General features: G+C 41.1%; 6 protein-coding genes across 11 annotated transcripts in view; 3 read left to right on the forward strand and 3 right to left on the reverse strand.

Annotated features, from left to right (window-relative positions):
• Window positions 1-42,668: 42,668 nt before the first annotated feature.
• On the reverse strand, window positions 42,669-431,059 carry LOC141963363 (glypican-5-like). 2 transcript variants are annotated; one of them, XM_074912616.1, is made up of 9 exons: window positions 430,855-431,059; window positions 406,398-406,559; window positions 342,201-342,895; window positions 296,996-297,126; window positions 292,430-292,489; window positions 290,405-290,530; window positions 194,993-195,113; window positions 137,601-137,751; window positions 42,669-44,211 (listed from the first exon to the last, which is right to left on the reverse strand). In XM_074912616.1, exons 1-9 carry the CDS (start codon window positions 431,021-431,023, stop codon window positions 44,009-44,011), a joined length of 1,818 nt encoding a protein of 605 aa, XP_074768717.1. In that variant the 5' UTR covers window positions 431,024-431,059; the 3' UTR covers window positions 42,669-44,008. The 2 variants fall into 2 exon arrangements, with proteins under 2 accessions (XP_074768717.1, XP_074768718.1); XM_074912617.1 differs by lacking the exon at window positions 292,430-292,489.
• Window positions 431,060-509,739: 78,680 nt separating this feature from the next.
• Window positions 509,740-513,073, forward strand: OTOS (otospiralin). 2 transcript variants are annotated; one of them, XM_074912314.1, is made up of 4 exons: window positions 509,740-509,853; window positions 510,157-510,247; window positions 510,585-510,611; window positions 512,691-513,073. In XM_074912314.1, exons 2-4 carry the CDS (start codon window positions 510,196-510,198, stop codon window positions 512,873-512,875), a joined length of 264 nt encoding a protein of 87 aa, XP_074768415.1. In that variant the 5' UTR covers window positions 509,740-509,853; window positions 510,157-510,195; the 3' UTR covers window positions 512,876-513,073. The 2 variants fall into 2 exon arrangements, with proteins under 2 accessions (XP_074768415.1, XP_074768414.1); XM_074912313.1 differs by having other exon boundaries at window positions 509,752-509,853; window positions 510,149-510,247.
• Window positions 513,074-513,437: 364 nt separating this feature from the next.
• On the forward strand, window positions 513,438-515,849 carry COPS9 (COP9 signalosome subunit 9). Its single transcript, XM_074912621.1, has 3 exons — window positions 513,438-513,544; window positions 513,671-513,743; window positions 515,408-515,849. Exons 1-3 carry the CDS (start codon window positions 513,482-513,484, stop codon window positions 515,443-515,445), a joined length of 174 nt encoding a protein of 57 aa, XP_074768722.1. The 5' UTR covers window positions 513,438-513,481; the 3' UTR covers window positions 515,446-515,849.
• Window positions 515,850-524,987: 9,138 nt separating this feature from the next.
• Window positions 524,988-529,903, reverse strand: LOC141963364 (adiponectin-like). Its single transcript, XM_074912618.1, is given in 4 exon segments — window positions 524,988-526,120; window positions 526,535-526,754; window positions 529,788-529,831; window positions 529,834-529,903. Coding segments are annotated over 4 exon segments (861 nt in total). The 3' UTR covers window positions 524,988-525,593.
• Window positions 529,904-543,926: 14,023 nt separating this feature from the next.
• LOC141963365 (adiponectin-like) lies at window positions 543,927-548,873 on the reverse strand. The gene is made up of 3 exons (XM_074912619.1): window positions 548,726-548,873; window positions 545,474-545,693; window positions 543,927-545,059 (listed from the first exon to the last, which is right to left on the reverse strand). The coding sequence occupies exons 2-3, from the start codon at window positions 545,682-545,684 to the stop codon at window positions 544,533-544,535; spliced, it is 738 nt and encodes a 245-aa protein (XP_074768720.1). The 5' UTR covers window positions 545,685-545,693; window positions 548,726-548,873; the 3' UTR covers window positions 543,927-544,532.
• A 26,759-nt stretch (window positions 548,874-575,632) lies between these two features.
• The window catches only part of ST6GAL1 (ST6 beta-galactoside alpha-2,6-sialyltransferase 1), a 46,754-nt gene continuing 45,670 nt past the window's right edge, over window positions 575,633-576,716 (forward strand). The window contains exon 1 of one of the 4 annotated variants that reach the window (XM_074912339.1): window positions 575,633-575,785. The gene's annotated coding sequence lies outside the window, so the exon portion shown is untranslated. The other 3 variants (XM_074912336.1, XM_074912337.1, XM_074912338.1) reach the window with 3 other exon arrangements.

Consider the following 576,716-nt stretch of genomic DNA (forward strand, 5'->3'; position numbering starts at 1 on the left):
CATAGTTTTGCTCAAAAAAGCTTAAGCTCTAACTGAAGCCAATTGTAATACACTACCTCAGGACATGTCTGAGAAATGCACAACTCTCTGTAACAAAATGCCAATGCAGTTTCCAGTGGCTATATTCAAAAAGTTGTAAAAGGCAGACACAGACTTATACAAGCTTCCCTGTAATTAGAAACTTTATGGATCTTTGTAGCAGTTTTATAATAGTTTAGTAAAGAACTGAATCAATAGAGAATTTTTATGAGACTCCTAAGGCCTGCATGTATTAAAGCAGTAAATACTTCATTTTCTTTATAAATGTTAACAGAAATAAAATGCAGCAAGATGCAATAAGACTTAAATCTGTAGTACCTGGTTGGAGACATACACTGTTCTGTCACGTTTGCAGAAGTCAGGACAGTCGGAGCAGCAGAGCCAGAAACAAAGCTGAGCTTGACTCCAACTTCAAACATGACTCTCCCAAAGGAAATCCTCATCACACTTTGTCCCACTGCATCCTGTGACCTGCTCCCACTACCACCGTTGCATCACCAACTGCTTTCCCCTTGCTGAGCCAGCTCCTCTGGCTCCCGCTTTCCTCTCTGCCCAAGGGGAACTGTGGGAACACTGGTAAGAAGAAGGGAGGCCAGCTGCAGCCGGGACTGCTTCCCTGGCTGGTCTACTACCAAGGCAACTTCAGCCCATGAATTACTGTGAGTATGAACAAGAGCCTGGGAATGCCTCAGAAATAATTTTCCCTGCATCTAAAGCATAGCAGGAACATTTTCCCCATCTTTTCTATAAATATGCAGGGAAGGAACTTATGCTGGTGCTAGCATCATGTCACTCAAGAATAATTCTATCAGATTTATTACATCTCAGTGTTTCAGTAAATATTTAAAGAATCTGATTGCAGCATATAAAGTTCTAAGAGATTAAAAAGAAATAAATTACCTTACATTAGCATATAATATTATTTACCCAAGATAATTAAATCAACTCAGTTAATCACTAAATCAGCTAAATCTTCATTACCATTACATGCTTAAGATGTACAGGTGACGTTTGGTTAGAAACGTTAAAGTAATAATGGTTGGTTGGTTGAAGTAGTATTAAAACACATGAAGCATCCTTGTCATTAATCTTAGACAAAAGTCAAATTTGCACTGTTGGAGGGGAAAGCACTATTCACTTTTGAAAAGTATAGTTTAAAAATATTTACCGCTTTACCCTCTACAAATATTAACTATCACAGTGCCTTTAACCACTTCACAGGTTGGAAACAAATGCACTGCGGCATGCACCTTCAGAAGCAACTAATGACTTCCATTAGGCCTAATCTTTAACATTTTATTTGATACTTCACAAGGACCCCTTCATTTGAGTGCTTACAGCTATTTAACTGTTCTCTATCAGAGTGTTCAGGAAACTCCAAGGTGATTATTATATAAAAAGGTGGCTGGTTAGAATCATTTTACTGCCAAAAAAATGGAAGTCATGTATAGCAGATTGATAGCCAGGGAGGAATGATCAGAAGAAGCAAGTCTGAGAGAAGATGGACCACTGTGATTAGCAGAAGAGATACTTTTTTCACATGAAACAGTGACACTGTATGGCTCTACGTCATATTTTGTTTGCTCTCTGCACCTCTGTGTATCTGATAACATCTGGATACTGCTCTACTTGCACAGACACTCCTTTCTTGGGAGAAAAATCTGGCAATCCCTGTAACTGCACATAACAGCAATACACCCAGGGAGTCAGAACTTCCCGTCACGGCTCCAAGCAGCTGAGCCAGAGCTTTTCCCAGGAAAAAGCTGAACTTCTGCAATTTTACTGTTCCTTTCAAGATGTAACTTCTGATTAAAACTTCCTTCAATCAGAGGCATTCACTGGCAATACTAAAACTGTCACTCCTCAGCAACATCTCTGTAGCAACTGATTATGACGAAGGGAGCTTGTTCTTTTAGCAGAGATAATATTACAAACTGTAGCATCCCAATCTCACTACTGGCAAATGGAAAGTAATCCAATTTTTATTGATAACCACAAAAAAAGCATTAAAATTAAACTTTTAGAATATTTTATTTTATGGTTACTAATAAAATGAATTAATAGCTTTTTTTTTTTTAAGGTTTGAGTATTCTTGTACTTCCCCCCCCCCCCCAATATCAACACCATCTTTCTTCTGTTAATATCTCTGTAATATCTATATTTGTCTGTATTCTTCCAGTTATAGGCCTGAAAAACAGAAATAAGGTCATTGCATCAAAGGCAATGGAAAAAATGGTACAGAGGGAAGTAGGAGCAAACATTAACTTAAAATCATGATTAATTTATGTAATCTATTGGTCACTGCTTATAAGAAACCTTCGTTCTGCTCAGTTGATCCACTGGGACTGTTAATGCCTTCCAATTGTCAGCTTGAGAACCATCCTCTCTCACGCATATGCAAAAGCCTTGTATTTTTAGCCTAGATGTGTTGATCCAGGTGGCATCCCTTAAATTTCCATTTACTGGGAGTCCATCCAAAAGGAGATGGAAACCTTCTTGGCCAACTGCATTGCAGGAAGTGGGCCCCGAGTGAAAAACCATGGCTGAGTATCAGTGAAAAGCAGATAGTGGAGCTCCTGTGAGACCATAATGCGAAAGGTAGGTGGGAAGGAGGAGTTGTGAGAACTTGTCGGGACAGCAAAGGGCTCTACACCAGATACGGAAAGCAAAACTTTCATGCTTGCTCTGTTTTTATTTGTGGTCAGTGTTCTCAGTTATAATGCAAAGTCTTGCCCCAGTTATTTTGAAAACAGTGGACTGTCTGATCAGATGAACTGGGGAATAGCTACATTTCAAGTACTTAACACTTGCAGTTTAGGTTCACCTCTCACAGCTCATCCTTGTCAGCACTTTCCGTATTTTCTGTTCTAGTATATAATGTACAGTTTCTATTCCTTTATTCTTAATCACCTTTACTGTGTAATTTTCTTAGGTACTTATCTACCTTTTCATCTCCCTGCTTTGCCTAATTACCTGTCCCTTTCCTTCAGATGGTTCTTCTATTCCCTTTGTGCTTTTCAGAATCATTAGCATCACATTATTATTCTTAACAGCAGTACATTTCTGTTTATGATGCAGTGTTTGCAAATAAATAGAGAATTGAACTTCTGGTTGTATTTACCTAAAGCTAAAAGAAGAAAATGCAATGCAGGTTGAATTCTTGTTTCATTTACTTGCTTATTTTTGGACAGAAGAATTTTTAATGACTTTAAAGACCTCTGCTTTGCATTCAGTACTTTTTACAGCTTTGGCCTTTCAAGGAATGTTGGAAGTATTTATCAAATTATATCGTTTGAGTACCAAAAAAAAAGTACTAATATTGAATCCAATTTTCTTCTTTCTTGAGTACTGCTCTTTTCCTTAAGAAAATATTTGTAACAAAAACAGATAACTGAAATGATTCTGACTAAACTGTGAAGCAGTTCTTGCTAGTCCATGTTTGGATCTATAAACTTCATAAAAGGATAAACCTACCCCTCTGGTGTTTTACTGCTATAACCAGTTGGGTTGTGTTTTTTTTTTGTTTGTTTGTTTTTGTTTTGTTTTTTTTGTGGTTTTTGTTTTGTTTTGTTGTTTCCTCCTGGCTGTGTGGCTACTCTACCATTGGGTAAGAAGACTAAGTGATGCCTGGCCCTTTTCTCATTCAGTTGAAGGACAAAAACTCCTACAGATTACAGTGAAAGCAAAGTTAAAGTCATCCAGCTCCCCAACCAGGCAAGCATGTAGTTGTGCAGTAGTCACATTTAAGTCAAAAGGCCTACTGAGTGCATAAAGTTCAGCACAGGCATCCCTACCCCATCAAGGCCCAGTATGCCTGCTGATCATACATCTACAGATTCATCTGGTTTTTCTTTTGTAGAAGCAGCAGGAAGGTGGAAGCTCTTGGAGTATACGATTGCTTTGTTTGAGCTCATTTTAGTTAAAACTAGCTCATGCCATTGTGGTTTTGTATAAACCAGTCTTGCTTCCTGACAGCCTAAGCACTGACTGCCATAGCCACAGCAGGCTCTCAGCCAGACTCTATTCAAAAAACTGACATAGAGAAACTTGGCCTTTGAAGAAAGAAAAAGACATTCTCTCTTCCTCCGGGTTAGGCAGCAGCACTTTTAATTAGTCCAGGGAAACAGGGAACTTCTTCCACTAGGGAAGGTCCCAGTTGCCCAGGTCTTTGTGAACCACTCACACCATGACTCCATTTCTCTTTCTCCGCTGGTCTCTATTTAAAACCATGAGCTGTAACTTGTGCCCCTTGGCTGCTCTCACCCCCTTGACTGCCATACCTCATCATAATGTGGGGTCTGATGATAGCCCAATTCTTTAGATCCCTTCTATTGCTTATGTTCATGGGAAAACAAGACTTCTCAAGCATTAAATACTGGGCATGAAGTGACCCCAACATCTCAGTATTAATCCAAAAGTAATTTGATTTGCTACATGCATTTGCCAACAGTACATAACTACTTGAATTCTAACGGGAATTCTGGGCCTTGCCCATTAAATGCATCTGTGACTTCCAGCACGAGGTTGTACTGTGAGATGCATGGTTTTATGAGTACAAGATGCTGGCTGGTGGCTGCTGCATGGTCTTTGTCGCACAAGAGCACAAACTCAGGCTGCTGCTGGGTTCACAAAACCAGTATGCGTCCAGCTGCCAAAGTAGCAGGCACCCATGGAATCGCATCTCACTGGGCATAGGCTGAAATACTGAAGTGGCAATTATCGCTGCTGCTTCTTCTAAGAGGAATCACTGAGCTCAAAGCTGCTGCTTCTACCGTTTCTTATTTTTCCCTTGTTTTATTGTTTATGTCTGAGACATTACCAGTCAGTGAATGCACTAAATCATATAGGAAGCAAAGCACTTACACATCAATCTTTCCCTGAGAAGCTACAGTTGTGTTTTATTAACAGAAACATTTTAGTTTCATAAATACTTAATGAAGTGACCGCCTATAGCAGAAAGTCACTTCAGAGCTAATTGTTGCTGTGGTCAAACCACCAAGCTGCTTAGTATTTGCTTGCAGCGTCATATTACAATGAACACAGCTAACAAACTGGTTATTAAAGTATTGGAAACATCTCCTCAAAAACAGTGATTGTTTAGTTAGTAGAAGTCAGTTGCATTACCTCTGGAACGATGTAGACCAAGAGTCTATTGAAATACTGCATGAAAGAACAGTCAAGGTAACGAATACATCCTATACAGTAAAATTAGAGACTACAGACTGTGGAGCAAGATGTCAGTGACAATTAATTTGTATCCATTTATTTCCATGAGAGTAGCAGAAACTTAAAGTCACCCTGCCAACTTATACTGGCAGAGCAGTGAGCTACAAACCAGAAGGTGCAAGAGAAAGAAACACAAAAGGACCCTGCTGATCACAAGAGAGGTCTGAGCAGTGTCTGAAGGCATGATGTGAAATGCTCTGGTGGTGCCAACAGGAGCGGCACAGAGTGGCCACACATCTGAAAGAAGTCAGGGCAGTGGTGTCTGCTAGCTCTTCTGAAATTGGGTAACACAGAGATTACTGCAAGGTTAAAGTAGATAGAGCTTGTACAACTACGACATACTGAAGAAGAAAAATAGTGAAACAGCATCTAGATAAGACAAAACATCAGGATATGAAGCCTTATAGTCAGAAACTGATTTAGACAACCAGTGAGGGATTTCTCATTAAAGATAAATTTCTTGTATGTTATCTTTGTAGGATGCTGAGACACATTAACACAACGAATTGTACATAATTTTCTCCAAGATAATCCTTGCCATATATGCATCCCTGTACCTAACAGAAGGGCATTAACACCTAAACTGGTGTTTTCTTCCTTCCTTTATCCCTTTTATTCCCCTTTATTTGTAATAGTGAACTGGGCTGCTCTGTTCATTTTTGTTTGCCCGTGGGACAAAGCCTGACTGGTGGTCTGAGAGGACAAAGGTGTGTGGCAGAAGCTAAAGGAGAGCCTTGTGCTGCAGCAATCCTGGGTTTTATACAGCAGTCCCAAAATGACCTCCTCACCTACTATAGCAGATGTTCCCACATCTGCTCAAACGGCATCACAAAAAGAGGTCTTGACCACCCTCAGGTTCAGAGCCTAGAGCAGCCTAGCCATACGGAAACCCCTATCCATAAAAGCCAGGGAGAATATAAGTAGTGGGTACCCACCTGCTGGGGCTAGGGCCTCCAAAAATAATCATCTGTTGGTCTCACTGTGAGATTGCTATTTCCATCATTAGTTCTCCCTGCTACACTACACAGTGAGTCAGAATTCATGGTTAAAACAAGTGGTGAGTCATACCAAGAATCACTCTCCCAAACCTGTAAAAGTTAATTTATTTATCTTCCTTTTCAGAGACTCTTGCTGACCATCCACTGCTGTTACAGGGTACGCAAGTCAGCAGTCTGACAGGGTTATTTCAAATATTGATCCAGAAAAATACATATGCTGAATCAAACAATGGAAAAATTGAGTGGACATGCAGAGACCTCAGCACTGAAATGCTATTTAGAAAGAAGCAGAAGTTGCAGAGGAAAAAAAGCCATGTCAGGTAGAAGACTGGAGAACTGCAAGGCTGCAGCTAGCATCCTCAAAGGGTTGCCTGCAATGGGAAGTCTTTAAGAGTACTGGATTTCATCTCTAGATATACCAGAGGTTAAAACAATGAAAGGTATTAGAAAATATAAAGTGGCATAGAAAGACTCTCCTGAAGGAGAAGCATGCATGGGTGATTGAAGGAAAATTCAGTTAATGATTATGGTAGGCAGCATGTTGACTACATATAGACATTTAAAATGATAAAACAGCATGTGAGAAAATAATCCATTTAGTGTTTCGCTTTCATCTTTTTCCATTACCTCATTCACCACATTTATATCTCAACTGATAAATACCTTTTTAATTTTTGAAGTATAGCTAATCTCTTGCTGCAGAGTTACCCATGGAAGAATACTGTGGAATGTATGGACAGTAAGACACATACGATTCTTGTTTGCACTGGGAAATTTCCTTGGGCAAGAGCACTATGGCTTCCTGTCTACTACTGTGTAACACACACCAACAAGCATTCAGTACATTTATGGAGAAAGACTGCTGTGAGGTCAACTTGCTGCAAGGACAACACAGCTTGCCTGGTGCTTTATCTTTTTTTACTGTTGAAATGGAGACTTATGGTCAGTAGTGGGGAAGCTGGGCAGGAAATATCTAAACAGACAGGACACATACAAGCCCATGGAACCTGATGCATTCTCAAGCACTGAGGGAGTTAGCCAACGTCACTGGGATGGCACTCTCAATTATCTTTGGAGGGCCATAGTGATCAGAAGAATTTTCTAAGGACTGGAAGAAAGCAAATCTTTCTCTTACTTTCAAGAAGGGCAAGGAAGAGGATTCAGGGATCTACAGGCCAGTCAGCCTCACCTTGATCCCTGGGAAGGAGCAGGTCCAGGGAAGGGCCATAAAAATGATCCCCACAAAGGGACTGGAGCATCTCTCATGTGAGGAGAGTCTGAGAGAACTGAGATTGTTCATCCTGGAGAAGAGAAGGCTCAGGGGGATTTTATCTGTGTGCATAAATACCTGATCAAAGAGTATAAAGAATACGAGCCAGATGCTTCTCAGTGGTCTGCAGTGAAAGGGCAAGAAGCAATGGACACAAACTAAATACATGAAATACCATTAAACATAAGAAAAAACCCCAAACACTTATTTTACTGTGAGGATGATCAAATCCTAGAACAAGTTGCTCAAAATTTGTTCTGTAGTCTCCATTCTCTAAAGTTTTGAAGACCCAACTAGATATTGTTCTGAACAGTGTACTCAATTGAGTTCCTTTCCAACCTCCAGGATTCTGTGATTTTGTGTGAGTCTGGGTTTGTGTTTGTCATGGTTTAACCCCAGCCAGCAACTAAGCACCACACAGCTGCTTGCTCCCGCCTCCCCTCTCCCAGTGGGATGGGGCAGAGAACTGGGGAAAAAAAAAGTAAAACTTATGGGTTGAGATAGTAACTGTTTAATAAATAAAATGCAATAACAATAATAATAAAATAATACTAATTGTAATGAAAAGGAATATTGTAGAAAGAGAGAGAAATAAAACCCAAGAAAAGACAAGTGATGCACAATGCAATTGCTCACCACCTGCTGACCAATGCCTGGGAAGCGATCTGCCATGCAGCCAACTTGCCCCCCCCCCAGTTTATATACTGAGCATGACAACCTATGGTTTGGAATATCCCTTTGGTTAGTCTGTGTCAGCTCTCCTGGCCGTGCTTCCTGCCACCTTCTCGTGCACCCCCTCGTTGGCAGAGCACGGGAAATTGAAAAAACCTTAATTTATCCTAAGTGCTACTTAGCAAGAACTAAAACACCAGTGTGTTATCAACATTATTCTGGCACTAAATCCAAAACACAGCGCTGTGTACCAGCTACTGGGAAGATTCTTGATAACAGTCTCCTAGAACAAACAAGACAACTTAAAATCCCAGACTTCTAAAGGTTTTCAAGTGGTCTCTATATATCAGTGTTCTATACTGACAGGTTGATAAGTACTTTTTTTTTTTTTTTTTTTTTTAATGTGTACTCTTTACTATAATCCTCCAGATAGCACAGGGAACCCCAGCTATTTTATTTTCTTTGTCTTAAAATAAGATTCATTAATTCTTATTACTTTATACTACTGGGCTGTTGGAAATCAGCATAACTCCACTGAAATCAGAGGAATTATACCAACTGACTTTAGAAGATGATCTGACTATTAATCCTAGTGCAATAGAATTTTAGATTAAGATCTGAACATGCAGGTCTTTGGTGACAGCCAAAAGCAATCTGATTAAAAGCAATTCTGACTTCACTCCAAAGCATAGAAATTTTCATGAACCTAAGGGCTTACAGGACTACCTGACAACTCAGTAGTTTCAAATCATTTAAAAATAAATCCCATGAGCTTCCACTGGCCTTTAATAATATCAAGATTGGAATTATGGGCTACAGCATCTGACCCCATTACAAAATCTTTTCACAAACTGAACAGGCGTTCTCTTATTTAGAGTTTTTGGTATTACTATGCCTACACTACTACTTCCAGGGTTTTTTTTAAGTTCTAGACATCAGTCATCAGATCCTGCTTATATATTTTTATGGAACTGTTTCTGCATTCAGCCTCTGATGTTACCCCACAGCGTATACTTAGAGAACAATTACTTTGCCAAAGTAAATCAGCCTAGTCTGCTTAGTCTCCATTTATAAGACAGGTTTTCCACTCCCCTAGTGTTCTAGTAGCCTTTTTCTGTACCTTTTCCAGTGTGAATCAATCCTTTCTGAACACAGATGACTAGAATTATTCACACTGTTTAAGATGAAGTTAACTCAGGACCTTGTGCGTAGCCCTATCTCCAGTGGAAAAATATTGCCTGACATTTTAGGTTCATATTCATCTCGCTTACAGTGACTTCTTCTGATCAATGAATATATTTATGCCTTGCTTCTTTTTCTTTTTCAAATGTAGTGCTCCAGCACTACGCAAGAACTATTATTAGTCCCTAACAGCACAGGCTTGCCCTGTGCACTGTGAAATTTCTGCTCATTTTATTAGTTCAGTCCTTAGAATTCTCTTGTTTTTCTTGTATAGTTTGATCTTAATTTTAGATCAATTTTATATGTGTAATCCCACCTACCCGTGCAATTAATAAAAATATTAAACAAGATAAGTCCATCTGTCAATCTCCTCTAACCTTTACCCCTCCCTTCAGCATAACCTACTATTGTCCCACGTTCAGCCCACTTAATTCTTGCCCTTGTCTGTATCTTCATCATCTTAAGTTCCCATCTGGCAAGGCCACATGGGTTGCACACTTGCTGAGGCACAAAATGTGTGCAACCAAGGAATGACAAAATGACTGCCAAAGACAACAGAATGAAGGAAAGGCTCCTTCTATGTGTCTTATCACTGATACTACTTCTAATTTTACATTATTACTTTTGGGGTGCTTAAGGATGAATAACTGAAGATGCGAATACCTGAACGCTAATTTTTGGAAATTAAGTATATGATAAAGTTGACTTTATATCAACTCAACCGTTTTGCCTTTAGCTAAATTTATGTCAGGAGTGTCTTTTGCTCACACATCTAGAGATGAAGGCTGAAGAGAAATCACCAAACACATGAATGGGTCTCAGGAGACATGGCTTCCAGTGCCATTTGTGCCAGTTTGATTTCCTTCCCATCTATGTCTAGCCCTGTAAATGGCAGTAGTGCCTGTGATCTCCTTTGTTCAATGTTTCCAGAGCTATGAATGCTAAGTGATCTGTAGAAAGGACTACATTCCTAAGTGTCTGATTTTCCCGCTTGATCTATATTGAAAAGCATTTCCTCTGTATATAGACCTTGCCTCACTTACAACCAATGCTCACACCTGACTACAACAGTGTTACTACCACAACCTGGAACTCAGCATAAAGCATTCAAGACAGCAAATACACAGCATGAAGAAAAGCGATGCTAAATTGCACGTACTTCCCCAGTTAAAAAACCACACACTTTTGGGGTTTATTAGCCATATCTGTGTCTCTGACTACCAAATGCAATGCCAAATACCACATGAAATGAAGAGTGCTTGTGCGTGTTTTGTTCATCCTATCAGATGGTGTGTGATACAATATGCAGTATGCTTGCTAGAAACTAAATATATGATGTATCAATTATTATAACAGTGAAGAGGATTTCCTGCAAGGAAGTTCTTCCTTGTGTCTTTGCTCTGATACCACAGTATAATCATCACCTCTTCAATAATGTGTTGTTTCCTCTACACTGTGTAAGACCAATTTCACATGCCCCTCTAAAGAACCAGAGAGTGATACCAGAGGATAAATGGAAAGAAAACAGTGTCGTTTTGGCACTGCTATACCTGTCCATTTTCCTTACAGAGTACGAGGCAACGTGATGACAAGGGAAGGAGAAAAGAAAGCCTATCTTTGCTAGCAAGTTCCTCACACTTATCTGTGAAAGACCAGTTATAGATTCTATTATATCAGTAATAACAGAAAATCATGAATCAGCAAGCTTATTACAGGAGCAGCAGCAGATTGAAAACCTATACTACTTTTGTGCAGTTTATAATAAACAGCGTGCTGAACACCTGAATGTGGAAAAACATTTTTCAGGTATTTGTAAATTATTAATTTTTTTTTTAGCCTCTCCCTAACAAACCTTTTGAAAAGTGTGACTCAATCTGCTAACAACCATTGTTCCGGTATATTCTGTTGCTCTATCAGGTTTACAGCACACATTGTTAGCTTCTTTAATAAGCATTGTCATTAAATTGCCTTGTGAACATTTAGGGATGGCGCATCACAGAGGTAAATTATGCAAAAGAATATGATCTCTTTATAGATTACTTTTCTGACCAAATCACTTGGCTGGATGAGGGAACATTGAAGACCTAGTGCCATTCAGTACTGCAGCTCAAAGGCTGAGAAGGTTGGGCTCCTGGAGCAGTGGTGAGCGAGCCGAGCTGACTGGCAAGGCCTGCAGGAGGGCACCTCACTCTCTGCACCACTGCCATGTCCAGAAAGAGGGGTACTGGCCCTGCAGACAGCACCTAGGAAATACAGCCCTCTGTCACACTGAATCTCGAGATGCTAACAAAGGACGGGGCCTTAGGAAGTGTGCTTATTAAAACCTCTCATTCTCTCACACAGTGCTGAATCATTTGTTAAGCCCCCACAACAAACACAAAAGACAAAGGGAAATAACCACAGGGCAAACACCTACCTGCTGGTTTTCAGATGGAAGAAAATGAAGTACCTTGTATATTAAGATCTTTTGTTCCATGAAATAATGCACTTGTTCTAGTTAAACAATTCATACCTGCCAAGAGTTCATTCCCATTGTTCCCAATGCTTCAGAGGGTTCATAGGATAGATAAAAACTGCACAACTAATGTTTCATTTCATCCCCCTCCGATGCATGTTGTGAATGACTAGAAGTCAAACACACCCCTACCAGGTTAAAAAATGATAAATTATTATAATCCTCCCACTGGTGGCAGGATGGTTAGCAGGAGTATAAATGAAAAGCTGGTACTTTAGCACAGCAAGTAATTGTGAACAGAAGAGGGATGGAGGGTTGTGGACACACAGTTACATAGGAACATGTGCAGTGATTGATAGTCATACTGTGAAAAAAGAAGTAAAAAGCCACATGCCACCTGGTAGAAATGTTTGCGTATTTAAGGACTTAGAGAGCAATGCATGCTTCTCTTTATCAGGAAAATTTGCAAGCAAAAAGAGGAAAGTATAAAAGGAGGAAAGGAGCCACTAAGTTACAGATACAAATGGGTGTTGCATCATATGATCACACAATTTCTTTTTAACAGTTGCAGTATTTTTCTTATTTTACTTCTTTTCTGTTCCTGACACACGATAGACATGTTTTGTCTACATATGACATTTCAGCAATGCCAGAGTATTCTCTCAGCTCCATGTGCTCAATGAATCATTATAACATTTGGAGCAAAGATTTATTCACAGTAATTAGAAATGATTCCCCACTTCTCTGGGAGAGGCGGAGATCACACATCCACCCTTGCACAGCCTCTAAGCATTCTTGATCTGAAGAGCATGCGTACTGTAGCAGTTTTTCTAAATCTGTTCTGGAGCCTGCACTCAAGAAGCAGATACTCCATACTTCTTAAGCCTGCTCACTTAGCACAACAAAATCACAGGGTCATTTGGCCTGTTCCTGGAGAGATACTTCCCTCAAGTCCAGAGAAGCAGCCTGGAAAGGGACTGGGCTGGCAACACTGAGTCTTCTAGGTCTGGTTGCTGCTAAGGGTACAGTACAAATCCATGTGCGTTTCCAAGGGAAAAAAAAAGAACTTAAATAGCCCATGCTATGGTTGCCTCTGTAGAGTGCTTCTTCAAAATAAACCTGCACAAGTGGCTACCAAAATCTTTCTACTCATTTTGCTGCTGAACTGAGGCAGATTTAGAAACAGTTGAGCACTTGCCAAGATTCATGCTCAGAAGGGTTTCTTTGCATGGGCTGGAAAGTTAGTTGTTCCATTTAGATGAAAGTTTAGCCTCTGGAGAAATGGATGGCAGCAACAGAAGTCTCCCAGGAAACTACTGTGCTGGCAGTCTTCTCATATTTTCCAGGGCAGAAGGATTTTGCAAGCCTGTCAGAAATGAACTGTGCTTACTACTTGACTTCCAGGGGGTTTTATTTTGAAGCCTGTTACACTCAGCTGAGTATGTCTGACACTGATGCTTTAGAGCTATTAGTAGAGCTTATCGGCATCTATTTTAGTGTTTTTCCCTTTGCTGAGCATGGATCCTATACTGGTTTTCATGTGTGTGTCTGCTCCAAACCTATCAGAAGGTTAATAAGCCTGTTAGCTGGCTCTGATGCGCTAGATGGCCCCAGTTTATTTGAAAGCTGACATTCCTCAGTGCCATCTCCATCTGCCTCGGGTAATAGATCAAGCCAACAAAATCTATTTCTAGTTATGCTGTTCATTGTATCCAGCAGGAATCAGGGTAGTTGTTTCTTCCTGATAATGTCAAGAATTTGCCCACCAGAGAGAAACTTCCCTCCAACACTGCTCTCTGATAGCCAGCACTGCTGATGTGATGCCACACTAGGACTGTCTCTGTGCAAACCCACATTTTGCTGTGCTCCCTAAATAGGGGTAGGAGCCCAATGGGTTTGACTGAACAGTTTAGTTTATTTTTGCAGAGGTCTAAATCAGAAAGATGTTTCCACAGTCTTTAACTCAAAAACCTTTAGATAAGGAGGACCTGATTTTTTAGCACTATGAACTTCAGCTAGAGGCTAAATGAATGTTTGATGAACAAATTTTGCTTCTGTGGCTCTGTCTTTCCTTCTGGATTATAAGGAACTAGTAGCCCTTGAAACACAGTTTGCCAGATAAGACTTCAAAGTGGATGAATTGCAATCGTTTGTAATTTCAGACACCTCACACACAACTTCATCAATTGCCATAAATAGTTCTCCTTAGTGAATACAGACTATGTTTTATCTATTTACCTCTTAAGATTACTGGCCAAGGGAAAGCAGGGCAGTAATATTTCAAAATATTAGCATATTCTGTTGCATAAAGTATATGTAGTTTGGAAGACTGATATTGTTGGTCTTGGTAATGTTGAAAAATCTCTTTGGTTTTCAAATTTAAAACGTAGTGAGGCAATAAGTAATTACAGAGGACTGGGCACTTTCCTCTCTGTTCCTCCTTCCCAAATGTCTGTTTAACAGCCATTCCTGTGACAAAGAATACTGTGAATCCAGCATAAGTAACACAGTCCAGATCTCTGCATACCAGGCAAAACAGAGAGCAACTATCTTGCAGAGACAGGGGAGACAACTGCCCAGTTTCATCATAGAAGAGATACTGCCCAGTGCCTTACATGTAATAGCCTTAGCTAAAGGTTTAGCTGTCAGCTCAGCCCAGAACAACATTTAAAATTATTAAGTACTAGACCTGGCAGGCAATGGGAAATCAGCTAGACAGGGTCTAATGCGATTAAAGGATTTAGTGTGTGTTCTGCGTTTTAATTTTTTTTCCTATATGAACTCTAATTCTAGAAATAGTTTAATAAAAAAAAAACCAAAACCAAAAAAAACCCCAAAAAAACCACCTATGAGAAATATGAGACATCCCTGTGATGGAATAATGAAATATGTGACATGCCTATGATGGAATAATGAAGTCAAATAAGGCTAGCACATGAAGCCAGAAATACATATGAAACAGTAACAGGATGCAATTATAACGACTGCTTCAGTGTGCTCTGTGAGAGAATTAAGTAAAAGCAGGGACGCTGATGTTTCTAATTCATCTCACCAGTGGATCCAGAAATGGTTCTTAAAAAGCAAAGGCCCAGTTAGTGGCCTGCTGAAGCCTTATTCTCTCCTTTGCAAGCACCATCCCCATAGGGTCCAAAACCAAAGACATTGTACATAGGCTGTAAAAACTCAGGATCTCCTTCCTATGGGAAATTCTGGTATTTTGTGAAAGGCTTTGTTCTGAATTAGAACAACAAGAAGAAATTTAGAACTAAGGACATTGCGGAAGAAGTTTAAAAAACTTAGACAAGCCAAAATGGGTTGGTTTTGGTTTGGTTTTTTTGGGTGTTTTTGTTTGGGTTTTTTGGTTTTTATTTTTTTGGGGTTTTTTTTTTTTTTTTTTTTTTTTGTTTTTTTCTGAATGAAACAGAACAGTTGATTGCTCCCAGCTCTGGAGGATTTTCTGCATGTTTTCTTACTCTGAGGGACTTCACAAGAAGTCCTTGGAAGTCATCAGTGGGACCCTACACAGAGAAGGACAAAACCTTGAACAAGGGCCTTTGAGGCTCTCTGCCAAGGAGACTAAAGTAAACCATCTCATGCTGAAGCGGAGGAGCCCTGAGCTTCCTATTTCTAGACCCAGTATCAGAGAGCCCAGAAAGCCTGTGGTCCCAAACCTTTCAACAGCCCACACGCAGAGCCTGTGCTTGAGCCTGCACTTGAGTCCTTCAGCTCCCCAGTATCACAAGGCAGCAAGAAACCAGACAGCTCTCTATTAGAAACTCACAAATATGTCAGCAATAAGTTGTCAAACAGCCAGGTTTCCTCAAATATTTTGGTTTTGACATAACTGACATTTTCCAACAAACTCACTCTCCTGAGGGAAAAAAGCATTCTTGGAAAGTTCCCATCCAACTGTACTTGTGATGTACACCTACAGAAATAGCACTTCATTTCAAGCCCTTTCAAGCTTAATTTATATGAACCCTACCCCCCCCCCCCAAAAAAAAAAAAAAAAAAAGAGAGACTACAATTGCGTGTGATGAGCACCTAATAGTATGCAATATCCTCCTTTGAAAAAGCATTTTTTAGAGAGTACAGTGCATCTATGTAACATTTGTGTATCACAATCTGTACATGTCTGGCTCTTAGTCACTGAAATAACACCTTGGTATTTCATTTTTGTGATGGTTTATTAGAGCATACTACCTTCCTTTGTGGTAACATATTCTCATGCACAGCTTGACATTACAGTGCACACAGATTGCCCAGAGAAATGCAAGCTCTTTCTTTTTTTTTGGCAAGATAATTGATCTGAACTTGCCTGCATTCATTTCCCTCAAGACGCTTCAGATTAAATGAATGAATCTCATGATTGCAGAAGAGCTGAATATTAAAAGGATCATACCCACCACAAGAGACCCAATAGTCCTACATCCACAATCACTTTTACACACTTTCTATCTGATCTTCAAAATATGATGTCTCCTCACTAAATGTCAGCAAGTTGTGGAGTTGTGCTGGGTTTAGAGGTAGAGATGCACTGACATATTTTGTTCAGGCAGACTCCATACCAAGAAGTACTGTTAAGGTTAATGACCTAATGATTAACAGCAGAAGAAACCTTAGCAAGCAGGTGAAGTTCACTACCAGAATTACTAAAATGACAATGAACTTTGCTCTCTTCCAGTTTTATCCATTACCGCACCCTGGGAAGGTGCAGTCTCCTCCCAGAATCACAACTGGCCATTTAACAGTGGTGTTTTTAAACCTAATGATGGCTAGACAACCCTTCATTATTTTTAAGAGATGGAATCACTATCTTAGTAACACTGATTTCTGAAAATGTAGGATGAATTACAGCCACTGAAAAAGAGGTCATGAAACAGTAATTGCTATAGGTTAGCATTATAGTAGATTTTGCCAGCATTTGAGCAGAGGAAATGGCAGCAATGGATTAAATTAGCAATGGAAGTCACCAGCAGCAGGTACAACATCCTTAGCTCTTATCATGGGAGTAGCAGAATCAGAATCATGCTCTTTGCAATGGGTGTCCTGCTTGACTGGACCCTTGTGGAGCAGACCAGTCTTGCAGACCTCTCTATCTAATGGCCTCTGCTCTTTAATCTCACTCAGCATGATCCCACTCTCTAGATCCAATCCAGATCTCACAGAATAGTTTAGCTCCCTGGTCAAAGCACCTGATTGCTCAGGGCCTTGTCCAGTGAAGTACTGAATATCCAAAACCTCTCAACAGCCTTCACACGGCACCTACGCTTGAACTTGAGTCCCCCAGCATCAACAAGACAGCAAGGAAGCAGCTGTTCACTTTCCATTAGGATACAAGCAATCTCCTTTAGTTCAGAGAGGTGTCCTCCAGAATGTGAATTCTGTTTGCAGATTTTGTATTCATATAAGTCCTTCCTATTAACTGGGAAGAGACACTGTGGAGGGACAAGGTCCAAAAGTCCCTTACCAGACTAGGCACAGAAACAAAAGAGAATCAAGATAAGGATTTTCCCACACTCATTACTGCTTAAACTACCCATGAACCAGACAGCTTGTGTTGGGCTAAGACTGAAAACTAGACCAGTAAATTGGTGGTGCATATCAAATGAGAGACTGCAGAGAACTACCTAGTCACTGCTTTAAATATATGCATTAGATGGTATTTTATAGAGCAGGAGAGGAGAGTGTTTCCTCACTAGAAGTAAAGAAGCAGTCAAATCAGATAGCAGGAATTACAGGCACCCAGGCATTCTTACACTGACTTTCCTTGTTAGTATGCCAGAAATAAGAAAAAAAAAAAAAAGTTAAATTTTCACATATGCTGCCTCCCTGCCTACATCTTCAACCAAATGAAGATTCATCTGCAGCCACATTTTCCTGGGAGTGATGACTTAGATATGTCATCCCATTCTTCCTACACACACGCACATATAAAATCACCAAAGCTCCCCAGTTGTGGCCACTGAATTATGCCATCGTTGTGCTTACATCATCCGATTCACCACAGGACCACTCAGACCTGATGGTGCACCCCTCTTTCCACAGGGGAGTCACCAGCTTCACAAGCCACTGAAACGCAGGTATCTCATGTGGGAAGGCAGCACCTTCTTCACGGTATATGACAAGTCTGCACAACACACAGGGCTGGAAAGAGACCACCACCAGATCCCACTGAAACTGCAGGGGCACCACTCATAACCACACACCAAGCACAGCAAAAATATGACCAGGGCGTCGAGCCAACATACAGGCTTTTGCTAAGGGCATCATTAGATCAGTGCTTAGAAAACCCCGTGTCACACCTTGTCCCCAGATACACTATAACACAAAGTTTGCTCTAAGCAGGAGAAACAAAATGAACACATATGAAATAATAAGAACAGGGGACTGACAAAGGCTAGGTTCTATCCCAGAGAGCTTTAAAATTTATTGCCTCTGTTTTAACTGTATCACTAAATAACCCTTTCTAAAGGGGAATCACTATGGCCACAAAATCAGCACCTGTGTGTGTGGGTTGGGAGAAAGTTTAAGTGAGAGAAACAGATTGCTCTTTAAAGCTCTTTTACATAACATGGCCACAGAATCCCTCAACAGCTCTTAAAAACACTTCAACCAGAAAAACACATTGGATGACTGAACAGCACAGGGAGAACAAAGCGTAGCTCTATTCCCAACCTGACGTCTGTGAAATTTTTTAGATAGGAACGGTATGGGAATCTCTCACGCTTGTACTGTGCATCAAATTCGTCATCAGACTCCATGGGAAGCACTCCGTTAAGAAGCCAAAAATATCCAACACCTAACCATCCTCCAGCAAGCGTGGGGCAAGACCAACAGGCAACTTCGGTATGCAAAAGATGTGAGAGTGGGCATGTGTGAGGTGTTTTTTTGTGTGTTTTTTTTTTGTTTGTTTGTTTTTGTTTTTTTTTTAGTTGACACAAGAGGTGTCCTTTAGGACATACTAGTATTGAAACAATACTGATCATGCTGACATAACAAGGTAATGTTAAACTATTTTAAAAATATTTTTTCTTAAACATGTATATGATGCATTAGGAAAACAATTAATGTCTTGGTAACCAAATGCTGGCATTAAAGGTTACTTGCCCTAAAAAATGTTAAGGAAACCTTGAACCCTTTAATAGAAAAATGGAATGTCAGTTTTATCAGTTTTTCCAGAAAGGTATTTAACTCGTTCTTGAGTAAACACCCTCTGCTTATAATGGAGCTCTCCCCTGTGGTTCCTTCCCCACCAGTCTCAAATTCACCTGTAGGTCACTTCTTGCAAGGATGCAATTCTCTGTTTTCTTAAAACATGATAGAGCTGCTATCCTTTCATTTTTCTGTGAAGTACTGGATTTCATGCTCTCATCTGCTTTTTCAGGACACGTTCCCTACTAGTGCTAAATTCAAACTGTTGGCTAAGCAGAGAGCAGGGTTGGAAAAACAAAGAACAAGGCTGTAAAAAAATCATTTCAAGGAATGGAAAACAGACTGTTTGATCAAATCAGAACAAGATTAAAATTGCTCCAGTTGAAGTCCTAGAAAATTTTAATTTAGCTCTAGGGTGAGTGTCAATAAAATCACTCCGATATGATTTCACACCTCATGTCAATGCATTACTATTCTTGCTGTAGGTAAGCTAGAAAGGGAAATTTATTGCCATTGCATACTGACAAGTATGTAACTTGGGTGAGTTGTGAGGGTGCTTTAGCCTTGGAAAAATAAAGCATCTAGAACCCAGAAACCAACATGTTCCTCAAAAGTCACCACACTAGGTTCGTTCAGTGTCTGACCAGGTGAAAAGGCCTGTTTGCCATATCTGCATGCTACCAGAGAACTTTGGTAGGACCACAGGCTCTGTTTACGCAGGTGGGATGGGCACTCTTGTACCATTTCAGGAAAAAACTGGTACATTTATTAGTTGCTCTTTTGGGAGTCGCAGATGGCATCCCTCCAGCATAACATGGTTTTCAAGTACTGACATGAAAACCCCAAGACAAAAACATACACGCACCATAAGCCTAATATCAACAGCTCTGCTTGAGCTGGCTCCAGCGTACCTCCTTCCAGAAACAGACACCCATCTCCATAAGGCACCACACTGGGCACAAAACAGTTTGCTATACCTTTACAATGAAAGTAAAGGCATAGATAGACAAGCAGGGAAAAAAAAAATCCCGCTGTGGCAAACCATTATTTTTCATTTAGTAACAAAATACTTTGCAGATAGTGCCTTCATCACTTGTGGAGAAATGGAGCAAAATTGTTCTTCTCACTGTGGATAGCACGAACCAATCACCACTGGGTGGTTAGGAACTTTGCTTTATCGAAACACACTACCTGCTCTTGCCCCACCTCTAATGCCATTTAAATTATGCTGCAGGGCCATCAATAGAATCAATGCACTAGGAAGGAGACGAGAGATTTCCAGGGTAGTATAGTTCTCATTTAAACACCAGGCATCTTGCTCACTACCGAGAGAAAAGCTGGGTCATTTGGCTGTGGTTTTAACTTAGTCCTTGTGTGAGAGGATTGCAAGAAATACACTCTAAACTCAGCTTGACCTTAGATCTTGCAATACTCAAGGCACAACAGGTGTATTAAGGCTAGAAAGACAGACCAAAATTTTTGACTTTTCAAGACGCTAAATCAAGCATTTTCAAAGAACTGCCTAGAATTAAAGTTGTAAGCTCTTGTGAGACTAAATCCCAGTACAATGCTGGGGTGAATGTTATTTAAGCTTGATTTCTTTTCTCCTTCCAGTTTCTCAGTTCACCTCGGTGATTTCTCAAGCTAACTCAGTAATTCAGGTGATACAACAGGATTTTTTATTGGTGATTCATACAACTCAGAAGACTCACTAAAGCAATTTTAATGCTGCTGCTTTGATGCTAGGAGACATGATCCATTTAGATCAGATTTAAACAGTGTGGGGATCCCTGTTCCCACAGCATAGCAGCACACATGGCATCAGCCCACCTTTCTGTGGCTGTTATCCCAGGCTTCTGGCACAGCAAAGGTGCCATCTCTAGTCCAGGATCTACAGCCAGAATTGGGGGTCAATGGGGGAAGCACAAGCAGGAGAGCTATGCTCTCACTTCACTGGGTAAAAGCAGACAGAACACAGTAATAAACCAGTGGTCCTAAAACTTGACTTGGGGACTCCCCTCCCTTTCACCACTTGTTTCCTTCCTCCTTTCTCATGAGCTGTGGGCAAACACCCCTCCTTCTGCAAACAACCGTTCAACCCCACTCATGCAATTAGTGCCTATCCTTACACCCCAAGCAAACAAGTCACTCCCATCTACCTTTTGCAGATGAAGCCTATTCTCCAAGATCGTTATGCAAGTGGCCACCATCCTCTAGTATCCACCCCAGAGAAGCTGGCTGTTGCCAAGGAGGGTGGCGCAAGGTTTTGGGCCAGGCAGGCTGCAGCTGCCTGATCCAGAGGTTTAGCTGCTGCCGAAGGGAGACATAAGGCAGAGTTACACCAGGCAGGATCTTGCAGATCCTGGCTACTGTGTTCACTCTTATGCCTTTACTGGGGCATCATCAGCTTGAAGCTTTTTACCAAGCTGTGGCAGGTTCCTGACTGTTCCTGCTGCAGTGAGCGCTCAAGCAGAGCTTGCTTTCTCCTACAAGGAAAACTTGACAGACTACCTAGAAACATCCCACAGGTCAGGCTGGGGCCAGCCCCTGAAATCAATATGTCACCACTTAAGCTTCATTAGCAGAGTTTGGAGGTAACAATACAGTGCTTCCTAATAAAGGACTGAACTCCACTAGGAATAGATCTGATTCCTGTTCCTTTAGGAAGCACACAACGTGTGGGAAGTTCTATCTGTTCAGAGTTTGGGGCAGGAAGGGAGAGTGATTTTGGTTTGTGAAGGACACAGATTAGTTTACTCTGTAGGTACAACCTAGCAACTGGAAAAGCATGAGGCAGGTCCAACGTTTTAATGTAATGGTACAGCTATTACTTATCTTTTGTACATTCAGAGTTTAGGTAGCAAGAAAATTGGTCACTGCTCAGACAAACACCCCCAGACTACAGCAAATAGGGTTAGTGGGAACTGACTTGAAACACTGGGACATTCTCCAAAAACAGTCCCCAAAGTTACATCTTGTTTTCCTGGCAGAGATGGAATTGGTCCGAGACTGGATATTGCATGTAGGTCTAGGGTTGATCTAGAAGTAGAAGACTGGAAAAGAAGGAAAGAAGAAAAAAGAATTAACTAGTTATGCAGCACAAATGAAGACACTTCATACAGACGTCTGGCAAAATAGGTAACAAAAGGCAGGCAACAAAAACATTCCTCATGGATAACAGCATGGCTTATGTGTTCTTCAGAAATATGATCATGTGAATGAAATAAACTGTCCAATATGTTGGCAATTTAAATGAAAAGCCTTGGATCAAGAAATATAGTTTAATGTTGCAACAGTGTAGAATATGTTGTCCTCTGGGCAAAACAAAAGCCAGAATATTTTTTTATGTTTCTGCTTTAATTACTTCTTAGGAAAGAAATGGCCACATCAAACTAGGTCAAGATGACAAATCAAAGTAAATAAAGCCTGCCGTGTTGGTTCATCAAAATAAGGCTTTGCAACATGTTCTTGGTCTAATTGGGATCCCACAGTAACTGCTGAACCTGGCTGGGCAGCCTGTGCTAACCCGTAGGAGCAGGGCACCAGAAACAGCTCATCATGCCAAGATTTTGGAAGCTGCAGGGGTGCCTGCAGAACAAGTCAATTTAGTATTCTCCTTTCAGGGGAGAAGTAAAGTATCTCCACAGACAAAACTGAAGCGTTGTTAACACTGAACAAAAGTACAACAGTACTCTTGAGCAGGAAAGAGTGATTTCACAGCACTTGCAGATGAAAGACAACATGCCCCATAACACAGTATAAAAATATCCCCAAATCTCCTACTTTACAAAGTGATTCAATGAAGAGCTATAAATAAGCAAGAGAGAGTCAGATGTTACAGTGAGAGAAGTTGGTGACTTAAAGACGCATTAAGCTGATTTGGATAGTTAAGAACCACTGAGTATGTTCACATAGCAATAAGAGAAATAAGCAAATAAAAAAAAATATATAAGCCTTTCTGTGGCTCTTGACAACTAGAGGTAAGCAGAGAGATATTTTTCTATATACACTGATGAGATTATAAAAATGTGACCAGATGTCTTCAATGCTTCATAATACCCCATGAACCTTTGAGACATCTGCAGAAAATGCGTTGAGGATATTGTTTTGATATGCAGCCTTCTGCTTCCCTTCACTAATATTGTTTCCTTTAACAGTGGACACAGAGATTGACTTCAAGCAGCTGTTCAACCCAGAGCAATCTGATTCTCTTCATTTTTAACAGGATAAGGAGGCTACAATAAGTGTATTAACTTGAAGGCCCTAGAGGAGTAGTTTCTTGCTTAAATAGTACTTGCACTGACAAACAAAATCAATACAAAATTAAAAATGTAGACTCTCCCCCTACCAGACCACATTTATATTTCCAGATTAGTCACACAGCATCTTCAAAACCTTATTTTTCATCATTTTTTATGATGAATGGCAGAATTTAACCATCAACTTAAGATAATTTTGGGGCTTATTTCATTTTATAACTCACATGAAGCTATGGATATCCATATAAAGCTATGGATGATTTAAGCATTGTCTCAATGTGTCATTTCTGATCCACTTGAACCAATTGCTGATGAGCCACTGGAGCTAAGATCAGGAACAACTGGACCACTCATTGCTTGAACAAGGGCTATTTGCATTGGTCTGGACACTGAATATCTGCTGTTTGAAGCTACTTCTTGAAAAATTTAATTTCAGATTGCTATAAAAAGTTTTGGGTTTATTTTTCAAGGAAGCTAAAGTATTAGAACAAAACACGGCTGATCTATAATAACAAAGAGTATATAAAAGCATGTTTCAAAGTTAGAAAGGGACATACTCTAGGGTGGGGTTTTTTTCACTCTTTGAATAGCTGAAATAAAACAAGTTTATGCTGAACTTACAAAATTTTCTGGTAGCTTCACCTTTTTTTTTTTTTTTTTTTTTTTGACAAAGTTCTGATGAAAAGATTTCATGTAGCTTTTCTTGGAGCCAAGTAATTCACGTGGTACCTAGAGAAATAAATTCTTGCAATGAGCTTCATCTAAAGGCAGTATCAGACTGAATAGGTCTGGCATCTTCTCATTTCCGTATTGTTGCTTGTACAAATTAACCATAATATACCCTTAATAACTATGAGGCATATTTCTATCCCAAAACACTACCAAGAGGACATATGAAGTTGCCTAATCAAGCCAGAGAAATGGTCTACACCACATTTGGTTTTCTACCTAATTCTTTGTTCCAGCTCTGTCTCCTTTCAGAAAGATTTCCAGACCTGCCAGAGAGACAGCAGCACTGGTTCCACTGAACCAAAATTAGCATTGCTTGTTGGACTCCAAGGCAAGCTCCAGGGATTTTACTCCTCCAGCACAGTGGCCTGGGGTCTGTGGAGGACTTCAGTGAGTGCCCCCTTGCATCTCTTTTTGCATCAACTTTTCAAAGACCCAAATAAGGAAAGTCGTTTAGCATTTCATGTGGCAGACAGATGGGTGGGAGGAGTGGTACTTGGAATGTCGAATAGTGTGAATGAGGCATTTGGGGATGGATTTAAAAGATTATACAGTGAGCATGGTGTACTGACAAAATCATTGGAGCCAGGGAATCTGGTTATGCATTAACAGAGCAGCCAATTAGTTAAGATTTTATTCTGGTTTTGGCTCTAGGTTCGCCTCTGTAGCTTTTCACTAGACACCATTCCTACTAAAAGTCAGTCGTATTTATACCATGGTTGAAAAATGCATTGGCGAGTTGCTAAGACTAATTTTAAAAAGAACTGACAAAGTAAGTTTTAATGAAGATACAGGAGACTAGAGAGTGAACATTATTTATTTAGATGGATGTGGAGGAGTAAATCTACATTTAACTCAAAAAGTCAAGATAACTTTGCAGCTAAGGATTAATACAAATCCTCTGATTAATTTTCTTATTGTATATGCCTGCATGGGGAAGGGAGAAGCAGGAAATGGAAGCAGGGAGACCTGTAAATAAGAGACAAGCTGAAGAATGTTGTAATTCTGCATTGTTAGTGGGGTGTCTTTTGTCATGTTCAGATTCGAATCAACAACCCAGGGATGAAGATAGCTTGAAATGCATATTCCATCAACTGCTATAAATGGGAGTTGTGCCTGGGACTTTGTGGACTCTTATTTAGTTGTTCCCTCTTGTTTATTGTCTGGACTACCATAATGCAGATCTAGCTTTCATTAAGGTCTCTTAAAAGTCTGCCTTGACTGAAAGCTTCCTTGCATATTTCATGCTTGTACATTGCTATTGGTTGTCACTCTCAAAACTCTTATACTTTCTGGCCATTAGCTTAAAAATATGCTGATACACACAGACATGAGCATCTTTCTTTCCTTCCACATTTGCCAACAGATGCACAATACAAGTAGTTCTTCCCTAAAACTTCTATTTTTGGAAAATCATTTGAGTTACATCAGAGAACTCTTCAAGCTTGTGACACCAGATCTACATGAAGATTTTACATCACTGACACCTACTCTGGAGATGCTGCTGTGTTATCACTACCAGCAATGTGTGGATCAAGGTGGCAAACACTGGAGTCACCAGAACGATTTTTTTTTTTTAACAGCTAATTATTTTGCCAATAACCTCTGCATGACCTTGCACAAGCTGCTTTATCTCTCTTTTACTTCCCTTCTACTTTTATAGGGATTTATCATCTTAAGGGGAGGGATTGTCTGTGATATGCACAGCGCATGCCACTGTGGATCTCTCACTTCAAAGCGTAAGTACTGATACCAAATGATGACAAAGGTCTCAGAAATTAGAGAGAGACAGTGTGGTATGAGATAGATTTAGCATTGCCTTTTTTGATTTATGAGAATTTTCTTCATGCTAGCTTCAGAGCTAGAACAACACATACCCAACAGTGCTTTTACAACTCATCTATGCACAATGCAGTATTTTATATTTATTCATGTTTCTGTTTTACCCATATTTAGCAATGATTTTGTTTGTGGTGAAAAGTGGTGGGGGGGGAAAAATCCTTAGTACAGTGCAAAAGTAAATCTTACAGCCCATGGGATGGAGTGAGCTATTTTCCTTAGCAATGGTTTTTGAGAGAAATGTGAAACTGTGGAATAAAATGGCAGGAGAGTGCAGCAATGGTCCCCCACCCCAGCCTCTCCCCTCTGCTCTGCCCTCTAGGACAGCAGAACAAGCATAATGGTCTTTTTTTTTTTTTTTTTTTAAGTCCATTTATTTCCCAGGAGAAGAAAGTAGAATACCATAAAGTAACAAGGAGGAAAAAACATACACACGGTTCTGCTAGGTGAGGACTCCTCCTGGTTGGATGTGAGGCAGCGTACATCACGTCATATGTGACTGCTAGCAGGAGGGCAGAGCAGAGGAGGCCTGAGCAGGAGATTACTAATCTGCTAAAGTGAGTGCAAAGAAATGAGGTTACCCCAATACTGCCATTTCTGAGCCCTAGCTCAGCTAAGGACGCAATACAGTGTGTGCCAAGTTCAACTGCGGCCTCATACAACAGAGAACAATCTGCAGAAGCAAAACATCTCTGGTCAGAAGCAGCTGTGGACTGACAGAATAGAGAAATCAAGTGGCCACGAGGAGAGCAGGGAGGGAAGGGACTTCTGGTCCAATATAAACCCTGCACAGTCGCTGTGGCTGCTTGGCAGGACAGTGCAGGAGGCCCAGCCCTGCCCTCCCTCAGCACAGCCAGACTAACTGACAGTGACCATAAGAAAGGATGGAAAAACAACTTCAAGAAACCAAACCCAAGAAACCACAAACCACACCAGAGGGTACAGAGGCCTGGCCGAGGGAGGAGGCAAGGCAAGGCAGGCTCCCTGCCGCCCCCCTCTTCCCCCTCTCTGCCACAGCCTGAGGCAATCCCCCCCCTCCCCAGGCAGAGCAGGCATGCTCCCCTCGCCATCCCCTGCCCCACATCACTGCCAGCAGGCCCCAAGGCCTCTCTGCTAGCCCCCTCTGCTCCCAGCAGGCAACAACAGCAACCCTGTGCCTGAGGAAGGGTGAGGGGCACTGCCATCGCTTACCCAGCGAGCCCCCGGTGACCCCAGTTAGCAGGGAAGCAGCTGCAGGTGAGGGGACAAGGTCCGGTGCCTGGAAGCCCCGAGGCCTTCTCCTCCCTCAGTCTATGAGCATGGCACATGAGGTGGTGGTCCCCTCCACCCTCCTGACACAGACATGGGTGCCTCATTGCAGAGTGTGTTTTAGGGTGGTGGAGTTGTACTTAGAGCCATGATCTGGCTTCCTGAGCTCTGCAGCCCAGACTGTGCCCTGAGGTGGGGACATGGCCACCCCACAAAGGCACTTGCCCTGCTCCTTGTGAGAGGGCTGGAGAGCCCAGGGCCCTGGGGCCACATACCTGGGCTGTGTCTGGCCCCCCATCCTGGCCCCTGTCCCACCAAGCAGCGACAGCACTTGTCATGGCCTCTCCCTCCATGAGTGGTTGGGTCTGGGCGTTGGAGGGAAAGCCTTCCCTTCCCGAACCCACGGGGAGCGGGTGGAAACACCTGGCCCAAAACACGACCAACACTGGTGTCTTGAAAGGAGCCTGCACCTGTCCTTTGAGATACCTTTAATTTATAGAACATAAAAATCAAGAATCTATGAAAATCAAAGCACACCTTTCATGAAGTATTCCACAGGAGAAGGAAATAATTTGCCCTGAAATCTCTTCAGTACTGTGAGAGGGAAAGCTTACCCGCCTTTTGTTTTGTTTTGTTTTTTTAACATTGTGTTTTTCCTCTTTTGCTGGGATCTCTCTTAATTTCTTCAGTATTTGCTTTTCTGTTGGCTCTTGTGTACACACATTTTCTTTTAACTGAACTGCTTCTCCATTGCAACCATATTGGCTTTAGTAGCTAAGAGAGAGGTCCAGCTTTGCAAGGAAATTTCCATGTAAGGTGCAGACCAGGCACCTGTGTGTTAGGGACAGGCAACCTTTTTGGAGCACGGAACAAAGCCAGTCTGTTCCCTAATCTATATTTCAGCCCCAAACTCATTAAAAACAACCCTTTTCTTCTCATGTTGACAGTTACTCAAGTGAGAAGACCACAGGAGACCATTCCAAGGTAGACCAAACTCTCTAAATGTGTTTTTCATATATAGCAGACTTAAACCATATTCCTGGTAAGCATCAGTAGGGTCTGTACCCCTGCTCTATTTAGGTTCTTTTTGATTATTCCAGTCTTTATTGGTGTCTTTGTGAGATTTTGTGTGAAAAGAACTCAGCCGGCCTAGTCCTGGAAATCAGACAGTTTATTAAGTATTTTTTCCACTATAATTTTTCCTTTCCATTTCCTCATCTAACCTTCCTTTCCCCTGTACTTCTTCTTCACTTTGTCCAGTCCTTTCCCCATTGGTCACTTAGTTATCTTTCTCTCTCTGTGTTCATCATCTCCTACCTTTTTCTCTCAGAAGAAAGAAAACACCACATGATGCAACTGTCCAATAAGTTACTTCCAAATAATTTATTTAATTCCTATCTGTGAACAAATCAACTCAACAGTTGCTGGGGTTTTTGACCTCTTTACAGGGGTTATCTCTGCCTTTCAGTAACAAATGAGAGGGTTTATTGCTGAAGGAGCAAAAGAAAAACCAATAATAATTTAGTTTTCGTGTTACCAATAACTGTTCATTAGTGCATTTGGAGAAAGATGAGAAGCAAGATCAAAGGGGTTTGTGTACATGCATCTGCCTGAATATGGAAGCACACTTGGTCCAGCTCTCTGGCATTAGAATAACCCTCAGTATATATTGCTTGAATTAAATATTTAAGTCAAATGTGGATGCTTGCTTAAAAAGGGAAATGTCTGAGGGAAGCCATTAGGAGAGGAAGAGAAGCTGAAAGACTCTAAGGAAGGTTAAACCTCACTAAACAAAACCTGATAAAATACTTCCCCCAGTCCCCCATCTCCCCTGCTGCATACACAGATGTTTGCCAACCTCAGTGGAACATGACAGATTACAAAGGAATTTCTTCCAGAGGATATCTTCAAAGGATGTGCACAGATGTATTTTAAAATAAATTGGGTGGGTATTGAATTCACATCATTACACTATATATACTGCTTGTTTCTTCCTTAGTGGATGACTCTTGGGGATCCTTCCTTCATTAGGTCCCAGACAGGAAAAAAAACGCTTATTCATTAACTGGAGGACTATGTAATCTGTTTTTTATATTGATCAATTAGTCATCATCCTCAAAGGCCATAAGCTCCAACAGGCACCACTTTTCAGTTTCCCATGGATAGGCTGTCTTTGGTAAAAGTACAGTCATTTTTAAGTGTTCGTGGGTTAAAGAGAAACTTAAGCCTCCACATCAACTGTTAAGTGTACTCTCAACTCCCTCTGAGTGGAAGAATAAATTTGTTCCTCTCTATAATTTGTAATGCAGTGAAAGTAAGAAAGAAAAGTTGAAGTGTAAAACAGGACCAAACCCAATATTCAGTAGTCTTAAGAGAAAATATTTACCCTTCAATAACATGGTCAAAGAATTCAATTCATATTTTTCTGAGTATCATGAATTTTCCTGACAGGTTGTGAATTTTCCTTCATATGTGATAATATAAGGTAGCAATAACAGGAGTAGAATCTGAGAATATTTTTGAGCTGCAGCTATGACTCTTCTCTGGTGTTAGAGTATAACCTCTATTTTGCTCCATGGATGACATTTTACAACTTGCTACTTAGTTTACTCAGGCCAAACGTATTTTTTCCCCTATTCAGAACAAAGGAATAAAGATGGCTTTGTGGAGTTTGATTGCTTTTTTCTGTTGTTATGATCTGCTGCTCTTTCACGTTTTTTTTCTTCTACTCCCCTCCAAGATAGTTAGAGAGGCTAAGGCCAGGGCAAGAAATATGTGGAATCTGGTGTTGATGAATTTAAGTGAGAGCTTGAAACTGGGGGGGGAAAAAACACCACCTCTTTTATTCTGTTGCTTAGTGAAGGAATATTTCACCTGCCTTATACTTGCTATGCATACACTCTGGGATCCTGCTTAAGAGACTGGATGAAGACTGCTATCAGAAGTCAGTAGTGCTCTCCTTCTTGAATGACTTTGTTTATTTCTAGACATCCACTTAGGTAGGAAAAGAAAAGGTAGAGCAGATACCAGAGTTCAAAGACAGGTGTTAAATATTGATAAGAGACAGGAGGGAAACTCATCTTAGTAGAGAATTGAAAAAAGATCTAGAGTGATTATTTTAATGAGAGGCTATTATAAAGCTATAAAGATTAGTAAATAGCATACAAAAGGTTAATGAGTATCTGCTGTTATTATAACTGAATACAAGAAAAAAAATTTTTTGGAAGACAGCTTGGATCTAGGAGCATGATTCAAAATGGCTAGGCAGTTCAATATGATAAATGGCAATGTAAATGTTTACAAAACAAAAGGGGTATCAAAACCAGGTTGGGGCCTCGCAATGGTTCAGGAAAAAGTTGTGAACTCTGAACGGAATGTGCACTGTACAAGGATGTATATATATTTGGAGGACCCCAGATCTATTGTCACAGCAAATTCAGAGCATAAAGATAATCTCAGGAGCAGACGAAATGTACCCAGTGCATGACTGATTCCATTATTCTCCTTTATGGGTTTATGCTTTTTTGTACTTTCCCCATATCCTTGACCCTTTCTATTTTCTTTTCTGGACAGGTTATTTTAGACTGGGATGGGCCATCAGTCCACTCAGGAGTTGTAATGCTTAATTCTTCTTTCATGGGAGAAGCAGTAAGGCTTTTTTTATTAGTTCCTTATTTTTTTGCATCTCTTTAATTACAATTTCTTCCATTTACTGATTTGCCTTCTTTCCAAGCTTCATGCTTATTGATTTTTGAAGATAACCATTAAAGACATGTACTCATTTCCATGTACCATGAAGTCGTTTGGGAGTTCTCAAAAGTACATTTGCCCAAGTAATGAGGATTGACAGTTCACTGACCTTTCCTCATGTGAAAACACAAAGTACTGTCTTATACCATCATTAAAGTGAAGCACCTTAAAGTCATATATTAAATTACCGCCTTGCTTTGTTCTCAATAAGTGATGAATTAAGCTCTCTTATATCTAACCCAGAATCTGTAACTCAGCTACTATTAGGTTTTCTGCAGCCTCATGTCCCAGTCTGGCTCCCAGAAATGCTAGCAGAAATATTTATTTTTCCCTAGAGCAAATCCTAGATATGCTGGGGACTACAAGCTTAGGTATCCACAGATGAGTGTCCATTGTAGCTGGCTGGTATGAACTGTTTCACAGTAGTTTTCTCCTTTGGCTGTTTAAATCACGGCCACAAGTTATTTCTGGGTCCCTTTTCAGGAGAACAAAACATAACTTGGCAACAGTGAGCATTACTGTCTCTTGTCTTACACTCTGTGAGAATCCGCAGCCCCCTACTGTCCAAGGAGCAAGAGGTGTGCCCAGAAATCTCTACCAAGGAACTACCTAAACAATGGGAGGCTGAGCTGTGTCTTAAGCTCTTTCACTGGGAGACAGATTCATATCTTTTTTTAGTGGCAAGGAAGTATGTTCTTCCCTTTTGAATTTTGTGTGTGAACCACCCCTTTGGAGTCTGTTAGATGGACCAGCTTTCTCGTAAGACTGTTAAAGACCTGAAGAAACTTGCTGATACTTACAGGTGTTTCTGCACAGCTAGGTGTCTATATATGGAAAGAAATAGATAATAGTGCAAGACTCCTTTGCAAGACAAGCCTCATTTCTGGGGCAGAGCTGAGCACAGAGTAATAGGAGCACTGGAGATGGCTCCTGGCTGCCAGTGTGGAAGAAAGGAAAAGGGAGAATCACCCTACAGCTGTGCCCTGCAGCATCCTGAGGCCACCTTTTTCTGAAGCACTAGTAAAACAGTTTCAGGGATCTCAGTTTTGGACGTAGCTGCCTACTAGGACAAAGCAGGTGGCACTCTGATAGGTTTTTCAGTCAATACAGGTTTGAATCTTGGTATTGTTGCATGTTCTGCTATGCCCTTCTGTCCGAATGAAGCACATTCCTAGGTTCTGCCTTGCCCAAGGATGAGTGATGCAGAGTTAGCAGGCAGCATCAAACGGAAGGAATCATATTCCTATTAGCTGCTCTTGCTCTGTGCAAATATCAGTCTTGTGCTTTCAACTTTCTGTTCAAAGTAAGCTGCTACTCGTAGTTACTTGCATATCTGTGAATATGAACGTAATCTTGTGAGTAACTGGAAAGTCAGTATTTACCAGTGCATTTACTTCTGAGAATTCCTGTTCTGCTTATAAGAAAAGATAAGGGTAGTTACCACTGTGTAGTAAGTTAGCACGTGCTGATATTCTTAATTTGTGTTGATTTTTTTCAGATTTCACCCATGGTAACTATACAATTTCTTCTTTGCAAGGAAAAAAAATTAAGGCTCTGGGAGGTTAATGAACTTGTTTATTCACACTGTTCTAATAGATTACATGCCAGAGTAGGAGCCAAAAACATGAATTCTGATTGTGGTTCTGACATGCACTTGCAATGTAAGAGTACCATTCCCTGAGGTTCATTCTCCCAGACAGACAATGAACTATGGGTCTCTTCATCAGAGGTTAATTGGAGTTTCTGTACCTTTCCTTAAATTAAAGAAATGCCCTGAGGAAATTGATGCACTAAATGTGTCTCAAGTACTTTACATCCGATTTAAGGTGGAACTGAGAAAGGAAAGACAAGTGATAGGTGGTGACTGCAAGCTGAATGCATCAGAGAAACACAGCAGTGCATACCAGGTATGTGGGTAACACGGATGCTTTCCAGGAAAAAGCAAAACCACTGCCACTCTTAGCAGTTTCTAATTCCTCAAAGGTCTGAGGAAATCCACATTTTAGACCCAGCAGGACTAGGATACTTTCTAGTTCTGCAGACTGAGTTACTCTGTAATGAAAAATATTGATTTTGCAGCTAGAAAAGTCTGCTCACTTCTGGCTGAGAAAACAGAGGGCAAGACACCATAACAGTTTGTGCAATACAATAAGGGGAGCAGACTCCTGCTGCCCCAGCACTCGCCTGAATCAACAAATAACAGGTCATATGAAAAATGGCATTTTTTTGAAAGGATAGCTCTGAAACTGAAGGGTTGTTTCAGGCCTAATTCATCCTTTTTTGTTCTTGGGTGGAGGAAGATCAGCGTAAACTTCTCTCCCATCCTTCACACCCTGTGGGCTACCTGGGGAGCATCTGTAATGTCTGCATGTACCTTGAAAAAGGGAATGGCAGCATGCTGCAGGACCCACTGTCAACCCTGCGGGAAAACATGGGTCCTTGTGGCTGAGAGGCATACTGCACCCTTTCCCCCCCTCCCATGGATAAGAGAGAATAATGCCTGTGGAATGACGCGGGGCAAACCCATAAGGAATGAGTTTTCTGTCTTCTATGTGGGGGATTTCAAGTTCTTGGTGTTACCTTGGACCAGTGAATGCGGAGCCAAAAGTCCATAAGTAAATTCTAAGTAGCCAATGTGAGTGAATAGGGCTCACACATCTGCTGTAATCTCCTCCTGCTTGCTCTGGCAAATTCCTTTCATCCATATGTTGTTTTCTTGAAAACATGCAAGATGGGAAAGTAGTAATCTGTGTTGTAGGACATGGGTTTCTGTTGCTTTTGGAATTCCTTCTTTCTTCTAAAGTTAACTCCGAATCTCCTCGAGGACATAATAAATGCAAATAAAACCTGTCTTTCTCTTATACAAGCAAGGAGTATTTTCAGTTTGCTATTTTAGGATGGTGGCAGTTAATGTTGGGTTCCTGAGTTAATAATGACTTCACAAGCATTCTTTCCAAAAAAAGATTGTTTATTATCAGATGTAAAGCTGAAGTGTAGGAAGACTTCCTACACTAAAGTCACACTGCCTCTCTCAGTATCATAAGGCAAACCACCGTTCTGGTAAGTCAGTAGTTTTATTTAGAGCTGCACCATATTGGAATCCCTGGGAGAAGCTAGGCTAAATCCACTTTTTTCCAGGGTTTGGGTATGAAATTCTAGACATGTTTCAGAGTCAAACTGACATATTGCTCAAAACCAAAGAACCAAAAAAAAAAAAAAAGGAGGAAAAGATTTGGATTTCTGATGGGAGAAGAATCAAATGGATCCTATACGGTTGCAACCACTTCTGTCATTAGGCTAGCAGAGGGGCTAGTTACTCAATGCAATTAAAGATCTTCAGTTGAAGATATGAACTCCAGCACCCCTATTAAGGAACTTCCTTGAGGCAATTCATCAGATCTGATGTATTCTGTGTATTTTTGGAAAATAAGTACTGAATCAGGTGAGAGGCAAAGCCTTTAAATAACCCTACAAATTTGAACTGTCAAAGAAGCACTTTTTAAAACATCTTTGGGAAAAGAAACAACATCCTTTGAAGTAGAGGCAGGTTGGATTTCAGAATGAAGCAGCTTCACAGATTTAGACACCTGCTTAATTAGAGGATGAATGTGAAATCCTTAAACTTAAAAGGCTTTTATGAGGCAGCACTTCAGAGAACAAGCATTCCTCTAGCATCAGCAGAGAAGAGCTGTTGGCTATTATCTTTGGAGCTGGGTCAAAAACGAATATATTAGCAAAAAGCACTCTATACAGATGATGAGTTGAGCCATATGCAATTCCCAGACCTCAAATAGGAAGCATTTTGAAAGAATTGAGGAAAGCTGAAATCATGGATGCCTTAGGAGGCAACACTCAAATCATCATGTAATCAGAAAGCAAAACGAGTAAGAAAAAAACAGGTAGGTAGATAGCAGGTACGCAGTCATTTAAACACAATAAAGGAATGTTTTATTCATGATACTACTGTGGTTCAGTGGTCTGTCCTATAGTTTTCACTCAACCCAATTGGGAATACTACAAGAGTTGCTCCTAAATACCACCAAAACAGGAACTAACAAAGATAAAACAGCTAACATCTTTCCCACCAACTTCTAAACAGGGGGGGAAAAAAAAAAAAAAAAAAAAAAAGTTGTTTTGACAGAGCAGTGAAGAGAAGCTCATGAAAAGTAGCTTTAACAAATGCTTGTAAGGGCAAAGGTCTCTGTTGTGTCACTTTATGAAATGGCAGAGGCACAACCACAGTAATCAACATCTGACAGAAAAATACGGGATTAGGGTTTTTTCCCCTCAAAAGAAGAGAAACTGCAAAGTTCATAACTGACAAGTGACGAAAACAGTAAGCTCACAGCAGGGAGTTTCATTTTTCCAGTGCATTGGCCTATATGAAGACTGAGAAGTAATGTAATCCTAATCAAAACCAAGAGCAAGGCTTCTAATATGGCACACAGTTATTGCAATACCTCGGTCAATGGAGAATTCAGATCTGATTGTTTATGCAGGAATGGAAGTTTGATGAAAAAGTCCTACCTGTTGTGGAGGCACGTGGGCATTTACTCAGGAGACCGCTGCAAGTACTGTGTCTCTTCAGTAATATTAAGAGCTCCCAGAAGAGCAGGTATGCACCTTTACATCTCACTGGATGTATTGCAAGAAAGAAAAGAAGAGCAAGAAAGTATTTTATGTGCTCAAGAAATAGACCTTCCTTTGCCAGACTACGACCAAAATATTAAGAGTTCATCAGCAGTTCTTAAGGTCTTCATCCTTTATTCAAAGTATCATCTGCACAGATTAAAATATTTTTATTTAAGATTTTATCAAAGATGATGAAAAATATTCAGGAAAAACCCCAGAATTCTAATAGACGGCAATTTTCTGCAGTGAATTATTTATTTTTATTCCCATTCATAGTTCACCGTCCTTTACAAAACACACTGTTTACTTACACTTCTCAAAGTAGCCTTGTTCTTCTTTTAAGACATTGTTTTCAGACTGCTTTTTAAAATCGCCTTTACCATATTCAATGCTGAAAACAAACTGAAGAAAATTGACAAATTTATTCAATAAAAATATAAGCAGCTGCACTTCAAATAAGACATGTGCTTGGGAAACAGAAATAATTATTGGAGCTTGAATACAGCTTAGGGCACAACCAATCTATTCTGGAACTTAAAATACCTGTGATGCAACTAATGTAAAACACAAATGCAAGCGGCCTATTAATTCCTGTAAAATAAAATGAACTAAACAAGACTAGGAGTCCATAAACTAATTATTTAAAAAGCGAAATGACAAAGCACATATTTTACTAGAATTTCTCCCCCAGTGTACCGTAAACATTCATACTGTATTAGTTCTGGTATCAAAGTACAGTAAATGGTTGTATTATGAAAGGTTTAGTGTACTGGTTTCCATTTTTATTCTAACACTGCCCCATACAATAAGTGGGACACAATAAACATTTTATATAGTATTGCTGCTACATTAGCCTGCTCCCATATGCAACTGCAGTGTTTCGGCAGTAGGGTTCATCTCTGTTGTTCATCCCTAATACAAAAGCTCAAATTTGTCAGTCAAATACATTTTGTCATTTTTCAATGAGACCACCACCAAATGTCTTATTGCTTTCTTCACTGTTTCATGAACTTGTCTATAACTTCTGCCTACAAACTATTTGTCATGGTTGAATTGTAAACTGTAGCTTTTCTCAAGCCCCCCAAAATAGCCAAAGGGTGGACATCCTCTTTCATGACAAGCAGACGGACTCTGACACCGTTATCACTGCATGCACCAAGAACAACCCTGCTCAGGGGAATCTATGCCTTTGTTAGGCCCAACATCCTGTTTTGGTTTCCTTCCAAGTTGGATGTTTAGCATGAAATAAAATAAAAATAAAGTGCTTTATTTTTGTTTCTGCTTATGAGGAAATTTAATTTCTCCTCCATAGAGGAGGAGATCATCAGGCTACAGTAACTCACAAATTTGTCACTGCTAATCTGGAAATTCATAGGTAATTTTATCTGAAACTGAATGCAAAAATACACAAGCTTCAGCTGAAGCAGAATATGGCTGCTTGCCTTCTCTGCTGCTTAAGCTTCTCTGAAAACACCATAGCCATGATCAATTCTCTCCACTGAGCCTCAGCTAGTTTCTGAGGCCAGTTTAAGACCTGGATCCTACGTCTTAACATGAAACACAAAAATCAAATTTGATCTGCCTCAAGGCCTGATCAGTATCAGCAAACCTTCTCTGAGAAAGACTTTCTACCCTAGCAGATATAGTGTGAGTATCTCCTTGTAGCCTCAAATCATACCAGCTGCTTTTAGAAAAGGCCCCTGCCGTGGTCCTGGAAAAGGAAAATGCCAGAAGACTTATGGCATCCCATGTGTTACAGATTTTCTTTTCAGGCATGAAGATACTATCTGATCAGTGGCCCGGGCAATGTAAAACTGTTATGCAAATTTTGTAATCACTGCAGTTACTCTTGATTTTCTGCACCTGCAAAAAGATGGGAAGGAATTCACATTCCTGGGCAAGATTTCTATGGTGGGGTAAATTTACATAGTTAACCTGAAATCAAAGCAGCTATACTGATTTGTAGGAGCTGAGGGTCTGCTGCAACATTTCATACCCACAGAAAAGTCTCAAGTCCTTTTTTGATTTCCCAATTTCGTATGTGTGGAGGTTGTAAATATTTGATATTGGCATTTCTTGTTAGAAAGTTTTTTTTAGATATCCTTTTTAGAAATATCAAATGATCTTCCTCAATATACTGTGCATTTAAATAGAACATTACTATTTACCTAGAAGCTTACTTATGACATGTGTTTAATTTCCACAACTTTAACATAGTATCCCTGACACTCCAGCACACCGATGCTTTTGATAGCCTCTAATTAGTAAAACTTCCTAACCGTACATGCATATACAGAAATGTGAAATTTACACTAGGATCTATATGCTTGGTGTCTTATTGCTTTCCTTTTTCATTACTGAATAAACCAGGCTACAAATCTGGGATACTGTACTTAATTATGGGAAAGAGGTATCTGACTATTTCCATTTTAACTGCATTAAAAAATGTCAGTATCTATTCTAGGTGTGATAGCCTAAAAGCCTAGCCTAGCTCATATACCCAGAAGAAATATGAAAATATGTTTTTGTATTCCCCTGAAAAGTAATTTTTACAACTGTGTATTTGCAAGTTCACAAAACTAGCAACGCATTTGTTTTTCAAGTGAAATGTCCATAGCCTGTAGAATAATTCAAACAGGTGCTAATTAGGTGTACAGAAAGGCCACTGAGGATAATTTATATATCCCCCTGCAACAGAAAAAAAACCCGAATAAATGTTAATTGCTTATATTATGCAATGAATGATTTTTAGGATGGCACTAAATTAGCTGCAAATATTATAATTACAAAGTACTAGGTAATTTACTAAAGATTAATTGAAATGATTAAGTGCAAACTGCATAATTTTGCAAGGTTGTATTAATACTTTCTGCACAGAAATTAAAACAAAAACCTGTGGTTGTTACTGGCTATTTAATGAAGTACTTTATGCATCTCATGAAAACATCGGTGGCCCCTTTCATGTGCCCTTCTCTCGAAAGGGTATTACATGATTTTCATGGGAGGGAAATCATTGTAGCGTTGATAATAACTGGAATGTCTAAACCAGTCTATTTTAAGGACTGACTTTGATCTCAATGACATGGGAGCAACACAAAAATACTGCTTCACAGTCTGTGTCCAGCAGCCTTTTCTGAAAGCTGCAGCAACTGTGGCTATTTACTGAGTAAAAACTTAAGCAGTTGCCCATGCAGTTTGAATGCATTCCCCATAGCCAGCAAAAGGAGGCCCATGTAAGCAAGATACTTGGAAATATCACTATGCAGCAATAGTTTTAATTCACTTTCTTGAATTCAGCACACTGGCTTCCTGCATGCAGGCTTCATATTGTACTGTATGGAGGTGGAAGGGGATGGTGATGAATCTCGAGAGGGGAGATGGACTTGAAAACTTGTTCCAGTCCAGGAGGGGTTTCTTACCTAGGAACATTCTTGATTGTAAAAGCAGAATAATTTTCTGAGTTTATTATCTCTGTCTTTATTGCAATACCTTGGACAATAGTTATTTTTTGGTGGCTTAATATTTAATACAGTTCAAATGTAGTTAGAGAGTGACAGTGGAAACCAGAAGTGAATTCAGGATTGGGAATAATTCTGTACCTCTGAGGCAATGGGAAGAAGACATTATCATGTTCTTTTCGACTAATGCACGTCGCAGCTATCATGACATTGACTGTAAGATGTTTCACTTTTCACTGACACACATGCCGTGTGTCATTACAAGAAGCACCGTGAGTAGTGAAGTGTTATAAATGAAAATAATAGTCTCATGCTTTTGGCTAGTTGTAACATTAAGCTCTTATGATATTGTGATGTTCTATGTGCAGGATACATTTTAGGGAATGTCTCTCATTTCTACAGACCTAAATTTACTCATGTGCAGAGACATGAGAAAAACATGTACATCAGTTAATTCCCACTTTAAAAATGGGTAGATTCCTCATCAATTTACAATACAAGACTGAAATCCCCTTGACATCATGCTAGTTATGAAACTTTGAGTGTAATTTCAGCTAAACCTTAAAATCTGTTTAATGGGAAGAGTCCAACTCAGGAACATAGGGACTTTCTGGATTTTTGTCCTACTCAATATCTCACTTTAATGTGTGTTTCAGCTCCTTTTGCTTGAACGGATCTTGCTTAAACCTAATCATGTGCAATATTAAATAAGAATGGCTCAGTAAATCTGTGCAAAAAGGCTCATCTAACTTTAAAATGAAGTCTGTGCACAACATCCATTAGGACAATATTGAGAAGACCCATACAGGATTAGAGAGTCAAACTTAAAATTATGATACATGTTGCAGTCTTGGTAACAAAAGGAAGTAGGGCTATATTAAACACAGATCTGATTTAAGATCAAAGAGATGTAAAACTCACAGCCAGATACTCATACACAGAGCCTCTGAAGTAATTGCAGCTGGACATTATTTGTGTTGCCCTTATCAAGCTCTGACAGATATTTGTGCCTCAAAAGGTTCATTATTGAGTGAGAGATCAAAATCACAATTCCTTATGCAATGACAAAGTACCTGGCGCACTAGAAGACAGGGCATAACACTGGCAATATGCAAGCCAGAAAAAAAGTGCAAGATTGAAAATGAGAGGCCAGATTCTGTAAAGCATCTAAATTGCTAAAAAAGTGTAATTCATAGCAGGTGTCTGAAGTTGCCTGAAAATACAGTCTCTATATTCCCTGCTGCTCTTTGCCTGGCCACTCTCCATGCGTTGATTTGGAGAGGTGTAAAAGCCGCTTGAAAATTAGCTGAGAACACTCAGCTCAGGGCCTCAGAAAAGACTTGTGGAGGTTGCCATGCACCGGCACATTGCAGCCACACATGCTTTTGCTAACCCACATTCACTCTTTTCCCTGACACTTTCATAACCAGGAAGGGGACTAGTGAGACATGAACCTGGTGTAACCTGGACCCAAATAGCAGTGAAACACTAAGAACCAACCGTACGCCCATGGCAATTTTGTCTCACTTGGTAAGAAGCCTGCATCACTAGCAAGAGAAAATTATAGATTGATTTTACTCACAAATGTATGACAGCAGTTACTTTCCAATGCCAACATTCACAAATGCTGGCACAGCAAAATATTAAAAGAAAGTCATAACAAAACAACAAACATTCAAAAAGCAGTGGCTAAATACAATTCATAACTGTTAGGCAAAGCTACAGCAATGCTCTTAGACCAGTACCTTATTTTACACTGAGATTACATAAACAAGTTCAAAAGTATTCTGAATTTAGACCTTCGTAATTACATCGTAATTACAGTGTCCTAGATAACAAGATAAGATTTTGTAAAAAAGGTATCTTACTCATCTGAAAAGAAATACTTCCTTTATTTGACACAGCCAGTTGGTTTTGCCTTTGCTGGTATAGATTTGTTGTTTGATGGAAAACACTCTTTTTTTTAATATGTAAATGCAACTGATCCTGAGGAAAAAAAAAATCACAAACCATCAGTAAAAATACACTACATTGCCCTTTAAAGCTGCACCATTTTTGACGCACATTATGAACATATTTCATGCTGGTTTGACCAGTACTCTTCTTACAGTGTAAAAGTACATTCGTGTGAAACGTAATGATAGGTGTGGAGTCCTCTGAAGTCTCTTCCCTCATTCTATAGCAATTTGTGCCTATTAAAATACTGGTTGAATCCAATAAAATGAGTTGATTCTATCTCACCCCACAGTTCAAACTTGTTCTAGTTTTGTTACAGAAACTTTAACAGGGTTGTCTTGTTTAGCTTAAGAGATGAATGCTACCTCATACAAATATTTGCCAACCAAACTCAAAATTCAAACACTGGATTTTTCAGAGGTTTTCATTTAGCAAGATGATGACACTTAGCAACAACAAATAATCCCTTGGGTGTGTTATTCCACACATGCCTACTGCAGGGCTTCTTGCAACTTCCTCTGCTACAGCTGAATACTAGGCTAGCTGGATCACCCCTCTGAGCTAAAAGCACAAAACCTTTTACAGAAAAGACCTCAAAAAGACACATAACTCTGGTATTCAAGTTCCCTCTCTGCAGGTGAAAAGAACTGAAAACTCCAAGCTCACAGCTGAGAAGTGGTAGCATCAGAGCCCAGCCCTGAAACCCGAGCTCTATCCACAGGACTCCTGATGGAGACTTAAGTGTGCAAATATGGGTGCATTTGCCTGAATGATAACTGAGCATCTTATCTGTGAGCATAGTGTATAAGGGGTCAGGTTCACAAGCAATGGATAAGAATTGTTTCAGTGAAGCCACAGTGGTTGGTATTACCTGAGGGGCTGGTGATGTTAGCACCTGATGTAAATTCCTGTGCGTGCACAGAGACCAACCAACCTGTCTACCAGCAGCCATCACAACTGATCCTTTAAGACTGCAAGGAATTACAGTGTCCTTTCACCGTACAAATGACATGACTTGCACACGTCCTCAGGTAAAAGTGCACTTTTCCAAACGGTACTGAAAATGAATACAAGAAGCAGCATTTTGTAATTATGGTTCAGTAGACTGGTGCAGCTCACAAACCCTGGAAAACACAGGACAGCCTCTTCAGTACTTTTGGGAAAACTGATTTTCACTGATATGACTGGAAAACACTACTTAGGGATATTAATATCCTTGCCATTTTGAAAAATCAGAATTCCAAAATAAAATATTTCACGTTAGTATAAGTATCTTTTCCATTTTAGCTCCTTGTTTCAACATTAAAATTGAATTAACTTTTAGAAAACTTAGCTCTTGCCACTTTAGAGACACTGCCTTTGCAGCTGTCTGTGTTGATGGTTCTGATTATACCTTTATGTCTGTAAATATGATCTAAGAGCCCAAATTAAATATGAAACTCAAGCCCACCTTTGTAAACATAATTAGACATGTTCACTAATACTATATTATACTAAAACATACAAGTGCAGTGAGTCTTTGTTCACTTACTGTATGCTTGTCCTGTATTATTGCCACTTTCTATGTAATGACATCCAGTAGGAATACTGGCACATGGCACCTTCTTTGAGTCAGGCAGTCTTTTATAGCCGAAGTTGCCAATGCAACACCTGAAAGTTGATTAGTAAGATACAGGGTTCCTTTTTTGAGTTATGTCAGTGGCTGTGTAACTAAGTATCAAAGAGATGTTTTACAAAAAAACAAAGGCAAGTGTTATACATTAAATCTTATAAAACTGTATATAATAATAGTCTACAACATGAAAATGGCCATTAAACTGTTGTAATAGTTATGAAATGTAGTAAATATAACAATTCTAATGTTTCATATATTTATGATATTAATCACTGTATTCATACAGTTGTGTTTGTATATATATATTCAATGGCACTGTAAACAGTTGTTGGAAAACACACATTAACTCTTAATCCATTAGAAGTTATTATAGTATTTTTTCATTCAAAAAGTTAAAACGCATCAATGTATCACTGATTAAAAAAAATAGCCTTGTAATATAATGCACATTTTGACATTTTCTAGGGTAGCAATTGAGATGAGGCATAACAGAGAATGTTCTAGATTTCAGATTGTTTTACGTTTACACCTACCGTGATACAAAATTTTAAACAATACATGTAATTAAATACACAGTTTATGAAACAGAGTTGATTTCAGAGATCCACAATGCACAAAATCCAGTTAGTGTCCAATGGGAGTTCCCAATAATTTATATCTCTGGGACCTTTATGGAAAATTTAAGTTGGTTTCTCTTTAACATCACATAGGCAAAGTAAGTCTGAACCGAGTTATCTTTTTTACTCTGTACAGAGCAGGATTTAACTGGATAAAACATTACTCTGTTTATTTATGTTTCCCATTGCTGGACATTCATCCAATAAGCCTTGAGCATATGCTTAAGCATCTGGTAATGGCATTTTGTGGGGCAGGGAAACTCACTATCTATATCCCTTAGTAAACAAAGTGGTTCTAATTTTTTCCATAGTTAAGGCAACTATACTGATATATTAGACACACCATATGCTTTTATGTTGCTTCCTACAATCTAAACAGTGAGAGTGAAAAGCAGTTTCAAACATGCTTTGATCTTCTTGACCACTTAAGAAATTCATCTAGCTGGTAGAGAGTACTTCACTTTAACATGATTTACAACTGCAGACATAGCTTGTTAGCTGTTCACTAGAAAAATAAAGTATGTATTGGCTTGAAGACTGACCATTCATATAATTTATCAGAAAAATTAAACAAACAAAACCAGCCAGTCAGATTCCAGTGAACAAAATTGAGAAAAACAATAACACACACATATACAATTTCTGTGTTTCAGTTATTTCTACCCCATAACTTAAGCTACTCAGACCCTTGTCATCATTCCCTCTGTATCTTGGGTGGGCTTTGTCAAACGCTATCTTCAGACATTGTAAGTGATGACTTGGTATCTGCCAACTCCAGCACATCGTTTAACATTAATTCTAACATATCACATAAACTAGAGAGCCATTTACATTTGTTTTCTGTTGGGTAAGGCTGTAGGTATAAATGACAGTGAACTGAAACGCACAGTGGCTGCAAGGCAATACAGCTACAGTGGGCAATGCCACAGAACTGCTAGTGCTGTTAACATAACAAGTGAGGAACTCGGAGCTGGATGGCTCCCATTTCCAGATACACTGTGTTTAGAGGACGACTTGACAGTGCTTGTGGTGGTTGTGGTATCAATCTTTTTCACAGTTGGTTTTGGTTCATTTCTGTTTTCTGGATGGGTTTTCTTGTCCTTGAGTATATCTAAAAACATGAAAGTAAATGTAAGATTAATCACACATCTTTTAAATAGTGGCTTTAAATTCTGTCCGTTGCAGGAATATGTCTGAGTATCTGAACGATGTATGGAGAGTGATGGGGCACTTGTATTAATGTTTTAGTTGGACCGAGAGTGGCCATTGGGTCCTCAGCACCCACTGTTTTGCTCTTCTCTGACTGTTCTACTTACCTACTCGTAGGCACAGCCTAAGCAAAATAATAGGGATTCTGCATTGCAGTGGCTGGTCTCAGAACCTGATTTTCTCTCACGAAAAGTACCTTCAGTTTCACCTGAGATGGGAACTGCTCATGCTTTAAACCACAATGTTAAGATTGAGTGGTTCTGTAGCATGCCCCAGTGAAACACAGATCAAGTTGCTGAGTTGCTGCAGGAGACCAGGGAGCATAGTGACTTAATGTAACAGTCAACTTCCCAGCTTCTTTCTGCATTGCCACTACCCTTAACTTTAAAGCAATACGTGACCCTTGATATGGTAAAGACAACCTGGCAAGAAAGATTGTTGGCATGAGGAAATACATAGACAATACTATATGCCTTGTTCATCAGCATGGGAAAAAAAGTGGCTATAAAGAGAAAATGCTTCTAGTTTTATTTCATTGTTTTTCCTAGTGAGTACAGCAATTTTCTGTTTATAAAGTATGGAACAATATCACCGGGGCTTCCTTCTCCCTTCAGATGCATTTTGGGACAATTCCAGGCATCTTTTATATAAAAGACTAGATTCTTAACAAAGTAGTAGTAGTGGTAGTAGTAGTAGTAGTAGTAGCAGTAGTAGTCCCTTACCGCAAAAACACAAATATTTTTTTTAAATGAGAAAATGACTGATAAGTGTCTCCAGTTACCTTGACATTCCCAAGTTATTTGCAAGTATTACTGAGATCATATTGCCCTTGAACCCTCTCACTGGCATTGAGGAAAAAAAAAACCCAAATAAAAAAACCCACTATTTCACCTTATGATGGGATGATGACTTTACAGTAAATCTGTAAAAGCATATCCCGGTGCCTGGCAAAAAACAAATTCCTACCTGAAATAATTTATAAATTAACAATAATTGTTCAAGTCCAAGCTTAAAGGATTTGTGATACTAATGAATGCAGTCCACATACATAAGAAAACAAAAGGCATAGATTTGTAATGCAGATTAAACAACAGTACAATCTTAAAATAAAAATTCTGAATCACAGAAGCAAGTTCGTGGCAGAAACTGGAAAGAGGGAAAGTATTCCAAAAATGTAAATGCAATCTGAGATCATTGTCTGCATGTCAGTAGTTCCGAACAACCATCAATAAACTCGCTTGATAATAAAAATGAGCTATTGTATTGGGAAAGCACACACTGTTCTTTTGCCAGTATAAACTGTAAAAGAAATGCAATGAATTCCGTCATTTTATCATAATATCAACATTAATCCTAGAGGAACCTGTGATTCCTAGACCTGACTCAAGGGTGACTGCAGAGAAGGGACGCTGGCTGGCAAGGTATACAGTGGGAGAAGGGTAGTCTGACACTGCTCAAAATTCATTATGGCAAAATGCGGACATAGCTCCTCTTCAATTCCAACTTGCAGTGCAGCTAACAGAAAAAAAGGGGGAGAAAAAGCATACTCTAAATGTTTAGAAAATATCAGTATTCTGAGGACACTTAAAGAAAAATGGACAACCTTCAGACTGTCATTAAAGTAAATTAAGAATAAATCATGGAAATAGGTGCGTTCTGACACTGCCTAGACTCCTTTCCATCACTGTCATTCTCCTTTTCGACTGCGGTAAAGGCACTATTTCTCTGCTGCCTCTTATATCATCCCAGCCTGCTGACTTCAGCTCTCTGGGGCCAGCTGATTAAATTAAGACCTCACTCAGGTAAATCTATTCCCTTCTTCCAGTTGGCCATGTCCAGCATTGTAACTTGATTGGCGTCTATAAATCGGGCAGACTGAAATGTATTAATTCGTTTATTTTCTTAATATTGACTTAACCAAAAATCTAAGATAAGATTTAATGCTATCATTGAGGCTGTTGGTTTTTAAAAGCTCTCCTCTCAGTGACTGCTTAATGCACTACATAACAAGCGTTAAATAATACATTAGAAAATTCTGCCTTTATCCTTTCCATGGGAAGGACTACATTCTGAATTCTCTCTCTGTCTTTACAGCAGAGTATCTTCTGATGCTATTCATGGCCAATTCTAATTTGGGATTTAATTGTGCAAAACTGGCATTTTATTTAAAATGCTCTGTTTTCTCTCTTCTTAAAAATAAATAAAAATAGACTCAGTCCTAATTCAGTTCAAGATCTTTTTCAATTCTATATTTAGTTTTTAAGGCACAAATTTCAGCAGTGTAAAGATTTCATGTTTTATTCCAGTTTCCTCAGAGTTCCTGTTGCTTACTCACTCCAGGGTTTTGGCTGAGAGACTCCAAGTTAAATTAGTTTTTCCCCTTAAATCTTTTTCTCAGAGTCAGAGATAGTTATGTTCAGTCTACTACTGACATTCAAAAGGAAAAAAATAGTGAACATGCTAAAAAAAAAAGTGTCAGTGTGAAGACTAGCACAGAGATGAAACTCCAGTCTCAACAAAGCAAACCCCAGATGTACGATACCCGTGAATCATGCCCCCAGAGTATGAATTCTTAAAACCAACCAACCAAACCTCACAACCTGGTTTGTTTTAATATTTACCTTCTCTGTTTTTAAAGGCTTTATGGTTCCTAGATAAAAGCTTTCTCCATCGCTACAAACTTTCTTCCTATCATCAGTTCTTCTCTCCTTTCCAGAAATGGAACGGTTAAAGTCTTTGAAGGCTTCAGCTAACCTCAGGCTAAAACACGTGATGGCCTTTTGGACACTGGCATATGAATATTATTCTACACCGTTCATCTATCACTGCACCATGATGGTGATACAGCCACTGTAGTAGCTACTGTGCTGTTCCCTTATCTAGGCTCCCAGTGTGAATATTCAAACCTGTCAAAACGGGTACTTAGTGAAGGCAGCCGACTGCCAAAGCAGCCTTCCTGAACTTTCAGGCCTCTTGCTGAGGATGGGGCCTGTCAGGGTCAGTGAAGATGGCACAGAGTCTCTCTAGGGCTTGTGATCACTGTGAGCATAGGAAACAGCTCGGTTAGTCCAGGGAACGGAGTCCACTTCCTTAGCTGAACTTCCATCCATGTTAACTGCTGTTAAAGTCACATCTTGACAACATAAACAAAGCACATAATGAAAATTACTTGACCCCGATGTTTAGAGCATTTAGGATTATCTTCACCTCAAAGATCTAACTGCAGATTGCGACCAAGTAATGCATGTGCCATTCAGATGGCACTGAACTTCTCATAAATACTTATATGGATCAATACTATTCCTCAGAGAGACTATCTTAGGATAAAAGGGAGAGTCAAAACTGTCACTGTCCTTTTATTTAGGAACAGGAAATCTCCCCTACAGTGAGGGCTGAGCATGCCTTTCAAAAGCATCGGGCGAGTCACACATTAAAGCACAACTTAATCTTAGCCAGTAACAATATGGGGTGAAACAATGTGATTATTAATGTTTTAGGTTATTACCAGGTTATCTGACACAAGTTCAAGCGCTATTGGCACCACAGCTGTTACCTCCCCCTCCCTAGCCTAAATGATTTGCAGTTTGCTACTGATGGAGATTATCAAAGATGTAACTATTTATTGGTGTACTTGCATGCTACTGCTCTCTAATGAACAGTATCAGCAAGGCCTATTTAAATGTCTGTTGAGGTTTCCTATTGTCCTGCCAAGTGATGAACAAGTTCATCCACTTAACAGAAACCCCTTTCCATTTCTGTCCTTCTCTTGACCTGCCTTGAGCTCTGCAATTGCAAATGATCAGTGTGATAGGGAGTCTTTCCCTGCAAAGATCTGCCAGTGCCACTGAGCCCTCCTCATCTCCGCTCTGAATCATGCTCAACACTCTCTCCACTGAGCTGAAGGATAAATGCAAAGACTCCCCTAGACAGGCTCCTGCTGCTACCAACAGAAAGTATTTCTGAAGTGAAGGAAAGAGGCAGAAGGGAAGGGCAGTTGAATGGGCTGATCTCACTTTGAGGGAAGCTGGATTAGTTTTGGAGAAGCCTGTGTTTGAGCTACCCCAGCACCTTTCAGATCCTTCACCTCACGACTGAGCAGGGAGGCCACTGGCAGACCCTGCTTTGTATGCCACTGCAAACGCTGAGGCGCTGGTGCCTGGGGAGGCCACGTGCTTGTGCCTCAGGACCTCTGTTCTTCAGGCAGTATACCCGTGATTAACCAACAGCCATGATGCCTGCAAACATCTAAACCTACGGATCATCACACCAGGCAAGTGTACGACCCCTGTGAAGGAATTCTGAACTAAAAAAAACCAGAGCGATTTGCCAGACTTGTCCTGTAAATTATTGTTAATTATAGTGGCCCAGTTGCTAATGGAGTGGGGCACTGACAGCAGAGGACTGATGTTCATCAATCCACCAAGCCCACAACAAAGTGGAGATTTTGAACACATTTCCAACAGTTTTACACCATGAGCTGCTAAGGAGAACTTTCAACCCAGCTATCTGGGGAGGGATGAGGGAGCAGAGAAAGAAGGGGAGATTGTTTATTTCTGCTTTGCCACAGTAATTACATGAAGTCGGACCTGTCCATTTCCACCTAGACTTTTATGCAAACACTGTGTTTTGAAAAGACAGAATGTCAGCATCTATGATAGCAAATTAATGCCTTGATTCTTGAATGCCTCATCATGGTTGTAATGATACTCATAATGCAGGTCTAAAGTGAACTGGTCAGTACCTGCATTCACTCTTCACACTGTAGCTTAGTTGCTTGATAAATTTCACTTCCATCACAGGCTTGGTTTTGGCTGACAGCTTCATAAGAAAATTAAAGCTAGGTGCAACTTGGTGGAACAGGCTCTTAAATTACAGTAGATGCTGCAGTGTTATTATTAGCTTTTTATCACCTCTGGTAGGAAAAGCTGAAATTACTTTTACATATTCAAAGGAAGGAGCTTTGAAATTGCAAAACAATGCTGTCACCATAAAATGTACCAACAATTTCCAAATAATCTATTATCCTGACATTTAAGACCAGCACTAATTATTTCCAGTTACAGCTGCAGCAGACAAATGGAAACAGGAATGCTGTGGAAATAGGAATGTGAGAACTCCCAAAGTGTGATAACTCGTGATGCAATTCTCCAAATTCTGGAGTCTGTTATTGTCTGCTATATAATACTAGTCAGTAAAAGGCAGGTGTAATATATCCCTTTTGGAGCCAGAAGAAGGGAATAATTAACAGCTCTGCAGCCTCCCATGTGTATACTGTTCTACCCCTTTCTATTTCAGCCTGAGAATATGGTGTCCATATAAACCTTTTCTCCACACACTTTATAGAAACTTGGTCTTAGGAAGAAAAATCTTTAACCAGAAAAGAGAACTACAGGAGTTACAACTGAATAGGTCACTCTCCTCGCTTAACTAGTTGCATTAGGTTTAGGCCAGACTCTCCAGAAGACCCGCAGGACAAGATTATAAGAGTTAACCGATGTGTTCCAATTTTGTTCTGCGATCTTTCTGTTTCTTTTCTTAAGAAGTGTGTGATGGAAGAGAGGCTGGCCTTGGGGGAGACTGTCATACATCGGGACTAGGATTATCTATGTCCAATTTTTAATTCTGCATTAAACTCTGTACGATCTTTGTCAGATCACTTGTCCCTGTAGACCAGTGAGAGAACTACTTTATTTCCTACACATTTTGCACATTCTGGATGTAAATTCTTCAGACTGAGAAGAACAGTACCTACTCTCCTCAAGAAATAACATTAGCTGGATCTTTCAGGAACTAGTTATAAAAAAAAAAAGTCAAAGGAAACAAAGAAAAAAATGCAATAAAGTCAGGAACAACTAAGAGACAATTTGAGATCTCAGGTGCCTGGAAGCCACACTTCCATGAAAGGGCAACTCCTTCCCCCATTCCCAAACAATCTTTTTGCCTGTATACATTTGAATGCAATATATATATATATATAGAGAGAGAGAGAGAATAGGACATTATCTCAGCCGTACTGTTCTAATGAAACCTGTCACTGTATTTGTTTGGCTTTTGATATGCAGCTGCCATAGCAAACCTTCTACGATTTTCAGGAGCCACAATAAAATTGTATTAGTTCTGATGGCTAAGAAGCAAACCCACACGTATAACTGCCTCAATTCCTCCCATGGTAAATGTCAAGATAGAACAATCCATCTTTTCCTTGGGAAGAAATAAGCTAACCTAACAAACCCTGTGTGATTCAGCAGTAGTTCCATTAATCAGTCAGTCATTTGCAAGAAAAGGTTTTGTCATTTTGTTTATATTAATACAGGATTTATTCAAATGCAGACAAGCTGAAAGTATAAGCTTAAAACATGCCAAACATCTTTTACATTTCCTGGAAACATCTGTTTTTAGTATAGTGCTAGGCACATGTTTGTGGTTGCATGTTTAAGCTTGTTTAGTTTGCCAGATACCTCGTACATACTGCAGCACAGCTGACATGATATCCTGAAACACAGCATGGAAGTATCTGTAAAACATGATGTTCCCAGTAAATCTGTTGAACTTTCGTTGTAACTTTCTTGTAATGAAAGAAACAACTAAAAAGCTTTGTGACAGCCTTCTGCCATCACTGTATGGTGCAATTAATTAGTTAAGTTTAGAAATTCTGTACATGCCTCACTGGTAATACGCAGAAGACTGAGAGCGATCCTGATACCGCATACCTCACATGCTCAAAACTCCTATTAAACTTAATGGGAGTTTGGGGGGATGCGAGGAATGCAGGATTGACCTTTATGGTTAAAGATGAATGTGTGCTCCAGACTTCAAAGATTAGGTGCCCCTGCCAGTCTGGAGTGTGCAAGTGATCAGCACGCCAAGTGCTGAAGGCATCTGCTAAATATCACGCCACAGCTCAAAGCTGTAATTAAGAAAAATATAAACTGGCCCAAGGAAGAAAAATATTAGTAATAATTGAAAATGCTTTGGCTGTTGCTTTTGTCCTGATGATCTCATTAGTTTTGGTTACAGAAACAGTTCTCACACTGGCTGACGTGGGGCATGCTTTGTTTGTGCTCTCATTCTACCCACATCTTTCCCAGTTAACTTTTATTGCTCAATACAAAGGTCAAATCGAAGGCTTAATTAAATTGTATATGGGGAAACTATAAACTTATTTTGGAAGGGAGTACAAAAACATTTAAAACCATCCCAACTCTTCTCCCCCAGACACTCCTTAATTTCTCAAGAAGAAAAAGAGCATGTGTTGTTGGCGCTCTTTCCCTTAAGGGGAAACTGCACCTTTTCTTGCTTGAAAATTTACATGTTCCAAATATCCAGCCTTTTCATAAACTGCTAATTCTACTTGCAATTGACATTTGTAATGAGGATTTTAATTTAGCTGTGCAGCTCTAAAGCTCCATTTTGTAAAAAGACTGGATATGATCTTACAGCAGCATCAATGTAAGTTCAACTTACAGCAAGGATTTGAACTTCACCTGCTTAACTTTAAACAGAGGATGTACCACCAAAATAAATACTATTACCCACCTGCTTGAAGTTAGGCATATGTGCCTCAGCCCTGAGGCCTAAAACTGAAAAGCAGCATCTCTGTCAGCTGAAAAAACTCACAGGTAATACATAAGCACCACTCAGAGTTTCTCCATGCCGTAAGAAGAAAATCACATAGCTTGAGAGGAAGGTCAGGTTTTGTGCACTAGCAATACCTATCCCCAAGAAAGATTAGGCTTCCATGTGACAAGTTATCTGACAGAGTTGAATGTTTACACACCACTGAGCTTCTCAAAGCTCCCATTCAGCTGTTGTCTAGCCCTAGGAGCATAACAAATCTCTAGATCCTTCAGTTCCCATCTCCAAAAGCCCTGCAACATTTAGGTTTCCACAGCTGACTTGTGCACACAAACCCCAGGGAGCTGTGAGCCCCATGGCCCTTGGGGCACTGTGATGGAGGTGGAGGATGGCCTGCAGGTCTCCTCTCCTCTGCCAGACCTCGTCAGTGTAGGCTTGCAGGAGCACACCAAACAGTAAGAGAGCAGAGAGACATCTGCCAACTAGGGCAGCAGTTAAAACGCGCACTAGTGACAGATGGTATCTAGGTTCAAATCCTTCCCGTGGGTGATTTAGGAGGGGGGCTTGAACCCAGGTCTCTCGTGCCCTATCCAGTCAGAAAAGGTACAGAGACAGGTGTCTCTCAGGCTGAATCAGGCTCTACAACAGCGGTACATGCCCTTACTACGTGGGTCTCTACTGAGAGCAAACTGGCCCCAAATACACTGGAAAGAACTACTCAAATTAAGTAACAGGGTGTCAGTAAAAGGAGGAGACAATAGAACCTGCTCCGTGCCACTCAGTGAGGTCTCTTCATGCCTCCACAGAGACGCCAGCAAGGGGCAGAAATACAGACTGCTGTCTGCTTAGAAGTCCTACGCTTACTTTTTAGCATAAGCAGATGTCATATCTGTAAGGAGTGGGCAGGAGAAAATAAATCATAGAAGAGTTCCCCTCCCACCAAAGAACTCAGTGACTCAGGGCAGAGCCCTTTTAGTTCACAGTTGCCTTTGCAAGGCAGGGTGCATTCAACACACACACTTCACGCAGCCCAACTAAATCCCTGAATGTAATAACCACAAACAAGGCATCAACTTCCAGCATGGCAGATGCAGAAAAACAATCACAAACATATCTGAAAGACATCTGAAAGGTTCTTTTCATGCTGCAAACACACTGCTCTCATCATTCCTCACTCTTTAAAAGCCAATCAAATTCTTCCAGTTATTTCCATTGCTCCCTAAGAAACTTGGGCAGACATGATTCCTGCTGCAAGTCACCAGATCCCCATGGCGCAGTGAGGATTTAAAATGTTTCCTGTATTTCTGTAATTTCTTGAGTACAGATAGAACCTTACACTATAATCTTTTAAAGAAATTCTAATAGGTTATAATCATACTTGATGCTTAATTATAGAATAAACATTGAAATCACTTCAGTCCACATATCATCTGATTTCTTTTAATCTAGATGACAAAAAGGATTAGTTAGAATACCAAAGGATAGTTTTGGTCCTTAGATCAATCAGCACGAATCATTTGTTTATTGAATCTTTCCAGCATTTCATTTCAGTCAGAACTAAAATCAAAAGAAACTGTAGCAAGATATTATCCTGGATTAATCATTTTAGACTTATATCAAGAGCAGTAAAGGAAAACATCACAGCATTGGGCTGGCTTCAGCTCTGGTGTGGGAAGTTTAAATTAGTCTTTTCTCCTGCTCTAGTTTGGCAACTATTCAGCATGCATATCCTCTATTTCACATTGCTAGGTTTATCCGGCCAACCAGAACCCCAGCTCTATCACAGCTGACAGTTATTGACAGAGAGGATGATTAGAGCCATCACTCTACTGAATATCTGTAGCAAGAAGAACATGTTTCATGTGAAAATACCAAACGGCTTAAAAGCATTATCTTATTAGTAGCATGCAGTGAAACTGATGAACCCTTATCACATTCAGCAGGATGACAAATACCCAAATCAACACAAATGGAAAGGAGATATACAACCAGGGGTAAAAAATAAACTTTTCTAATAAAGCGTCTCACAAAATGAAGCACCATCCGTTAGCATACGCATAAGACTATGCTCAGTGACTATTCAGGCTGTGGAGCAAATTAAAGGAAGGAAATTCCTGTTTGGAGCTGGCAATGATCCCATTCCCCAATTCTGTTCTGGGAGGGTGTGAACTGCTCCTTCCAGTTTTCATGGGAGACATCTACACCAAAACCACCAGGACTGAATTTAGCTAGTCTGCTAACAGTGAGGGCTATAGATCTTCCCCCCTTTTCAGGGTAACAACACTACCAAACTTTACACTGACCAGGGTTCTCCCACTTTAGACATGTGGGTAAAACATGTCTGCTCATAGCCCACGCATCAGATAAAACCCCTTGAGGTATTAACTCCATCATGAGAATGATAAAGCCACCATTTTCAGAGTGATGAACATTGCATTGGAACTCAAAAGTCTGCAACTTTCAAGAGGCTTCTCTCTACAGTGATGTGCTCAAGCTTGACTGCCCAGGTGAGGGCAGTGACTAAGCCAGCATGGTTCGCAAAGCCCTTCTCCAGGCACCTGCAGCATCTCTCCAACAGGTCATGCTGAGAGGCTGAGAGTGGTGATGAGAAAATATATTCTCTTTTTAGGAAGAAGAAGTTGGAGAGCATGAAAGCAGCAGAGTGTTGCTGCAAGCGAGTGGGGAGCAATGGGACTCCAGATAAGGAAATTAGATGAACTTGAATGAATTCATTAAGGACCATCTCTGCTTGTTTCTGTGCACAGAATTGGCATGGTCATATGCAGAGCACTTCTTAGGTGACCAAGCATGTGGCTTGATTTCTGTGTTTCCATGCAGACAAAGAAGCTTTGACAGACACTCAGTCTACTCTTTGAGATTTATCAGTTATTGCGATTTCTTTCTGTCATAAGAGCTCCAATAAAGGGAAAAGCCTGCTGGAAGTTCATGAGAGCTGACACCATGTGCTGCAACAGAGCTGTTGGCACTGCTGTGGTCTATTATGCAAATACAGATCAACGGACTTTGTAAAACATAAATTATGTAAATGTCCATTTAGAGACTCTTCAAAATGCAGATTACTTCCCTGATGTTTGGAGAAATTAACATCTCTGATATGAACCTGTACTTGGGGACCGCTATGCTACAGCCTGTGGGTGTCTAGGCCTAGCAAGCCTTATTTGGCACACAGATTCAATCTTGGTATGATGGACTTTTGCTATAAAAGTTGGTTGTGTCATGATCTACTTAAGCCACATATCACTGACACCACAGGTTTTAAGAGACCCTTCAATTTACTATATTGCAGCAGTGCTCCAAAAGATCTGATCTGGAATTCAGGTATGCACATGTTCATTTGGGATTATGAAGGATTCTTTTTAATTAAGACTTTGTATTTTAATTGATGCATACCAAGCGTCTACATGTCTGCATGAAGCCATGTGGCTCACTCTCCTGTGGGGGTAAGGGTTTGAGACCTGGTTCTCCATCTCTGCAATCCTGTTCCTGGTCGAGACTTGAGTCAAAGCCAAAACATAACCAGCGTAAGACAAACAGGACTTTGGGCTTGACTATGAGCTCAGGCCGCAAGCTTGACACAATAGGTATAAATCAGGGTGCTTAGGACTCAATTTGAAGTCCCACTTCGGAATTCAATCAAGCTGTTAGGTTTTTTTGTTTGTTTGTTTTTTTGTTTTAAGAGCATACTAAGCATTTTGGATTGTTCTTAATAGGCTCATTCCTGGCATCTGAGATCTTACAAAAATCTAGGTGAAGCAATATATCCTTTGCTAGAAAAGAAAACATCATAGAGTATCTACTTGGGTAAAGAGTTTAGAGAAACTAGGTTTTCAGGAGTAGTAAACTCAGCATCTGTTGGACTTCATTAAATTTTTGTTTAACTTGAGATGGGTAGAAATTAACCTTTATACCTCAACAGTCGTCTCCCTATTTGAAGCAACTGAATCAAAGTAGCTTACCAAGGGTCCTTCTACTTCATAACTTCAAAGAAGATTTATTCAGAGATAGCACGTGAGGATCACATAATTGGAGCCAGCTGATGGAGAAAGGGCTGCGTACTGAGATAGCTAGGGAAAAAATACCTCATTTAAGGATAGATTAGAGATCTGAAGCAAAGTTCATAAAGACTGGTGTGTTACAAAGCAGAGATAATAGTTTCCCAGACTGGCAGAGACAGTGCAAGGTGAATAGAAGAGTCTTTCTGATCACTATTGGCTGAGTAGTATTCCCTGAGCCATGAACCAGTTCCTGTAAAAAACAAGGAGCTCAGAAGACAATTTGCAACTGCTCAGTCTTCTTTACTAGCCTGTTTAGGCTCTTCAGGACATAATTTCTGTAGATCTACAGTAGCTAAGCATCACAGGGTCATGATCTTAGTTGAGGCATTCATGCACTACTGTCAAAGCAATAATGGGAAGACATATGCCTTGATATTTAAAGGACAGCGAAGAACAACAGTGGACATTTTTGATTTAATTGAAACCTAACATTTACTGGTATCTAGAAGAGTTATCAAGTTACCGCCTATTTAGTAAGGTTGCAATCAAACCTTAAACTAGAAGCCCCACAGATTTGTAGCCATCTAGTTAAAAATTTAGATTAAAAACTTTCAAAATAATTATAAGAGATAGGACTAAGCATTTTACCGAACCGTCTGCAACTGATGTGTGTTGGGATATGCACTAAACAACATCCCTCTATCACTGACTTGGTACACTCAAGCAATGTAGGCCAATGACATCTTCAAAGCTTAAAGCAAGTCAAGACAAGCTGATGTAACAGGAAATAGAAATACTCCTGTGATATGTCACTGAGCGGTAAGAACCCGTAAGTTCTGACATGGCTATTTCATAAAGCAGAAGATATCATGAGATGAGACCTAGGAACACCCAGAGCATTTATTTCTAGCTATGGCACAGGAGAAAAAAAGTCAGGAGGAGAAACAATCTCATAACTGTTTCTCTGCAACAAACTGTTGCACCTCACTGAATATCAAAAGGCAGTTTAATTCTACCATTGATAGCAAATGAAAAGAATTGCTGTGGAATGGCAGTGGTCATGCAACTCTAAAAAGAGTTTTCTTGTAAACTACCAATCCTTGTTTGTCTAAGGATTAGTGTAGTATCATCCCTTGTGAGAAAAAGAAGTCCCTTGTACACAGGCCGATGCTTAGTCTCTTCCCCCCACCATTTTCACTGCTTTCTATTAAAAAATTAGAAGCAAATTGCTTAACTTATACATTTTTAATCCTTACACCAAAGTGAGTTTGAAACTGAACTGGGAGAAATGTCTGAAGTTTGCTTTGGACTTTACTATTACTAACCAGTTACACAGGGATGTTTTTTGGTAATAGGTTTAAGCAAATTTGAGTAAAAGTGAACATCTGTCAGAGCATCTGAAAAACAGAAATAATTTTACCAAACTGTCTCCAGCTAGTGCATCAGAGCATGGTAGAGCATGGGTAGGCAGAAGAGGTGGCCACACACAGCTTGGCCAGGCATTCACTGTTTAGCCAGAGAGGAAAAGGAGATGGTGGGATGCGTCACATGGTGACAACCCCCATTTAGACTGAAACTGGCAGGGATGTGAAGGGCCACAAGAAGGGCGCATCACCAGTGAAAGGGAGACAGAAAAACATGCACGTCCTGGTAAATGAGATGGGGTAACAGAGAACACAGAAAAGCCTGAGGTTTTAGAAGCCTTCTCTGCCTTGGCTTCACTGACAAGACCATAGCTCAGGTTCCTGTGGCTGAGTCTGGGAGCGAAGCATTACCCACAGTAGAAGAAAATCAAGTTAGGCAGTGTGTGCTGGTGCTGGGATGAGGACCAGTACTAGGGCTGCGTTGCCTATGGGAAGCTGTAAGGACTCTCTCACTGAAGGTATTAAAAACCAGACTAGGCACACAGGAATGGTTTTGGTAGAGCTGACTCTGCTTTGGAGCACAAATCTACAGCAGAGAAGCTTTTTTATCTCTGTTTTCAATCTTCCGATGTTCTATTCATTTTGATGAATCTACTCCATGTGACAAGCAAATGAAAACGAACTATTCAATCAGTTTGTGACTAAATTTGTAACTATCTATAAAAACTGAGGGTGAACATCTTGTAAAGGGAATATACATTGGCAGCTATTGCTGATGAAGTGCTATCAATAGGCATTAAAGCTGCAAATGGCAAGGTGTTGGCAAAGTGAGAGAAATCGCTGCAGAAAGTAAAAAGCCAATCTGTATGATGAACAGAGTGTACATAAAGTAGAGCAAATTACCAGACACACAGACATGAGAGTACAGAGGCATGGGAGCTGATTAAGTCCTTGTGAAGAAATCTTGAAGGCTGGCCAGTTCCTCCTAATTCTCTGGCATCCGTTCCCGCCGCTCAGCTAGTGAAAAGAGCACTGTCTGTGATGTGAGCGTACACGTGGTCATGTATTACAGGGAGACGATGGATGTGCAATACCATGGCAAATGGCTGCTTGGAACTGCCATCCCCCTTTCAGAACAATCCTGCTTTTCAAAGCGTCAGTAATCTTGGATAAGTGCCAAAGAGGGAGACTTGAAAGGCCCAGCTCCTGAATTCCACAGTGAGGAATAAGCTGGGCGTGTGGCTGGATGCACTGTGTGTCACTGGCACCTCCAGTGTGTGACAGTTGGAGGCTCTGCTGCTGGGGTTTTACTTTCTGAATACCTTTTCCTGTACATTTGTAACCTGAGAGAGAGGTGATAGCCAGAAGACCTCATGAGCCCACCGACTGCTGTTTTTCCTTAAAACCAGAAGCCTCATTTTTATTTATTTTTTACATCCTGGGTTTTCTCAAGAAATTCCCTTTCCCCATATCTTTCTGATTAAATACATTGGAGCCCTGATCTTTAATCCGCTAACTAGAGAAAAAAATAAATGACTTTCTGATCAAAAATATGCATTATGCATCTCTCCTAGTTCAGATGGTGAAAACCTGCAGCAGCTAAGCACCCTCAGGTGTTTTGGGTTTTTTCCATTAAAGAGAAAATATGGATCATTTGAGGTTTGTCTCCAATATTGTTAATAATGGCTTATACTAGGGAAACATTAATTTTAACGGGACTGAATTTGATATAACTGAAAATTGAGCTTGGCTTACAATCATAAAGGGACAGATACAGATCAGGGTTTGTATTGGAAGATTATTCTCTGCTTTACCTGCTATCTAGGAAAATTTCAAGACAGAAAACACGACCAAAAGTCTGATTTACATGCCCATTTGAAAATTACCGGTGCTTTAATTCTTCTCTTTTATGAGATAGTCTGCTGTAAATGCAAGCTGACTAGGCAGAGGTAGCCCATTAAAAATTCATTACCATCTTTTTGCTTACATGTTAAAAAGAAAAGCCCCCCCTTGAATTACAAACATGACTGCTTTCATTGGGGATTCCGGGTGCTGTAGCACTGGAAATAATAAAGCATGCATGAGATTTTGATTGTTGAACTTTCATCAATTAACTTTCTTCACTGCTCTACAGTAGAAATAATAGGAAATAGGTAACAGCAAATGTGAGCCAAATGCCTTTCCAACGCTGTGTCTAAGTAAGTTGTCTTGCTTTCAGATAAAATGAGCATCTATAACTCCCACTAAAATCAAGACTTCGAAATGCATCTCAAAGAAAATCCAACTGCAGTGCTGTAGCAGGACCAGGGGCACAGCTTATCAGTTTTCTCTATGGTGCACTGCCAATGCAAGGGAGCAGCTACACTGCACCCAGAAGTTTCCGAGTAGTCTTCCACTGTTATCTTCTCACAGGGCACTCCACAGCTGCCAATACAGAGCTGACAGAACACAATTTGTTTTAGCAAGGTCAGTATGTGGGACAGCTTTTCTTGGTGCGTACTAGGGAGAAACCATCCTGCCCCCAACACACATCATTGCACACACGTTGTAGCTGCCAGAGCATGAAGGCACAGATCAGCATTAGCACTCAACAGCAGATGTGAATAGAAACAGTTTTGCTTGTTGTATGTGGAAGTGGGGGAAGAAGGGGAGATCGTGAAAGACAGTGTGTGGATGGCATCAGGATGGGAGGAAAAGCTACAGCTGCTTTCTGCAGCTTCCCAGTAAGACCTGTATTTTGGTCTAAAACAGCACGGCTGAGTTTCATTCTTCTTTTAAAGATGTCTGGGTCTTGAAAGGGAAAGCACACTGCATATGCAGCCATGGGGCTCTTTTCCACTTCTTTTCACCGTACTGTAGTTACGTCTGCCAACTTGATGTAAAACACTGCTTATCGCTGTAAGTACAAGGAGAATCGTGTCTGGCCTTGCAGAGCGCTGAATGACTACCTTAAGGTCAAGGCACTGGTGAAACAAGTCTGAATAATTTTTCCCTCACTTCAGCCATTAAGTGCTTCCCTTTGGTTTGGATAGCAAGATACAGAGGGAAACCACACCTCCAGTGCTGCCTAATGCACCCAGCTCAGCACACTGCTGCTTTGCAGTGCCAGCTGGATGGCACAGCACAAAACCACAGCCCAGCACAAGCGGGGAGACAGAAAGCCAGCAGATAGACTAGCAGATACACAAACATTTACAGGTATAAAATACTTCTGACTGAGGTGTCACTGTGCCCTTATTTAGCCTTTAAACCTGCAGAATTAAAATTACACTTTTTCAACAGCTCTGAAGCTGTACTGCTATATGTTACATAACTTCTAAGAGATCTGCCTGTGAAACATGACTGAAAAATGAATGCAGCAAAACCCAAACAAACCAGTTTCACTCCCAGAAACACCATATCCTTTAAATCCTGGAATTCTTTAGTAGTTAAACTCATACTTCAGTTGAAGTCCCAGTGTTTGGGTAAAATTTATGATACACCAGCCAATTTATATCCTTATTTGGAACAAGCTTTCTAAATTCTGCTTTACTACAGATGCCAGCCTCTATACTATATTCTATCATTTGCCAGTGAAAGCTTTTCTTTAGAGTTAAGACATTCTGATGAATCACGTTTTCTTTGCATCTTTTTAAAATGAAAGGTTTCATTGTCTCTATAATTCCCACTCCCCACCCTCCAGTTTCTGTTGCTTTCACTGTACAGAGCCAGACTGTGGTATTTATTCCCTTACTTAACAATGAATAGTACAACGTATCAGTGAAAGCCTTTCTGAAATCAATGAGACGTTTTGTGGAGCATGGTACTACTCATTGTGAGCAAGAGTGTTTCAGTCTGGCCTGAAGAAAGATCCAAGATGACATAAGTTGAAATTAATACAGTTACTCACCACTATAATACATGTGTTAGAGACCTGGGCAGATGGAAAACCACTCCAGTAACTGCCAAATAATTTGACCCCCTAAAGCAGGTAACAAGGGACCCTGGGAGTTCTTAAATCAAAGCATTTCTGTCTTGACACTAATTCCATAAAAATTAATGGAAGAAGTAACTTTTTACATTTCTAAAGTCTTCTGTTCCAGAGTCCTAACAGATATTACAAACAGTAAATGTGCCAGCACTCCTAGGAAGTATTATTCTCCTTTTTCAGATGAGATAATGGAGACATGAAGAGGCTAAAATGATGTGAGCGGTGGTAGTCATGGAAGAAACCTGCAATTACCTTCAGAGTCAGCAATACATTTACGACCTTCACTCCAGAAAGTGATGCAGCCAGATATCATTTCATTCTAAGTCTGGACATTTACTAAAAAGTAATTTAACATATCTCCAAATCAAAATCAAACCGCGTAAGTAATGATATGCAAGGTTTCAAGCTTGTAGCTCACATGTAGCTCATGATTCTTAGCCTACAACATTTGATGAGGGATTGTCTCTGTTCTGTTTGTACAGCTCCAAGTACAATAGTGTCCTGATCTAACAACGGGGGTCCTGGATTAGTGAAAACCAAGAATATTAGGAACAGGATCAATCATTTACTGTACTTACCTAGGGCATAACATAACCGAATGCCTGATCTTGCTAAGAACAGAATGGCTATTAGAAATACAAAATGTAGAATGATGTTACAGTTCTTAAAAAAATTAATCATCAGATGCGATGATACAAGTACACAACAGCTTCTGCTCTTGTGAAGTGCACTAAATTACAGGTTGAAAGTATCAAAGGCAGTGTTATATTGGGGAAAGCTGTCAGCAAACAGACATGGAAGTGAAAGATGAAATATCCTTCCTCAAATTATGCAGCCTCCTAGAAGTTTCACATCTGATGTGATACAGGTTACAGTGATGGTCTGATAAGATCAGTACTTTTGTGTATGTGTGGGGAGGGGGAGGTATTTTTTTTAAATACTTCCTACAGTGGAAACAAATGGTACCAGGTTCCTGAAGAACTACTTGATGGGCTTAATACAAACATATATTTAATTCAGAAATTCTCAGTTTCTGTAAGAAGTCACAAAGCCACCCAACTTGCCTCTAAAAAATGAAGTTACCCAACGACAACATATGCCTTAGCATCTGGAGATTACCTTGCAACATACACATCACACCTTGTCTGCAAAGTCTGAGAGAGGCAGTAGCTTGCTGTCTGGCCCACCTGCTACATTGTTAGATTATTATCCTTGAAATATACTGAATGATTATGTAGAGATAACTTCATGCTTGACCAAACATACAATGCAATTAACATTTTAAAGCCATTTGGTACATGTCTAATCTTACTGCTGTCTTCATATTTTTCCCCATTCCCATATTTATTGATATTCATTTATTTGGCCTATGCCAAGCTATCAAATCTCTCCTTTCAAGTCAGCATAAATCAACAGCCATCTCAGCGGCAGGTAGTAGGCACACTGGTACGAAGTGAAGGGTGGGCTAGACTTCGCTGTAGATACCACTATGAAATGAAACATCATAAATGTTTATCACATGTTAATAACTCTGGACCATATTCTGTGAGACATGGAAGAGAGAGATTTGGACCTAACACTCTCCAAACAGCTTTGAGCTCAGCACAGCCAGAATATTCTTATTGATCTCACACAGCTTATACAGCCAGAAGCACACCTGAACCTCCAGGTAAGGTACTTCGTTTAGTATTGTGGCTGGATAAAGGAAGAACTAAAGATGACAGATCACTTTGTGCTCAGGGCTAGAGGGGGTGCTCTGATTGCCGCAACAATGGGATAGTGACATGATTTGGACAGCCAAAACAGGCAGAAAAGGCTTCTGTTGCCATGGATGGCACAGACCCAGTCTAGCTGCCAACCTTTGGCTTTGCTTCTCTCCCAGTCTCTTCACATCTCAGCTGTTTTGCCTTTCATATGTATGAAATCATGGATACTTTCCAAGAGGGATACTGAGGGCATATAACGCTCATCACCCCCGTTTCTGGAAGGAAAATGAAGATTCTTTCCTCACGTATCTCTAAGCAATTTCCTTTTTCTTCTGACATTTCTGCTTTTTTGCACATCCCAGTTGCTTCCCCTAATCAAAGTGCTATTTTTCCTGTTTGCTCCAAACATTTCTAGGTGCCATATATGCTAAACAGCACAAGTTATCTCACAGGTAGGATACAGCCTGACACCAAGTCAAAATAATACCTATGTCACAACAGAGTCCAACCTTTATCTGGGATGGGTGGTGCCACCAAGCAGGGTCCTAGCACAGAGAGACTTTAATAGACTCCTTACATGTAAAACTTCTGCACTTGTCTTGCATCCAAAACAAGAGAGAACATATGGTCTGACTCTGATTAATGTACAAAAGTGTTAAGTATCATCTGTTTTAAAAGACAAAAGCGGTTAAGATTTATAGGGAAGCTGGGTAACCCCAAACCTCTCATCAATATCCCCTCCCTGTAAAGGGAATGGAATGAGTTTCCCCGTATACATGCACTACAGGAGGGACTGCCATCCTGCGCAGCCACAGGCACATTAGGGCAGTAATTGGCTAGTGGAAGCGAAGGAATTCATTTGTACACGTATAAATGCAGCATTAGGAATGTGCAGTAGCATGCAGAGCAGCCATTTCAATTTTACTTGTTTATGTACCTCTTGTAAAAATAATCATTTATGGTCATTATAAACCTGTTCTAATGTAAATCAAATGAACAAGTCAGTATATTATTGCTGTCTCCTTTGGTCTATTTATTTGGCAGCTGGGTTTATTAGCACTGTCAGGAACCAAGGCTGTCAGTCACCTCACAACCCGCATCTAAAAAGGTTATTAAAAAGAGGTGAATGCAACACTGAGGTTGAGTACCTAAAATGAGTGGGTGCTCATCGCTCTACATGCAGGAGGCAAAAAGGGAGACGGAGTGTAGGGTTGTTCATATACTCAGGTGCAGGTGAACAAACCTGTGAGGGATGCTGCTGGTGGGAGGGCAAGGTCTGGCCTCCCTCCTCTCATGTGCCCCTGGCCAGCGATGGGGGGTGCCCATACTGCACTCAGTCCCTCCCGGGCTGCAGCAGCAGCTGTACACCTCACGCCACACCTGGTGAAGAGGCCTCAAGACCTTCACCTGTTGGACAAAGAGGAAATGCACCTCATGGCAAGCAGTGGTTGGGCCACTTTGCACCAGAGATAAGAATTTGGATGCTTGCACACTGTACAGAAATGTTAAAATGCTTTTTTTCACTCCAAAAGCAAAGGAGTTACAGAAGTTCACATCATACCTGTCCCCTGATAAGCCTCCTAGGTGGTTGGGAAGAGAAAACTTCTGGTGACAAAGCAGCAAACCAAAGAGAGAGGAAAAAAGTAGGGAGCGATGCCTAAATCAAAAGAGAGGCTTGATGGACAAATCTTTCCCTACATACTTCTAGCATCTCAATATATGAATTACTTATACTAGAGAGATGCCTGGAGTAATCTGGGGAGAAATAAGGGTCTCCGACTTGCTCAAAGTTAAAAGCATTGTTGCGAGGAAAGCTGAAGGCTCTTTTTGCTTGTACCCAGCAACCTCTCTGTGCAGTCTGATGGGTATCATATTGTGTTATGCATGAGCACAAAAGAGAGCACAGAGGAGCCCAGTCCTTTAATAGTTTTGAAAGAAGATTTTTTTTTTTCTCCCTCTTGAAGCAGTCACTATATATGCTCAAAAGAGTCCCTGTGGGGAAATAAACCTTCAGAACTATCCAGTAAAATGCTTCATCACATTTAATCCTTCTTGAAATATAACCTGGGGTGCCAAGCAGGAAAAGAATGGGGACAACGGCGAGGAGAAGCACATATACCAAAACACCCCTGACAACCACCCTGGGCTACGCCCCAGCATGATGAGTTGTCCCACAGACACACCTGGGTGGGTTTCAGTTTTCCGTGGAAATGTGCCACCAGGCAGAAAAACTTCAAACCAACCATACTGAGAATCTCTACTGATATCTTTACCTCTATCAGAGATACAATTCACACCTGAAATGCTTCTTTCTTGGTCTGGCTTTGAAATGAACACATTTGTAAAAGCAGATAAAGTACCTCACTTTTATTGCCTCTAAGAAAAGACCTTATGAGATCCTGTAGTTCTCTGTATTCCCTAGGCAACATTCTGCACAGTGGCGTTTCCTGCTCAGCATCTAGCTTAAAATGAATACAGACAGGTATTTGCTCTCATAATTACCATTTAATAGTAGGGATTATATTCTGTCCTGAATCTGCCATCTCCCTCTAGAGCAAACTTGGCTGGATGACTAGTATTCATTAGAAATGAACTTATCAGTATTTTGACTTGACATCAATTGTTTCCTCCCTGGTAGTTCATATGTACCTTTCTATTTGATAGGATACAATAACTCACATTGGCATTTGAAGTAATAGCGTCACAAAGCCTCAGAGATTAACAGGATGTGATTTGCAATTGCTGCAGCAGAACACAATGCACACATCGCTAACTGCTGATGAGTGTAATGTTGCACGCTTGACCCCCAAGGGGGAAATGGTACCCTACACAATACCATACACCATAGGAGCAGTGAGAGCTGAGGATGAAACAGGTAAGAGAGCTGCAAGTGCCGCTGACAAGCCCCACTGCTCCCTTCCTTGCTTGTTACTATTCCTGCTGTGATGTGACTGTAATTTCCCTTGAAGCGAGCACTCTGGTCTTCCTCTTCTTGAGTCTTTGGGTGCAGAGGCGATGGGATAAGTCCTGTAAATTTGCATAGCAGTGTCTCTGTGTGATGCGTTCTTCAATGCTGTCTGGGAATGACAGAAAAGCTAGACTGGGAAGGATCTCCTAATGCACGCTGTGCAAAAGATCTGCTTACAAAAATGACACCTCTGACAGAAGGAAGCTATCACCCAGCACGGACATGATGCCAAGGCCACACAACACATGTAAAAGGACTGAAAACCTGCTGTCCTTAGAAACACTTCTTGTCCCCCAAACACTTTCACAGAAAATCAGATTTCAAAGCAAAACACAGCATTTCCCCCAAAGAAATGATCCCTAACAAGCACCTCCTCCTGCCAACTACAAAGAAAACCAGCCTTGCATACAGCATATTCCAATACCTGAAGGCACGTTTGAGGGAACGCTCCTCTCCCGGACCTCTAGGGAATTGTGTCTGGTGTAACAAGACCGGGAGTCTGGTGGCCTGGATGGACCCCACTGTTGGGATCCAGTAACCAGTTGCTCTGCTTTGCTAAATGATTACACAGCATCAGTGAAACAAAGTCAAAACTCTTCCAACTGATATGGTGAACATTTCAATTGAGACTACAGAGACGTGCTGTGGCTCACCAGTGTCTAACAGTGACCCACAGGTAGTTCTTACGTTTGTGGATTGTGGGGGACAAGACAAGGGACCGCAGAGCCTCTGGCTCAGCCAGAGGTGGCTCCCAGAGTTACACACACAATCTGGCATCTCCTCTGAAGCCCACTTCCACCACTGTGGAAGGGAATTCATCTTTTTCACAAAGTTGCAGATAGAATAAAATAACTTTGTAACTGATAGATGCGTATATACTACAGTGACAAGTCTATACAGTTCTGCAATCATGTCCTACATCCTTTCCATAGGAAAGAGATTAATCCTGAGGAACACACACTGAAAGGTTTCTGTGAACAAATCTAAGAAATGTTCCTTTTTCTCCTTAAAAAATAAAACAGAAAAAGCACAGGGTATATTCTTAGTGTTGAGTGATGACTGACTGGAGCATTACTGAATCTCCCTGCAAGTTTTTCATGTTAGCATTTGATCAAAGGGCTAGTTTTCCCAACTAATAGGGGATAAATTCGGTATATTTTCTGTTAAAGGTAATTCCATATATGTAGGGAGATGTAAGGAAGGAATCTGCAATGCCTCTGTCAAACTTGTGAGAGAAAAATCCCATTTTCTAGCAATTTCATAAGCTTCAAGGAAATGTAAAGTTTAGTAGGTTGGGTTTTTTTAAATACAGTTAACCTCATATTACATGAGAAACTGTTGCACCAAATTTATTATATGTAAGTAGACCTGCTAGCTGAAAGTCTTTTTTCTGGAATAATTACTTTCTAACAGAAAGCAAACATTCATCAATTCACCAAAAAGTCTCATGAGTTTGATTCTTTCTTGTAAAACACATCAAAGCAACAATCAACTTGAATAAATTAACTAAGGTAACAGAAAACTCTTCTGATTTTTTTCAGAGATTTGCTAATGTACTGAAAACAAGAAAATAAATTAAAGGTCACATCTGCACTAAAAATCAAAGAGAATTCCACCACATGTTTACAAATATTGTGGGAAACACTTCTTTACCGAAGCTGACCAAGAGTTTGATTTTATCTAAGCCACATTACTGAAAAAAGCATATTTTAATTAAAATCCTTACTGCACCGAACTGCTCAAGTCAATACTTACATCCTATTAATGTCAAAAAGATGCACTTCCATGCCTTGCTGAATAGGGATGGTCTGCTGATTTTAGGACATATCTACAGTGAATCAGCTTCTACCAAGTCAACTGAAATCTCCTGACAGTGTGTCACAGTATTCAAGAGTCATTGGAGAAGGTTACCCACCTACAGCTGTATTACTGGAGCTGTCTCCACAGTCACACTGTGAGTGACTCGGAGCTCTGTCCCACACGTCCTCCTCTCACTGGAAGTCATCCGTAAGAGCAACCACTACACAAACTGTCTCCCACATTCCACCTTACTGTGATTGCCACTCCTGGTTTGGAAATAAATGGACAGATGGCCTCTCTGTGGCTTTCAAGGGTGGAGACAGCCCATAGTGACACAGCCTATACTCCAGCGAGGGCTACCCTCCTACCTGAGACAGGACTGCATGAGCCCCCTTGTAGCATTGGCTTTCACAGTTGGTTTGCAGCTAGATGGTTCCTCTGGGGAGATGGCTGCATCTTTTGATCTCTTGCATGGTGACATGAATGGCCATCAAGACCACTTGAAATGCTTGTGTGAGGAGAAAGGTGCTCAGCACATAACAGCCTTGTTCTGCCTAGAGTTATGAAACTGGGAGTGAAAACAGGTGTTTTAATTGCCTGATGCAGATTAAACTTGGCCATGCCTCTGTACAGGAGCTGGAATCATACAGGGCAACTGATCATTAGTGCCTGGATTTCCTTCACACAGTTGGTATAAGCAACATCAGCAGAAAGGTGATGCTCACGGAAAGCCGGAGCAATGAACAGGTTGCTCTGGGCTCAGATATCCACCTTTGAGTGCTAGAGACACTTGTATAAGTGAAAAGGGAATGCTTTTATGGATGGGGATATTTACTTAATCCAAGCCAAAAAATGATCCAACAAAAAACTGTCTTAGACATGTTTATTTTTGTTTCTGACAGAAGACACTGGCAAACGCTAGCTCTTATGTCATCATTAGAAAGCTAACGGATGAGCCTGGAAGCCTCAGTAAGCTCTTAATGAGACAGAAAAATGTTAAAAAAAAAGGATGCACGAAGAACGTTTAAATTCCACTGAAAGGGCAAAACAAGTAGTCATAAAATGTTTCAGTCACAACTATTTGCATGCACAAGATTAACTGCTACACAGAAATTAAAAGCATTTAATTGCACCCACTTCAAATGTTATTGCCTATTCTGTAAGTGGAAAGGAAAAGAAGAATTGTACAGTTTTAGGCTGAATCACCTCTTACTTGTTTCAAGTCATTTTTCAATGCTTACTGGGTTCAATGGAAAGACTCTTGCCACTTAGCTTGGAATCAAAGATTTTTATGATTTTCTTAGATGTGAATATACAATTCCTAGGATTTCAGCATGCTTTCTTTTCAGACAGGCAATCTTCCTCTTCCTTGTTACTAATGAGTTTTCTGCCATTCTGTGAGTTTGGACACTGGTGTGTGCACATACACAGTGGTTTGAACAAGACTGTGGCAGTACCAAAATCCTAGACCAGCACAGTACACGTTCAAAGTGGCTGAATGGCATACATCTAGTATGTCAGATGCTTTCATACAAATTCCTATCTGGGATATGTGGGGTAGAGTCAAAGCAGCCTGTCCTTAGAGGCATTAGCCCTGTTGGCCAGTAGGGCTAGCAGAGTCTCAGCATCTGTCAAGATTGGGCCCATACACTTTTGAAACATGGCATGCCAACAAAACATCTGCAACACATCACTCCTCACTGCTGGTCTCTAGTGACCTAGAAAGCAGTAGTTCAGAGTTCAGACACAAACCTGGCAGAAAAGCTGTAGCTGACTCAACAAGCTGCTTTGGGAAACAGTGCCCTTTTGCAAGCCCATGCTGGCAATTTTTGAGGCAAAGAAACTGTATGGCTCAGACAGCGCAGCTATTGTTGTTTACTGTTATCATCACAAATACAGAGAAATACAGTTGATGAAATCTGCTGAAAACATTCACCACAGTTTTCATAACATCTACTTGAATGTAAAATGTACCCTTTTCCACTCAACAGCACTGCAGTGTGAAGTAGTGGACTGTGACTACGGAAGTTTTCAGGTAAGCAAAAGCTCTCTCAAGTTCATAGCAAGTCCTCAAACTGGTGTCCTCCAAAGGTCTATTTTGTGTATGTCTTACTCTGGTAGAACATTTGGAAGAACAGTTTAGTAGATTCTTTTTTCTTGACATGGGATTCTTCACTGAGTGTATTTTCCCCATGATTTTGTCTTACAAAGATGACAGTACTCTGATAAACAGACTGACTTTGTACAATTAATCAGGAGCATGCAAAAAGCATGGTTTCAAACTTCTAATTCCTTTTCCTTAACCCCCGTAGTGCATTCAAACCAGTAACTCCTGAACTGTGGAAAGCCAAGACCAGATTTTGGTTCACTAAGCTCTAATAAAGTCTCTCAGTACAACATTTATATACAAATCCTAAAACAGACACAAAGTATGTGATTTTAATGGTCTGAGGTCATATTACTGTAGGTGCATAGCTCACAGTTTACATGAACTGCTGGTTAGCTTGTTTATCGAAATAACTGATATTGGCTAATTTTGTTTTATATGTCTGGGTTAGGCTGGGGTGAAGGTCAACTGGGCAAGACAGCCTGGGGCTAGGGATGCAGTTACGGTGGCAGTTAGTAAGTGGGGACAGACAGACAGACAGAAAGCAGCAGGCCTGCAGACATACAGCCTACCTACCCCCTGGGACAGAGGCAAAGCAGAAACTGAATGGAGAGCACAAACGTGGCTTTTGGGTGATGGTACAGGAAACACAAAGCCCGGACAAGGAGAGACATGCTTTCTAAACTCATCTCCAGCAGCAGGAACAATGGCAGAGAGAGCCCCAGGCAAGAAACAAGTGGTAGAGGCAGAAGAAAGAACCGAGGAAGAAAACCCTGGGAAAGCACATGGGGCAGCGCTGGGGTGAGAGGCGAAGACCCAGAAGGCAAATGGAGGGCACAAAAACGGAAGGGAAACAAAAAGAAAAAGGGGGACAAGAGAGCTGCCAACAATAGGGCAACTGTTGTCAAAGAGTGGTAGCTGTGACAGAAACACTTCAGCCTTTTGATCCAGTTAACGCCATTTAGAGACTTGCTTTACGCAGACAGAACTGGGCATGGGGCCAGGACAGAAACACAGGGCCTGATTTTGCCAACCTGCTGAGTGTCCTCACTGGAACAGCGGTTGGCTGTGGGAAGAAGCCTTGTGGCTTCCACCACGTGCAGTCGCTGTGCTGGGCTGCGTTTCACCTTAATGCCAAGCTAACTCCCAAGAAGATGTGATGCTCAGCGCCTCTGAAATGAATGGTATCTGAAATGCCAAGGGGACAGATTTTTCTTTATGATTTTATTAGACTTTCTTCAGTTGCTGGAAGCGATCTGCTGTGGATTTGCTTGAGTACTCTTGAAAATCCTATCTGCAACTATAAAACTCCTCTGAATATTTGGCCCAAATCACAGATTTGCATGTTTGCATTCTGGCCTTGAAGTTTGAAAATGTTGACAGAGTTGCTCAGAATAGTGTTGGGAGACTGTCTTAGCTTCAGTATTTCTGACAATGCCGGCTTAACTACCAAAAGAACTCTTCCAGACAGGATTTAAAAAAACCCCAACAAACTATTACCTCCACCTCCCTGTACGATATATGTTGAGGTACTTTGTGCTGAAAACTTTTCCAGAGTAATTCTGAAATGGACAACCCAGTGCAACAATATACCACATGCTGGCAATATAATCTCCCAGACTATTAGGCTATGTGCAAACTGGTCTGCACCATTTAAACTCAAAATAAGAGGAAAAGATAGTAAATCAGACAAAAATTACATACTTATGCATTTGTCTGCAGAGAAGCAGGTAACAGAATTTTGTTTGTTTCCTATAAAAGTTTTTGTAAAATTCATTTAAGCCAATCTTTAAGACAACATGGAGAGCATTGCAAAGAATTACATATCCAACACCATAAAATTTTTGCATGCACATGCAAATACATGAGTACATTAATTTCTTTGGGTATGCGTGTATATCTTCGACAGCTAAAAGACAGAAGACTGGTACTCAGCAAGTGGGCTTTCCATTTACTACCTGTAAAGACTTGCTACAGAATCCCTTTTTTCTTTCCAAAAATCCTCATGCAAAGCACATTCAAGCCACCCATTTAAAAAGAAACTGTCTACTTGAGATAAGCTACTCCCTACACATTTCTGCATTTATCAAATATGACTTAACCGAGAAAACAAAATGAAAATCTATTAGCTGCAATTCAGAGTTGTGACTGCAGTGTAATGGCTTCATTACGAGCGGGATGATAAACATTCCAAACTGCAGGCTCTGTTTCAGAAGCGGCTACCAAACATAAACCTACACTGTAGCTGCAGGTCTCCTCCTTCTTCTGTTTTATACTCTCAGTGACACCGCACACAGCACCCAGCTGTAAGGCAGGGCAGGGGCACCAGCCTGGAATTCCCAGGAGGTGGATTCCCTCCCCTGTCTCTGAAAGATTTCCCTGTAGCCTTGGGAGAATGAGCTGTTTTCTCTGTCTCTCCACTCCCGGCCTGTATATGGGAGCACAGGTACTCTGGAAGAATAAATGCAGAGGAGGACCATGAGCTACTCTTATTATAGCAATGGGCCATGCAAATATCTTAAGAGTGTAAGGATTTATGCCATAGTATAACAGCAATCCTTGTTTTCTAAGAATTTTCATTAAACCCCTTATAAGGAGTCTGAAGAGATATCACCATGCTTAGGGGAAGTGGAGCTGTTTGCTGTGGCCTCCTTCGTTTGAGAAATGAGAGCACCATGCTTCATTAGGCTATGAACTGGCTGAATACAGAGATGATCAAAATCCATCCCTTCACCCCAGGCCCTGTGTCACACTCTTCACTCCTGGTCTAACACACGTAAACACCAAGTACAGGGTCGGAACCTAATTTGTTTGAGTAATATACTCCTCTGATTTCAAAAGCAGCAGCTGAAGAGACAGCCCTCAATCGAAGAGTATGTTTAGAGTGAGGTGCAAAAATACATGGAGCGCTTAGTTGCCTTACATCCACTTAGTTTGTGTTTGACTTGAATTAATTGCTTAAAAATCCAAATACGAATTTACTAATGTATTTGTCTGTAAATTAGAAGCTTTCACAGCAAACATGGGCAAGTTATTTACTACCCACACAGAGCTCAAAGCAGACCTTTAATAGTAGCTAGAAGGCCAAGTCCTGGGCCAAAACACCACCAATCTTATGTACTTTACAAATACAGAGTAAAAAAACCCTGCTCCTAATCTGGAGAACAAATAGGGGATTTATTCACAGAATGCTAGAGGGGCTGTGGTAATGCCAGCAGACTCCTGCAGCCGTCCATGTGGAAGGTGATGAAAGTTCAGACTTGGTACACTAAAGCTTTTAGCCTAAGTCAGGATAAAAAGAGAAGACAAGTAAAAGGCAGGAGCTGCAGAAGGAACTTTAACCTGCATGGTTAGAACTGACCATGGAATAGATCAGGCTGCTTTAGGTAAACATGGCATAGAAAAAGGCCAAGTTTAGACCCAGTCTATCCAAAAACACAGTGACAAATTAAGTAAAACCACATTCCCTCTTTGTAATCCTGTTGCTTTGTGCTGTTCATTAGATAATAAACTGGTTCCTCCTGGGAGCAGCGCTCCCCTGGCCCTGAACTCATGCTTACGCTCAAGTTCCTAGCCAGAGATGCAGACATATTCTTCCTTTTCTTACAGTGTAACATCTGAAGTACAGGGGAAGGTGTGGTGCTGGTGGGCTGGCCTCTCAGTAACATTTCTTAACATCTTAGAAATTGTAAGACTCTCAGTACAAAGATTATTTTCTTTCTTAGATTTAAAAAAGAAAACCAAACACTTCTTATTTCTTCTACGCAAAATACCTATTATTTAATTTACTTTATTCTATACTCTCCATGACTGATATTTTTGGAATATTTGATATTTTTTTTTTCTAGAATTAATTCCTCCAGCTCTCTGTTCCTTGTTGACATGTGGGGTCAATAACATTAGCCTGACATGTACATATTGGTTAAGGACTTGTACAGTGGGATTACCATTCTCAAAATTCCTAGTTCCTGTCACCCTGTAACTTGGGAAGCAGAATCTAGTGTACTTGGTAAGGAGGAACACAGCACATCTCACTAAGGAAAACTGATGTTTCACCCTTGTAATTAATTACATGCAAAAATACAACTGAAGACTGAGAAATCGAGCATTCAGAGACCAGGAAACGTAGACAGAAGCTGGAAAACGTAATGTCCAGTTTGTAATTTGGGCTTTTGCCATACACAATGATTTCTGTCCAAACGTAGCTAAACGGGGGAATAAAAAAATTAAAATCTCTCAACAATACAGAAGCAGCAAATGTCTAAGGAAGTCCCTGGAATATAGACTGCTGGAAACTGAGAATACACTGAGGGAATTGTCAAGTATACACTTGCAGGCTTTTGTCAGACAGAATAAAGAAAGAGTCAGATCTCTGACAAAATTAAACTACTCTTCTATTCCTATATTCCAATTCTAGATATTGAAAAAAATTCCTATACCTACCTTAAAAAAAAAAAAAATAGAGGTTCCTACATAAGCTTGTCTCATGAACTTGAACAATTTGGGCCATCTCTCCCTGAATGAAGGCCACCAAACTACAGCTGCACACTTGACAGAGGCCCCTTTGAATGCCCCAGAGAACATGGACCTTAAAATTTTGTTAGCACCTTCAGGTAGTATAAGATAAACTATTAGAATTTCAGTTCTATTAAACACCCCTTAACTACTTGGCACTAGCAGAATTTGTTCCCATTAATTTATGCTAATTATGTACTGCTTATTACCATTCTCTATCATTACGCAAAATCAGTTTTCTGGGAAAAGTCACAATCAAGAGGCAACTTCATTTCAGAATATTCCAATTTTGAATAGCATTCTGTAATAAAGTCCATTTATAGAGCAACTCACTACAAATCACTTTACAAACATTACGTGTAGCAACAGTGGAAAACCCCTGTGTGTGCAGCAAAGGGCAGTGACCAACCTGCCTGCAGAGTGCTCCAGAAAGACAGATGGAAGAGACAAGGGGGTGGCTCTTTTTTAAGGACCACGAGACACCAGCAACAAAGAGCTTGCCTCTGCCAGAAAAAGGGTGTCACACTTGTTACGAGTGTGGTATAGCAAATGAGGACTTTTACGGAGAGAAAATAACGAAGTGCAAGTTGTCTCCAGCATGAGGAGCAACATGGGAGACAGTCTGAAGATGTGTGTTTGCAGATGTAAAAGGTGGTTGGTTGGGAGCTGCCACATTGCCAGTGGATGAAAGACAACAGGCAATGGGCAATGGGCCAGGGCCTTATGAGCTGTCTCAAAGGAGACTCCCATGTTTCTGGCAAAGGTATGAGACAAGATGCTGATGATGAGCAAAAAGACAGATGTGGGAATTGGGAAAGAGGACATCTCGGAGAGAAAGCCTCAGAGTGAGCCTGGTTATGCTGGGCTCAATGAGGAGATTGAGAATTCCCAGTCAGCTACTGGTCTGGACTGGGGAGGAAGATTTGTGGGCTACCAGCACAAGGACCACACTTGTGTTTGCCTGCATGGGTGAGATTACTGCTGCTTTTAGAGGGAGCTCCACTAAGTCAAAACTGATGGCCCTGGGAAATCCCACCCATACTGTTTTAGACCACCGGCACAAGGACAGTGCAGTAATTATTTATTTTTAAAATAATAGTGCCCTGTGGAGTAGCTGTGGTGCTCTTTAGAGTAAATTTTTGCCTTTCTAGAAGTAATTTAGAAGTCCTTTAAGAGTTTTTATTCTATATATGCTTAATAATTGGTACCTCTAACTTCAAAATGCAAGTGTCTCTGCAGCTGAATTGTTCCCACCCTTACTTTTCCCCGTAAACTTATAGTAATCTCAGTGATCCAGAGCATGCAGGAATACAGTATTCCAACTCGTTGTCCAGTCAATAAAGTGAAAAATGCCATTCCTGTTTTAGCAGATGGCAGCAGAAATGCAATACAAGGAGCAAGAACACTAATATAGAAATCAATATCTATTACAGTTTAAATCACATTGCAGTCCTGAAACGATAATAGCAATCCTTTAAAAGCTAATGCTGATCCTGTTTGTATTAGAAATCAGTTCAATGTGTTTCAGGTTTTAATTCTGTTACAAAAATAATTACCTTTTAACCTAGACCCTCCAACCCCAGACCCTGTTCCCACAAAGGAAAACAAACCAGACGGCAAAAAAAAGCTCCCAAACAAACCAACCTAACCTCTTCCTTCCTCACTCTATGATCAAGAATATGCGGAAAGGATTTTTATAATGGAGATGGCTTGGAATTCCCACGGCACATGTGGCATGGTAAGTGCAGAGGGATTACTCAGGCAGCTCTGCCTATTACTGTGCAAAGCCTTTCTGGGCAGCTACAAAATATCGTGAAGAAGAAAGAAAATGAGTCTCTAGAAACTGCTGACAGAGCAAATGCTTCCTTCTTTGAGTAAAACTGAAGTCTTGTTATGCTAGAAAACAATCTTTTGGATATAATCAGAAGAGCTACATGCACAGCAACGTTGGTAAACCCATACTCTGTTTGTTAATTGTCTGCATGCAGCCAGTGATTAGCACAAAGTGAAAACCGTTTGATTAATAATTTAGATGACAAATAGTGAAGAGTAAGCATTGGGGAAAACCCCCCACCGACCCCTGTGTGTGCTAGATCACCTGATAAGCCTGATAGCAGGTAAACAGAGAGCGTCACACACATGGAGGGAAGAAATCCCATGGCCTGACTGGAGCATCCTGGCAGATCGTGGCCTGAGCATGAGCTTGCAAAGTAGCTTTAGGGCTACAAGGACTAGAGTGCTTTGGGCATACATCAGGGAAAAAAACAAATAAATTATATTACCAATACCTCTAGTGCCACTACTGCCAGCAAAATACTACATTCAGCATTGGTATTCACACATCAAGAGTGAGCTTGATAAATTGGATATGGCTATAAGTCATGAGATTGATTAAAGGATGGGAAAACACGTCTTACAGTGACAGTCTCAAGGAGTTCAATTTATTTAGCTTATCAAAGAGAAGGTTAAGGCATGTCTGATCACTAAGTAAATACTTACTTGGGGAAACTGTTAAGAGGCGGCTTTTCATCCTAGCAAAGGTGCAACATAGGCAGAACATAAGACAAATTTAGGCAGGCAAAAGCCACACACTTTCAATAATAGAGAAATGACCCACTGGAGGAATTGTTGATAATTTTAGAATTATAAATGGATGTTTCTTTAAAAGACACACTATACCACAAAGTGAAATCCAGGCCAGTAACCAAAGTTGAAAAAAGCCTAGAATAAAATATAATTTTTGATTAACCTTTTGATTTTTCATTTCCTCTGCCTCTCAACATTCAACAAAAGCTGTTTGATTCAATAAAAAAACCTTCAATGTCACTTATGTTGCTTCTAGCTCATTTTGCCTCTCCAAAACCTATTTCTTTCTGCTTTTGAGTACAAACCACTAGGTCTTTATTTGCAAGAGTATGTGTTAGTGTCCTTAACGGTACATATATTACAATACATGTTTGCATCTCTATCAACACCTGCTCCCACTTTGTGCTTCCTTGAGCACTCCTTTATGCATCCCACTGAACAGCAACTCTGGAGCTCAGTTTGCCCAAGCTTTATTTGCTCCCTGGGTCACAGAATAGGTTGTTCTACTTCAACCTTGATTGCATCTCCTCTCACCTACTCCCTTTAATTGTTTTCTCTTTAACTGCCCCTCTCTGATCTGCAAGAGCTGAGCTTTAAGTTCCCCTGTTGCCCTTTCAGGCCCATGAAAGAAAGTTCCTGGCAACTTTCAGCTGGGTTAGCTCGGTGCTACAAGCAAAGGGAAAAAAAAAAAAAGGGGGAAGAGAAAGGGAAAAAGTAAATCTATATTCTTATCCTCAGGAAAGGCAACAGGAGATATTCTGGGATCTGGGCTCCCCTGGCTGTCCCACTCCTCCCTTCCTGTGCTGGGCACTCCCACACCCTCCACTTGCCACCCAAAATGATGCTGGGGACATGACAAGGCAGAGCAGCCTTTCACAGCAGTGACTGCACATCAGGCCCTTCTCACAGCATAGGCCTTTCAATGCCGTGTTGTCCTTCATCAGGATTTCCAATTTCCCTAGAAGTTCTCTCTTATTTTTTGTGATTTCCAGTCCTTTCCAATGAACAGAGGTGCAGGGTTACCCCTGGCTTCCCCCTTGCTCATGGCTTGACAGTAACCCTGCACTTCCCTTCAGCTCCATTCCTGGCTTTATCAACTGCACTGACCCCAGGGGGGGCTGCCAGGAGTCCTGCCACCTCCCTGGGGGATCCTGGAAAGATCTAATGCCCTGAACCCAGTCACTTGCTCCCTTCCACTTGCCAAAAGCCACAGTCTTTTTTGCATGTCTCCACCCAGACTGGCTAGCAGAGCCCAGGTCCTCTCCCTCAGACTGCCCTGAGCTTCTCCTCCTGTCTCCTTTCCTCTTCAGATCCATCCCACAGCACCTGTTGACCCAGGGAAGCACTCTGCTTCCTCACGACTCCTGTTTTTCAGAAATGAATCTTCAAGATCAGCCCCAGAAAGATGAACCTTCAAAGAATGAACCCTCAAGATCAGCCACTCACACACCTGGGCAGGCAGGTCCCTTGGAGAAGCTCCCCCAGCTGTGACAAGCCACTACTTGTAGCAGTTGGGAGCAGTGAGCAAAGAAGAGAAGGGCTTGTCAAACATCAGGGAACAAAAGCTTTTCGTAAGAAAAAGCCAAGTCAACAGAATGTGTAGATACCAGTGAAATCCTCTAAGCAAGCCCTTGGCTAGGTAGACGAGCTGCTGACCTGCTGCCAGCCAGCCTGGGTTTGTGCCAGTCCCAGCAAGGCAGCAAACAAGCTGTCCTCCTCGCTGCACTCCTCAGGCTGCCTCGCGCCCAGGCGGCACCAGCCGCCGAGCCTCCCTCTTGGCAATCGGATTTGGGACCTTTCAGAAGCACTGAAATGTTTCCACCGTCTGGTGTTTGTAAAATATTTTGGAACTGCAAACCAATTAAAGTGGTTTGTTTGCCCTACTTGGGATAAGGGTATCGAGAACATTATTATCACTCCTGCTGTTTTGCCTGCCAGGAATCCCCCCTCCCGGCCACGCTCGCTGTGCTAGGCAGGCTGGCAGGACAGTGACAAGTCCTGTCTTGGCTCTTTTAACTGTTTCTGTGACTCGGGGTATGACTTTGTTTATTCATGTGAGATGCAACATATTAATTCAATCTATTCACTGATTTTTTAAATTGAATGACGAGTCTCTACTTGCCAAAATAATTCCCTCAGAACAAAACCACTGGCCCAGGAGGCTGCCTCTTGCCCAGGACACAGTTAAGCCCTGAATGCCTCATAAGCAAGAGCATGGGTTCAGATCGCTGCCAAGAGTGCTGGTGCCATTCCTCTGCCTCTCACGCTGTCAGCACTGTTTGCTGCAACAGGAGTTACTACAGTTGAGTAAACATGGGTTTTGGGGCAGGGACCCATTTTTCCCTTGGTTTTTGTCTGGTGCTGTGATACATGACTACAGCTCCTGCATTTTGCAGTGACAGTAATGATAATATTACAGCCACTAGTCCAAATGGTTTTTGTTCACAATACACTTCACAGCAGAGATCTGAGAAACAAGTCGCCCCTAATACATACAATTTTCTGTGCATTTTGGGGCTTTAATATTCATTAATTAAAAAAACCAAACCAAACCAAAACAACAAAGTGTAATTATTAAGAAAATCCAAACATTTGCTGCAATCTTAGCCTTGCTGAAGTCTTTCAAAATTCTGGGTTTAACTTCATATTTTCTTTTCTTTATCATGAGTCTCCCATGGGAGCAGGTGAGATCAGTCAGCTATGAAACTAACACGGCAACTTCTACATCAGCTTTAGTAGCCTTTGGATCAGGACCATAAATGATGATTTTTAAGAAATCTTGACCAAGTACTGTACAACGGAAACAAACAAAATGGCTAATAGGTTACATACATCACTTAGTATAATACACCTCTGTTGATTTATTACGTTTTAAATTCTTGCAATATGCAAAAGGGTTAAATCAATCATTTCTGTAGATGCATAATAATATTGAGCTCCAATGACATATCTCTGCAGTGCAGTTTGCCTGGAGGACTAATAAAAACTGATCATTAAAAACAACTGGATTTGGCTTTGATTAGAATCACCACAGGATAAAGGGAATAAAATGAATTACAAAGAAGAATGGGTAAAGTAAATGAAACAGACAGATACTAGTGAATACTGTACATTAATATTTACTAAGGAATTAAAGAGGATAAAAACTTTTAATATGGTCAGCAATGAGGTGTGAAATACACCATATTAACAGGTTACTCACTGCTGTGCCAGAATATAAAACAACAGGATAAGGTGCAATCAGAGGTCATTTCCATCCTTTTGCACTTAATTACACTCTACCCCATTTAGAAACACAAACAAAGCTTTTAAACAGAACCACACAAAATAATTACATATACACATATGAAAATAAAATACTTTGCTAATCATGCTAGACTGAAGATCAAGTTTCACCACTGGCTCCTACCATGACTACTCCTATCACATTTTTCTGTACACACTGTTTCACAGACAAATCTGTTTTTCCTCTGCAAAGTGGCAAATTTCTACTTGAAAAATTACCAGCTGTTACTCTAGCACAAGTGGCAAAATATTTAATAAAAGATCAAACACTGATTGCTCTTTTTATTATTTTATTTAAATTAGCAGTTCCCCCTTCTCCCTTTCAAATTAGTCCCACTAATATCTAGATGCAGAGAATAGCAATTTACACTTAATATTTTTTTACAGAGGTCAGGTTTCTGGTTTGCCTATAGCACCCTGTCTTCATTTAATACTAGGAAGAAAGGGTGGAAAATCACTTGCTTTGCTAAGGTAACGTATCCTGTTAGCTACCTGCAATGAACTGGTTCTACAGTTCCTCACTCAAATCTGGGACCTCATACTGTAATCTCCAGAAATCATAATTTACAAAATAAGCATCAGTTTCAAGGCTTTCAGCATAAGTAAACTTTAGAAGAGGGGATACCTGCATCATGAAATATTTCCAGTATTAAGGGGTCAGAGATGCACTAAGAGGTTAGGTTTTAGGTGCCTGGCATAGCTCTGAAGGTGCTTCCAGAAGGCAATTTGAAGCCAGGACCTAACTCACGAACTCTGAATTACTTTTGTGAATGGAGACTGTCCTACCACCCAGGATGTCTAGGGAGAGCTGCTTTCCTGAAACGGGCAGTGAGAATAAGTTTTTAATGTGTCAATATGAAAAATATTGACATGTTTTCACATGTGACCATATGCTGATAACTCCCTTGACAATTTTTTGGAAACCTTCCTCATGAACATCCCACTGACTGAACACCTTCCTTATGAAAAAGCGGCTGGATCAAGCTCTGAAGACAGAGTTACTTATTTTTAGACTTCTTGAGCCCTGAAGTTGTACATGCACTACATTAAGTTTCTGAAACATGAGTGTAACCTTGCTTGACTCTTGATCTAGGATGAAAGAAAAAAAAAAAAAGGATAAATGTCTCTTCCCTGAGGCAGGTGATTTTTACAGGCATTGGCCAAAAGCATAAGATGTGATGCTGGTAGCTGGGATGGAGCTGAAGCTTGTGAGCAGTAGTAGCAGTATTACCTCCTTCCCACCAACGTTGCTACCAGTGCCACAGCTCTAATAAAACAAGTAATGAGTTGACTTACAGACAATTTTCCTGACAAGATACCTTAAACTACTCGTCAAGGAAAATCAAAACTAGCAGTGGTCAACATTTTAGAAAAAAAACCATCCAAAATCAATGTAATAAGCATAACTCCCATTGTCAGTGCTGCCATCTCCACATCGATCGGGTCCCAGCTTTTTTAGCCACTTGGGCATACAGCTGAGCTGCACAGCATGACCCAAAGGTTAGTGATGTGTAACCACTTAAGGCTAGGATTGGAAATAACTAAGCCAAAGAAGTATCTATTGATTAGTAAACAAAGGAAAACACACTTGAGAGCCTGTTTTCAGAAGGTCTCTTAAGATACACTGAAACCAGTATCTACATCCCTATTTTATACTGTTACTTAATACACAGCCTTGAAACCCACCCCCAAAGCTGTCGCAACAAAAGGCACCACCACACAGCTGGAGTGGTGGCTTCCCAAAAGGCCTCAGTCTCTTGGGTAAGGGGTGACAGGTTTGGAAGCACTGCTCCCAGGGACAGAGCTGGACTGGGTGTCCCCAGCACCCTGTGCTTGCACTGCACGCCCTCGGACAATCCCCACCCGCAGCAGCGCGGGTGCCTGTGTGCCACTATGATGAACAGGACTGGGGAACTGAGAAGTTTTCACTCTAGATCAGTTCTTCAGACTTCATCACATGTGCACACACTGAGTTATGCAGAAGTAATGGAGGGGGAGGAATGGGACAGGAATAAACGGGGAGGCACTAACTCCTCAACTTTTCACTAACTCCACTAACTTTTCAAAACCATTTTACTCCTCATGCCTTGCTCCTGGCAGGAAAACAAACAGCTCATTGGTTCTGGAAACACACCCAGGTCACTACATGGTTTGCTGGAGTGCAGATCCCCAAAATGCAGTTACATCTCCAGCATGGCACAGCTAAGACAAAGGAAACCATCACCAAAGGCAGGGTCTGAGAACGCAGAATGATGCACCTCATCCGGCCCCAGTAACGACAGCATGCAGAGCGCCCTGGAGATGGAGAGGCAGCTGGCCCTGAGCCAGTGACAGGCACAATAACATATGTAAAATATATCTGACAGTATTTAATTGCTTAAGGTATGAGTCACAGATGTTTTTTCACTGTTCTTATATTTTGTTTCTACTTGTTTTACACGTACTGCATTTACAAGGAAAGACAATGCAGAATAAGAGATGCTATAGTTATATAGCAAGCAAAGAAGAAATAAGAGAAAAACAGAAAGCGTGCACTGAGTTTCAGTGACGGAATCTCTTGCTTCATGTGATAACAGCAGATAAGATGAAACATTCATATTTTCCACAGAAAAATAACAACTTACTTTGACAATAATATTATAATCTATGAAGCATAACCTTCTTACAGTGGTTACATGGTGCCGGATCTTAGACACTGAACTAGATCATGAGGACAAGTGTGACTTTCACTCTGCAAACAATCTGCGAGACTGCAAGCAATGCATGTGATGAAGTTTTAAAGTAGAGAAGTATAACTAAGGTCAGCTAATATTTTTACAGAAAATAGGTCTTGTCAAAAACAATATAAAAAGCAAAGGAAATTCCCTAGTTTCCCTCCATAACAAGATCATGTTCGATTGATAATGATCATTTCATCATTGTGATAATTTCAAGTTTTTATATGAGGTTTGATTTAGTGCAGCATAATACTCTGGTTAAAACCATATTAATAACAAGTCAACTGAAAAAATTAAAGTGTTAGTTTGCTGAAGGAAGGATCATTAAAAGATGTTGCCAATGGGGTTTCCTAATGAATTGTTACTAGTCTCCCTATATTCCTCAACACTTTCATCCACACTCCAGGTGCAAATAAATTACTGTTACTAAAACCTGTGGGCAACATAAGTAAAGAAAAAAAAGAGTGGTTATACTGAGGAAAACAGATCACCCATCTCATTCAAAGAAAATATGCTTTAACAGAACCAAATGTGACATTATAAACAGGTTTGAATGTGTTAATCATTGATCAGCATTTTAAATTGACTGCAGTTCACTACTTCATCTGGCTTTCAAACAAGACTAGAAACATGGCAGCTAGTTGAAGGAGAGGCCAAATAAAGCAGAGTTTGTGTTTGACTTTCAAAGCTTGTACTTTTTTATTCCAATACTAAGCATATAGATCCAGAAATATGTAATTCCAAATACCAAAGGAACTGTCAGTGAAAGCAATATATGAGTCATGAAAAATATTACTGCACATTTTGTACTGTACGTTGTAACATACACTTTGTAAACTGCTATAGTGATGCCTACTGAAGGAAATACTTCTGTCTCTCAATATTTGTTTCTGCCTGCTTATGTGCTGCACTCTCTTTCACATTACTGCCAGTAGCAAACCTTTATCATCTGCATTTGCTGCCCCATGGGAGTATATTCATGTACTCCAATTCAATATGCAACTTGAAGATGTCTCTTTCTCACTCCTTTAATTGTTCTAATCCTCTAAGCCTACATGAGTTGGCATTGTTCATCAGTTGTTCTCTGTTGTTTGAAACCAGTATAATTAAGACTAGTATGTGGCCTGACTTGTTTGGGAAGGACTGCTATGGAAACTGTGAAACACAGTAAGATTTTGACCCGATTGCTTTCCTTTCCTGCCCTAAACCATGTCTCCAACCTCTCCTAATCATCCTCCTCATCCATTATCTTGTACTTCCCCATGTACCCTGAGAACAGCTTCATTGAATTTTCTGTTGTACATTTTACTTCTGAAAAAGGCCATGTACACATAAGCATGTGAACAATAAATGATAAACACGGCTCGATCACATGAACTGGGGTCAGCTGATAGCCAGGTCTCTGGGGTGAATTTACACAAGCATATTTCCCTGACTCTATGTTCTCATTTGCTCTCCTGAAAAACGTTAAGCACAAGGAATTATGCAGACCACAAAATGCTGTGTGAAGGGAGGTCTGAGCAGGGAAAGCTTGTGTTTTCTTAATGAGCACCTGCTGTAAGAGATGCTGCCAATATCCTGTGCAGATGACACCAGCAAGAGAAAGTCAGGTATTGATTGGTGCCTCCAGGGTGCAGGAGGAGTTGTTAAGGGTCTCCTGAAAGTACAACCCACAGAGTTCCTTGGAGACATGTGAGTTGCCAGTAATAATATTATGCCCGCAGTCCCAGTTACCCAGATCCGCAATGCCACCGAGCAGAACCAGCAAGAGGCCTTCCAGAAACAGAGATGCAACCGAGCATCCCATTTACCAGTGCTGTCACTTTAAAGGAGCTATAGATTAAATGAAGTTCAATTCGCCGTTTCTGAGTAGGCAGATTGTTGTGGGTAAGACACTTCCTACTGTGTTGACTTCTTAAATCTACCAGTGCCTGCTCAAAAAGAGCTGAAACCGATTATACTCAATGTGCTAAATGTCACTTAGTCATGATATGTGAGGTTTCTTCCTGCCTCCCGTGGATTGGAAGAAAACAGACAGAGCTATAATTTCATACCAGTGAGAGAAAGTTCGGTCACCAAAGGGCCAAGGAAACGTTGCCAGGCTGGCGAGGATGGCAGGAGGTGGAAAGAATGGGGAAAGGAAGAAATAATATATACTTCAACTGGCGTGAAACCTTTAAGGAACTACATTTTAAAAACTAAGGAGATATTTTAGGGAGATAAAACACTTGCTAATGTGATGCTTATATTAAAATTGTAGCCAGATTGCATAGTGGTATAAAACATGTCACTGGAACCAGCATTTCCATATTGTATGTTGCGAATTTTGCCTTGAGGGCAGAAAAAGAAGCAAATTAAATGGGAGATTTCCACTCCCCCACCCCAGATGAGTTTCATGTAGTTATATCAGCAGGCTTACATATCCAAAGGCATACTGGAAAGGGGGCATTTTTAACTGGATCAATCAGAATCAGACAATTCAGCATTTTTTTGACTCTTCAATGACAAGATTTTAACCTAGGGAAAGTATTTTTAATTCCAAACAAGTACTGTTTACTCTTGGTAAAATGCTGTGATATTAGGCACTACAAATAGCTCACTTGCCAAATGACAGTAGTATTTTATTAGTATTTATTGCAACAGTTCTCTGGCAGAGACAGCTGTGAGGGACAGAGAATGGAAAGGAAGGAAAGGTAAGTGAATTTCTTTGTAATGAACCCAAAGTCATTCCCAGTCATTGGAGATGCTGGGCTGGCATTCCTCCTATTGCCAGGCATACGTAGTGACCCCTCCTGAAGGAAGGCAAAGATGATCTTAACTGGGAGTTCTCAACCCAAACAGGAGAGCACAGACCCCAGCATGGTGGGGGGTTCATTACTAAAATAGTTTCCTTTCATAAAAGTTTATGATCAGGAGAAAATGATGAATCCTGCACACCAGATGATGTTGTCACCATGAATCAAAGGCTTAGCAGAGAGAGAGGTGTATTTTCTTAGGGAACCTTCAGTCTAAGAGAAGCTGCTAGCATCTCATGCAGCATGACATTAAGAACAGCAAGACTGAAACATCTTTAACCTCTGGCTGTAACCAAACAGATAACTGCAAAGATGATCTGTGCTCAGGAGCCAGATATTCTAGCAAATATATGGTTTCTCTTACACCCAAGCGTAAAAAAATAATAGCAACAAAAAGACCATAAACAAGCTCCCCCTGATTAAGTTGACACTACTTGCAAATAACTAGCAATAAAATATCTAGACACTCTGGATTATTTTCCATGCCATTTATTGCACTTGGGAGAAAAATAACACTGGACAGATTCTTCATGGGTGGTGGGGAAGAGGGTTTAGGATGACAGCAATTACAGTAAAATTGTACAAAAGACTGAGTACACACCTCCCTGTGTAGAAAGCTCCAAAGCTGGGCAGTGGCTAGTAAAATGGCTTATTTAAACCCCAGACCCTCTTTAAACACAGAAATGTTGATAATAATGATGAGGCAGTTGTTTTGGATCTGAGGAGAAGTTCTGGCAGCCCTTAACCTCTCTCTGAAAACTGAATTCTGGTTGCTTCTTCAGTGATTCAGTGTCTGTTAAATAATTTGACCCCCCATGTCACAAAAAAATATATTTTGCAGAACATGGTTAAAATACTAATTTCTATGCTAGCCTTGAGTTAAACACCCCACATACTCCAAAAAAACCACCACCACACCAACCAACTAAAGCAAAGTTAAGGACCCTGTGCTAAAAACAGTTTACCAGGTGGGTAAACTTCACCCCAACGCTGCAGGGACTAGGCAGACAGAAGTGGCTCCTGAGGAAGGATGGGTTATTACTCTGGGAAACACTATTTCTGCCCATTGTAAGTTAGAGCTTCCCACTGTTTCATCTGTCACAGAAGCAGAGGCTATGTTTTCTTCTTTACCCAGGTCAGAAGATGACCATGATTCTGAATTAGACAGGAAAACTTCGTCCATACTGGTGTTTCCTATTTACCTGGGTGTCATCTTTAAAACCTCTAACCTTTCACTGATCAAAAACTTTAGAGAAGCCACTCAAAGTGTCGTTTCCAACACAGAAGTAAGAATCACTCTGGATTTTTTTGACTAAGCTGCATGCTTGAGGGAGTGTTTACCAACAGTAAACTGCCTTTCAGCAGTTTGTGACCCTTCATTTATTACTCATCATTTAGAGCCAGATACTGGTAATACTGAGAGCCTTGTTATGAAAAGCTGTCCACAGCCATCTTAAAACATGCTTCAAGATGGATTATATTGCTGAAGACTTAAAAACATCAGTGGCCCATCTGAAGTGAGGCTAGCTGTGTAATTAACGTCGATTGAGTGTTAAATTGGATATGCAATGTTGTGAACCCTTTGGGACAAGGGTGGTTACACTATGGGGGCAGTTTGCCACAAGGGCTGAGGTCTCCCTCTGCAGTCCTCCTTCCTGAGAGTCCCCTGGACACAGCCTGGGCCCTGCAACGGCTTGATGCCATTTGTGTGCAGGGGACGTGCAAAAAGATGCATCATGGAATAAGGCAGATGATGTCATGACTGTCACAACTGCTGTCTGTCAGGCCACAAAAGAGAAAAAGGCTGTTGTGCAAGATGGCAGAATTCATCCTGGGGAACAGCCTGGCCAGTCATTTGGGCACCAGCACCTCATGGCACCGGCGTACAAAAAAAATTACCTCTTCCACCATTCAGGAGATGTAAAGATACCCGATTTCAATGCAGATACCCGATTTCAATGCAAAATAGCTAGTGAGGGCAGCAGCAGTTGTCTCATCACAGGAGAAGAGGCATCACAAACTAGCCAAGCGCCCTGGTGAGGGACACACAAAGCCAGTGGTGCTGTAGATAGGCTGTCGTGTCACCTGAGCTTAGCACATATATGTTAGACTGGTTATCTTCACAGTGTTTACAACCTTACCTTGGCATGGCAATGCTATCACATACTTGGGAGCTCTTGAAATCCCAAACACACCTAAATCAAGACTTGACATTTTTGCTCACGTCAGGAGAAATGCCACTCCTGAACACATGCATGCTCAAGATCAGAATTTCTTGTTTAACCTAGGTCAGGTCCTAAGAACTCATTAAGAGGAGCACATACTTATCTTTAATAACCTTTCGCCTTGCTCAATTCCTGAATTCAGATCCTTTTCACTTTCTTTCAAAAGATATTTATCATGGTAAATTTCTCAATTTTACATCTCATCCTTTTAAAGGTCAGGGTACAATGCTGTATTTATAGAAAAATCATAGTTATCAACAGCTAACATATGGGATGTACTGAATAACAGGAGTCACGGTATTTATATCATATTTACTGAAAATGTGTTTGCAGCCTCATTCCTCTTATACTGCTGGGCATTGCACTAACTGACAAATTAAACGTTAACAGTGATGGCAACTGATTTACTAAATAGAAATTATAATGATTCACTAAATTACAGCAGCACCTGCTGTTACATATTGGCATTTATGAGACCTGTATTGACGGATTTTAACACTACAGTGTGTTAAGAGATACCAACTAATAAGTATTACACTCAGATCAATATAGCTCACAGAAATCGGTAATAATTATTCTGCCATCTAATAGAGAGACTTTCCACTGGCTGCAACAACATTTGCTTTCATGTTCAAGGTTGTATCGTTATGCCTACTAAATTCATATCAAGAGAGGCAACACAACAATCTAAAATTCTCCTATGAAAGCAAAGCTCAGCAGTGAAGCCATATCCTACCACAAATTACACTTCCTATAACATCTCTAGCTCTTCGCCATCATCCACTGATTGGGAAGAAGAACGACTGCAAATCCCAAACCATTCTTATGTTTAATTTACGGCAGTAAAGCTGCCTCTGCTGCAACTTGTCCTTTCTTGGTTTGTGTTCTGATGGGAAACAATGGGCTTCTGAAACTGAACTGGCTCTTTAGCAAGTGATTTATTTCCTGAGATGCTGCAAGAGCAGTTACTGTGCTAGCCTAATGCAAGCAGATTGACCTCCGAGAGCTGCCTCCCCACTTGTCCATCTGCACTGCTGCTCAGGTAGGCCAGCTTCTGTCAGAACACATGCTACTTCATAAATACAAAGGAAGAAAATACGTGAGACAGTTCTGGTGGTGTATTTTTTTTGTTCCTATTTTAAAGCTTGGCTTTTTCCCCAAGAGAAAAAAAGTCATTATGTGATCAGGGTTACAAGTTTCTCCCTTTTGCCCTGTCATCTGTGCTCTGTGAACCATCTTAGAAAAAACAGGAAACACTTGAGTGAGTGTCAACAGCACACTGACATCAGGGCACCTTTTGCCTCTAATCTGATCATATGCATTGGCCTAGATACCAAATATCTAATGTGTACTGCTGTCTGGTGGTTCTGCAGTGCCTCCAGCAAACAGATTGGTACTCTAAATCCAGATACCTCTATTGAAAGAAAAAATACTCTTGTCTGCCTGAAGGCCAACAACTGCTTTTTCCGCCTCTCTAACGCAAGATCACCTAGTTTAGAGGAAAGGTTTGCTGGGGATACAGTGTAAGAACTCAGTGCATCTCTTTGTCCAATTTCACAGAGTTTCTTTTGATCAGACTGTGTTAATCTGCCAATCTTCACAGACACTGAGAATCAGATTTGAACATGCTCAGTGCTGACAGGATTGGTTCTTTAATTGCTATGCATTGGCCTTTTAATATATTAAAAATCTGAACAAAGGAGAGATAGAGCCAGCTGTTTTACAACCCTTGAAAATATACACTTGAAACTCAATAAGGCTACATAATGTGAAGAAGCTGCCTAACATGTACAGACAGGCAACACAGCTTTATGCAGTGTACTACAGGAAGCAAATGACACAGTTCTCCCTGAAAAACTGACAAGTCATCAGATGGAAATCTCATTTCAAATCCTCTGTGCTGCCTCCCTCCAAATGTGCCAGCCAATGCTGTTAGAAGCGCTCAAGATTGCAGGCCAACCAAGAAGTCTCATAACGATCACCTTATTAAACTATCATCTGTCATCGTAATTTAATTATTTGGTGCTTAGACCATTTCTACTCAGGATTGTTTTTCAACACCTGTGGTAGTGGATCGTTTACCTAGATGACATTTTATTTAATTTTTACAATTCTAATCTAATCTGCGAGCTAACAGAATTGTTCTAGCTGTCCTGAATTCAGAGGCACACAAACAGCTTCATTAGAAATCAGCCTCTTTGCTGATGCTTTAAGAGAAATTTACCAAAATTAAGCATTTCTCTAATTCCATTAGAAACTCTCCAATTCTTTTCAGGTTAGATTGACTGAAAAGGATAGTGCTCTATTATCACAGTACATTTAAAATATGTATTAAATACAAAACTACACATAATCTTGTTTTACACCAACATAAAACCAGATTGATACCAACCTTTGGAATGCTAGATGGTTTCCTGAATTACTTCGTATTTGAAGAAAACTGATCTATTCATATGAAGTACCCGATTACAAACAATACGTGCCAAGCCCTGCTAGGCCTCCTCACATGGGTTACTACAGGGCCTGCTGGTGGGAACCTTGCCTTTCACCTTAAACGCCTGTCCCTTCAGCCTGCTGCTGCTCCCTCCATAGGGGATCCAGAAACATCAAGTCTTCAAAAGGACTTCATCCCTCCGGGGAGCTACACAACCTGCTGGTGTCTGTGGTGACCCAGGTACCCTTTTTTAAAAGAAGACATATTTTATTAGCCAAGCAGAATACAGTGAATTAAAGCCCTTGGGCTGAAGGAAAGGGAGGTACACATCAGTGTGGGGATGCTGGCAGCCAGGCCAAAATCAAACCAGACCTAAAACACCAGGCACTTGCTCCAGCACCCCTCCTAGGCTTGCACTTCTAAATTCCTAGCAAAGTTTTCAGACAATTTTGTGACTGTGCTTCTTCCAAGCTCTGACCATGCTTCTCTCACTTTTCTGGCCTCTCTCAGCTGCTCAAGTTCCTAATTCAATGGCCTCTCCCTGCTCCACAAGGGACCTCCATGCCAGGCTCCCCAGCCAGACAAACACTCCTTCCTTGCTCTCCTCTCAAAGATGAGCTCCTTTTTCTGTCAAGGTACGCCATGGCATTGAAGTAAACAGAGTAAACCAAGACCCTTCTGCTTTTCAGAAACAAGAGAGAGAAATTCCCTCCTGCCTCAAGTGGGCCATTTCCTATAGCTTGCCTTTAAAGCTCCACACAGCCCCTAAAAAAGCCATGGGCCACATGTCTTCTGCTCAACAAAAGGCCAGGAGGGGCTGTGCCTGTGGTGCTGTGAGGCACCTGACTAACGGTCATCTGACACTGGTATTTACACAAACAGTGTAAATGCAAACCATACACTGTTGATCTTCAAGGACGGAAATTCTCAGCAGAAGCACTAAATCAGGACTCATCCTTCCTTCCCAGGGCCCTCCCAGCTGGGGACCATACTGCAGCAAGCAGGAGTCTCTACTTCTGCTCCACAACATAGTTGAAAATCTGGCTTTGCTTCTCTCATATTACCAAGGAGCGTCAAGTGTGGCACCAAAGGCTGAACTGTTCAGAATAGCGCTGTCAACCAGTGATGCAATTCAGCGTGGACATTTTTGGTAGGAATCGGGTACCTAACTGTGAAATACCCCTTGGGAGCTTGGGGGCTGGCATATGTAACCCTGCATGTCAGAGAGACTTTAGTGTCACCAGCAGTCACTTAAATGACACTTCTCCTCCCTCTACCCTAGAGGTACTAGCACTACCTGCTGACAGCTCAAATGGGAACACCCTCTGGTGTTATCCTTTGGATACCATGGGATGTGTCTCCCTTAGATGCACTGGGGAGTTGGGGCATTTGCTAAACTTCTTAAAACAAAAAAAAATAGTTTATGGATTTGCCATACCAAATAAAAGTTAGCTTGTTTCATCCATTTAATCTTAAATAAAAATAATCAACATTAAGGTAAAAGCAGCTAAAACTTTCAAGACAGACAGCATGTGTATATGTTTTTATAAAAGTCACCAAAAAAAGAAAACTACTCTTAGTCTAGTTACACTACATTTACATCAGAAAAGTGCCCCTCTCCCTCATTAAACTGAATTGCTGTTTCCCTCCTGAGGAGATGATGATCATGACTCGAGGCCCTCTGCCTGCCCTCCCTTCTTCCTGGTGGGAGAGCTTAACTCCTAGAGCCAAGCTCTGCACACACGTTATTGATCCCAGCCCAGCCAGGCTTCCAGCTGGGTCTCTAACAAAGCCTGGGTTACCGAGCACAGCTTGCAGAACAGCTGATTTACCTCTTGAACTTCCTGATATTATTGGATCTTCCAGTGAAGACTTGTAAACAGAAAACAAGGGCAGATGATTAGCTCTTCTGTTTCTCCCCCCAGCTGCAGCTACCCAGGACAATCAAGCACAGAAGCTGCGGGTCATTCCTTTTGCATCAACTCACAGAAGGACTCCTCTGAATCACTTCAGATCCATGATAGGGAGAGTGCCCTTCAATCCTATCTAATACTTTTCCTCTCTGAAGCAAAAAGCGCCCCAAGAGGCGTTCAACATTACCTGTTGAATTGCTGTAAAATTACAATTTCCCTCTTGTTATCTGTTCATAGGGGGTCTCTTGACAAAGCCCACTTGGGCAGGGTTAAGTAATTTCTGATGCCTCCCCTACGGCTGGTTCTTTGGAAACCCATCCACACACCTGCAGTTAGCATTAATCACAGATGCCAGCCTGACTCCCACAGGCCTGGAAGTCTTTGGCAGCTTTATGAATTAATTGTTACAGCAGGGATCTCATATCCAGGGAATGATTAAACATATTTTGTAAGGAATATAGGATCCAGCTTCTAACACAGGTGATAAAACTCTTGCTTGCACACATTTACCTCTCTGGCAGATTTGTCTTTACGTTTTTTTTTCTTTTCTAGGCACAGCTCAAATGTTTCTTCTAAAATATGGTTATTCATACCTTTTCTATCATCTGAGTATAGCAGTTTGATACTTCACAGCAACTCTCTAATCACCTCTGTGTTATAGAGAAAGGATGAGGCATACAGCCTTTTTTTAAAAAAAAAACCCACAAGAAAATAAAAGAAAACCAAAGTCCATGAAAGCCTTATGGATCTTTTGGGATCCCTTAGTTACTGTTCTCCCAGATGAGACCTCATATTCGAAATTATGAAGGGCTTGTGCCACTGTTGAATTTTCTTTTCAAGCAATGATCTAGCTTACTTTCCTTTTTAATGATATTCTTTAGAGCTCAGGGTACCCACAGGCACTTTTGGCCAGGGTGTATTTAAAGTTGCACAGAGATTCACAGGTTCTATCCCATTTTTAAGGCTTTTTGTTTTGAAACCTCTTCCTACTGATTGAAGATAATCTTCAGCTTATTTTGATGTTACGTATTTTCTTCACTGAAACACAGAGACCTTCAGTTTGGAAGTGAAGATTTATACTGCCCTCTGTACATGCACAAAAGTGGGCAGCTGCTGTATCGGTGCCAGCAAGAGCCGCACTGCCCACCCGGCCACTGGAGCACGTTCCACTGTGGACCCAGAAGCGTGGGGCAGCTGCGCCGCTCTGCTCCACCCTTACACGTCATGCTCAGGGCTTGTCCCAACCAAGTGTGGGAGCTGCTTTATTTCCTTTTCATCCAGCAAGTCCCCAGGCAGCCTTACACTTAGCTTACTCACTTTGCAGAAGTCTTTATCCCTTTTATATCCTAACAGACCTGCCCGTTTTATCCCTGTGTATCAAGCTGGGATTTGGGTGTCTTTAAGACTTATAATATGGAGTGCAATGTGAGCCCCGCTCTGCCCCTCTTCTCAGGCTCCCTGTCCCAACTAGCTCCTCCTCCTTCCTTTTTCTGTTAGAGTAGCATCTGTGATGGAACAAGGAGGGAATAAAGACTACATTAAACTTCACAGCCGGGAAAAGATGAGTCTTAGCACTTTTCCACTTCTTTCCTATCACCCCCAAATCATTACCGAATTTTTTTTTCCTCATTCATTACTTCTGCACATCAAAAGCCAGTGAACAGCATATGCAACTGGGATGGTATCTTCTCAAAGGAAGCTGCAAATTCACATGCTTAGGCACATGAAGAGATCTGGCATCCAGATACCAAATTAACTGCTCTGCAACAACCAACTGGGACAACTTTGTACCTGTTTCCACAAAAACCTGGCTTTTGGTTCTCTCTCAGGAATAAACTGATTTACATTTTCCAGCCAAAGCCTGGAGACCCCAGACTGAGTCCTGGTTTTTCTTTCTGAAAAACCTATTCACAATTCAACCTATATCATACAAAAATGAAAAGGCACTTAAGACAAAAGAAAGCCATTATTTTCTTCTAAACAAAGAACTAAGCGCTGCAATGATTTATATCACCTGCTTCCTTCCAACATAAATATATGACTTGCATATAACTGGGAAAAATATTCCACCATTTCAGTTGATCGGGGAAGATAATAGGCTAGTGCATAGCTACGCATAATAACCTTTTACTGCTAAGGCTACCAAGTCAGCCTTAAGTGTCCAAAAATAACAGATCGCCTGTGAATTCTTCAAAATTCCCTATTGCCTTGCAGAACTGGACCTGCTCCAGCTCAGAGGTGACACACAAGATCCCCTGGAGTGCTCAGCTACAACCACCAACCTGATGACTATAGGATCCTCTGACAGCTGTGCCAGAAAAGCTCCCCCAAAGGATGCTCTGATTGCAAAGTTATTCAGGAGAAGTTTCCTTCTGTTCAGGAACAGGGTATATACATAACTCAGCTACAGGGATCTGGTTCAGTTTTATACACAGAAAAGCCCTAAGTTACCTAAAACCTTAGGATACTTGGGTCCTTCCCTCTGGAAGCATTTGGGGAAGTTCAGCCTCATTTGTCAGCATGAGCAGGCCTAGAAACAGAGACTAAGTGTCCCATCTTGTAAAAACACACACTTCAGTAATTAATAAAATGCTCATTTTCCCTAACCATCATCAAGCGTACATGTGAAGAAAAAATGCATCCCATAATTCTGAAGCCTATAAAAAACCAAGGTGGCTTCCTGATACATCACAAGGGAGCACAGAAGGAATATAGCAGCAGATCTGATTTGTAACTCTCACATGCACCTGATTTTCACCCTCACTGCATTACTGCTTACACATGGCACGTTGCAGCCTGGCAGCCCCAGGCACTAACCAGCACTGGCATCTTTCAGCTTCACTCAGATTCATGCAGCCTGTCATAAGCTTGACTTGATACGGCTTTCTTTCAAAATAGCCTCTGATTGGGGATAAATACAATATGATGGATGAGCTACACAACTGTTTGCTGACACGTTATTTGTTAAAACCCATAAATAAAAAAAAGTTAGCACAACGCTACTGCATGTGTTGAACATAGTTTCAGGTTAGTTCTTAAGATTCAAGGTTACATTTATGAATGGGACTTGGGGTGTTTCCTTGTGCTTTTGTGTGTCTTGTAGGTGGGAGGCCCAGGGAATGACTAGGTAGTCTGCCGCTCACAGCAACGTACTTTGAAACAACAAGTAAATCTGACTGCTGGCGAAGCAGCGGGTAACCATACAAAGCACCTCAGCTGGCTGTGAAGCTGCCCAGTCCTCACAGCAGATCTGCCAAATCCACATCTGTCTAGTGAAGGTGGTGGTGGGAAGGCACAACGCGACGGAACCAGGGAAATGCTACCATGCACGAGAAGATAACTTTTTCCTTAAGTCAAGAGGAAGGAGGGATCCCATCCCAGGGTGCCTTTCCTAACGAGAGCCCTGCAGAGCAGCACGCCTTACCCCCATTATTTTTCTGGACAGCTGTTATTTTTACTCCCTGTCTTACCAGTCATCCCCAATCTTATGACTTGATCTCTTCTCTGTGCTAGTCTCTTTTTGTAACCACACAGGTATTTATTCACATGGGAAAAGGCTAGTTTAATTACACACACACACATAGGTGGCAGGTTGCATTCGCAGAAATCCGCACTGGCAAGGCGCCTGTTAGCTCTGGAGGATGACGAAGTGGCAGCCCTGTCAGGACTAGCCGAGCGACACTGGCACAACCAACTGTGCCCCAGGGGATTAATGTTGTGTAACATGTATAACACGATGAAGTATGTTCATTATTTTGAAAATTAGCATCAGAAAACAAAGTCCAGAGTTTCGATCTAGATTTATTTCTCATTTAAATCTCACCCACATTTTTTTTCCCCTGAATGAAGCCCACAATATTGTGAATTAAATTATAGTCATCAGTTAAATCACTCATTTCAGGTATGACAGTAAAAGTGATGTGTTGTAAAATTCATTCCTCAGCTAACACTAGGGAACTTGATTTTAATGTGTGTGACTGAAACGGCTGCTGCTTTCTGCACATTTGCCTTTGAAAACACCTCCAAAAATAGTAATGCTAGAGAAACACTGTGGTAAATGAAATTACTTTCTCTGGACTGGTTTTTGGCAGACTTGGGTATGTAAAGGGAAAGACACTGGTTTTAGGAACTGTCCGTGTTTATGAGAAGGCTAAATATAGACATGAAAAGACACGCTGTTCCTGGACAAGGAAAGCAAGCATGTTTTCAGGAACAATTTGCATGGGATCTTACCCACTAACCTAGAAAAATAAACAGCATATTCTAATGTACTCAGGAAAATTAAAAAAAAACAACCACCACACCAAAAGAACCCAATCAACAACACACCTTTGTCAAAGAGAAGCTTAACGTGTCACGGAACACCGCTGTCCTCTCCTGTCTTGACACCTCTTCATCATTTATTATACTTGTTGAAATTCTCAATAAAGCCCAGACTCATCAAGATGACAGCATACACAGGGGAGAATATCCAACATTTTCACCTACAGGTATTTTGCTTCCACAGTGCTTTGAAGAAGGGAGGAAAAGGAGTATTGGGGTTTGAGGTGAGCACAGCCCAGCCCTTACTGCAGATGGGAGCAAGAGGGAGCCAGCTCGTTTGAGAGCTGCATGGCAGCAAGCCCACCGACCTGAGGCAGATACATGTAAACCTGGATGCATTAATGTTTAATAAATCCTTCTCCTACAATCACAGAAACATTAGGAAACCAGTTAAAAAAGCAAAAGGGAAACTGTTCAGAAAAAAAATAAATCTGTGGAGGTGACTAATTCAGTGACTGAGCATAAACAGGAAACAACAGCTGCACACAGCTGGGTTCAGGACCAGGGAAACTGCTGGGTAAATGCAGTTTATCATTAGAGGCAATGAGGTATTTAGAGGAATCAAATGAAGCACTTGTTCTCTGCAATAAGCTCAGCACTAGATGAGGGAGCAGCCCACAAACATGATCCTTGCATGAGCACTGGTTTACCCACGTACCCCGGGTAAGCTACACAACTACCCAGCCTTCAGCTACCCTGTCTGACACCAGCATGGAGCCTGGCCTGGTGCTTTCAGATCCGTGAAGGACTGTCAGGGTGTTTCTGCCACTGATGAGGTTTCGAGGCCTCGTGCACCCTGCCCCAGGAAGCGCCTAGGGGCACGAGCAGCCCTTGCTTTCCGTGCTGGGAGCCCCACTGCTACCTGTACAGCTGCAGGGCCTTTGCCCTTTCCCGGGAGCTCAAAGGTATAGTGAGGAGACAACTGATTTGTACCCTAACTGAACCTGGCAGAGCTACAAGGAGGCAGAAGAAAGTGTTTATCTAGTCCTACATAACAAGAATGTCCATTCAGTGTGCAGTGCCTGTGTGGCAGGGTGCCAGCAGCTCTAGCGACGTTACTAGAAGATACACACAACTATTCCAAATAACTCTGCGGTTAAGAAGTATTTAAAAGCTTTGGGAAGCTAAAATACATATATATTTAGATGAATAAGGCTACAATAGCTTTATTAGCACTTCTGGTATTTTTATCCTCTATTTTACCTCTTGTTTCAACAGAAAGCAAGGTATTCATTTGAAGCTTGCACCGATGCCAGCGCCTTGCCAAGAGCTTGGCCACAAGAGGAGGAATGTGCTGACACAAGGACAACAATTCTCTGCTGTCACGGCAGGCTGTGAATCAGGCCATGAACTGCTGCTTAGTATCCAGCAAGCACATGGGAGGTGGAAGGGCACAAGCTCCCCATTTTGTTTTGGGGCACCCCAAGAGACTGTTCATTTAGGACACTCACTGGCCACTGTATTCTCATCTGTGATCCCATTACCAACATCCTGAAAACAAGCTCTCAGACACAGGGGGACATTACTGATGGAAAACCACAGCACCAAGATGTCACTCCGAGTTGCAGTAACTTTTGCAGAGCAGAAACAGCAGCCTCATCTGTAAGCCGAGTGATGTTTCCACAGCCTTTAGCATATGCCTGTTTCTCTAAGCAGAGTCCAGCCCTCCTGCGGACCTAGCAGCTCCGCCTGGGAAACAGTCCACCCACATTTCCCCGCAGTTATCTTGTATACAAGTGTGGCATAGGTATGTCTGAACTCATGACTCGAAGCTGTCCTAAGCAAGTCAACAGCTTCGCTGTAAACATGCCGCAGTCCTGATGTTTTCATGGTGAACTGCCTGGGCAGACTGGAACGCTTTCTGCCTTCCAAACCCTAATACTTAAAAAACATATATTGTGTATATAATTATGTAATATGCATACAGTACATGCATATATTACAATAAAAATATATTATAATGCATTGCACATTGTGTGCATTATACTACAATGTGTATATAGTGCTTTTGTACTACGTACCTACCCTACTGCACACATACCACTGGAAAGTCATGGCTGTACAGCGAATGACATTTAATGCAGTGGTGGCAAAAATAAAGAGGCTTAGAAGTTGTACCAAGTTTTTCCATCATATGTAGAGATCACCGTGGACCTCAAAGTAGAAAGCAACACTGCACCACTCTGCTCCACCACCTGAAGTTTCTCAACAGCCACACAAACAAGCCCCACCTTCCCCAGGCTCACACTTCAGCACACGTTGGCAGAGCCTTCAGGCTAGAAACCGTGGCCTATTTCCAGATGCTGATTTTATTCTGATTCTGCATAATGCCCATATTCTCTACCCATCTTTCTCCTCCTGCTCTCTCCGTTTTACCATCCTACCTCCCCACTCACACCACACCCCTCCTGCTGACTGCTCCTCCACTAGCGCTTCCTTCCACGCTGCTGGCCCCAGGAGAGCCAAGGGTGGGGGCAGCAGCAGGACTCGTGTCTCAGCGTGCAAAGCAAGCGGTGTGGCAGGAGGAAGGATGCTGGGCCCAGGAGACGGGGAGAGCACTCTGCTGGTGGCCAAGGGCTGCCTACAGGCAGGCGAGCCCTGGCAGGAACACAACAGAAGTGTGCAGGCACTGCTGCACCAGATGCTGCCCATCTGGGGACAGGGACCTCCCGGGTCACAGGGAGCAAGCACAAGAGACGAGCCATGACAAGAGCTAGGAAGGGTGCTGGGAGGGCAGCAGGCTACACGGTGCCACAAGCAGGGAGAACACTGGGTGGCAGGGGGATGGCAGCACAGGGAAGCATGGCAGGGGTCGGGGAGAGGTGCTGCAGGGTGGGGGGGGTTGCATGTCACCCACCTAAGAAACCTGAAAGCTGTCCTCAAAGCCTGTGCAGGAAGGAGTTACGCTACAACGCTGCAAATGTTAGAGACAATCTTGATTCTAAAGAGCAAGTGAAATGCACACTGGACAAAGCAAATAGTTCCATGTCCATCTCCCAGTATGTCCCGTCACTTATTTGAAACAATTTAAAGACACTTTACACAGCTTGTCCTCACTAAGAGCCTCTTCTGCCATGCAGATATTTCCCTTCCCCCCGTCTTGCTTTCATTCTTATAATATTACCCCCATCAAAAGTCATTTAATTTCAATTTCATGGCTTGAGTGGGCTGAATGTAATGGAACCAGATGCTGCGAATGAATGAAAGTTCCTTCTGTGAACCTCCATCATATTTCTGAGCTAAGTGGGCCATGTTCAGCTGCATGCAGGTACTTCATATGCTTTCAGAGCATTTATCTGCCTGTACCAGGTATGAAGCCAGTCCAATGAGCCGAAACTACAGTAAAAGCATTAAACTGGCCTTTGTTGTTCCATAAAGAAAATCCTATAAAGCTTTAATTGCTAGTTAATCAACATACTCCAAAATAAATGAATCATACTATTTTTCTTGGTGCTTACATGGTTTAAAATAGCGAGAAAATTATATGCTCATTTTACCCCTAGGCTTTTCAGTTGTGGACTATTTCAAACATGAAGCAACTTAACCAGAACATTTTATTTCAGTATAATCATAAGGCCACTGCTGAATACAGCTGCATAAAAGCTACCCCATTTGACAATACTAGCGGCTGTACACTGAGCATTTCCTTCAGAAACATGATTCTGCAGAAATCCTCTTTTATGCTGCTTATACAGGGGTATCATAGGGTTGCACAGTGCCAGTGAGGGAAGCCAGCCTGGATGAGCAATACTTTGAAGACTCAGAGCAAGGCCTGAAGTTATCTGAGGGGGTTTCAAGCAGTATTTTTCTGACTTTTTCTACTGGCGCTCCAGACATCAGCTGCCCAGCAACTGAGTTCAAGAAACTTGGCGCAAGGGGTATTCATAGGATTCACATTCAGCTAACTTCAGCAGCAATAAAACATGGACTTCAGCAGATGAATGAAAGATAATGGAATAAAACCACTGCATTATAGAGGTATTTAGTATAACACTTCCAAAATTAATCAATAAGCATGAGTATTAATCTTAAAGTGTATGAATTTTTAAAGGAGTCTATGGTGGTGAGGTTCCAGCCTGCTGGAGGCAGATCTTATCCAAGCTTCAGAATTATTTTTTGGGAAAAAAATTAGTCTCTTAGATCTGTGAGTGGTAGCCTCAGCATGAACAGAAGCGAGGTGTCAGAGAGCCACCATCTCTGGACTGAGCTCTTTTACTAATGACTACTACAGGATTATTCATCAATATCAAATAGCAAACCTAAATGCCTATAAAGCATCTTAATATGTACTAAAAAGCTTTACTCAAGTCTGTTAGCCTTATTGCAGTCCCTCTGCCTGCTGGGTATGCACTTTACTTGCTCTGTAGGGTAGGAAAAACTTCCTGCTCTGTGCAGGAGCACCTAGCACATTGGGCCAAAGTAAGAGACTCTCAGACACTGCAATGAGGTCTCCATGCTCTTACCCTTTGTATAGTTTGGGCACTAGATCTTGCCAGTAAGTTTTGTAGATTGAGAACAGGTTTAGGAATAAGTACCCAAATTTAGGAGTAGTTAAATGGAGACACGTGGGTGATAGTTGAATCTTGACACAGGGAACAATGGATGTGCAGTAGAGTTATTAACAATAGCTCTAAAATGCAGTTTAAAGTGGAAATTGATATGGGGCATCCAAGTGCTTTTTTCACTGTTGATCCTATTCTTGCCCAGAGTAAGTACACAGGACTGAGTGTCACCCCAAGAAAGCTCCTTTTCTCAAGGGCCACAACTTCCTCAGGTTCACCACACATGCAGCCAAAGCATTTCACTGTTCAGACACACAAATGAGAATTTCAGGTGTTTCCCAGATGTGTGCCCATCACAGCCATAGCCTGATACAACTTTTACTGGTGCATTCCGTAACTGGTACCCTGCAACATAAGGCACAGCAGTGCCAGTGGGGCAGCGGCTTTTTTCACACTGATCCATTGCATGGACAATGCACTCAAACACAGAGGGACTGAACACCAGTAGATACTATAAACTAAATCACCAGGAAAAAATAAAACACAATTTTAATTCAAATAACAGTTATTTTGATTGGGGAGAGGTATTCCAGATTCTGATGTAAGGTTTGAAATTTAGAGAGAGCTGCCAACATTAAGACATCTGCTTTTACTTTCTACAATGACACATTTAATTACAATACCAGCTAATTTTTTAGATTTTTTTTAAATCGTTCTGAGGTTAAGTTCCTTATTTTGAATAGCATGCAAAATTGTATTAAAAAAATTCTTTAGATGTCCAACAGACAATTTTTTTTGGTAGATGGCTCATTATGGAACATGAATTACATTGTTTCTCATTAAACAGTCCAACAGTATCATGAATGTTAATAAATTTCACATTGTAAGACAATTTCCATACTTGAAATCATGAGGTTAGTGACATTATTAGCCTTTTCCCTAGCTAAAGCTCTTACTATTTCTGATTTTCTCTTCCTCCTAGGAGGATGTAATTTATGAGGACAACCTACTCTAGGATGGGCTACTTCTTGAATTCTTGCTGATAGGAAGCAATCTTATCTACCAAAATAACAGAATAAAACAAAACTATTTAAATATTTTTAGAATATGGATAACTTCCCTGTTGCAAAGAGATGAATTTAATACTAGTGGAATATGCATAAATTTGACTTAATACACCAGGCAAAGAGAGGAAACTAAACCGTTTCTCGTGCAAAGGAATTGACATCCATGGTTGTCAGAATTGGGCACATAAACCTTTTGCAAGAAACTAAAGTTATAAATAGAATGTTCTCAACACTGGACACGGGCTTCCTCTCTTCCCCAAGAACGTCCACTATAAACAGTAAATGCATAAATAACCTTCATCTTGTGCATTAATGGATTTCAGTTTTCAACATGTAGAGATCCCTGACCACAGTGATGTTGCTTGCAGCTGAAAAGAAGCTCTGTGTACAGAAACAAAAGAAACTCCTGTCTACATGATCCAAACGTATGACCACTCTGACAGACCACAGCAGAAGATACTTGGTGGTGTTAAAGACAGACTGCCCTACACAAGCAAGCAAAGGTTTTCATAAGAAGCCATACAACTAGTGCCATTTATAACTTAACTTTGTTTTAGAAGAGTTAGTATACTCAACATGGAATGCATTACATGGTCTGTGAAGCATCCGTAATGCAGTTTCTAGAGCATATCACCTCAGAGCATGCAGAACCAGCAAGCACTTGTAATCATTTGAGTGTTCTGAATCCTGGAAACTGTTCTTCCCAGTGAGTATCTAATCCTTTGCTTTGCAGCATAGGTGAATAACCTCAGGGAGCTGAAGAATCCCTCTCCAGAATATACACAAGACACACCAAAGGAATGAGAAACAGCACACTATAAATATCACTGTGCAGGATTAGCTCTCCTGGATTTTGCTACAGGGTTTGCAAGTGTCCATCCAGTACCTTGGAGAAGAGCTGAGTGCCAGTTTTGTCAGTGTTGGAGCATTTTTTTTTACTGCTAGCTAAGGGCAACTCTTACAAGCAGGATTTGGGTGAAACTTGAGCAAATAGCACCTAATCTTTCTTGTGGTCACACCTCTTGTGCAATGAGACTACTGAATTAAAATCAGCCAACTCAGGACAAGGACTTGCAGTAAGTTGTGCACAGACAGCTCCTAGCATGGACCCCACAACAGGCCTCTTCAGTTGCAGTTCAGAAAATATCCTATTGCCCTTTACAGAAACTTACTTGACTGCAGGAAAGGAAGTGGTGAGAGTGGCTGCTTTAGCAGACAATGACTTAAGACAAGCACTGAGCTCACCACATGATTTCCCCCCCGCCCCCTCTCCTTTTTCATTCCTCAGGTGTTTTTCAGCTTTTTCAGCTGTGGATGAGTTAGAGGTGGTAGAAATATGAAAGCATGCTTTAGGCTGAAGGCACAGTGTCTGTGGCTGGCAAAAACACAAAGGCATAAACCTAAACCTTTCCATTAATAACCGAATGAAAGGAGTGTCTTTGTACATTATATCCTTGTAATAGCTTCTGTGATTATATTTTTATAGCACTGTGGATTGTCTTTCAATCTCTGTTCTCTACTGAACTTTCAAAACACCCTGCAAACATGAACAAGCATTTTCTAACTATTCCTGTCTGTAAATATATTACTGTAGAACACAAAATCAGCTAAAATTTCAAGGAAGTCCTATGTAAAGAAAATCAGCTTTTACACTTTACCCAGAGCAGAAAACAAAGTCTGCTGTTCTTCAGTCAGTCAGCCTACATCACCTACACTAAAGAACAGTGATTCTTCACTTCCCAGGTTATATTCTACTTTCCCAGGGTGTTAAAACCACACACCACTTGCAGAGATTGAAATCCTGGGACTAGAACACAAGTGAAGCCTGCAGCTAACCTGGGTGCCTAATGCAGGTACAGGGCCCTGCTGCATCACCCAGATCTCAGCAAAAGCCTCCTTGTCTCCTTACGTTTACTCTCAGAACCACAATAAAGCTTTCACACACACAAAAAAAGCAATTTTTTATCAGAATAAAAATTCAAGCTGCATGTTTTCACATCAATGTAATGTGAGAAAAAGCTTATAAAAGGCAACAAACAAGCCCTGTGTGATACAAAAAGTGTTTTCTTAGGCAGTTCATGTTACCTCTAAGTCCTGAGGCAAGAACCTGGTGCACAAGTCAATTGTGCCAATGGAGCCATGACCTTTTCTAGGTAGAGGAAGGTTTCAGAGACAGCCAAGTGAGAGCCTGAGGAGTAAGAGCCCTGCTAGGTGTGGGGACAAGGAGCAGCATTCTGCATCCCAGGCAGAGGGATCCTCCTCCATCAAGGGCTGGGACAGGGAATGCTACTGGGATCTCTATGATCTGGCTGTTTATGGCACAGCTGCAGAGAATAAATCCTGAAGCCCCCATCAGCACTACCAAAAACCTGGAGTTTACATTTGTGGTCAAATTCAACTGTGGCTCAGCCATGGTGTAACTCGCTCTGCACAGTCCTCACAAGACAGACTGAGCTAACTGACAGCTTGGCTTTGAGTGTGGGCTCCTGGTACAGACCAAGTCCTGAAGAGGAAAGAAGCATTTTTAAAATATTGGTCAGTGCACAGGAGGAAGAGGCAATGAAAATAAAGTAACAGGTTTGGGAAGGAATACTGAGCAATGTTGTTTCAGAAAGCAGTGAAAATTACTGAAGAAAAATGAACTTCACAGATAGCACAAGCTGGTGCAACTTGACTGAATCAGCGGAAGCAGTACCACTTAGACCAGACACTAATTTGGCCCAACTCGTTATCTCCGTGCTGCCTCATTGCTCAGTAACAGTCACAGTAAGATTTTGAAGTGTAAAGCAGAAAAGAGAATCCCAATCTGTTCTATTCAGCTCAGGTAGCATATAAATAAAATATTCACTCTGTGGGCTCTGCCCCTTGTGAATTGTTTTATCTTTCTTCACTTAAGGCATGAATCTGATGTCTTAATTCAGCCCATTACCAATAGCCTGCACAGGACTGGAAGATACAAGCAGGTATTATTGTGCTGTGGTTCACCTGCCTGAGAAACTTTACGATGATCCTTATCACCCTTTTGTTTCAAAACAATAGATGTGCACATAAAACCTCCCAAGAGCTGAGGAGTGTGGGGAGAAATCTCACTGGCAAGGGGATTACAGTAAATCCACTGAAGGGTTTTTCAGTGCAGCGAACCCTGAATTCTTTATGAGGAATATTATATGCATTCACAGCCAAAGGCTGTCTCCATAACAAGCAGCAAGAGATCATGGAAAACAGTGTCAAATGGCATATGCCCCAAGGCTCAATATACTTGAAAATTTCTGTTTACCGGTTGTGTGAACTGCCCAGGATACTGTTTCTCAATTGGTGGATCAGGAATATAAGGCAATAGAGAAGACAAGGCACTAAAGGTCACAAGATGGTGACAACTGCATTGCAGTCTCCAAAGAGTTTGTTCCTTGCACACCCAAACACGTCCCGGACAGAACATCCTCTGTAAGCTATGCAGTGTGCACAAGACAGTAAATCCTATGGGTTTAATTGTTCAATCACTAAGAACATATGACTTCAAGAGTGAGAATAAAAAACTGAAGGGGAGTCATTAAAAAAATATTGGGTTTGAATAAATGACTGGCAATCTGAAAAAGCTGCAACAAACCTGTCTGGAAGAAGCTGCACGTGCCTTACTGCAGGGCTGCAGAAAGATGGGACGCTTGGTTGGTGCTGCTCACGGTAGGTAATATGCAAGATGATCCAGACAGTCTTCTGAAGCAGGTAATCAGCTGGATAATTTAATATGACTTAAGGAAGAACAATTAAGCATCTAATGGCTAACAGAAAAGCAAAATACATCATGATTAAGGTTTTGCTGGAGGAAATGGGAAAGGCTAGAATACTTTGGGAATTACACTACAGAGAAGAAATTAGTGCATCAGCTCTGTACAGATGACTTTTTGCAATGGGAGATACAAGAAAAAGCTTGCTTCTGATATAATCCCCCTTTCTCACATAGAATGGCATACTGCTAAGGTCAATTGCGGTCAATATATGCGCAGTGCTAATTTCACAGTTTAAGACTTATTTTCATATTAAGAAAGGTGCAAAAAACCCCAAGTCTCAATACTGATTCAAGGACTTATAAAAATATTTTCAGGAATTAAAACATAGCAAACTCAGATAACCAGGTGATTAGATTTCTTGAAAGCCTAGCACTGTAGATGCAGGACACTGTTTCTTTTCTATAAAAAGTGGTTTTTTAAAAAAACGAAGAACAGGCGTTGACTAAATTCAGCATTTTATGCAAAATTATTATTTGTGGTGGAAGACACAGACATTATTTTTGAGAAAGAACTACCACAGCCATTGTCTCCTCCAAAGCACAGGCCATTTAGCAAGAGAAGAGAATTTGGTGCATCACAGGAGGGAAAATTTGGTCTGGGGGCTATTTGACAGAAGGTAAGTACACAAGACCACTCCTGAGGCACCACAGAACTTTTCAGATGAAAAGTATTTGATTTTGACTACCTGGGTTTTGATTATTCACTAACTTTATGGGGGACACTTAAAGCCTAAAAGCAATGCATTGTCCAATGAGCCAGAAGTATGAAACAAGCTCTGCATCTGAAAAGACGACTATGAAGTTTAAAGGAGGTACATGTAGGAAAGACCAGTGAATCTCTTTAAATATACTAACTATATAAGTATATATACTAAAAATAAACCACTTGCTTGAAGTTCAGACTATATGTTTCTAGGTACTGTGTGCTGGAGCTAGAGAGGCAAAAGCCTCATCTCCACAGCCCCTGTGCTGTTAGGGGGCAACAAGCCTGGAAGAAAGGCAGGATGAAGCCCAGTAACTAAGGACGTAGATGGAGAGATCTGGGATCTCTCCTGTCTGTGTGAACTGAAACAAGCCACTTTGCCTCTGTGCCTCACTCTCCTTATCTACAGGAGTGAGATTATCACCCTTATCTCCACAGAAGTACTCCAGCATTTATGAATATAAAGGAAGTTAAGTAGCCTGTAAATGTCAATATTTCATTTTTTAAAATTAATTAAAAAACCCAAACATATGCTGGTACTTCTGTTTTTCACTTCTGTTTTTCCGCACACAGAACATCCCAGAGCTTTCTGTTCCTCCAGTCCATTATTTCCCTGACTTTAGTTTCTTAAATACATCCAAAAAAATCAGGCAGGAGGAAAAAGAAAAGCAAGAATAAAATTCTTATCACAACAAGTATAAAAGTAATTCTGGATGTTAGACCACAAAATAGGTATATTTGCAGTAGATGGTTATACATGAGTAGTTTAGTTTTCTTCATCATAAGATTTATATAACAGCATTTTTACACATGCAAAGCCTCTCAATGTTTACTAGTCCACTGGAGGATATTTAAAACAAACCAGGGTCTGCAAAAGAAAATATTCTGTGGAAAACAGAACAGGGCTTTTAGTGCTCTACTTGTGTCCAAATAACAGGACATATATCATTTTCTAACACTGTACTACATACACTCCTTCTCCTATTATTTAAAAGCATTAGAGCTGTTAACCTGTAAATGGCAGCTCCAGAGCCAGGCAATAAAAATGCACTTAGAGCTATTTTAGCTCCACATGTAAGTAATTCAAGCTTTTATATTATTAGAAAAGGCACCGATTGTGACAGAACTGAGGGGCTTTTTTTCACCATTCATATAACATACTGCAAAAAGAGATGTTATTTCTCAAATATAGTCTACACCCAGCTCCGTACTGATAAAATTCTTCTGGTTAGGGGTGTCAATTCATATTAAAAGAGACAGAGGCCCTCACATAATCACAGATATCAAAGGGTTATACCAGCACAGCTTAATCCCCTTTCTTTACATACAGAGATTCTAACATACAAACTCCATGGCAATGATATAACTGGTTCTAGAAGAGTAATCATCTTCAGGTGTTTGGGCTTCTGTGTAACAGGCACCCTCCAAGACAAATGGAAGGGCTGCACTGCTGTTATTGCTCCTGCGTGCCCACAGGCTCCCACAGACATCACCGCATTATTCCACACTTGTCTATTTTTAAGGTCGTATTCACAAACATGAGACCTAAAGACAGCCCTGGGGCTGAGGCACTGACTCCAGCACTTCACACCGGGAACTGGAGTCACAAACACACATTGGGCTCTCCCTGACACCGTCTGCAGACTGAAAACCCACCATGAAGAAAACATGACTCAATATAGAACATCACAGCAATTGTTATTTTCTTCTAGTTTAAAATTCAAACCAAGCATCCTTGTCGTAAAAGCCCTCATTTTGAATCCCTTTTGTCTAATAACATCTGCTGGATAGTGGGCAGTATTTAAAAAGAGTTAAATTATAGGAAGCAACTTAATGCCTTAGAAACAGGACTCAGACCAAGATGCATCATAGTATGTAATTTCAGCTAATAGAACTAAGCTAGTAAGATCAAATACTTTTAGGTGATAACTGAATTTCTCTGGTACAAAGAAGTGTGTGTGTACAGCAGTGTGCCCAGGGGGCCAAGAAGGCCAATGGCATCCTGGCTTGTGTCAGCAATAGCGTGGCCAGCAGGGACAGGGAAGGGATCTTACCCCTGTGCTCAGCACTGGTGAGGCTGCACCTTGATTCCTGTGTTCAGTTTTGGGCCCCTCACTACAAAAAGGACATTGAATGACTCGAGCGTGTCCAGAGAAGGGCAACGGAGCTGGTGCAGGGTCTGGAGCACAGGTTGTACGGGGAGTGGCTGCAGGAACTGGGGGGGTTTAGTCTGGAGAAGAGGAGGCTGAGGGGAGACCTCATCACCCTCTACAGCTCCCTGAAAGGAGGGTGCAGAGAGCTGGGGATGAGTCTCTTTAACCAAGTAACAAGAGATAGGACAAGAGGGAATGGCCTCAATTTGCACCAGGGAAGGTTTAGACTGGATATCAGGAAGCATTTTTTTCCAGAACGGGTTGTTAGGCGTTGGAATGGGCTGCCCAGGGAGGTGGTGGAGTCCCCATCCCTGGAGGGGTTTAAGAGTAGAGTTGACATAGCCCTAAGGGATTTGGTGTAGTTGGGAACTGTCAGTGTTAGGTCAATGGCTGGACTGGATGATCTTTAAGGTCTTTTCCAACCTAGACAATTCTGTGAAAAAGCTAAACAAGGAAAATCATTTTGGTGACCACAGAGGTGTAACTTGTTTCTGTCAAACCTCCTTCCAGCACTCAGAATTTAAGCACTAGTAGAACAAGACATGGTTTTGCCTCTGGTCAATGCACTGGAATAATCCCCTTCCAACAGTAATATGTGTTGGCCTCAAAATCATTCCTATACAGCAGAGCTTTTCCTCTCTCCTTTGGGCACATCTTGTAAAAATAATAGTATTGTTTATCTGGCTTTGTAAGGAACACAGCCAAGTTTCCCTGCAGGATGAATTTCACCCCTCTCCTGGCAATCAGCAAATAAAGTCAATAGGATCTCTGCTTCTCAGTTGGGGGGTGGCATTCCTCTCTCCTACCATCAGCTAGCAAAGCAGCAGACAGCAGTGTAAGCCCTGCTCTGCATCACTGTAGCCAAGGGCAGGAGACACCTCCTCAGGGTAATTTCTTACACAGATATTACCCCCCCCGAGGGGATCACAGATGTCTACCTCCAAGCAGAAGTCCAATGTTCTGGCTGCTCATGTTTGGTGAGATCAAACGCTACCTCCCGCTCTTCTTCGCATACAAACCCAAGGAACAGAGCCAGTTACTGACACCACAGCCACATCGCTGTGCAGGCTTCTACACTGTTTCTGCCGGCATTACACACAAGGATTTCCAACCCAAATGAGAGTGTCTTTGCTTTGCTAGTAGTTTAATTTCAATTGGCAGAAGGATGTTATCAGAAACATTCCCTGTCCCTAATTAATAGAAGATGCAACTTAAAAACAATGAAAGAGCAACTCTTAAAATAATTCTTCATTGACAGGACTGAAAATGGTTCTGGCACTAAAAAGACAGCCCAGCTGGCTACTCAGCATCTTGCTCTGAGCCCACACTGTTAAGAAATTTCTTGACCATTACAAAGTGGTTTGTTGGGTTTTTTTGTTTGTTTGCTTTTGTTGTTTTGTTGGGGTTTTTTTGTTTAAAACTTACTCAGTTTATTCCAAAAGGGTAGCACCTATTTAACAGAGAAATTGCCTAGAGATCCAGTATCCTTCTCATTCACAGGTTCCTAGACCTCTTCCTCCACAGCAGAAACCACAAGTCTCCTGCCAACTGCAGGGTATCAGACATCAGAGATGTTACTCATTTCACTTGTACATCTATGAGGGCAAATCCAGCACCCAAGCTGCAGCCAGCTCTCCCTGGTCTGTTGGTTAAAGGGTCCGAGGGCTAGGCACCACATTTTGGACACTCTTATTGAGTATACAGGCATCTCACTGTGGCATTTCATTTTTGCTGCTATTTGTGATATCTTTACATCCTAATGGTAATGAGAAATATTGCAGCTTCTGACAAGGCTGGTACTAACCAGCCCATCCTAAATTGGAGGCTCTGCATTTAGAAATTCAAATCAGCAAGACCAATAGTGTTGGCTACTACTCTTTGATTTGTACTTTGAGTTCAGTCTTTTTCCCTTCAGGCTTTCTGACATTAAATGTGTTTCTTCTGAATCAGCAGAGTTGCCTGTCTAGTCTCTGGCTAGAAACGTAGGCTGCAGACTGAGCCTGGAACACATCAGCAATCTCCGCTTGCTCTCAGCAACTGTGACTGCCAATGAGAGCTTGCAGAGGCAAGGAAAAAGCAACCTCATTTGCTGCCAGAGTCAGTGATAAGGAAACAGGTCCTGATTAGTTGCATGTTCAAGCCTTGGCCACAGCATCCATCACACAGTCACTTACATTCCTGAGTTGACACAATTCCCAGAAAAAAATCCTGCACCATAAGCCAAGCAAGAGGGCAAATGTACTTTAGAAGGAAGTAAAAGAACTCATAACATATTCACAGATGCTTAAATAAACTGATTAAGTCCCAAAATAGAAACAAGTACAAGTAGCTTCAAAAGACTTTGAAAACAGGAATTAAAACCTATCAACTACTACCTCTATTGTTACGAGACCTTCTGTACAATACTTGCCTTAAGAGTCTAGCTTTGTTGATACAGTATCTTCCCAAACAGTAGTGTTTATTCATATCTGATGAAATCATTACTTCTTAAACTGAGTGTCTAGAGTGAGCTTTTACTAACAGTTAAAATGGGTGTGTCTTTTGGAACTGGTTTGAGTGAAAAAAGAACAGCAACAACAACAAATAAAGGCATATACAACACTTGCATTATCTCCGTATTTCTCATCAATTATCATAATAAAAAGAAAAAAAAAAGAATCTTCCCTCAGATACCAGAAGTTATCCAATGTCTGGAAAAAATAATATAGATTGCAGTTTTAGCCCTGTTACTTTAGAGAAGCTGAGTCCCAAAAGAAATGCCATGAACCAGCCTCCATACTAAAAGATATATTGCCCAGGCCGTTTTCATAAACTATCCTCAAAACCAAAGAACACATTTCTTCACATTAGCAATTGGTAAACCTAATTAAGGAACAGAAATATTGCAAATGAATGCACTTAATTTTAAAGAAAATGTGCAGCATATGCAAACGAGTAGCACACTGAAAAAATGACTGGGCATCCTTTTTCTCTATTCAGAACTCAAGCTCTGCAAGAAAAATAGCTAGCAAGTCAGAGAAGGGGAAACACACAAATCCTTGCCATCTGGGTGTTACAAATCACCACGCTTCCTCTCCCCATTCCTTTCCGAAGTCATTACTTCACACAGGCCTGTACGCAAATGATTCTGCTCTGGAGAAAATACCTTCAAACAAGACCTCATGCCATGGGCTAATTTAGTGTGGCCAGAAAGGATCAGAAGGTACAGGGCATCCCATTCAATGACAGACTCAGCCATCAGCAGTTATCTCAAGATAATTCCTCTAGCATTTTGGGACATCCATTTTTGTCCCAAAAAGTGCAGGGGAAGATTTTTCCCCCTTGCAGCCCAAGGAAGGTATTGCCTTAGGTGTCTGACCAGCGCAGAGCTCAGTCCCTGGCACAGCTCCACAAGCTGCTTAAGTACATGCAATGCCATATGTGGGGCTCATGTCAATGCCAAAATTTAGACCACAACCTGTTTAAACATGTTTAAGAGGAAATCTTTAAAAAACTCAACAATAACAACAGTTACTGGCAGAAAAACGATGGGCTATGTAAAATTGAAGGGTGAATATAAAGGAAATGGTGATTTGTTTAGTCTGTTCTTTAAAGGACCCTTAAATAATGTAACATTGCTTACAAGACATCAAGTCAAAGATAAGATTATTTTAGGTTGATTTTGTGCTGTGGTTTTTGTTTTTTAAACCACTGCAGGAAAGGAACAAACTGGTGTTTATTAATGTTATCTTGACTTATACAAAAACCAGAATAAGTTAGCAATATAAAACTTGGAGGACAGGGATGGGCATGAAGGAAAGAGCACCTGTAGGGACAGAGCTTCAGGAACTGCCATGCCAAAAGCCTCGCCTTACCAAGGACAGGATAAAATCTGATCATAGTGAATCCTAGTGAACCATGCGGCTTCCTGCCTCTGCCTCCCACCCTCACTTCCACATGCAGGTGAATGGTCGGGGCTTGGCCTTCACACAGACATTCTGTGAGCAGGGCTCATGTATGAGTGAAGACTGGAAAGAGAAGACAAAAAGCACAGATTTGAGCCACTGTGCTTTTGGGAATGGAATAGAGATCTGCCTTTACACAGCCCTCTGGAAGACGACTTGCAAGCACAGGGCATCATGGTGGATTTCAGCATTTGCTATTGCTTACAGGGACCATCCTTAACCTTGAGCTACCACGATCTGCACATTTGGCTGTGGAATCTAAATTTGCTGTTGAGATGGTTTCCAGTTCCTTTGGGCATGTTGCAGAATGCCTGTTAATAAGTTTCTTGCTCTAATAAAATGAGGGTTATGGTATTTGCTCACTGAATTATGGCCTGCAAAACCTTAGATGATTTATTTTACATAGCTGATTTCAACAGCACAATGATCTCTTAACTTGAAAGTGCTTTGCAGCACACAAATAGGCTATCTGGTCCTCTATGTTGCAGCCTGTCAGCAACATAAATATCTCAGATGATTCAGAATGAAGACTACTAATCCCTGTAACTACCAGAGGCATGGCTAGTCTGTTAATTGGCAACAATTGAATTATATTTTCTAATCTTACATTCAGTGGAAAAGACTATCCCAAATGAACACACTGTAGCAAATGACGTCTTCATTTACTCTGAATTCTGATGGTTACCAGAAGCAATAGGAAGGGAGAAACACTGCAAGGAATCAAGCGCTTGAATTAGTGTCAGAGAGCCACAGGATGAGTGGTACATGCTAACAGTTCTTCATGGCCAGTTTATGCCTTGAAACCCTAAGAGTGATAACCACTCCATAGAAGCGCAGGTGCCTGGAAGGGACACTGTTGGTTTTGTTCCATTCGTTTTGCCTGGCAGCCTCAAATTTCCTATCTGCTTTAGACAGGTCATTTAAAAGGTGTCAGAGTGTGAAGGGTATCAATACTTGCAGCAGCCCCATATTTCAGACTTTCCAGACTGTTTTCCTATGTCTGGATCTGAACAGAAAGTGTTTATGATAGATTCTCTGTCTTGAAGCTCAGAGCAAAAGGTCTACAGAAAAAAAAAATAAATCTATAGAAGAAGTTAAGTTACTACTTGTTTGTTTTCCCCTTCCCTTTTCCAGAGGAAAACTATCCTTCACATGGTACAAATGAGGCTCAAACTCCTGGCACAAAGCTGGCATGCAGAGCACCAAACAAGATTATGTAAGCTGCAGAGTGCAACACAAACCAGTTGTTTCCCCCAAAAGCTTCAGAAGCATGTAGTCATATGTCTAATACATACCTTAAACTACAAGGTCTGGACCAGATTTGTAGCTGTTTGTGCAAGCCCTGCCAATGTACATCACTCAAAAACTTGGCCTAAACCATGTATTTCCACTGAAGTTTGTTTTGTGGAATTCAAACTAATGCATATGTATTCACACAACACTGAAAACACTATGCTGTCCTGCTGCTCCTATGGATTTCTAAAGCACTTAACTGTGTGAATGCTGTGCACAGGTGGGCATGGCAGGCTAGGTCACACCCCATGCTGCCTTCCACAGGGGCTCTTCTCCACCTGGAGCTCCACAGGACTGAGACACATGCTTAAATGCCTGGTTCACCTTCCCAGGTTTGTTTCAGCCCTCATCACCTATCAGACTCTGAAGCTGGTCATTCTGCTCCCTTTGTCACCTTCCCTCCTGTGCTGCTCTCCCCTCAATAAGAAACCTTCTGTGATCAGCAGCACAGTGAGGTGGCAGCCAGGGATCAGGAGACCCTGGCTGCACTGCCAGTCCTGGTGCTGTGAGATGGCAGGGCAAACCTAACTGCAAATCTAACAAAAACCCCTGTGCTCTGACCCACTTTTTGCTCCCCATCATTTCAGCCTGGTATGACTGGGGGGCAGGCCAGGTCTTCCAGGTGACAATACTATTCCTCATGTCATGGGACCCTGTATCTTCTAGATAGAATGTATCTAGATGTATCTTCTAGACAGAATGGCAATGCAGCTTTTTAAAAGCTGGAAAGAGTTCATACAGTCAACATCTGGCAGCAGTTGCCAAAATAAACACAGCATAGAAGTATTTGTAAAATAGCTGAGGAACAATATGGATAATGTGGCATTATATTATAAACAGAGCAGCATATTAATCAAGGAACAATAAAGCTTTTAATTATATTTTAAAGAGTCTCGCTTAAAACCAATGCAAAACATAACTCGTGCAGAATGGCTGGCTTGCTTCCCATTGACTGTCTATTCCAGTTCTCCAGCTGCAAAATTAAGAAAACAAGTCTTGGGGGCATTATGAGGAAAAACAGATGAAAGACTAAGGAGCTCCAATACAGCCATAATGGATACCGTGCAAGTAGGTGGGCTAGAGAAGACTATTCAAGTAATACAAAATTGTGTTTGTTTGGAAGGAAATACCACAAACGTTAGGAGAGGACTTTTGAAAATTGGTCATCCAGCACACGAGTGCATATTTACCACCAAAGTTAAATGCACTTCAGCTCACTCTTGTCTTTAAAATTCCCCAATAACGTCTTACCTTCTATGATATACTTAGAGCTACACAATTCTTTCCTGGCCCATCAAATATTTTGTCGCACATCTACGCTGCCTACCCACAGCCACGAGGCCACAGTCACCCACTCACTAGATACTGCGAGTTGGGCTGCCAAGATGCTCCTTGAGGGAAAGGCTGTGACACAAATCAAAGCTGTATCAGGCCTGTATCTGGAACACACATGAATCAAAGAACCTTTCAGATATAATAGAGCAAAGATTGACAATATTTGCTCTTTTATGGCGCCAGGAAGAGAGACCATAATTGTTTACTGTCAACTACGCTACACACATATGGCCACTGCAGCACTCAGCTCATTGTCAGCTTCTACTTGGAGAACTGTTAGATTGATGGGAAGCCCTGCATGATCAAGGTACATCTCCACTGAAATCCATTGCGATGAAAGAATATGCCACAGGCATATAGTGCTTGCAAACACTGAAAGCAGAATAGCTAGGGCTCAATCAAAGCCAACTGAAAAGCAAAGTGAAACACGATTGATTAAATAGCAGTGCTGGTCACAAGCACTTTGATAAGTTGTTTTGCCTTTAAAAGATAAAAATGAACACTTTCTGTTCAAAACGACCTTTCATCTCAAAACTCAGGATAGCTATAGTTATAAAACATCAGCAGAGTCAAAGCTATAACAGCACACTTAGAAGTTACCAAATGAAGTGTTCTGTGTGAACAGAACAGACTTCTTCCCCAGGTTCCCCATTTCCTAGTGGTTTTGCTTATTTCTATTGAAGAGACCTCAAGGTTCTCTCAGCCACAAAGCTTTAAGTATTATGTTGTATTTCCTCATTATTGCACATATCTGAGAAGTAGGATTACTTTCTGGAGTAAAGTGCAAATTTCTTCAGCTTCCTCCCACCTTTGCAGCTGCGGGGGGAGGGAAGCAGTGAGCTCACCCCCATGGGATGGTCCCACAGCACTGGAGCCAGGTGAGCAGAGCAGGGTAGCACCATTGATGAGCCAGGCAAAGTGCAATGTAACAAGGGCTCCAAGTTTAAGCCAGAAAAGCCAAATCATTCAGCTATAGCCCCAGAAACAGCTACAACAGAGCTCAAACCTCTACCAAAGGCCCAGGCTGGAGCTTAAATGGAGCTCCTGGGCCCACAGCTGGAGGGCATGTGAGTAGGGTCCCAGGTGAGGCTGCTCAAGGCAGTTAAGGGTTGGTGGTACACATGGGCCTAAGAAGCTAAAAAAGAAAAAATCAGGTTCTGTGTTTTAACCACCCAAAAGCGTAAGATGCAAGTACCTTGCAGTGTTGGTTTATCAGCATAGAATTCATGTGAGGTGACTGCGGCTCTGCATGGGCTCACAGGCAGCCTGAGATCACTTGGGAGTCTCTGGCAGCACCAAGGGATAAAGATCACCCTAACTGAACATCAGAAATAAGTGTAGAATTTGTAAAGAATAGAAAAGGGGATAATTAAATAGATGCTAGTGATCAAGGAGTGTAATGGTGAGATATCAAGGTCAACTCAGCGAAAGATATGAAAGCCTGTGGAAAAAATGTTCTGCGGATGTATATATAAAAAGAGAACAGTAAAGTAGTAGAGGAGCTGCTGTACCATTCAGTATACTGCTATACAGTCCCTCAGCTTTGCGATTATGCCAGTAAATACTGAAATGTCTCAATAGGAAATATATACAGGAAGGGCCCAATGTCACATGTTCTGCCTGTGAGAAGCAGAGACAGTGATTCACCAAAACCAGAAATGCCTCTGATGGAAAACCAAAACAATACATAACTTTAGGTCTAACTGTAATTATATCAAAGTCTATAGACAACTCTGGCTGAGAGCAGAAAGTATCTGTAGTGGAATAAGGGTAAAAAACCGTAAGATCGACTTGTTTCAACAGTTTTGAAGAAGGCCAGATTGCTAGAGACAGACCATATTGTTAAAAGCTTCTCTAGTACAATCCATGCCAGCAAAGGTCTAAAGATATTCTCTGCAAATAGGGGAAAGGTGACTCAGATTTTCAGCACTGGACAATGAGTTTTTCAGGTTGAAGTAAGCAGCAGAGATTCTTCTCTCTTCATCCAGACCTTAACTGCAGCCATGAATCCCCCCCAAAAAAAGGTTAAATTGTTATTTATATTTGGAAAGATACAGTCTGAAAGAATTCATAGTCTCACAAGTAATTTGAATAGAGTATTTGAATTGCAGGTCAGCAACAGTGTAAATAAGCTAAGTTATGTACAGAAGCTCTCCTAAGGATGGCTGTCCTAGCTTCTGAGAAGTGCTCCAAGATGTACCCTAACAAAGGCAGTATAACCACTCTCACATCACACTATTAGCTTGCTTTGCAGCATGTTTATTTTCCCCTGTTCAATTTAACCTAGGAGTTGCATGTTGCAAAACCACACATGGAGTTACAGGCTGACTCTGGAATCAAAATTGTTCTGTAAATTACCAATGCTGGACTTTCTAACACAATGAAGTAAGAAAATATTTGTTGCCCAGACAGAAGTACACTCTAATGCTGGGACAGAAGATAAGCTCTATGGAGAGAAGCTGAATTAATTTTATTGTATTGCACAGAAGACTACACAAGGGATAGTATTATACAAAAGAATTATTCCTTATCTAATTTCTGCACACCCAGAGGATTGTGTCCAGTGCCTGCAGACAATACGTCTAGGTATAATATTAGCACGCTATCCAAGCAGCACACCTTCAAGCACGCTGAAATGGAGTACACTTTCACTAGGGCCATAATTCCACTAGAGAATCTACTTTTATGGAAAAATTTTTCACTTTAATAGCGATGTTTAAGTATTGCAATAGGTTTTATGATAGTTTTCTCAGTATTAAAAATACAACTTCAAATATGACAAAGCAATAAATATGACACTTGACACTTATGAATACGATGGCAAATGAAGCAGAGCAGACCTCTGAGTTTAGTTTTTTTGAGATGGGTTGATATACTGAAGCTCATTCTATGGGGCTGACATCTGTCAATGTTGCTTTTCTCTGGCTATTTTTTTTCTTTCGTAGGCTGATTATTGCTTGGTTGGTGTAGGGTGTTTTGGGGAGAGAAGAAAAGAAATGAGGGGCAGGATATTCCATTTATTGCATCTGGCAGTCCAGTGACGGTTTGGAAACTCTTTCTAATTAAACAACTGTTACTATTTAAATTTAGAGTAATCCGAGCCTGTAACATGCAGCTGGGAAAGCAAACAGACACTAGTTCAGCTGATAAGCACAGGCCAAAGACAAATGAAAGGAGGAGATTAAATGGGATCCCATACGAATGCAAACAGGCAGAATGATTGGGGTGTGCGTGTGCATGCACATGTGTGTGAGCACACATGCACACACTGAAAGACCTGCCACAGCCAGAGCTAGGGCAGAGCTGCAGTTTAATGAGAAGCTGTAAAATGCACTCCCCAGAATGCCATTTGATTACAAAACTAGGTGATTTGGGAGGATAATCTGATTCCTGATGGGACATCACCAGATAGCACATCACACTGGGTAGGAGACCAAACACTGGACTTGCCTTAGAGTTAACAGTACCTGAGCCTAACTGCTTCCTTAGAACAAAAAAAAATCTTCCCCTCTCCCTGTCTGTCACCTCTTCCACTTCAGATCAGTGTAAGTGGCAGGAGAACCAGTCCCGTGCATACAGTAGCTCCCCAGAGGCAGGGAGCTATACTGGCAGGCATCAGGGAAAATTACCTGTGATGCTCTCACTCCAACAGAAGGAAACACTACGAAAATCTGGTATGATGCAAAAGAAAGCTCAGAAGGATAAAAGCTTGTTCTTATCTGCTCTGGATCATAGAATGGTTTGGGTGGGAAGGGATCTTTAAAAATCATCCAGTCCCACCCCCTGCCATGGGCAGGGACACCTTCCACTAGCCCAGGTTGCCCAAAGCCCCGTCCAGCCTGACCTTGAACACTGCCAGGGAGGGGGCAGCCACAGCTGCTCTGGGCAACCTGTGCCAGGGCCTCACCACCCTCACAGGGAAGAATTTCTTCCTTAGATCTAATCTAAATCTGCCCTCTGTCAGTTTAAAACCGTTACCCCTCATCCTATCCCTACACCCCCTGATAAAGAGCCCCTCCCCACCTTTCCTGTAGCCCTTTAAGTACCGGAAGGCCACTATAAAGTCACGTGCTGGGCACAACGATAAGATGAGCAACGTGTGTTCTCTCAACAGTAATGAGATGTTATTTCTTTTCTCATCTTAAATTACTATCATATAAAAAAAAATACCCTGAATACTGTTATTGTTGGCAAGCCTAAGTCCAGAAGAGTTCAGAGCTTCTGCCCTCATCAGCCACTTCTGTCCATGCTCTGTGTCTGGCCTTGGCAAGTTTTGCTGCAGCTGGAGCCAGCCAGGAGAAGCTGGCACTGAAGGCGGGTGAGGGGTTTGCTTGGTTGATTACATAGTGCCAGCTTGTAGAAACTGGCATCTCTCAAACTGAGAGAGAGAATGGTGTCTGGAGGATGTTGGAAAGAGATTTCTGATTGACACTGAAGGCTTGCAAAGAATTAGCAGAGAATTAGGCTCAAATAGAGTTACCGTGATCAAATACAGCGCTATGTGTGATCAAGCTGCAGCACTTCCAGGAAAGAGCATCTAATGAAAGTAGGCATCAGTCGAGCCAAGGAGCACGAGCCTGGGCACACCCGGAGAAAAGGCAACGCGTGTTATCTGCAGTGCTGCGGCACAGGGAAACTGGGAGCTCAGAGAAGGATGCTGAAGGAGGCTGAAAAGACCAGGAGCATGAACTTTCAAGGGAGACATGGCTGTGTGAACCACCACAGCTACATGAGCACTAAAGGGACACTGGGGATTTTATTCCCATCCCAAGCCCCTGCTGAACATGTTCTTTTCTACCTATAAAAAATGTGAATATCTGAATCATAAGGCACTGTCAGCTCCTGAGATAGTGTCAGAAAATGAATATTTAATTTTTATACTCATAAAAAATACTAAGGGAATGTTACAGAAAGCAAAAGTTTGGGTTTACATTTCACAGCTAGAAAAAGAGCCTTTCCCTCTGAAATGTTCAGCTACTCTCCCTACACTCGTGCTCTGCAACAAATGCTGTCTCCTCTCCTTCCCTCAGCTCCTATCAGGAGGGTCTTCCTACCAAGGTAACCTGCTCCAGAGCTTGGGCTTTCTTCTAATGACCCCCAGAGAAAAATTAAATTTGAGACTTCTGAGATCTTAAAACATTCTCATATGACAGAAGTGCCCAATAATTTCAGATAAAAATAAGAGATTTTGAATACGGCATGGATTCTTAGTATCTAGAAATCATGAAAAGTGATCATTGTACTGTTTCCTGTGAGAAAAACATGATAATAATAATCATCATCATCTCCTTAGACTGAGATACTCACCCCTAAGAAAGGTTGAAGAGATGAGAGATCTGATAAAATTTAAACTATTCTGATACTTATTCGCATGGCACAAACAGTTCATGTAGTTTGAGAAAATACACTGAAGTTTAAACATCTATTGTAAACTGTTACACTGATTTAAATTGAGGCTGTTCACATACTGTCTTTTAAAACTGATTTTTTTTTTTTTTAATTTCAGTAAATCAGAATGTTTCATTTGTCAGTCAGAACTGTTAATCAGGACGATGTGATATAATCTGCTAAATCTCAAGAGTGCTAAGATATGAAGAGCCTTCAGCAGTAGTAAAGGTAATTAAGTTTGTTATGATTTTCTATATATTCTGCAGCATAAAATCTGATTGTTCTTTTGGCAAGGGGCCATGTCTGTTCATCTTCAAAGATGACCTGTTTTAAATTTTAAAATAAATATTATTTAAAGTTAGATATTTTATTTTAATAGAGCACATAATACCAATATATGTTCTTCATTATATATAGCAATTAATTTTTTTGCTAATATACTACTGTATTGAAAACTTGTGTGAATTTTTTAATACATATTCAAAAGATTAAAATACTAAAGGCAGGTACTTAGCTGATGTTAATGAAGATGACAGATCCCATGGAGCAACATTAACATCTTGGCATATTAATAGTCTGGAATTTTTTGACTGACTGTAATAAAGAGAAGATCTGGGGTTGAAAAAGAAGAGAACTTAGCAATATTTTTTCTCATTATTAGTATTTCTCATCAATTTCCATGAGAAATTATGAAAAACAATGTCTGCGGGAGCTCTCCACAGGATTCTTACTAGCTGACAGGTGAAAGAGAATGTTGTTTCGGAAAGATCATGGGGTTAGGGGCTCCACATTTATCTGGTGCTGGAGAAATACAAACCCTTTGTACCACCGTTTGGGGACCGTTGTGGATCTCAAAAACGCTATAGGTGTTTAACACATCCAGCTACTCTAAGGAGCTAATCTGAAACTCTTACTACAGTCAGCTCAAAGATGATTTCTTTAATTAAACAGAGTATATGTCCCCCCCAAATCTAAGAGCCTTGATAGTTTCAGTTCGATTCTCAGTACCACTAATCCACACATGCTCACACATCTGGTTCTAGCCAACAGATCCAATATTTTCTCCTTCAAGAAACTGTCAAAACTGAAACCCCCACAAAAGCCCTAACCACATGCATCTCTCCACTTCCTGAGATTTACTCCTAACATTATTTTCCAAGCTATTAGATTGAACAGGAAAAAAGATGACTGTAGCCATGTAGCTGGTTTACTGCACATGCTGATTTAGCACCTAAAGAATATTAAAAGTATCTGACCAATTCTCATGTAGAAGTTTTGTTAATTTATATGCACAATTTGGATCCCTGGGAAATGAGTTCTGTTGTCCATTTTGAAATTACACTTTTGTTTTGATTAGTTACACTAATCAAGTCTCCAACTCTAATAAATATGTTAAAAATAAGCCAAACAGTATCACTCTTCATGCACTGTGTTATTAATCTGTAGTCATTAAATTTCATCACATTTGTATATTTTTTGCTAAAAAGTATTTAATTAAAATATGGCAATAATCACATTAAATTTATCTACAACCTGTAACAACTGGTTTTCCTTAGCACTGAATAACACATGTGCACTACATTAGCCTAATGAAGAATTAAAAAAAAGAGTATTAATACAGTACTTTCAAGAAAAAGGTGCAAGCTTCCCACAGCTTCATCAATTATTACATTACCACATACTGCCTGGGAGTTTAGCAGTCATGCATTTGATGATGCGCATTTTAAGGCATTAACGCTGGGCAATTTTCTTCTAAATTCTTTTCAGGACAAATCTCCTTAAGCTCATAATATCTTAACACCTTCCAAGAACAAAAGTCTTACATTCCAAGACAGCAGTGTTAATGTACTCTATGTATAACATTTACAGTAACTGTGAGTTGTATGAGACCTCAGGAGAAAACAGATTACATATCTGCTTATTTTGCAAACGTAAGGCAGGGAGACATGCTGTAGCAGGCAGTTGGGAGCATACTCTGCCATGCTCCATCCCAGCTCAAACATACATTACCGGGGCTTACCATGGCTGTGATGGCAAGCTATTAAGCCTTGCTGAGGGCTAAGATCAACTAGTTCAGGATCACTAATGCCACACTAACGCGACTATATCAGACCAGAGTACAGGAGAGGGAGCTCCCATCTGGGTGCCAAGGACCTGCATGACAACCCGCCACTGATCTTGCAAACTATTCCTCCCAACACTCCCCCTTGCCTTTGCAAATGCTCCGCTGAAGGAGCTGCCTGAGGAGCTGCTGGGCAACATCCACACTGAGATGTGCCTTGCAGCTCTGAAGAGGGCACAAATACATGGCTTGCTCCTGCAAATGACAAGCCACTCCCAGAGAAGAGATTAGCAAGGCAAAGCCTTCTGCCTCCAAAGTTAATTTATGATCACATCCCAAATCTCAGAAATCAATGAGAGATGTGTGATGCATGAATGAAATGAAAAGAGAACCTGAACGCTTGCTAGGGAAGAATTTTTATTTTGACTATTTACGTTCTAAACTTCTTAGTTTTTATCTAGTTTCAAACAGCTGTGACCAGCATGGAAAAGGGATCATTGCAAAGATTAAATATTAAGTCTCTTTCAAGGAAGTACAGCAAACACAGAAAAGTAATCTCCACCAAAATCAATGCACATATCTGCAAAAAAGGAGACAGAACCTGTGCCAGTGTTCAAACCTTCTTTGTAGCATGAGGGAACAACTAAAGAAGAATTCCTTTTTTGTAATGTTCTGCTGATTTTAAAAAACTACAGTATTAAGGTAATGCGTATAATACACAAGTCTAAAAAGAACACATACAGAAAGGATTGTGTTTGATTATATAAAATAAAAGTAGTGATGGATTACATTGCACTCATCGATATCAGCACAATGTAAAGGATTTGAAACCAATGGTTTGATTTTTAACAAGATGCAGAGAGTTTGTACATGGTTAATCAGAAGTATTGTACTTTACATAAATGCTTTACAAATGGTGACACAGTAATTACAGTACTGGGAAATGGCTACTATCTATCCGCTCTGCATTTTACAGACTAAATAGAAATTTCATGCATACTGAATACACTTGTGTTAGCTCAATTCATTTTTTCAATATTGTTTTATAAGGTAAGAATAATATAAATTCTAAATTGCTATTCAAACGTTACATCTATTTTATCATGAGTTACATTTTTAATAAAATGCAACTTTACTTGAAGCATACATAATGTTTGCATAATCTGTGGAAGAAAATTGTCACTCTCGGAATTTGTAATTTGCTTATTTCTTATAAAACCTTCTTTTGATGTATTCTGCAGATTGATGGGGTTTCAGTGTATTTATGCAGATATAAAAATATTTTCTGTGGTTGCGTATTTGCTCCTTTGAGTAGGTTTCTTTATAGTCTGCAATATATTTTCATATAGTTTGCAAAAATAAGTTTATGATTTATCTGCAGTTAAAAAAATTCATTTCAAATCTTCTTTGATACAACACACTTCCAATTTTTGTTGTGACATAGATTATGCAAATTTGCTTGACAAAGAGTATGCAAACTGATTTTAAAGTAGCAAGGTTCAGCTGACAGTACCTAGGCTTCTGCATTAAATCAAAAGGATTGTGGTTTTTTAGTCTCATGGATGGACATTGATTACTTGGGGGGGTTTTGGATTAATGGGGAGACTCCCACTGGGCATTTCCCGGTGATGCATTTGGGTATGATACTGAACCACTGTTGTGTCCCCATTAGTGTCATGCATCTTTTTCATTTACTGACAAGCTGTCAAGGATCTGTTGAGATGTCACAGGACCTTGGAATACGATTAAAGTGGGTTTTTTTGATTAAGCTCTTTCCAGTTCATGATAGCCAAGTGGAGTTTATGTCAAGTGAGTCAAAGCTTTAAAGCAGTCTGGAGACAGAGAGTACTTTCCTGCTCAACTGGGTAAGACTGTATATCCAACAGATTCACTGGGAACCGGAGAGAGTCACGCTCAGATGCTGTTTTCAGAGGAATCTCACATGCTGCTCACTAGTGCAGGAATCCCCTCTAAGCACTAAAGAACCTGAGCAGGAAACACTCTGCTCTATGAAAACTCCACAGGCCACCAGGAAGAACAGACACCCGTGAGTGTTTCTGCGGGGTGTTTGAGAGAGAGAGGAGAGGGATCTTCCATGTCGAACTACTGAATCTGTGGAGGCAATGCCTGGACTTCAATAGGTGTGATTCTTGAAAAGCTGTCTGGCCACACGTCTGATGAAAAAAACAACCAAGGAATTGCTCTGCAACTGCAAGAAAAACCTCCAAATATGAATTGAATGTGATTGTAGGGCTCATGACTAGGATGAGGGTTTTACCTCAGCTTTGGAAGAATAAAACCCAGGCAGCACCTCGGCTGGTTTCATGCTCCAGTTCATAACTTGGAGGGCTGTAATGGAACCCACAAGGATGGTGGTGATCCTCCACAGAGCACAGATGAGGCTGGGGGAGTGCCATGGAAGGCAACAGCATCCATGCCTTCAACCCGAACAAACAGGTTCTGCCAGGAGAACTGAATGGAAACATCTTTTAGTATCTGGAAGGAGGAGGAGTGTAGCAGGAAACCCACCCTCAGGGGTAAGGCAGGAAACTTCCAGGACAAATTCCCTCACCTAAGGTCAGTGGAATGAACACAAATGCAGCAGGTATTTACCACACTGCCTGGTAATGTGAATATTTTTCAAAGTCCCTGTGGTTTTAATAAAAAATGAAGAGGCCCATGAAGAGAGAAAGAGAAAAACTAACTTCCAGTGAACGTAAGTAGTCAGTCACTTTCAAAAATAATAATTTTTTAAAATATGTGAACATAACGTGTGTATTTCAATTCCCAGGACTATTCTGCGAGTACTTTTTATGATGAGTGATAAAATGTTCCAGCTTGGCTACAATTTTACTAAACTGTTGTAATGGGATTCTGGTACTTTAACTTGAAATGGGACTCTATCCCAGTTTTGACAGCATGCTTTATTATCAAAAGCTGATTCTGAATTGCTGCCATGACCTCTGTAAATTATGTAAATCAGGATATGAGAAAAAGACAGTCACTGTTCTTTAACCTGAAACAATGTCATTTTCTGTGTTTTGGCACAGGCCAGGCTCATCACTGCAGTTCATCCTGAGCAGGAACTTTGCAGGCAGCCTCTTAGGCAGGTATGTCACTACTGTGGGGTACTGTCCTGTGCAGAGTGGAGGATGGCAGCAGAATCTAACCCTTCATTTCTTGGCTCAAACTGTTACCTCATTAAGTCAAAGGCAAAATTCCCAGTGATGATTACTGGGTCAGAATTAGGCCAAACTCCCCCATCTTGGTTTTTCCGGCCTTTATTCTTTCTCCTGAATTCTATAATACAATGGCTTTAAATCAGGAAGAACCTTCTGGCTGAAAATATCAAGCTTACTAGATGGCTTTAAAAACGCTAAGGTTTTTTTTGCAGGTGGCAAAATATCCCAGCCCGAATCTATATTTTTCCTTTTGTTTTAAAAACCTACAAAAATATCGCTTCTAATTAACGTTCTTCCAATTGCACGTGTTACCAAATGTTTCTGTTTTGGAAAATTATACCTTTTCAATACAAAACCAAGTCTGTGCTTTTTTATCAGATGAAAACTCCATTTCCCCCATCACCAGCTCTAATGTTTCCACCGTGTAAGAGATTTATCCTGATGTAGGTTAGGTTAGCCCTGGGCACTATGCCTCCTCCCCCAGCATGTTCAGGTTAGTGCAAATGTTCTTTGTGCTGGCTTTAGTTGCAGCAGCACAGTGCATGTGCTGCAGCAGTATACATATTTAAACAGGCTGTTCTTTTACAAGTACATGTTCAAAAGATTTTATCTAATCAAATTTTAAATAGGAAATTACTGGTCTGACTTCACATCAGAAAGCTACTCCTTTCCCTACAGTTCCAGATCAGATTATTAGGACTTCACTACTAAATGGTCAGCAGCGTTCTGAGTCACCAGTCTTAATTTTGGGCTATAAATACCAGATGATGATTTATTACTTGGCAGTTTCAATACTGCAATGGCAAATTCTCTTTAATCTCTTTAATTTGAGATTAATGGCACACAGTTTTGAAAGGTGAGAAGTTCTGAGGTTCTCTGTGCAAATAATGGCTAAGCTTTGGGTATGCACAATGTGGAATTTCACCCCATCAGTGGATTTCAATGTACCTACTTTCTAGTGATTCAAAGGGTTTTCCATTGCCCATACAGATCTAGTCCTCCTTATCTTTGCGAATTAACTGTTAACTGGCAACAACAATTCAATGGTAAATGGGCTACAACTGTGATTTTGAGAATATTTAATGATTTTTACAACTAAATGGAATAAAGTTTGAAAGAGTAGTTGTTACCCTCATATGCTACCTGTATCATCACTGTTTAACATTTGTGCTTCATCTGGACTTCAGACAACAGTTTATGATTTACACAGTGCCAGAAATCCTATTATATGGTTATTCAAAAGTAAATGTTTGCTCACCAGAATATACAGTTATTGCTTTCACCTCTTTCAAAATCCTAATCACATTTCTCCTAAAAAGCACCAGACAACTGGGCCTTACCCCTTTCTTGGGAATGCTGCTACCCAGGTAGGTCACTTGTACCAGGTAGGTTTGCTTGTGCAAATTATATCTAGATCAAGAATGTGCATCTTTTCAGATAGCATTAAAATAGGAAATGGACTTGAATCTTGCTGAAATGAAGACTAATTTGCAAACTTGACAGAAGTGTTTATTTAGAAGATGAACAAAGTCTAATGTGATAAAGATACCTCAAAAGATTTAAAAAAATATTCTATTAATTTCAAAATATCATTTAGTCATATTCAGAGTTCGGTTGGTTTCTTATGGTATTTTATTTCAGAAATAATTCAAATTTGTTTTGACAAACCATTAGATATTGACAGAAGAACAAGCACAATAGAGGGGTTGAGAGACTGATTAATGAGACAGCCTAAAGAATGTTAGATAATCTGTCTAAATCTTAAAAGACAGGAAGACAGGGAAAGAAAACATTTTCTCATTCTGGTATTCAGGAACCTGAACCTGGAATAGAGATGTAATTTGGACAAAAAAGCTTCTGATAGAACTTCTGATAGAACATGAGAGGCAATTAATAGCTGGAAATGGAGCAAAACAGATTAAAACCAGTGTTAGAAGATTTGCTGTAGGATCCTGTATCCAGCTGACTTTTCCATCACTGAAAACTATGGCAAAGACTCTTAGTAATCCATAATCTAGAGATTTCACCCTGCTTGCACAGGTTCACTCTCCACACTCCTGCATGTCATAGAGAAACTTTTAGGTTTCTAACTTTGCAGTTCTGCAAGCTATATCCAGTTCCTTGGGTTTTGGGCTAGCAGATGGCATTATAGCCTCCTTGAACCTGCATGACACCCTAAAATGCCTCAGAAAGGTGTCAGCTGTCTTGTCCATCCTGGAAAGTACTGAATTTCAGAGAAATATTACTTAACTACCCTCAGGACAGAAGGACAGAAATAATCACTTAAAATCCAGTAGACAGAAGACACTGTGGGATCAATCAGATGCAAAATCACCTGCTGAGGAATAATGTGCCTAATCTTCGAACTCTCTTCAAGGAAGGTATTTAACTATGTTCAAGATCATCACCTGGTTTAAGTTACTATAAGTAACTTGCTCTAAAGACAGCCAGATCTAGCCCTGTAAATTCATGATCCTGTCGCTATGTCACACACTCCAGCCTGAAGTTCTGTTCTGCTTGTAGTAAATTGAGTATAGAGTACAGAACATTTGTACTGTGCTCTCTGTTACTGTAAAACTAAACTGTGCTTTCTTTCAGGGTGTTGTTTTGATCCTAAATTTCTCACCTGAGACATTCTGATAGCATATCTGTTGGCTTCAGGCGCAACAGCACTCTTTTAAGGAGTATTATTATACCTTAAAATGGACAATCAAGGAATAGAAAACCTCAAAATGCATACCTGGTATACTCAAGGCATCTTCTCCCTAAAAGCAAAGACAAAACACCTCCAAGAAACATTGGTTCAAGAGAGTGAGGGAGGGCAAACACACCAAATCAATTCTTTCCCTCCTTTAAAGGAACAGCAACTGCTGAGGTTTTCCTCATGAATCATAAGGGAAGGTGGCAGCAGGGAGAAACAGAAACTGTCTTTTCATTTGTCAGTGACTTTTGGGTCTACTTCCACTGCCAAACAGCTGTGCTATCTGCCTTTCACTTGTATGCAATGAGAGATGGCAGAGGGTTTCTTAAAGCCCTTAAGGTTGCAGTAGTTGATAACCTTAATCAACCTGAAACAATGTACCTTTGCAATAAACAAGGTCCTAGGTTTGCTTTTACTATCTTCCTTCCTTGGACAAATGTGTGGGTTTTTTTCCTCCAGATATCCCCATGTGCAAACACATTGCTTCTCACAGCTAGAGGTACTACTGGATATTACTAAAATCCTAAAACAAAGTAGCATGGCAAATGCTTCAAACCAGCATGGGATTTAAACGGCACAGCGATCCACTGTATTTAGTTCCTCACTCTCCTTCTGCTTTCACTGGTGAGCACGCTGGGGCTGAAGAGGAGGAGGAGGGGTACGCAGAGGTGCCACGCAGCACGTGGGGCGGGCACTAATACTCCCGTCACTTAGCTGTGACCAGGTAAGTTTGCCCTTGTGTGGCATGAAGACTTAACTCACGGGTGAAAGTTTTCCTTAGGCTTGTTTCGATAACGTATAGCATAATGGAGTTAGCATTTTAAACTGAGCTTCCATTAAGTTATACAAGTTATCTATTTTTAAGTAATTTGAAGGACCTTTCATTGTTAACTCCTCTTAATTAATTTTGACTTTATGGCATTTTGGGGGCAAATTGCCTTAGCCTTCACATTTATCCTATCACTACTTGGCATGACCAAGATATTAGAGCTCTTAAGTGAATTTCTTGTCAGAAGGATCTAAATCACACAGCTCACGAGAATTACTTGAGGAGGATGGGTTTTACTCTCCATTTAGCACGGCCTCTAAGCTCTAGGTGCCAGCCTGATGCTTGCAAGTGACATTCACAGAAGTAGGCATTATGAGTGTGGGGTCGCAGTATCTACCTGCAAACTGGTTTCAGTCTGAAGTGAAAAGTATAGTCTGCTTCACGCGTTTAGTAAGGCAATTTTTCTTGGAAGCTTGTCATTCTCACAGTTTTAGCCATCATATACCAAGTTGCCTCTTTTCATTTATTCTTTCTGTGGTCTATGTTGTTCCTGTTTGGGGCCATTCAGCTTTGTGGTATTTTTGTTTAAAGAAAGTCCGTCTTATTAAAACCTGTGAGAAATGCTGGTGAGTGGGGATTCGTTGGAAAATCAGACCAATGAGTTTTTCAGTTTAGGGTTGTTTTCCAAACACATCTCAGAAATATATGTACACACCAAGTTGGTCCTGTGGAAATGTACTAGATAAAATACTGCTGACAAAGTCAGTAAAAATTGTTCTGCTGTAATAAGTGCATTCAAAGGGCACAGATTACTAGTACTATTTTTAATAGAAAGTTGGTAAAAGCACGTTACCCTTCAGTGATCTTCAATGCGGTCTCTGATGATGGCTTACACAAAACTACTGCAAACAGTTAAGCCCCAAATGTCTTTATCTTGATCTCTCCAAAGTTTAATTTCCCCTTATGGAGCAGGACATTGGAAGGCTTTATACCCTAAGCAACTAAAATGCTTTTACCTTTTAATTTTGTCTAAATGGTGCTAAAATGATCAAAAATGTGCTGTAATTTACATTTTGTCTGGTGAAATGGTAAAAGTACATTTCCCCAATTACCTTTTTACCTCTTTGAAGGTACCAAAGATAGTACCAAAGTTGTTCAGAGAGTCACAGAGCTGGCACTTGGCCTGTTATTCCTCCAGCTACTGTTCTGAATAGCATTAGGAGAAATTCCTACACGGGGATGTGTTCATCTGGTCATGTAGAAAGTCATTTACACAACTAGGCAGAAAACTTCTGTCTTGGATGGATCTGAGCAGGAGAGCTGGTGGCACTGAGAACTCTCTCACCTCAGGTCTAGGAGTGAGAATCTGAAGGAACTGAAATCCCTTTCCTTTACACCTCAAACTGTCATGTAAATGCTGAGACTGAGGAAGGATTAGGAATGATTATACTCTTCTTCTCATAAGCATTTCAGTTTAAATTATACTGTGTAATGAAGGACACTAAAATGACACATAATACCTTATCCCTGTGTTGGCAGATTATAAAATCGATTTAATCAGGGAGAGAGAGGTGGGGAAACTCCTCTTTTCTTTTCTTTTCTTTTCTTTTCTTTTCTTTTCTTTTCTTTTCTTTTCTTTTCTTTTCTTTTCTTTTCTTTTCTTTTCTTTTCTTTTCTTTTCTCTTCTCTTCTTTTCTTTTCTTTTCTTTTCTTTTCTTTTCTTTTCTTTTCTTTTCTTTTCTTTTCTTTTCTTTTCTTTTCTTTTCTTTTTCTTTTCTTTTCCTCCCCCCACAATGCTCTGCCTTCCTACACCCTTCTCAGAAGCCCCTCTCAGCTGTCTTCTGATCCCATTTGCACAGGAGAGAGGCTGCAGGAAATGTCTCTGTCACCCACAGAAATGCTTAGTAAAGTGTACCCATGATATAACAGTGTGAGAACACCACAAGTCCAAGGTAACTCAGGATCAGATCCTACCAAATTCAGCTAGCATTGATCAAAATCTGTACTTTTCACCCTAATTATTTATTTTTTTTCTGGTTTTCTTTGCTCTCATGTCTCTTCCCAAACCGTATCTCTGCAACAGAAGCCAAAGCCAGAAATCTGCAGCCGTGGAACTACCACCCACTTCTCCCCACATGTGCTGAAGGCCCTCTGGCAGGGTTTGCTTATGCTCCTGCTGACAGAGGCTCATCTCTACCTACCACCCCAAACGACAAAGCTTTTAAACCACTGAGTTTTCTTAAAAATCAGCCTTATAGAAGGACTTAAATCGTTACTATGCTGTTTTGTGGATAGAATAAGGCATTTACGCTAAGGGCAATAAAGGAATTTATAGGCTTTCTTAAAACAGAGATGGAGATAAGACATCTTGTGCTACGAAGGATGTAAAAAAATGGCTATGCAAGGCAGTAGGATGGGGATGAGGCATGATGGAGAGGTTTCTCTAGGCAGAATGATGGAAGACACTGAAAATGCAGTATTTCTGTGAACTAGGATCATCTGTGAGGAAAGTGAAGATGTGTGGTGATGAGAAGTTGATGAGTGTGGCTGACTGCCAGCAGATATTATGATCTCAGAATATTGATGTTTTGTACTAATAATTACAAAATCAGCAGCTGTACAATTACATATTTGGATAAATACAAGTGTAAGTGCATCCTGTAACATGGTGAATAGAAATGAAGTATGATGAAAATGACAGCTCATACAGTAATATTGATGCCTAGAAAAGACAGACAAACCGGGAGAATGATAACATAATAAAGGATAAAAAAATCTTGATACTAAAAAGAAAAAACTGATAATGAAAACATTCATGAGCCGTGAGAAAAATAAATTAATTTTCCATAGCTGTTGAGAGCAGATACAGATCAGACAGAAGACATCAAGGAAAAAGAAAATTCACTTGTCTGCACTTATAAAGGCATTCTGGGGCAAAAAAATATCCTTTTCATTTGCCTGAAGAAGAAATCTACAACCAGGATAATCTCTTCTGATATTCTGTCTAGAGCAGAAAGATGCACTGAAGCTGTGGAGTGTCTAAAGAGCCAAGAAGAAAGCCAAGGGTGGAATCATGTCATCTGAATGTGCTAACAAAGTAAATTTGTTACAGGTTCCCACTTGGGCACTGAAATGTCATAAGAAATAGGATATCTGACTGAGATGTCTGAAATCAGAAAGTTCTTATTAAAAGGAGGGAGATTCATGAAGAAGTACGAAGAAGTACAGAAGAAAACTGTGATTGGGATTAGATAAGAATTTGGCAAAAATCACAATAATAAAAAACATTTGACACATAGTCATGTTAAAATTCTGTCTGGGATGTCACAGGATGTGTTTGTTTATTGAATGCCTGCACCAACAGATACAATTTTAAAGTACTGTTTAAAATCTGCTGCACCTAAAGCTCAGCACTGGTTAGTAACTTCTTGTTCCTCCATGGAAACCCACTGCTTTTGGCATGGGGACAAAGCAGGAGCCCATCACTGTGTGCAGCAGGCAGCCAGCCAGGGGAAAGGTAAAATCCATCTCTGTTCCCCAACAATCTAAAGTTTCAAGGCGTGTCAGAAGGAGTGGGCTTAATATATGCCCCATCTGAGGGCTAAGTTTTTTGACTCATATAGATTATACTCTCAGAGGGGTGAACCTGGTGCAAAGACTGCAGTTCATGTACACCAGACATTTTGCCTTTCTCTATTCTGTTCAGTGGAGGAAGGCCCAAGGGTAGGCTAAAATATACATTTTCCTTAACCTGTGCTGTTTGTCTGCCTTGACAGCAAGAGGACAGCTTAGTGCAGCACTAGCTACATTCCCTATGACTTGGCAGAATGCCGTATCAGGTTCCTCTAGCAAGAAGCATGGATTAATTTATCTTTTACACTGGCTGTGTGAAACATACAGCTTCCTATAAAGTACAGTGACACATGCTAGTGGGCAAGCCCAGGAATAGCTGTATCCTCCCCATCACAGACAGGAGTGCCTATGGACCCATGTGGAGAGGTGCTGTCAGCACAAGCTTTCTCCAACCTAGTGCTCCACAACTTTCACAAAGTCCAGAGATCTATATAAGTGAATTTAGACTTGCACTACACCCAGGTACCTGCCTCCAGTCTCAACATTTCCTCTGAACTTTAATGGCCAATCACCTGATGATTTCCCTGAATAGAGATCTAATGTTGATTGTCAGTGCTTGGGTGGGGCCTCATCACCAACATACAGCTGTGCAGCACAGCTGGGAAGGGGAAATCCCCTGCACTAACTTCCTTCCCACTTTTCACTGAACAGACTGAAATATTTTTCCTTTTCTCTTAACAGATGAGAGGCAGAACACAATGTGAATCTGTTGCCACTCTGTCTTTTCATGGATGGCAGGATGCTACTCCCTCTCCTAGTAAATATTCCTGTGACTTGATCCTGCAAGGTACTGAGCAGTCCTTGCTCTTCTCCACACCACCACCACCCTTCATGCTCCAGTAAGGGTTTAAGAATAAGCACTTACACCAGTGGGCTCATTCTGTGATTGAAGCTCATTTAAGACTATGCTTACGTGAGCATGCAGCACTAAGCAAGGTTCAGACTGACATGCTGCTTTGCACTTCTGCCTAGAAACCTGCAGGACCGAAGCAGTGTAAATCACACAGCAACTTCCCTAGCCGTGCCCAAGATTTATATGGCTTGCTTTCCTCTTCTTAAATGTCTCCTAACAAAGCTTTGTTCAAAGATGATTAACAGATGTTGTCATTTAAAAGTTGGTACTTGCCAACAAATGACACATGGGTCTGCTTGAGAAACAGTGCTGTTTCCACAGCTTTTCCCAAGAAGAGATACTTGTGGTAATTGGTAAGGCCTGTGAGAATATGACATTTTAATGTATCTTCTGCCATACATAATTTCCTAAAAGAAGGCTAGTTTCCTGAGAATCTGTTTATCTTGTTTGTATGAAATCATTTGGATAAACACACATGATACAGGATAGCTAATTAAGCCCATTATTATTAAAGAGTAAGTGGTGGTCTTTTTAGATAACAATGAATTTGGCAAGCAAAGATTTATTTGTAACAAAAGTAGACAAAACCCCAGCACTAATAACAGATACCCATGTATCTTAATTGAAGACATAAAATGATTAACTGATATGCAGAAATTATTCTCAAAGGCTAGAAGATGATGAACAAAAGGACAAGATTTTATTATCCATTGCAAGATGAGCTGAAATATATAGACAGCAATCTCCAGCTAAAAAAAATTGGGGAAAAGTATATGTACAATAGACCTGACTGGAGTATCCAAGCACAGAACCACTTCTGTGTTTACCTACCTGGTACACACTGAAATCTAAAACCTTGGAGCCTGGCCTTCTGTTAGCAGTTTGCAAAAGCAAACTGGGGAGAGAGCACTGTACCCTGTCCAGGGGGATCTTTTAACACTTACGAACAGAACTGTTTGGAAGATGGTAACCTAGATATTAATGAAACTCTTGGCAATTTATTATTAATGAAAAGGTGTTTGGGTTTTTTTCTGGAAAGTGGAAAGGAATGAGCACTCAGTAGGTTTTCAGAAACTAAAAGCAATCTGAGTCTTTTGCAATGCTCAAAGCAGGTCTCTCAACACATAAACTGTAGATATCATTTTCATATAGGTTTCAGATAAATAACAGATGTAGTACATTTTTACTACATTCTAAATTCAGCACTTCAGAAGTTGCCATTGAAATACTTCCCTCTTTTTTCTCCTTTCCGTGGACCTGTTGTTAAAAGCAGGACTGCTCTGCCAAAAAGTCTGCTTTGAAAGGCTTTTATTCCTTTTTTATTCCTTTTGTTCTACTGTATGACTGCACGCTACAACATGCACCAATGAGATTGGTGGCATTTCATAGCTATCATTAATGTCTCATCCAAACCTGCCATAGTAAGAAAGAATACTCCCACTGACTTTACTAAGCTTCAAATCAGGGTTTTATTTGGGATTTAGCTTTTGCTTCGATTCATGTCTCAATTCATTGTGTACTTCAAGCAAGGAATAGCCAATGTTGTCATATTCCACTTCTACAAAATTATGGTCAGATGTACTTGACAGGTTTTAAGTTCAGGAAATACAAGAAATACACAGGCTGTCCAATTAGAAACACCATTTTACAGACATGCAACAAGAGGAAATTCAACTAATCTGATGTTTATTTCTTTAACATTCTATTAAAGCAAAGAAAGTCTATAATGAGATTAATCCATTTTATCTCTTAACTGTATCCAGATACGCAAAACAGATTTACTGCTAGTGGCTTGTATACAGTACAGTATTTTAAAGCTAATTATGAAACAGCATTACTATTGTCACACAATGAAATACTTATTCTTACTGCTATGAATCAAAACCATTTTCTAAAATTAATTGTAATTACCTTTTTAATTGGATATAAACCCTACTAAACTCTGAAACAGCTAGTTATATAAATATAATTCTTTTAAATCCAGGATGATATCAGCATAAAATATTTTAATTAAATAGATTGCTAAAAAGGAAAAAAGAGACATTAAGTAGTTTTCCATTATTAAACCAGCTGTTAGCCAGGTCTTGAAAGTATTCATGTTTTTATTTCTGAACACCTGAAATCTGCCATTGTCCATGTAAGCATGCATGCACATCCTCCCAAAGCAGCGTATTAATAGTTTAATTGTTCATTGAAGAGTAGTTAGCACCTGGCGTTTGTATCATTCCACATAGGGAGGAAAGCATAGTAAAGTATTTACCCTCACAAATCCCAAGGGCCCAAAACATATAGGAGTCTTTTCATTGCTTATGTATATAATACAATAAACAATAAAAAAGCTAAGCAAATGGTTTTAAAATAACATTGTGTCAAAGTTTTTCTGTTCAAAACCAGTGGTGAGTAGGTAGTGAAAATCTTTACTTGAGCTGTTGGTCGCAATTATTGAATAATTTTTAAAAATACTGTTCCTGTGTTGTAATACCTCATGTATCTTGATCACACAGCTCACCAACGCAAATTAGATTCCAGATATTTATAATCTGGTACTGCAAACTAAATCTAACATTTTGCAAATTTCAAAATACACGTTTAAGCTCTGTTTTCCTGAACAAATACTCATAATAGGAACAACTGAAGTCTTGACTACAGACTAATCACAGCTTGTTTGTGAGTTTTAGCTGAATATAGGATACCTTTTCCCACTCCCCCCTCAGGGGTAAAAGGACAAGGAAGAGGCACTTCTTTATTTCAGTGGAATGAAGAAACAGTTTAAAACTTACCTGAGTTCTTTAACACCAGCCATCTTAATGAGCATTATTTTTCAACACTGTTATACCTGTATTTCATATATTAGCACATCCAAACCAAATTACATTTACACACATTGTGGTAATTAAAACAGCTACATTTCAATGAGCTGAACTGAATCGCAACTTCCAGATAAAATAAACCAAAAATATCAAGTATTTAGAAGGAAAACATCTTACTTCTTATTGACTTACTATAGTAAGGACTTAACTATGAATTAAAATTGCCAGTATTTTGGCAGAAGTTAAGTTAGATTCTGATGCTGATTCTACATTTGATGACAAGTAATGTCACAAATAAATACTGCAGAATGCATATCTGAGACTATCAAGAAATTTTATTTAACCAGCAGCTCACCACTAGAAAAAAAACCAAAACACTTCATGTGTTTTTTTCAAGAATATATCCTTTCAGCCAACTCTGTTTGGATCATGCTTCAGTGTCATTATGCAACCAATAAATATTTATGTTAACACTTAGCACAGTCTATAAGGACATTAACTTTCTATTTATTTGAAGAGCCCACATTATCTAGGAAGGCTCTTCCAGTATTTCTGTGATCTAGATTTTATTGCAGATATTATTCACTCTGAATTTAAGTCTTTTATTTGCACACCAAGTGTTAAATTATATTGGGTTACTGTCTGTATCATTCTATTTTTACTCTAGGTCTTCTCAGCTTAAGATTCAAATCCTTTGAATGTAGTAGGATTTTGACAGTAATTTAAGCAGTGCAAGTCTTAGCTCTGTCCACCTAATTGTGACATTATAAATTTCTAAGCTCTGCATGTGCACATAGTCACTGTATTTACCTGCTGTGTGAATCCTGTCACCGGATCCTTGACAGCCATCCTCATCATCACAATCCCCACTTGACTCCATCTCTTCATTTCTTCCACCTCCACTGCCAGCATCTCGGGAAGCCCATCTTTCCAGTTTTAATTTTGCCTTCTCAGCATCCAGCTAAAATGGAAGAAGCGAAAAAACAACAATGGTCAGAATAAATTCACAGCTCCTACCTCTGGTGACCAAGCTGGGTTTATAAAGCAACAAGAATTTTCTCATTCACTTTCAAGAACCGCTCCTCAGGCTTTTTCTGGCAGTGACATCCAAGTATTTTGGAATAATAGACTATATCATCAAATTTTCTCTACCACAGATGATCAGGGACACTCATCATCAAACTTTTAATTAAAAACATCACATCTACCAATATCATCACAGGGATCTCTGGTCCTGCAGTTCTTCTTGTCGCAAACCACAGTTTGGAGATCTAACGATAGTACAATCTGGCAGATGTCTGAGTACTTATTTTGGGCTATTTACAGTTGAAGACCACAATATATTTGACAACTTTTGAAGAGTTGAGGGTATTTACTACTTTTCATTATGGGCTTGGTCATTTGGAAACCTTGGCCCCTGGATATGATTTTTAAGATGGTATCATTTAAGATTCCTGTACCAACTGCAAGTTGTTCATTAAATTTCACTTGAAATGTATTTCTTGGACTGAGTATAGAATAAGAAAGCCTCTTCCAAAATAAATCTAAATGTGTCATACTAGGTCATACTTGCTATAACAACATATTTACTCGCCAAACATGTCTTTTTGACCTTTAGATAACTCTTTCTCCTTCTGTCACCATGAGCAGTTGCCTAGTATTAATGCTGTGGGAATAAATGATTTTTCAGTTCACTGGTAGTTAAAAATATTAAAAATACCATTTAACTTTCAGTGAATCTAAACCCAGCCTATCCAGGGAACAACAAGAGCAGCACTATTTGGGAAGAAAGTAACTGGCTTAGACTAATACATTCTGTTATAAGGCATTCATCAAGGAAGGATGATTGAGGAGAAACTTCAACCTGTCCCCCACACCTAAGAGGAGCACCTCTTCTGCTGGAGCTGTGCCATTTTTTGCACAACATTTCAGAACCAAGGTGCTCCACATTCCTCAGTGGCCACCTTCCTCAACAGCTTGTAATTGTTGTTGCTAGTGCAAAGGATGCTTCAGGGTATCAGGGAAGGTGGGACAGCTTCTGCAGAGAAAATCCTAAACAGCTCATTTTCCCCTACAGTCCAGTGACAGGGAACTACCCTGACTCAGAGTGGATTTTTTCATGACCTAAGTTGCCCTGGTTACTATCAAGTTTCCATTCCTCGATACCTATCACCCCCATTTCCTGACTACCAATTTATTTTCTGAATCTTGGTAGAAAATTACATTGGGAGTGTTGTTCTTGTTTTTAAGTGAGGGAAAGAGCCATTCTAGTATTTCTGATCACTTCCTTCATGTGGTTGAAACTCAAACCTAACAACGCATGCAAACAGTTTTGAAAGGAAGCAGCTTGTTTGTCTCCTTTTCCAGAGTTATGAAAACCATGTTCATGTTAGCTCTGCTTGTATGGTATGACAAGGTACAATTAGGGCCTGTTATTCTAGTTATGTGGAAATATTTTAACGAAATGGAAAGACTTGGTAATGCTTCTGAAAGTCGGTCAGATTCTGGATCTATCCAATATCCTTCATCACAAGTATCTTCCCCCCAGGAGTATTGCAGATCCATTTCAGGCTTTGTGATCTGCTTTATCCCAGAGGACTGTGATTATTCTTGGTACTGAGCAAAATGTATTTTGAAATGTAGCTACTTTGAAGATTCAAAGACATTTCACACTAAAAAGGAGGTGGGCTGGGAGCTGGGGGAGGAACTGGAGCACAGGGCTAATACAACTGTATTAACAGGGTTGAAAGGATGATGATGGATGCAGCAATTTCTCTGTAGTGGGAAGCTTTGTGTGATAGTCTCCTTCTTCAGATACTGTGAGCTGCCATCCTTCACTCTGGGGCTGACAAATGCTTGGATCAGTGCAGCAGAGATCCTGTTCTATGGAACAACAGATGCCAACTTCTATACGGCAGAACTAAGGAAATTTTTCACCCTTTCACTGAGAAGATCTGTTTGCTCATTCTGAAGACACAAATAACTTCACACTGCAGTGGGAAGATCAGTAAGTGGGAGGAGAGGGTATGGACTCTAGTGGGGAAGCGCATTAAGCACTCTAATTGTTACTGCATGACTGTTTTTTATAAACAAGTTGCTTAATGTTGAGCCGCGTTATTCACAGGCATAAAGGCTGATGGCATGGCAATACAAACCAACATTTTTTTAAACAATTGGAAAAACTTGCCTATGTGAGAGAGAAAGATAACTCAGTTCTTTCACAGATTTATTGTGTCCTGACTGTATTAGAGAAGACTCGTTCATTCTTAGTTATAATCCTTCAGAATGAAAAGAAATGGCTAAGTGGTGAACAGAAGGGACACAAAATTTAATGAAGGCTTTTAATGATTGTTTGCCAGTTAAAGCAGAAATGTTTGCTGCCAGTTAAGGTACTCATTCTTTTCAAAAATTTGATTTCATTCAGTGTCCATGACTCAATCCCGACCTTTGCTCAAAACAAGGAAATACTTGAACCAAAGGTGCACCACCTTCTTGTACAAAGACCAAGAAACAAGCTCAGCTTTTCAACATGGTGCACTGCAGCACTTTACAGACTTCTGGGTTTCTAGTGCCTTCACTACAAAAAGAGATTAGCTGTAGCTCAGATCAGCATCTCTTGCCCATATTAATGAAGGCATACCCAGCTCTTTCTTGGCTGATCAGTAGAGAGGGACATCAAATTACACAGAACTACTATGTACAAGTTCAACATTACCGCTTAAAGTAAACTCAGGTGCAACCTACCAACCATTTTCACCTTGTATACTCTTTCCCAACCTTTTCCAATGGCTTTTCCGTCTGTGGCTACCATTCATCTAGAATGATGGACTAGAGCCCAACTTTGTGCAGAAATAATGGTTTATTTATAGATAAACCCTTTCCAGGAGATGAAATAGTGTAGCTGCTTTAGGGAGGAGCTCCACCCACACTGTGCAGCCCTGTTGAGAAGGCAATGCCATCATCACAGTGACTTGTGATCTAGCACCCTTCACTTTTCCAAATTTTGAAGGAACACTTGTCCTTTGGCTACCACCACATGACTTCAGTGAGATCACTGATTTAGTGCGACAGCAAAGCATATGCCAGCATTTCTCTATCTCTTTTTTTCACAGAGTCATAGAAACCTTTCTCAAAGGTCTGAGACTGCACTGAAATAGCACAGACTGCATCAGGGTGGACTAGGATAGTAGAGCTTTAGAAGAAGGTCATAATGAAAGACATTAATCTTCACTTTTTATTAAGCTCTGCTAGGTCCAGAAGATGTGTGTAGATGGGAATGCCTGTAATGCTTTGTGGCTAGGGGACTGAGAGGTCTCCAACAGAGGAGCTGGAGGTCATACGAAGGTTCAAGGCATCTTCAGAGACAGCCATGATCTGTTAAAAAGCCTGAACAATTCTAGCTGCTGCCATCAATCACTACAACTTTCTGTTTCTCCACACATGGCTGTGGAGAATCACAGTCCCCTGCCCATATTTAACACTGGAGATCAGAGATTGGAGTCACTCATGGCATTTCAATTATCACTTAAAACCCACTTGTAACTAAGCCTTGTTTTGCTGACTTACACTTTGCCCGCTGATGCATAATGCCACTGAGCCATCTCTGGCAACTCTGCACAACAGTTCCAGCCTGGGAGCGCCGTGTCTTGATGCTGAGAATTGATGCTTTGGTTAAACAATTGCAATGGACTTCAGGCTGGGCACCAGTGCTCTTACCTTCACAAAGCAGAAATTATCTGCTGCTTAAGATTCCAGAAAATACTGGAATCTTAACACCTTAAAAATTAAGTCTTCAAGTTTTTGCCACATCTGAAAGACAATAGGGGTTTTTTCACTCATGAAAAAGTTATGTAACTAGATCAATAAGATCTGTGCAACTCAACTGTAAACTAACTTAAATCAGGAATTTTTCTAACCGCAATAGGCTTTGAATCAGGTTCACAAACCTCTAAAGGGTTTTTGATAAACTATACAGTCTTTCTGTGGGAAAGCTTTAGTATCTGTACCTGATTCAGCTGAAAGGAAAAAAATCACATATTAGTATTCAGCTCTGAGTCAGACACAGATGACTATCTGCATGCATTTTATTTATTCCAGCAAAGGTGCCAACCTTAAGTGACATTGAAAAAAAGTTTTGCTGACATATGGTTTTATGGAGAAGAAAGAAGTCATATGATATTGGTTGCTGTCTCTCTCCCCTATTAATACTTGATGAGGTAGCATATGCATTCCCACTCACATAAAAGAGTCCTTCAGACTTCAGAGGCTTCAAAGAGTATGTGACACATAACCCCTGAGCTTTCTATGATGAGTCTAACCCTAAACCTCACTCTGACCACAGGTGTGTTAGCATATAAATTTATTCTCATGGTTTTTCATGAAGGCATGTTCCAGTTGAATACTTCTACACATTAATTAAATAATAGCTGTTTAGCTCTGTGAAAACTGTTCAATAAAAGTGTCAATTTCAATCCATTTCATTGATTAGTCTGTTTTCTGAGGGGTCATATATGCATGTATATCTGAGGGGACAACTCCAAGCTGTAGGATAATAAACTAATTTCATCAGAAAATAGGTTTTAAAATTACATTTTGCACCACTTTTCAGGTCAGTGAACACAACAATGACAATCTAAGGGAATACACTTTCTGAGTAAAGCCACTTAAAAGTTGTGTGTTTGGAATATTCAGAGACAAATCCCATATAACAATTGTTTCCTGAGGGATTTGTTAACTAGTTTTCTATATGACGGATTTCAGTGTGAATGCTTTCCCTCTCTGAAAAGACAGCTTTGAGGTGAAATCTGACTTCCGTCCACTCACCGTATGAGCACACGTATCACTTGCCGGTGTTTTCACAGTGATCAAAAAATGGCTGATTATATACTGCATTTAGAAATTGTAAACTAAGCATGATCTTTTCTCAAGGTACTTATGAGTAGTTGCCTTTTAAAAGTGCTTTAGTGACATAAATATGATTTGCAGAGACAAAGCATTTTGCCAGCTTATGCACAAATAACGTACAAAGCCTAATCTTGAAAAGTCATAAATGACTCAATCCTTCCATTTATTTTTTTCAAAAATAAAAAGAAAAAATCCTTTCTAAACCATTATTAGGTCAGAAATGACTACAACTGAAAAAGACAATGTGTCTTTGTTTTTAGCCTATTATATACATTTTTTGTTAGGGACTGACATATCGCTTTAGGCATAAAGCTGCATTTTACTGGTGCCTTGTGACTGAGCAGATGTTCTGTCATTTCACAAAACAATAGCAACATAACAAATTTTAGATGTAACTGCCATATATATACTTATTCCAAGTGGGTCCTCTCCTTTGAGATAACATTTATGTTTAATTTTCCTCCACATATGTTCTTAGCTTCTTTTTAAAAGCATTTGGCAGTTGCTTTTGCTTCTTTTCACATTTTTCTAGCATTCATATATTACAACAAAAATAAGCAAAATGAACTTATTTGTCTTCAATTCTGTCAGACATTTTCTTATGGTTGTTCTTCCTTTGTCTCTATTTCATAGAAAACCAAAAAGGCCCAATGCATGATCCCCTTCTAATTTCTTCAGAAAGTAGTACAACTCAAGGAGGTAGTACCATTCATCTCTTAAATCCCTTTTTTAGCTAAATAAAACAGACATCTAACCTTCTGCAGCAACTGACACCCTCAGAAGGTTTCCTTCTGCTGTATTTATTCAGATCCTTACAATAACCTTTGCATAACACATCTTGCTTTACAAGTCACCTGTACAATATTAGAATAATTCAACTGAACAGCTATACATAATTTATGCAACATGGTTAAGGACTGACAATAGCTTTAGAATTTTATTCACGTCTCTCCTGACTAGACCTTTCCCAATTAGGGAATTGGACCAATACTGGTAGATTCCTTTGTTTGATGTTTTTCTCGATAGCCAAAGTACCTCACATTTACTTACACTGATATTTGCATTTCTTGTCTATGCCAGTGCTCCTGGTATATAAATACACACACATAAACTGAAGGGGGAAGGCTCTCTTCAAGCACATGAAACATGCAGATCACGAGTCTTGGATTATGCATGCCCACAAAGTTGGGACTGACACCTTCCTTTCCTCCTCTGCCCCGGTGTATCTCCACTCAAGCTGTACACAACTTTTTGGAAGTTTCTTTTTCCATTTTTGATAATTCTTTTTCTTCTGAGTTTCTTTTGGTTTATTCTACCATCAAGTTTTTCAGGTCGTCTGGAAGCACGTGCATACCTGAAATGGCCCATGCTTCGAATAGCCATGCCAGCTCTGTAACTATGCACACACCTCTCCTTCTATATTTGTGACATTGCAGCTCCCCATGGAGCCATCTTTTGGATAAATTTGACACGTTTCTGGTTGAGGTTATCTTGAAATGATGATGCAGAACATAAACTTGGAACGATAAGTGCAATTTTGGTGACTTTAACTCTCACCCAAATGTTGAAGCAGCTGCCAGCCCCTGTGCTGTCCCACTGCTCCCAGTTACACAAGCTCGGAGGCAAAAGTGTTCAACTTAGGGGGGCAGCCCCCTCCACCCTGGGGCTGTTCCACACCTCTGCAGGAACAAGGATGGGGGCCAGCAGAACAGGCTCACAAGATCCAGCAGCAGGAGGAACACAACAACATAAAGTTTCCTTAGAATCACTACATGTTGCAGATGAAATGATATACCTGCTCCTAATGGGTTTTACATGTTGTTTTTCATCCTCTGCTTCATTCTAGAATTCTTTTGTTCAAAGTATTTTAACTATATGACTGTCTTTTACTGTGCTTCTGAGCATTTTCAGTATGATCTGTATGTCTTTTAGGAAGGTTAGGACTTGCTTTCTGACTTTATCCATCTTTTTCAAGCCAAATAGCTGATGGAATTGGTGTTTTTATTTGGTTTGGTTTGCTTTTTTCCCATTAAATTAATAAACTACTCCTTTCTGAAACAGCATCTGTACTCCTACAATGGATTTAGATACTTATGATTTCTGTGGAAGTTTCTTGCAACCATTTCTTTATTTCCTACATAAAATTTCTCCTCCTAATTTTATAGCCTAACTTCTCCACATACACTTTCCAATCCTCTGTCCCTGAGGCTCTGTATCTGCCTAAGTCTGTCTTTACCTGTGATTACCTTTTGTTCTCCTGGTTTATGCAGATTGACTCATTACCCTCTTCCTCATATTTTGATTGCCAGATGACACAGGAGATACTTAAGGATCCTCACTTTCATTTATCTTTCAATACTTTCCAGTTCCCCTCTGTGTCCTTCCTCTAATCTGGCTGTTGCTCTCTGATTTCCCGGTTAGTCCACTGCAGATCCATACTTCACAGCAGAGAAGGCAAAAGCAATTACTTCTCTCTGTTGATCACATATGCAACAGAATTATTTCAACAGGAATCTAAGATGATTTTTAGAGATACACCTTGTTATACTGCAGGATTAATGCTTCTACTTCTGATGTTTATGGTTTCTGCTTTTCAACTGCTTATTAAAGGTGAGTATATTTCTAGAAGAGTGCTAGCAGGATGATCAGATTAATATTCATTGAATTAAATTACACAAGCTACATATGTTCTCATATTTACTGATTACACTGTGAAGAAGCAACAAGAATGTGCACACACAGAATATTACCACTATTAGCAAAAGCTTCATAGTAACGGTCTGGGTAACTGTCACCCAAAAAGTATTAATTGTGAATGATGTAAAGTGATCACAAATAAAAAAAGACTTATTCTAGTTAATAATCTGTTTTAACCAAACACAACAGCTGTTTAAAGAGAATTAATAAAATTTTATTTGAATTCAGTAAGTCAGTTGGGTCAAAGAAGCAAGCAGACACCTCTCCTTGATGTCTTATCTTTGTGTGGGTGTAACTTTTTGCTATTATGTGGTGCACCAAAGAAGATCTTTCTGATCTGATATCTAGCATGCCTTAGACATATACCTTGGGCTAGTTCCTGCCACAGGCACGAATTTCACCTTTAGACAGTTAGCTTAGTGTAGTCTTTTCCAAAAATAAAGTCTGCTTTTTAAATTGCAGTATATGTAGTCTGAAAATAGAGCATATGGCTAAAAAATCTGTCAAGTTATATTAAGACTTTCTCCACTTGTTAAGTGGAAAAAAAAAAAAAGGTAAACAATTGTAATAAAAACATAAAGTAAACATTGTAATTATTGATGAAGAGTATGCAGAAGTTGTTTACAAAAGATCTTTGACCCTTTAAAATAGTTCATTTTTGGGACAGCAGCTGTGTGATACAACAGCTTCAGAGGCAGAGGGTTGTTGAGAGTGCCAACAAGGTACTCAGAATGACACTGTCACCAGTTCTTGTGATGTGGCCCCTTGCAAGAAAAATATGGGCTGCAACACTGCATGAATGCACATATTAGATGGATGATGGTGCTACTGCCAGTGGGAGATGCACTTAATTTTTGTAATAATCACAGTAATACGCTAGACCAGAAGGCATGATTCTCTGCAAGCTTAAGCGACTGGAAGCTGAACACACCGTGTCTCTGCCACACTGAGATACAAAGGCACGGTGCCAGACCTGGCAAACATCGCCTCCTGTGCTCTCACAAATGAGTCTGTTCTACATTGCTTACAACACTATTTCTCTATACTTGGAAAGGAGGAGCTTTACGTGGGATAACTTTTGCAGGGGGTTAATAAAATGTCCAGAAAAAAATAGAGAGTCGTCTCTGAAAGTCCATGGCTTGCTTTTCATAGCACAAAGGAGACTGGGAGAACATGATTATTGTCTATAAATGTATTTAGCCTTCCCCTTAAATGTGGAGAGATCTCCAAGAATAAAACTAGCACAGAAATAAAAAGGAAGAAAACCAGCTTTTTAACTGAGTTATGAGTTTTGGAAGCAGGCTTGCAAGAGGAAGCTGGGGACAAAAAGTCTCAAGCATTTGCAAGACCTGGCTGAATAAATTTGTGGGTAAAGTTGCCTGTGATGTCAGTGAGACATATATGTGATATTTCAGGAGGCCTTTTCCAGACTTCCATCCTGTGTCTCTACACTCTGCTGGTTTCTAATATTAGAAAATTGATTTGTAAAATCAAAATCACAAACCAGAACCACTCCCATTAGCCATTAGGAGTGTTATTTCCTTGCTTGTCTGATTTCTATATGGGAAAATTGTGTCCACAGCCCAAATTATGTTCATTCTTTCTTCTAGGCTAAGAATGAAGCCTCTTAGTTGTGCCTGAAGTCAAAATGTGGCTCAAAAAAAAGTATTAATTATTGCTGGGGCTTAATGTGGTTTACAAATGTCTTGTTTAACTAGGAGCTCTGACTCATCAGGATTTAGACTTCTAATAATAGCTGAGAACCTTCTGTCTGATCAGACTTGAGAAGTGTGAAATGAGAAGTGCCTGCAATCAGGAGGCTGGTCGCACTCCATCAGCCCCTGAATGGCACCCTTCTGATAAGCTGGATGCTTTTATGGGTTAAGTGAGTAAACACTGGTCAATCTAAATTGTCTAAGGAAAAGAGCCAACCTTTTTCCTTGCTTTGTACTCAGACAGCAATTACCTTTTTTATTTGCTGAAGGAAATGTTCATGACATGCTCCAGTGCATGTTAATTCTGTTTCATGTTCTTGGATAATTATCTGTTTTCAGGCTCTATACTGGTGAAGATAATTTTCACAGTATGAAAAGTTTGACATTTCACTGGAAAGACTTGTGAACAATCAAAGCTTCTCATTATTTGGTAGTGTTCAATGGACCCAGGCTTTGGATTTGATGTTTCATGTTAAAACATGCCAGAAACTGTTTAGTCTTCTCCACACTAAATCCCAGCAACTGAGCACTAAAATACAATATGGAATAAAGTACGGAAAATATGGTAAGAAGATGGATACCAATGTTTGTCATCTGTTTAACATGTACTGATGTTGGGAGCTAAATCACAAATTATTAAGCTCACTAGCTTTAATAACATCGCAGTGCAAACCCACATCACACTGTCTCAGTGCCACCAGACTTCGCTGAAATCTTGAATATCACATTTCTAAATATGCTGTATTATTTAGAAGGTGCCACATATGTACAGAAAAAGAAAGGATCGGAGCCTATGCTGCTATGAATCAGCAAACTGAATTCTGTGGATCTGCTCCAATTTATTCCACATGAAGGGCCAGCCCAGATTTTTTCATTTGGGAAAGCATGGTGTTGTAACGAAACAGACAAATGCATTTCATGTTGTGTAGAATCTGACAGAAGAAAAGGCTCTCTCTTTACAGATGTTGTACTCCCATGGTTTCACAGTAACATTTGAGGACATAGGATTGAATGTTTTTGCTAAGTCATTTTTATTTAAAAAAGGAAAAAAGAAAGAAGAACAAATCCTTCTGCAAGCAGCAGCTGCCACTGAAGCTTTTTTTCCTATGGCTTTCCTTTTCATTGTTGGCTTCCCATGGAGGTTCTCTGATGCCACAAGACTGAGCTCACAATACAATGTCTTTAGCTACTCACAGAACTCAGGATCTGCTAAATTTGGTTAAAACTGGCTAAAGGGTTAAGAAGATATGGAGGGAGTGGTGAGGCTGGCAGAGCCTTTCCCATGTTGTTGCAAGGCAACACAGTAGAGCACATTATATAAGCTGCGGCTGTTTATGAAACCAGGTTAAAATGCAATGTAAGGGCAAACAAATGGCCTTGGCAGATCACTAGTAAAATTTCTGAAGAGCTGGGAGAGTCGCTTTGCCTGACAGCAGCTTTGCCTTTCCCCTTGCGGGTTTAAATTCTGTTCAGGCTTGGAACAGGCACAGTAAGTGGAAAAAGGTCAATGCATCAGTCTTCAGGGACTATCATCTGCTCCTATTGCCTTCTCAAAAGCCACTAACAAGATAATCTGATCACAAAGATCAAAAGCTCTCTCGTGGTGCACTAGGGAAATTGATAACCACGTTCTCCTGTACTGTATATACCTATAATTCAGGGTTGGGAACTGGCCCACATTTACCAGAGATGTAAAGTGGCTTTGAAAGTCTTTCTTTATATCTCATTCACACTATATAAAGGAAATTCCATTTCCAGGGAGAGGACTGAAATGTTCAGAATGGGGCTCTAGACTTGTGCTACCAGCAGTTTACTGTAGAATCCATTTAAACAGCTTCAGCACATACATGCAACACTCATCTGTCCTGTTGTTTTACACTTAAATTTTATTTCAGAATTTATTATTTCAGCATGTTTTCTCTACAGGTGACAAAAGTTCCAATTTAAACAATTAGAATAATTTTCACTGAAGTCTGAGATTTCTGAAGTTTCTCCATTCCATTTTTCATGTTACCAAAAATTTAGTTTTTTATTTAATTAAAATTAAAGCAATCATTCTCTTTTCTCCAATGATGAGACTAAATTAGATTCTACTCTTGCACAGCTCTGTAGATCTTACCTAAATTTCAAGCAGTGTTCAAGAGAGGAAAAGAGGTCAGCTCTACTAAAGACAAGAGAGAAATCCTGACTGGAGCTGGTTTCTGTTATTGTAACAAGACCTAGTTTGGAATAGGTGAAAACCCAGCAAAATGACCCACGTACTGCCACTGGACGACAATCAATGTCAAACAAAACATTCTGCTGATATCTCAGCAAGATGCTTTTGCTCCCCATTTCATTTGTATTTAATCCTTCTTGCCAGCTCCTTTTCACTGCTTACTTGTGACCCACTCATCTCTTTTTTTGCCTCTCATGGAACAGCATCCTCTTTCCTGCCTAAATATGGTCATCAGTTCAGCTGGGCATGATTCTTGGCCACTTCTACTTGAATGTATTATTAGATTTTACATGTGAAAGCTCTTCTTCCATTGGAGGCTGGTCCCTCCTGGACCTCTAGCAGCTCTGCCCAACGGATGGTTTTCTGCTCCTTTTGTTAATTTACACTGAAGGCCTGCAAGGACCATTCAATCATCTCACCTGTTTCTCTTCCCCACCTTAGACCTCTGAAGAAAGAACCTTGCCTTCTTTTTCATTTTGCTCCACCACAGCTTTTGCACAACTCTGAATCTTTCATTATGTGGAGGATTCTCAGTGGAAACAAGGAGGTAATACCAACCCCAGTGACCTCACCACTGACCATCAGCAAGTTTCCCCACAGTCTGGGAACTCCCAGATGAGCTAGTCAGCAGTACATCACTCTAGATGAAAAATGTGGACTGGTAAAGCTCTGACATTTTCATGGGCAGGTATGTTATTCAGGGACCATTAAAATGGCTCCAGGAAAGCTCATATTCTGCTTGTAAAGCAGCCCATGTGGGCTGCCTGCCCTGCCAGACCTGGCACACTGCTGACTCTGGCCTCCTCTGAGTGAGAAAAGAGATATGATTAGTATCAAGTGCTGGCATTTTGTACAAATGCTCTGCTTTGCTCCCATTGTGGCCAGTTGTGGCCTGAAACTGCAGCAAGTACCAGTAAACACACACACGGATAAGCTGTTGCTTTAAAACAAAAAGCTGCAAGTGAGAGATACAGGATTTTAGAACTGACGGCAATCACTGCACCCAGATCAGCACTCTTTCCTGACAAGGAGTTACCAGTGAAATGAAGAACAAGTTGTGGCGTGTCTCATTTATGTACCAACTCAGGAACAGCCTTGCTTATGTACATTCAATCCCACAAGGGTTCATGTATTCACATGCAGCTCTGGAAGGTACAATTATTTGTGATGACAAAGGATGATCTAAGCAACCAAAGGCAGACTCCCATGCACTTGTCTTCTCATCCTATGCGTGAGCAATCACATTACATAGCCTTGATTCTGCCTCGGGCATTTTCCTAACCATGAATCATGAAGTACAAGGCAGAGGTGGCATAAAGAGACTATGAAGAATTTACACTTCCAGCGTACCTCGGCTGCATCACGGCTTCCTCTCCTTCCCAAGAGCTCAGGCATTTCTGTGCTGAGTCCTGAGAGCTGGCTGCTCTGGCAGCAGCCGCACACACTAGTGCTGACTGTAACCGAACTGGAAAGTAACAGAGGAGTCCCTAAAGAACCACTGGCATGTCTGTTATATCTGGGGGAGTTGTTTGGTTCAGATCTTTTTTCTGAGGTAATACAGCTATATTTAGCTGCTGAAATGTAACATAAAGTATAGCAAGAACCCCCGCTGTGTATTTGGTCATCTGATACTAATTATGCATGAAAAAGGAGGAATCTATCTTTAGTTTAACTTCAAAGACAAGGCCATGCTTCTTACTGTCATGTAGGTAGGACACACAGTGATTCTCTGTGATTACAACTGCAGGGGCACAAACCCAGGGGGAAATATAAGGCAGCTGGAAAAGCTCAACAACACTAAAGTTTCCTCTCTCTTTTCTCTTGCTAGTGCATAAGTTATGGGGCAGAGTATTGATATTTATTCAGATTACTCTGATGTCATGATTGACTGACTACCAATTTAAAGTCTGCTCACCGGTTTCAACGAAGGTCATCTGTCAAAAAATTTTCCCTCATCAGTTCCAAGCTCATGTTGTTACAGGGGCAAACACAGAGACACACAGTCACCAACACACACGCAGGTACACAACCAGAATGACCCTAGAAGCCTATTTATTTAGGAAAGTAGGCAAAAAGCCATTGTGGAAATCATGTTAAGATCTACCTCCACCATAAGGCTCTCTGTTGTGCTTTATGTCACCTTCCCAAGAGCTTTACCTGGGCTTGTGTATGATTGTAAGCTCTGCAGGGACTGCCTACTCTTCTGGATTTACTACCATGACAGAGGGCTGTTCTTAGCTGGTCCCTTATTCCTTCTGTAATAAAGATGATTAATCATAATAATTAAAAGGATGTCTCCCTCCTTTTTGTTCTTTCAATACCGTACAGATGGTAGGTGTGTGGTTTGGTTTTTTTCCTATGCTGGGTTTTTTAAGTCTGATCTCACTACCTCTCCACTTCAGTGTGTGCATGCATCAGACAAGTAAGTGCAGTTTTAATAAAGGGACTGGTGCTTAATTGTGTCCATGTTATAAACTGTATTTCCTCTTACCCCCTTTCACTTGACGTTTTAATCCTGTCAAGTTATATCATAACTACACATATGGCAAATCCTATTGTGAGTATTTAGATAGATGGTATCATAATTCGCATTCACTTCGGATGTTTTTTGTTAAAAGAGATGGCAACATGGAACCATAATGAAGGACCTTCTTGTCAAATTTTATCTTTAAGGAGGCTTGGGTTAGTATGAAGCGCACAGCTGAGGTATCTGTGTTTTGAAGTGCTTGAGAGACTCTTTTTAATTGCTGCAATCCGTTGTGCCTCTCAGATCTATTTGTGAAGGTGTTCAGCATGGTGTGTGTTTTGCTGATGAGCTATTCTTTGTCTTGTAGTGAAGAAATGTTTTGTCTTTTGACAGATATTAGAGCCACTGATATTTAAATGTTTAAGAATGCAAAATGAAAGACTGATTACTAACAAAAGAATGAAAGCAGTTATGACAACAGTTGTTAAACACTGTAAGGTGGTGTATTTTATTATTATGTTTTGTTTATCTCTCTTCTGTTCATTAGCCGGGAGCCCTGGAGTTTTCTTTCAACAGATCCTCTAGTCTAATACTTTCTAGATAAAGGCAGTTTATTACCACTAAATAAACTGTGTTCCTATGGTGCATGTCCATATGTTTTATATATTCTGTCTTCAAATCTGTTGTACATTAGTGGCCTCTTACAAAAGTTCCCACCTTTAAGATTTCTCTAAATGGTCTTGATACAGTGGAATATGCAGCAATAATTGATTATTCACTCTGATTTTTCTTAGTATTATGTCAAAAAATGAGAATTTATCTCACAACATGGGTGGAACTCCCTTTGGAGCAGAAAAGTTTCATAAATGTGATATTTTGTATTAATACAAATCATACACATGTTATTTCCACAGTAAACTAACCCTTAAACCTTAAAATAAATGACCAGTGCAGAGCAGATCAAGCCACTGTTTACTTGCCTTACTGTTTGTAAGGAAGGGGTAACTGACTGAAGCAATCATAATTTGCTGTAATTTTTGTGAAATCTCCCTCCTCCCTGTTATACTTCTCCCATGCCTTTCTGAGTAGTTATTACATATCCTAGATATACACACTAGGGCTTCTCAGACATTCATCCCATCTCTTTATTCCACCTGCCATGCTCCCCCAGGTTCCTGTCTCCATTCCCCTCTCTCGTACCACCCTGGGGCTATTTCCTCCCCCTTTACCTGATCTCACGCAGAGACTTCATTCTGCCCACTCCCCCTGTCTGGAAAGCCTCCATCACTGCAGTCAGCCTCTCTTATCTACCATAAGTCCCTTTAGTCATCTATGAAAGAATGGAAGTACTTGGGGAGTTGATCTCAAGTTGCTGCCTTCATTAACTTTTCTGTACTACAACTGCTTTTCTAAATTGAGGTGTACCTGATATTTGGAGCATGATTTAATCTCAACGCTTTAGAAGTTAGTGCAGCTTTCAAGATCAGAACCAAAGCCTCATATTAGTCCAGAGTTTTTTTCATATCTCATCTAAGTGCCAGAACAACCAATGTAAGGTGAGGGATAATGATCTACCTCCAGAACTGTGTTTAATATTTAACAGTCCATGATCACTATTTAATTTGGACCAATCCCATACTGTATGCTGTAGAGGTCTCTCTCTACTGTTCCACATCTGCTAAATATTTTAGATATTTTAACTTTATGTAGTTGAGATGGAGTATAATATACCCTGTTAAAATCAAGAGTGTATGAGGTTATATTGGGTATTCTGAGAAAGACAGATTTAGCAAGCTTAATGGAAACCATTCACTCCTCTATTGAGATGTCAGATTTGTTTCTCACAGTCTTGTACATTATGTTTAACTCAGTTCTTTCCATCAAAGGCAGCTGATGTCTTCTAGCAACACATTCAGGCATGGTTTCCTTCTTAGTTCCAACTTCTTCAGAATAAATTAATACCACAGACAATGGCATGCACGTGAAAAAGATCATTCCATATGCAAAATGACGTATTTATAAAAACATAAAGGAATACAACTTACTGTCTACATATATTGGAATCCTCCAAACTTCCTTCTGGGGATCTTATTAACATTTGACATTTGGGCAACACATTTCCATTATGGCTCAAAACTCTTTATATGATTTTTCTAAACCTTTAATCAGTCAGGAATGTCAGGCTGGTTAACACCACAGTAGTATGTAATTTAATGCTCCACCTCATTTTCATCAAACTGTTCCACAAAGCTTGAATATCATTAGGTGGATGGAGCATTACAGATATGTGTCTGCAACTGGGCTTCTGTCCGCAGTTTTCTGTTGTCAGTATTTTCTCTAAAACTGAAGCTTTCATTCTCAAGAAAGACACCTACCCGCAAGCAGGACACCTACCTTTACCAAGGACTGACCTCCCTAATGATATGACAGGCAGGTTTAGATGAATGAAGACAGAAGTAGCCTTAGATGATGTTCTCGTGGTTACAACCATGGGCATTATATTTTCAGAAAGAAACTGAGAAATGCAGCCCCAACCAATAAAATTTGGTGACAAATCCCACTGTCATTCCTCACTAATGTACTGTAAAGCGGTCTCGCTAGGCAGCGATACCACTGCACTATATGCAAGTCCCAATGATTAAACTGGATTACATAAACTTGGAAAGTGAGCCATGCTACAGCGAATATCGTGCCTAGATGGCTAGGGGGGTAAGCAAAAATCCATTAAAAAGCAAGAGACAAGACTATGTACTACTTCTTATCATTTACATTCTTAATCTTTAAACCAAACTTCTACTCTATTTATTTGTGCAATTAAGCACATTATTTCACTGGCTATGCACAGCTCTTGGAGAATTTAGTCAAGCTCTTAAGCAATTCTGAAACATACTGTGCATATCTGTCTAAAAATGTGCCCTAGTTGTATAGCATGGACAGGTAAGAGAGTTAATCAGAAAAGAAAAAAAGCAAACATTAAGGAAGAAATGCTCTCAGGGGACAATAACACAAGGCAAAAGATATGTTATTGCTCACTGAATTACCTACACAAGCATTTGCTTTCTTATTACAGCATTAATCTTTGCACGTGTGATACAGGAATCAGTAGCATTAATCCTTTACCTTGTTCTGCAAGAAAGCAGAGTGCTGCATGACACTACTGGCTTCTGCCCCCACCAGCATCTAACACCAGCAGCATTCCTCGATTTTGTGCAGGTCAAGAGAGTTTCTCTGGCAGAGAGAAGAGGATTCATCTCCCTCTCTCTTACAAGTACAATGTCAGACAATTCAGAGAAATTCACTGGACCTCTCCCCCATGTCCCAAAACTTCTCCCCTTCTCTTCCTTCCCATAAACCCAGGATCATGCTATGGCCCAGTCCACCTTGATCACTGCAGCCCAGGCCCTTGTATTCTGTTCCTTTTCACATCAAGCTTTTCACACTCCACCCTCTGTGCTACTGCAGGAGGAAGGGCTGGATTAAGGAAACACAGAATTACACAGACACAGTGGCAAAATACCTCCCTGACACAGCCCCCACATTGCTGTCCGGTAGTGGAAAGCCACCTTTGCAAGCCTAGGTTTTGGTCCCCACAAAAATATTTTGAATTTTGAAGGTGTCAAGCACAAATGGAGCTAAACAGCATCTGCACCAAACTTTTCAAGCTAGAAGCTTACTGAATGCAAAGCAGAACACCACACAACATGACTTTCCAAAAAAGAACTGTCGTCTCTTGATTTATACTTGCAATATCACATCTTTTCTGCATGAATTTCAAAGTGTATGATAATGTACTACAAGAGCTCAGAGCTAGAGTGAACTGATGGATAGCTGGCTCAGGATCAACATGACCAGCATGCCGTAAAAATAGCCATACAGCTTGAGACTAGAAGTTCATCTTGCCTAGTATCCTGTACCTGACTGATGCAAACCTGACACTGCTCCTTGGCACTGCAGGTAAAGTGTGGCTCATCGTCCCAGTGACAACAGGCAAAAGATTTCATTCAAGCCTTGTGGCTAGCAGCTGAAGTTAAATTGTAATGTGGTGGCAAGTGTTGTGGGACAAAGGATCGACTGGGAGGTGCAACAGAGCTTCAGGGGGCTGTGGCTAGGGGCTAGAAGCTCAGTGGGGCTCCAGAGGAACAACAGTAGGGCTTCAGGATGCTGTGGCTGGAGGGTCTCTCCCCCTTCATTAATGTACTGCTCTCCCACCATCAGGTCTGCCTGAGGGATTCCTTCCCACTGTGAGACTCTGAGACTAGAATGGACTGGACATGCTGGGTAGAGCTGAAGACCATGAGGGAACTGCAGGTTGGAGTCCAACACCTCCAATATGTTTTTTGAATAATGTGGCTCTCAAAAACCTACACACAAATTTGTGCACCTGCATCTGTCAAATTTCACTGGTGCATCTCTTAGTCTTTGCGTGGCCGCTTTGTGAGAGGGAAGGTTTGGCACCACAGTTGGGAGCTTCCTCTCTTGCAGACACAGCAGTGCAGAGCTCCAGGTGGGCTGATGATACAGGGCCAGCTGTCTGTACCCACACCGGGGCTCCCTGTTGGAGCACAGCCGCACAGCACTGCAGCACCCACTGCCACTGTGGTGGAGACACTCAAACGCTTGGCTATCGGAGCGCCAAACACGCTGGCGGTACATCCTACACAGTTCTTTACAATCTTTAAGCACCAATGCTTCATATTTGCTCCTGCTGATCCTGCAAAGAACTCCCCGAAGGGGTTGTTAGCACACCCTGTGACCAGGAGAGCGTCTTGGATATGCCTGAGTCCTGGCTGCACAGCACACAGTAGGGAGCTGGGAAGAAAGGCAACAAAAACTGTCCATTTGTAATCCTTGATAGTTCACATTAAAAAACCCACGGGAGTACAGGAAATGCCTGACTGATAGTGTAAGCACTCATGTAAATTTGTGCAGGCTGGCAGACTGATTTTCATCATTCAGGCTGGCTATATTCTTTGAAGATATGTCACTTCCCTGGATGTATGCAGCTGTGTGTTTGAAGCTCACACTAGTTGGACAAAATGATTTGTTCATGATCTTAATGTTTAGCCCTTTCAGGGAAAAAAATTCCAGCACTTCAAGCTTTTGTGAGTCTGAAAGGCTCATTCAGTTTTTAAGGATCTGCCTTAGCTTTTTTATTATGATTATTTATTTGAAGCCTGAACAGGCAATTTGATGAACGAGAGAGAGAGAGGGTGGGAGAGAAAGCACACAAATAATACATTGTATATAGTTTTGCCAATTACCATAGACAGTCCTCAACCAATTGAGAAGATATGGTATTTTTGATATACTATTATGTGGGGTTTCTTTTACCTTCTTGTTGCTTTCCTCTTTCCTTATATTAATTACTCAATCTCATCAGATTTTATTTTTAGGAACTCACCCTGATGTTCTTGCTTAGACAGAGCAGTAGTTACCCTAAGCAGCTTCAGGAAACCAATGCCCTGATCCAAGAAAAACCAAAGCACTGGATTCCAGAGCTGGAGGGATATTCGCTGCATGTGAGGCTGTTGTGCAAATATGATGAATTTCTCACCCCTGCTTCTTCTGTGCATACTTTTACATTTTTAACCCTCTGCATATGCATATGGTTGATTTCCTCCCTTGCATTTGAACTAATAATATACAGTAATTTTAATAGCAAGGTGGTGTTTTTCCAGCCATATCACTAACTGCCAACCCCATTCTGGGAAAGGTGGTTGTGACTTCTCTCAGTGAGGCAGGCAAAGCACGAAACATCACATCAGCAGCTCATGGGCAGCCCACAACTAGTCTGCTTTAGTTGATTCTCCATTTGACTCACTCTGACATAGAAATGTGGGGCTTCACTCTTTCTAAAGTGATATATTCAGATGGAAGTGAAACCCAGTGCAACTCCTGAGTACAATCTATACCGATTTCACTGAGAGGGTCTGTCTCTACACATCTACAAACCTGCTGACTTCCCCATATGATAAAAAAATATTTTTAGAGTAATCCATACAAAAAACCCACCCCAAACCAAAAAACCTCAGGGAATCATTTAATAAAGAATTATAATTCTCTGAGAACTCTTAAAGCCAACCTATTCCACAGCAAAGGTCCGTTCAATGTTTTGTTGAATTTTATGTTTTATTCAAGACAATCTCTATATGCAGCAATATACCACTTCTTTACATTCTGTATTTTCCAGAGGATTTCTCTACCAGAGAGCATGAAATTTGGGCCTGAAAGCATTGACTATTTTTTGAAGTTAATCCTAAGCCTCTGGGCTACTAAATAATTTCTTAAGGAAAACTAGCACACTATTCATTTAAGATCATTAGCATCCTCTTGATTATGGTATGATATTACGTTAACTGCTGAAAAACTTTGGCTACTCAGTTTGTGATCGTATTTTGCCAGTAAAATTTTAAGTATTACATAGTTAGAGACATCTTTCACAGCTCCTGACTGAATATTAGTATGATTTTTTATTTCCACTAGACTCCATTAGAATGTAAGTAAACATTAAAAATGAGCACTAGATTCAGTGACACTTATTTTCTCTTTGCGGATCACTACGTGACTCTTGAGTCCTGTTTCTCTTTATTCCATTTGTGGTCCTATTCATCTGATTTATAGAGCAAGCTGTAGCAGGAAGTGGAAAGGAATTCTAAATCAGCACTCATTCGTCAGACTTCAATACTAAGTGCAAAATATGGTATTAAAGCAAGACTGAAAGCTTTCTTCCTTCTCCTTGTAGAAAATACCTTCTTGCAAAGGACTTCATGGTACAGCAGAGGTAATGGGATAAGTGGTTACGAATTTTCCGATACTCAGACGCTCTCCATGTGTGTGTTATCAGCCAGGGAGAAGTTTAAAGCAGGTTCAAACTTGCAGAGTACATTGAAGTTTATGACTTAATTGTGCTGAGAAGCATCACTGTTAGTTTGGATCAATGGTGCTGAGAGGAGCAATTCTAAGTCTCAAAGCTTACTACACCAATTTGCCATTATCATGCAAACTGTCCACTTACTACACTGTCCTGTAAGATGATGCCTTTTCCAAGAGACATTAAGGGTTTTCATTTTTGCTCCTCAGCTTTTCTTTCCATCTCGAACTTTCAGGCTGTTCAGAGGATTCATGCTGTCTGACATATGGTGCTTATACTATATGCGTTGTTGAATTACTGCTTCAAAAAAAGATACAAGCCTATTTTAATTAGATTTATGGGAGATCTTCCTAAGGCAAATTCTTCCCAGTTGCAATTACTGAGCACACCTGAGATAAAGGGATGATGGGGGAGGAATTATCTTTCTTTCAACATAAAATATGGTTTATTTGGTTATTTTCATGATCAAAACAGGTAATAATATTTTCAAAAGAAGTGAAGTGGCTCACCTTTATATATCATTAACTGTTTATCCAAACATATACACAAAACTGCAAGAAATGAAAGAAATTAAGTTTCCTGTCCTAGAGAGTGTACAAAATGATGTTACAGACACACTTGTTACAGCAGCAAAGCACCCGGGAACACATATCACTTGAAGCATGGGGGCAGAATGAGTAAAGACTCAACATGAGCAAAATTTTTTCTAAAGTCTTTCAAGACAAGCAGATGCCTCTCAACTTGTAAATGTAAGCACAGTCCCAACCCCAGTGTTGTATGAGATGCCTCTCCTTTGGGATATGTCCTAGAGAAACCCAATGCATCTACACTGCATGGGCAGTGTTAGAATCATAGAATGGTTTGAGTTGGAAAGGACCTTAAAGATCATCTACTTCCAACTGGCAGGGACACCTTCCACTCGACCAGACCGCTCAAAGCCTCGTCACGAGCATGCTTCTTATTAGGAATAGCAATCCTTCGTAAACCTGCCTTTTCCTATGCAGGTGACACCCTTTCGCTCCCTTCTGCTCAGGATAGCATTTGGGGAGTCACATCCCCAGACCCCAACTATGCTGGTAACAGCTCTCACAGACATGAGAGCAGGGTATGGCTGGCTTGTGTCAGCAATGGCGTGGCCAGCAGGGACAGGGAAGGGATCTGACCCCTGTACTCGGCACTGGTGAGGCCGCACCTCGATTCCTGTGTTCAGTGTTGGGCCCCTCACTACAAAAAGGCCATTGAATGACTCGAGCGTGTCCAGAGAAGGGCAACGGAGCTGGTGCAGGGTCTGGAGCACAGGTCGTACGAGGAGCAGCTGAGGGAACTGGGATTGTTTAGTCTGGAGAAGAGGAGGCTGAGGGGAGACCTCATCACACTCTACAACTACCTGAAAGGAAGATGCAGAGAGCTGGGGATGAGTCTCTTTAGCCTAGTAGAAAGTGACAGGACAAGAGGTAAAGGCCTCAAGTTGTGCCAGGGAAGGTTTAGGCTAGATATTACGAAGCATTTTTTTACAGAAGGGGTTGTTAGGCCTTGGAATGGGCTGCCCAGGGAGGTGGTGGAGTCCCCATCCCTGGAAGGGTTTAAGACTAGGGCTGACTTAGCGCTGAGGGATCTGGTATAGTTGGGAACTGTCGATGTTAGGTTAATGGCTGGACTGGATGATCTTCAAGGTCTTATCCAACCTAGATGATTCTGTGATTCTCTATGTAGGAGCAGGAGGAGAATGGAGATGGGATCAGGTAGTAGGGGAAAGCAATCTGAAACAATGGCCTTTTGCTCTCTTCATCACTCAGAACTGAGAGGCCACAATGTTGCCACAAAAAGCCCAACATTGAAAAGAAACATACCCAAAGGGTTAGATCAGTGAAAGTACGCTACAAGGCGAGCATTAGTACTTGATGGCTTAAGGAGACTACTGTACTGGCTTTTGAAGGCTTTCAAGAAGTTGTTGTTTTTATCAATATCTGCAGAAATTAAAGTTGTATTTCATGTGAAAAGCTACTCTGCTTAAATGGAACAGCTGATGAGGAGTAACCCCCTCAAATTGTGTTAACACCTGGTCCATTTAATTTCTGCTTTGAATGAGATTTTATAGTTGAATTCTAAGCCGCTCAGTGAAGGAGGCTGGAAGGGAAATGCTGACACCCTCTTACTAAGGCAACATTGAATGGCTTTGCTGTAAAAGGTACTGCAATTTCACATTTGTGGTGTGAGCTAAATGGGAAGTAATTTGTCGTCACTAATATAAACCACATTTATCAGCGCAAAAGTTATCTTATATTTTGGACATGCTTTAAGAGTATTTCACAAATGCTGGTGTGTGACCTTAATGCATATTAAGCAGCCAAGATTAAGAATGCAGATCCATGGCCACAACTACATTTTGCTAGATAAAGCCACCTGATATCTACATCAGAACACTGTAAATGTGGCATTTTTCTAAAAATAATACATATTAATTGTGGTGGGTAAAGATGCCACCAGGACAGCGACCTGAAGAAAATACTTTAATGAAGCTTCCCTGTAGCAAACAACAGAACTCCAAATTACGAATATGTATATTATGAGTCACCAGGATGTTGAGCAAATCTCACAGAACAAGGGCCCTTGAATTCAGCTTCTAGGACAGGGAAAGCTAGGCAGTGATATAGGACCTAATGAAGTACTATCTTTCTCTGAAAGTAAATACATAATATTTTGTAAGTACTCATATATGAGCTGCAAATGAGCTGCTTAAGTGAAACTTTGGAGCATCTCATTCTCATTAGGAGTATTAAATCCTTGGAAAAACCAATACAAATAAAAATTATTCCTGTCCTTTCAAACAGTGTTTTAAAATATGTTTTTAGGAATATACAATTACCCTAGCTGGGAATGGAATGAAAACTAAACAGAAACACATGTAATCATTCCCTTAATAATGAATTACTGTTCTAATTTACTAGATGGATAAGCTCAACATCCATACCATAGAGATCCATACCACAGAGATCCCAAGAGATCAGTTTAGCTCTTTGCTGCTATGAAAATTCTGAAAATCCAAGCTCAACTAACAGGGCTTGAGAAAGCATTCATGAAATCCTGGCTTCTCCCTTACACTCCCCAGATTCCTCCACACATCACAGTCCGTGGCTGCTGCAGTGATTTACAGGGGGGCAGGAGGGTATCCCAAAGGTATCAGCTGAGTTCTTGAAATGCAGTCTGAGCACTGTTCTGTCCCACACAGAAACTAAAAGCTTCCTGGAGATTCTCCAGTTCAGGAGATATGGTTATAAGCGTTTCTTTCTGTGCTCACTACTATTTTCATATTTGTGACTTTTTTTGTGCACTAGTGATTGCTGTATTACTTCTTCTGTGATGTTCGTTCTAGTCCCTGATTATTTATTTTTTTCTTTACAAGCCTTTGTTTTCACATATAAAACAATACATATAACTTCTGCCCTTAAAGTGTTCTCAGGACACTTAACGGTGAAGATACACAAAACGGAAACAGCAATACACGTACCAAATGTTACAGTGGTCAAATGGTCCCTTGTAGCAAGTATTACCTTGTTTTTGCCTCAGTCAGTATTTAACTCTTGGCTCAATAAATCTTGATGCGATCCTCAATTCAAGTCAATAGCCATTTAATATTTCATGATAAGGCTAACCAGTGAGCACCAAACAAATCTGCTTCCCTGTGCTCTGGGAAACGCACACAATCTGCATAAAGATTGGGGACCCGGCATTTGCTCTCCCCCCGCCTCACTGGGGAAGGGCCTTTCTGGTTTGCTCCTGCTACCTCCTTGCTTCTCCCTGCTGCAACCTCTCCTCTCTCTGGGTCGCTCTGGCCTCTTCTCACTGAGAAGGAGATGACACATCTTTGTCTATTTGGCTCTTTCTGCCAAGGTGCTCTCTCTGCTCTGACTGCTTCAAACATTTAGCCTTTGCTTTAGCAAAGCACAGTGCAGATGCTGGAAGTTTAGATCTATGATCCTGATGGCTGACTCACTCCGACTGCTCGAAGCCATGGTGTCATTTGAAGACGGATTGCTTTCCTCAAGTGCATCTATGCCTACTACTAGCTGTGGCTTCCAGCTCCAGGGGGTTCAGCTGTCATGACTTTTCTTGGGTTGTTTAAGGATTAAAAGAAAGCAAAAGCCTTACTTCCTTGTCCTCTGCTTCACCCAGCTGCCGTGCAGAGAGGGTGTCACATACTGGGTATTCTCTGTTGACAGCTGCTGGTCAAGCAGGGCCCTGGAGCAGCAGGAGGAGGAATTTGGGCTTCCTATGTCATCCATATCCTCCCTTATTCCCCAGAGGAGTAACTGGGTATATGAAAGGAGAGAATAAGTTTGCTCTTAAAGGAAAGGAAGTAACAGCCTAAAAGCAAGGGGAATAGTTCTTTAGCGTTAGCGTGTCCTGTAGTTAACTGCTCGAAACCACAACTAGTATTACAGCCTGTCTTAGGTGATGGCACTGTAGAAACACATCACCTCACAGTGATTACTGTTTTTTCCTCATGATAGACCTATTAGATAAGAAACACTGTTTTTCAGCTAAGAGCTAGAGAGCAAGTAACTTGTCCAAGCATGGCAATGGTGGCAAGACTGAACCGTATTTTCTGAAATACAAAATTCTGTCATTTGCACTTAAAGTGCTTCCAACCAAAACCGACCATATAATTTGATTTTCAGCATGCTTACAGGGAACTCCACTCATTAGCCAGTTGAGCGAGCACAAGTTAAACAAGAAAGCTTATGTCTGGGACCATGATACCACTATTCACATTCTTTCTAAATTTTCAATTTGGGAATTACATCCCAGAGATTTATGCATCATAAAAAAAAAAAAAAAAAAAAAAAAAGGTGAGGGAAAAACCACAAATTATGTTCAGGCAAAAAAGGACAAAATCAACCTAGCAATAAACATTACCTGCAGGACTAAGCACTACCAGAACATGTCTCAGGTGGGCCACACTGCCTGCTCTGAGCAACCGTCACGCCTGAGATGGGAGCAACTTTCAACAGCCTTACAGGGCATGCTGGGCCGAACTGGTAACACCAGCATCAGTCAGAGAGGCTTCAGACCCCTGTAAGCACTGCTGATACCACTTGCTGACGCTCCCAAGGTGTTCTGAGAGCTGAGGAAATCAGAGCGAAGTGACACATTTATCAAGCTCTCTCCTGGTGGGAACTGCCCAGGGCTGTGCAGGAAAGCAGCGGGGCCATACGGCGATGCCGGCTGGTTATGCTGGCTCTGTAGTTTCCCAGAGAAAGCTCTGCAGCCCTGGCCAGGACTGAGACCCAGGGTACAGGCTGCTGCTTTTAATTATGGTGCTTGCAACACATTACTGTTCTTTAGGAAACTTCTAATTTCCAGATCAGAACTTCTGTAGATCAGACTCATTCCTAGTTACACATTGATCCTTTTGAACCCAGATGCCTCAAGGGATGTTTTAAATTGCAGCATTTTGCATTAGCGACAAGGACCTACGCTTTTCTTATTGCATGTGATCGTGCCTGCACAAGTTGTGGGGTAGACAGTAACAAACAGCTTTATGATTTATTTTGAGGTGATAGTCTGAACTTGCAAGCTTTTAGAAAAAGCAGAATAATTTCAAACTAATTTCTTTTTTATGTTACTACTTCAAGTTTTGGCATTCAGAAACCTTAGATGAAGGGAAAAAAATTTTTTTAAAAAGAGATCTCAGTTAAATTAGTGGCTTCCAAAGTTGTGTCTATAGCACTGGCTGTCCTCCTGATCTCCAGATGAAACAAAACAGATGTGAGGGGAAATGAATGGATCAGCCAAAGTAAATGGTGTGACTTGGTCAAAAGGAACTCCCTCTCCCCCACAAGATTTCAAGCCTCCCCCTGCACCAAAGCCAGCTGAAGGGATATAAATACTTTGCCATTTACACCTGGTTGAAGATTTCTGGATTTCATTTCCCCTCTCCCTCTCTCTTTCATCTCCCCCTTATTCCAGCCATCCTCTCCATAGGTATATATATACACATATGTAAACACACACAAATAAAAACACACAGTAAAATATGGGATGAATTAAAAAGCATGATCTGTAGGCTGACGTATTCTGAAATGTGAAATGCTAAGTAAATATTCTGTAGAAAATTCTAGAGTGAATCACTCCTAAAACAATTTTTTGAGATGCAGTCCGGAGTTGGAACTCCAGCATTACATATTAATTAACATTTTGTGCAGTGTGGCTTTAAGTTAATGCCAATTAATATTACCAGCCCTGCCATTAAAACAACTATTTTCTCTGTAATATTGCTTGGATTTTTGTACTGGCACTTTCTTTCAAACACATATAAATTGTGCAAAGTATGTAAATAGCTACAGTGTTTTTATTAAATACTATCTATATCTCAGTTTAGAATTTAATCTTCTTCTGCTTATAAACTGCTCTGAAGACACTGGAACAGCAGAATAGATTCTCAATAACATTTGAGATAGGTCTCCCAGGGTGAGGAAAACTATTCTGCCAACTCAGATGGTAACAAGCTACATGACACTTAGAAGGGGATTTCAACCAGTTGATGTGCACACTGGAGGCTCATCTGACAACAGAACTAAGTTATAATAGAAAAATTTGTTAATGGGAAATTTGAGAGAGAGAGAGAGAGAGCCAGGATGTAGATGAAGAGCATAACACTGAGCAAAGATTTGTCATGGATCGCTGTCAGGGCTCACCCTGCTGCTGGTTCTGAGAGAAAGAGGGAGATGTTTGGTGAAAGAGCCATAAACTGCATGATGGGCTGATCTAATCCCAAAGACTACAGTAAGGGCAGTGAAAAAAATGTGTAGGTGTTTATTATTTGAACTAAATCTACTAACTGTTTTGCAAACAAAAGTAATGAATGACTGTCCCTAAAAAGCTGTATCAAACCCTATGTACGTTTGCCCCAGTTCTTATCCCTGAAGGGAAACTTTAAATTCCAAGTGACTGCTTGGGAAGGCCACCTTGTTGCAGAAGGGGCTGAGGGGTAGCCTGTACTATGAGAGGGCAAAAAAATAGGCTTCCAGCAGAGATGATCACTGCTGTTTGCAAAGACCCAAGGAAATTAAAAATACATTAGTCCAACAGGTTGGACTAAAACACAGCAGTCTGGCCAGTGCTGGATAAGCTTCCTCATGACATGAACTTCCCCCAGCATCAAGGCACACCACCAGCAAGCTGCCAGCTTCCCCTCCTTATTGGTGACACCTCTACCTCAGGCATGTGGCCAAGATGTGCTCTTCCTTTGCACATAATGTGGTGTTGCCTACTGGTCTGGCTGTCCAGAGGAAAGAATAAATTATTAACAAATAGATATATTAAAAAAATGGCATCGGCAACTTTGCAAAGCAGCCTGTTGCACTATAAAAAGAAGGAAGCTTCCAAAGTAGCTAATATTTCAACAGTCTACTTTGGGGGTATCTCTGGGGTCTGTCTGCAGGTTCCAGGCTCCCAAACTGCTCTCTCTGTTTTATCTGGACAGTGGTACCACATGGAGAGTGCAGCACTGGGGAGCACACCATGCCCTGACACACAACCTCTGTCTGCTCCTCGTACGCTGAACGCATTTCAGGTTCATTATGAAGCCCGTCACCGTGTTCCTGCTCAATTAAAACCAGGAAGAATCCACATGAACCATTTGTTGAGGTAAGTGTTGTTAATACTCCATAAAATAAACTTAAAGCCAACATGAATTGGCAGGGCTTCATTTTATCTCATGAATATGCATAACTAATATATAAAATGCTAATCTTGCCCTCCTCCACTTCCTTTCTGCCTTCTCCGTCTGCCCCTTTTGGAATTAAGCACTTATCTCCTATGTAGTGAATAGGGCTCCATTATGTGAAGGGCTGCAGAATTTTAATGAATCGCAAAATATAGTTAATTATGGAAAAAAAGACATCTTCTGCACTTTTTCATGTAAATTAGACAAATTAATTGGTGTTCAGGTTTTTTTTTTAAATGCATGCAGCCCTAGGAGGGAAGAAAAAAAAGCAACTTGACAATTCAGCGTTGGAATCATGATAGAGAAAGGAAAACAGAGGGGGCATTTCTGATACACTGCACTAATCCAGCCTCCAAAGTGAATACTTCCTAATTTCAATCTAGAATCGTGAGAAAGTTATGGAAGTCTGTTCTCACAAGCCAAGTTATTAATTTTTTAAGTTTTCACCTATTTGAGCTGCTGAATCTCAAGAATTAATACCAATAGTTAGATCTAAACATAACACGGGGCAGGTATTGTGCAAATTTTCCCACAGCACTTGGCCAGTTCACCTCCACACCAATTCCCCTTTAGATAACATTGCCAGTTGTGTCAGCTCAATGGTGGGAACAGATGTCCAGGTGGGACTGCAATGAACCTATTAGGTGAATTTTCAGTTACACTTTACCAACATTTGAGTCCAGAACTTGCAAGATGAAAAAGTAGATATTCTGGTTGAAATCCTGTCCACAAAGAAGCCAATGACAAACTGCATAGGTTTTAGCAGTGCACATTACAAAAAATTAAATATATTTATTGAGACCTTGAGTCCTTCAAAAACCAATACATCATCTGCACTGGTGACCTAAATAAAGCACCTACATCAACCCTTCGGCTGCCCAAATCAATACTTACATATGTAAGCAGACACTTCTATGCCTATTTGTTGCAGGCGGTTAAAGGAGTTCTATTTAAGTGGAGCTTAAAACCAGAGCACTCTGTCAGCTGCAGTAAAAGAAATGGGTTTATTTCTCAAACTGTAAAACTGTCTCTGGATAGTTTCAGAGGTTACTGTCACAAAACAAGAAGTAGCAACAGTAATATTACCTATTAGAATTACTATATAAAGCATGCTAGTGCATATTAGGGCTGTTCTTTATAAATAATATTCCATCCTCACGTAGGAACTGACATCTACAAGAGAAGCATTCAGTCTGATATATTTAAGTGTAGCATGGCAGCATTATCACTATGTACTTTTTAAAAAATCTGGCTGCGTTGGAGAAGTGTCCCATTCTGATCAACTGAGGCCAGAATCCGCTCACACAGAGCATGACTTCATGTCCTGAGGACCTCTAAAGCCCATCGCCCCCATCAGAATCAAAGCAATGCACAAAAATGGGCAGCAGTGTTGTTTTCTCTGATACACCTTTTGGTCTAGTCACTGTGTTGCTCCTCTATTTCGTACATGCAGTCTATATGTCTTTACTGGCACACAGAAAAAGCTGTTTTCCCCTTTGTCTTAATATATCACAGCTGGTGTGATTTCTTCAAGTTTACGATCATTTAATACTTAATGATACTAAATGCCTCAGTGAGGATTAGGAGTCTGTTTGGGTCCTATACAAGTACATAAACCAGGAGATGCTCACTGAGATATAGGTCCTGATTCAGCTAAGGGAGACAGAGACTCCTTCCTCATAGGGAGATGCCAAAGAAGGAACCTAACTCAGAGGGCTCTGAATCTCTCGTAGAATTTCTCTTCCTCTCCCCTAACCACAGAGGGATCCTATGGACACTAAAAAGGACTAAAATTGGCCTTTATTAGCATTCCTCTATCTCCTCATCAAAGAGATTACGAGTGGAAACATCTAAAGTGACTCGAAGTACAAAATTTATTACAGGTATTAACAACAACATTAATATGAGGTAAAAACAATGACATTTTCTGTCCTGTTTTACAGATGGAATAATTGACATTATTTAGATGGATCTTAACCTTTACGTAATATTAAAAATCTAAATTAAAAAGTAACTTGACTCTTATGGAAGAATGATAAATGCTGAATGCAAATTTATCAAAGTAAGAGTTCAAAGCAATGCAAACCACACTTGATCCTCACTGACATGAAAAAAGCATGCCTGAGAGATATCAGAGGTCATTTCAGAAACTGATTTACTTGAAACATGAAAAGTTTCTTAGAAAAAAGTTGCTGATTATTATTTTTTAAGAAGAGGTTAGTAAGTCAGTAAATTGGGCAGAAGATAAACTTTGTTGCAGGTCACCTGCAGACAACTTGAAAGGGTTGAAAGTGCTGAATAGATTACAAAGCACCAGTAACAAACTATAACCATATTAAATGGTTAATGTAGAAAAACCCTGCCTGCTCCTATGAAACATTTGCGCCTTGTTAGGAACTTTAAAAGCTTAGGCAGAATTTAGCACAAAAATTTTTAAGTAATGGAGGGAACCTCTGCTAACATCTGTTAATATGCTTTGTTTTATTGATAATGATTTAAACTTTCAAAACCCCTCTACACAGTATTATTTCCATCACCAATCTCTTTTAACCGTATCAGAGCTGGCTTACATTTTGCTTTTAGATAATAGATCTAGGATCAAACATTATTTGAAATCAACACAGGATTTTAGGGCTATTTGGATCAGGCAATGAATTAGCATTTAAGCACTTCAGTGTCTCCTTAACTATTAAGCAGATGCTACATCCTACCTCTAGACACTGATGAAGATTAAGACTCCTTTAATTGTTTTGCTGAAAAGAATGGAATTAATCCCTTTCCTCCTAACCAGGCCCAGAAAACAACAGAACCCATAAGGGGAGTGCCTCTTTCTAAGGATACTTTATTTTTCTCTCTTTCTAATAAATATGGTATGCAATTAATTTACGTAGATGTATATGACACTGCCATTAGAAACCACCTAAACAAGAACATATAGTTCAGCTTGCATTTCCTTCTAGCAAGAATTGTCTCGGCTTCTGTATATAGGGTACCTATTAAAACACAATCACAACTGAAGCCTGTGAACATGTGATGCGTATAAATATAATCATAAATTCATGCTTCTACTACTGTTATGTCTAATTCAAGTCTTAGGTAACTCATGTTCTGCCGTGAACAAGAAGAGTGAAAACATTAAATAGGACAAGATGATAAAGTCTGCTTCAGCAGGTACACTACACCATAACATCTTGGATTCAACACAAATTGGCGAGCTCTGCTGTTGAGGGTTATATCAGTCTATGTTCAAGTACTATCCAGTTTGCATTACGCTGCAATCTAATCTGTCAGCTAAAACATCCTAAAAGTTGTATTATCAATTGCAGTGTGTTTAACAGTGGTATGAAATTTCAGGCTCTGCTTTTCCACCACTGCAGACAGGAACAGCTTCAGCAGTGACTTGTGTGAAGCAGGATCTGTCAGGGTACAGCTTCACAAAGCTGAGCTTCCTCCTTAGAGGTTCAATTAATATGAAAGTGGCCTTGATTAAAGGGAGTAAGAAAAAAAAGACCACCCATTTCTTTGTTATAGTATAACCTCTGGAGAAGCAAAGGACTGTCAGTTGGAATTAACCTCTGATCCTGGGATAGCTGTCAATCAGTCAAAGGTCCCCATCCAAACATGAGTAAAGGGCCTTACCCAGAGCCCTGACGCATTTCAGTCCAGCCATGAGGTCACCCCGCACCCTGACAGGGCTCCAGAGAGTGCACCCTACTCCTCCTCCACTAACTGAACCACTCCCGAAGATGCCAGTTTATTGACCACTAAGGAAGGATGGACACCTCACTGCAGGCTGATCTCATACACCGGGGGTAGTTATTGTACCATTCACTGAGGTAAAGTGCTCAGAACATATAAAACATTCTATAAATGCATTATTAACATTACTGAAGCTAGTTAAGCTACTTAAGCAAAACCTGGTTTAGAAAAAGTGAATCAAAAGTGCATTTTAAAGAACAGGCTCTGTATGATAATTCATGAATTCAGTTAACATTATCAAGCTTCATTTCTATTTGTCTAGATAATGAACGAGATCTCTCTTCCTGCTCCTAACAAAATTTATTTGCTAACGTACACTCTCACAGTCCAAAGCATTACTAGATGATTTTGCCTGATACACAGACGTTGTACAAAATAAATAGCTTTGAATGGTGTTTCAAAGATATCGTTCATTTATTTCTACTTCCTATCTGCCTAGAACAAAAAAAGGAGATCACAATGTTTCTTCTTAAATTCTTCAGTTTAGCAAGTGTCTTGCAGCATTATCACCATCTATCCTTTATTATCCATGCTGACATACGCCCTTCATTTTAAGTTTTCTCTAGTGCAGACAGCACGTAAGAATCTCACGGTACCCTTTTAAATATATATTCTAGTGCTAAATGTATTTTGTGTACCTAGAATAGCCAATGTACAGCATTCTTTGTATAATTAAAAAAACTTTCTCACTTCTACCTTTAATTGCTGATGAATTCATCATTGTCATAAGGAAACTGTGAGATGGTTAAATATCTTGAACTGGTGGTAAAATTGTTTAAAGATCAGGGGACATTTTTCTCTATATAAATAGCTATTACAATGTATGTTTTCTTAAGAAGAAACTTTTTAAAACAATAGGGTTATGAAATACTAAAAGACAGTAAACAATTAGTACAAATAGTCTACTCTTTCTAATGGTCCAGAGGATATCATACAATACTGTAAATTAGGAAGCTGCAATTACTCCTCCGATCCCCAGTTTTCATGGAAAGTAGCTGCTAATTTTACAAGAAGGTCAGAAATTCTGGCAAAGAAAAGGTGATTTCTAGGAAACATATGTCCTCTCATCTTCTCAGTCCAGTGTTCCTCATCTATCACAACGTCCACTATTGCTTTCTAACCCAGAAATAGAGGCAGCTGTCTTTTCAATGACCATATTCTCCTTTACTTCAATCACATTTCCAACAAATGATCTAATGATGCCCACTGTGAAAAATTATGATCCTTAATTCTCTATTTACTCTGGGCTTTTTTTTGCTTATAGCTTTTTCTCCAACTTTCTTTTTTCCAAAGCCTACAGTTACACTAAAGTGATATGTATTTGATGAGCCTCTATATAAATTTTAGAAAAAATCTCCTTTTGCCTGAACTGAGATGCTCAAACTGCCATGAAATCAGGTTTCGCTTTCAGTATGTCTCAGGTTTCAGCCTTAAAAACCTCTATTGCCTTATTGCTATAATATTCTGTCCATGAACAGTAAGAAGTCTTGTCCCAGCATCCCAGAGGAAGCAAGGAAGTTATACTTCCATCGCGTTCTTCTTGTGCTCCTTGCTCCCAGGAGACCCAAGGATGCCATCACTTTACATACACTACTAGTGAGACTGTTACAAATTCAGCCTAACACAAACATGGTGGGGAGATTTTAAATTGTGTCATGAAGGAGTTTTGCGATCAGTTCACAGCCCCTGCTCATGCATGTGACAGCTGGTGCTCCGACCAGCAACATCAGCAGGACGACCTTCAAGACCTGAGCATCTCCAGATCTCCTTCTGTGGTAACAGCTGGTCTTTCATGATCACATGCCCTAGTAACACCAAAGGTAGTACTGTTTATTTGTCTGTTACAGAATAGGAAATAATGTGAAGGAGAGACTTGTCCTTGGGAAGGCCAGGAATTTGTCTCCAAGATGTAAATTAAAACTGAGTTCTCATTTGCCTTATATATCCACTCTGAGTACTTCTCCATCTCTGCCACGTAATTATCCTTTGCTTCCACTTGACTTACCCAATTCCTGCAAGGCTGTCTTCCTCAAGCTGAATACTGAGAAAGGTGCTCATGACTAAATAAATGGACTTTTTTTTAAAAAAAGTCAGGATATTGAGTCCTCAGACTTATGTGATCACCTTGCTAGTGAATGGGCTGTTAGGATCTCTGTCTCAGCAAGCAGCTACAGAATATTTAGTAATAATAATAATAATAACCCTAAGTTGTGGTGATGAGACTACTAACCTATTTAGCCTTTCTGAGGGACTGGGAAAGACCAACTATTTCTATCTGGATTAACAAAATGATAATTAGAGGGTCTGCTTTATTTACATTTAACTGCATTTACCATCTGACAGCACAATCTTCAACATGTGAATCTGCTTCAACTGAGGCTTTGTGTTTCCTCTTCCTCCCTTTTTATACCAGTTTATACATCTTTGGTACAATACATTTAAAAGTGGCTTATATACCTTAATTTAGGATAGATCTCTCTGTCCTGAGGAATGGACAGAAGGAAGGGGGGAGAAAACAGTTCTTGAACCAGGCCACGCTCACCACTCTCCCACAGAAAACAGTGCTGGAGGAAAACACTCTTTCTGTGGCACAACTTTTCTCCAATTTGTGGGGCAGGGACGGAGACTTTAGGCCCTTTACACATACAGGCTCTTTCCACTCCCACACAGGAATTGGAGCTGGCAGTTAATGCTCTGTACAAAGGCTAGGGATTGCTTGATTAATAAGACAATAGCTAACCAAAAATAAGGAAGGAACCCTCCTTTTTAACAAAACTGTACCTTTCCCTAAAGCATTTCCTTTTCCTAGGATGAACAATGAATATATTCTGTGAAACAGGTTTAATTATAAGGCTTTGATACCAGTGCATCCTGAAAGACCCCTGTTCCACTGGCAAATGTTAAACAATCCCAGAAAATGTGAAGGAAACTGAAAAACTTGGAAGGACAGTGTGTACATATACACTAAAACATGCACACAGATAACCTATGTTACCATTGCTCCCTTTATGCTTCCTGCTGCTGGACAACTGCCAAAAACAGGTATCGAAACATCATGAAGAAACTTGTTTTCACAAGATTTCTAATAGAGGGCTGTAGGTTCAGACACAATGGAGAGTTCCCACGTGCATTCCCAACCTGGGCATGTTCAGCAAACTGAACTGAAACTTTGGCAGTTCATTCATCAAGACTCACAGCTTTTTTTCCCACTTGAAAAGGTGTTTTGTTTCTTCATTTTCGTCTTTTTTATGGCTAACCTTTTGCCTCCTTTTGTGAAGCAGTTTTCTATCCCTGTTTCATCTCCTCCAACTCTTTACCTTTGCCATTAATCTGCAATAGGCAAACTTGTCTAATGTCACCAACACCCAAAATGTAATTACAGCAAGCTTGAATTCTCCTTCTTTCATTTTATCAAATACAGGACTCCGACTTTCAGCATGACTGAAAATGACTCTTTTCTAAATAAATGTAATTCTAAAACCAAAGCAGCTCAAACTATTAGCATTTGGTTTGGAGCTCTAGCATCTATGTCCTAAGCCTCTATTTCAGAGGCACGTTCAGAAAAATGGTAGAAGAGTGCAACTTTGGTGGATTCTAATCTCTTCAATATGTCATATCATGAAGCAACATGTCAACTACATGTAGCTCCCAGTGAAACTTGATTGTAACAGACATCCTGTTATCTCATATTAGTTATTTGGGAAGGAGGCACTTTTGGAGTTATTTTCTGGAACCAGAATTGTTCTCATGTCCTGATCTTATTCCTAATTTAGCCCTGAGCATACTTGTTACTTCACTGATTATCTGGCTACTGCTGCAGACTCCTATATTAAGGAGACTCAAGAAAGCAAGCACCGACTTATTCCAAACAGCGACAGAGTTTCCACAGAGCCCAACACAGCTTCCCAGCTCAGGATGTGGATATGCTCTACCACCAACCCCAACCAAAGCTTCCCTGCCCAACAGCAGAGACTGCCCCACTGACTTGGAGCCAGCCTGCAAAGGGACTGGAGGGTTAACAAACCAAAATGAAAGTTGTGTCTCTGGACAACTTCTGCAGTAGCACTCCTCACTGCAGTCTCTCTCTGGCTCTGTATGGTGAAAAACTCATTCATGAAAACTCCATGGAAAGGGTGGGATTCTATTATCAAGCCATTAAAACAGTGTTTAAGAGGATGGCAATCCAAATAACAGACACATGAAGTTATAAAAACAATGGTGTTTTGACTATCAAAACATTCAGGAATATTTGATTAGACTCTGAAGGCTGTTTCAGATATTTTCAACTTCTTCACCTTGGGCTTCTTCAAAATTGTGGCAACTCAGGGCAGCACAAATCTGCCCCAAAAGTCAGCATAACTGGTTTCCTGAGCAGAAGCTCACAGCTGTAGCATCACAAGCTGTAACTCAGAGGGGTTTGTGGTGTTTTCATTTTTTTTCCCCCATCTGAACACTTCAGCTTTGCTTTATGATAAGTTGGAAACTGCAGTTACATGAGATTGGTTATGATGTACATTTCCAGTGTGTATAGAGTAATAATTTGGCATTGCTAATTATGACCACACTGCTGATCAATGTAAAAGACAGTAGCTGTATTTTGAGAGTTTTCTAACAAAGCTCTCTTGCATATGAAGCATTAAACAGGCTCTGTGGCATCTGAAACAGTAAATCAGTCATTTGTCCAAAAAACACAACATGTGACTGTCAAGCTGTCAAGTGTGTGACATCACCCCTCAACTATACAATATAATAATTTATGATTTAATGTGTTCAATAAAATGACCAATCCACACTAAAGCACAGAAACTTAAAGGTGACATCCAGGGAAGAGTCCATCCTGAGCTGTTAATTTATATTTTCTGGAAGCACTAGGAATTTGCAGTTCTCAGCACAGCAAGGCCTTTCAGAAATGGCATTAACTTTCAGCAAGTAGTCATTAACCACACAATTGGTCCAAGAACACATATTAGTGGCTGTACACTATGTAAGAAACTCAAATTCTGATCTGAAAAATATAGAGATTTTTTTTTTCTTTCAATAAAGTGAAGCTCTTAACACTTCTTACTCATTACTGCGTTGTTTACGCAAATGCAATAATCAACATGTAAATCTTCTATGCTTTGGGCTGCAGATCAATTTACAGTCCCCTAAAAGAGACAGCAGAAAGCAATGGTTGGAAAGCGCAAGCACAGGCATATAGAGTTTACTCACTTATAATTTTGACAATAAGGAATTTAACTGTTCTCACTGTCCAGCCTGGAAAATAGGAAAGGTTATCTATATTTTTATTCACCAAACTGCTGAGTACAACAGGGAAAGCAAAACTGAACACATGGCACAAATGGAATGATATGTTCTCTGGGAAGCAGAATTTAGCCTGATTTGGCTTTATGTTTGTGGCTGGATTATCTCACATGTAATGAAGCATGAGACCTGACTGAAGCTTTTCTTGCAGCTGGGCCACTCGGAGTCCTCTTTCTCATTCCTTCCCCTTAATGTGGATTCTCTGGGATACAAAAACACAGCCCACCCTGAGGCCTTTCTGTCAGTGGGGCACTGAACTGGATCCCACTCTCCAAACACTTATTCTTCTTAAACTTCTAAGGTCTTAAATTTTTTTGAGACTTAAACACTGGTTGAAATGACTGACAGCTTCAAAAGTTACTGGGAGGATGACCTGAGCTATTTACTGATGTGTTCACTCACTGATGGATGAGCAGGCAATTGCTGATCCACCCCACACCTGAATGCCAGTCCCATGGAGCGGACAAACTGCAATTGGTGCTGTTCTCAGGCTTCATCAACTGCTTACAAAATATGACGAAGAATAAAAGGAAGTTTCCTGACACTCTGCTTCGGTTTGGGAATCTGCTGCAAAGATTTCTCTTGCTTACTCCCTAGCTTCCAGAAGAAACACTTGAGCTTCTGATACATGAATGCGCTGAGGGAACAGCATTTTGACCAGTGAACTTTCCCTATTATTCCTGCTGCAATCATTTCCCCTCCTTCTAGTTCTCTCAATTGTTATCAAAAGAATGTGAAGAATTTTTAACTATATACGAAAAAGATTATCTGTTTTCTAACAGCAATTACACATTTCCTGCAATCGTGAGAGGAAAAAAAAAATCAGAAACCAACCTAACCACCCAATTTTTTATCTTAAAACCCATTCATTTGCCTAAAGATAGAACCTTCTAATCTGAGGAGAGATGGGAAGGAACCTTTGTCTTCAAAGAAAATAATGAGCTGTAAGATGCCTCTATTTAAAGATGCCACACACAAAATTAGCCATGCAATTCTCATTTTTGGAGAAAAACTAGCTCAAGGGATGTTGCATAAACCAGAATTTAAACAGTACAATCTTACTGCACAATGAACATCGAACAGGGCAGGCCAACGGAGAATAACAAGGAACTAGTATGTAGCTCTCTACAGTTTTTTAATTAAGAGAATCCTGAACAATAAGTGTGTCTAAAAACTCCCAAGAGGCCTGAAAGAGCTAGATCTCAAGGACAGAAAATCCTTTTCAGATCTGCACCCTTGTCAAGGTCAGTCTTTGCAAGGGTAAAGTTTAAATCACAAAAATGCTTAGAAACTTGGCATTCCAGCATACACAACAACATAAACTCCTGCTTGTAGATAAAAATAACCACTACTTTTTATTAAAATGCCACAAGGCCAGTTATGCTGGGTCTTCACACTGGGTTGTGCAGAGCACTTGTGTGTATGTTAATTCAAACGTTATTCACAAAGAAAAATCCAGCCCTCAGCTGCTTCTCTGGGGAGGAGATGGGGGAATGTGCTCCCTGCTAATCTCTGTGCAAAGGGCAGCTTTGAAGCAAGACCTCGTGTCTACTACTGCCATGTACAATATAGTCTGTCCTATAGACCTAGGTTCACATAACCTTTGCAAACCAAGTTTGGGAAGTTGCATTTTAATCCAAAAACCTGAATGGGCAGTTTTATCTACTGTCTTAGTCAAGAGCTACAAAAATATTCTCAGCAGGAGCCTGACAACAAATGAACCTCAGCAACTCCATCAGGTGCCGCTAAGACTTTTGCGTCAGATTACAGCAGTGCTCCAAAAAGTGACATCCAGACAAAACACTCAGTGAGCTTATAAACCTTCAAGAGAGGATGTTGTCTTGCGTAAAATGTGAAATGAAAGTTATTACAAACTACATGTGAAGATGAGCACAGGGCAGGGTGGAAGGGATAAGGCACCTTCGAAGGATCAAGTATGGAATGTGGAAGTGCAGCTGGCCTGGAGGATTCGTCATGGGAGACACTGCCATCCAGAGTGAAACCTCTGGGTGAAGCTAAGCATAGCAGAGGACAGAAAGAGATATTTTGTGGATAGCCATCAACTTGTCTTCTTTCAGAGACAGAAAAAGAAAAAAATCACTTCATTATGACAGCCAGAGGTAATTACATCTACTGACAAACTTTTCAGCGTACATGAGCATCTGTATGATCAACTAACTTTTGATTCTTCTGTCTTCAGCCTGCAATGCTCAAAATTATATGCATACTCAAACATGTACACACATACATATAAGCCAACCCAGTATATTACAGCTGACAGCTTTCTGAAAGCTACCAAAGTCCAGGTAAGATAGAAGCCTGTTCAAACTGTTGCAGATATTTCACCTAATTTCTGTCACATCTAAAACTTTGTATAAAGCCACATTAAGGAACACCATCCTAAAATGAAAGCTTGAGCTGCCACCAAGCACTGTGGACTTGCAGGTGATAAAGAATATTTCAGGGTGAGGGAGGGACTGGGAGTCAGTATCATGCCTCCAGGGCTGATGTTGCTATTTTCTGTTTAGTCTTGCACTGGAAAGTGAAAATATGGCCTGTCTGAATTCTCAGGATTTAGTGTTCTTTAAGAAATCAATGCCATCTTCCCCTCCAGGAGCCAGACTAACACTGCCTTCTCCCACCTCCCTTATAGGTCTTACAAAATGGTGGAAGAATTTGACTTGATTTAACTGCAGCAATATAACTGTCATGTACTTGTATCTGTGATTGTCAAGGGTTTAATCTGAATCCAAGGCAGAAGCCAGGGACTAAGTGTGAATTTGCTAAATCTCCCATTTGCTTCCCTCTGACAGACCCTGAGGTTTCAGCTTGCCTAAACTTGTATTATCTACCACTGTGAATGGTTGATACAACAGGAACAGAGGGATGCTGAGAAACAGCTTTGGGCGTGATGCTGAGATTGACCTGAATTCTAGGGTTTGCAGTGAAGTACCACACCCCCAAACTTCAGCCTCCACAAACTGCGCTTTCATCCCACTTGAATCTTCTATGGAGAAGCATGTCCACATGCGCACCCACACCCACTCAAGCATATGGTCTGCTTCACACACGCGGGGCTTGTGCTCCACCCTTCTCCTGTCACCCAGTTACCACTGGCAAAATTAAATGTTTCATTTACAGTGGGGACTGGGAAGAAGGAAGGGATGAGAGAAAAATGAGAGTAGGAGAGAACTAAAAAGCAGACTGAATATTCTGGTGCCTTCTCATCCTATACAGTCTGTCCACAGTCATTTCTACCTTCACAGCTAGATCATACTGGCGACATTCTTTGGGACCCAGACAACAATGTTAATAGGCACCGGACCAGACTTGCTCTTTTTAGACCACTTTCCAATCCCCCATAGAAAAAGGTGGCTAAAATCTTCCCTAGGATTCAAACAATCTCCTTGGGGATTCTCCACAGACCAGAACTTCCTTGGATTTGAGGCTCCAGCAGAATGATCTTGTTCTTTTTCTGTGTACCAGCCAGAAGGAACTAATGCATTTTGATCATATGATCTCTCTGAAATTGCTACGAGCCCAACAGCAGGCTGCACAGCAATTGCACACAGTTTAACTCCTGCTCACTAGTTTAACTCCAGCTTGACAGTTCATACTGAACTATTTTAGCTAAGACCAGATTACAGTCATTCAAGTTTTCCCCTGCCTAAACTGATAAAAAAAAAGCATTCACACACAAAAAACTGTGCTGGCTTAATGAAAACAGTGCAGCACCAGAGTTACAGCTATAACTGCGTACAGGCAATTCCTAACACCACCACAATGCCCTGCATCCTTTGTCCTCATTTATGTACTCAGTGCATCACTCTCAGGCATTTCTTCCAAGAATCTTTTCTCAGGAATCAAACTGCCATATGTGCTAAAATGTCGGTGTAGTCCAAAAACTTCTGAAACAGGAGGAGTCGGCAAGGAGAGAAACTTCCTGCACAGCTAAAAATGGCTATGGAAATGTGCTTGAACTTGATCACATTAAAATGTTGCTGGGGGAGCAGGCTGATCGGCAGACAGACAGGACAGCTTTGGCTTTCTCAAAGAATAAAGCCAAAAATTTCATAGCATTTACTAGAATTGATATGTTGCACAGAGACACCTTCCGCCTCATTATTATTTACTTGCTATCTAATAGTGTACCTTAGCATTCAAGATAAGACAGTTTCTTACTGTCCTTGGCCCTACCAGTTACAGGTTTTACATCACACCTTTAGCTTTTCTTCTTGATTTTCACATGTCATAATTTCTGCTTGGTACTGATTAGCATTTCTCTTTCCTTACTTTTGTTATTTTTGAAATTGTAATGTCCTTTCCTTTGCGGCTAAATTGAGATACTTTATTACCAGCTAATCCCATTTCCTGAACATGCGCTCACGACTTTGTGGCTTTTACCATTACACTGAGGAGCTAAACAGAAGCTTCTTATTTCAAAAAATAATTATTCATGTTTTCAAAATAAATCTAATGCATTTAGTTTTGTTTAACTGTCTCAGAATTAAGTCTCAATTTATTATATTTTGTTTGGATTATTAGTTAATATTTCTTGTGTTGGTAATATGATATATTCTACATGTCTGGTAACTGGTGTGCAATTTTTAGTCTACCAAATACTTGGAGGTGATTAGCAAAGCTAGATAAAAAAAAGAAGTACTTTAACCAATAACTGAAATAGTCTTTATAATAAGAAAGTATAATATTGCTTCATATGGTTCATAAACACTCTAAATGAAGTCCAAAATTGAACTTTAATACTTGAAGTGATTCATTTTACACACCTCAGTTAAAACTTCTGTATCGTGCTGCATGACTCAAAATTACCCTTGAGACTAGAACTTCATGCAACAAAGCTCTTTAATATTAAACTTTTATTCGAGTGACTGGTATAAATGGTCAGCTTCATCAAGGGGTTCAAAGTGCCTGCAGCTCACTGCAGCTCATGGCCCTCTCCCCTCGCTTTATGACTTCATCCAGCCCCAATTATATGCCCTAAGAAAGACAAATCTCAAGCTTTCCATTTACCCTTCTGAAATCCATTTAATATTATTAGATTCTCTTATTTCAAATGCCACATCAAATATGGTTTAGTGTCATTTTACTGCAGTGAAGCACAAGTCGTATTTCATATTATCCAATAATTACATTGTTTGTCTGCCAGTTCACTTCCATGAACATGTCATTTCGAAAAACTCTGCTGTGAGAGGCTCCTCTTATAGATACTGAAAGGAGCAAACAAGATGCAGAGCACTGAAATTATGCTGAGCACTTTTTCATTCTGTTTGCAAGGCTGATACGTATCGGGACATATGGCAGCATTCAAAACACTACAAGCTTCATATCAGTAGGCTATGTACTAGTTATTTGCTTCTGGCTATTAAAAGCTGTGTTCAAATTTGACTATCACTTGAATCCATCTGAATTAGTTATTAGACATAATTTTGTAACTGTGAAAAAGTCTTTGTCACATAGAAAAAGTATCCTCCATATCAGAATTATTAATAAATTAGAGCTACAAACCTTCTTTCCCAAATGTTGAAAACAACAGAATGTATACATCAGTTTCTTTTTTTTTTTTTTTTCATTTACACACATTAAAAGCATGTAGAGGCCTACATAAATTCATCTTCAGATTCATCTTCAGATGTGACTGAACTGTGTAAGACTGAGGACACATTGTGGTTGCTTCAAAACAATTCAGTCCTGTTACCCCTGTCTCTGTTGGGGGCTGTGTCATGTGCGCACACCGCCGTGAGCCTGGAATGCAGGAGCACACTTGGCACTAAGGCATCAAAAAAGCACACACCTCTTGACACGCACCTCCACACAATGGCTGAGCGAGTTGTGTGTTTAAATGCTGCACTGAATGAAGACTTCTGATAAAGAGAAAACTGGGGGGGGGTGGGGGGTATAAATGGTAGAGGACTCACAAAGGTTAATGCTACCCTTGCCAGAAGACCCTCTTCCTAGGTTCCCTTTATCATCAGTCAAGAAGTGTGATCCAGAATAAAAGCCTCAATGTCAGGATTTTGACTTACCCTCTAGAAGAAGGACTCTTATACTCTCCAGCAATTAGGCAAAAGGTTGAACCTCAGAAGGTTTACGTCAGGCCCCGTATCTCTTATTTTTGAGCATGATCTTCACACAAACATGCATATAATTGTAATTATACACAGTGTGAATAGCCAATGGAATTATTCAGGTAATTAAAGTTAGGGGCATACGTAAATACTGATTCTGGGCTTGAGCATGGTTATACATGCTGGGTCTTGTTGGCTTTACTAGACCAATGTCACCCTTTGTGAATACTCCCCGATGTTTCTACATTAGTAACTTTTTGTGAGCTCTCAATTGCCACAGGAGGCAGAGAACCCAGTTTCTGTATTGCAGTGAGGCAGATGCTTTCTGCAGTGGTTGTGAGCAGTGCGTGCTTGCTAAGTACTGGCAACTCTCAAATCTTCGGGGTGGGGGAAGCACTTACATGAGATTTATGTGATAACAGACTCTCCATGGGATGACTTTCCTCCAGAGTGAAGACTGGTGTCTGCACAGCTCAAAGCGAGCTTGAGAGAACAGTGATGAAGGTGTATAATTTCTACATGTGAAGTGGCAGTTTTATTCACTGCCTCTCATTTTTCACTTTGCTATTAGTGTTAAGGCAATACTAAGGCTACCTATTTCTGAAGGGAATCGGTGGTCTCCTGGGTGACTGTTCTGCATAATGACAAGTTCATCCATGACATCTGGGACTGGGAATACTCAGCCCCAAATAGATCCACTCCCACGTAACTGCACTGAGGAACAGGCTCATTTCAGATGCATGAAAAAGGCAAGTGAAATAAATGTATTATCTCATTTAAAATGCATACAGTCCCAGGAAGCAGGATAGATTGTAGGTGTCACTAAACAGTGCATAGTAAATAAATCATATTTGCAATGCAAGAGACTTCAGCTAGCCAAAGCCCAAGGTGTTTAGGGGTATAGAAACCAAGGGCCTGGATGTTTTCAGGGCTACAGAGCTCAAATCTCTAAGTGGCATTTTCAGCCATGAAATCACAATTAAAGGTAGAAAAAGTCTCATCTCTGCCCAGGAAGAGGCTACATTTACAAATGCACAGGAGCCATGGCATACAGACTCTTACATGCACCTCATTGCTATTCAAAAGAACAGTAATGAGCAAATGGTTCCCAACTGTAATACCCGAGGCTTTTCTCAGCATCATGTGCACAGTAGTAAATTTTCTCTCAGCCAGTAAGTGTATGCAAATTCTGTGCTCTGTAAATGAGCAGGCTGCTGCTTAGCCAGTATTCTTCATTTATTTATGTCAGCCTCACTGGTGGTAATTCAGGCAGGCTGGACTTGTAACAGGAATCTGCTTCATGCAAGATATGGAGACATGCTGTTTACTTTGGTTGTCATTTCCTTTGGATGTTTTCCTATAGGAAGCAGGAACTTCCAGGTATCCTCTATCAAGTTATTATATAACTGCTCATTTTATACACTGGAACATATTTCAGTGTATAAAGGTATAAAGTGCCTATTCTGTGCCCAAGAACTATTGTCTATGAAGTCAAGCTGGACCTTGAGAACATTATAAACAGGAAAAAGTGAGGCACTTAAGACTAGCGTATTTATTTTCATAGATATAAGCAAGCAAATAAACACAAAACAGAGGAGTACCAGAGAGAAGAGGTGTTATCTCCCTCGCTGGAATTATGCAACACTTGATTTTACAGGGCACTAGATAACCTGATCTAAGACTTTACTTTCAACAGAAGGTTGAGCCAGATTATCTCCAGATTGTCATCCAACCTCAAATTGTCTGTTACTCTCTGGTAACTTTTATACTCTGGTAAATTCTGGTAGAAGATGATAGAAGAATCAGAATTAAAATATATGCCTTCTAAAAATAGTTTTATTGCTAATGCATGTTGAAAAAAATCCTTAATATCCATTGACTATTACTTATGACAGTTGTTAATGTAAGTGCTCTGTGGGCCTCTCTGCATTTTGTCATTTAAGCACCATGTAAGCCAGCGCACACAATGTTGGCTTGGACTTAGACTTTTAAAGAAAGCTGAGGAAGGTTACTCAACTGTGTCCAAGTTTGCATTTAAGACACAGATGAACAGTATTTTCCTATCATTATTTCTACCAGTGTTTCACCTCTGGGGTGAGGGAAGCCATTGGGTATTGTAGTGATGTCACCTCTCAAGGTATCAACCTGGAAAGGCACGGTGGGGAGAGTCCAGTTTTCGTATCTCAGACAAATACACCAACTCCAGACAGTGACTGAAAACTAACAGAAAACCCTGGGTCTCAGTCTGTGCTGAGCAGATGCCAGGCTACGGCCCAGCCCATGTCGCAGCTGGGGTTCCTGAACAGTCACTTTGTAAGAAGAGCACCCACCAGTTGGGCAGATAGTGCTTCTGAGCTCCTGAGCTCTGCAGGGCCAGGAAAACCTGCAAGCTATACTTTTCCTTCGTGAGTGGCAGGGTCTCAACTTCTTGGGAAGCTCAGATCACTGCTGATCCTGGTGCGTCTTGCAGCTGTGAGAGACAGTCGTCATAAAGCCATTTAAAGAGAGTTCCCACAAGCACTAAGCCCCCACAGCTGCCGGCTCCAAGGACTGCCCAAAGCTCAGGCCTGGGCCATGGCTACTTCCTCTCAGGTGTTACAGAACCATAAGCAATTTCTGGTTGTGTTTGGGACAGAATGCAGAGATCAAGCGACATAACATCAGTACATCTCTATTTGAAAGTGAATTTTAGCCTTCCTTAAAGATGAAGTGCCAAGGTGGTTCCCTGACACAGCCCATCTTCTACGGCTTTGGTGTGGAATTTGGTTTCATACCGAGTGCTGCTGTATTTAACCTGTTATTGATATAACTGTCTGATTTTTACCATCCCTAATAATCCAGATAGAACAATGTTTATGGGAAACTGCCATAGTCTCCTATGACTAAAGAAATTACTTTCCATTCCTTGCTTGGTCTTCCTTTTAAGCCTACATGCTGGCCTCATACTTGCAAAGGACTGAATTGAATTAGGGGCAAACTAACTACACTGAGTACAATGAAATCAGCCAATATACTCAGCTGAAGAGCTTTCATGGTGCCTTTAAATAATACACCTAACTTAATTATTTTAAAATGGACTTAAACCAGGCTGATTTTCAGAAACAAAACATTTCAATATGGGCAACAAAAGCCATCAAAAAGTTAAGAAAGTTAAAGACTAAAAAAATAAAAGTAACAGACATAAAAGTAACAGATAGTGAAAATTAGAGTGAAGGGGTTTGTAAAATTCCCACTAAACTTTTTGGTTTTAGCTGAATTTACGTTCTTTGCAAATGAAACAAAAGAAGGCAAAAATTAAGAAACTTATGAATAAAAGTCGTTTCTCTCCCTAACAGAGGGTTCTCTTGCAGTGAGCAATAGCAAACAGGTAGTTAAGACTCGGCTGTTTGTATCTGATGGGAAGTTTATTGTGGGAATTCTAACGAGACATGGATGTATGGTATCATGCTTTTGTAATGGAGAAAACAGGACGCTGGCCACATAATTAATTATTGGCCCAGTAATTAATGCTATTAATGGAGAAGAGCTTCCCTGGAGAAGCGGATATAGCTATACTTGAAAGCTGAAAAAAGGGAGAGATGTCTTGGTGTCAGGGTGGACAAAGCCTCCCAGGCCTGCTTGTGGGGCAGAGAGCAGGAAGATCTTCTCCCTCGCGTTAGTGCAGCCTGGCCAGCCATCGTGCTCAGCACCCAGAATGCTGAGATGCCCAATGTCTTGGGGAATGCACTGAAAGCAAGGTCAAGGAGGTCTGTGGCCATTCACAAACTGCATCACGCTTCTGATAAAAGTGCAGTAGCAACAATGATCATACCAAACTGGCATTTGTGTGATTTTACTAACTAGGTTGATGTACCTACATACATCTTGCTTTTTTGATTCCAGTTTGGCAGAAGAGCTCATGATGAGTGAGGAAAATGTGAGTCTGATATTCTAGGATCTCTTCTGGATTTGGGGAACTACTCTCAGCATGGCGCTGGGATGTGTCTGCGATAAGGTGGGTGTGAGATATAATATACTTGAATCCTTACAAGTATTATGTATAACACCAAAGAAGTGTAAGACAGGGTCAGATGCAAAACAGGTCTATTGTAAGACTGAATTTCTTTAAATTGACAAATAATGCTATTTCACCCTAGTGGTTCTGCCTCAAACAAGGATTTTTTCCTTTAATCTTTCCTGTTTTAGAAATTACTTGTGAACGTCTCCCTAAATAGAAGTGAAAAGCTATTCCTGACACAGCCTCTCTCCAATATTCAGGCTTGCTTTCTAAATTCAAATGCATAAGAGAATGAACAGTGATAGTGCAGATCAAGTATTCCTCTGAGGATTGCTCATGGCCCAGCTTTTTCCTTTAGAGACTAGACAGTGACACCTGGAAGTTTGCTTAACCTCACCTCACACCTATCATTAGCTTGTCTATTTTGTCCTCCAAGAAGTACATGACTGATCACATGAATACAAACGGCACCAAACTGATTCAGAGTTTTTAGCTTCTCTACACATTGCAGATACAGTAAGGGGATGTATTAAAAGACTGCTTGCCTGGGCAGACAAGTATGAACCATCTAACACGAAGCTGCCACAGAGGAGCTGGTTAAGCAGCCTAAATATGAGGGCTGCAGGTGTTACCGATGGCTTGGGTCCCATGCTTCTGGGTTGTGCGGGAAGCATCTGGGAGTGGCATTGGGCATCCACGGTGGACAGCCATATCAGACATCTTGTGAGGGAAACCTCTCAGAGGGACACCTGATCAGGGGCTTCTGCAGTTCAGGTATGATTCATCAATTTGGGCTACAATGCAACCCAAATTATTGCTGGAAATAAGTTTGCTTTAACTGGGAAATAGCAGTATATTTTAGTAGCATTAATCCACTTGTCACCAGCAGTACAGATCCACTTGAGCTTTACAGACTAAGTTTGGACTTTAGGTAGTCTTTACTTGTATTCTCTTACACTGCTATTTTTACCTGTCTCCACCCTTCAGTAGTGGAACAGAAACAGGCAAGACCCTGCTCTTCCTTTTGGCCAATGACAAGCTTTCCTCTACCCTAAGAAAAACAATCATCAGCCCATAAATCTCTGCTTTTCTTTCCTATTATTTTCTTTCCTATTATTTTCTTTCCTATTATTTATTTCCTATTAATTTGGAGCTTACCACCTCCAAAATTAAGCATGTTATCATATCTCAGAAGTGAGATCAAAAGTAAATACCATAATCATACTTCTAATGATAATAACTTGAAACAATGTCTATGACTTACAATTATTAGAGTGATTAGAAAAAGATGGCATGGGCTAACAGAACAAAATAAGTATTTACATAAAAGAGAATGTATGATTTCAGTATGACACTCTTAATTAATACAATGATAATTGCTGAATTTCTATCTTTAAAAAAAACAGCTAACAACAAAAAAAACAGCATAAGGTAGCAGTCAGATCCATGCTTCCTCCCCTCTGTCAACACCCACAGAGGGGTATTTCTGGTCAAGAACAGTAACAATTGCTCACAGTTGTTGAACAGAAACAATAGTATGCATTTTGGTTAGCACCTTATACCACAAGGACAACAGGTATTAGAGTGACGCATTCCTCTTGGGGTGGCAAGAAACCAGAGTTTCCCTTTTGCTGCCCCCATGCCCTAGGCAGCACTCCCAAGCCCCCAGCCTGCCCAGCTCTCCCCAGACGCCCCATGCTGCCGCCCCTGCCTTGCTGTCCTGCCTGGCCTTGGGTGCCCACACCACCCCTCATATTCCCATGTCCAGTCTTGTGCTCCTTATACCACCTTCCACTGGTCAGGCCAAAGCAGATTGTGCCAAGGCTTAACCCTCTCCTCACTTGCAGCCATTACACCAGAGAATCCAAAACGCTCCTTTCAGCTCATCTCTGAAAACAAGATCAGCTTGGGTTTCACTAATCAGCTGCAAGTAGAACTGGGCACTCAAGTGAAAGGACAGGCTCTGTTATGTTGGGTTTTTTTAAAAATAAGACTCGTCTTTTCAAACTGTTTTTCTATATGTGAAATGTTTTGGCTCAGTTATAGATTGAAACAGTAGCTCTCCCCTCCCTCTCCCCCACTTGGCTCAAGTCACTACTGTGACTCAATATGTGATTTTGATTTATTAAGACTAATTTCCCACAATGAGCAAAACAAAACACATACAATGGCCCATCTGGGCAAATAATTTCTGAAAATGCTTGCAAGACAAATAGCACAGCACACTCTGAGACACAACACATGAATAATAAACGGGCGTTTTAGCATTATATATTTGCTAGCATATAATAAAATATGCTGGATTTACGTTGAGATTCAGATTTGTCTTATTTTAAAATGCTACATTTTAGTTTAGTTGAGCCAGTATTTCACATGATTTCTGTTTCTATTGAAAACTTGATGCTGTTTTTAATACTAAAAAGTCATTTCTCAATTCTAATTAAAATTATTTAATTATATCTCAAGTTACTGTATTTAACAGAACCAAACAAATAACCTGCAGACCTCAGGCCAGCAGAAGTATGCTGATTTCAGCCAGGGGTGATATATGCCTCAATTAGCAATAAATTACAATGTTAACATATGCTCTCGATAAAACAATGCTCCAATGATGTGTTTTCAGTGGGACTGGACTAGAAAGAGCTCTCCTGTCCTGATTCCTAGACAAACTTCTGGTTTTGACAGGAGTTTTAATGCCACAGCAGAACAAAGGTTAGAGCTTCTGAACTCTTTTCTTTTCAGTACATAAGGGTGCACGCAAGAAGAAAACCACTGCACACAGCACAGCGACTAGAGCTGCCCGGCTTTGAATGAGGGGATCCCACATCTCCAGATAAATAACCTAATGACTGAATTATTATCAGCTGGAATGCTTTTCTATCTGCCCCTCAAGGTACGCAGACAAAGGGAATCTGAGTGAGTTTTTCTTCCTTCGCGGCCACATCTGTGTATTTTCCAGTAGGAGCCCAGCTGAGCTGTCTGTGGCTCTCAGCCTGTCCCTGCTCCCGGCCGCACACACCCCCTCCCCGTGGGTACTCCCCAAGAGCCTCACCTGGGATGCATAAGGCAGAAGCCAGGAAGGGGCACAAATCACTGATCTCAAAGCAATAAAGGTTTGCAGAAACCTAAGACCAGAACAGGATTTTGACAGACTTCAGATGCCCCAGCCCACTGACTGAATATATTTCTTGTGAATTTTGTCTAATGGAAGCCCTGACAGATAAATGCTCCTCAGCAGTCAGCAACTACATCCTGTTTAGTTGCCTGAGAACTAGATAGAGCCTTTATTGTGAGAAATATTTCCTAGTGAAGCATCCCCATTACTTTGTAGTCTGCTACATACCTCTGTAACCCAACACACTATTGTGTGATACACTGCTTTGCAAAGAGGGCTCTTTGTTGATTTTGATTTTTCTCAGTGACAAAAGAATCCCCAATAGACAGTGGATGCATTTTCTCAACTTTGATTGGCAAGTCAATGTGAAAATATGTTACAAAAGCAAAAAGGTATGGACCCAAACATAACTTGATAAGGACTATGTATGACACAAATCTGCCAGGTTCTTTAAAGAAACAAGAGAGTTAAATTGCTACATGATTTTTGTTTCTTTTTCCCAGGCTGGCAGCATTTAGGTATTTTTTCTTGATTTAATCATGTGTATGATGAAATCTAATGTCTCCAACATTTTTATACAGCATAGATTACATATGCGTACATATATATTTCCTAAGAAATAGAAAACCATACAGAAGACCACACTGAGAAAGATCATGCTCGGTCTTTGAGTAAGCTGGATTGTTTCAAGCACTGGGACGAGTTGTTTCATTGCATATGGATTATGGAAAAGATCATAACTTATCTTGGAGCTGAGCATTCACCACCTATATCTGAAAGCAAAGAGATGTCTGATGCTTAGCAGGGGAGAAGAAAAACAGCCCATGAATCTAATAAGAACAAACATTTTTTAAAAAATAGGAGAAGAAACAAACTCTGCATAACTGATGAAGTAATCTGAGATGATAGTTTATTTGACTATAGAGGTGAACAATTTTTATACAGCAGAGCAGGAAATAAAAAGAAAAAATAAACAAACACTCCATTTGCTCTTTCCTGGCTTTATAAGACTTTAAACATAACTCTTTCAGGTTTCATTAATTCTATCTTTATTTTCCTGAAATATATGCATTTCTTGCTGCTATTTATTAATCAGTCAATAATTACTGTATTAATTTAATTATCACTGCTGTTTACATTTGGAGATGAAGGTGGTGAGGGCTGTTACTGCCTTTATAGTGATGTAAATTCAAGAAGGACCAACACAGCTGCAGAAGTGTTTGCTTCAGTGAAAATCTCTCTTGTACCTGAACTGCAGACAGGCTGAGGCAAGATAAACCTTTAAGATTTCTATGACCCAGACCATTCACAAATCACAGAATCGTCTAGGTTGGAAAAGACCTTGAAGATCATCTATTTCAACCATTAACCTAGGACTGACAGTTAAAAAACATGCACTGAAGAATCAACAGTCTCTGTTGTGTTATGGACTGCTTTCACCAGTTGAGTGGTGACATGGGTCATATGTTACTTGTAAAAGATAAATTCAGTCTTGTGGTCAGTTGGGTGGCATGCCCTTGGCTATGCTGAGAACACAATCTTTCACCTCCGATATTTCTGTATAGGATTACCATCACAGAAGTACCTGAGTCTGCATACAATGAATCCTAAAAGCCCTGAAAGCATACTCCATGTGCACAGATTGTCAGTGCACTGTACACACCGCATAACTAGGACCAGGGCCTGATCCCTTCAGTGTGTCTTCTTCTATTAGTCTGTACATCTGCATGAAATTCAGTGCCTTAAATTACAGACAGTCTGTGTGGTTAGCCCCTGAAGAAAAAATGAACATCTCTGGAATTTCCAGATGTCTTGCTTCACACTTCCTAAAGGGATATGAAGCACCTGAAATGTTGAAGAAATGTCCAAAGTCTCCAAATGCTTTGGATAGAAAAAAAGTCCAGACATATGGCAGTTCTGGGAAAGATGCTCTGTTCTGTAAGAGACACAAGTGTCTGTAGGTTTTGGAAGGCATGTGGGGGGCAAGCAATAATACTTCTAAGCCTGTTGGGCCTGTTTAAATCCCAAGTACTAGAAGTAATATAACAACAGTTTTTCTAAGATGACTACCTTCTTATGCTTTCATTGGATGAAATGAAGAACATAATATTTTGAGTCTTAGTCCAAGTCAGCTACAAGTCTGGATGAAAATCAAACCAACCTGTCTCCACTTAAATCTCATATAAAAACTCTATAATGTAATAAATTTTATAGATGTCTAAAAAAAATAGATACACTTTTAAATTAAGTATTAGTTGAATGATTTATTCTATTAGTCTCTGTTGTCTAACCCAATTAAATTCACATTGGGGATTAAATTATGGCTAACTCATATGACTGATAATAAACATTTCAGTGCTGATGCTTTGAACTTTGCTATGATGGCATCCTTTGTATACAAATCTAAAAGGAATTCAAGTTACATGCATTTCTTAGTTCAGCTGGCAGATCCATGAGACTTTGGTGGGGAAAAAAAAAAAAAAACGGGTCCAGATTCAGCAAGATATGCTTTGACGTTACTCTAATTTCAGGCGTTAGGATATTGCACTGTCTTCTTGAATTACAGCCATGCCCTAAGCATTCATCTCTGACAACAACAAAACACACTGATTCTCAAAATCTGTCAAGATTAGATTTAGGTTGACAAAAGACAAATAAGTTAAACTTGTATAATACTTATTATATTATAATCCTTTGAGAATGCCCATGCAACTCTGATTGTGAAGTTATAGTCACAGCTTTTTCACTTTTCCCTAACATTCTCATTGCTTTTCAATGCAATTGATCCTTTAGGATTTTTAACTTGGCCTCAGAACTGCTTGTGTTTGAACTGTGAAAAACATTTTGCTGAAGAAAAACATTAAAACATATTTAAGTATGATTATGTGGCAAGAAGTAGTACTCAAAAAAGGTGCAATGGGGGATTTTATGTTTATTATCAGTTGCAGTTCACATCTGCTCTAGTCACAAAAAAAGAGGGAGGAAAAGATGTTATTTCTGACTGCTAGTTTTTAAAAATCGACCTGGGACTTCACTTGATCTATTTTTGCACTACTAAAAGTAAAAGTTACTGTAAATTGTAACTCAGTAATTCTATTGATATGTGAATGAGCAGCTACAATAAACCCTTCAAATACCTTATCTGGCAGGGATGCAAATAACAGTAATTGTTGAATAACATTCTCTAAATTTCACTTTACTTCTGGCTTTGCAAAGTGGTTATGAAATATCCTGCTCTTTGCATAATCATTTTTTAAAAAAACAATAACTATGTGGTGAGGATTTAAATCCCAGATGAAAAAAACGAGGAACTGCTATAATCTTCAACAAAGTGGCATTTCAGCCTAAACGACAGGCAGAAATGGCAGACGACTTGCATACAAATTATTTGTAATGTGCTGGAGTTGGGATGCACCAACTAGAACAATATTATATTGACAAGAGTTTTGTTCATGTCCATGGGATTTAGGATCAATGAAGTTATGAATCTCTTCACACTTGTGGATAAGTCATAATAAGGAGCTAACAAAGAAATGGCTGCTGTACACCAAACTGTCAGTTTGGGATTTAAATGGAAGAATGGTTTGCTACTTCTGCATGGCCAGTGCCAAGCCCCTCTCGCTCACAGCCTGGTGCTGCATTGGCACCCCAGTTGCCAGAGGCCGGCGCTACCTCAGCCCCAGTGCCCCCGCTCCGCCGCGGGGCTGCGTCCGCAGCTCGGGACCGCCAGCACGGGGAGCGGGCTGCAGCGGGGCTGGCACAGTGGGGAGGAAGAGCTGGGGTCCAGCAGTGGGAGACAGCAGGTGGAAGAGGATCTCTTGAAGACAGCAGCGATTAGATTTGCTTCAGAAACAGTTAAGAACTGCTGAGCTAATGTACATATTTTAGAAAAATGAATCCTGTTGATTTGAACGTAGTTATAGTTTACAGAACTCCACAACCTTATCAAATTGATCTAGCAGCAGATTATTCTGATTTTCAAAAACACACATCTTTGAAAAGAGAATGACAGAGAGAGAGAGAGAGAGAGAGAGGGAGGGGGGAGGAGAAAGCCAACAGGTCCAGGCTCTCGAAGGGATAGATGCAGCATGGTTGAAGTTTGTTTTGTTGACATTAATGTTATTTCTTTAAAAAATCTCAGCACATCTTTCTCTTACACAAGAATATGCTTTTTTTTTTTTCAGGGTAGTTTAGCAATATTACCTAAGTGGTAGAAGATTATTGGGGCCTAGACACATCAAATCACCTATGATGCACATTCTGTACATTGCTTTGGTCTCTGCTCTCCAGGCTTTGTGCTTCTCTAGGATTGCTTCTGCACATACAATTTGAAACTATTGCTTAAAAACACTTAAGAAGATACAAAGATCACGCTTTATCACGGTAAATTCCACCTTACATATTGCCTCAAAAAAAAAATGATGAAAAAATCAATTTGCTTGTAAAATGAGTAACGGGATTCTGTATAACTCTTCCTTTATACAGTCTACGCTCACTATTGATGACACTTTAAACTCCTGATTTAATCGGCTCTTCAGTGTCAATTTTTATTTGTATATTAATATCACAACTGGAATGAAAATTCAAGAAGCAGAAAACAGCTACACATGTTTGATGTTGTATGTGAAAGCCTTAGATATTTAGCAACTTCTTTGATGTTTTGATCTCTGAAGAAATCTTACTAAAATTATGATCAAAGGAATTTATATTATTCCAAGTACTTAAGAATGAACCATCTTAGGGCAATAATCAGTATTCTGTTTAATCCTTCACCCTTGGAATCCATTATTGCTAAGCACCTCAATCTGATGGGAGTTACATTTACTTAAGGATGATATTCTCCTAAAACAGAATTAGAAGTAACAGAAAGCAACATTTCCAACTTACAAAAAACCCTAGGAATTGGATTTTATTCTTCTGACTAAAAAGTGTTTTTTGAAGCTGTTTTTCAAATGTACATAACCTAAGAAAATTGGTATGCAGCTCCTGATGAGACCGTTCAGATTTTTATTTTTCTACAGCAGACAAAGAAACAGAATTTCCAATACACAGCTACTTTTAATTTAATCTAACTATTTCCTATTGTCAGTGTTTATAGAAGACTATTACACAGATGGATATATCTAATATTTATAAAGTAAATTAACACTCTACTTTAAACATGCAAAGGCAGATAAATAATGAATTATCCTTTTCATCACTCTGACCACATAATGTCTATTTCACTGTAATATTAAGTGCTGCATCAGGCTGGTTGTTGTAATCCCCCATGGCAAGTTAAAATCAAAGTGTGATATAAAGAATCCCTAAACTGCAGCCTACAAAACTGAAGAAGAACGTTAGACCTAAAGAAGATTTAACAAAAACACTAATTACTGGTTAGATTATGGATTTACCACCGGTGGCTGATGAGAGGTAAAGGAGGGTCGTACTTTTGCAGGAGCAAATAAGAGATCAAACTGTGACACCTGGTCACGGCCACAGTCTTACTAACCCCCCACATCCTGACTAAGCAAATCCACCTCCCATTTTACTTGTACACATTATTTTTTTTTTCCTGCACACCCCATCCACAAAGGTGGACTTTAATCTTACAGCGGTTTTCTACTATTTATATCCTCATGCTCCATCACTCTTTAATGGGGAAAGATTACAAGTAGACTAATGTGCAAATACATCTGACTCTGAACACACTGTTGTAAGCATTCTTCCAAACTGACATGAAAACATGCCTACTTTAAATGAAAATCAATCTCTGTTAAATCTGTTTCCAGCTCATTTGGGCTGGCACTACTTTAAGAGCTCACAAAGAGCTGTGATGAAGCAGTAGTATCAGAGAATCGTGCATTCAGCTTTGAAAGACAGCAGATGCATCAGGACTGCAAATGCATCTGAGGGAACCCGAATAGATGATAGAGGCAGACACAGGTTAACCGTGCCTCTGACAAACTCATTGGCAGGTTATCTCTCCTTTTGGGCCTCCTAAAGGCACCCACCACACAGCCTGACTCTAGTCACAAGCTTCATGTGAACTGTGGGGCTCAGGAGTTCCTCCATGTTCCTGGGACTGTGGTTTGTAGGACAATTAATCAACAACTATGGTACAACGGCCATGAATTAGAGCAACTTCCAGCGAAATAATTTTGCCTTATTAGAGTTCATAAACCAGATGGCACAAGAGCATCTTCAGTTGCCTTTAGCACCAGACCCACTCCATGGCTATTTCAGGCCTGTGATCTCGGGAAATGTAACATGAGAAGCAGTACCACCTAGTTAGTTTAGCTTCAGTTTTGCTATCAAACCCAGTGATAAAATGCTTTTATTTCTAAAAAGTACTTACTTGATTAAAGTGCTGAAGTTTATCAATTAAATTACTGATGAGTGGGTCCAATCCTTTGACTTTTAGTTCTGGATTATTAATTTGTGCCTTCAATCCATTGGCAACAACTCTGCTCGTGTAACTGAAAAAAGAGGAAAAACAGAAAACATCAGTGACTGGAACCATATCCATCGAAATCAAAAATCATATTAAAGAGGACTTACAAAAAGCAAATATCTTGTAAATGGAGTAGAAATTTGTAATAAATATTTATGTTTTAAAATACACCAAACCAGAATAAAAATTGCAGTTTCTTGCAGTATCATTCATCACTTCAAACTATTCAAGACATGAACCAACAACAATTTCATAAACCACACAGAGGTTCCTTTCATTCATATTTTAATATTTGAACTTTTATAACTGACAATCTCAAGTTCTTCCATGCAGCAGTCAAAGCTGATAGCTTCCAAAAAATCATTTTTTCATAATTACAGAAACCAAGGGAATTTAAGACAGAAACGAAACATATCAGATTGAAGTAAAATCCAATGAAACTGCAGTCTAATTTTGAAAAGATTCTTCATCGAAGTGTGAGATTAGACTTCTCCTGCTAGACTAGCATTTTATCACCAAACTGTCTAGAGACACCACAAAGCAGCAGCTGCTTTCTACCTGTGCTCCTCACCATGCTTATCTGCATTACGAACTCGCTAGCCAGGGTCCACGTACAGGAATTCTCTCTAACTAAGTCTTGCTTTATTTGAGGAATAGCAGCGGTTCTCACACTGCAATGACTTGTCTCTTATCAACAATCTTCTCTCACTGAATGTTGACTGCCAGTCTTTTCTGGAATACACCACAGTGTATTCTCAAAACTTAACTGGCTTGGGGCTCCACCTATGTACTCTCACATGGAAAATTCCAGGATTGTGCACTTTTGGAGTCCACTTCTGAACATGTCTCTACCACAGTTAAGGAGGTGAATTCATCAGCACATGTATGCTGAATCCAGTGTTCCTGGAAATTGGCTCCAGCGTTGATCTGCTCATGCACGATTTAAGTTCAACCCATTCACAATGCTGAAAATCCCAGAGAGTTACAGAGCAACCTTTTTTGGCGAGTCATGCTTTTGAGGGTTGTACGTAACCCCTCCCAGCAGTTCAGCACTCATTTGTCACAAAGTGGATCACAGACATTTGCATGGACGGATGTTTGTTATGAACTGGACAACAGACTGTTCCCAAACCAAACTCTCCTAGACTCACACACAAGGCTGGGAGGATCTCATTAAGATGCCATGCTGGCATCTTTATAGGTCAGGTAGTCATCACCTGTGCTTCTTTGGACTGAAATGTCAAGAGAAACATCCTGCTGTATCTGTTACTTTGATCATACCTACATACTTCGATATCCCAGATGTTCTCCTGTCACTGAATTTTTCACCCATTTGCGCTGAAGCTGAGCACAGCATTTCAAAGTAGAAAAAAGTGCCAAAATTCTATCGTAGAAAGACAACAGAATGTCTCTCCAAATATACTTGTCCTATCCATTTAATTTAGGATGAACAACAAATTTTATGCAAAGTATGCTGGCAAAGCAGGCTGCAGTACACTGCTGTAAAAGGTGTGGCTTAAAAAGAGAAAGAACTGAGAATGGTCTGCCTTTTCAGTAAACTCAATAAATTTCACTTCTCAGGACAAAGAAAAAAAAGAAAAACAAATGGTTTAGAACAAAGAATTGGAAAAAAACCCTCATGTTTTTCACTAATAGCCAGATAGTATTTAGAAGACAAGCATTAAGAAAAACCATTTTCAGTGAGTTTGTATTTTTTTGTTGATTGAACCTTTTAAAGGTAATGTTCTGATTTCTCTTTATGTGTAACTCATACAAGTATAAGCTAATCTGGAAGTATAAACTTTCACGATGCAATGGCATGTGAAGAATGATGGTCAGGTTCTGATCTTACAAGCAGACTCAGACAGCTGAACTGATGTCCTCAGGAAGAACCCAGCTAAAGTATTATTTTGAAGTCAAGACTGGTATAGATCATACCAAACCACATCAATTCATTTGGACAATACTGGAACACTGCTGCATGTTACCTGCCTTTAGCTTTAGCTTTGTTCACAAATCATACTATTTGCTGAATGCTCAACACGGCTCACGATGTGAAAACACATGGTTATCCACTGTAGGCGTACAGGGACACTTGACACAGATTTTTGAGATCATCTAGTTGCAATACAGGAGAAATGTAATTTAATGGGTCAGCTCATGGCCTCCACCAGTCTGTTCAGTGATTCGCTGTGTGCATTGCTTTGTCTGATCAGAAACTCATCAACAGCATCAAAATGCAAGGGTTTTCCTTTTTATTGCTCTTGATTGCTCTCCATTCAACCCCTGGTTAGAGCTATCAGAATTTCTCTAGAGGCTTATGTCATTATAATCCACGATAAAGAAGGCAAAATTGCTTCCTCTCTGGGTTGGTTGGGGATTTTTGGCAAATGATATTGTTTTCTTTTTCCTGTGAATCACAAGCCTCCATTAAATGCTTCTAAGTGGTATTACAAACCTACAGCACTGCATGGAGTTTGCACAAACATGACCAATTCAGGGACATCAGCAGAAGCATTAATGCCAGAGTCCTCAAAGGGACCCAAATGTGGAAAGTCAATCTCAGTCAACTCATATATATTGCTGTTGCTAAATACATACTCTCTTTTACATACATCGTTATCAGGAAAATAGGACCATTTGGTATGAATGAGTGCACACTGCACTGAGACAAAGGGGATACTCATATCCTTAAAGATCCATCCGCATTCAAGGATGCACTCTTTAAAGGTCTAGAGATATGCATAAATTACGCACAGATATTTCTGCTGTCCAGATTGCTTGTAATTAGATACATAATGTGGATTACCTGAATTTCAGAGGTCAGAGAAAGTACGCATGAGTTGTGTGAATCCTGCATCATTTCCTTATTTTCTCGGTGTAGCATAGCTTCAGTGTGGCAGTCACTAACAACTGTAACTGGTAACGTGAGGCTCGAGCCCAGAAGAGTTGGCCCAGCTGTGGTCTGGGATGTGACCTGCACAACTGGAAATGCCCAGAAAACCAACTACAGATCTTTGGCAGTGCCGAAATAGATGTGATCAGCCAAATGAACAGTGTAAAAAGCTGATATAAAGAGAGACAAAGGATTTTCTTGCAGAGCACAACAAAACCAGCTCTTGGGTTTCCCCATAATAACCCATAAGCTCTGCTTGTCCTGTGTGTTCTTACTGAAAGATCACTTTAACAAACCCAAGCCCAGAAACACTCGGATGAACTAAGAAGTGGTGAGTTCAGAGAAGGTGGGCTACCCTGCTCAAGGAGAAGGAGATGGGGCACAGAACTGAAGGAGAATTGCACAGACAGCTAGAAGGGAGAAATTCCTCCAGTCCATCATACTAAAGGACCAAAGACTGTACTAGAAAAAGACATTATGTCCATCTGACTCAAACTACTACCCTGTAAACTGTGAGTCCTTCTACTAGCTCTGTATCATGCTAAAATACTTTGAAATAAACATTATACATTTCCTGAAAGATAATCTGATTACTTCACTTCTTTGCACTATCTAAAACATTTTTTTTGTTGACATCAGATCCTGAATTACTGGAAATCTACATTAAGTAAGATCAGAAATTGGCTTGCTTTATTTAATAACCTGCAATTTAACTGAAATATTGTAGTACAGAATTGTTAACTCTGGTTACAGCTCTAGTACTTTATTCATACTAAATCCAGAAATGTCAGCAGGAATGGCCAGGAGAGTTGTATTAAAATATTGTCACTGGAGCCCAAGGAACAGCACATGCAGACAGAATTTTCATCCAGACCTCAAGCCACACCCCAATGATTCCACTGATTATTTGGGCAAAGAAATGATACCTTAAAAAACCACCCCCCAAACCCTTGTTTTACAGTATTTCAGAAGAACAGTATCAGTTATTTTAGATTTCAGCTAACACAGCTCATCACAGGATTAAAAAAAAAAAGGTAAAAAGTTAAATGCTGCTTACACGTGGGGTTGCATTTCAACTGAAGGCACGCACATTTGTTTTCTATATAAATATATAGATTAAGATATTTAAGTCTAAACACTTATTTCAAAATAAAGCCAGGTGCTATTCTGAAATATGTTCTTTTCAACTCCTAATATGAAAGGGGACCAAGCTACAGGATTCTCTCAAAGACAAATATGCCTTTTTAGATAGTTCAATACTTTAAAATTAACATATAAAATAGAAATAACTTAGAATTCCAGGCAAATGACTGCAGAAGCTGCATCAAACTAGCAATGATATTTAGTCACAAAAGCCCAGGAAACAGGGTGCTGTTTTCACATCCCTTCCTTCCCTCCTCCCTGCTGGAGTTCATACTGGTCAGGATACAAGTGTCAGATAAAGCTCTTGTAGGCAGCTTTTCCAAGTATTATTGATCAAGCTCCAGCTAGGAGACTACTTCCATTATTCCGTATTCCTGGGGGTGCTATTACCCTGAGCTGTGGCACTAGCAGCCACTAAGGACCCCAGTGCTTTGATCTGGTGGCTAATGGCCTGTCCTTTTCCTGAATGTAGTCAGCTCCAGTACAGGTACTCACCAGAGGGATTATGGAGCAAAACACCACACTGCACTTCATACGCTGTGTAACATGCACTGAACATTTCAGAATTAACTACATCGGAAATTCAGGAGACCCAGAACATGAACTTCATATGAATGCAACTCTCTTAATTTTAGTTCTCTTTTCTCCACTTGAGTATTTGGCCCAACATAGCTGCATAACAGGCATCAAAATTCTTATTTAATTTGGGAGAAACGGGACACCTAACATCACAAGGCAAATCTGAGTCTCATATTAAGTTCAGAGGAATCCACGAACTGCCACAAACATCCCTCTGGGACAGAAATTGCTTTTGATCAAATAATTTGTCATATAACCTTGAGAGTTGCCATATACATAAAATAAGAATAAAATGCACTGGCTGCTAAATTAAAGATTTATTTGTGGAAATGTTTCTAATTTGGTAACCACATTCTTACAAAATATAATTACACACTACACATCATCAGGGAAACAATCCTGAACCAGAAATATATTTTAATAATTTCAAAATAATTTTTGGCAGTACTGGTTGAATAATTCCACTATGATCAACAGGGACTAAAACAGCAACACCTTTTTGAGACATACCAGCAAGCTTAAACTCTTTGTGCCTGAGACTTTACTGGTTCTAAAAGTCACATTTAACCATTTATTTCTTGGCATTATAAAAATGTGACTCTCCTGTCACATTTTTTTGGTGCAAATATGTAAACTATTCTGAAAGAAAAACAACACTTCTCCCCCCGGCAAAAAAATACATTAAAAAACTGCAGACAGGACGACCTAAAAAAATATGTTTTCTCAGCCTTATTAATTAAAAATCAAGTTGTCCAGCAGCCTGCTAAAGCCACAGAAGTTTTAAAAAAGCCACTAATTTTTTAAACAACAAAATCATAAAATCATCAAGACAATGCCAGACTTTATAATGATCATTTCACAGCCCGCTCTGCGTTTTTCATCTTTGTGCATAACCCTGTAAGCAGGAAACAATCCTAGAGATACACATTTCTTGTAAAACCACCCAGAAGTAGACAGCACTATGCAAATAATAACTGCAATGAATGAAAGTTACGTCTTTTTAGGACCATATGTTTGAAAGTCAGACATTGACCACAGGCTCTCATTTGCTGAAAAGATTCTGAATTAGCCTGTTTACTTCAGCAATATACTCCCCACACTGTCAGAGCAGACACCACCCACCACCACTAAATGACTCAGAGGTTAAAGGGTTAGAGGGGGAGAAGGAAGGGAAGAGCTTTGAGTGTGTCATTTAGTAAGAAGCAATGAGAAATACGGATAAGCTATTTAACTGGCCTTGAGATCCACTGAAACAATTAATTCAGTTACATTAGGCATGGTTCACCAGATGGTGTGTTTTGTCTTGTATTTATTCATAATTTGACCCTTGGGCTGGAATGGTTTGCCTGAAATTCAATTATGTGAATCCACTGCTGATCTACACCAGCCTGTTGTGTCTCCAAATTAATAATTTTTGGACATTTCCACTGTAGTTTTTAGTTGCAGCCCTTGGCGCATGTGACACTAACCTACAGAGCTCTGATTTTCTCCCAACTCAAGGAACACAGAAGTGTGCACCAACCAGTAAGAGCAGTGACAAAACACCTGTATGGCTGCATAATAATAATTCAACTTTGATCTGATTAACCCTTCTGCCCACTTCTTTGCAAAACGGAAAGAACAAGCAGAATATATGGTAAATGTACATCCCTTGCCTGGTTATCATAGTTGCTTGTCACTCAGTAAGTAACTTCAAGGAAGCAAAGCAAATACCATTTTCTTCAAGTGTTGATGATTAAACATAATTTTCCAGGAGGAAGAGTCAGCCAGTGCAGGATTCTCCTTTGACTCAGTGGTCCTTAAGCTGCCCCACATGACGAGGCCAGTGGTGAGTGAGTATCCTTCTGATCCCTGTCATTAAAACTGACCAACAGAGAGACTGTGCTTCATCTCCAAGCAGCTCCCACAACAGCACCAGAGAAATGTCTTGCATCGTAATTTTTATCATTTCAGTAGCAGCTTTGCAAACCTGGAATACAGTCATTGAGCATCTTGGCTCAGAGGTCACAAAGAAAGGAATGATCCATCTATTTAGTTGTCTAGGAACTAAATGCTCTTTCACTAAGCTGCCACAATAGTTTATTTTTTAGGAAAAGAATAAAAGAAATACATCTTGATAAATTTACTGCCAGATAATCAGCAACCCTGACGGAAAAAACTGCCAAAGTTTGCAGATTTTGGTTTTGTCTTATAATTCAGTTTATTTTCATCTATACAACTTCAGTATTCAATGTGTAAGTGCTTTGTAGAACTAAATCCTGCACGACTTCATGACTGTAACATTTATTCAGTTGGCCTGATCCATTAGGTCATTCTGCAATTAGCTCCATTAACTTAAATGGATATATTCCTTATTTATAGGAACAGTTTCAGTCAGGCCTCCACTCATAGCAGAACTGCAGTAAGAGCAGCTGAATTCCACCAAGCAGCTAACAAAGGTGTCCTCTTTGTATCATCCTGCAAATGACACTGTGCAAGGGCACATGTTGGGGAATTTTGAAAGCTCCAGATGTTTTCAAGCCCTTGCATTCAGGACTTCAGGCTTTTGTGTGACTGTTCAAAGTCACATCTTACAGCTTCTTGGGTAACCTGAAAACCAGTGGGACATTTTGCTTGTTTTTAAGGGAAAAAACATGTAATTTATGCCAGTGTACAGAAGAAGCAATTCTACTGAAGTCAGTGGAGTCACACTAGGGTAAAATCTGGACACATCACATGAAAATCAGACCCTTTGTGCAGAAAGAAAGAAAATTTCATGTGTTCTAAATGATCAGCTGAGAAAAACTGGAGCAATATTCTCTAAGAGAGAGATTTATCTGATTAAAAATTTGAATGTAAAGAGTTCATTTTGAAATGATTAAATAATCACCAACAAAGTACCAGAAAGCTCAAGCCTAGCACATAATGAGTTCAGCTGCCCTGAAGATTTTGTGAAGCAGAACTGACACGATGTGAATACCATCTCTGCTGGAGCTATTCTAATGGACTTCAGTGGAAGTTTCACAAATAATCTTGTTTATTGGTAATTATGGGAAATGATGAGACAAATACAATGTGCTAATGGGATAATTAAAAAAAATAAATCACAAAGTCAAATAGCATTTATAATGGTGTTTCTCCACTTCTGCAGGGCTAAGAAAGACCTCCTGTGGTCTAGATTATAACAACAATTTTAAGACTGAAGGTACAAAAACAATTTAACAGAAGGCTTCAAGTGACTGGATGATGCCCTCCCTTGAACACACGGACAATCAAACTGACAAGCAACTCAACAAAGGAGCGTACATGTAAGAGATCTTGCCATCAAGAAAAGATGTGTTCATCAGTTTTTCCAGCATCATGCTGAAAATGTACTGACTCAAGCTTCACAGAACACCTGTAAAATGCTTGAAAAATGTTGCAAAAATGTTTTTACAGCTTGTAGGTGAAACAGCCTACATTCTTCTCCTAGTTATATGAAAAGTTAATACTACCTTCAAGGCACACTGAAAGCACAAAAGAAATTTGTAGAAGTTAATTGGACAGTATTTATTATGTTGAAGGAAGGAAAGTACTTGCCTAGAATAATATCGGATAGGAAAGGTCTTTAGTTTCAAGTGGAATAAACTCCACAGGACAAGGAAATGATACCTCTATACCCATCACAGTGAATATAATGAGCAATGAAAACGATACAAACCCAAACGTGGATAACCTAACCAGGAACTGGCAGCATAAAGACCATTCCCCATTAAATGAATTTGAGAAACAAAACAGAAAATAGAGCAATAAACAAACAGTATATACTTATCAAAGTAACATCTGTGGCCATTCCTAGGGGAAAAGTAAAGCTAATCTGAAGTGCCTTTTTTCTCAGTAATTCCTAGAGCCGGGGAGAGCATTCTTCAAGAACAAACAGAAGAGAGCAAGAGCTAATTCCTGATGGAGAATCTGATTCTGCACCTCTCAGAGATGGGCAGCTTGCACCCTGTTCTGGGGGCTGTGGAAAAGAAATGGAAACATATGACTGCCTAACTTTTTAACCTGCAGATGAAAGACACTAGTGGAAAACAGGACTGACTCAGCAGAAAAGAAAATACAGATGCAAGAGAGGAGAGCAATTGACCTTTTAGAAAAAAAAAAAAAATCAGATTATCAATAAACTCCGTAGCAGTGGACAGAGAATGAGTATCAAGCAAGGGCTCAGAATATTTGGTTGATAGGACTTTTGGCAGGCCAAGGTGGCAAGGATCCAATTCCCTTTCTGAAAACCCTACTTGTTGATACTTAAAAATTAGGCTTGACAGATGACCATGGGTATACAAAAGGATATTCTATGATCCCAGCACAGAAATTTTTATGAAGCAAAATGGGGAATGTTCTAATTTGCACAGTATCAGACACGTGTCACAGGGAGAAGATCTTGCCTATGGCTCATTAAAAGAAAAGCAAAACAAAACATAACAAAAATACATTAATGCTAAGAAGTCAAAATTCCATCTTTCCTCGCAAGTCAGTTTCTCCAAATACACTTAGATACGCATGGGAGATTAACGAACAGCTGACAATAATGAATACATGAACTGCAGCTCTGTATGAACTCAACTCGGGGTCTGAACTCTGCCCTCAAACAGTCTTGGCTTAAGCCCTCTGGGTTCAGCACTCCCTTCCATTCTCACTGCAGCTTACAGCTCCTACCGAGGCAGCCCTGGGTGCCTACTGCATGTGTCTGTCACTTCCACAATCAAAACTACTGTTGAGCCTGAGTGTCGCATGGCTGTTGTTGAGTACCACTCATCCTGCAGCAATTTCAAGTTTCTTGTCTCTATTTTTAATGCTTTCCACAACTGTGATCCCCATGCTTATCTCCACGTTCCTTCATCTACCCTGCTGATTATGCCAGCATGAAACTAGTTTTGCTTACTTCATTCTAAACCTTTTTCTTCTCTCACAAGCCAGCCTGAAGCACCTTCTCAGGCTACTCTTCAAGGTAAGTCACTACCTACCTTCCCTCCTCCCTCAATGCCTACATGTACTGCAATGTTGACAAAGTCATCAACTACTGCCAAAACTGGTGCTCTGTAATGGAACGATGCATTTTGCTGGTACTTACCTGACACAAGGGAATAGATCAGATACAGCATTCCATCCCACCTCATGCAAAGGAGGATTTTTGTAGTCCAGGCCCATTCACTCGTCCAGGCTCAAGTATAAGGCAGCTGAGATTTGAACTTTCTGAACCCCTGTCACTTCCCCTGGCTATTCTGGCTCCTTAGGGACGTCTCTGACCATTACATATTCTAAACATGCACACACATTCAATTTTGTTCCCTTATACAGTTTTTCCAATATATTTGTGCAGAGCTATTTGAGGCAATTCTTACCTGCTCCAGTGCCTTCACTTCTGCTCAACTCTTAATATCTTACAGCAGGTGTTTGGTCCTTTAGCCACAGATGGAAGTGTTATTGACCCCTTCTGGGCTGCAGGAGTGCGAAGTGCACAGTCCCAATCTATTCCTATTTCCAGATTAAAAACTTTATCGGTAAAATGGTGATGCTAAATTTTATGTAAGTAAAAAGTAAATAGGAGGCCTTAATACTGTATAGAAATAGATCAGACACTAAGACTTCCAAATCTCCTGACTCACAAGTTCTTAAAACTCCTTCCCTTTTGCTTAATCTTTTCCAGGAGAAAGACAGCTGAATTCATCATTCCAAAGCACCAAAGTTTATTCCTTACAGAGGAAGCAGGATTTTATTGAAGAAGCTATGAGCTACCCGTTCAGCTCACCAGCAGATTTATAGATTTCATCCAATTCCTTGCTTTTGCAACTGCCTAACTGGCATAGATCAGGACAATCAACATTTATTGTTCCCCTAATGTGAAACACCAACAGCCAAAATGCACTCAGCATATCCTGCTGCCACTGGCCGATAGCTATGGGCACTGGATCAGGCTTAGCTTAATTACCAATATCATGTATCCACCCTTACTGCTAGAATTTTTCCCAGATACATCAAAGCCTCTGCCATACTAGTACTACTGGGATATGTTTTGAACATGGACTTTTTCAATGCCAGCTTCATGCTTTGGAAACAGTTTAGGCAGGTAGCAGTTTTAATTTGTTGCTAGCTTTTATCTAACAAAATGTTTGATGCAGTAGTTCAGTATCTAGCAAAAATCTTTTTTTTTACCACTCTTGAAAACACTGCAGGAAACGTTTGTATTAGTAACGAACAAGTGTAGTCTAGTTATGGACATGAAAATATCTTAGTACTTGTCCAAGAGAAGTGTTTACCTAGGTCAAGGCTGAAGAGCCCAAGAGTAATGTTGTAAACTGAGCGGCCTCAATTCATGTTTTTGTCATTAAATACAAAGCATTGTTTTCCTTGAGTGTTTGGTACTTCTCACAAAAACAACTGCACTAGAAGAGAGGTCAAATGTAGAAAGGTTTTCCTGTCATCACAGATTTGAAAAAGAGAATATTTATACAAAAATCAATTTACTTGACCTATACTGTTCAATTCTTCTGCTAATACTGTTGAAGATTTATGTCTGGTTGAAACTGTTCCCTTCCACAATTTAGCTTCTCTCCCAGTTGATTTTGCAGTAAGGTCACAATCCCGAGTTCATGATTTTATACTTTGTTGCCACAGACACAAACAGCAACACAAATTGAACACAAGTTCACTGCAGGATTAACTACATCAAGGACCAAATTGTTAGTGGAAAACACATTTAAACACCAATACATATGCCAAAAAATATTGTGCAAAAGAAAATCTAAGAAAAAAAATGAGGACAGGGAATCCTTTCTCCACTGCTGTAAGTGTCCTCATCCTGAAAATTCAAGTGTCACAGAGGCTTCTGTCCTGAAGAAACCCAGTTTCTTCACCCAGTCATGTGAAGCACGATCTTATTTTTGACAGTTACTTCTAAACTGGATGATAGGAAGTGGGAAGAGTAACCACTTCTGACATACTTGCAAGTTAGTGGCATGTTTCCTCAAGAGTTTTGATTTCTGTTGCGCAGATTCCCTTCCCGTACACCCCCACAAAAGCTCTAACACCTTTGTGTTAGATACAGTAAAAATACTTGCCATAAAATCCCCAAGTAAATGAACACAAAGTAGATCATGAGACTCACTAAAAACAGGTAAACTCAAATGACCTTCCCATCATCACACATATACATGTAGTACACTCACATTCATACATGTAGTACACTCACAAACATGCATTATTTCCATTTTAGCTAGAAGATATAGAGACTGAAAGCAGAAAAATAAACAGACTGAATAATGTAACATAGAAAGAAGTAAGCATAACAGGTCATTTTGCTAAATGCAACAGAGAAAGCAACTGAAATGTATTCAAACAAGTAACTGCTGTTGTAGTGATTGCAGGGACTCTCACACAGCCTTCATCTACATAAAGCTCAAGTTGATCTGACTTTTTTTTGCATGTAAGTATCATCACAAATAATCTCTTTAGTAATAGCATGCTATCATTGCAAATACTTTCTTCAGTAATAACATGCTAGTGTCCTCAGTTTATGTTTAGGGGATGAAGTTATGGTGCCTTAAGCAGAGACTCTAAAAAGTTCCCGTTGATCATCTGGGCCTAAACAACTTAGGCTCATACTTGGTAGATGTTAATGAGGAAGGAATCAAATGCTGACCTCTCCTGCTCACCCACCCACTCTTGTTTATAATAGCAGGAATAAATAGGTGTCTCTTCCACCCCCCTGCATAAAGGAAGACTGATTCAACGGGTCTGTTGCCAATTCCATTGCTAGAATACTTGTCTCCAGGTGCAAAGGCTCGCTTGGACTTTCTTCTTAGCCCTCTTGGCACCTTGGAAGTCTCCATTATGTGCTCCCAGAATAAGGCCAAGGAGACACTTGAACACGGTCAGGACACACCCACGAGCTAGGCTGGTATGGCTAATGCAAGATGAATCCTCACTTGCCCACTGGAGGACTTAGCAAGCTGCCTTCTAATGAATGCTCCACAGAGAATGTGAATGAGCACTTCTCTGTCCAATCTAAGCACTTCTCATAGTAAGGCAGTCAGGATCTATCAAGCAGCATGTTACTTTTTCTATGGACATAAGGTGCCACACAAAGTACTTCAGAGCTTAAGTGTTACCACCCTTGGTTAAAAAAGGAGCTGATAGTTTCAAGTGGTTGCAATGGGCCAAGCAGACAGAAAGCTTTTCCCTCAAGCTCAACAGCTGCCCTGAACTGTGTATTTTTAAAGTCTTTCCTGAGATGCAGAGGGCTTTTCCACACCACACATGATAGAGATGACACCACTGAGCACGGGAAATGTGTACTTGCCCGTGCTCAGCCATAAGGAAAGGCCTACAAATACTAGGAAAAAGATGACAAGAGGGCTGACTCTGTTTTCCTGCTAAAATCAGGAAAAAAAAAGAAAAAAAAAAGTCAGGCAGTCTCTCTTTTTTTCTTTTTTTAAGATGTGTACAATATTAAAGAACACAGAGAGCCAAAGTCATTTTGAACACGAGACAAAAGGAATGAAAGAATAGCAGGCAGCTTGTTGTGGCACAACTATCAGCTACAAAGTACCACTTGTTATCTATGTGCTAAAAATATTATGATGATTAATGGCAAGGACGAAGGAAAAAACAAATAATAGACGGAAGAATAAATGATGTAACGATGTTAAAAAAAAGCAAGCATGTGACATTTCAACATTTACAATAGGATTTGAATAGGCTTCAGTTGTCTATGGCATCATTCATCTTTGAGGTATCCTGAAGAACTTTATAAAGAGGTGGGTTGGGCTGGTACTGCTGTGACTGATGGCAAATGGAACAGGCATTAGTCACTATAAACAGTGCACAAACAAATATTAGAGCTGGTTTTCAGTATGTGAAAAAACTCTGCAAGTCAGCTAACTTGGATGCTTCACTTGGATACTTAATTTCTCTTCTCAATAAGATGGCAAGGACTGCGTAAGGACACTGGTGATGGACAGTTGTTTGTTCTGAGGTCATGGGCTCCAATTCCTCAACAGCTGAGTGTTTGCAGTGCCTGCTGGTTATTCAGCAAACACTTCCTTGTGGGCAGTCACAAGCAATGTCAAACAGAGCGTTCTCACTTGGGACGTTTCAGGCAGGCTGTCAGTGGAGGTGACACCTTTTAGCAGGGAAAAAGAGAATTTCTGTCCCCTTCAGGGCACTGAGTTCCTTTAATTATGGTGCAGGCTCGAAGGGACAGGGCTGAGCAGAAGGAGGTGGTGGAGATGATAGTGGGTTGCCATGGCACCAGTGGGTCTGACCCGTGGGCAGGTGTCCTGTTCGGACACTACCTCCTGACCCCTGGGCCAGGTAGCACCAGCCCAGCCCCTCACTTCCTGCAGAGGGAGGTGGAGGAGCAGTGCCAGGAACAGTCTTTGACGATTCCTTTTCTGATCAGCTGACAGACACAGATGATGAATACCGTGACGCTGAAGGACATGCAGGAACCCAGGGGCTTTTGCAGCTTGTCTGTACCTCCTGCCATGTGCCCTGCTCTGGATCCAGCAAAAAGAAGGGACAGTCCCACACCGCTCCCTGAACAGGCGCAGACACAGGCCTCTCTCTTCCCTAACAAGTCAGAAACCAATCTTACCACTCCTGATCACATTTTGCAGCAGCACAGCAGAGGCAAGGGGGTATATATCTTTCCTTGAGCTCTTTTTCAGAACTGTAGCCGCTTTCTGGGCCTAGGATCCAAAAGGCAGGCGGCCGGGCACAGGAGCCGCGGGCTCCCAGCAGCTGGCTGGGCTCCTCACCGCCGCTGCAGCGCCCAGGGCCCGTCGGCCCACAGCGGGGCCCGTCGGCCCACAGCAGCCGGAGAGCGGATCCCCTGGGGCAGGCGGGCCCAGAGGCTGCTGCTCCCCAGGGCCATGAGCCGCAGCCGGGGGTGTGTGTGCAGCATGGCTGGGCAGCAGCAGATGGCAGGCCTGGACCAGCCTCCCCTGCCAGGCAGAGCCTCCAGCCTAACCCTGGAGACACCACGTCCTCCGTCTCCCCTTCCCACCCTGTGCTGTGCTTTTAGTTAATGAGATAAAGCTAATGTAATGGGGTCAAGTCTTAAACCCTTCCAAGCTTTTTCATAGACTGCAAGGAGCTTTGGATCACACACAGTCAATTTAAGGCAGCTGGAAAACTTACAGCAAGGACCACTACACCCACAGCCAATATTCAGATCTGAGGAATATATCACTGGAAAAAAAAATCTTGCCTGTGAAAATTACCCTGCACAAGGCCTTGATGTAACAGTGAACACAAATATACTCTGTTGGGATAGCAGCTGAAGGCTCTTACAAGTTTGTCAACATTAACTGGAAAGTTTTCCCTGGTTAAAGACTGTCTTAAAATCTGAACAAGAAATGATGTCTGAAACTGTTCTGCAGTGATTTTCAGAGGAGAAATTACTTTATGCACAACCACTGGTTCTGAAGGTTATGCTGGAAAAAGGCAAGAGGAGCAAGAGAAGGGTGAAGGGTTGACGCTCATTTCCTACCAGCGCACAGAAAACCTTTTACCAAAGCAACAGGGTAGAAAAGCTATGAACCAAGTTCTCTTGTTTCACTGACTTGAAATTAAGTGTTTCCTATCAGGAATGGGAAAATATTTTCTGTAGACATTTATTAAACACATCAATCTTCTACTATGAGATTGCATTTAAAGAACAATTAATGAGAAAAGGTTTTCAAATGAGATTAAAATTAATCAAAAAAGGTGTGCAGGGGAGTAGTTTATTGCTTGCATTTTAGATGAGTCACTCCGTTTTACCACAGCAAAAATTAACAACAACAAAAAAAATTAGAGATCAATTCAGCCAAAATTAATTTATTTCCCCTATTTTTTTGTTTTAGTGCCCAAACTAAAAAAAAATCCATTAATTCCTGAGGTGTACAAGATATTTAGATGTGTCTGCATAGTTTTACATACACTTACAAGCTCCTGTTTGGATCTTGCTTTGGCATGAGAGTAAATACCATGAAAAATTAATAGCCTTCACATAGACAGTTATGCTCAGCAATAATGATCTCTAATCTATTTCTCAAAAGCATCTCTGAAACTCTAATGACAGCTCTCCCTCTGGCAAATGGTGCAAACACAGCAAATTGCTTGGGGAAAAAAAACATTTAATCAATGTTTTATTAGTTTTTATCTTGAAGAGAGCAACATATGATCCACATGAAAAGACATAAAACTGTTAGAAATTGTTGGATTATTAGCTTAGCCTGGGCCAAATTTTTTAGGCAATCGAAGCCTATGGCTTAATGCCACTGCTCTAGAAGAGGCTAGTCTGGTACTTGTAGAAACAGAACTAGGAGTCACTTGTGAGACACAAGAGAGTGGTCACACCATCAGGATGCAGTTGTCTATCCTACTTACAAAGCATGCATCAAATGAAACTCCAAACTGAGCTAGAGCTATCAACAGAGTAGACTCTGCATTTCTTTGCCCATGTGCAACCATGTCTTTGGCCACCTCACTGCCAGAGGCTGGCTTCCAAGCTGACCCTCCTTCTCCTTCACAAAGTTGCCTGCTTTCACAGAGAGGTGGGTTCCCACACTAGTGGATGAGACTGCAGACTGGAAACCTTAGACCTTAGTTATGAAAACAATTGTGATTGGATTTGCACAAATCCACGGAAACTATTCACGGATTTAAAGCTGGGCTCACATACTGTTTGCAAGTAACTGCGATTTTTTTTGCTCACCAACTCTTTGTTAGTAAGAAGTTAGATACATAAAATCCATTAGTAAAATCATCAAGTAAAAGCTTTTGACAGAGATACTATGCTCAGAAGCCGTAAGATGATGTTACAGTGCAGGCTCATTGCTTACAGTACAGATTAATGAGGAACCAAGCAGAGTGGTCTGCACTGTGTTTCTGAGAGGTATCATTCCCACCTTTTAATATAAAAAGGACAGCCACATGTAGACAGGCTGCTCTCAGCTGCCTCCTATCAGCAGCAGTCCAGAATCTCTGCTGAATGCTCCAACCAAAAGCCCTACCAGGTACCACACACATCCCTCTGATAGCCAGTTCAGCTCTGGGCACAAGAGGTGCATGAAGAAGCAAGTTCAGGACAGTCTTGCTGAGTAGGCAGTATGAATTATGTACGCATTTTTCCATGCTGGTTTATTGCTTTATTTTGCACATGGAGGTCTTAGAAGGGAATAAGAAACCCATATCTTGTTATCCTCTTCCTCTTCTACAAGCAATGTGACTCAAGCAAAGGAGAAAAGAAGACTGAAAACAATTAGTTTAATGAAACAACTGAAAGTCACCCGCTAAGTCCTGCTTATTTCACCTGTTCCACACAAAGCTCCATAACTCATATACCCTTACAATTTGGTTATAAACTTGGGCAGAGCAGAGTGGCTGTAGCCTGTGACAAGCTTGCAATGACAGAGCTGATACCAGCCACAGCGAGAGAATCCCTCCAGCCCAGTGCAGTCTCAGCCCCACTTTGCTCTGTTTCAGGGGCCCCCAAGTTTATGGGTCTACTGGGCTTTGCAAGAGAAGGAAGTAGAAGCAGCTGCTCTTAGTAGTAGTTTTCCCCATGGGAAAGCAGCAGTGCCTGCAACACACATGGATGGCACAGCAGGGACAGCATCTCAAACACCGAGTGCTTGGTGGCTGTAAGACACAGCGAAAGGCAGCACATCAACGACAGGGTTTGAGACCTGCCTGAAAGCAGCTCCTGGAGACCACATGAACCTCTAGGTTTCTGTACCGGCTCCATGCAGGTTTGGTTTTGTTTTTTTTTAACGCAGAGAAAGTATCTTTTAGTCATAAAACCTGTCTTTACTTGCCCCACTGAAAACCTGCTCTCTGCTTCCTTCCTTCAAACTAGTCAGAATCGTGACTGTAGGCTGTCAGTACAATAGGTGTGGGTGCTGAAAGCTGATGTGTAAATAAAGCTCCAAGGTGTCCCAGGGCAGTGAAGCACACTTGTACCACCTCCTGCGCTGGGCCAGGCCATGCTGCACGGAGCCGGCACAGGCTTCACCTCCAGAGCTCCCGCAAGGAAGTGCAGAGACCACGCAGCCCTGCCAAGACTCTGTGGTAGCATGGATCCCCCCCAGCAGGAACCTGGGCTCACAATGAAGGACCTCAGGAACAGAAGTGCTATATCTTCAGTAAGAGACAGTGATTAATCACACAGCTGTATGCTTGTGGGAGTGGAAATGAAAAGCCTTTTATTGGCATCCTCATTATTTAATGATAATTAGAGCCCAGTGTACCATAAACTGCCCCCAGTTTTCATTTTTACAAATAGGAGGTAAATTCATTGCTCCTTCTACAGATGTCTTGAAATCTATTCAGTTAGCCCTCAAAATGTAAAGGAAACTGGAAATGCAATGGCATAGTTAAATCTGAATAATACAGAATTAACAAACCTTTACCCACTCTGTGCTTTGGAGCGGGGGTAGGGAAGGGAGAGCTGTTGCTTAAATTATTCTTGCAGCTTTACATGGTTAGTCTCCAGCAGCTCTAATCTGTCTCATTTGTAATTTCTCCCAACTGCAGGAGGGATGTTGGAATTGCCAGAGAAGATCAGCTCAGCAGCACATTTAGCCCTGAATTCCTGCCTCTGGCAACTGCCTAACTTCTAACGCTTCAATGGAGAAAAAAAAGAAAGTTTTCACCATATACCTAACAAAAGATATTTTTCTGAACCATGGATGACAGCTTGTAGCCTCAAGCATGAAATTTGATTACTTAAGTTTACATCTTTCTCCACCTTTCCTCCCAGAGATATACTGTCATTTACACTCTATTTATGCTAGTGTATTTTTCACTGGCCTTCCAAAAACAAGACAGAGAAGAAAATTCTTATCCAACAAAAGAGATCTCATGAGATCCAAAGGGCTGGCATGTCTTCTAGGAGTTAGACACCAAAGTGTGACCCCGGAGCCTCTAACTGAAGTTACACCTATGGCTGTAATTACCTACCAAACTCCTGGCCTTGATGATGTTTTTATATAAAAGGAGTGTATTAGCACATTTCTTTACAAAGCAAGCAAGCTATAATTTCTGATAATTTCTGATCACAAATAACCCTGTAAGCCTAGAAAAATCCAAATAAAAGCCACTGCTAGCTTTTTTGACAGAGCACTAATACCCCTTCCAAAGTGCACAAGGTACCCTGAAAGGGACAGGGATGGGAGCTGGTTCTGTTCCCCTGGATGCTTGTGACATTCCTACAGTCACAATCACTGCAAACATGCTTCTGTCACTTCAACATGCTGCAAGTGAAGTAGACTAGTACTGATAATGGTATCTATTAAATTCTGATTTTTGGTAGGAAAGAAGCTCAAGAATTTTCAGTTCTAATTTAAAAGCCAATGCAGTAATTTTCTGTCATTTCACTGTGCTCATTTGACATGCCAATCACAAAAAGTAACCCAGCAGGAACTGCACTTCCATTTTAATATCATTTCAAATAATAACAGCACATCTATTGCTTAAGAGTGATTAGTACCAGTACTTCCATTAGAAGATAAGTGGCACAGTATTACTGCTGAAGTTCATCTGTCTTAGTAGACAGTAAGTAAGCTTGCAGAGTGATCGCCTCCTACAGACTCAAAAGTTGTAAAACTGCATTCAGTGTGGAGAGTGACTCTCTGCACATCATCTATAGCCGAGTAGGTTTACAAAAAACCCCCTCATGAATTACTATCTATTAACTCAGCAGAGAGGAAAAAGTTGGTTTGCACATATTCTGCTGAAAAAATCAAGTAGCTTTGGTTCCATTAAACCAGTGATTATTACATTCTTGGAAATCATAATTTTATAGTTAAGTCTAATACACCAAACAATTTAAAACACGGGATCTGGCTAGGGAATGTTCTGTACAGTGCTATGAATATTCAGCAGCAATTTGAACCTTGAGCTCCCTCTTGTGCCAAATAACTAAATTACGAACAGAATAATTTGGGTTTAATTTACTGGTTTAGGTGATGGGGATTTTTGGTGATTGGATCCAAGAACACTGATGGACAATGGGCAGCCAATGCCTGGCCCATCCCTACACAAGTGTTTAATATCATATATATATATCAATTCAGTGTAGTACCTGACTGAAAAAAGTATCAAAGGTATGTAAGCACAAGGGTTTTTTACTTGTGCTCAGTTCACTAAAGTATTATTTCCCAACCTGACATTCACATCCAAATGCAGCTGCATCTTAATGCATGCAATACAGGTTATAAGCAAAACATGGGCTCTAGATTCCCTTTCTTCACGGATTCCTTCATTTTGATCTAAACACAATTTGTGATGTTTTTCAAAGAATATTGCTTTTTCCCTGAACATGTATGGAAATGCATCATAACCTGAGGCATACAGTCCAACATAAGCATGGTCTCTGAAAAATCAAATGTCATCTCTATCCTTAGTGTAACTGTCCAATGTTTTGAAAGCAGAGAACAACACAGGCAATAACTATATAAACAATAAATGAAACTGCTTCCAAGGACAGTCTTCGAGGCCAGTTTTCTAACCCCTTATCCCAGATTTATTATTTTAAAATAAAGTAATAGCTCATCTAAAAATTTATAAGGAAAAGACAGTTCTGCTAGACTCTGGGTAAATAATGCTGACACCTGAGCTCCAAGAATGACAATCATCCATTTCAATAACAGTGAAGTGTTTCTTCAAGCAAAGTTGCCTGTTTGAAATAGAGATATTATTCTCATAAAGAAAACCTATGCCTGTAACTGACTTTGGTTTATAAACCACATGCAAATAAAAACCTCCTAAAAGTGACACTGCTTAGAAACCAAACTAATGCACACATAAAATACATCATAAAAATGGATTAAGAGCTGCCCTTGCACCAGAGGTTATATCAAACCAAGATGCTGCTCCCCTTAAAACTAAAGAGAGCTTAGACTTGATGAGAGTGGGACAAGACCAGGTGGCTGGAGACCCTTTAGAGTATTTTAATAGCTGTCATGTAAATAAGTTTTTGAGGGTGTGGGGTGTAAGACAGGTGTTTTGCCACACTTTGAAAACTTTAAAAAATGAGATTTTTTGGAAATATTTAGAAATTGCCTCCATATTGAAATATGAAAGAACTGTGCCTGTTAAAAGCTTACGGCCTGATGTTTTTCTGGGCCTTCAAGCATAGCTCTGCAAAGTGCTGCTGTAAACCTGCTCTTTCTGGGATTTGTGTCTGCTGTCTTTCTCTGATTTCTGTAGCAAGGGCTCTCAGCATAAAGGCAAGAAGTTGACATGTAGGGTCTGTAAATGTGTGGACCAGGCTGTGTTTTTTTCCCTTTCATCCGTGACATCTTCTGCAAGCCCTGGCAGGCTCTCCTGACTAAAGGCGCTGCCATCCCTGGGCTTGCACAGGTGGTGATGAGCAGGAACCTCAGAATCCAGTGGTACCACCACGCACAGAAAACAGACCCCAACTTGGAGTTGTTCCTGCAAGGCTGCAGAAATGCTTTTTTATCACCAACGTATACAGAGAAAACAGACCACATGTGGAGTAATTCCTCAGTCAGAGGTATGCTCCTACATAGTAATTTCTGAGATTAGAAACACACTTTAACTGACAAATTCTGTTTTTCCAGTGTAGATATGTGTAAAATAAAACCTGTACAGCAACTGCTAGGAAAAACTGACTCCTGGACAGACGTGAGACATATACAGTGAGACAGACAACTGAAAAATCACCTGTTTTCTCACTCAGTAGATAAATCAATATTTAGCAAATCTGCTTCTTTAGGGCAGTGCTTATATTTATAAAAATGCCTATAAATTTTTATCAGTCACATAGCTCTCCCAGCATTTTCTATTGCCTGCTAAACAGGTGGCCAATTTGCAAAATATGACTAGTCTTCAAATACCCTCCTAGCTTTTTGGAGTGTCTTGTTTTTAATCATTACTCTATGATTAGTAGAAAAATACTACTGCCTTCTATGATAATTATTTCAGATTTTCTTCCTAGACACAGGTACTGACTTGCACTGGACTGAATGCAGATCCCCATGGAATAAGTACAAATTAAGCAGCCTCATCAGATGAGTATTCCTCATTTCCAATATGGTTTTTTTTTGATCTTTCAGGCAGTCTTAATCCAGTGGATATGGGCAGTGCTGATTTAATAATCACAAATGGTTTTACTCAGAATGTTACCACCTGGCTCTATGTCAAATGCCTTACAGAAGTCTGAGTGCATTAGCAGAGTTATCTTCATCAAATTTTTGTGAGTTGAAGAAAAATTGAGCATCAACTTGGTCTGATAAGATCTCCTGCCCATACACCAGTGTTGCCTGGAATTAAGTTACCACCTTTTGGTTCTACATTAATTAGGTCCCATATGGCCCTTTATAACGGCAGTTATCATCAAACTAAACGATTTTTATGTGCTTGAGCCATCCATTTCATTGACTTCAAAACAGTGGCACATCATGAGCTTTTATTCCCAGGTTTTCTAAGCAGTGTTTTGAATACTCTCTGTCCTTACACGGGCAGACACATGTCTGCATGAGCTGTGCAACTGCTGCCTGCCACAGAAGTCCATGTAGAGACTAATGTGCACTGGCTCCCACACTTCAAGTGTATTTAAACTTCAAACCTAAACTATGCACAGACTATGCTTGTGGTGATACATTTTGTGGGAGAGTAACAAAGAAACAGGGTAAAACCAACCACTGTTCTTGGCAACCAAAGTCCTGTATTCAGGGTAACCAGGTTCCCTTCCATTCATCTTTTCCATCCTTCAACCCTTAGCAAATCAAAACAACTATCTACTATGAAACTGCCATTTCCCTTTTTCTTGCAAAACATATTTGTTGCAATTTTTCAAAATCCTTTAATTTCAGCCTAAATCGACGACTGTAAAAAATCAATGGCAAGACTTGCATTGATTTCAGGAGGGCCCTTGTCTAAACCCGATTGATTTTACCATCTTCTCTACTCCTATCTCCGGGACGAATGCACCCGATCCTCTGGTCCTTAGTGAGAAACAACCAACTGAAGCTTGAACGTTTCTTTGTTCTAGTAAGCTGTTTCCAGTAAAGATCAGGACCAGACAGACAACCTCCAGTTCCTAAGCATGGCCATTCTTTGGGTGATGTGGTCAGCACTGGAGGTAATACACTGCAAAAACAGTTAGACAATATCCTCACATCTACATGTTTCAAGAAATGTGGCGTGTAGGTTTAGATATTGCACATCTAAACTGGAACACCAAATAATAGCTCTCCAAAGGCAGCCGTATGTTTACAACCTTTATATATAACATTGCAGACTGACTTACACAAGAACCACTACCACTAGAGATTTGCAGTCAGAGCAAGCTCTGATAAAGTGTCCCCACGCTGATCCCAGAACTGAAGAGAGGAGAGCATCCCTCCTGCATGGTGTCAGGGTGCTGTGATGCTCCTGTGCCTGCCAGTCACACAGAGCCTGAAGAAAACAAAATCTGGAAAGAAGCCAGGTGAAACCAGGTGGGAAGAGCAGAGGAAGCTGCTGCTGAGCCACCTCGGGACTGGAGCAGCATCACTGCGTGCCCAGGAGTGCCCACAGTGCCTCCCCAGGCCTGCCTGCCGTCCCCTCTGCAAGCCCACTCCTTCCTTCTCTTACCTCCTTCTTCATAAGAAGTAGGAACATCTCAGCTCTCTCTACATGTGCCACCACTCTACCCACAGCTCATTCCACCATTCACAACTACAGTATATTAATCACTATTTATAGTGATAAAAGATCAAGAGGATAAATCCTGAAAATAAAGAATTTTTAGATTTTTTTAAAATTGTTTGCCTTCCTTATTTTCAATAGCAAAGCAGAAAGGGACAAAGAGAAAATAGAAAGAAAAATGCTTGCAAAGCCAGGGGAAATAAAATTACTTTTTTTTTTTTTTTTTTTTTTTAAATTTTGTTTCCTCTCTTTCCTCTAGTGTTAAATGAAAAAAAACAAGCAAACAAAGAAAAAACTCCTCATGGAAAACTCTAGACTGGGGATGTTTTTTGTGACTGTTGGTTGAGCTTGCATATCTGTGAATTAAAAAGAACTACCATTTTGGGACCACATTTATATCTTCTGTCGAAGATGTGTGTTAGTTTTCAAACGCTTGTTTTTTGATAAAAAAAGAAAAAACATCAAGTGCCCCCTGCTTTTCAAATGGAGCACAGCAAAAAGCTGACCATTAGATGTCCTGTGCATGCATACTGAAGTTAAACTTGTGAATTTTCAGCCTGAGAGCATGTGTTTCTAAGAGATAAACATGTAATACATTATAACAAATCAAAGTTAATCTATTGTTCTCCCTCTTTTATTTCATCAGCTCTTTGGATTAGACTACACAGCTTCACTACCGTACACTATGAATAGAGTTGATGGAAAATCTTTTTTATTATTCTTAGTTTAAAGAATACATTTTTCAAAGTCCGATTATAAATCCTTAGCTGGCAGGAATTACCACCAGAAGTATTGTTTAAGGAACATATTCTCAGCGCAATGCAAAAGGCCTTTGCCATGGATTTGAGGAGAGTAATGAAAACTATCATTAAACCTGAAGTTGAGCAGACATTGGAATTTCCAAACCAAGTCTAATAGCTTACTTTTGTATTTGCATATTGTTACTAATTCACCATTTTTAGTTACAGAGCAGGTGCTTTTAGACATATTTTTAAGCACCTAAATATTTCTGCCTTTCATTGCACAGTATTCCTTTAAGTCTGAAAAGGAAAATGGCACCAACTCTACATCAAATCACTGCATATGGAACATACCAACAGTGGTTATGGTGCCTTCCTGTATCAGAAATGAGTTTAAACAGCAACGGTGGTATACTTGTTCCAAAATAATGAATCTTATCCAAACCATGTGGATGAAGCAGTGCGGGTGGGCAACTTGTGTGCAGGGGATACTCTGATTTATACACTCTTTCCACAAAACTCTATGTTATTACCAGGAAAGATTAACCTGCACACTGTAGTCTCTCAAGCATGTCTGGGAGACTTTAGTCACCCTCAACAAGGCAGTGATTGACCGTCCCTGAGTGTAGTGAAATGGGAAACAAAGATAACTAAGCAAACTAGCTGTGTACATGCTCACAGACCAAGCTGCTGGATATGGCATGGAGGGATGTCAGTGGTGTGTCCTGCTTCTCTATACAATGAAAAATGAGATTTAGCATGAACTGACAAAAAAAGTTACAGAAACAGTGATAAAAAGGACCAAGTTCACTAGGAAATTGATACTAAATGGAATTTTTTGCCTTCATTTATTAATTTTCTTCAGACTTCTCTCTTATTGTTCTTGGCCCTTTTATGAGCTCCTCTGGACTGTTGCTTTTCGTGGTATCTGCTGATAATTGCAGGCAGTGATGAAGTAGAGTACTGTTAGGAACTGGTATGCTGGCTCAATAATGCAATCTCACTTATGGACGAACCCTAAAAAGCAATCTATCAAAAGAAGAATAAGCCTCCCCTTTGTCCCTGGGGCAGAGACAAGGTTTTATTAAAAAAGGAGGAGGGGGTTATGGGTGAATGTCTTTGTTGAGAATTTTTACAATTGTATTTCAGTTTTCCTCTCAACACTGAACTGCCACTTGCTACCACATCTCCTGGCTGTTTTGCCTGTATAAACTAACAAAATGCTAACAGGCCAGTTTTAATATAAAAGGCAGATCAAATAAGGGTCGACCCTTAGGCTACAACCTATAAGACAATCATTAAACAATTTCAGGAGGAATTTCAGTGGAGCTTTTCTACTAAAAAAATATACACTGAACTCTCAAACATAACCCCCAATCTTGCTGAACTCAGCAAGTTTAGCAGGAAACTACCACACAAATGCCCCACAGTTAACATTAAATTCTTTGGATCTTGGACATGTATTCTGCATGTAATATATTATATCCAGCGCATTAAATGCTCTCTTAGCAACTAAACAACCACTACTCACCAAAATGAGCTCACTCAGATTCTTAATAACAAACAGAAAATCGCAGAAACCCGTGGGAGAACATAATTCACAAAACACTGCATCTCTGACCTCTCATCCCTTATGAGGGATCTTCAAAAACAGTTCTAAAATACAAGCCTTGGAACTAAAATTCATAACTCTGCTGGACAGTAAAAAAAAAAAAAAAAATCACCCTCTCTCTCTCTCTCTCTCTATATATATACATATATATATATATGTATACACACTGTTTTCAAGGCATGTTATACTTCCTCATCTCACAGCTAGCCCCTTCATGAGCTCCAGACAAGGACCTGTCTCCTCTTCTCTCTCTTTCTCTGCCCAAGGAAGTCCCCAAGGGTAACAAACCCCTCCTCCACCTGCCCCCATCTCAGAGCTACAACCTTTCTCCCAGTAGTTAGCTGATTTACATGACAGAGTGACTGTATATGACACTTTGGACCTTTGTTCTATTTAAGACAGTTACCTAGGAGCAGCAGATACTGCCCATCAAATTAGTCCATAATGCATTTGTCCAAGCACAGTTAATTGAGACCCATTTCGCGCTGCATTTCTTTGTTTTTGTCTTCTCAGCTACTCACATATGCAGTCCTCTCTTCTAATGAGGTCTGGGCTCAAAGCAGATAAAACACAGCCTTGACTCCACTGTGTCTCAAAGCCAGATGCAACAAAAGCAGGCAAGAAGAATGACCACAAGGGAGCTTCAGTTTGAGAAAAATCCCTACTGAAGTCAGCAAGTAGCATTTCAGTGCCATTTTAAATTTGATTGCACATGCTCTCTATGACCCAGAGCAGCTTTTGCTGTTTTCAGGGTTACCCCTGGACTTAGTTGACCTCTCTCATCCTACCTTATTTTCCTGAAAAATAATTGCTCCATCTCCTTTCTTGTCCACACTGCCCTTGTGCTGACTGGCAGATTGGGACAGTTTTGCATCAGAAACACATGCAGCATCTGCCTTTCCAGACCTGTACCAGTAACCACAAGCAAATAACAGGAGCTGTTCAAAAGAACTTCCTCTGATTCCTGATAATGACTTCATTAATTGCAGTCCCAGACATCTTATTTAAATTGCTTGTTTTAATTTAGATGCTGAATCACAGTTCTGTTCCTACAGGTCCAGTTCAATTTCAACATAAAGTCTCATTTCCTTGATATAACCTAACTGAATAACCCAGGTGACACTGCAATTAGATAACTGCAACGGATGACACCCTAAGAACTTACACTGTTCTTACTTCTCCCTTTCCCGAATGAAATTCTACTGAAATCACCAATTACCAATTGAGGACAATGGATCTACACATGCCCCTCCTCATGGTACGCTTTCTTACCCCTCTGCTTAGCCTATAAATGGATAGACTTAGTGGGATATCAAGAATATTCCTTCCTGAAATTTGCAATCATAGTCTACAATTGAAGTAATTTTGTGAATTTGAGTCACAGGTCTATGTAAGAAAGCACTGAGGATACAAATTCAAAACAAAGGGTTGCTAACAGTGTATGGGTTTTTCTGCACAGTTACATCCTCCACTAGGAAAGGAATAAAAAGCAGGAACTGGAAATAGGAAATATCATGTTCCACTCCTTTTCTCCTGCTGGACTTGGAAAGTTAACAGAGAACTGTTCTAAGATACGGAGAGCTAAAGGGAATAATTCTTTCCTTGGTCCCATTGATATGACTACTGCAATTGCACACCATGTCATTCACAATTCACAAAAGAAAATTCAGAAAATTGACAAAGTCTCAGTGCACAGGACCACAATTAGCCATTGTGTCACTGGGGTAGCTGGATTGGTTCAAGGATCCGTACTTTTGGGCTCTGTCTCATGCCAACTCTCAGCTTACTTTCCATGTGACTCAAATTCACAAACACTGGATTTCAAAAGAGATTGACTTCCTCTTCTATTGTGCTCACTTTCTATTTGTCTCCTTCACTTGGCCTATCAGCTCAAGACAGAATTTACTGCAGTTTAATGTTGTGTAGCATCTGTTCAACTATAAATTAATCACTGTCGGATAGGAATAAAGATAATTAGTTTCATAGAGCACATCTTTTTCTTTAGTTAATAATTACCTATATAGGGATCTGCGCCTTTCATAGAGTCAGCATGATCACATCAACATGTCATTATTCAGTCTCTTTCTGAGAAAATATCAACTATGTTTATACTTAAGCAGCACTGAAAGCTAATGCAAATATATAAGTATTTTTAAGCTGAGGAAGACACTATTATATTCACCATTAAGTACAATGAAATAAACAAGTTATCACAATGTTTAAAGCAGCTCAATTACTGCACTATCAGATTATATTGCCATAAGAATGACAGTCATTGCAGGCAGACCACAGTCAGGACACCTGAATTTCACTTTCAGCTTTACAACGGCCATTTTATATGTCTGCCTCTGTGAAATCAAGCACGTTATTGCAAAGTCTGATGACACTTAGCTAATACTGCAGTCTTTTGAGCAGAGCCTTGTAACTTATACATTTGAAGTCTAGGGTTCTGCATTATCTGCCTTCTTGCTTAGCATAAGAAATTTAAAACAAGTTGTTTGAAAATTGATTATTTATAGAGTAAAAAAAACCCCAACACATAAAAAATGGTCAGAAAATTAACATATATTTCTATAAAGCTGCTCAGAGCAGAAAAAATAAAAACCAACAATATATAATACAACTTCTTGTATTGTTATATAAGAAATGCTTTTTTTGGGAAAAAACCAACCAACCAAACAAACACAAAAGAAATGTTTTAAGTCCAAAGAAATACATAACACATACAATTTTTTTTCCACAAAACAAGAACTTTTCCTGCCAGCTATGAATTTTTATTCAGTAAGTGGACTTTTCCCTGGCTGCAGGATCAGAAACTGGACAGACAGAAATCTTCCTTGCTCCTGAGGGTCGGTAATTGAATACCTTTGTATGTCAGATTGAAATAAATGACCAAGGAGAAAAAAATCCTTCCACTGTCTCCCAGAGAAGAGAATCCCAGCTCTGTAATGACTATTCAGAGGGCACAGGTGATCCCTACAAGCCCTTGTGGGAAGAAGAAAGCAACAGTCTGTCTCAAAGCCCCTGCAAGTGCCTATAGAGGAGCAGGTACCTTTCAGGGATCCAGTGGATGGCATGAGGGGAACTTCACCTCATTTTATTCTTCATTGTAAACAAATACAATGGCCTTTAGTGAGTCTCTGTAGTCAAACACTGGGAATGCTTTTCAAGAAACTATCAGCATGTAAACTATTAGCTTCAAAGGTGAATATAATTAATAAGGTGATATCCTATTAATGCTTAGTTCACCTTATACTTATTAAAAATATGTACCATTATGGAGGGGGCAATGGAAAGAGGGGGGCATGGAAGGGATACCTCTTCCCAGAGACACTACTGAAGACTGAGGGCACGTCTTAAAACAAATGACTAAGATGGAAAGTGAAGCAGGAAAAGCACATGACATTTTCCTTGACAGGAACACATTGGAAATCCATATCAGTAGGTCTCTGAAAGTGAAGCTTCTGTGGAAAATAAATGGAACATAAAATTCAAAGTGAACTTCAGAAAGTGTGCCTTCTCATAATGTGAGACACTGTAATGGTTTTCACCAAGAAATGGTCTGAATATTCTCTCCCCTAGCTGCCAGAAGGTGGTAGTATTTCAAAATATTAGTATTATTTATGAGGAAATACACTCACTGGTTTATGAATTTTGGCTGTCTGCCAGCACTGTATTATTGTAAGAGTTATAGGTCAGCATCCATGCTATGCCATAATCTACAGACTTGAGTATCAGAGGGATTGAAAACCATACTGCAGAGTCTTGTCATTCAAGAAAGTTTGTTTCAGGGGGAAGATGTATTAATACCTGCTTGTCATTGGGATAGTCTGACACAGTATCAAACATCAGTGATATTTTCTGGAATCTGCAAAAGAAACCCAGAGAAATATTCTTAGCCCTGAGGACAGAGATCTCTGTAGGATTACTTGAGGCAAAGACTCCCAGTCAAAATGAACACCTCTTTACAAAGTCATTCAATCTTCCAGAGCTTTTTATGCTATCTTAAAAAACAAATTCTCCAATGAGGACAAAACAAATTTTAGGATGGATCTGTAATTAAATAAGGCTGCCAAAGAACAAGACTGGCTCATTTTAAAAGCCAATACTTGGCATACAGTGTCTGAGTATCTATCAAGGTAACTTAAACAAGAGCTATTCCACAGCAATGCTAACAAAAGAATTTTGAGCATTTTTTGCTCGTAAATGAACAAACTTCTGCAATTCTTCGAACCAGGGTGAAATCACTGCAGCCACATAAATATACTGCACATTGCTTAAGACCAGATGTGATTAGTCAAAGAAATTGATTACAGCAGACAAAACACAGATGTCCCAACCAAATGCATTTTGTAGGATATCATAGACAGAAATGGCACTTCCAGCGGACATCTTCTGACCACTTCTGCAGGTCCTCATTAGCGCTCTCAGGATGAGCAGAGGACCGGTGGCACAGGAAAATGGTCTTTTTGAAAACAAGAAATGACCCTAGTAACTCTATCAAAATGGAGCCAAAGAGCTGCGCCAGCTCAGTTACCATATTACCACAGAACCTCTGTGAGTCAACATGGAGTATTACACTAAATTTTACACTAATATTACACTAATTACAGTGAATATTACACTGAATTTTCCTAAATTTCTCCGTTTGGTGTAGATGGATGGGATGAAGGAAGGAAATAAGGACAACAGCTGTGTCCTCTCCCTGTCCCAGCCATGGAAAGCTCCTTCTGCTCCGCAGGTTTCCAAGCTGGCCCTGGCCTTTTGTCACAGAGAGAGCTACAGCAAGGGCTGAAGAAGGAAGCATGGCCTGAAGTTACTGGCTGCCTCTTCTTTCTTGGGAGTGGAGAACAACATGTAGAGATCCTGGAGCCTTGAAGGTTTTCCCACAGAGACCTAGGAAACATCTCCACCGAGAATGCCATTCCTGTGTACGCTTGTGGGGAGCAAATAAGTTATTTCATCATGAATCTGAGAAAAGCTGAGCGGCACTGTCCAGATTTGACACACAAAATTAAGCACACTGGGTACTACCTAGAGACACTCACTTTACTAGCCATTTGTTATATGCTAGGACATGTAAGTTATGCTTTGCATAGTTAATCTTTCTTGAAGATTTAATGACATTTTATAATACCTCCATGTATCTATGTACTGGTAAAAGAAGTGGAAAATGGTCAATAAAATACTTTGTTTGAATAACTGCCTTGTGATTCGTGCATTTTAATGCCATCCCTACATCTTTAAGAGACAAAGTCTGGCAGAAGGCACCTTTAAAATTCAGGGAGGAAAAAACAGTTTTTAAAATGACACCCCAGGAACCAGAACAATAGGGTTGTCTTTATTCTAATATTATCTGTGCAGCTTGAAAACTCATTTAGAAAACCCAAGTACTATTAAAAGGGAAAGATCTCTTCTGGGGGAAAATAATTCCTTAGGGCTTGATACACAGAAAAAAAACCAAAAACAAAACAACCACAAATTATATGAATCTTGATTACACTTAGAGAATTGCTTGTATGCTTCAAAACTGTTAGCTCAGCTCTGGTCAAAATCCAGTCAGAAAGAATGAGGCTGAAAAATAAAAAGCTACATGGGAAATCCCTGATGAATCAAAAAGACGTGTCGTTCCAGAAAGGAGGAAACAGCCACCGTGGGTCTTGGCTTGCACCACAATTATGTGATGGGTAGACTTTAGGAACTGAATATCATGGTTCAAGACTAAAGTTGGCTGTACACAGTGTAGAAGTTTGGCCCTTCAGGTATGAAAAAGTACACCTACAATTTCTAGGAATTAGAAGCAAAAAGACAAACCAATGTAAAAATAGTAGGAGACAAGCCAGATTAGACAGTCTGATTTGTAATTCAACCTGGCACCCTGGAATCCTCAGAGAAAAGATATTAAGAATAAATGAACATTAAGTAGTAATTCTCTGCTTTTTTTTTTTTTTTTTTTTTTAATACCAAAGGCAAATACCATCTTCTGTTGACTTTTTTCCTGGGAAACAGAATTTCTACTGCTGAGTTAAACTCTGCCCTGCCTGTTAAACACACAGAAATAAAATCAACACAGCTCCACAGCTCTATGCAGTTGAAGACTTCAGATTTTGGACTCTTTTTTTTTGCGCTAGGAAGGGTGGGTGCTACACCCAAAGTAGGAAACTGTAAAAAGGAACCAAGAATCTCACAGTTTTACTGCTGGCTGGAATCAGAGTCCAAATGCCTCCTCTCCTACTTCCTCAGAGAGGATATAAAGTGACGAAATGTTCTGGACTGCACTTCAAAATGTCAGGCAATAAATACACTGCAAATGTTGATTTCCCTGGACTCTTTGCAGGACTGGACAGAAATTGAGAGTCCCTTACTAACAGGCGCTTACTTTTTCCACAGTAATGTCGTATAAAAAGATATTTATTAGATGATGAATTGCAAGGGGCTGTCAACTGAAGGTGATCTCTCATGCAAGTGGTCACATTAGGCAAAATTTTATTGTGGCCATTTAATCAAAATCAAAGAAATGAGTTTATATGTGAATTCTTCATATAAATCTCTCTTCTATTGTTTCCTCTCTTTCCTCTCTTTCAGCAATTTAGGGTAGAATTTCCAAAACGATCAGTATTGCTTAATGCTCAACTCTATAGCAATATAGTATTTAAAAATCTGTATCTCAACCTTAAAAACTACATTCCTTTAAAAGATGCTTTTTTTTTTTTTTTTTTCTAATCAGAAAACACTGTTAGCTGGCCTCAAATTTACTGCTTTCCCCAAGTACCTCTTCTCTGTACTGTAAGCAGTTACGAATGTTTTTAATTTGTTTTATGGTGCATTAGCAGGGGAAACAATAAGTAAACAGAAAGCTAAGATGAAGCTCCTTTCCCATGCAGAGTCTGTCTGCCACTCCCTATACCAACATTTTAAGGGAGAAAATGTGAAGACCAAAGAGAGTTCAGACCTCACAGAACTCTCTCATTTTTCTGACAAAGAAAGCCAAGTGCCCCAGGTTGCTAAGGATGCTGATTCAGATGAGTGCAAAAGACATTGTGAGTATATCACCTCCCTATCATCAATGAGATGTACTGCTTTTATCTCTACTAACAATCCTGACACCTTGAACAGCATCACACTCAAACAAGAAGGACCCTCCTGCGAGTGAAGGTGGCAGAACCTGCTCAAAAGCAATGCCCAGTGATGCTCATGGCCACAGCCACATAACCAGCACTAAGAAGTCTCTCCTCCCACCCAGATGTTTATGATTCAGAAACCAAATTGGTTCCTCTGCTGTTAGAGGGAAGAGAAGACCATCTGCACTACTTGACAAGGTCTAGCACATGACATTGCCCCTCATTGCTACTCACCTCCAAACTTTTTTGTGTGCAGACAGAGCAGGGAGGAGCTCGAGAGCTGCTCAGGTGCTGGCTGCTCGCTCCCCTCTCACCTCATTTAGAGCTGGAAAGAAAATGCCACATTCTCAGTGCACATTGGGAACTTCTGGAGTCCAGAAGTTGCACCAGACTTACTGTTACAGCCTTGCCACTTGTTTACTCACACACCAGTTATGAACATAATGATTCTAAATATCTCAGAAAGTGTTCTTGCTACATAAACAGGTAGTTCTGTGAGCAACAGAACTAATGAAGCCTTTCCTCTGTGGATTTTTTTCAGATCTAATAAAGGTGAACTCACCCTGCAGTTTTTCACTGAATGGAAGGAAATATTAATGTGATTTCTCTCTGCTTTCTATTCTTACAGGAGGTGTAGAGGTAATATTGATGAAAATTCTTCCTTTCCATCAAATTGATTGAGACTGGTTCAGATTTTACTGAAGTTGTCCAAGAAATGAAAAGTTAAGAGCAGATCCATAGACAGGACAGCACTGTGTGATTGTGAACACCTTGTTTCTGTATGAAACTACGCCCGAAAAAAAGCAGAAAAAGGTGAAAAAATTAAAGCTTTTCTGTAACAATGTTTAACTGCAGGCAAAAAACTAACTCAGCCTAGGATCCTTGTAAATGCTTGGCTAGTTCTGCTCGCTCTTTTAAAGCCCATTTGTTTCAAACATTTAATAATTGTGAGACTGTGTTAGAATTTCCACTTCTGAAATATTTGATTAGATTTTAGTGTCTTCAAGCCAAGTCAAGGACTATTGTGTGAAACCCAAATACCCGATTTACTCTCTCACACAGTAGGGACAGCACCTTTGCAGTAAAAGCTGCATCAGCACATGGACATTTTTAGCACTTTTCAGTCTTGGCAAATGATTTTAAATGAGGTAATTTGCTTGTATTTATCAATTAACAGGGATTTGATACAAGAAAACCATAAGAAAATGGGATTACCAACATGTGCATTAGGGCGAAGGGATGCTAATGACAAGAACATTTTGGATGAAGAAAAGGGAGGTAACTGCTGCAATTTTTAGCAAAGCACCATCCCGTGTACGTATAAATGAAAGAACCACCAGGCCCTCAAACACTGCATATACTATGCAATAAAATTACTTTTTTATTAAAATAGATGGCTTAGCCCCTGTATACCTGTTGTAAAAGCACTCTCACCTGATTGCTTTCAGCATAAAGGTTTGAATCATCTAGCTGTGAGCTACAAAATTCTTCTCAGAGCTGGGGGGGCAGGGAGGAAAAGGGGCATCTGAATGAGACAGCACAGATGGTGTTGTAGTGGTATGCATTTAGGTACTGCTAATGTGCCTGTTACACCAAATGACCATCAGCCACTCATTTTACTTCTTAAAGGACAGCAGCACTAAGAAGAGAGAAACAATTACAGAAAAAAAGATGGGGTGCAAGACAGCTTCTCTCCAAATTATTGCTCTCCTGGTGGACAGACAATTTTCTCTCCTCTCTGAAAGCTTCCATTCCCCCTCCTTCCCTTCCCATACGCTAAAGGCCTTTCACACAATTGGAGTTCTTTTCTGACTTAGTGCAGTCAGCTGAGCTGCTTGTTCCTCCTCCTATACAAACCCCTTTTACATTTGATGGAAGCAAGAGGCAAAGGACAAAGCTGAGAGCAAGTTCTGCCAAAGCTTTTTTCCCTTTCCCTTTTAAAATGAAAGAAGACTATGGTTGATCTTGGGTGAGAAGAGTATATATTAAAGAAAAGGAGAAAATCAGGATGATAGTGAGAAAAGATTTATGGGCTTGGAAGGGAAAATGGTGGCTGAGATGCTGAACTGCAATAAATGATCATAATACCATTGACTCTAAAAGTTTTTCAGCTTTCCACCAGCTGGGGAACAAAAGTATTTGTGGAAAGACAAAGGGAACTAGGCTTGTATGAAAGGGCTACAGCTTTCAAGGAGTGATCTAGGTTAAGTGGGCTCAATCTGCCCTCACCACAATATTAAAGCACCCCATCCTTCCCAGCCACCCAAGTTATGAACTTCTGAACTGGCACCAGTGAATTCTGTGAGGCTTTATGTAACAGATGAAGTCATGCAGCTAAGTTATATCTCAGTTATCCCAGCACATATTGAAGGCCCCATTCCCTCACCTTGTACCACCATGTGTAATCATTTATGCTTGTCCAAAGCAAGGCAAATGTGTAATTAAAAAACTGTGGTTGCACCTTGTGCAGATTTTCTGCTAGTGTAAGTGACTGGGAATTAGCCTTTTCCTTCCTTTCCTCCAAGAATTAACAACACTGTTTGGAAGTTGCACCGAAGTCACATTAAGGGAAATCATCATTAGACTTTAGAAACAAACCAGACCAGAAGTCAGAATTTTAACACACCTTTTCTCCCTGAGATGAGGAACTAGCCTACAACACAGAGATTAACACCACCAGTGATGCAAAAGCAAACTGTTTACATGCTATTGCTGAAGCGCAGATGAATGGCTGGGGCAGAGGATAAGCTCGACGGGAGATGCAAGACACCAGAGTATGCAGCGCTCCTAAGCGGATTCACTGCAGCCCCTCTCTAAAGCGAAGGTGTGAGTGAGTGTTCGAAAACACCCGCTGATTGTGTTGGCAGAGTTCAAACTAGACAGCATGAGCAATCTAAACTAGTGAAATGCACAGGAGAAAAATTAACATACGGCGAGGCACAGAGAAAGAAAGGGGGGAAAACAAGCACCTCCAGCTAGGCACAGAGTTGCTAATTCAACCCTTAGGAAGAAGCCATCTTTTTGTTCTGAGAAAAAGTCCCCTGAAGAGGGAATAATTTTCATTTCCATTCTTGAAAAGAAGCATGAATTGCTGGAGCAGTATCACTTGCTGGAGCAAGTTTATGGGCTGCATGCTAGCTCAGATGACATGGAGAAGTACATACTGCAAAGACACCTCTGAGTTGGAAGAAAATCCTGTTATTACTCAGCCCTGGCAACAGTAAAGTCCTTTACCTCTGGGGAAACTGGAAGCACCTGAACAAAATAAACCAGCAAGGGTACAGACAAGAGTACTCTGCTTCCAGTGGTGTCCTCCTTGCTGCCCAACCTCTCTAGCTGCATCGCTCTTGCCAGAAGCGACTGCTTGCCATGACAGCAGCACAGTAGTTGCTGATGCCATAACTGACTGAGCTGGTTCTTGCGGAAGTTTTTTAAACCTCATTCGGACAATTTTGCCTGAAATGGTTTAGGTGGCAACAGTGACCAAAGGTGAGAGAAAGCAGGGCTGTTATCCTTCTTCTGCTGATAGGACACTGAGGCAAAGGGAGACCAAGTCACGTTTGCGAGCAGAAATCATAGCCTAACTCAGAGTTGAGCCTCTGTCTCCTCAGGCCCACACTGTACTTCAAACATCAGACTTGCCAAACCCTTGTTCTTGAACCCTTATTCACATAACAAGGAACAAACACAAACCTTGATCCTTTCTCTGAAACTTTGACTCGGGGGAATTATCACTGTACACCACTGCTTCTCCACCCTCCCCTCTGTGCCTCTTCTCTACACAGGCCAAGCTCCACACACAAAGAAGTTTTATCCCCCAGCCCCTCTCAGCTCTGTGCTTACAGATCCTGCTGAGTGTTAGCATCGGGCCCCGGATGACAGATTTTCCTAATGATTGTGAACAGATTGCTGCAGCACAGGCTGTTGCAATGTACAGAAACTAGACTTCGGACAATTGGAAGTTTAGCAGTTCAGAGGCAGCTGCAGATTATAAAAACAAAGCCAAGAAGTGAGAAAGCAACTGCAAACATCCCAAGGAAGACTATATTGAAAAGTCATTTCAGTCTTAATCCTTTTATATGTCATTATAAATTGAACTCTTCCCTAACAATGGGCACTTTTTTTTTCTCCTAGTATGATCTTAGCCAAAAAAGTGCTTCAAGCTTTCTCAGAGTTATTGCTTCATTGAAAAATAATTTCTTTTCAAGCAATTTAATACAGTGATTGTATTAAATAAGCACAGTTCAGCTTGGCTCCTTCACTTCAAGAGAAGTTGCAGTGCAGAAAAGTATTTGAATTTTAGTATGAGCTAGGTTACTCAAGATTTCAGGAAAAAAAAGTATATTTGAATCTGGCATACATCATCCATCAGGGGCAAAACTTTCAGTATCTAAAACTAGATAACAAATTTGTATACTGTTACTCAACAGGATCAGAACTCAAAAATATTTTCTAAAAACAACTAGCATATAAATATGTATATTAAGGGAGAGAAAGGAGTAAAGAGCTAAAGAATATGTTATCAGCATAGCCTCCCCACTGCTTAGCAGTCATTAAATGATGCGACTACAACTAATGACAACAGCAAGAGCGATGGACAGCGAGGCACCATTACCTAAGTGTGATTTGAGTAAAAGGTCAGATACATGAAATATAGATGACTAACTCCACCAAGACTTAGACAAATGCAATGCTAGGATATATGTCATTTCTCCTACTTGGATGCTCCTGATGGAACGTACATAGAAGTGGGATATGCACCATAAATCATGCAAAGTATCACAGAAACACAGAACTGTCTAGGTTGAAAAAGACCTTGGAGATCATCCAGTCCAACCATTAACCCAACATAGTTCCCAAATACACCAGATCCCTCAGTGCTATGTCAACCCTACTCTTAAACCCCTCCAGGGATGGGGACTCCACCACCTCCCTGGGCAGCCCATTCCAACGCCTAACAACCCGTTTGGGAAAGAAATGCTTCTTAATATCCAGTCTAAACCTTCCCTGGTGCAACTTGAGGCCATTACCTCTTGTCTTATCGCTTATTACTTGGTTCAAGAGACTCATCCTCATCTCTCTGCACCCTCCTTTCAGGTAGCTGTAGAGGGTGATGAGGTCTCCCCTCAGCCTCCTCTTCTCCAGACTAAACCCCCCCAGTTCCCTCAGCCGCTCCCCAGCAGACCTGTGCTCCAGACCCTGCACCAGCTCCGTTACCCTTCTCTGGACACGCTCGAGTCATTCAATGTCCTTTTTGTAGTGAGGGGCCCAAAACTGAACACAGGAATCGAGGGGCGGCCTCACCAGTGCGGAGTACAGGGGTCAGATCCCTTCCCTGTCCCTGCTGGCCACGCTATTGCTGACACAAGCCAGGATGCCATTGGCCTTCTTGGCCACCTGGGCACGCTGCTGGCTCCTGTTCAGCCGGCTGTCAATCACCCCCCCAGGTCCCTCTCTGACTGGCAGCTCTCCAGCCACTCCTCCCCAAGCCTGTAGCGCTGCTGGGGGTTGTTGTGGCCCAAGGGCAGCCCCCGGCATTTGGCCTTATTGAAGCTCATACAGTACCCCAAAAAAGTCACAAACTCTTTCCAGCAAGTGCTTGTAGAAGATCTGAAAAGTCCTTGGCACTTAAAAGGAAGAATTTTACCAAAAGCACTGTACTGAGTAGCCTTAAATACTTCGAAAAAACGAGTTGATTTCTTGGGGTCCTCTGCCAACCCTATTTTCTTCAATTCTACCTGTGATAAGCAACTTTCAGAAGGATAAGCAGCCACTTTTCCAAATATTTTTGGAAACCAGAAAATAGTTTATTCTTACAATATGGCATCCTCACTTATTTTCAGGTTCTCACTTTATCCACAGTTATAGGCAGCAATACTACCCCCCAGTAAGATAAGTGTCCAAGACACTGCTTTAAGACACCGTCATTTCTTTCCCACCAACTGTCTTCACGGAAGCACAGTGCTTAGCCGTCAGTGGATTCACTGCTGACTCAAAGTTTACCTACGTGGAATGGGATGATCCATATTAAAACTTCAGGATATGCCTCAATTTTCATCTGAAGAGACCTAGTCTTTCTACCAACTCATTAGTGGGAATAAAATGGCATGAATCTGTGTCTGTCAGTGGAGATATAATTTATAGCAGCTGAAAAAGTGGCTCATGAACTTCAGCGCAGATACTCTTAATCACCACTCGTGCAAGTGAGATAAGAACTGAGCTCTTTGAGAAGCGAAACCCACAAGTGATTCCACTGATTCAAAACTGCCTGGTGTTCCTCCCTCATCATTGTTATATCTGGCACAGATAAAGTATGCATGTAATAGAAATCTTTCTCATTAATGTCCTTCAGGAGTAAGGGCTACTGAAGACTAAGGATCATGGCAGCAATCACACAGCAGACCCACTGCTTAGGGATTAGGGAGGAAATGTCTGCTCTCTCTAATGTGACAGGGCCCTGTGCACAACAGTACAGCTACTTGGGCTTGTGTGGAAAAGGAGGAAGATACAGCCCTGAGAGAGCAGAGGATGAAGAGTTCTGTCTCTCAAAAACCTGTTTCCTATGTACAGTATAAAATTCAAATCTCTAGGGAGAAGGGAGTTGGTTATATTGTTCAGGCTGTGGTTATGTTGCTGGGATTTGGTAAATAAAAAACATTTTTACAGCTCGTTAAGTGGAGCTCTGGGAAATGTTCTCATATTCGTTTTCAAGGGGCTGTGGAGAGCTTGCATTGTGTGGTGGGTCAGGGAAGCAGTCATTTCAAACTGCGGAAGACGGAGGAAGCAAGCAGCCGATTCAATGTGAATGATAGAGCAAGCTTCAACTTTATTGAAAGAAATCACCCCTTATATAAGCACTCTACAATAATCATGCATACTACTCACAAATCTATTGGATACATGTAAAAGGCTACATTATAATATCCCAGCCCCTTGTGGCATCTCAGGTATGTCACAACATCTTCCCTTTTCTGGCCTGCCTTTTTTTCCCAAGGTTGTTTTTACCGTCACACTCAAGGCCATTGTGTACCTCAGTTTCTCTCTTTGTTAACATAACAGTCCTTTGTTAGCATAACTGTACCCTGGGTTTTTTCCTTTGTTTACCTCAGATGGCTGCAATCAGCTCCTGCACAGACCCATGGCCTTGCTCTCTGCAAGCCATTCTCCAACATCAAACTAAGGGTTTTTTAATATATATATATATATAAGGCTGAGGAACACTGGTGTGTAGCCTTCTTATTTGACTGATATGGTGGCTGCCAACATGTTATTGCTTTCACTTACTAGATTTGACTGAAAGGCAATATCATATTATTTAATGAAAGAGAACAACAAAGTCTGGGAAGATGGGACAATATAACTGGGGCACATTGGCTGATTCTGCAAGACCAGTGAATTACTGTCATATTTTCTCTATATCGTATGAAAACTGTTTTCTGGGTGTGTAGTTGAAATTCCCATGTGTGCTTCACAGGAGTGTTACTGGCCTTGCAGGGCATAAGGGACAGCAGTCTTTCCATTACTTCTTTATACAATCTCACTAAAAAACCACACATGTCCCCTTCCTACCAAACACAGTGCATTTAGTGAGGACCATTATTCCAAGAAAGCTGTGCCCGTGGTTCAGAGTGCCCCTCAACAGCACTCCTTCAACCAAGGACCTAGTCTTCACCTGCATATGAGGAGACACAGATGTAGTGGCAACTAGGGACAACTTCCTATTTCCCCCCTCCCAGAAGTCTCATGTTTGGGATCCAAATTATTTCTATTTCTATTTATTTATTTATTTCTATTCCAAAGAATTTCTATTCTGCTTGCATATGTGTGCTTGCAAGGAGCCATGAGCTGCTCCAAGTCACCATGGAAAGCATTGGCAGCTGGCAGTGTCAGAGAAAGGAGAACAAGAGAAGAGGTGAGAATGGGAGAAAAGCCATTACCTGGTACTTCCTCTTTCTCTTTCATGGGGTGGTGGTAACACCTTCTAAGCAGGCAGCTGTGCAGAAGGAGAGGTGCTGAGCAGATGGGTTTATGGCACTGGAATAACAGTCACTCTACCTCCTCCAAGACAGACTTAGGGCAGCCGGCCAGCTGGAGCACTCTGATTTACATTATTGAGTTCAGTGTCATGTCACTCCTGATTTAGAACTTGATACTGTACCACTGCAGTCAGCTCAGCCCTTATATGCTGAGGAACTGGATTGCAGATGGGTATAAAATTAGTCATATAAACTAAAAAGATTGTAGCATCCCTTTTCTGACCTATTAACACTACATCCTGAACATTAACTTATTGAAGGAATGTTAATGGCTACACTTTGGTCTAGAAATACTCCTAGAATGTATGGGGTTGAGCAAGTCACTGTCTTTCAGAAGTAAAAAACTACGTCCTATAACAACAGATAGTTTAGAAAAAAGATAGTAAACTCATTGAGCAAGTGAAGTGTGACCTGTTATGTGAGCAATTCTTAATCCTGAATGGATTTTCGTTTATTGGTAATGTGATGATAGACGGGAACATTGATCCCATTTTCATCAAGGGGAACAATGGACTCCTTTACCTTCTCCCCAAGTGACTTGACAGGTGAGACAGGACTGAACTCACTTCTGAGGGTTCACCCAAAGCCCTATGTTCTAAGCCAGTATTTCTTGATTTTTTTCAGGCTGGCAATCCTTATTTGTACCTAGCAATTTTCATGAGCTCCTTTACCTTTACTTTGAAAACATTTTGATAGCAAGAAAGAAATGAAAAGTTAAAGAGTATTCATGTGAGATTTAAGAGGCCAATACAAGCACTTGATCATGAAGAATATGGTATGCTTTGCCTGAGAAGCAAACTCTGCATAAATCTAAGTTTCCTTAGATCAGTAATTGTCTGATCATCCAAATTTGCTAATCACCAGTTAGAAGCCACTGCATTAGGCCAGCCTTCCCACACTGCTAAACCGTAAAAGCCCAGATACAAAGTGTCTCACAGAAACAAAGGCCCACATACACTCTGACATATGGAAGCTCATTTCACACCAAGGGACACTTGAATATTCAGGTAGCACTGGTCTGATAAAACTTATTAAAATAAGAGGTCTCCCTCTCTGTTTCCAATAGGCAGTCTCTGAACTCACACAAAGAGCTAGCCGCACCATCAACTGGATTCTTAAGTTAAGGATGAACTCACAAAAACCAAAAACACACAAGAAAGAAATACCTCTCCAGCCCTAATTGGACTCTTTTTCCTGAAACTGGTTGACTGGTCTCCACCTGACATCATGCCAATAAAATCCAGAAGACTATCACCAAAGGCACTCTTAGGATCAAAATCCGAAAGATCCTTATGAGAAACTGCACTGAGAACACTGTAACTAAACTACAACTAGTACTAAATATCTAATCACCTAGTTACACCCACAACCATCTTTTTCACACTGGAATTCTTTGAAAGCTGGAACACAAAGAGGAAGAACTGTTTCTGTATTGTTGGTGCAAAGAATACTGTTTCTGTACTGTTGATGCAAAGCCTGTCCCCGCCTCTGTAAACCCCTGAGCTGTTTATGGTTCTGCCCTCAGTGCTATGAGGAAAGCAGAAAAACCGTACCAACATCTTTCTGTATGTAAGACTAACCTTGACTTCCCGGTGTCGAATTCTGCATAAATCCATGTTTGAAACCACATATAAAATTGAGATATACACAGGGAAGTAAATAGATGTTAAATAAAAGTGCTGAATAACTTCTCTCACAACATTTTAAGGAACTTTTAGTTTCCTTTGAGATTTTTTTTTAAACAAGAAACATTTTATTCATTAGCATGAAGTATTTTTTTCCTCATGAAACAGCAATAATTTAAGAACTCTGCAGACATGCCAAAACGCCCAAGAGTTTGCAAGTGTGTGAAAAAGTCTCCTAAGAAAGGCACCACATACGATCTCAAACAACAGTACAGTGGACTTGAAAGCTAGCGAAGATTTCCATGTAAAGTTGCAAGTATTTATTAATTCTAACTGCAATGTTAGCATTGTGCTTGAAAGAGAACAGCCAAACCAACAGGGTGTGCCTGGAATTAATTTATTGGAAGGAAATTAGCTGATTGGCAGTAAACAGGATGAAGTTGACAGCCAAACATTTTCTGGGGCTGATTCAAAGAAATTATCCAGGACTTGGTTAAGAGTCTCCCCAAGGAAGGAGTCTGTCACTGCTGATTAGTTTATCAGAATGATCCTGTTTCATTGGGTAGAATGAATTAGATTAATCTTTACATTTGGTACATGTCCCTCAGTACTGTTTTTTCAGCATGGCATGCCAGGCAGATGTGTACCTTCAGAGAGCCTTCACATAAGATGAGTTTTAATTCTCCAGTGTTGTTCTTAATTCTTAATTGCCACAACTCCTTGTAACCCCGTGACACAAATGCTCACTTCTCTCCTCTATCAATGTCACCTTCTGCTCTCTACCTGCATGTGCCTTTGGGGGTTTCCTGATAAACTTTCTAAGGCTATGAATCTCCGACACAAACAGTTCACACTGTCAGCTCTCACCGAATCACAGAACAGAGGAAAATGTTACTTGACAGACATGAGAGAAATAGGAATGTGAATTTTACGCCCAGAAGTTTTAGGGCATTTCTCCTCCCCATGCACAGCTTCACTGTTCTTTCTTCTGCCCATGCATGTGAAAGTAGAAAAAGAAAGTTCTAGCAATTGAAGGATGCTAATCTTAAAAAAAAACAAAAAACAAACACCAAAAGCCCAAAACCAAAACTCCAATCAAACAAACAAAATACAACCACAAAAAAAGAAACAACTGTAAATAATTTTAGAGGTAATGTGCAACAGCACTGCTGCTTGAGCATCAGTTCCACACAGATCTCCAGACTTACAGGAAAAAAAAAAAAAAGGTAGGAAGCCTGTGGTAGGTTGACCCTGGTTGGATGCCTAGTGACCACTAAAGCCACTCTATAACTCCCCTCCTCAACTGAACAGGGGAGAGAAAATATATCAAAAGGCTCATAAGTCGACATAAAGACAAAGAGAGATCATTCAGCAATTACTATTACAGGCAAAAAAGACTTGACTTGGGGAAAATTAATTGCTTTTGTCTCACACTCTTCCCCTGCTCGAGTGTGGGGTCCCTCCCACAGGAGACTCCTCCGTGACCTTCTCCAATGTGAGTCCTTCCTATGGGCTGCAGCTCTTCCCAAACTGCCCCAGCGTGGGTCCCCCACAGGGTCACAAGTCCTGCCAGCCAACCTGCCCCAGCATGGGCTCCTCTCTCCCATGGGGTCACAGCCTCCTTCGGGCACATCCCCCTGCTCCAGTGTGGGGTCCCCCCGGGGCTGCAGGTGGGTCTCTGCTCCCCCATAGACCTCCCCGGGTGCAGGGCACAGCCTGTCCTCTCCCCATGGGCTGCAGGGGAAGTTCTGCTCCAGGCCTGGAGCACCTCCTGCCCCTCCTTCTGCACTGACTTTGGGCTCTGCAGAGCTGTTTTGCTCACATATTCTCACTATTCTCTCCTGGCTGCAATTGCTCAGCTGTTTTTTCTCTTTCCCCTTTTTAAATATGTTATCCCAGAGGCGCTACCACCGTTGCCGATGGGCTCGGCTTTGGCCAGTGTCAGGTCCACCTTGGAGCCGGCTGGCACTGGCTCCAATGGACACGGGGGAGACTTCCAGCAGCTTCTCACAGAAGCTGCCCCTGTAGGCCCCTACTACCAAACCTTGCCGTGCAAACCCAATACAAAGCCCCAGAGCACTCCCACAGGAGTGAAGTTTCGGTTTGTTTGGGTTGTTTTTTAATACTTGTGTCATCCATTACTTCACTGGAAAGTAATAAATCTTCTGAAGGAAACAAGTACCTGCTGGTATCATTAAGAGACTTAAACACGGCAAGATAAAACTCCCTGAAGCTAAAGCAGATATTTGTGTCAAAGAGAACAATACAATAATTTATATTTCCACTCCTGTTTCTGCAGAAAATTTGGTCCGTTAACAATTAATCATAAATCAAAACACTGACAAGATATTGGTCTCCTATTCCTTTGAGAGAGAAGTGGAATGTATATCAAGAAGAAAAAATAAGAGCTTGCTTGCCAATGTGTCAGATGGAAGCCGTATTAAGGGGGTTGCTGTATTTTCTACCACAGGAGCAATATGGAATTTCTGATTCAGCATTAGGCTAATGAGCTGGATGACCAAGCTTCAAGATCCACAGACTCCACTTGACACGAGCTGCTCTCTTAGAATACTTACAAATGCAATTCAGTAAGTGCTGGTCACAGAACATCTTCGATTGCACTCCTTGTTTTACAGGGAGTGTCAAGGGAGGTGAGTGGACAAGGCTTTATGTATAAGTAGGGAAGCACAAAACACTGGTAACTTCAAAGGGACAGGAAAAAAATAAGACATTAATTTTTCATGTGAAAATGGGCAATTGTGTTCATTTAATTGGTGATTGTTTTTAAACACCCAGAGCTATAAAATGCTGGAGCCTTCAGAGAGAAATTCCGAAACAACTCATACAGAGAATAGGGCAAATGAGAACAAACTTAAGAAATAATTACCAAATTCCTGTACATATCAGCTACAGGAATAACTTTTGTATGAAATATATTTAGTTGCTACCACCTCACACTGTGTATTACCTAGTTGACTGCTTGCCAAAAAAGAGTGTATAACAATAGCATTTTATCTTTTATATAAATTAGTTATCTAGTCAAAGAAAGAAATGTAGGTAACTAATTTTTTGTTAGAAATTTTCCAGGTGAAGAATTAAATATATTTGGGATAAAAGTGGAAGGATTTCTAAGAGGTACTTAGCACTGTCTTCTCCTTTCTTCTCAAATGAACCAGAGGGTGGCTGGTATCATGCAGAATGCTGCCTTGACTGCCACAGGAGCTCACCTAGTACATCCATCCATCAGTGGAAGCACAGTGGTAAAGCATGTGACAGTTAAGAGCTTAGGTCACCACTTGCCCCTTCTGCAAGAAACCCAGGAATTTACAGATTGCTCTTACTCATCAAGTAAACAGCTTTTTAGGTTTAGGGTGGGTTTTTTTTCCAGAATTGGTATTTTCAGTCCCCTGAAAAAACCACAGCAATTGTGCACATTCTGTGGAAAAAAAACTCAAGCCCCATTCTGAATAATATTAATCTGCAAGATCTGTGGTGGGAATAAAGCGGGGAAAAGCAATCTAAACTTTGTAACTACCCTTCCAAACATTGTCCACCAGCAAATAGTTTCTTGTTTTAAAGCAGCACATTCACACAATTCAGGTTTGAATACTTAACACTAAACATGCATCTAGCATCAGTATGAAATATTGCTGGCTGCCTAATCTCCACATCTTTTTCATACCCAGTGACTCTGGTGGGATTGCTGAACTGCTATAGAGGTAAGAAGTACAGGACTAATGAGTAATCTTTTTCTTTCCAGTGGGATTTCTGCAGACAGTTATTCTTACAGGTTCTCACAAAACAAGCTATAATTTCACTATTTCTGTGAACAAGGAATAAGAAATCCTTATTACAATTTCTGTAGGGAATGCAATTAAAAGAGCTTGTGCTTAATATAAATAACTCCTTTATCTATTAACTTTCAATATGTTATTCCAAAATTATTTCTCACCTGACAAGGAGATGATGTTTGAGTGCACTACATTAGGAATGTCAGTGGAATTCCATTATACCTACAAAAATTCATCCTTTAAAAAAACCCCACCAAAACCTACAGATAAAAGCCTGGCCATGAGCAATTTAGAAATGCAGCCAATTCCCCATTGCCATACAATGTCTCATTGCTCACCATTACTCTGCTCAAATTATACCATTCAGCTAATCTTAAATTTGCATCTTTGCTCTCCTCAGAAATAGAATATATTGCTGTATATAACTGATGATATAACTGATTATTCAGTGTGCAGAAAACGTTTCAAAAATATACTGCTAGCATCCATTAAATTCTGCTCATGGTCCACATATTTTCTGGGAACATGAAATTATTTGTGGAGGTTAGGATAGTTTTTAATGAACAGAAGTAAAATGGAAAATTTTTATGTGACAGTAAGATGACAATATTTTAAAATATAAAATGCCTTAAAGTAGTGGTGTGGTTTTTATTTTTTTTTCATTTCTTCTCCTGAATTGTCTGAAGAATTAGGTCATTTGGACCAGACAATGAACTACAGTTACAACAGGTATTAATGAACTCAAAAGAGGAAACCAGCTTCAGTCTTGATGTGGAACTGTTACAAAATGTCTACATCCCCCAGTAAGACAGAATTTAACACTACTGGAGCCTCTGAAATTTGTTTAGCTTAGTAATTTGATTAAAGCAAGACTTCTGCTTGAAATTCTATTTTATGGTTTTCAGTAGAAAAGCTTCGGATCACTAATCTTACTAAAAATGAACATTAAGAACATTTAACAGATGTTAAGGATTCTTCTACATCTCTCAGAGTTATGCTAGCAGTTGAGACACGTACACAGCAATGGCTAAAGACAAATCTAAGGCTTCCAGGTGTGCTGGGATGAACAACATTTAGAATAGTTCTTTAAAAGCTGTTAATTTTGTTTGCTTCTGTTTGTTCTATCAGATTTACTCCTTTCTATGGTTTTACACAGTGTTAATGAGCCCTTCACACTTGACTGAAACCCATCTTGTTTATAGTATTGTTATAGTATTGTTATTATCAATAAAAGTTCATGGGGAGAAAGGTTAGAGGGACTAAGAATTCTGGTAAATTTTCTTTATCAGTATATTTTAACTGGATCACTCACAATCTAGCATTATGATACTTAGTGACATTTCTTTTCCTCCTCATTTTGAGATCTTTGCTGTTTACAACTGCATCTGCACAAAACCCTACATACAAGAAGTTAAGCCAATCTCTTTGCGCTGCTTTTTAAATCACAAGCAATCATGGACGCCAGAAGATAGTGAGAACTAAAATTTACTGTTATTGCCTAGCAAAATAAGATACACATTTCGAGCAGTGGCAATTATGTATATTGTATTTGCAAAAAAAGGCTGCTCTAATTTGAAACGTGGTTCAAGCTCAGAAATGCTTTGCAGCTTTATAACCATTTTTACAAGTATTTGGATATTTAAAATAGAGCGTCTTTCACAGAACTAGCCCAAAAGAGGCATCTCCTACTAGACTGAAAATTATTGCAAGGAAGTTTATTACCCAGCTTTATGTGGTTAAAATAAAATTCTCTGATTTAATGGACTCAGTTTTCTAAATCGTGGACTATTTGCTGAATTTCTTAAGACTTAAGGGTTGACCTTATGATCATTTGACTCTCTGCAAATGGGCCAGACCTACCTCTGCAGGCAGGTCTCAGCATGAGAATGAGCCCCACCATCTCTGTTTCTCTATCACAGAATTCTACTGGAAAGGAAATATGCTTCTTCCCTATACACAAATAGCTTGTAGAACTCATTGCTACAGAATACCTCTGAGGACAAGAGCTTAGGAAGGCTATGAGTAAGATAACACATTAGAAATCTGCTGTCACAGTAATATATCTGAAAAACTACAAATGGCACAGACACCCTAGTGATGCGCTTATCAGGAAGAACAACTGACAGACAGCTCTCTATTATTCACAGGTGTATACGGTACATGTCACAACCTTGATATTGGATTCATTAGATTAAAATGGATTTAACAATGCCTTTATTTTGGAGCAGACATATGTGCATCTAAACACAAAAAAATAAAGCTCTAAGTTGTACAAGAGTTCACTGGCCTCTGTGCTGTTATTTGTAAACAGAGAGTATGTTTTCTATGGTTTTCTAACCTGAAAACACAATCTTTTCACCACAAGATAAATATAATCCTTCTCCTACTTTCCTTCAAAATAAATGTATATCAAGCACTTTCTGAAAAGTCACAGAAATGTCAAACTGTGCAACTGCTCTGGATGGACTCACTGTCATGTTCCGTTTATTCAGAAGAAGATTAAATTGCAACAAAAAGCAGAAAACATTTAAGAATTTTGCGTCATTTGGCATACATGCAAGTGAAGGAAAAAGCATGCCACACATCTGCTTCTTGTCATGATTCAAGCCAAAACGCATGTGACAATTGCTTTGCTTTTTATTACCATGCATACCATAAAATTCCGAGCCTCTCCCTCCTATTATGGACATAGCAGTTTCCAATTTGTTCATGAATGTGAAGTGTGGGGTAAAATTCCTGGTTAACCAACAATTACTTATGAACTGTTAGGTAAAAGGGAGGGTAGGTTTCCTCCAAAGAGCACTGTGGAAGGGTCACAGCAATGCATAAAGGCCGCTAAAGGGCTTCAACAAGGGTGGTTGATTCTGAAAATAATGAGCAGAAATAATGTTTCAAACTTGTGCAGTTTCCATGCAAGGTTGCATGTTGTTTGGGAGCTCTGATGGAGAAGGGCTGAAGCCCTATGGATTTTAGGGTCAGGTGGGCAAAGAGCAGCCCTGCTTGGTGGTGGTACAGTTCGTTTTCTTTTGTATTACCAGGCTACCTTACCTCAAATTCCTGACTACCACACTGCCTGAACTCATGAGAAATTAAAGAAATGGAAAGGGTGAGGTCAGTCCTTTCTGCACTACGCCTGATGCCTGTTCTGGTTTCTTTGATGTCTCACCAGTAACACATTCTGCATAGCTGTGCATCAGATATTCCACCTAAAAACCAAAATCATTGAATCATAAAATCATTTAAGTTGGAAAAGACCTTTAAGATTGAGTCCAACGATTAACTTAACAGTACTGAATCCACCACTAAACCATGTCCCTAAACACCATGTCTACGCTTTCAAACGTACTTTTTAAACACCAAGAGGGATCAACAGAAAAAATAATCTGATTTGAGGGAACATAGCACCAGAGACTATTTGCCAAGCAATCAGTGTCCTATAAGTGGAAAAGGTGGTGCTGACTGTCAGTGCAGAGATAGTGAGGTGAGAACGGGCACTTTCACGTTGCCCGTGGGCCTCTGCCCTGCCCCACCCTGGGCCTGTCACCGCTGGCAGTCCCATGGCAGAGCTAAACCAGAAGTTGAGGGGTTGTCCCACTGAGTAGAGGGAGCCCTGCCCAGGCAGGTGACATCCTGGTAGCTCCAGGACAGGCGATCTGCTCCTGCTGTGCCTGTGCCGAAGGGCAGCAACCCAGTGAAACTGAGCATTGTCCAGGGGCTGCTTTGCTTCTGCACAGCGCTGGGAGTCAGCCTGGCATACGCCCTAAGCAGGAGGGGACAGATTTACCTGCAGCTCTCTCCTCCTCCAGCTTCATGCTGCAGCTGCCTCAGCCACTGATGACACAACCACGTACATCAGCTTGGAAAAAGCTATTCCACCTATCAGTGTAATTTATCCTTTCCATTGAAAGGTTCATTAACTCCTGAAGAGCAGGGACTGTACAGACCAATATTGTTACAAGAAACATTAACAATCTGTAACAATTTATAATATAACCAGGTATTTTTAACAATAAGCAAGGTTGCTTCAACAATAACCAGGTAAGCTTTGACAATCGGGAAGTTCTCTACCACGAACACTGTCTCAAGCACCATGGGCTCAACCTAGAACACGCAGCTGGAGGCACTAACAGAGGATGAGCTGTTCCACCAGAGGCTTAACAGCGCTCTGAGGGCAACTTCGGGGATATGACAGGGTATGGAGAAATTTGCCTTTTATTAATTTCATTTTATTTGTCCAGTTAAGTAAGTCTTATCAACCCGTGATTTATAGTTTTTATCATACATTTTAACAATACGAAAACTGATAAATCACTGAACAGTCGTTATGGCTTTGGTGCTAACATAGTCTTATGGGCAGCCTGAAAAGCTGACAAACAGCATAAAAGCCCATTTTTTAACAACTATAAAATTAGATGCAGCGTTATGCATCAAAATATGCCAGGAGTTCAGTCTCCAAACAGCCCTTCCATGAAGGTCCTTGGGCCACAGAGCACTACAGCTGTCTGCCATGAGCCCTGCCTTTCAACTCTGATCTCCTTACCTGTGTCTTTGCTGAGCCTGTCTCACTCCAGGCTGCTGCCTCCCCTCTGCTCCTCTCCAACTGCAGACTCCCAACTTCTCACCCCAACTGCCTTCAATAAGGTAAAGTTGGATCTTGACACTAAATAAATTAATGGACAATGATGGCAAAATGGAACCTTTTCCCTCTTTAAGAGCCCTTCTTAATATAGACCCATACTACCACATGACCACCAGTGCTAAAGTAAATAGGCTGTTTATCGACACTGCATTAGATAATGATAAATGGAACAAACTACAAAAGCACTAGGTCCTGACCAATTAATCTCTAAATAATTCATTCTAACATTACAAGTCTTTAACTGAAAATTTAAGAAAAGTAAATAAACAGCAAACAACTTGTCAAATTAAGTCTGTCCCCACCAAAAAGACAGATACTGGTTTTGCTCTAGGTCACCCTTAACTATGGCCAAAAGCTGGGCAGGCATTAGTACAGTCTCCTTGCCAAATTTTCTGAAAAACCACTTCCACCCTAAAGTCTAATATCCCTGAATGGTATAAAAAAAAATGAGCTTGATATGACTAGACAGATTTTCTGACTTCCCAAACATGACACAGAATACATTGCTTACCTGAGAGGAGCCCATACAATCAGGCTTTAAAGTTCTGATGTTCTCAAAGAAAGGCAGGCTACTTGAAGTTACTATTGAAAAATGCTGCTCTTGATCTCAATATTTGTTGCACTTGACCTCTGACCAGCTGGCCTAATGAGGTCACATTCCCAAACAAATAAATCAACATAGCTGTTCTGAAGTGAGCAGCGCAATGTTGAATTACTGACACTTGTTTTGGGCTATGGAAAATAAACTTTAGGCTTTAAGGGCTAAGTAATTCTTACTGTGAAATATAGAAAACAGCTATAACAGCACGCAACAAAGATTTACTCAACATTTCATTTGCAGTGAAAGATTCATGTGTTGCTTTCCAGTTCACAAATAATATGATCATTTCAAACTCTGCTGAAATATATTTAACCCAGGTGACAGTATTCTACAAGCAGATAGATGGACAAAGTGACATTTTGACATCTTTCAGAAAATTAGTGAACAATGAATAACCTAAAATAAAAATCTGCTCTGATATTCCTTGTTCTTTAAGTCTTTGCTTCTCTCCTTCACATTCACAGATGAAACACATTTCCAGCATAAAAATCGGCGAAACGGAATGAATTACAGTGTAACATTTATGACTTCTTAAAACACATCCAATAAAGCTTGAATAGTTCATTCTTTGGAACATTTTCTTCTGAAAGCTATGATTTGACACTTTAAAGAATCATCTATTTCTCTATTTTCCTCTCTCGTAGGAGCTGAACTTAACACTGAAAATGAAAAAGGAACCCCAAAACTTTAAAACACAAGAGAAGGTAACGCTTTCATTCAATCTTTCTGAATTTGTGACCTATTTCTGAGACAGGAAAATACTACATTAGTTACTGACTACCATAAAACAATGCTTTAACATGAGTATTTTTGTTACCACTGACTGGGGATGTGGATATTTCACCTGCTCAGAACCACAGCCTTCAATCCCTCTTCTTACACACAAACCTCAAAAGAAGCGCAGCACCTAACTGTGCCCTGTTGTGGAAGCAATGAAAACATAACCAACCGTACTGAAAAGATATGATAAGCATTTAAGTCCAGCTGCACAGAGTAAGTTCAGGGACCGCTTAGGACCGGATCAGGCATTGGTGCAGAATGGCATAGGCATATAGGGAAATTCTGCACAAAGGGTTTTAGTGTGAAGCATAGTTAGGTGGTTTTTGGTACACCATACTCCTATATATCCAGGGAATTGACCTATGGGCATGTTTGCCATTTTGTGGAGTAGAGCTGACTCCACACAAGTGAAGAGAAGCAGACATGGACTCCGAGTCTTTACTGGAGTGTTCAGTTGTCCCTTTATTAATCTAATACAAAAATCTTCAAGTAAAAGATGTTTCTGTTTTGTGTCTGGAACCTATAACATTATCAATACAAAATGCCAGGAATTTTAATTAAAAAGTAACTGAAAACAGTTTTTGGTTTGAAATTTAATATTAGCATGCGGTTTGCAACCCAAGATTGCAGTACTCTGCTTGTGCATATGAGCCTTCAGGTGAAACAGGCTATAAAGAAAAACTGTTCTCATTAAAGCTGATCAAGTAACTAACTTCCGTTAACTTAATAAATTAAACTGATTCACCTGCTTAGGAGATATCTATGAAAACATTACCATCCTCTTAAATTTACTCACTCTTTGAAAGCACTATTCCATGACATATGCAAAACTCTACAGATTAAACGTAAATGGTAATTTTCTACAAGTATTTCTCTTCAGGCCCTCTAGGTCACTCATGAATAAGCATGCTAATGTGAGGCAATGCCTCCATTGCCTGAGTGGATGGTCTTAAATACAGACTCTAAAATTGTGGTTCATAAGCAGACTTTACGAAAAAAAAGACAAACAGTATAAAAAAAAATAAATCACAAATTAGTAACTCTACAGGCCAAACATTTCTAGCAGTATTTTTCTAACTTTTCTCTCTTCTTACTTTTCATTTTCTAGCATAAGCAAGCTGGAAAATGTAAATTAATACCAAAGTTTACTGAAAGTGTACTAGATTCTGTTGCAAATGGCCCTAAGATGATGCTGACAACAATAACAATGTTAAACAATATTGACAATACATGTTGAAAGCATGTGTTCTCCTACCAGATGACATAACTTTTATACAGACTGGAATCAAAGAGCATAGTGGATTCTGGTGAAAGAAGCTAAATTAAGAAAAGCGGAAAAAGGAAACAAAGAAAATACAAAAGTAGTGTGGGTAAATGTTTTAAGAAATAAGAACCTTTAAAAAAAGGTACTTTTTTCCCTAAATAGACAAAAGATTTGTAAACGGTACTAAAACATAGTCTGATTGTATGGCACATTACAAAGGTGCCTGAAAACACCTGAAAGTGTCAGGATAAACTGCCACATTCAGGCAGGTTCCATGTTCTGAAAACCGTGTTGGAACCGAAGTAAGTCAACTTCAGCTAATTTATGTTTGTTTGCTTACAAAGATAGTAACATAAAATGTGCCTTGCTCACCTGGAAGCCACAGGGAGCTAATATATGGAACGCAAACAAAAATCCAGCTTTTAAAGAAAAATATCCAGTACAGCTGGGAAGGTGTTTGAGGACTTAGTTTAAAAACAAAACAAAAACAAACAAAAAAACCCAGAACAAAACATTTCATGTGTCTAAGAGAATCAGGAGCAGGTACAAGCAAAAAAGAAATGAAGAGTTTGTTCTCTTTTCCTAATGTCATATATTCCTCAAGATACCCTGTATTCAAACATCCCCTTTCACATACAGCAGAAAAGGACAAAAGTAAAGAATAAGATATAAAAGGAAGGCAATTCTTCATTTATTTGTTAGCCAGACCAGAGGACTCCTCTTACACTGCAAAAGCAGTCATATGGCAGGGTAGGATGAAGCCAGTGAAAAGACTGAGGCTGGCCTGTCATTTAGTAGAGGAGGCATTTTTGGCAGCCAGCACAGCCCACTGAGGAACTGAATCACCCACTTGAACTGCCTAACTCTCTCTGCTGACAGCAAATGGGGACTGGGGCCAATGGGCTCCTAAATGACTTTCCTCAGTTCAAGTAGCTAAAATTAGGAAAGGGGAACTGAGGCTACATCCAGGATAGAAGAAGACTACTAGAGCCTTTCAGATAGGAAATCTGGCTTTGAGTGGCACAAAATGATGGCAGCAATCCCTTCCTGGTTGCTGAAATACTCTATGCAGATGAAGTCCTAAATCGCTTCACAAGAAGGGAACAGCATGAAGCACTGGATGAGCACATTTGATAGTTATGTCCATTCCTTCAGTCAGCACAAAAAGGACTGTGGCCCCTGGAAAAAATCTGTGCTGAAGAAACCAAGGAGATGGTCACGCAAATCAGGAATTGGTATCTCCCATGGTCCAAATTCTGGTCTGATGGTTGTGTACAGGCAATGTCATCAACATCCATCCACATGGCAGGAGCTACCAGTGCTTCTTGGCATTTGCACAGCCTGGTGAGGGCAGAACTGGGGCCTGTTGTTCAAAAAGGTGAGCTCTGACAGCAAAGCTCTTCTGGAGCACAAGCAATGGGACACGTAGCACAAGTCCTTCAAAATTAAAATGTGCTTGAGTGAGAATGAAAACAGGAAGACGAAGACGGAAAGGGATGCACTAGGGGCTGAGCTCCTATAGAAGCACTGCTGCTTTACCCAGGATGAGGCTCAGCCATGGGAAGGTGCGATTGGAATGGATGGCAGAGGTGTCAGAGGCTTTGCTGGCAGGAGGTTATGGGGAGGGGAGGACATGCTGGCCCTCTGCTTGCCAGCTGAGCTGAGGAAGCTTGAGCCATGGTGCTATTCCTCCCCATAGCGAGGACTTAATGAGCTGTACCAGGGCTGCAGTACTGGGCTTACCAGCTCTTCTGCCTCCTAAATTCTACATGCACCATTTTGAAACTCCAGTTTGCTCGTTTGGTTGGCAATAGTCCACAGAAATTTTCACTAGCAGCAAAAAAAGAAAAATCTGTCAGTCTTTCCCATCACATCCTACTTCACTCCTAAAATACGAGTACAGTTATTTCCCTTTTGAATCTTGCATATCATTAGTGCCTAATATCATGCATAAAAGATTTTTGATAAAATATGATCTGGCCTGAAGCGTACTTTTATTAAAAGGCTTTAACCCTACTATATTCACAAGCATTAATAAAACACTAAGTTATAATTAAAAATAAAGTATTGACGTTTTTTCAATATTGTTAAAATTGACACACAGTTCTTCCATTGTTGTTTCTTGGTTTGTTTGGTTTTGGTTTGTTTGGGTTTTTTTAAAACTAAAGCTGGTCAAAAGCTAGAGATTTTCCACCACTGCCTTCTGATAGTGACAGCAAGCATTCTCCATTATCATCCGTATCTTGCCTGAGCTAAGCTTTTTAACTGGAAAAATGAAGAACATTTCTATTTGCAAACTCATAACTCAAACAAATTCAAGAATTGCCAAACTCTGATTTTTTTGAGGGTCACTTAAAACACCTATGTGCTCTGGGAAATCTAGATTTCTGGTCTGTTGGGAAGATGAGAGCTGTAGTTTGTTATCCATTTTCCAGATGAGGGTCTCCAATAAGATGCTACTGTTGGCCCAAATCTAATGCAAACAATCTCACAAAAACATGCGTAGCACATTTTGACAATTTATATCAGCAATATTTTGTGCCACAGAAATGACAACTTCTTCAGATTCTTCTTCCCAAAACCAGCTTTTCGATTTTACTTAAAAAACAGGGTTGTTCAATGATCTGAGATGACAGCAGTCATGTTTCAGTGCAGTACTGCCTCAATCAAGGGAAAAGTATTAGTATGGATTAAAAGCATATGGCAGACCAGGAACTTCTATATTTTATATCTTAGGCCAGCCACTTCATTGGTCTTAATACACTGCACTTAATTAGAATTGAATCTTTGGTTATGCTTCACAGTGCATCTGTAAAGCAAACATAACTACCTCACATTTTACTGGGAAACGAATATTCTCAGAAGTTAAGCGACTTGCCCAAAGCTACACAACCGTTACTGCCAAAAGTAGGGTTAGCATCAGCAATTCCTGCCACAGAAAAACCTTAGCACTGTATCTCTTTGAAAGCTTGAGGTTTGTTCTTCATAATAAAGGGATGAAATATAATTACTTATCTCTAAGGACTCCCTTGGTCTATAAATAACATTTGTACGTTGCTAAGAGTAGTGCTCTTTCTGAAACGTCAGCTGCAGAGTACGAAGCTAGAGCACGTAAAACACCAGCCTTTGTGGGTATGGATGTTGCTAGTCTAGTGGAGTTTTTAGCATTTAAAAACATTCAGTATTGAAAAAATATCTTATGGAAGGAAAAGTTCAGATTGTTTTACATAACCATTTCATTTTCTGTAACTTTTCACAGATGCAAAAGTGTGCAAACTTTTTTTTAAAACCTGCTTTCAGGCGAATGTCATTTGATTTCCAGCATTTTACCTCTCGTACACCAACTACTAGCCAATGCTGTCAGAATAAACCTTTTTGTACGTTTTATGACATTTGCAGCATTTTGCCTAGTCTTTTAGACTAAAATCATGCTTTGACCATAAATGTGCGTATGACTACCATAAGAAGAAGAGAAGAAACAACTCTTCTTTTGCTGAAAGATTCCCGTGTGGACAGACTCAGTCTAGGGGTTTGCTGTTAGACTCCCACTTCCATTACGCTCTTGGGCTTCTCGGTAGTCACAAGTCCAATTTAATCAATCTTTAAGAAAATTGCAGATGCAATGCTTTTTGCCTTGCTTACACTGTACAGGATCATACTGAAATGACAGGAAAAAAAATTGTGTCAACTGCACTAAGGAAAAACAATATACTGACAGAGACAACAAGCAAAAATATGAAAGAAGCATGTGTACATTTCTAAATACTGCTGCTTCTTCTGTGGAAAATTTTTTACCTAATAAATGTAATAAAATACTCATTCAAGTATTTCCTGCTAGGAATATCTTGCATTTCATAATTGAGTTCTAACCTGTATGTTTAGGTGCTAATATCAAATTTCAAATAATAGAAGCTCTTTGTGTATTAATCTTTTACAAACTGACACAGCTGAAGTAGAACAGCACGCATCTTTCTGTACTGTTCTTGTCTTACAGCATGCCTAGTATTTGGAGATTTTCCTAAAGCACTTTTGAGAAGTTTTTTTAATTACTCCATGCTGGCTCCCTCCACACAGTCGGCATTTGCAGAGCAGCAAAGGAGCAGCAGGGCTCTTAAAAACCACTGAACTGAATCCCAGCTGGAAACATGAACACCCCATGTTTTGCTAAGCCTATTTTGCTGTGCTACAATTCTGCCAATATAATTACCTATTTTCTTGTGTGTTGACACAAAAGCTAGTTTCAGACATAGTGTGAAGTGTTACGAAGTGGCATAAATTTCTTCAGAACAATCATAGGCTAGAGTAAGGAAGACTGATACTAAGGGTGTTTTATTAAATATCACTCTTAAACTCATACATAGTGTCTGATCCTGCAGTAGGGAAAAAGAAGTTGTCACAAGTTCCTGAAACTACTATTCCATTTAGTAAAATTCTACAGCCTTAACAGAAAACTGAACTTTTTTATACACATAAATTTTTGTGAACCTCACAAGGATGCAATAATACAATAGCAAAGGCATCTTAAGAGATTTATATTGGAAGCCTTATGAATCATTGACTTTCAAACTACAGGTAGCAACCACAGCAATCAAGAGTCTTCTAAGCAGCTGAATGACATTGTTCTAGTTTGGAAGAGAGGATTTTTAGATAATGCTCCACTCTAAGTTTTATTGTCAGTTCTAATAGCAGTAATGCATCACTTCTGCAATAAGCAGATGCTATCAAGAGATCATGGCAGTACTTTATAAAGCACGCTATAAACATGTACTGGGGAAAAAAAAAAAATCCTTCAGGCAAGGCTTTGGAAATGAGAGACATATGGAAATGAAGCGATTTGACTAAGGTGACAGGTCAGTGGCAGAATCAGGACACAAAAGCGATCTTTTCAGTCCCAAATGGCCTACCAGTGACAAGACAGAAACATAAAGACCATTTTCATTTGAAAACATACTATGAATCATACTAGACTGGATTTCATTGAATCTGACTCCCTTATTGCTTCAAGTACATCTATATTTGGAACCACAGACAGCAGAACCAGTCATCCCATAATTTTCCTTTTTTCTGTTTGCTCATTTTCAGTGGAGAAACTACACTAGTGTTACATCTTGCCTCAAATTATAATACTTCACTGCCATTCTCTTGGACACTTGTCTGTGTCTGGTTTGGGTCATAAAACTTTGCTAGGTACAAACGCAGGAAGCGCTGTGCCTCTGTAGCTGATGAATACTCGGAGTTTATCTACAACGGCATTAAACTTCTGCGTGAAATATCTCATCACTGCTATTCTGCTCTGAGTGGTGCCAAAAGCTTATGGGTTGTGATCCATCCAGCCCCAGCACAGAGGCACAAAACTGAGAGCCCTATGTGCTTTTCTCTCTCACCTTCCAGTGACACATGGCTTTTATTCCAGAAAGTTTATTGCTATTTTTACTAGGATCTCTGTTAGTAAAAAGAACAAGCATCACACTTTGGAACAATGCCAAATAACCATCATGCAGATACTTTTACATGTTCACTCCATTCAGCTTAACTGCTTTTAATATTTGAGAACAAATCCTACAAGCAACACCAAAAAGGTTGCACAAAACATCGACAAACAATCCACACCTAACGACAATGTATTATAAGTGCCCTGAATTCATCATCCACCTGTTGGGTGGGTCATGAGAAAAGACTTATGTCTAAATAGCCATAACTTCTAGCAAGTGAGATGCAGAAAGACTATCCCTCTTTGCTGGGAAATCTGATCTCTGCCAGAAGAGATTCCAATAACGAATGCAGTTTGGGTAAATTTAATGGTCTATTACTTTTGCATTTGTCATGTTCCTACATGTTTTGTGGTGGTTTTTTTCTTTATATTTGATACAAGAAGCACAGTATAAATATAACTGGCAGAATGTGTCATCCCTTATTTTCTTTTCCATTCAGCTGACGTGCTAATTTTGTGTAACAGAAGAAATGAACAGCGCTTTCCAGATGTATGAAATTTGGTTTTAACGACCAAGTAAAGCGGGATTTTTTTTTTATAGGATCACAGTTTCCTCAATTAAATTTTAAGAGAATTCAGCTTTGGAAACACTGAGTGCTGTATTTTAAAGTTCTCTATGGGGAAAAAAAAGTGAGGTGGGAGGATGTATGCCTACTTTCGAAGTACAGAGAGTTAACAAAGCATTAGTTTAAAGTCAGTTGTTCATGTCTGTGGGTAAATATGTTGAGGTTTGTAATACACTTCAAATGGTCAGTAGTGTTATTATACTCTTGCAATTACTGCACTACTAGAAAGATTAAGTCAATCTTTAATGTAACACACAAAGAACGGAAATACTTCTCCTTTTTCTGGCTGAGACAGACAATTTTTCACGTTACAATCCTACTACCAACTCAAAATGATGGTGGTGGACTCTGTACTGAAGCCACCCTGCCACTCAGATCATAAAGCCTCTCTACAAAAAGTGAGAGTTCAGTAAGATTGCGACAATTGTAACTGCATAGTGAACCCAAATTAATCAAATCTGTCTTATAAGCAGCATGCTTGGGCCTTCTAATAGCTGTAGTAAGAGCCAGTATTTTAAGGAGAGAACTTGCTAATTTTCCCAAAGACAACAGATCTACTGGAACTTTCTCAGGCAGAGGTGTGTGTGTGTATACACATGCACATGTGTTTATGTGCCTGTCCACAAAGATACAGAGTGGAAATGTGAAACTATGTAATATCAAGTAAACTAAAAAAAGGAAGATACAAAGCTGTCAACACAGACTTTCTCACAGAATAGAGGGGACCAGAACTGCTCAAAGGGTTGAAAGAATTAAAGAAACTAAATTCCTAAGATTACTTCTGGAGCAAAATTGCATTAAAAGCATCTTTTCTAGACTGTTTGGGCTCAGACAAAAGCTTGTTAGCTGCTCTTCTGGCTTTTGTTAAGCCAGTTACAAAAAAGATGCATGCAAGCTTTTTTTGAGACAGGTAACAATTTCTTGAGTTACCCATCCCCACTGCACAGAGGCATCTGTCCACTCCCACTCGGTCATCAGTTCAGACTTAGGACACTGACACCATTTTGCAACCACAGAAAATGCAAAACTTCCCTAAGTGACACCATCTTTAAATTTTCTAATTTCACAGTTATTCTTGCAAAAGAGCTTGGGAGAAATGTGACATCCAGAGAGAGACTCTGAGTTCCTATTCAGACCCAGCTCAAGAACATGTTTAGATTTAAGCTCCCCTGAAGTAACAGAATTCACTTATGTGTGTGGGAAATCACAGCGGTCCTAGAAGAGCCATGAACAGGATTTCACAATACTGAGGGACTGTGCCACAAAACTGATGGATTAAGTTCAACACCAGCAAATGCAGCCAGAGAAAAACTGTCCTAAATGTCTACACACTGAGGGGGCACACAAATAGCCACCCCCATTCAGGAAACAGATCTGAGAATCATAATGTCAGCTCAGCGGTCAGCCATTGACAGAAAGGGCAGACATAATGCTAGATTTCTTCCCCCTTTTTCTTCCCATATAAAAAGTATTCTTTTACCACTACAAAGTCATAGTAAGCCTGTGTCTTCAAGACTCTGTGTAGTTCCATTTATCCTAGCTCAAAAAGGATACAGCTAGAGTACAGAGAGGTATAAAAATGGCAATATGTTAAATATGTGGGATAGCTGGAATACTAGGACAGGCTAAATACATTAAGGTTTTTTAATGTGGGAACTAGATAGCTGTGGGTTGTATGATTAAAGTCAATAAAATCATGAATGCCTGTAAAAGAAGGAGGAAATTTGTTTTTTACGTAGTCTCAGGGTCATTGTGGAGGAACAGGGAATTAAATTGAACTATCAAATAGCAGGGTTAAAACAGGAATACACTTTGTTATATCACACATATTGGCATCACTACTATCTCATAGAGACCAAAAGAGTAAGTAATCCCTAATACGCAAATATATCGAAGGCCACTATGAGCTAAAATCCAAAGACTCAGAAAATACCCCAGCCACAGATTGCTGCAAGATGGGACAGTGTATTTGGGAAATAACCCTCTCAAACTAGTTACACTCAGGAATACCATCGTATTTGCAGCATGTAAGCAGATACCACTTGTGTTCCAGTCAGCTCAGTTTGATAGTGCCAGGTCTTGCAGGCTCTGGTAACCATCAGAAGGGAAAGTGTACTGAGGACACCTAATCTGAGTAATAGCACTTAGACTTGGTCACGGAAACATATTTTGCTTTGCAGCTATGCCAGTACATCCTCTATTAAGAACACTCTAAATTTCAGTTTACAGGTTTATTTTACAAGACAACTATCCCTGTATATGTATGCCTGCATTGTGTTTTTCTTTCCTACAGCACTTTTAACCTTCAACAGCAATTCCAGTGGCTGTTGAAGATTAAAACAAAATAGATCTGCGTTTTTTTAGGTTTTTCTACACTTTTTCCTCAGTGCTTTTTCTACTCTTCTACTAGAAGTCTAGCTTCAGGCTCAAAATCTGCTACCTGACTATGGGCCCCAAGGATGCAGACGGTAAGCAGAAGTCAGACAAAGACCCCGACAGTTGTTCTCACCCAGATCAGGCTTCACCTGCAAACGGAACAAAGCTCCAGCCGGCTCCCATGCAGTGCCATCAAATACACACCATCTCCCAACAGCACAGCTTGTCATTGTAACACGCAAGTATTTGTATGTTTGCTAATAAGAATGCTGATTTTTACTGCCTACAACTATAATCATGAATCAACTGATATTTAACAGATGTGTATTCAGATGTTGTGTATGTAGTTGTTTCATCTGCCAACATAATTCCCTGTACTCTAACTTCTTATAAAAATAGAGAAAAAAGTACAAGCAAACAATGTCACAATTTCTATTGTGCTTTAGGCAACTTTTTAACTTGAATTCATAATTAGTGTATTAAGGTGACATACCATACAATCCAAGAGAATAACTCTATAAATACATTAGAAAGTTGACTTTCAAAAGGATTTAAAACATCCTCTCATATTAGACATCCACCTGGTGTCACTGAAATACTGAACTAATTTTCAGACCCTGTTATAGATAAAAGATGTATCAGACATTGCCCAGACCAATTTTCCATACACAAAAAGAATTATTTTTTTTTTAAAATCACACCTTTCATCTTAATCATCATCAAAATTTAATCGACCTAAAAACAGCCTAAAGATTTCTATCGTTGTTTCAAACACGACTCAGTAGTGCAATGCATCTTTTGACAACAGTAGATCAATTAGAAGGCACCAATTCTAATTGGTTGCAAACACCGTTTATTAGCAAAAGGCCCCCTGATACACAGCCCGGAGATCTAACAGAGGGATGTCTGATGGGAAAAAGGTGGAAATGGAAAAAAGCTTAATGGTGGCTGACTGACCTCATCAGATCTTTGCACATGCCTGCTCCCCCTACACACACACACAGAGGGACACCCCAGGGAAAGGATCGGTGGAAACACATTTTGTCAGATCTGATAAATTATATGAACGAGAGAGAGAGAGAGAGAGACTGTTAATGCCTCCATTCCCTCTCCTCCATGTTAAGCAAAGACCCTGACCACTGCTTCGCAGCAGGTGGAAGGTGAGTGACAGGCTCAGGAACCTGAGAACACCCACAGGTATCTAGGAAAGAAAAGGGGCTAGTTCCTAACCCAGTACAACAAACACAAGGTTTATGCTTTATGTTATCAAACCATGCGGTGCAATTACAATACAATAACATACTGTTTTCTTCCCAAATAGATCATTATCCTTGTTTGTTTTTCCACTCTCATTTAAACTGTCTAAATAATAATTTTTTCTGCATGAGATAGAACAGCTATTTCCTTCTGGGAAAAATTTCCAGTGAAGTCATCAAACACAATGAAGTCTTTTCAGTTGAGTAATTTGTCTCAGCACTGATTCCCCCTCTTTCGTCATACCTCTGGCAGAAGCCATCTCAAGCAGTGAGATTCACCTGAGACCTGGAGGGTGGAAAAGCCCTGTCATTGTAAACACATCTGTGCTGCTCCAAGAAACTTACTGAAGTTCAGATTTCCCAGTGACCTCCAAGTCAGTTTATGTAAACTGACCTGTTTTCTTCCTTCCTTTTATTAAATGCTTTTATTGAAATTCCTTTTAAATTCAAATTCCTTTATCTGTTTGGTTTTTAATTTACACAACAATACCTCATTCACTATGAAAAAACAGGACAAGTTGGTTTTTTTCCAGGGGAACTAATGTTAAGCAATGTGAAACCATGGTAACTGTCAACTTCCACAAGGTTGTGCTATAAATGAAAAAAATTGGTGCAACCATCTTAAACGTTTCTGTGGGTTATCACCATAGCAAATCTAACAAAAACACACTGCAACCTATAACTAGATTTTCATTTCAATGAGGAAAACCACTAATCATTTTAACCAACTATTTGTGATCTACAGTCAGTAGTTCCCATAGGAAGTAAATCTGTGCTAAGGGGAAAGAAGGGAAAATGTATCTTTTTCAATGGTTTCTCTTCTAGCAGCACAAGGCAAGGGTTGGCAGCAAAGGGTGAGATTTAGGGGCCCTTGCTAGGACAGGAAACACTAGATAGGAACAACAATAGATTTCTTGCAGTGCAAGAATCTACAGAAATGTTAAGCTTTATTGCCCTCTGAGCAAGGGAAAAATCAGCGTCCACAGGGGCCAATAATTACATGGAGTTGCTGAAGTAATAAACAGAGAATAAACCTAAGCACAGTAGAGTTGGTGCTAGAAGTCCTCCTTGTGAAGGTTTCTTGGTTCTCTGTGAAGATTTCTTGTTTTCTTAGACCTCCTATAAGGCTCTACATCAATGACCAGTGAGATCCTGGTGGGATCTGCCTTACATCCCTCCTCCCTACCCATGATCTAACATTCCCTGCACATGAAACCAGGGGAGCAGATGAGATCAGGACTTCAGTTCCACCAGAGTAACTCAAAATCTCTGCTCTCCTATATCCAACTTTTTAATGCAACTGGTCTCTTTCAGATGCCAATATTACTTCTGCAACACAGGACTGAAACCAAACTCCTGAGCCACAAGGTCTATTTTTTATCAGTGCTTAAAATGGTTCATATTAAAACAATATAGGTTATTTCTCCCAACTCTCACTACTTCTGTTGATACACCATTCCAGCAACTCAGTTCTCCAACAGACTTGGAGACATCCACATATATGCCTTTGTCAACAATCTTTTCCATTTAAGAAACTCTTACCCCTCTATGGCAAGGTATTTGCAGAGAGCAATCACAGCTCCTCTGTGCCTTCATTCTATTAAGCTAAGCAAGCCATACTCTTCCTGCTTCTTTTCCTAAGGCAGGCTCTCCTGTCCTCACCTCTCAGTGTGAATTCAGCCACAGCTAAACTGCTGGCTTTCTCTGGCATTGATTTTCACTCTGTGTCCATGTCTTATAAATGCCTCTCTGTACTATCTTCTGTTGCTTCCCCTGCACAGAGAAACATCACCAAGTTATCTATACATCACCAACCTTCATTACAGATGACTGGAGCTCTAATGTACAATGCCTTCCTATGAGCTTTACCTCGATTTTACTCTCCTGAGCAGTGTTTGCTGCTCTGTTATGTTTCTGCTCTATTATATCCACCTTCCTGTAACACCAGTTGTTCACAACCCTTCCTGTTTTGCTGCCCAGGCATTGCATACAGACAGTTCATTTGCACCTTTCCATAGCTGGGTTAGGCACTGTCCTCCCATTAATTATATCACTACTAACTACAGCATTCAGCAGCCTTAGGATCAGTCATGTGTATTTGCACATGCATATACTTATGCATATGTACTGATAACAACTAATAAATTAGACACACACAATTTTTCACTTGGGGTGTTTGAATCCTATTTTTAAGACAAGTTTTTACCTAATGTGCCAGCCCTGACACCTCCAGTTTGTTTCATCAGATGAAATAGGCTGATTTATAAAAATAGTATAATACCAGTAATGGCACAGTATTGATCCACCAAGAGAGCTTATGGGCTTTTTGTTTGTTTTATTTTGTTTTTATCTACCAAGTTATCTCTAGAGAAAGATCATGGAGCATTTTTGTCATATTTCACAAAATAAATGTGACAGCAAGAAAAGTGGGGACAATGAAAAAAAAGACTGTGGTAGCTGTAGAATCCAATGCTGTTTAAGAAAACAACAGTGAAAAACTGTTGAGGATACAGCCTTTTAACATCAGACCTTCAGAAGTCAGCCCAGTAAATACTGGCACTGTGTCAGCCATATACTTTAACCCAAAAGACAATTATTCCAGTCTAGCTGAGAACCTGGTCACTGACTCCACTTGTTGTTTTAAAACACTCATGCTTCAAATGTGGAAAGAAATTTCATCTGGAGCTCTAGTACCAACCTGCACAATCCTGGCCCCAGATATGGAAAAAGTACCAAGCAATTCCACACCATTTCCATAAGCTGCAAGAAACACAAAGAGTTGCTGCTGTTTACAGCCAATTTAACCTTCCTCAACAAAGCTTACAATGGGAGTAAAGAGAACTCCAGACAACCACTGTTAACCAAGAGGCATTCACAACAACATTGCTGAATTTTCAGTTAATTATGGAGAAGTAAAAACTTTTCTAGCAACTCTGTTCTGTCCTGTGTGCATGTTGGGAGGGCTGAGGAGGAGACACGTACTTTATTATTATTTTCAGCCTATCAGTCCAAAGGTGTAAGTTGAACTAAAAAGCACCCATGCCTCTTTTTTCCAAGTCACTTGCTTTTTCCATCGTATTCTGCATTTTTTTTCATTATTTAATTGGTCAAAACTGTGGCTTTGTTCTAAAAATATTTTGATATTTTGGGACTGTATGTTAGGATATGGCAATATGAATATATTCGACTGTGATTGTTCTCCCCCAATAAACTGTTCAACACGTCTCATAATTTCTTTTGATAGTGACTTGACCAAAAATGTCTTGCAGATTATTGTATAAATCCCAGTGTGTTCAGGAGCAAGAAATAAAAGGTATTCACCAGACTGAGATTTCTTACAAGATCACAATAATGTTTATGAACAGAGAGGCAGGCTGTTTGGAAATTACCATTATGGGACCAAAATCAAAACAGAATTCTTGAAAGATTTAGAACTCTGACTCAAAGATTTATCAAGAATGACTTGCAAAGGAAGAAAAAACGTTGATTATACCATTTTTTTCAATTATAGAATGCCAAAGTAAGCTAAAATAAAAATTTAAACTCCTAGTTTACTTTCTGAACCACTTAATGTCTGGTTATTGAAAATAAGCGTTCTATGTCATTAGTTTAGAGTGAAGTACCAATTTCTGAATACTTGGTAGACAGGAAAATAAAACAACATCTGCCAAAACAAACAGCTACTACATAACATCAATCATATATTAAAAACAATCAAATTTTCTGTTGGTATGGGATGGTGCAGTTCCACTGATGCGGATGCTGAAGCAGCTAAAGCAACAGAGACCATGATGGACAGCTGCTCCCAAAAAGCTGTAGTTCAGGAATGTTATAGGGACCCTTCCACAAAATCTGTGAAATTTACACCAGAACAAGCTTGTGTTGAAAACTCACTGTTACTTAACAAATATTACTGTAAATAAGGTAATGGAAGTAAATTCCAATGAAGTCTTTGGACAAACTGAAGATTTATAATGTGTGACACAGTGGGGGTTTGACACATAAAACCACCCTACTTCTCAGGCCTCCTTGACCATATCTTCTTTTTCTGCCCACACACATGACATCCTGAGTATAGAAATACTTTCCCACTTCACTGGTGAATGCTTCTAAGAGTCAAAAAAGTCCAGTTGACACACAGAAATGAACTCACACACCTACCTGCAGATTAAACATGCAGCATAGGCACATGCTCTGCAGATACAATCCCCATGCACCATCAGCCCAGTGCAGAGAGGCATGCTATAATATATTTACTGTGCACAAATACACTAGCTCCAGTATATCCTGAACCTAAGACAGGGTGACTTATCTGTCTCAGAACAGAGTAACACTATGGGTGCTTCTGCTTACACGCTGTTATAATCAATAAAACTAAGTGTGGTACCCTTGTGACTCTCTTCCCTGGGGCTCCCAGTGGAGATGCATTTGCTATAACTTCATTGAATCCAGTTTCTCAGCACTGGGAATATGTTCCACTACACAAAACAGGGCTGTTTATCAAAGATGTGGCTTTAAACTCTCAGTAATAAAATAAAAAAGGTCAAAGGCTGCCAGAGACACCATTATGACAAATATTTTTCAGCACTTTTTCAAACCCAAGTATCATTTACCGTTTAATTGCTGAGAAGAGGAACGAGGCCACTCACTTTAATAAAAGATCATTTTAATTTTTTGTTCTGGCACAGTGACCAGTGGAGTGTCCACAGGGATCAGTGGAGTGAATCTAAAATAATTTAAATCAAAACCCCTTTAAATCCAAAAATATGATTTGTAGCAAATGTTGGGATGTAATGGTGTATGACCTAAAAAGGGCCTGCAGATTCATATCATATGGCCAATGACAATCTCTATCTTGCTTTTGCATGGCATTTTGTTGATAATTTGTCTTTTAATATATGGCCACTAAAGAAGCCTTGAAAAAACCTCTGTAATACTCTAAAAGGTTCATCTCCATGATTTACATAAAGCCTTTTAAATACCAGTAGCATAACATCGTAAAATGACACAGCAGCAATCTAAAGGGATGGTCAAAAGACACTTCATGCCGCAGTTAGAATCACTTAGAACTTCCTCTATAACTAAAAGCTGTGTTAAGCGTGTGAGTTTAAAGACAGCAGTTGTTCCCAAGGAAATCCACACACTGACCAGCCACTAGAATGGCAAATGGTTATCAGCCACTTCAGTTATACACAATGTTGCCTGAATTGTTATTTCCTAAGATGTTACACATCCCTCTGGCAATCTTAAGGAGCAAACTTAAAACAAGTCAATCTTTAAGTGCCCGAATAACCTATCAGCTTCTACAAGCTCCTCACAGAATCTTAAATAGACTGCACTTGCATGACTACTTTTTCTGGCAAAAATGTCAGTTTAAGGAGTCACTGTCCATCCTTTCCCTTTAACAAATTACTTGTTCTTGCTTATGCTTTCCCTTAGTTGTATCAACACAATTGCGTGCAAGGCCACACTGTATATTCGGGTGAGCTTTGACATAACTCAGCTGATACCGAACTACAGCTAGAAAACATGGTCCTTCTCCCTCCTGCATGCACTTTCACTGCCTTCCTCGCTTCCCTAATTTTCCACCTGATCTGAATCAACTCATTATGCAACTACAGAATTTATTAATTCAAAACAAAGGTGGAAGAGGGTAGGAACCTATAGGCAGGTGCAGGGGAGGAGTGGTATTATCTTTCTTCTGGTGGTTGGTAACCATTAGATAAGAAAAGCCAAACTGCACCATCAGACCAGTGGATAGATTTGAATTAGTATGCTGTTTTAGTTTGCAGACGGGTAGAACTATAGCCTTAGCACAGGTTTAAACATTTTGCTAATCTGGAACCTAGATTTCCATCAACAGCTGAGTCAATGCTCAAGTCACGGACATAGGGTTTTTAATAGCAATGTGCGTATCAAAAAGAAACTTGCAGCGACTCATGCCCTTTAGTTTCAATAGCAGGGTATTATCAGCATTGTGTAATAAAAGTTCTGATTCCATTGTTAAAGGCTAACAATGACATTTCACACTCCCACTCCATCTTATGTTACCTGAATTACTTGAAATCCTTCATCCTGTATGATTGTACTGCTAGCATCATCTAGCATTATTGACACAAATACTATTATTTGGAGGAACAGCTTACGCTTGCTATTAATTCTGCCACACAGAAAAGATGTAAAAATTATTATTAATACAATGTGAGCAATTTGATTAATTAAAAAGCACTGATTTGCACATCACAGAATGTTCTGTAAATACTTAGAAACCACATACACACAGATTATCATTACAGAAACTGAATACAGTTTTATTTTTAAGCTGGATCAAGTCCTATTACCTAATGCAGGCCCTTATATAGAGAACTTCTATTGACTCTGTAAATAATTCACATCAGTCTGAGGATGCAACTCAAAACCATCTTCCTATTAGAAAGGAACTTTGTTATGTTCCAAGTCTGCTTGCAATCAGCAGTTCTTTGTAGGCAATAAGATGGTTAAGGTCCTTTGCCAAATCACAATGTGTGGCCATTCCATAAAATCGACTAAATCAATGCACTTCGAATTCTCAAGATAGTTCATTTTCCAAAGAACTTGCCTGATTCACATATATGTATTTAATTCAATATATAATGTAAAAAATACGCATTACATTAGTTTCTACTTTTCTTTGGGTTTAGATCTATTCAACTTAATTCAATTCACATTTAACTTCTTGCCGTGTAAGCATCAGGTTTGCTCAGTGCTAATTCCACCACAGTTGTGAGAGGCTATAAAATGTTTAACTCACTGCTTCAATTCAAGTAACACCCAGCAACACGTGTATTCTAATCGTTGCTAAGTGACTTTGTAAGTGCTCACCTAGTATTATTTATCACATTATCTTACAATTGCAGAAGACTTTTCATAAATTTTCTGAGCGATCTCAATTTCTGATGGTGCATTTTAAAGTTCTGGGTATCCAGTAAGTTATTTGAGCGTTAATATTATGTTGGACAACTTGTGATGCAGGCTGTTCACCCAAATTGTATGCTGTTGGTGTGTTCCCCATAACCTTTAAGAAACAAGTGAATGGCTAGCACACAAGAAATACAAATGTTCCCAAACACACACACTTGCCTGTTTATGCACTCAAGTGCTTGTAAAATCAGAACTCCCCAAGGCTGAATCGCAGGCAGCTCAAACAGCTGCTCCAATTGTTTTTCAGCACTTGAGCAGCTGTAGTTTTCTTCATGTCAGTCCTGGTGGGCTGATGACCACGTAAGTGACCCCACAGACAACTGCCTGAGAGAAAGAGACTGTACAGCATCACGGAGTGCTGTAAGGAAGGCCGCTTAGGGATCGGATTAAGAAACTTTTCGTATTGTTTTGTGGATCAGAAAACAACTGGGAATATTTCATAAACCAAGCTTTCTGGTGGCAGAGAAAGAGTATCTGATTTAATACCCCTCCACTGAAGGAGGCTAAAAGTTACAATCCTTCAGAGGAAATGCCTTTGTACCTAGCAAGGACATTCAGGTACAAATAAACATACACTGTCTCACCTTGTCTTCTACCATTTTTTCAATAATGTTGCTACTTTCTTCACATTTTTACTTCTTACTGTTTTAAATTTCTTTCCATGACCTGCACAATTCATCACCATAGGCAACACCTGCATTTTGGGCACACATGCAGTAAAAGTTAATGGACGTGGCTTGTGACATGGCTGCTGAGTGCCTCCACTGCAAGCAGCATGATCCACTGGGGGCTGAGGGAAGCTTAGTACCATTTTCTCTAAAGTTTGGGTCAGAGCCATGTCAAAAAACACACAGTAGTTCTCAGTCCAGTCTGTTTCCAGTCCATTCCATCTCATCACACATTCTGATGAAAACTTCATGGGCAGTTGCCCAAATATGATTTAAAATTAAAATAAACAATACTGAATGTTAGATGACCCCCAACTTTTTGCTACATTACCCAATGAATAATATAGAGCTAAACTAAGGCAACAGACTAGGAATCAGCAGAGAGATGTCCTTTTGCCAGTTTTGCTGCAGGCATTCAGCATGACTTTGGACACATTGGTTAAAACACTGTATCTTGTGTATCTATCTCTGGGAAATGGCTTATCTTGGTTTCTCCATGTAGAACATAAACACTTTAGGGGTGCAACTGTCCCTTGTTCTACACACACTGAACAACTAGGACAGCTAATCTTGCTTTGGCCAGTAACAGCTATTGCCATAAGGCATGGTAACCAGTAAGTCAGTAAAAATGTTGGCTTTTTACAACTACCACCCATTAAGCTGGTGTTCCCAACCTTACCAGGTCCAAAACCAATAGTGAAAATATGGAAAAAATACAAACCAATCTCTATTCCAGAATGTTTGTTGATACATGCTATTTTGTATAATGCTAGTAAATCTACACTACTAACCTAATAACCCAGTATTTGAGTTCATAAAGTCTACTTTTCAATCCTAGAGGACTTATTTTCTCTTAAAGTTTTTGTTGTAAAATAAGTCTTTAATATAATCATGACAGCTACCTAAATAGGGAGGGTTTTTTATAAGTCATTTAATACACAGCCCTTCACCTGGCATTTTAGAGCATATTATTGTATTTTGAAATCTATTGGAAAGGCTTTCTACACATGACTCATTGCTGATAAAAGAATAACAAAGTAACTCAAGAGAATACATTATTAAATGAAGTTCCAAGAATCAAAATGGAAAGGATTATAGCATGGCTATAGCCCAATGCAGTCTGTAATTAAACCTGAATTCTCAATTGCAAAAGCCTGCTTATTGAATGTGAAAAAAAATCATTTGAGTAGTCCTTTATCTTCAAGAAGAAAAATATGAGACAGACTAGCCCTACAGAATCAGCCAGAAAGCATTTTTTCCAGTGGTTTTGATCAACACAAGCTACATTAGTTCCACACAGTTTAAATTAGTACAGCAAAGTTTAAAAAATTTACTTCCATCAGAGAACTCTGCATTTTTATATGTGCATTTATATACATGGCTATAGGAAGCAATGAATTATTAAGGATCAAATCTGTCACTGGTTTAAAGTGTATATATGTGCATGAAGTATATATATGTACATTTACATGTGCATTTATATATGCATTTATGTACGTGGCTATAGGAAGCAATGAATTATTATGGATCAAATGTACCACCGGTTTAAAGTAGCACAGTTCTATGAAAATTACAGCAGCTTAAAGTATGCCTTACAGTTTTGTATTCCAGGTATTGTAAATAACAGCAAAAGAAATATGTGACTGGAGCAGCAATAAATCCAGTTGTTTCCCTCTTTTACTTCTGGGTCTCTTAGAGGCTTTGGTGGCATCCCTTCTTCTCTCTCACCCTGGTCAGGTTGAGGGGATAAGAAAAAATGTTGGAGAACCCATGGCAATGTGCTACATCACACTAATTGTGCTCGACCGTCCTGCCTCTGCAAAAATGGAAAATATAACTGCAGTTGGTTTTGTTTTGGCCCCAGGTGTCTTTGCAGCAGTGAATCGTTTATCATCTTGCTTTACCCTAAGGCATTTTCCAATTAGCTAATGAAGACTCCACTATCACGAATCAACCACAGACATTTAAGATACTACTACAAGGTCTGCTGCTTTTCCTTAGCGAAATTGAATTTCCTGATGCATACTCGAAATGCCAATACATTGACATTTTTTAGTATTTCAGGGATAACATTTTAAATGCATTTCCTCAGCACAAGCATGCTGATCTTGATTCTCAAAACTCAACTCCATCTCTATGATCCTTTTTACTTCCGTAGTTCACCAGGTGAAATTCTCATTTTAGACAAAGGGCCTGCAAATTTTAGTGGTCAACACAGAATGTGGATTTTTAAGTTAACTTACAAATACATTATTTGCTCCAGGAAAGTGCTGTTGTCCCAGTTTAGTACAGGTAATTTGAAAGGACTCGTACAACTGGGCAAGTATATACATAATTTTCTTTAAATTTTTGTATGTTGAAATAATCACTTATGCTTTTAATAAATATACTATTTGCCTTTTTTACATTAAGTTCCCACAAACATATTGTTCAAATCATGCCCCAGATTCTTCAGTGGAAATGAACTGCCAAGTCCTGGGTATGAACAGAAATAACAACTGAATATTTATAGATAAACATTAAATATAAATAAATGTATACATAAATAACTCAATTATTATCTGGAAAACAACCCTGGGAAAATTACCAGGTCATGATCCAGACCACTGCCAGATTATACTACTCACTGTAAGGCTAATTCATTGTAAACCAAGGGCATCACGAGCTGAGAGGCAAAGCTAACCACACTGTTGAGTCTTAGTTTTAACGTTTCACTCTCAAATATTTATTTTTCATTTAAAAATATTCTTTGAAGTGACATTAGTTTAATAAGTAAGAAAGAAACAGGAGAGTCAAAGATGGGCCTTTGTCAACATCTGTATATCTTCAGTGAAGTTTGTCAGAGCCTCCTAAACTATCTGCAATATTGGGCTAATTTTCATCATGCTAAAAAATACTCATGATTCTTTTCACTTATTAAACATGCAATTCAACATTTAATTATCTGTAGATGACAGTTTATTGCTCTGTAAACTCGTTTAATTAAAATACATTAAAATTATTTGACAACATTCTTTTCAAAGAATGAAATAATTTTATGAAGTCTCAAAAAATTCTTTCATATTCAGTAAAACACATATGTGGTACCTATGGCCTAGAAAATAAGACAGTTGGGCGTTTTGTTGGTTTTAAAATCCAACTTTGAAAAGTTTTCCTCCTGCTGAAATTTGCTTTTCCAGCAACAGCATAGCTTTCAGGAGCATTTCAAATGTTTCTATAATAAGCATTGCCAATAAAGACACTGAGATGTTTGCAGACCCTATTTTCCCTTTTCTCTGATCAAATCAAAACTCTTAAGCAGGGCTGCCAGGAACAGAATTATTTCTAAACTGAGTAAAGTAGTTACTCATACAAAGAAAAGCAAATTCAGGTCAAGAAGAAAATAAGCATAGGGAAGAGCTGAGAATGATGTAGCATTCTTCAACATTCTAAGAAATGAATTTAAATCTAGTTGATAGAAAAATAGTGTTGGCAATATTTTAAGAAGCTGCATATAATTTTAAAATATTTGTATTCTTTTTTGTGAGTGTCAGAGAGATGAGCCAGACAATTACTAAGTTGTGAACTACTTGCAGCAATCACTTTGACAATCTGGGTTCCCTTTCTGTTTATTAATTGATCAATGTAAAAAAATTACTGTGTCATTAATAGTTCCTATTTGGTCAATATCTCTGGTAGCACCTTGGGTGAGAAAATATTTTGTCTGAAAACGTAATCACGGTTTATCCTCACCACTCAGCTTAGCTGAGAAGATACTGACTGGTCAGAATAGGGAAGGCTAACTCAATTTCAACACACCAGCTGAGCCATGCAAAATTGACAACATATAACCAAATCTGACAGCACGGCCTTGCCTATAACCTGCTTCCCTACGTAACGCTGTGCAAACACAAATCATCCAAACCTTTAATTTCCTTATAAAACAAGCACTGTGCCCATGCCATGGATAGAAAAATCGCAAATTACGTATAAATCCACCACTCTGTTATGTTTGTGAAGTGAAATACTAGTTGTAATAGTCTCTACTGATAACTACACCATAAGCAACTAAAAAAGCATTTTATGAAGATAGGGATGTTCCAAAATACATCATGTAGATATAAGGGAGAGGCTTAAATTACGCACTGCTAGCATAGTGTCCTCTTCCCAGAAAGGCATCTTGGCAGAAGTTAGTCACAGAAACTGCCTGAAAGAAAGAGAAGTTATCTACAGGCACAGAGGCTCCCAACTCCCAGAAAACCTGACTGCACTGCTTTACAGACAGAAATTACTTTCACTGCTATAGATTTCTATTAGGACATGGCCAAAATAAAACCGTCCTGGATTTAACTCCACTGTCTTTACCTTGTCAAAATTATTCTTTCAGATAATAAGATAATACAGATAGAGACTTGTAATCTAATCAAAATCTTCCAAAGATTTCCAGTGAACTTTGTGCTTTTCAGAGAGAAGGAAAAAAGGAGGTTGAGATGTCTTGCTCTGAGATTTAATTTTACTAATGAACATTCTTTCTCCACATTACAGAGCACAAATCAGTTTGGGCTTTCTCCGAGGCTTGGTTCCCTTTTTCTATGCCCAGAGCCTCCTAGAGGCGACCAGCCAAACCTCCTCTTCCACCTTTTTTTCCCCTGAGAAATCCTTTCCTGTTGTGTCTGTTTTTCATAAACCTCAAACTTTGCTCCTGAACACTGCTTCTACTCTCCCTGTTAAGCAGTGATCCATCTGCAGCACTTTGCAGGGCAGCACCTTTTCAGCTGTAGAGAGGCATATCTGCAAATACAGACCCTTACCTGAAGGACGTATTACATATAATACCAATCCTGTAAAACATAGGAAAAGGTTTTAATATGTATGCAGGACAATTAAGTCTGTGACTAGCACATGGCTCAGCCCTAGCACACTTTGTGAGAAGTGTAGTATAGCTACAGCTATGTTTTTCCATTTTTTCACTTGCATTTGTTTAGTTTGTATCATCTAATCCCATCTATTCCTCTAAGTGACCAAAACAGCATTATCATCACTACCGTTAATTATTCAGATTAAAGAAACTCAGCCTCTTCCTCTCTAACAAAGAGAGATCATCCATTTCTACACCTTAGGTGATAATGATCTAAAAATATAGTGATACAGAGAGGTAGAAGAAAATTCAGCAGAAAGATGTCATATCAGAAGCAAAGTGACTGTATTCAGTACAATAACTGGCACTTATGGTCACTTATGAATCATTTTGCTAGCTGTGTTTGCAGCTTTAACAATATTGTATCAGTAAGACAATTACTGATCAGTAATTCCACTACAGCTGGCTGAAAGGCAAAGGTTTTGGGCCATAGGAAATTCTTCTCTTTCCCTCACTACATCAATTCAAGTGTGATCCAACCCTCCAATTTTTTCACAAACTCAATCCTGAGCTGCATCTGTGCAAGGGGGAGAACACCATCTCTTTTAAGCCTGCCATAAGACAAGCTTGGGACTCCTTCGTCCTTGCTGTGCACAGTCTGGACCTGTTGGCTGACTGACTGGCTTCAGTTTGGAGCGACCAGTTGGCTCCTCAGCTGGCAAAACTGAAGCCCAGGGCAGTACTTGCTCTATGGACTCATACCTCAGGAACAGCCCCTGAGGCTCTCTGAACTTGAGCACACTTGGCCACAGCAGTGAGACAGGAATTTGCTCCAGCTGGCACGCCAGGTTTTGCAGGACCCTTACACAGAGGCAGGAGCAGAATCTGTTTCGGGGCAGGCACCCTCCAGGGTTTGAGGCTCCCGTACCCCGAGGAGCCACAGCAGAGCCAGCCGGCTGCGCGGCAGGCCCAGCCCTTCCCCCGTGCTGCTGGCATGGCCACCCCGCACTGGAAACGACGGGCCTACAGCCCGCCCTGAGCACAGCACCATGCCCCGGATTCGGCCGCACCGAGGCCATACTATGTCGTGTGCAGTAGATCAGGACACTTTGCATGTTTCTAATTAAAAGCACTGATGATGAGGAGATCTCCCCAGGAGGCAAGGACATCGTTAACACAGTAGGGGCTTAAACTGAAAAAGCTGAGGAGTTCTCAGACTCCCTACATCACTTACATTTATCTGAATTTTATGCCAGTCCTCCCTCTGCTAAAGACTTAGGAAAAACCACCAGAGAACTTTCCTGGCTTCTGGGCTTAAAATAACTTCTCTAGAAAGCTCTCATAATTAAGGGGAATACATATTTTATTTATTTATTTTTAGGATATTTCACTTCACTAACGCACCTGAGGAAAGCCTCAAAAGAGAAGACAGTGCTCTCTCGTTCTCCAGTGTGACCCTGATGTCAATGCAGCCAAACAGCTGCCCTTCCAGTCCAATTTTCATTAAGTGCAGCTCTACTCACAAACATAAAAACATGCCTCCTGCAGCAAGTCCCCCTTCCGCAAAATCTACTTAGTCACCACAAAAATTCCTCCATTATCATATTCCTCCACAGGGGAAGGGACCAAAGCCTTTGTCTCCTTATGATGGATTTTGTCCTCATTTAAAGGAGGTGAAGATGCATGACATTTCTGAAGAAAGGATCAGCTGCAGTCTGCAAGTGCTACAGAGTATGGCATGTCCACATATTTACTGTGGATCAAATACTATACAACTACTTCGAGACAATGGCTTAATCCTACGGAATTGAAAATAAGAATGTATTTTGGGATGACTATCCTTCTATCAGAGCTCATATTTTCTTTATTCCCACTAATCCACCATAGGGTTCTTTCTGTAGCTGTATGGGAATATTTGCATCTTAAACTGACAACTCTCAGAACGTAAGAGGTCATCTGTTATAAAAAGTAATCACAACAGAGGTCAGGAAAAGTACACAGTGGGCAGAGAAAGCTACAGCAAGATGGTTTTATGTCAATAACATGGAGAGATTGTGGAATAAACAATGTATAAATTAAACTACTTTTAAATGATATTTAACATTCGTCAAACTGTCTTTGTGTCTGCTTATCTGATCTGCTTCTTATAGGCAAATCTGGCTCTAACTGCAAGACATGGCTCTGAATACTACTGTAGTCAGCAAATGTGCTTAGATAACCATGTTTAAATGGGAGGTCAATTTCTGGGATAGAACTAGGCAGCAATGAGTTTTTTGGTCTGCCAAAAATATCAACACTTCAAAAGTTTACCTGTTCTGTGTTGAAAAAATGCACAACCTTTCACACAGGAGAATAACAGCATTCCACTCTACATACTCACTTATTAGAGCTGAGATTTATACCAAAGCTACCCACATCGCAGCTGAGCACGCTAGCCACAGAGCTACACAATCTCTTTCCTCTTTTCACTGGCAAATTAAATGTTTTATCATTTACACATAGAGCAGTTTCAACAGGAGAAAATGACAGATTTCGCCACAGTGTAACAGGTTTCTTGGAGATCTAGGTGATTCTTCAGCCTTCCAAGCTAGAATCCAGATTTTTGGGGTTTTTTTTCCCTGTTTCGATGAATAAACATCTTCCAAGGAAAACCATTTCAATAAAAGAAAAATGCCTATCCTTGATTCCAGCTCTAACTCTGGATTCTACCCCACCTCACTATACCTATTTGTCCAAGAAGTTGGCTGTGACTGAGTATGTTAAGTCATACACAGACTATACTAGACCAAAGATATTTTGGCAGCACCTACCCCAAGCCTAAACAGGGAATGGAAACCAGTCAAAAGGGAATTTTATGGTTTATGACATTGAGTTTTGGATACTACCAGAAATAGACTTGTAACTCACCATTTAGATATAAAGTACCTGTAACACAAATAAAACCAATGTGAAGTCTTAATTTACCTTAATGACAATTTACAGCAAGATCATTCTAGAACAGTAAAACAAACTGCTCAAGAACAGTAAAACAAACTGGATCAAACTGCTGAGTACATTCAGTTCAACATGTATCTATTTTAATTCAACACAGAAGCATGTGCCCACACAGAGCATAATTCTACTGACCTCTACAAGTTCACTCAAGTTGTTACCGTCAGGCTCTCACTGAAAGGTGTGCTGAATCGAGGGCATAAATACAAGTACCATAAGCTGTACACAGAAAGGCTTTGCAATATCAGAACGGTAGAGAGTGTGTGAAAAACCGTACCATCTGCTATGACTAACAGGTAATTGAGTATTTGAACAAGGCACCAAGGTGAGATGAGGGCTAGAAGCTGTTACAGAGCAGTATAACTATTCATATCTTCAAAGGGAACAAACCAAGTAGGTCAACAGCAGCTTAGCATCTCCACTAAAATATTTTCATTTAAGCAACTGCAGGTTTTACCACAGCAGCATTTTTCTCAAAATATTCCCTTTTGTTTGAAAACTGTAAAATGTATTATTTAATTTGGTAGGCTGTATTAAAACACTGACTGATTTCTAAAGGCCTGCTTCAAAGCCTAAACAATTTAACGCATGTTTTTTCCCATTGACCTGCTCATACTGTAGTATATAAATGCTGCTTTCATTATTGCTGGGACACAGAATTACTAAAGGAGAATGAGAAAAACTACCTCCAACTCATTTTTTTAAAAATACATTGTTACTTTTACATCTTCAATTTCTTATCGAAATAATGTCCAAAAGATGTTTATGTATACCCACTGGTATTTTTCTCACACCTATCAAGACACTGCACTCTTAACAGTTACACAAAACCCTACAATTTGTACAGAAAATTCTTTTAGATACACCCATCCTGGTAACACAAAGCAATAGTAAAACTTTGTAGGGACTGGAAATTTATAAGTCTTTGTATTAAATTGCATACTGCTCAGAAAAGTGGCTGCTCTGGGGCAGCACAGACCTCCAATGTTCTTAGAAATGCCAAAAACCAAACATCATATGCTATCCTTTTTCATCCAACAGAGAAAGGGACCAGACTTACAACTCTACCCTATAGTTTCAGGAGAAAGGATTAGGTATATCACTATTAAAAGCATTCTTACCAACATCTCATTTAACTTACATACTGAAGAATAAATTTTCAGTCCAGTATCTCTAGGCTAAGATATGATTTTCTTTTTCTTGTTGATAGTACTGTATTACATACCCATTGCAAATGAAAGAAAATTAATTTTGCTTCCCTACTGGAAGAGTCATTGGCTAAGACAGACTGAGGGATTAGATAAGACTTTCTACCTTTTTGATGGGACTTTGACTGTGACCTTTCCTAATAGGAATGGGTAGAAAGTCACCACGTTAGACTCTGCACCAGAAAATAAACTTTATATTGGATGTTTTCCAAAGACTGTAATGATGTCTAGATTGTTTTTGTTAGAAGAGTTTCAATGACTGGAACACTACCGTATTTTTACTGTACTATTTTAATCGGAACGTTTCAGTTTTTTGACTAAATAAGGGCTGTGCTTTCCTTCTTCTGATGGAAATAAATAGAAAAAATATCATACAAAAGAAAGAGTACCTGCCCATCATTTTGTTTTACTACTCTTTAATAAAGAACACCCCAAGGCTGCCAAAATAAAAGAGATACTACAATAGTATCAAATTAGCCCATTACATGTTATATCTGCAAAATACTGCCCCACTGGAGCAACCTAGATGACTGTATGAGAAGATTTATTCTTTCACACATTCTGCTCAAAGTCCTGCACCACAGAATATCTAAATCAAAAGAAGTTGTTGAGTACACACCAATTCTACAAGTGTCCCCCAAGGAACTTTGAAACTCAGTATTAATTATTTGTATTCAATTTCCTCAACCTGAGAGAAAATGCTTAATGATAATGATGTTAAAAAGAGGCCACCACAAGTCAAATCCCTATTTATACTTACAGAAATGTTTTTCAAATACGGACTTGATCCTTCAGCATAAATTACCTGGACATATCACAGTATTAACAACTAAGAAGGAGAAAGCCTACCATTGACACTGCAAGAAAGATGAGAGTGTGATTACACAAAAGGAAGACAGTTTCAAACAAGCAGGTTGTACCTAACTAGCAGTGAGCATGGAGTCATCATGACAATCCAGAAAACTGCATTCACCACATCAGCATGATTTTAACACTATACTATGCATGGACACACAAGCAAAAATGCAATTTTAAAACAAAATGCAGAAAAACAGAGCTTTAAAGACAAGCACCAAAATATTGGAGGTAGCTTCTCAGCATTTTCTCAAAGATGAGCTGTAAATGGTTTAGTGAAGCTGCCAGCAGAGTTCCTCAAGCAACCCCAAACCCAGACTGAGTACCAGACTGGCTTGCCATCTAAGAAGAGGTTATGCACAACATAGACCAAGTTAAGTAGCAATATCTCAATCATCCAAACTTCACAGCAGTCCAGACCACGAGAAGCGAGGACCACAAATCATTTTATCAAACTTCACAAACAGACCTTAGGTGAGCAGTTACTCATGCACTGAACCATGCTTCTTGTGCCACATGAAAGACTTAAATGATTGCTACTGGTTTTCTCTCTTTTTACTTCTGTACCTTAGTACAAAACTTGTCTCCTGACTCACACTAACTTCTCATCTGTAGTTGGTGCTGGATAATTCAAAATGGTGCTCCTTTTTGGTGTTAAATTTTCCCAACAGCTGGCACATAATTACATTTAATGAAACCTCTACACTGAGATCAATCTATTAATCATTCCCAGGACTGAAATCCTTAAAATTCTTTCCTTTATCACTGCATAAAAAACCCACAAAACAAACAAAAAAATAAGTCTTTAAGCATATAGACTTAGTTTAAGTTATGAAGATCAGTGCAGATGACATCCAGCCAAATAGTCTGCCACAAGTATTCCTGAGGCAGCTATCATGTACAAACATCATTGACTTCTGTCACACTTCTTTACAAACTTTTTCAGTGTGGGTCATAGTGAAGACATGCCTTGACCTTTTTAAAATTTGTGGTGAGGAGGGAAGGGACTATATTCCTAACAGAAAGCCTCACCAGAAAACATGATTTCTGGTCAAAATTGTAAAAATGTTCTTACATTTCTGACCAAACTAATAAACCTTTCCTCAACAATGGAAACTCAGTTCATATTTGCAAACGCAAACATTAATCTTCAGAAGTCATACAATCCAGGAGCAAATAATTCTTTCCTCATCTAGTCAGGATTCTACTACTTAATAGAAGCACTGAAGTACCACAGGAAGCTTTGATACAATGCTGCAGATGTGTACGGGTGTGTATGCAATCGTTCCTTCCCTCTGGTGGCTGGCTTGCACAATGGAAGGGGAAATGAGGAAGGGCTTTCTACTAATATGAATTATGTATTCTTGTAAAAGTTTCTTTTATAATAAGGAGAAAGGTTGTATATATATGTAGTGTGTAAAACAATACCCGTTTTCAGCATATGGCTTTGATCCAGCCTGGACTTAAGGCTGTTGTTACTCATATCCATACTGCATGCATACTCACCCAGCAAAAACTGAACTCACAAAGCTACACCCAGTGGCTGCAGCTCAGAGTTGTGAAGGGTTCTTTAGGGACAATATTTCATTTTCATTCACTTTGGAAATCAAAAGGTATGAGGTCTCATTATATAGTACAGTGACTATGGAATGTAATCTTTTTGATCTTGGTAGCTCTTCTCCAACAGAGGAGGTATCTTACAAGTAGTTATGAGACACATATAAGGTATTTCACGACCACTTACTTTTCAGCTATGTCTCTTGGTTCTTAAACAAGCACTGCAGATGGTCCCCAAAGCGTAACAGGTATCCTTTTGACCAAGCAGAAGATTGACACTGAAAGCCTATGCCTGACAGCTTAGCTTTGTGCAATATTAGAAATGGCCGCTGACACAAGAAGTAAGTGCATCTTTTCAATTTGTGGAGAAAAATAACTACTGTGGTAATCAATGCTCAACTATAAAGCAATCTCAACAGTTGGGAGAAGTCTGATGATGCATAACAGCTTTTAAGACGCAATTGTCCTCGCATTCAAAATCTATTTGCAGCACTGAAATTTGCTAGGTACAATTTTACAAGTAGGGAGCAGTTTTCCTACTTCCATTTTTTCCTCATTCTGTGTTTTAGTTAGAGTGAGACTGTCATCAAACAAATACAGCTAAGGAGTTTTCTGCTAACTATTTAATGGCATTATAACATGTCTGTTCATTGTTAGAAAGACAGTCCCCTCTCCTCTCCCATGTGATTAAAGATGTAACAGCTCATAATTTTTATAGAGTCAGAACTAGAAGTAGAAGAGCAATCTAACCACAGAACCCTGCATGGCACTAATCTCAAATCACCACAGAAGACATTCCTTTCTACATATGTATATTCCCATAACCCCCTGGGAGATGTTTTAGTAACGTCCCTTCTGGCCCTAAATATGTAATTCCTTCAATTAGTATCAGCTTACTGATGTTGGCCTCTGTGATCTTGAAGAATAAAAACCATCTAGGCATCGTTACATGGCATTTTAATAACTCTTACAGATTGAACACAGCTTGTTGGTTGAATTGGTGCTTCCTTTTCATAAGAAATCACTTCATGTGAGTTATATACATACAAAACACCAACACTACCCAACTATTTTTCTCTTTGCTAGTACTGGTAAAATGCAATGCAACAACTTTGCTTTCACAATATATTACAAATTCATTTGGACCATATTTTCTGTTCATAACCGAAAACCACCTAACATCTTTTTAAGAAATCCTCTAAATCTGAACTGTAATTGAATTTATTCCTAGTAGAAATAAGGTCAAATATCTCCTTATTGAGGCATTTATTTCCTTATATTCCTACAGTTTCTTAGTTAAATAGATTTTGCTTTCCCAGCATCTTTTAAAAACAGTCCTCTGTGGTGGCACTTCATATCATATGTATTTTATTTAAGTACTACAGCTTAGTGACTGGGAGCAAGGAACAGCTCTAATCTATTCTGTGCATAATGCTCTGTGTTTATAATTGCTTCTTTCCATCATCAGTGAAGTCTCTCACCTTGTAAAAACAGAAAATAATGCAGGTTGCTGTGTCTCTCAATGCATCTGACAAAGAGCCTGTTAAGCACTGGTGCTTGTTAGTTTGCTGTCAGCACAGTCTTAAAGAGTTTCAGGTTTGCAACCACTCTGTGATGTATGGTGAGAGGACAAGAAACAGCAGATGAAATTTGCCATTAGAGACATTCTGACTGGATACAAGGGAAAAGTTTTGCACCACGACAACAGTCAAGAAGTGGCACAAGTCACCCAAAGAGCTCATGCTGTCTCCATTACTGGAAGTTTTCAAGAGCAGGCTGGATAAAACCCTGAGGAACCTGATCTGATCTCACAGTAGCCCCTGCTTTGAGCAGAAGGTTGGACCAGAGACCTCCTGAGATCCCTTCCAAGCTGAAGGGAACTATCGAAGGACATACATTTTTAATTCATGGGACTGTACGGTAAATTTCAAAATGCTCTCAAATAAAGCAGGGGAGAGTAGAATCAGAGCATTAAACATACTGGCTTTCCCATCCTTACATATAAGCAATCCCAAAGCTCTAATTCTAGAAACTTTCTTCTCAGCAATCAAGCATAAATCCAGAGTATTCCACAGAAGTGAATAAAGCCTCTGTGACTTTCCTGCAGTGCCACTGCTGACAGAGATTGGTCTCTGCTGCCTGATGGTAGAAGCTCTAGAACAGCATATCTCAGCAAAGATTACTCCACCCAGCTCAGCACCCCCTTAGCTGTTTTCTTTCCAGCATCTCTGGACTGAATACTATACTCTGATTACCTCACCTCTTCTTATACACAGCTGACCTCCACATACTCCATTTATCTTCACTACTTGATTGACCTTCCTACAACTCTTCCTCTTTCCTTCATATTCTGTGGCTTGGCACTGGCATCACATGGCCTAGAGTCAGTTTTGATCCATTTACCTGAAGTTGATCCAATTCATATATTTTGTAGAACATATAAAGTATGCATGCTTATAAGAAATGTAAATGTTTCTGTATGAACTCTTTTGTCTTTACTTTTGAAAAATGCCTAACCTTCAGTGACCAAAAAATACAGGATTTATTTTCCCATTTCAGAAAAACTGAACTGGAAGAACAGGGCCCAGTGCTGTTCTTTGATGCTTTTTAACTGATTTGCCTTCAGGAACAGGGATGACACCAATTCAGATAGCAGAATACAATATCCCCGAACACTTGAAATCACTGAATCACCAAATGGCTTGTGTTGGAAGGGACCTTTAAAGATCCTCCAGTCCCACCCCCCTGCCATGAGCAGGGACACCTTCCACTAGCCCAGGTTGCCCAAAGCCCCGTCCAACCTGGCCTGAACACTGCCAGGGAGGGGGCAGCCACAGCTGCTCTGGGCAACCTGTGCCAGCGCCTCACCACCCTCACAGGGAAGAATTTCTTCCTTATATCTAACCTAAATCTACTCTCTTTCAGTTTAAAACCATTACCCCACATCCTATCCCTATACCCCCTGATAAAGGGTCCCTCCCCATCTTTCCTGTAGCCCCCTTTAAGTACTGGAAGGCCATTCTAAGGTCTCCCCAGAGCCTTCTCTAGGCTGAACACCCCCAAATCTCTCAGCCTGCCCTCACAGGGGAGCTGCTCCAGCCTCTGATCATCTTTGTGGCGTCCTCTGGACCCGCTCGAGCAGGTCCGTGTCCTTCTTATGCTGGTGCCCCCAGAGCTGGATACAGCACTGCAGGGGGGTCTCATGAGAGCAGAGTAGAGGGGGATAATCCATTCCCTTGCCCTGCTGGCCATATTTCTCTTGATGCAGCCCAGGACACGGTTGGCTTTCTGGGCTGTGAGCGCACATTGCTGGCTCATAGTCAGTTTTCCACCCACTAATACCCCCAAGTCCTTCTCCTCAGGGCTGCTCTGCATCCACTCATCACCCAGCCTGTGTCTGTGCTTGGGATTGCCCTGACCCCTGTGCAGGATCTTGCACTTGGCCTTGTTGAACTCCATGAGGTTTGCACGGGCCCACCCCTCCAGCCTGTCCAGGTCCCTCTGGATGGCCCATCCCTTCCCTCCAGGGTGTCGACCACAAACTTTCTGAGGGTGCACTCAATCCCACTGTCTGTGTCTCCGACAAAGATGTTAAACATTGCTGGCCCCAACACTGATCCCTGAGGAACACCACTCATCACTGCTCTCCACTTGGACATCGAGCTGTTGACTGCCACTCTTCAGTGCCACCATCCAGCCAATTCCTTATCCACCAAGTCGCCCACCCATCAAACCCATGTCTCTCCAATTTAGAGATAAGGATGTCATGTGGGACAGCATCAAATGCTTTACACAAGTCCAGGTAGATGACGCCAGTTGCTCCATCTGACATCATTTAATATGAAATAGCTGAGAGAAAGTGAATATTCTCCTCCTGACTAGCCCGACTCCAGATTTTTGCTTCCTCACATGAAAGGGCAAGCTTTACTGACAGCAGATTATCGTATTCTATCCTTAAACAACTACAGACCTGCACATACAAATTACACCCTGAAATATTCTCAGAGCAGCCACTGTTCATTTTACAAGACAGACATTAGAAGAACATGGGGCAAATTCAAACCTGTGACATCAAATTTGAGTTCACCAGGATGCTTTTATCTGCACAGACAGTGGGCTAACAGCAGACCTAAATTTGGCCTGAATAAGGAAAATATTAAGCTATCTTCATCTCTGGTTTACAGATTCACCTCAACTGTTTCAAATACTCACCCTAACCTGCCTGGGACCAGGTGCCTATATTCACCTATATGGTCACTAATATTGAAGTAAAGGGTTTCATCTGTAACTGCATAAACGCTGTCCAATCTCAGACCAGAAAATAAAGAGAGCTCTCTGACTGCTCCTGTTCTGCACTACAAACAGTCACAGCTTGTCCTCTTCCTAAATCTTGAGCCTTGTGGCTTTTTTTTTTTTGTTCTTGTCTTAGTACAACTTGCTTGCTACTGCAGGGGACAAGCAGAAAGTCCCTAAATTGGGGTTCCCTGGCCACATGATAAATTTACATGTAGTGAGGAGTAGCTATTAACCATTGCTATCTCTCCTCCCTGTGGTTGATGGAGGCTGTGCAGGAGATAATTAGCAGCCTCATTAACATTTACATGCTTGCATGACAATGAACTTTAACACTCACTCCTCATGCATCCTGACAGAAGGACACATAATATGTCATTCAAAGCCTGACAGAGCTCTGTATCATCCTGAAGGATAAACTCAGGCAAATTTATGTCTTAAATGGTCACTTTCACCACAATGTATTTGGTTTATTCTACAGGATTTAAAAACAATACAAAAAACAAACAAACAAACAAAAAACGCCAACACAACAACAAAAAATCCACACCAAAAAACCCCAACAAAACCATCACAAGTCCTGGAAAATACCTAAACCCTGCAAAACACTGCAAGAAGATACAGCACTTCACAATTTACAGTAACAAGTATATCTCCAGAAATTGTTTACATTGATGGCACAAGAATAACAGAAGCTTTTTAAGTATGCTAGGGCTAAATGATTATCTTTGTTTTCCATATCCAGATGGCTGCTTGCTAGAGTGTAAGGAAATGAGAAAGGGGACAATGAAAGCGCCAAACTCATAAAAACTGAAAGTCTCTAAAGGAAAACATTTTGAGTAAAGGAAGTCATTGTGATTTGCCACTTCCTTTCTCAGCCAGCTTGCACAGGCCCTGAGAGCGTAACAACCCGTGACACGATCTGCTTAAGTCTGTGGACAGGTGTCTCCTAATCTCACCACTTAATGCAAAATTCCAAGAAAAACAAGTAAAAGACAGAAGGAGAGAAGGAATAAAAAGAAGTTTGGGTTCCTACTGAGTGTTACAAAACATCCTTCTCTTACATTCCCAGTAATTTGGTTTAAAAGCCATTTTTATATGCAAGTTTTTAACCTGAAAATGTTACACTTGAAATTTACGGAGAAAGTGACTCCAATCTGAAAAGCAGTTGCTGTAAAAGAACCTCTCCCCCTACTCCCTGTCAAATCAGGGCACTACATGTCGAGCCTGTAGATTTCAGTAATACAAACACGTTTTTACTCCCTTTCAATTCCTCATAGCACTACAAAACCAAAGCAGATTTGGAGAAATGAGAATAATGACTTTAGGCTGTCTCAAACATTTTAATGCAATATCGATGGCAAAGTCTGCCACATTCAGAGAAACCCATTCCAGATAAAATTCACCCATACACACCTGAAGAGACACATCTGAAATGACGATGGGATCTGTACCTGCGCAATGGAAAGCTGTGTCTGACCAGCAGAATCACTCTACTACTTCAATCTTAATTAAGGCTATTCCAGATCAAGCTAACTGGCAATAAGAAAAAGACCATTTCATTTGGAAACTCAGGAAATTTCCTCTTGAAATTGAGAGGCAACAAACACAAAATTCCACATAGTCGTTTTCAAAAAGGTTTTTCTTTCTCTGTTCCAAATAAAGCTAAGCTTGATGTTCTGATTCAACTCTTGTATATAAGTTCCAACTCAGAAATGGTTAGAGCTCAATAACCGTTAAGCCTGACAGATGGAAAAAAAAAAAAAAAGGTAAATAGAAAAATCACAAATATTACAGTGGCTTAAAGCATACTTACAGCTGTTCTTTATAATACTAGTTGTAATTCCTGGTTATAGATACTACATATATGCACAAATCTTTAGTTAAGAGTAAAAGTAATGATAGCAGTGCATGGGGATTTCATGGGACAACCAGCTGTGCCCAAAAATGCATCACAGAGAAGAATTCTTCCTCTCTTTCTTTCCTTTTCCAGTATTCCTATGTTTGAAAATATTTTGCACATGGTCGTAATTTCTCCTAAAGCTCTGGATTTTCAGCCATAGAGAAAGAATTTGTTTGGTTTTCAATTTAAATAAACCAAAAATGCGGATCACTCAAAATGATAAAACTGAGCTGCAGAGCAACTAAGACTCAAGTAGCAATAACTCCTAAAACAAATTGCACATCTACAGTGCAATTGTAACTTGTAAAATGACTCACTGACCTAGACGTGTCACAGCCTTTGCTTAGAAAAAGTCATGTAAAGCTGCTGCATATCATGGTCATGATTCAGATATGCTTCTTCCGAGGAACAATTTCTCTGCCAAACTTTTGAAAGCTTTCTTTTTCGGTCAACCTGAAGGTTGACACTGTTCTAACAGGGGTTTTTTGTAAATGGAAAATATAGCATCAAAAGCAGCCAAGAGCCTGGATTCAGGTTACCACCTGCAGCCATGTCACTACCTGCTGTGATCTCATTAGGTTTCACACGTCTAGCACAGGCAGGCTGGCTCAGCTCCAGGATGGGACATTTCTGCTGAATCCTTCAGAAGGCAGCAAACCTGTGAGCCAGCCCAATCTGAGAGTTCTGAAGCACTATAGCACCTTGCTGCTATGGGTAGTGTGCTACCAAAATTGTCACCATAGACTACCTGCATCAGTAGATTGCACTGATATAATTTTTAATGAACTTATTTATATGCTAATTACAGCCTCTAAGTACTTGAGGCAGATAGCTTCAGACCTCAAACTTCAAATATAGGTGTCCAGCTAACCACCAGGTGTGTCTATCTTAACATGTTAGTTCTGATCAGGTTTATACTTTTTAGCTAAACTCATGAGTGTCACCATTTCTCACACTCCAGTTGATATTGCAGAGCTGGCTCAGAACCAGATTCTTTTTCAATGAAAGTAAGGATGCTCTTTAAGGATGCTAGTGGCGTTTAGTCCACAGGGCTCCAGGGCTAGTCTGAAGTAAAACCTCCAGATAGTGTGGGCTTTGGGTTATCAGCACCATCCCTTTCTCTGAAGATCCATGCCTGTTGTACACTGGAGACACAGCCTAAAAGCATATTTCAGCACCTGAGTAAAAGGGGCTTTATTGCAGAGATCCCAAGTATCCACCACTGCTAATAACAAAGTAATTTCATTTTCATTTCAAAGTCAACTTCATTTTCTTCTTTATTACCGGCTCACATTTTCCTACTGTAAGACTCAAGCTGGTTTTTGCATACCAGAACATCACAGTAAAGATGGTGTGCATTTTAGAGAGTATCGAAGTAACTGATTGCTCATTCCTTAAAAGGAAAAAGATTTGAAAAGGTAGCAGTGATCTTACAGTTCTCATGAGCATCTGTCAGCCTCTAATTTTCAACCCATAAAATGAAACCACTTCCATAAGAGGTTTTAGTGTCTGGACAGTCCCCACAGACAGCCAGCTGCACTCTAACACGAGTCACGAGCAGACCTCTCAACCTACAAAGATCCTGAGATCCTGACATGATGTTCATGGGACAGAAGTATCTTTGAAATGGACATGCTAAAGGCACATGTTCACTTATGCGATAATAACTGAGGAACAGGTCTGTGGGGGCTGCCCTGAGAATGCACCTTCCAGCAGAGCTCGGGGGATGCAGAGCAACGCCGCAACATCACCTTTGCTTTCAGATTAAGCCCGGATATGCAAAGGAGGAGCCTGTCACCGACATCTGAAAGGCAAGTACTGAGGTTGCTGAACATGCCTCTGAGCAGCTTTCATTCCCTAGCCTCCAAGCCGGAGCAGCGTGCACAGTTGATAGTTTTCAGATTGCAGTCATCCTCTTTCCGAGAACTGCATAGCCATGGCAAAAGAGTGGGAGAGTGTACGCAGTGCCTAGAGCTGGCTATAACCAATGCCAGCTACACTCACAATGCTTTAATTCTTCTATACACAGATTACTCTTGTCTATTTATTATTTATGATTGTTTCATCTCTCTTGAAATAGAAACTGCAAGAGATAAGCAGGCAGGCAGACATGGAAAGACTGAACAAGTATTTAACTTTCATGTAGAACTCACAACCCATTGTTCCATTAAAGTGCTATTTTCAAATCAGGATTACTCATCTGTTGTGCACAGGCACACCCCAAAAGCCCACTAGTGAGACAGCATCTCCTTTTTCCTTCTCTAGCAGCAGAAAGAGCTGTCTCTGATGAGGCAACTCTGCTGCAGCTAAGACTGCACAAAAAGCCAAACTTCATAAAGAGGAGTTCTAAAGGAGAATTCATGTTTTGTGCAAAGATGTAAATCTAACATCAACAGAAAATCTCAACATGAGCTTTTGGGAGAATCCTTGGGCACTGTATTGTATTAGTCTGCTATTTATGAGGCTGAGACCTGAGAGAGCAAATCCTGTTTAGCTATCACAGCCAGGGAGAATGGAGAAAGTGATTCAATGCAGGCATTTAGCTTTGTTGAAGAGATATTCTTGAGGAGAGGAGGAAGTTTCCTGCAATTTAGCCCCTACAGAAGTCCATGGGAGCATCTGCCTGGGGGTGACCAGAGGAGATCTTCTGTCCAACCCTTTGCCTCAGCTCTCAAAGAGATTTGGATGTGGCACCTGGTTGCCTTGTATCTGCTCAGTCATTTTATAACTTGCCCTTGCTATGAGCTGAATTTGCTCATGAATCCATCCATTCTTTTAAACATCCAAACATCCTGAAGGAAGAAGTTTCACAGCTTAACTAAAAGTTTATCAAAGGAATATTTACTTCTGTTTTTAAGACGTCACTTATTAATTTAAGAAGATTCCCTTATTCTTGCAATGAAAGAGACGGTGAACAACAAATGCCTATTCAACATCTCCATGACACATGATTTTTATAGGCCACTATCATATTCCCCTTCTATCTTTTCTGTGTCAGGCTCCAGTGTCTGCTGTTTCACACACCTGATCCATTTCATGTCCTCAGTCCTCTTCCTTGTTGTTCCCCGTGCACATCTGTGGTTGTGCTCTATCTTTCTCAGCCTGGGGGAAAGCACAACAGCAGAGGCCACATGCCTGGAGCAGTGAAAGCCACCTCAGTGCACACCATTCTGTAACGTCTGGATCGTTCTTTTATGTGAATCACTTTACATTTGCCCATGTTGAATTTCATATGCCATTTTACTGCCTAGTCATTCTATGTCACAAGTTCCTCCCACAATTAACCACAGCTGACCTGAGTCTTTTCTATCCAGAGTAACAGTGTCATCAGCACATCCTGTCACGTCAGCACTCACTCCCCTTCACAGGTCTTTTATGACAGATGAACAGCACAGGTTCCAGCGCAAATCCCCATGCACTACCACTGGTGATCTCTTTCTGCTAGAACCATCTATTATCTACCCTCACTTTAATCTCTACCAGCCTTGTGTGAAGGATCTTATCAAATATCTATCAGAAATCCAAGCAGATTATAGCAATCTACCCTGCCTACATGCTTGTTATCTCCTACAAACTCTCAGCATGTTGATTCCTTTCCCTAAATGTCATGTTCATCTGCTTATAGTTCCTACTGATTTTACTGTAACATACCAAGTTTACCAGCCACACCTTTCCAAAATCCTTATTTTGATAAAAATACAACGATGTCTTCAAATTTCACATCTTTCTATCTGTTATTGGAGCAGTCTTAAAGAAAACACAGTATCACAATGAGTAATCCAACTGAAGCAACCCTTCAGTCCTCCTAGAATTCTTAGGTGAATGGTGTCTGGTCCGGCAGTGCATAATCGTTCACATTGTCAACTTCACCTTCAGTCTCTTCTACTGACGTGGTATTGAGATAATCATCTGACACACTGCCAGAAAAGAAAGGTTCCAGCATAGAAATTTCTCCAAGCTTGCTTCATTTTGCAAAATATTTTTGCAGTTTTTCTGCTCTAGCCTCATCTTCTCTGAGCATTCTTTGTATACTCAGACCATTTATTAGCCTCATAGACCTTTTGTTATACAAAGTCTTGTTCCAGGAACAAGTTGCTCAAAAGAGTAATTAAGAGGAAGAGATTACCTCCTGGCACAAGTATTTCTAATGTCTTCAAATGTCCTGAACTGACACTAGTGGACTGCTAGCAAAGCCATGTTTTGCTGTTCGTCTGAAAAGCAGGCCAGAAGCGTATTCTCAAACTGGTGGAAACAACCTGGCTTTTTTTACAGTTTATTTACTGGCAGCTCAAGCTTTTTTTAGCTTGCTAGTGTAAAATAAAAATGTACAATGAGAATCCTGTTTATCAGATCCTCTGACAGACCTCAAGTGCCCTCTCTACTAATTGAATGCACAATCCCCTTTGTGAGTAATAATTTCATATTATTTCAGGCTGCATTTGTGTGTCAAATTGTTTTTAAAGGTCGAGTTTGTTTTTCCTAAAGAGCTTGAATGACAATTAGCATGCAGTATAAATATCACTCAGCTTTTAAACAGCATTATGAAATGCAAGAAGCATTGAGGAAACAGGAACTGCAGCTTTTACCAGTTCCGCAGCCTGAGTAACCTTAAACTCAGGTTCACAAGACAGCCCCAGATTAATTGGGGTGATCTATTTTCTGATACAGAGTTAAGAATAAGGCTCTATTTTGAGTTCAGAGTTGTTTACTACTGCTGATATTTAATCCTCTGATCTCCTGGGAAAGGAGAAAGGGCAAAGAGAAATGCATCTTCAGGCATCACCAGGACAGGTTTATTTCTCAGGTGGGGAGAACTGGTGACAAGTCCAGCCTATAAAACAGATGATGAAAGGAGTAAAACTTCTCAGCAAGCAGGCGCCATGTTTCTGCTGCTGTGTAGCACTGCTGGCAGTGCAGGCTGCCTGGAAAGTCTCCTCCTTTTAAGGCAATCAATACTGCAATAGAACTGAGAAATATACATATCGCTGATTAAACATGTTAATTTAAACTTTTATTTTCTATTTTTTCCTCTTCATATGTTAACTACAAATATATATTGGGTTGAGGGGTGGGTTTTGGTTGGTTGACGTAATTTGTTGGGGTGTAGAGGCTGGTTTTTCTCCTTTGTTTTTGCTTTGTAATTCAAAATGTGAAGGGTCTTGTTAATCTCTTCCCAGTTTCCTACCCTTTTCAAATCTGAAACTTTTCTGCATGTCTCCAGCTTTGGCAAAAGGAAAAAACAACATCTTTCCTTTTCATGCCTTTCTAAAACATGTATATCAGTGATTTAAGCAGTTGTTGGTTTGGGTTTTTTTTTTTAAGAAAACAAAATAAGATTAAACTCAAACCTAAATTTTTATTTATTTTTTTTGTTTAGAGAGTTGATATAGAAAATATTTTTCTTGGTTTTGCTTTCTTGTTTGTGGGTGTTTTTTGTTTTGTTTTTTTTTTCCTGGCCAGAAAGCTGAAAATTAACTGTATATCCAGCAACATGTTACAAGCAGAAGGGACTGTGAAACAGAAATACCAATTAGAAACACTTATATCCTCCCCACATCCTCTCCATTACTTTTACAGTAAAAACTTCAATCAGTATTACAATCACTATACATTAATACTTAGAATATTTCATTGTTGCCAAAATCTTCAAAATATATGCTTCTACAATTAATTTGTAGTGCCAATATACACTGAAGTATTAAACTTCTAAGCACAACTGTGTGGGAGTCAGAACTCCGTTTGACAGGACAGCCTGTAACATCTCTCTCTGTTCCACAGCGGAGTTATTCCGTAAGTTCCAACAAAACAATTTTAAATCATGAAAATTGTTTTAGACCAAGGAAAAAGAATGCTAGAACTTTATCTTTTAAAACTTCTACAAACCACAAAATACACTTCAAAAAGCAACATCATGAAAGCCAACACAATCCCATGGCACATCTCTGTTTCGACAAAAAGACAGTTTTGGAAAACATGCACTGGCACACTTCCAACCAGCTCTCACTGTGAAAAACTGATGTACACTTTGACAGTGATAGTAACAGATTTAGTTGTATTCTGAATACCTCTTTTTCTCCTCAGGGCAATGTTGACTCATGTTATACAGAATAAGAGAAATGATAGCAAGAAGTTTAGCTCATGGAGAGTGCAAGTGTATTTTCCAGTTTGGATTCTAAAGGGTGAGGGGAAAGACTGTGATAAAATACAGAGGGGAAAAAAATTAGCTTCCAAACTAAAAAGATCTTTTCACCCTAGAGAGCTTCTAGCTACTCTACCAATATGGAACACTGCACTTATTGTTACTTTATAAGAATTCCTGAAGAACATGCTCTGGTAAGGGTTCTGGGCAATTCCAAACACAGTTGTTATCCAAAGTGCTATGTCAGAAACTCTGAAAAGAAATGGCAGGGAAATTCTTTAAAAACATAATGGTGTAGACACTGTATTTTTCTGACACCTTTGCAGGAAAAGCTACATATTTTCTAATTATGGCCAAACATGACACTGAGCTCTGCACAAGTGAGCCTGTAAACAGCAGACTGGAAGGGACCTCCAGTCAGTCATGGAGGTACTGCTTGCTAACTGAGCTTTAGAGGGTAAATCTCTCTGCAAAGAGCTGTCTTTCTATAGTGAAAGTGATCTACAAAGCAGCCCTTCAAGGAAGTATTTCACTATATTTAATAGAGATACCTTAAACTCAGCATTAACAACCTTTTATGTTAGCAAAACTCTTGCTCAGTTAAGCATCAAGTTCACTATGAAGGAGAAATAATGACAACAGTGTCTCAATGTTTCTGAACCATCAGAAGGACACAGAGTCACCTTTATCACCGTTTGGGAAAACTTTTACTTGTAACTTTACCTTTCTACAACATCCTCTCCATTCCAGCAGGTTGAGCTGTCTCTCATCACCAGGTCTCCATCACACAGCCTTTCTGCTATAGAGGCATAAAAGGTTCGGGATCGCTTCATGTAATTGATGAACTCTCTGTAACGTAGGAAGAACACATTTAACAACAGAACAGTACACCTATGGTTTAAGCCCCCTATCAACTTAATCCTCCACAAGACCAACAGTTCAGAACCCTTATAGAAATTAAGTCATCCAAATTGATTAATTTCTATTTTGAGTGTTATTTCTACTCCTATGGTATCACTCAGTTTTACTCCAGTGTTAATACACATAATTAAATACAAAGGGTGGTTTTAGCAAATTATCTTAACACAGCTCACACAAAATTTGAAAAAAGTCTACAACTACTATCTCTGTATAAACAGATTAAAAAATTATGAGAAAATATTATCATTAAAGGAGTGGGCGTTTTCACTGTTACTGGAAGTGAGTATTTCTCCATTTCCTGCACAGCTGTGAGGTGAATTAAGAACACCGTCAACAACCACCTGGGCAGGAAAGGCTTCCTAAAGCTAACATCCCATCACAAAACCTGCAATATGCTTTAAGTACCCCACACATGCAACAACAGTACAGAAGGTCATCTCCTTGAGGTGTGGTGGAGCCAGTTCCTCCCCATCACCACTACCTATGTCACACTCTTATTAGAAAGAAGTTTCTCTCTCTTCACATCTGGCACCTCACAAGGAGGTTGTGCCGGCTGCTTTGGTGAATAACCAAAACTCTGGGCCAGTACAAACAGCTCATTTCTGATCATGTGTGTACGGAAAAATGCCTTGTGGGCAAACAGCTGCCACTTATACTCTGATTATACCTATAATATATATCTGGCTGAGGTAGCCATAAAAATAAACTGTAACAAAACAAGTGTTAATTCAGCACACAACTGAGAGTATTTCAAAGTGAGAAATTACCCTATCTCCACAGCTTTAGAAGCTCCTGTTTGGTGTAAGATGCTAAAGATACTGAGAGCGAGACGCAGGACACAAAAACTGAGATAGAGTTATCATGGAGCTATCTGCTTGTCTCGGGAGTCCTCAGCAGGCCCCCTGGGAAGGGCAAAGGACGCATCCTGGTTTATAATCTCTCTGCCTGGCAGGCTGTAAGGGGACGTTGCACTGAAGAGGTGCCTGAGGACACAGCTGGATGGAGCTTGGCACAAAAACAGCTGGGATTTCTTTCGGGAGAAACAGGTACTTGAAACAATATCAAAGTCCACTGCTAGATATCTACCCCTACAAGGTTTAGGCAGTGGTCATCTCTCCCCACAGATGTCTTTACACTTTCTCAAAAACATTTAATCATCCCATTTATTTTACGTGTGATGAAATGCTGCTCTAGAAATATTAGTCATCACATGGTCCTAGGAAACTAACTTACCCTAACAATGCAGGAAAGCTGTCATTTTAACCAAATAAAAAAAGTACAAATTTTGGGGCTTGCAACAAGGGAATCAGTATTTCTACCTCTTGACCACAAACTTAAGAATAAGAGCTCTAAGTATTTATACACTAAAGCTAGGCCTAGACAGAAGGCCACTTACCTGACAGAACAGCCAAAGAGTATAAATTATGAAAGGTGACACAGATGCTAAAGATTTTATGGATTCTAAAATTAAGTTATCTTTGAAGGAGGAAAAGAGCACTCTTAAGAGTATAAAGCTTGTCTTACTCAGCTCACCACTAAACTCCTTTCCATTTTCATCAGAGTGGGGCTCTGATATTTCAAAGCAGCATCTTGGCAAAGGCAGAATTCTTTGTCCAACTCTTAATCGTAACAAGTGAAAATATTTACTTTCATCAATAGAAAACTAAACACACTAGGTAGAAAATGAACAGTTTCCCAGCGCCCCACAGTAGAAAAGCAGTAATCAACAGTATGCCTGTTCCTAGGATGCAGCTGAAACAGCACCTTACAATGGAGATGAGCTAAGTGTACAGACAACAAAGTATGTCACTTTGTTTTCATTCTTACCGAGAGATTTTTTTCAAACTTCTTGATTTGTCATTCTTTGAAGCTTTCAGAGGCAGAGAACTGGAATAGGCCGGGGAGAATAAGCATCAATCAGGAGAGGTTGGGGAGGAGGAGAGAAGCAGGAATTGAGGCAAATGAGGAAAAGAGATGAGAAACAAAAGAGAAAAGTAAAAATTATTTGAAAAAAGGTCATCAAGCACATGCATAGGATAATCTAAGAAAACAAATAAGGCGGAAAATTGTCATGAGATTTTTCCAAAGTATAGATGCAATTAAATATGTCAATGCAATATTGAAAAAAAATACAACTGAGATTGTTTGTCCCAATCATTTTCAAATAAGAGCTCAATTACAAATGCAGCACACACAGCAAAAAGCTGAAAATAAAGTCAGTGGTACTTAAATTAACTGTAACTGATACCAAATGGAAGAGCTGTAAATATATCAGGCTATACAAGAAGACAATGGCAAATGGCTTAGAATGAGCACCATGGGAAGGGGGATACAAACAAGTAGCATTCATTTTCTGGTACAATTAGAAATTTGCTGTCTCTTAATAAATAATGTGAATACAGATACTTTTTTGCTGTACAGTTCTGGTCAAATCACACCCCTGGAAAAAAAAAAAAATCCAACTTCACAAGACAGGAGAAACAGGATCTAAGGATTAGAGGAAAAATTGTGGAAATAACTCTGGTAGTGCCTGCCTGCAAACAGGTTGAGGGATACTTGTCAATCCAGTTAACACTTAACTGGAGAGAGTAAACACCACCTTCAACACCACCCAGATGACGGTGGCTTTGTCATCATACTTTCCGGGAGCTAACGGCAGGGGTGGCCAGAGGAGAGGATGGACCTGCACTGATCATCAGGTGAGTGCCACCTGTCATCACTGAAGCAGCGATTCCAACACAGCCAGCCAAAAAAAGGAAATGAGAATCTGTAACAAGGAAAAATCTGGACCTGCTGAAACTTCTGCCTTGGCCAGTCAGTCAGAAATGTTTGATTCATTTCCACAGTAAATTAATTTGGATCTGGCATTAATAACCTGTTTTGTACTAGCAGTTTAATACTCAGATTTTAATATCATGTGATGCCTGGCCCAATAGTTAGTTAATTTTAAACAAAATTGATGCCACTGACTTCAAACATTGCCAAAAAACTCAAAATTGTTTCTTTTAAGATGTATAAAAGATCCATAAATCCACAGTATAACAAAGAAATTGCAACAAAAATATAATTTCAAAGTCTGCCTCCTCCAATTAGGGACCTAGTATCATGTTATAGTTCTTTGTTAAACATAACATTTTTATATACAGATCTATAACCAGTCTATGTTTAGTGGTTTGAAATATTACATGCAGCAGACATGCTAAAAGGCAGGTATTGAACTTTGATAGGGGTTCGGACCCTGACCAGAATAGTACTTTGTGCTGAACTCAGCAGTAACTTTCCCACTTAATGACTGAAATTCTGTACATGCCATGTACATTCCCTGTTCCATCATATGGTTTCAATTTTCTTGTCATCTCTACTACATGTTATAGTAACCTCCACATTAAAAAATGACTACAGCAGCAATCCTGCCAGTTTCAGTTAATCCCTGAATACATTTGTGTAATGCAAGAAAAGACAAAAAAATTACTAATCAAAATCTATACTTTTCAGCTTAATCAGAGCAAAAGGTTTCCTAAAAGATTATAAAACGTTTATGCAAGTTTCAGCTTCTTACACTATTGTCCCTGACACTGGGTGTTACATAACAAAAAATACACAGGAAAGGAATGCAGGGGAAAATAAAGACAGATGGGAAATCTCCCAGGAACCCTTGAGAGTAAGAGGAGCAGAAAAGGGTTCAACTACTCAAAAGAGGATCCAGTTGCTATGTGAATTCACGGACCATGCAGGACCACATCATGCAGAACAGCGGAGGTTGAGAAGGACCGCCACCAGCCCGACTCAAAAAACACATGCCCAGAAGACAGACTAGTCAGGCAAAGAGACATCACTTTAACAGTCCCACTTCAACTGCATGAGCAGCCTTGGCTCTACTGAACAGTTCAAACCAGAGTTTCTCACACTCTGGAAAAGGAGTTTGGTTTCGTAACTGGCCTTGAAAAGATGTAATACCTTTGGAGCAAACATACATATGTAGGTATAAGCTGTTTGGCACTATGTTTTTTAAGTGCATCTCTAAGTAGGTACTACAGAAGAGATGAGAGGCCACTTCTCCATAGTTTCTCCTACAGACGTGCTAACCGGACTGGTTCTTCTCTTTGAGCTTGGGAATATTCCGAGTCGTTAAGGGAATGAGCCATAGGTTTCCGGTTTACTTGGGGAGTGATAGCGCACTCCTCTTTTTCTTTCTGTATTCTAAAAGGGAGGAGTCATGTTCCATACTCGGAGGGTTGTTTACTACACAGAACAACACAGGGATTCACTCAGGTTAATTTCCTGTGTGACCTTGTACCTAAACTGACAGACAACTGACATTATTGCTCTTCATTTTTTAAATCGCCAGAAGCAATAGCACCAAAAAAGAATCACATAATTACTCTCATAATCTAGATCCCCTGTAGCAGTTATCTGTCACTCTAAGTGCATTTTACACAACCCACTGCAGGAATTATTTTGCCCATCCATTATAAAATTTTATTACCTAAAATTGCTTTTTATTGATATCATATGTGATTAACTGATAGATGATGAACAACACAGTGATGTAGCCAATCACTGTGTATTTCACTGTATTTACTTTTTAAAATTGTTTCCAAGAAGCAAAGTACAAGCCTCATGCCATGTGTTTTATAGAAAGTTGTGGAAAATTAAAAAATATTCTCCACTTCTTACTAATTATGGCATGGCTCCATCATTCATTTTCGGTGCATAGGCTCTCCACAATACTTATCAACGCTGTATTTCAGTAATGCTTTATGATGGCCTTTGTTTAGATTTTTTTGATAAATTAATTTTCAGTGCACAGACCAATTTTGGAAAACTGTCTGATTTACAGTATACTAGTTCTAGTATATTTTCTTTTCCATCTACAGGCCTTAAATTTTGAAAGGTCAATATCCAAATAATTCTAAATGGTTGGGAAGGGGAGGGAGCTGATTCTCAGGTGAGAAAGAACTGCTGTTGTGACATTAAAGACACCAACTGGCATCTGTTTTAAAGGTTACCTGTTAATAGGTTGATAATTCTGCCTTTTTGCTTGCCAGTGTGTAAGTACCAGTGAAGTCAGTAAATTATACAGAAAACAACCTAGGGCTCTGTGTTTTTAAAACTTATTTTCTTAATTGTACTACAACTGTTCTTTGGATTATTACTGCTGAATTGATTAATTTAATTTCCTTAATGCTCCTTTCTCTGATTTGAGTGGTAAAAATTGATTACCTCCAAGCACTAGCACAAAATGTTGTGTTTTGGTTTTAAATTATAAAGGGACAAAAATACCACTGTCATTCAAAAAACAGCTTGCTGCTGTTACCTTCATCTTTTAAAGCAGTGTTTGTTTCATTCATGCAAGCTTAGATGAGAATTAAAATAGAAATGGATAAAAATCTCATCTTCCCAACTCAAACTCCAGAACCCAAGCTATGGAAATTTTAATATTGCCGTCTGTCATCCACCTGTCCGACATACAGGGATACCCATGGACTCCCTGGGCAGACAAGAGACTGTTCTCAGAGGTGCAAGCCTAGCACCATTCCACTCACTTTGCTGAAGCTGTTCCAGATTAATACTGGTGTTACAGAGAACAACACGTTATCCAGAAATATGTCATTGTGATTTTATGGTCGGTTAGCTCTGACATCTACTCATGTATCATGAGCGGGATTGCAAAGACATCCTTCCCTCCCCTCTTAAAATTAACAGAAAACCAAACCAGGAGCTACACAAGGGAATGTGAAAGAAACACTAGGAGATCTGGGAGCAGGGATAGTCACACCAGGGCCAGTGGAAGTAATTCAACTGTCTAGTGTCTCAACTGGCATGCAGCTGAAGAACAGAAGCCAACACGGACACAACAAGCCTAAACATAAATGCTTCTACTCTTGCTCTGTTATGTAATAAATCCAGGAGATCACAAGGGATCTTATTACTCGTCCCCAGCCCTGCAAAATGAGAGACTGACTTCATGTCAGGGCAATGAATCTTTCCTTTTCAACCCTTCCTCCTTCCCACCTCTGCCCCTTGATAAGCTCAAGTCCTTAAAGACCCGGGCAGTTGTATTTTAAGCAATTTAGACTTAACTGTGGAAATTACTCGGACTTTGTTAAGGAAAAGCTTTCATCATTTTCACTGAAAGTTTCTGGAAAGAATGAACACCTTGGTGCTAAATAATGACATCAAGTCTGGCCTGTAAAAAGCTTTTCTTGGAGAGACCTGCAATATAAATACCACAAAGACATCTGTGTAACTATCAGTGACGGCAATGGCTGGAGAGCACACAGACAAGGTTACAGAACTGTGGATCTGGCTTAAACACCATGGTGCAAGGAACCAATAACACAAACTGCAAGGCAGAGAGTTTATTTCAAAGCAACTGTTGCTTAGGGTTACCTTCTTTTATTGTTCAGGCTAGCATGAGCCATCACGAATGTCTGAGTTTCAGTCGCTTCCTTCACTGGCACTATATTGTCTGCTGACAGGTTCCCTTCTTGTTGTTTGGGCTGTCCACACACTTTATCAACCTGCATGAAAGGAAGGGAAAGGAAAACCAGGTTTGAATGGAGAAACTGATTTACGATTGCCCAAAGGTCTGCCTGTTCCTTGTGGTCGGGTGTTTACTTCAAGAGAAGGTGTCTGGGTGAGAAAAAGAAAGGATTTTTCTTTCCAGGACTTGGAACCTAGTCCCCTGCATGAGAATGACCAAATTATGAGGCAGTGCAAAGAGCACTGCTGCCAGAAAGCCAACAGCAGATTTGTGACTGGATACCTGGAATATAGCACACCTAGAAACAGGCTGAAGTAGTGACTGATTGCCAAACCAAATTTTTATTTAGAAACATACCTACATTTTGAAGGTACACAGATTTTGGTGGAACATCTGCCCCTGCCCTGTATATAGAGAGCAGAGTCTACTCGGTGTTTGAAGGGGCTTGTAACAAGAAGTTGATAGAGACTTCCAGCCCCTTTAACTAGACAATGTTCCCTTAAAACAAGGAAACGAGCAAAAGGAGTCAGCATCAACAAATCACTGCCAGTACAGTCTTTTCTTGGACAAAACAGAATGAAAAAACATTTTTCAGCCCTGGGAGTCAGGAGTGTCCTGGATCCTAGGTTTGGAACACTAACACTGCTCAGTCATTTGCCCTTATTGCCTTTCCTGAAGCCTCTCGTAGGGGATTTGATACAAGACCAAGAGAAACCAAGCTTGTGTTTATCCTTTTGCACTGTGGATATGACACTGCTCCTGTATCCTGCCACATTTATTTGCTGTAACATCTTTAGGTGGCAATAGTAAAACAATCCTCTCCCTTTTCTAATCCACAAATAAGTAATCTGTAATGTTTTCAGCTACATTTAAATCCTCAAGCAAATATGAAAAGAAGACAAAGGAAATCCTACTGTGGGCATGATATTATCAGAGACCTTAATCACACAGAAACCATCATCCCACACAGCACTGAATTTGGTGTCCCTTCTTCAGTTTTCCATTATAACCGGGCTGAGATGGATTCTTGCTGGCCTGTGCATTTTACTGCATCTTTAAAACTCTGAGTCACAGCTGCCTGTCTACTGAATATTTCAGACCACGGAAGACTTCAAATAATTTTCCCTGCCCCTTTTCACCACACTGTATACATCAGCCTAAGTACAGGACAATATGCTCTACCTTAGCCCATTTCCTCCAGGAAAACTACTGCTATGTAAAGCTACAACATTTTCCTCTGAAAAAATAAGCCAATCAAACATGAAAAGTTGGAAGCTGTGTAGGCATGACACTTAACATCAACTTCAGTTGTATGAGTTACAGCCTAGTCCTGTATAATATGCTGTGAAGAACCTAAAACTGTAGCAACTGAATGAGAACATACTGAATTAATCCTGACATATCTCCAGCAGTCAGAGCGGGAGCCAGCTGCCTCACTCAACACCACGCACTGTGTATATTGTTTTGGTCTCACCAGGGACCAGCACACCATTGTTTTAAAATACAGCTTTGTGAAATAAAAGCATCTATTTCAGTCCCTTCTAAACTTCTGAAAAGAAAAAAACCCAACACTCTATGCAAATGAAAATATAAACCAAAAATGCCTTTTGAACCCTCTGGAGCTGAACAGGAGGTATAGCACAGCTGGACCACATTCCTGCACAGGATGCTCTCTCTCCTGTGCCTCAGGTTTCCCAGGTCTCCTACAGCACACAGACCCAAATTCCCAGCACAGGTTTCTGCAAAATCCATCTTAGATTACATCATGTCACTAAAGTTCATGTCTTCATATTACATACACCTCAAATCTAGTCACTGTGGATTTAAGATAGTTTTAACTAACTGACACCAGAGTGGTTTGGAAAAGCAATGTGGTTCTCATATACATAAGCAATGAAGAACTCCTTTTTGGTTTTCCTATGAGAAGTTTCAAAGAGATTTAGAGTCATCATTTTTGTTGCGAATCAATAGTTTAAGCATCCAAAAGAAAATCCTCATTTTGTTTTGATTTATATTTTTGATACCATAGAAATAAAATTACTCTAAATTGCAGAAGTTTCAGTATTTTCTGTGCCAAACCTTAACTTTAGGGTTTTCTTTTTAACCAGTAGTAAGTTTCCTGCATATCAAATAAAACCACAGTATTTTAAGGAAAAACTTTTCTCAGTGGAAAATTTTACCAGTTCTAATCCATTAAAAAGCAAGCAATTCGTTAAATGAAAAGGCAAATCACATTCACACCTTTTTGTCATGCAGGCCTTTTAGTGCTATTTTTCTCATTAATACACTAAGAAACACCAGCAATGCTCCATAATTTAAACTAGTGCACAGACATTTTAATCTGAAGTGAAATTAACAAAATGAAAGCTACAATAATGATGTGTTATTTGTAATATCAGTAGCTCTTCAATGTCTCAGCTGAGATCTAGACTGTGTTTTACTGGAAAGAAAAAAAATTAATGTGAGGCAGTCCCTGCCAAACATCTGACACTCAAAGGAATAAAAACCGATGGGGAACTGGTCCAGAGGCACAAAGCGACGTACGTCTGCCGTGTCACACGGGGGCCAGGGCAGACCACAGCTGGCTCTGTGTGCAGTCGGTGCCCTGGCTGCCCTCAGCCCAGCCCCAGCTCCCCAGGCTGCTCCCCCCCGTGCTGCAGGGCACTCCAGCAGGGCCAGGCTGGCAGTTCAGCAGCCCTCTCTTCTTCCTACCCCTTCCACCATGAAGTTGCTTCAAACTTAGCATGGATCACCAGATTTTCTTCATTCCCAAACTCTTTGGGGCAGCAAGCATGGAGGAGTTCACCCCACCACTGCTCCCGTGCTGGTACAGCTGGTTTCAAAACTCTGGCCTGGGGGTGTACCCTACACATTCAGATGCAAAGACCAGACTCTCACCCCAAATGATTGTCTCCCATGGCTCTTAAGTTATCCCTGCTTGGCATATTCGTTTCAGATTTTGAATGAATTAAAGAGAAACTCTTTTTTTTTTTTTTTTTTTAAATTTTTCATGTGAACTAATTTTGACATCTCACTGAAACATGTATTTTCCTGCAAAATAGGAGAAGAGGCTGAATTTTACTAGCTAACTTTAGCAGTCATGAACTTGATGGCAAGAATGAGAACACCTCATGTACAGAAAACCATCTTAAACTTCCAGCTAGGACATTTATGAAAAATGAGTTAATTCTGTGTAAATCAAAAAGTATGGGGTATGCCATTAAAGAAAAAATAGCGCTTTCTGGAACTGCAACATCTGGAATCTACTGCTACAAATTACCTGTCTGTTAACAACGGTAGGGAACACGGAGGGTTTCCCTCCCACCCTAAGGGCACCAAACAACTGCACTGTCAGTTTAACTCTGAGCTCATGCATCAAGCCTCACAACCCAAATGAAAAATAGTGCTACCAAAAATGGTGACAGGGATTTTTAAAGATTTATTTCCTTGTATGTGTGACTTACTGCTTCCAAGTTACCTCTTAAAGTATAGACTAATATCAAATATTGTAAAAGGTGAGGCAACTGCAAAACATTAGCTGCAAAGAACTGGAGAGACCTAGGATAAAATTCAACAAAAATTAGTAGAAACAGAAAATCCATGGCTCTTTTCCTAAATTCAATTTTTAATACTCAGGATAATCAGGAATCAACATATAGGTTTGACTAAGGTCATTTAGTTATTTGATTTTTAAACTTAAAAAAAGTCTGCCAATCTTAAAATTACATACTGATAGAAAATCATCCCTCATTAACCATAACACCAGAAAGGTTATTCCTCTCATCTCTTTGATGATATTTAATCAAGTCTGTCTTCTAACAGCGAACACCTATAGCTGAAAACTAGTATTCCTCATACCTCATTACCTTCTGAATTATCAATAATTTTTCACAATTCTGTACACTTTTATTTGGATTAAAGCTTTTTTACTTATACAGCAGTAATTCTTCTTAAATATCTATCTTTCTAATAACCACAGCTACACTTCTTCTCCTGTGAACTTTCCTTTGTAATGAAATACAGAGTTATATATATATGGATTATTTGACCTCTTACTATTTGTTCTTTAAAAGAATGACCATTTACAATTATTGCAGAGGCTTAACAAAATAAATTGAAAAAATCTCATCCAAAATCTTTTGAACTCTTGCAGCTTGAGCAACCTTAAACACTGAGGTCATATTTAATATACCTAATATAATCAAACAAGGGAAAAATGTCATGCCCTTCAGAATACCAAGAGAATCTTAACCCTCTAAAGCGGGAGACCTTTTCACTAGTTCACAGCAGTAATGTTCTTTGATTTTGTGACAGGAAGCTTAGTATTTTAAAATACAAGATTCTTCTAGTGATTGGGCTTTGAGTTATTATTAAAATGCTGACACATTTTCCAGCAGATTTCCAACCCCTCTGATCTGTAACCCAATTCAGCTCTGCAAAAAACCATCATCTGGGTGAACACCTCTGACAAATTACACCCCTCAGCCCAGATTCATGATGGCTGTGCAGGCGCCAGCACAGCCATACCCAGCAATACATGTGTCACAAACACATTTCAAATCAGAATTAGAGTCTGCTGGTTCCAGCTGCCAAGTCTGAAGTGAGGGAAGCAAGAAACACTGAGTTAGCAGGAAATGAGGTTTGAATTTTCAGACTTGCATGTTCACCGTGAGAACTTGGTTCCTTTGGGTCAGACATACACTTATCACTTGATTATCAATGGCACAAGACACCAATAGATACCTTGTTTGCTATTTACACAGAATCGTCTAGGTTGGAAAAGACCTTGAAGATCATCCAGTCCAACCATTAACCCAACATTAACAGTTCCTAACTACACCAGATCCCTCAGTGCTATGTCACTGTGACTCTTAAACCCCTCCAGGGATGGGGACTCCACCACCTCCCTGGGCAGCCCATTCCAACACCCAACAACCCCTTCTGTAAAGAAATGCTTCCTAATATCTAGTCTGAACTTTCCATGGTGCAACCTGAGGCCATTCCCTCTTGTCCTGTCACTTTCTACTAGGCTAAAGAGACTCATCCCCAGCTCTCTGCAGCTTCCTTTCAGGTAGCTGTAGAGGGTGCTGAGGTCTCCCCTCAGCCTCCTCTTCTCCAGACTAAACCCCCCCAGTTCCCTCAGCCGCTCCTCGTATGACCTGTGCTCCAGACCCTGCACCAGCTCCGTTGCCCTTCTCTGGACACGCTCGAGTCATTCAATGTCCTTTTTGTAGTGAGGGGCCCAAAACCAAACACAGGAATCGAGGGGCGGCCTCACCAGTGCCGAGTACAGGGGTCAGATCCCTTCCCTGTCCCTGCTGGCCACGCCATTGCTGACACAAGCCAGGATGCCATTGGCCTTCTTGGCCACCTGGGCACGCTGCTGGCTCCTGTTCAGCCGGCTGTCAATCAACACCCCCAGGTCCCTCTCTGACTGGCAGCTCTCCAGCCACTCCTCCCCAAGCCTGTAGCGCTGCTGGGGGTTGTTGTGGCCCAAGGGCAGCCCCCGGCATTTGCCCTTAGTGAAGCTCACGCAGTTGGGCTCAGCCCATGGCTCCAGCCTGTCCAGGTCTCTCTGCAGAGCCTCCCCACCCTCGAGCAGATCAACACTCCCACCCAACTGGGTGTCATCTGCAAACTGACTGAGGGTGCCCTCGATCCCCTCATCCAGATCATCAATAAAGATGTTAAACAGGAGTGGCCCCAACACCGAGCCCTGGGGGACACCACTCGTGACCGGCCGCCAGCTGGATTTAACTCCGTTCACCACAACTCTTTGGGCCCGGCCATCCAGCCAGTTTTTTACCCAGCAAAGCCTGTGCCCAGCCAAGCCACAAGCAGCTAGTTTCGCCAGGAGAATTCTGTGGGAAATGGTGTCAAAGGCCTTACTGAAGTCAAGGTAAACAACATCCACAGCCTTTCCCTCATCCAACAAGCAGGTCGCCCTGTCATAGAAGGAGATCAGGTTTGTCAGGCAGGACCTGCCTTTCATAAACCCATGCTGACTGGGCCTGATCCCCTGGTTGTCCATTACATGACTTTTAATGGCACTTGAGATGATCTGCTCCACTACCTTCCCTGGCACCGAGGTCAGACTGACAGGTCTATAGTTTCCCGGATCCTGCTTTCTGCCTTTCTTGTAGATGGGTGTCACATTTGCCACCCTCCAGGCCCATGGGACCTCCCCAGTTAGCCATGATTTCAGGTAAATCATGGAAAGCAGCTTGGTGAGCACATCTGCCAACACTTTCAGCACCCTTGGGTGTAACCCATCCAGTCCCACAGCCTTTGTGCATCCAAGTGGTGCAGCAGGTCTCTGACCACCTCCTCTTCAACTGTGCTGACCTCAATCTGCTTCCCCTCCCCATCTCCCAGCTCATGAGGCTGGGTGTGCAGGGAACAGCCAGTTCCACTGCTAAAGACTGAGGCAAAGTAGGCATTGAGCACCTCAACCTTTTCCTCATCCTTAGTTACCATGTTTCCCTCTGCATCCACTAAAGGGGGGAGATTTTCCCTAATCCTCCTTTTTGCTGTTAACAAATTTATAGAAACATTGTTTGTTATCCTTAACAGCTGTGGCCAAGTTGAGCTCTAGCTGTGCTTTGGCTCTCCTAATGTTCTCCCTGCATAACTTCACTATATCTTTATAGTCTTCATGAGAGACCTGCCCCCTCTTCCAAAGGCAATAGATTCTCCTTTTGTTCTTGAGATTCAGCCAGAGGTCCCTGTTTAGCCAGGCCGGTCTCCTTCCCCACCTGCTTGTTTTCTGGCACACAGGAACAGCCTGCTCCTTTAAGACTTCATTCTTGAAGTATGTCCAGCCTTCCTGGACTCCCATATTCTTCAAGGGAGCCTCCCAAGGGATTTTGTTAATCAGTCTTTTGAACAGGTCAAAGTTAGCCCTCCAGAAGTCTAAGGTGGCAGTTTTACTACCCCCTCTCTCTGCTTCTCAAGAAATTTTTTGTTGACCAAGCCATCAACCAAAGTTAATTATGTATATAGAGAATCTTCCCCTTTGCATATATTGCTATAGTATTGTTGCAAAATGCTCATTTCCAATGCTCAAAAGATGAGTGGGAGCACATTTAATAAAACATAAGCCAGGGCTTACTGCTCATTGACACTGTCTATAGCTCACTGAACAAAATCTTGCACTCAGTGAAGAGACAGTAAGAAAGACAATTAGGAGAAGAGAGCAAATAACCTTTGATTTTTCCTTCTTTTAAATAATCTCTCTCTTGCAGAATATGTTACCTATGATAAATGCAGCATTTTGCTGGTAGTAAAGTTCAACAATACGTAAACAAACTATGGCATTATTAGTTTATTTTCTTACAGGAATACATTGTATTTCACTTGGGAGGGAAGCATTCTCCTCTCTCTCGTCTTGAATCTATTGGAGTGTTTAACGTAAATTAATTTTCTACAAGTCTTCTGAACACTGGCCATTAGAGAAGTTGACCATTACTAGGTACTAGAGATTCCTCCAAGGAGAGCAGCTTTATGAATTCCTCAGGGGCAGAAAAAACCTTCTGTCAGAGCTGACACTTACTTAGACATCAAATAATTCATCCATAGAATTTAAATCCATTAAGAAATGAGGCTCTTTTTCTCTTCTGCATCTGGAAATACCTGGCTTTAATCAAGTTATTTGACTTACAGTAATATTTCTAGGTTCAGTTTTGGAATCAATATACAATCAAGTCAGAAATAAACAACAGTCCTGTAAAAGGAAGAGCTCACATTCTGAGGAAACAACAAGAAACTATAGGCATATCCTGAAAAAAGATGGATGGGCTTCTGCTACTCTTAGGCATATCTCACAAGCTTCCTCAAACAAAAAAAATCAACAGGAAAGTAGTCTATTTAATGCAATTGACATAGATGAATTGATGCTGAAGTTATTTTCAGTTCCCCAATTTAATCCCATCTATTTCAATGATCTTACATGCTTTGGTGTGCTACTGTTCTGCACCCGAATCCAAGGAAACTCTGCTCCCTGTACAAGTGTACAAGGATGAGACACTTCAGCAATCAAACAGAGTTTTCTTCTTGCTTCTCCTTAACTGCAAGAGAAAGTCTGTCACAGGTTGTAACGCTGATAGCTTCTGCTGTCTCAGAAAGGTTTGGAAACAGTAACTATAAAAAATTTGGATGTCAGCCTGTAGTTGTTTGACAACAAGTTACAGTTTAAGATCCTCATGCTTTTTCTCTGGGGACTATATCCCCCATAAAAAAAGGAAAGAAAATGTGTAAATGTGATTTACAGTCTCAAAATCTGGAACTTGAAACCAGTAAATTCAGAAATCTCGAATGAATTCCCTGGCTAAAAATGTGGGCTATAAACTTTAGGCAGCCATTTGAAGGTCAAGGAAGGATTAAAGAAAACCAGAGATCAGTCATACTTCAGCCAGAACTTCCAACAGAGTTGCTACAGCAACATTTGCCCAGAACAGGAACGAAGCTGCCACGCTAGTAGAGTACAGGCAGATGCAAATTGCAAAGCTGAAGTAATTGCTAGGCCTTTTGACCGGAGAACATGTATCCTTACAAAAAGTTCACAAATTGTAATGCCTTTCTTAAGGAAATGCCTGGTTATTGCCTCTTCTTTAATGAGCAGTAGCCAAAAAGATCTGAGAGAACCACCCTAACTGCATGGTAGATTCAACCACTTAGGGAGTTGGACTAGTAGCAGGTATGCAGTCCCAAGCACCCCATTCCAAACTCAAAAATGCATTTTACATTTTACATGTATATATAGAGAGAGGAGCATATGGGGGGAAGTAGAATTAATCAATCATAGGGATTTTCAATATTGCGTAGAATGTCAAGCTTCAAGTCAAAAAAAGGCAGCTTTCAAGTGTATTTGAATTTATAGGAGAATAATTTACACAGCTTCAAATCACCTTCCTCTTACATATTTCTTAAGGTCCAACCAGAGGTATTACAAGTCCAAGGAGTACTCCTGAACACCCTTATAAAAGTGTTACTAGAAGCTTCTGTTCATCTGTTCCACAATTCATCTTTCTTCCTTTATAACTAAGAAGGTCAAGTTTCCAGGCTACTAGATATATTGAGAAAGATGAGTGTTCAGCAGAAGTGGAGTAGCAGTAGTATTCTGCAAACAGCCCTGAAATTGGTTCTTGAAAAGAGAAAAGTGCTGTGTTAGGAGGTTTTGTGCTTGTGTGAATCAACATTGTTGTCTTTTGTAGGTTCTGTCTGTGGCAGAAGAGACATCCTTTCAGGCACCAACACTGGGCGTACACAACGGTCAAATTCTGCATTAGCTACCCAAATGAATCAAATTCTACAGAGCCTTCTCCCAAACTAAAAATGCAAATGATGAGTTACTAGAATCTGGGGTCTTATTCTACAACACAATTAAGAAAGAGTGGTTAGAAAATCTGTATTGAGCCAAGCAACTGGGCATGCCATGAAGCCTGCATCTGAATGCATACATACAAGTTTAGTTGAGGATTTCTGGAAAATGTAAAATAAGGAAATACCTTACACTACATCAGATATTTCAAGAATTCTATATCTATCTTATATATAACAAATTTTCACCATAAATACAATTATATTCTTTTCTGCTCTCACTGGCTTTTAAAATTGCATACACTGGTCAGGGTATCAAACTATCCACAGTTTATCTCCACATGTATAATCTTTTAAGTACGCATAAGTCAATAACTTTGTCTATTTTTCCAGGGGTTTTTTAAGTATTTTTGTTCAATTTGTATATATATTTACCCTGCTGAAAAAAGAAGTGGTAATCATTTATGAAGCCAAAACAAATTACAAACAGCACCTGAGAGGTAATAACAGCTTCCCTCCTCCCCCACAATACCCCTAAGATTCAGGACTAATCTTTCCTGGCTTGTGTTAGTTATGACATTTGTCTTTAGATATTGACAACCTAAAAAGGTTCAATTCAATTTTACAATTAATTACAATAACCCAGTATGGAAGGAAGATTCCATTGGGAATCAATCCAAGTGAGTCACTTTAAAAGTTCTCAGAATAATGAGGTAACTTCAAAGATAAGAAGAAAATAAATTGAAAGTTTCTACTTGAATTTCTCTTTTACTACTTTTCAAATTAATTACAGTGTATCAGAATGGTATTGCATGTTCTGTGTTTATTATTTATTCCCATTCTTAAGCAAAAGCAATTAGCAAAATATTATTGGAATTTCTTTTATCACTGGAAGTTTAAAATGTATGAAGAAAACCCCTTCAAAGTTTGTTCTTCAAAGATTCAATAACCAAGTACAAAAAGTAGCAGAGAAAGATCATACATCTTACAAACATACATACTTGTATTTTTATATATATACATATTTTTAAAAAAGGGAAAACACACTCATATCCTTTTAGGGCTTCCCTACTACACGCATTGTACAGACTAACCACCAGACTGCAGCAGCTATCCCTGCAGATAGAAGTCCCTAGCACAGACTGGTTCCCAGTGGAAAGGCAGTACCACCACACCTGCTGCAGTCCCCCACCAGCAGCAAGGGCAAGCACCACCCCACCTCTGCTGGCAGGACCCAGTGATGATATTCCTTAGCCCTTTGCAGTCAAAGCAACCAAGCATCAGTATCGGGGTTCAGCTGCACTAACGAGGTCCATTTTGAGCTGACCTGGTTAGAGATAGCTCCATCACTTAATGCAATAAGGGCTGGCAACCTCTAGCAGCAGGAGACTGACAAGCAGAAGGGATCGTACCCATGATTCAGGCAGGTCACCATTTGGCAAGGTCAATTCTATAAAATAACATCTTTCCTTAGACTCAGGTAATTCCCTAGATATCTCTAGTCAAAAAACGAGTGCATCAATCTTCAATTTGCTTTAAATCAGATTAGAAGACAGTCACATAAGGAACTATAAATATCTTACTTCTTGATGATGCCTGAGAGCTCTCTGAGACAAGATTGGGACCCTTTTTACTAAATGCAGCTAGTTGATCACCACCCCAACACGGTCTGTCCCACTATTTTTAGCAAGTTTCAGTTGCCCAGCAGCTGAATTCACAAGATGGCCCAGTGACATGATGAATCAACATGAAGGGGAGGCCACTGAAGGAGGGAGTGTTTCTCCCTAACTGGCATCTCCTTTCAGGATTGCCAGGGATGACTGGGTGGAACAGACCATTAGTCTAACCGAGCTGGAATCTTATGTTCCTCTATACACAGTTATTGCAATCATAATTGCAACAGAATAGCAGGAATGATTTTGAATAACGGGCCAAGTTGACTGCAAACACTCATTCTTCACATATGAACAAATAAACATTTGTAATTAACTACTAGGGACCTGAGCAGATCTGATCCATGGATAACTCAGTCACATAATTCTCCGAGCATGCAATTCAGCTTCATTTTCAAGTTTAACATGCTTTCATAGATTGGCACCACCACTCAGTTACTTAAACACGAGCCCAGACAATCAAACCACTCATCCTAGCAGGTCTTTTGGTATATTCATTCTAAACACAGCTTTCAACAGAAGTGGTTTGTTTCCAGTCTTTCTATAAAACAGAATTGTTTCTTAGTAGTTTTCATGTGGCTGGCATTATGCAGTATATCCAAAGGAAGGTGATGAACAGTAACACAGAACATGACTCATTTTTGCTCTCTCCATGAATTACATGATTCGGTGTCTGTAAAATATTACATTAATTAGATCTCTGATTATGCAAAGAAAATACATAACTGTTTGTGCTACAGGCTGTCAGATAATTTGAAATGCTTCTCATAACCATCACGTATTCTGTGTGAGTCCCTCTTCCTCTGCATGGGGCCTGAAAGCAGGGTTGCATGAGCTGGGGACAAGCCCCAGGGTGATGAAGGGACAGGCAGAATGTCCACACAGAAGAGACCTCAGGATCATAAGCTTGACAGCTCCTGGTCAAGATCTACCCTTTCTCTGCATGTAGATACATCCTAAGAACCAAGTTTCAGGAAAATAAATGGAGGAAACATTCCCTAAGTGAAAGGGTTTACAGGAAATCTCTTTGCGAAAGACTGCTTCTGATACTTTAAACTGACATCTGAGCATATTACAGGGAAGAGGGCATCCCTGATGCTAATTTGCAATTGCCAGTGCTGCAAATGTGATCCAGATTTCAAGATACAAGAAGAGTCATGCATATCCTATATATTTAGGAGCACTGATATACCTATCTTGAAAACATTTGCCAAAACTGGTAATCAAGAACATGAAAACATTAATTTTCAGCCAAATTTTTAAATCATTCTGGTTTTTTTCCTGTTCATCATTACTACAAGCATTTAGTTGGATAGGTGAAATTCCTGAACTTTCTCTTCCCAAAGACATTATGAAGTTGACCTAGTCAAAATACATAGGAAGTCAGAAGGACATTATACTTTTACATTGTTGTATTAGCTGAAATATTGCCGTAAGTTTATGCAATCACTAAATAAACATGTCAATAACAATGTCAAGACCTCCAAAATAGTTGTTTTTTCCCTTTACCTTAAGTATCAGGCAGATATTATAACGAGTTTTACTACCTTCAAAGAGGACTGGGACCCTGCACAGAGTGCAAAGTTTCTAACTGGAGGCCTGAATTGTCCCATCTATTGGACAGGCCTCACTTGGCATCAACAGGCCTTTGGTTTCTAAATGTGTGGCAGGCAGACTCCAACCTTGTATGCTTTGTGACAGGATTTACTACAGTGATTAGCATGGATCTACTTAGGACTATTAAACCATTAATGCCATTTTACCGGTTGAGCATTTCCACAGTTGAAATTAAATGAAGATCCCAAATCTGCAAAAGTCCAAACTGCAGACCAGACCTTCAATATTGTACCTTTGAATTTCATCAAGACGGAGACCCTTCTAGCAAAACATTAAGCACAATTTATTTACTAGTATATGCATCCTGTTTTCAGCTTAAGAGTCAACGGCCAACTGATAAATAAAGGAAACAGTCTCATGAAAGCACCATCTTAAACTGCCTGTTCTCTGCAGAATTAATTTTGACTTTGCTCAGAGTGCTGGAATGGTGCCATTATGGCAGTTAGGTGTTAAGGAAGAGGAACACTATGAAAACAAAGCTGAAAAGAAGGAATAAAGATGCTTATAACATACCCAAGACCATGACTCTTCATTTACAGTTGTCAGGCCTTTTTCATTCCAAACTTCATTTTTGATCCATTCTTTGTTAAAACAAAAGCACCAGAAGGATCCACTTTCAACTGTTATATCTAGCCAAGAAGTCTTGCTGTTATTTCATAGTCTAGAGACTATTTCCTCACTGATGGTACACGAAATTTCTGAGATTCATTCATGTACTTGTCTGACCCATTTCTGATTAAGTTCTGCAACAAGGTCAAACAAATAATAGCCTTTCTTTAGGTTTGAAATTTCTCAGACTTTGTATAATATCTCAGAGAAATAATCATAGAAAATTTGAAGGAAATTGGACAGGTTGTTTCTGAGCTGAAGGGTAGTGAAAACGTAATATTTTGACTTTCAAAACTACATCATAAACCAAACTACATCTCCTTTTACAATGTTAAGTCTTACGCAGTTCAAGATTGACAAACTCAGGCAGGGACATCAGGCATAGTCAACTGGGAGTTACACAGTCACTTCAATAAACTGTGACTGCATCCATTTGACAAAAACTGATCACCTTTTGCTGGCAACTGACTGGATATGAGTTACCAGCTCTGACAACATCCTGAATTACTGTTAGCAATGCTGTCAAGAATTAGTCGTGCTTTACCAACCATGCAGTAAAGCAGTACATTATTCATCATACCCCACAAAAAGCAGCACAGTGAACATGGGTGGAGCTTTAAAGCCCACCAAGTGTATGCAGAAAGCTGACAGAAAAGGATTCTCAGCACAGAACCTGAATTTGCATGGAAAAGATGTCCCAGAAGGGCACAGGATCAGGTATCAGGTAATTTTAATTGAGCCAGCAACATGCCTTAGGGGTGAAGGCTAACAGCCTCCTGGACTATATTAGGACAAGTGGTGATCTTCCTTCTCTTCATCACTGGCAAGACCACACGTAGAATACTGGACCCATTTCTGGACACTAGGTGACCCTGTCTGAGCAGGGCGGTTGGACTAGATGACGTCTCAAGATCTCTCCCAACTCCAACCAATCTGTGATTCTGAGAATTCACTTTTCTATTTCATTTGTGACTTCTGGTAAACCACCTAAGGGTAAAAAGCACCCTCCTCCTACCCAGAACACACTTAAGAGTAGGAAATTTAAAGTCTGGATGCCCCTGCTGGACAATACAGTTCTTTAATGGCAGCACAAGAAATCTCAGAAAAGGACCCAACCCAAGCAAGCACCCAAAGCAGGAGAAAACAACAGGTATCTAAGTGAATACTAGCCTCTACATTTCCTCCAGTGTTCCAGTACTTTACTAAAGACTCATCTTACACCTGTTGAAATGACCAATACAAGATTAAGATTCAGCACTTTTGTTTGCTACCTCTAAAAGGCACACAGGGAGACCAAGTGTTTAAGCTTCTATATAATGCCAGAACACCAGACAAGAAGCAGAGGCAAGAGAAGTACCAAGACTGAGAGAAATTAGGTATAGTCAAATTGCTATCACTCAACACACATTCTAAGCACTTCAAAAGAAAAGAAAAAAGAAATTTGAATTTTAGGAGGCAAAATAACTCAGCTAATTTCGGATAGCTCATGAACAACAATTTAAAAAAACAAAATGAAACAAAACACACCATTAAAAAGTACAGTAAAACCTCCCCATCAAAACTTGCCTACCTGCTTGCATACCGATAGTATAGCATAGCATTCATAGAACAATTATGTGCTCGGTGAGACTACTCTGCTCACTTCTAGCTACAGTCTTGACTGGCATTTGTCAGCACTACAACTTTCCCATCTTACAGCCCTCACCTCAAAGTAGGCGGTAACTCTTTATTTTTATCCCCATTTTTCAGACAATGAAGCTAAAGCAGAGAGATTAACAAATCTGAGAAAAACGTGTAGGATAGGCTTGGAACTGACCAACTCCTGACAACCAATTTAGTTCTCTGACAATTAAATCACATTCTGAGTTCAAAAGCTCTGGCAAAGTGCCTGCATGATTAGATACTTGCTTACTTAAAACTTGCAGATTTGCAGAATTGGGCTACAAATCTCACAAGAGTGTGGTCTAACAAACACCCTAGTGGATCCCAAGCTGCCTCTGCAGACCCAAATGTGCAGACAATCCAGGCATGATGCACCCAGATAATGTCCAAGACCACCCAGCAGCCCAGCATAGCAACAGGAGTTGGCAATCCTCAATGCAACCCAACTTATTGTTTAGAGGCTGTAATTAAACTGCCCTGAATACACAAACTTGTTTTGTTCAATAATTGTTTTACTTGCCTAAAATAGGAACTGGAAGCAGTTGATTTGAGCTATATGGTCTGTGCTCATCCACTTTTCAAAACATATACCCGAGTTTTTAATTAATAACATGCATTTCTTCAGTGCACTGGAGAAGAGTATAATTTCCCTTTTTCTTCATCCACAAGAAAGCACTACTGGCTCAAATCAAAGCTAAATTAAGCCACTGGTCCTTTCAATGAATGTGCCAAGAGACACTGCCCTCAAAAAGAAGGCCCACAACACTGTAAAACAAAGAAAAAGGAAAAAGTGAGTTACTGTTTAGGTTGCTTAGCTTGAATCCCAATCTTTGTTTCCTGCTCTGCAGCCTGGGCTGGTGAACTGGCACTTTCTATCAGATGTCACCAGGCTCACATCTGCGCTAAGGGCAGACCTGATCAGGTTGCATGTTCTGAGCACGGGACCTGCTGGGTTACCCTGTCCTCACCCTCCCACAGCACAGCACCTGCAACTCACACATACAGCACACTGCTGCCACTGCCTGCACCCACCTATGCCTGCAGCATTGGACCCTGCTACAAAACAGGTACCACAGGTATTGTGCTGCAAAACCACCTTCCCTTCCCAGCAGAATGCTGTGCTGGGACACCCTCTGAGCAGCAGCCCCGTTCCAGCGCCCCTCCCCTTGCCAGGTGGTTCTGTCTGTGTTCCTGCCCCAACAGATCATGTCCCTCACAACCTTCAAAGCAGCACTCAGCTCGCACAACTCTAACAGCAGTTCCAACTTCCTAAGTAACTTGCCTGCTAACTGGCAGCTTTAGGAAGACCTAACTTGCCTTCTTTTTCTTCACAGCATCTTCAGTGGCATATCCAACTAAATGGTCATTTGCAGAGGCTTAATGCAAAACAGGAGAGAGCACAGCTATTTCATTCTCATATCTTGATGCCCATGGCTCAGTTTTTTTCCTTTGACCTCCTTATTTAAGTAAGATCACTATAATACTGACCTAAAAGGCATCCAGCATAGTTTTGATCTTGCAAATTCTGGGGTATGTTCTCCCAAATTTAGCTAACAAATCAGCCAAAAGCTCAATTTTCAGCCCCTACTGGGATAGAACCTGAAGTCTTGTTTAAGAGCAAGTTCTTGAAGGAAGAACCTGGCAGACCAGTGAGGCTAAGAGTCATCATCTTGTTGCAGAAAACAACCTGGGGAATATATAGGTACTTGAGATCATTTCATTATCACACAAAGAATCTACCATAGTTACAATTTCCTGTTCAATTTCAGACTCTCTCAAGGCAACATAACTAGATATAGGCAAGTAGCTTACATGTAAAACCTTGTAACCTCTCAGCAACAAATAATAGTGAGTAAAATATTAATTACAAAACATTTCTTTCTCATTTCTTAAACTGCAACATTTATTTCCTTATTGCCTTGTGCACAGTTTCTTTCTACTCCAAAATGTGTGCAGAATTTCACACTCAACACCAATAGTTTCACTGATGTCAGCTCATCAGTATATTGGAGCCCAGTTTGGCCTGGTTTTGAGCTAATTGGAACTGAATATTAAAATACACTGAAAGCATCCTGAGTGTCCCATAAACATTATAATATTTATTATTCAATATCCATACAGGATAAAGATAATAAAAAGTATAGTGACCAGCTCAAAGTTCTTCAGCCATAGTTTATCAAAACAGCGTTAGCAAAAAAAATGTGGTAATAGAAGCCTGCTATTTGTTTACCTAAGCAAAAAGACTTACATCCAATTTTTTTCTCATAGGTAAGAACTGACATGACAAAACTTGTTGCCATAATCAGACAAAGAGGACTGAACAATCATGGAGAGAAATCTTTTTCCTGAATTATAGATGTTTAAGTGAATCCTGAAGCCTAAATCCTAGAAATCTTGGGTTGAGATTCCTTAATGTAAGAAATACAATTTGGGATGGGAGGGCAGCGCTAAGTAGCATAAATTTTTTACTGCCTTTACCTAAAGTTGTGTATATGGGCATTGCTACTCTGAATACACTATGGGGTAGGATACTTGAGAAACACAGTGTGGCTTAAGTGCTTGCTGAAGTGGGTAAAGCACGAGGAGAGGACAGCAGTTTGCAGGGTATAACAATCTCCCAGGAAAAAACAGACACAAAGGGCTCCTCTCATTTATGCTGTGGCCTTTCTGCTGCTTTGATCAGCCACTGAAAAGACCTACGTATACAACTTAGTATGACAAAACTTTCTAGAAAGGCCACAGAATGAATGGGAATCAGGACCAAAATCCCTTCTTTTCATATCCATTTAAAAAAAAAAAATAAAATTTAAACCTCAGCAACCTAATAAAACACATGGGAGGTTAAAAAGTAAAACTGACTAGTTTCTAAAACAGGTCTTAATAGAAGTATGCCTGTAATAATGAAAAAAAGGTAAATGAAAAACATTCCAATTCCTGTTATTCTTTGAGTTAGACCATGCCCTTGGGTAGTATACGAAACCCCAGAAATGCAAAATATGAAAGTAATAAACATACAATTGCTCAGAACTTGATAATGATCTCTGTGAAACAAAATCTGAGGAATTTGGGTAGGCTTTGATGATTCTGAACATGGAATTAAGCTGAATGTATTTTAAATTAAACCTAAAATAAAAACAGCTGCTAGAAAACATGCATGACCAAATTCTTCATCTGAACATGTGCTGGTTTGCGCTATTTTCTTTTAGATTTTAAAACTTCACTGGCGTTCTGTATATTCAACTCGAGTATAAAGTAGAGTAGCTACTGTCGGCATTCTGTTAAGCCAATCTAATTTTATAGAAGTTTGTCTAACAACTGAGAACCACTGCTGTTTTCATCAGTGAAGGATTACACCACCAAATAAATTTATTCACTATGGTAGCTGCAATTCTATGGGCAATGGGGCCTAAGAGACATGCAGTCATCATTTAGGTTCATGAAGTTCATCCCACTGCTCTGCTGACAACATTTGAAGCCCAATCACATGGAAAAAAGAAAGACTGCTAATTAATTTTCCAAAGAGTTAATTTTAAAAACAAGATGGATTCCTAACTGGAATTTTCCTACATGAAACTACTTATTTCGTTTTAAAAAAAGACTTAGACTACTTAAGAAACAGGGGAACAATACAGGAGAAGAAATTACTTGGTTTGCTGATACATATGAAAAAGACTATGCCATCATGGCAAGCCAGAGGGCAAACTTAACAAGATGTATAGAATATGCTTCCACTTGTGATTGAATTACCAAATAAAAGATATCCATGTCACAGTGGAAATGCCCTAATCAAATGAACTTTGAAATACCATTTATTTGGGAATCTGATCTCCTGCTCTCAATTCTACAAGATTCTTTGGAAATTCAAGAGGGATACAAAACATAGAACATTCTGCAGCACTTTGAATTTAAAAAGCTTTCATACTTGCGATGATTTTGTTGATCTCAAAAGACTATAAACCACGTATATGTATAGTTCCCTTTGTACTTAGTAAGATGACAGCAAAAAGCTAAGTAATTAATTTCACAGTGCATGTCTAAAAGTAGTTGTCTGTCCCACATTCACTTAGCTCTAAAACCTGGAGGTCTTAAAAGAAATATCCTAGGTCCTAAAAAACAGTCCTAAAAAAGTAATTCCTGTGAAACTGTTTCTTGCTTTAATCTCCTTGTAGCATCTGCATGTCTCAGAAACCTCTTTGCAGCAAAAAGACAGATGCTTTCATTAACCTAAAAACTAAAGGCCCATAACCATTATCAAAATAAGGCAATATTAACTCTACCTAAACAACAGAAGATAACTGTTTTTAAAAAGCTACCCATAAATCTGAAATGTAATGAAATGTAGAGAGAAAAAAAAGGTTTCCATGGAATAGTTTTATGCATTCTGGAAAAAAACAAACAAACAAAACACAAAAAATCAACCCAGTCCACATGCTACACTATTGATAATGCCTCCCAGTACAAAGATAAAGTTTCATTGTTTTCTGCAAGGCATAATTCCCAAGAGTTTCATATAACCAAGTTATGCATAAAGCTGTCCATGACAGGTATAGCACATAATACAGGACATGGAGCTTTATTTGCTCATAATCCTCAAGAGTGAATACTCCAGCTCCAACAGCTGTCTGCCTCCTCAAAATCCCAGTGTCTTCACCTAGCTTGGCCACAAGAGGATGAGTTGGGATTGATACAACTCCAGAGTTTCAGATTTTCTCCTTCCTGATCCGTTAAGTATTCATTTCACTCCCCCTTCTATCCTCTAGACACCCTGACTAGTTGAAGGGACCCACTGACCTCAAACTGCCTGCCACAAGGCCCAGATCTGAAAGTACCAGGCTATTTGACGAAACAAACATATAGCTGAAGAGAGTCTAAAGGAAAGCAATGAAAAAGATCAGAAATCTAAAGAATTTAACAAATAAATACTGAGAAACTGGCACCAGTCAGCAAGAAACAAAGATGATATAATCGTAATAACATGTAAAAATGTGCTGCATATAAGAATAATCTAGTCTCTATATCCTTACGGGAGAGATCCTTACAAGTAATAACAAGTTACAAGGGAGATTTAAATTAGAAAACTAGATAAATTTTCTTACAGTAATAACAGAAAAACTTGAAAAGACTGTCTGGGGACATTACAGAATGTCCATCATTAGAGATCTTTAAGAAATGTTTAAAGAACATCTGTTATGAATGGCTTAGAGATAATTATTCTTTCCTCAGGCAAGGGATGGGTTACATGACATGCAGAAGGCCATCTGCCAATCCTATTCCTGTATGAGTAGAATATTTATTTGCTGCAGAGATGAAGCATTTTGCATTAAATACTAGCACAGGGGACAACGCTGAATACCCTGTGTGAAATTATACTACAATCACATCAGTCCACGAGCCCCCAAAATGATGCCATTCCAACGAGACTGAGTTTCTCTGGTAGGAGGTCTCTGCCTCCCTGATGAGATAAAGGATTTTTTTGGCAGATGGCCAGTACTCAGGACCAGTGGATTCAACCCTCCAGAAGGCACATGTTTCTGCATTTCTTATAGGATAGTGCATTGTTTCCCCCTGCACTTTATATATATATTTGCGGTTTCAAAGACATTTGTTGGGCTCCACTGTTACTCACTTGTTATTCTTTACAGGAACGTAATTCCAGAAATTAAATTTACTTGAAATTAATTTGAAAGGTAAATAGGATAACAGGTAATTTTGAAGAATCAGACTGAACATGCAGTACTATCTGTGAGGATTTTTTTATTTTTTTATTTTTTAACCTGGAAATAGAGCTGGAATACTGTCAGAAAACATGACAGCTCAAAAATTAGAATAACAATCAATCCTCAGTCTTCACAAATAGTCTTTTTATTCACACCCATGTGGCTGTTGACATTTTGACTTGTATGAATGGAAAATGTTCTCTTCAGACCTTGACTCCCATAGCACCAATCCCTGCAGCAAGCAAGTTTTCAACAAGAGCAGCAGGCTTCAGAACTTGCTACTGTTAATTATTCCGTATGAAAAGAAGTGAAACTTGCATCATTTGAGAAACATTCTCCAAACATCACTTTTTAAACAACCCAAGGCAAAAGAAAAAAAAGCATTGTTCAGCATTAACCTTTCAAATAGAGATCAGATAAATTAAGGGGGCAGAGGGGCAAGAAGCAGCAGGAAGACAACCAGTTTTCAAAACAAAAGTCACAAAATGGAAGTATGCACTGGCAATAAGTAGCATGCATGTAATTTGGGCTATATCAACTTTGAGTTTATTACTGATCTTCCTTAGCACTCCACTTCAACATTAAATTTTTCCCTTTATTATTATTGCTTCAAAATGGAGAATTCAAAAAATATTTGTCATTAACAGGAAAATGGGCGCTGAAACAAACACTTTCCAAATATGGATAAATCCACTCTCCACATTTTGAGAGGTTAACTACAACTAAGACAATATTTGACACTCTCTCCATCCCTGCCATCTATGCCTTCCACATTTGCCAACTAAATATTAAAGCTACCATATACAGCACAAGCTCAATGTAGCAAGTATTTGAGTTCACTCCCGATTAAGGTAGACACATTTCCCTCCAACACCCCTTGGAACCACACGGAAATTATATAGCGCAGCTGAAGTTTCACAGCAAATCCTACCTTCTTTGTTGTGTTTTTCAACAGATTATTATGAGCATTTTACTCCCATTTCATTATCAGGATATATTTACTAAATAAATTCTAAATAATGTCAAGATTGTCAGAAATCTGATCTTGGAACTGGGAGACTGCAATTTTATTAAAGCCATGAGCAATCCAGTTTCCAGTAAGGGAATGTGCAAGAGCATGATAGCAGCCATTTCAACATGATTTAATATTAATATTTCATGTTGTTCTTGACAAAATAAAGATGAAAAATTGCAGAAAATTAACATGAATATTTTGCTTTTTATATGTAAGAGGGACTTATCATCTCTTAAAATATCTTCTCATTCAGAATAGTTCAATCACCTCTTCTCAAGTATATGGATGTAACATCTATTTTACCAGAGAGAATTTAGAAGTCACATAAACATCACACTAATCAGTTACATGTAAAAATATGGATGTTTGATGTCACATCATCAAAATATCCCAGAAAACATGTTCAACATAGATCCTACCGTTGGAGTTCACGAGACTTAGTTCTTGATTGATTATTTGGAGCAGAACTGGGACCTAATTTAAGTTTAATAGTTGTAAATAATATTACATCAATTTCTAATTCACTACTTAAGTATGATATGTACATTTTGAGCATATCATCACTGCCACACTTAAGACCTACCACTTTCTTTAGAAGATGTGTTTGAAACAGATCAAAATGACAGAATTAAAAAAAAATAATTTTATTTAAACAATTTTTTTTACATCTCAACTCTCGCATAACTATATTCAGTATGTTTAGAGGCTTTCTGTATTTACACTGGACTAAGAAATGTAACAATTTGCATTTGGATATTCCCAGTCCATAATTTTGAATGTGGATTGCACTGTAACTAAATGTATCATGTCAGAAGAACACAAACTGCACACTCACAAGTAAATGAGATGGATATAAGAGAATGTGTTAGATAATATGACTTGGAAGATGAAGAAACTTTCAGTCACTCAAAAACCATGGCAATAAAAAGGAATAAAAGTATATTTTGCTTTGCAAGTTTTGGTATTTTTTTACTCTAAAGCATATTAGCTTCCTAAGTAATTCACAATTAATGGACCTGTTCTTGACAGAAAACGCGTATCTTATTTAAAAGGATGAAAAGTTTATTGCTTTTCCTCAAGAAGATTTAAGAGTTTCCAAAAACTGTAAGTGGCATAAGAACTTCTTCAGAGAGGTAGTTCTCCTCAGAGGTATAATCTTACCATTTTCAACAGGGGCCTGTTAAAAGAATTTATTTGTGAAAGGATAATCTTCTGTAGTTTGAACTTTCTCACCAAGCTCCCTTCTCATTGCTATGCGGTGTGGGAGGTAAGTCTGCTTGCAATGCTAGCCATGTCTATCGAATCAGAACTAACCTTTTGTTCCAGTTATTTTCTTTGCAACTTTTTGCTATCAGTAGCCACCTCCAAAAAATATACTTGCGTACTTTTGAAGACTTGGTGTCTTTTAGATAATTTATTTTTAAGCTGGTTCAAAATCGTAAAGTTTTATCATTTTACAGAAAGCCATTCAGGACTTTTTGCAGAAGACAGAAATACATAGCCGTAACTTTACCACCTCTACTGTGTGAATACTAGTCATAAAGCAATGTAAAAATAAAAGAATCATCATCTAAGATACTATAACACTAAATTATACTAGGGTCCAAAACTACAGACCAGAAGATTGATTTCCATTACTTAGAAATACTAACAGAATAACATGATTTGGAGAGTAAATCAGTTTTAGGAAGAAAAAAAGGATATATTAACAATCAGCACCAGTGATATATGTAAACATTCTAAGAAGATCGAAGAAAGATTGATGACTACAGTACTCATTTCAATTTATCGAAAAGGACTATTTCTTGGGGAATAAGTATCTGTAACTTATACCACACACAAAAAAAAATAGGATTTGTTCACTAAACTTCATAAATGCATATAAAACCAAAAAAACCTAAACCATGCAAGTACCCTGCAATGCAAAATATAAATAACCCCTGGTCTCTGAAGGAAAAGCACACAAGCAAGTAAGCAAATAAAATCAGAAAACCTTATTAAGCAGACACTGGTGATGTATTCAGAATGCAGCTTCATCAAAACTTTAAACAAAAAAAAAACCTGGAACTTGATATAAAATTAATCTTCAAATTTGTGTATGGATTCTCTTTTTTATCCAATGTTCTGTAATACATTTCCAAAGTATTAAAAAAAAAAAAGTCTTGGTAAAATCATGTACTGTAGGAACAGCACTGGGGAATTTGGTAAAGAAAAAAAAAATCAGTCTCTTTGTTAGCCAAGCCACAAAGCATCTACAGAGCCTAATTCATCATGAAAATGCCAGGATGCCTGACAGCTGATTGACAGATCAACCCTCTACTCACTCCCTCTCCCCTCACAGAGGAGCCCCTTTGATACAACATGTCTGTTCCTCCCGGACAGAACAACTCATGTGCAGAGAGGTTAGACGCAAGAGCTTAGCTCCGGAAAAAGAGGACAGACTGAGCACAAAAGCCTTCACAGGACAGCCGGGAATTTGCTGGGTGGAGGAAACTTCTTGTCTGGTGTAGGGAGCACTTCCACACATTTTCTTTCCTCCCCCCATGGCAAGGGGAGATTGCCGTGCTTTCCAGGCCTGCAGCCCCCGCGCAAGCTGTGGCAGCACAAGCTGTGCCCGGGCGGCCACAGGGGCCTGCTGCTCCCCGAACCCCCGGGGTGCCTCCGGGGACCTGGGCGCTGGAGGAGCCAGCCCTGGCTGTGGCACCGCGGCACAAGCAACCCAAGTCCTCCTCCACATGTAGCGTCAAAGGATTATGGTTCAGACTTTCTAGGTGTCAGTCATTCTACTACCTGCTTTAAAATTAAGCCTGTACTTAAGTGCTTCATGGGACTGAGGCCAGAATACTCAGGCTCTTGCAGAATTGAGCCCTGTGTTTTTATATCCATAATGTTAGCTCAATCTTTCTGCCATGCAAACCTCTCTTCCCTGAGTTTTGTTTATTTTTCAGCTCAGTGAGGGGTGGGGAGCAACCCAAAGTACAGTGGACTGATTGCCATGTATGCTGAAGGCACTTTATACTGTAAAGAATCTATAAAGTATGCTCACTTTATTGGTCCCAACTCTGTAAGGGACAAGCAAAGCACCATCAGGAGAAGTGAAAGCGAGGTTCTCCCATTCGATCTGCGAAAGAACAGATTATATGTAGATGAAAAAGTAAATGAAAATAAACCAAGTAACATAGCGTTGGATAGTTTATCCTTTCAGCATATAAATTTTCTCTGTATCTTTTAAAAATCTAAAACTCTGTAAAAAGAAAAAGGAAAACAAGGAAGTACTTGAAAAAATGCCTAAACAAAGACACTCTCCAAATGACTCAAAAAATAGAGATTATTTTTCTAATCATTACCAATGTGTTGGTGAGAAATGAACCTAAAATTACCCTGAACTTTTATACCCAAAGACTAGCAGCTTTGAAAAACAAAGGAAGAAATTGTTTAGTTCAGGAACTTTGTGGGAAAGCCTTTACACCACCTTCCCTCCTTTCCCAGCTGGTAGCAGTGGTTGAGTGGAACACCACAGCTAAGGAGGAGATATGCTGGCTGCTGCAGCCACACCCAGACAACCCACAAGGGCAGGTGTGGGAGAGAGGAACTATCCCACACACCTTGCAAGGCTGCACAGCTTCGAAGACTAAGAAATCTCAGCAAATTTTAAAATCTTTGTTTCCTTTCTATTCAAGCAAATGCACTTCTTCCGAGAATTTTTCCTCAGAAATTAAGAGATATATGAAAAACACTGAGCAATAATCGAAAATAATTTACTGTCTTAAGGCCTGACTCAAGAAAATTCAGATGCTGTGAAGCAAAAGTGGTCATGAAGTCTTTGGCAGCAAACCAGTGAAGCACAGATCTTCTTGTTCTCTCTAACCTTTCATGAAACACTTTACAGATACTGTACACAGAGAAAACCTTCTCTGAGTTGAACCACTCAGACCTTACAAAGACAAGGTAATATTTATAGTCTTATTCTCCCATTAGTGCACAAAGTAAACCAGCCATGACAAAAAACACAGAAGCAAAATAAAAATTTTTGGCTGGTTGGCTGGTTTTCTTCCTTGGATCACAATTTTTTATCATCCCCTCCCAGGTATCTCATGGGAGGAGTCACTGTGATCTTAAAGGATTTTCACACTCGTATTCCCTCACATCTCACTAGATGTTTATCCTCTCAAGACAGACAATCTACACAGTTCTTCATTCACTGTCACTGTAAAACTGTTGTTTTACTACACTGCTTCGCCTTAATTCCCTCTGCTGAAGTTTGACCATTCATAGTGAATGTGCTGAGTTTGAGTGATGGGATTTTGGTAGCAGGGGAGGGAGCTACAGTGTTGGACCCTGTGAGAAGCTTCTCAAAGCTCCCCCAGCTCCAAGTCAGACCCACCTCTGGCCAAGGCCAAGCCAAATAGTGATGGTGGCTGCCCCTCTGCGATATCGTACTTAAGAAAGGGAATTGTGAAGGAGACACTCTGCAAACACTGAGATCACAGGAAGAAAGGAGGAGGAAGGGAGGGGGAAGGTGTGCCAGAGCAGAGACCCCCTGCAGCCCGTGGTGAGAGGACAGGCTGTGCCCTGCCACCATGGGCCAGATGCCAACCTGCAGCCCTTGAAGGACCCCACACTGGAGCAGGGGGCTGCACCCAAAGGAGGCCCGGACTCTGTGCAAACAAGCCCCTGCTGTTGTAGTTCGGCACTGGAAGGACTGCAACACATGAGAGGGATCCACACTGGAGCATCTCGGGAAGAATGTATCCTGTGGGAAGGACTCACGTTGGAGAAAGTTCATGGAGGACTGTCTTCTGTGAGAGGGGAACCATGCTGGAGCAGAGAAAAATGCAAGATGTTCCTCCCCTTCCCAAGGAAGAAGTGGTGCCAGGACTGACCACACCCCCCAATTCCCTGCCCCCTGTGCTGCTGGAGGGAGGAGGTAGAGAAATCAGGAACAAAACTGAGCCCAGGAAGAAGAAAGGTGTTTTTAAGATGTGGTAATGCTTCTCATAATCCTCTACTCTGCCTGTTAAGTATTGTTGGGAGTGTTTGAAATAAATTTGATGTTCTTTTACTTCCCCTACCAAGTCTGTCTTTTACCTGTGACTGTAACTTACAAGTCATCCATAACTGAATCTACTGGAAAGTATATACAGGCAACAAATAAAATAAGTTAAATTATTCGAGAGTCCTGCTTCAGAAACACTGTTTTTCCATAATCTCAAAAGACTGGAGAAGCTCTTTAATATAATACTTTTCAATATGTCCACATAACTCTAAGGATGTAATGAAACCTACTGATAAAGCAAGGAGAATAAATAACAATCAATCTACTTGAATAGATTGCAATTTTAAGGTGTTTGTGGGGAAAAAAACCAAACAAACAAACAATCAACTGTCATTATTTTTCTCAAAAAGTACTACATGAAAAATCAGAAAGTCAAGGTGGGACCTGTCCAATATTTGATGGCTTAATTTCTGACTTTTTAAGAAGTATCTAGTAATTGTTCATAACTATGCAACTTCACAGTAGCATAAACTACCACTTGTTTCTGATTAATGCTATTATCTTTTGGAACCAACTTCACTGTAGATCTAGGATAATCATTTAGAAAAGCAGACTGAAAGCAGGAAGTAGTCCCGAGAGAAAAAAATACCTAACCCCTCTTGCCAGTGACACAAACTTTCTTTCCTCCCTTATATTTTTCTAGAGTAGCTTTCCAGATCTTCAACAGCAGAACACAGTCTCATCTCCTTCACCACCACCTCCTCAGACTTCCCCTGTCATATCACTATGATGCCAAAGACTGGTCTCATTCTCTCAAGACTTCAAACAAAAACTTTCATATTTTTCAGTTAAAGACTGATTTCTTTTTAGACTGAATTTTTCAATTTTCCTTAAGAAGCTGAAATTTAATAATAACAGATCCTCACTCTTCTTGCTCAACTTAGTCACCTTCCTTTAGTCCTGACTTCTGCTTTGGTTCTGCAGCTTCAGTATTGAGCCTGTTCTAAACCAACAATTGCAATTGCACCCGAGTATTAGGCAGTTAATAAATCATGCAGTTCAAAAAAACTCAGAGAAGCACCATAGAATTGATAAACTAGAGTTAAGAATGAAGTATTATTTAGAGATGAAGTCAACTGCCTGACCAGAAGTGTGAGAGGGCTTTATATAAATGTAAAAAGTAGAATGATGTTACTGGCTCTACCTTTATTTTAAGTCAGATTGGCATAGTTAGATGGACTGAAAGGGGTGGATATAACAAGAGTAGACAGGAATACAAAAGAAATTAACTGTTTCCTACTTATCTGGCACCAGCTCTCCAGAAGTACTATTCTACTCCACTAGATAAGTATCATAAACCAAGTAGGAATATAGGTGATCCTCCTGCTAAACTAGATAGCCTTTTGGGATCTCTTCCAGCTCTAGTGCCATGTGATTCCAGTCTATATATTCTGTACTAGCTGTGGAAAACATCCAGCTTTCAACCCATCATGAACTGCATGAGGGCAAAGCATACGAGAACTAGGAAGCAAAACAAAAATGTCTATCACTTTTTTCATACTGAAAAAATAGGTCTGCCGTTCTCAGTCCAGCTGGTCCATCACAGATCCCACTGAAGACACTGAATTGGAGAGTATTTTATATACAAGATAAATACTAATTTAGAAGCTCAAATGTGACAGCCTCCCCTAAGTCTATTGCCAATTTCCATGCACTGAAACCTTTCACCAGTACAAACCTACTAAGACAACTCTGAGCAGAAAGCAGCTTGCTTTCATTTCTGCAAAAGGCTGCAAGGGAAAAAATCCAGATCAGGACACATGTTTATTTCTGAACATAAGTGAGTTAGGTTTGGCATATACATCCAAACGTTTAGCCAGCACTGACACAGTGATTTGTAACGCACAAGTCTCATTTCTACAGTGGATCAGGAGGACTGGGAAGTCAGCAGATTCTTTCCCAGGCAAACCTCACTGTATATTATTTCTTCATGCTTCATCCAAGCACTTGCAATTTGGTTATAATAGGTTAGGGGTCTGAAAGCACATGAAGATGAACTGCACAGACCAAGCCCTCAGCTGGCATGAATTGGCAATGCAGTGCCTAAGCTCAGAAGACAGACTTGCTAGGAGCTGGCCCACAGCAGGTACACATTCTTTGAGCACTTCACAGTGCTGTCATGAATTTCTGTACTAAAAGATTAAAATTTCAAAGATGAACAGAAAGAGACTTAGGCTTAACCTGCTCTGAAAAACTTAGCTGCCGACTTCTGTTTTCAATACAACTTCTTTGAAGTCTGATGTCAAAAAAAAGCATAATTATACTGTAGACCAGTGATTACAAAATTTCCTGGATTCATATGCAGTGGGGAGGAATATGAAAAAGCTTTTAAAATGTATTACATTTCTTATGAGTTAAATGTTGGGTCACTAAATGTAGTCTCAAAATGGAGACATGGACTGATTATCTATTTTCATAGTTAACTACGATGAACAAGTGATTCTTTTTTACTTTCAGAGCACAATAAGCGTCAGTTCAAATAATCATCATGAAGAATTAAGCTCATACTGAAATCTATCAATGGAGCAGCTTCATGACCTGATCCTGCGAAAAGCTGACTTCTTAATTCCATCAAGGATGAAGCCTCAGAACTGCAGGTATATCCTGGACAATAGGAGAAGTATAGATTATATATACCTAATGATTAAAGCTTATAGAGTAATGTATCACATATCTTGAAAAAAAAAAAAAAAAAGCAAAGTGCTTTTTTGTAAAACACTGTGAACCGATTAAAGTGAGAAGAGGCAGGGCCACAGCCCAGTAGGACAAGAGAAACTGAACAAAAAGCCTTGAAGGTCTGCTGCCACCATGGGTGTGAAAGGATGTGCCATCATTCACACCCTCAGGTCCTTCCCTAGCTGTCAGCAGCAGGTAACTGCACACCTAAGAAGGTTAGGCTAACTGCTCAGGAGAACTCACAGCCAGATTAGTCCATCCGAGTCTCCTCTAGCATAGGTGAAATATTAAAACCAGCTTGAAATGGTAGAATTATCCAAACAGGGCAGTCTGGGGGGAAGGAAGACAATACCAATGTTGATAAATCAACACCACCACCCCAAATTAACAAAAACAGGAGACAAAACCCAGGAATATAATCACTGAATAGATTTGTCCAGAGGATTCTGTCCACCCTGACAGTTAGCTGATGTAACACCCTTCCTCACAGGGCAACCATGGGAAACCCATCATGTGGAATGTCTTCAGCCTTTCTGGAAAAACCATAGCATTGCAGCCACGCAGCACTAAGGAAAACCACTGACTCAAGCGCAACCACAGCAAAGGACTTTCTCTGCTTTGGTAAATTCACATGGCCATGTTCAGCACCATACAGACTTAAATGCTTTCATCCAGATGCAGCACAGCTGTGTTTATGAACTATTCAAGTCGCTAAACCTGGTTGAGAAGACCTGTAAACATGGTGATGCTACTTCTGGACCTGACTCATGACACCCCCATTGTATCAAATCTATTTTTCTTAAAATAGCTAATGGGAAACCAGCTTGTATTGCCTAGTGGCCTGTAAGACCAGCCAGCCCATGCCATCTGCTGAGACCAGCCTACAGTCAGTAAGAAACTGCCAACATTTACTCTGTCTTAAAACATATTCTAGTTCTTTGGTTCTTCAAATGGCTTTTTTTCCCCCCTATAATTGTTTCTTTAGTTCTTTTCTGTATACTTTGTCTCAATTTCTTACATAACTTTCTCATTGCTTTGCCTCCCTTCCAATTCATATTCTTCTATATCTCTTCCTATTTTGTTAGCTCGTTTCTCTTCCTTTTTTCTCCTTTCTGCACAAATTAAACTCTTTGAACCACCACTCATCCCATTCTAATTGTGATAAGTTTATTTTATTAAAAAATGTAATTAGATCCAGAAGATGTTTTCCCCTTACCAGCAGGTCTTTTATTTTATTTTCCTTTAAAGATTTCTTTACAGTCATGACTTTAAATTGGGAATAGTATAGTATTTTTCTCCATTATCTTAAATTTCAGTTCTTTGTACCCCTTTACCCTTCTGTCAATGCCCATCAATTCAGAAATATAAATGATGAATTCCTGTCACAAATCAGGGCTTCGCTCAGACACAGTATTTTTGAAAGTTTACCTTTTTAACTGCTTACTTGGATCTGCCATTCAAAAAAAAAAAAAAAAAAAGGTTGGTCCTTAAGTCTAAGCTATTTATCCTCCTCTCTTCATGCCCATTTCAGATGCTGGTGCCCAGGTGCTGGCAGTGGGGCTGTGGGTCTCTGTGAGGTGAGGCCGGGGCTACCCCATGCTGGACACAGGCAGTTCCAGTGGCCCTGGGGCAGCCGAGGGAGCTGAGCCCCTCAGGGAAGCCAGCCAGCGGTAGGGGAGTCAAAGATGGAGTGAAGTTGGCCCAGGGAGGAAGCCTTTTAGTTTTTGTCTGTTTTGTCACTATCCAACTCTATTTTGATTGGCAATAACTTAGTCAAATCCATTTTGCCTGTGACAGTAATGGATACAGGATCTCCCTGTCTTTATCTCATGAGCTTTTCCACCTTATTTCCTCCCTGTCTTGTTAAGGAGGGGGATGGAGAACACCTTGGTGGGCAGGCAGCCAAGGTCAATAGACCATAAACATCCTTCTGTTTTGATTTGCTGTTACTTGCTTGGAAATGTTTGTTCTTGATGCTGTTGTTAGCAGATGAGTTCCAACTTTGGGTACAGAAAAATCGAAAGGTAAAAATCTATCAAGCTCTTCAAGTTCCTGGTCTAGTGTCATATAAAAGTGTGACAGCAAGGGTTCATACAGAAGTACAAAGATATTATTACCTTTTGCCTCCACAGAAGGCAGCAGTATCACATTTGATTATTAGGAAAAAAAAAAAAAAAAGTAATTATAGAGCTATAGCAAGTATATTTGGAATAAAATGAGAACCACAACTAAACTCCATATACTGAAGTAACAGCAGTGATTCAAAACAAGCCATCTTAATCAAAGTTTTTAACAAAAAGTATTGACTTAATCAGAAAGAAAGCCAAAGACAGAAAGCACAGGCGTCTCCCTAAAAAGAACCAATGGACCTTCCAAAACTTGTATGTGTACATCTTTGAATACTTCGACTGTGGCACCCCATGAGCAAACAAGCACCTTTCAGTAAGGGTACAACGACAGACAGAAATCCATCTTCCTATTTTCCTACTGTCTCCTGCCTGTCCAAGACACAAGGACCCTGTGCTCATCTTTCAAATTGCAGCCTTAACTCCACTATGACTATACAGAACAAAGCAGAGACTTGAATAATTGATAAATACATTTTAAAAATTATTATATTTTCTTCTCTTTCCCCTATCCTACACTCCTTATTAATAATTCCAGTAGTAACTGCCCTCTAGGGAACTCATCAGCAACTAGGCCCACCTCTGGGAAAATGAGGATTCACGTGTTGTCATGGTTTACAAGCACATGAGCCATAAATCTGCAATAAGAGCAACACAAAATCCGATTAGAGATTATTAAAACTATTTGGGTCTCCCAGAAAATGACTACAGGGGATGGTGTAGAAAACAGCAGGTTTGCAAAGAAACAGAAATTGGAGCCACCAATGTATGCTTCAGGTAAGGGGAACAGGCTCTTACCACTGTAAAAAATAGGCTTTGGAAGTTGTCCCAGTGACTGCTAGTAGCTGAGATGAATGACAACTGTCAAAATGCTCAGGCCTCATCGCAACTTGAAAAATAATGTATTTTATGATATCTCCAGTTAGTGATATACATAAGCCAACACCTGAGGTAAACAAGCCATTGTTTGAAATCACAGACAACAAAATTTGCTCAGAGCCAAACGGCATTTAAAGAGAAAGATGCACAGAGTCTCCTTAAGAGGAAAGAGATTACTCAGGGGAAGATGCTTACTTGCTTTGCTTGGTCCTGTGGCTGCAGAAAGCACTTGGCTGCTGCATATGAGGGGTGCAGCCTTTGGAAAACCCACATCTTTCTCCCTAGGACTGAAGTATCTAAATGAAAAGGCAGGTCTTGTCACCTCAATACTTGTCACCTAACTTCAATAACTAGGATTTGTCATTCCATTTCTCTTTACAGAGACTGTGTTCGCTTCTCTGGTTCATACATACACCTAGGAAAACTAGAGAAAAAGTCTGTGAAGTACAGATTTTGTGTAGATGGACTAGAAGAATAGAAAGTAAGTAAAGTTTCATTACAATTAACAAAAGTCTAAGAACCACAGTAAGTTTTCACCTCATCTACTATGGAAGAAGGGAACAAAACCATGAGTCATGGGGATCCCATTTCCAAGCTGTGCTCTAGGTTTCTTCACAAGAGCTAGCTATTTTAGCCCTGATCCAGTCCAGCCCCATGTGCTGATGCTGCTGGCTCTCTGAGGCCTTTCTAGCACAGCTGGCATTTTTACTGCAAGACCAAATACTAGTAATGACAATATTATCTCAATTATTTCAATTAATGTTAACCTAACACTAAACAATTCTTGGGAAAAAGATACAAACAGGAAAGTAAAGGAAAAGGTGGATGAAATATGTCATTTTCCCCAGTGTACAAGACAGTTCTTCGTAAGAAGCAGCCTCTTTTGTGGCCAAAGGTGACAAGAGAACCAGCTTGCTTTTCACTCAGTTTGCCCATCTACTGTCAGCAGTATGAATCCTTGCACCCAGACAAATTGCAGAACTGAACCTCTTTTACCCAGGTTCCTGGTTCTTTAAGTCCCTTCAATGAAGCTGTTACAGCTGAGAATCTTCTCATTCTCCATCTTCCCCTGTACACCCAAAAGCCACAATTTTTCAGGTTTCCTTCAAAGCTACTGTCACTGTGTCTCCCAGTCTGTTTAAACACTTTGTATTCATGGATTTTTTTAAAAGACTGAACTATGGCACATTATAAGCTCTTATATTATGAGGCATTTGACAGGTGAGGACACGTTTTTATGTTCTTTCACACACTGAATCCACAGTCTAAGCTATTCGGGAGAAAAAAAATTTACTCAAAGTAAGGAAAGATGGAAGAATTAACAGACATCTTTAGCTAGAGATTGAAAAGACAAGTTAGTCCCAAAGCTGCTTGTAAAAGAACCCTGCAGCACTAAGCCTGTGTGACATTTCAACAGGTAAAAGATGAGCAGGGACATGAAGTGAAATACCTACAAGTTAACAGACTTGTACCCTGTGACATAGTACCCAAATGCCTTGCTGATAAAAATAAGACTGGAAGCTATTTACTGAAAAATCACTTGTAAAAAAAACAGTGCTGTAAGTTTCTTTATAGTTCAGTTTTTACATTCAAAGAAAAATTGAATTGTTAAATACACACTTCGGCTGTTGGGGTTTTTTTCAAAATCTAAACTATGCTAAATGCAAAATCAGTGAAAAGCTTTTATAACTAATCTTAAAAAATGAAATAAAACTGGGAACATTTACTGTTTAAATTGGCAAATCCTCTATTGGCAACCAAACAGTTAAAGAAAAAAAAAGAAAGAAAAAAAAAAAGCCTTGAAAGACTCAAGAGAATTAGCTGTTGCTAAAACAATTTTATGGTCCTTTCCACTTCACTGGAGGTAGTTTGTATGGCTGACTGGAATCTATTCAATGCTGTCAAACATCTAACACTCCCATAGCTAGACGCCTTACAATGAATAACAAGCAGTCTAGCTGCCAATATGCTAGGGCTGCATTTTTTACCAGGGACTGGACCCCAACCCAGCAACACTCTAACTTCATTGTTTGATGCCTTGTTAATTTATAAGACCAAAAATTAACCACAACAAACAGAAGTGCCAAAATTCTAAAGCACCACAGTTACAAAATCCATCATATTTAATAAACCACAAACAAAAAGTCAGGTTCATAAAAAAACCCCTGCACATCTAATTTCTTTTTTGTAGTTTAAATTGATTTTGTAATAGAAAATAACAATTTCAGTAGATGACTTACATAATCTAGGGACGCTTACAATAGGTACAGGGAATAGAACACAAAAGAAAGAAGTAGAAACAATTAATAAAGTGTACACAACCCTTGTTGAAACACTAAACACACCATCTTTCATCTTGAGTATCATCATTTCCATAAATATTATCCCAACCATTGATTGTCTTGCTCAGTATTGTGTTCCAAGCAAAATCCTGGACTCTTACCATATTTACGTCCTTCATCTTTCAAATGCAATAGTGGTGAAGCGCTGACACCAGAATCATATTCCAAGTAAGATAGAGAGTGCTCAGTGTCTCTGGGAAATTACGACTGGGCTGTCTTGGCAGGTTTATGATTATGGCTTTGATAGGACTTCTATTCTGTAGCTCATCAGACCCACCCTCCTCTTCACACAGCGTCAAGTGAAAGTCAAACAGGACACAGACATGATGACTTAGGTTACACTCTTTAGCATTTGCAATTTCAGGGTGAAAATGAGCATCATTCTGAACATATTTTTTACACAGGTTATGACTCTGGGTTTTGCTTTTCATGATTATGTTAATAAAATTACACTTGGCTATAGAGTTCACAGCAACCAATTTTCTAGGAACTAAAAGGTGCTGAAAAAATTCAGACTCAGTATAACAAACAAAGCAAAGCAGCTGGTTTTGAGAAAACAATTGTTATATCATGCAGATAAATAGCCCTTTGAGAAAAGCTAAACTCAAATCAATAGTAGAACTAATAAGCTAATTCTTACTAAATAAAAATAGATGCTTCATGAACTAGCCTTTTAGAACCGAGTTGATTATCTACACGCTAAGAAAGATTCAGCTTCGTTTGAAGGAGTGAAGAAAAGCAGTGGGTTGTGCGTGTTAATGTGTTCCCAAGTGCTTGCGTACGCTTGTGTTGGTCTTTATAGCACTTAACATCACAGAGGAGCAGGCTTAACGCTCCTGCAGAGACCAAGGACCCTTGCTTTATCAACCATGCACTTTTAAGCATGTATTTAGAATTAATACCAATGGTGCATCATAGTTTTTGTTAAAGATAAAGAAGAAAACAACAAATAATAAAATGTACTTTTCCGAAATCTATTGCTTTTTAAATTATTTTCCCTAAATAAAGATGGTAGCCATAAATGCAAAGGGAATAACAAATAATAATTTTTTTACTATACTCTTTAGGCCTCTTGCTCTGAAAAGCAGGTTACTATTTCTTGGCTTTCATTTAACCTGCTATCCTCACGCTCTACATTTGGATACATTACTGGCTGTACGCCATACGTTAGCATATGCCTGTGCAATTCAAAAGAAACACAAGAATCATGCAGAACTTCATCTGTTTTGAGCCAACATGCATGCAAAATCTCCTGAGAACACTCACCTATGTACTAGCTTAACATGGTTTCTAGGACCACAAATATCTGACACGTTTTTCACAAACACATGGAAATAAGACTAGGCCAAACAAGTGTATCTTGATTGTAAACGGGAAAAAAAAAGAATGGTGTTGTGATCTGTCTCAATGAGAGAGGCATTGGTCAGAAGGCAGCAGCCCCAAATCACAGTCATTCCTAAATTCCTAATCACAGTAATTAACCATAAATGGTTAATCACAGCCAGAGCTGGTCTCAGATAAAAGCTGGTAAAAATCTACATCCATCAATTCCATTGATATGAATGTTGAACATAAAACTTTCATGTTACATGTTTATACAAAATGCAAGATTTAGGGAAAGGAAAGTAGAACTTGAATACTGCTCCGCCAGGCAGAAAAGAGCTTTTTATCTTACTACAGATTAATGACTTGTTAATAGTGTGGTTAAGCACTAGCAGCAAGTCAGCAGTCAGTTGGGATGTTAAGATGGGACTTGCCATGGAACGCCTTTGGGTATGAAGAGACACGTACATCCAAATGAATGATCACTTCTGCATAAGCAAACTTAAGGCTATACAATTTATATAAAACCAAATTCTTAGCTATGTGTTTAGTCAAATAACATGACAGCTGAATAATACCCAGTAAATATCTCTCAGAACTAACTCAGTTGTAATTATATGGTGTTTTTTATTCCTACTTTGATTGACAATAATTTAGATTTTTGGAATTATATGTATTTAATTTTAATGCACTTCATACTGACGTAAATACTAAATTTCAAGCAGTTCCATCATTACAGATGAGATGATCCTTAACTCCAGGAAATCAGGCTACTCTTTGGTATCAAACATCTGCATGGAAGAGAACTGTCATTAACCAACATAGGCCAGAAAGCTCCTTGCATCCCCTTAAAGAGCTGTTCAAGACTACATGAGCTCTAATTCTCCAGAGGACTTTTGTAACAGATGGGAATGAGGCATATGCATTAAACAATCTAGATGATTATTTCCAGAAATACTTCTACAGTACTCAAGTGTCAAAATGCTTTTAAATCAAGCAAATAGCACGTGGCAAGACTTAAAAAGCTGATTACAAGAATTAGATGCTTATACTCCATGAAATTCAGTTGATTCCAGATATATAGTATCACTGCTCATTTTTAAAAAATTCATGACTGACCGTAAGGTGAGAGCAGTATCTTAATAAGAACAAATCCCAAGAGAAATAAAACAAAATTTTAATGTAGACATTATTATATGTTTTATACCACTGTGAAAACCACTCTTCTGGCTTTCGCACAGAAATGGGTCGTTACAAGGTGCGCCTTCAGTGTAATTCACCAGGTTTCTAAAAGGTCTTCTCCTGTCCCTGGATTCACAAAGGATTTGAACCTGATGTACATTCATGTAACTGGTTCACGAGAACAATATACACAAGGTCATGCCTTCAACGTAAGTGATTGTGTCATTCAAGATCACATCTGCAAGAAGCACTACTAAACCAGACAGCTTCAATGGGGCAACCATGCTGGCTCCTTCAAGATCATTTACAGATACCTCATCATAGTTAGGCATTTCCTCCATTTTCTTCTTTCAGAGGAGGTTTCCTGCTAACTGCTTAGAAAAAAGCAAAATGTTATTTAAAATAACATTTCTAGTGCAAATATTGCACATCACTTTCCCTGTACATTTTTACAGTTATTTTCAGTAATCTAACCACAAGGAATCGAATATACTGCTTTAACCTCTGCTAAGTATGGTTCTTACACTTATTGACAGCTGGTGTTGATCATCTGAACTGGAAAATTTGCAGGAAGGAAGCACCCGAGTTCAGCTCTGAGTGTTCTCCAAAGTCTCCAGGAGTGTTTTATGATACTGTTCAATGTCTTTAATCAAGTAGTTCATTACTGGCTGGCAGAAACTCTTTGTTGCTGTGAACTCACTCAGCACAAAGTTATTTTGTTCATAGTACTGCTGTTTCCTTTTCAAATTTGTAAGGTTACCGTGCAACAATCTCCTGCTGCTGTAAGTTTGGCATTCTTTTCTCTAAGCTTTTATTTCCTTAAAGGTGATAATTTTAATGGGTCTCAGGTCTTTTATTTCTCAGGATTTTTTTTTCTTCTCCATTCCCAATAATTTCAGACCACCTAAATTTTCTGTAAGCCTTCCATACACTGCTGAATTTTTACCAGAAAATTTATGTCAATATTTTTATTTTTTTTTTCCAAAGGCCATCCCCCTCTAAGTTCTGGCTCAAGCTCACCACAGTAATGCAGGCATTTCAGGATACACCCAGTATGTTCTTCCACAGGCAGATGCCCCTTTCCATCCTTAAATTGAACCTAGCAAATATCTATATAGTTTCCTTGTTCAGTACCAAAGGTATTACATGCCACTTCTTAGCAGGGATTATTTGTTCTAGTTAAATGCAACATTAAACAGATTTTTGCAACTTCCAGTTGGCTAAGGATATGTGCAGAGCTTCATCATATATGCCTGTAAAGGACACTAGAAGTCTATCCGCAGATATCTCTTAACAGTGAGTTGCTGTTGGAGTACCATACTAAGAACTGAGAAAAAAAGAGTTCTAGTTCCATCTCTATCACTGAACTTGTTGAACATTACTGAACGAATCACAGAAGTTCCCTCCATTTATTTTTCAAGATATGACACCAGAATACCAGCTATTTCATAAGAATATTGCAAGAACCAAATACCAGACATCCTTTCAGTGCTTCTGACTTCTTCTTAGACTGTTGCCTCCCAGCTCTCTCCAACTCTACCAGCATTTTGCATCCTCCCCACCTAGAGGTTAAATGCCTCAGTAACTATATGCCTATAGGCCTTCCCTGAATTGACCTCCAAAGCAGAGTACCATGCAGTGGTCAACAAGAGCAATTTCAGAATCAAAACATTAATGATAATGTAAAAGAAACAATGAGAAATGCATTTTAAAATGGCTTCAGGGAAGCAAGCTTAAAACAGTGGAGTGTGAGGGGCATGCATTTCATGACTACCTGCTTTGCAACAGGAATAAAATCTTTAAAACCACCAATGGGAGGAGACTGATGAACCAGCCACCAAGAACAACCATCTACCTACAAGTATTTTCTGTTGATTTTTTTTTTTAATTGCTTTAAATTCTAATTTGCTGTTAATTCTATGTAATTTTCTCCCCAACTCCCAATGACAACTGCAAATGACCACAGCAGAAGTGGTTGGACAGGCATGGAAAGCCTAACTCCTTTGTCTAGCTTTTCTTCATCATCAAGAACAACAGTTCCTGCTACAAGCTTTCACCTTCTCATGCCTCCCTGCATTTCTTCTGAGCAACACAAAATTTTTAAGAAACACCAATCATGATCTGCCAAAAATAGGCATCAGCTAATCTCTTTCATTACAATCTTCAGTCAATCCCCTTTAAAACACAATCAGTATTTAGTAGATCTCTTCTCAATATTACCTATGCTTCTCCTTGATGTTTTCACAGTTTATGGAAAGACTGTCATTGATTTCTCTGGGATTTTGATTAGATTTTTTTTCTCCCACAATCACTAATTCTGTTCTTCCTGACACTCCTGAAATTCCTAGCGTCATGCATCTTAAATATCACCTGTGTTTCTCCTTCCTCTATCTGCTCCTCTTCCCAAAGTTTATCACTTTTTATATCACTTTTATCACATTAATTGGTAAACTTGTCTCCAAGAAATTAACTGGCTCAAGGCACGGATCTTTCTGCTTTCTCCCAATGCTTAATCTCTGATCATATCTAGGTTTTATAATCCCTCTCTATCAAGCCTTTTATTAGCTTTTGCTTTTATTACTCCTATAATCAAGAAACACAATATGTTGGACTTTTATCTTGTGTAATAGTTGGCCATTCTAAAAATACTAGGTTTGTGGCTTTTTACATCCTCTTCATTTAATACTTTTTCAGCCACTATAACAAGTAACAAGTACTTTATGCTTATCAATTTCGTGCAGCAAGAACACATGAGGAATATGTGCCTTCCCACATTCCAAATATTTCTGCTAACACACATCACTTTGCGTTTTTCACCATGTGGGCAGGCAGGCAGGTTTCACAAGAAGCCACATGCAGAGCAGAAGTTGTAGCAATACCTGGGAAAAGTGCTTAAAAGAATAATGAGTAATTATGTGCTCAAGTTCTATTGAGCTGAAGTGGAATTCAGACCATAAAACGTTTCTTTGAAAATCTTTGCCCTTGACAAATGGAGACCTACTAGACAGAAACTTAAGCAGAATTTTTCTAATCAAGAGGTATTTCAATGTAGTCTCACTGCCATTTGAATTAAGGCACAGAGAAAAGCACCAAATATCAGGGTTGGCAGCTTCACACAGCTTGCTGCTAAAGCGTGACCCAATGACTGCAACTGATATACACAATCCCTGCCAGCCACCCATACAGCACTGCACACAGTTGTGGAATGAGTAACACAGCACCATTTGGACCTCTTGGAGCAAGTCCAGAGGAAGCCACGAAGATGATCAGGGGCTGGAGCACCCCCTGTGAGGGCAGGCTGAGAGAGTTGGGGCTGTTCAGCTGGAGAAGACTCCAGGGAGAACTTAGAGTGGCCTTCCAGTACTTAAAGGGCTACATGAAAGATGGGGAGGGACTCTTTGTCAGGGGCTGTAGGCATAGGATGAGGGGTAATGGTTTTAAACCAAAAGACGATGGATTTAGCTTATATCTAAGGAAGAAATTCTTCCCTGTGAGGGTGGTGAGGCCCTGGCACAGGTTGCCCAGAGCAGCTGTGGCTGCCCCCTCCCTGGCAGTGTTCAAGGCCAGGTTGGACGGGGCTTTGGGCAACTTGGGCTAGTGGAAGGTGTCCCTGCCCATGGCAGGGGGGTTGGGACTATGTGATCTTTAAGGTCCCTTCCAACCCAAACCATTCTATGATTCATGTGATTCTATGGTTTCCAGAGGCCCAGAGAGGACCCAGGATCACAAAGCTTAACAACATGAGGGAATGCATCTTGCACACTTAGATAATCTAGTAAATGAAAGAACCATCTCTTTGCTACTAGACTTCAGAACACTCCTCTGAGTCAAGGAAGCAGTATCTTCTGTTTCACAAACAGAGGAGATGAATCTCTGTGTAACCATGAATTAGCAAAGCCTAGAGGAAGTCTGTACCTGAGCAGGGCATTGACTCTTATGCTCCTGCCTGATCAGCAGGAAACCCGTCCTGCAGGTCATCAGTGCCTTTCAGATCCAGACCAGGAAGGAGCGGTGCTACTCTGCAAGCCAGATGACCAAGCTCCCCTGAGCTTTTCCACTTTTCCAGAAGTTGCAGAGCACACCTGCAGCCAAAACTGCAGCACTGGGATGTGGTCTGTATCAGTAGAGGTGCAGATTTGTAGTGGGGCCACGCAGATTCCAACCATTTCTGATTCAACAAAGATCTTCCCTAGCTCGTATTTTATTCCATTTCCAATACCTGTTCCCATGCAGGACTCTTGGCAGGCTCGAGGTGACTTCAAGCCAAGCCCTCACCAGCCCTACAACTGGGACATCACCTTACCGGGACTTCGGGGAGTACAGGCACAGACAGCGTTTGTTACACTACCTGGTGATACATTTGCCCAAAGTGCCAGTGGCCACATGCATTTCAAAACTGCCTTTGCTCCCAGCTGCATTTTACTTGAGGGTATTTCACTTTGAACAAAAAATTACAATCAAATTTTAAAAAATCAGGAATGACGCACAAATACAGGGTTTGTAGTACAGCAATAGAATAAGCTTTATGAAAAATAATGCTGTCTTTAAAACACAAAGACACAAAAAGAAGAAACAAGAAGGGTGAACAAACTTGGTCTCTCTAGCTGGCACCAAACAAGTAGTCAGAGCTCCTACCAATATGAAAGACAATTAGATTCCTGCAGACAAACCAGAAAGTAATGGTGATGATTGCTGATGCTGCAGACCACAGCTGGCCCGCATTAGGTTAAGTAAGCTGGATGCAGGCCAGTATCCTTGAACAAATGGTATGGCACATTCTAGGGGAATACGAGGAGAGATTACTAGTATCTTCAAGGTAACCTTTCACACATGCAATCCCAGCAAATCAGGCAATTCTCTGGCTATAATGGACGAAATCAGCAGAGGCCAGTCTCTTGGAAGTTATGCACTCTTTATACAAATAGGATTAATTTTTTTTAGAATTTATAATAACTGACTACACCTCATTTGAGCAAAGTACCATAAGTGCTTTATTGGTTTATTTCACCCCTTCCCCCCGTTCTAAAGAAAATATAATCTAACCTTCCATTATTCATTATAGCCCAGGCAGGCAGCAAGCTGAAGAACTACGCTAATTTTTAGCCATATTGTCTATTAAAAAATGTAACATGTTTCCTAAAGAGGCAGGTGCATTAATTAAGGCTGCCTCAGGATAAATGAAAATTACTAAGAGTGCTCTGCTTTCCTGAATGAGTTTTCCATAGATTATTTATAATTGAATGAAATCAATTACAGCATTTGCAATGGAAACTGTACATAAGTTCAACATTTCCAGTTTTGCAGAAGCTGAAGAGCATACCATGTGAATAGAAAAAGCTCTCTAAATTTTTATGAAGGGAGAAGAGAAGGTATCTTCTTTTCTGAAACTTTTTTCCTGTAAGTAAAACAAATATTAAATACACTGGGTATAAAATCTCATCAGCACAGCCCAAAAGGACCCCAGTGTAATTGAGAATCAGACCCTGGACTCCAAGAAGCCATCTCACAGCTGGAAATCCTGAAGCTGAGGATTGAACTCCTTTCCGTTTCTTCAGGAAAGGAATTACAGCTTAATTAGGCTCAATTTTCTAAATAATTATTATCTTCTGTAACTAATCAGTAAAGTTTTAAATCAGTATCATACTAATGCTTCCTCAAATAATGGAACATGCTCTGTCTTCAAAATATAATCTTACCCCGCTGACAACTTAAAAAGCTAGAAGACTGAGGATAACCACCCTGGCATATAGTTTTTATTTTCAATCAGAAAACATCCTTTGCTATCCTAGAGAGCAGTCCCTAAAACAACACACAATCTTCTTCTGTGCCCAGAGATTTCGCTAGTGAGAGGAACAAAGATAACTGGGGAAAAAAGAATTAATGTAGTTTTAAACACAATAGCACTTTCTGAATCAATTCTGAATGGAAGGTGGGAAATGTTTGAAGTCAGTGCTAGGGAACTGAGAAAGACCCAAATAAACTTATTTGAATAATCATTAAAGAAAATCCTCATCCTGAAAGACATTTCAGAGCAAATTCTACTTCCAAATCAGCTAAAAGCAATACACTGATTGAGTTAATCTGTAATTAATTATCTGATATTCACCTGGATTATGAATTTTATCCCAATCAGTAAGATAAGCAAGCGCATATTAATTATGAGGCTTACAAATGCAATGCAGAATTATGTTTTAGTGTTTTGTAACATGCTGCATATACTGCAGGAAATACCTGTCAGACCATTTTTGCTGCTAGTAGTCAGAAAGCTTAACTTTATTCCTAATTACTTCTTTGTAATCAGTAACAAAGCTGTGTGATAATTTAAGAGGTATCTATCTATAGTCAGATAAAATTAATATAATAATAGTGTACTTTGATTTTCATTTCCCTTCTCAGAAAAAGTCACATAAAAATAACTTCTGAGTGAAAATCAGAGCAGATCCAAGAATACTGTTCATTGTGTTCTAGGTTTAACACTGCTTTACGGGATAAATCATGACACTACCAACTAGATATTAGCACGATGAAGACCTGCTGTTCTACAAGGCACATAGGCTCCAATGTCTACTGCGCACTATGCAAGAACCTGGACAAATATTTTCTTAATTTTCCATGTTTATTCTTGGTTGTCAGACAAACTAGCAGACACAAGTGTCATTTAAGAAAAAGCAAGAAGAACCTGAGGCAATGTGAACTGAGATAATGAAAAATATCAAATGAAAATTTTATCAGATTACTAAAAGTGGTTGGGCTTTTTTTATGAGCTACATACTATACTGACTGTAAGTCTCTGTCAGGTGTTCTAAATTGAAGAGAGCTATGATACTAGGTATCTTGGAAGGTTACAAACATACAGGAATTTTTCTCCCAGTAAAATACTTCCTCGGTTTAGAATAGCTGCTGCCATAGATTCTTTCCGAAGACTCTTTGAAGTATTTTATTCTCTTGCATAATATGGTAACTAGAGTTCAGCACAGGAATTAAGGTTTTAGATCTGTGCATTTCCTTCTCATTTGTCCTCTGCAATAATATCTTTACTTTCTAGATAGGCAGAACTATACACATTTTTTAGATTAGTCTTTACCCTGCTCAAGGCCACACCGCTACATTTTTTTTTCCATTAACAGTCATGTTGAACTTCATACAGATGTAGTCAGCTGCATCATTAGTCATTTTAATAATTTCTGGTCTAGTCTTCAACACTTTGAGAGAACACCTGCCAGTCATATGCCTCTATTATTTATGACACAGTTCTACCATCCTAGTTCGTTCTTCCTTAATCTACCACTTACAAAAACAGATCCATTTTAAGTGTATTTTTATCCTTTACTTACATAAATGCTCTCAAATAATTTTGGTTTTTTTCATTATCTTTTTCCAGCTCTTGTATGACAGGTGTACACATTATAGACCCATACTGCCTTCCTGATGTCTCAGTCAACACAAAAATAAAGGGACTGTAAAATTATGGAAGTTAATTCATTTGCCTTTATTTAGAAACCCACTTTTCTAACGCCTTATTCCAATTCCTGTGGAGTGTCTCCACACGCTACAAATACTCACATGCCAGGGAAACACTGCTCCTAGAGTTACAGGAGCAGATGTTTTAGAGCATGAAAATATGTTATTGCTATCAAGTATAATATACCCCAATTTTTCTTTAGAAAATTCTGCAGACAAGCCAGAGCTATCTCCTTTACAGGGTTGCTTCTTAAATTTGGCCCCAACCTTTCCATTTCAAAGCAGACTCTACTGAGACCCATCATAATTATCTGTAACGTTTTCATAGACTGTTAAACAAAGATCCAGTTGAAGACTGAAAACTGATGCAAAGGCAACACCAACTTATTTAAATGTTTATTCATCACATAATGAAACTGATAAATGGAAGCAGTGAATAATTAGAGAGCACTTACTGTAGCAGAGAGCTGTGGTCCATTCAACTGTGCATGCAGGATGGCTTCGTTGATGGAGTTCCGGATTCCCGTCAGTGCAATTTCCAGATCATGTGAAGCAGCCATTTCATTAGTCAGATATTCCAGCGTGGAGATATACTCCCTCCATTGTGCATCCAGTTCTGACACACTGGCCAAACAGCCCCTCATTACATTTAGACAATATCCGACACAGGGTCTGATTAGCGTCAGGCCCTGGCAATGCGGGCAGTACTGCATCTTCACTAGAGCTTTGCTACATTCCTTCGTCAGAGCTGCATGTTCAGTAGTATTTATCACTTCAATGCCCAGACTGAGGGCCTGGCTGAGCATCCTACTTGCCCAAAGAGATTTTGACAGCTCTGTAACCATGTTTTTAGAATAGCGTCCAAAAGGATTTATGTCTTGCCTTGTAAGCCGTAGACACTCTGTATAGTCCTCTGATAAATCTGTAATTCCTGGGTTTATTAGCCGACTATACACCAGAGGAAAGAGACTGTCAAAGAACCGTAATACTGCACTTTCCACTGTAGTCTCTGCGCCCAGAATGTAGAGAGAGATGTCTGTAAAAAGTTCTTTAACAGGCTCTGCTGCTTCTTTTGCCATAGGTCTGTAAGCTGTCTCAAACAGGGAACTCGTGCGGTTTTCAGCAAAGCGAAGCAAAGACTCAAAGGCCTCTAAAAGAGGGGGCAGGGGAGAGAAAGAACTAGAGGTTAATAGCCAGCACCTGACATCTTAGTCACAGGACTAATATTGTCCTGAACAGGAACATCACTAATTACATGAAATTTGCAGTATGAATACACTAATACTTAATACAGCTTCCATCAGTAATATAATTAAAAAGACACCTAAATATTACATGTGCATAAAAAAGGCAACAGATAATACATACATTTTTTCTTTAAAAAAAGGTGACTGTATGCTCACTAGCTAGACCATGACCCGAACTCTAGAGGTCAACAAAGTGAGCACAGGCAGGGTCTATCTAAGACTGCTTTTGTAACTGATACTGCATTTAGGCAGTTCAACCAAATATAATTCCAAAACATCCCTGCAGCTCAATGAAAGCTTGTGAGATAACTGAATACAAACAGAAACTGAAGCTTTTGTTACAAAGTGCTGCGAGTGGGGGGCGGAGAGGCCCTTCTTGCAAAGTACAACTCGATGTAGGAAAGATGCTGTGTGAATAGAATTCTCTCCCTGTTAACATTGACTAGGCCTGGACATCAAGCCTGCTCTGAACCAAAACCAGAATGAAATAAGGTCAGGAAAACAGTATCTCCTTTAACTACACCATTTTCGAGTGGCCTAGAAAAAAATATATTTAAGGAGTGCCATGGTTAACACATTTCAAATTGCAGAAGGCAAATATTATACACCCAAAACACTGGGTGCTAGAATTCATAGACAGGGGCAAGGAAGGGATCAGTTCCCAAGATTGTTTTTAATGACACAGAAGACAGTAATCCACACCATTCCCACTGCTTTCTTTGGAAGCTCTACAACAAAAAGCCTCTGACATAAATCGTTCCTGCACTCCTCTGGATGGTGAGTAGTTCCAGTCAAGGCAGGAGACCTATCACTTTACATCTCCTGAGGACTGGCCAGATAATGGGGTTTCAGTCTAATCCTACTCTACATTCATCTGAACATCACTATGCGATTCACCACAATGTAACACAAACTGAAGTCGCTCAAAGATCAGCTCAGCAAAGGAGCGGAAACAATACAAATGTAAGTCAAGATTAGCATACACTGGCAAAGTTTTGTAGAAAAGCCTGCTCAGTGCCTTCCTCTGTTACATCTCCCTGGGCAACTAACTTGCTTGCTATGATAAGCATTACAATCCCTTCACCACAAAGTGTGATTTATCCAGACACATAATACAATATATCTCATTGTACAGGAAATCATCAGTATTTTACACACACATGCTATGTCCTGCTAGAAAATCACTTCAGCACTCCCACTGGTATTACAGCAACGAATACTCTGGAAGTGCTTATAAAACCCTAGAAATTAAGAATTCAGATACACTTCAGTTGAAAAGGAATAAAGTTCATTCTCAGGCAGGGAAACACCTTGCCAAGTTTCAGACTGAAGCAGACTTATATAGCTGACAAAAATCCTGAAAATTTGATGTATGATGGAAATATTGACACAACCTAAACTGTAATGCAGTTAGCTGTGTGCTACTACACACTATAAACACTTTTTTTTTTTTGGTCACATCAAAGAGAATTTTAATTTTTATTTCTAGAGCAAAATAACTGCCATTTTTGTTTATCATACTAAAAAGGCAATGGAAGTATTCAAAACATGAAAAGAGTGTTTTAAGTCTTCTCCTTCAACTACACATGCTCTCTTAGAGATGTTCAGCTATCATTAGAATATGGGAGCAGGGACTGTCTCCTACAATGCCAACAGAGTTTTACCCTGTTGCTTTACCTTCCACATCCATAAAGGCAGAACTACAGATATCATCCTCCTTACGTGAAAACTAAATGAAATGCATTTCTGAATGTGCAAGTACCCTTATTGTCCTGAGAAACAACAGCCCCAATGAAAGATGAGAGCAAAATCGTCAGTGACAATGTACAACTCAGGAAAACAGATTTCAGCTGCTATCTGGGATATTAGATTGTAGACTAGAAACCATGTATTATTTTATTTTCAAACCTCTTAAGTGTGAAAATTCTGCATTCAATGAAAAAAATCTGTATTATTCTGAGACAAGTATGAAATCAAATTATTAATAGTATTTATTTTTCATTGTGTAAGAGAAAAATTATGATGGTATATAGCTTCATTCCTCTTGAAAAAAGAGCTCTAACATCAAAAATAAGGTACAAAAAATATTTCTGCTGATTGTAGATGTGCTGCAAACACCCATAAGGTATCATTTGCTTCCTTATCACCACTGGTCAGACACAAAAAATGACTCATGCTTGCAGGCACTCTAGCAGTGATGTTTGAGAAGGAAATATGTAGGTCTTTTTTCATTGTTAAGGCATTAAGAGATGTTTGAGACAATCAGATTACTGGATCAGCTGGATGTTCTTAGATCTTTAATTAGAAATAACAGGTCTTCATGGAGTCGAATGATTCCAGCTTGCATTCTGGTCGTACAGAGCAGGCAACCTTAGCATCTTGTTTTAAAACAAGTGATTAATTTTTTGTCATCTTTCATAGTCTTTGGCTTCAACCCTGCCACCAGCAGCATACAATGTACTATAAATTGCAAATACATTGATTCTGAACAGAAATAAGCCATAACCAAAATCATCCAGAATTTGATGGAGATAATCCTCTATTTTTTGTCTTCCTTTTGTAATCAAATAAATAAATAAGATTTTGATTTAAGACTACAGGGAGAGCAAAACACCAGCCAGCTTTGGATTTTAAACTAATGCACTGGAAACTACTTAATGAAAGTAAGGCAACATCACCTTCCATGGGGAGAATTTTGTTCGAACTGTTTATCATACGCTCACAAAACACTTGACGCCACCACTGAGGGGTCTGTGACAGTCAAGTACAGCTGATCAAATACAGCCACCTCTGGAAACTTCACATCTGAATGCTGGTGTTTCAAAATTAGCTTCTGAAGACAAGCCCTGTTACGACAGATGCCATGCTGGTTTTGCTGCTCCACTGGCAGCACAGAGCCTGCCAGGCCAAGCAGCTAACCAGGCTGCATGCTGGGCTTCTAGCCTAGCATTCACATACACTAGAAATTCTATTCTGCTCAGTCTAACACACAGATGGAAAAACACTGCTACTAACACTACTGCAGTATCCATGCCTATTTACTGTGAGCATGGCACAGCTTGGTTTTGAGCAATAGCTTCCTTCTGATGGAAGGAAATACATCCATCCTGACACAGAGGATGTTTTACTTCTCTTAAGCCAGACAGCAAGCTATGGTTCATATATCTAATGCAATAACAATCGCAAAGGATTCCTGACTTATCTCACACCAGCTTTTGCACCACTGACTTCTTCAGCAGGATTTAATCCTGATTTAAGCCCATTGTATGACGGAAGCTGCAGAATTCAAGTGTTTCTGCTAAAGAAATCTGCTAAAGGATAATGCTACAGGGAGAAACAGATTTAGGAGGCACGTATCGGTCTGCGCAACACATTTTTCCAAACATTTCCTCTTTTTTCACCACGTGGAGGCCTGTTTGGGGAAAGAACAAGTAGATTTTAAGTAACAGTACAGAAAAAGGAAAAATGTCTAATACTGTAACTACAGCTTTAACTAAGTCCTCATATCATGTAAACACTGTATTCAATGACTGCATTCAATTCCTGCTAACTCACTTCAGCAGGAACAGCTTCTTGTGTTGTTCAGTTGCTGTCATCTCTATTTTAGTTCAGTCAGGTGCAATAGCTCCGCAAGTCGTGTCCAAGCCACCTCCTCTTGTCCTGCAGCCTTATCCTTAGGACAAGAATCAAAGATGCAAAACTGCCACACATCAATTTGCTGCTCTTTTTGCCACAAAAATCTTTCTGGGTGTGTTCCAAAGAATTTTTGATTTTTTCAGGCTCCCAGACACATGGCTACATAGCCTCCAAGGGAAGACCTCAACAGAACGATTCACCGAAGCACATAGCAAGTCTGCACACACGTGGTAGCATGAGAGCTTGCATTCAGTATTGCCTTCATCTCATAAATCCTAGATTTCTTACAGTGCACGATGGTCACCAGATGTGGTGTCAAGGAACAGACACAGATGGGAGTTTTCCAAGAAAATCTGAATCGACATATGATAGCCATTCATAGAGAAAGTTCATTTGCTTCCCTTTCTTATACCAGACTTCCACGAGCTATTGAGATCCTTACTCTGTAAGCTACTAGAGGGGTCAGATGGGGAGCATTAGGAGAGGCCAAGCAACTTCCAACTTGCTGCATTATGAATCAGTCCAAATCCATGTACTTTTATTTCCACAGGTCCAACACAGGACTGTTAGCATGGGAACCACCGTCAACTAAAGCACCAGACACCTCTGTGCACAGAGGACCATTGCTGTTGTGCTGTAGCTGAGGCTCAGAGTGGGTGCACTGTTTGAACTCCCACATCTTCAAAAAATCAAAGTCATAAAATTGAGTGCAAATCACAACACACATATGTGAAAGGGAAGTTACTGTCATTGCTGTTACGCTTCTGTGTGACTCAAAGCTGGCGCCTTACCCACAGACTGACAAGGTAAAACCACCCTGCTGATGCAACAGCTCTCCACTACACTAATAATTGCTTACACTCTGCAATAATGGAATACCCGATGAACTTAAAAGTTTAAAAATCTGCAAACTTATCAAAAAAAAAAAAGTCATATTATAAACATTACTGAAAAGATTTGACAGTGCTCAAAAAGGAGAAGCAAACATTGAAACTATCTATACAGAAATAACATCCGTGTACATTTTAGATTTGAGTGCAATCATGAAAGAAAAATGACAAATTTAAGTAGCTTCATTATTTGTTTGGTCTCTCAGGACCACTCCTTTCCCTTCAACATCTTGCATTTATTAGAGTAACAGGATAAATGAAAGCTAAAGTTTGTTGAACAATAGCTTCCTTTTAATGCTTTCAAGTCCATTAAATCTTCTGCATCTTTATGGCTTGCCAAAATAAAGACAACATATTAATATTTTAGCAGTAGAGTTTAAGTACATACTATTTGCAATTTGATGCACAGAGAACAATGTACACAGCAGAAAATCAGACCCACATACACACCTACATGACATACAAAAGATAAAATTCAGAGTTCTACTGTTTGGATATATAGTGATCTCTGAACATATTTAAAAGACCAAGAACAAAGAGTGCTCAAAAAGCATCATCAAACAAGATGAACAGGTGGCGGGTTTTTTAGATCTTAAGATTATTTTAAAAGCAAATATGTAAAATTTTTTTTGGTCATGTTTGCAAAGACAGCGCCTGAAATCCATTCACTCGTTAAGCTGCTTTTGAAAACAACTTATAACTTTCTGCTTCATTTTCATTTTGTGACATTTTGCTACTGGCAAAAAATGTCAAGCATTGGAAGTTTCCTTCTTATTTATCCTGAATCATTCTGCTGCACATGGGGCCAAAGCTCTTTATTAATACCCAACCTTTTTCATGTGTTTTACTGGTTTTAGAGTGGCAGTCCTCCTATACATAAACACGGTTGCTCTTGATGAAGCTGACAAGAAATAACATGTTAATAAACATATCAGCAGTCTCACAGAAGCACGATGTCCACCACATCATAGTAGACACTATACCAACACTTGCGGGAAACATTCGCAAGCTTGTTCCAAAACATTTTGGATCAGAGAAACACCTGAAAGCTCTCAGAATCTGGGCCAAGTGAAAGCATCTCTTGCTTTCTACTCACTTCCTGTAGCTGCTTTTAACAAGGCAGAGTGCAAAACAGATTCAAAAGCAAGAATGCAAAGTCAGTTTTGGAAAGGAAGGAAAGGGAAGTCTGAATTTGCTCACCTTGACAGCAAGAAGAGGGTAAGATGTCTTTAGAACTAATCAGTCCTTCAAAATATGGATCAGACAGAAAAAGCCACAAACAAATTTCCTTTACTGTGCATAGGGGCAAGGCCTTTACTTAAGTCTCTCCATGAGTTTGTATACGTTGCTAACAACATATAAATATTCTGCCATGAACCTGTGCTAAAAACTACTGCCCAAGTAGAAAAGTAAGAAGCATGAGCCTCCCCCTCTGTCTGTACCTAACAGCTATGGACAATAGCTGATTAACCATAAATCAATGAGTAGGATTATTTACAAGCTACCACTATCATCCTTTAACCCTCTGCTCAGTTCCAAGTGTAATTTAAAACTGTTTTTAACTTAAGAAAACTTCTGAAAAGAAATTCTAGCAGCAAGACTTCCAGAGCATAAGACCACCTGGTCTTTCCTTAGTAGTATCTCCTATGGTGGGAGCTTGGACAGCAGTTTGCCACACGTAACACTGGTCATGAGAAAACCTGGTACAATTCAAGCATCAGAGCCACAGACCTACTGCTGTAATTTGGTAACGTGGGCAAAGGCTAAGACACTTAGGAAAACCAACTTCCAAATTATCTGTTGGAAGACTGACTTCCAATAACAGCAATAGGAAGCAACACTGTTAAGTACCATCTGAAAACTTCTATCTTGGCACAAAACATGCCAAGTTTGGTCTTACTTGTTGTTTTCATATGCACAGACCTATTCTTTCATCCTTGGCACAGCTCTACAATTAAATACAAAGCAACCACCCCCTCAGACTGCTGTCCCAGCCAGCAAACCCACACCCTTTCCCGAAACACCCAGTCCTACAGGACACCTTCTTTTTCTTCTCCCTTTTTGTAAAGTTAAACAGTTTCTTTACTATACAGTCTTGTGCAGGGAGAAGGAGAGGATATATGCTGCTCATATTTTGGTGAGATTGATGAACATTAACTTTGGGTCATTTTGGGGGAGTATTTGATTCTGAAAGCATCAATAGTAGAAATAACATCAGCAAGTTTAAAATAGGCTCACTGCTTCATAAGCTGGTGATGAAAAGGGAAAATAAGGCAGTAGACGCACAAGCCTAAGAGATACCTTAATAATAACACAACGGTTCAGTGATAAATACCAATCTTTTGTTCTGCTCTAGTCATTTTGCCATGAAATCAAATAATGATTTCTGTAGACTGTGTGCTGGGGAATATATCCAAATTGCTGGAAGTAGTAACCACAGAGCATGCATTTTTCAGACTTACTGGCCTTGGCTCTATCATTAACAAAACAACAACGTATAAGAAAGAAGCAACTAGCTGCAAAAATATTTATAAAAAGGCAGACTAGAGAAAGCTCTGCAGTATGGTGTACCAAACCATATCTGCCCTTTTTAAAGAAAACACTATATGTAAGAGATTAATTAAGTTGTAATGCATCACAAAATCAGTTACAGTTTGCTAACTTGATTTTGAGCTGCTCTCTGTTTCATCTTCAAACTTTTTGTGAATACAATGAATGAGCTAGTAATTAAATTTAGCTATTATTTCTGAATACTGCATTTCAGTACAGTTGTACATTATTTTATACACTGTAATTATAGGGTGCAATTATTTAGTCCTTTTTAAAGTGAGCAGTCTCAAGTAAAACTAAATCAGCTGACCAGCAGAAAGCTGGAGACCAGATGTGGTATTAACCTTTTATGACACCACTGGGCTTCTGCTGATAGATAAATAAAGCAAGTAGTACTTCAGGAATATTTGTGCAGTGGAAGGCTAATGGACATCTAGCATCACCGTGGTAAAATAATCTAGAGGAGCAGTAAAAGTCCTGAGGACTATGGCTGGACTTCTTACAAAGCCATGGGTATCAGTATTATTCTCCTTCCATCAAAGCAGCATTCCAAAAGATGATTCATATAATTCATATCTGTCAAGTTCAAACATGTCATTTATTACTTAATATCAACTCAGAGTTTTAACTGGAGTTGGGCTAAAGTAACTGAAGAACAAGCTATGGCTGTGCTTCAACATTAGCTATGCCTTTAATTTTCTTTCCAAGAACAATTAATTTATAAAATAGGTTCTCATTATCTACAAGGAAGAAAAACACAAGTAGTTATGTATCTGTAGGTAGCTAGGTCCTTCACAGAACTACAACTATCTCTGAAGTTCTTAGGAGGTTTAACAGCCATCAGACTAGGAGCAGAAATGATGTTTCTGATTTATTTGATCAATCACTAGTATGGACAGTGATGAATGGAAGCCACAGCTACCACAAGTAGCACACAATTTCCAAGATGGATTACAGCACAAAGCACTTGCGAAACAGCTTTGAATGACAACTCTGTGACCATCAACATTTCTTTCAAGAGAGATCCACAAAATCTGTCAACATTGCTTAAATCGGGTCTAACTGTTCTAATGAAAAAAGTTTTTGCCACATTAAAAAAAACATCCACTCCTATTTTTTTAGGCTAAAAACCTATGTACAGTTGCAAAGATGCATAGTGTATTCAAAAGTCATCATTTCTCTTAGGAAAATAAAAAAGTTTTCCAGTAAAAATAAACAACATCTTGAGCAAAATTTTCTTAAAAGTCAATCCCCTGTATCATCACTTTATGGGATTATGTAAATTCCTGATATCTTTTCAAGTAAGGTTCTTGCTGTGGGGTGGTTTGGGTTTTTATTTTTTGACATTTTTTAGTATTGTTGTAAAAACGGTCAGCCCCAAAAGGTGTCTTGACCCAACAATCCAAGACTTGCGTGGTGTTAGACGGGATTTATACTGGGCTATAAAAAGTGGATGGCCCTCAGTTTGGTTTCTTCAGAACAGATACTCAGTATACATGGCCACGATTCCTTTGAATAAGCAGAATCTCCAGCACCAAAGGCTAGTACAATTTTTCTATCAATTTTCAATACATAACAGTTTGGTTATTAAACTGTAACTGTACACTTCTCAAAACTATATACATGGTTGTTAGCAAAATACACAGTGAAAGATGGAGCTCAGGGTACCATTAGGGCATGCCCAGACCTGAGGCTAGGCAGGGAGGTAACTGTTCCTGGTGACTATGACATGTTAAGCACTGACACACAAAAATGTTACTATCATTGGGAGATGATGCAAAACAATTACGTCATTCTGTCCGGGGTGCAGTAGCAATTACTTTTCCATGTGTGTATGCAGTTTTTCAATGCTGTGAATCACTGCACTATGCACGCTAGCATGGGGCTAGTTTGTAAATGAAGATAATGCCCTTACTGCAATCTCTAGGATTAAGGCTTTCAGATAATCTCTTCCCACAGACCACTGGACAGAGTAAAAGGATATCACTTGTCTTTGGATTTCACAGACTACTTTTACCACAAGTACTTTTGGAATGAGATATTTAGTGCATATAGTGTAGTTTCCAGAATTAAAACAGTCTTGTAGAAGAATCTCTGCACATTCAGAACTCCACTATGGGCTGGCTTGAGTGCCTGAGGTAGTTTGTCACTTATCATAGCACTTTGAATGTTCTGGGCCTATATGGAGTGAAAAAGCCCTCTTAACTGGAATCTATCCCTAGGTGAGGATGAGCGCAACATTGAAATGACAACACATGTAGAACATAGACATACAAGTATCCAGGAGCAAGGAAGTCACAGTAACCATGGACTATTGCCATACGAAAACCAGAAAGTTCAAAATTCAATTAGGTGGGGACACAGCTAATGTACAAGTAATATGTGGTTATGTAGAGATATTGCTGATTTATACTGCTTGAGAAGAGGGACTATTCAAAAAATATTAGGGAAAAAAAGGCCAAAAACTGCTTCTGCAGCCTTCCTACAAACAAAAAACAGAGAAAGTAAAAGCTATGCCAACTATGCACAGTGCCAGGTACTAATACCAGAGAGGCAGAGACAGCATCATTAAGAGAAAGAGAGGGCATTTACGCTGGTGGTCTGCTGGAGCTCAAATGCACTGCTCATTTGACACAATCGGGCTTGGGGAGCAAGCAAGCAAGGCTTGCCAAAAACACTACAGACTTCTCTCTGTTGCTTGACTTAGTGGCACTGATGATGACTCAGCAGGCACTGAGCATTGGTACGTTACCTGTGGAGAAATGCAGAATATAAAACATTATCTTTAGAATCCAGATATGACCAGAGTACCAAGTACATTCTAAAACTTGTCTCTGGTACACTGCTGCACTGCATGTTCATGTTTCCTGGCAGGAACACACTTCAAAGTTGCCAGTAACTTTTGGTCACAGGAAAAATTGAGGTATTTTATTTGTATCTCTCTGGTGTGTTAAATCCTATCAAGAAATGAAGAAGAACGAACCAAAAACCTCTCTTCTGAGTCAGTCAAGATAAAGCAGGAAGATGTAAAAGTCTTTTCATTCTTCTGGAAATCTTTTCATTAATAGAAATGCAACCAGACAGGAGTCTCCGGAGAGAATTTTCTTGATGCTCTGATTGGGAAGTTCAACTGGCAGTAGGAAAAATACATTTGTTTCAGAAGGTCATGAACTATTTCATGATTTCCAGCTGAATTAGTTAGGTGGTCCATTATGTTTCTAAAAGTCTAAGAGAAGATAGCTACAAGAAACAGGATTAGCTTAAAGATGAAATTAGGGGATAGATTGTTTGTTTTTCATGTTTTTTTTCTTCTTGTTTAGGTACTAATGTAGAAATACAAGAAATTATGTCTGAATTCCATTAAAGAGCTAAGGTCACAAGACTTAAAAACCCCTCATTTTGTAAAATCTCAATTGAATCTGTATTTATCAATAACTTTAAAACAAAGAAAACAGTCTCTATGTAGAAAACAGCAATAATGTAACACTGTGTGTTCAACAGTGAAGACTCTACACAGAACTGCCAGCTGGCTTGAGAACTGCGCTGCATGTGCCCACACGCTGATCTTCCAGCCCTCAGCTGTAAGAGGGAAACAGATCATTACTCACCAGGGCAGTCAGACAGGGAATGGCAGTCTTCACAATCACTATGTACTTCAAATTAGTTCAAAAGCACGGGCTAAAAACCCTTCTGCTGTTTCTCCTGATTCTGGATTGCGTAACATCAACTTCGTTCCCCAGTACTACTACCTACGAACTCTACCCACCCTTCTTTCCCAGGCTAATCTACACAGAGAAGCCTTTGCAAAATAAACTAAGGAAAACATAAAAGTCCCATAGCTAAGTCTTGGCGCAGAAACAGTCTTTCGTACAAGTAACCTGCAAACAGTTCACTTCAGTGGCTCTTGTGTTTTTCAGACCCTTGGACAACTCCTATCCACCAACACTAGTGATGTGCCAGCATGCAGTATCCTCACTCAAATTCCAGCTGAAAACACTCTTTGGTATTGTTCCGCAGACCAGCTGCGGGCCACTAAATGGCTCATGTATGGCTGAGAGCCACTGGGCTCTTCCATAGTGCACTGGAAGCATATAGTCATCTAGATTAAAGGCAAAGGTATTGGTTAAAGATGCAGGCAACTAATGCTTAGAAAACAAAAGCCTTTCCTGCAGCACCTATTTTTGGCTGTCTCCTCTTGTAGATTATTTTGCAAACATATCTGATATCATAACACCATAAGGTAATTGAAGGGATATGTTTGCTTGAAGAAACTGACCTTGTTCATGGACATTCTTTACAGTCAAAGTCAGAACAGTTAAAGTCAGAACTAGACTACTAAATAAAAAACGGCAAAGATTTCCATAACTGACTTCAACAGACACTGAATTCAAATCATTATAAATTTAGGAAAATATTCTGGGTGTTGCTTTTTAAAATTTCCCATATTTACAAAACCTCTCTTGATGGAAAAAATAAAGGTGGATCAATTCTAAAAATAATCCTATAAAGATAGAACACATTCTTCTTTATGATGAAGAGCTTCTCAATTTATCCTTTCAAGTAAAGTGACTGGCATTTGTTCAACATATGGGTCAGCGCTGGCAAAAGTACAGATGTTGGTGCTTTGATAGCTAACCAGATGTTTGTGGGGAACTAGCTCCAGTTATTCCTAAGGGAAAGCACATAAAGCCTGTTAGCACTAATAAATCAACAAGCCTATTTTTCTCTTGAAATTCCTTCCTTGAAAAGAAAATACATGAAGGTAGGTTTTTCCAATAATACTGACTACAGAGATCTTACAGACAAGTCCCAGTCGCAGCAATGAAGACCAAAGGCAAAAGCAATGAAACTTATGTGCAGAAAATTGTGCAGTCCTTGATCAAAATGAAGTCACCACCATGACACCATATTTCAACATTGCCACACATATTAAGACACATTCTGAGATGAGTTGGGCTTCACAAGATCACAGAATTTGTTTAAATTCAAGAAGTTACATAGTTGCAACCCTGCGCTTGCTTGTTCATCCCCTAAATTTATCGTGGTCAGATCACTATTCAGCACATCATTTTTTCACATGAGTAACAGCAGCAAAGGAATTTTGTAAGAGAGAATGAGGACAGGCTAAAAAAAATGCCTGAAGAATTCAGACTTTGTTCATTTCAAGGTTCTCTGTATAAAGTGTTATGGCTTGAATCTAAGTGAGATGACTCAAGGACCAGCCTGAGTCATGAGATCAGTTAAGAAACTGCCATGAATAGTCCTGAACTTTGAATATCTGGGGACTTGGAAGGTTGTTAAAAGTGAGCAACTGCTTCCCCTCTGGGCTTGCTGACCTTCAAGGACTTCTACAAAAAGTCTATTTCTGATTTGATTGATGGGGTATCTTAAAGAGGTGATGTTCATTTCATTAACAGGGGCTTCTTGAGATAGCTCACCAAACAGATCAAGATGCCATGTTAAGCCCCCACTTCAGTAAGTTGCTTCCCTTACTTACAGACATGTGAGAGACATGCATTACATGCACCTAAAGGACCATTCTCTGAACTCAGAGGGTTCCCCCTTTCTGCATGACCCGTTTCTTCCTATGTAAGAAAGGTACACATAACTGATATTGTCCATTTGTCTGGTACCCTTTTTCCCTAGTATGTTAGAACTCCTGGAAAATGCTTCTTTAAACCCTCACAGATTTTTTTTGCTTCCCACCTGTGTCTTCCCATAAGAAGGAGCAGTTCTCAGTTTTCACACTTGAAACTCACATCTTCAACCTGGGCCCTGATACACAAAAGTATTTAAGCATAAGCTTTACCTGCTGAGGATCGCTGATGTTCTCAATTATCTCACTGAGTGCAGGCCCAAACAGAGATAACAGATTTTTGTGGGAATGCAATATGGTTTTCTTCTCCTACTTCCTCTATTATCAAAGTCATTGCTGTATTGCTTCCTCTGTTGCTTACAGGTATTTGGTACATTACAATGTATACTTACTTTGTTTTGGTTAAACATGGGTCACTAGTGATGAAACTCGACTATAAATGTTAGACTTTGTATTGAGGGTCAAAGTATCTATCACATACATCTGTCATACTGAAGTTTTAATGCGCAATTGTTAAAAACTCTCATATACATGCAGCTTTTATAGTTCTGTTTAAAGTTTTGCAATCTTTTACCCATCAACTTAATGGCAAATAAGAGTTGCAGATAAATCAATCTGATAATGAAAGCAAATTAGCCATTATGCTACAGCAGACTTCTAACATGAATTAGTGAACTGAGATTGACTGCAGCAATATAATGCTCTCTTTAATCACAATTTAGAGCTTCCCTTTCCAGGTAGCTTTAGAGGGAGTTTAGCAAACAAGTATTCAGAACTAAAGCACCAAAACTACATAAATGGTATCACAAGGCTTAGCAAGCTCCAATTAAGCCAGCAGTGTCTTTTAGGAAAGAGTGGGTCTCATGAATGCAAGCAGCATTGCAGAACTATGGTACGATGAATCAGAACATTGAAAACATTCATAAATTAAGAGGCTGACAGGTTAAAAGAGGTTGATACTAAAAATCAGTATACAATGCAAGAAGCACTGGACACATCTAAGAAAAATATTTGGCTTCCATTGCATGCCCATCATGAAGGACCTATCTAATATTATTTAAGTGTTCTAGTTTACAAAGAAGTTTCGGGAGCTGTCTAAACTGGAAAAGAACTGGAATGCATTTGGGACACAAGCATCCCTGCTAGAGAGCGACCAGCTGTAAACTGCAGCTATAAATTACATTCTACTTTGCCACCTATTACCTCTCTGCAGCTGCCTCCATACTTCCAAATAGACTCATGGAGTATATCTTATTGCTATCTTGCTTTCTTCAGCCAGAAAATTATCCAGGCATGAAGTCCAAAATTTCACTTCAAAGCTCTAACAGGAACCCTCACTCTTATACATCTTAGATATAAAAAGAGCATAGTGAAACTATTTCAGATATGCAGCCATTCATTTTACTACAGCACAGTCCTGGCTTTTCAACACTGCATTTTTTTAACACGCTGAAGTCCATCAGTTACTCTTATTCTCTCATAAGACAAAAAATGGAATTCTCAATAGTAAGTACAGAGAGCTCTACAGTATGGTCACTTTCTCTTCTATCCTACAAACTCAGCCATTTTTAATCACTCAGTTGTTTCATAACTTTGTATAAATCATATTATATTAGAAACGTTTAACATATGGAAAGCAAACATACTTTAAAAAAGACAAAATCTGTGAAGAATTTATCTTCTTAAAATGCTTATCCTTATTTCAAGGTCATATGGAATCAATAAAAATAAATCTGTTTTTGTTACCTACTCATTTAGGTATCTAATTTTCAGCTCAGTCAAATAAAAAAAGTAAACATTACATTTTAAAGAGGGGTGGGGGGGTTAGAGAGGGGAAATCACCACTGTGAAACAGCCTGACAGCAATTTTGTTGGTTTTGTTTCAGGAGAAATTACAAGATTCAGCCATTTTCATGATCAAGTAAATTCTCCACTTCCTTTTCTGGATCTTTAAATCAATTTTAATAGACACTTCCCACTGCTTAAGTTCTACTCTCTGTTGCCCCAGAACTGATTGCTTATTTTAAGAAAAGCCCTCTGGCATGAAACTTTATCTGTATAACCCTGTAATGGGATCAATCCCTTCAGAAGCACAGAAAAGAAACCAAGGAGGAACAACCATCCAACCAAATAAGGAAACTACTGGTAGACTGAAAATGAGAGGGTAACAGGTAAAGCATAAGAAATTGTGAGCCCTGAAGAAAAAAACATTTGCTGCATTTTAGACCCAGTTCAAAAAAGCACTGGCATACACAAATTAACGTTAGTTCTGCGATACAGCTCTTAAGCCACAAAATCCCCACAGAACTTCAGTGCACACAAGTTTTCTGCCAAGAAAGCAAATTTGTGAAACAAGGCCTTAAACTTTTCAAAATCATTTGAATTTTATAAGGCCATTTCAATTCCTCTGATAAATCTCCTGCCTTCTCGTTCCACAAATGTCAAATTGTTCAAGAGTTTTCTCTTGTCTTTCAAATCAATCTTGTATAATGACACTCTTTCTAAGATTATAGAAAAAAAATGTTGACTTGATTAATCTATTCTGGAAAAGGTTATAAACCAGCTCCTTGAGAATACAATAGACTATTTTCAGTTGGAAGGGACCTACAATGATCAGCTAGTCAGTCCAACTGCCTGGCCACTTCAGGGCTGACCCAGTTAAAGCACATTATTCAGGGCCTTGTCCAAATGCCTCTTAAACACTGACAAGCTTGGAGCATCGACCACCTCTCTAGGAAGCCTGTTCCAGTGTTTGACCACCCTCTCTGTAGAGAAATGTCTAAACTAACTAATCTAATGTCTAACTGACTGAAGTCCAATCTAAACCTCTCCTGGTGCAGCTTTGAACCAATATTCTGCCTTGACCAAAAATTTTCCAATCTTGTGAAAATATCATGCCCTAACACTTTTTTTTGCTTACTCACTGCATTTCACCATATGCAACAGCATTCCTGGCCTGTCTATGCCACTTCACTTGATGCCTGAAAGTCATAAAAGTTTTAGGACATCATGATCACTGCATTCAAGTTTGCCACATTCCGTCACTTTCAGTGCAGAGACATTATTTGTAAGTACTTGCAAATTCCCTTATAAATTTCTGTTCAATACCTTTTTACTGGAAGACCTAGTACACATCTCATCTAACACCACCACCTATCACTGGTTCTAGGAAGCATCACTGGTGGAAGCAGAGACTGTAGTCTAATCCTGCCAACCACCCAAAAGAGGCACTAGAACTTAGATGCCACTGGGATAGCATTATTCTTACAGACACTCCTCACCTGGAACAAAGATTAAAGGACAGTAGATGCTACTGAAGCAAATATGGAATATGAAGAACTCTAAGGAAATTTATTCAAGCCAGAAAAGCAAATGACTTTAAAAACCTATATCAGGCTCCATTCCTACCCTTCCTTTCCCAGCACTGCTCTGGCCATGACTCCTGCAGCAAGCCAGAAAAGGGAAGCTCTGCCTTGAGCAGGAGGCATCTGTCCTAAGCATCTCCCTTTCTGATTTCTTAACCCTCACACAACAGAAAAACAGGTTGTATTATCAGATAGTTTAAAAACAGATGTCCTGCTACACACAGCTTTTAAATGGAAGCATTCAGAGAAACAGATATGCAACAGTTGGAAAAACTTCCGCATCCTAATGGAGGTAAGCTCTGCAAGAAGCAAGAGCTTCCCAATTCAAGAAACTGTCAAAGCATCCCTGAAATGGAAATTCACTGATGCTCAGAAAGCCTGCACTGTAATTTAGTGAGGCACAGCTAGAGACAACACACCAAACAGTAATTTAGCAAAGACTAACACTGAGCAAGAGAGACAAGCCATTAAAATAAAAGTGGCATCCAAGGGGTTTCCGAATTTAGAGGCTATGACCTTGAGGACTGGTTTTCAATCTCCTCTTCAGAGGCCAGGTGTAGGAGATTTGCTACCTGGGGAATTTCAACATGATGATGGATGCAGAGAGCTCAGCGTGGCAAAGGAGAACTTCATAGGAGCCCTTAATCCGATTCTGAACAGAACAGAATAAAACAGTGTTTATAAACGTTATGAAATTTGGAGTTGTTTAGTGTACTTTAGGTAATGCTGGTTCTTATATAGCAGGTTCAGGAACATTATCAATTTTTCCACAGTATCCAAGTGTTGTCAATTCTGATTACACTATTCAGATACAGTACAACAGTCAAGCAGTCTGTCATGCTGGCCAAGACAAATATCCATCTACATCTTCCTAGAGACAAAAGGCCTGATATTACAAATGGGGCCTTGAGTTATGCAAAAGTATACCCATTGGTCCTCAAAATCTGACATTCGATTTAGCTGAAAGCTGCTAAAATATCACAGAAATATCCAGGGAGAACTGAGAAATAATTTCTGGATGTTGTCACTAAACAGGGATGGGATGGCATGGACTTTTGGGGCAGAAATCAGTCATCATAAAGGAACTGCCATACATGAAAAGCTAGAGATTGATCCAGTCCCAGGTCTGACAGCACAAAATAGCTATCATCAGATGCTTCACACAAAGCTATATGAAGCCCTGCAGTTGACAGCTCCAGGGTATAGAATAACATGCCCAGGGGACCTGCCCATTCTCTCACAGTCTTTCCTGTCTTTAATATACCACAAGAATTTCTTGTTGTTTGTTTTCATGTCTTTGACTCTTTGCTCTTCAAATTCCACTTCAGGTTTTTCAGTATCCTCCTCACACAGCCCACTCCAGACTGAGCCTCTGTCTCTAGGATTCACTAGTGTTGGATTTCCAGTTTCTGACAGCTATTTCTTTTGCTCAAATAACCTCCTGAACTTTGTGTTTAAGCATATGGATTCACTTGCCTTTCTGCTCCTTTTCTCACATGGTGCTATTCCTGTTTGCAGTGACAGATTGTGATGTGCTTAAGTCGCTACTATGCCTAAACTAAGATTTTAATTTCTATACTTAATCACAGCCATATATTTAAACAATGTTCACATTGTTCTAGTAATCAAGAGGGGGTGCCAGGCACATTGCTCATTATGCTTTCCAATCTCTATATAATCTAGGTTGAACTTCAACTGTAAAACTCTATTGTGAGTATGAGACAATTTGCACATTTAAACTCAAGTCTACACAATCCAGACCCAGTCTTCAGCTAACTGAAGCAATTAAGGTAGACAAGTAATATTAGGACCTCTAAATCAAATATAGCAGTGGCATCTAAAAAGTCTTTCTATCACATGGATGAGCAGTGGATTGTTTCAGCTACGTGTATCTGTGCAAGAGTGCAATAGCAAAACTTTCAAAGGTTCAGGACACTGTAGCGTCTTTGGAAATACTGCTTACTAACATTTTTAGGCAAGATTTGTCATCAAGATCCTAGAAGTTTGCATATAAATGACAAAAAATTTTCTACTTCCTGAAATGCTGGCACACAACTCAGCCCATAGTACTTAAGCTTGTGGAGACTTGTTTACCATTTCAACTAATATGACTAAACACAGCAAAAATTAATTACAGACTGATTCCCTTGCTACAAAAATCATCCCATTTCTTTTCAGTGGGGCAGCTTAGAGAGTAAAACCCTCCTCCAACTAAGAGTATTAAAATTTGTCCCCCAGTGAGATGCTCCACTGCATGGTTTCAGGGGTCTCCCTCAATCAATAAGCCCATTACTTTTGTCATTAATGTGTGACTAAATTGACATATGTCATCTCTCTCACATCTTCAGTATCCTCCATGGATTTACCTCCTTCAGGCTCCTTGAATTAATCTCTTCCATTCTTCCGGACCATTCATCGTGCTTTTTCCTGCTCTAACTCCCCATCTCCTTCTACCACAGAATGTCTTTCATCTCTTGCAATCAAATTTTGGAACAGCTTGCTTAGCTCTATAAATCCCTATCTCAAGACCATTCTTCTTACAGCTATATGACCTCCTCAAGTATTTTCCTAACAGAAGAAAAACATCTTACCACCACTCCCTTCTCACTTTTCTTGAAACATTCATCCCTAAATTCTGTCATTTCATATTTCTTTGTGTTTAGCTACTGAATAATGCAGAAGTTACAAAAACAAAAATTAAATGCTAAATTCATACTGCTTACCCAACTGAACTATACATCTGCAAACAGACTGAAATCCACTAAATGGGGTTTAAACATTTTGTATGAAACTTGTACATATAAAGGTAATTTAACATGCTATCTTTTAAATATGCATTTGCTTTTGAAAGGAATTTGGAATACACCGATCAGCACGTAATATAATTAAATCATGCAAAGGTCTTCAAGATGCACGAAAATAGTAAAACTCCATTTTAGATCAATTTTTTTTCTTTACTATTACTGAACAATATTTGATAGATCTTCAGTAATCTATTGAACAAAGACAAAAATATGGGTTCTTGCTAAAAATATTAAACAAAGTGGTACTGCCTATTTCAGTCCCACATGTATATTATAATGTAGGAGGGAAAGACAGCACAGTTCTCTCAAAGAAAGATGCAAATTTATGAAATCTTACTCCCCATTTATAGCTACCTCTGGGAAAAAAAAAAAATAATTTCTACAACTCGTTGCTGTTTACAGAGAAACCAATATAGCTGCCTGCTAAACACAAGCATGACAAAGTTCTACAGTGATTAACTGACTTCCCACGTTGTACTCTATAAAAAGGAAGGATCTTCTATTGAAAGACTGTCACACCTACCAACGTACAGAAAAATATCCTACATAGCCTGGCTCAAATGGAACAGTGCCATATAAGCCCTTGGTAGACCAGAAGGGGAAACAATGGAGGCAGAGGTTTCCCAGCTTAAAAGCCAAGAGAGCTACTGGTCAGGACCACTTCAATAAGCATAGAGCAACACTGGCCCTCTGTACAGTCACAACACGTGAATGCCTACAGCCGTATTTTCTGTAGGTGTATCTTGAACACCTAGGATAAATTTCTCAAGAATACATCAGAAATTTTGGAATGGACATCTAAAACAAAAGTCACTGGAAAGTACATTCCTTTAGGTGGCTTCGAAAAAACAACTTCTCCAGCTAGGTTTTAATGAATTATTGACTTATTAATACTACACAGAATTTATACAATAAAAACACCTTACATTATAACACATTACTCTTACGGTTTTATATGGCCATCAGCCTACACATTTACCATACTTCCAACATAGACACTGCATGGTACTTTCACAGTCTTAAATGTTGCCCAATTATAATTGTTTTCAGGCAAATCAAGGGCATTTAAGCCTGTGCATGTACAAAGAACAGGGGAAATAGGATGTCCAAGAGTGGTAGAAGAGCTGCCTTTCTTTCTGTATGCCTTTCTAGCCTTTCTTGACTCCCGTCTGTCAGGAACCACTTTGCAGGGAGGTATTCCTGGAACATTAGTCTAAATCTTTCCTGTCACATTGGTGGGTAACATTCTCATTCTTCTGTGAATCGACCAGCTGCTGAATACACATTTATGAAAAACCAGCAGAACCACCAAGTTTCAACTTTCTTGAAGTGTCCAGTTCAAAGACCACTGAAATCAGATGCTGGAGTATCATTCATCCATCTTCCTCTAGACATTTCCTCCTCCTCTTTCTTAGAAGTCTGAATTTAAGAGTTACGGATTTGTCCAGATTCGCCTCCCAGCCACCCACACACATCTGGTAGATCTAGCAGGCTTTCCTTCAGTTGCTAAGAAGCACACATGTATTGCAACCCAGAGCTCCCATACATGTGCAGAGTGCAGTGTAGCTATGCTGTATGCAATAATCCAACACTTGCTGGAAACACTGCACTTCATACTGCTCTGCTGAGTAGAAGGACTAAAACTCCTGAGAAGCATTAGACCTCTGCAACTGGCCTGGATATTTATTATAAATTACATTTCCCAAAATATTCAGGGCTCCAGGATCAGCACATTTGTTTCCACACACAGAAACACAAAAGTGTTAGCTCTGAGTTCAGACCCAGAGTTCAAACAACATCATTCTCAGGAACCGATAAGAAATTAAAACTGGTTTTGGAGATAAAAAATGGCAATGTCTTTAAAGATTCTAACAATATTTCTTTTTCTGAGGCATTCTTTGAAATCTTCGTTCAAAAGCACAGAATTAATCTCATCTTCTCCCACAATATCATAAAATAAGGCAGTAACACTGTGAGTAATATGACTTTCTATCATGTGAGCTCCTAAACAGCACCAGGACACTGCAGAACAGTGTAAAGGGAGTTTGCCAAAATGAGCTTTATTAACACATGAGCTTGAAATTTTTGACCTTTCAGAAATATCAGAGACAGTGAACAATAAAAAACAACTGATAACATAATTTTTTGTTGCTGATGTCAAAAGTGGGTTTTTTTCAAGACTAACGAAACAGCAGCAAAATATGAACTACTATACAGAAGACACTTAAAGAAAAGCAAGCATCATCATGGAATAAACCATCATCTATAATCAACTAATCATAATCTATTTGCCTCTTTAAAGAGCACAGTCTTATACAGGAACAAGGTCACAGATCCTTTCATATTATCCAGAGTCAGGCAAAGATACCAAAAGGAGCAGATACCAATAAGTAGAACTTTTCCAAAGATTCCCATTCATGTGGCCACATCTGTAGCTGATTGACTTCAAATATGATTCCAATACCATGTAAGGAAAGATGTTTTTTGAGGGTAAGTATCAAATTCTTACCTGGCCACACCAAATATTAGCTAGCGTTTTATGAGGTGTTTGTTATCTATGTTGGCAGAATGCAAAACCTATTGCCTACAGAGTGTTTCCACATTACATAGTCAAACAATTCTATTCCTGAATCACCTACAAATTTCCATCATCTTCCTGTATTTCCTTTAATAAGGAGTGAGGTCAACAGAGCTTCCATTTCATTAAAATCTGGGTAAAGCACATCTTTTTCATTTCTTAGCTCAGGTCTCCCCCTACTATGTGAGAAAATCCCTTATACTCTATGTTGACTGTCGATCTTATGCACAAAGTTAATGAAAAACTGATGATTTCACTCACTGTAAACAAATATACTTGTTCACTTACTGTAAACAAATACCTACATTATAGAGTCCCAAACTGTAACATTAAAAAAAGCAGTTTTAAACAATTAAGAAATTAAGCCATTAAGAATTTCTTAAGAAATTAAGCAATCTTAATTTATTTCTAGTTAGCCTTACTGAACCCAGAGGGACTACCCATGTGCACAAAACTGAACATGTTTGCGAGTACTTCCATGATCTGGACTCCTACAGCATACACTTAAAGCATAAAACTTGAGGTCAATTTTTCCTTAAAAGCTTGGAAATGGGTGTAATTTCACTGGAATCAGCTACCGTATAGATATGAAACAGTACACTCAGCTTTCTTTTATTTTTTTCTGCAGCCTTATTCCCCTACCACCAGCTTCCTGACAGGCAAGATATTCTTCTACTGACAGGCTAGCAATTAACCTGCTGCCACAAAAGAATAACAAAGAGTAAAACAAAATGTAAAAAAAATGAAAGATTCATCATAGGTATCACAGAAAAATCTAGAAACAGCATCATTTCAATTGAGGTTCTTTTCCCTATGGTCATATAGTCTCTCCTGTACAAATGCAGTGTTGTTCAGTTATTACTTCAATTTCAGGATTTAATTTCCTCCTCAGCACTTGAGATGCAAGTAGGAAGGAAAGCAAAGAATGAAAAATTGAAATCAAAGAAAAAAGTCACTACACAAATCTTGTATTTTACCTTAGTCAGTGAACCAGGAACTGCAAAAGCTCCAGCTACTTCCCCCTGCATGTGAAACTGAGCCAGTTTTAAAATCCCAGTGAATTTTTTTTCTCCTCAGAAAACCGAGTAGTTGTGTTGGCTTTTGTTTATTTTAGTTTCTCACTAGCATGTTCTGCCTCCTCAATGAAAATTAAAGCTCAAAACATTTCACAAGCTTTCAACAGAAATCATTCTGGCTTTGCAAACACTTATGTTTATTAACATCTTAAGCAGAAAAAAATACTTTCACATTTTGATTTAAATGCTACTGTTCATTGAAAAAATATTTTGACAAAAAAACTTAATGCAATTTATCATTCCTCCTACACTTTCCTATTTCTGGAAATTTCTTTTTCTTCTACATGAAGTCTGCCATCCAAATAGCACAAACACTTTCCAAATACAAGGGTGGTATTTGCCTGCTGTCCTGTGCTACCAGTGCAGGACAGGTGCTTGCCGCAGTAAGCCCTTCGCGGCTGAAGGTGACTGCAGCTGGACTCCACATTCACAAATTTTATCTGCACATCAGAATAGTTTTTAAAATTCTCCATACAAATTAAGAAACAATTAAGTGATCACTCAAAGTCACCAAGCCAGACTTTGACAGATGCCAGAAAATATATATACCTATATACACAAGTTGAAACTGCTTGGTGAAAATAATTGGCTTCCTTTGTGCCATCTGTGAGGTTTAAAGCACTGACCATTCAAACCACAAATTAAGGAATCTTAAATGCTCTCCTGAATCTAAGAAATATATACCTGCTTGAGTGAGATCAGCCTGGCTTACATTAACTTAAACGCAACAGGCTAGTTCCAGGCAGAACAGGAACCAAGGGACTACATCAACGGGAAGGTTCACATGGATAAAGGGTAAGGCACAGGCAAACTCAACACAGGAGGTCCAGGAGGCAGCCAGCAAAGTCCCCAGACTAGTAAGTGTTGACCAGAAACAAGATCTCTGGATCCCCCTAATGATGCACCAGACAGATTTCACCAGCAGCAAAGACACTGTATTAAACTGTTGTCCCCATCCTGTCCCCTACCCTCTTGCAGAAAACCTGAGGCACAGGAAGGTAGGTGAATCTCTCACACAGAAACCACAATGCAAGAATGGAATGTGATTTCCACCTCTTACAACAGCACAAATAACTCCCCAGACACATCTGTCTACACCAATAGTTTGTATAGATCCACTGAAAACTGGAAAGGGGGCAAGAGGGAAGAATCGATGAACCAGTTTCAGGAGTCCAAAAGCTTACACAAGAAAAAGTCTATTATCAGAAGCCTTCAATTCACTATTCAAAAACCTACACCTGCACTAGAGAACTGTCAGAAGTAAGAAAAGCTTAAAAATTACCAAGTTAATGAGACACAACTGCCATTTACAAGCCTCTACTAATCCCAGTGGTTTAATCCTAGCAGTGCCCAGCCAGTTTTTACTTAATGCATAGCTACTCATTCATTCCCCAATGAAATTAAGTCAAGCTTTTGTGAATAATGATTGAGTAAAAACAAAGTAATGACTTAAGAAATAGGCCCCAGGATGTCAATTCACTGTCATGAAAATAAAAATTGGGCCCTGTATGCACACAATGCTTATTGGTACTATTAGTAGTTACTTGCTGTTGAATAGGCATATAAATGCAGACTTTTTTCTTATTTTGGACTTTTGATGAAAATCCCATTAGTGAAATTATCTTTGCAAAACTACAAGCAGAAAATACATCAAAGCAAGCTATCAAATGTTTACACATTAAGAGTCATAAAAATTTGTAAAGAAAGAAACTCATTTCAGAAGACTGGTCAGTTAACTTTTCCAACTTCTGACATAACACAAAGGACATTTTCAGGAATTATAGTCACTGATTTTGTTACCTGGTATGCCATGCCCAAAGTCTTGAGCAATGACAAAATCAGCAACAAAGTCAAGGGCCTGCACATCACAGGTAGGGCAAGAGAGTGAGAAATCAGAGAAACTCAGGGCTGCACCAAGCCACGAATCCAGCAGAGGAAGCCCACGCAGAAATCAAGTGATCCAGGGAAAGGAAGAACAAGGCACCAAACTGCAGCCCCTAAGAAAAGCAGAGGCCAGCCTGATATCAGGACTTGACTGCTGAAACATAACCTGACAAGGACTAACATTCATCAAGAAATCACTTAACGGTGAGTGACAATAACAAACAAGTAAAACTGTAACTTTGTTAGTATTGTTAGCTGTGGACATTCACATCAAGTGCTCCTTCCCGTGTCCACCATACTGGTTTGCAACTGAGACAAAACTTTGTAATTTGCTTAATATTTTTAATCATATAGAAATATATTTTGAAGTACTTTGGTTTGAGAAAAGGCAAATATTTTGACTGGTTAAGCAAATAACTCTTATTACCCAAAAGACTAGAGAAAATGCTATGAAGTACTGAGATATACAAGCACTTTAAACTGAAATATTAATATTTTATTAACTGGTGTGTTTTTCACACTAGAAAACTAGACTAGATAAAACAAAGTACCTTCTAAGTACCCCTGAATGATAAAGGAGGAAGGAAAACAATACTGAAGCATCTCCCAGAGAAGTATTTTAATTCTTACAATAGTATATAGAGTTCACCAATACATAAAAATTCCATGCCCTCTATAATTTTCATGGTTTTCTGTTAAAGAGGAAGCTCAGCTGCCATAGTTTAAAATAGTAAATAAAAGTCTATGTTCTAATTAAGGTGAATATTGCCCATCTGTTATGCAACTAAAAGACCAATTAGAAGAACAATGTCTAATTTGATCAACCTCAACCAGACAGGTTAATCCATGAAAGGTTCCAAACAAATGTATAATCTTTTCTAATCACTAATGGATTAACTGGACTAATCCAACAATGTATATAGTGTTCTTACACTACCATATTTATTTCAATATTTTACCTTTTCTTTATTCTTCCTTTACAATCTGTATTAAATTACTTTAAGAAAAGGCTTTCCAAAGTTTTGGAATTTTATTATGAAACAAGGAAAGTCATCTAGTGAGTAAATGAAGTGTTTCACAGAAGATAATTCTTTCACACAGAACGCTCATTTCCCCTTTGGTCCTCCACTGAAGTAAAGCTTCACTATGGAAATCAGAAATTATTCTGATGTTACAAAAACCTGGAAATGTATGCTTGTTTTCATTTTGCATGAAAATGTATCTGAGAAAGGGGGATCAACTACAATTAATCATCTCTCCCAGCAACAGATTTTTAAAATGGTACAGTAGGCATCCTCACATCACCTACTGGTATTTGTGGGGCAACTCATCAGACCATATGGTCTCTCCAATTCCAGGTGGTCTGTAAACCCCCCAAAAAACTGTGAAGTAGAAGAATAAGACCTCCCTCCAATCTGTAACTGACTTGCTTATTAGTACTGTGAGGAAGAACACAACCTAAAACAAGCCACATACACTGCAGGTGACTCCTCAGTAACATGCCTTCAAACAGGTCCATATCATATTTTCTCTTTTTCATACCAACACTGGATGAAGATGTGTCACAAATTCACAAAATGTATACATGACAAGTCTGGTGAGAAAAAAATAGAATTTATCTTCTTAGAAAATTAAGCTGGTGATGCAAATGGCAAGAGTTTACAAAGGTGAGGCTGACTGAAGTTGAAAAGAGAGCACCATGCTACCTGCATTGACTTGTCTACTCCTTTGGTGTCCACTATGGTACGATAACTAGTCTACGGAATACAGCAAACATTAGTGACTGATATTCACTGATCTGACACAAATCATATAGTATCTGAAATGGCTTCTGCAAACTGTAAACAGAAATTAGCTGGCAACAGTGGGATGGCGAGATGCAGGAACTTTTTAACGTGTTTGATAAATTTTAACTGCACTACTTGCATCTTGCTGTCTTCCCCTCACTTAATGAAGCATATCAAATCCAACTCTTCTCTAACTTTAGTGATCTCAGTCTAAGAATTGCATTGTTATTTTTTTAATCTTGCATTATCAGTGTGGCAATGAGTCATTGCACATTTCATCCTGACCTTATCATGCCATTCTCCCTGTCTGAAGGATGCTTGTCATCATTTTTTTGTTCACTGGCATATCTGTCTCTTGCTTTCAGTTGTACAAACGCATGCAATAGTAAAGGTGTTTTATTTACAGCTATCAAAACTAGTTGTATTGATTACAACAAACTTGAAGACCTTGTTGTGTGTAAAGCAAGTGCCAAACAAAAGGACACTGCAAACTCTTTGAATACATGCTATTTTGCAGTTGACTTAATTTTCAAGGGAATTAAAGAAAATAGTTGTCTAGGCTTTTCAGTTGGGATTATTTAAAAATTGACTAATGTAACTATGTACTTAATTCTCTCAGGCCCTTCTAAAAAAATTTCATGTTTAATAATTAATCCCATACAGGTTTTACCTTTCACAGAATCTTGTCCTCAGTAAACTACCGTGGGAGCCAGACTTGATTAGAACGGCTTGGTTGTCTGTGTCTTACTTGGCAGCACCAACTATCCTAAATTCCCAAGGCTGTAATCCAGAAATCCAATTGCAATTGTGTACCTAAACCCAAGGACTATACAGTCCGCTCAGCATGTGGTTCAACCCCAAACTGCCCAGCACTGGGGGAGGTAGCCATCCGGTCAGCCCACAGCAAGTATCCCGCTGCAGCAACTATTTCCTTCCAGTTATCTGAGCTAGCATGAACCCCCACCACTCCTTGACTAGACTATAGCATACACACTTTAGGACTGTTATCTTTTCTAAGGCTAGTTCCACCTTAAGAAAACTTCTATAGAGGAGAGTTCACTTCTTTTACTTGTTCCTTTTTTTAGATTAATAATCTGTTTCTTAACAGCGTATCTGGCAGACTTCTCCAAACTGAATCCTGAAAGATTAATCCCACAACAATATGAAAAATAAGTCCCTAAATAGTTTGATTCAATAGCACTGAGGTTAGGGCTATATAGATCCATCTAGCCCCAAGTAAGCAAAGATCTGAGGTAGAACAGCATATATTCCTGTTCATGTTGTAAAGATGATACCACACAGCACAAACGATGTGAAATACTGCCAAATTAATGTTCTTCTGGGAACCCATTATTCTTTGCATTCTTTAGTTTACCAGATTTTATCTCTGCAATCTTATTATTGTGTTAATATAGTTTATCTGTCTCTACTACAGATAATATACTCCTTAATGGGGAAGAAAAACTGAAAGAAGCATTCATTGTGTAAAAAATCACCATGGGCAGAGTGCTTCACAAAATCGTTTCAAATACATCTTAGACCTCAGCATGACCCATTTCCAACAGATCCACATAAAACAATAAACTTTTAATTTCCTCCTCCAACATTTCTCAGCACTGTATCATTCTTTCCCATCACCAACAAGCACAGCAAATCTTTTAACAAATGACCTAGAGGGTTCTACAACATTTCTTATAAGTTACTTAATAAAAATGTTCCATTTACAAGTGTCTAGAGAACTCTATGTTGATAGCCTTGAAAAAGGGTTAAAAATGCAACTTGGATTTCCTAAAGGTTTACATTGAAAGATCAACATAAATAGTAATAAAGACCCCAATTTAACACACACTTAAGGCAGGTTGTAAATAAAAGTTTTAAAGACAGAAAAATAGTAGGGTTTAGATTGAAAATGGGGAGATTTTGAAAGATGAGACAGTTAAATAAAATGTATTGGAAACATGCCCAGTTTAAAAATACCTTTCATTTGTACTGTTTCTAAAGTATAGTATAAACAAACCCATTCTCCTTATTAAACTGATTACATCAATAATGCACAATTCATTCAGCTGCATCGTGGACAAAGATAACACCTTTGTATGAATCATAATCTCACCTCTTCTCTCTATAATTAAACAAGACAAAATCTGAATGTACCTTTAGAACTTAGGTGCAGATTTGCAGTGGTAGCTCATCTGCACCGTAGCATTGATTTCCATGGTGCAAGGCTGATTTCCACCAGCTAAGGGTCTGGCTTTTGGCCAGAAGCTCCATTAGGCCGGTATGAAACAACTAGATACCTTGTGAGGACATCCATTTCACTTAGTCCCCTTTCCTACCATCTCCTTCTTTAAATTCAGGCATCTCGACATGACTCACACTGCTTATCCACACACCTCAATGCTGAACGCTGAAAAACTGATTACTGAATTCAACATCGTTTCCATCACTATGCATCGTGTCTTGTTTTGGATGGTTCTTTTTTCCCCAAATGTCAGGACACTGCCAGAATCCACAATTTAGGGAATACAGCAGATGGTCTGCCTGAAAGAATGTCCTTGTAGACTATATATCTGTGTCATGCAGTGATCTCATGCCTATGAGCAGCCACATGATCTTTTCACATTGTGACACACTGCTCATTTCAGGCTCCTCACTACAACACTGTTCACATCAGCACATTTGACAACGTGATACTAGGCACATTACTTTACAGTAGAGCTGATATTGAATATTTATACAGAGCAAACTGAAAAACAGTGTGATGATATGTTCCTCATTTTTTAGCCAGAAATGTTACCAGGACATGAAGCTCTGCTGACAGGTGTCTGAAAGGAGGCTCAAGGGATGTACCCTTCACAGGATATGACAAGTAGGTTGAGGGTGTCAAGGACTTCACACCAAATAGTATCTTTAACAGAAATAAATAATGAGACATGCACTGATTAAAGGACAATAATTCCACTATGATCTCAGCTGTCTGATCTTTGACAATTCATCAAAATCAGTGTCTCTAACTTTCGGAAGAATATGCTTCCTATGAATATGGCTTGTGTGTCAGAATCCTGATTTTCCAGTATCTAACCATTTCCACACCATTTTCAGCTTTCGTGGCAATAAAGAACAACCTTGCAAATGCTATGAATTGCACACAAATACTAAACCTACACACAGCCTGAAGACATGAATTTTATGTTTCTTTCCATGGTCAGCAGCCGTAATACTAAAGTCTATGACAGTGTTTGAGTATCAACACCATTAACATAAGCACCTATCTTTTAACACACAGGATTGTGCAGTGATGCCATATCGGCTGAGAGCTGGAGTTATTGCAAGGACAGAAACAAAGGGAAAACAACAAAGGGGATTCACAGATCTGGAAGCAGAAAGGGAGAGAAGAGAATAGAAACACAGGACAGCCATAACAATTGCCAAAACCAGAGTATGTTTTCTTACTAGGGGGTAATAGGAAGACAGCACTAAATTTAGTCCATGCATACACAACATATCCTTGGCAGGCATCCACTGCAAAAAACAGAGGCCTTAAACAAACTAAACTCTTGTCAGCAAGACCATAAAATTGGAAGAATTCAGGTATTTGTCCAAAAAAAAAGGTATTTAGAAGTCATGTCTTAAAAATCTAGAATGCAGATGAAAGAATCGATGATGGTTCTGCATAACAGTATGTGATGACTACAGCCGATACCACCTTTTGGAAGATGTATCTCTACACTTCCTCCCCAAGCCAACTGCAGGTTCCCATCCACACTGCCTGTGTGCACGCACTGCCAGCTTTGCAGACTGGCTCTAAGGGAGAATGTAACACGCTCCATGTGAATCGACACACTTTGCAAACCAAATGCTGCAGTTCAAGTGACTGCATGCCCTAGTCTGAATTGAATACTTAACATGAAGTGACTTAAAATGCTGAATTCAATCAACTGATACTTACGTGATTTTAAATTATTACTTTAAATTATTTTGAAGTTTTGCAAAAACTAATTAGATAAACTGATGATCTGGCAAATCAAAATTGTTACAAAGAACTAACTTATATTTCATCCTGCTAAAACGAAAATAGTGATGAGGTACCTCCATAAAGCATATAAGCTTCTACAGAAGAAAAAAAATTGGCCTTCAATCATCCTTTGGTGGCTTTTCAAGGTTGCAGCTTCATCATGCCAGGAGTACAATGACACTGGAGTTAACTCTGCACGAGACAGCTCATGTCTGGAAGCAATACAGCTGCATTTATTCTGTCACCGTGCTGCCAGACTTACTCTATCAGGTCAGTACAAGCTGAGAGATCTCTGAACTGCAGGCAACGGTGTCACTGACCTTTCTTCACTACATCCTCAGTGGATGTTCTCACAACCTAAACTACATGTGTTTTCAATAATCTGTTCTATCTAGGTTATAATCTGATCCTTTTACCACCTGGGATAATCAAAGGTGACAATATTCAGAATTGAAGCCCTGATCCTAGAAGCATTAAAAATCAGGTATTTTGTTCACTTCCACACACAGAAGTTTCTATGTCTCATAAGAATAAGCAGTAACTGCGATAAAATCATATGTATTGAAGTAGCATAAAATCTTGTGCCTTTAAAAATAATTACCTCACTATTACCTGGAAAAAAAAAATAATTTACTAAACACTGAGGAAAATGTCATTGAACATATTTTTAGACTAGACTGTCACAACTGAAATGCATTTTTAAGACAAGCTTTGACATCTATGAGAAAATTTCAAAATCACTGTATTGATTTGGGAAATTACTTAAAACCACAGATTGGAAATCCTACCAGCATTCTTAGTGTATCCTGCCCTTCCCTGATCATGTTGAGTATTTCAGAAAAGAACGCTGGCACCAAATTAACCACGGGCTGTTGGATGTCAGCTTTACATGACAATCTGCCTTGTGATCATGGCAATAACGTTAATGAGGCTCCTGGCTTGTCTTTTATTTGAGACATGAAGATTTTATGAGTGCAAACCTTAGAAAACCTCATATAGCTCAATTCTGAAACTCAACTAAATGTTAGAAAACTAATTAGAGAATTAAGTTCAAACTATTCTACCTCAGCAGTTCACAAAAATTAGCACACAGCATGCTGTAGTGTAAATTCAAGATACATCAGTCATTGTATCTCAATCTTCTGAGGGGACACTCAGTGCACGGATGATACTAATGTGCCTGGAGTCGAGTAAGAGCCTCAGTAAGCTCCTGGCAAGGGGCTCACAGCACACTGTACATCTATACTAGGGCATCATGATGTTGCTTTGTTTCTCTGCGAGGATTTGAAGGCCACAGCTGCTGCAAAATGGGACAGCAAACCCTACGAGGCTTAAAAACAAGCATTTGTTTTGCCAGTTTAGTAACAGGTTCACAATACATGTGCACAAACACTTGTGCAAGCACAATGGAAGAGGCAATGTGGAGGGAAGAACCAGCAGCCTGGGTATATGAAGCAAAGAACCACTCCCTTTGTGGGCACTACTGGCTTAACATAGAAATGAAACAACAGACTGAAATCAAACATATACTATTTTCAGGCCTTTCCTTATCTGAAACTCTCTTTTGGACCATTAAAAGCATGTAATATCTCACAGGAGTCTTCATGAAAGGCTGAATTTTAATCAAAAATCCTGGATGCTAAACACTAGACACATTTCTTGTTTATTTGTTCTCAATTAAATGATTTATGACATCTGTAAATGGACCTTGCTGTTTGCAAAGTATCACTAGTGAAGAACAACACTTGGGGTCATTTTGTTAAACATCTGCTGTGTTGGAAAACAACACTGTAATGAGAAGATTTGGAAGAGGAAATAATGTTTGTTTTTTCTGGGAATCCCTTGAATGTTTAAACTTAAGTCACATTATGGTTTAAGTCTCACAGAAAAATATTATGGAGAACAGACACTTTGGAATGAATACTTGTTTATTCATGCCCATTTATCAAACCCATATGTATACAACCATCTTCTATTCAGCTACTGTAAGTACTTAAATCTGTCACAAATAAGCTGAATGCACAGCTTGCAATGCATCATTTAAAGGAAAAAGAGACCAAGTTCGCGGAGTAACAAACTGTACCAGAACAGACTGATATCTCTTAATTTTTGCTTTAGCTTGGGTCAAATTCTTTAAGCTTGTACTTAAGAATGCAAATGATCTCTTGGAAACCAATGGAAATACTCACACTTTAAATCAAACACATGATGAATTATGAGGTGTTTCAGAACCCTGGGAATATTCCATCATTGCTTATAGCCCATGCCATTACTACAGGCATGACAGACATTTTATAAATACATTTTTTGCACAAAACTACTGCACACAATTCAATGCAAGTAAAACTTTATGCCACATTAGATTGCTTAGATACTCTACCTGAAAGTGTTACTCTATGTAAAGCACAATTCTTCAAAGAACACTAGAGATTAAATTCAAGGCTTTCTATAGACACGCTCTCTCTAAAGCTACCTTTGTATTACAAAAGTTAGAATTAATTTCAGTATCTACTTTAATCGTATTTATAATTCGTAATTGTTGCCAAGCCTTCTAGTATTTAGCAAAGATGGTTTTGACTAAGATATCTAATATTTTTAAGAAAAACTTGTAAGAAAAAGTACCTGCCATAACCTCCTGCTTGACATAGTTCTTTGGTCTCATTGATAACGTCTCCTAGTTCCTCAGTGACTTCCCATGAAAATATCTCTTTAAAATTTTAAGCCAGTTATTTAAGGGAGGAATGATGGATGGGAACCTGCTGCATATACTACAGATGAGACTGTGTGACAATGACCAGCAAGGATGCGGGACAAAGCACAAACTCTATTGCTGAATTGCTGTACAACTGCAGAGAGCCTCCAGCTTAAGCTTCCCACAGATCGGTTCTTGTCTCTCTACACCGATGCAGACATACAGCTCTCCCCATTATTTTTTTTTAATATAACTATTTAATTTTTTTTCTCTCTCAGTTGCTGGCCACAGTACCCTGGCTTCAAATGCACATTCATGCTCCATTTACATAAGGAAAGTGCATCCTGGGCTCATAAACCCATTTACAATATGCTACAATCTCTAGTTGGGAACTCTTGCAACATTTCCTACCACAATCTAAATCTTTGAGAGGCACATGGCAAGTGAAGTGTCGTTATTACAGCCCAAAAAAACAGGTTCCTTCCAGCTGGGTTCCTTAAAGTCAAGTTTTAGAATTCATTTTAGGATTTAAGTCACAGTCACATTTTTTGAGGTAAGCTTATTTCATTTATTATACACCTGCTGTGTGCAGGCCTGTGACACCTGTTGCAGGACTCATTCATGTGCCATTTCTGAACAGAGTAATAGGGAGTAGTATATTTTAGTTCATAAAGAAGAGAAAGGACCAAGAATATGTGTTTCAAACCACACAGGTATTCATCTGTATTAACACAATGATTTCTTTTCCTGCATGTCCTCACCCCCCTAGCACTAGGTACTAACCTGCCTTGTTGCCATTAGCTGTATCCTACTTTCGCTAACTTTGGTTATCCTTCAGAAATTACAGAAGGAAAATCAATGCAGACACCGCTAACATTCCATGTGATTACACCATTCTCCTATGGACCCAACCCTGCTTGCCTTCACAAACATAATAAATTCTGCTCCATATGCTAGTTGCAGCTAGAGATGAAGGGAATGGTACTTTGCTATTGCTTTACCTGCCATACAGCTCTTCACACACATTTTCACTGGAACTGCCAAAAATACTCCCTTCTGCTCTTCGCAGTGGAAGAGACTGCAAGACCCTGGCTTAACAAATCCTGTTCAATCATAATCATGATCACCGTCTTGGCAAATACAGAGCACTGAGCAGGGGCTCTACTGACAAAGCAATTTGTTGTTTGTTTGTTTTTAAAGAGTTATAACAAAGTTCTATCAGTTACGATTCCTAAGCTGTGGGCATTTTCCCAAGAGGAAGCGTACCCAATCATCACCACTTCACAAAGCCTGCCAAGTCATCCTAATGTGGTAACAGACTTAGATTACTGTTTATCTAGTTGGTATTTAAACATGAAAAACAAGATCCCAGCCTAATGTTTTAAAAGGTAGCAACAGTGAATGTCTCATATTGCTAAGCACATTAAATTATTGATTGCTCCAGCTGACATGCACATCCTTCTGTGTTCATTTATCCTTCTGTGTCACACAGCTAAACAGCCAGAAATAGAAATACACAAAGTCATTTCAAAAAAATAACAACATAAATATCTTAATACTAATACATCAAGCACTGTATCTTCACTACAAAGATACAGAATGAATTTGTTTTTCTGTGGTTTAGCTGTGCACTTGTATCACCCCAACAATATTAAACACAGGTACACATTTATTTAAAATGAATTTTAGACTAATTTTTAATAAATACTGACTCCAAATTACAAACCCTCAACCTTAAGATGAACTAGCCCAGATTTTTTTGCAACACAGAGTATTTACATCACGAAGTTGGAATACATGTGGATATGTGTAAGTACCATGAAGTGCAGTGCTGTATTACTGTTTCCTCTAATGACTGAACAGAATCAAGAGACACCATATACTTCCTAGAAAAAAGTAATTTACCTTACAAAAGAAGTAGGCTTTAGCCATCAACCAACTGCTGGTTATTTCAAAGAACTCCCTCAGTGCTACTAAGATTATAAAAAGACCAGCTGCTGGCCACTGTAGCCATATTCCACTGTAATTTCTCTAACCCTTATGCTATTTCATTCTTTGCATTACCTTTGCAAACACAGTCCTGATTCTGAAAAGATTCATTCCCATTCTTTACGAGGAGCTCAGCAGAGATCAACATATCTACATACAGCACATGCATAGCACACACAACAAGAGCAGGCAACATCAGGATGTACGTTCCTGTAATAGGAGAAATTTCAACATTTCAAAATCTCTACTTTCTGCACATGAGAGATTAAATAAACCCCATAATATCATTTTGAAGTCTTCATTAATTACAGATACCAGCAATGACAAAATCACCCCTGGGTTTATTTCATGAAAGCATACAGAGTAACTTCCTATACTTCCTCCATTTAAAACACTATATGAATATGTTAATACCATTGAAAATTCTCAGAGACCTGCACTATATCCAATAAAGTAAAGCTGATTTAGTGAAATTGGAAAGATTTTATAATAAATTAAACATTTAAGATTTGGCTTTACACATCTGTTTCTGGTCACATCTGAGATGAAAGAAACTAAATTGCTTTGACAAATTTATAAAAAAATATGCATATTTCATCTATCACTCAGCCATGGAACAGACTCCAACTTAATAAGATAACACAAAAGCTACCTTTCTCACAAATATGTTATCTTCAAATAAAAAATTGTTTTCTCTTTGGTCACAGGTATCAACAACATCTAAAGGTCTTAATAGCAAATGTTAATTATGAGACCATATTATATTCAGAGATTTCAATTTCAACTTTTCTGTAGAGAAATTACAAGGTCAGACTTCCCTAGTGATCTTAGAGATTCTGACAAAAGGTCCAAATGCCCCAAATGCATTCAAATATTAAGCACATGCCACCACTGAATTCACTGAGATTAGTAATGCTAAATTTGCTTGCATTTGTTTGCATCACTAGGGCATGGTTAATATTGCACTTATTTCAGAGTACCATAATTATGAAATAAACACAATTTAATTACCTGTCCTCTGATCTCTTAATGACTAGAAAAGACTCATTCCTTCATGATTCTAGATCTAGTGATTTTCTCATTTTCGGGATGAAAGAGATGATCCACTTGACACTTTTTGGGTCTTCAGAGAATACTGTTATGTATCCTTCTAAGCCTGGGTTGTTGTTGATGTCAGAACAAGATTAAATTAAGAATCAAGAATGCTTTTTACAATTCCACAAATACAAAACTGGGGTTGGGCAGTTTGTAAAGCCTACCAATGGGGACAAATAGCTGATAAAGTCTACAATACTACAGGGAAAAGCTCTGCTCTTTCCAAGATTTAAAGCACTTTATGAAGGTTTGCCTTTAATGAAACGACAGTATTATTGAAACTTCTACTGAAAGATCTCAAAGTTACAGCCATACAGGTCAGAGCATGCAACAGGAACAGTCTTCTGGTCACTAAGACATATGCCGAGCATCTGAAGCAGTCAAGTAATCTCTTCTATAAATGAAACTAAGATTTACTTTCATTACCCATTGGAACATGGTTTTGGAATAAATGCACACATAAAACACTAAGTATCAAAAAAGATAATCTACCTTGTGCGAAAAGTTAAAAGAAAACACTACATTTTTATATTACTTGTAACTCCTATACATAATTATGAGAATAAGGTAGGACCAGTATCTGACACTCAGTAACTCAGAACTGCTCTCATAGCAATACACACTTGCTTGTCTAATGTAGATTTCTGTCAGTTCTCTTGACTAGGACATGTCTTGTGCTAGACATTTTACTTGAAACTCAACCCTACGGACAAGTGAAAATGTGAACTTTCATCTTTTTTTCAGGTTAGATGCAAGCCCTGATGCCTGAAGTGTAACGTGAATGCGCTCTCAAATTCCAGCTCTGTGGAGCAATAAAGAATTCCAACTGCATAATTACTAAGCCAATCTCCTGTATTATGTTTTATCCCTTGGGTTTGAAATTTCTGATTAATATGAAAGCACACTTTCAAAGGCAGGAAGAGCAGGCTCTGTATGAGTGAACTAGCTAAAAAACACAACATGAACTCCATTAGTGATGGGGTCATCTTCCGTATCCATCTACAGCCATTTTTATCTTTTCCTTTAGACATATATTTATTTATATTAAAACCTATTTATTCTTTAAAGGCTACCGGAATTACTGCACAGGATAGATCTTCCCTGCAAAATCTCTGCACTTGATCAGGGCTTGGTTATAAGCCATGACTCTTAATAACAGCCTTCCAAACACCTATGTACAATAGCCAACAATCTCCAATGAACATCAGGTACTTTTGCCTATAATATGAACACTGCTTTCATATAAAAATACAAGAACCAGACGTTACCTTTGGCAGTATCTTAACGAATTTCCTTAAATATATTTGCTAATCCATAATTATGCAAGGCCAAAAGTCCAGCTTGCTCTTCTGAAATGTTCAAAACTTATCAGCAAGAGCCTGCTGAGGAAGTTCGCTCCTTGTCCCTAAGCAAGCCAACCAAATTTTTCTAGGTGTGGAGAAGGACAATACATTGCTTTAGCATCTGCATGCATACTTAAAGGGTTTTTTAAATTTTTCTTTTAATACCCTGTTCTTGAGATTATTCTGATCAGAAAGCATTCAACTTGCTATCACAAGAAACCAATCAGCACTGTACTGAATTCTTAATTTTAGTAGAAATCATCTGACGGGCTCATTACTCTTCAATTTTGTTACTTTGAGTGATTCACTGCACAAAGCAAATGATGTGCAAAGTAAAGAACAGTTCAATTTCTATAGGCACTTAAAACAGAAATATGGGAGGGTGGGACTAGGAAAAATGGTCATGCTGCGGGAGAGTGTTGGTCCATTTAGAACCACTGCATGTGTCAGTTTCTTTACAGAAAAAAGAATTATACTGAAAAATGAACTCTCTTTAAAAAAGTATTGTCCACTATAAATCATTCTCTGTAAGATACACAGAACACGTGTAATCCTTGCCTGAATCATAATGAGCATTTGACCTTCCTGATAGCTTGTGGTAATAATTGCCACAAGATAACTGTTTTATACAAAAGAATTTTAAAAATCACTACTTTCCAATATGAATTGCCCCTTGTTTTAGAGTCATGAGAGCAGATCAATCAGAGCACTTGATTTTTTTTTTTTTTATCTAGTAACAAGCACTGAGCCCTCTTAAAAGGAAAACTAAAAAGCAAGATTCCAGGATGTATAACAACAATGTTTCTAAGAGGTGGATGGCAGTCACATGCTATGGCAGCACAGGGAAGGAATGGTCTGTTACAGCATGTTCAAAACCTGGGAAAGAAATGGCAAAGGTGAAAAGCCTGGTGTTGTCATCTCCACAGGATATGGCCAAATCTTGACTAGAAAATGGAAACTTTGTCCATTCAGGGGAAGTTGTCCCAGAAATGCTGCTCCTTATTGCTTACTATTTTAACACCTCTGATTATCCACATAGGAAGACAGTCAACCAAAGAGGTTTCTCTATCCTTAATTCTCAAATACAGTCACTGAAAACAAATAAATTGATCTTTGGAATAAAGCATTAATAAATAGCAAAAAGGTTGCAAAATGGAGGATATCAGATTCAAATGAGGGAGAAAAATATAAATAGCATTACCAAAGACTCTGACTGTATCACTTCTTGTTCTATAACATTAATAGACCATTACAAGAAGCTGCTTTTTCTACTCTCATAAAGTATCCGAACACTGACTCTCTACCAAACCCACAGATTATCAAATCAGGAAAACAGATTATTTATTCCATTTTAATAACATTTTGCTAAAAAGGCAGTTGCTCTACTCTAGTTTGAGAAGATGAATTCAGACAAATATTGGAAACCTCATACAAATCTCAAACATCCTGTGTTCTCTAAGTGTTTTTTCCTACAGTAAGCAAAAACCTTGCACAAGCACCAACTATTCAATCTTTCTGGACTGTAAACACGTTTGGACTGCGACTACACAGAAAACAGTACTGCAGTCAAGACTTTATGATATTATCAGTAGGCGAATCAAAGTCAAGCAGAAATTTTCTAGTGACAAATATTCATTAGAAATCCCTGGTTCAGGGAATCAGGGCTGATTGTTCAGAACATATTGGGCTTGACGGATTAGCTTGTCTGTTTTCTCCAGGCTGCACTGCATTATTAGTCACAAACAAGCTTCTGACAATATCCTCTCCTCCATACACACAGAACTGATCTTTGAAGGACTAACTCGAATAATCTCACTTGAAAGCAAGGTGGAGTATTCATCAGGCTATAAAAGTACCACTTAAGCTGCTCCTATCAAAAGAGAAGAGCCTATATCCTTTAGACTTCTATCAAAACACCACGCACTTCAGAAATCAGTACCTTCTTTCCAAAAACTCAGCCTCCTTGCCAGGAAGCTCTGACTCTTGAATAAAAAAATTTCTGAATGAGGAGAATGGGATTACTGCCAACTTCCTCTTCAGGGACATCATTAGCACACATGTTGAATCTTTCCAGCTTTTCTCTTTCTTTTCTCCACAGTCCTCTACATCTGCAATAGAAAACTCCTTCCCATCTTTCACAAACTATAATGCCCTCAGTTCCACAGAGTCCAAGCCCCTCTTTGCCCAACAACTTTTTCCTGCTTTTAAAAGGTCTCACCTACCACTAACTAGCTTCAGAAACGTAATTCCACCTATTTCATCCAAAGCTTCACTGGGGAGGATTTTGGATTTCCTTCTTTTTTCCTGCAGGCTCAGAGTCAGGCAATCATTCCTCTGCCTCAGAAGCCACTAACCCACTATGTCACTGTGAATGGCCACTTATAAATGCAATAACTCCGGGGTCCTCTGTGTGATTCTAATGTACTCCTGGCACTCTCTAGCCTTCATGCACACAATTGAAAACAGACAAGCAAAAACTTTTCTGCTGCTGTAAAGCTGAATTTTTCACTACCACAGAATTTGACCTGGAAGACCTAAACCAAAGGTGCATACTATTAACATGGCACATAGAAAACCTGGAAGAGAGAAAGCTCAAAAAAATCATTCCACTGAGCACTTCTGAGTAGATTTCTTTCTGAGCATTCCTTAGGTGACCTTAACTCACCTTTATTTCACAATGTCCTATAGAAAAAAGGTGTGAAATCTGACACTCTTCACTGCCAGCCCGTAAACTTCATCCAATTTAGAGAACGAGTTTTAACTGAAAACTGGGAATTGCGTAGACAATAGGAATGGACATGTTGCTAAAATCCTGTTCCTGAGGTCTTACCTGTGTGTTCTTAACTCTGCCTTCAACAGCACTGTGTGTTTTTAGAATTGGAGCCTACAGGTCCAATACACGGACTCTGCTAACAGATTTATAAATCAAGGCCTTAACACACACTTTTCATATCTGTATTTAAAGCTCTGTAACTTAATAGTACTGTAATAATTATTTTATTGCTTGACTTATATTCTCTGTTTCACTGGGCCCTAAAAAGTTAACATTGTTTTATTTAGAAATATAGTTCAGTATTTCTGGAAACAAATAAGATGTTACTTTCTTTTATTAGAAGCTGTACTGAATGAGCAGAATTTGTCAGAATGTACTAAAAAACATAAAGAAATAATCAATAGGCAACATGAGTTACTCAACTGCCAAAAACACTAAAACCAACCTAGTGCAGCAGTCTCACAGAAATTTATTGGGCTGGAAAGAGTAAGAAGCCGCTCGAGCCAAAAGATGTTACTACATTAAGAACTGCATTCAATCAAAACACTAGATACAATTTCACTAAGGGGACTCAATGAAAAGCATTGAATTTACATAGGTTTTCTTTCCCCAGAATATATGAAGTCAGCATCTGGATTCTTTTATTAAAAGTAACTTTTTTCTTCTTTTTTTAGTTTTTAGAATAGCTCATTGTGCTGTATAGCTGAAATCAATTTATTCTGTAGGCAGACATGTTCAATATGGATTGAATAAATAATATGACTGGGAAAGTATTTAACAAATATTATTTTTCATCAGGAAATTCTGCTGCCTAAAATGATAAACTATCCAAGGTTGGATTGAGACATTTGATATATGCATGTAAAGTCCCACGTGTGGATGGTATGTAGATGTTTTGGGATAGACTGGGGTATGGTTTTCTTAGTAACAAGCCACTGAGCACTGGTGTTTCGATACCCCAACACAACAGCAGCATTTCAATTTGGAAGTGCAAGGAACCACAAGTGCTGCTAGTGCTGACCTCTCTGGGATTTTTAGGTATATTGATCTGGAATTCTACCATTATCAATAGGAATCTTTCAGCAAGGAAGCAAAGCACGCTGTTTCTGTTCTGGGGTAAAATAGGTTCAGTTATTCAGAGATGTTCAAGAACGTTCACAGAGTTAAGATTCAGTCTAGCTCTGATTTGAATGAAGTCCATGAATTGTAAATACAAACACTCTAATCCCACACAAGGACAGCAGGGAACTCCCAGGGCCCCTGGGATATGCTGAATGGGTTCTTTTGGAATGGACTGCCACACTTCAAGAATGCTGATTGAAAAAGATTTTATTTTCCATAAAAAAATGGGAAGAGGGCTTTTTCTTTTTGTTCTTTTTTAATTCTCCCTGGCACCAGCCACAGATATATGCATGCACTTCTGATTAATTCCGTTACTCAACTTATAAGCAGTAGTGTCCACATTCTCTTATCACAACATGTTTTTCCAGCTATACAGCAAATCATACAAGGTCACTACTCAGATCTTAAAGATGTCACATATGGAAATCTCCTTGCGTAAATGAAACGAAATCACAGTGCACACTCTTTTTGCCCTACAGGTTACATAGGTTCAGATTTGCTGGTGTACATCATAATTATTACTTACATTTTCAAAACAGATCTTAAACAGAACATAAGTGATTCTCTCACTTTTTTTTTTTTTTTTTAAAATTCTTCCAGGAATGGTTTGGTGATGATCCTTCCATACATTTCAATTTGATCTACAACTGCATTGACTTCACACTCAGAATATTTTTAAATAAATTCTGTACCTACTTCTGTGTCACAGGGGTTTTTTTTTAAAAAAAACCCAAACATTAAGATAGGCCAACCTGATACAAGTCTGGTTAAAAAACACACAGCTGAAGCAATCACTAGTTTTCCATTGTAAAGGGTAATCATGCTACTTCTCTTAAATCACCACTTCTGAAACATCACATAAAGATCCATGCTTTAATTAATATAATTTAACCAAACAACATCAAATGGCCTTCAATATCACTGGTGACAGACATGATGTAAATACAAAAAAGGATGACATTTCAAGTAGCAGAGTTAGTTTTGCTCTGTAAATACTAAGTGGAACGGAAAACATTCAGGACTTTTTGCTTCACACCCAATATGCATATTTAATACATTATTTTTTAAAAATTGAAGAGTAAACCTCTTTCATACCTAAAACCTCAAGACCCTCCCTCTTCCTTGGAGGGAGCACAACCAGCAATACATCCAAAGATAGAATCTAACTGGAATCCAAAACTGAAAATAAAAGAATGAACACTTCCACAGGTCTTTACACTTGTAAATTATGCTGAAAACAAAACAAGTAACATCCAAATACTAGCAGGAAAAGAGCCTCTTCACACTTACAGCTCAACACAAATATTAAGAGTTTCAGATAAAGTTTCATTACCCACATCACGGATCAGTAACTGCATAAGTTCTAAATAGCAAGCCAAGATGACTCTAAAGGTCATCAAAAAGGTTTAATTCCATTTTTATATCCAAATCTTTATTCAAACAAATTATCATGCATGTGAATCTGAGAAATTCAAAGGTTAGCATGTAAATAGACTTGAGTTACTTTGCTCAAAAGCCCTCAGGCTTTTGAAACCCATTTCCTGGCAGACCACTAAAATCTGTACAATATCAAAATGGTTAATCTACAGAATATTGAGTTCTTTGGTCCCAAACCAACAAAGAACCTAAGCATGTGTCTGTCTATAAAGCACATGAATCTAGGGCTAAACCTGACCTGTGGAGTCAGTGAGTCACCATGAATGGCTGTGGAAGGAAGAAAAGAGTACGTTGTTGCACCTAGGCATCAAGAAAATTTGTTGGCAGAACAAGAATATATTCACTGTTTAGATTATTCCTTAAACATGCTATACTGTACAGCATCTTACTAAGCTGGATGACCCCAAGAGTCTCAAGTTGATCTGCCTGCTGCAGACACTCAGTGGAGCATACTGCACCTGTACAGAGGTTCAGCCCAGCAAGCTTAATTTGTGATGACAGCTGTGAATGGTTACACAGAAAACTGGACAACTAACTGGAAACACTCTCAGAAGACTGAAAGTAAAAAATAGCTGTAAATCCACAGCATGTTGTGAAGAGAAGAGATGCCACCCTCCACAGAGAGGGGATGCTCAACCAAGCACCCTTTCCACTCATATTAGCATATGACTGGACAGCACTAAATGAAGCATGATAATAAAACATGACAATTTACTGTGTTAGGATCAATGCTGGTTTTGAGATGGCTTTTCTGCTTCATAAAATAAAAACACTGGATAGTCACTAAAGAAGCAAAGGAGGCTTTGCAATTAGGAGTCAATGACAGACAGTCATTGCAACTGTGCAGCTGCCTTGTAGAAATGTTGTTTTAACACTGTGGAGGAGCTTCAGGTCTTCTGAGACATACTCAGGGTAGCATCAGCACAGATCACATCTCCACCAGGAGAAGGAATATTATCTTCAGGAAGTCATCTTGTTTTGACACTATATAGTGGCCTTTGGTCTAGGCAAGAAGAAAACTACTCATCACATTGGTGATGCTGTGTGCGGAATTTCAACCAACTCCATTCTTCTATCTACAAAAAATTGCAATTAAATCAATATTCTTGAAAGCAGTGTAAAGCCAGAGTGCCCCTGCAGTGTCTTCACAAAGGAGGTTCTTGCCTGGTACTGTGCACTCTATCAATGGCAGAGAAAAGCTGCAGGAAAGTCATAGGGCAGGCAAAATAGGCTAGCGGGCAACAATATGATAGACAGCTACACTTCTTGAGAATCAAGTAGTAGTTTCCAAACTTTTCCACCAGTAAGTCCCATTTTTGCTAGGTTTAAGACAAGCACAGCTGTATAACTGTTTGTCTCAAATTCCCTAGCCTATTAACTAGGAAAAATACAGAAACATTACATCCATCCCCTTCTTTCAAAAAAGGACATTATAAGACATTTCATTCTGTTTGCAGTCTCTTCCCAAGCCCTGAATGCAGATGTGTGGTGACTCTCCAACATGTGACACAAAGAAAGCGCTTGGAAACAACACAGATGGGACTGCCCCCCTCATCCTTTGCTTATCTAGCAGCCTTATCCACTGCAACCATATCCCATGTCTTCTTCAGAATTTTGAGGTACTGGATGAGATGCCTTTTCTTTTTTTTTTTTTTTTTAAGCAACACAGATGGGTGCATTCATGTTTCACTGTTCCACATCTGTCAGACCTGTAATCTCACTACACAGATTTTAAGCAACATGCTAAGGCCAGAACAGCTCCATTTGGACCCCTGCTTAAACAGGACCTTGTGCTGCACTACCAAACACAGCACATGCTCTGGTGGCACTTGATATGACAGCTGTTCCAAAAGGTGTGTGATCCTAAGCGTGAGGTAGGAAAAGTGGGTGGGCTGAAAGTCAAGGGGGTTTTAAGCCTGCTTTTTGCTTTTAGTATTTCAGTTTTATTCATCTTGAAATAAAAAGTCACTAAAAATTGCTACAAAACCATCAGTCATAAAACAAGATCAAAAGCAGGCCTACAGAAAAGATAACTGCTTGAAGAAAAGACCTTGATGACAGCTTCAGAAATACAAGAAAGCACATCCTTAAATAATGTTTATAGCCTCAAAACTGCTCCGTTCAGACAGATTATAAAATTAGATAAAACTATCTATTGCCTTGAGTGATGACAGAAAAATGAATGTTTCATCCTCAACAGAACAGGGAATCTTCAGATAAGATTTGTCTCTGCCATCACAAGATAAATCACTGTGGGTCTCATGCTGCTGTAATTTACACCAGTTATACCCAGTGTATCTCAAAAGCCTTCACTTAAGTTACTCCATCTTCAAGTAGCTAAGAGGAGAATCAGTTTTCAGATAGCAAGAGATAACCAAGAAGTTTTAGAAACCTTCATTAGTTCTTTGCATTTGCCTTCAAGCTGTGCCATCCCCTGGATTTATTTTATCTTTACTATTCATCAGACCATTATTTCTAAGCATACACTGGGTAGATGTGTAGGTATTTCTCTTCATATAGTTTTTTTCTATATGTCTTATTTGTCCTTGAATTTTTAGGTATTCCTTTTTGCAACAGCAAAATCACTGTTGAGGCTAGCACTGTCTCTCAAACCTACTGAATATACTTACAAAAAGAAAAAAGGGAGGAAAAAAGCTTTGTGAATGCTAAAAAATCACAACAAACTTCATATCCCATTAGAAAGTGTCTAGATTACAAAGCAAAAAATTAAAACAGATCCTGATTTAAACCACTGCAATGTCCTATTCTCCAACTCTAAATGTACCCGGCTCATTAAAAAAACTCCACTTTGAAGTTAATAGTACATTCAGGAGAAATGGTAGCTTTGTGCTACCAAATGCCACTTGCATGTGGTCTGCAAGGTCTGCAAGAAAGAATGACTGAACCTCAACATCCACACACAGAGTTCCTATCAGATTACAAATAGGCTGATTCTGCTTCGTCTTAAACCAATGCTCACAGCTATCAAGACTTATTTGTCTGAAGTATCAGAATTTGGAGAGTGTGTCACAGCTTATATGCTCTGCTGAATTTGACAACAGGTGTGTTACTGTACAATAGCCATGTTTCATAATAAATTTGGTATTGAAAAGTAATAGCTTTCTGTAAGGATGGCAGACTGAGAATATGGGAAAATGAAAGGTTAACAGGGAAGGATGGCATCTGTTATTTGGTGAATTAACACAGTTGGAGAATATAACAATATCTTTTGTACACAGAAGTCCTTCAGTCCCAGAACTTGAAGGACTCTGACCAAAAAAAATTCCATTTTCCTTCCCAACTACATTGGCAAATTTGGTGAAACAAAGTATCTCACCTCCTCTAATACTATTTGCAGAATTTATTCTGTGCATTTGAAGATCAAAGTATTGTTCCTCTTCCCCCAGCTTTTCCAAATTTTGCTACCAAATACAGAAGCAGTAAAAGTAAAGTGGGTGTGTCTGATAACCACAGCCATTTGGAGGGGTAAAAGAGTATTGTAGCTGCCATAATTTGCATGTAAGTTATAACATTAAAATGTCACAAGAATATTTTGTTTTCAACAAAAATTGACTATACTGGATTTTGGTTCTTTATATATTTAGTTGCTCTGCTGGACTCAGTCTCCATAAAGATAATATTAAATCCAAAAGAGCACGTATCTGCCTCTCTTTGTATATGTATATCTAAAAAATTTTAGGTACTGACATCTCATATGTTGTTTTGGTACACTCTGACTTCCTACACCCCCCAAACAGCAGCAGATGAATGATCCTTTTCATAGGAATCCATTTTTGTGAGCTGGTTGCCAGGAGGAGGTTTTTCCGTAATGATTTTAAGCTGGCTCATACCAATTGTGGTTCACTCATTTGCCACTTAGCAATACACCCCATGCCACTTCCCAATAAAGTAATCTTCACTCGGGAAGCAGAAGCCTCCCCTTCGTGTTGGCATTGTAACATAAAAACTTTACATTACAACTTTTTAATTCTATCCTTGGAGCCAGGATCGAAGCTCAATTAAATCAGTGGAAAAATTACCAGGGATTTTGACTGCTTTTGAACCAAAGCCAAGGTGAATGCTTTATTAATGTTTTGTAAGGATGATATAAATAAGTTTAAACCAGAGAAGGCCATTTCTCATTCCACTGATTTTCAGGTAAAGAACAATATTCATCCTGGTAAGAACTACTGTGCCCCGCACTGGTAGCGTATCCATCTACTAACATCTGCCATCACTATTGAGTAGCTTGCTACTCAGAGATAGAGCTCGCATGGGTGAAAAACATCATCTTAAAGGCATATAAATCCTTAAAGTAACTCCAGGATGACAATGGCTTCAGTAAGAACTTCTCAAGCAAGCACTTTTGAATCATTAAAATTTATTTTAATTCCAGTGCATAGATCTCAAACAGTATTCATTATTCCAAACAGTACTGAAATATCTTACGTACATGTCAACTGAGTTATTTTACACTGCTTTCTCCTCTGATGTCTTTCTGCCTTGGGTCTGCCCCTTTCCTCCAGGAAGCATGAACAAGACTTCACAGCGATACAAAAAGCAGGAGCAAATGAAGGACATGCCTGTCAAGTTGCCCAAGAAAGTGAAATAATTCTTACAGTTGACCCAACAGGAAGAATACACATTTGAAGCCTTTGATCAGCTTTTGTACATTGGCAGAATCCAGCAACCAACCAAAGCTCTGAACTGTAACTTCTTGCAGTCAAACACCTTGATAGTTCACACAGTTATAATTTCTAGGAAGCAGAAACCAACTCTAGAACAACAGTTGTCACCACTGCAGAAAGAGTAGAAACCAGATAGCGGTGGAAGAACCAGAGATATCTCTGGAGGAGTCCTAGATGCACTTTGGGGCAGGGAACACACGTAGAGAGCACTCTATACACAAAAGTGCACTTCAGTGGTTCTGCACCCATGTTAAGTCATTGCAACGACAGCAGGGTTGAGCGAGCATTGGAAAGCATCCTGTCCATCCCCAGCACCACCTCAATCTCACACTTGAACGCAATACTTTCTTTACAGGACCAAAAAAACATGGGATGTACCCTAAGTACATTGAGCCACGCCTGCAACAACATTACAACAGTTTAACTTAAGGCAGTTTAGGGAGTTATTTTCCAAGTTTCCGAATTGCACTGATGCTTACTAAAGGATGCATTTTGCCTTTATTTACAAAGAATTTTTAAACGAGTAATGAATTGATCTATTCATAACTAGTCAAAAAAATCAACAGCAAAGTAGCCTGGGCTAAAAGGACTCACCCTCCTGAAGGTGGTCCACTGTTTCTTTAATTTCACATTCATTTGCATGTGCCCCTAAAACTTAAATTTTGTTGGCAACAAATTTGGGGATGTTTACATTTTCTGACCATTGTTTCACAGATGACTACAGCTGAAGGAATTCGTCTTTCAGGAGCACAAGGTTTAAAGCATTAAAAAATTAAAAACATTCCATAGATGTATTTGTACAATTACAACTACTCCCAAATTTGTGGACCTTTATTTTGTCTGCAGTGTTAGGGTTTTATACTTCTTGTTTACAACTGTATATCAGCTGCTCCTTTTCCACCAAACTTGGTGAATAAGGAAGGATGCAATGTGCCACAGGAGGTGAGAGTTCTGCTGAATCCAAAGAACTTCTTTCACCCTATGTCTCATGCAAAAAGATGTGCCTCAGATTCTAAAGCTTGCAAGACTGTATTTCAGCAAGAGACTTACACCTTTATTTGCTCTTAAACCAAAACAAAAATATCTCAAATTTAATGTTATGTGCATACCTACATGATTGTCTGAATGAAAATCGTACTATTCAAATGGCTTAGATCCTTCAACAGACATGGCACCACTGAAACTATTGAGAGTCCCTCCCACCCCAGCTGGACATGACACAAATACAGTTCTCTTGTTATTAGGAAATAACCTGCATTTCCTAATGGCACAAAGGTGCAATTTTCTCTCCTAAGTAACAGACATAAGATCTTCATTTGTCTTGTTATACAAATATAAGAATCAATTGTTTAGAAGCACCTGGATCATTCCCTGTTGAGTCAGGAACAGAAGCAGCCCTGATTTGTAACATTTCATTTAGTCTACGGAGAATTTTCATTTAGTCCACAGAGGAGGAAAAAAAAAAAAAAAGGCAGCTCTTTGCCACACACCAAAACATTTCCTTAGCTGATTCTGTATGGGCAGAAATAGAAGGAAGGTTTTCCAGAGATATCGGACTACATTTTCTGTTATGACTTTTATACAACAACCTGGGCCATAACTATTAAGAGAAAAAAGCAGGATCTAACACATGAGGCACTGATTAAATGCATGCAGAAAGGAAGTTCTAGCTTAGGTAACTGATTTTGGCCTGCTGGTCAGCTGTATTTCTCAGAGTGCTATTTATCAACCCACAATTACTACCTATCCAGCTGTATGAAGGCTGCTTGATGGATCCAGAGTCACACAGAGCTCTGCGGCTGGGCTAGGGCAAGCTAAGCCTGGTCACAGAAAGGAGGAACAAGGAACAGTTTCTGGAGTAGCAAGTCCTATGAGAGGTGCCAGTGGGGCATGGGGCCTCAAGCATTCCAAGGATCACTGGTCACACATGGGAACGGTAGATACTAGCAAGAAGACAAAGAGGGCATGTCAGGACACCATTAAAAGGGGAAGAAAAGGAGATCTAAAAGCTCCAATGTTTCTAAGTGTGCACCTCTAAAATCATGATAGCAGATACTTACTATTTATTTTTGTACAAAGCTTCTATTCCAGTTCATAGTCTTCTCTTTACAGGAAATACTATGAAACCTAATAAAAGCAATAATAGAAAGGATAAAGAAAGAAATTATCATGTCTCCTACAAACACACCTCTTTCCCACTGCAATCTAAAAGTTAAAGGAAGCTCTCCCAAGAAACCGAGACCACAAATCAGGAAAAGTTACACAATTGCAAAATAGTCATGGCAAAAAGCAAGAAGAACTACCTGTTAAAGCTCCTCTTTCTAATATGAATCCACTAAGATTTGCATCAGTACTTCCATTCCAAATGTAATCATATGCAGGGATCCTAATTTTAGCATGATACATCAAAGACAAAGTCTTAATACAGGAAAAAGAAGAGAGCCAATCTCTCAAAACTTTCCCATTCCAATTAAAGATTCGGAACAGATGTAGTTATCCTCAGCAGGCTGAGGATCCAAGGCTGTTGGATCCTCTAAAATCTGACACAAACCACCCTTCAGTAGCTGTGAATATGCCTACAAGACTGAGGGAAAGGGAGGATGTGGAGAAGACATGACCCAGAAATTCTTTACTTGCAAGTCCAATTCTCACATTGTTGCTTAAAGCCTGCAGATACCCCAAATTCCAAATTTTTGGTGACCTCCAAAGCAACCATAAATTCATCTCAGTGAAAACAACAACAACAAAAAAAGATCCCAAAGCCTCCTGGATCAGCAGTTTTTGGAAATAATGTAAAATGTGTGATGCAGCGGTGTAACGCACAGCTGACCAGAATAGTATCTCATTCAAAACTACCACTTGCCAGTATTTCAAAATAAGGCACTCATCCTGGAATACAAACACACATAAGGAGTTAAATGGTTTGAGTTCACGCCCTGCTCTAACCAAACTGCAAGTCAGTCTTACTCAGCCAAGCTCCAATTCCCCTTAAGTCCTGCTCTCCCATGGCAGAACTATACAGCTTCGTTCCGACACAACCTGGTAGAGCATTGTTAATTACAGAAGAGGGAAAAACAAACACATTTTTTAAAAGTCATGTGTTTATGCATGTTTTCAACACACCTACGTTTGGTTCTAAGATGACATGCTAACAAGCAGCTAACATGGCTACTGTAGCAACTCAGTCCTCCATTCAGACAGTAAATTTGAATGGAAAAGCAGACAAAGAACCCCTCCTTTTAATAGAAATTGCACTGGGTGGTAGAGGCTATCCTACAGAAGATCAATAGCATTCAGATTCACACCAAAAGCAAGAGCTCCACGCAACATCTGAAGAACAGTTAAAGAGTCAATGGGAAGCTGCTAGGTAGCAGCACCAGCTAATCATTTCCCCAACAAAACAGATAGTAAGTATACAGCAGATTATATTTATAACCATACAAATCTTCCTAATTCCTAAATCTAAAACATCTGAGTTTAGAGAAACTGTCTTAAGCTTTCTGCAAGGATGGCGATAATTACAGATCCCGTACTCATTAAGTAAACCCCAACTCCCAGCAAAATAGCAAACAAAAGGCATAATCGAATAGCTACACTTCCAAAATATTTACATTTCAGCTGCATGTTGTAGAAATGCAATCCAAACACATGTCCATGAAAGCAGCACAGGATAAAGAATCCATGCTAACTTCAAATCTGATGTATTGCACGTATCACTTCACAGATATTTTTGTAGACAGATGACGAACAGTCATTTCAACTTAAGGTCAGATGGAAGAGTAAGTTTTAGTGAGAATCATGTTCACATGCCATGGATTTGACCAGATATCTCTACACAGTTATAACACAACGGACTGCTTTCACAGAATCATCTAGGTTGGAAAAGACCTTGCCGATCGAGTCCAACCATAACCTAACTGACAACTCCCAACTACACCACATCCCTAAGTGCTATGTCGACCCTACTCTTAAACACATCCAGGGATGGGGACTCTGCAGCCTTATAAATTTCAGTCTCACCACACTGGCATACACAGGACTGGTCCAAGTACTGCTCCAAAGCAGCTTTGACAGCCATGCCATGGGACGGAGAGGCAAAGGCAGAAGGATATGGCTCAGATGTTCTCACACACAATCATTGTTGCAAATCAGAGATCCTAAACTAGCAGTAGAGCAACCAGTAAGTACAGGGCCAACATTCAACCAGGCATCCCCTGCTCTGCTCCGCAGACACAACTAAGGGAAAAGCATAAAGGACGAAAGGGAAGAATTGAAGTAACAAAGAGGTGAAAATGATTGATCTGTGTATTTGTCCATTCATGCCAAATGGCCGAAACATGCAAGCATACAATTACAAAACAAGCATACAAGCAGTTTTCCTTACTGCCAAAGTTTACTGCAGTTCTAAAGTTTTGAAAATATTTTGTCTGAAGGTAAATGCTCACATGAATAAACTCACTTAAAATCAAGTACACCTCTTCTTAAACTGAAGCATTCTCAAAGCCTACCCTCTTCAACCACAATGCCCTCAACTGGTGGGCAACTTGGGAAGCTATGACATTCTACAGTAACAAAAATTTTTCAAAGTTTGAGCTATGTTGAAGCACAGAAACTCTGAAATCTAATCTAAAAATCCCAACACTACAAATGTGCTTGTAAACACTAAGACTGCTATCTCTTACACTGAAAAACATGATCCTGTTGCTTTTACACACCCTCCATCTGTCTATATTCCTCTGTCTCTCATGTTACAGTAACACTGTAATCTTTCTGGGACTGGCACGTTTTCTTAGGTTTTTATATACAGCACAGTGAAGTCCTAGTCCATAAATAAAATACTACACATGACAGCAACAGCATTAAGTCATTTTCTGTTAATAACTGGAAGAAAAGAAGTGTTATACCCTCTTTTTACAACTATACACACCTGACAGTTTAGATCAATAACGCATTACACTATACAGCATTACTAAAAGCATACATACAAACTGCTCTAAAAGTAAAATACAAAATATATCTGCATATCAGAGATAGTGAATTAATATTTTCAAAAAAAATAAAAAAGAATCTAAGACATTCCACATTTGTCTTCTAAATTAAGGTAAGAAAATAATGAAAGTGTATTTCCTAATTCCAGTTAACTTCAAAAAATTGGTTTTATTTTCTGAGTAAAATTCTTTTCATCTATTGAGAATCTACAGTTGGCAGAAGAGAGCACACTGCAAATTGAAATGCCACGCTATCATGACTGGGGCATGAAGCTGAGGTTTGAATCTATTGTTTTTTACTGAACATACTTGCTTTGAGATATCTGCTCTCTTAACCTTGTCAGTCTCGCTCAATCATTTTCTTTTTGAAGTCTAAAAATGCAACAGTGAGAATGAAATAAGGATTTCCTGTAAATCAGTCCTTATGCATTTAATTATCTCCAACATTTTTTGATTGTTATTGACTTGCCCAACAGTTTCAATGTTACAGTACAGACACTCTTGCTCAAAGAGCATCTAAAATTCTACATCTAGAAACGGCCTAAAAGAATGCCTTTCCTGTTTTCAATCTCAAATAATAGGGCTAATAAAACAACAAAAAGAAGTTTAAAAAATCTATCATCTTCAGGAGAAAAAGATGTGCAATTAAAAGCTGAATTATCATTGAAATACCACACACACACACACAGTGTAAACTGAAGGACAGTCAATGGTCCTCTTTTTTTTATTCCACAAAAGTTTTGTGTAGGAACTATCTCCACACACACTCCTATTCAAAATATTTGTCAGAACATACTGCTCCTCAGGTCTTCACCCACATTTTTCACAAGATGTCAGACTAACTTCGGCAAGCAGGACCTTAGACTTCATCAGACTGAGAACTCAATTTCATAAGATTTACTTCAAGTACTCACACAGTCAGAACCCAAGTCACAGCATTGAGGAACTTCATATAATTAGTGACTGAGCAGTAATGCTACCTGTATAGAAATGCCATGTCAGAAGAAAAGCAAAATAGAGGAAGAAAACCACCCACCTTCTAGTCCACAGTAAGAAAGCTACTGAAATTTCACAACTCCGTTGTGAATAAAGTGTGTAACTCCAGGAGAAAGAGGACACTAAACAAGATTCCAGAAACACTGTTACAAAGATGTCACCCTCAAAACAGCAACTGTGTTAAAGACTCCCCAACAGAGCCAAACCCTCAGATTCACTTGCTCACTCTGCTTTTACAGGTTTTTCTTAATTTTCTTTGTGTTTTCTTTCAATCTGGATTAATTTGTCAAGATTTACCGGACTACACTTCCACCATGCTTTTATACTCTGGAGACAAGTCAGCAGTCTGACAAAGACTGGAAAGAACAAAGAGAAAGAAAAAGATAATTACAATGACAGGTAAAATATGGACACAGATATACAAGATGACCAAACACATGATGTGTGTGTTCATTAGATTTCTTGTTCCAGCACCAATAAGCCCTACCCACATTGCATGAACAAAAGTTATAAACAGATAATGAAGAGACTTCCCTGCCCCAAATTGCTCACATTCTAGGTGTCAAATGACAGCCAAAGCCAGACAAGCTCAGGAAGCAAGTTTACATGATGATTATAAAGGCTAAATGGATGATATCTTGCCAAGATGATTTTCTGTTTCCTTTTAAACGTATTTAATGTATATTTCTCTCAATACTTCACATAGAATTATACCATCCTGTCAAAGCCTTAGGCCAGACAATTCTGTAAAATCTGTATTCAATCTCTTTTAAAAGTAATAATGATATCTAAACAATATAACACTTTGTCTTAAGAGTCAAAACACTATAATACTAGTAACCAGTCAAACACTTTGATACACATAAGTATTTAATGATTACCAATATAAGCTCCTAGCAAGACTAACATTATCCAATTATACACAAGCCTAGTTCTGCATATTACATTCTTGACAAACAACTGCACACTATTTCATAAATCAAACTTGCATACAACATGCAGAAACTCTTATAACAGTCAACTACTCACAATGCCGGTGACTCCACAGTATCACTGTTGATTGCTGATTGATATAATGTGATTTCAGTGTAATAAATAAGACTTTAGATAAGGTTCTCCTATGTTTAAGGAGAAATCCACTTCTAACAATATAGGCACTAGCTTTAGTTATCCTATAAAGACTTGTGCGGACACGATCTTTGTTCCTAGATAGGGTTTTGCAAGACAGTGATTTACATTCCATAGCCAGAATTAAGTGTTCTTCCTAGGCTTTCGTTAAGTTTTCCACTTGAATTTGCTATTTTGAAAGTATAAAGTCATGAGAATTTTCTGACAAAAGAGTGCGATCTCCTCCATTATTCCTCCCTTTGATTTTTCCTGTGTTCTTTCAAAGACTAATAATTTCTTCTTCCTAACAAGCTGCCCAAATGACAAGGTGCAGCAGGGGATACATTAATGCAATCAGAAACACACAAAAACTACCAAGGTCAACAGTTATTTACATTACTATAGCAGCTGGAAATGCTAATAAAAGACCAGGATCACAGGCAGTGCAGAGATCCAGGATAAAGCATGGTGCCCATCCCAGAGCTGCCAGTAAAAGGAAAGGCCAGCGACAGCCGATAGATACACACACGGAGGAGGAAAGAACAGAAAGGGGCAAGAGCATGACAAACCTAGGCAACATAATGGGCAGTGGATTCAGCATATTTTGGATGGATCTTTCACAAGTATTTTGTTTATCATGACCTTAAGGAGAGTTTTTAAGAATGGCATTTAAAGGAAGACAATGAAGGTGCAGAGGATCTTCACAGCACACACTTCTCTAACATGAAAGACAGTGTAGGAAAAAACAAAAAGGTACCCATCCGAATTTTTACACAAAGCGAATGAAAAGGCTGTCATTACAGGCCTGTGACAGTAACTGACATTTAGACCATGAATCACAGGTGACTAGCAGCATGGGCTACACTGAAAAGTACAAGATGAAAGGCGTATTTCAGATGCAGGAGGGTAGCACTATTGAGGCAACAGAGAATGTGATCAGGAGTTTGTCCAGGGAAATGACCTTTTCAGCAAGATTCAGATAACCTTGAAAAAACAGTAAAAACAGTAAAAAGTACTGGATACTTGATTTTCATAATACATACTATGGGAGATGAAACAGCATGGGGAAAAATCAAGAGACATGGAGAGTCTTAGAGGACATGAGAGGCTGGGATGAACTTCTGCACACACTCATTTTATGTTTAACATGCACTGCAGAAAAATTTTAAACGTGAAGGTTTATTCGTTTTTTCCACATTTAACTTACATCTTGTATGTGTATAGAAATCAAGTACATTCCTTAAATTATTTATGGATAGTAGATCATCATACTGATTACAATTTCTATGAAAAATGGAACAATACAAGACACCAGGTAAGAAACACTTTCATTTTCTCGTAATCTACAGGATGAAAATGTCAATCTTAATCTAGAATCTTGACAAAAGTGTATACACATCTTCTGAAAAGGTATTATTCCAAAGGTTCGCAGGTAGTCTTTCAGCCAGAAAAGACGGCCTCATACCACTGGAAATGTTTAGAGATTGAACACACACAAGTTGCACGCTGAGTTCAATCACCATCATTCACAACGTAATATTAATATTTACTTACATTCCCCGGGACATCATCAAGATTTTAATTTTGCATATTCAGAAGATAAAAAGTGAGAACATTAAGGAATATCACATTGCAAACTATTATTTTTATATCTTGCTGAGAAAAAAACAATCACAGGAAAGAATTTAACACCCCTTCCCTCACCCCACGTGCAGAAAAAGACTGAAGCCTTGTACACTCAAACCAGAAATGGCATATAGAAGATGAATAATTATACTGGCAATTACTATACTTTTAAACAATAAAACTTAAGAGTCAAATGACACCATGTAATTAGTATGCAGTATGTTTAAATCAAGTAACCTGATGCATGATTAAATTGAGGTCAGCATGTGGTCAACATTGCCAGGTTTTTTTTGTGGCAGCCAGAAGATAACCTGGTGAAAGAGGAGTTAATGGACGGTGGGTCTAACAACAGAGAATTACACCAACGGATAATGGTCACACCTCATCTTAGACTCAGAAACCTCTTGAATTATCACTCTCCAGGGAACAGTAGAGTAAAAGGGAAGCATGTCCATATTTCTATTTCCCTATTCATTTACTGGCCACCAAATAAGACTGTGTCAGGTTGCCCTGCAGCCTCACCCAATGTGACAGCACCTGAGTGCAGCATGGGGAAATACGTGGCAGTTGACATTTCATCAGCTGAGATGGCACCAACAAAGAGGATAAAACCAGAATGGCAGAATCAGAAGACCATCTCCCACAAGGGTAATGCTTCACCACTACTGCACGTAAGTTTCTTGGTTACACAGACTACTGACTTCTAACAGACTCTGGCTCTCCTACCCTACAGTTCGTCATCTTTTGTTGCCTCCGCTGACCAGAAGCTGTTGATAGTGGATTGCAAACCAGTGGAATTCCTTCCTCCAAACCGATGGCACACTAAGCACACTGGATTTATGAACTGTCAGGTAGTACCAAAATACAAAGGAGGAAACTTATCACCAAAGTGTCGATGTAGAATACCCGTTCCTTATACTGCACTGCTCTGAAACACTGACCTGGTCCACAGTTAGGGCAAAGTAGCCCAACCATGCCAAGATCAAGGACAAAACAAGCACCTCTCACTCCTCCAGCAAACACTTCAGGAGACTACAGTGAGCCAAAATTCTCTACTCCTGCAAGGTCTCTCAAAATCACAATGCTTTTTTAGGGGGATCAGAAGAGGTCACAAAGATAAACTAAGCTGAGTTCTTGTTTTTTCCTATGGTATGATGTGCCACTTTAGGAAAGACATTTTCCCTCTCCTTTGCCTCAATTTATCCATCTCTAGCACCAATAAACCCACACTGAAGTCCTTTCGAAAAGTTCTTGAGATCTACAAAGTACCCTATAAAGAACATTTTGTTTACATTTCACCAGAGAACAGCATCAGCCAAAAATAAGGCTGGTTTTGTCAAATGGATGGAGACAGTCTTCTCCAACCTGGAGCCCCACACAAGACAGATACAGCTAAAAAGGAATGTTCCAGCCTCCCTTGTGCTCCATACAAAAAACAGGCTTTCACTCCACCTAGAAAACACATTGTTTGGTGTACTGGAATAGGAATGAATAGTATACAGGAGGTGGACAGAAATACTCTAATGGAGACACTCTGCTATCTTTCTCCCTCTGTAGGGAACCATTTTTTCATTGAGCCAAAAGCAAACTATACATCTCGGCAGCTTTCAGCTCAAAGGTCAGCAGAGTACAAAACTCTGCTTAGTGGGGTTATACAAGTGCAAAGGGGTGGGTAACAATTTGTCTGAATAAAAGACCAAGGAGTATGGGATTACAAAAAAAACTATTTCAGAAACAATACTTCTGCATTTCTATAATCCAGCAGTAAATAAAGGAAACCAGAGGCATTGCTGGTGATGGCTGGTTGGTTTTTTTTTAAATAGTTCACTGATTTTGGACTACATCCATCTCCAGCACTGTGATTACAATTCATATAGTAATTAACTACAAACCAGAGCACACTTCTCCAGCCAAATCTTTTTTGTTTTGTAAATTTCATTGTACTTCAACACCATTACCCAGACAGCCCTATTTCAAGCTGATATTCCCAAATTCAGTAAAAATAAGTATCAGCAATACTGCAATTCAGCCAAATTCAAATCATAGAATTATAGAACAGTTTGGGTTGGACGGGACCTTAAAGATCCTCCAGTCCCACTCCCCTGCCATGGGCAGGGACACCTTCCACTAGCCCAAGTTGCCCAAAGCCCCGTCCAACCTGGCCTTGAACACTGCCAGGGAGGGGGCAGCCACAGCTGCTCTGGGCAACCTGTGCCAGGGTCTCACCACTTCCACAGTAAATCCCTGTATCTAGTCTAAATCCACACTCTTTCAGTTTAAAACTATTATCCCTTGTCCTATCCCTACACCCCCTGTTCAAGAGTCCCTCCCCATTTTTCCTGTAGCCCCTTTAAGTACTGGAAGGCCGCCATAAGGTCTCCCTGGATCCTTCTCTTCTCCAGGCTGAACACCCCCAAGTCTCTCAGCCTGTCCTCACAGGGGAGCTGCTCCAACCCCTGATCATCTTCATGACCCCCTCGAGCAGATCTGTGTCCTTCTCATGTTGGTGCTCCCAAAGCTGGACACAGCACTGCAGGAGGGGTCTCACAAGAACAGAGTAGAGGGGGAGAATCCCCTCCCTCGACCTGCTGGCCACACTGCTCTGGATGCAGCCAGGATACAGTTGGCTTTCCTACTGTAAAAAAATGGAGAATGTTTTTTGACTCCACATAGCTCTAAGTGCCAGTGTACTGTATTACTTATTTCTGGGAACGATCAGGTTGGTTGATTACTTGGACCCAGTAATGTTATCCATCCCAAGACCCACCGAAACCAGCCAACCCTGCCCATTCACCATGGAGGATGCCAGATGAACAACTTTGTGCTTAAAGACCTTTTGGATCAACTGAGCATTATCTTTCAGGCATTTTACTTACAACCAGGAGTCCCAGGCTCCATCCCTGCTACAACGCGGTTTCCCCCTCGGACTCATACCATTAATGTTCTTTCCAGTTGCCTGCTTGGAATAGATGATAACAGGGCAAAACAGTGTGCACAGCAATGTCACTGCAACTCCTGCTATTACAAGTAACAGGGAACTTTCCCAACTAGCATCTCCCCATTCCTTATAAAGCAAAATGTAAGCACAACTTTGCCAATCCCCTTGAGTTGGGAGTGAGAGGCACAGAGTGATACAAAACTAATCTACCATCCCTATAGCTGGGAGAATGTGGCAACACCTGGCCCCACGATTTGACACACACACACACACACACCCCCCCCAAGGTCAAATGAATGCTATTTCAGAAAAACAACACAAAATTATTGCTTTATGACCAACATACTTTCCTTCATGAAAGAGCTGTCTCTTTAGAGGCCGAGCACGATCAATTTCTAATGCCTGTAAAAACGGAAAGTGCAGCAAATAATAGTTTGGGATTTTTTTTAAACTGCAGAGCTCAAACAAAGCTTTTCACTGTATCTCTGATACCTGCTAATTTGGTGACCGAAATGTGATGTAGGTTTCAAAGTATCTTGTTCTGTCTCTCTGCAGAGATCATCAGCAGAAAAAATAAATTATCAGTGTGTGGATACTCATTTCCTCAAATTAGCCTCAACATAAGATGACAGGAGCAGAGCCAAGCTTTCTGTGGGCCCTTACACGGCACCTGTTAGCACTCCATAAAGGACACAGAAAAGGGAGGCCAGGTTTCTATCTGCTGTCTGCCCACAACAAAGCTTTCCTGTCAGACTATTGATACCTCTTCTGACAGCAACTCTCAGCCTGCACACTCATGCCACTATTAATCCACTAACAATGAATGAGTAGCCTTGCTTGGAAGTGTCCCTGAGGAGTGCAGGGACTGCATGAGGGAATTTGGGGAGAAACAGAAGGATGGCTGTGCCAAATAACATGTAATATCACCACAAAACATCAATCTAAGCTAAAACAATACATTTGTTTACATGCAAGCCTAAAAAAGGTTGCAACAAACTAAGGTCAAAGAAGAATCTTCTGGTTATCAAAGGGAAAAGTGAGTAACATAATGAAAGCACACTTTGATCATTTCAATAGTACTGCTGGGCATTTCAGGCTGGAGCAAAGACAGAAAGACAGGCACTTCTTTGGATGGGATGAACTGACATGCACCAAAACGCATCCAAAAACAAAGCCACCTGCGAAGAGCCAGAGGGTGACATACTAGGATCAGTACAACTGGCATGTTCCCCTCTGCTACACCGCTCCTATTACAGTCTTGCATGCTTACACATCTCATGCACTTACTCCACCTTGCCTTGGACTCCATTTGGAGCAGGGAGTCATTAGTAAGAGATCTGTAGAGTGACTAAGACCATGGTTATGAGTTTTAGGCTACACCATGGACAAAAACATTAAGAGAAAGTGAATCCAGCAGCTTTCCATGAAACCCTGCCCTGGGAGTCTGTGGTTACATTCAGCATGCCAAACACCCAAAAGATTTTGTGACGATGTATGATTTTGCAGGAGCTGATTCTGATTACATGCTTCCCAAGCAGCCAGCTGGCTCTTTCATTCCTGTTGCTCTCCTTTCCTCCTGTCCTGGTACTCACAGGGAGGACATTTTACAGCCCGCAGCTGATGCCAATGTGCCTCTTCCTACTCAAATCAGGTGTAACAGCAACAGCAGCTAAAGTTAAAGCACATCCATGCAGGAGCTTGATTTATTAAGTGTTTGAGCAAGGACTGGGTTGCTAATATTAAAAGCTTTAAAAGAGGAAAAATAGCAGGATTGAACCATAGCGCTAAGGCTGTCCATATGTATGGATTGGGCATTAGACCAAATATAACAAGCCTGCCCACAGCTGTGGTATATTTAATCAAGACTTACAGACTGTTTTGCACCACTAAATCCAGCACCTGTGAAAATTGTCTTATTTCAGCTGTGGACAAAGCTACTTAAATAACATTTTCAATTTCAAGAAAAACTAAAACAAAATCTCTTCTAGTCCAAAATGTCCACATGCAACTGCAGTACCCAGGCAGTGTAAAGGGAATATTTAACTGAACTCATACCAAAATTTCTACTCACATGAAAAAGCTCTTTCCTATTAATATTTGTGGTATCTAATTTCAAGTCCTCAGAACTAAGTGTCTTTTGAATTTCATGAAAGAAAATAAGGAGATAGAAACTTTAAAAAAATTATCTCTGTCCCCTCACCTCATTCCAAAGTAGTTACTCTTCCCACTGCAATTTAATTCTCACCACTATGTTCTCAAAGCAGGACTCCTGAAAATCCATTTCTTACACCGTACCAGTCTTGAAAATTATTTCATCAGTATGGGTATAATATTAATAGCATTGTCTGATAGAACTGCATAAAAAGCAGTTAGGATTTCTTTTCCTCAGCAGTAGGCAGCAAGACTAACTACTGCTTTGCTTTGACTACACTAACAGTACTAAAAATGTGTATATATAGAAGAAAGTAAATTGTGCATGAAAATTGTACAAGTCAACATCACCACATACAAATGAATAAATCACTATTATTTTAGCAAGTCTGCGCCAGTCCTCACTGTTGCAAGAAACATGAAATCTGAGCAGCACCTGAAAGCTTCTAAAATAAGGATGTTTCTTTTCTCAGCTTCAAATGTGCTTTTGACACAGTTTTATCATTCAAAATTACAACAAAACAGACCAAAAGGACAGAGTTAATTCAATGCAAAGATCTTCCCTCTTAGTAAATATCTCACACAGTACTACTCTTAGCAACAGAATGTTTATACAGCACAAGATAAAGAGAGGCTTTTCAACTGACACCTGGGACAAAACCAATGGACAAAGGCAGCTCCCAATGCAAAAGAGAAAAGTTACATTTTTCAAGTGTTCCCACCTAATGTGGACAGAAGGCCAGTTGTACCAAGTTACAACAAACAACCTATTTACCCACTTCCAGAAAATGCTTGTAAATTTAAACTGTGTGAAATGTCTAACTACTTCTTTCATTCCATCAAAAGGCTTCATCAGCAATGGACAATAAAGACACTGGCTTGACCTAAAGGGGCCGGTAGGTTAATCTATTCTGACCTTATCTTCATTCAGTCATGATACTGAAAGATTGCTTGAATAACTTACCAGCATTTAACAGTGCTAACAGACTCTTTTACTACATTGCTCCTTCAAAGTGCCCTCCAAACAAATTTTTTTAACTATGGGAAATATTAGAAATTTTCAAAAATTAATTGTAAAATAAACAAAAATGCCATTTCTCACTCATTAGCACAGAACAGAGGAGAAAGAGGTAAACTACCAAAAGCAGAAGAAAATTATCTTGTCCTTGCACAGCTTTCAGACTTGCACCACCTACTGTAAATTTTACATAACATGCTATCTCTTATTTAACTGTCAATCACATCTTTTATTTAAAGTATTTTCATTCAAATGGAAGAAACTAGACAAAAAAAGCTACTATTCGATAAAAACTGCCTTGTAACAATAGGCTTAATCATACAGAACTCAACACTTTGTATTTTAATAACTACTGGCTTGTTTTCAAAATCCACTCCAATGAGGGTGCTCAGCACTAAACATAGAAAAGCAGTGAGTTAAAATTAAGCACATAATTAGGCCCACAAAAGTCAGTAAGTTGGATTCATCACTCAATGACTGATTGAATCAACTCTCATACAGTTAAAGTTCACAGCCTGTGCTTAAATGCCCTTCTGGAGAAAAGTCTCCAGTGTTCAACACTCTATAGCACACAATCCTATACAAGCATTTTCCTCCTTTATTAATACAATAGACATCTGTATGAAGAAACTACATAGATTCACATCAACCTGTTAGAGCAAGGTAGCTTTGAGAACAGCAAGAGTTACAAGAACAGACTTTCAGCGCAGGTTCCTTCATGCATTCACGTCTAACTGTGTGGCCATAATTCTTGAAAACAGATCACTTTTTATGTGACCTGCCAGGTAGTTAAATGTTTTGACATGAAGAGAGCACTGTGTTCTCATTTCACATATTAATTAGACTACTTACTCTTCAGCATCAACAAACAACTGCATTTCTATTTAACTTTCTACACCTGTAAATGGTTTGGCAAGACAAGAGACTATCAAAAAGCACAAACCACCATCAGGCACCTAAATGACATTTGAAAATGTCTTGAAAAAAATCCATGCCAATCTTTTTTAAAATTATAGCAGGAACAAGGCCTAATCTTAAATCTACTCCTAATTAGAGTTTGGCAGATGCTTAAAATACCAGTCAAGATTAAGTGCCATCTCCTTTTTCCAAATGCAGGATCAAAGAACAGGGAAGTAAACCCTAAACCAGTGACTACCACATGTGATGCAAGAGAAATGAAGAATAAAAAGCTTTTCCTTTTGATTGCAGAGGATACTTTTATCAGCTACTCAGAGGACTGCAGTCCCTCAAAAGTTCCTACCTTGAAAAGCTGTGATATGACCAACAATCATGTACTTCAGTTCAAAGTTCAGTGCCTGGATACTTTGAGTCCTCTCCCTTCGGACAGCTGCCTGGTAGCTCTCTTCCATTTTTTTGGTGCAACACGTTGGTGCTCTATGTTGACAGATCTGTAAATCTGACTCTTAAAGCAAACAAGAAAAAACAATAATTAGAAAACCTTCCAATTTACACCACAAAATTAAATAATGCTTCTTAATGTCAAAACATCTACCATGTTTAACATTTTGAAATAAAACACAACCCATAAGGAATGACACTGTGAAACCCAGTTATTGTCTCAAGAACACTAACTCATGACTGTTTCGCCTTACTTTGGATAACATCACATTAACAGCTGCTGTCTTACTTTACACTGTTAAGAGCACTGGGCACAAAACCATCTAAACACAGCCAAGGGCACTGCAGAATCACTGAAGATGCACAAAGGGGCAATATTTCCACTGTACACCTCGTGCTAAGGGAATCATAACTTGAAAATCTGAGTGAAAACCATGCCTCACATTAGGATCCAGTTTACCTGTGTAGTCCCTGAAGGAGCCCCCTATTCACCCCTTACACTAAGTGAAGCCTCTCAAAAATCTTTGACCTCCTAAGCAGCTCACACAAAAAGAAAAAAAGGCATTTGAGTTTTCTAAAAGCTATGGTAGACAGAGTAGCTTCGATCTTCCCCTCCTCCCCTTTATCTCCAGTTTTAACATGTTTTGTCGCTTTCTGAAGTAGGTATCAAAATAAAACGAGCAGCAATAGTTGTCACAAAACCACAATTGATTTCTGCAACAGACTGAGTTTAGCTGTCTAGGGCCAGAGGTAAAAAAATTACTCCATATTGAGAGAGACTCAGAGCTACCTACAATCACCAGGAAGACAGAGTCTGCTATTTCAATTTCTAGGCTTAACTGGTAGTGAAGATCAACAAGAATTCACCTGAACCTGAAAGAACTGGCTTTCAATTTAGTAGATCTCCATCTACTTAACACTAACCTTAAATTTTTTGAAACCATGTTCTAGCCTGCCTATATGTAATGTAAAGGCACTGAAATCACTCCCACCTCACAACTACAGGGAAAGTCGGAAGTTCAATTAGTAACAATTTTTGTGGAAAAATTTGTAATTGTTTTTTTATGATTCCATCTTTGTACGTGTTCAAGTAATTTTAAGAAACCTACATGGCACAGAGTTGTGATGGACACTCAAGGTCTATTTGCTCTGTACCATGGGATTTGCAAGTACCAGAAAGTTCCAGAAAGGAGCTGTTACAGACTACAGATTAATATATTCTGGTGCTTCACGAATACATGTTTTAAGAAGGAGAGGGAAAAAAGGGACTATTAAGTAGAGCAAATCCAAAACCAGAGGCATGCATCAAAATATACCAGAGCCAAAACAGTCACATAATACTAAAAAGCAGGTATTTTGGACACAGTTTCTCAGTAAAACATGTAAGTAAGAATACCCAGCAGGAAGCCTAGTGCCAGCATGTTTCAGGCATTTCCTTCCCTCCACCTCAAGGTGGCAATGGGCTGTAGGTGCCCACCTCCATCCCCATCGCTCAGGCTGTAGGGAAGAAGACACTCTTTCTTGGGAAGGCCTGTGCCATGCTGGGGCCAAGCTCCCCACTCCCACCCTGCTAACAGTTTTAACAGCCTTTTCAACACCTGACAGGACATGGTGGCAGCCCAGCAGGAGGCTGGGCCCAAAGCAGCAGTGAGGCATTGGCACCCTCCCTGCTGCCAGGTCTGGAGTCGGCCTGTCCCCACTGCCACTGTCCTTGGGGCAGCCCACCACCCTTCTGGGCCCAAGGGGACCTCTGGTTTTAAATCGCCATAAACAGTGGTGGCAATCCCTCCCCACACAGCAATGGTGGGACCAGAGGGCACAAGTGGATGGAAACAGTTCCAACTCTCCAAAAGGCCATATTCCTCCACAGGATTTCACCCAGGCCACCACAGAATGCCCAGACCTTTCTGTCCTTGAGACAGAAATATAAACGAGCAATTACACTGCATTAATCCTCGTCATCTGTCCTTGCAGGTTAACACATACCAAGACTCCACATACAGTTGATGATGATAAAAAACAAGAGGGTACAAGGATGCACACTGAAAAATCAGCAGAGAAACATCCCAACAACCAGGCTCTGCCCAGGGTTGTGTCCAGGTCAACAGCTCATTGAGACCAAAACTGCAGGGAGGAGCTTCAATAAATCTCCCTTGCCAAGAAAAAAATAAAACCACCAAGAGTCAAAACATCTCATTTGACTTGAAAATCCTGCTTCCTATTTACAACTCTCAGTTGAAAGTGCAGATAATTTATGTCAAAAAGGTCAAAACTGAAGTGAAATACTTCAATCTACCTACATTTTTGTATCAGTTCACAAACAAACATCAAAGTTGACCCAGACTGGGCTGACTCAGGATATCACTTTGGAGGTGGCTTTGTTTTAGTATAACCTCAAAAACAGGGTAAAACAACTCTACCTACTCAAATCTGAGGTCCTAAACCCTGCTGAAAGCCCTTAAGATGAGACCACCGCACACTGGCATAAGCCAGCAGGCTGCTAAAAGCAGCAGCAGGAGGGCTGAGTACTTGTCACCGGCTGGGCACGCTCGCCTGCTCTTGTCTGCCAGAGAAGTTGTCCCAGGTTGAAATTAGCTTCTTGGCCAGGCTAATTTTTACTTGGATTGGTTCCCTGATCCAGTTCACCCCATGAACATATGTTTCTTCTGTCACAAAGAACTGGGGGTCAGGGAAGGACCACTTCTCTAAGCTGGCACCACAAAAAGTATGTGAAATGATAGTACAGACCGCTGAGCAACTAAATCAGTTGGCAAATAGGCGTCTGAGCAGAGGTGTTGTAAAACGTAGCCCAGCATCTGCATTGCGGGGCTGTTGTTACTCAGAGCATTCCTCCTTACAGCAGCCCTCTGAATTTTTGTTTGAAAGACTTTTGCAAAGCTCAGACCTGTATCAAAAGGGTTTGAAATACAAGGTGCTCCATGGTGACTACATGCCAGTCCTGGTGAGGAAGCTACGCACCGCTATCAGAGCTCTGCCTAGAGTTCCCCTTTGAACCGAGGCACCATAGAAACCTGCATCTCCTCCAAAACGCTTTAAGAATATGGATATCTCAACTGGAACTGCACTCCTGGGATTCCCCACCCAGCTATCTCCTTCGATGAATACTGCAGGAGCCTGAAGATTAGTTTTTGTTGGTCCGGAGCCAAAATGATGCAGAAGGCACTCTTAAATAGAAACAGCACTAAGCTCATGACAGTTAAGAAGCCTGATGTAAAACATAGAGCATTAAAAGACCAGCAAAGAGCAAACCCCCACTCCCCTAGCAGTACTATCAGGTCAGTCTGTCATGCAGAGAGCTTGGCAATTCCACTAGCCTGGGGTATCACTTTTAATACATTTATAGAAGCCTAATAAAAGTTTTCAGTACTATACATGCCTCAGTGCTGAGATTAAATTAGAACTGATTAGTAATATCTTGAAGTCTTTAAAATCTCTGATACTAATTTTAGTTTCTCTCATCTCTTTCATCTTAATGCAAAATACCCTCTTCAGCAGAAAAAGATGAGGGGAGGAACACAGTGGTGACTGAGCAGCACCATGCATGAACACTGCTGAGATGTAGGCTAAGCACCACAGCTCTCACCCCAGAGACAGAGAGCACCCCACAGTGCTGCAATCACCTCTGCTTCATACATGCACTGTCCATCAGCAACAGGGACACAACCTGAAGGGCAAACTCCTTCTTGAAGTTTAGGAACAAAGCCATTCTAACACCAGAGAAAAAGCACCATTTGTGAATGAGGGAAGTAAACTTACCAACAGTATTATTTCAGCAATTGATCCTTCTAATTTCTCTTTAGAACTTCCTTACCTGCTTTCCCCAAGCTACCCCTTATTTCCTAACCAATAATTTAGTTTGGAAGGAACCTCTAGTTCAACTTTCACCTTAAAGCAGGTCAAACTACATACAGGTTTCATCCCAGTCAAGTTTCAAGCATCTCCAACAATGGATGATCCCACAACTTCTCAGGGCTCCTCTTCAACTATTTGACCACCTTTGTGCTAAAAAAAGAATTTAAAAATTATATCTAATGAGAATTTTCCATGTTCCAACTTGAGTCCATTGCTTCTCAGCACATCACCATGTGCCAGCAGGCCTCTGGCTCTACTTTATTTCCTCCCAATAGATAGTTCAAGACAGCATTATCATCGCCCTTAAATCTTTTCCTACAACTGAACAAACCCCGCTCTCTATTGTCATGTGAGTTCCAGCCCCCTGACCATGATGGGAGCCCTCTGTTAGACTCTATGACACAGATGTGAAGTACCTGCATCCCAAGACACCTCTCTCATTTTTTTATGCATGAACCTACTGACAGAGCAATACCCTCCGCTGTAAATGCCTGGGCTTCAATTCTAAAAAGTTTATAGCATTCCTAAAATAAATCAATTTTCTGCTTCAGATCAGATGGAAGGATTACTTTGATGATTATGCAACATTACTTTTCCATTCAAGTCTTTTTCCCTTGAGTACTGGTTAAAACTGGCTAAGCTTTTTACTGTTTAAAGTGGGAAAACTACAGACTTTACAACTTTACTGCTATTAGAAAAAAAATGGATAAAGTATCTTGCTTCACTCTGAAAAACAAAGTCACATTCAGAAAAGCAAGAAAAATTTCACTACACTGGAGTCTAAAGCATGAGTATTTTGAAAAACGACAATGATCCCTACTCAAAACTCCTCTGAAACCCTAAAACACTTAATACATGCCAAAGGCATCACCTTCAAATACCTCCCTGTCACCATTATAAATTACTTAAGGTGCCAAACGCACAGAATACCACACATCTTTACATGTCCATCTGGCCAGCTCTACTGAAATCAGATGCAGAGTATTGTTGTTACTTGGGGATTTTTTTGTTTGAAAATCAAAGGTTTTGGGCACCATTCTGAACTTTGGTACAAAGAAAGTCAAAGAGACTTTGGCCATTAAAGCTAGCTGAGTAACTATAAGTTCCTAAAAGCAAAGAGAGGCCTGTTTAGTAAATAAAAATTAACTTCTTCCCAAAGCTCAATATATATTCATTTTGTTAGCTAAAGATGTAACTTCACCATTCTTCTAACACACAGTGCAGATGTCAACTGCCCTGCACTGCCTTTAAAATGCTGTACACACTGTAAAAGCTATACTCTGAAAACAGAAAGCCAGACTTAACACGTGCTAATCGATCTACCTTCACCGACTTCTTCAAAGACAGGCTGATTTATATTTTTCTTAAACAAGCTGAGCCTGTACCTTCCACTGCACAGAATACTCCTAAGCTATTATGATCAGAGGGCAAGCTCAGTGCAATCTATCTTCTGACAGTTTTTATTCCTTTGTATTTTGACAAACTTTTCAACAGTATTTCCAAACAAAGCTTTAGTCCAAAGCCCAATATTTTAATGTTGTACAAATGTCTTCAAAGACTCCCAAGACTGATTATGCCTTAGTAACAGAGAGGAAGGTGCCAAAAGTACCTTGCATTGTGTCTGGCCTAGCTGAACAGGAGCCAACACTTTGTCCTTCTTGACTCATCTGTCTGGTGCAGCTGCTGCCTCAGCTAGAGGGAAATTCAGCAATTAAAACCCAACTAATTTAGGGGAGGAGGCCAAGTCAAATGAAAAAGGAAGCAATTTCCAACCAGGGCTCCCCCTGCAACTACTTGATGCATGAGAAAAGCCCACACTAGCACAGTCACACCAGGGAAAGGGCATCCAGCCATTGTAGGCTGCCAGAAGTTTGTGAGGTCTTTGCTTTATGTAGCTCTTGTGCCCCAGTGGTGCTAAAGTCATCATTACTTTCAAGCTGCAAGGCTGCTGTCAAGAAATACTCATCCAGAGAAACACAAGCCATCCTCACCCAGCCACAACTCAGTCCCATTGCAACCAATAAAATTTGTTCCAACAGAAAGACATACAAAGTGTATTAAACTTACAGAGCACAATATGTGCATAGTCAAACAGCTACTATTTGATTTGCCAATGTTTAAAATATGGTAGTCACTACACTTGAAGTAATGCATGCCAGTAATTACCAGAAAAATCAACAAGCAAGTACAGACTGATTGGTGTACAGCTTTAGGCACTGGTGCAAGTGACTGTGGTACATTAAAAAGCAATTAACCCTATAAGCCTTCTGCTCCTGTAAGCAAGGGATAACATCTAGGTAGGCTCCAGGAAGCAGAGACTCTTTCTCTAAGTCAAAGGGAGATGTCTGTTGTTCCTGCCTCTGGTAAACTGTGGCCAGACCCTCCTGCAAGCATTTTCTGACTAAAAATAATTTTCTAATCTGTTTTCTAACTCTTCTATTTTGTTAATCCCACTATCAGCTTTAATATAAAGATTACATAGACAAAGAATGTTAAAGGTTTCTTTAAGGCCAAAAAGCTGAAGAAATACTAATGCAGAGTCTGAATTTGTCCCTTCTGTCTATACGCAGCTGGGCAACATGCATATATCCAGCATGACAACTTAAAAGTACAGTTTGGAAAATACAAACCATGAGAATTTCCTTTTCCCCTATCCCTTGTTTCATATTGTACATTAACAGAATGGTGTTTAACTTGATCAGTTGAATTTACATTCTCACTGTTATTCTAAAATATACTGAAGCATCACTAAGGCCGTGACCAGATGTGCTACTCCAGTTGAAATAATCAAGGCTAAAAGATAAACACCTCCAGTTTTATCAAGCACCACTTAGACGACAACTAGCATGTGTAGCTACTTCCAACTCTAGTCAAGTCAAATAGCTTGCATTAGCTCAAGAGTTCTTGAGCAGACCTAACAAAAAAATGATTAAAAACCCACAAAATGGGAGGACCATTTTGATTGCATTGGAGTTATGCCAGAAAATTCAAGGGGGATGAAACCTTGAATGGGAAAGGAAGAACAGCAAGAAGCACTAGATGTCATGGCTTCAGAGAGTTGGCAGCATCAGCACGTGCCACAGCTTGCAGGACAACTGGAGACCATCAGGCACTGCCCCGACCAGCTTCCAGAGCAAGAACTCTCCAAAATACACAGGTCTGAAGGGCAGCATCTGCACAATGCAGTGTTGTTAGGCCTGTTGCTAAGTACTTTTTGTGCAAGTTTTTCCCCCCTTCCCTCTGTTGCTTGCCCAGTTCTCACTGCTCTTATGTTCTGATTTTTGGCCTAGTTTCCAGACCACCTTCTGCCCTACAACACAGGTTACTGCATGCCTATAAGTCATTAGGTTTTTCATCTCAGCTTGTATCCCATAGAATTTCCCTCATGCCTGGACCTGAGGAACAGAACGCATCTGACTGTGCCTAAAATTAATGTTCTTCCACTCACTAAAACCCACACAATCGTTAACTAGGCACTTCCTCCCTTTACCCCCCTGACTCCCTCTTCTGACCACTTCTCACCCTTCTCCTCTTCTACCGTCCTTCCTCACAGGCACTCAGCTACCCTTCTGCCTTCCTTCCTCCAACCGCTTGCATGCCTGTGGCATGTCCTGGAGAAGCACAGCAGTTGGAAACATTTCCAGCTCATGGGCCACAGCTTCCCTGCAAGGAGGAACAGCTCTTGCAGGGAGAGACCTACTTGTGCCACTCATGACCAATTTTCATGGTTGTTCCTTAGAAATTCTGGCTGTACCTAGGAGGATGAAGGCAAACAGCTAAAGCAGCAGTTGCAACCACTATTGCTTGCCTCATGCCTCTTACCAGACCTCTCACAGGGTTCCCATGAGCAGTCCCTAATCTGCCCCAGGCACCTTCAACCAGGTTGTTTTCAACAAATTGGTCTATGTGTGGAGCAAGACAGAGAGCTCCCACAATGTACTGTCACAGCAGTGGGTGATGCTGAGCAGCTGGAGCCATAAAATCCTTCCTCACTGATGCAGCTGGCTTACAGGGGAGGACCTGGTCTTTAGTTTGGTACACTGGAGTTATAAGGAGGGATGGAACATGTACACAGGAATGAAAATTCCTGTGACGTATCTACAAAGCATCGACAACTAGATACTTTTCAGTGGTTCCCAAAACAGCCTAGTATTCAGTAGGACATTGGAAGATGCATCTTTGGTGTCAAAGCCAAATGGCCATAACACCACTGCTCCTAAATACTCTCCTTAACAAAGAAAGGGTGATTAACCTCCCAGAGTTCACTACTCCATTTTCCAGTCTTTCCTATGCCAGCCCTGATCTCAGAAACAGCAAAATTTCAGTAGCAGAAGGCATGAAATCCAGCTTACAGAATCTCACTCCAAGTTGTAAATGGTTAAAACTGAGCAGTTGAGGAGACTCAGCTTGCTAAGTACCAGATGTTGGGTAGGGCAAGCACTAGCTGCCATGCTCAAGGGAGAGCACAGTGGTCACTACCTCAAGATCTTGCACTCCTATAGACAGATGATAACTTATTTAATGCTGATTTAAATGAAATAACTTCACATCAACCCCGTGCTAAGTGACACAAATTCTTGGAATGCCTATCTGGGAGACTTGCAGACAGTAAAATTGGGAATGCAAAGGACTTAACTCTGCAGTACATGCAAGTTCAAAAGATTTACACTCTTAAAGATCCATTCTTCTCTTTCCTCCTAGAGTTGATATAAAAGCATGAAAACTAGACTGATGCACATAAAGTACATTTTAAAACAATCTAGGCTGATAGAGATCAGTGGGTCTACATCAAGGAGGTTTATACATTAATTACCTTAATGCCAACTCCTTCCTCAACTTTCCTAGGACAACATATAAAATTGCAATACAGACATGAGAGAAAAATTACAAGAATTTGCATTAATTTATTCAGAGTCCACTATGACTCATCTTTCATTATGTCTCACCACATTCACAGCAGAAAATCCCACGCATTTTTTCCAACAAAAGTCATAAATACATACAAAATATTTTCTAGAGTCTAGTAAATCTTCCTGCTCTGTATCAGCCAAGGACAATAAACTAATAACTGCATTTCTGCTCTCTGGTGGGGAAAACATTTCACTGCCCCAGAACTCCACCTTACAGTACCTGAAAAAAGTGCCACAGAAACCTCATACAGTGGAAAGCCTAAACTGAAACACAGCTGTGTTAGCACTCTGTGGATTATAGTGTTTACAGCAAGACTGAAGTTGTTTTTAAATGAAAGATGTAAGTTTCTAGTCCTGTACAGTTGTAACTTCTGAATGCAAATCAATACAAGGCTGCCTATCTAGTTGTACAGGGAAATGAAATAAAATACCTTTATGAGAGGTGTGAATGGCCTCATTCATCTCAACTTTGAAGCCTAACAATAATTTAGATGTTAACACCAACTGTTTTACCTATGACAGGTGTCTTTTTTTTTTTTTTTTTTTTTTTTTTTTTTTTTTCCCCACGGGAAATGCTCCTTAATGTTTTACCTGTGTTGATAAGATCCACATAAGGTGGCATAGCACGGAAAATTTCAAAGATATTGATAAGTTCATGTTCAATTGTATTTCCTTTTTTTTTTCTGTCAATATAAAAATCAGTAAGGTTAGACAAGAAGAACAAACAAAGGAAAAAAAAAAAACCAACTAAAGGATCCAAAGGACTATTAGATATTTGGGCCACAGCCTCACAAGGGGAAATCTCATCAACAGTATTGGAAAAGTGAGGCCCAACAATTCCCTGACCCTCCCTTCCTCCCCAAGATTTGAATACTTACATTTTTGTCATCTCACTTGAAAGCCACACATGAAGCCAAGTGCTCAGACAACATGTTCTCTTTCCTTTAAAAAAATATGTTTCCATCTTCCTTGAAGTGTTAACTTTACAGCCCAAATCCCAAATGCTTTTGACCAGTTTGGCGATTTCTCATTCCCAAGTCATGCACAAAACAGTTATACATAGGCTTACTGAACAGTTTCTATCAGTTTTCACCAGTATTTAAACGAATTCCTTTAGGATTCCACTTCCCGTTCCATTTTATTTATTTATTTTTAGGGAAAAGAAAGGGGAAAACTCTAAAAACCTGGGTGAAATACCCAGAAATCTAACGAAAAGCACAATGAGCTGTTGATACTATTTACACAACAGGAATAGCAATCATTTACAGAGCAGAACCAAAATGAAGCAACTGATTACTAGGCAAGACACCCCTCACTAGGGCTAATTCTTCTAATCCATCACCCATGACACAGTAATTAATTAAAACAAGCAACAGCAAGACTACAGTATCACAAGGTCTCTGCATCTTGTTCCTGGTTCTTCGGTTCCTTACAGAGATAATGCCACTGCTACCAGTAGCAGTGACACTGATGTAAAACTAGAGCTTGTTGCCACAAATTGGACCCACAGGCACTGGAAGACAACCTACAGCAGGCAAAAGAGGAAAGAGCCCAACATACATGACAGTCTAGATGAACACTCATTTAGCATGAGCATACAGAAGAAATAAAATTTGCAAGCGCTGTCTCAGCAGCTTGGCCCCCCACACACTGCCACACTGGTCTATTCATCTGCACATCCATACACCCAAGCAGGTAAGGCCAGCAGAGCTGAATGCTTGTTCCATGTTACACCACACTGAAAAGTGCAGATGAACTGAAAAACAACAGCCTTCAATAACCACCATTCACCACAGCCTAGAAGTACCAGCTGGCAGCCCCACAGATCACATAACAAGAGACCAGTAGCCTGTTTCTGATGATCTAGGCTGAACCTAGACTTATACTCACATCACCTGTTCCATGCTAGACCACACGATCAATATTTTGCACACAGGGTAGTAAAAAGGCAAGGTAAGTAATATCAGAGGGCTTGGTTCAGCACCCCTGGATGTCCGTGGAGACACCCAGTGGCACCAAAAGTCATAGAGAAAAACAACTAAATACAGTTAAAGACACAACACTGTGCTGTGCTGAATGCTTCTGTAGGGATTTAGTAGCTTGAGATTAACAAAGCTCTGAATTTAAGAGTTTGACCCAAAGCCTTTTAAGTGAATCCTGTTCCAAGAGCACAGCCAGGAAACCCCAGACAACCCCCCATTATAAAAAAATCAAAAATTAACAGAAAAATGAACCTACAGAGAATTATAATTTAGAAACACTTTAATTACCTTAGAGTGATATGCACTTCATTTCAGACAAGTGCTTGTGATTTTTAGCTGCATACATTCCATTAAAATCAATGGAAGGTCAAACAGTTTAAACCCCAAACACATCAAGGAGTTGGTGACAGTATTAAATGGCCCAAAAAGCAGCAAGAGCCCATTAAGAAGCTAATGTAGCCCCCATTAAATTAAGGGCCATGACAGTATTTCCACTTAGGCACATGGTTCTTCTGAAGTCAGGAGTGGGAATGGCTTTCTGCCCTGCCTAATTTGTTTTTACATTGCTTTGTTCTGTCCACCTACACCATGGAAAATGTTCTGGTTTTACCAGGAGGAGATTCTACCTGGTGTTTCCCCCAGGGCAGCAGCAATGAGGAATGAAGAACTAGAAGATTAAAGGTCTGCAATGAAATCCCACCTGAAGGCACCATTCCCTAATTTCTGGGTACCAACCACACCCCCCAAGCTGGAAAGCAGCCAAGTTCGCTGCACACGATGCATCCCACCACCCCCTCCTGCACCCCAGCAGTATGTTTAGCTGGAAGTGCTGTATCTTGCTGAGACATCTTGAGCCAGAATAATGGATTCTGAAACAGATGCAGCTTCCCAAAAAACTTAGGAGAGGCAGGATACTTTGGAAGATGTTCCGAAAGCCTTTAAACTGGGACCACAGATCAGTAACTTCCGAAAACCAGCGTAGAAACCTTTTATGGGGTCCCATGTTTGGCAATACTAAAATGTATGTTTGACCACACTTAGTTTTCCGTGTGTAGAAGAGGAGGATACTTACCTTTCATTTGTTTCCTTAGACTGCAAGCAATTCCTAGTGGAGACTGCCTTTTGCTATGTGCTTGTTCAGTGTTCTCTAACAGCCTGCTTTTGATTTTGATGGTATGCACCTGTTATATAAATTAAGAAATCATGTTTCTTCCCTTACATCAATAAAACAAGGCACACCATTCACAGTACATTGAAGTGATTATGTTTCCCTTCTTGCTTGTGTTATTCCATTCAAAACCAACAGCATTACTGATGCTTCAGAGCTAACCATTCAAGATGGACAGAGCAGTCTAGCGTGTCGCAGAGCTGGTTGAAGCCAGCGTACACACTGGCAGGCAGCGCTGGCTGCACTCGATCCACATTTGGAAAGGCCAGAGGCAGGCAGTTAGAGAGGAAGCTGGGTTGAGGATGGCAGCCATCAGAGACACAGCGGCAGCCAAACTGACACGAGCTGGCCCTATTCAGTCCTTGCTACTCAGCTAATGTTTTGGCACCTGTGATAGTGACTCTAGAATAAACTTTCCAAATCTAAGCCAACAACCCTGCCAACAAACAACATCGACACTTTTCATCACAGTTGGTGCTTATTTCTGTCAGAGAAGGCCACAGAGTACAGCAGGTCCATGACCAGCAAAGGGGGAACTCACAGGGAGCTTCAGATCACAACAAGGTAACAGCCAAACCACAGCTGCTTTTTGGGGAAGGCAAATGTTTATATTTCCTGACATATGTAGGGCAAACCAGGTTAGGAAGAGTAAATTTGATTACTGCAGCTTGAAACTGAAAATGCAATACTTTAGCCAAATACAACTTTGCACTGCTCGGAATGGTAACAGATTTTTTTTCCCCCCCCAGACTTCAAAACTAAGATTAGGAGACTAAAGTCAACTCTCCTCTTGAGATGGAAAAGTTGAGAAGAAGTTTGAAAGCTTTTCTCCAAAAGCAATGTTTTAATTCTCTTTTTTTTAAAAGCCCTACTCTGTTTTGGGAAGGTAGTGGTTTTTTCTATGCGTGCTTTGTTCCCTTGCCTTCAGACTCATTACACCTCTCCTTTCAACTGCCCATGTAAAAATAGAAGATAACTAACAATCACATGCTATTCTGCCCTTCTGAAAAACTGATTCATCTTGTGTGTTGCAAGGAGGGACTATTCTGACTCCCAACACATGGCAGTCATGTAAGATCCTAGGTGGTGTTCCCCAAATACTACTTTGCAAGCCCCTTTCCCTTCTGAAAACATTACTCAAGCCTTCCAGTTCCCACTTCTTGCATTTCCTTATGGTAGAACAATGGGGCAGGAGCATGGGAGAGAAGGGTTTGAGATTTCATTCTCTGACTGATTCCCAGGACGATTCATGTGGAGTACAGGCATACAGTATTCTGCAGACAGACATCCATGCTTTGGAGTGGCAAGACACAAGCTCTGGTCCAGAAGCAGCAGAGGATGATCTGAATCCAGGCGCAGCATCATGCCAGGTACAGCTATACTACTTGCAGCACAGCACTAGACTGTAGCTATTTGGAGCATGCTGGAACAAGGCCAAATCCACCTGGAGACTTAAGCTTAAACAAGCCTGATCTCTTTGTGCCTTGTTTTTTGAGCCGCAAAGCAAGAATCATTTCCCGACATCAGTAACAATAAAACATTGCTGAAGAATGAACACCTGAAAAAAAACGAAGAACAGAGGGTTAAAGGCCAGAGCTACTCTTTACCTGGAAAACTGGAGATCCTCAGCCTTGCTCTGGAAATCCAGTTTCTATTTGCAAGAGACCTAAAACTCTGGCCACCTTCCTCTTTTCAGTAGTCTGATTTCCATCTTCTGGCCTACATACTTGCAGTATAGTGAACTACTGCCAGCAAAGTCTAAGGTGAATATGTATTTTTTTTCAAGTTAGGAGCAAATGCCCCACTGCAGCTCTGAGACATCCTACTTCACGTAAGCCTCATGTCTCCATGCTGCTGTGCTACAACACTGCATTTTTCCACCAGCAACTTTGCAACTCAACTGCTGTTAAGAGTTTGATCACTTCAAAACTACTTTTTCTGCAAGCTCCCCTCTACCATTACATGGCTGATCTGTGAATTAGTTACTTTGCTTATCAAAGCAAGGAATTTGGTATCCTCACACTATATGCCTGCTACACAATTTCTTCTTCACAATACTCTAAAATTCCAAAGGAGGAAGAAACATACTCTTTGGGCTCAAACACCAAATCAAGTTACAATGCTTAATAAGTCACCACATCTTGAATTAACTTCATTCATTCCAGGTGCACGTGTCCCAGATTTAGGCTGGATTCACTTACACAAAAAAGCTTACTGCTGTATCTGTCACTAGTGCAAATACATAGAGCACTGTTTCAGGGCAGAACAAACCAGAGCAGTTGTCACATCCATGAACGGTACTGCAAAGAGGAAGGTGTTAAGAATAGGATAAGAAGCAAAAGGCCTGTATTATAGTGAGGGAGATACAGGTTTTGCATTAGGAGAAAGCCTAAAGCAGTAAGGTAATTAAGCACTGGAATAAACAGCATAAAAAGGTTGTGATCTACTGCTGAATTAAAGACAGCTTAGCCTTGCTGCAAGTAGCAGGAATGGACCAGATGATCACTTCAGGTCCATTTCAGCACTATTTTCTATTATTCTGTTCTTTCAGCAGCTCTCAGCAGTGTATTTTTCTAATTACACCCAGTTTTCACCAGATTACTCTCCCTTTATTCACATTTCCTAGCACAAACAACCAGGGCAAGCTGTTCTGGACACTAGCTCCTTTGGAACTACGTTGCTGTACCTTTTGTGAGGATTTGGCCCTTAAGATCTCTCAAGAGTAGAGCTTTAATTTCACAGCACGGATCTTGCTCATTTTACTCCATATTTACTGAGAACAAAGGGAAGACTATGCAAATGCCCTGCTACTTAGACCTGAACAAAGTGGAAGCAAACATGTAGATGTGAATGGGAGACATAATGGTATGAAAAAAAGCAGCCCTTTTCAAAAGTAAAATGACTTTGTCAGGGTCCCTTTGCACTACGTGCATGGATGATTTGTGACAAAACAAAAAAGTGCTAGCCTAGCACGTCACCCATGTCAGAGATTAGAGCACTTCAAAACCCTCAGTAGTTCAAGCACTTTCTGGAACTTGAAAGGCTTTCTTATGCGATGCTTAGCTTCTTTATGGCTTTTACACGACTTTGATGTGCACCTAAGAGTGAGGAATCTTAATCTGAAGGTTTTCTATGGAAAATACCCATATTGTATAATAAATCACAAAATCTTGTCACCCTGATTTACATGAGTCAAAAGTTTGCAAAACTTTGTGCCTAAAGTCAAAGATTCTGAGTCATTTTGATACTCAAATAAGAACCCTGAATTTCCAAGCACTTAGTTACTTTCAAAAGGCTTCTCTAATAGCAGCACTGGAGTAATATTTCTAATCATTAACAAATTATGGGGTGCAAGGCAGTAGTCAGTTATGCAAATGTCACTTTTTACCCCCATTCTCATTCCCTCTTTAAAGCAGAGTTTTAAAGTCCCTTAATGTTAAGGGATCTGTGGAAACACAATCAATTTCTCCTGTGTTACAAAACCTCTTCTCTGAGTGCAAACATGGATGTGTAAACATAAGCTTCATTCTCCCCCCCTCACTATACACACTTAACCCCCAGTAGCATTAATGGGAATTATACATGCATAACGAGCAGAGAATAGTCCCCTTATGAATAGGGCCCTTGTTGGAACAACGAATACATTTAACCATTAACGTCTAGGGATGCGCTGAACTATCCAATTTAACTAGCTGCCAAACAAAGCCACCATGACCTATCTGATATTGTCAGGTTTGGAAGACAGCTCTCTGAAATTTGTCTCTCATTTGTTTTTAAAGGACTTGACAGTGGTCTGCACAGCAGAGCTGGGGCTCTTTGTCAAAATGAACTTCTCCGACAAGGATGGCCCTCCAGAACGGCTGTCAAATCCACCATGTGATAGAACAACTCTGGAAAGGGGAAAGACCATAACCTCAGGAAGAAGCAGGGTGATTAGAAGACCAAAAATCCATACATACACACTTCAAATGCCTATATATGTTGACCATCAGTATTAATGGAAACCCAGTAAGAACAGAGAAAGGCAGAATATGGCACAGAATCATATAAAGCAAGCTAAAAACTACATATCAAAAGAACAGAGGGGGAAAGGCTGATTAAAGACAACATCTAGAGGCATAATTTTCTGTCTTCTACAGCATTGAAGTTCCAATGCACTTGCCTGGCTACACTTGCTCTTTATTCCTACATTTTAGCTATCAAAATACAAGAGAGAACCTGAGGATATTATATGCATTAATGACACTTCCTAAGACTTTTGAGTCCACAAAGTAGCAAATAAATTTAATGGTATCATCTATAATACTTAAAACTCCTCCACTGTCTTCTTTCTGCATTCTTTGAACTAGTGCCTTGAAATTTCACAAGTAAAAACTTTACATATTAATCATGTATACAGGAATATACTAAGAAGGTAATTAATAACCATCCTTTAAAACTGATGTACTGACAAAATAGGTTGATTTATTCTCATGAAAGCATATGCATAGTTCTTACCCATAATAAGAGGCAAGGTTGTGGTTGCTCCACCATAAATCATCCACTAAGTACCACTGAGGTGTTTGGTGCTGTACAACAGCACTTAGCGCCCCAAGGATGTCCAGGACAGTGAAGCACTCTATAAAATTTGGCTGTGAGACTGCCAGGGCAAGCCCTCAGCATGCCTGTGCAGCACCTGGTACAGAAGAGACCACCTTCAATCCACAGCGAGCCTTTGGGTGCTACACTATAGAAGTGCAGAAACCTCTCACCTCAAGAGTAAACCCACCAGAGGCAGCTGAATTGTTTGCTGAAGAAAACCACTGAGCAATAGAATTGATTATATGTTGCATTTCTAAGCTACATAGGTTTACTTGCTGTCAGATGCCCCTAGACTACAGGACTCTGTATAGAATTGGCAAAATCTTCTCAGTCACTTGAGTTTCATTTGACACCCTAAAATGGGGATGCAAATATTGTCCTTACATTCTTCTATAGGGTGGTCATAAGGACCAGTGTTGCTAAAGTAGTTCAGACACAAAGGGCTAATTCCAAGTATCAGGATTGCTTCAGAAAGTATTTAGTTCTTGAAACAGACAAAATGCAGCAATAAAAAAAAAAGTATTCTGGACACCTGTTATCTCTCTAACAGAGCAATCTGGTACACAGTCCTACCACCCTTACTCCACACACAACACAGGTCAGTTCCCTGCCCATACTGCTACTGGTCCAGACCACACATAGTCTCCTACGACACCTGGATCTACAGAAGACCACCTTGGGTCATGAAGGACACAAAAGAAGAGAAAATCCTTTTCCTCCTAAATCTGTACTATGTGATCCTGTGGACGCAGCTCTTAGCTTGGGACTCTGGTCACTTTTGTAGATCCAAACAAGATACTGTGCAGAAATATTTTGCATTTTTCCATCAAATAATATATTGCCTTAAAAAAATTAAAACTTAAGTGCCTGGTAGAAGGTGGAAACAGACTTGCTTCCCTATCTTTTTTGTTATCCTTAAGAAGATAATCATCAAACATTAGCTAGGTACCTCATTTCATCCACTAATGCTGCTCAGAAGTTACCTTAATGTGAATTAAATAAATATCTGTAAATATCTCTTTATAGATATCAGGATGATTCTATCATATTAAATAGTGATACCTAATCGAGTTGACAGAGATTGAGAGACTACGTATAAATTCTGTGTCATGGGCTTGGCTGCTGTTTAAAAATTGATTCTGATCCATCAAAATCCATATTTTCCCCTAGAAGCAGATACTGTGCTCTGAAGTGTTAAATGATGAGTATGTATTTGTAGTATTATTAAAACATACTCCTCTCATGTCATTTTATGCTTTCATAAGAGAAAGATTCAATTACAAAGACTTTTCAGTACTTGGAACTACAGCTCCAGTTTTATACCATGTAAAAAGCAAAACCATTTTAAAAAAAAATCCATTTTACTGCCCAGGGTACATTTTACAGATCCTCAGGTTCATGCCAATTTTCATGATTAATCTTTATAAAAGCTTTTACTCATTTTGATGTATTTATTTTATTGATTTATACAGCTATTATTATCATGCCAACTTTGTTTCCACTTATCACATTAATGCCTTTTCATTAGTACTGCCCTTTGGTTAAGAACTGACTGCTCAGCCCTGTAATACTGGGGTGGGGGAGGGATATTTTTCTGTTACTTTCCGATTACAATCTGATGGTAAAACTTCAGTGGCACATAAGGTGCTACAGAGGCAGCTCTTGGGAGCCACCAGTATTTTAAGGATGGGTCATTTCTTGCTGAACTTGTTCTCTATCCTGAGATCCATTTCAACATCTGAATCACCAGATCTGAAGCCAACCTTTAAAAAAACCAATAAATCGCTACACAGCCTTTTACAGCAGAGGTTTTTGAGAGAATGAATATACCATGTGAATTGTAGGAATACTTGGCTCTTTCCCTCGACTCAGTTTGATAACAAGATGTGTGTGTTGGGGGAGAGTAGGTACTCTGCTGATTCTTGGATTCCTTCCCAAGACATTTGCAGGAAATGTTGGTCTGAATAGCTAAGCCAGTCATCTTACTCACCTGGACAAAATGCTCATGCAAGTCACTGAGGACACTGCTTTCCCTGAGTCTCACTGATATGAGAACTATAGATTTCCACCTGGCAGTGGAACAGCGATTCCATCTTTATGAGGCACTAAGTAAGTTTAAACAGATTTTTTTTTGCCTACAGATTAATCCCAGGAGGGCATTACATAGTAGGCAGCTGGTCCTGTGTCAAACAGAAATTTAAGGCATGGGAAAAGAAGAGGGAAGAAAAAGATACCAACATGTTGTTAGCCTTGCCTGCATCCACAGCCATCACCAGCTTTAGGTCAACACTTCTGGTGACAGTCTGAGCCTGAAGAATGCTATAAAATCCCTAGAAGATTAAGGAAGGAAGCATTCTTACTCCAGAAGAGCTGCAGGCTGCAAAAGCATAGCTTTTCCACTCAGAACAGCTATCGCAGCAAGTGGAGACTACAGCCCATGACTGCTCAGAGACTCTGGAAAGCCTGCCTCCTCATCGGGACTGCCTCCGGATGAGAGGGGTGAAGGAAGGACAGCTTTCAGGCTCAGCTTCTAGTTCAGAAACCAAGGCAACTTCTAGCTTTTTCTCCCACATAAAACAAGAATTAAGTGGAAGTCAGCCTGAAGAAATAAAGGTGTAACTCACAGATATTTTGTCTGGTTGCGATTTACCTCTCCTTCAGGGCTGCTGTTCAGCAATACCCCTCAAAATAACATACCATGATACAGCCCACAGAAGGGGAAACTGAGGCACAATTAGGCTATTCAGAGAGTAACAAAGATGGGAACAGAATCCATTTCACATTGCACCAGTACATTCCCTCCAACAGGTCAACGGTCTGTGGTTTAAACCACCAAGAAATCAGTGTGCCCATAAATAAGCAAACACTAAGTGTAATAGGAAGAAAACCTTCCATTATAACGAGCTGTAAGTAATGCCAAGGACATCTTACAAGCCTGTTATAACTATCAGGATTTTCTAAAATAAAAAGAAACCTCACAGAAACATGATTATTTTTTGTGCCTTTCCTTAAAATCTTAACCACCCAACACTGTTTCTAAGAATTAACACAACTCTGCTCATCCAGCAGCCCTTTCTGCCAGATCTTCATCCACTCTACTGAAGGCAGTCCCCCACAACCACGTATGCAAGTGAAGAGTAAACCCAAGTATAAATTGCAGTTCATACCAGAGGATTTTAGTCATTCATTCTGACAGGGCAAAAACTTTCCAGTACCAATAAAGCAAGTACATTTCACATCTGGCACACACCAGACTTACGAGTGACTTTGACAGAATGCTGCTGCGAGCAAAATGTGTTTCAGCACTGCACCTTTACCAGGGGAATTACAGTGTTCTCATTAAGATAATAGTAATAAAGAGCTGAGTGGTAATAAAAGAGAAAAAAACAGGAAAATAAAGTGTGGCATCACCCATTTCATAATAAAATTGCTAGTTTAATAAGATAGTTTGGGATATATTCAAAAAGGGATCTAGCTCATGCTCTTTTCCCAACATGATAGGATCCAGTCTAATGCATGCACCACATGCAGCAAGGAGCTTCTGGTAGAAATCTAGGACTTTCCTGTTTCTATTCAGAAAGTAAAATAGTTTTAATGTATCATATAAATTGTTAATGCACGTCCAGCTCTGCTATGGGATATTCATTACATACACATGGTAATTAACACTCCTGATTTAAGGTGCAGGATGACAGTAGAGAATAAAAAGCTTTTAATAGGATCTAAATCTGCCCTTCAGAAGTAAGTCCCTGAGCACAAATTGGGCAGCTTCTGTGCTCTTTGCAAAGCAGTAGAGCAGCAAGATAAGCAAATCATCCTTTTGGTAGTCCTCAACAAGATCATTACTTAGAAGGTAAAGAGTTCCTAGAATTCTTTTACAAGTGAGAAATATTTTCCTTGCTTGCTAGAAATCAGCCCAGTTGTTCTATCTCTGTTTATCATATGTTTACAGACTTTTTTTTTCATGATCATACACTAGTCAATAAACAAAAGAGACAGAACCAAGCCTACATAAATGGGAACGACGTTCTCATGGTTACATGATTACCAAAGGGATCAAGAGGGCTACTTGTATTCTGGTTTTACGACATTTCACTGCCTGAATGTGGACAAGTCACTGACTCCAGCAGCATTCATTCAGTTTTCCTACTGTGAAGTTGGAAAGCAGTGACAGTCAGCCACCACCATGCTCCATACCATGGAAAAGCCTGTGAATAAACGGAACTTTAAACACAGTCTGTACCAGTCTGAAGTTACGCTGTAATATAACCCAGGGCTCACAGCAGCCCCATGGCTGGGAGGAATACCATACGTAGCAGTACACATCAGATTTTAGATATCTAGACTCCCTGGAACCAAAGGCTTAGTCCCCTGGCAAGATTAACACAGTCCTTCACCCTTGGAGACAGCATAAAATTCTCTCGCATCAAAATGTTAACCAAGGACCTCCTACAAAAACATCCAGCTCAGCCTCTGATAACCAAAGTACAAGATCGGGAACATATTACCTCATTTTCCAGTTGGGGGAAGACACACACAAAAAAAAATTTCATCTGAATCACAGCCAAGGCAGCAGTACCTTTACCTGACCAATCTGTTTGCTATTTGCAGCAAATTACCCTTGAAAGATTCAGTTTGTTCCAGAAAAAGCAGGCTACCAGACAGCAGCACAGATTCTGCCAGTGGAGGAGAAAATCTTACATACAGACCAGGGAGATTTGCTGCTCAAAAATGCCCGTTGTTTGGGCCTCTTATCCATCCCATGTCAAAACACTCTTCTTCCTTAGTCCTGCATTCATTAATGGACTACACTTCAGAGTGAAGGAAACTATGGAAGAGAAATTTAAGAGGAGGCTCCCAGGCATTCCTAAGAGCTCACTTCAGAAGGTGATGATTTTTCAGAAGGGTTGCAGTCACACTCACATCACACCTTAAAAACAAAAGCATTCTTTTCCCCAGGAGTCTTCCTCCTTCCCTTGACACTACATTTTACAGAAAAGGCTGGCAGGTCCTGCCCAAAGTCACTCTCCATCTCACTGTAGGTCATTGCTAGCGCCCCTCTCTTACCCACTTAGTAATCACAGCAACCTGTCTGCAGACCATGTACCATGGGGAGCCAGCTACCAGTCCCCATGAAGCTTGTATCCAGGATCCATCAGTCTGCAATTTCAACCCTGCAACCACAAGTAATACCACAGGAGGGTGTAGGCTACAAACTCTCCCAAGTATTTAGAGTTCATTTTATTATGGGTGAAATGGGCACCACCCATAAGAGGAGACAGAAAATATACACCTGACAGTCTGCCTGCTGATCCCTTGCCTGACATGGTGTTGGGCCTCTCTCCTTAACTGAGCTGCTGATTTTCCTGCAGGTTATAAGAACTTAATAATCCTCAAAACTTTAACCTCTGTCAGATTTGTTCTATTAGTCTATAAATACTGGCTTGAGATTAGCCAAGGGCTTTCAACAATTTCACGATACCTAGTAAACAGACAACAGGATTGCAAAAGTTCCTTTTTTTAGAGAAGACAAGCCAAAAATCAACATGCTGGCAGCTAAGGACTGAGCAGCACCCCAGTGCATGTGCAGGTCTGGCGCACAGACAGAAGGTAGAGGGAAGCTCTCCACAGACTTCATTCAGCTGAGCATGCTGCTCTCCAGTGTCACCCCCAGCTGCCCACCACTCTTCCTCTCTTCTACTTTAACTGACAACTGTCAGAAGCCTTCAGGGCAGATGCTTCAATATTTGTGTGTTGTTAAAATGCATAATAAAATGAGCCAGCCCAATGAGATGTCCAAGAGAAAGAGAAAAGCAGGGGGGTGGAGTTGTATTAAGATATATTCACTGATAATAGCTGTCAGATGAAAACACTTCAGTACTTAATTAAAAGAGGACACAAGACAGGAGGCATTAATGCCTGGCAAGATACCATTAAACACACAAGCTTTGGTGGAGCTGAGTATACTTAACGGACAGGGAAGATCAATATGCACCACTTTTCCTCAGCTCTCCTCTGCTCCAATCATCCTCTTGAAAAGAAACCTTTATGAGCTAAAATTTAAAAGCATATTACCCTCCCTCACCTTCTCATGCTATTTATTTTTTGAGAGCTTGTTATTCAACAGAAAAGTTCAGTATGACACAAGAATACAATGAAACCTCTCTGAAGCATTCCAACATCTACACCTTCCTTCTGGAAGCACACAATCTTCCCCAAGTTTCATCTACAGTTTATATAGAGAGTTTTATAGAAAATGGAAAACAATTTAATTCAAGTTTCAGGAACTTCTTCCAGAAGGAGCTCAGTAAAGAAGGTTAAACTTGCATCAAAACGGATGAAAAGCCTTGTTTTACCTTTTTTTTTTTACTAGCTTTTATATTTAGCTCTCAAGTAAGGTGTGATCTGATGCCTCTATCAGCAACAGAGAACAGTACCGTACTCCAACCTTCAAACTGCCATTCTTGCAACTCTCTTCTTGCCAGAAAATGAGGAATGATTCCTTACTCACGGACTACTTTACAGCTATGTGTCATCTCAACTACTTCATGCAAAGTGAAGGTAAAGATCACCAGCACTATGCAATCATTTTAAGCCGTAAGAGTTTCCACTTTAAGAGATCAGCCCAATGGCCCATCAAATTTAGTCCCCAAAACAGAAACTAGTGTCAAAAAACATATCCAAAACCCATTTAAGACAAGAAGTCTTTCCATCAGACTCACAGACTTTGAATTGAAGTGCTTTTAAAAAGAATTTTAAAAAGATGTGAAAAATAAAACAACAGCCCAAATCGGCATTTTTACCACCACACACCTACAGGTAATTGTGCTAGTATGAAACAGCTAGAGACTGTTTTACAAGACTGATAGTCTTTGCTTTTTTATTCCTGTTCTTGTAAATGATTCCTTAAAACATGTAAGAGTCAGGGATGTGACTTCATTACCTAGATAGATGCAGGGTCACTCATAAGACTGTAATAATTTTTTGACACTATCATGTACTTTATCCCCTTACAATGAATTCTACAGGGTAACTGTAGAACACAAAACCCAAAATCGTTTCTTAATATATGTGTGTTACTTTTCAATTTCATTGCTGTCACACACTGCTCAGGAACTGTATGAAAAGACGAAAGGGAACACCGCTCTACTCATCAACTTTCACAAGTATTAGGTGCTGCAGACCTACCGCTTAGGCAAAAGCTATGTGCTGTTGGCTCTATTCCTCCATAGAATTTCCTCTGCCTTTCCTTACGATGACCTACCTGAATTCCCCTGCCAGAGAACTCTTCCTAACTCCGAAGTTACCCTGTTCACCGGCCCGCCAGAGGATCCCTCCACCTGGTCAACCAAAGCAGCATTCCTTAGCGACCCGGTTACTGAGCTGCCTTCTGAGAAAGGGGCAGGCTCTGCTCTGGGTGCTTCGCGAAGGGATCGCACCGGTCTTAAACACGGGGAAAACGGCCTGGTGCTTACGGTGCCGATCGGCAGCGATACCTGCACGATGTCAAACCCGAGGACTCATTCTGCTCTCTTTTCTTAGGAAATCTTAAAATTATTTCAGTGAGGTGTGCGAAAGGCGCGCGGTTCCCCGGTACCTGTGCGCGGCAGGGCAGCGGCCGCGGGCTGCAGGCAGGGCGGCACACCGGCTGTCCGCTGCCAGGCGCGCACAGCCCCCGACGGCGGCACCGGCACCGGGGGAGGACCCCGGGCCGCAGGCAGAGGCGAGCCCCGCCGGCACAGGCGAGCCCCGCCGGCGCGGCCGCCCGGCCCCGACCGTCCGCGGCACACACCCCCCCCCCCCCGCCCCGCGGAGAAGCCACCCGGCGGGTGGGTCGGTACTGACCGGCCGTCGGCACGTCGGGGACCAGCTTGAGGGGCCCGATCTGCCGCAGCTGAAACGCCGTCCGCACTTCGTGGCAGCTGGGGGACTTGCCCGCCGCCACCCCGCCGCACAGCCCCGCCGCCGCCAGCAGCCACAGCCCCAGGACCCCGCGGCTCCCGTCAGCGGCCATCTCGCACCCCCGCGGCCGCGGGCCGGAGCGCTGCGGGGCGCGGGCCGTGTGCCGGTGGCGGGCGCCAGTCCCGGCGGCGGCGCTGCCCCCGCCCGCCTCCTGCGCTCCTCCTCGGCGAGCGCCGCCGCCGCCGCCCGCCCCCGCCCCTCCCCGCCCGCCCGCGGGGTCCGAGCGGGGCTCCGCCGCCGGAACGGGGAGGGGGGGCAAGGGAGCGGGAGAAAGAGCCCCGAGGGCCGCCCCCGGTGCAGTGGCGCTGACACCGCTCCCGACTCGGCGGCTCCGGGCGGGATCAGCGCCGAGGGAGCGCCGGTGCCGGGGACCCCGGGCGAGGCTTGGCCCCCCCAGCCCCACGGCGCTGACCCCCGGCAGGCCGCAGAAGGCGGCGGCGGGGCTGCTGCGGCGCAGCCTCGCGGGAAGCTGAGCCCAAAAGTTCTCACAGAGCATCCGCAGGGTGTGTGCCCGCCGCGGGGAGCGGGGCGGCAGCTGCGGGTCAATTCAAGTCCCCCAGAGCCTCAAAAGAAGGGAGACCGGTCCCAAGGGAGGTGCACTCTCAGCTTGTGCTTGTTCTCCAGACAAACAGGTACGGAGCGCAAACAGAGCCATAGATAGAAAACCCTAAGCACTGCAGGTGGGGAAAACACGCACTCTTTGCTTCGATTCTGAAACTGCGGGCAGATGACGTGAAGGCTGTGGAAGAGTCTTCAGGAGACAAGTGTTAACTCCAGCCACAGTCACTGCAGAGACCAGAAAAAACTTTGCACCGGGAAACACATCCTTAGTACAAGCTGCCTATGTGAATTGTTGATTTGTACAAAAGCCAGCAGCTTCTGAACACATCCTGTATTGTTTGGGGAGACATAGATCCCTCTTGGGGCTGAGACTATCCTGAGAGCAGCCGGTGTCACCATCAGAGGTCTGCGATCGTTTCAGTGCCCTGAGCATGCTTCGGTACCAACGGCTTTACCGCACAGTTCAGCACAGGACTACGCCCAGCATCCATGAATATTTTCCATTTCACAAAAACAATTTCCAGCGAAGCCAAACCAAGAAGTCTCTCACTAACAGCCCCATTTGCACCGTAGTTTGCAGGCATACGGAGTACGTTATGAGCTACAAGAATTACTATTGTTGTAGGCCATTACATCTGATTTCTTTAAGGTTACTTGCAACCCTCAAGATGCTTCTAATGTGCTCCTGGAGCCCACCTGCAGCTAATTTAACCATAATACATTCCCATAGGTAGTAAAGAGAGGCTGAGCTCAGTGCTGTAGATAGTTGCCTGAGTTGTATTTTAATAGCTAGAAGTGCAAATCCTTTAAGCAATTTGCTTGTATTAAACTTTGTTCCTATCAAGACAGCAAGAGATTAATTCTCTCTTTTTTGAAAAAAAAAAAAAAACAACCCAATTTGATTTGGAACATTTAACTTGTAAAGTTAAAAACAAACCAGACATATAAATCAGGCTTCTGCAGTCAACAGCAGAGAAAAAGTCACCTTAGAAGCCTGCTCATCCAGGTCAGAGCTGCAGCCCTCTGCTCATCCTGCAGCTCTCAAAGGTCACCACAAGAGCCCAGGGCAGCAGGGAATGAGATGGCGAACGCGAAGGGCTGACCCCAAGAAGTCCAGAGCTCACGGACACAGACACAGATTACCTTTGTTTTCAGCTTGATATGGGCTATACTGCCAGCAAGGTTTAAGTTACATACAAATGCATTAACGGGATCAGGCCCCAAATCAAGGTGGCAACAGGTAGGTGAGGGAATAAAGAGCGATGAGGGAATAATCAGCATGGGTGCAAGAACAATTAGGATCATAATGCACAGCACCCCAGCTGCCTACCTGTTGTCCAGCATGTGGTTTTATGAACCCAAGGAAGAGGAACAAGTTGCCCCAGTTGCATTTTGTCTAACCTCGGGTCCAATCCTAAAAGACCTTATTCAGACAATACTCCCATTGACTTCAGCGGGAGTTCTGCCAGAAAAGAAATCTAATCAGGCCTGTGCAAGGGCTCAAGTGGGATTTTTGCCATTGGTTTCAGTTGGTGGCAAGTTCAAATCCCAAAATGGCTAATCCTTTTCTAACATGATTTATTTTAGTGCCTCATCTTTATATGATGGGTACTCTTTTCCTCACCTGTCTTTTTCTGGCTACATTAAGTCATGTCTCTTATTTGTATTTTTTAATTGGTCCCCAGCAGAGGACAATCCATTACATTATCATCTCCAGTTCCCCTCCTCTACTCAAAATCCTGCTAAGGAACCTGAATTACACATGTACACAGATACAACAGAAAATTCGATGTCAGTGAACCAGAATGTACATATATGTAATACTTGTTACTTCAATATGTAAGGAGACACTTAACGTTTCTTATGGTTTTGTAATAACTATATTGAGAAGCATTAAAGACAACCAGTTATGTTTTTCAGGTTTTAGTCTGAATTTTTTTCCCCTCTGCAAAAAAGAATGTAGACTCCCCCACACTGTTCAGGTCTAGGTTTTCGTCACTGATAACTTTTTTTTTTTAATTTTTTGTTGTTGTTGTTAAATGTAGTGCAGATAGGAGAAAAGGAAAAGAGAAATTTTGAGGCTAAATTAGGAAATAGGCATTTCTTAATCACTGACGTCTCTGAATACATTTAGTTAAAAGAAATGTTCTAGAACATACTACTCAATCACGCCTAACAGTAAGATGGTCATTATCACCTTCAGTAGTCACAGGTGATGTGCTTGCACACACACTCAGCTAAACACTGGCCTTCCTGACAGCCCTGCACCTCTGAGCTGACACTTAACCATCATACCTCTTTCCTGACACTACTTTGGTGACAAATTATAACCATCTTGCACCAATGAGCATGCAAGAGCGCTACTTAAACCCACAAAGTGTAAAGGGACAGGCACCTTAGGTCTTTCTCCCTATGAAATGATGATCAGACCCAGTGTCACATTTGGGTGTGACTCATTTCCTGGAGGACTGACAACACACAGCACAAGCATAATACAGTGGATCCCAAGTAATTTTGACCCTATTTCTCCAAAACATGCTCCACATGCAGCAGGGCAGTCAGAGTGACTTTAGTGAACATAGTCGGGTACTTAATGGCAAACACTTGCTTAAGTGCTTTGCTGTAAGAGAGCTACAGATAACAGAAGAGCTGTTTAACTAAGTATTGTATATGACATTCTACCACACTTCAGCATTTTGCTTGGAACAGAGTTTACCTTGTCAACAGGTGTCTTGTTTTTTAACAAATGAATATTTATTAACCACACATCACTGAGAACTGTATCAGTACTTCTCATAATGAATAGCAATATAAATCTGCCCAAACAATCCGCTCAGTCTTAATCCTGCTAAAGTGACCACAATACTCAGCATGAGCTTTGGATGTGTAAGAAAAGCTGGGATCAGGCCTAGAAACAGGGTTTTGTGTGCCTGTTGCCTCAGCCCTTCTCTTGTTGAATATAGCTGGAGCTTTGCCAGCGATTTAAATGGAAGCTGGACTAATTCCCTTATGTTTAAGATAAGCTCATCTCCAACAGTGGACTTCCCACCAATAGGACTTAATGGGCGCAAGGTCTGCTCTTGCCAGTTCAGCTGCCAGAGTGAAGCCTTGCTGCACGCATCTCAGCCATTCCAGGAAAGTTAGTAACCTAGTCTTTAAAGCCTTATTTTATCTTTAGAGGTCCAATTTTTCAAGGTACATGCTTCACTGAAGCACCTGTGGAACTCAGCTGACTACTCAGAAGTAAAATTAAAGGACCTGTTAAGTCACTGGAATGAGCCCAAACCACATGCTGATTTTCATTTAAAAAACAACTTAATCAGCCTCAAAAGAAATGCAAAATCCTCTGTCCAGAAGAATCTGTAATTAAGTTTCTTTTTTCAGGTTTTTATAATTTTCAGTTTTCCTTCTTTTAAGAAAGTTAAATCTATTTTCTGAAGACTACTATATTTCAAGTCAGAGCAAAATTTAAAGCTGAGTATGAAATTTTAAATATAGATTGTAAGAGTAAAAAAAAAGTAATGCATGAAATATTCATAACTATGCCAAGAGTAAAAAGCACTGCTAGAAAATTATTTCTTAGTAATTTTACTCAAAATTTTCTTATCCTGTTAAAGTGATGAATACTATGAAACTAAAAATTACCAGCATAAGCCAATAATTCTCTTTTTTTGTTGTTTAGAGATCCTATTTTCTCCTCTTCTCATTCACTCAAAGTACTGAGCACAAGGAGAGTAAGTATACTGCTGTACCATGAATTGTTTCCTGTGTTGTATGTACTCCACATGGAAAAAATGTGTGCAGACCTTTTTGATGGTCAGAATACAGCAGTATTCCTGTGTTGCCTCATTATTTCATGGGTATTTTTCACCTTACCAGACCTATTCAAATGCATGGTTTAAAAGTGCCTGTTGTACTTTTTTTTTTCTGGAAGAAAAAAATCATGCCTGAAAGGCACAGCTGCTAACTATACCATAACACTCATTTTTTTTAAAATTATTAGACCGCCAACCAACAAAAGATGTATGAAAGAAATACTATTGGTGCAACAACCCAGTAAGCCAGGACAGACACTAGTTAAGAGAAAACATCCTATAGACAATGCTGAAGACAATTTCACTTTATCATTTTCTAGTATGTCCTTTTAACAGTGAGAGCACAATGATTTTTGTTAAGACCAAAAGTCCTTTAGCTCATTGACTTGTCTTCTCTGGCAGAGGTCAGACCTACTATGCTTATTTAGAGATGACACCATGTGCAACGTATCAGAGTTCTCCCTCTCCAAATCACAATTTCAAATCACACCCTGGCCTCCAGAGACTGCTATGTATTTTCTCTGACATCAGCTGAGAATATCAGCCTAATCCCAGAAGAGCAGCGCTTTTTTTGTCATAAAAAGATCGCCCCAAGAAAGAGACATCTTAAAGTCTCACTGGAGATGTAAGGGAGGAAGAGGCACACAGACGTTTCTTACTCAGAAATACAGCATCTCCCAGAGCTGATAACTGACACAATACGTGAGGAACACATCATGCAGTCACCTTCATGCTAGCAAACAGTTTTCCAATCTCAGTAATACCAGCTTGTTCTGTTTGAATTCTTCTTCCTAAAGCATCCTGGTCACTGAGCAGCTGAGAAGATGAATATAACTCTTTGCCCTTATCTGCATGGCTCAGCATACAAATTAATTTAGCTGGGACAAGCAAGAAGGTTCTGAACTTACTCATGTGAGAAGCTGCCACACACAGCCTAAGGGAAATCAAGGAGTAAGGGTTCCATAATGTACACAGAAGTATCTAGCTCTAGTTTCACATACTTCAAAAGACCAATAATGGAAACAGGTTTCATATTAAAGAAGAAGTCAGTAACTTATCGTGCACCTTTCAGAAGTGAGAGTAATATCACAGTGAACAAGAATTCACAGTTGGTTTCATGAACACCAGCATCCAACTCACAGCGTTAAGGGTTATAGTATAGGGACATCCCATCCGCCTCTGAGGGAACAGTTCAGGCCTGAAAATAACACAGCAACAAACCTGCAGTGAGTGTCCAAGAGGTCTGCTGTCCTGAGCTGTGTGGTGGCCTTAGCCTGAGGCAGCGCAGCTTGAGATTCTCCACCTTGACTTTCCCACAGGGTGCAGGCAGGCCCAGAGAGGAAACCATACAGGTGCCTCATTAGCAGGAACCTCCTGACATTGTGAGGATGACCATCACACTGCCATTCAGTTCTTAGTAGAGTACATTTTCTTAAAATGTTGAACTTCTTAAAAATACATTGCTAAAAGAACATTTATAGAAAGTAATTTTTTTCTCTTCAGAATGATCCAACAGGCTAGTCACACAGGACAGAGGGATATGCAGACTCTACTGCAGGTTGTGACAAGGCATACATGCTCCGTTGAGCAGTTGTAATGCAAAGCAGCCTTACCTCCCACAAAATTTGTGCTTAATAGCTTCCATAGTGACAGATGTACAGCATCACATTTGAAGTGCCAAATTTAACCTTAAAACCTGCATCAAAAGCTGCCTGTAATTTCTTTTACCTTTACCTTACCAGAACTCCTGGCTGTTTCCTCCCTGACAGGTAAAAATCACATGTTGGACTTTGTTAACTGAAATTGTTAGTTAATTCAAAACAGCTTCTAAAAAGTCAATCTGTTCTTCTTGGAAAATAGTGCCCTTATTCAAAGGCTTATGGTACAGAACAAGTTTACCTTCCAAAAGTACTATTTCATAAAAATTTTTTAAAATGACATAATACTTAAAACCGTGAATAGCATCATTATAATACTCGTAATAGCTTTTGCTAGCAGGACAAAATGGCCCAACTTTCATTTGTCTAGCTGGGCACTCAGGAAAGATTATTTTTAACTATGTGTCAGAATTTGAAGTTAATTAAAACTAATTGCCCAGTGTATTGTAAGTGATGCCACTGTATTTTCAAATCACTCTGTTTCCAGTGGATGATTTACCTAACACAGGTGTCTCATTGACTGAATGCTGGGTTTGCCTTAATTGTATTGTTCAAGTTGTTTATCTTTCTGCCTTGCAACTTTACATGAAGGGTCATAAATAGCAAAGTTCATAGCTAAGACTGACACTTTATCAACATGAGAAAAAGCATCCTAGAATATAAACTATCAAAATAAATGAACTCCTCTGACATCTCACATTACTGTTCCCACTAGCCACCACTTTCTGTCCTCAGAATACTTGTTTATACGTTCAGCTTTTCAGCAAAACTTTATACCTCAGAACCACTGTAGTTCTTAGCTAGTGCAGCAGCATTCGTTATCTTTACCATACGGGTGTTAAGTAAATCTCTTTAATGAGAACAAACATACAACCAGAAAACATATTGCTGTTACTCCCACACATCACTAGCATATTTGCAGACCTTTTCAACTTTCTGTGCATCCAGAGTGCAAGTCTCCACGCGCTGGATCACATATAATGGTAGTACCTCCTCCCTTCATGGAGAGGGTATGAAGGATGTGAACCCAGGGTTAAATAAGGGCAAACATATCCAGACGTAAGTTTCTACAGCTGTCATCCAGCAAGAGGGGCTGAAGGACTGCAGCAGCAGATGGAGATTATGTCTGGAAGGAGTACAGGAAAAGGAAGAGAGGGTTCTAGATTTCCAGCACAACACAAGTTGTACCTAGTGAAAAAGCATGACCCTTCCTGCAATATGGCAAAAGCAGGCTGGTTGCCATCACATATATATGGCATGGCAGGTTCACATCACCTGCTCACATTAGATTATAGATTAGCACATGTGCCTTCAACTCACCTAACTTCTCCCATCTGACACCTGCAAAGGGTGCTAGGACAGCTGCCAGCCTCATGGCATCCCACCTGCAAACCCTGATGTTGGTAGTAATGCAGGCTCCCATGGAAAGCCTTTGCCACAGCACAAGAATCATTCCTTTCCTTATAATTTGGTTGTAGGGGTTACATCAGGGACCTAACAATACACCTGTTTGAAGATTCCCAAGCAGCCAGCATGCAGCACCTGCTTTTGATCAAAGAATGCTCCAGTCAGCACGCACAGCATCATAAGCACCAACAACCAGTAGCAAGTCCGAGTAGGTCCTGAAAGTAACTTTTGTTGCTATGGAAGAGTACTACAGGGGACCAGCTGCTGTATAATTATGTTTTCTAGCCTAAGAACATGCCTTCAAACTTATTTGACATACACAAACTTGCCTCCTTCCCTGAAGCCAATGCTCCACAGAGCAGGTGGTGGTCAAACGAGACAGGAAACTTACTCTGTGGACAGCCATCAGCTTGCCTTACACAGAAGGGTAAGAGCCTCTGCAAAGCTGCTCAGCACAAGTCATCCGAGACTTGCATAGAGACACCCACCGGGTATTTGAGCTGCTTTAGGGGAGGACTGTGTTAAAAAATGCTGGCATGGAGATAATCATCATTTATCAGGAAAATCTGCAGTGGAGAGAGGAAGAAACTGACAAGACATGAAAAAAGCACCACATTTCACAAAGTCCAACTTCCAGGTGTTAGATCTATACTATACTCCTAGTCCACTTCACAATGAAGGACAACAGAGCTTGATAGTATGGAGGCTGGAACAGAAATAGCAGAACAGCCACAAGTCAATGATGAAATATGCCTGGGAAGTTTGCCTATGCAGTTTGAAACACATTTGTATAAAATCTGTTATTCATAAAAAATATGTGTTGAAAAGAGCTTTTTCTAATTGGCATTCAATGTTGTCATTTTTAGACAAACACCCTTGCTAAAGATCTCAGTGCTAAAGAGTCTGTGGTAAACATTTCCAATAGGAGAATTCTGGAGAAGAAATCTGCACTTTAAGAAAACTGTGAAAAGCTGCCTGGTTCTGTGATGCTGGGGCAAGTCCACTGTCCTCGGTTTCCCTCTGGTTCAGCAACTGCCCAATGTGTTCACTCCAATGGACTTGCAGAGGTGTTCCTCAGAGCAAGAGCTGGAAATGGTGGAACTGGGCAGGTCTCTTGCATAACTTGGCTTGAAGGATCTTTGTTAGGGCAAATGCTCAACACCTTTGTGAACTGAGCAAATGTGGTACAGACTCAGAAAAATGAAAAGGAAGCACACTGGGGTACGTTTTAATGTATGCTGCATGTTAGAGGTACCACTGCATTTTCTAAGAACTATATTTAAAAACTAATTTATTTTGGTTAAATATTGAAAGTCGTCTTTTGCTGTTTTGTCTTACACCCTCTAATGCAAGAAGAAATCCTGAAGTTGAAGTTGAAAAGTGGTTTTCAAAGTGAGGGAACTTGAATGCGACAGCTTAGTTAAATCTGTGTCAGTGCAAACTTTCCCCTGTTGGTTTTGTTCATGAGTACCACAGCAACTGCTGCAATTCTTCACGTAAGTGACAGAAGGGAATTTGATCCCTTTAGCTCCAGTCCTACTCTGGGACCAACTATTATGAAGTCCACTAATTTCAGTAAATTTTTTTTCCCCTGTTGCAACAGGTCTATATTAGTATTTCTTGCCAGCAGAACAGCAGTTTAATTCCAACTCGTCTGGGGAGGCGGGTCTGCAGCTTCTTAGTGACGTGAGTTTCACGGTGCTGCCATTAACAGAGGGTGTAAAAAGCAATGACAAACCACCTCTGCTTGGAGGTCAGCCTGCCGCCACCCCTCCCTCACCACACCTCTTCCCACTGCGCTCAACACCGCTCTCCAGGATGCCAAGCAGGTCCTGGCTTCATCTGCTAGACTGAATTTTTCATGCACATGACTAATCTCTCTTCTCCAAGAGACTGCAGGAAAAAGCAGATGAGCCCTGAGCAAGTATAAATTAATGCTGACTTTTGCTGGAATAATGTACTCTCTTGAGCCTCTGCATCTATGACGCCAATAGAGGCTGCTGGCGACATGAGTTTATATGCATCTTTCTGCTAAATCAGAGCATCACCTGCACAAATCAAGCACTTGGGAGACATCATAAGATTTGTGACAGTCTCTGGAGTACTCCAGGTCCATAGAGCCATAGCTGGATTCTTAGCCATCTATTCTCATTGACTGCTGGGATTTCTTACAGGCAATTTTTAGTGACAAAACTGAAGATAAATCCCACCCGTATTCCACAAGGTAACAGGCAAGCTTTCTTTTGCTTTGAAGTACAGATTAGTCAGTGGTGATAGCACTGCCTATTAATACGTAGCTCATTTTCTTTCCTCAAAACCAAGTCCAGGGCTGGTTGTAAGTGGCTTTCTGCCCTGCACAGTAAATGTGGAACAACTCTGGGCCTCAGGACATGATGACTGTCCTCCTCAAGTTCTTCACACAGATGAAGAGTTGAACAAATCAGGATTTGTCTACCTAGTGGCAACTGTGTGCCTAATCCAGGACTCCTCAAAACCAGTACAAAGCTCCTGTGACCCCAGTGAGCTTTGGGACACATCTCCTGTGGCCTGGTGCTCCTGTACATCTCTGACCAGAGACAAGGGCTCATGCCATGCTGTAACTCACAAGGACACCCCCCACTTCCTGCTCTGTTTTCAGACTGACCTTTGGGGAAAAATCTACAGAAACCTTTGGCCTCCAAGGCAGCACTTCCAGCTCACTGGGAGGACCTCAGCCTGAAGATGGGGACACTGGTGGTTCTTTTGATAGGATTTATATACTCCCACCAAGCAATGTATTAGCCACAGCTCTCCTCACTGACTGCGGTGGCACTGTTTGCAAAGTCAACACACAAGAATTTAGCCCTTTAAGTTACGAGTTTAAGAAATACATCTATCCAAAACAAAGCCTTAAATGTCATCAGTAAAATAGATACTAGGAGCTAGTATATACTCACAAACAGAACTTACAGATCTTGATATGTGTCAAGCTGCTTTGTGAAAGAAAAGATAGTGAGAATCAGTTTTAGCTCTGATATGCCACTTAAACTGTGGCATGCTTCATTCGCTAAAATGGAATATAATATGTCTTTGTATTGAATTATCTTAGGTTGGTTATTAAATGAAAACTATTATTCCATTATAGCTGTAAGAAATGGAAATACTGCATACAGCTATGTGCAATCCATTAACTGGCTTATGGAGCCGAAGACTCTTCAGAGACCATTACAAATCCATCCAATGTCCCTCTCTGCCAGATTTTACATGCTGATATCTGCACTAGATGCAAGAAGCATAAGACCGTATAGAACCACTATTAATCAGGCTTTATACACGGTTTCTGCCAACAAAACCAAAGAATATTCTGAGCTTAAATTTATTTCTTGTGTATTGTTTTTAGATAAGCATGTGATGCATGGAGAAAAACCTAACTATTCTAGACAAAGAGTATTCACAAACAACTGATTTGCATTAATGTTGACCTTAACTTGGCTCTTGCAGGGCAATAATTAACCTAATACATAATAATTTCCTTCCTGCTTTGGAAGGAAAACTGCACCTTGAGGTATTTTCAAAGGCACAAAGTGGGAATCAACAGGACAGTTGCCTTAGTTGACTAACGGACTTTTGAAAATCTTCCTCAATACTCCTTCTGGTATATGATCTTTTTTACGAAGCATGCCATTTTTTGTGTGTCAAACCTTTAATACTGGAATTATTTACAATGATTCAGCACGATCACTTGTTTTTGCAATATTCTTTGAAACAATCTGATCATCCAGCTATGAGTCCTCATGGACTGTGTTTTAAAAAAGGTCATGTTTACAGCATGAAATCAATCTTATATAATTTCCTTGGTATCATCTAACGTGGAGGTCAGCTTGGATTTAAAATGACACAAAGACAATGACTCAAAAAAGATACTAGTTAAAAGCAAAAGTTTGATCCAAGTTTCAACTAGGAATGCTTTGCTACCCAAAATGAGTCTTTCCTCTTGTTTTTATTTTGCTAAGAGAATTTTCCAAGCTGTTTGATACAATCAGTTCTCTCCTTTCTCAATTATCCATTACATACTCACCAACTCACGTAAGTACTCAGAAAATTTTATCTGGAAATGGTTATCACAAAACAGGATTTTAGCCACCTCTGACTCTGAAGAGACAGATTGACAGGATTTATGAACACATGATAGAGAAACTACACAGAAAATGGTTTGTCCCCAAAAGAGGGAAGAATACTCCAATGAGTTGCAAGTAGCCAGACATTTTGTACATAGCAGCATTCAGACCAGGATAAGCATAGAAGGAACACCCTTTTAAGGGTGGGTGAGATGGGGAAACCAGACCTAAGCCATAAAAATGGACAGCTGGCTCATTTTGACAGTATTCAAGATAGCACTGAGCATCTATTTTCTGATGGTCAGAGGCCTGTTCTTACTAACATCTTAAAGAGAGAGAAATGCAGAAAACAGACAAGAACGAACCAAGTGAAAATGGTGAGGTACTTGGAGAGAACAACAGCATCTACAGTTCAGCATGTTAGCGCTTTCATTGCCAGAGCTTTCAAATACGTCTTTACTTCAGACAAACAAAATCCTATGTAGTTAGTACATTTTCTGGCAATAGAGTGAAAGCTGATGTACTATAAAAATGCATGACTCATGCAGGCTGTTACATTTCATTTCCTCCTGAGTAAAGATGCCTGCTGTCATCTTTGTCTTGGGGAAAACATTTTGGATAATCTACCTTTGACACAGCCATAAGCAAGTTGAGAATTTCCTCTGGGCCAGTTCCCAACGCCTCTTCCAAACTGAATGCAAAAAGCTGATGCAATTCCTCAAAAGCATGAGGTGGCTCTGCAATGGGTGTGGGCTGCCTTAGCAAGGCAGTAATTAATTATCTATTTAGCTGGTCTGAATCACCACCACTATGCACATAGGAATCTACAGGTGCACTGTGACAATAAAACTTCTTTTGGCAAGCCTGTTGTGATCTTTCATAGCGCATCACAAGAGTCAAAAAGACAGCCCCACCTCCAAAATACCCATCTACCTTACAGGAATGAGCTCCGAACTACAGGATACAGATATTTTCCTATTTTTGTTGACCTATTATTACTAGGGGCAGTGTTATTTTAAGTTACACCACACTCCACCAGGAATTTTCCTGTGGACTTCCTTCTTCATTCAGTAAATTCTTTCGAAAGAGCTGAGAGCAGATGCTTACACAGAGATGATAGAGGAAGGAAACCTGCACAACTTGGCAGCATCTAAGAGCATCTGGTAGCAACAACATATTGCTGTTTGACTTAGAGTCTCTTCCTAACGCAACAATCTTCTACAGAAAACTCTTCTCAACTGTCCATGAAAACTCTATAAATTCATTTTCTTTCTACTTTTCCTGCTCTCTTCAATACCACGTCAAGCTTGTGGCCAAAAGGGATCCTCTTTTCTGTTCCTCATAGGTAAGTGCCACACTGATGTATATCCACCACCACCACCACCCCCAGCACCATAGGAGAGATGAAGTATCAGAGCAGCCCAGAAAACTATCTGGGAAAATGTGCTCAAGGGGAACATCTTGCTGGAAATGGGAATGGGAGATAATCCACCTTGCTAACTCATGCTCATGGCAGACATGCTCTTTCTAAACACATGTAAGCTCCTCCTGACATCTGATCAGTTCAGGCTCCTAAGGTCCTTCCCAGGACCTCCTGAAAAATGTAAATGTATTTGTTAATATCCAGGCTAAAAATCCAGGGAGCTGCAATCATACAAACTTCAAATTCTTTTAATAGAATAATTTCTTTTAATAGGAGAATTCAATTCTATTGATACCTCAGTTCACTCATGAGAAAATAGGCAAGAAAGCATCACTTTTTCCAGGATAAGAGTATTCTTTATGTCAAGCTGCCTGTACTGAATATTTTTTTCTAGTTTTATTTCCTTTCTGGAAAGATTTTTTTCCTCCCAGTACTTGTTTCACAACAAGAGAAAGATGAAAGTATACAGAAATTTGCAATCAGGACTTCCACAGCTGTTCACCGCAGCAGGGAAATCATACAAATGACTCCCTCCTGTGTCCCTTGCTATACCATCATAAATCTGCATTCCCATTTCCCCTGGCACAAGGACAGTGGAGTTTACTGAAACTGTCAGAGCCAGGAGAACCAGCTCTCATCCTTATTACTGTCTGACTGCAAGAAAAGAAAATTGCTTTGGTAGAGCACAGAACATTTGGAGGTATTCTTTGCATAGGGCCAGGTAACTGTGGAATTGCAATTAGCTGTCAGAAATGGGCACAAAAGGGCTGCTTCTGGTTTTTAGGTAATTGCCCTCTTCAGAGGGAGCCTCTCTGCTAGGAAGCACCCTGCAGAAAAAGGCACTGTCACTAATTTAGAATTCCACCTGAAAAAGGGTAGGAATTCCACATGAAATGTAAGATTTCAGCAAGTTGGGGAAAAGCTCTAGGGGGAAGTAAAAGTTCAAACAGAAGCATAAAACTGGCTATTAAAAGTCAAAGCCAGTTCAAAGTATTTCATATGCAGAAAAATTCAAGCTGTAAAAAGCTTGGATCTTCTAAGGACCACAGACCTCTTTCAATTATGGCAGCAACTGGAGAAGGATGCATTTACCCCTTAACTTCTTGACTAACCCAATTATTTGAATCAGATTTCTTTAGCAAGGTACTTTCTCCATGCAGTAACCAGTCTGGCCTCAGCTATCGATCCATTTCACTGCCAGCTGAATAATAGAGTCTATATCAACAGAAGCAGAACTGGAGTAGTGTCAAGGTTCTTGGTACTGTAAACTATTGTAATACCATTTTAAACATGGTATTTTACTGCTATTTAGTCATTTAATAAGAAAATATATTTTTTTTCCCATTTCTAGAAAACTAAATATCAGTATCCAAAGTTGAATGCTATGTATGAATTCTTGAGCATCTCCCGTTTAGAGAACACCACTGATTTCTATTTGTTTCTTTTTACCTTTTTTTGTAATTACAATAAAATAAACCTTTCCTTTCAAAAGCTGGACATTCCCTCTAGATGACAAAAACCCTGTAGCTAACCAGCTGAAAATTATATGTTAAAAAAAGCCATCTCCATTCAGAAGAGTTACTCCAACTGGTTGATGAAAGGCCTTCTGATATAATCAAGTTTTGCATTAGAAATAGGACAATTTCTGCTAATTATAATACAATTCTCAAGTAATGACTATTAATTTCAGCAAGAAAACTGCTTAACGATGCTTTAGGTGAGCAGTATAGCTGTGTATAGCCATCAGATCTAGTAAGTCCTTTTGTGGGCACCAAGATGACGCAAGATATAGGATATAGAAATAAATCAAAAAACAAAGAATAACCAGATACTTATTTTCATGATTTCTCCAGGGACACTGAAATTTCTCATTAAAAGAGGACCTGGTTGCAAAGAACAAATCCATATAACAAATTAATATAGTGTTGATCAAACATGTGGAATATATACAGCAAGATTATAAATATGGATTTTATGCATCACTATACAGAATATGCAATGAAATCTCTACTTCCCACAAATGTAACAAAGGAATAAACGTGTTGCAGGAATCGATTTATTGCACAAAGTTTCACATTTAACAGGTCTCCAGAGCAGTATTACGTGCTAGGTTCACTCTGATTGATAGCAGCTTCCAATACAAGCCCCTTTATCCCCTAACATACTTCACTACCAAAACTACAAATTTATTTTCCCGTTTGTCTTTTTCTTCCATTCACTGACAGTTAAAAAATTTCTAAACAATGACAGGAAGTTTCTGAAAACCCTTTTTAATATTAAAGAGGTTATACTTTCATAGATTTCTAAAATATTCTTGCTCATGAAGTGTACTGACTCCATCCACCAGTAAAGGAATCCTACACAACAAGAGAAACCTAAACACTGTCTTTTGAAAACTGGGTTGTGCGCAAGAAATCACAGAACCACCTCTGATCCAACACCCATTAAAAAAAGTCATGGGAATTTCTTTACCAAGTCCCACAATCTCCAGATCATCTCATTTTCCTTAGAAAAAAATTCATTGGCATTGACACTTAACAGGAAGTTTCATAGCATTCATCTTTCTAAGGAAGAAGGGTACATCCCCTGTGATTCTGGCTGAACCTTATCTGAGCTTCTAAAGTAACTGTATTCCCACAGGACCATTAGGAATAATGGCAAGAAACAGATGATCAGCACTGCACTACTTTTTAAAGCACATCTCCCTTATGAAACTGATGACACACAGTAAGTCATTATTATCAGAATGAGGTTTTATTATGGGTTTTGTATTGTTATTTTTTCATGTGATTGTGACATTTGAAGCTTTGCTAAAAATCAAGCTGTAATGCACCTTTAATAACATGAGCTCATTTATTATTGTAAAAATTAAAATCTGTCAGACACCTGCATACATGCTCATTGAACATCCTGCTGCTGGCTTCGAAACCACTATCGATACTTGCAAGGTTGAGCATAAATCCTCTAAGCTGCAGAACTGGAGCCTACAGAGCGGACAAATATACTGCACAGTGGCTTTCAGACATTGTACCAATTTATTCACAAGTCCAAAGCAAAATCTGTTCTAATTGCATTGAATCAGCCTCACTTCCTTTGAAGACACCAGTTTTGTGTCAAACCCTGGTAACTGAACATCATTTGTTTGTTGTTTGCATTGAAATGAAGTGCTAACTAGTACATCTCCTGTTAAAGAAAGACTGGCATTGAGTAATTCTAATCAGTTCCTTTATGAGAAAGTCTGTTTCCCTTCTGCCCATGTTTGCTGTCTGCATGCTAATTCACTCTTGCTTAAACATGCGATGCTGTCACCACTTATCCAAGTAAAACTGGATTATTTTTTTTCCAAGCCACATTAAGTCAGGTGTAGTAAATGATTTATGCATCTGGATTGCATTGTTCCTGAGATAGACACATACATACGTATAAATACCCTCATGAATGACTGTAAAACATGTACTTGCTTTTTTAACTACACTGTACAATTACTTATCTTCTAGAGTTCGAGTAATTTTTATATATCCTGTCATCTCTACCTTGTGCAATATTCTGTCATTTACTAAATACACAGGAGAAAACCTGTGGCCTACTGCCCTACACTAAAGCCCTGCTAATTAATTACAGATATGCTTCCAGAACTGTGTTCTGGATCAACATGAGGAAAAAAAAAAAAAGTGTCCCATACTTTCCCTTTGTTTTTACACTTCCACACCACAGCTAATGGCTCTTGTATTGAAACCCTATGCTGAATGTAATGAGATGCAAGACTCTTCCGCATCCATGGTTACTATTTACTAACAAAACTGATGATGTCAGGAATTTAATTAGGTTGTTTCTAGCACAGAGATTTTAAACCATGAAATCATTATAGTGTCTAATCTTTTCTTTGTTTGGATTTTATAAAAAAGTAAACCCCAAACTAAACACCATTCCTCTGCCACAGAAAGCTGAGCTTCTCAGGGTTTGCCAGGCATAACACACTAACAGGTTTAAGAGTAATTAACACAAGCCATTCCATACACTATTATTTTTTCAAACCACACCACAGCAGCAACTGCCACTAGCACTGTTGTTCTTTAAGATTGTACCAGTGTTTTTATTACAAATCCCTACTTTCAAGATTTATAACTTGGCTGCAAAAACGAGCTTCAGGCTAAAATTTGGCATGCATGCTCAAGCAATTCGTTTTTAACACCAGAGCTGTTATAAATCAGCATACAATTGGGATATGTTGGGGTAGCCCTTGGCCCTGCCACTACAGAGCAAAGTGGATGCAGGGGTTGTGGAAATGTCCCATATGTGTGTGTCTGCACAACCTGGCATTCATCCATCTAATTGCTGGTGCTCCTGTCCTGCTGCCGTGGCACCTCCAGTACATGGGAGTCCCCCACCTGCCTCCCCCACTGCCAGCAACTAAACAGCCTTTGACGGGAACAAAACTCTCTTGGCTTTGAAGAGGATCGAGCCCAGAGGTCAGTGTATGGAAGGACATTGATCTTCCATACATTCCTGCCCTGAGCGAGCTCTTTCCAAAGTTCAGTGCTTCCTTAGGAAGCCAACAATGAAGCCACAAAGCAAAAGGTAACCAGTTTCAGGAATCCACCTCACCTGTGATTTAAACAAGGTTTGCTTTCAGGGCATGATGAAAGAAACAAAACTTATTCATATATATATTTGTCAATTCCTTATAGCCCTCAAAGATCCTGGGGCTAGACTAAGCTGGTCTTCCATAAGAGGACCACCCTGTCATGGTGCTGCTGCTTGTAACACCTCCATGTTAGAGAACTAAGGATGGGAGCAGACAAAGCACCTCCCACACCTGGTCATCCCTGTCTGCTCAGCTCACAAACCTGGGACCACACGTTACTCCAAAGTGGGATAGTCAGGAGGGCTCTGTGGAACAGAGATGCAGCCTGTGCTCAACCAGTGAACATCTATAGGATTCTCTCCAGAGACAGAGACCACAGGATTACCAACAAGCAAAAAAGTATGGGTAACTACTATCTGTTACATTCTCTGTACTATCTAAAGGAAAGCAGAGAACTCAGGGCAGCACAGAACATAGCCTTTGTACCTGCTTTTATAGACCAAAACCACCTGTAACTCAGTGTAATCAGAAAACTTCTCCCTTGAGCAAGATTTACATCAAAAAGCATCTTTCAAGACCACTTTTTGCATGATATCATGATAGTTTCCATTGGCTACACTGAAGGTGGGCTGGAGGTGCTGCCTTTACCATCAGCATCACACTCATATCAAACTCTGGGACACCTGTTATGTCTCCTGCTTATGCTGATGGCTAACTGAATAGCTAGCTATTCGCTACCTCTGCATGAAAACCACTGTGCATAATGTAGTCATAGTCACCCCAAGACAGCTACTATAGTACGGACAAGTGACAAATGTGAGGATTACTGTAATGCCCTTAGGAGAATTAGAGCATGCCAGGAAAACTCAGTCCCGTTCATCTCTACAAAAGGGGTAAAAGCATTCTTTATCACTATTACCAGCAAAGCTTCTTAATGTACAAAGCTAGAGATATTCTGTCAAGAAGCAGTAGGATACTGGACAAACTAAAGAACTTCATTAAACCCAAATTTCCCAGAGTCATTTTCCAGAGTTTTGACAACTTCCTCTTTGTCATCACGAGTAGAAATTTCATGAAAGTGTGTGAAGTTCTAAGTGACAGGAATGTGATCACACTTAAGAGTAGAAAAAAAATAAATTCAAAGGTATAACTTCAAAGAAAAATAAGCTAGAAGTCAAACTCAAGTAAATCAACACATGGAATTGCTAGAGGCCTCAAAGAATAATTTTCCTGAGCACATCCTTTTGATTAGGAAAGCTGTTGAAAGGTAGATTGGTAGAAGATCTTTGCATGGGAGTTTAAAGATAGTGGTTTAGTTTTGTCATGTATGATAAAAGCAACTCAGATTTACTGCTGATTCTCATGAATTTCAAGAAAACACTAAAGAGGATTACAGTGGAGTAAGAGGGTTTTTTTCTTTTGAGTGATTAAACTTTTGCTAAAAAATGCTAACGTGGCTTGGTCAAATCCTTTTGCTAATCTTAGCAAATTGTTTTGGTTGCAGAAGAAACCAGAACCTGAAGTTTCTTCAGTTCAAATCCACTTACTTTCTGTATTATTTCCTAAATACTTCAATCTTCAGTTAAAAGCTTATCAGAAATTCTTTTAAAGGTTTTTTTTAATTTTCTACCTTGAAAACAAGACTGCAGTTAAAGTTCATTATACTTAATTTTTGACGCACTAAAAACATGAACTAAAAATATGATCATTCCACATCCCAGAAAGACTGCAATACAGATGGCCCCTGCATAACCTGAACTAGCACATGAGCAACGATTTGCACCCAAGTTTGGAACAGACTATCTCCCCAGGTCCCCTTGTCTAAATTATTTCATGAATTCAGCTCTCAATTATTCCAAGAGGTCTGAAGATAGTTCCCATCTTTGTACAGTTCAATCTTTAGGCTTATGGTAGAGGCCAGCCCCTGACAAACTCAAAATCATTCTATTGGATTTCTTAGTAGGCTTGTGCCAGTTCTCTGGGAAGAAGTAATCTTTTCATTCCTGTACAAGTCAAAGGTAACAATTGAAGGCACTTTTGGGACAGAAGGATGGATAATTTTACATCATCACCAGACAAGTTCAGTTCCACACACTGCAGTGGTAGATGAAGGCTGCCTGCATATCCATACACATGCATGCTAGAAGATTAAAATGCAATGCAGGACCCATTTCTAGCAATATTCCTCACAACTGAATTCAGTCCCTGCCTCAGGACTAGCCTTTGTCCATCTTAGGCCTCAGTCAGAGAGGAAAGCCCACAGTTTTCTAGAGGACTGCTAGCAGTAACACTACTGCATTTAGTGCTCTGCATCACGCCTGACACACAAAGTTGATGGCACACAACTGCACTACATCCCTGTAACAGCTCTGCACAGCACTTCAAATGCAACAACAATATTTTGGAATTTAGATTCTTCTTTTCCATTTTTCCAAGGTAAGACTCCTAGAATGAATGAAGGGGACTCCTGCATGTACCCATTTGTGAACAGGGACAACACCAGGGCCTCTAACTCCACAGCTTTCTACATTTCAGGGGTGAAATTACTTAAGTGTTCTAGGTGAAGCTAGAAGTAACTATGGGCAAAAGACCTAGTGACAATGATTTTTCCAGAAATGTTTTAAATAAAGAGATACCTCATGGCTTATAAGTCACTTTAAAGCAGCAGGCAGAAAGGACATTGAAGATGAATCTGTGAGAGTAACTGAATTGCTTAAGTGAATGACAAAGGCTATTCTAACTGAGCATTTAATTATTTTGACCTTATATTAAAAAGCATCCCCTTTATTTTTGTTCCAGGTTTATATAATCAGTTTATTTCCCCTCTTTGATCACTTAATATTCAGTTCTCCTGCATAGAGCTGTGCTATTGTTCCCACTGGACCCCAGAACACAACTGTGCACTGTTATTGCACAAAAAGAAGAAACAGCAAGTTTTGGCATTCTTCCATTGCCATTTCACTTATTTTCATCCTAAGTGCAAACTGTTCTTTGCTTGGCAAAGAATAAGATGTGTGTGTCAATGAGAAGGGCAAAAATATGAGCTGAAAGTCAAACAGGGTACATTCTGCTCACCACGTTGTGTTTTTATGGGCTGAAAGTCACCCAATGATCAGCTGATCTAAGACTCACCATGGAAAAAAAGAATCACATAAGAAATGAAGTAAAAACTCTTGGAGAAATTTCCCCTCCCCAATACATGCAGACAGTGAAGAATTAGCAAGATGTCTTGGTCTTTATTTACCACTGGAGACTGATATTTTAAGCCCTTGGTTTGTCAAAGGACATGGGAAAAGTTATCAGGACAAGTATAGCTTTCAGCACACATGTTACTGCCTTCCAGTATAAAAAATTAGGTTGGACATATGACAAGCTATAGGATGAAAAAAATCGGACTAGCAAAGAGAGATGGCTTAAATGTGCGGTAACTGGAAGATCCTTAAAATGGCTGCTTAGCTGATGTGCTCAAAAACCATGGTGCAGGATAAGGGTCTGAAGCCCAAAGGAAGGAATACAGCTTGTCCTGTCAAGTAAGAATGTAAGACTCCAAGCTTTTCCTCAATGTTGGGCCATAGTAAAAAGTGGTAAGTATAAAAACGCAGATGCATAATAAGACAATCAAGTGTCATCATTTTAAATATTTCCTCCCCTAGAATGACAAAACAAGGGAAGGCAGATAGTTTCAGAAAGGAGGCAGATCAGCTGCAACTCATTTCAGCAGCAAAGAATCAGTAGTTTAAGACCAAAATAAAGAAATACATGTGCCTAAGTGAGGAGTCTTTGGAGAGGAAGTGTCAACATAATCCAACAGTGGCCCAGAAGAGATAAATTTCTGGATCAGTTTTATCTTAGGAAGATCCCAAATGAACAAGATAACTTTTACAATATGGCCTAAACAAGAGCCTTACAATAATCTGGAAAAAATGAACTTTAAAAAATTGTTATTTGGTAGAAAGTTCTCTAATTCATCAGTAGATCACCATTAGTAGTCATTGACAATAGTTTCAACTGAAGAATAATAGTCTTATCTGCCCAGACACTAAATTGAAGTATCAAAACTAATGCCCAAGCCTGGAATACATAAGAACTGCATTCATTTTGTGGCACAGCAACAGACTTGAGGGCCTATTTTGTAGAAGTAATAAAGGGTCAGATAAGGGGAGGAAAGTATCTTCAGCTGTGATATAACATTAAAAGAAATCTTTTACATTGAATCTATACAGATCTCAATGGGAATTTTAATTGTTATAGAAAACCGGCTGTTTTTCTGTTTGTGTCATCATAAGTCATCACTACCTTCAGCCTTTTGTGACTTCTTGACTGTTTGTGAAATGGGATTGATAAAAGAGCGAGGTGATAAGAACTGTTATTTCTTACCAGGCTTTACAGCACAAGCTCTGTTCCTAGCCCTAGGAGTACAATGCCTAACACAAAGGGGCTCTGAACTCAGCTGAGATCATCAGTAACATCCACAAGACAAGCAGCAGTAACAGACCCCACACGAGCAGCCTCTAAGAAGTTGGTAGCTGTACAACAAAAGGCTAAAATCAACCCTCCCTTTTTCCAAAATGCAAAGAATTGTTTAGTCACTCTAATGGGACCATTGGTCCTAATGATACATTTTAACAAAAAAAACCCTGTATTATTATCTTTAATTGATTCTCATAAGGAAGCATGTTGGACACTGTGACCTCAGAAACTGTGTTCTCCTTCCTTATTCTAAGCAAAAAATACCGTATCAATGGCCTGACTACAAACTTCTAGGGTTGAACTGCTCCCACTATCAGGATTGACCTGTACCTGGGGAAGTGTGCTAGACATAGCTCACAGCATGTTTTACAGTAACAGCATCTGCAAGGACAGTCACTCAGATCTACGTGTCTCCTACATATATCTAATATTAAGTGTAAAGGACTTTAGGAGCTGGGACATGTTGAAGTTCATCCTGCTTTTGAGTCCTGCTGCAAACTGTCAATGCTGACCTCAAGATATCTCTGGGCCGCTGTGGTGATTTATAAAATAGAAATAAAGATACCTCCTTCTGCAAGACCCCTGCTTCACCTATTTTGCTTAGGCTGTTCATTCTCTGTGTTAAGGATTTGACTTACTGTATAGTATCTAGTATGAAAAAGATGCTTAGCCTTGGTACTTCAACACAAATGAAAAGGTGAAATACCATATTTGAGACACTCAGTCTCTTTCAAAGGTTGTCTAAAGAGCGTCCAGAAACAACAAGTTATTTCTTTTCAAATTAATGTTTTATAATATGGCAAAAAACAAATGAAAGGGGAAGAATAAAGTCTCTTTGCCTAGAAAAGGGGCATTGGATTTCTTATGAGGTTGTTTGAAAGAATAGAGACAAACTTGAAATGCTTCTCCATATGACCTGCACATAATATAGTACTTATTTCTTGCCCTCTTGATGAAGAGAGTGGTCTTTCCATAGGTCTTAATTCCACTTGCAAATATTTCAAAACAGGCCCCTTGTGATGCCCAGAATGGCAGTGCTGGTGGTTTTTACCTCCCTGTGGGAGTGCAGCTCTTGGAAACAGACACAGAGTGATAAAGATCACAGGGATCTTGTATTCTTTTTATCTTTGTATTCTGTGACTGTGGAGAGATCAAGATCAATAACCTTTTTTTGGACTAACCTCAATATGGGAAAGACTTACGAAGTTGCATTTAACAGGTAGAGCAATTTGTTCAAAAGACATTACTCAAAACCATTATGTCCATATCACTCAGGGCACTGTTTTCATTAGTATGAGAAAGTTTGCCGAGCTTCACAATAATTTAGCAGAACTGGGAGTCAGCTTTATGTAACACTGGCTACTCCCAACAAACATTACACCCACATTTGACATCCCTTGAAGCTATCTCCATTTAATGTAAAACATGTTTCATCAGCAGGTTGCCAGGGAACTGTGCTCTGATTTGCAGGCTTTGTGTGGTCACTACACTATATGCTCTTATCACCTAAATGATTTGCATGCAAGTATGTCAGAAATCAACATGGACACACACAGCATCCATGTTAAAACACTGGAAATATGCTTCTTTAGAGAACATCTTCCCCTACACAAGTGATGAAGGAACTCAGTGTGTCTTGAGGCTTGGTCTCATTCTGCAGGCCTTAACTATTCACTTGCAGAGAAGCATAAAGGTGTAGACTAAGATTTTCACCTCCCTCTCCACCCCAACTTTTGCCTGGCTGCTACTGCTTAATCTTGATCTGTCAATATTCCAGTCCTCACCAGTGTGACCCAACACCTCCTAAGCAAGATAGGCTGTAGCTGCCTAAAATCTCATTGCTTTTGGTTAAGAGTCTGCTAAACTGTTAAAGCGGAATAACCCAAATAGGGAAATATTTAAGGCCCAGATTAGAGATAGACGCTAGCCAACTTTTGTCAGCATATCCTATACTTAAAATGGAACTTGAGATTTAGGTGCAAAAGTGACAGGATTGTTTAAATGGGCTCAACTTTCTCCCTGCCCCAAAACCTAGGTATTCCTCTCTCAAGAGCAGTTCCAGGTTATACCTTACACAGCCTGCTTTCAGATAAAAACAGAGGGCAGAATAAGTAGATAAAGGAATGTTTTGGTATTTCAAATGAAACAAGGATTGTTTATTTTAAATTGCTTTGTCTTTTTTTTTTTTCAACTTTAGGGTCTTGACAGGGAACTTGTGTCCAAGAATAACATCCTCTTAATAGCTGGTCTGTAAATCTACAAGTTCAGCAGGTGTTGAGCTACCAAAGAGATTCTGACTTTCACTTAGAGATGATTGTAGAAAACCAGGGAAGGTGACTACTTAACTGCCCAGTATGCAGTTAAGTCCAAATACAAGCTGTTTTGCAAGACATTGACCCCAGAAGAAATTCCATTTCATGGGCAATAAGCTCTAATAGAAACACAGAAGTTGAGCTCTTAACATACAAAACTGTCATGAGTAAAGGTGCTTCAAGTTCTTTTGCATTTTATACGCCAGGTTCCCTTCTACTTCAGAACCGAAAATGCAGATGACCTACGCTGACCTTTAATCTCAGTGACTCTTGGTCTCAGGCATACAATTGAACTCTGAGCAAATAAATATAGGATCAGCATCTGCATTATTCTGTTTCTAGTAATCAAAGTGGTATAATACCCATGAATTTTTTTTTTTTTTTGAGATCAGACTTAAACTAAAATAACGTTCCAAGGATCTCCAAGAGGCCAGATTCATCTACCAGAACCAAGGCAGTTTCTAACTGAAAGAGGCAAGAACTCCACATACATCATCCTCACAGATTAGCCTGTACCCAAAAAACATGCTGTAAGGAGCAGTTTAAACAAATTGAAAGTTACCATCACAGAAACACATCCTTCTTCATCACCTGAAGAACCTCTATGAGGAAAAGTGCAAAAGCTTCAGTATTTTTTTTTCAATTCAGACAGTTTTAAACACATTCTCATGAGTCAGTTCTGTCAACTGATCCCACATTTAAGGTGCTTTTGAGAAATGCCACACGCAACAGCGTGCTGAAAGCTGTAGCTCTAATGATGCACCACTTGACATCACTGGATTTTCATTTTAGTGGTTCCTTCAACTGACTTATGGTAGAGAAAGGACAAAGGCAGCATGTGGTTATAACACATGTGTTATCTACAGATGTGCACAATCCAGATCACCTGAGCTATCAGTTCACATTGTGATACCCTACTGCACTCATTCTGAGAAGCTCTGAGTGTTATGATGCCTGATGCATGTCTAAGGGCTCCCTTGGTTATAGCACATCACCAAGATGACAGGGAAATGGGATGGCTCTGGCATTTAGTGTCTATGTCCCTTAGGCCTGCTGCTGAGCAAGAAAAAACTGCACAAAACTACAAAAGCAGTTTGAGCTTTCTGTAACTTGCCTAGACTGGATGTGGCTGGCAGTAGAAATACCACAGAAGTGCTTGGCCCAAGCAGCTCATCCAAGAATCTGCTGAAAAGCCTGCATGGTCAGCCTCCTCTGAACTCTCGGCATCAGGGCTGGTCTGAACAAGCTGATTTTAGCATTAGTTTGGGAACACATACTTGTGACGTAGCCACAACAGCAGGAGGGTTGTACTCAATGATACTGAGGACTTTGCATCTCAAATCAGCAAGGGCATGGCTCACTAAGTTTCAGACTCCTGGTTTATGCAAGCATGCCAGGGCAAAATGTGGATTCAGAGCCACTTTTGTGCTGTCTTCAGGAGCATGGTGTCAAGAGCCTGAACTTCAAAAGCTGCTCACTAACCTCTGGTGAAACACCCTCTGACTTTGATGGAAGCAGCTGGACTAATTTAAGGGTACCTCTACAAACTTCGCTGGATAAAAAACTGGCTGGACAACCGGGCCCAGAGAGTTGTGGTAAACTGAGTTAAATCCAGCTGGCGGCCGGTCACGAGTGGTGTCCCCCAGGGCTCGGTTTTGGGGCCACTCCTGTTTAACATCTTTATTGATGATCTGGACAAGGGGATCGAGTGCACCCTCAGTCAGTTTGCGGACGACACCAAGTTGGGTGGGAGTGTTGATCTGCTCGAGGGTGGGGAGGCTCTGCAGAGAGACCTGGACAGGCTGGAGCCATGGGCTGAGCCCAACTGCGTGAGCTTCAATAAGGCCAAATGCCGGGGGCTGCCCTTGGGCCACAACAACCCCCAGCTGCGCTACAGGCTTGGGGAGGAGTGGCTGGAGAGCTGCCAGTCAGAGAGGGACCTGGGGGGGTTGATTGACAGCCGGCTGAACAGGAGCCAGCAGCGTGCCCAGGTGGCCAAGAAGGCCAATGGCATCCTGGCTTGTGTCAGCAATGGCGTGGCCAGCAGGGACAGGGAAGGGATCTTACCCCTGTACTCGGCACTGGTGAGGCCGCACCTTGATTACTGTGTTCAGTTTTGGGCCCCTCACTACAAAAAGGACATTGAATGACTCGAGTGTGTCCAGAGAAGGGCAACGGAGCTGGTGCAGGGTCTGGAGCACAGGTTGTACGGGGAGTGGCTGCAGGAACTGGGGGGGTTTAGTCTGGAGAAGAGGAGGCTGAGGGGAGACCTCATCACCCTCTACAACTACCTGAAATGAAGCTGCAGAGAGCTGGGGATGAGTCTCTTTAGCCTAGTGGAAAGCAACAGGACAAGAGGGAATGGCCTCAAGTTGCTCCAGGGAAAGTTCAGACTAGATATTAGGAAGCATTTCTTTCCAGAAGGGGTTGTTGGGTGTTGGAATGGGCTGCCCAGGGAGGTGGTGGAGTCCCCATCCCTGGAGGTGTTCAAGAGTAGGGTCAATTTAGAGCTTAAGGATATGCTGTAGGTGGGAACTGTGCTAGGAGAATGGTTGGACTAGATGATCTCCAGGGTCCTTTCCAACCTAGATGATTCTGTGATTAAAAACTTCATCCATCCCAAGTATCACCTATAGCCATATGAATGGGCAACGACTGTTACTGATCACACAAAACACTTATTTTGCTACCTGTTAAAGTTTAAATGCATTGCAATGGAACCTCTTCCTGGCAGCCATAACACTATTAATTTTGTTACCAAATAGCTTTACAAAGCTGCTTTGTAGATATCTGTAAAATATCTCAACACTTCAGCTACAGGGTTACATGGCCTGTAACCCAGATGGGATGTTGCTAGTCTCAAAGATACTATTAATTAGCTGCTGACAGCACAAAACCAGCTTTAAATTGTACGGTTTGGAGGGGTGCAGGGAAGACAAGAAATTAATCTGATCTTCAGTAATGAGATACAAAGGTAACAGATGCTGGTATGTTAGGACCTCAGTCTCATCACTGTTCCTGTAGGACTAATGTAAATAAAATTTAACAACCAAATAAAGCAAGAAAGGGATTGAGCTGTAACAGCTACCAGCTATGCTCTAGCAGTTCAGCAGATGCTAAAATCAAGGATTAGTTCCTCAGCCTGAGCACAGTGGAGCTGTACTGAGTGACAGATGAAGATCTTCAAGCACAGTCATCTCTACAACATGGACATGACCCAGATGAAAACTAGCACAGCTCTGGCAGGATAACTTGTGAAGACAGGGAATCTTATTCCATCTCTTCCACAAGTGATGGACACTACCCGCCCAGAAAGAATGAGAAGACCGAGTGCCTTAAGGACATTAAACAGGCCCTTAACACCTAAAGAGCATACAGCTCTGTGATACACACAGCCTCAAGTGCTGCCTTCATCACTGACAAGGAAAGCCCACAGGAAAGCATCCTATGCCTCCCTGTAACAAGTCAGTCTGGAGGGTCAGATACAAATACCATCAAATCCTTACATTTCTGAAGTTCACAAAACAAAAACCAGAATTAAAACCAAACAAGCAACACAGATGACTGCTCAGACTAAAACCGCAGCAATGAACAGCTAATACAGAAACCAGACACCAAGTAAGGTACCTGCATATGCTCTGTGCACACAGGAGTCATGATAAATCCATGGAATGACTAACACTTGGGACTAACATGACCCCAAGAATAGCTGAGAGAAGTGGCTGAAGAATGAGGGAAGAGAGAACGAGAGAAGAACCATCAGAGGTCTCAGATCAGGGGAGGAAGATACGGAAGGCAGTACAATGCCATTCAGTTAGCAAGGATTTTGTCCTGCTTGTCTGCCAATCCTGGTTAAGGGTCTCTGAATGCAAAGCACACTACTGAGCTGAGGCCTTCAAAGAGGCCTTTTAAAAGTAGCCATTATCAGATCTGTAATACTGAGTATGAGCAGAAAGACAATGTACTCCAATTTGCTCTTTGTCCTGTACTCACAAATTCCCTTTCATGTGATTGATCAGCCAGAATGAACACACTCTTGGAGCTAGATGTCACAGCTGATGAGTCTTGGGCAGATTATCAGACATGAGTTGTGCCAGCTGATATCAGGATGAGCTGATGGCTGTTAAACAGGCTTTTCTTTATTCACATTTAGCTTCTGTGACACATGCCTTTTACTGGGAAAGGAAGATGCTGAAGGGTTCTTCACACAACAAAAACCCTCAGTAGAGGAAAAATATCTTTTCTGATGCTGAATCTATTCTTTTACTCTTCAGCTTTCTTGCTGACATACGAACATCAGAAGTTACATGCAGGATGAGATCATGTCAGTGATGAATGTTACCATATGGGTTAATAGTTTTGATGGCTCCCGTGCTGGAAGTGGTTTAAATTTTTCAGAAGTTCAGTGGTCCAATTTAAGAAAACAAAACCCTCCCAAAACTGTAGACATTAATCTTGGGTGCAATTCCAGTACAACCAATGAAGCCACAATATGGAAAAAAATGGTAATTTCTTCTTATCTCAGACATGACTAAGGTTACATGGGGCCACAGATGGAAAACCTGTTTCTTCTGACTCAAAAATGAAACTACACATTTGACAAAAGGACAAAAACATATAATCCAGTTCAAGCTAGGTTCGAATGCCACAATTTAGCTTACATTTGTCAACATCTCTATTTCACATAAATCAAGAACACAATAATGTTTATATGGTATCAATAAATTTTTTAGAATCTCTTTCTTGCCCCAAGTCATGGTCAAACTCAGCTTGTCACAGATGTAATTCGAAGGTAAGGCTTTCTGTATGTGTGTATATATATACACACAGAGGTTTTTTATATATAGGAAAACTGAATCTGGAATCTCCATGTATGTATACATGAAGGGTAAATATCTTACAACAAGGGACTCAGTGTATGGGCAGTAATAACTGAACTCTGGAATCCACATATATACATACGTGTATATATAGGTTATATGCAAAGACTGAACAGAATGCTTCTTGATCTGGAAGTCAAACTTACACCTCTAGGAACTAGAGGGATTAAGCCTGGATTTGCAAGGGTATTTCAGGGACCTAAACATACAGGTAGACATTGGATTTTACAAAAGCAATCTGAATGAGCTAAGACTTGCCTCAGTGAAAGACACCCTCCTTTCTTAAATTGTGCAAATCCCTGGTAGCTGCTCCAGTAACTTTCATGAATCTGTTTCCTTATCTTCCCCCATTACATATGTTGGCTCAAAATCAGCAGCTGACTAATGGGACATGGGTTAGATACTGCATGGGGACAATGCCTCATTGTGGTAGAGGTTGTTGCATAGTGAGTTCACAGCAATTCACAGTTCAAAATGTCTCTCACGATCGATGCAAATCAGAGTAAACCACCACTCAAAATATAAATAGGGAGAACAACTTGTTGATGGATAAGGAAAGTGATTGTCTGAAGAGAAACCAAACCATTAGTACAGATTGAATAAGCATGCAATGAACAAATGGTTAGAAATATCCTCGGAACAAGGACAGTGGAGCAGGTAACTATTTCATCACAAAAAAAGGCAAGTAGTAAAATTGGCAAAGCTAACAGTGACATGTAGCTTCTTCACCCATTAATATCATGGACAGCAAAAGCACCTGTACACATCCTGCCCAATCAATCCTCTTCATACAATTGATACCAAATTTAATTTATCACTGGTTCCCATCCATTTGCTACAATAACAATTTTCCCCAAAAGCCTATTTAAATGGAATTTCTCTATAACATCCTGACACAGCAGAGATGACTCAGGCTTCTATGCTGCTCATCTGCTCTAAGAACAGCTTCAAGTTTTCATCATCCATTCAGTTTTTAGGTTGAGGTATCAGCAAGATGACAGACTTGATTCTGATCTCACATTGGATTACCATATGCAGACACCTAGTTCCTCTTTTAAAAATCACGATTTATCCTAAGGCAAACAGGTGAGAAATCAGAATCAAGCTCTACCTTAAAAACTAAGTTTGCAGATCTCACTGTCAATGACCACATAAGACAGAGGCCTGTCAAGGACTGGTTACAGATAACTAGAAAACTAAACAATCATGCTTAGGGCTTCTGAGCATTTATGTTGTATTTTTTGACTTCTCTACTTTGCATATGCTTCATTACCAAAAAAGGAAAGAGATCTTAAAAAAAGGAAAAACCCCAAATAAATACCTTTGCAGAGGAAGCAACAGTTATAAGCTACGCAGAAAATCCCTACAATAAACCAACAGAAACCTAGTTTTGTGCTCATTACAGACATTACATCAGATGCTTAGATAGGAACCAAAATATGCAATTCCGTAGGTGTGCAATCAGGTACTCAACTCTGACTTTTATTGAAGCTCAGGCACTGCCCCTCTGTCCACTGACAACGAACTGGAAGAAAAATATTTAGTTACTATGAACTGGGAAAGGGAGCACTGACAGTTGTTCCCCCAACTTGGGTCTCATGTAACAAGAGTCATTAACTGGGATGCACTAGAAAGGTCACAGAAAATCCAACAGGGCTCCAATTCTCTTTCTAAATTACATTTCATCTTGTCTTGTGATGACTCTTTGGCTGCCTTTTGGAAATAAGGCAGTGTCTCAGTCCAGCTCTTAGTAAGAAGATGTCTATGACACCAACACCTTTACAACTGATGTTTGCAGTTTCAATAATGAGGTCCGGAACTGACACCAAAGCTGACCTCTCCAGCTCTGAGATGAAGTGAGACAGCTACAACTTGTATGGAGCTACCACGTCAAATGACAAATTAGTACTAAAGGTACTGGAAAAATCCTTAATTTAGCAGTTTAAATTAACCTTTAGTACTCATCAGACAAGATGGAATGACAATGTAGGATATCAAATGCAAGACAGGTAACTGGGGATTCCATTCAGAGTACAAGGCCGCATACTGGCATGGAGCCTGGACCAGCCCAGGTAGGTTGGGAAGCCCAACAAAAAGCAGTGCAGGAGCCATGGATTTTACAGAGCAAGTTCCAGGGTTTGACCTAACATGTAAGCAAAATCATTTGAACAGCCAATGATAATTTGATTTAGCTGATTAATGAAAAAATAAAAAAGATCACAAAGTGACAGTGAAGAAGATTAAAAGTGAGTGAATCTGCAACACAACTACTGCCTGCAACAATTTGGCTACTCATTACTGAAAAGGAATACTGTGAGGAGCTCTTATATACGACTTTGAACTAAATGACAAGAAGTAACTCCCACTGAGGGGGAATAAGGATGATGAACATGTTAGAATACATCATTCTCATTTGTGATGTTTCCACTGATCAGGAGGAAGTGAACACTAAGAATAATAAAACCAAAAACCTCCTCAGTTTAACTAGGAATTTATAATCTGTTTAACTTTCATATTTAAAAAAATGTATCTGTTAAGCTTCAAAATTAAATAGAAGTAAAAATATATGGGGAACTCAATTTTGCTTATAAGTTTTCCCCAATAAACAGGATTGCCCAACTGGTTACACTGAATAGGCTGGTATAAGGTTTATTTCCCAGCTTCTCCTGTGATGTTACATAGGGAACAGTGGTGTTTCGTCACCAGAATTTTTTGCTTTTTGGAGTACACAGAGAAAGCTTACAAATAACCCAAAACCAGAACATACTCATTAACCGGTGGCTCAGCCTGCAGCAGTCTCAGACTCTCCCTCATACTGATAAAATTTATTCATGCTACAGGAATTGCAACAAGGAAGGAGATTGATATTTATATTAGGCAGCTTGCTCCAAATGCTTATAAGCTAATTCTGAAGAAAAATCCAGAGCCATATAGGTCTATACCTAGTTTTCCAGGCCTGAGAATCATCCAATTAAATCAGAATTTCCTCTTCTCTTTAAAAACAAAGCACATTTCTAGTTTCACCAGAGCAAAGTTTCACCAGTGTTTCTGGGAAAGCACTTTCGTAAGTGTGTGGAAGATCAACACTGGGATTGCCTAGTGCAAGCCTAGAGTAACACCAGTGCTTGTCATTGCAAGGAGCTTGGCCAAAGCCATGACCCCCAGATCACCACGAGGCCAAAGGAGCAGGGCACTGGACAAGCCACAAAGAATGTTACAACATGACTGTCAAGATAAGAACTTGGGACCACCACCAAACCCATTGCTAGAGCTAGTAGGCCCCTAAGGGTTTGGTTTTGTTATGATCTCACTGCTTGGCATGTGCACAAGCCATCTCACTTCTACTCTCACTTCAAGAAGGGCTTAGGCCCAGTTGTTAGGGTATACCTACAAGTCCAGTTTCCTGGTATCATCCAGGTTGATTTAAAGCAAAGGTATCACACTGAAAGCAAGTGGTGGTCTCCGTGGAACCCTCAAAACCCTTCAGGTTTCCTTCAGAAAACACCTCATGGTAATTTTCAATTCATTCTGAAGTGTAATTGAGCTTACACAAGGTTTATGAAAAACAGGATTCCACCACCACCCCACCCCCCTTTTAAGTGTTTTAATGGTAATAATTTACCTAAAAATGAATGTCTAAGCCTGGGCTTGTAACAGGTCTAAGACACTTCCCACACATTCAAGTAGATACTGTCATCATCAGATAAATGCTTAACACTATTGATAGTGATAGTTTTGAAAAGTATCAGGAGCAAATTGCTTGCTAACTTTTGAAGACATACTTTTTTCTCCCCAGAACAAAAAGAAAAACCCTCTAGTATTTTAATCTCAGAAGACTGGCTAGTAAAACCCACACTATTAAAAACTCAAAAGGAGCCTGAACTCTCTCAAATATTAAGAGCTTGTTGCTGTATCAATGAAATCAGAAGAGCTGAAAGATCTGGCTTATAGAGACCACTTGACCCAATGGGATCCTGATTTAGGATGCTACTATACTGTGAGAAAGCTAAGTCTGCAAGTCAGATCTTTAAGCTAAGAAATTACAAAACACCCATTTATCATTACTGGACAGAAGAGACTTTCCTCTGCCTTCTGAATCTGAAGATCCTTGGATTCTCCCAATGGTAGATCAGACCTTTAACATATGAGTTATGTTATATGAGTTATGCTCAACAGTATCCTCAGTGCTAAAGATGATGTAATATAAGAGTTGGGTAACTGTCAGTAGGTGTGTGGCATGAAGGGCAAATTAGGGAATCAGAATAAACATAAAACCATGACAAAAACAATAGTGAAGGGCTAAGAAGAGCAAGTCAAAAGCAGGAACCAGTTGCAGTGTCTTCAGCCTTTTCTTGATAAACCTATTTTTATTTGCAAAGCACTGAGCTTCTGGAGCAACTACGTGTTTATCTTCTGTTCTAACAACTTAGTAGCATCATCTAACAATAAAGCTTCACATCTATTCCAGATTGATGCTGTTTGTTAAAGATGCCAGTGTAATGCAGAAACTGATCTTGAATTCATGAAGCCACGCAAAGGACAAGTCTATTCACTTACTCTACGTAAACCATTTTCTTCAGCGTATTTTATACCCCAGTTCATGGTTACACATGTCTCTGAAGAGACAACTCCCCTGGCTTTTGAGGATTTACAGCCAAAGGGACTTCTGAAACTATGGACTCCAGCAGCTTTCCAGGAGACAACAACCACCAAGGTTCAGCCTGCTATAGGCACCACATAAGCTTCTATGTCTAACACGTGAAGTCTGACGCTTAGCAGCCATAAAAACAATCCAAAGTCTCCTTCACTGCATATATTATTCAAGCAAGCAAAACTGTTAACCACCTAGCAGCAGCAGGTTCTCAGGTGCCAGAGCAGAACAGGTATCTGCATGCAGACAGGGAACTGGGGAGAGAGAAGGGTGTTCTCTGAACAGGAATATGACTGGGTCATTTTGAAGGTTGTGCTGCAAGTCCTTTTGTGCCCTGGAAACACTGACAAAGCAACAAAAAGTGTTTCTAAAATTATATTTTGTTCTATCTGTAGGGAGGCCATTGTATCTACCTGGAAAAGGCAATAGCTTCATTATGGAACACATTTCTGATAGTTTAAAACTCCCCTAGACCAAAGGAAACAATTAACATTAATGCCACTTGGTTGCTGTTGTATGAAGTGCACAATAATCTGATGTAAAGACAAATTCCTCAGTGTAAAACACAATAGCTTCTGCATTTATATGTATGTAGCTTTCACTTCATTCCAGACCCTCTGGAATTTATCGTCTATTCTATGTACGGTAATTTATAAGTTACCCCTCCTCACTTTACCACTCATTTTCAGAAACAGGTTTTATATTTCTTGCAGAGCCCCTTCTACTTTGATTTGCCTTAAGGCAAATGTAACCATGCTGTAACCATGTGTTTGCTTACTGGAGCTACAGTAAATCTTTTTTTAAGGATTGAAAATATCCTTGGCAATGTTGTCCTGCCTTCCCAAGAACAACAGTGTCCTGACGGGTTTCTAAAGCAAGTGCAGCTGGACTAACTCTGGGTGGGAATTTTCCTTAGGGGAGTCTGGCTTCACTTTTTAAAATTTATGCTGAATGCCTCAGAAAGTGTCTCCAGTTTCTAGGAGTAAGAAGAAAAAAGCAAAGAGGCAAGAATGCAAGCCTACAGAGAGAGCAGAAGATGATAGTTTACTAAAACCATTTTGCCCTACTTACTGCATAAATAATTGTCATGAAAAACTCCAGAAAATTTAGTCTGCACACAGTACTAATTAGAAGACTTGATTTAAAAAAATGTTTACTTTAGCTGTCATTATTTCTGAAAACCTTGCATAGCTAACATCTGATATCTTCCCCTTCTCATTCCATTGGCTGACAGTGAGTATACAATAAAACAGAAGAATGAAACTTTTATAGGTTTACCAGATTGGAACTTCCTTGTTTAGATTATTTTTCCATAGTTATCTCTTGTTACTAATTCTTTACATGTGGCTTTACAAACAGGAGTTGGGAGTATCCTCATTGCTCACCTAGTGCTGTACTGCATATTACACACGTGGAAGCTAGGACAGTCAAAGCTGTAAAGATCTAGGCACTTTAGTCTCACTGACCATCATTAAGAAATGCTCTGGCAGTAGAAAAAGATGAAACATCCAGACATACTAAGTACCAGAGGTATTAAGCCTAACCTGTATGTTCAAACCTCCTCTGCTGATTTCAAAGTCTCCTAAAAGAGTGGAGGAACATGTGCTATATAGTTTTTCACCCCTCAGAAACATGCCCAGCAGAAAGCTTTAGCCTTTGTCCAGTGTGAACTGGACAAACTGTCAGTGATTTTGAAACTGATCTGTAAGCAGTGCTAGTCACATTGGGGTGACATCGCTTGCTTTATCATCAGGATTGTTTTATTGCCCTTGAAGGTATATTTTGGAAACTATAGATGAGATTTATTGCAACTGATAAAGAAGTGGTGGTCCAGCATCTTAATCACTCCTTACAGCGTATCAGGGAAGAGCTTACAGGAACAGAAGGTAAGTTGCTACTGCAGTTAAAAAAAAAAATTCAGCTCCACATCATTCACTAAACTTATTCTTATTTCTAGCTAGAGCCCCAGAGAGAACTTCCCTCAAGAGATTAATCTTAAAATGTCCCTAGGAGATGAGCCCTTGAAAACTGGCTCTGGTATCACTGCCTCAGTAAGAAAAGAACACCTAACAACTCAGACCCTTGTTATTATGCTTTGATGTCCTTGCTCAATTTCAGAGAGCTTATTTTCAAAACAAGGTTATTTTGCTTTCTTCCTCCCACCTTTTGTATAAGTTACCTAAATTATGTTCTTTATTGAGCAGACCTTCAGTTACAGTCCTAATTACAGCACAGCAGACTCATCTCAGGTTCAGCCTTAATATATAAACTACCATGCAGAGAACTGCCACTACGAAAACCTGAATCTTTTCGTTTCTTGACCCGAGTGCTCAACTGTCATTTTGCTGTCACATTCACAGGATCTTTTTTGCATTTAATTCACTGCATAACTATAGCTTTCTGTACAACCAGAATTCTAAAGGACTGAAATAACTTCTCAGCCTACAGCCTATATATAACACTAAGGTAATGTGATTTTAAATCTTTATTACTGTACATGAGAAAGTAGCAGAATTTCTCCATGATGTGATTCAGTATTTTTTTCCAGGTTAAGCTAGGTGTCTATGAATAATTCCCATGGTTACTATATTAAAAAGCAGCAACTAGTAAGATAGCTCATGTTTTAGTGAACATCATTTGGCAACCATCTTATGAGCACTGTAACTCACTTAATTTTAAAGGATAACACAACACAGTATTTCGCTTTCTCATATTTACATGATTCAGAGGTCAGAGCAGATCTAGGTATTTCAGTATCCCAGAAAGTGAATTTGAGGCCACTATTGCTCTTCATTGCATACTTAAAGGACAGGCCGTGTTAAGCTGCAGAATTAGTTGTCCTCTGATTCTACCAGTGCTAGTTCATCATGAGTGTGTCCTACTACAAAGAGGCAATCTATAAAGCACCTCATCTTTGTGCTTTTCACATGTATTGTACCAAAACATCTACCCAAGCATTTTCCAAAGGTTGAGCACCTATGGGAAACATGGGGTTTGTGCTGGTCAGAATCTGACCATTCAAGACTGGACACTTCAGTGACTACAGCCAAAACCATGGTATTGCACACTGTTTATAGAGGGGAAATGGACCAAATCTGAAAACTAATCACTCACTCAACATGAATATAGCTTCTAGGGGTAATCTGCGCTTGGTTGATTTCCATATTGTACATTACCACATTACAGCAGCATTCCCATCCCAAGGCTTTCAGCCTCCCCTGCACAGGCTGGGCAGCTGTTGAGTGTAAAATGCACCCCAGTGGGAAACACATCCTTTTGTTGCAGCTGCACCTGAAGGCATCAGTTCCCCTCTTAAGGGCATGTCACACCCAAACCAAACATTTTCTTTTAATATGCCTTATAAAACTTCATCGTCTTAATCAAGCTAGTGAAAGCATTGTTGAGTTTTAGGGCTATAAAACCTAAACTCAGAGGATAGCATCTACATGCTGTGAACCACAGCAGGCATCTACTTGGCATATGCAGTCAGAGAGTTCTCCTTCAAATCACCAGCACTGCCTTTATTCCTACCTTGCCCTTCCTTCAGCTCAGAGGTGAATATTTCTCCCTGCAATGTAGGGCATTAACCCCATCATTACAAAGGTGACACTGAAAGATGAACTATGCACTGTTTCACTGAGAAGCCACCTTTAAAAAAACCAGATGTTACACATCTGATTCTTATTGTGTACCAACAAGAGTAGCCCATTTCCAGCACAAACATGTCAGTTTTCCTTTCATTTAGAAGTTACCATAGGAGCTGTGGATAAATGTGCTTGTACTTGGTGAAGAAGGATTAAAATGGGTTGCTTCTGAAAATTTATATGATAGTCATTTTACACCTGATAGTGCAATTAGAGTCAGAGGGAAATTTCAGAAAACATCTAGTGTTTCAATGTTGTACAAGCACAGCATTTCATTTATTAATATTTTAAGAGGAAAATTAGATTATTATGATGAAAATATTGTACTTCTGAGTTACCAGGGTAGCCCAAATCACTATTCCAAACATGCTAAGTAATGTATTCCAAGAAGCTACTAGGTGCTACAACAGAAAACCAGAGAAGTACACTGGATACTGGTATACAACTGGCATAACATGCATCCATACAACACATCCATTTTTTGCCACATACTGTGTCCTGAGATGCACTATAAAGAACCACAGGTTGACTTTTTTCTTCATTTACACTGGCATGACTGTACTGGATTCAGTGGGACTGGACTGGCACAGCAGAAGGAATCTGTTCTTCCCTGTGGCTTTTACTCAGAAACACAGCAATTGGGCTTCCTGTCAGAGTAGCTAACTGCAAAAAAACCACAGACCTTAGGTTTATCTGGAGTCATCAATAAATATTTGTGGAGAAACCCTGAAAAATGTTCAGGTTTCTCAGCCCTACATGCTTCAAGTAATTTAACAATTGGAAAGAACACATTTCTAAGTGAGCACTGTATAAACATTATTTTCTGCAGTCGTCTGCATCTTTTTTCTGCTGTAACCACACATACTTAAGTATGACTCACGCCCATGACAGGAGCCTGGAATTCCCATGTCCCAAGCTATAAGCCAAGACAGCAAGTTATCCAGTTTCCACAGCCTCCTCCTGTTTTCAATCCAGCATTTCCTCTCACCCAAACCTCCCTTCTATATAGTATTTTACATTCCAGAAGTTTCAGTATTAGCCTCATCCTCCTCTCCTGCTTTTTAAATACAAAGGAGAAATAGTGACTGCCCAACTCATACGGATTAATGTCCATACTTCCAAGACAAACCAAAACTACAGATTCCCCTCAACTTGTTCGGAAAGCACCATAGTTTAGAGAAATTATTTACATGCATATATAAAAAACCACAGCATCTCTGCTAATATCTTGACATCTACTGTTCCTGGCCATCAAGCCTGCAGTAAACTCTGTGTTAGCTCATTTCCTGTGCAAGGAATTCAGCAAGGCAAAGAACACGATGCATCGAGTATTAGCAATTTACAAGTCTAAAAATCTCTTCACATGCCTCACAGATATTGCACATTTCTTTGGTTTCAGTGAGCTGATATTCAAGCAGTTACAAACAGCATTGGCTGATTCCGTACTTCAATTGGGAATGCAATTAGTGTAATTGGTTGTTAATCTACATATAACAGGGACCTGGGACACATTCTCAGCAGGCATGCAACCATGCAACAACTCTGACCTCAGAGGATCTGTGTTAGCTTGCACTAGGGCTAAATACAACCTCTAGCGCCTGGTGCTTTTGTTACACCACTCGCTCCTCTTCTTCCCTCATAGTGAAAAAGAAAGCTGGAGATGAATTACAGATGCAGACAAAATCTTCCAAGCCACATTCAATTTGGTTTCTCTATCATCACTTAGAGCAGATACCATGAAATGTTCAACTGCACAAAGGCACAGACTCAGATGTCATATATTAATGTTATCTATTATTCTGTGCCTTTGGGAAGGGGGAGGGGAGCTTTCCCTTTCCCAAGCTGCATATTTTTAACATCTGCTATTTTAATGCAATTTTTTAACATTTCTGAGCTCTGAAGCAAAAAGCTTACTGGATGGCAGAGTCCCACAGAGTCTAAATTAGGTGTTTCAAGGTCACAGAAATCTCTTATTTCAGACTTTTTTTTAGAGGCACACAATATCTGAGGAGAAAGTTCTGCTTGTTTGCATCTAGCAACATGCAGTGTAGAAGAATGATTTTTTGAAAGCTACATTTTATCCGTTTTAAAGAGAAGACATTTTTAAGTTAGAGATGTTGAACACTAAGCTGAATGTGCTTTTCACCCCTTTCCTGGCAGTGTGGAGAGGAATCTGCCAAATGAACCAGGAGACTTCCACTAGGAACACTGCCCTGAACCCAAGGCTAACGATGAAATCCGTGTTCTAAGTCACACTGCGCAAAGGGGCAGTGACGGAGAGGGAAAACCCCTATCTCGAGCTTACACACACTCTTTTGGGCTTTTGCATCGGGAAAAGCCAGTATCAGAGCTGTCTGCACACATGAGCAAAGCATGGTTCACACTGGTACACACACCCCGCTGGTGCCGGGCTCACCTTCGAGCCAAGGGCATCTTTACATGCACGGGGATTTCCCATCTAACTGCCCCTACAGCCAGTGACACAGAACTGGGGAGATTCAGCTAAAATAGCCCCATCTCGTGACTCCTCTTAGTATTGCACAGGATTTATTCAAGTGCGTGCTTTGTTCCCGTTTTAGTTCTTTCGAACTAAGCAATACCTTGTTAAAACTGTAAGAGGTTTCCCTTACACTTTTCATCATAGAACAAATACATTTTTAGCATACAGCTCGCAGATTAACAAGAGGAGATCTGTTAACAGGAGACCACCACAGGAGTGATTCCCACAAAGTCGCAGAGTCCCTGCGGAGCTCAGGCCTGCTGCTTGCAGCCAGAGCTGCCCTCCACATGCCTTTCCCTATCCGTGTTTGGAGAATGTGCTCCCCAGTCACTGTGGGTAAATATCTTCCAGGGAAAGCAGGGGCTCCCTGCAGACAAGATCAGGTCTCAATAAATTCCTAGGACACGACTCCCTACAAAACAGGGTGGGGAAACAGTCAAACTACTCAAATGTGGAGAAACAGCAGCTTAGTATCAAGGGGCTTACCAAGGCAGTGCCCACCACATCACAACCCTTTCCTAACCAGTATGCTTCACTTCATTCAGGCCAAGACACCTCGCAGTGTGGCAATGCTGTTTTAAAACAAAAGGCTACCCGAGATGCTCGATTGCATTTACCTTTTGTCCTAGAAACATGGACTTAATCAGGAAAGTCTGACACAACTGAAGTCAGCAGTTTTGATCTCATGGAGTGTTTGTACACCTAATACAGAAAGACTGTCTCTGATTTTGTTGGTTCCCATTAACAATCAGTGCAAAATGATGAGGTATTGATGCTATCTGAATTCTTTCCTCATTACATCAAACTTAAGTGCAAATTGCCACAGCATATTTTCTTGTGTCATAATGAGTGTCAGTTGCTACAAAGGAAGCACAGACAATCTGAGAACTAAGGGATGTGAGGATTAAAGTGATGCTCTCAAACACCCACTTTTATCTTAACAAGGAGGAGTCTTGCTATTAAATTCCACAAGCAAACTCTGAAAAACTCAGCTGGTAGCAGTGCCTAATCTCCCACGTGTTTTCAGTGCAAGGAAGCATTAAGAGGATCTGGTTCCCCTTAGGAAAGTCATAGGACTGTTGTGTCCCTTTTCACTGACAGTGACCCCCCACATACAGCATCAAGGAAAGCTTGAGTCACAGCTTCCCCAGCTCACCAGTCTCCATCCTCAATTCATCTCTGTGCTCTTCCCAAGTTTCTCCACACACACTTTGCATGCCTCAAATTTAATCTCTAATTGTCTTTTCATAAGAAACACCTTCTTAACTATCTCAAGCACCTCTTTAGCTCCCCCAAGCTCTCTTCACCCCAAGGTTGCTGCAGCAATAACCCAACCCAGCTGTGATGGACCAGATGTTTTATCAATGTACAGCCAGATGCTGTACAAACAGTATCATTCCTCTGGGCTCGATTCTGCTCACATTGCAAGAGGCTAAAAGGGCTGTGCTTGTTTTGTCTATGCTGCATCTCACCCAGCAGCACAAGGCTCAGGATGGGTAGAAACCCCACACATCTCTGCAGAATCTGAAAGCCATCAGCAGCCTGCAGTGTGTCCTCACCTGATTGCTAATGGCCTCCAAAGGAGCTGATTTAAAGCTTGCTTAAGTATAAATTGTTTAGTCTTTACAGCGTAGACATGCCTAATCCACAGCATCATGAGATTAGATCAAACACTTATTGTTTTGTTACAGGAAGGAGACTGTCTTTAAAGGGGGGGGGGGAGGTTGGAAACCTGTGTCATTTCCAGATAGATTGCAGTTACTGACTCGATTAAAAAAGGTTTCCTTATTTTTTCCCTGTCACCTAATTCCTGTTTTGTTGCCTATTTTATTCTCTTGTTATGATTTGTCTTGAGACTAAAATCTCTTTATGCAGACATCATCACTTTCAATACATTTAAACAGCACCAAGCACAAGAGAACACTAACAGATGTGCCTTTAGCACTATCAAAATATAAATACATAATTATATGCTGTATCTCTAACCTACAGGGAGCACATCTGGTATAGCATGCCAGAGTCCTGGGGCAAGACCCTTGCATTCTGCTGCACACCAAGGCAGTGCAGTAAGCCACAGCCTAAAGTTAAGCTTTTTGGGTTTGGAATCACATACTTAAAAACTCTACATCTTCTGAGTTTTTGAAGCATGGACCAGGTTGGCTCCAATTTACCAAAATGCTTTATCTGCAGAATGCTGAACAGTAACTGGAGCATATACTGGTCAAGACCAGATACAGGCAGTAAAGTGGTTATTCACACACTTTTTTGGTCCCTGAAGTCTATTTCAGCTGGCTGCACTTCAGTGCAATCACCTTGACACACAGACACAAGAGGAACTTCAAAGAACTCCTCTGTTATAAAACAGCAGGACTTGTCTTAGCTCAGGCAGAAGCCCTTAGCTGCAAAGGTTAAGCAGATACAGTTGATGCCCCAACTGAGTAGAGCTAAAAAAGGAGATTATGTGAGTGCTTTTTCTCTTGCCTTCATTCCTCCTGTCCCCAAAATAGGGTAAAGCTTTGCCCTGCCGGACTCTGAGAAACAAGGTTCTCCACCTATTAATCTTGTCTTGTTCCTTTTCCTGTAGAAGTTCGTACAGGGGCTTTCCAAGCTAACAACAAGGTCTCCAGATCCCTGATGCATCTAGAGGAACCGTATTACCCTGAGTTTATAGGTGGGGCACAGACAGATTAAGCTGTTTGCTTCAGACTATTCAAAAAGCCCTCAGCTGAGCCCAGAGCTGAATTCAAGTCCTGCCTCCCAGCCAGTTCTTCAGTCAGACCTTTCTTTCTTCTCTCCAATAGGATCTGTGATTTTTTTTTTCCCCTAGAAAAACTGCAGAAACTGTTACCGTTTCTGCACATAAATTTCCACATGAGGTTGATGGAAGAAGGAAGAAAAAATAAGACAGTGGGGAGTAAAATCAGAGGAGGTAGCATATGATAACTGTCAAAACTGTTCAGAGCTGAGATTCCCAGGTTTATACATCAAGGAATTGAGTCAGCTTCCTCACAATAAATATTTATTGGGACCACTGACCACTTCTAAGGTCAGCATGTGCCAGATTCTGACCTTAATTACAACAGCACAAACAGCCTTCAGCAATCATGAAATTCATAATTCTCCAGGTGCTGATAAGCCTGTTCCCAGCCCTACTCCAATTTTGTTATTCTTAATAACTTACTCTGGAAGGATTTGGAATGTGAATTCCCTTTTCCATTCATTCCTTTCTGTTATTATAGTCAGGGATTCCAGCAGTTGGTTTCAAGTGATATTTACTGCTAAAAGCCTGTCAGACATGCTGACTGGTAAATATTCATTACAGTGAAAAAAGAAACCCTTCTTTCTGTTGATGCACTGGATTTCTGCACTCCAGGTGGCCAGCTTCACACCACCCAGACAATTTCATACCGAGGAGCAGTTTAGTTTTGAATTCCAGAGCTTCAAATATTAATAGCAGCAAGGAAAAGTACCACCAAAAAATGGTGTTTCCAGTGACCTATGCAACTTCCCTCAAACAGCCAGCAATATTCTTAGCCAGGAAATGCTGAAGCCTGTAAGCCACAACTCTAGTCTGTTACATCACATACTCCTGCTAGGCTTTAAAAAAAATTCCTTCCTTCCTCCCTCTTCCAGTTCAGCCTTCCTGGGGAGATAATGCACTGGGACTGCAGGAGGGGACACTAAGCTCTCAGGAACTTGTGCTGGTTTGTCACCTCTGCACCCTTCCAGTCCCTACCTGCCACAAAACTCAATGGGTGGCCAAGGTAACCCCGACAGCCACAGCAGCCTCACTTATCCACTTCATGAAGAAGGATATGATCAGCAGGTCTGACAACACCCCTACTTCCTCTGTAACCCCAGGATTTCCAAGGGGGAACGTCAGACTATGGATGCCTATCCAGAGCCTCAGCTGGAAGAAACCTCTGAACAAACCACAAGTCTCCAGGAAGCCCTTTCCAGCCTTTTCACCCCAGAAAAAGGATCCAGTGGGATAAGGGTTCCCCAATTATTCCCTGATTCCCCTAAGCTTCACAGTTGGCTGACAGAAGAGAAAAACCCAGCCTTTTGAGATTTTTAGGGCATATCTGGTGCCTACCACACTCAGGTTTTCAAATGGAGCTCTGAAAGACTTCCAAATGTGCCAAACTGACAACAAAATCTAGTCAGCAGTAACAGATGCAGAAGAGCCTGGATTACAAAATAAGCTCACAAAGTGTTCAGTAGTTCAGATGCAGCTCATCTGCAGCACATATTGTGCAGATCTATTACAAAAACATTCCTTCAAAAACTCTTCCCAACATCTGCACTTTTAAAAAGTCACAGTTAAGGGCTGCTGAATGTTCTGTTCCTGCCATTTTTTCCTAAAAATCATGTCTTGGCTGAAAAACCAATGTTACATCTTTTCTGCTGCCATGTCCTTCCTACGCCAGCTACAATACCAAGCATTATTTATAGCCACATAAAACTAGAATGCACTTATACAAGATTGTCTTAGTAAACCCAGGTTAAGAAAGAATTGCAAACAGATCAACTTCTTTGGTAGTAAAACTATTATCACAAATCTAGGATCTAGAGAACTGCAAGTTGGCATAGCAACAGAAAAGTTCAACAATTGAGTCCTGTTGTCCTCGATGAGGTAGAATCATAGCATGGTTTAGGTTGGAAAGGACCTTTAAGATCACTGAGTCCAACCGTTATCCTAATACTGCCAAGTCCACCACTAGACCATGTCCCTAAGCACCACACCTACACATCTTTTAAATACCTCCAGGGATGGTGACTCCACCTTTTCCCTGGGCAGCCTGTTGCAATGCTTGACAATGCTTTCAGTGAAGAACTTTTTCCAGTATCCAAGCTAAACCTCCCTTGATGCAGTCTGAGGCCAGTTCCTCTTGTTATTTAGGAGAAGAGACCAACACCCTCCCTTGCTACAATCTCCTTTCAGGTAGTTGCAACAAGTGACAAGGTCTCCCCCGAGCCTCTTTTTCTCCAGGCTAAACACCCTAGTTCCCCCAGCCTCTTCTCGTAAGACTTGTGCTCTAGACCCTTCACGAGCTTTGCTGACCTTCTCTGGACATGCTCCAGCACCTCAATGTCTTTCCTGTACTGAGGGGCCCAAAACTGAACCCAGGATTCAAGGTGCAGTCTCACCAGTGCCGAGTACAGGGGGACAATCACTTCCCTAGTCCCGCTGGCCACACTATTTCTGATACAAGCCAGGATGCTGCTGGCCTTCTTGGCCACCTGGGCACACTGCTGGCTACCATTCAGCCAGTTGTCCACCAGCACCCCCAAGTCCTTTTCCTTCAGGTAAGGCCAGAGTACCTGCACCTAAACCTACAGTCCTCCAAAAGATCAGGAATACCCTATGATCTGTCAGGGCTGGACTAGTGCTGTTTCCCAAGAGTGGGCAAAAATACAGTCCATAGAAGAGTTGTTCCTGAACTATCTCAGCTCTTTTGCAGACTTTTCTGGTGGCAACAGACACATTTTGCTATTTTGTTAAATTTAATCCTGACTGGTGTTATCCAAAAACTGACAAGGACATCAAGACCTTTTTTTCCAGTCCCCACTCTTGACACAGGTTATGTCCTAATCTCCCAGTCTCCATCAGATGTCCTTCCTCTCTCAGCAGATGGGACTGGGCATGCAAGAGGCTGGAGTGTCCCCTACCATTCACCTGGCAGGAAGAGGGAGAAGAGCTGGGCTGGCAGCAGATCTGCCCACTCTGCCCAGGACATCTCTCTTGTAGGTGTAAGGCAATGTAAGAGAATACAAGCACCATCATGCCTGTTTACTTGCCATAGTTTTGCATTCAGCCTTCCACAAAATTAACCCTGACCTACACCACTGCAACCTCATTTACAATCAGACAATTATTTCAAGGTAACACATCAGCAGTGCCTTGGAGAACATGGCAAACCAGAAACATAACCCTGAGGGATGGTGTTATTGACCGCTAAAGAGTAGGTGATATGACTCATCCCATTACTGCATATTACAGGATGCTAATTATGGCTCAAGAACAACAGTGAGATATATAGGTATGGAAAGAGTGTGGAGTCTCTGAAAATCTGCATTAGACTGCAACATGAGATACAATTTCAAAGGCAGCAAATGAAAACATTTAAAATAATGGGCTTCTTGCAATTATAACATTGTCAGCCTCTAGTGTTATTTCTTTGAAAAACTACAGGCTTTTCCCTGTAATGATCAAGAGAGCATGTGCACACACATGTAGGAACCCTTAGAGCTGGTGCTGGAGGGGTGCAGTCCTCAACTAATTGACAGCCCCTTCTTCCCCAAGGATGGACCCACTGCTATGTATTGTACATTAGACATTCCTGTGACCCTGTTTTCTCAACTACTTCCTTCTACTCCACCTCAGGAAGTTCCTACAGCATCCATAATTAGTAGACAAGCAGAATGCTCAACGAGAAAACATCCATAAACCCTCTTCTAATCAGCACAGTTGAAGACCACAGCCCATGCTGGGATACCCCACACTCCACAGCTTTTATCACAAATCTGACCACAACACATTACATGAAAAAAGTTTTCTGCAAACTTTTTTATGAGTGTGGGCTTACGTCAGGTTAATTTATTGCAGTGTAGGTTACTGCAATGAATCACCAAAAATGCCAAAACTTTACAAAGAAAAGACAAAGTATTTGGATTAGAATTTTTCAGAAGCACTGAAGGACTGACTCTCCCCATCAAAAAAATCCTTAAAATCCTTCTGGAAATGACTAGTTCTCTCTGTTTGAATCTTTCTATAGAAGTAACATACTTAACTGGTGCAGGGATGTTGAACAAGTAATGAAAAGGTCAAACCTAGCAACGGTAGCTATTTCAGTATGAGGTATTATACCATGCCCACCTGTATTAAAAGAACTTTAGCAAGGTTGCAAAGCCAGGTGTTCAATAGTTCAGAGCTCTGCTGAGCTTTTGTGTTGCTTCCTGAAAAGCCTGTACTATGATACAGTCTAATTACACGAATACATCCTATTTTTCTCCAGAAGTTCCCTTTCTCATTCAAGGCACAGAATAAATGACAATATTATGTTTCATCTTCTGTGACTAGTACTTACCCTTACGGTCCTATTAACTGCTCATTGCTCAAAGTGTGCACTAAAGAAAACTATTTCTGTATAGCTTCTTCCAGCACTCAGCACTCTTGCATCCAAGCTCTTCAAACATCAATGAGTATCTTTTTACAGTAAGACAGGGAGATGAGGTTCTTCTACTATGTGTACACAAAACAGACTCTGCACCTAAGGTAATGCACTCCAGACCTTAAGCTCAGACAGCTAATACCAGTTTTCAAAACTCTTGACATTACATTTGGTCTTTGACCTAGAACCATACATAGCCAAAACTGGCTTAAGAAGCTGTTTGGGCACTGAGCAAAACTGATTCTAAAATAATGAATATGCAAACATTTTCACAGGAATCCATGATGGGCACCGATTGAAAGACAAGGCTCAACTGCCCCTTCCATAAAGGTTGCCTGTTCTTGCTGCCGTTCTGAACTCCTGCAACTCCCCTTACAGCATGTCCCCACAGAGGCTCAGGAATGCAGCAATTCTTGCAGCAGAAGGACCAGGCACTCCCTGAGCACAACCAGGTGCAGGGAAGCAGTGAAGACTCAGTTGGAAATGGTATCCCCTGATCCTACTCTCAAAGGACCAAAGAATCCCTCATCAGTCTTTGTCCCATCATGTCATGCACTGCCTTGAGACCTCACTATTTCACCCATTTGTATGCAGTTTCCTAGGCTTGCCTGTTTTAAAATTGATTACTCCTCCAAGTCTTGCGACTCTTCACTTCTAGTTTTCTTTTCCCATCTCCTCATTTAGCTTTCAACCTTTATGCAGGCCAGCCAGCCAGATTCATCCCCCAGCTTCCGGGTGCCACATGACCCCCAGAAAAGGATGTAAAAAGCACACTGGAGTCTGCTCCCACTATCTATCTACTCTTCCAGCAGATTTCTGGGGAAATGCTGAAGTACCCCAGGAGCTAAGCTCATGCATATGCAGGATGAACTGGGAAGCAGCTACCAAACCAAATCATTTCAGTCTGCAAGATGAGAAAGCACATAAAGACCTCTCACTTGGTTGAGTTTAGATGCCTCTTCCTCACAGGAGCATAGGCCATCCCAATTATCCCAAAACACTCTGTATTGGAAAGTTTAATCCATAGCCCAGTAGTCTTAGACTTTTACAAAGGAAAGTTTATAAAAATAAACATAACGATACCTATATAAATACATGCCATTCTTGCTGAAACTTCTCAAAAATAGTTTGATGCAGATACACAAACTGGAAAGTCTTAGTCCACAATACTTGAATTCTGATGAAGTTTGGAAGAAAGGGGCAACAGAGCACTTTGCCTGTTGCTCCAGCTCTACCTGTAACTGTGCAGATAATTGGTTTTTAAGTAGCTTATTTAAACCACTGAAGCATGAAAGAGTGAAAGCAGTGCTTCCCAGGCAGGCCTGCTGCTGGCTGAGGGGTCAGGCCCAGGGCCCCACGCTGCCCAGAGCTCCTCCCAACTGGCAGCTGGGTGTAGCTGGGCTGCACCTACAGACCTGTCCCAGGTGCTGTGGAAACAACGGTGGTGACAGCACTATCGTGAAGAGGGGCTGAAAGGGAGTCCAATGAGCTCAAATTAACATCTGCACATGGATTGTGAGCAACTAATGACAAGAGCACTGATAACTCCCAGGTTGCATTTGTCTACCATGCATCTAAAAATGCACTTGCAAACTTTTAAGTTTGAATTAAACACTTTTGATGTTTCCAACATCCTTCTAGTATCCTGTGCTGAAGAGTATATGGCTGAAATGAAATAGGCCAAAAGTGACAAACACATTAAATTACTTCTGCTTCCACTGCCACCTCCCTTCCCATGTGCACATTGGAGTCAGCATAGCAAACTCTGGAACTTTCCCATGAGCTAAAAGTAGCAACATTGGAGCAAAAGTATAGAGTGTCAGTGGTGATGGTGAGAAAGTTTTGTCAGGAAAGAACAGATACTATCTGACACATGGAACAGCAGCAGTAATTTGGAAATTAGAGACCCAGGCATATGCTTTCTAAAATTATCCATGAAACTAAAACCAAGGGCAACATACTTAAAATACTCTTACAGCAAGCCTGCAGACAGCCTGCATGCATGCTGCAGGCCTGCTGTCTGAACTGGACTGGCAAAGCAGCCACCCCTGTGTTGGACCTGGAGTCTGACTTTGGATGAGCACGGACTCCAGCATTAGCATGTCCTTCCCCACCTCAAATGACAACGCCTCCAGTGCTACATATTGCTATAACTTTGCTAGATATACCTTTGGTAGCTCTTGTTGCATGCCAGATTGGTCAGAGTACTCGACATTTATTTTATTGCTACCTAATTGACTTTCCTCCCCCCAGGATAGCACTAAGCACAGCCAGAACATTTATTTGTTTGATGCAATGTGATTTTCAACCAGCTGCGAAAGAAGTTGGCTTCCCAGTCAGACTCTCAAGGACAAAACTGAGACTGCAGATAATATTTCTCTGAAAATAACCCCAATTCCCCCTCACCATGACACTTCCTTTAGCCAGCTAGACCTGGATTTGCTGCTGCTGCCCAGCAACTCATCATTTACTGGCAGAGGGGAGCACAGCCCCTCCCAGCACACAGCAGCACTGGGCCAGTGGCAATCTCATGAAGTCAAGCCAAAACATGGGCACTGGTTGACTGGGACAGTGCTCAGGGGATGTTAATTTAACTCTTCTCAGTCACAGCTTCCTCTGGGGAGCTTGTGGGCTGTCATGGAGGACACGTCATCCCCATACAAGAAGCAAACAGGTTCTCTAGATCTTTTTGAAGCAGAAAAGATAACATTCTCAAGTGTCAGTGAAGCAGTAGGTGATATATCAACCATCAGCTTCGCAAGTTTCTCTTTTTACCAGCCATTCCCCACCTTCCTCTCACTTTATCCAAACGTCTAGTTTCAGATAATCTCCTGGTGTCAAAACAAGACTTTGACACCAAACCATGCAACAGAAGCACTCTTGCTCTTCGGCCACCTTACACCACTTGCACTCTAGAGACACAACCCACTGAAATCAGTGACCCTACTGCTTCCTAGGGAGCACAGGAGGAGTGCCACAAGCCTCACATCAGACAAGGTCAAATATAGTTCTTGATGTACATGAAACAGGCAAACACAGAGAGGAGCCACCAGAGGAAGCTCATACTGAGAATGCAGCACAAGGAACAGCCCAGCTGTGGGAAGACATGAGCAGGGGAGTCAGTTCTCATGCTTCTAAGCAACATGTATTCCATCCCACCTGCACATCTGCATGCACAGGGAAGAGGGATTCAGCCTTACTAGCAAAAATCAAGTTTTTGAGAAAGGATTTCAATGGCAAAGGGAATAACTTAATGAGGCACCTCACATGAAAAAGTGAGAGAATAGAAACAAGGACACTTGTGGAAGAAAAAAAGATTAATAGGGGCATTAAGGATGGCATCATTAGCCTAGCAGAGGGAACAGTAATAAGCAACCAGACTGGGTAGAGCATGTGGGAGTTACATAGGTAGTCTGGATTATCAGACAACATATGGCCAGTTTGAGCATAAAGCTTTCATGAGGTCAACAAGGAATGAATTCTGCCACAAAGTCTGCAAGCACAGAAAGTTTATTTAAACGAATAGATGAACCTCAATGTGTTATGTATGTTCTGTATGTCAGCTTTTGAAGAATGCAAAACATAATTTCATATTAAGGCTGTAGTCAGCTGCAGTGGGACTAGACACTTAGCCTTCCCACCTCGGGTTGCATCTATTTTGATCTGGTGTTCATGAGCACAAGTACTACATTTTCCCTGTGTGCTCAGGCTGTTAACCTACAAGAAACTGCCATGCTCTTTACTGATAACTCTACATTCTGCTGATGCAAGAAGGTGAACTTTTCCTGACCCTACACCCTCTAAAGCCTCTGTTGCTGTAAGTATGAGGTGAAAACACAAACAGGGAAGCCTCTCCCTCACTCCAGAGGGAGACCTGGTAATCCTGAAGATTACCTACCCCCAGCTACTCAGAACTCTGTTACCACCTTGTAATAGTTTGTATAATACACTTTCAATATTTTAGATTTAAACCTGCTCAAAAGTCAAGACAAATCTTACTCAACACAGCAGACCCAGCAAAAGCTGTGCATAAGTCCTTCTGCAGCACATAGGTTGGGCAATAAAAAAAATATCAATCCAGAAGCCTTGCACTTTGAGTGAGGCTGCTTGATTCAGGACATCTGTCTTGTTGTCACTGATTAAGGGTGTCATCCCAGGGATGACTGTTTCCAGTAGTATGACCAGCTGTCATCCTTACCCTTAGTGGACAGACAGGGCTCTTGCCTGACATTTACAGTAAGGAAACCAGCCAGGTGAAAGATTCTTAATTTTGACGCTGAGCAGGGAGTGCAAAGCCTTCGCCAAATGCAGATAGTATGCCTTTTCCCTCTTGTATCCATCAGCATAAGTAGTATACAGTAAATGCCACAGTTCTTTCCTGACTCTACAAGTTTTACATTTGGACATTTCTACCTCCTGCAGTGCTTTAGCCTTGCAATAGTTCCCAAAAAATGGGTCCAGATCAGGATTAACATTTGATGCCTTTAGGATCTTGTGGCTAATAAAGGCCAGGAAAATGTTATGGAAGAAACCAGGAGCAGTTTCAGAAAATTGAGACAGGTGACCGGGAAAAAAAAAAAATCCTTCTCAAGCAAAAACTAAGGTTTGGATTCGACAAGATGATCTCAGGTCTTGTGGAGACATTCAAGGCTTGGGCCAAAATCATACACAATACAAAAGAAAACAAGTAAATATTCATGACTGGCTTTATGCCTCTATAAAATTTCAGTCCAGCTCCAGTGCTCATTTTCTTATTGTTTCTTAGTTCATACATGGTGACAGAAATGGTATGTGCTATTGATGTGTGTGGCCAGTGTAAAGATTAATTGAAGAACCACAATTCAGGAAGGGTTCATTTAATTCACTTGAGCAGGTGCGCTGTAGTATTTCATACAACTTGTGACCAGGAGTATTTTATTAGATCCATGCAAGAGGACTCATGGCAAGTGCTGCTGCTCAGCCTTGGTTAGCTGAAGCTACTGTACAAATTTCAGATCCCAGAGGAGGCTGTGGAAGAGACAGGACAAGAGAGAAAAGCTCCCAGTTTAAGGACAGAAAGCAGAGACAGCTCTGATATATCAGGATAATGGGCAAGTGCACAGTCCTTTATTTTAGACTGAGGAGGATGCTCAAAGAAAGGGTTGGGGCAATGGTGCCATTGCTTTTGGCTCCTAAAATGGGAAAATGAGGGTTTATAGGGTGGACTTTCCTTCCAGTTGCCTTAGTGTTTTCCAGAATAAGAGATAAGCCTGGTATTTGCTTCTGTTTTAGGGAATAATTACCCAGCAGCATGAAATCCCTTCACCTAATTTAGAAGAAAGGAAAGCAAAGACTATTAGATTAATCCCACTGGTATAAAAACCATTGGAGAAGTGCATTAGTAGAAGCTGTGTCACTACTTGAAGCAGACATATCACAAAAAATAGTCTTACTCTGAGGGCAGGAGAGAATAGCTCTGCAGCCACAGAAAGCTGCTACCTGGCCTGGGGCTAGTCTCAGGCCAGATTCAGGTGCTGGAAGGGGAGTTTCTCCAAGCACCTATACTCACATTTACACACCTGCTGAAGAACAGAGAATATGTTATCCAAATCACCCTTCAGCCTCTGCTGGGCTGGTCCCTAGACTTGGTTTAATATGGTAGATGTTTTGTTCAGAGCACTGATAACTTTGTCCATCCCCGAGACACTGACCAACCACTGTCTGGAAGTTCAAGTACTCCGACCACTTTGAGACACCTAGCTGGAAGGTGCTATCCATGAAGCAAAACAAGCAGCTAAAACACAGGTTGCCCCCAAGGTCATGAAAAGGCAAATATATTGGTTAAAGTAGAAATTCAAATATTCAGAAGTAGAAAAACATGTCAAGAAAGGCAATTCGGCAGCTGGCAATCGGTTTTAGAATACGACATCTCTGAATAAGAGGGCCTACATAAATAAATTTTTATACTTTTTTACATCAGCTCTGAAAGTCAGACCTCGGTCCTGCAGCTGATTGAGCTCTGCTCATGATGCAGAAACTTTTACAGGTCTCATCAAGACTGCCTTTTTTGTAATTTAAATAACTGCCAACTTCAGCATGCAAATTAACTGTGAAGCCAGCTCTTTGAAGATCTGGCTATCCTCAATTCCCAGTGAAGTCAAGGAGAATCAAAGCATCCATAAAGGCACAGGATCAGAGTATATTAGAAAATGGATGATTACCATGTTATGAAATCCTGATACATTCAGCCAGTTAATGCTTCTGAGGAGTAGAAGTGTAACCAATAATAAGAGCTAATAGTTCATTACAAAGAATTAGAGGAAAACAGATGCAGCCAAATTCTGTACTTCAGCTTAAATATTTTTAATGTGTTTCTAAATAGGTGGGCAAAAAAAATCAGTTTTAAGTAGTCTCAAGATAGAATAATTAAGCCTCCATTATGATATGTCTCTGTAGACATTTATTTTCCATTAATAGAGAATCAGAATTAGGGTTTAATTATTCATGGAGTTCTAAAGAGATACTCTCTTATTCAAAAAGTCATTGACTGGATTACAGGAAAAGTCAACCAAGCTCCCATATACCTTAATAAGGCAAAGTAAGAGACATGAAGGGCAGGCTCAGGATAGAGGAGGGAGAGGAAGGCAGGAGAGCACTGCCAGGGGACACCCTGCTCCCAGCAGGGACACCTCCCTGGGCCAGGCTCTGCAGGGATGCATCCGAGGTCACCTTACCTGTCCTCTGGGGATTCCCCTACTTTCTGCCCACATGTTGGCTCTATACATGAGTGAGGTTTCACATGAGTATCACCACTGTTACAACGCTGCGTCTCAGCCTGGGATATCTACAGGGGCTTATGGGACACAGCTCTCTGCAGGGAAAACTCAGATCCTAATTTCTTTACATTTCTTTCAAAAATCTCAGGTTTAGACTCTCCAGCATTGTATCATCCCTTCATACACAAATACTGATTCCCAAGCTCCACATAAATTAGATTAGCCAGTCCCCAGGGACTGCAACTTAAACATAACGCATAAGCACAAACACTTTCTGGTTACATAGAGTCGCTCTCCACAAAAAGCTGCTGTAATACCTGCAGAGACACTCAGAGGAGTTACTGCTTCTGCGGGGACAGAGCACGGCACTGAGCGCGGCTGTTGTCACTGCTGTCTGGTGCCCTCTCCTGGCACGAACAGCTACACGACCTGGTAAACCCTGACTAGCTATCTCAGTCTAGAGTGTACCTTCAGGACTAGGTGGAAACTGGTTAAATCATATATTAGAAAATATAATTTTACATCTGACGACCATAAGGAACTGATAGACATAGCTGGTTTTTTCCTCCTTTCTTGGTGTAGATTTCCTTAACATTTTGGGGGAAACAAAAGCTTCTTGCTCCCCAGAAGAACAGACAGTTTAATTCTGGTTACAAACTTCTTAGCCTCATAGAAAGGAATACTTTTGTGAAACATCTGATTAAAAACAAGGCTTTCAATTATTTTAAAACTCTACTCAGCTAAAGAGTCATGTGAATAAAGTCCCCCAACACCCAGAAAATTTTCTCTGAACCTACCTTAGAGACATCTCAACTGAATAATTTTTCCCAGAAGCACAGGTTAACCCCCTGAACCAATTAAATATATTTAGAACAGGTAACTACAAGTCATAAGATTTAAAGACACAGAAAGTGTACATGTTACCCCACACAGAATCATTCTTCAGTCAAAAGGCTGTACAGAAGATTATTATATAGAATATTGCAGCTTCACTGTATACTCATACATAGCCACCTGATCAATACTGGCAAAATCCTGGTCTTAAGGACCCAGAAGGAGCTCACAGATACATATTGGTGTTTACACCAAAGTGCATTGCCTCCTCTCTACAAAGGAAAAACAGGTACACACCTCTCATTTTAAAAACAGTAGAATTTTAGACCTTACTACTTATTAGTCCCTTCAATATGAATTATAGGGATATAACACATTAGCTCCCCAGCTGAATATTCTTACATCCACAACACAAGCAATTGCAAGCATGACTTCACTGTCAGAACTTTAAGAAATCTCTTGCACTGTTGTTTAAAAAAGGACTATTAATCTAGATCACTAGCATAAAATTTTCTTATGTGTTCATGAACCAAAAAGTCATGAGGTAAAATATACCAAATTAAAAATTAGCAAAACTGTATTTCAAGGAATCCATGATTAACTGACTGAGCTTGTTGTCATGATCAAAAGCTTTGCTGAGTTGAGAGCCACACAAGGCCACTGCTGGCCTAGGTTACTCAGATCTACTTGAAAGTTACAAAATAAGTTTTGAAACATAAATTCTTGTTCCATACCTAAATCAGCTTCCAGTCATGAGACTTAAAGATAAATACTCTTATGTGTGCTTTATGCTCAGTATTTATCTATATCTCTTCCTCCAAAGGGCTGTTTGAGCACACAGGACTCAGGCCTGGATCTTCTGTGCCCCAGCCCAAAGCCACTGCTTGCATCTCTCCCAGGCTTAACTGCAACTCCACAGCCAACTGTCATCTCCAGGGGCTTTGTCTGGGCCCAGGATCTCTCTGAACAAGTGCTGTACAAACAGAAGACGGTAGCAGTGAAAACAGAGCTTAAAATGTATTACAGCCTGGCCACCTCATCATACACTCACTAAATTACTTCAGCATCATTTTTCTTTCCAAACCCACCTTCTCAGACCCAGCCATCACAACTTTGCCCCCCAAAGTCTATCTTGCCCTGCCAGTATGCTTCAGGGAAAATACCCCCTGCTCCCAAAGAGTCTGCACCAGGGACAAGAACCAGACTGACACAACGGAGAGCCATACACAGGATAGGTTTTTGTAGGGCTCTCAATTTGTAACTTGTTTTTTTATAATCCAAGCTCGGTCTTAGGTGCTTTTCACACTAACTAGTGCCTTGTCAGTAGTCTCTTCCCAAGACCAATGCACCTTATCAGTTCTCCAGCTGAACAGACTGTAATGAAATGGAGGTTAACCCCACCCATTCCCAGCCCTTGCTTCTCCAGTCACACCTGCCACTCCTACACCTTCCCTTTAGCCAGAATAGCTGGCTTTCCTCATATCCCACACCTCCTCTGAAAGACATGCCCGTTTGGGGATACAGCAGGCTACAAAGCAGCAGCAACATGGCTGGATTGCATTTTGCACAGCTGAGATACCCTGGGGTGTGGGGGAGCCCCCATGCTTGGGCCCACAGATCCCCAAGCACAAAACTGAAGTAGTTTAAGGAAGCATCTTCTTCTAAATCCCATTCCTGTAAGTCAGAATATATGTAATAATATCAAAAGAATGGAGAAAGCCTCAGTACATTCAAATACAGATTTCAGCCTGGGAAGCTCTCGCCAAGCTCTAAGCCTGAAAAACTCAGAGGGCCCACCCTGTTGACAGGAACATGATGGCCCCCACACTCCCACCAGGCCTAGATGCAGTACAGCAGGGCCTCTCCTCAAAGAGAAATTTTACAAGCCTGACCTTGAGAAAGCTTAAAGATTTGAATTGTCTTCAAGTAACATACAGTTTAAGTCAGCCAGCTTTCAGTCTGGCCTTCCCTTCCCTCAGCACACCATGCCACTCACCGAGGGAAGTTAAGGAAAAATTAAAAATGAAAGCCACACCTCATAATGAGATGGCAAACAGCTAGGCAAGGAACATCCTTGCTGAAGGGATGCAAATGTCAACCACCACCAGCTCCAGCAAACTGAGCAGCTGCGCTGTGGCACTGCCCTGGCAGGAGGGTCTGCAATTTCAGAGACCCTGATGGAGGACATTTGCTCTTTATCTTAGAAATCAGCCATCACTGCATCCTTTAGGACCACCCTCCATGATGAGTACAGCTGGAGATATTTATTAAAGAATATTTAATAAACATGTGGAAGTTGCAGGAAGCTGCAGCTTGAAGGGTTAAAATACTGGAATGAGAGTGAATGCCAAAAATCTAGGAACACAAAACATCAGACCTCCCATGTTTTTACTGCAGACTTCTGCAATAAGAATCATTCCATTAGTCTCTACCAAAAAATATTTCTGTCTGTATACTTAGGTCCCTCAACTTAACAACATCTAAGGGAGCTGTCTCACACCCTGGAGATCAAGCCAGGTTGGAATACAAGGAAGTGGTACATGAGGTTTGTATTAACTCTCGTATGTCTAAACAAAAAGGTGTCAAGCATTGGAAGTCATCAACTGAATTCTTACAAGTACAGCTTAACTGCAAACACAGCTCTTGTCTTTCATTAGAGATATTTAAAGCAATAGTGCATTCGCAGACTCACATGAAGTCCTTCTGAGAGGACCCACAGTTACTGACCCTCCCAAAGAGCAACCCTGATTTCATTCACATGTTACTGCCAACAGTTACACCAATACCTGACTTCACAGTCAAGATGTCCATTGGTTCCACAAGACTTAGATATCTAAAATACACAGAAATCATTTTAGTACACAGTTCATAATGAACATAATTTCTCACCAAAAAGGTCTGGGCTTAGTTAAAATTTCTGCACTCTCATGTTCCTTTCTTCATTCACAAGTTTTCCTTCATATTTATATTTTGGCTCTGGTTGAAGGCAAATGACGCTAAAAGTACTACTTTAAGAGCCTCTGTAACATGTCCTCTAAGAGCTGGACAACCAACCACCAAAAAATAAAAGTTTATCATTAACACAATTAACTAGCTCTCCATAAATTACAGGTTTGAATGTCTGTGAGAGGAGAACAGAACAACTTTCTAGGGTTAACGGCAACCTGAAACGCATAACAAAGCACCATTCCTTAGGGTTTAACCAACCCGAAACACAGAACAAAGCCCCACCCAAAACACTCTATCACTCACCTGACAAGTGAGGGCTCTCAGCCTCAAGGACCTGCTCAGGGCAGCTTCCCGACCCAAGGCCCCTTGAGGAGTTTCCTTGGGCAGCGTTCCGACCCAAGGGGAGAGTCCTCGACCCAGCTGCTGCTCCCGGGGACCAGGTCCAATTGGTGCCCAGGGGCCTCCATTTACACCCAGGCCGAATCTGATCTGTAGTCAACAGCGGCTCCCACTGGCCAAAGGCCCCGAGAACAGAGGTAGCCCCGAACTGATACCCTTCAGCTGCCACGCAGCTCTGGGTTCATCAGGCAGGTGCACCTGCCACAGGAAGCAAATTTCCACAAACTAAAGCTTAATTTAACCACAGAATCTTAATTTTGAAATATCAGTCAGTTAACTCTGGGGAAAAGTGTTATGACCACCTGCCTAAAATGCAGTGCTTCCCCAGGACTGCGAGCTTACATGTACACCTATGTTAAGTGTCCACTTCAGTCTTTCCTTCCAAACTGGCCCCAGCTCCTCTTAGCCAGCTTTCTCCAGCAGGAACTGAAGCCAGCTGCCCTGAGAGTATTGAAGGTAACCATCTCTTCAGGATAACTGTACCAAACAGTAAGGTAACATGAATAGTCTCATTAGTTTCTCAGTATAACCCAGTTGCAAAGCAAGACCAGAAGTTACCACTAGCAGCAATACTCATCTAACTTTTTTTTTTTTTTAAATCTAGGATTCAACAGAAAACTGAAAAATCACATCTGGAAACCTTCCTTGAAACAATCCCAAATAACAGACAAAGCCCGCCTTTCCTTCTGCTCATTCCACTAAAAGCATGTGGAAGATACCTGTCTGCACCCCATACAGCCAGGGATCAAAGCCATAAGACAGGAATAGTTAAAGCTTTTAGCCCTTCAGGATTCAAAGGCTTTCTCTTTCAGGAAAACTCCTGCTCAGTACGCACACAGCATATATAAAAGCCTCAGGAATAGAAGCAGACCTTATTGCCCTACTCTTGATTTTAAGGGCTTGCAGTCCCAGCAGGCCTGGGGAGGCAATCAGTGTTAGTAAGTGGGGAAATGGAGACACCTGAGGTAGTTGCACCTGAAGCAACACCTGCCCCTTAGCCAGTGTCCTGGTGAGGACTTAGTAAATGAAAAAACAAAGTTATTAACAGTCCCAAAACAAGGATCAGGGAGGGGAGGGGAGTCCAGTCCATTACTGTGAGCTGACCCATGGGTCAGCACAATCCAGGGACCTGACAGCCATGGTTACCACACACCTCAGTTGTCAGTCTGCTATGGGGGAAGCAGGAAAGATGGGATCACCAAAATAACCACACTGCTGTCAGCTGCACTGTGCTGTGGAGTGTCCTGGCACCTTGCAGTGGAGCCGGATGGGGGCAGCCCCAGGGCACAGACCACTGCAGCTCACACAGCTCCGTGCTTCCCACCCGTTCTGAGGGTGCCCGTGTGCCCTCCAGGTCTCAACTCCAGCACCAGAGTCAGAGGCTGGAGGGATGTGCTGCAGAGATCGTTCTGCTCAGGGCAGCAAAAGGCTGCCCTCATGGCTTCCCCAACACCAGCCAGAGATGGCTGGGGGGCCAGGGAGCAGGAGGTTTCCCAGAGAACAGCTCTAGGGGTCATGAGAAGAGGAGAACTGATACATATCCAGGGTCTTCCCAGACTGATTTCTTTCTCCTGCTCAAAATCAGCATCCCTCAATGGGGCTGTTCTTGTGACAGAGGGCTATTTATTTTCATGCTCACCACCTCATGGTTTCCCATCCCCCTTGCCCTTTAGCCCAAGCTGCAATTACCTCTGCCCTATTATGACAATGCAGCTTGTGAAAACCATGACTGAGGTATTTCCAGGTCAGCTGAATTCAAATTCTTGTATGTCAGCTTTATCCTGTGGGAGCTTTTCTGTGTTATTTGGATACCAGCAGTCGGTCGTGATTAACATAGCAGAGGACAAATGCTGAGCCACCTTCTCACAGAAACATGTATTCCTGAGATACTTGTACGTAAAAATGTGTCACTTCAAGATTTTGCAAGATTAGCAGGTTTCAGACAATCTGTAGAGCATCTTGATATTCTTTCTGCGTCAACAGAGCCAAAATCATAGTTTAATATTTTAACTGCATTCATCCAGCCTCTGAATTTGGCTGAGGAGAATTATTACAACGAATGCCTGTACCCTGTTGTGTCAATTACAGCCAGAAAAACCATAAGACACAGCTCCTGCTTCAAAGGATATTTGCTGTCCATAGTAGCAAACAGAGTACTGGTTATCCCTATCTCCCAGACAGGGAAATGGGTCACTGCCTTGGCCACCATGTACTGCTTTGGAAAACAGACATTTTCTGGGGCTCAGGTGAAAAGCCACCTGACAAACATCTAGGAGAAAGAGAACTCTATGCATCTGGCGAGTATAATCATTCTCCAATCTCATTCCTGCTGATCTAAACCAGTGTGAATTTGCACTGAAAATAATGAAGTAATGTTAGCGTGGAGCCAATGTATGTGAGAGGAAACTCAAGCTTTGTGCCTCCAGATTGTATTTAAAACGCGTTGCCTACATGGACTGCTGTGTATGACATAATTAAGATAACACATTGTACAGTGCTGGAGCAACATGAAACAGTGCCTGCCCTACCTGACCTTTCCTGCATTATTGGAAGCTCATTTGTACCCAAAGCACATACAGACTGAAACAACAAAAGCATGTGCACTGCTATTCTCTCATATGGGCTCAATTTACTCCTGAATATTGTCATCTACAAAATATTCCTGAGCAGGAGAACAGCTTCAGCAATAGACAGTACCTGACCATTTTCTCAACACAGTTCGATAGTTATGGGCTCTGGTCACATCTGTTCAACATTATGCTGCTGTAGAGCTTCCACTTTTCTCCTCAGCTCATCCCATATGAGTTCAATAGATCTGGAAGCTGGAGAGGACTATAACTATATATTTACATGCTATCTGTCTTCTTCTTCAATGAACAGCCTTAAGCCATCTGGAAGAGTCTCTAAATTACTGCTCTATATCACGTTAAAATCCTCAGCAGATCAGAAGAAATGCTCAGAAGTGCATCTCTCCAAATGGTCTCAATTCCGCAAAGACTTATTCATTGTGAATATTTCTATGAATTAATTTCTGAAGTGTGTAAAAATCCATCTCTTTCTTTCTTTCTTTCTTTCTTTCTTTCTTTGTTTCTTTCTTTCCTTATTTTTCTTCTCTCTCTGTTCTGTCTGTCCTTTTTTCTTGTCTTTCTTTCTCTCTCTCTCTCTCTCTGATCATAACTGATGATGGGAAGTGCTTTCCTACACATAAGACCCTCGGGTCTAGTGTCCCACATAGGCAGGGCACAACTAGGATTGTCAGTGGAAAGCAAGGAAATGTAGTACACGTTGGCAACTTTTAAAATGTGTCTGTGGGATTGTGCCACGTGTTACTTGCTATGATGACAGATCAGACCAAAAAAGTGCTTGTCCCAAGAAGGGAAACATATAGAGCATGTCACTGCTACTGCCCAGACAAGTGTCTGGAGGAACTTACCACATGGACACATGCTGCAAATTGGGTGAGGTCTGGGGCAAATGGCCTGTTTCAGATTAAATATATAACTTTATGTTACTCTCATTATTTTTTTTCTGTTTAAGTAGTATCAAAGCTGCAAAAGATTTGATTTGTATTCAGAGATATATATATTTTAACACACAAAAGCAGTTGAATAAGAACATGAAACATAAAGACGTAAAGAAAGAGAAGCAGAACACCCTACTTTGGTGAAACCAGGGAAATCAGTCTAAGTTCTACATAAATACATTGGCAGGAATAGTCCCCATCCTAGATCCAGGGAGATGACTAAAAATAGAAACGCCTATTCTATCTTTTAATATTAGTTATTACTATTTAAATCAAAGCAGCCTTTGGTCTACAATTTCCCATGGTTATAGAGAGGTGCTCTTTTATCCTGACCTGTGCTTTGGAGAAGAGGCTTGTCTCTCTTCTACTTAGTAACAGGAAAATGATGTATATTTTAAAAATACTTTTAAAGCCAAGTTGTCAAAGTTTCAAGTTTCTCACTATGTAATCAAATCTTGCAGGATCCCAGATCTTGGAAATAAGGGTCAGAGACTTTGAGGTTTTCCCACCCTTAATATATACATTCACAAATGCTTCACAGTGTAAGATTCTGAGAAGTGGTCAGAGTGATTTTCCCATGTTTGTTTATCCACATCGACACTGTGACCAGCTAGATCATGAAATAATAATGAGGCTGTTTCAGTGTAAGACACAAGAAAGTGAACTTTTCATATAGTTCTAAGTCAGATGAGGACTATCTGTCATTTTTGTGGCCAAGCTTAATCAAGGTGCTACAACTTTCAACCTATATTACTTTTCCCTCCCTGCATTGCATTATGAAGTTAATTTAAATTACTTCAGCAAACAGTGATGACACTGCTGGTGCTTCTGTCAATAAAAGTATACCTTGGAGCATTAGCCAGATTGCACACATATGGAGTTAAGCACCGGACCCATACAGAAGATGAAATCCTGGCCTCAGCAAAGTTAATGACAAATCTTCTTTTGACTGCAGTATGACCAGGCTTTCTGTCTGTCCTTCCAGAGAATGAGATAGGAGATAGTAACAAAAATAACAAGGTGCTAAGTGCTGAGCACACAGTTCCCTAATGTAATTGGTTACATGGTGGCAGAAAACTTGAGACCTTCACACAGCCATTTGTTTGCCATCAAAAAGTTTATCCTTTTCCTGCAGGTCTTATGCAGAGTAAGGTCTGAAAGGGGGTTTTGATGAGAATAGCATAGCAACATATTGAATTCTGAGAATAAATCATATCAATTATTTCTGAAGATACTCTGGCCATTACCAATTTCACCTGCATATATGATGACAATATTCTTATTTTTGAGCTATAGCCAGCACCCGTGAAGTCACAGACCTTAGAAAATCCCTGTGATTTATGTCACTAGTGCAGACAATGCAGGCAGCAAGCTACAAATATTCCCCAACTCACACATGTGGGTTACTCAGATGGCACAACAAAAGCCATAATTCCCCAAGGGGACAAAGAGAGTGGGGATGACAGCACAGACCAGGATCTCTGCCCTGCCCCCCTTCTTTGCTTTAAGTTCCTGTTTGTACTTCTTCGAACATCCAGTGTGCAACTAATTAGGATGAAAAGCTACAGGTCCTAAAGCTGTCCCGAATCTGACTGTTCCTCTCTGTCTTTGGCCCTAGATGCACATTCAGACTGGTTTTCTGCATTTCCCGAATTTGGTCACATCAGCATCGGGAGGGCACAAGCAATCACAGGGGGGTTCAGTCTTCTTCAATGGCTGAACCAAATAATGAAAGGCATATGTATTCCTGTTGTGAAGGTTTCCCAGCCTTCCCTAAGTAATTGATGTCAGCATCAATACACCACTTTCTAATACTAAGGCTCAGCAGCATTTATGGCAGGTTTCCTTTTTAACTGGGATTTCATTTTTCCAATTTCCTGCTCTTAGAATCTGGTCCAGTAAATTCCTTGTTTGGGTTTTATGGACTTTTTGATCATATTTCTTAGAAGATAATTTTTTGGGGATGTCACAGGCGTGGAGGAGCCCAAAAGAATTACCATTGTTGACAAGATGTTTGACCATGGACAAGTGTTCCTCATTAAAAACAGGTTCTATTTTCTACTTATAAAAACAAACTTCCTGAACACTCCAGTTACAAGGAAATGGCCTTATTTTTATAAGGACACATTTATGTTTGAAGCCAGCAAGGGGTTTAGTCCTTCTCTGGCTTTTTATCACGTTCATGGTTGCTTGCCGTTACCCTTGCAGAACTTTAGAGAAACTCCTCACAGTATACCATCAACCCCTGACCTAAAGAAACACAGAAATGCCTTTAAAATAATCTCATGTGGTTGCTTCAGACTAGCACAGGCTTCTGACTCTACCACACCTCCACATCAGAATGAGGACTAGAGTCATCCCACCCATCCTTGGTTCCTGCTGGCTCTGTCCTTGCCTTGGAATATTAATCATTCCTGACTCTTCTGCTGTTGGAGAACGGCTTGCAGAGAGCAAGGCCATGGGTCTCTGCAGGAGCTGATTGCAGCCATCTGAGGTAAACAGAGGAAAAAACCCAGGGTACAGTTATGCTAACAAAGGACTGTTATGTTAACAAAGAGAGAAACTGAGGTACACAATGGCCTTGAGTGTGATGGTAAACAACCTTGGGAAAGAAGGCAGGCCAGAAGAGGGAAGCTGTTGTGACATACCTGAAATGCCACAAGGGGCTGGGATATTATAAGGTAGCCTTTTACATGTATCCAATAGATTTGTGAGTAGTATGCATGATTATTGTAGAGTGCTTATATAAGGGGTGATTTCTTTCAATAAAGTTGATGCTTGCTCTATCATTCACATTGAATCGGCTGCTTGCTTCCTCCGCCCGCAGCATTCTGCCATGCTCATCATCTTGCAGCACTTACACTGATGCAGTCTAATGCCTTAGAGCAATAGCATGAATTGCCTGTGGTTACCCAGGAATGCTGTGGCAGAGCTTTAAGTAGAGCCTGGCTCATTTGAATTTTTTTTTTTTTTTCCTTCTTAGTGCCATCTTTACCAGTGTCCCTAGCTGAAACCTGGTGCAGCTGACTGCAATGAGCTGGTATATGGAAGCAATCCAACTGAAATGAATTGAGTTGTCGGAAGGCTTAAAACCAATCATCCAGATAAGTTACCTGATGTCACACAGGGTGAAGACAGTGGAAATTGAAAAGATTCAGTCATTTCTGGCTTAAATACTGGCAGAAGTAATGATTCAGTAGACATTAAAGCATGTACTTAATTAAAACTTCCAATATATCCCATCTCTGGTCAATAAGGCACGTGAATGTGTGTTTAACTTGCTTTCTTTGCAGTGTTGTCAGAAATAGCTGTTAGCTGCCCTGTTACCTAGAGCTAAGTACGCCACACACTTTCTGCCTGGCTTTGGATCACTGTGGTTGTGATTACAGAAGAAATGAGGATTTATGGACACACCACAATGGGAAGACTGAGTCTGGGCTGTGCTGTTCATATTTTCTCCCAGCTCTGGCAGCCGTGCCCACCTCAACCCAGTCTGTAAGCCTTGCTGCCACCTGCATTACACACCGTGTGCTTTCAGAAAGGTCTCACCTGCTCTTAGCAAGGCTGTCTTTTTTTTCTCTTTGTTTTCCATAAATCAACCTCTAAATTCCCTGTGATGTAAACACACAGCCTGAAAGGGATTGTATGCTGGCAAAATCTTATTTTACTCTTACCACTCCAGAACAGTTAAGGATGTTCAAGGGTTTTACATTACACCCGGTTTATTTCCACTGTAACAACCACCATTATTTCTTTTTAATCTTTTGTTAAGGACAAAGAGAAAGAGGCAGGGAACAGGAAGGACGGGGAGCACATTTAAATAATTTAAATTTTAAAGCATTAAACAAGGCTTTTATTTTATTTGAAGCACCCATTCACACATTCACTTTGCCCTTAGCAAAAAAATTTTCAAATAACAGAATTTCCCACAGAATGGCATTTCCACGTTTCAAGCAGCTCTCACAGCAATACGTACCTCAAAGGGGCATTGTGAACCAGAATTAATTATGGCTCCATCCTCACACGCACTGGGCTCTGGCCCCAATCCAACAGAGCACTTAAAAATGCATGTTGCTCGCCACGCCTGCAAGCTGGCCCATCAGTTTCAGCAAGTCCCTCTGCTTATGCTTAAAGTTAAGTATGTTCATAAGTTCTGTGCTAGAGCAGGGCCCTGCAGACAAGCAAGGAGGCAGAACCTTGCAGACTGAGCCCTTTATACCCCTTGAGCATCTTGAGGTCTTCGGAAAAAAAAAGGCAGTACTGTATCAGAGAGGCATATGTTTACACACAGAGCTATATGGAAACCTTAAAATGTAACTGTGTGAGCCTCCATAGATTTGACATACCCGCACTTGCTTTGTTAATTTTGTTAAATAAGCAATATTTAAAATATTAGCCACTTCAGAGCTGATATGAAAATAACAGCTGTCCCCCTTACAGAGGGGAAAGAAAAATCCTGCAAACAAGCTCACACACACAAAGTGAGAAATACTTTATGCTGAAAGATTTATACTCTGTATTTCTGGATCCTCCTGTTTCATGCAGGTGAAAATGGGCATTTTATCATCAGCATGATGAGAAAAGCTTTAAGAGGCATGTGAGAACAAGAAAAAGGGAGAGAGAGGTGGGCCTAACTCAAAGCAAAGGGAAAAAGCACTGACACGAGGGTGATGGCAGAGGCACAGGAGTGGGAGTCGCTTGTGGAGCAGTATTGCTGGTTCTGAGTGTAGGCTGGGGAAGGGAGGTGTGTGTAGTGGGATAGTCAATCACATTTGCAGTGTTTTGGCGAAGCCAGGAGTGGATTACTTCTGTTAGGCTCCAGCTTCCCTGGCAGCTTCAGAGGGATTAGGAAACGTGCTGGCTTGGGCACCAAGGCGGTGATGGGACTCCTTGTTATCTCCTATAAGTGCGTTTTTGATAATGAGAGGAGGAAGGACACTAGGGATTTGAGAGGAAAAAGCAAGATCTTTGCCCCCAGGCTAAGTGAAAGGAAAGCTGTGTATCAAGCTGGGACATTTTATATGAATGGTGAGGGATATTCTGGCAGCTTGTTTAGTGGCAGTCAGAAATAAAGTGGTTTGTGGTTTAGGGTGATCCTTGCAATACCTGCTGGTGGTCAGCCTTCTCCCAGGCTGGAAGCAGTGAAAGGAGTAGAGACACTGACAGGGTTGTACAAACGCTGGGAAGCAGGCAGTTTAGAGAGGAGCCTGTGCCTTAGGCTAGAAATCAGCAAAAAAGCCTAACCAACAGAGATCTTAACAGGTATCCCCATTTATTAAGAAGTATGGTGATGAATGGGTTCCTCATGTCCCTGTTTTTTTCCTAAAAGACTCTCTCTCTGCTGGATTTTGAGCATTGCCAACCTGCAAAAACAAGTAAGGCTGCTTGTTACCAGTCACCATTTCAGGGTGCTGCTGGGGTGAGCACAGGAGTGCCAGTGCATGCCTGCTCCCCCAGTGTCGGAGCCAGGGTGGGGCTCAGGTGGATTGTAGATGGGGACCACAGCATAGGACAGGTCACCAAGGAGCTGCTGGGAGGGCACAAAGACACGTGGAGGCAGGTGACAGCATGGTGCAGGTGAAGCCCTGCTCGGAGGGAAGTTGTATCTAGACCGTGTGGGTCAGTGCCTTTACATACACTCATGTCTGATGTGATAAATTGTCTAAGCTGTAGATACTCAGAGCACTCTGCCTCACATGTGCTCATACAGGAGTCACCTTTATCAGGGCTCATCCTTTACTGAAGCAAAAGGAGAGTAGAGCACTGAGGCACAAAATGCCTTGTACAAAGTGGAAGAAGATGGTTCCCCCAGGGAACGGAGGTTTGGGAGGCACTGCCATGACATGTGTCACCCCGACCGGGGAAATCAAAGCACTGGCAAGAATTCAGCAAGAGAGGGAAAACTCCTGCCCTTTTCTCCCAATGTCTGGCAGTGCCTGTCGGGCTTCTGATGACTGTCCCAAAATGCTGCACAGCTATAGTGATGGGTGAGACAGGCTGCCATGTGCCTGCAGCCATGGGACCTGGTCCAGCGCTGCTGATGGCTCCACAAAGGCTGATGCTGAATGTGAATTGCACAGGCGAGGTGGACAGCACTGCCTGTCGGTATTTTGTACTGTTTGCCTTCTAATGCGGTTCACAGCCATTAGCCTTGGAAAGCTTACAGCAGGGAACACAGGCACAGAAAGCATGGCCCACAAAGAGAAGTCGCCTTGATTCAGCCCAAGACCGCAGGCGGTGTGTACAGTTTCTGTTCCTGTCTTGAACTCCCACCAACACTATAAGAGCCACAATTCAGGGCTGGTTAAAGTTCAGCATGTTTTAAAGGGGTTAAAGATAGATATGGGCATGATTTTAGATTAAATATTGCTGCGGGCGGAGGAAGCAAGCAGCCGATTCAATATGAATGATAGAGCAAGCTTCAACTTTATTGAAAGAAACCACCCCTTATATAAGCACTCTACAATAATCATGCATACTACTCACAAATCTATTGGATACATGTAAAAAGCTACATTATAATATCCCAGCCCCTTGTGGCATTTCAGATATGTCACAACATCTTCCCTCTTCTGGCCTGCCTTTTTCTTTTCCAAGGTTGTTTTTACCATCAAGGCCATTGTGTACCTCAGTTTCTCTCTTTGTTAACATAACAGTCCTTTGTTAGCATAACTGTACCCTAGGTTTTTTCCTTTGTTTACCTCAGGTGGCTGTGACCAGCTCCTGCAGAGACCCATGGCCTTGCTCTCTGCAAGCCGTTCTCCAACAATTCCCCCTTTTTCTTTTTGTGCGGGCTGCACAAGCAAAAATTTACTAATATTTCTCATCATACAACTATATGCTATTTTATTAATTACTACAATCAATAGTACTATTCTTAATCACCGCAATCCTTCTTGTAACAGACCTTGTAGCCATAGGGACAGATCAAACACAGATTGTAACCATTTGTCTCAAGGATTGACAACCACTTGTGTTTTTTGTAAACGTTGCTTCATCCATTGTAATTGGTTTTGAATTAATTGACTGTGGTTGGATAGATTAAAACAACACATCCCATCAAAATCTTTACATTCATGCCCCTGGGCAAGCAAAAGAAAGTGTATGGCAGCTCGACTCTGTAATACAGCGCACCTTAAACTGTAGAAGGTACCTTATCAAGTACAAAGCATCCCACATACTATCGAAGAGCAATCACATGAAAGCAAACAAACTATGATTGGTTCTATACTACTGTCCACAAGCCTTCACACCCTCTATGGTTGGTCCCGTTATGGTGTTCACATGTAGTTCTTCTGTTAGGCAAACACCTTATTTCCCACAGTCCAGCATCCTTATTTCTTTGCTACTCACGCAGTTTCTCATCCTCTCGGCCTTGCCGGTGTTCTTCCCAACAGCTACAGCCTGATTACAGTGATGCCACTCAGTCTGGATCACCCATAACATGTCCGCTGTTTCCCAGGCATTCCACAAAATATATTGATAGATATCTAAGCACCTTCATGATTTTCCAAGATCGCCTGGAAAGACACCAGCAATACCAGGAGCTGAATCTGTGTTTGCCAAGGGATGCTTTGGGGCTTTGCCAGTGAGATCACCCTCTTCCTTCCTCTCCCAACTCACCCATTGTGTCCTTTGGAAAAGCATCTGTAGTTTGTTGCTTTTTCCCTTTGATGGACAGACACGTTGTCGGGGCCCTGAGGGCACTAATAGACCCTAAAGGCCCAGAGCAGCTTCACCTGGAGCCTCCATGCACACCCCACTTGCCCACAGCCCTGCTCCTGTGCAGCACTGTGGTGCTGGTGCCCAGGAAAGAGGGAGTTGGGGTGCAGCTCCCTCCTGTGCACACAGCATCCCCACAGCTGCCTCCCGAGGTGTGTGCCCTGGATCATGATGTGCTATGGGCTAGGTGCATGTGCCTGCAAATAGCGTCCAAGCAGTCATGCTCTTCTGTGGAAATTTCTGTTCCCTGGGCCAAAAAGGCAGTTTGAATGTGAGTGTGCAGTGAACACCCCTGGGAAAGGGGGCTCTCACCCTGACTGCAGGACTGGGCTCCTGGAGCTTGAGAGAGAGGACAAAGCAGTCATAAGTGTTCTTTCCACAGGATGAAACTTGCAATGGAGCGTATCCTTCATGCTGTTTCAGATTATTTTAGTATATCTGGTCTGGAGTTTCTAATGGGGGTAGGAGGGGGCAGGGAGCTAAATGTTCCTTTCAGTCACTACGGGGCTGGATTCTGCCAGCATTATTCCTGTGGACAGGTCCTGCACTTGGTGCCTAGCTGTCTGAAGTATCCCAGCCAAGGTGTGAGTCCTTCTGTAGTATTTTTACTTGTTTGATGGAAATAGAAGCTTTTAACTGTTGAAGCAACAGAAATTAATTTGCAGTGACTTCGAGATGAGAGACTGAAGCCTGTAGAAAGTAAATGCCTAAATACACCTTTTGAATCTGTAGCGCATCCCATCCTTGACAGTATGATTGAGCATCTTAATGGTGACACTGAGCTGTACTGGACAGACTAGAAATAGGCACTGGGTTTTATTGCTTAGCTAGAGCTTTAAATAGAGCATTGACCCAATACTCACACACACCCCCAAAAAATAACTGAGGACTCCCCTTCTGCTAAGCAAACGACGACAATGCTATAAATCAAAGTCTCTTGGGTAACATTTTTTCCCCCTCTGAGGTGGGATTATCACCACTGTGATTTTGGCCCTGCTTGTTGTTGAGACCCTGATGCAGCTTAAGTTTTGCCCTGACTCTGCTCAAATAAAGTGCATGACCGACAAATCCAAGTCTGAATACCTGGAAGTGTGAGCAAATCCTGTGCTTCTGAGGTGGCCGCGCTGCCGAGCGGGGATCCCCGGGCCGTGGACAGCAGAGGGAGCCGGAGCCCCACGGCAGCGGCCCGAGCTGGGCTGGGTCCTGCCCGGGACTCTCCCCTGGAACCGACAAGTCCGCGGCAGAAAACACATCGCCAGCAATTGCAACTCTTCCTACTTCGTGCGGACATGAACGAAATGAACTTCCCTACTAAGGCTCTGGTAAAGCTACCTGGCAGATACATGTGGCTTAACTTCAGTCAATACTGACAAAAAGAGGCATTAAACTGAAGACTGAGTCATGTAAGAGTCTGGGCTGTCAGTCAGGTTCAGATGCAAACTGACTGCAAATCAATGTGTCAAACATGGGCTACAGGGCATGATCACCAAATGATGGACTACGCAGCAATGAATGCTGCAGGCAAGAACTGCTTTTCCTGTATTTAACTGTAAGTATCAAGGAATTTTAGAGTGTCAAGGCCAACAAAGCTGTTTTAAGGGTTAATTTGTTCCATTTGGACACCTTTTGTTCTAGGTTCAGTCTTCAACCTCACTAGAGTTTAGCACATCAGTCTAAACTAGAATCTTAAACCTCTAGTAACTCCTCTCTGCAAAGTAGCTTGTACAACGTGGCAAGACTACTAACTTAGAAGAAATGCCTAATCAGAATAAATAATGTCTTAAAATAGTCTAGCTGTAAGGCTAAGATCTGCCTCCAATGTATAAGGCAGTAGCTACCTGGGTCACTACAACTTGTAAGTTCCCAGAGCTGTGCAGGATTTTTTCTTCCCCTCCAACCACAGTATTAGCACTGATCACTGTTACTCAGATAAAACTGGGTCAGAAGATAACAGCTGTTTCATTTTGGGATGGTGACTGATAGTCCCTACCCTTTTAGTCTTTAGAACTGCAGACCTTTGTAAGATGGAAAAACAAAATGATTCCTAACAGGCACATGACAGAATCACAGAATCATCTAGGTTGGAAAAGACCTGAAGCTCATCCAGTCCAACCATTAACCTCACATTGACAGTTCATGACGTTCCTTGGCTGCTTTGCTCACCTTGAGGGAATGTAGGACATGGGAGATAAGAGTGTTCCCAAATCCTCCCTGCTCCTCAGCTGGGGATGCTGAGCCATGTGCCATCCTTCCCACTGGCATGGATGGGCTGTGGTGAGTCAGGGGTGTGCCAAGAGTAATGATGGCCACAGCTCGTGGTCACATTCCTGACTACAGATGTACCTCTTTGTCTGTGTCCTTCAGGTTTACTCCTCAATGCTCAGCAGAGTACAAGTCTCCAGCTATAAGGGCACTCTCAGGTGACTTACAGCCCAGCTCTCCCCAGCACAGAGTGGGTACAAAGCTGAAGCAAGGGCAGCAGGGTGTCTGCGGTACCCACAGTGCTGGCTGGCCCATGAGAGATGAGGATACATGCAGCTGAGAAAAACTGGGATTCTTGCAGCTCTTGGAGATTTTTCAGAGGAAAAACACTGACCAGGCAGGATAACTCTTCAAAGTGGTGGTACGATCCTGGCCCCACTGCAGCCTACACTGAAGATGTCTTTCCCTCTCTTGCAGGACCAAGAGGAACACAAAGAACACCAATGTCTGAGCCTTGTCCTTGGAGCGACATGAGGGGCTCTCCCTTCCCTTGTGCAACTGGTTCCTACGCTGGCAGGCAGGTCCTCCCTGGTGCATTAATGCACTTGTCAAACGTCTACAGATGGAGTTTGCTTCACCAAATACTGGAAGGCTGAGGGTGTTGCTTATATCACTGAGCAGCATCTCCAGCAGTGAGCACACAGGGTGACTGCACCTTTCAGTCATATTGTCTAGATCAATATATTGAATGTGATAGAAGCTGCCTCCTTGGTAGAAGTATCTTTCAAATGTAGACATCTACATTTGCAGCTGAAATAACCTCTTGATAGCTGGGTGGTCTCCCTGCTCATGCATAGCCAGGCCACTGCTGGCATGGCAGGGCACTGTGCAGTACTTGCTCCCTTCGCATGAGGCTTTTGGTCCAGCAACTGCTACAGCCCCTAACGCAGTTGCATCGATTGCTGGTATCAAATATACTAGAAACTTGCTCAGATTTCCTTGATGGATTTTTTGTAATTAAGCCCATCTCTTCATCAGTCTGGTTTAATCAATTTTATTGTCCATAGGGCAGAGCTGCTTGTGGGCAGGTATAACTCTGGTGATATTGAAGTAGCCTTGGAGTATGAATCAAAGGGAAGAGACCCTGAGTATGAAGAAGCTTCTGTTCATCCTACTAAAGTCTTAACATCGTTTGGTAACAAAATATTTAATGAACTTTTATTTAAAGAAACATCTCTGTGAAATGAAAACAATAAACAGCTGCTGATGGCTTAATAGCTTAAGTGTAGCTGGAGCATTCAATCAATCTGAAAAGCAATTTATTGTGAGTATATTACAAAATGGTGGCGGTTATTGCTATGATACATCTAACCATAATTGCAATGGGAAAAATACATCCTCTCTTGAGAGCTGTGAAAAGGGCTCAGTGACCAGTTTGTTACGATTCCCTGCAGAGTTCTGAGTAATCTGTGGCTGTGCTGAATAGCTGAGTACAGCTAATGCAAAGAACTGACTAATTTATCAAAAAAAATGGCTTGGAAATAAACTTAGGCCTAATGCAGTACAGGAAAGAAGAGGACAAGTCCTGGATGGTCTGCTACTAGAATTTGGGTGCTTGCTGCCTCCCATCCTCCCTGCAGCAGAACGGCTTGGAAGCAAACACTCCTCACCTCACCACACCTTCTGTGGTGCTAACAGGCATTGCCAGCCTTACCTCCTGAGGAAACAAGATGTAGGCAACCAAGTGGACTTGTTGGATCTAATATTCCATTTTGCCTAACAGCAAAACCAGTATGAAACCATTAACAAATCCTAACCCACTTCAGTGGCAGCCCAGATGTGAGGGTCCTGTAACTCGTGAAAATCTGCAGACAGACAGTGGAGAAAATTGGTTGGTGTCAATGGTGATAGGAGGGGAGAAGTTGGCTTGTAGTTGTTCTTTGCTTGCCCAGAAGCAGCTGCTTGCCCAGTGAGCAGAGGGGCCATCCTCCAGTGCTGTGAAGGAGCCTTGCATGGACTCATGAGAAAGCCAGAATTGGTGCTTGAAGCTGGCAGTGCTGCCCTGGGAGGGAAAAGTACAGTGGGGGAGAGCTGAGAGCCCCTTGCAGGAGCTGTGAGGATACCAGGGTGTTCCTGGGGAGAGGCAGGGATGCCTGGCAGGAGCATCTCATAGGAAGCAAAGCTGCACTAGTCGTGCTGCCAGTGGAACTGCTCCCTTGCTTTGGTCTCACTACCTGCAGCAGCACACAGCCCTGCCTGCTATCTGTGAACACCTGGAAACAAATTTCCATCTACAAATACAATTTTTCTCCAGATACAGGTTAAAATGATAAGTTGAAATAAATGTAGAGAGATACTTTATTTTTTGCTCTCAAGTCTGATTTATTTAAATGTAGAACTACTCCTTAACCCTATGGTTTGTAAATCTGACCTTCAACTTGACAGATAGCTTTAGTACATGTGAAAGTGTTTCACTTTAACTTGGCTATCTCTAATTGCACTACAGTTATTCTGATAATTGTTTTGTAACTATCCAAATCCATCTGCTGTGTCTTATCTTCAGTTGCCTCCAGGGACTACTATAATCAGGCTGATCAAGCCACTTGCTGGCAGGAAAAATGTCTGTTCACAAGAACTGAAAATAAGCAGTATTTCAGCAAAACAGACTGTAAGAACAACCACAGGGTCAGCCTGGGAGCTCAACTGGCCCAGCAACAGAGGATGCCTGAGGAGAATAAGACACAGCGCAAAAGTGCAGTGCTGCTTGGTCATGTTCTGTTCCCAGGCCAGGCTCAGACACCCTCAGCCAGGATACTGGTAATACATTATGACAAGACATGCCACAGCTTAACTGTATGAAAACCCACTACCTTGTGCTTTGAACAAGCCACTGTCAGTCTACTTCGATGTTCCTTGGTAGAAATCAATGTCTCTTCATCCCTTTGCTGGCCTGAAGAGTCCCAGTCTACTTCATCTGGTCCTTGACTGTGAACTCTCCTCACCCCCTTCTTTGTATCTTTTCTTGTTCTATCACGTCTTTCTGTGATGGTGAAACCCCAAAATGCATGCAATACCCAACATGGGAGCAACTGTGGCACAATAGCATAGTGATGCTTTGTGGTTTTTTCCTCTCTTCCTATTTGATTTACCTTTTTGTTGGTGACTGAGCACTGAACAACATTTTACAGAACTATCTACTGTAGTCCCAAATCTAGTTTCTGAGTGGGAATGGTCAGATACCATGGGCCTTTAAAGTTGGAGATATTTACCCAGGTACCTCATTTTACATTTACTTTTATTGGTCATTTTGTTATTCAGCTGCTCGGTACTGTGACGTTCTCCCCTGATTCCTCCTTGTCTGCCCTGCACTTCACCATCCAGCATTATCAGAAAGTTTTGGAGCTTCTGTTTTCACAAAAGGCAAGCAGAGTTCAAAGGACAGAAAATGAAGCTGTGAATGCCTGAAAGATCTAGAGCAATTCACACCTGTCTGAGCAAATCATATTCTAGTCACATGAATCTCCTCTTGACCTGTACTATTTGGACCAAATTGCTGGAGGAAATAATAGAACAGTTGTGTTTCCCTGGTCTATATATCACTGCCATTGGTTGTTTCTGATGTGCAAAAAGTATTGCAGTCCTACAGAGAACATTTTGTTTGCTAAACCCAAGGGCAAAGCCCTTCAGAGGCAGGTCTAAGTGCCATTTAGTTTTTAAGTAAGTTCTTACAGAGCTCTGCATATGTGTGCTTTTGCCTATTGATTAAATAGGAAATATTCTGTTCTTTAAAACAATGTACATGTTTTTTTCAGTGCCTGGAGGATTATATAAATTTTTCTCTGTGTGTAATACTGTAAGCCAATACCTGTCTAATACAGCTATTGAGACAACAACAGTGTCCATAAATTTGCTTTTTTGTATTCCTTGTCTCTAGTTAATCAACAAGGAGAGCTGAATTGCTCCACAGAGGCTGGCTCTGGGTAGAACAGACCATTAGCAATGGGCCCACCCGAAGGCAGGCTCACAGGGCTGGCAGCTCCAGGACTGTTCCCCATCTGGGAGAAAGTCACACAAACAACTGCACTGTCCAAATTGCATTCCCCTATTCCCAAGGGAAAGTCCTCTGTCCTCTTGATTGATGTCTCTTTCTGACAGAGGTGACTGATATATGTGGGATTTTCTGGCTTTGAGAGCCATCTACAAAAAGCACAAAAATTGATGGGATCCTCCTGGGATAGGAGGGTGGGATTGCCATCATTGCCATCAGACCCTTCTATAACACAGCACAGCTTTTATGAGTCAATGGCCTTATCTAAAAAACTTCATGAAAACTTTAGAATAAGGTACCTGAAGAACTTGCTGCCAACAAAAGTAACAGTTTTTAACTAATGAACCTTTCTGAAAAAGAGTAAAACAGTGAATTTATTTCCAAAATGAGTAGAAATTAAAACATTGGACTCTTTCTGCAGCTACCTTCTTAAGTGCTATAGTATCTACTGAAATGTAGTTGCTGCTGAGCCAGACTTTGCATTTGTGGGCACCATGGCGTCTCCAATTACTGCTCAGCAGTGAAGAAGCCTGCAGGGCAGCAACTGTTAGTGAAGGGCTCTGCTAAGTGATCCATACCACCACTTGCGCTGGGCATCGAGTGCTGTTATTTCAATTGCCCTCTGCGTGGAGTCTGAAGAAAAGGAAAGAGGTCCTAGAGCAAAAAGGAAGGAGGAGATGGAATGAATATGCTTGCAAGTCAGTGCACAGTGTGCTTTCTCGTTGGCCTCAGATGTGGTGCTCTGTTTGGCACAGTGAACCCACCATCCACAGTCCTTCAAGCAACTGATGAGAACTCATCAGTCCTTCTGTAATCCAATGTTGTGTTTAAAACAGACAGACCCAGTGGGGGGAAGCAGTCATGTGCTGCAACAGAAGCCCTGATAGAAAATGGATTAAAATTAACATTTTAAACAACTGTATCTCTTGGCTGTATCCCTTGATGCAACTGTTTTAAATGCTAATTCTCATCCTCTTTTTATAATTTCCTAGACCTCCTTTAGCATGGAACCACTGAGAATTTATTTCCACCTCCAATCTGTGCACTAGCAAATGGAAAACTTTGATATGAGTTAAATTGAAAGCCGGTAATTGTTAGACTGTCACACAATGTTAGATCTGTGATCCTTTTAGCTCTGGAAGGGGTAACTCCAAGCTTCAAAGGACAGAATAAGAAACTGTAAAGGAGGTAGGTGTAAAGATGTATGTCAGTGTGAGCCTCAACAGTTACATAAACCCTCCTAAGATCATCCAGCATTGTAGCAGTACATTGTGACCTGAGTGACCCTGATAACCTCTGTGACTTCGTCATCCTACAGCACTGTTAAATCCTCAAGGGGAGAGCTGCAGGTGTCAGAAACACCATTAGTCTCCCTTGTCATCATCCCAAACATCTCACTTGGAACTACACCTCCCTTATCAACTGCCAAAACAAAAAGCTACTGATGGATGTGCACAGAAGTAGCTTTATGCTAATTATTTAATTACAACTAATGACTGTTTGGTGTGTGTATTAGCATATGTCAGTGCTTCTCACAGTTTATTTGAATAGGATATAGAGATGAGGCAGTGAGAGGGAAAGTGCTGTTTGGCTTTGCAGGCAGTGCTGGTGGGTGGACCCGAGGGCATGGCTGCATCATGGGACTCCACCAAGCAAGGGAAGCGCCTTCTCCCACCAGCACCTGCCGTAACCCAGGCGAGAGGGCAGAGGTGCTGGTCGTACGTGGCACCCCTCCTGCAGGCCTAGGAAATATTAAACAGGAGGATTAAAGTCTTTCAAAGGTGGAATAGGTTCTGCTTTCGTAATACTTTTCGGCCTCCACAAGAGTTGCCACAGCTTGGTGTGCTACAAAGCACTCTTTTTTCCCCTTGCTCAGAACATCTTTAATTAATTCTTGGCAGGACTATCTAACTCTGCATGTAGATAGGAATAAACTTCAGCAAAGTTGAGGCCTCCCGCAAGGCCAGTCACCTGGGTTTCTCCACTCCAGGACCTTGTGTGAGTACGCAGACTTTCCCTGCATGATACTCCTGTAGCAGACAAATGGATGTGGTAGAGTAAAGCCACCAACATCAGCATCCACTCACACAGCTGGGAAATGCAGGTGTCTTGAATCAAGGTAGATAAATGATTCTGTAGACTGTAAGGGCAACTGAAAACTTCCAGCTGAGAGAGAGCAGATCAAGTCAGCAACTGTATGATCAGGTCATTGCAGCATGAACATGAGCAACAAGGTCTTCACTTGTATTTCAGTAGCTCCTTTCCAGAGTGGAGCCATCTGGAAACAGCTGTCAGGCTTGGCAACATGACCTGAACAGCCACGTCTTCTAGGAGCATGGAAATCCCCACATCTCCCCATGAGCTGCAGAGAACTTTCTGCTACACCTCAATCCCTGACCACACCCACTGCCATCAGGAGTTTTTTGATTAAAAAAATCAATCAAGATGTGCATGTCAACTGAATATCCTCCAGACCGTGTCTTCCCTCCAGGCTTCTCAAAGTGCTGGATCCATTGAGCAACCTGCACCGATTAGAGCCCAAAGCACCTGCATGGCATTGGGAGAGGAATCTTTCCAAGAAACCAATATAATGTGACAATGCTTTTCAATGCACCTTATTGACACACTCTTTGAAAGCTGCAGTACCTGCACCATCAGCATGGCTGAGATCATCTGGGATCTACTTCTTTGCTTAATGTAAACCAACTGATTTCCGTGGGCACTTGGTGCCTATGTACATGTTAAGATCTAGATTTTAAGAATCCCATGTAAGAACATAAATCAATGTCAAGTGTTTGCGGTTTTTGTGACTCAGCTGGCAAGGGAACTCAGTATCCTCTGAGCAATTTGCTTAAATAACATATCTTAAAATCTATTTTTCTGAAGGAGAAGAAAGAAAGAAAATCAGAAGGGCAGAAAAGGTAATAATCACTAAATTTGCTTCTGGATTTTCTCCCTGTGTCTTTAAAATGCAAAAGTGTTATTGCCAAAGTTGATTTTGATTTCCTCTCAGAAATAAATTGTACACTGTCTCTTCCATGGACAGTGCTGAAATATAAGGCAAATGTGAGCAGTTAAAATGCCTCTACCTGAAGACAACAAAATCAGATTGGTGTAGTAACTTGGTGACGTTTCTGCCCTTTTCCCCCCACCCTTCCTTAAACAGTGCTGCTATTTTACAACAATAGAAATCCTTTCAGAGCTTTGTAGCTGACTCAGAGCTACAGACCTACTACTACTGCAAAAAGAACGGGAGAGAGAGAGAGAAAGAGGTAATTTCTAAAGTGAAATTAAATTAACCATGAAATAAAACATTTCCAAAATCACTTAATTTTATGTCAGTTCACCACAGCATTTTGGATTTGTGCCACCTAAAAATAAAGTATCAGTACATACTTCAGGACTGTGGTTTTTTTAATACTTTGTGTTGCAGTTCAGAAACTGTAAGGAAATGTAATTGGATTTTGTTATGCCTAAATTAATAATTAGAATCTGTTTTGGAACATGTTCTAATAAAATAAGACATAATAGACTTTGCATAATTATTAATCTTGTAATAATCCTCAGGTGTACAGATTACTTTTCAGAAACACAAGCAATATCTTGCAGAAAAGATGACATTTATTGGCTTATTTTTCTTCTGGATGCTGATGAACATGCTAACAGGTAAGAATACTGTTGAATTTATTCTTGTTTGTTTTTTCAAGCAGCTAGAAATATTTTGTTATTAATACAGTATCTTCTATTTAGTATCAGATATCGCTTATGTATTTACGGCAACTGCTCTGGCTGTTAAGAGTATTTGGTTTGTAACACTGAGTGACTGCAAACGGGGAATTCCTTATTAAGCTGTTCAAGAAACAAAAAAAACTTTTGACATAACTGAGGGTCCTACCTGTGTGTTAAAGAACTTGTCAGCTTCTGGCTACACAGCAAACCTTTTATTAACAGAAAGTCTTTCTGTGTGGGAGCTAGTATTGATGTGTTTCCTCTCTATTTACAGATGCCCGATCAATCAAGGATGGAGATGGTAATTCTTAATGTGTTTTCTTTCCTTTGTATCACTAACAATTAGAAGAGCCATTTGTAACTCCCAGACCTGATCTTCAGCAGCGATTTTAGCAGGAATGTTTACTAACCTCCGTGGGCTGTGGAAGTGCTTTCATCTAGTTCTGGTGGAGAAAGAAGAGTGAATTTTTAGAAATTTACTTAAAATGTGTTAAAAGATGACATATTAATGTCTAATAATAGAGCTAACATACTTGCAGTCTTAAAATGAAAAGGGGTTATGGTCAAGTCACTAATTCTGTTGTACAAAATTGTAACTGGAAAGTACCAGACTTATAAATATATTAGACGTCTGAGAATTTTGTCTGTCCTGAACAATAATACTATATTTGTGTCTGGTTATTGGCAAGAAATACTGACTTCCACAACAAAAAGCTTAAAATATACAAATTGCCACAAATCCAATTAAAGAAATGTTGGAATAAATCCCTAAACACAGCTACCCTGCGGTTTGTGTCACTTTGTGTGCTTAGTCCACTGGATTAGTGTTTGCCTTTGATTAAAAAACCTGTCAACATCCTAATGATGTTTATGCTGGCTTACTAATGATTGTATCAGTTAGCCTCTCTGTTTTCAGACAGAATTCTTTCTAAACATGAAGTTGCATAGACGTATCTGGAATAACAAGGTACTGCTATTGCTGGTGTACATCTCTGTTAGTATAACCAGCAGGATAGCCAGCAGCATCCCAAGTGCACAGATACAAATATGCAGGGAGAGTATTAAAACAGATATGGAAAGTAGAAATTATATATATGGAATCAGGGCTAATACAATTACTTTAAATTCAAAACATTTTTCCCTATGCTCTGTTATATTTCCTTATATCCCTATGCTCTGTTATATTTCCTTATACCTCTAAAGTCTTTTGAATTTGAATCATCTGTGTTTTCCCAAGTTTAAGGGTGCTATTACATTTGTGCACAGCAAATATTTCTGCCACAATCACTTTGACAGTCAGGAGAGTATGTGTCAATCTAAAATTAAAACCTCATTTAGGCAGTATCCTGTAGCTCTCATTACCAACAATTATGGTTTTCTTTCACACTGGGCCAAGCAGCAGACTGCAAAGTGAATCTAAGGTCAGCTGGTATAAACAGTGAATCCTTCCCTGCAGACAGCATTTGGTTTGTTACATGCCATCTGTGCCTGCACGCTTCAAACTTTACCCTGTAAAATAAAGGTCTGACAATAGGATTGCTGAATGCTCTTAATTCCCACTAAAGACCCTGATCCTGAGCTCAGCCTGGTGAGTGGAATGGCTCCCGTTTATTTAAATGGGCTTTAAATCAAACCAAAATACTGGGTTTAGTCTTGCTGCACAGAAAGACAGCTGTAACTATGTAGTTTCAGCTAGTGTTTACAATTTATATATGCTTCTGTGTTTGCCCAGATTTCGGGCCAAGGGTGGGCAGCTCCTGCATTTTCAGAACTGATTTTGTTTTACTTTTCCTGCTGAATTTGAAATCTTGTTTCAATGCATATTTCACATTTTCTCAGATATTCTATCTTCCAAGTGGCAATGCCTTCCCTCTCTCTTTCTTTAGCATATTTCCTACGGCCTGCTAAGAAGAGGCACAACTCTGCAGTGCCAGGCAGTGTTGGGGCACCACATAGATGTGTGCCTTATTCCTTACATTTTTATACTGGGCAGAAGAAATGGTGTGGAATGAGGAAAAGTGGCTTTCAATTGCAATTGCTCCTGCCTTTTAGATAATCAGCAGCCTTCTAGAAATCAAAGCAGCCTGATGAATTCTTGAGTTGCTCCAAGTGCTGATGGTTTCCCTTCCTTCCTACTCTCTATCTTGTCCCACTCTGTCATTCCTGGTGCCACCGGAGCACAGAATACTGGCTTCCATTTTCTGCAGAGCAGGGCAGGGTCAACGTCCCTGCCTGCCTCTCTCCTGCCACAGGACCCCACAAGCCCCCCAAGAGAACCTGCAACCCCAAACCATGTTGGTTCCCAGGCCCAAGCTTTCAACAAAAAATACTTCATATTTATAGTGATCTGCAAATTTTTAATTTTTTTTTTTTTTTTTAGCTCTCTACCAGGAATCTGCAGCCTTGCCATACTGGCCCTTCTCATCCAGCGATTTCTGGTCCTACGTGGAATATTTCCGAACCCTGGGAGCCTACAACAGGATCGATGAAATGGCCAGAACCTTCTTTGCTCAGTTCCCTTTTGGCAGTCACCTTGGCTATCATGTGCCCAACCACGAGCGCTAACTGCTTTGCTCACTTTTGCTGAAGCTGGTGCCAAGATGTTTAAGTGAATACACAGTTGGCAGTTGAATACACTTGAACTACCCCTCACCCTCTTATTAATACTCATAGCAGCCATGTGTAGCATTTCGTGCTTTAAATTAGTCTTTCCTTTTTTACAATATATGCTTTTGCATGAAATCAATAAATTTCCTCAATTCTGTTGCAGTTTTGGGAGGTTTTTTTACACATAACGCTTGCAGCCTTGACTCGAAACCGCTCTCTGTGCGTGTAGTAGTTAAATACAGGTCCACCCAGTTTGGTGGCTAGAAGGACCCCCGCTGCAATTCACAGCCACATCCCTGCAAGGTGAGGCTGCCCTCCCTGGCTACCCCACGCCATTTTCCTCACTGCAGGCCGCGGCCGGCCCCGCCGTTGCCATGGCGAGGGAGGCGGGGTGAGCAAAATGGCGGAGCCCCACCCTCCTCGCCATGGCAACGGCGGGGTCCGCCCCAGCGCAACCATAGAGAGGCGGCTCCTCCCGGCGCGCAGAGCGGCCCTCCCGGCCGGCCGCGGGGCGGAAGTAATCGCCGCGCACCCGGAAGCGGTGGGGTAGCGGCGTGAGACGCCATGAAGCCGGCGGTGGACGAGATGTTCCCTGAGGGGGCCGGCCCTTACGTGGATCTTGATGAGGTGAGGGGGTGCTGGGGGAGTAGCCGGTGAGGGGGTGGGGGCGGTGGGGCTCCTAGGCGCTGTGGGTGGTGACGGGGCTGTGCTGCCCGGCCGCGGCCTGGAGGCGCTCAGCGCCTTCTTTCCCAGGCAGGGGGAAGCACGGGGCTGCTGATGGACCTGGCCGCCAACGAGAAAGCGGTGCACGCCGACTTCTTCAACGGTAAGGGCCGCCGCGCATTCGGGGAGGAGGGTAGGGGGTCACCGTGGCGCCTGCTCGCTCGGCGGGGATGGTAGAGCGGCTTGGGCCTGCTAGGTAGCAGCTATAGAAACTGAAAATAATTAAACGTTGCTTGTTTTGTTTCTAATCTCATGTCTTTGGTGCCTGGTAGGAAGTAAGGTTCTCACTAACCACACTTCTAGCGAGCTCCGTAGGAGGGCTTCAGTGTGAAATAATGGAGGGGTGGGAGTGATGTCTTTCTCCTCTTCCTTACGTTTTTGGTGAATTACCGTGTTACACACCGCAAGAAAAAAATGTCATAATGTTTGCATAACGAATAGCTTACAATAAACGGCACAGATACAAAAACGTTGACAGAACTTCCCAAAATTGTCTCTAAATGTTATTATTTAATAATATTTCTGTAATCTCTTAGGGTATGCATGCCTATATATCTAAAGGAAAATAAAACTTTTTTTTTACGTGCTTTCAGCATTTGAAAGACAACTCTATGCACATAAGTACACACAGCTGCTTTTAGAGAGGAGACCAGCCATGTATCTGGCCACTTGTGGGTACAATATACGCCACCTTACCTTTGGTTACTAAGGTGGTTTTTTTAATGCTTCTTAAGAAGTATGTTTAGACATTTCAACGGTGACTTTCATATATGTTATTAAATCTGGTTGCTGTGATGGTGTTGATGTCACAACCTGATATTAATTCTGAAATAAAGTAGGTTTCTCGTTTTGCTCAAGACTTGGTATACAGGAGAAGAAGGAAGTTCAATTTTTATGTACTCCCCACAGTTGGGAGGGGCCTGGCTCTTTGTTGGAGCCAGCATATTCAGGAGTAGGTATTTCCATAAAGTCCTACCATTAAGTAGTGATATTACATTCTGGTGTTAGTTCAGGACTCTTCTAAATGAGGATTAATCCTCGGTTGATCATATAGCAGTTGTATGTTGCCCTCTGTAAGAATAAAGGCTTGTTTTCCGTTGTCTTGTTAGTTTGTGCTCAATATGCAAAGGAGATAGGGAGCCGAGTAGTTCCCAAAGATGACTCGAACAGCTGTGATTAGCTGACCACATTTCACTAGTCTGAGTGACACAAGTTTTCTGAGAGAGAAATGTGATTAGCACCTTGGCAGCAATTAAACATTTTTTAGAGAGGATTTTTAACAGCCAATGACAATGTGCAAAATTTACGAGCATGTGTCTGCATACTGTGACCAGAAGCCAGGCTTCTGCAGGAGTGTCTACATCTGAGACCTGCTGCATGCATAAAGCCAGTACTTGCTTAGCTCTGGAGTCTGGGAGTCGTGGCTGATCCACACTGAATGTGATGGCTAGTTAATGCGTTTGTAAAAGCCCCTCCTTCGAAGCTTTATTTGCTTTGATGAATTTAATTGCAAAGCTTCTGTTGTACAAGTGAAGCAGTGTAATTGGAGTATGATGGAGAACGTGTAGATGGGTCTGCCTGCCTTCCTTCCCTGTCTCTTCCCAGCCTGATTTTACATTTCTAGTAACTTATGGTGCCGTAACTCTCGTTCACTTAATTCACCTTTATGTCTGTCTTTAATCCACATAATGAAGAACTGTACTTGAGGATGTGCTTATGTGCCAGCTGAACCTTTCAAGGTTAACTTTATCTTATTTTTCTGACTAGATTTCGAAGATCTCTTTGATGATGATGACATCCAGTGAACTTAGGTGTCCAGCTATGGAGTGCTGAGATGTGGATTTTTCTCTAGGATCGCCTGTGGTGTCCATTATTTATTAAAATAATCAAAACAGGAAAATCACAGGGGAGGGGAAGAACCCTGTATAAGCTGCTTGGGGAATATGAAAACCAGATGGTTAAAGATAACTAAGGAGGGAATTGTAGACTGTTATTTCTAGGAAGCTGTGTGTAGATTTTTCTTAAAATTGTACTTGCTGATGTGCTCATTCAATAAAGTACCAAAAAAACCCACCTCTCTCTGGGATATACTTTGAAAACAGATATTGCTGTGTTCTGAGCTCCCTTAGAGAATGATTTTTTTTTTTTTTAAATTAAATCGTTCACTGTTGCTTTTGGATATGATATAATAAAGATACATGGCAGGGCATATTGCTGCCTAGGAGAGGTTTGTTCATCCCACAATATGGGATCATCCAGGGCTAAGACGGTTGCTTGTTCGGAGTAGTCTGACTCTCATTTGCCAGTGGCATTGGCAGTGTGTCCTGTTTCAAGATAGATACTGAGCTACCCTCAGTACTTTTATTTTAGGAAACACACGAAGAGAAAGTAGTAGTTTTATCGTGATATTTTGAGCAGAGAAGTGTTCTGGCCCTGGGCCGTGGGAATGCTTGGTTTTAAAAATATAATTTTATTCTTGAAATTGTATTCCATAGAAAAAATCACCTTAGGATTCTTTTCTCCTGCTGCAGGAGAAATGGAATCACTCACACTTACAGGTATAGTGTTTACGAATCAGTTTGTTTGATATTTGTTCAGATTTTGGCACAGGTTTTCAGAAAATGTTCTGAAGTGTTTGATCTTGCACCCTCCAGTGACCAAAGTGAATCTGGGAATGCAAGGAACAGGTGAGTTCTTGGTGTAATATTCCAGAGTTGAGAGTTTAATCTTGTCTAGTTTCAAGTGCAGTCTGTATTCCATAAATTGATCACAAAAAAGAATTGTTTTTTAAAGACTTCACACTACTTAAATGTCACATGGAGCAACCCCCTTTCCTCTCCTACCTCTTGCACATGTTTTTTTCTTGAGTTTGCCTTAAAGGAATTCTTAAATGTGACAGTAAGTATGCTGGCCCCTGAGCTTAAAAATGTAAGCACAATAAAGCCAGTAGGACTTGGGTGTCTTTTTCTTGTGTTCCTGGGGATTTCTCAACAGCCTCGTTTCATCGTGCAGTGAGTATTAAATCAGCATTCTGACATTTACTCTGCTCCGTGTCTGACATTACAATGTGTCTCTGAAGAACAGTCTTGCTGAGGCCGTCTCCTTTTAGTGCTCGGTTTGCCTGAAGAGGCAGGGTTTCCGGCTCTCCTCACTGAAACCAGTGTAAACACTTTGACTGAGTGGTAGCAACTGCATTAGGACTGGTACTAGCTTTGGTGCTGTGCTTTCTCCAAACTAGATCTTGAGCCATGAGCTGCTGCCAGTAAATGGAGGCTGCATCCTGGGCAGGTGGAGAAGATGAAGTAGACTTAAGAAGCAACTCTGCTCCTCTGTGCTTTCAGCTACTTTCTTTTGCTGATGCCCAGATTCCTCAAGGTGGTCACCTTGGTTTTGGAATACTTCCTTCTCCATGTTTTGTAAGACTTCTCCTTTGTTCTGCATTTGCTTGCCTTAAGTTGTAAGAAACTTAGTGAAGGAACTCGCTTTATGTGCTGTATAAAAGTGTTTGAGTTGGTAAAATTCGCTATGAAGCAAGCTGCTGAATTTCAGGAACTGCCTTGGTGCGCAGCTGATGCCCCTCTGGCTGTACCAGCTGGTTCTCTGGTATTCCCAGCTGTGACCTTGCTAACTAAGCTTGTGCTTAAATCCTATACCTAGTGTGGGTTTGTTCCCTTGGGATGAAGTGAAATGGGTGGGAGGTTCTTCAGAGTTGGAATGGGGTGATACCGAAGGTGTGTCTGCTGTAGCTGTCTGGAGCGCTCTCCTTCGCAGTGAGACGAGGTGAAGAGTGTGTATATAGCTTTGTCTTTCTAAAGAGGGCTGTTAGTGTGTAAGAACTTTCATTGGGAACTGTAATTTGTTTGGGTCCCTTTTGTGACAGTATTAACGTGAAAAGGCTTATACGAAGAACAAATTGCCCTTCAGCTTCCCATTGCGTCTGTGTTATCACTTGTCAAACCTTTCAGTGTAATTAGTCTGTGAGCATTCAGCCTGTTGTCAGGAAATAATCACAAGATGTCAGAAGCTCTAATAAAAATTGATGTTAAGGGCATTGGTCTGTGTTGATTATTTCATTTACTGAGCTTTGATTCCTGTATGTTTTGTGGAGATTGATGCCACTCAAAATAGGTGTTTGTGAGGGAAAGCACAGGCCTGTTGGAGCAGCATTCTGCACACATTCAGACTGATACCTGTTACTCGGTAAGCTGCTGCATACTGCTCAGTATTTCAGTGGCCATGGAAAGGCTCTACTCCAAATAGCTTCATGGTGGTACTGAGGTCATGTCCTGAATTGTCCCACTGACTTCAGTGGGACAGCTGGCAATGCGTGAAGCTGACCTTCTGCCCGAGCCTGGGCAGGATGAGGTCCCAAGTGCTAAAATGCTTTGGAAGGGGCATAGCCAGTTGTGCCGCACAGATGACAAGGAATAGCTTCAAAACACTCGAATGTCAGCCCGTTCCCTTCGATACTCTCGGAGGGCCGATTCTCTGTTGGCAGGAAACTGCTTGCTCTCAAAGTATATTCTTAGGAATTAGGAATGTGAGATCTGTTTTGAGCTGAAAATAATCCAGTCGTTTTGAGGGAGAGAAAGTTACCACGCTGAAGGAGTTGGCTGGCATCTGTGCATAATATTTCAGCAGTGCTCCTTCTGAGCTGGCTGCCAGGTTAGCAGGAGAATCCAGTGTTCTACTGTTCCTCATGTGAGCAAGAACAGCTAAGCTCAGACCTGATGTGGTAGTAATGGGTTTTCCTTGCGTGTTTAGAGTTTTTTTCTTATTTTAATTCCCTTGCAGTTAACCAAAAGGTTTTCCTTTTAATATTTCATTAATTGAAGTGGAAGGTATTTTTCTGAATATAGAAGCAAATTACTTGAATAAATTGAGTTCTTCCTGCTTTCCCAGGGTGTTGGGAAGGTGGCAGGCCTCTTCCTGCTCTCAGCGTGTGTTTGTTTGGCACATGACAACCTGCTGAGCAGATAACAGTGCAACTCTGTTCTCTGTGAGTCCCCCTGTCCGTGATGGGCTGGGATGTGAGTGTCACATCAGGGCTCTTTTGGAAGAGTGCTAGCACAATGCAAGTCAGTGCTTGTCAGCAGGGGTGCCTTTGAGTGCAATGATTTGCTTCTATGTTTTTACTTCCAGATTTTTATTTTTTATTTTTAGTCTGCCTTTTATATTTGTTACATTTTGTCTTTGCCAAGCAGCAGGGTCAGTATCCTGACCCAAATTATAACCTTTTTCTCAATCTACTACAGAGAGTTCAGAGCAGAGGTAGAGAGGAGCAGTGTCTTAAAAATTTTAAAATTTGCAAATATGTCTTTTTTGCTAAATACTTCTTTCTTATATATGGAAAAGTCAATTTGCATGTACCAAATTTCTAGTCAGCTCTAATTTTAGCTGTCTTTGTACTACCTGGTCTGTAGCTTGACATGTATGTACAAGCTTCATATAATCTTGTATGAACTCATGTAAATTTACAATCTCTTGAGAGGAAAGATCCTATTTTGTATATTGTTTTGAATAAACAGACATACAGCTGATAATGTCATGTATGAGGTGGGTGACTGAGTTAGGGAATATGTATCAACACAGGAATGTGACAACGCATCTCTTGTGTGGACAGGAGCTGCCTGCACCAGAGCAGTCTCAGCATCCCCCTGATCCAGCTGAGGATGCTTCGGCGAGGACACTTGCAGAAGGGACTCCTGTCCTCGGACAGTGACTGTCCTGTTGGAGAGTGTCCTTGTCACAGCATGACCCCACTCCCAGCTCCCAGTAAAGCTTGCTGAGCCATGTGCTGCTGTTGTTTTCTGGTCTACTGCTTTGAAGTTGCCTCTGCAGTGCTGGGATACAAGTACTTTGGTGTGGGAATCCCCCTTCTCTGTGTTTTACCTCATCTGGGCTGACAGATCCATCTTTGCTTTAAAACACTAACTAGAACATATTACAGACCTAGAATTGCTTTTCTAGAAATCCCTGTCAAGGCAGTGGAGAAGCTGTGCTGTCCTGACTCCTCTGGGCAGAGCATGGTGTTTTCACAGATGTTCAGAGTATCAGAGGGAGCTAGGTGTGTTGGTTCATGCCCCTTGTCCTTCCCTGCCTGACTCTGTAAGGGATTTAGAGGGGGCCTGCAAGTGGGATCTCCTGCCCTGCCTCCCTCCCTGATGCCTCTCTGTAAAGCTGTTGTCCTTTAGGGGAGGGATCCCACAGATTGCCTTGTGGGTGGGAATCCTCTGATATGCCACACAGGATAAAATAGATGTGGACTTTGAATGCTTCCATTTCATTGGGAATAAACCTTTCCTTCCCTTTGGGTTGGCTGGAGAGTAACAAACTGCACCTGACGACTGTCCTCAGAGAGCAGTGGTGTTACGCTGGTCTCCTGGGATGTGTCTAAGGATGAGCTGAGGGTGGGTTTGCTGATTTTACAATCTCATGGCAGTCTGAGTCTTTTCATCATGTATCTACATCTAGTACAAATGTCATAAAAACGTGGCAGCCTTGCTCTCTGCCTGGGTATGCTCAGGATTGGTTTCCTCCAGAGTATTTTAAAGGGTAAATTTTAAATCTGATGGCGTTCCCTGCATGGAACTACAGTGGCTGATTAGCTAAATGTAGATCTTTATCCTAATCCTTCTGCCTTCTTCCATGCTGAAAAGCCTCTAGCAAGTTTATACTTCACAAATAAATACAAGTCTTGCAAGCTATTTATCTCTTGTAGCTCTTCATGGTTTAGTGCAGCTGCTTTTATTTTCCAGTTAATTACTGGCACAAGTGATTATGTGGGGTTGAGGCACAATTAGGATCAGCCTGTAATTGTGTCGAAAAGGGCCACTGATGCTTTCACAGATTGTTTCCCTGCCGAGTGAGACTGGCCAGTCTCTCCAGCTTTGTAACCATGTCATTTCTCCCAAGTTGTTAGTGCAGTGACTTAAATCTTTCACTGGGGAATGTTCTTGCTTTCTTCCTTCAAGAGATCATGCTGTCTTTCTCTGAGCAGCAGTACAGGGAGGGAAGAGTCAGACATAGCTATCAAGGTCAGAGGAGCTGAGTGCTCTCTTTATAACCTGCCCTAATTAAAAGCAGCAAATAAAACCTCATTCTTTGTGTCTTCATCATATTGGTTGCTATCTAATACGAGCTTCTGGCAATGTTTACACCCAGAGGCATTCTATTTGAATGCCTGCAGCAGTACATTAATTTCTGACGGGAAAACCATCCATTTAAACCTACCACAGCTAGAGTCAGTAAATAGTAAGACCTAACTTTGTACTAGGCATCTATTGTCAGGACTGATTAAAAAAAAAAAAAACCAAAACCAAAAAACCAACCTAAAACATTTAAATTTATTGGAGAGCAGGTGATTCTGTGCCCTTTCATCATGTCATTCTTGGCTCTTTTGTTAAAAGATAATTGTATGTTCAAAACAATGTGCAATCCTTGGGAGCCAGCCCAGGCCTTGGATATGTGCCTATTTTGGCCAGGTTTTCCCATCCCACGAGTTTGTGAAGCGTGGAGAGAGAAAGTAAAACCCCAGCAACTCAATGATGTAAAAAGGCTGGATTCATTAGAAACTCCTCTGAGCTCATCCCCCAGGACCTCATTACTATCCCAAAGTCTATTTGCTGCTCTCCCCTAAAAGCAGCATGGGGCCAGCATGGTGCCCTGCAGCTCTCTGCCCTTGGGCTACTGTGGTCAGTCTGGTTGTGTGCCCCTGGCATGGCAGCACCAGGGAGGTGGAGGTTTGACATACATACCACATGTAGGGATTTGGGTGGTTCCTGGACTATAAGGAATCCCCTGGGGCTTGCAGCTTGGTGAGGTAATTGCTGGCCAGGCTCAGCTGCTACTTCTGAAGTTGTGAGCATGTTTTTGACTTGTTGAGACCCCACATACAGTCACCTGCAGGGGCTGGGCAGCCTCAAAAGGCAGTAACAGAGGGGTAAGGGCAGCTTCAGGGCTTGACCCTGGCTGCAGTGAGGCAGAGGTGTGTTTGCTGAGAGAGATGTGCTTCTCTGCCTACCCAGCCCTGTGTCTGTGATGGGCTGAGCCTCTGCTGGGAGCATTTCATAGAATCACAGAATCATCTAGGTTGGAAAAGACCTTGAAGATCATCCAGTTCAACTATTAACCTCACATTGACAGTTCCCAACTCCACCATATCCCTCAGCACTATGTCAACCCAACTCTTAAACCCCTCCAGGGATGGGGACTCCACCACCTCCCTGGGCAGCCCATTCCAATACCTAACAACCTGTTCTGTAAATAAATACTTCCTAATATCCAGTCTAAACCTTCCCTGGCACAACTTGAGGCCATTCCCGCTTGTCCTATCGCTTGTTACTTGGTTAAAGAGGCTCATCCCCAGATCTCTGCACCCTCCTTTCAGGGAGCTGTAGAGGATGATGAGGTCTCCCCTCAGCCTCCTCTTCTCCAGACTAAAACAACCCCAGTTCCCTCAGACGCTCCCCGTACAACCTGTGCTCCAGACCCTGCACCAGCTCCGTTGCCCTTCTCTGGACACACTCGAGTCATTCAATGTCCTTTTTGTAGTGAGGGGCCCAAAACTGAACACAGGAATCGAGGGGCGGCCTCACCAGTGCCGAGTACAGGGGTCAGATCCCTTCCCTGTCCCTGCTGGCCATGCCATTGCTGACACAAGCCAGGATGCCATTGGCCTTCTTGGCCACCTGGGCACACTGCTGGCTCCTATTCAGTCAGCACTTGCCATAGGGGAGAGCTAGGAGGGGGCAGATTGTGTTCCTGGGGGCACAAAGTGGCTTTCTGGGTGGGTGGTGGCTTAAACTGTGATTTGGTGCCTGCTAGGGAGGTCAGCATGTGTGCCTTTTTAGACGAGCTCTGTAGAGCAAGAAACTTAACAGAGATTTGAGGGAAAAGACTTAATAAAATAGTCCAGATACCTAAAGGGAGGGCTTTGATCCCTATTTCTTTGCAGTGGGAGCTTCCCCCATTCAGAGTCTGCTGCCTGGGCTGCGCTACCTGGGGGGCTGGCTTGTTGATTGCTGGTTGAGGTGCCTGGCTGGGACATGGATGAGCGATACAGGTACCCTGTGTGGAGCAAACTTGTCCGACTGGGGATCTCGGAAGAATATAGTCCCTGCACACACAGCCTGGAGGGTGACTATCACAATGAAGCTGTCTTTCAGCATTCATGGCTGTGAGAAGGGGGAAAAGCCAGTGCAAAGAACAGGAGTGTCTTAATGGCTTTCTTTAAAACTTCCCCCAAGTGCTTTGTCCTACTGGATTTACAGGTGTTTCTTTCTTGATAAAACAGCCTTGAAAGGGAATGCTGTTCTCAACCAGGAAACTCTGCATGACCAGGATTTTAGCCTGGGACTCAGACCCTGAGGTTTAAGCCCTTAAGTGTGTTTGTAAATGTCCTGTAAAGACAGAAGTCCTTACTATGGTTTGAGAGGAGAGGAGGCTTCCCCTGGAGCTGCTTTGCTGCGCTCCTGCCCTGAGTTACTTCATACACAAATACTCTTTAGGGCAGATCCTGCGTGAACTGGGCTGCCCCCTCCTTAATGCATCCTTGTTGCTTACAGAGACAAGAGTACTTGTGCTCGTCATAGCATCCATTTTACATATTAGTTGCCGTGGTTCTGTTTGGAGTGTTGGGGCAGGGTTTGGGAGAGGTTGCTTTCTTGACATGTTTATGTGAGAGACCTGCTGCAAGTGGAGGACCATGTGCTGTGTCGTGCACCGGTGGGAGCACGTGGGGAGGAACAGAAATGAGGTCCCTGTGTGAGCCCCCGCAGTGAGAGTGTGGGGTGGCTTGTCACCCAGTGACTGAGGAACAGGTAGGGTGCTTCTGATGGAAGGTATGTTCCTGTTTTTCTGTCTCTATTTTTGGTAAAAAAAATATGCCCCTCGGCAACGATTCATGCCCCAACAGCGAGGTGTCAGCCCTGCAGCTCCCCGGGCTGGACCCAGAGCCCCCAAACACCTCCTGTGCCAAACCACTGCTTGATGCTCCTGGGTGTTTTTTTTTCCCAGGTCTCTGAATACAGCATTATCAGAATGAGCATGAGTTTGGCCCTTGCTAAATCTAATACACTTGACGCCTCTGGGCCAGGAGAGGCCCTCTCTCTGCCTGGCCAGTCAGGGTGGATTCAGGCACAGAGGTTCTGGGGACACAGTCTGGAAAGCAGAGCTCATCTTATCCAGAAAGGAGGCAACACTGTGTGAGGTGGTGAGATGCTGAAGCCCTGATGAAAGCTAGAGGGTGGGGAGTTTCTTGGGAAAGCGAAATCAGGGTTGCCCTGTGTGTGCCAGCCCAGGGTGCCCCCATCTTGCTGGGAAACAAACAAACAAACAAACGTACTGGTCTGCCTGGTGAAAATAAGGGAACGTCCCTCTCTTCAAATCCTTCCCGACAATGCGTACAAAGATGTGGAGCATTCTCATTGAGAGAGTATTTTATTGTTGTTATTATTTATAATGTGGTAATTCACTGGAGTGTAGAAAATGCTGGTGTTGGAAGGAATTTCAGTTGAAGCTCTTACTTGTGTTTTTTGCTTGTAATAACACATCAGCTCTGGTCTGTGTTAGCTTAATGAGAGTCTTCTTTGAACATATCTGAGAAACCATCAATTCCTCTTTTAGCTAAAAGTCAGGCAAGCTCCTTGGAGAGCAGTTTGTTGGGACTGCTGTTAATCCCAGCTTTAATACTCTTCCCCCATGAAGGTAACGGTGCCAAGAGCTGGGGCAGGTCCCGAGGGTGTTCATCCCAGAAGCCCACTCACCGTGGGAGGTTGCACCAGCACCTGAAGCTCTGGCCCGCTGGTGTGCAAACCACTGCGTATGACATGCTTATGCTATGGAAAAGTAGAAACATGGTTGCTACATCTCAACTTCTGACTGCACTTGGGAGCTGTTCAGGGGGCAGATGGGACAGGATCCTGCCAGCTTGCAGATGGGAACTGGCAGATGCTGCTCGTGTGGCCCATCCGGTGGCCTCTGGGCTGAAGAAGTACTTGTGCCATCACTTCCAGTGCCAGGTGAGTGATTTGGGAAGGGACACCTCCTCCACCCTGAGGTCCCCGCTGAGCAGGAGCCTTGAGGGACCTTCTGCTCCCCAGTCAGGCATGGGGTTTGCAGGGAAACCTCTGGCATTTCTGAGCATCACAGCTGTGTGGCCAACACATCTGTGATCGCTTTGGGACCCCAAAGGTCAATGGGCCGCTTTTGTTGTGTGGCCTCCCTGGCGTTCATAAGGCTTTTCAGATAAATCAAGAGAGATCCCTGCCCTAAACAAGCATGCTGCCTAACTGAGCGGTAACGGTAGGGGATAAACATAAAAGGAAAATCAAAGGATTAAAATCAATGCAAGTTAATAATATGAATCTATTCAAAGATCTGGGCTGAAGGAGGGAGACAACAAACCATGGGTGGAAATCAAAGGGCCTACTAAGACAGGGAGTTAGGATGGAAAAGATGGAGCCATCTGTTCCAGCTGAAAACAAGAGCAGAGATGGCTTTGGTGAACAGTCTTCTTCCTCTGCTACTGAAATTGCAAAAAGCTGGCGAAGATGTGTGCCATTGTTTTAAATGAATTTAGGTCGTTGAAAAGGGGAAATTTAGAAGGTGATATTGAAATGTAACCAATTTTTCTCTTACCGCTTCTAAATTTAAAGAGAATTTAGGTCATCTTGAGAGTTGCTCTTTGATGATGTGGTGGGAGTGTTGTTTGAATTTAAGCCCAGGTTTCCATACAAAGAGCAAGAGCAGAGGTAGGAGTGAGCTCTTGGTCCCATGGAATTCACTTATGTGTAACCTCGCTGATTGCACAGGAGACAGGGTCCACCCTTGGCAATTGTTGCCCCTGCAAGAGGCAATTATCTGGTAAATACAGTATAGCTATAGCGCCAGTGCCCCAGGACACCATCCAGGGTTACGCCACCTAATCCCTCCCCATGTAGCACCCCCTGCTTTAATGGACATCTGGGTCTGGGTACAGGAGGAAGCCCGTGAAAGTGGAATCATTGATGTTGTCGGCATAGACACCATTGTTGTCCCCCTCCCCATACACCTGAAGCCAGACCTCATCCCCAGCGCTGAGGTGCAGCAAGACGGAGCCGCTTGCTTGGTCAACGTTGTTCTTCCGGAACTGGTCGTAGGTGAAGATCACCGCCTTGTCCTTCTTGTAGAGGCTGACCTTGACGTCCGACAGGTAGACCGTCAGGTGGTAGGCAAAGTAGTACGTGCCGGGGATGTTGCAGAGGAACTTGCCCGTGCTGGCATCGTAGTGGCTCTGCTCGTTGTAGAAGATCTTGCTGAAGCGGATGGGGACGTTGGGGTGGGGGGCTCGCTCTGTCAGCCCCACACTGAAGGCGGAGCGGTAGACGAAAGCACCTTCGCCCTTCTCCCCCTTCTGCCCTGGGTATCCAGGAAATCCTCGTGGCCCTTCCCGCCCTGGGATTCCTGTTTCTCCTTGTTCACCTTTGGGACCTTGCATACCTGGGGGACAGAGTTGGCACAGGGAGTTGTGTTTGCACTGTGCTGGCAGCCGCTACCCACCGGCCTGGAACACAGAGAGGGCTGTGACATGCGGATCTGCTCGGCAGCACGGAGCTGAGGAAAGGCTGTTTGACCTCACCCCCACCCGTGTGCTGCGACAGTAAGTGCAAAGCCTGCTCCCTCCCCGGCTGTGTGTAGAGCTGCCAAGAGCATCTTGTCTGAAAAAACATCATTAATTGGGAAAACAACCACCAGACCAAACTGTTTGACTTGGGGTGTGGAAGCGCTATCCCTGGAGATACTCAAAAGCCATCTGGACAAAGATCAGGCATGGACCCGCTAGATGGGAGACCTGCCAGGGATGGGCTGGGGCTGAGGCTGCCCACAGGCTCCAGCACCCTGTTCCTCACCAACCTGTCTCTCCTTTCTCTCCCTTTAGTCCGTCTTGTCCATCTTTCCCATCGCGGCCAGGGAGCCCGTTGTGGCCGGGGTAGCCGGGTGCTCCTCCCATCCAGTTGGCACACGGCGTTTTGGGGTCGGGTTGGATGTCCTGGGCAGCCACCTCTGTGCAATGGGGGGCCAGCAGCAGCAGTGAGCAAAGGAGGAAGCCTGCTGGGCCCCTCATCGTCGGTTCCTGATGTGGACAATCACTTTGTTAACCTTCAAGGTTAATAGGCAGAAAAAATAGTGAACAAAGCCCCCACCCCTGAGTAAGGGAGGAGCACAGAGGCAAGACTCAGGTTTCAATCGAGATATCCAAAGGAAAGCGATTGTGCTCGCCCCAAGGGCCCCTCCACATCCAGCTGGCGTGAGCTCCATGACCCAAGCAGGGATGGGGCCCCTGGGAGCAGCGTGGACCTCGGCCCGGGAGCACGTCCCGTGCGGAGAGGAGCAAACGCCAGAGTTACTCCCCTGGCACTCGCAGGCTCTTTGCTGGGGCACAGATGGAGCTTGGGAGCAAGTACAGCAGATGCGGGGTATCTGTGGCTGATTTCTTTGCAAAGCTCTGCTCAATTAGCCACGATCTGCTGTAACTTCTGCCCGCCTGAGCGAACAGCTATTTGAAACTGCAGGTCTGGCAGAGCCTGTCTCAAAAAACCTCAAAAGCCTTTACACTGAGCAGGTGGTTTATGGCTGCACATACAGCCCGCTAACCTGGGTCTGTGTAACATGAACAGAAACTACAGCCAGGCTTTCCATCTCCTCTGAGCGACCACGTGAAATTATGATACCCTCTTTTTTTTTTTCCACCTGAATTACGTTTTTGGATTACGGGAGGACAAGTTGCTCAGTGTTTAGGTACTGTAGGGTCGTATTTTTCTGTAATCTAGTTTCTTTGCTAGTCTAAGCAATTAGTGTGGCTCCCCAGAACCAGGTTGGTGGTGACACCCTATGGCCAGCCTGGGGCTATGTTCTGATGCTCCCAGAAATCACTGGGACCTTGGTGGGCTTTGGGTCAGGCTTTTAGGAAGCAGCTATTTTGAAATGGCTATAGGTCTGTGATACTGCTCGCCAGGCAGAGATTATACCCTGGAACAGTAAAGGTATCCTGTTATGAGGATTGTTAAGTGGCTTAATTGGCAATAAATGTGAACGGCATCATGGCCATTAGAGTTCCTTGGCTCTGTAATTTCCAAGAAAAATAGTATTTCAGAGCAATTCCTTTGCAGGGTGATATTCCTAGGCAAGCTATTTAAATGTCTTATTTTAAATAATGTCGTCTTAGTTCTCGTGTAATTGCTTCAAAGGCAATGAAGTAAAGTTGCCTGTTTCGGTGGTGGTAGAGTTAATTTTCCTCACAGTAGCTGGTATGGGGCTGTGTTTTGGATCTGTGCTGGAAACAGTGTTGATAACACAGGGATGTTTTAGCTGTTGCTGAGCAGTGCTCACACAGAGGCAAGGCTTTTCTGCTCCTCACCCCCACCACCAGCAGGGAGGCCGGGGGTGCAAATGCCTCTTTGCAGCAAGGGATGTAGCCATTGTCATGAACCAGGGTGGACCAGTGAAACAGATGTCTGTAAATCGTAAACGTGTCTTGGTTTGGCAAGCGAGGCTGTGCCTGTTTGGCACATGGCAACGTGGCCAGTTTGCCACGTCCCAGGGGAGGGCAGTAAGCAGAGGGAGCCCTGTCCCTCAGCCCGGGTCACCTCTGGTGTAGCTACATGCACGCACCCCTCCCAGATGAGCACGGGCTGTCTGGGGACACCTAACTGTGTGAAAACATGCTAGTGCTCAATAAAAATCTACCTCAAAATTGCGTTTCTTGAGCTGTGTTTTGGTGATTTTGTTGAGGTTAGTGCCAGTTGCCATATGCTGCCCAGAACTCAGATATCATTAAAATTTTAGCGACGTGTGCCCCAGAGTCCGGTTGTCTGCCAGTGCAAAATAAAACCCTCCCGTAAGGTCAAAAGCAGTGCAAGTTTGAGGCAGCCCACAGCCGGGCTGCAGGGAGCTTTCCTGGCCTCTGCCCATCCAGGTTGCTCTGAAGGGCTCAAGGCCATGCCCATCCCATTGCATCCCTGGGCAGCTCTTCGCTGCAGGTGCATTACACAGTGGAGTTTTGTCATTGTCCTAAGAAACGGGTTGAGATATGAAATTAAAAAATACTTTTTCTGATACAGTTTGACTCGGGCACAGGCGGTTTGCTTGTTTGAGGAGCAAAGTAATTCTCTGGCATAAGTATGTCTTACAAAGGAAAGTTTTAAGCAATGTCTGCTAGCTCTGAGTTTAAACTCTGGTTTAGGTATGACATCCCGTTACTACCTCTTTCCCGTTTGTTTTTGTCTTCCCATCAGATGCTCGGCAGTGTAACATGAAATAACGTGCTCTATTTGAATATCAGTTGTACCTTTCAGACAAGTAGGAGATGAACTAATTCCTCTTGGTGGCTTTCAGTTATTCCCTTGGCAGCTATTATATTAAAAGCTCATATGCATTATAGGAAGCTTATTCATTTATCAGCAGAAATCAGCATACCATGCATAAGAACAATGCCGTTCATAAGTGCTACACAGTGATTCAGACCGTGATTCAAAGTTTAAATTTCACATACCACTGTATAAATATGATGTATTTATATTTATATATCTATTTAAAAAGCCCACACCATTTTGCGCAAAACACACAACAACCAATCCGTTTGTTTTGCAACTCCAGTATTTTCTTCAAAGGGTATTAACCAGGGGTTTGGCTTATGTTGGTCATTTTTCCTTTTTGTAATTCCTTGTAACCTAGTTTTTGCTGACATTCCAGGGTGACTTGGTCCAGGGAGCTCGCACCTCAAATCTGGGTGGTGCAGGTTTCTGGCAAGGAGCTGATATGACCCAGGGAGACTTGGGGCAAACCAAAGACTCCCAGGAGTCTTTGAGGAAGGAGGTGAATTGAAAGGTGCCAGTGCAGTTATAGCCATGTGGTTTTTCACTGTTGTTCCTGACTACTTTTGATTTAGGAGTTTTGATCTCGAAATAGTGTTTCCAAAAACGAGGGTACGAACCTAAGGGAGATCGGCTATTCTTGGTTTAACTTACTCGCTGGCTATTCTGAGAATAACTCCCTTTCCTTTCTTAAAGGAAACGTCTTGTGAACAGAAAAGTTCTGTCTGTCTGATTCAGCCCAATAGAGGAGAAAATCCTGAATTTAGGAATTGGAAAAAAAAGATCATGCTTACCAGCTGCTTTGAGTCCGAGTTGGCTTGCTGCAGTCTCCTCAGAAATGAAGTCCGGCTACCACATCGCTATCCCTAAGGGCACGGGGAGCTGTCAGCTCAGACACTGCATTTTCCATTTGCTATTGCGCATGCTGACCTCAAAGTTGGGTTTTCCCATCAATTTTTCCTGGCCATCCCTTATGTTTTGGACCACTTATACAATCCGGTCACACTGGGATATCTTGCAAAGATAGCCTTAACGGGGAAAAAGGTGGGTTTGGGAATTTGATAGGAACTGAAGGAGAAGCCCATGTGAAAGCCCGCTCGTCCAGGGCTGGGCTTGTACAGCACGGGCAGCTGCTCTGTGTAAACTGGGCAACGTCGTCAGCAGCTGCTGGAGAAAGTGTGTCTAGAGCCTTACATTAAAGCACTCAAATGGTGCTTTTTCAGCATGTTAGTAAATGAATTACTGTGGGAGAAGTTTTGGCTTCTCCTTTTAACGGCAGGAGCTGTTCCTGCCTGGAGGCTGCTGCTGCACCAAAGAAGGGCAAAGCTGCCCGAGGGGAAGGGCAGCGCTGGGCCAAGAGGTTTGTCTTAAGCCAACCAAGCTTGTGCCAGCGCTATTGTAAATCACTGGATTAATTTCAGCCATATGGATGGCTTTCAACCTATCACACAGTTTGGCTTTAGGTCAAAAGAAAGTCTTTATTTCCCTGTGTCTCTTTCCTTCCAAAATGGAGGCTGAACCTTGGAGAGCAGAGGCTTTCCTATCCAGCTGCTCTGGGGCAGTTCAAGGTTAGTTAGATGGGACCTTGGCAAACCTAGGCTCACAAAATCGGACCAGGAAAACCACTGTGATGTGTGTGGTTGGAACCAGGCATGGGGAGCTGGTTACAGGGAGCTGCTGTTGCTGGGAGAGGGGAAACTCATCCAAGTGAAGGTCAGCAGGACAGTATCCCGAATTACTGAGTTGTTGTAAAGACCTGGCTGTCCGGAAGGGCTAAAAGGATGTATAAATAACCAGAGAAAGAGTTTCTAATATGTAGTGCTGAGAGTCAGCAAGGGTGAATTTCAGAGTCCTGAGGAGACGGGTGCGGAAGGGAGGAGCCGCAGGATGGCTGCTCGCTGCCTGCCTTATTTTGGTCAAGCCCGTAGTGTTCAACATTTGAGAAATTTGATTTTTTTTTTTCTTTGGATGATGTTTTTTTCCATGCAGTGTTGAGACTTAAAACAATCCCGCATTGCATCTCCAGTAAAATATGACAGAGATGTGGCTGGATCCGTTGTTTTCCTATAAATGTGATTTGCAAGAGCCGCGCGTGTGTGTTTGTGTGTGTGTGATGCCGATGTTTCTGTCCAAGTCTTGTCTCCTGAGCAATGAATGGAGGAGCAGGATCTTGGAGAGAGGAACTTTTGTTGCAGTGGGGACGAGAGGTTTTTGCCTGCCAGTGCCCGGGATGTGAGCTAAACAAGGCTGTTTTCCCTGCCAACTCTCGTCTTGAACCCCAAAATGCATGATTGGGGCATTTATGAGGCTGCCAGGATTTGAAAATTGCACCTGACATGCTTAATAGGTAGTGCTGCAATTACCTCGTGGCCTTTCAAAACAGTTGTTAGGAAGACGACACGGTGATAAGTCTCTCAGTGATCCATCACGCAACCTCCCAAACGTTATCCCTGCCTCCCAGAAGAGGGGTGGAAGTTCCTCTCTGGGGGTACAACCAGCTGATACAATCCCTGATGCACTTGCTTGTGGTTATGTTGTCTTACACACGTGGTTTGCAGGTTGGTGCTGGCTCCTGTTCCCACTGCAGAGGGAGATATTGTACAATCCAGTGAGCGACTTCTGGCTGCATGATAGGAAAACATTTAAAATGGCCTTTGCTCTGCCTGGTGACAAGCAAAACCTGCCAGGAAGCGTGGACTGGACCAGCAGTGCCCACAGCTGCGGTGCTCGGCAGTTCTGGCTGGGGCTGCGGGGTCTTTTTGGCACAGAGAAAGCTGCTGTCCACAAGTCCTGCAAGACTTTCTCCACTTTGCACCGCGGTCACCAGATCTCCGGTGCGGGACGTGCTGCCTGTACCTAACTCGGCCACAGACTTTGTGCTGAGCCTGACCTTGTTTTCTCTCTTGAATCTGATGCAAGTCCGCAAATATGAAAAATACAAAACCGACCTGATGGATTGTGCATCGCGGGTTTCACCAAGTATTAAAAATAAGCAGAAAGTTATATTTAGCCATCTGTAGACAGGAATAAAAGAGAGCAGGAGGCTGGTGTGATTTGAGGGGCGAAAAGCCACTTTGGCCGCCGGGAGCTTGGGATGGCTGCCTCAGGAGGAGGTCAGTGGCTGCCCAGGCCAGCCTGGCCCCGTGGGCAGCATCCATGCCTTGGGGGCCGGGGAAGGAGCCCCCAGCTGCTGCCGTTGTCCTCCCGCAGCAGGGCCGAGCCAGCGCCACCGTGGAGCCCAGCCCATGGGAACGCTTGTCCCCCTGGTTGTCCCTTCCCGAGGCTGCTGTGCCCTCCCGGGGCTGGGGCCCCTCTGCCGGGACCTGCTCCCTGCCCTGCCCTAGCTCTCTGTCCCTCCGGGACGCCTGGCCCTTCCCTCGTCTTTCCACTGGCCCTGGATACCGCACGTCCCAGAAACAACGCACATTCCCCACTTTGCTAAAAATGGCAACAACTGTGTACGCCATTTAGTGGGCTGGCTGACAGGCTGTTACGTGCTATTCCGGTGCTGCCCAAGGCTGTGCGCAGCAGAGGGACCACAGCCTCCGTGCCAGGGATGCTGCTGGCTCTGTCCCCGGGCACTGCTGGCAGCCCCGGCCGAACCGGCTCAGCCCTCTGCTTCAGCCTGGCCGAGTCCGCTCGTGCTGCCCGACAGACCCTGTGCCTGGCCCCGCCGTTGCCCCACGGGCCTCTGCATCGGGCACCAGATGGTGGCGAGCGCTGAGGAGCCAACTCCATAGAAAAAGCAGTAAAATGGCCTTGAGTGCCAGTGCTGCCATCAGCAAGGACCCTAGTCCCAAACTGCGGATTTCCCTGATCCCGTGCATCCTCGTGTTGCCAATCCCTTCCCCGTACAGCATTGTACTTCCCTCTAGGGGCTAATTATTAATGGGGAAGAGGAGCTCTCTCCCTGCGGGCAGGCTGGCGGGGGGCAGCCAGGTCCTGTGCGCCCCTGGGAGCTGCTCAGCACCTTCGCCAGCGGCCCGGCTCCTGTGCGCTCTGCCGGGATGGTGGGTACATAGCAAATGGCTTATATAAAACAGTGCAAATACATTCCAAAACGTGGACAGTACTCACCAGAATTGTCTTTGGGTGTTACTATTTCATAGATATTTCTGTAATCTGTTAGGGTATGCATGCCTATGTATCTAAAGGAAAATAAAACTTTTTTTTACATACTTTCAGCATTTGAAAGACAACTCTATGCACATAAGTACACACAGCTGCTTTTAGAGAGGAGACCAGCCATGTATCTGGCCACTTGTGGGTACAATATACGCCACCTTACCTTTGGTTACTAAGGTGGTTTTTTTAATGCTTCTTAAGAAGTATGTTTAGACATTTCAACGGTGACTTTCATATATGTTATTAAATCTGGTTGCTGTGATGGTGTTGATGTCACAACCTGATATTAATTCTGAAATAAAGTAGGTTTCTCGTTTTGCTCAAGACTTGGTATACAGGAGAAGAAGGAAGTTCAATTTTTATGTACTCCCCACAGTTGGGAGGGGCCTGGCTCTTTGTTGGAGCCAGCATATTCAGGAGTAGGTATTTCCATAAAGTCCTACCATTAAGTAGTGATATTACATTCTGGTGTTAGTTCAGGACTCTTCTAAATGAGGATTAATCCTCGGTTGATCATATAGCAGTTGTATGTTGCCCTCTGTAAGAATAAAGGCTTGTTTTCCGTTGTCTTGTTAGTTTGTGCTCAATATGCAAAGGAGATAGGGAGCCGAGTAGTTCCCAAAGATGACTCGAACAGCTGTGATTAGCTGACCACATTTCACTAGTCTGAGTGACACAAGTTTTCTGAGAGAGAAATGTGATTAGCACCTTGGCAGCAATTAAACATTTTTTAGAGAGGATTTTTAACAGCCAATGACAATGTGCAAAATTTACGAGCATGTGTCTGCATACTGTGACCAGAAGCCAGGCTTCTGCAGGAGTGTCTACATCTGAGACCTGCTGCATGCATAAAGCCAGTACTTGCTTAGCTCTGGAGTCTGGGAGTCGTGGCTGATCCACACTGAATGTGATGGCTAGTTAATGCGTTTGTAAAAGCCCCTCCTTCGAAGCTTTATTTGCTTTGATGAATTTAATTGCAAAGCTTCTGTTGTACAAGTGAAGCAGTGTAATTGGAGTATGATGGAGAACGTGTAGATGGGTCTGCCTGCCTTCCTTCCCTGTCTCTTCCCAGCCTGATTTTACATTTCTAGTAACTTATGGTGCCGTAACTCTCGTTCACTTAATTCACCTTTATGTCTGTCTTTAATCCACATAATGAAGAACTGTACTTGAGGATGTGCTTATGTGCCAGCTGAACCTTTCAAGGTTAACTTTATCTTATTTTTCTGACTAGATTTCGAAGATCTCTTTGATGATGATGACATCCAGTGAACTTAGGTGTCCAGCTATGGAGTGCTGAGATGTGGATTTTTCTCTAGGATCGCCTGTGGTGTCCATTATTTATTAAAATAATCAAAACAGGAAAATCACAGGGGAGGGGAAGAACCCTGTATAAGCTGCTTGGGGAATATGAAAACCAGATGGTTAAAGATAACTAAGGAGGGAATTGTAGACTGTTATTTCTAGGAAGCTGTGTGTAGATTTTTCTTAAAATTGTACTTGCTGATGTGCTCATTCAATAAAGTACCAAAAAAACCCACCTCTCTCTGGGATATACTTTGAAAACAGATATTGCTGTGTTCTGAGCTCCCTTAGAGAATGATTTTTTTTTTTTTTAAATTAAATCGTTCACTGTTGCTTTTGGATATGATATAATAAAGATACATGGCAGGGCATATTGCTGCCTAGGAGAGGTTTGTTCATCCCACAATATGGGATTATCAAGGGCTAAGACGGTTGCTTGTTCGGAGTAGTCTGACTCTCATTTGCCAGTGGCATTGGCAGTGTGTCCTGTTTCAAGATAGATACTGAGCTACCATCAGTACTTTTATTTTAGGAAACACACGAAGAGAAAGTAGTAGTTTTATCGTGATATTTTGAGCAGAGAAGTGTTCTGGCCCTGGGCCGTGGGAATGCTTGGTTTTAAAAATATAATTTTATTCTTGAAATTGTATTCCATAGAAAGAATCACTTTAGGATTCTTTTCTCCTGCTGCAGGAGAAATGGAATCACTCACACTTACAGGTATAGTGTTTACGAATCAGTTTGTTTGATATTTGTTCAGATTTTGGCACAGGTTTTCAGAAAATGTTCTGAAGTGTTTGATCTTGCACCCTCCAGTGACCAAAGTGAATCTGGGAATGCAAGGAACAGGTGAGTTCTTGGTGTAATATTCCAGAGTTGAGAGTTTAATCTTGTCTAGTTTCAAGTGCAGTCTGTATTCCATAAATTGATCACAAAAAAGAATTGTTTTTTAAAGACTTCACACTACTTAAATGTCACATGGAGCAACCCCCTTTCCTCTCCTACCTCATGCACATGTTTTTTTCTTGAGTTTGCCTTAAAGGAATTCTTGACAGTAAGTATGCTGGCCCCTGAGCTTAAAAATGTAAGCACAATAAAGCCAGTAGGACTTGGGTGTCTTTTTCTTGTGTTCCTGGGGATTTCTCAACAGCCTCGTTTCATCGTGCAGTGAGTATTAAATCAGCATTCTGACATTTACTCTGCTCCGTGTCTGACATTACAATGTGTCTCTGAAGAACAGTCTTGCTGAGGCCGTCTCCTTTTAGTGCTCGGTTTGCCTGAAGAGGCAGGGTTTCCGGCTCTCCTCACTGAAACCAGTGTAAACACTTTGACTGAGTGGTAGCAACTGCATTAGGACTGGTACTAGCTTTGGTGCTGTGCTTTCTCCAAACTAGATCTTGAGCCATGAGCTGCTGCCAGTAAATGGAGGCTGCATCCTGGGCAGGTGGAGAAGATGAAGTAGACTTAAGAAGCAACTCTGCTCCTCTGTGCTTTCAGCTACTTTCTTTTGCTGATGCCCAGATTCCTCAAGGTGGTCACCTTGGTTTTGGAATACTTCCTTCTCCATGTTTTGTAAGACTTCTCCTTTGTTCTGCATTTGCTTGCCTTAAGTTGTAAGAAACTTAGTGAAGGAACTCGCTTTATGTGCTGTATAAAAGTGTTTGAGTTGGTAAAATTCGCTATGAAGCAAGCTGCTGAATTTCAGGAACTGCCTTGGTGCGCAGCTGATGCCCCTCTGGCTGTACCAGCTGGTTCTCTGGTATTCCCAGCTGTGACCTTGCTAACTAAGCTTGTGCTTAAATCCTATACCTAGTGTGGGTTTGTTCCCTTGGGATGAAGTGAAATGGGTGGGAGGTTCTTCAGAGTTGGAATGGGGTGATACCGAAGGTGTGTCTGCTGTAGCTGTCTGGAGCGCTCTCCTTCGCAGTGAGACGAGGTGAAGAGTGTGTATATAGCTTTGTCTTTCTAAAGAGGGCTGTTAGTGTGTAAGAACTTTCATTGGGAACTGTAATTTGTTTGGGTCCCTTTTGTGACAGTATTAACGTGAAAAGGCTTATACGAAGAACAAATTGCCCTTCAGCTTCCCATTGCGTCTGTGTTATCACTTGTCAAACCTTTCAGTGTAATTAGTCTGTGAGCATTCAGCCTGTTGTCAGGAAATAATCACAAGATGTCAGAAGCTCTAATAAAAATTGATGTTAAGGGCATTGGTCTGTGTTGATTATTTCATTTACTGAGCTTTGATTCCTGTATGTTTTGTGGAGATTGATGCCACTCAAAATAGGTGTTTGTGAGGGAAAGCACAGGCCTGTTGGAGCAGCATTCTGCACACATTCAGACTGATACCTGTTACTCGGTAAGCTGCTGCATACTGCTCAGTATTTCAGTGGCCATGGAAAGGCTCTACTCCAAATAGCTTCATGGTGGTACTGAGGTCATGTCCTGAATTGTCCCACTGACTTCAGTGGGACAGCTGGCAATGCGTGAAGCTGACCTTCTGCCCGAGCCTGGGCAGGATGAGGTCCCAAGTGCTAAAATGCTTTGGAAGGGGCATAGCCAGTTGTGCCGCACAGATGACAAGGAATAGCTTCAAAACACTCGAATGTCAGCCCGTTCCCTTCGATACTCTCGGAGGGCCGATTCTCTGTTGGCAGGAAACTGCTTGCTCTCAAAGTATATTCTTAGGAATTAGGAATGTGAGATCTGTTTTGAGCTGAAAATAATCCAGTCGTTTTGAGGGAGAGAAAGTTACCACGCTGAAGGAGTTGGCTGGCATCTGTGCATAATATTTCAGCAGTGCTCCTTCTGAGCTGGCTGCCAGGTTAGCAGGAGAATCCAGTGTTCTACTGTTCCTCATGTGAGCAAGAACAGCTAAGCTCAGACCTGATGTGGTAGTAATGGGTTTTCCTTGCGTGTTTAGAGTTTTTTTCTTATTTTAATTCCCTTGCAGTTAACCAAAAGGTTTTCCTTTTAATATTTCATTAATTGAAGTGGAAGGTATTTTTCTGAATATAGAAGCAAATTACTTGAATAAATTGAGTTCTTCCTGCTTTCCCAGGGTGTTGGGAAGGTGGCAGGCCTCTTCCTGCTCTCAGCGTGTGTTTGTTTGGCACATGACAACCTGCTGAGCAGATAACAGTGCAACTCTGTTCTCTGTGAGTCCCCCTGTCCGTGATGGGCTGGGATGTGAGTGTCACATCAGGGCTCTTTTGGAAGAGTGCTAGCACAATGCAAGTCAGTGCTTGTCAGCAGGGGTGCCTTTGAGTGCAATGATTTGCTTCTATGTTTTTACTTCCAGATTTTTATTTTTTATTTTTAGTCTGCCTTTTATATTTGTTACATTTTGTCTTTGCCAAGCAGCAGGGTCAGTATCCTGACCCAAATTATAACCTTTTTCTCAATCTACTACAGAGAGTTCAGAGCAGAGGTAGAGAGGAGCAGTGTCTTAAAAATTTTAAAATTTGCAAATATGTCTTTTTTGCTAAATACTTCTTTCTTATATATGGAAAAGTCAATTTGCATGTACCAAATTTCTAGTCAGCTCTAATTTTAGCTGTCTTTGTACTACCTGGTCTGTAGCTTGACATGTATGTACAAGCTTCATATAATCTTGTATGAACTCATGTAAATTTACAATCTCTTGAGAGGAAAGATCCTATTTTGTATATTGTTTTGAATAAACAGACATACAGCTGATAATGTCATGTATGAGGTGGGTGACTGAGTTAGGGAATATGTATCAACACAGGAATGTGACAACGCATCTCTTGTGTGGACAGGAGCTGCCTGCACCAGAGCAGTCTCAGCATCCCCCTGATCCAGCTGAGGATGCTTCGGCGAGGACACTTGCAGAAGGGACTCCTGTCCTCGGACAGTGACTGTCCTGTTGGAGAGTGTCCTTGTCACAGCATGACCCCACTCCCAGCTCCCAGTAAAGCTTGCTGAGCCATGTGCTGCTGTTGTTTTCTGGTCTACTGCTTTGAAGTTGCCTCTGCAGTGCTGGGATACAAGTACTTTGGTGTGGGAATCCCCCTTCTCTGTGTTTTACCTCATCTGGGCTGACAGATCCATCTTTGCTTTAAAACACTAACTAGAACATATTACAGACCTAGAATTGCTTTTCTAGAAATCCCTGTCAAGGCAGTGGAGAAGCTGTGCTGTCCTGACTCCTCTGGGCAGAGCATGGTGTTTTCACAGATGTTCAGAGTATCAGAGGGAGCTAGGTGTGTTGGTTCATGCCCCTTGTCCTTCCCTGCCTGACTCTGTAAGGGATTTAGAGGGGGCCTGCAAGTGGGATCTCCTGCCCTGCCTCCCTCCCTGATGCCTCTCTGTAAAGCTGTTGTCCTTTAGGGGAGGGATCCCACAGATTGCCTTGTGGGTGGGAATCCTCTGATATGCCACACAGGATAAAATAGATGTGGACTTTGAATGCTTCCATTTCATTGGGAATAAACCTTTCCTTCCCTTTGGGTTGGCTGGAGAGTAACAAACTGCACCTGACGACTGTCCTCAGAGAGCAGTGGTGTTACGCTGGTCTCCTGGGATGTGTCTAAGGATGAGCTGAGGGTGGGTTTGCTGATTTTACAATCTCATGGCAGTCTGAGTCTTTTCATCATGTATCTACATCTAGTACAAATGTCATAAAAACGTGGCAGCCTTGCTCTCTGCCTGGGTATGCTCAGGATTGGTTTCCTCCAGAGTATTTTAAAGGGTAAATTTTAAATCTGATGGCGTTCCCTGCATGGAACTACAGTGGCTGATTAGCTAAATGTAGATCTTTATCCTAATCCTTCTGCCTTCTTCCATGCTGAAAAGCCTCTAGCAAGTTTATACTTCACAAATAAATACAAGTCTTGCAAGCTATTTATCTCTTGTAGCTCTTCATGGTTTAGTGCAGCTGCTTTTATTTTCCAGTTAATTACTGGCACAAGTGATTATGTGGGGTTGAGGCACAATTAGGATCAGCCTGTAATTGTGTCGAAAAGGGCCACTGATGCTTTCACAGATTGTTTCCCTGCCGAGTGAGACTGGCCAGTCTCTCCAGCTTTGTAACCATGTCATTTCTCCCAAGTTGTTAGTGCAGTGACTTAAATCTTTCACTGGGGAATGTTCTTGCTTTCTTCCTTCAAGAGATCATGCTGTCTTTCTCTGAGCAGCAGTACAGGGAGGGAAGAGTCAGACATAGCTATCAAGGTCAGAGGAGCTGAGTGCTCTCTTTATAACCTGCCCTAATTAAAAGCAGCAAATAAAACCTCATTCTTTGTGTCTTCATCATATTGGTTGCTATCTAATACGAGCTTCTGGCAATGTTTACACCCAGAGGCATTCTATTTGAATGCCTGCAGCAGTACATTAATTTCTGACGGGAAAACCATCCATTTAAACCTACCACAGCTAGAGTCAGTAAATAGTAAGACCTAACTTTGTACTAGGCATCTATTGTCAGGACTGATTAAAAAAAAAAAAAACCAAAACCAAAAAACCAACCTAAAACATTTAAATTTATTGGAGAGCAGGTGATTCTGTGCCCTTTCATCATGTCATTCTTGGCTCTTTTGTTAAAAGATAATTGTATGTTCAAAACAATGTGCAATCCTTGGGAGCCAGCCCAGGCCTTGGATATGTGCCTATTTTGGCCAGGTTTTCCCATCCCACGAGTTTGTGAAGCGTGGAGAGAGAAAGTAAAACCCCAGCAACTCAATGATGTAAAAAGGCTGGATTCATTAGAAACTCCTCTGAGCTCATCCCCCAGGACCTCATTACTATCCCAAAGTCTATTTGCTGCTCTCCCCTAAAAGCAGCATGGGGCCAGCATGGTGCCCTGCAGCTCTCTGCCCTTGGGCTACTGTGGTCAGTCTGGTTGTGTGCCCCTGGCATGGCAGCACCAGGGAGGTGGAGGTTTGACATACATACCACATGTAGGGATTTGGGTGGTTCCTGGACTATAAGGAATCCCCTGGGGCTTGCAGCTTGGTGAGGTAATTGCTGGCCAGGCTCAGCTGCTACTTCTGAAGTTGTGAGCATGTTTTTGACTTGTTGAGACCCCACATACAGTCACCTGCAGGGGCTGGGCAGCCTCAAAAGGCAGTAACAGAGGGGTAAGGGCAGCTTCAGGGCTTGACCCTGGCTGCAGTGAGGCAGAGGTGTGTTTGCTGAGAGAGATGTGCTTCTCTGCCTACCCAGCCCTGTGTCTGTGATGGGCTGAGCCTCTGCTGGGAGCATTTCATAGAATCACAGAATCATCTAGGTTGGAAAAGACCTTGAAGATCATCCAGTTCAACTATTAACCTCACATTGACAGTTCCCAACTCCACCATATCCCTCAGCACTATGTCAACCCAACTCTTAAACCCCTCCAGGGATGGGGACTCCACCACCTCCCTGGGCAGCCCATTCCAATACCTAACAACCTGTTCTGTAAATAAATACTTCCTAATATCCAGTCTAAACCTTCCCTGGCACAACTTGAGGCCATTCCCGCTTGTCCTATCGCTTGTTACTTGGTTAAAGAGGCTCATCCCCAGATCTCTGCACCCTCCTTTCAGGGAGCTGTAGAGGATGATGAGGTCTCCCCTCAGCCTCCTCTTCTCCAGACTAAAACAACCCCAGTTCCCTCAGACGCTCCCCGTACAACCTGTGCTCCAGACCCTGCACCAGCTCCGTTGCCCTTCTCTGGACACACTCGAGTCATTCAATGTCCTTTTTGTAGTGAGGGGCCCAAAACTGAACACAGGAATCGAGGGGCGGCCTCACCAGTGCCGAGTACAGGGGTCAGATCCCTTCCCTGTCCCTGCTGGCCATGCCATTGCTGACACAAGCCAGGATGCCATTGGCCTTCTTGGCCACCTGGGCACACTGCTGGCTCCTATTCAGTCAGCACTTGCCATAGGGGAGAGCTAGGAGGGGGCAGATTGTGTTCCTGGGGGCACAAAGTGGCTTTCTGGGTGGGTGGTGGCTTAAACTGTGATTTGGTGCCTGCTAGGGAGGTCAGCATGTGTGCCTTTTTAGACGAGCTCTGTAGAGCAAGAAACTTAACAGAGATTTGAGGGAAAAGACTTAATAAAATAGTCCAGATACCTAAAGGGAGGGCTTTGATCCCTATTTCTTTGCAGTGGGAGCTTCCCCCATTCAGAGTCTGCTGCCTGGGCTGCGCTACCTGGGGGGCTGGCTTGTTGATTGCTGGTTGAGGTGCCTGGCTGGGACATGGATGAGCGATACAGGTACCCTGTGTGGAGCAAACTTGTCCGACTGGGGATCTCGGAAGAATATAGTCCCTGCACACACAGCCTGGAGGGTGACTATCACAATGAAGCTGTCTTTCAGCATTCATGGCTGTGAGAAGGGGGAAAAGCCAGTGCAAAGAACAGGAGTGTCTTAATGGCTTTCTTTAAAACTTCCCCCAAGTGCTTTGTCCTACTGGATTTACAGGTGTTTCTTTCTTGATAAAACAGCCTTGAAAGGGAATGCTGTTCTCAACCAGGAAACTCTGCATGACCAGGATTTTAGCCTGGGACTCAGACCCTGAGGTTTAAGCCCTTAAGTGTGTTTGTAAATGTCCTGTAAAGACAGAAGTCCTTACTATGGTTTGAGAGGAGAGGAGGCTTCCCCTGGAGCTGCTTTGCTGCGCTCCTGCCCTGAGTTACTTCATACACAAATACTCTTTAGGGCAGATCCTGCGTGAACTGGGCTGCCCCCTCCTTAATGCATCCTTGTTGCTTACAGAGACAAGAGTACTTGTGCTCGTCATAGCATCCATTTTACATATTAGTTGCCGTGGTTCTGTTTGGAGTGTTGGGGCAGGGTTTGGGAGAGGTTGCTTTCTTGACATGTTTATGTGAGAGACCTGCTGCAAGTGGAGGACCATGTGCTGTGTCGTGCACCGGTGGGAGCACGTGGGGAGGAACAGAAATGAGGTCCCTGTGTGAGCCCCCGCAGTGAGAGTGTGGGGTGGCTTGTCACCCAGTGACTGAGGAACAGGTAGGGTGCTTCTGATGGAAGGTATGTTCCTGTTTTTCTGTCTCTATTTTTGGTAAAAAAAATATGCCCCTCGGCAACGATTCATGCCCCAACAGCGAGGTGTCAGCCCTGCAGCTCCCCGGGCTGGACCCAGAGCCCCCAAACACCTCCTGTGCCAAACCACTGCTTGATGCTCCTGGGTGTTTTTTTTTCCCAGGTCTCTGAATACAGCATTATCAGAATGAGCATGAGTTTGGCCCTTGCTAAATCTAATACACTTGACGCCTCTGGGCCAGGAGAGGCCCTCTCTCTGCCTGGCCAGTCAGGGTGGATTCAGGCACAGAGGTTCTGGGGACACAGTCTGGAAAGCAGAGCTCATCTTATCCAGAAAGGAGGCAACACTGTGTGAGGTGGTGAGATGCTGAAGCCCTGATGAAAGCTAGAGGGTGGGGAGTTTCTTGGGAAAGCGAAATCAGGGTTGCCCTGTGTGTGCCAGCCCAGGGTGCCCCCATCTTGCTGGGAAACAAACAAACAAACAAACGTACTGGTCTGCCTGGTGAAAATAAGGGAACGTCCCTCTCTTCAAATCCTTCCCGACAATGCGTACAAAGATGTGGAGCATTCTCATTGAGAGAGTATTTTATTGTTGTTATTATTTATAATGTGGTAATTCACTGGAGTGTAGAAAATGCTGGTGTTGGAAGGAATTTCAGTTGAAGCTCTTACTTGTGTTTTTTGCTTGTAATAACACATCAGCTCTGGTCTGTGTTAGCTTAATGAGAGTCTTCTTTGAACATATCTGAGAAACCATCAATTCCTCTTTTAGCTAAAAGTCAGGCAAGCTCCTTGGAGAGCAGTTTGTTGGGACTGCTGTTAATCCCAGCTTTAATACTCTTCCCCCATGAAGGTAACGGTGCCAAGAGCTGGGGCAGGTCCCGAGGGTGTTCATCCCAGAAGCCCACTCACCGTGGGAGGTTGCACCAGCACCTGAAGCTCTGGCCCGCTGGTGTGCAAACCACTGCGTATGACATGCTTATGCTATGGAAAAGTAGAAACATGGTTGCTACATCTCAACTTCTGACTGCACTTGGGAGCTGTTCAGGGGGCAGATGGGACAGGATCCTGCCAGCTTGCAGATGGGAACTGGCAGATGCTGCTCGTGTGGCCCATCCGGTGGCCTCTGGGCTGAAGAAGTACTTGTGCCATCACTTCCAGTGCCAGGTGAGTGATTTGGGAAGGGACACCTCCTCCACCCTGAGGTCCCCGCTGAGCAGGAGCCTTGAGGGACCTTCTGCTCCCCAGTCAGGCATGGGGTTTGCAGGGAAACCTCTGGCATTTCTGAGCATCACAGCTGTGTGGCCAACACATCTGTGATCGCTTTGGGACCCCAAAGGTCAATGGGCCGCTTTTGTTGTGTGGCCTCCCTGGCGTTCATAAGGCTTTTCAGATAAATCAAGAGAGATCCCTGCCCTAAACAAGCATGCTGCCTAACTGAGCGGTAACGGTAGGGGATAAACATAAAAGGAAAATCAAAGGATTAAAATCAATGCAAGTTAATAATATGAATCTATTCAAAGATCTGGGCTGAAGGAGGGAGACAACAAACCATGGGTGGAAATCAAAGGGCCTACTAAGACAGGGAGTTAGGATGGAAAAGATGGAGCCATCTGTTCCAGCTGAAAACAAGAGCAGAGATGGCTTTGGTGAACAGTCTTCTTCCTCTGCTACTGAAATTGCAAAAAGCTGGCGAAGATGTGTGCCATTGTTTTAAATGAATTTAGGTCGTTGAAAAGGGGAAATTTAGAAGGTGATATTGAAATGTAACCAATTTTTCTCTTACCGCTTCTAAATTTAAAGAGAATTTAGGTCATCTTGAGAGTTGCTCTTTGATGATGTGGTGGGAGTGTTGTTTGAATTTAAGCCCAGGTTTCCATACAAAGAGCAAGAGCAGAGGTAGGAGTGAGCTCTTGGTCCCATGGAATTCACTTATGTGTAACCTCGCTGATTGCACAGGAGACAGGGTCCACCCTTGGCAATTGTTGCCCCTGCAAGAGGCAATTATCTGGTAAATACAGTATAGCTATAGCGCCAGTGCCCCAGGACACCATCCAGGGTTACGCCACCTAATCCCTCCCCATGTAGCACCCCCTGCTTTAATGGACATCTGGGTCTGGGTACAGGAGGAAGCCCGTGAAAGTGGAATCATTGATGTTGTCGGCGTAGACACCATTGTTGTCCCCCTCCCCATACACCTGAAGCCAGACCTCATCCCCAGCACTGAGGTGCAGCAAGACGGAGCCGCTTGCTTGGTCAACGTTGTTCTTCTGGAACTGGTCGTAGGTGAAGATCACCGCCTTGTCCTTCTTGTAGAGGCTGACCTTGACGTCCGACAGGTAGACCGTCAGGTGGTAGGCAAAGTAGTACGTGCCGGGGATGTTGCAGAGGAACTTGCCCGTGCTGGCATCGTAGTGGCTCTGCTCGTTGTAGAAGATCTTGCTGAAGCGGATGGGGACGTTGGGGTGGGGGGCTCGCTCTGTCAGCCCCACACTGAAGGCGGAGCGGTAGACGAAAGCACCTTCGCCCTTCTCCCCCTTCTGCCCTGGGTATCCAGGAAATCCTCGTGGCCCTTCCTGCCCTGGGATTCCTGTTTCTCCTTGTTCACCTTTGGGACCTTGCATACCTGGGGGACAGAGTTGGCACAGGGAGTTGTGTTTGCACTGTGCTGGCAGCCGCTACCCACCGGCCTGGAACACAGAGAGGGCTGTGACATGCGGATCTGCTCGGCAGCACGGAGCTGAGGAAAGGCTGTTTGACCTCACCCCCACCTGTGTGCTGCGACAGTAAGTGCAAAGCCTGCTCCCTCCCCGGCTGTGTGTAGAGCTGCCAAGAGCATCTTGTCTGAAAAAACATCATTAATTGGGAAAACAACCACCAGACCAAACTGTTTGACTTGGGGTGTGGAAGCGCTATCCCTGGAGATACTCAAAAGCCATCTGGACAAAGATCAGGCATGGACCCGCTAGATGGGAGACCTGCCAGGGATGGGCTGGGGCTGAGGCTGCCCACAGGCTCCAGCACCCTGTTCCTCACCAACCTGTCTCTCCTTTCTCTCCCTTTAGTCCGTCTTGTCCATCTTTCCCATCGCGGCCAGGGAGCCCGTTGTGGCCGGGGTAGCCGGGTGCTCCTCCCATCCAGTTGGCACATGGCGTTTTGGGGTCGGGTTGGATGTCCTGGGCAGCCACCTCTGTGCAATGGGGGGCCAGCAGCAGCAGTGAGCAAAGGAGGAAGCCTGCTGGGCCCCTCATCGTCGGTTCCTGATGTGGACAATCACTTTGTTAACCTTCAAGGTTAATAGGCAGAAAAAATAGTGAACAAAGCCCCCACCCCTGAGTAAGGGAGGAGCACAGAGGCAAGACTCAGGTTTCAATCGAGATATCCAAAGGAAAGCGATTGTGCTCGCCCCAAGGGCCCCTCCACATCCAGCTGGCGTGAGCTCCATGACCCAAGCAGGGATGGGGCCCCTGGGAGCAGCGTGGACCTCGGCCCGGGAGCACGTCCCGTGCGGAGAGGAGCAAACGCCAGAGTTACTCCCCTGGCACTCGCAGGCTCTTTGCTGGGGCACAGATGGAGCTTGGGAGCAAGTACAGCAGATGCGGGGTATCTGTGGCTGATTTCTTTGCAAAGCTCTGCTCAATTAGCCACGATCTGCTGTAACTTCTGCCCGCCTGAGCGAACAGCTATTTGAAACTGCAGGTCTGGCAGAGCCTGTCTCAAAAAACCTCAAAAGCCTTTACACTGAGCAGGTGGTTTATGGCTGCACATACAGCCCGCTAACCTGGGTCTGTGTAACACGAACAGAAACTACAGCCAGGCTTTCCATCTCCTCTGAGCGACCACGTGAAATTATGATACCCTCTTTTTTTTTTCCACCTGAATTACGTTTTTGGATTACGGGAGGACAAGTTGCTCAGTGTTTAGGTACTGTAGGGTCGTATTTTTCTGTAATCTAGTTTCTTTGCTAGTCTAAGCAATTAGTGTGGCTCCCCAGAACCAGGTTGGTGGTGACACCCTATGGCCAGCCTGGGGCTATGTTCTGATGCTCCCAGAAATCACTGGGACCTTGGTGGGCTTTGGGTCAGGCTTTTAGGAAGCAGCTATTTTGAAATGGCTATAGGTCTGTGATACTGCTCGCCAGGCAGAGATTATACCCTGGAACAGTAAAGGTATCCTGTTATGAGGATTGTTAAGTGGCTTAATTGGCAATAAATGTGAACGGCATCATGGCCATTAGAGTTCCTTGGCTCTGTAATTTCCAAGAAAAATAGTATTTCAGAGCAATTCCTTTGCAGGGTGATATTCCTAGGCAAGCTATTTAAATGTCTTATTTTAAATAATGTCATCTTAGTTCTCGTGTAATTGCTTCAAAGGCAATGAAGTAAAGTTGCCTGTTTCGGTGGTGGTAGAGTTAATTTTCCTCACAGTAGCTGGTATGGGGCTGTGTTTTGGATCTGTGCTGGAAACAGTGTTGATAACACACGGATGTTTTAGCTGTTGCTGAGCAGTGCTCACACAGAGGCAAGGCTTTTCTGCTCCTCACCCCCACCACCAGCAGGGAGGCTGGGGGTGCAAATGCCTCTTTGCAGCAAGGGATGTAGCCATTGTCATGAACCAGGGTGGACCAGTGAAACAGATGTCTATAAATCGTAAACGTGTCTTGGTTTGGCAAGCGAGGCTGTGCCTGTTTGGCACATGGCAACGTGGCCAGTTTGCCACGTCCCAGGGGAGGGCAGTAAGCAGAGGGAGCCCTGTCCCTCAGCCCGGGTCACCTCTGGTGTAGCTACATGCACGCACCCCTCCCAGATGAGCACGGGCTGTCTGGGGACACCTAACTGTGTGAAAACATGCTAGTGCTCAATAAAAATCTACCTCAAAATTGCGTTTCTTGAGCTGTGTTTTGGTGATTTTGTTGAGGTTAGTGCCAGTTGCCATATGCTGCCCAGAACTCAGATATCATTAAAATTTTAGCGACGTGTGCCCCAGAGTCCGGTTGTCTGCCAGTGCAAAATAAAACCCTCCCGTAAGGTCAAAAGCAGTGCAAGTTTGAGGCAGCCCACAGCCGGGCTGCAGGGAGCTTTCCTGGCCTCTGCCCATCCAGGTTGCTCTGAAGGGCTCAAGGCCATGCCCATCCCATTGCATCCCTGGGCAGCTCTTCGCTGCAGGTGCATTACACAGTGGAGTTTTGTCATTGTCCTAAGAAACGGGTTGAGATATGAAATTAAAAAATACTTTTTCTGATACAGTTTGACTCGGGCACAGGCAGTTTGCTTGTTTGAGGAGCAAAGTAATTCTCTGGCATAAGTATGTCTTACAAAGGAAAGTTTTAAGCAATGTCTGCTAGCTCTGAGTTTAAACTCTGGTTTAGGTATGACATCCCGTTACTACCTCTTTCCCGTTTGTTTTTGTCTTCCCATCAGATGCTCGGCAGTGTAACATGAAATAACGTGCTCTATTTGAATATCAGTTGTACCTTTCAGACAAGTAGGAGATGAACTAATTCCTCTTGGTGGCTTTCAGTTATTCCCTTGGCAGCTATTATATTAAAAGCTCATATGCATTATAGGAAGCTTATTCATTTATCAGCAGAAATCAGCATACCATGCATAAGAACAATGCCGTTCATAAGTGCTACACAGTGATTCAGACCGTGATTCAAAGTTTAAATTTCACATACCACTGTATAAATATGATGTATTTATATTTATATATCTATTTAAAAAGCCCACACCATTTTGCGCAAAACACACAACAACCAATCCGTTTGTTTTGCAACTCCAGTATTTTCTTCAAAGGGTATTAACCAGGGGTTTGGCTTATGTTGGTCATTTTTCCTTTTTGTAATTCCTTGTAACCTAGTTTTTGCTGACATTCCAGGGTGACTTGGTCCAGGGAGCTCGCACCTCAAATCTGGGTGGTGCAGGTTTCTGGCAAGGAGCTGATATGACCCAGGGAGACTTGGGGCAAACCAAAGACTCCCAGGAGTCTTTGAGGAAGGAGGTGAATTGAAAGGTGCCAGTGCAGTTATAGCCATGTGGTTTTTCACTGTTGTTCCTGACTACTTTTGATTTAGGAGTTTTGATCTCGAAATAGTGTTTCCAAAAACGAGGGTACGAACCTAAGGGAGATCGGCTATTCTTGGTTTAACTTACTCGCTGGCTATTCTGAGAATAACTCCCTTTCCTTTCTTAAAGGAAACGTCTTGTGAACAGAAAAGTTCTGTCTGTCTGATTCAGCCCAATAGAGGAGAAAATCCTGAATTTAGGAATTGGAAAAAAAAGATCATGCTTACCAGCTGCTTTGAGTCCGAGTTGGCTTGCTGCAGTCTCCTCAGAAATGAAGTCCGGCTACCACATCGCTATCCCTAAGGGCACGGGGAGCTGTCAGCTCAGACACTGCATTTTCCATTTGCTATTGCGCATGCTGACCTCAAAGTTGGGTTTTCCCATCAATTTTTCCTGGCCATCCCTTATGTTTTGGACCACTTATACAATCCGGTCACACTGGGATATCTTGCAAAGATAGCCTTAACGGGGAAAAAGGTGGGTTTGGGAATTTGATAGGAACTGAAGGAGAAGCCCATGTGAAAGCCCGCTCGTCCAGGGCTGGGCTTGTACAGCACGGGCAGCTGCTCTGTGTAAACTGGGCAACGTCGTCAGCAGCTGCTGGAGAAAGTGTGTCTAGAGCCTTACATTAAAGCACTCAAATGGTGCTTTTTCAGCATGTTAGTAAATGAATTACTGTGGGAGAAGTTTTGGCTTCTCCTTTTAACGGCAGGAGCTGTTCCTGCCTGGAGGCTGCTGCTGCACCAAAGAAGGGCAAAGCTGCCCGAGGGGAAGGGCAGCGCTGGGCCAAGAGGTTTGTCTTAAGCCAACCAAGCTTGTGCCAGCGCTATTGTAAATCACTGGATTAATTTCAGCCATATGGATGGCTTTCAACCTATCACACAGTTTGGCTTTAGGTCAAAAGAAAGTCTTTATTTCCCTGTGTCTCTTTCCTTCCAAAATGGAGGCTGAACCTTGGAGAGCAGAGGCTTTCCTATCCAGCTGCTCTGGGGCAGTTCAAGGTTAGTTAGATGGGACCTTGGCAAACCTAGGCTCACAAAATCGGACCAGGAAAACCACTGTGATGTGTGTGGTTGGAACCAGGCATGGGGAGCTGGTTACAGGGAGCTGCTGTTGCTGGGAGAGGGGAAACTCATCCAAGTGAAGGTCAGCAGGACAGTATCCCGAATTACTGAGTTGTTGTAAAGACCTGGCTGTCCGGAAGGGCTAAAAGGATGTATAAATAACCAGAGAAAGAGTTTCTAATATGTAGTGCTGAGAGTCAGCAAGGGTGAATTTCAGAGTCCTGAGGAGACGGGTGCGGAAGGGAGGAGCCGCAGGATGGCTGCTCGCTGCCTGCCTTATTTTGGTCAAGCCCGTAGTGTTCAACATTTGAGAAATTTGATTTTTTTTTTTCTTTGGATGATGTTTTTTTCCATGCAGTGTTGAGACTTAAAACAATCCCGCATTGCATCTCCAGTAAAATATGACAGAGATGTGGCTGGATCCGTTGTTTTCCTATAAATGTGATTTGCAAGAGCCGCGCGTGTGTGTTTGTGTGTGTGTGATGCCGATGTTTCTGTCCAAGTCTTGTCTCCTGAGCAATGAATGGAGGAGCAGGATCTTGGAGAGAGGAACTTTTGTTGCAGTGGGGACGAGAGGTTTTTGCCTGCCAGTGCCCGGGATGTGAGCTAAACAAGGCTGTTTTCCCTGCCAACTCTCGTCTTGAACCCCAAAATGCATGATTGGGGCATTTATGAGGCTGCCAGGATTTGAAAATTGCACCTGACATGCTTAATAGGTAGTGCTGCAATTACCTCGTGGCCTTTCAAAACAGTTGTTAGGAAGACGACACGGTGATAAGTCTCTCAGTGATCCATCACGCAACCTCCCAAACGTTATCCCTGCCTCCCAGAAGAGGGGTGGAAGTTCCTCTCTGGGGGTACAACCAGCTGATACAATCCCTGATGCACTTGCTTGTGGTTATGTTGTCTTACACACGTGGTTTGCAGGTTGGTGCTGGCTCCTGTTCCCACTGCAGAGGGAGATATTGTACAATCCAGTGAGCGACTTCTGGCTGCATGATAGGAAAACATTTAAAATGGCCTTTGCTCTGCCTGGTGACAAGCAAAACCTGCCAGGAAGCGTGGACTGGACCAGCAGTGCCCACAGCTGCGGTGCTCGGCAGTTCTGGCTGGGGCTGCGGGGTCTTTTTGGCACAGAGAAAGCTGCTGTCCACAAGTCCTGCAAGACTTTCTCCACTTTGCACCGCGGTCACCAGATCTCCGGTGCGGGACGTGCTGCCTGTACCTAACTCGGCCACAGACTTTGTGCTGAGCCTGACCTTGTTTTCTCTCTTGAATCTGATGCAAGTCCGCAAATATGAAAAATACAAAACCGACCTGATGGATTGTGCATCGCGGGTTTCACCAAGTATTAAAAATAAGCAGAAAGTTATATTTAGCCATCTGTAGACAGGAATAAAAGAGAGCAGGAGGCTGGTGTGATTTGAGGGGCGAAAAGCCACTTTGGCCGCCGGGAGCTTGGGATGGCTGCCTCAGGAGGAGGTCAGTGGCTGCCCAGGCCAGCCTGGCCCCGTGGGCAGCATCCATGCCTTGGGGGCCGGGGAAGGAGCCCCCAGCTGCTGCCGTTGTCCTCCCGCAGCAGGGCCGAGCCAGCGCCACCGTGGAGCCCAGCCCATGGGAACGCTTGTCCCCCTGGTTGTCCCTTCCCGAGGCTGCTGTGCCCTCCCGGGGCTGGGGCCCCTCTGCCGGGACCTGCTCCCTGCCCTGCCCTAGCTCTCTGTCCCTCCGGGACGCCTGGCCCTTCCCTCGTCTTTCCACTGGCCCTGGATACCGCACGTCCCAGAAACAACGCACATTCCCCACTTTGCTAAAAATGGCAACAACTGTGTACGCCATTTAGTGGGCTGGCTGACAGGCTGTTACGTGCTATTCCGGTGCTGCCCAAGGCTGTGCGCAGCAGAGGGACCACAGCCTCCGTGCCAGGGATGCTGCTGGCTCTGTCCCCGGGCACTGCTGGCAGCCCCGGCCGAACCGGCTCAGCCCTCTGCTTCAGCCTGGCCGAGTCCGCTCGTGCTGCCCGACAGACCCTGTGCCTGGCCCCGCCGTTGCCCCACGGGCCTCTGCATCGGGCACCAGATGGTGGCGAGCGCTGAGGAGCCAACTCCATAGAAAAAGCAGTAAAATGGCCTTGAGTGCCAGTGCTGCCATCAGCAAGGACCCTAGTCCCAAACTGCGGATTTCCCTGATCCCGTGCATCCTCGTGTTGCCAATCCCTTCCCCGTACAGCATTGTACTTCCCTCTAGGGGCTAATTATTAATGGGGAAGAGGAGCTCTCTCCCTGCGGGCAGGCTGGCGGGGGGCAGCCAGGTCCTGTGCGCCCCTGGGAGCTGCTCAGCACCTTCGCCAGCGGCCCGGCTCCGGTGCGCTCTGCCGGGACGGTGGGTGCACCTATTGCTGCGCCATCGGGCTGCTGTGGCCATTCATTTCTCCCATGGTGCCAGTGGGGAGGCACGAGGGCCGTGGGCACAGCACGTGGAGCAGCCATGCCGGTTACAAGATCATAACCCCTGATGTTCCCACTGGACTTTCCGGCGTGAGTGCAGGGAGGGGGCTTAGGACTGGGGACAGGCAGAGCTGACCACAGTGAGCAGTGGCCGAGGAGGGCTGTGTGGGTGTGGAGCAGGTCAGGCCAGCCCGCAGAGGAGTCGGAGGCTCTGTGGGGCCATGTGGAAGCCGCGCCGGGCTGCACATGGTGGGTTGCTCACCAAGGCGATGGTAGCGCAGGTCAGGTAGTGGAAGAGACTGGAGCCCCATGGCAGCACGCTATGGTGGGGATGCTGAGCCAGGGTTTACGTGCCACCAGAAGCCAGCAGCCAGGAGGGGACACACCCTGCTTGGCTGGTCAGGGGGAGACCTGGCCCTCCCCCGGCTGCAGGACCACGAGGGCCGCCGGTGACATTTTGTCTTTGCCTCATGAATCTGGTCCACTTCTCTGCAGCAGTGTTACCCATTTCTCAGCCCATTTCACATGGACAAATGGGCTCTTTTCTTCCTTGAAATGGGCAGCTCAGGCAGAACAGCTTCTTGCCAGGCTTGAGCAACAGCATGTTTTTCTTCTCCGTGATCGCAAATAAACTTTTCTGGCCTCAAGGGATCCCCATTTGGCTCTCAGCAAGGGATCTTGGCACAGCAAGGTTTCTCATGCCGAAAGGGACATTGAAACACATTTGTTCAAGGAAACAAGGCCCTGTAAATACTGCTCAAAGGTCCTTTTATTAATGTTATAGCTGTTCCCAGGGTGCTCGTTTCTGCGTTGTAAGTTTGGGGTGCTGCTTTGGCCTCCTCGGGCTGCGCCAGGGAAATGCAGCCAAGGGCCTGTGTAGGAGGTTATGCACAACTCCATCCAGCTCCACTCCGCTCTCACACCAAGTCACAGCTGAGCCAGGTACTGGCTTCTTTTAGCACAGGCTGGTCTTGTTTGGGGGCTCATTCTGGGCTGGGAAGAGGCCAGGCAGGGAACAGAATAACAACCTCGGTGATCTGGTATGTGGAGCACTGCCCTGCAACATCCCCTGCCAAAACTTTCTCCCCAGATTTTGTTCCCAGCAGTGATCGCATCTTTCTGATGAGGCACCTGAGAGCGTACCTCTGCCCGCCCTCCCCTTCAGCATTGCTCCACAGGCTGAGCTATTAATGAGGTGTTTAATGAAATTTCTACTTGCCCATTAAAATGAACATCTCAATGCAGGCAAGGAAGGAGAGGTTGCAGCTGATAATCACGCAACCCCCTGAAGCCTACTTGCATTAATCGAAAAAGGATTTTTACAAAGAAAATACATTATTTATTAGGAGAGTATTTCTGAATAATTCAGGCATGGAGAAGAGCCGTTTCCTTTGCATACATGAATCTCCTCATTATCCAAGTCAGGCAGGCCCCTCGGCTGTGAGGTTTGGACAATAGATGGTGCTAACCGCCCTGTCACTGCGGGCCTGCCCGAGCACACAGAGTCCAGGGGTCTGGGATTGCTGTGATCCCCCCGAAGAGCCATCGCTCTGCTGGAGAGCAACAGGAGGGCATGTGGTGGTTTTCTCCAGGTGTCCTGGACAGCCAGCACGGCACCTGCCCTTGGTGGCACTGTTGGCAGAGATGCTCCTGCAGTTCCCATCCGCTCGGTCCAGCCAGGCCCTTTCTTTCCCCCACCAGCATGTGGGCTGTAGGGTGGAAGGGAGCTGCAAACCTAGCCAGCTAAAAACAGAATGGAAGAAAAAAACTTTGGGATTTGTTTGGAGCTTTGTGGCGTTTGTGCAATGTGGTGGAGGTAATCCCAGCTCAACTGGGCCACCCAGTCTACATACTCTCCCAGACTTTTTAAAGGAGTGTTTGCTCCCCAGCCCCCTATTTTTCATCACTTTTGGTTGCTGAGGGACAGAAATGGCATCATCTCCTCCCCAGACACCCTTCCCAGTCACGGGAAATGTCTCTTCGTTTCAACCCTGTACTCACTGCTCTTGATTCGGGGTTACAGTGTTGCTGGGGTGTCTGGAGGAGCCACACAAACCAGAAGAGTATATTTGCTGTGGGTCTGATGGGAAAGTGGAGGGGGCATAAGGAGCCCTGTAACCCCGAGCAGTTTGGCAGAGGCTGTGTGGGGGCAAGTGGCTCTGTGCACATTGCAGGCAGCAAGGGGCCACAGGATGCTGGGCCTCCTGCTGCTGGGGTTCCAGAGTGACCCCCAGCTCTCCTCACAACAGCCAGTTGGGATTTAGGACTCCTCACAAGGGGATTTTCTTTCCATCTCTCTGTCCCTTCCCTCCTTTTATCCCCCATTGCAAACAGGACAGTTACTCTCACCACAGGCAGGGGTGTGGGTGCTGGCACACCTGGCTCCTCCAAACATGGCCCTAGGCAGGCAGGGTGCAGGCAGGGTGCAGGCAGGGCTCCTCATGGCTCTGGAAATCACGGCCCTCGTCTGGTGTGTTTGAAAGCACTGCCTGGTGATAGCCCAGTGCCATGCACGTCTGTGTCCACCCCAGCACTGGGGTGAAAATCAGGAGCCTGAGAGTGAGATAATGCCCTCCCAACACACTTTTCTTTGCATTATGCAAATGCACAAGAATAATTTTTTGGCCATAATGGTGTTTCCATTCACTGCAGTATCGATCCAGAGCCACCGTCCTTGGCAACCTCTGCCATGTATTAGCTGACTCCCTGCTTTTTGCAGAATGATGGATGGGATACAGGGCAGTGGGGCAACCGGGTTGGGCACTGGCCTACTGGATTTTGGAGCTGTTTTCCCACTGCAGGACCCTCCGGGACTGTCATTCAACTGCCAGTGAGACTGAGTTGCTGTATGCTTGGGCCAGGCAACTGGTCCCTGCCTACTTTGCATCGGGTCTGTGCTCAAATTTAATAATCTTTGCTTTAAAACAGCAGTGAGGTGCTAAGGGATAACAGTTTGCTTGTTTCTCCCATCATTTACAAAATCTAATCACTAATGAGGACATGATTAATTAAAGGCATTATGAATCTTACATTGTCTACAGAATGAAATATCACTGTGGAATCTGAGTGATGCATATTTCATCAAGAAACTGTAAATCTGATAAAAATTATTACTACATGTTTTTACTTTGGGCATTTCACGGTATAAATCATCATAAAGTGCTCTTTGGGAAGTCACAGAGAATGATGCATCCATGACACTTTCAACAGGATGTTTCTTTGTGCTTAGCAGAAGCTGTTTATGGTTGTTGTAGGGCTAATAAAAAGCTTATGATGTCTTCAATTATTCATTTTTATAAGTGCTTGTTCACCTGACTTGAACAGCCAAAACCACCCTGTGACTGGTTTTAGCAGTAAATTGCTGGGTTTTTTTCTGGAATCAAATGACTTTGCCTCTGCTGCAGACTTTTCCTCTCTTCTATCTGAAAAACAATGCTGGTTCCCTCTCAGCTATCACAAATATTTTATACGTTTCTCGCTTTGGAAAGCACCTTTCCATCTGGCAGCCCGGGAGGCAGCCGCCTGACCCAGCAGCCTCCACTCACACTTGGGCTGTAGCACCTTGCCTCATGTCTGCCAGGAGGTTTTGGTGCGAGCCGGGGAAGTGGATCTGGCAGCCAAGAGCAGACTGGGGGCCTCAACACAGTCACTGCACACATGCCAAGGAACTTTGGAGGACGGGGTATGGGTATGATGTACTCATTGCACTGGGCTGTGGTCAGTATCTTGGGCTAGAGCTTCCTGCCTCGTGCTTACAACTCAGCCCGGGAAGAGGAAATGCTTGTTTCTGCAGCAGACCTGATGTTTTAAAAAAACCTTTAGAAATCCACATGCAAAACACAAGTGGTTTGTGTCGGTGCTCCTGAGCTGGTGCTCGGTTGCAGCTGGGCCAGGAACCCTCTGCTCTGGGTGCACAGCAGCCATGAGACCCTCAGTGCTGCTCATCTGGGCTTGAGATAGCTGAGTACCTGTGCCCACATGGAAATCCTGTGGGATTGGATCCCTGGACACCAAACCCAGAGGCAAACCCGATGTCCTGAGCCCTCCTGCTCTTGCACACAGACTCCTGCTGTGCCCCACAGCTGTCTCCCCTGGTAGGATGGGTGCCTCAACCATGAGCCTCAGGGTGCCCCATCAAGCTGGGCTGAGATCCTGCCACCTTGGCATCATTAGAGTCTCCTCCAGCAAAAGCCAAGCAGCTAGACAGGCAGGTAGGAGTGAAAGCACTTCTATATTAAAACACATTTCCTCGTGCTCCTTTATAAGTTTCTAACACGATTCATATGTCCCTGCCTGGCCTGTTGTCCACAGCCAGGCGCTCCCCTTTCTCCTGCTCTTCTCTGCAGTGTTTTCTGTGGATTAGGCTCAACTGGATAAATCCTTTTGTATTTATAATCCCTGCGAGGGTGGTGTCTTTAACAGAGACTTTTCCTTCTCATTGCTTTGGCAAAGCAAGTAGCAGCTCCCTGCTGTGTCTCTTCTCAGATGACACAGAAGTTCTCTGAATAGAAAAGAGAAAACAAAAAGGATCTAAGCTGTTTCTTTTTTTTTCCCAGGCAGATACACTTTTCCACCTCATGGAAAATTCCTCCCAATACTTTAGTTTTTTACTTTTCATGTGCTTGCATTCTTGAGGCTCTGCATGTGAAGCATGCTGCTGGCTCACTGATGGAGATGGGGACATCAGAGAGTCCCTTTGGCAGGAGAATAGGAGCAAGAAAGCACCTTTTTCTTCCCCACAGCCAAATAGGAAAGGTTAAGGAAATTCAAAGAATTAAAATGAGGTATGATTCAGCTATTCATCATGGGAAAGACCCCAGTACCTGCCATCTGGGACTGCAATGGGCCTATGCTGATCTTACAAGTGTTTCAGCTAAAAAGTGTAATTTAATTCCTATCATGGCAAAAGCCATTCCTGTGCCTGATGAAGACTGCTGACTTGAGGCAGGAATGAGTACTTGTGGCATTGCCTCATTTTCCCAAGGCAGGGCAGAGCACCAGTGCCTGCCAACCCTGGGCTCCTTCCCAGCACGCCAGCTCTCTCAGCAGGGAAACTCTTGAGCAGACTTCCTGTCAGTGGCTTTGGAGGGGACCACTGGTGGCACGTGGGTGCTGAAATGTCACCTGCACCACAGGACTGTGCAGCATTGAGCTGCCTTCCAAAAACAAAGGTTTCACTCGCTCAAGCGGGCATCAGCATGGGCAGGTGACACTGGTCCCATCGCTGTCCCCACTGGGTTTCTGGGGTGTGTGCAGTGGCACAGGGCAGAATCTGGCCCCTGAGCCCCACAGCTTGTTTGTTTGTTGTTTCTTGGCTTGCTCTCTGCAAATATTTTTATCCAGCTGAACCACAAATAATTGCTTACAGCTTTGCTGTTTGGGTTTGTGATGAGCCTGCAAATGGCAGCATGTGTTTGCCGGAGATAATCAGTGCACTTTTGTACTCAGCGGCTTTGTCATCTCTCGCTTTTGTTTCTGGGTTTTGTTCATCTCTCACCTTCCCCTTAGTGTGCAGTGCCTTTTCTGATACCTTTGAAAATAATTAACTTCACATCTTGGTTATTTTGTTATATTTGTTCTGAAATATAGGGAAGCAGTATCTCTGCATACGTTACCGTAACAGCCAGCAGAGGAACTCGTGAGGATTCAGAGAGCAGGCATTCGTTATCGCAGTGCTGGGCGCACACACAAATAGCTTCACAAAGGTGAGCATGCCCCAGCTCTATAAGCGGCAGCTAATATACAGTGAGATTATACATATTCATAACTTTTCTGAGAAATGAGTTACATATGCATTAGATTTCCTGGAACTAATTACAGTATCTACATCCTAACTATGCATGTGCTTTCTTGCTGGATGGTGGTCTTGAGGGGTTGTTGCTAGTCTTCCTCACTGTGTCTGATGGTTGACCTCAGTGCTCAGACATACTCACAAAGGTCCGTTTAGGAGGTGCTGTGCAGCTGTTGTGTCTTGATAAGGTTTGTTTTATTTTGTCCCGTCCTTGTTCCTGTTATCTTCAAGGATTGGCCTCAACTGTCTCATTTATTCCTGTCTTCAAACTTCTTTCTTCTTCACAAAAGCACCAACCTTCAGCTGTGTCTGCACATTCCAGAAGCTACATTGACATTGACCTACTTTATTCTCAGTAAAAAAATATTTAGCAAAACAAAAAGAAAGACGGAGAGGAAAAAAAAAATGTTAGCAAGATGTTTTGGCTTACACGTGTCCCTCGGTGATTGCTGCTCATGCAGCGTGTGTTCTTATGATTCAATTAAAAACATGATGACCTTTCCCCACTAGACCCTGCCACCATCCTGGCAAAGAATTTTCTACCTTAATAGCATTTTCCAGTTCACAAGTGCAAAGTATTATAATAGCCTTTCCCTTCGGGACAGCGTGCTCTGGCTGCACTGTAACAACTCGAAAATGCAGAATGTTTCGAATGCTCTGAAATGGAGAGTAAGTTTAGCCCCAAGGCCATTACTTCAGCCAAGCATTTATCCAAGACTGAGATTACCTGCTTTCTGAAGTGGAATAAATACAACTAAATTAACCATAGTGGCTCTCTTCCCTCAGCAGAGCCCTGTCACCTCACACAGGACACATGGGTCTCCTTAGTTGTGTGGGTCCATGGGCTCTTGCTCTCCTCCTTCTCACAGAAGCTCTGTTATCTGTAGGGAGGTTTTGTATATGCTTATCAAAGAAGAGCATTGACCACATTCACTGCCCTAAAGAAATATTCTTCTTTCTCAGTCATTATTTCACCCAGCTTCTCTGTATTTGTTCGTTACTATTCTTGCTGTTTCCTACACTGTTCTGATAGTGTTTGTTTTTATTCCCACCGTCTGCATATTCAGTTTGTTCTTTGCAGTTGGTCCTGAGCAGAACATGAACCCAGCAACACCTGAATCATATTTTCCATTGCTAGTATCGGAGGGCAGCACAAATTAGCCCTGAGGGCTAATAACAGGGATATGGTAGAGACCTTATGTATGGTGAGATTTTAATAACAGGTGGGTAAGGAAATGCTGCTAACAAGAGGTGGGAAAGGAGTGTGGGCAGGAACCTGCCTCAGCTGCAGCTCCTCTACATCAGCACATCCTGAGGCTGCTGCATGGTAGCCCAGCCTCAAGTACAGAAACCCTCCTGCTTTTTTCCCCTTACAAAGGCAGGCAGCAAAAGTCAGTGGTTCAGCCACCTTCACAGTCAGTTGCAGAATGTGGTAAGCCTTTGGTATATTTTGGTTTCAGTATTGCTCAGCTCCATCCTCTCCGTTTGGGCTGTCTGACCTATTGGCTACTCCACAGGCTCTCTTGCTCCTGAATTGGGAACATGCTTTCCTGAGACTGTCCCCTGGAACATTCCCCCCTCTTCATGTGGGGAAGCCAGAAAATTAGCTGTTGCAGCAGAGACCAGGGATGTTGCATTTCATGACAAAACTTTCTGTTCCCACTGAATCTGGTTTTGAAGGTGGAGGCCTACTGTTAACTCCTTGCAATAGATGGGAATTTACCCCCAGCCACAGCTCAGTTACTCTGTTCTCTAAGAAGGTTGTTAAGATGCTGCTGTTGTGTTTTAATCTAGAAGCAGTCTTTCATAAACCTTATGAGGTTTTGGTTATGTCCTATAATGTTTGGTTATTATATATATATATATTATATATATGTTTATTGCCTATCAGTACTTCGGTATATTATTCATGTGAACTTTTGGTGTCCATTGTAGCTACCTGTGAACTGGCTCAGGGGGCTGTCCAAATGGCTGTTTCCTAAAGCAGTGCCTTCCTAAGAGCATGGAGAGTTCAGCTGGGGTGAGGTAGGTTGGTTTTACCCCTGGAGGAAGTCAGCTGAAGCTTCCAGTGTAGAAAATGGTCTGGCATCCACCCCATCACCAAATAGACCTCTTATTCTGAGCATGGGGAAATGTGTCTGGTTTGCATACTTGTTTAGCTCTAGACATAGGCAAAGGGTGCCATTCTTTTATTTTCTGTAGAAAAGGAACCTACTCTGTTGTCTTTCTCACTTTCCTTTGAGCTGATTACATTAACCGTTCCCTCAGGTTATGTCTAGCCACCAGAGAGACTCGGGGGTGTGCGTATTGGGCAGGCTGGTCAGAGTCTCACAACCTCTTGCTGTCACTGAGGAGACCTGAGAAGTGGCACCTGCACTGACCGCCTGGGACAGCCCGCACTGAGCGAGGGGCTGTCAGTGGCATCTCCTCGGTGACACACGCTCTGTCCGGAGCTCCCTTTGACTCCAGCTCAGTCGGCATCAGCTGAAGCTATCGCCCCTCCATGTAGTCTAAGGGTGGCTGAGTGGGGTCCAGCGCACCTTGGCATTGTCTCCCCTCCCCTCACCACATCCGTGCTGTGCATTGCTCAGGGCAGAGACCTAGTCAAAGGAGGCAACTGTTCCTTCAGCAAATCTCATAAGGAAATCTCCTTTGCTTGTTGTTGAAACCCCCCTACCCATTCACCCCTCCCCACATAGAGTGCTACCAGACTCTTCTTCCCTTTGCACTGTGTACGTGTGATTTATTTTTCCACAGCAAAATTCTTTATTTTGTTTCATGTTTCTGCAAATCAGCCCTGCCACTTGCAAACTTTGAAGCTCTGCCCAGAGGTAGGTTCTGCCCTGGCCTGTGTTTATTCCCACCATCTGCACGCTCCTTCTGACCATATCCTGCCTTTTTGTTTGGTGTGGATTTTTCAAGAAGCACTTCCACTGATGTCCCTATTTCTGCCCTATTTTGGCATGTTCCTGTGATTTCTATGCTGGTCTGCTGTGACATCACCCTGCTTTCCTATCCAGACCTGCAGTCCCTCTCATTCACGTGCTGTGGATGCCGCCCTCTTCCAGCTCTGGTTTTCTATATTCGAGGAGAAATACTCTGGCAATCTCTTCATCCCTTTTAAATTTCTGAGCCCATTACAACCAGAGTGAAGGATTCTCCTGTCCTCCCAAAGAGCATGTTTAATTTGACTGTCTCTGTGCTGCATATAAAGGCTGCTTGACAATTTTCCTGCCCTTTTTGTTTCTCTTAAATTTTTCAAAGTTTAATCTATGAATGCAGTATCTTTAAAGTCCACATGGCACAGTACAACCTGCTTACTGTTCTCTACTTCTGAACAGACCTACTGCCTCTGATTTAGCGGTATTAAATTTAAAAAGTGGCTTTTATTCACCTTCACTTTCAGGTTCCATCTGCCTCCTAGAAAAACTGAAGTTTTTGCTTGGATCGCTTCCAGCTGTCACAAGTATTTTGGGGAGGCTGAGGTAGATGATGAGATTTTATAGCTGCTCTCTTCCACATTATCCACCTGCCACCTTTGCTTTTCCCAACTGTTTCCATCTTTTGTGTTTAGACCTGCACCTTTGGTATCATGCAGCATCACAGTGACCAGGAAGGACTTTGCAATGGGTTAGGATGAGTCGTTGTTATAATATAGGGAAAGATGTGCATGTTCCTTTCAGACTGCTGCCACTGAAATATCAACAGCTCCTCTAAACCTGAACCACCTTTCAGCTGGAGCCTTCCAGCCTTTGCAATCCAAACCCCGCACAGATGGGAATGCAAACAATAGCCCCCTTCTATAAATCCATACATATGGATTTTGCTAACCCCGGCCTTTTTGCTGAGCTCCTGTGAGTAAATGCACATGCACGAGGAAATAAAGCCAAGGACTGCAGGTGACCTTTTGCCAACACATTTACAGAAGACTTGAGAAAAGCTTGACTTTTCTTTCAAGGCAGGTGCTGTTAAGGCCAGCTTCCTCCTTCCAAATGCATGCGTGGAGGGGGCTCTGGTGTTCATCCCACTGCTGTGTGGCAAAGGCTGCTGGCTGGACATCTTCCCCTTGGTGACATTTGCCTTCACCACCCCCTGCAGTAAACTAGGGGCTGAATCTCCTGCTGGAAGACAGAGAGGGTGCACCCTGCCACCCTGAAAACAGGAAGCAGTAAAAGGCTGTATCTTTTTTTCCAGCTCAGTTGGCTATTGAGAAAATTAACAGTTCTTATCTAATAATGAGTCTTTTCTTCCTGTGTAAGTGTAGGTAATGTAGAAATCATCCTCCCTTGTGAATCCCATTTCCTTGAGATTTTTTCTCAATTACAGCTTCCCCTTTTCACACCCTATGTAAGCAGCTCTCAGGTCACATCCTATTTTGAAGCCATGTCTTAGAAAACAAGAGATGTAGGAGATGTGGGCTGAGAGGGACTGGGGATAACTCCTGTTAAGAGCTGTGGTGTTTGTGGATTTGCAGTTGGTATCTGTACGGCAACAGATGGAAGGATAAAGCTCCAGAGTGGGTGGAGAGGACAGTTACCATGAACAAAGTCTCATCTGCATCAGCTATGTTGAGGGGTAGAGCTTGGGCTGGATCCTGCACACCCCAGCATCAAGCGATTGGGTGTTGCGCACCCAGCAGGACAGACCGCTCCTGTGGCAGGTCTGCGGGCTTTGCGGGTGGAAGGACACCCTTACGGATATGCTTGCAAACTGGAGTAGCCAGACTTGGTCTGAGCTTTTTTCTTGTTAAGTGTTCAGAAGTATTTTCTTCTTCTCTGGCCTAGGGGATTTCTAAGCAAATAAAGGTGATGGAGGATGCATGACAAGGGAGAGCTCTGTTCCCTGTGCTTTGAGTTGAGCAGGCTGCAAGGGCAGATCTTCTGCCCCTCTGTTTTAATTAGAAAGGTAGTCACAGCACTACCTTTTGAGGGGAAATCTTGTCCCTGGGTGTTCTGTGCTTGTGCAGACATGTTGGGAGGGTCGGTGGGGAGCATCTGCTTGGTGCTGGAAGTGCTGCATGGTCTCACATCTCCTGCAACACTTGGATCCCCATCACTGCTCTCTTCCCTCCTCCTTTTGGACTCACAAGCCATCTCCTCATCAGGAGATCTTCCTTTGAATGTCAGTCCCCAACTCGGGATGAACCACTGTGCAGATCTTAAAGGGATCCCAGGAATGGGTGGTGATGGCTCACAGGATGAGCATGATCTCTTTCCTTGCTTTGGTGCTGTCTCCACGCAAGTCTCTCTAAAAGGGTGTGCTGTCTTTGCTGCCATCCTGCTTGTGAGAGGACTTGGCCTGAAGCATGCATCAGTTGTATGACTGTGGGAAACAGGAGGAGAGGATGAGCTCGAAGGATGCCGAGCTTCTGAGCTGGCTCTGACAGTGCCCACGCCTGTGCCTGCTGAGCCTGGAGAGTCACTGCTTCACACTAGAGAGGGATTTAGCCTATGTCATTGACAGAAATTTTGTTGGTGATTCTGCCCATGCCCAGATGGAAATGGGGCCATTCTGAGGTTGAAATGGGCCAAGAGCAAGCAGTGAAGCCAGCCTGGCAGGGAGAGTTGGGGCAAGAGGCACCGTGCTGCATGGGGCAGGGGAGGCACTGCCGAGGAGACTGCAGCTTCAGAAAGCAATGTTCACAGCTGAAGGGGTGATGAGAAGGCCGGCATAAAAACAACACGTGGAAAGATTTATGTGATTTGGAGATAGGATCAAGCCACAAGCAGTTGAGGAGTTAATGGTGAGCAAGTAAAGGAAGAGAGCATCAGAGATATGAGAGAGGCACCTTGCAAGACAGTATCAGCACAAGCACAGGAGCTGAAGTGCCTCTTCTTAGAGGAAGTGAAAAATAAGATAAAAGAGAGAAGGCTCCTGTAATACTTATAGGGACAATTAAGGTGTTAAATGCATGAAAGACAAACATCAACATGGCGTTAAATATAAAATATATTAAGAAAGCATGGGCCAAGCAGGCAGTACCAAAAAACTGGTGAAAGAAAATAAATTAAGTGACTGTGAAGAAATATGATCCTACACGTCCAAATTATGGTAGAGGAGTAGGATTATTGTTAGCACTATGAAAAATTAAGGTGAAAGTAATTGGGGCCAGTCTTGCAGAAAGCAATGAGTGAGACAGAGTGTTTTAAGAACAGGCTGCAGTTCCTCTGATGCACCATTCATGCTTCAGTGGCTGGAGAGTGAAGTGGGGTAGGAAATGAGCAGGGAATGGAGGATGTTTGCCATTTTCATCAACTTTAGAAAGATACCTCTTTTGGTTTCCAAGGAGGGATTACAGTGAAAGAATGATCCGGTTCTCCTAGTGTGATAATTGCAACCAGAGATGTGCAGGGTGGGAGGTTCCTGCAGTGCCAATGAGCTGGAAAGGAGGCAATAATTTTAAGTCAATGCCAAGAGGAGACAGTATATTTGTTTGATTTTCCATGTTGTGTTTAAACCTCCTGCATCAGGTGGTCCCTACTCTGTATGAGGAGGTGCATCCTCTCCGTATGAAAGCTGCTGAGGAGGACACAGAGCACATCCTCACCCTGCTGTGGGTCTGGCAGAGCTGAGCTGGCAGCTACAGGTGAGAGGATAAAGAGTGAAAGGTTGTTGCTTCAAACCAAGGCGTGCAGCTGCTTTGCAGGCATGGCCGTCTGCAAACAGGCAGTCATGCTGTGCAGCTAAGGTCAGGTGTAACCCTCCATGAATGTAACCCTCCATGCCAAAGGACGGGCTGTGGACTGGAGACCTCTTTGTATCAAGGCATTCTGAACAGTTAACCTCACCAGCCACAAGTAAGATAGCTTAGAAAAGCCTCCCTGTAAGCAAAGGCAGCCTGGCATCCTAACTGTTCACACCAGCGCCCTGCTCTCCTGCCTTTGCTACCACACTACCAGAATAACAGGGATTTTGTTTATCCTGCACCTCGATACTAATTGGACAGGTGTACTTGAGTTTCTTGAGCATTGCACACAAAAGCAGAGAAGGATTAAGGGCCACTGGCTAAGAAGATGCTGCGTGAATCTTGGGAGGCATCCACAGACACTCACTTAAACACTTCTAAAGCAAACTGGAGCAAAATGCCCAGGTGAGGTGTGTTTAGGAGAACGGACAGCTGCATGTGCTTGTGACTGTATTTTTGCATAGGCAAATATACCAGAGTCTGTACAAATCACTGTCTGGAAGTTCCTGTTCATATATTATCAACTGGTGACCTCTTTATTTGCCCTGACTCCTTATTTATTCAGGATCCCAAGGCCAGAGAAGAATCCTTCAACAGTATAAACATCACTTATCTCTTGCCTCAGCTGCATGCTTTCAAGTGGGCTGTGGGTCCCCAGAGTCACTCCAGTGGTGCTTTTAGGATACTATGCTCTACTCTAAGTGCTCTGGTGCTACTGCTCATCCTGCAGAGCAGAGTTTGCCACCAACAGCATGCAGCATCTCTCCCCTACAGCCAGCTGCTAGAGTTCTCTGCACCTTGACTCTTCCCATAGCAGCACGGGAAGCAGTTGCCTGGCTGCAGCCAGTCCCTCCTCATCCTCCCCTGAGGCATCCTCTCATCCCCTTCGGGAAGAAGGGAAGTGCAGGGGGGGATGCAGGAGGGCTGAGGCACGGGTAGCCTGGCCATCAGACACTGTGCTTTGCAGGGTGATGGGAAGAGGAAAGGTTTTCTTTGGATCCTGGCCCCCAGCTGCTATCACTATAACCTAGACTTCAAATATTTATTTCAGTTACTTTAATTAGTTAACCTGCTGGTGTTTCAAAAGGGAAGCACTGGTTATCCGCTGGGTCTGTGCTGCACCAATTCCATGGTGTTACTGGAGCCACACTTCAGAGAGGGGGATTAAAAATCTGTGTGGATGTGCTGCTCTTTTTTTTTTTTTTTTTTCTTTTCTGTTTTTGTCATCTTTTCTTTCCCAGTTTTTTTTTTTGAGAAACTCAGCAGTCATATAATAACTAGTGCTGTTGGGCGAGTCCTTCGTAAGTATGGCATGCTGTGAATCTTAAAGAGAGAAAACTCAAATTATTCCTGTCATGTAAGTGGCAATTCTGGGGAATTTTCTGGGAGCAGTGGACAGGAGGGGAAGCCCCTTGCAGAAGAGAGAAGCCTACTCTTGCTTGTGTAAGAGAGTGGCTGCTGCCATGGCACTGGCCGGGGAGTTGCAAGAGCCAAATTGGCTGGTGATGCTGTGATGTTGAAATGGTATCAATTCCTTTCGCTGCTGGTAGAGGCTGAAAAGGAACAGCCATTACCTCAGGGGATGCTACTGCCTTGTATAAAACCACTGCCATTTGTCTTTCACTCTTAATTAGCAACATACAGGCAGCAAAACCCTCAGGAGAGGGGGCTGGGAAGGTGTCTGTGGGCTTAGGTTTCTTTCCTACGACCAGGCCAGAGCAGCAAGCACAGCACGACTGTAGTCACATGGTGTTTCTTGTCAGAGATGCAGAAGTCATGTGGTTGCCAGTCATCGGAGCAATAATAGACTTGTCCCCTTGTAGTATTTTGGAAATCAGCCCCCAAAAAGTGCATCTTGATGTTAAATTATAGTAATGGACTGGCAAGCTGTCCTGTCGATATCCATACTATGCTTCTAGTAGAAGAAACTCTAGGTATTTTAATAAATCACAAGGTTGTGAGGCTCAGGGTGAGCAGTCTCAGCCCTAGTCCCCACTTGGTCACATCAGGAATCTTTTGGAGTCAATTCTGTTGTGATGCTGGAAGTGCAGCTGAAATGGGGAATAGATCATAATTAAGGAATTAGCCATAGTTGAAGAGGTATGTAGAGACATGTCAGGTAAGAGTGCTTCCTTATCAGAGCTTTAACAATACCCCAGCAGTCGAAGAGGCATGTAGAGACATGTCAGAGAACTACAGAGGCTGCGCAGAGCTTTGGGGTGAAAAGTTCATCAGCGAGGAAGAGGAGATACTTCATCCCTGCGGCCACTGCCCAGGACCCTGCGACCACCGCCCGGACCTGTTAAAGTTTACTGCGCAGATGCAAGTGGGAAGAAACCTCGTTGTAATACGAAGCGGGGGTAGGCGGGGATTGGCTGTGAATATGTATAGGCGTCTCACCAATATGTAGCATACAAGCAAGGCGAAAAGCCGCGGAAGGCGCGCATGTTTGTGGTGGAGCGATCCGCCATGCGCCCAGTGCTGAATAAACATACCTACTTTACAACTCCACGGTTGTAGAGTCTTGCTTCCGCAGGTCACAGCCAAGTGTCATGAGCATCGGTGCTCCTGGAAAGTGCCCTTCCAGGCACTGCTGAAGTAGGCATTGTGTGAGCTCTTTTTGGTTCTATTTTGGATGTAGATTAAAAAGTCAGCATGCTGGATAGCTGAGTCCTGTTGCCTTCCTTGACTTCCCTACTGTACTTTCTCAACCAAGGATTGAAAATCCCTGTCATCTTATGCATAGCATGGGTGCAGGACATGCTGTAATCAGTATTTCCAGCACCCTTACAACAAACAACCCCTTCCTGCACTTCTTCAGGAACCAACATCAAGACTGAACATGCAAGAATTTTATTTTTTCATCTTAAAATCCCGTAACTAGCAGGCTCCAGAATCAGAATGGACTAAACTTGAGCTTCCAATGAACCATCACAAAATGAAAGACCACAGACCTCTCACTACCCCACCAGTTCTCTGGAAATCTTAAAAATGAGGAATCTGTGGCACAGTCCCTAGCTGGGACTGTGGCCAAATTTCTCTCACACATGAGTGTGGATCTATGCATGTAAGGGCTGTAAAATCTGTCCCTGAACTTCCCCATTTGCAACTTGAAAATGCAGTCATTTAGTTTGCAGATCAGTTCAGGATCTTGAGGTATAAAGTGTGTTAAGGATGCAGGTACATATACGATAATTAAACTATATCCAAGAGAACCAAGGGGAAATTGTTAGCTTTAATGTGAATAACACATGGCAAAAACATCCTGCTGCTGCCTCTGTGCTAGGGACAGTGGAAGAGCCATACCCTTTCCAGCACAGTATCGCACAACACCATATAGCTGCTTATTTCAGAAAGAAATTTTACACTTTCATAAAATCAAAGCACCATTCTAGATTTAAAGGGAAGAAAGGGTTGTAAGGTAACATGGAGTTCGTAGAAGCAGGCAGGAATGGCATACATTTGGGCCATTTAAAGTCAGTTGGCTGTTCATGAGTTGACTAAAAAGGAAGGTAAGCAATGAATTCTTTTCCTAAAGCTTGTCTACTATGGCCTTTAATTTCAGCCCTGCTGTAGCGAGTCAGGCAACTCGATCAATCAGCATGAGAACACCCTGCAGAGTGTGCAAGCCTGTGCGAGGCCCCTCATCGCTGGCTTTCTTTGCTATGGACGAGGAACTGGGAGAGAAGATGCCCTCGGGTAAGCAGAGCCAAAATCTCTGGTTCAACCCAAAGCATTCCTGCCGTACCCTGTGATCACAGAGTGGGTACAAAAACACTCTACGGTCCACATGAACCTGCAAACAGTGGTTTCTGCTGAGGCTGCCTTTCTCTGCTCAGTGTGTGCTGAGCTTTGATGTGTTTTTAAAGGTTTCTTAGACTCACTGGGTTGAGCTCAGCTCAGATAAGCTCCTAATTCTTCAACTCTGCGCATACATACACCAGGTAGAGCATGAAGTCACTACGCTCGATTCACTGTTTCTTAATGCTGGGCTGGGCTGAAACATCTCCCCTACAGGACAAGGTTCATAGAGCCTCTTTGCATTTGTCCAGGACTCTGGGGAGTGGTGGGGAGTTGCATGTCCTGATGAGAACGACTTGAAAATGTTTTGTTGGATTTATTTTTCAGTTAACTAATTTTTTGCTGGGTGTTTTTTTTTGGTTTTTCTTTCCTAAGAAACATAATAATAATATTTTTATTAAACTCCATGAAGAAAAACACTTCAAATTGAGTGGTTTCCATGTTGGAATTCTTGGTTTTCATTAAAACGTTACATTATCACTAATGGCAGATGCTCGCAGGATTGGCTGAATTGTCCGATATTTTTTTTTCAGGTGTCTAACTCTGGGGTGCCTTGTAATGAAACGATTTAGTGTGCACAGTCTAATTACTATAGACTGACAATCAAACAGGATGACTCAGCCAGCCCCAAACCAAGCTCATTTGATTTTTGAGCCATGTGGTTTGTTTGCATTTCACAGGGGACAAGAGAACAAAATTGACACTTGCCTGTAAAAGCAGCTTCTGGCTCAGAATATTCTTCTGGAAAAGAAAAAAAAGACCCTGCAAAATTTTTGACACGGTCATGGTGACCTGATGTGCTTTTATCTTTGACCCATGATGGTTTACAGTACAGAGAGGAGAGGCAAGGGGTTTGATGTGTTATAACTTCAGGGCCATGCAGTTCACCTTCATGGGAAAGACTGTTGCCTCCCTCTCAAGAAAAAACCCAACCACAAACCAAAACATCAAGAAACTCCATGCAGTGGTGGATGAGAGCCTGTGAAAACTCTTCACTTACTTCAGTGCAAAGTCAGGCAGATCTGGGCTGATTTTGTACAGAAGCAAACGAAGGGCTGCTCTCTGGGCTGGGCCAGGGAGGCAGGCAGCGGTGGGTACAGGCAGACTGTGAGCAGCTCCCTCCGCAGCAGCTCACTGACTGTGGCTTGCTGGAGCAGGGAGCAGTATCAGTGACTGGAGAAATAAATATATTATTTGTCAAAGTCTGGATTACTGTAGCAAAAGCAAAGTTTTGGGACTAGCTTCAACCCAAGTCTGACCACAGATGGTCATATCTCAGGTGTGACAGCGGCACTGCCATGTCTGCAGAGTGAAGGGCAGCTCTTCTGCAGGCAGGAAATCTTTAACGGATAGCCACTGACCTCTGTTGACCCCAAAGAACAAATACTGACCATGTAGCGACTGCAGGCAACTTCATTCTTCCTGCTAGCCTAAAAAAATAAGCATCCATGAGAAATAAAACAGAGTTCTGCAAAAAGAAGGCTCTTTCCCATGAGCCTGGGCTGGGGAATGCCACTCTTGTCCAAGGAAACTCCTCTTGCTTATCCTTGACCTCCCAGAGTGTTGGCCATGACCCAAGGAAGACATCCTCCTCCTCCAGAACACTGATGGGGCTGCGGCACGCCTCACCTCTAGGAAATGAGTTTATGAACAATTACCAGTCCTCCCCCATCCCTTTCTGTTTGTAACAGCTATGCACGGGAAAACCCAATCACCTCCTGCTGCTGCCTTGGTATGTTTATGGCTTGCAGGGTAGGCGGGACTGGATTTTCTCCCAGAATTCTGATATTGCTTTAGATGTTTAAGATGCAATGTAAACATGTTTCAGTTGCATTTTGAATTTAATCAGTCTACAGATTGCTTTTTGGAGGACAGTAGGTTCTGTAGCATTAACAAGGGCCTCAAGTTCCCCTGCTGAATTTGTGTAACCTGCATGATCCTTTTCTGCAGAAAAGTTCCTTGTTTTCTTAGTTAGAAAGGCTAACTTTTTTTTTTTTTTTACCATAATCAAGATAATAAGAAGGGCTGGAGGAAAAAAAAGTCATTCCTATAATCTGGTTCTGCTAAGCCTTAGAGTATATGAATTCCTCTCTTACCTAAATAATGCTCAATGCCATTTCCTTCCCCATTTTATACTTGCAAGCAGCTGAAGACAATAGCAGTGTACATACTTGTGTTAAGATGCTGATCGCAGGCATCCTTCTAGGTGTTAATTGTTCAGACTTGAACTTCTGTGTGAAGAAAACAAAGAAAATGCGACGTGCAGTTGGACAGTCACAATTTTTAGCTTGTCTAGAACGTAACACCAAAGAGAGTGGTGTGATTTTTCTCATCTGCATGTTGCTGTGCATCATGATCTGGCTTTGGAGCAACCTTCTCCCGTGCCAGTCTGGGAGGATGTTGGAAGTGAGCGGGGCTGGAAGTGAGAGTGTCGGTGCATACTCCACCTCACTGCTGTGCCTACAGAATTGCTGGGAAATAATAATCACAGCTTGGCGAGATTATAAAACAATACATGGGGTTGTGCTGCGCTCAGGGTATGGCGTGAGGCCCTGGAAGCAGAGGGCTGATGTGGTCAGTCACCCTGACTGAAACCACACCTGAGAAAACCCCAGCTCCCATGACCTGCCACGCTGGGTTTTGGTCATACCATTTATTAGGGGCCGGATCTTGCAATAAATCCAGCACTCTGCCAGACCGTGGTGAAACGCGGTGTCTGGACAGAGCAGAGTGAACACTGCCTCTAATACATTCCAGGTATTCAAACTGATACCTTTCCCCTGTTCTTTGACGACTCCTGCCATATACAGAAGCAGACCTGGACTGCTCCCCACAGCAGGGTCAGCAACCGGCAGCTGAGCAGAGATGCATCCCTGATGAGCTACATCCTGGCTGAGGGTCCAGCCCCCTCCTCCTCCTCTGATGGATAGAAGGAAGATGCAAGTTCACAGGCTGCTGTACCAACCTAACCTCTCTGCTTGTGTAGCCAGAAATTGGAGATGAAATCATGGCGCGTAGGCTGCTGGGATTCATGCTAACCCATCCCTGGGCAGAATCCTGGCTCTGAGTGAGATTTTGCTTTCTTCCATGTGTGGCAACTCAGTGACATAGACTTTTCCAGCAAAAAAATGGATCTGCCTTTTTTTAGCTCAGGCTGTGTGTAGACTTGCATTTGTAATGTTGTCTGCAACTGCAATCTGAGACAATTGAACCTGCCTAATTGTTGCTGTGTGAGTACACTGCACATGTGCCAACAGGGATGATACATCCTCCCTTCTCGTTGTGGTTGCTGCCTGGGGTCTGCCATTTCTCTACCAGTTAAATGTGTCATATTTTTATTGAATAGCAACGTTCCAACACTAAGAAGCAATAAATACAACATGGGCGTACTGAATCATGGGCTCTGGTAGACTTGCTCAGCCCCAGGAGGCTGTCTGGAACTGGCCAAGGGATGAAACACCGTGGCATAACTCTTGCTTTGATTCACTTTTGCCTGGAAAGTGCACTCATGGGAATTCAGAAAACAAGACTCATCCTGCCTGCGCAAGAAGCCAGGATCCTGAACAAGGCAGGAGGAGGAACATGCCCAGGAGGGAGGGCAAGGGGCCTGGGTAGCATCACCCTTTGCCCTGCCCAGCACCCCTCTCCGAGGAGGGGGCTGCCTGCTGCTGCTGCTGCTGCCTGAGGAGGTCTGGGGAGGGGCTGGCCAGGCACTGATTTTATGGAAACAGCCTTGGTCACTGCAGCGCGTGGCCGGCTGAACATGACCTGGTAACACACCCTCCTGTGAGAAGAGCAAATGAAAAGGAGAATACAGACATAAGTGCGCATGTATGACACCATCCAGTCTTTCCATGTGCTCTGGACAGAGTAGGCTTCAGGACAGACATCAGAGATAAAGCCTTACTGGAGAAGAACCACAGATGAACAGTGAGAAGGATCAGGGAACTTGGGAAAATGACCTATGAAGGCAGACTGAATGAACTGCTATTGGTTAATCCAGAGCAAGGAAGACTAGGGAGACTAGTTAAGCCATTAAGTATACAAAAGACTATCAGGGAGTAAGGCAGTAAATTGTTCTCCCACTGGAGATGGGAAAAATTACAATAATAGAGATTTTTGAGAAGACATTGAGAGAAACTTTCAACTGCAAGATAAATAAGCCCTTGAAAAGATATAGGTTGGGACATCTCCATCAATTGATGCTTTTAAGACTAAGTTAGACAAACCACTGTCAAGACTGTAGCTGTGGGCAGCAAGGATGGACAACATGGATTTTTGGGGTCATCTTAATTTCAGTTGCTTTTTTAGTTGGTTTCACTGTGCTGAAGCCAGAAGCTTCAGGAGAACACTTCTGTCATTGCAGAGGGTCAGAGTATTCACGCATGTCCCAAGTGTCCTGGGACTCCTGTGTAACTGGCCTGCCCAGCACATGTGGTTTGCCTGCAATGCGAGGAAAGCCAGGTTAAGCAACCAAAGAGGTGGCAACTTATTGTCATAAAGCTATTAAAGCTTTACTCAAAGAGTTAAGGAATTAAAGATGTGACAAAATATTTTTTTCATGTAAAAGCCATTCAAACCCACCTTTCTAGGCCTCTCAGTAAAGGAGTCTTTGAGGAAGATTCCTTTAAACAGTCCCATAAAAGCATTATCAATTGTTCCTGAACTTCTAATATTAGCAGGCATGGAGCATAAACATTAAACACTTCATTAAGCAGCTGAATGCTTGTCTGTAATGCTTCCAGCAATGCACAGGTGCCCCTTCCCCACTGAGACAGCCATAACGACATCACATGAATAGCCACCGGGGCAAAGCTGTCAGCCAGCAACCTACAGACCTGCTGGCTTCTTGCCACCAAAGCCACCGAGGGCACTGGGAACCGAACCTGACGGAGAATTGGTAACGCTGGGACATAAAACAGCTGCTGATGCTGGGAGCAGGTACGAAAATCTCTGAACTGGCCTGGGACGTGGCTGGGACAGGACAGAGCATGCTAGGCCAAAAGGCTTCTTTTTTATGCTGTTCCTCTTTTGAGGCTGCACTTCTCTTTAGAGGGACAAATGGGGAAGAGTGACTATGACTCCCGGTGCTTACCCAGTAACTGCTTGTTCTTCTGCAGCATAGGAAAAAATGACTTGGATGAAGATGCTGACGCCGGCTTTGTTCCCCAGAAAGAAGCACCGCTGGAAGGTACGAGTCATGAGCCTGAAAAACCCAGCACAGCTCAGCACATCTCTCTGGAATTTGGATGCTCTCCCTCTCTACCCCTGTGGTCTCCTCTGCTGCCTGCCAGGGGGCATGGCAAGGCAAGTGGGTGGGGTTCATCCTGCAGAGGCTCCTGGGCTCCGGCAAAGATCGCTTTTGGATAGCTGCAGATTTTTTAAGAGTTTCCAAAGGTAGGGGAAGGTTTCCCTCCACCATGGGTGGTCCCTCTTCAGGCAGCGTCATGGTCTGAAACCTCAGTACAAGAAGGGAGGGATGAACAGGAAGGGGGGGGGGGGGGGGGGGGGGGGGGGGGTAGATGCTTACAGTGGTTTGGTGATTTCTGTACCATCCAGGCAAGTGAGCTTTTTAAGTTATGCTCCTTACTGCAAGCAGCACAGCACAAGGGGAATCTGAGACGGAGCCAAGGACCAGCAAGAAGGGGACTTCTGTGGGCGGGGAGCGAGTGGAGTGAGAGGCACAAAGTGAGCCCATATGTTACCGACCTGGAGGGCAAGAGGATTTTGTCCAGCTCCGTGCACTGACAGCAGGTACCTGCCTCCACACAGTCTAAGTGCAAAAGGACCTAGGAAGATGCTCAGTGAAGGATCTCAGCCCAGGCTAAGACCTTTCTGAGCCAACATCCACATAAAGATACCACAATTAGTGGTAAATGTGGGCTGGCCAGCTGCCCATCCCACTTACATCCCTACTTAAAAGATCTCGGGAACTCATCTTATTTTAGGTACAGAGTATATGTAAGGTTTAACTAGCTTTTAAATGCTGGGAAGTGCCCTAAACCATTTTGCCTATGCAGGAAAGTGTCTTCCTGCTGCAAAACCCCAGCTCCAGTGCTTATGCTCCACGAACAGCACTCTCAGCCAAGCGTCCTGAAGGGCATGGGGTGTCGTACGGAAGCACGGCCAGGACCCGAGCCCTGTGCCCCAGGCTTGCCTAGGCAAGCAGGCTCTGCCTCCCTGATTTTCCTGGGCAGTGCATCAAACTGCTTGCGGGGAGCTCCCTATCCAGCCCCCCTGCAGCTGGGGAGAAGCACCAGCAGTTGGCTGCATCCCACATGAAATCTGTGTCTCCCTGTTCAGCTCTCCCCAGGACCAGGCTCAGACTGGTACCAGCTGTAACGGGAGCACCTGGGGAGAGCACAGTGCTGCAATGTCACCCTGCATTCTGCCATACTGCTGTGGTTTATTTCTTTCCTGGGGGGTTACTTGAAAATACTTCATGTGTCCTTGCAGATGTTTCATGTCCTCTGACTTCGGAGAGCCCTTGGGAAGACGTTACTCTGGTGGGCGTGGAGAGTTCCACGTGCAGGGGAACATCACCTGCTGCCGAGGTGGGAGTAATGCACAGCAAGATGCTGAGTTTGGACACAGACTTGTAGACTATGACCCCAGACCAGAAGCTGACTGCTTTCAAGGTGGAAAAACATGGATATGCCCCAGAAACGGTTTGCTTGCTGTTTCCAATTGAGCAGTGGCAGCGCAGCAGGCAGGGTGGGTACAGTGCACTGTGTTCTGCAGTCCTGATTACCCCCCAATGGGGAACGGTGCTGATTTAAGCGGGACCCTTGTCTGGGCTTACATGGCCAGGGTCTCTCCCATTCCGGAGTTCAAGCTTTTATGGTAACGATAATCACGTTAGCTTGCCTGGACCGTAATTAGTCCACAACTTTGCAAAATGTATTTACACACACTGACCCCTGCTCATGCCTGAATATTGGACAGCAAAATAGAAGAGGATGAAAGTGATTAAAGCCTGAACCTAGTTTAAGCCAGGAAGTAGCCATGAGCCCCGTTTCTGTGCCGCGGGCAGCCCTCGGCCCCGTGCCCTGTACCGCGGCACACAGGGGTGCTGGGGCTGGCTCGGTGGAGCCCTGGCCCGGGGGGGGCGGGCAGTGAAATGAGGTGCTGGGGGAGGCCGTCCGTGTCTTGCTAATGAGCTACGGGTGTAATGTGTTGTTATATTCAAAATAATCCTGTAGTAATCGAGACAGATGGCAGTTTTGCTGAAGCTCAGTCTCTGCCTGCGTTTGTAACAGCGCTACGATCGCTTTCGGTGTGTTCCCAGAAACAGCTCCCTCGGGGCAGGCGGGCAGGGCCGGGCGCCCCGCGCTGCCACCCGAGGGCTGCTGCAGGGCGATGGGGAAACTTTCTCCCAGGCAAGAACACCGAGGAAGACCCCCTCCCCCGGCGCGCTCCTCCCTGCGGACGGTGTCCCCGGTCACGCTTCACCCCGCTAACGGCTTCGCGACGCGAGGGCCCCGTGGCCGCGGGGTGCAGGGGTAGGTGCGGCCGGGAGGCGCCGCGGGGCGGGCTCGGGCTCTGCTGCCCACCGGCCGCCGCTTCTCCTCCGCGGCTCTGCCGTGGCGGGAGGAGGAGGAGGATGATGCTGTGGCGCCGCTGCCCTGCTCCCAATGACTGGTTCTCTCCAGCAGAGCGGCCGCCCGGAGCCTCTGACCGGTGCCAGCCCCCCCGGTGCCGCTCGCTCGCTCCTCACCCGGGGCGGGGGCCGCTCGCCCCGTTCCCGCCGGGCTGGCGGCGGCGCCTCCCCCAGCCCCCGCCCCGCTGCCTCGGCGCAGCGCCGCGCCCGAGAGCGGCGCTTAAATGCCGCGGCGGCAACAAAGGCGGGTGGCGGCGGTGAGTGACTGAGCGGGCGGCGGGGCCGGGCCGGGCCGGGGCGCAGGTGCCGCGGGGGGGCGGGCCGGGCCGGGCCGGGCCGGGCCGCGCCGCCCCCCGCCCAGCCCAGCCCCGCTCAGCACCGGGGGTCTCCGCGGGGCCGGGCCGGGGGGGCCCACGGGTGGCGGGTGGGCTCCGGTGAGCGGCGCGGGGCGCTGCCTTGACCGACCAGCGCCAGCTCCGCTGCGGCGTAACTTTATTAATTCTTCTTATCGTTATCATTATTTTTTTTCCCGATTCTTGTAATCCCATAAATAGCAACTTTTACGGCCGTGGCTGCGCGGGCTGCTCGCCCCCATCCCCCCCCCCCCCCCCCCCCCCCCGGCCATCCCGGCGGGGCCCCGGTCCCGGCGCTGCTCGGCGGGGCTTTGCCCTCAGAAAACCCAGCCGCCCCCCCGCTCCCGGCCGCGGAACCCGCCGGGGCCGGCACCGGGGGAGGTCGGGCTGGGGGACGAGCCAGATAACGGCAACGGAAAACGCACCCTGGACCTCGAGCCCCTTCGCCTCCTCGTATTCGTGCTTCTCTGAATTTAGCTG

This window comes from Athene noctua, chromosome 8 (genome assembly GCF_965140245.1).
Source record: "Athene noctua chromosome 8, bAthNoc1.hap1.1, whole genome shotgun sequence".
Taxonomy (NCBI): domain Eukaryota; kingdom Metazoa; phylum Chordata; class Aves; order Strigiformes; family Strigidae; genus Athene; species Athene noctua.

Excerpts from the sequence above, each read along its gene's own strand:
- OTOS (XM_074912314.1), top strand. The coding sequence starts at position 510,196 with ATGACATTTATTGGCTTATTTTTCTTCTGGATGCTGATGAACATGCTA. Across the intron at positions 510,248-510,584 it reads GCTGATGAACATGCTAACAG|ATGCCCGATCAATCAAGGAT; the intron begins GTAAGAATACTG and ends CTCTATTTACAG. Across the intron at positions 510,612-512,690 it reads ATCAATCAAGGATGGAGATG|CTCTCTACCAGGAATCTGCA; the intron begins GTAATTCTTAAT and ends TTTTTTTTTTAG.
- COPS9 (XM_074912621.1), top strand. The coding sequence starts at position 513,482 with ATGAAGCCGGCGGTGGACGAGATGTTCCCTGAGGGGGCCGGCCCTTAC. Across the intron at positions 513,545-513,670 it reads CTTACGTGGATCTTGATGAG|GCAGGGGGAAGCACGGGGCT; the intron begins GTGAGGGGGTGC and ends CTTCTTTCCCAG. Across the intron at positions 513,744-515,407 it reads GCACGCCGACTTCTTCAACG|ATTTCGAAGATCTCTTTGAT; the intron begins GTAAGGGCCGCC and ends TTTTCTGACTAG.
- LOC141963365 (XM_074912619.1), bottom strand. The coding sequence starts at position 545,684 with ATGAGGGGCCCAGCAGGCTTCCTCCTTTGCTCACTGCTGCTGCTGGCC. Across the intron at positions 545,060-545,473 it reads GGGAGAGAAAGGAGAGACAG|GTATGCAAGGTCCCAAAGGT; the intron begins GTTGGTGAGGAA and ends TCTGTCCCCCAG.
- LOC141963363 (XM_074912616.1), bottom strand. The coding sequence starts at position 431,023 with ATGGCCGCTGACGGGAGCCGCGGGGTCCTGGGGCTGTGGCTGCTGGCG. Across the intron at positions 406,560-430,854 it reads CCCCGACGTGCCGACGGCCG|AGTCAGATTTACAGATCTGT; the intron begins GTCAGTACCGAC and ends GTTTGCTTTAAG. Across the intron at positions 297,127-342,200 it reads GACCACAGCTCTCTGCTACA|GTTGATAAAGTGTGTGGACA; the intron begins GTAAGTGCTCTC and ends CCTTTCATGCAG.